Source organism: Neoarius graeffei, chromosome 12 (assembly GCF_027579695.1).
Source record: "Neoarius graeffei isolate fNeoGra1 chromosome 12, fNeoGra1.pri, whole genome shotgun sequence".
NCBI lineage: Eukaryota > Metazoa > Chordata > Actinopteri > Siluriformes > Ariidae > Neoarius > Neoarius graeffei.
Window position 1 is genome coordinate 61602351 of NC_083580.1, and position 507871 is coordinate 62110221.

The 507871-nt window shown below is 41.8% G+C and overlaps 1 protein-coding gene across 1 annotated transcript; it reads right to left on the reverse strand.

The window, feature by feature from the left end:
- Window positions 1–47003: 47003 nt before the first annotated feature.
- igsf9bb (immunoglobulin superfamily, member 9Bb) lies at window positions 47004–343712 on the reverse strand. The gene is made up of 20 exons (XM_060936153.1): window positions 343649–343712; window positions 267979–268170; window positions 245443–245589; window positions 198963–199114; window positions 168330–168447; window positions 150925–151066; window positions 131524–131669; window positions 117845–117987; window positions 117392–117532; window positions 115449–115565; window positions 114708–114858; window positions 110677–110788; window positions 99898–100073; window positions 98209–98435; window positions 91827–91911; window positions 84097–84258; window positions 76074–76119; window positions 56368–58005; window positions 53462–53589; window positions 47004–47218 (listed from the first exon to the last, which is right to left on the reverse strand). Exons 1-20 carry the CDS (start codon window positions 343710–343712, stop codon window positions 47004–47006), a joined length of 4302 nt encoding a protein of 1433 aa, XP_060792136.1.
- Window positions 343713–507871: the final 164159 nt, after the last annotated feature.

The window sequence follows — 507871 nt, forward strand, 5'->3', positions numbered from 1 at the left end:
CAAAACAATCGGCCACAAGGTCGGCCTTCAAGAAGCGAGAACACAGACAGGTAAGCTCCGACTCTCACTTGGATACAAAACAACAAAAACAACACGTCGTTTACCTGCATTTAGATTAATCCATGTAACCTGTATTGTGTGTTTAAGTTAGCGGTATAAGATTATTTAATTTGCTTCAGAATGTGATTGTCTCAGTTCCTCTGATTATTTAATGAGCCTTTTACGTTTTATCAGTGAAAATGCATGCATGTACATGTCTGTTGCATAAAGTTATAACACCCATCCTGTTTTAATGAGAGTCAACCCACAATCAGTGAAGTCAAATCAGTCTTAGTTGAGCAAGTCGGTGACGGTATTTCTTACTTTCACCATAAATTTTTATTTATATGATTTTGGTCTATAGCTGTAAAAGGCCTCGGCCTTAAAACCGGTTCCCGCTGTGACGTCACGCACTCAGGGCTGGCTGGCTCAGCGGGGCAACTCGAATGCCAACTTTGCGTTCGATTTTAACTCTCAGAAATGTATATATATTTTTTATTCCCATTTATGCAGCATACAAGAGTCAAGGATGGACATACTATCCACTCAGAAACGTATTTAAAAATAAAAGTTTCTGCGTAACTACTTTTAAAAAAATTAAAAAAAAAACCTAGGGCAGGGCAGGGCAGTAGGAACTTGGTGAAGCAGAAGGTTGGAGAGATTATTACTCAAGTCATTTTTAGATACACCTTTCTTATTAATGCTCTTTGTAAGGGAGCTTGTATGTGCACTCATTTTGTCAGCTACTGTCGAAACTGTTTATGAATGATCAGTAGAGAATGCCGTGTCCATGAAAACAGATGGGACAAGGTCAAAGTTTAAAAACCCCCAGAAGGTAATGCATAAATGTGACAGAAACACATTTCAACCTTTGCTGATGACAGCACAGCAGCCCCACCAGTTCTGCCTTTCCCTTATATTCAAAGTAGTCACCCGGAGAAGAGTGGAGTTCGTTGCTGTCTGAAATGCTTTCATCTCAGATCTAGCACATTACTGAAAAGCAAGATAATGCTGAATCAGGAAGGAGAGGACAAAGTTATCTGAAGATCGTAACGGAATATAACGGCAACCAACAGAAAGCAGTCAGACAGCTCATGTCACACAATGCTGGGAGGAAATTAGAATGCAGGAGAAGAATGGAGTGCGAAGTGCACACCCTGTGCCTGAAGGTAAGTGAGCAATCATTGCACAGCACTTTTGTTTGGTTAAGCTGGAATCCAATGCAACGTAACGCAATGCAATCCAACGGCCCAACCTGAACACCCAGCAATAAATCTGCCCCGCCCAAATCACCTCAGGGTTCAACTTCTTCTGCTTTAGCTTCAGCACCTCCAAAAAAAAAAAGCAATTCCATAGCCCAAATCCTGAATGCCTGCTCACTGCCAAGAAATTCTCCAATATACCAAAGCTGATTTATGATCCCAAATTGCTTAATACATCAAATTAGGTCGAGAACATTAAGGCACTGTTTTTTGAGTGAACTTGGCCCTGAAAAGAAGAACACAAACCTGAGCTTGTTTCTACAGGAATCCAGCAGTAAAGGAAAGGGTACATATGAACGCAAGTCACAGCCAAAATCCCAGGCAGGCTGATGAAAGATGGGACCTAACACAATGCCCGGGTAATCATTACTTACTTACGGACGGACGGGCGGGCGGGCGGACGGAAAAGTGAAGGTATAGAGGTAATATTTCAGAAAGAAAAGTGAAAATAAAATTAAAAAACAAATGAATTATTTTCATTCAGATGTCACTAATCCTCATTTAGACACATGGCGGTAATGACATATTTGTATATTTAGGCTAAATAATTTTTTTTTGCAAATGCAGACAAGCTGTCTCAATAATTTTTTTTGTACTGCTCTGTTAAATTCTTTCTAAAAATAAATGTATAATCAAGGGCCAGGATTAATGGTTTTAGAGAAAAAACAAACTTCATGTTTAAGGCTACGTTTACATTAGACCGTATCTGTCTCGTTTTCTTCGCGGATGCACTGTCCGTTTACATTAAACCGCCTGGAAACGGGAATCCGCCAGCGTCCACGTATTCAATCCAGATCGTGTCAGCTCCGGTGCTGTGTAAACATTCAGAATGCGCGGATACGCTGTGCTGAGCTCTAGCTGGTGTCTCATTGGACAACGTCACTGACATCCACCTTCCTGATTCGCTGTCGTTGGTCATGTGACGCGACTGCTGAAAAACGGCGCGGACTTCCGCCTTGTATCACCTTTCATTCAAGAGTATAAAAGTATGAAAATACTGCAAATACTGATGCAAATACTGCCCATTGTGTAGTTATGATTGTCTTTAGGCTTGCCATCCTTCCACTTACAAGTGGTAAGTGATATGCTCTGGGATCACACACACAGCGGCTCAGTCCCGAATCACAGCTTGTTCACTTCACTCGCGCGCTCTGTGAGCTGCGCAAGGCCGGAGTGCGCACCCTCCAGAGGGCACTCGCTGTTCAGGGCGGAGTGATTTGGAGCGCGGGATGCCTGCAGAGCCGAGCGTATCCGTGTATTGGTGTTGCTGTGTGCACGCAAATCGTGTATTGCTGTTGCTGTGTGCACGCTAATCGTTTTAAAAACGTTAATCTGATGATCCGCTGATACGGTCTAATGTAAACATGGGCTAAAACTGAAGGTCACATTTTATGAGAATGGCCCTTTCGCCCGATCGTCTGGAGATCGTTAGTTCGAATCCCGATGATGCCTTAGCCACCTGTGGCAAGGAGCTCAAGAGAACAAAATCAGCTTGCCCTCTCAGGGAGAGGTGGTATACTCTTTCTCCCATCAATTCCGGCGATGTTAGCCGATCATGGCGGTCTGTGAGCTCATGCATACGGAAGTAGGCGGATAGTGCTTTCCTCCAAGTAAGCAGCGGTCGGCTGGCATCTTGTGCTTCGGAGGAAGCACATGAAGAAGAAACCTCTGTCACATGCACACTTCAAGCACAGTGAAATTCATCCTCTGCATTTAACCCATCTGAAGCAGTGAACACATGCACACACTCAGAGCAGTGGGCAGCCACACCAGAGCGCCCGGGGAGCAGTCAGGGGTCAGGTACCTTGCTCAAGGGCACCTCAGCCCAAGGCTACTCCACGTTAACCTAACTGCATGTCTTTGGACTGTGGGGGAAACCGGAGCTGGGTTCGAACCCAGAACCTTCTTGCTGTGAGGCGACCGTGCTAACCACTACACCACCATGCTGTCACATGATGACCTTCACCCTCCCTGGTTGGCAGCTGTCAAGTGATAGGGGAGACCTATCTATGGTATGGGAACAGGCTGACTAAATTGGGGGGGGGAATCAAAAAACAAAAATACATTTTGAAGGCTGAAAGTATGAATGAGCCCAAGTATGAACATTAGCAGTAATGCTATCCTAAAAATATCCTGGGCTGTAAGCAAAAACACTTTCTTCCTCCACTGAGAACGTGATTAATTATATTAAAGCATCAAATAATCTTTTTATAATAAGCTACTCATATCATGCAAATGAGTATCGCCCTCGTCATTTACATCTAATGAACTAGGTTTACTGTTCAGTTACAGCAGTATTTCAGTCCAACACTATAGCAAGGTTATGATTTGTTGAAGAAAACCTTATTTAGTAGTGCAAATTCAAGTGTTTGGCCAACACAAGCCACTAGAACAGCTTCAACACACCTTGGAACTGATTCTCTGGAAGTGTACAGGAAAGCAAAACACTGTTCTTCCAAGACCTGTTCCTTCAGTTGGTGTTTTGATGATGGTGGTGGTGCAAAGCGACGTGTTAAAGCAGCTCCAAAAAAAATCTCCAGTAGGAGTGCAATTGGGTTGAGATCTGGTCACTCATACCCCTTTTCCACCAAATCAGTTCCAGGGCTGGTTCAGGGCCAGTGCTGGTTCACAACTCGTTCAACTTGGGAGCCAGCTGAGAACCAGTTTGCTTTTCCATAGCTCGCGGGGCTAAGCGGAGCCACGTCATTACGTCGCTGCATACGTCATTACGTCGCTGTATACATCAGTTACGTCGCTGTATACGTCAGTTACGTCGCTACGTTTGCATAAACCTTGGCGCAAACATCAAAGCAAAAACAACACGGAAGAAGCAGCAGCAGCAACAACAACAATAATAAATTACTTCGCGTTTGTACAGCTGCTGCTTCTCGTCGCTTAAAAATGGCGATCTTTCGCGGTCTTGTTATTGTTGTTGGTCTTAACAACTCCGCCCCCCCCCCCGCTGACGTAAGCGGTTCTTTCCTCTGGCCCAGCAGAGAGTTGGTGCTAACCTGGAACCGGTTTTTCTGGCCCCAGAGCCAGTTCTTTGTCAGTGGAAACAGAAAACCCGGTTCCAAACTAAGCACTGGCCCCGAACCAGCCCTGGAACTGCTTTGGTGGAAAAGGGGCATCAGAAGGTCACAACAAATGCAACATCATTTTCAACCCCATAAAAATAAAAACAAAGAAAAAAAACAAACCAAATCTCATATCGTGAGTTCACATGCCATGCGGATGAGGGGCAGAGTCATCCAGGAAGACATCGTTCCCATCACGACAGAAATGTTTAATCATAAGATTTTTTTCGTGATTTATAGCCACCTTAAGTTTATAAATGGACAATTGGAGCCAAACCATACCAGCAAAATAAATAAATGCCCCCTACAGTATAAAAGAGTCAGTAGTTTTTCCTTCCTTGACCATCTGTATACAGAGAATAGAATCGTACCGGTATGCTTGTGGAAAATCACGTTATTGTGCTCTCAATTGCATTACTAATACAGAGTGACCTGTAAGGAATTTCAGACTTGCAGATGTGGGCTTACTTTAAGAATGCAAGGCTCCTTTAATGAATACCATGTTTATTCATGAACTGAAAACTTTAAATGGAACTTGTAACAGTGGGAACTCTGGGGAAAGAATTGACGATTCTGCACTATGCGGTTTTTCAAAAATAATGTACATTTATTTATGCAAATGAGCCTTTGTCTAATTCAAAATGCACAGTTCAAAAGCCAGCATCTGTGATGATATGCAGGTGCAATAGTGCACATGACATGGGTAGCTTGCACGCCTGGGAAGGCATTATTAATGCTGAAAGATATATGAAGGTTTTGGAGCAACACGCTGCCATCCAGGCGATGTCTTTTTCAGGGAAGGCCTTGCTTATTTCGGCAACACAATGCCAAACTGTATTCAACTGCATGGATCCATAGTAAAAGAGTCAAGGTGCTAAACTGGCCTGCCTGCAGTCCAGACTGGTTTCCCATTTAAAACATTTGGTGCGTTATGAAGCACAAAATGTGACAAGAGAGACCCTAAACTGTTGAACAACTGAAACTGTATATCAGGCAAGAATGGGACAACATTTCACTTTCAATTGGTCTTTTCAGTTTCCACACATTTACAGAGTGTTGTTAAAAGTAGCGGTGATGCAACACAGTGGTAAACATGCCGCTGTCACAACTGTTTTGAAACCTAAAATTCAAAATGAGCATATATATTTTTTTAAAAAAACAATAACGTTTCTCAGTTTCAACACATGTTGTCTTTGTACTATTTTCAGTGAAATATAATGTTTCCGGGGCGGCACGGTGGTGTAGTGGTTAGCGCTGTCGCCTCACAGCAAGACGATCCGGGTTCGAGCCCCGTGGCCGACGAGGGCCTTTCTGTGTGGAGTTTGCATGTTCTCCCCGTGTCCGCGTGGGTTTCCTCCGGGTGCTCCGGTTTCCCCCACAGTCCAAAGACATGCAGGTTAGGTTAACTGGTGACTCTAAAGTCCAATTTATGCTGACAACGCAGTCCTCGCAGATGGCGACTGCGTAGCCCCCCCACCTTCGCAGACGCTCTGCGCGCACCTCCCAAAAATTGTGACCACCGCAGAAGCCTCGCAGACAGCGTCGCAGACAAGAGGGCTCTGATTGGTCCACTCTACATCCGCTCTACACGCACTTCCGCTTCCCTACTTTCCCGGTTTGGTTTGTTTTCACGACCGGCATTTTTTAAAAACACGAGCGAAGATGGAGCAGCACGAAGAGCGGTTGATCGAGGAAGTACGTACATCTATACGACTCCAGTTCTAGTCATTATAAGTAACCGGAGGATAAACACTCCACTAACCACACCCACCAACTACTCCTAGCGATTTCGCGACTTCGCGCCCCCTTGCGTTGTGGCGGTGAATAACATCGCGCACGCCTATTACTCCCCGCTCAACGATAAATTACAACTGTCTGCGAAAAGCTATCTGCGAAAGCCTTGTCGCAAGAGCATGCAGAGGCCCTAAATTGACCGTAGATGTGAATGTGAGTGTGAATGGTTGTCTGTGTCTATGTGTCAGCCCTGTGATGACCTGGCGACTTGTCCAGGGTGTACCCCGCCTTTCGCCCGTAGTCAGCTGGGATAGGCTCCAGCTTGCCTGCGACCCTGTAGAACAGGATAAAGCGGCTAGAGATAATGAGATGAGATAATATTTCCATGATTTGCAAATCACATTCTGTTTTTATTTTGATTTTACACAGCATCCTAACTTTTTTGGAATTGAGGTTGTATATTTCACTGTCTCAAGTGAAAGATTTTTCCAGAACAGTTTCTTGGAATGTCATTTCTCAATTGTTAAATCAAGAAAATACGATGCACTGTTTAAAAAAAGAAGTGCAATTTCCAGTATAAAATCTAATGTAAATCCAACAAAAATCAACATTTTGAAACATTATTCTGTAATTATCTTTGTAATTCTTCTAATTCAGGATTGGAGTCTCATCTCATCTCATCATCTCTAGCCGCTTTATCCTGTTCTACAGGGTCGCAGGCAAGCTGGAGCCTATCCCAGCTGACTACGGGCGAAAGGCGGGGTACACCCTGGACAAGTCGCCAGGTCATCACAGGGCTGACACATAGACACAGACAACCATTCACACTTACATTCACACCTACAGTCAATTTAGAGTCACCAGTTAACCTAACCTGCATGTCTTTGGACTGTGGAGGAAACCGGAGCACCCGGAGGAAACCCACGCGGACACAGGGAGAACATGCAAACTCCGCACAGCAAGGCCCTCGTCGGCCGCTCGGCTCGAACCCAGAACCTTCTTGCTGTTTCTACATTTTGTATCACTCCCATTACAGAAATGGAATCCAAAAATCGGAATTAAAAATTTGTTGCGACCAAAATTGTTGTTTCTACCTGGAGTGTCTTGCATTACATTTCAGCATCAGTGTGCACTACATGGCATCATTTAGTTATTTGCCTTCTGTTAAAGGACTAAAATAAACAGGCCGCACCGACACTAGACTGTGGAAACACACAGATGGCTTGAGTCATGCCACCAGGGTAAATTTGCATCTCCTCAGGCCTGACTCACAAGGTCACAAAGGCACCTCAGACAATGCACATATACCCTACTGACCCAAAGACTTTGTCTCTAACTGACTGAACTCACCCTTTCTCGATGACGTAACAGTGCACATGAACATGAAGCATTATCACAAAGGCAAAATAGCTTAGATTTTTGGATATTTCTCATGGTCATGCTCGGGCCTGAAGGCATTCCACATGCAAACAACAAAACATGCAAACAGGCCAGCCACTGAAATAGCTCAAAACACGCAGAAAGCTACAGTTGTACGAACGTTAGGCCGGAGCTTGTAAACAACCAGGCTTGCTTCTTTGAAAGCAACTGTACAATGAATGCTATAAGCTGGTTTCATGTTATTGGCCTCCGTTATACTCCCCTTGCCGATTTGCACACGGACAGTTGCGTGCACGATGGATGCGTAGCTGTTCCTTGAATACCACTTTCGAGCCTGCGTGGAGTCTGATTGGAGGACACATTCAATACATTCACAGTAGATTTCCCTCCACAAACTGCTGCACATTTGATTGTCTTGATCCAAAGAGTTCGAGGGACTCATTGAGAGGAACTACCCACTGTAGAGCTCCCCTGAGAACTACACACCTTCAAGGGCTTCTTTTTCTGTTTGCATTCACGCAGCCAGTCGGAACACTAAAGTGGCATAAGCTGGCTGGCTGGCTGTCGCCTGGTAGCGACGTTACTAGTTTGTTTCAGATGAATGTGTGTCTTGTTCACCAATGTTCTTTTGTTGCTGTGAAAACAGAACTAGGATTGTTGCGTTCTAAGATGGCTGCATAGTGGCTACAAAAAATTTAAGGGTATGCGGACGTCCACACGGAGCCTCTGAGCACAAAATTTGCATCACAAAGACACCACTTGCGTAGTCACAGATGTAGAAAGTATAACACTAGCCCAACTGTAGCAATGTAGTACAACCCCAATTCCAAAAAAGTTGGGACAAAGTACAAATTATAAATAAAAACGGAATGCAATCATTTACAAATCTCAAAAACTGATATTGTATTCACAATAGAACATAGACGACATACCAAATGTCGAAAGTGAGACGTTTTGAAATTTCATGCCAAATATTGGCTCATTTGAAATTTCATGACAGCAACACATCTCAAAAAAGTTGGGACGGGGCAATAAGAGGCTGGAAAAGTTAAAGGTACAAAAAAGGAACAGCTGGAGGACCAAATTGCAACTCATTAGGTCAATTGGCAATAGGTCATTAACATGACTGGGTATAAAAAGAGCATCTTGGAGTGGCAGCGGCTCTCAGAAAGTAAAGACGGGAAGAGGATCACCAATCCCCCTAATTCTGCGCCGACAAATAGTGGAGCAATATCAGAAAGGAGTTCGACAGTGTAAAATTGCAAAAGAGTTTGAACATATCATCATCTACAGTGCATAATATCATCAAAAGATTCAGAGAATTTGGAAGAATCTGTGCGTAAGGGTCAAGGCCGGAAAACCATACTGGGTGCCCGTGATCTTCGGGCCCTTAGACGGCACTGCATCACATACAGGCATGCTTCTGTATTGGAAATCACAAAATGGGCTCAGGAATATTTCCAGAGAACATGATCTGTGAACACAATTCACCGTGCCATCCGCCGTTGCCAGCTAAAACTCTATAGTTCAAAGAAGAAGCCGTATCTAAACATGATCCAGAAGCGCAGACGTCTTCTCTGGGCCAAGGCTCATTTAAAATGGACTGTGGCAAAGTGGAAAACTGTTCTGTGGTCAGACGAATCAAAATTTGAAGTTCTTTATGGAAATCAGGGACGCCGTGTCATTCGGACTAAAGAGGAGAAGGACGACCCAAGTTGTTATCAGCGCTCAGTTCAGAAGCCTGCATCTCTGATGGTATGGGGTTGCATTAGTGCATGTGGCATGGGCAGCTTACACATCTGGAAAGACACCATCAATGCTGAAAGGTATATCCAGGTTCTAGAGCAACATATGCTCCCGGGGCGTTGCACCAAATTCTGGGCCCTATGCACAAGCAGTGGCCATGGGTCCCTCTCCAAAAAAAAAAAAAAGCTCACCAGTTAACAATGCTGAAAGTATCCAACAACAAGGGCGTACTACCAGTCCAGTCAGTTTCTGTACGTAGCCACACATTAATCTAACAACTCTTAAATGAATAAAAAACCCTAATCACACAATACGTCACTGAATCTTTGTTTTATTTGCAGAATGATTAAAAGTTGTAACAGTAAATGCCACCAAAGGTCACCAAACATAACAGGCCTGCATGAAAATTGAGCACCTTTGCATTGGGCTGAAGAGAACAGAGTTTTATCAAGTAGCTTATTTATTACATAAAAGAAATGCCATTTCCAGATTTCTACATTAACAAAATACTTCCTTTAGAATGAAAGGTAAACAAAACTTGAGACTCTTGTCATTTTCTCATCTCATCTCATTATCTGTAGCCGCTTTATCCTGTTCTACAGGGTCGCAGGCAAGCTGGAGCCTATCCCAGCTGACTATGGGCGAAAGGTGGGGTACACCCTGGACAAGTCGCCAGGTCATCACAGGGCTGACACATAGACACAGACAACCATTCACACTCACATTCACACCTACGCTCAATTTAGAGTCACCAGTTAACCTAACCTGCATGTCTTTGGACTGTGGGGGAAACCGGAGCACCCGGAGGAAACCCACGCGGACACGGGGAGAACATGCAAACTCCACACAGAAGGGCCCTCGCCGGCCCCGGGGCTCGAACCCAGGACCTTCTTGCTGTGAGGCGACAGCGCTAACCACTACACCACCGTGCCGCCTCTCTTGTCATTTTTCATTTTAAAAAGGGCAAAAAGAAAACAGGCTTCCACAAAGTGCTAAACACTGGAATTTATACCCCAGCTATTAGCCTAATTATGTTATGGCCCAATATAATTTAATTTTCGATTAGTATACTATTGCAATGCAGAGAAAAAAGGCATCATGTTATTTCTAATTTTGTGTTGTGCAGTTTTTAAGCACTGACAATCGCGGTGGTATTGAAGCATTTATAACCACGGGTGTTTATTTAATGTAGGCTATTTGCTTTCACACTTGGGCTCACCTTTCTTGGGAAAGAAGTTTGTGAGCAGTTGCTTTCCCTCATTTCCTTTCTTGTCTCTTTCCTGCCTCTCTTTTCGTTTCTAAAAACCGGATTTTGTTTTCTTGTGCATCATCTTCCATAGCACAGATAGCCTACAACGCGCAGTGCTGCTTCAGCAGAATGAACGCTACGTTAAATGCGCTTAATTAAAAAGCCTGGTGAAAGCGGACTAAACCATTTCGTGCAAAGGGTGGGTGGGGCCTGTCCCCAGACACAATATGTAGGCTAGGACAAACAATTCAATCCATTAATCAAACGATTTATTCACTCAAAACATTACATTTACATTAGTTAGCAACATGCATTGTGATCTTTAAACGGTATTGATATTTTAAAGGAAAATAAAATTACAGACTCCTCAAGGGCCCTCCCCCCACTTGGGGCCCTCCCCCCACTTGGGGCCCTGGTAACTCCGTCCCCCTTTTCCCCCCACTACGACGCCCCTGTATGCTCCCATCCAGACGACGTCTCTTTCAGGGAAGACCTTGCATTTTCCAACATGACAATGCCAAACCACATACTGCATCAATTACAGCATCATGGCTGTGTAGAAGAAGGGTCCGGGTACTGAACTGGCCAGCCTGCAGTCCAGATCTTTCACCCATAGAAAACATTTGGCGCATCATAAAACGGAAGATACGACAAAAAAGACCTAAGACAGTTGAGCAACTAGAATCCTACATTAGACAAGAATGGGTTAACATTCCTATCCCTAAACTTGAGCAACTTGTCTCCTCAGTCCCCAGACGTTTACAGACTGTTGTAAAGAGAAAAGGGGATGTCTCACAGTGGTAAACATGGCCTTGTCCCAACTTTTTTGAGATGTGGTGTTGTCATGAAATTTAAAATCACCTAATTTTTCTCTTTAAAATGATACATTTTCTCAGTTTAAACATTTGATATGTCATCTATGTTCTATTCTGAATAAAATATGGAATTTTGAAACTTCCACATCATTGCATTCCGTTTTTATTTACAATTTGTCCCAACTTTTTTGGAATCGGGGTTGTACTTCAAGCGTCGGTGTAGTGTGGCTCTTTACCAAGCTGTTACACTCCATCCAGCCACGTTTCCTGTCCAGATCATTCTGATTTAATCCCCAGGTGGCAAAGGGCAGGGATAAGAGAAAGAGGAGTGGTTTTTACAGCTTAAGCTTCCTGTTGTATTTGAAGGCTTTATCATTGTTGATTGTAAAGATTAGAAGTTATTATTTAGCCAAGATTGGCAATATAAAATTAATCAGTGACACATCGTTAGAGTTTTAGCCTGCTTTCTACTCACTACACATGCACAGCTTGTACGGGAAGCGTGGTGTTAAAATTCAGTCATGATTACAGGATTAGAAGGTCCATGTTGGTACATGCCTACAATGTACCATCGTTATGTTTTGAAAGCAGAGCAAATTTCAGAGCGATCCAGGTTTGTTTGACCAAGACTATTTCTGAAGTGCAGGAATGTTTTCATTACACTTGTCGCCGGATAGCTCCCTTCTGTGAAATACTGATGTGAGCCCATAAACTGCTCCAGTATTAAATGGAGAGACGATGAGCTGGAAGTGCTGAGTGCTAACTTAGATAGAAAATACCTCTCGGATGCATGTGAAACAATCACCTGTGTGTTAATTATAGACGTGCACGATTTAAGCCAGTTTCGGACTACGTGATTACGGCGCTGTTTTAAGATTACTTCTGGTCACACTGTATGAAATGATCCAAATAAATTTTTTTTTTAATTTAACAGAAATAGCAATTAAGGAAAATTACTATATTCTGCATGTCAGGCTTGAAAGTTTGTGAACCCTTGAGAATGTTCTATATTTCTGCATAAATATGACCTAAAACCTCATCAGATTTTCACACAAGTCCTAAAAGTAGATAAATAGAACCCAATGAGACAAAAATATTATACTGGGTCATTTATTTATTGAGGAAAATGATCCAATATTACATATCTGTGAGTGGCAAAAGTATGTGAACCTCTAGGATTAGCAGTTAATTTGAAGGTGAAATTAGAGTCAGGTGTTTTCAACCAATGGGATGACAATCAGGTGTGAGTGGGCACCCTGTTTTATTTAAAGAACAGGGATCTATCAAAGTCTGAGCTTCACAACACATGTTTGTGGAAGTGTATCATTGGCACGAACAAAGGAGATTTCTGAGGAGCTCAGAAAAAGCGTTGTTGATGCTCATCAGGCTGGAAAAGGTTACAAAACCATCTCTAGAGAGTTTGGACTCCACCAATCCACAGTCAGACAGATTGTGTACAAATGGAGGAAATTCAAGACCATTGTTACCCTCCCCAGGAGTGGTCGACCAACAAAGATCACTCCAAGAGCGAGGCGTGTAATAGTCGGCGAGGTCACAAAGGACCCCAGGGTAACTTCTAAGCAACTGAAGGCCTCTCTCACATTGGCTCATGTTCATGAGTCCACAATCAGGAGAACACTGAACAACAATAGTGTGCATGGCAGGGTTGCAAGGAGAAAGCCACTGCTCTCCAAAAAGAACATTGCTGCTCGTCTACAGTTTGCTAAGGATCACATGGACAAGCCAGAAGGCTATTGGAAAAATGTTTTGTGGACAGATGAGACCAAAATAGAACTTTTTGGTTTTAATGAGAAGCGTTATGTTTGGAGAAAGGAAAACACTGCATTCCAGCATAAGAACCTTATCCCATCTGTGAAACACGGTGGTGGTAGTATCATGGTTTGGGCCCGTTTTGCTGCATCTAGGCCAGGACGGCTTGCCATCATTGATGGAACAATGAATTCTGAATTATAGCAGCGAGTTCTAAAGGAAAACGTCAGGACATCTGTCCATGAACTGAATCTCAAGAGAAGGTGGGTCATGCAGCAAGACAATGACCCTAAGCACGCAAGTCGTTCTACCAGAGAATGGTTAAAGAAGAATAAAGTTAATGTTTTGGAATGGCCAAGTCAAAGTCCTGACCTTAATCCAATCGAAATGTTATGGAAGGACCTGAAGCGAGCAGTTCATGTGAGGAAACCCACCAACATCCCAGAGTTGAAGCTGTTCTGTACGGAGGAATGGGCTAAAATTCCTCCAAGCCGGTGTGCAGGACTGATCAACAGTTACCGGAAACGTTTAGTTGCAGTTATTGCTGCACAAGGGGGTCACACCAGATACTGAAAGCAAAGGTTCACATACATATCTGTGAGTGGCAAAAGTAATATTGGATCATTTTCCTCAATAAATTAATGACCAAGTATAATATTTTTGTCTCATTTGTTTAACTGGGTTCTCTTTATCTACTTTTAGGACTTGTGTGAAAATCTGATGATGTTTTAGGTCATATTTATGCAGAAATATAGAAAATTCTAAAGGGTTCACAAACTTTCAAGCACCACTGTACATGCAGAAAATGGTGTATAGCATAAATGGGACAAACAGCAACCTTCTTCAAAGTGACGTAATTAATAAGGACATTTTTCGGCCTATTAGCATGTTTCGTTTGTGTTTTGCGACTGACGCTACCAATTCTGTTGCTGTCCCAATATCCTATTCCATCCACCTACTAGTGGCTCTTACGTGAGTGTCCTAGCATCGCTCTCACGCTGGAAATTTAATCAGAAATTTCTGAAACTGCCAGAAATTGTGTCATATGGCCCTTTTCCACTACCCTTTTTCAGCTCACTTCAGCTCGCTTCAGCTCACTTCAGCCCAACACGGCTCGCGTTTCGACTACCAAAAACCAGCACGACTCAGCTCGCTTCAGCCCTGCTTAGCCCCTAAAACTCGCACGGTTTTGGAGTGGGGCTGAAGCGACCCAAACCGTGCCGAATGAGGCTGGGGGCGTGAGCAGACACTCCCCTGTGCACTGATTGGTGAGGAGGAGTGTCCTCACACGCCCCCACACGCCCCGCGAGCGCGCTGGGATCTGTAAACACCGCAAACCCGGAAGAAGAATTACGAATTACGAGAATTTCTGAAGCCTTATGCGCCTCGCCTCATCTATACGCTCTTCCCAGTATCTGTCCGCGTTGTCGGTGACAACAAGCCACAGCACCAAGACCAGCAACACTAACGACTCCATGTCCTCCATGTTTATTGTTTACTATTCGGGTCGTGAGACTACCGCTTAAAAGCTCACTGATGTCACTGTTTGCGCTGCTTAACGACATCACCTGACGTCCACCCACTTTCGCTAACTCCACCCAATGTGTCCACCCACTTCCAGCCAGCACGGTTCAGCGCGGTTGTAGTTGAAATGCAACTCCAACAGCCCCGCTCAGCCCGACTCAGCCGCGTTTGTAGTGGAAAAGCGGCAATAGACTGTCTTGGGTCCCATTGGCATGTCACATTATGCGTCATCAACCTCAAGTCACAACTGTGTTTAAACCCTGGACAGGTTGGTTATGTAATCAGATCGGGCATTTTCTGAACTTATCCACTGACATATTTCAAGGCATGTCTTGTGATGCGACTAAACAAACTGTCTTAATCGCTCAGGTCGCACCTGAAGTGGGCTCAGCTATTTAAAAAACGTCTGTCCTGATATTCAGAACTTTGATAGCTTATATTACACTGAAAAGTTGAATCCATGCATCCCAGAAATTAGCTAAAGCTAACTTACAATATCACAACCCTTCTTATGTAAGTCAGTGACATCAGTATCAGTGGCTATTTTTTTTTTTTTTTAAAGATATTTTTTTGGGCTTTTTGCACCTTTATTGGATAGGACAGTGCAGAGACAGGAAATGAGCGGGAGAGAGAGAGAGACGGGAAGGGATCGGGAAATGACCCCGGGCCGGAATCGAACCCGGGTCGCCCGTATTCACGGCACGGCGCCCCAACCACCCGAGCCACGACGCCCCCAGTATCAGTGGCTATTTTAAAGAAAAGCCTACGTAGTCTGAATTATCACCACTGCACTTCTAAATTAACATCCACACGCATAGTTAACACACGATAGGAACTATAACTAATGGATTCTCTGAAGCCTAAAGATACGCGACTAGTACAAAAGCTCCTGCGATCAGACAATGCTATTCATGCAAAGCACTGATCCAATACTGAACACTGTTATTAAGACTAGCACTGACTTTAAAGGGGAATTGAAGGCAAATTTTTTATCATCATCAAAATTCTATTTCTCATTTTATAAAACGCAGGAATGCATTTCTGACAGCTATTTTGTCACTGCTATAGCAAGTTATGAGTGTTTGGCAAAGCAATGGCCATAAACGAGATATCGTTGGACGGAAGTAAAAACATACAGCGGAAATCAAAGTGGCTAACATCTGCCAACGTTGTCTAAAGATGCGCGTGCCCTTTTCGAATGCTGATGTAATCAAGCCGGAAGTTTTCCCTGTGTCCGAAATCTCTCCCTACTCACTATATAGGGCACTATATAGTGGGGACACCATTTTATAGTGCTGTCCGAAACCTTAGTGAGGATTATTTGGGAAATGCGCTCAGTATAATATGTATTTATTATTTTGAAAACCCACCGGCCACCCACGGACACGGGGAGAACATGCAAACTCCACACAGAAAGGCCCTCGCCAGCCACGGGGCTCGAACCCGGACCTTCTTGCTGTGAGGCGACAGCACTAACCACTACACCACCGTGCCGCCCAGAAAAGTTTTTTTTTTTTTTTTTTTTTTTTTTTTAAAGCAACATTCGGTTGCACCAGTTCTCCCGGTGTGAGCCGAGGGTTGTTGCTAAAACCTAGGATGGAACGGGACGGGACATATCACTCGGGCAGTGACCTCCCCGCAGTTGTTGCTAAAACTGGTGACGTCCTGTTCCGTCCCGGGTTTTAGTAATTGCCTGAGCCGAGCAGTAATGGCGGAGTACTCCGTATGGACAAAATAGAGAATGAGTGGAGCAGCCGTCTGATTTCTAAACTGGATATCGCTGCCATCTCGCCCTTACGTGGAAGAAGCGACTGAACGGAGAACTGAACGAACAACTGAAAGTCAGATTGTTTCAAAACAATCGGCTACAAGATCGGCCTTCAAGAAGCGAGAACACAGACGGGTAAGCTCCGACTCTCATTTGGATATAAAACAACAAAAACAACACGTTGTTTACCTGCATTTAGATTAATACATGTAACCTGTATTGTGTGTTTAAGTTAGCGGTATAAGATTATTTAATTTGCTTCAGAATGTGATTGTCTCAGTTCATCTGATTATTTAATGAGCCTTTTATGTTTTATTAGTGAAAACGCATGCATGTACATGTCTGTTGCATAAGTTATAACACCCATCCTGTTTTAATGAGAGTCAACCCACAATCAGTGAAGTCAAATCAGTCTTATGGCCCTTTTCCACTACCCTTTTTCAGCTCACTTCAGCTCGCTTCAGCTCACTTCAGCCCGACACGGCTCGCGTTTCGACTACCAAAAACCAGCACGACTCGGCTCGCTTCAGCCCTGCTTAGCCCCTAAAACTCGCACCGTTTTGGAGTGGGGCTGAAGCGAGCCAAACCGTGCCGAGTGAGGCTGGGGGCGTGAGCAGACACTCCCCTGTGCACTGATTGGTGAGGAGGAGTGTCCTCACATGCTCACACACGCCCCGCGAGCGCGCTGGGATCTGTAAACACCGCAAACCCGGAAGAAGAAGAATTACGAGAATTTCTGAAGCCTTATGCGCCTCGCCTCATCTATACGCTCTTGCCAGTATCTGTTTGCGTTGTCGGTGACAACAAGCCACAGCACCAAGACCAGCAACACTAACGACTCCATGTCCTCCATGTTTATTGTTTACTCTCCGGGTCGTGAGACTACTGCTTAAAAGCTCACTGGTGTCACTGTTTGCGCTGCTTAACGACATCACATGACGTCCACCCACTTTCGCTAACTCCACCCAATGTGTCCACCCACTTCCAGCCAGCACGGTTCAGCGCGGTTGTAGTCGAAATGCAACTCCAACAGCCGCACTCAGCTCGACTCAGCACGGCACGGCTCAGCCCGACTCAGCCGCGTTTGTAGTGGAAAAGCGGCATTAGTTGAGCAAGTCGGTGACGGTATTTCTTACTTTCAGCATAAATTTTTATTTATATGACTTTGGTCTATAGCTGTAAAAGGCCTCGGCCTTAAAACCGGTTACCGCTGTGACGTCACGCACTCAGGGCTGGCTGGCTCAGCGGGGCAACTCGAATGCCAACTTGCCGTTCGATTTTAAGTCTCAGAAATATATATTTTTTTAATTCCTATTCATGTAGCATACAAGAGTCAAGGATGGACATACTATCCACTCAGAAATATATTTAAAAATAAAAGGTTCTGCGTATCTCCTTTAAACTGTGGACTGGTTGGGGATCTGAACACGTGAGATTTTCTGAGCTGATTTCTGAGCATCAGCACTTGTAGTGTTGAGTTTCACGACACAGATCATGAATGCGATAAAGCACGTATCCTGCCTGGGCTCAGTCGCAGTTGGAGAAATGGGATCAGTGCATCCCTGAAGACAATTTTTTTTTCCCAGCAGCACCAGTTAACCCTACAGTGTTGCCAAGCTTCTTTGGTCGCCGAAGTTTGTACAAGTCAAATCAAGAAGACTCTAGTGCAATATCACATGTCCTGATGTGCAATATTACAATATCACCTTGTCACTTTAACTACAATGTCACTCTAATCATATTGTCATTTTAATTTTGTCCACACGTCATTTTATTTGCCATATTTTATCTGCTGCCTTTATTTATTTATTTTTCTTTGTTACTGGCAACAGGCTTGCCATTGTATATTGTACATAATACACTTTTTTTTCCCCACCCATTTTTGTGATTTTATTCTTTCTGTGATTTTATTTTCTTGCTCTTTTAATGTACCGCTCTTTGTCCTTCTAATTGCCCTTGGGGATAAATAAAGTTTTGCCTAAGTATGTTTTAATGAGGTGGCACGGTGGTGTAGTGGTTAGCACTGTCACCTTACAGCAAGAAGGTCTGGGTTCGAGCCCTGTGGCCGGCGAGGGCCTTTCTGTGCGGAGTTTGCATGTTCTCCCCGTGTCCGCGTGGGTTTCCTCCGGGTGCTCCGGTTTCCCCCACAGTCCAAAGACATGCAGGTTAGGTTAACTGGTGACTCTAAATTGACCGTAGGTGTGAATGTGAGTGTGAATGGTTGTCTGTGTCTATGTGTCAGCCCTGTGATGACCTGGCGACTTGTCCAGGGTGTACCCCGCCTTTCGCCTAGCCTGGGAAATCCCATGCTGCTTTGCACAATCGTTCCGATCTGAAAAGACAGCATGGAAACTATGGTCTAAAGGCTCGCCTGAGTTAGGGAGCCAATCAGAGAGTGGGGAGGGGTGGAAAGACGGTGACGCGTACTACTCGACAAACGGAAGCTTGTAGTTTATTTGGGACTGTTTACAGATCACATTTAACATGGCGGCGAGCAATACGAACCAAACTTTCGATCAAGCTTTGTCTTGCACAAACGGCAGTAATCATTCGGTGCCATTGTTTTCCTATTTTTGTTTTGCCTTCTCTTTCCTTCTCTTCTTCACTCTAACTACGTCACCGGGTACAACTGCCATGATTGGCCATGGGCTACGTATACGCCAAATGATAGACATTCGCAACGTCCAATAAACGGCCGTTGACAATCGTAAACCACACCTCCCCTACGAGAAATTCAAGAGGCGGATTCCAGACCATATTTCACTTGTGATATGGTCTGGTGTTAACCAGACTACCTTTCGCCTGTAGTCAGCTGGGATAGGCTCCAGCTTGCCTGCGGCCCGGTAGAACAGGATAAAGCGGCTAGAGATAATGAGATGAGATGAGATGTTTTAATGACAAAGAAACCTTTATTTGTCACATGCACACTTCAAGCACAGTGAAATTCATCCTCTGCATTTAACCCATCTGAAGCAGTGAACACATGCACACACTCAGAGCAGTGGGCAGCCACACCAGAGCGCCCGGGGAGCAGTCAGGGGTTCGATACCTTGCTCAAGGGCACCTCAGCCCAAGGCCGTCCGACGTCAACCTAACTGCATGTCTTTGGGGGAAACCCACGCAGACACGAGGAGAACATGCAAACTCCACACAGAAAGGCCTTCACCGGCTGCTGGGTTCGAACCCAGAACCTTCTTGCTGTGAGGCGACAGTGATGACCACTACACCACCCTGCCGCCTAATGGCTGTATGGATTCAGTGCATCCTCAAGATAGTTGACTCTTACAGAAAAACACAACTCTTGAGATGAATCATGAGATCACAGGGTATCCATTTGAAGCTCGGTTACAATCATACCTGTCAACCCTCCCGTTTTTCCTGGGAAATCCCTTATTTTGACTTATTTCCCGCTGTCTTCCCATTTTTTTATTTTCCCAAAAAATCCCGTATTTTCACAATATAAAAAAGTCGGTAGGTCCAGAATTCATGACGCGCCTCTGACAGGAGTTTACAGCAGGAAGTCGGGCCATGAATTCACTTCCCCGCCCTCTCAGGCATCAGTAATTACAGAACTCCGTCCGGAGGCGAGGCTGAACAAGTGATTAGGTCCAGTGTTGCCAGATTGGGAGGTTTCCCGCCCAAGTTGGGCGGTTTCAAGTGCATTTTGGCGGGTTTTGAACATATTTTGGGCTGGAAAACGTCAGCAGTATCTGGCAACACTGATTAGGTCTGAGGTGAAGACGGCGATGCTAATAGCTAAGAAAAACATTAGCCTCTCTTTCTTTGATGATTTCAACAAGTGCGTGGCCGGAATGTTCCCAGACTCTTCCCTCGCAAAGAAATTTTCCACGGGGAAAACGAAAGCCTCCCAAATAATCAAAGGTAAGCTACACATGTTTACATTAAGTATGTCCTGGCTAAAGGCCAATTTATGCTGACAACCCAGTCCTCGCAGACGGTGTCGCAGATAGTGTCTGCGTAGCCCCCCCACCTTCGCAGACGCTCTGCGCGCACCTCCCAAAAATTGTGACCACCGCAGAAGCCTCGCAGACAGCGCCGCAGACAAGAGGGCTCTGATTGGTCCACTCTACATCCGCTGTACACGCACTTCCGCTTCCCTACTTTCCCGGTTTGGTTTGTTTTCACGACCGGCATTTTTAAAAACACGAGCGAAGATGGAGCAGCACGAAGAGCGGTTGATTGAGGAAGTACGTACATCTATATGACTCCAGTTCTAGTCATTATAAGTAACCGGAGGATAAACACTCCACTAACCACACCCACCAACTACTCCTAGCGACTTTGCGCCCCCTTGCGTTGTGGTGGTGAATAACATCGCGCACGCCTATAACTCCCCGCTCAACAATAAATTACAACTGTCTGCGAAAAGCTATCTGCGAAAGCCTTGTCGCAAGAGCATGCAGAGGCCTTAAGACCTCATAAATAGCCTAGTGTAAACCAATTGGTGTATTAACTGTTTTATCCACTCATTGTCTATTTTATTTTCTATCTGAAACTTACCCATTTTAAATCACTCTTGGTTTAATATCTTATATTACTCTAGCTTTCTATCTATCTAGTGTTCTGAGGCCATGATTATGGTAAAACCATAATAAATTGCAATGGAATTGAATTTATTGACTGGTTATATAATGACCTTTCTTATTTTAACATAAGATACGTATTTTAGCCCTTAATTTGGGAAATAACTGGTACCACTGAAAGCAAATAAAAATAAATGTATAGTTTATTCACAAATGCACTCTATAAACCATAAGCATATAGAGTTTGGGTCTTGGCTCTCACCAACATGCACCAGAGTACAGGAAATCACAAATACTAGATAGAAAATTGCCCCCCATTCAACTACACACCCACTTTTGGTGAAGGGCATGACTTTCCGAAATTTTCCCTTATTTTGAGTTAAAAATCTGGGAAATATCCCTTTTTTTTTTTTTCAAACCTCAAAGTTGACAGGTATGGTTACAATCCAGCCAACGTTCTGATGGAAATGATCTGCACCAGGATAACAAATCATGGGTCCAAAAAAAAAAAAAAAAAGTGAACTCAGCAGAGGAACCTGGGAAGACATGAAGAGCAGAAGTGAATGAGGTCGCTGCTTACCTGAGTCTTTACAGATTGCAGATGGAGATGTCACAGTGGCTTAGCAGAAGCCCAGAGGAGAAATCCGGCTCCGCAGAGTCTCAGCTAAGATGTTAAACCCCCTGAAAGAAGCTCGGTCCGCCTCAGGGAAGGAGCTCATGTTGTGGGAAGCTCGCAAGCTCCGGTAGCTTTACACAACTAGCTTTGTGTTTAGCTACAAACAAGCGACCGAGCAGCTGTTTGTGCTGCCCTGCTGAGGTCTATCAACACACACACACACACTACCCGTGATTTAACTTCAAAACTAACCTCGTGTTCCGCTCGACTGTTCAGCACTCAGCACTTTCCGGTTCATCGACAAACCCGGAATAAACCGGTACACAGCGGACTCCTTGGAAACAGCGCGCGCACAGCCACTGTCGCAAACGGAGACTTTTCGGCTAGTGTTCAACTCGTGAACGCGCATAGACATGCAGCGCGCGCGCGCAGCCGCCGTGACGTCACGCTCAAACCAGATTACACAGGCCCAAAAGGGACATCTCATCTCATCTCATCTCATCTCATTATCTGTAGCCGCTTTATCCTGTTCTACAGGGTCGCAGGCAAGCTGGAGCCTATCCCAGCTGACTACGGGCGAAAGGCGGGGTACACCCTGGACAAGTCGCCAGGTCATCACAGGGCTGACACATAGACACAGACAACCATTCACACTCACATTCACACCTACGCTCAATTTAGAGTCACCAGTTAACCTAACCTGCATGTCTTTGGACTGTGGGGGAAACCGGAGCACCCGGAGGAAACCCACGCGGACACCATGCAAACTCCACACAGAAAGGCCCTCGCCGGCCACGGGGCTCGAACCCGGACCTTCTTGCTGTGAGGCGACAGTGATAACCACTCCACCATCCATCCATCCATCCATTATCTCTAGCCGCTTTATCCTGTTCTACAGGGTCGCAGGCAAGCTGGAGCCTATCCCAGCTGACTACGGGCGAAAGGCGGGGTACACCCTGGACAAGTCGCCAGGTCATCACAGGGCTGACACATAAACAAGCAACCATTCACACTCACATTCACACCTACGGTCAATTTAGAGTCACCAGTTAACCTAACCTGCATGTCTTTGGACTGTGGAGAAAACTGGAGCACCCGGAGGAAACCCACGCGGACACGAGGAGAACATGCAAACTCCGCACAGAAAGGCCCTCGCCGGCCAAAGGGCTCGAACCCGGACCTTCTTGCTGTGAGGCGACAGCGCTAACCACTGCACCACCGTGCCGCCCACCGATCCTCTATTTTGAGCTCATTTATTTTTTATGATTTTTCCCCCGAACAGATTTGTTTGTTTTTCAATTGAATTGTACAGGTTATATGTCACATTAAAGGTGGGAAAAGTTTTGAAATTACTTATCGTGGTCTCATTTTTTTACATCAGAAAACCCGATCATTTTAATGGGGTGTGTAAACTTTTTATATCCACTGTACTTCACCTGTCAGTGGTCCTAATGTTATGGCTGATTGGTGTAAGTCTGTTAATCCTATTGAAAAATCTAGCTTGGGGCACAGGCTGAGCTGGTCAAACTGTTACATCATATTTACTAGTCTGTAATTACTTTTCCAGCTTTCTTATTAGGCCTGTTTGTCTAAACTGGTCAGTATATGTTTGAGATTTTCCACTTGCCTTACTCATGTGTGTGTGTTGTGTTACAAATAACTTGTATATAATGTAGAATTAATAGCAGTAGTTCAGAAACTGTTTCTTTCCCACCAGCACTTAGCAGCGAGCTACAACGCCACTCCCTGATTCCTGGCTCTGAAATCACGGCAGATGAGGAATTTCTGTGTTAAATAAATAAATAATGTCCTGACCCAGTTACGACCCTCGATCAAATTTTGGGAGTATAAATCCAATTTGGATTACACATTGGTATACCAGGCCACATTGCCACTTCACAGTTTCCCCAGTTTCAACCTGAAGTCAGATTACTGTCTGTGCACTCCTATGGTCTCCCCATGCGAACCTTACTTTGGGTTCTATGGTTTCCTCCAGTCTCCCAAAAACATGCTGATAGATGGATTTGGTATAAAATGTCGCCCTTAAGTGTGAATGAGTGAGTGTGTGTGTGTGTGTGTTCACTCTTACTCGAGTACATTTACAATTAAAAAATGTGTTTATACTCCATTACATAAGACTGCACACATTTTGCTACTTTAGTTTATTATTTTATTCACACACGCACAGCTTCTAAGATGTCCACATCAGTGTGGAAGTGTCTCATCTCATCTCATTATCTCTAGCCGCTTTATCCTTCTACAGGGTCGCAGGCAAGCTGGAGCCTATCCCAGCTGACTACAGGCGAAAGGCGGGGTACACCCTGGACAAGTCTCCAGGTCATCCCAGGGCTGACACATAGACACAGACAACCATTCACACTCACATTCACACCTACGGTCAATTTAGAGTCACCAGCTAACCTAACCTGCATGTCTTTGGACTGTGGGGGAAACCGGAGCACCCGGAGGAAACCCACGCGGACACGGGGAGAACATGCAAACTCCGCACAGAAAGGCCCTCGCCGGCCACGGGGCTCGAACCCGGACCTTCTTGCTGTGAGGCGACAGCGCTAACCACTACACCACCGTGCCGCCCAGCGTGGAAGTGTGTGGGATCAAATTCCTGAACCCACTGAGAAGGGTCTGACTGCAGAGCCACAGAAATGTAGCTTTACAACAGCAGTCTGAGGCCAGTGGTGCAGTGGTTAGCACTGCCACCTCACAGCAAGAAGGCTCCGGGTTCGAACCTCACAGCCGACAGGGGCCTTTCTGTGTGGAGTTTACATGTTCTGCCCGTATCTGTGTGGGTTTCCTCTGGATGCTCCGGTTTCCTTCCACAGTTCAAAGATTAGGTAAAATACCCAGCCACTGGGGTTGCAGAAGCCAGTATATACTTAGTGCTAGTCCCAAGCTCTCAGGAAGGGCATCTGGTGTAAAACCTATGCCAAGAAGTTGTTTCAGGCCAGTGGCATTCAACACATGAGCAGTAGAGCATCATGTGAATCTGCTACTTTGCGCAATTGTGCCATGTAGACAGCGACCATTAATGCTGGTATGTGTCGCTATGCATATTACCATTCAGGAAGGGATATCATCACCCTATCCTTAACCTAACTCAAACCATAAGCTGAAAATGACTGAAATAAAATGTCGATTAGCCTAACAGTCATGAAGATAAACCAGAGAAATTGTCAGTGCATGTGTTGAATGCCACTGGCCTGAATTTGCTGTTGGAAAGCTGCTGGGGTGTAAAACTGTGGCTCTGCAGTCAGAAAAATTAGAAGAGATGTTATGATCATTAGGCTCGTTTGGAAGATTTATGAAACTAACCTGTGGCAAATTGCCTAAATTTATGTTATTTGGTAAATCAAATCAAAGTCCTTCCCACACCATGTGGTACATAGGGTGGCGCCAATCTCCGTTTCCGTAGCCCTCGGCATCTTGCCTATCACATAGCTAGGGTTAGAGTGGGGGGCTAGTCCTCTGGTAACCGTGAGAGTTTGGTAAATATATTAAAATTTGGTAAATATAATAATAATAATAATATTATTATTATTATTATTATTATTATTATTATTATATTTTTTAAATTATGAATATAATTTAGTACATCAATGAACAAACAAGCAGTTTAAATTTTTATTTTGGGCATAACTGATTCTGATACATTTGAATATAATACATTATAGATGTAATAAATCATCATATGAAGTTACTCACTACTTGATGCTTATTAACTTCCTTCTGCTTAACTCTGACAAGACTGAAGTGCTTGTACTCGGACCACATGCAGCTAGAAGTAAGTTTTCTGATTACACAGTAACTCTGGATGGCCTTTCTGTTTCTTCACGTGCAGCAGTAAAAGACCTCGGGGGTGATTATTGACCCCAGTCTTTCATTCGAAACTCACATTGATAACATTACCCGGATAGCTTTCTTTCATCTCAGAAATATTGCTAAGATAAGAAATTTAATGTTACTACATGACGCGGAAAAACTAGTCCATGCTTCCGTTACCTCCAGGTTGGATTATTGTAATGCCTTACTGTCTGGATGTTCCAATAAGTGCATAAACAAGCTCCAGTTAGTTCAAAATGCAGCAGCAAGAGTCCTTACTAGAACTAGAAAATATGATCACATCACCCCTGTCTTATCCACACTGCATTGGCTCCCAATCAAATTCCGTGTTGATTATAAAATACTACTATTGACCTTTAAAGCACTGAATGGTCTCGCACCACAGTACCTGAGAGAACTTCTGCTCCTCTATGACCTGCCACATCAAAAGGTGCAGGCTATCTGCTGGTACCTCGTATAGTGAAGGCTACATCAGGGGGCAGAGCCTTTTCTTACAAAGCCCCACAGTTATGGAACAGCCTTCCAAGTAATGTTCGGGAATCAGACACAGTCTCAGCGTTTAATTCGAGGCTGAAAACATATCTGTTTAGTCAAGCCTTTTGTTAATGGTGTTTATGAGGTAAAGGTGTAGGTCTGGAGGGTCCTCAGACAGAGTGTTTTGGTAAACTGGGATGTATGGATGCTGTCAGTGCCCCACTCGCTTATTCACTCGAGTTTGTTGACGTTGTAGTGGCTGCTGCTTTATGTCCCGGGGCTCCCTCATGCCTGTGTTACCTTCTCGCTCTCCCCTTTTAGTTATGCTGTCATAGTTAGTTGCTGGAGTCCCTGCTTGTACTCAGTGCAATATGTATACCAGTGGCGGCTGGTAGTCTTTCAAACAGGGGAGGCTGGTCAGTTACGATATTTCCAGATTTTAAAAGAAAAAACATCAATTTTGCCCATACTCTTGCCTCTGATCTGGCTGATTGTTGGCAGGGTCACAAACTGTGAAATAACAGGTTCTTTTGGCCCATTAGCCTACTGTCCAATATACATGATGGTGGTGTTGGGGGGGAGGGGTATATTTTAACATTTTATATTTTAAAATTGTGGCATGTTGTTTAAAAATTGACCTCAGCTGTGTTTTTGTTTAAAAATGTTTTCCAAATTGTAGCTGTGTTTAATTCATATCCAGAAAAACATATATTCCAATATAATATACTCAGCATAAACATTTTAAATAGATTCTATATTTTTGGTCCAACCGTGACATATTACTAAAGTAGCCTATTTACTGTTGTTGATGTGGGTCACTTGCTGTTAGCCAATTCACTTTCTCGTACCAGGAGAGCTGAAAGGAATGAGTATTATTCCCTACCTTTTTCACCAAGTCAATTTGAGGCGTTGGTCTACCCTGCTCTTTAATTTTAATTTTTTCCTCGAAAGGAAGACTGGCAAATGGCTTCGCCAAAATTAAATCAGCAATGCTTGGCATCCGTGCTCAGCTTTCTTGCTAGCTGACTAGCCCCCTCAAGTTCAAGTTCAGTCACTCAAATAAACGACATTTCTGGAACTAAGATAGCAAACTTGACAACACTATATTTACACTTTATTTACAATGAAAATATATACAAACTAAAAAAGCTGGTAGAAACCGTATGTAATGAATGAAATCGAAATGTAAGCCAATCTCTTACAATACACCACAGCACTTGCGAATCCACATGGGACTGAACTGATGTTGCCAGATACTGCTGACGTTATCCAGCCCAAAATATGTTCAAAACCCGCCAAAATGCACTTAAAATCAATCAAAGAAAATATCCGGCCGCTTTCACCAATCACCAGTCTCCTCGCGGAAACTGCCATGTCCCTCCCATGTGAGGCTCGGAGTCCGTGGGCGGGCATTTTCGCAGTATTTGTCCAATAACCATCTTGCATTTTGAGATTGAAAAGCGCATCACTCCCAAATGCCGTTGAAGTCCATTGAGGCTGGGAGTCCGTGAGACTCCGTGGGCAGGCATTTTCGCAGTATTTGTCCAATAATCGTCTTGCATTTTGAGATTGACAAGCACATAGCTCCCAATCCACTGAGGCTGGGCTGCATCGCGCTGTCACGAGGGGGAAAAACTCACGCACACATTAGGTGAACTGGGGAAAGTTATAACGGAATGATTTCACACTGTAGTTGGGTTGAGCACATATATTTCTATGATTCTGGATCTGAAATAGCAATGTTATAAGGTCGGCTATAACATAAGCCTAGCGCAATTCATCCTACACGATGTTCGTCATTTTTAGAGGAGGCTGAGCCTCCCTCGTTGTCTTAGACCAATCGCCCGTGATGTATACTGTTCCTACTTATTCAGGCGACATTGGGCATACCTAACAACCTGTGTCCCCACCCCCCCCAAAATCTGTCCCTCTGAGTGACATGTCGGTCCTGGGATCGAGATGCTGACCTCTTCTGCTCCTCGGACCTGCCTGATCCATCCTGGTGCTGTGTCTGGTTGGAGTCTCATCGCATCGCTCCTGTGGAGGGCGGCCCCATGTGGACAGTTGGGGGTCGCTCCTGGAGGACGCTCTGGACTCTTGCAGTGGTGCTTTTGTGGCTGGGGACTGCAGTTGACTTTCTGACTTTAGGACTGCAGTTGATTTGCTGACTTTGGGACTGTGGTTGATTTGCTGACTTTGGGACTGTGGTTGTCGTGAATGGTTTTGCGCTCGGGTTTCCATCGGTGGGGGGTTTATAGCATCAACGAAGCTGACTTTATGTTAGGACTGTTAATGTTATAGTCATGTTGTCTGTTGTTGCCCAAATGAGGATGGGTTCCCTTTTGAGTCTGGTTCCTCTCGAGGTTTCTTCCTCATGTCATCTGAGGGAGATTTTCCTTGCCACCGTCGCCACAGCCGTGCTCATTGGGGATAGGCTAGGGATAAAATTAGCTCATATTTTAAGTCGTTCAAATTCTGTAAAGCTGCTTTGCAACAATGTTTATTGTTAAAAGCGCTATACAAATCGACTTGACTTGACTACTTGTAGTCATTTTATGAGATTATTTTTATTTATTTTATTTTTTTACTCGCCCTGTGATGACCTGGCGACTTGTCCAGGGTGTACCCCACCTTTCGCCCGTAGTCAGCTGGGATAGGATCCAGTTTGCCTGCAACCCTGTAGAAGGATAAAGCGGCTAGAGATAATGAGATGAGATGAGATGAGATTTTTTTACTCATACTCAAGTCGCTATTTTGATGAGCGACTTTTACTTCCACTTGACTCATTTTTATCTATACAGATATAGAAACGGTTTCTGTCCGTCCGTCCATCCGGTCACGTTTTTGTTTCCGGGCCAAATCTTTAAAACTACTGAAGATATCTTCATGAAACTTTGTATACATATCAAGCAACATGTGAACTGGTGCCTTTTGCTATTTTTGATTTTTGAAAAAAGTATTTTTCAAATTTTTACAAAAAATTTTATTTTGACTGAGTTTCTAAGAGCAATGATCATTTCCGGAGCATATACAGTGGTGCTTGAAAGTTTGTGAACCCTTTAGAATTTTGTATATTTCTGCATAAATATGACCTAAAACATCATCAGATTTTCACAAAAGTCCTAAAAGTAGATAAAGAGAAACCAGTTAAACACATGAGACAAAAATATTATACTTGGTCATTTATTTATTGAGGACAATTATCCAATATTACATATCTGTGAGTGGCAAAAGTATGTGACCCTCTAGGATTAGCAGTTAATTTGAAGGTGAAATTAGAGTCAGGTGTTTTCAATAAATGGGATGACAATCAGGTGTGAGTGGGCACCCTGTTTTATTTAAAGAACAGGGATCTAGCAAAGTCTGATCTTCACAACACGTTTGTGGAAGTGTATCATGGCACGAACAAAGGAGATTTCTGAGGAGCTCAGAAAAAGCGTTGTTGATGCTCATCAGGCTGGAAAAGGTTACAAAACCATCTCTAAAGAGTTTGGACTCCACCAATCCACAGTCAGGCAGATTGTGTACAAATGGAGGAAATTCAAGACCATTGTTACCCTCCCCAGGAGTGGTCGACCAACAAAGATCACTCCAAGAGCAAGGCATGTAATAGTCAACGAGGTCACAAAGGACCCCAGGGTAACTTCTAAGCAACTGAAGGCCTCTCTCACATTGGCTAATGTTAATGTTCATGAGTCCACCATCAGGAGAACACTGAACAACAATGGTGTGCATGGCAGGGTTGCAAGGAGAAAGCCACTGCTCTCCAAAAAGAACATTGCTGCTCATCTGTAGTTTGCTAAAGATCATGTGGACAAGCCAGAAGGCTATTGGAAAAATGCTAGAACTTTTGGTTTAAATGAGAAGTGTTATGTTTGGAAAAAGGAAAACACTGCATTCCAGCATAAGAACCTTATCCCATTTGTGAAACATGGTGGTGGTAGTATCATGGTTTGGGCCTGTTTTGCTGCATCTGGGCCAGGACGGCTTGCCATCATTGATGGAACAATGAATTCTGAATTATACCAGTGAATTCTAAAGGAAAATGTCAGAACATCTGTCCATGAACTGAATCTCAAGAGAAGTTGGGTCATGCAGCAAGACAACAACCCTAAGCACACAAGTCATTCTACCAGAGAATGGTTAAAGAAGAATAAAGTTAATGTTTTGGAATGGCCAAGTCAAAGTCCTGACCTTAATCCAATCGAAATGTTGTGGAAGGACCTGAAGCGAGCAGTTCATGTGAGGAAACCCACCAACATCCCAGAGCTGAAGCTGTTCTGTATGGAGGAATGGGCTAAAATTCCTCCAAGCCAGTGTGCAGGACTGATCAACAGTTACTGGAAACGTTTAGTTGCAGTTATTGCTGTCACACCAGATGCTGAAAGCAAAGGTTCACATACTTTTGCCACTCACAGATATGTAATATTGGATAATTTTCCTCAATAAATAAATGACCAAGTATAATATTTTTGTCTCATTTGTTTAACTGGGTTCTCTTTATCTACTTTTAGGACTTGTGTGAAAATCTGATGATGTTTTAGGTCATATTTATGCAGAAATATAGAAAATTCTAAAGGGTTCACAAACTTTCAAGCACCACTGTATCCAAAACTATTCATGATACAGGTTTGAAACGTGGTATACATTTTAACAAGGTGATGTAGATGTGCCTTTTCATACTAAGACGTTTGAGAAATTAAAATTTTTCATGTTTCCATGGAAACAATTTGAGACTTAATCTCTCAGGTTAGTCTTAGGGGTAGGTTTTGTTTCTGGACCAGAACTTGAAAACTATGAGTGGTACGGTCTTGAAAGTTGGTATTTGTGTTGATTAAGTAATGTAAATGTGCCTTTTGATACTAAGAAATGTGAGAAATTGTAATTTTTAGCTTACCTGGACCAAAGGTCCGATGGGCTTATGCCATGGGTTGCTGAGGTCAGTGTAAAGAGGTAGGGTTGGTTTCCTGCAGCAGAACTTGAAAAACGTGACAAATAATATCTTGAAACTTGGTATATAGTTGGTATATAGGGCGGAAGATATAGATGACTCTGTCTTTTTGTTGTTATTATTATAAAGTAACAACACATTGACTTGAGTACAGTTTTTGCTTACTCTACCCACCTCTGGTCCCATTCAGGGTGTATTCCCATATCACACACAGTCAGGGCCGCTGACAGCTTTGGCTGGGCCCGGGACAAAATGCTCTGAATGGGCCCCTTACAACCCCCTGATGGACGGGGGATTTCGGGCAGGGCTGGGGGCGAACATAGTATACTGTGTGTGCGTACTGTCCAGTGTGAAAAGCAGAGAAGAACACACCGCTCGAGAAACGGCGGGATATGATTGCGGGCTAATGTGAATATTCTTAGCTTCAATCAGATATATGAAACACAATGTTATTAAGCTGTTGTGGTTATGAAATGATTCAATGCCCTGTGCGTTTGATATGGTGTTCAGTGTGACTTGCTCTCCCCTCGTTTGTAACATGAATTGCGTGCCGCGCGTGCCTTGGTTGGGGTTACTTTACGGGGCTGGAAAAAGTTGGCTGTGTCTTACCTGGCTCAGCTGCCCCACTGCCTTTGCTAGTACCTGCTGAATCATCCGAATCTTTTTAAAAATATTTATGCAGTGAGCCCCTGAGTCTCTTGGTTTCTTCCTCTCTTTTTCTCTTTTCTTTTCTGTGCTCCTGACTTGTGCATGTTGGCAAATGGCACGCACGCTGATTGTCGAAGCGCTATGATCGAACGATGTCGGTTTTTTCCCCTTAATCAAAGAGTCAGACCAAACCATTTTTGCATTAGGGGTGGTAGGGGGTTCTTGACGCCTTTTTCAAAGACAATAAAGGCAAAAGATCTAGAAATCATTTATTGAATTCAAATATAGCACATTTCTCCCCCAAATCAACACATTTTGAAATGAAATAAAATAATTTAATCACAACTTCATGAGAGCCCAGTTCTGGGCCCTCCCCATTCCTGGGCCCGGGACAACATACCCGTTTGTCCCCACCTGTCGGCGGGCCTGCACACAGTATTCCTGGGATTGGTTCTGGAACCATCACGACCCTGACCAGGATAAAGTTGTTACTGAAAGTGAGGTATAACCTTTCAAATATTAAATATTTTGTACTTTTTTTTTTGGAGCCATGAGAGCTTTAGATTAGGAAATGAGCAATGCCTCATGTGCAACACAGATATTACATTATAGGCATTTAGCAGATGCTCTTATCCAGAGCGACATACAACGTACCCAGAGCAGCCTGGGGAGCAGTTGGGGGTTAGGTGCCTTTCAGGCACTTCAGCCATTCCTGCTGGTCCAGGGAATTGAACCAGTGACCTTTTGGTCCCAAAGCTGTTTGTCTAACCATTAGGCCATGGCTTCCCATGACATTTATCAAGTGGCAGTCAATTATTCTTATAAAGTGTAATATAATCTACAGCAATAGTGCTAGTAGTTGAAAGTAACTGAAAGATATCTTCACAAGCCACGCATCCCCCTGGCTATAGACTGGCCTCTGAAATCCACTGCTGTAGTTTCCTATCCAGCTGTTAGGTGTTTCAGGACTAAGAGGCAGTTTGTACATGATTAATGACAATAAAGGGAACATACAAGTAATAAAGATAATCTTGCAAATTTAGTCCACCCTTCTGGGCATTTAGGAAAATATTATTTTGATTTGCCTGTGTGTATCATCTGTTCTTCTTCTTTTTTTAGGAAATTAAATTATTATTATTATTATTATTATTATTATTATTATTATTATTATTATTAAATTACTTCCTCAAAACTATAGGAACAAACTGATTTTTAGGTTACTGTGATTTGTGATTTGTGTGTTTAAAGCAAGAGAAGTGCAAACGTGTAAGCATTAGTTTTCATTCTTTTATTATATCAAAATACAAAACATTTCTGAAGCAAAGTAAAGGTTACATAACACTGTAGCATCTGAACATGGCAACCCAATGAGCTTTTCCCAGCACAGAGCATATGAAATAAAGGCCAACTCAGTATTTCAGATGTAAGAGCTCTTTTGTTTTCCAAATGGCATGCATGGTATTAAATTATAGGTCAAATACACCTGAACCGAGAGACATTCCCCGTACTGGATCCCAAATCACTTTCCCCAAGTCCTGAATCGCTGAATTCTGAATCACGTCCCTACAGTCGTGAATCGATGACTTCTGAATCACATTTCCACAATCCTGAATCACTGAATCCTGAATCAATTTAATCACATCCCTACAGACCTGACTGGCCTCAGGCTACTGCTACAATCACTGAGATGAATGATGAAAATACAAGCTCGTTTTAAGAAAATACCTTTGCCCTCTTTAACATGATGTCTGTACTAACCAACAGAAGCTCTATAGACACCATAAAGACACGATGGCTAATGGAACGATCCTTTGGCTCATCTAGTGACTGTGTTTGTACAGAATGAATATACGCACAAAAAATACAATATTATGCATAATATGCAACTCAAATATAATAAATAATAAAATACTGTGAAGTCTTTTACATTCTCACCATTTTTAACCATTATATTTACCATTTACTTCTGTATTATAATGTATTCAGACAAAAATATTTGATCATTAAGTTTACAGTTAACTAGTTCAATAATAAGTAAATAAAGTCATTACTTCAAAATAACTAAGCATTGACAAGACAGTGTGTACTATTGTGATGTTTTAGACAAGGTGTATCATAAGGATGTAGTACATGTGTACTTTTGGTTGAAATGTTGAAAATATACTTTGAATCATCTTTTGAAATGATATTTTTCATGCCAAAGTTTTCATGTGTGGCAATTCGACTTGAAGATCAACTTTAACAGTCATCATTGTCAGTCTACAGAAATGTGTTCCAGTAAAATTAGCTTAAAAATCTCAGACATGAACGTCAACATGTAGAGCAGAGAGAGTGGATATGAAGAGCTGAAAACTGCTCCTGACGATGGCAGGAGCGGAAACGAGAATTACACATCGACTGCTCATGTCACTGTCACTGAAAACGTGTGACAAGAGAAGAGAATGATTAAATAAATGTTGAGTAACATCTGAGCCGTTATTACAATTCCTTCCTTCCTTCCTTCCTTCCTTCCTTCCTTCCTTCCTTCCTTCCTGTTGTTCCAAATTCTCCTTCCTTCCTTCTTCCTTCTCGTGGTCACAATTCCTTCCTTCCTTCCTTCCTTCCTTCCTTCCTTCCTTCCTTCCTTCCTTCCTTCTAGTGGTCACAATTCCTTCCTTCCTTCCTTCCTTCCTTCCTTCCTTCCTTCCTTCCTTCCTTCTGTTATTACAATTCCTTCCTTCCTTCCTTCCTTCCTTCCTTCCTTCCTTCCTTCCTTCCTTCCTTCCGTTATTACAATTCCTTCCTTCCTTCCTTCCTTCCTTCCTTCCTTCCTTCCAGTTGTTCCAAATTCTCCTTCCTTCCTTCCTTCCTTCCTTCCTTCCTTCCTTCCAGTGGTCACAATTCCTTCCTTCCTTCCTTCCTTCCTTCCTTCCTTCCTGTTGTTATAATTCCTTCCTTCCTTCTAGTGGTCAGAATTCCTTCCTTCCTTTCCTCCTTCCTTCTAGTTGTTACAAATCCTTCCTTCCTGTTGTTACAATCCTTCCTTCCTTCCTTCTAGTTGTTACATTCCTTCCTTCCTTCCTTCCTTCCTTCCTTCCTTCCTTCCTTCCTCCTAGTTGTTACAATCCTTCCTTCCTTCCTTCCTTCCTTCCTTCCTTCCTTCCTTCCTTCCCTCCTTCTCGTTCTCACAATTCCTTCCTTCCTTCCTTCCTTCCTTCCTTCCTTCCTTCCTTCCTTCTAATGGTCACAATTCCTTCCTTCCTTCCTTCCTTCCTTCCTTCCTTCCTTCTAGTTGTTACAGTCCTTCCTTCTTTCTAGTTACAAATCCTTCCTTCCTTCTAGTTGTTACAATTCCTTCCTTCCTTCCTTCCTTCCTTCCTTCCTTCCTTCCTTCCTTCCTTCTAGTTGTTACAATTCCTTCCTTCCTTCCTTCCTTCCTTCCTTCCTTCCTTCCAATGGTCACAATTCCTTCCTTCCTTCCTTCCTTCCTTCCTTCCTTCCTTCCTTCCAGTTGTTCCAAATTCTCCTTCCTTCCTTCCTTCCTTCCTTCCTTCCTTCCTTCCTTCCTTCTAGTGGTCACAATTCCTTCCTTCCTTCCTTCCTTCCTTCCTTCCTTCCTTCCTTCCTTCCTTCTAGTTGTTACAATCCTTCCTTCCTTCCTTCCTTCCTTCCTTCCTTCCTTCCTTCTAGCTGATACAAATCCTTCCTTCCTTCCTTCCTTCCTTCCTTCCTTCCTTCCTCTCTTCTAGTTGTTTCAAATCCTTCCTTCCTTCCTTCCTTCCTTCCAGTTGTTCCAAATTCTCCTTCCTTCCTTCCTTCCTTCCTTCCTTCCTTCCTTCCTTCTAGTTGTTACAATCCTTCCTTCCTTCCTTCTAGCTGATACAAATCCTTCCTTCCTTCCTTCCTTCCTTCCTTCCAGTTGTTACAAATCCTTCCTTCCTTCCTTTCACAGCTGTGACACTCCTTCCTTCATTCCTTCCAGTGGTCACAATTCCTTCCTTCCTTCCTTCCTTCCTGTTGTTATAATTCCTTCCTTCCTTCTAGTGGTCAGAATTCCTTCCTTCCTTTCCTCCTTCCTTCTAGTTGTTACAAATCCTTCCTTCCTGTTGTTACAATCCTTCCTTCCTTCCTTCCTTCCTTCCTTCCTTCCTTCTAGTTGTTACATTCCTTCCTTCCTTCCTTCCTTCCTTCCTTCCTTCCTTCTAGTTGTTACAATCCTTCCTTCCTTCCTTCCTTCCTTCCTTCCTTCCTTCCTTCCTTCTCGTTCTCACAATTCCTTCCTTCCTTCCTTCCTTCCTTCCTTCCTTCCTTCCTTCCTTCCTTCTAATGGTCACAATTCCTTCCTTCCTTCCTTCCTTCCTTCCTTCCTTCCTTCCTTCTAGTTGTTACAGTCCTTCCTTCTTTCTAGTTGTTACAAATCCTTCCTTCCTTCCTTCTAGTTGTTACAATTCCTTCCTTCCTTCCTTCCTTCCTTCCTTCCTTCCTTCCTTCCTTCCTTCTAGTTGTTACAATTCCTTCCTTCCTTCCTTCCTTCCTTCCTTCCTTCCTTCCTTCCTTACTTCCTTCCTTCCAATGGTCACAATTCCTTCCTTCCTTCCTTCCTTCCTTCCTTCCTTCCTTCCTTCCTTCCTTCCTTCCAATGGTCACAATTCCTTCCTTCCTTCCTTCCTTCCTTCCTTCCTTCCTTCCTTCCTTCCTTCCTTCTAGTTGTTACAAATCCTTCCTTCCTTCCTTCCTTCCTTCCTTCCTTCCTTCCTTCCTTCCAGTTGTTCCAAATTCTCCTTCCTTCCTTCCTTCCTTCCTTCCTTCCTTCCTTCCTTCCTTCCTTCCTTCTAGTGGTCACAATTCCTTCCTTCCTTCCTTCCTTCCTTCCTTCCTTCCTTCTAGTTGTTACAATCCTTCCTTCCTTCCTTCCTTCCTTCCTTCCTTCCTTCCTTCCTTCCTTCCTTCCTTCCTTCCTTCCTTCTAGCTGATACAAATCCTTCCTTCCTTCCTTCCTTCCTTCCTTCCTTCCTTCCTTCCTTCCTTCCTTCCTCTCTTCTAGTTGTTTCAAATCCTTCCTTCCTTCCTTCCTTCCTTCCTTCCTTCCTTCCTTCCTTCCTTCCGGTTGTTCCAAATTCTCCTTCCTTCCTTCCTTCCTTCCTTCCTTCCTTCCTTCCTTCCTTCCTTCTAGTTGTTACAATCCTTCCTTCCTTCCTTCTAGCTGATACAAATCCTTCCTTCCTTCCTTCCTTCCTTCCTTCCTTCCTTCCTTCCTTCCTTCCAGTTGTTACAAATCCTTCCTTCCTTCCTTTCACAGCTGTGACACTCCTTCCTTCATTCATTTCCACTTGTTACAAATCCTCCCTTCCTTCCTTGTGTATAGTTTGCAATGTACATGCTATGTATTCTCATAACTTCTTTATTTATTTTCTTTAATTTAAATCAGGCCATTTGTTTCTGACAAGAATTTGTGTACAGCATTTTGTAAGCATCACATCGCATTTCTTTACTTGGTACATGTCTGCTAACACTGCATTAACACATTTAAGAGTGCATCAAATATGAACAAACACTGTCAGCTAGGTCTTCACATTAGTCTGAACATGTGTGAAATGTGACATTTGCGCCAAAGTCATCTCCTGTCTAGACCACAAAATGGATCATAAATAGCACCAAGTCATAATGTGGTCAATGGGATGGCGAGTGAATACGCACCACACTGATGTTTCTATAAAATGTTACTTTGACTGTAAGAGTATCTACAGGTATACTACAAAAGCAGTTTGTAATATCTGTCGTATCATTAATAACCACACATTCGCTACCGTCACGACAGGAAAAAAAACACATTTTTTTCATAAACAGGACATCAAGTTGGATCACACTTTCTTTTACCTTTTACAAAAGTTAGATCATTCAGTTTTCTTTTAATTTGTAGCTATAAATATCTGTCCTTTATACATACAGTACACTGCCAAAATATCTCTACTTGTACAGTCTGCGTACTAGAAGAATACAGATTACACATATCTTACACTGTGCTGCTATACATATTGGATGTGCGCCCTCCCGCCAGTCAAATACCATTAAAGTCAATGAGGCAGGACGTCTGTGCAGACACATCATCGACTTCAACAGCATTATAGAACAGTAATGCATTGCGGCTGTGTTTGTGTGTTTGTGATAAATACAAAAAATTAAAATAAGAAACAAAAATAAAGGAAAAAACAGTCTCAAATGAAGTGCGATCGAATATCACTGCAAACATTTGAACTGAAGCTGTTTTCACAGTTAAAAGCTTTAACGTAAAGGGAATTTATTGTATGAAAATAAGCATAATAGTTTGTCAAATAAGGCGTCGTGGAGAAATTTTAAATAATCACAATTCTGGATTTTTTCGGATGAAACAATGTTATTTTAGCTATTATATCAGTATTTGTGCACTATTCTAATCCTTTTACATCTCAACGTGTTCTATTCCTACACTGTCAGAAATAGGGGTACAGTAGGAGTCCATTTCTGTCCTCCAAGGTACAATCTACACTAATGTACCCCCTAGGGCTCATTATTGGACTTCAAGGTAACTATGTGTACCTTTTGAGGGCAAAAAAGGTACATATATGTTCCCAAGCAGTATATAAATGGTATAAATAAGTACCTTAGAGGGTCCTGCCCCACCCAGTGACAAGCCACTGTACCCCTAAAGGTCCAATAATGTACTTTATTTTCTGAGAACGTAGATGCAGATCTGTGTATAAAGACGAAATGAATCAACAAGAAGAACAATCAAACAAACCCGCCTACCCCACAAGTAGACGACATTATCCCCTTTGGTTTGTAAATACTAATCTTTTGAATATACTTGAATCATTTTTCATAACTCTTAAATCTAATCTTTTAAGATTATTATTCACATTGTTCAATATACAGACCATAAAATTATTCCTTTAACTTTCATCTAACAATATCCACAGTGTGCAGCAATTTCTCGTGTACAAAAATATATTGCAAGATATGTAGTCTTTATTTACAACTCGTGAAAAGTTCTATTGTTTTGTGTGTATCTGCGCTCAACTGACGTTCCTGATCGTTCCTATGGATTTCCTGCGAGCACACGGAGTGCCAAATGAAGCCATGAGCCGTATTGTGCTGATACCGGACCCCTCACCCTTTCTCCGCCTAAAATAAGCAGCATGATCATTGTTTAAATCCCTGATGTTCTGAGGAGGTCAATGTTTAAACATGCATTCACGCAAATTTGTCTTTACAAAAAACTTGCCAAGTACACTCTAAAAAATAAAGGTGCTTCAGTGGTTCTTTGAATCTCTGGATGGTTCCATGGAGAGTCAAAACTCTGTGATGAACCATTACATTATGCGAAAGGTTCTTCACATTGGAAATGGTTCTTCAGAGCCTGGCATTCTCTTACCATTTGCTGGTCAATGCACATAGGCTATGTTTACACAAATCTGTCTTCACTGCTCAAACAAATGGTTTAAATGGTTCTTTAAAGAACTGTTGCATGAACGGTTCTTTGACCCTTACGAAAATCTACCATGGTTTACTATGGTTTTACCATGGTTTTTATGTAGTAACCATGATTCTACCATGGTATCTCATGGTTATTCTAAGTACTATGAACCAACCATAGTATTACTATGGTTTATCCATGGTAGTAACCATGGTTCTACTCTGGTATTTCATGGTGATTCTAAGTACTATGAACCAACCATAGCATTACTCTGGTTTATCCATAGTACTGCAGTAGCTGTGGTAGCATCATAGTTGTATGTGTAATAGGTCATAGTAACTATGAAATTAGTTTAAAAAGGGATAGTATGGTTTTTAAAAGGATGCACTAACTGTAGTATTACCATGCTTTCATCCAACAGTCAATGCTGTAGAGAAGGATCTCGATTAACAGCCCAGATAAATTAACATTTACTTAGAACCTAAAAATTTAAGTGAACATTGAGGTAAAATGCACCATGGTTTTCATGGTTACCCAAAAAAACATGAAAACCATGAATAACTATAAACCATAGTAAAACCATGGTTAGTTTTCATAGTAAAACCATGATTAATTTTCGTAAGGGAAGCCCTGAAAAAGGTTCTTCTATGGCATCGCCCTGAAGAACCGGTACTGGCCCCATTATTTTTTAGAGTGTTGCGAGTATTGAACAATCCCATTCTTGATCAGATGTAAGATAAATCTTAATTTGAAGCAGGGGGTATTGAAACCTTTTGTGGTGTTAAAGTATGAAAGTATATTTCCTCTCAATTTAAATAAAGGTAGCAAATTGCACTTTTTTCCTCTTGCTGCTGGAGTGATATCGTCAATGGATCCTTTTTTTTACCTTTAGATTGTATCTTTTCCCTTCATTAGTATTTTGTGTTTCTTTTAGAGTAAAAGTACATTGGTGGGCCTTAAAGTCCAATTATGGACTGTCAGTCATTTTTAACGGTACGGTATATTCGCCTTCCCAGGAAAAAGACGCGTACTAAAGGTACAAAAGATATTTCCTTGATGGTACCGCTCCAGCAATAAGGAAGAGTACTTTTAAAGAACCTTAATTTTTTTTTATGAAGTGACAAAAATGATGAAGCCAAACAATAGAATTGTTCTGAATAAAAACATTTGGTTCAGCGTTTGCCTTTGATTGTACTGTCGATCCCATTATAACACCCAATTCTAGATCAAAATACTGTCCCTTATAAAAATGTGCCGATTTCCAATCACAATTTTTTGAGGCCAAAATTGAAACTGATATCTTTTAAAATATTTATTCAGCAACATTTTGCTATTCTGTTCTATTTATTGTCGGTCTATTGTTATGTAAATTATCTAATGGCAGACTGATAGCAAGTATTATTCTATCCACATTCACTGGATATGAGCAATCGCGTGCTCTGATTGGCTACTCTACTACTAGGCTATCAGCTCATATACGGTGAGTAGAGAAAAAAATGGCGGCAGAGTGTGTTGCTGAACCAACCGAGGACAAAATAAAAGCTTTACTCGAAAACAAAACCCCCCAAAATACAAAAAAAGCAAAAAAAAATGGAATGAAAAGATTTGATGGTAAGAACGTATCTTTTTTATTTTTCAAGAATTATTATTATCGCATTTTTCACAAATTGCTCCTGTCGTTTCGCTGGTTTGTTTACATTTGAAGCGGAAATGGTTTTGTCGGATGTTTTGTATAAAGTGTTTATTTATCAAATTTGCAAAAAATAAAAATAAAAATGCTCTGTTTCTCAAAATCCAGTGAATGTGGAGTGAATAAAACAGTTATTCCACTCAACCTCATTGTATATGGCTTATAGCCGACTCGGCGCTATATATGCACCTCTGTGTTATTGGCATGCTTTTCTCATCAACATCCTACCATTTCTTCATCGCTTATAAGTGATATGAAAACACACACACACACACACACACATATATATATATATATATATATATATATATATATATATATATATATATATATATATATATATTAATAAATAATCTACTTCAATCAGGAAAATCATCTCTCGTGTGCACTCGTTCTGAAATGGATCTGCTCTGGATAATAGCATTTAACACAACCGAAAGATCATGCTAAAACATGTCTCTAATCATTTATGTACTTTTTTTTAACCTGTTAACAGATAATAGAGAAAATGCCAAGACTTTGTTCAGTGAGCTGAGCGTCAATAAATAATAATAATAATAATAATAATAATAAATAAAAATCGCCACTAAACATTTAAGCCTGGTAAAGAAATGTACATTTACACTGCATATATTCCTGCAGATGGAATTCGGGAAGCGTTACAGACGGGATATTAGCTCAGTGATCCTTCCAATAAGGATTTTCAAATGTAGACCTAAATATGACAAATTAATAGTCGGCTATACATCCAGTAAAAGTGACAAAACATCACGAATTAGGAAATATTCTCCATGATGAAACAATCAGATCTTCCATGAAAAAGATTTTCGAGCTATAAACATGATATCACACATGGATGCAAAAGAAGAAGAAGAAGAAAAAATGAAAGGCGAGAATAAAGTGAAAATGATTTGTGTTCAATCAAAACAAAGACTCAAGCTTTACTAAGATGGTTGTTTTATTCAAAATTATGCAAACGCAAATGATGGCTTGAAATGGAAAATGTTTATCTTGAAATGAAACGTCATGATAAAGCAATAGAATGCTTGTTCTGTGGACACATGTATATATATATATATATATATATATATATATATATATATATATATATATAAATCCCATATAAAATAAATGCAATGCAATAAAAAAGTCAATGAGTTATAGAAGGTCAAGCTTGTCAATGTCATTGTCACTCAATGACAGCTACGATGCTACCGAATGAGCTCAAGTGTTCACTTGATCATGCTCTTAAAAGCCTATTTTTTCTTTTTTTTTATTACAAATCTTCTTTTGTACTGTTTATGAGCCATTGTTTTATTCAACATTTATTAGATCTCTCAAGAACCTACAAACTCCTGGAGCATGAACGTTGCCCTGCCACAGACTAATTATACAACAAGCGGAAATACAACTTGATGGTGCTACAGAAGATACTGTTCAGTTTGTGTTTGGGCAGTAGTTTCACAGATTAAGTAAAGAAAAATCAATATCCTGCCTTTCCACTTGAATTTGAATTTTTACAATGCTCCAGATGACTGTCAAAACAAACAAACAAACAAACAAAACCCCCTAACGATTTCTTCAAATCTAGGGTCAATGCAATTTTATCTTCTTGTGTCTATTTGACGCTTAAGGATGCTTTAAAGTGACGAACCCCTCATGGAAAAAGTAACATACAAACACATTGTTAGAAAATGAAGTCAAAATATGGGAATATGTTTCATGAATATATTTCGTCGCGTGCATATATTGTCCAATTTATTCAAAATTACTAAAATTTTATCATACATTGTGCAATATATGCTATTATATACAGTATTTTGACATATTACAGTACATTCCTAGCATTTCGGATATTCCTTTTTTTATATCACTCTTTTGAAAAAGAAAGAAACATAAAAGAACAATATTTCGTTAATTAAATAGTTCTATATCTTTTAAAAAGCACCATAGTTGACCAAAAAAATTGCCCAGTTAAATGTCTTGTAAATACTTAAGGAGAAATGAACTACCTATTGTGAAGATCTAGCTAAAGGTGTGTTGCCACGTGTTTCATGGGTGATCGTCATCTAACCAGACATCAACAACAGTTACAGAGATTAAAAACGCAAAGATATTCTTTGCAAAGACTGAAAAGAAAAAAAAAACATTCACAGAACATAAGAAGTGGTGTGATCTGAACCAATAGCGAAGCTTTGCGCCAAATGAAACGCGTCAAGCTCAGTGCAGTATATCTATAAGCTCCACATGGAACAATGAGTCCCCGAACCAAGGCGAAATAAAATCATCAAAAATGCTTACGCAGGTACACTTGTAATGCGCTGGTCTCACATAAGCATAGAATACATCAAAGGTATTCCTGTTGTTGTCGTTTTTCTCTCTTTTTTTAAGAAAGTGCAGTCATGACAAAATAAAACTAAATCCTCATAACCATACCAACAGAAAGTGCCCTGACTTGCTTGAGGTTCACCCCAGCCTGTTGTCAATGTAGCTAAAATCATAAATGCAAATTGGTGATCACATTCAGCACCCAGATGTAAGTCAAGTATGAACGAGGAATTATTTTTTTTAACTCTTAAAAATAAAAAGCATTTTGATGGACAGCACATATTGACCGCCAAACAATGAAATTTTGATCCAACGCTTGGATGAGGTTGAAATCCTAAAACGTCAAATACTGCGGTGTTAAAATGACAAGCAGCAGCCACATCTGCTGGAAGAGAAATTAAGCAATTTCAAGTGATTACAGTCCGAAGACTCCCAAAGTTTGATAGCACCCAAAATAGGCTGTTGAATATGCCTGTATTGTACTGATTAGCCTTTGGGAGGGGCTTGATCGTGAACCAACGCGATCAATAAGCAAACCTTAGGTTAAACATCAACCTAGCTTAAATCTGAAGTCCCCATTATGATAACTGATGCTATTTAGCCGACCTACCGTATGCCCTTGTGAGCTTTTTAGCGGGACAAAGTAATTTGAAACAGGTAGAGCACCATCGCTGACCACCACCAGCAACATCCCCCTTCAATGACTGGCCACCAAAGTGAACATACGGTACATGAGCCCAGATATGTTTGTCCTGACAGTGAGAATACATATTAACCAGTAGAAAAGAAGCACCCTTGGATGATAGATATACAATAAAAAACTTTGGCCGCATGGAAAAGCCTGGTCTTCTCATAGGCATTTCCCATAATGTCTTTCCAGCGGATAGAGAGAGGAGATGGGGTGCTGCTTCGACTTGCAGCCAGGTTAAACCTCAAAATAAAAGGCTACAAAAATGGCCCACAAAGGCAGTAGGTTTCCATTTGAAATAAACAATGAAAAAAAAAGACAAAGGAGAAAGAATAAGAGACGACTAAATGGAGCCGAGCCCTACTTAGGCCTAAATATGTCTTTTTGGATCGGGGGGGGGGACGACAGTTGAAAAAATACTACAGTATAATTATGGCACAAAAACCTATCCTTCTCACAGTACATTATACTTCAGAATTTTATTCATTAAGGAGACTGTAGTATTTTTACTATGTTACTATACATTTTTTAAACAGGAGCTCACAAAGTCAAGACTAAGTTAGCGTCAACGTATAGACGGTACATCACAGTGATTACCAAGATTTTGCTCCAATGCAAAAGACTTATTTACAGAAAACACCAACCCAGAATAATGTACACACATGGCCATAGCAGCTTTGGATTGTAGTGAAAAGTAACCTGTGCGCATCTCTGGATAACGTTTTGTTCCCTTTTCAGTATGAATTCGGAATATTTAACAGTATTGACGTCTTCACATTTCTTCAGTTCAAGAAAAATCACGAAAGACGGGTTGAAAAAACAAAATCGTCCCACAGAAACACTGGAAATACGGATCACTCCATATCCATGGAGGAGCAGATGAAAAAAAAAGACTACACTGCACACACACAATGCATATTATGTAAGGAATAAAACCTGATGGAGCATGCTGTTGAAAATAATCATGAAAATGATCAACAATGGCGTGGCCTGACGTAAAGCGGAGTTACTGTTCCCATCCAAAAGTTGATTATTTTCCAATAACAGCGCATCCCAAAGTGTTCTATTCCTCTTATACCACAGCAAACATGTGAGTTTTATCCGTTTATAGTTACATTTCATTTCATCCTAAACAAGTTAGCTCCTGTTATATAACACGTCGAAACAGCCATTCAATCACCAGCCTCTTTTCGTGGCTACCGCCTCATAGAGACTGTAGCCACTATGTCATCGTGTTGTAAGAATGAGTGTAACAATAGCACACTGCGCATACACGTGTCCCGATTAAAATGGCCGGTGAGTGTATAGAATTCGGTTCACCATTTAAAATAAATGGACTAGACTAAAGGAATCGCTTTCAGACATGTTTAGGCTTATTACCGAGGGAAAGTGTGTTCGTATTTTAAAATATACTCCAGGTCGTCCCCATTTCCTCGCCTTCTTCAGACAGTGGTCCCATGTGTGATGCAGATGTGATGCACTTCCGAGTTGTTACAGGAAGTTGTCGAAAAGAGTATTGAGACCACTGAGCTCTAGCACCGGGCCATTTCCGGGAAATAAGAGTTTCGGTCATGGCGACAGCATGTGTACACTACCGTTCAAAAGTTTGGGGTCACTTTGAAATGTCCTTATTTTTGAAAGAAAAGCACTGTTCTTTTCAATGAAGATCACTTTAAACTAATCAGAAACGCACTCTATACATTGCTAATGTGGTAAATGACTATTCTAGCTGCAAATGTCTGGTTTTTGGTGCAATATCTACATAGGTGTATACAGTAGAGGCCCATTTCCAGCAACTCTCACTCCAGTGTTCTAATGGTACAATGTGTTTGCTCATTGCCTCAGAAGGCTAATGGATGATTAGAAAACCCTTGTACAATCATGTTAGCACAGCTGAAAACAGTTGAGCTCTTTAGAGAAGCTATAAAACTGACCTTCCTTTGAGCAGATTGAGTTTCTGGAGCATCACATTTGTGGGGTCGATTAAATGCTCAAAATGGCCAGAAAAATGTCTTGACTATATTTTCTATTCATTTTACAACTTATGGTGGTAAATAGAAGTGTGACTTTTCATGGAAAACACAAAATTGTCTGGGTGACCCCAAACTTTTGAACGGTAGTGTATGTCAGCCTCGGTTCAGCAGTTTCGTTTTCGAAAACCTGTAAGAGGTAAGAGTAGAATAATACAGACACTTGGTATACTTTACTTCTGTGATTTTTAAATTGTTCATTTTTGGATTGTGCTTCATTTTTGTGGCTTCTGCCTCATAGAGTAAATATATATGCGATATTTACTGTACGGACATGGGATCAGAAAATAATTTTATTTATAAGCAGTAGCCACATGGACCCATAGGGTACCTATTTTTTTCTCTTGCATTTCATATGACAAAGAAATGCAGCTTGCCATGCTACCAAGAACCTGCAAAACGCAGAGCCTAAAACTTCCAGTTTTTCCAACGTTCCATCTTTTCTACTGGTGGTTATAAAACACTGACTCTGGAAACTCCTTCCAAAATGTTACTTAAACATCTCCTTCCAGAAAACTTCACTATATCAACAATTACATGCGTTTTTTAATCCATTTATGCTGAGTGTCCGCCACCAGAAATGATAACAGAGTGAGTGCATTAATTAAGCCAGAACTACTGTCAGAGCTGTTGTAATAGAAAATGAATCAACACCTGACCAATCAGAGTCGAGAACTCAGCAGTGTTGCTGTGGTATAAGTATATTCATACATAATACCATTATGAGCATAACAGTTATTCTGCCTTAAAAAAACTGAATATATATATATATATATATATATATATATATATATATATATATATATATATATATATATATATATATATATATTTATTTTTTTTCAGTTTGAGAATGTTTAACATAAATGACGCTTAAAAGAAACAATATTTAAATTAAAAAAAAAAAAAAAAAACACCAAATGTTCCACTGTTCGGAGGTTACAGAATATTTTTCTGTCCAGCAGTGTTGCACTGATGAGTCTCGGGTGACTCTGAGGTATATCTGGCCTACGCATGAGAACCCTGTGTTCTGCTGAGACAGAGTAAGACTACTGGCAGAATGAAACAGGTACAGGAATGTGAGGAGTAATGAGAGCTGTAAACCACATGCATGAGCCCAAACGCTGGCACGCCTCTTTTGGAAGAGAAATAAACATCCCACTGACATTAGTTCTCTGTTTGAGGTAATCTTGCACTGGAGCAAAACCTTGGAACACTACCAACCAGCATTATCTTGTGAAAAGAGAGTTTTCAAAAAAAAAGAAAAGAAAAAGCATGGATGGGAAGATGAGGTGTAGATATGGGGCACAGCTGGGGTGGTGAGAAACTCAGTGCAGAACCAGTGGGCTTTGGGAAGAGTGTGGCCTGCTCTCTGGGCCCTCACAGGAAAGTGGCATGGTCTGGGTCCACTGTGTCCATACTGGCCAGAATGGCTTTCTGGTCATCTTGCGGCAGACGGCGGTACAGCAGGGCGGAGAAGCGGGCGTACGGGTCCTGTCTGGTTAACTTCCTCTTCTTCTTGCGGAGGTAGAGAGCTTCTTCTGGTGGGAGGACCTGAGAGGTGTGGGGCTGCTGGGTCTGAGAGGTCGACACACCTGGACCCAGACAACAGGATATGAATCAGCACAGAGTGCTGCGAAAAATTACAGATGTGCACAGATAACGATTTTGGCTTAAGGATACATAGGCACGGTTTGGGCAAGAAAGTATGGAATCAATTTTGTGCCAAAATGTTCATACAATACTTTTGAAATATCAAACAAAAACGACAAATCAAAATACAAAAAAAGAAAAAAAGTCAATTTTTTTAGACTGGCAAACAAATTATTCGTGTAATCGTGCAAAATATCAGTCTATTACTCTTCAGAAACCTTTTATTTTTGTTCCGCGTCTTTCTCAGTTTTGTTTGACGTAATTTATTTTGGTTGCGATTCCAGCTTTCTCGTTTGCGCTCCGACTTTTTGCTTGCAGTTTTGGCACAAACTTCACGTCTGGGTGGGCTGTCCAGGAATGCAATCCCATTGGCTAACTTGTGTTTGACTGACAGCTACGCTCAGCCATTCCCCCGGAGGCTGTTGCGGCCATTTCCTACTCGGATTCTGGCGGACTGTTTGACGAGTGACCGATCCATTGACGGTAAACAAGGATCGAGTGGACTTCAGTGGCGACTATAATATTGAATTTACACTTTGTTGAATTAATTCAATATCATAGTCGCCACTGAAGTCCACTCGATCCTTGTGCACCATCAATGGATCAGTCAAAACCCGAGTAGTCCGCCAAAATCCGAGTAGGAAATGGCCGCAACAGCCTCTGGGGGAATCGCTGAGCGTAGCTGTCAGTCAAACACAAGTTAGCCAATGGGAATGCATTCCTGGACAGCCCACCCACATGTGAAGTTTGTGCCGAAACTGCAAGCAAAAAGTCAGGGAGCGCAAACGAGAAAGCTGGAATCGCAACCAAAATAAATTACGTCAAACAAAACTGAGAAAGACGCGGAACAAAAATAAAAGGTTTCTGAAGAGTAATAGACTGATATTTTGCACGATTACACGAATAATTTGTTTGCCAGTCTAAAAAAATGGACTTTTTTTCTTTTTTTGTATTTTGATTTGTCGTTTTTGTTTGATATTTCAAAAGTATTGTATGAACATTTTGGCACAAAATTGATTCCATAAGAAAGGACACAATCAAAGGGAATATATAAAGCACAGAATATACAAAGCATTTAATTTGGTGGCTTTTAAAATACATATAATATGATATTTTTTTTTTTATCATACCTGCCTTACATCCTATACAATGAAGCTGGTTACTTAAAATCAGATAGTGGCTGCATCTTCCAGCATCAGGAAACTAGTAACATGAGTGTCTAGTAATAGGCATATCAGACGCTCGCTGGCCGTGCTGTTAAAATTGTGCATGCAGACGCTCATCTAAGTTTCCGAACCTGTCATTGCTTAAATTGCAAAATTTTCCGTCTGCTAGTTTTGATGTTATGATTCACGAGAGACTTTGAGGTGAGTTTTCATAGCTTTACCTACTTTTTTTTTTCAAATCAAACTGATTCATGTAGATAAATTTTATATTTTCTATCATGAATACTATCATTAAAAAGCTTATACTTTCTGTTTTCCAAAGAAATGTATCTCATTAAGATCTGTTCAGCACTTTGGGAGTAACGGCAGGTTGAAGCTGGTACAACAGAGTTCACTCTCTGCTCACGTGACATCGGGAAACTGCCGGTGATTTTTGAGTCATGGGAAAGCGGTCAGACTCTCGCTCTCTCTTCTGATTGGTTTCTGACTGGATTACTCGTGAATATCAATCAGATAACTTTTATAGGGATGTTCTCTTGCTCTCACTGTTTCTGACAAAGTCTGCTAGGGTTTTTTTGGGGGGCTTTTTCCACCTTTATTGGATAGGACAGTGTAGAGACAGGAAATGAGCGGGAGAGAGACGGGGAGGGATCGGGAAATGACCTCGGGTCGGAATCGAACCCGGGTCCCCGGATTTATGGTATGGCACCTTATCCACGACGCTCCCAAAGTCTGCTAGTTTTGATGTTATGATTCATGGGAGACTTTGAAGTGAGTTTTCATAGCTTTACCTACTTATTTTCTCATTTCATCTCATTATCTGTAGCCGCTTTATCCTGTCCTACAGGGTCACAGACAAGCTGAAGCCTATCCCAGCTGACTACGGGCGAAAGGCGGGGTACACCCTGGACAAGTCGCCAGGTCATCACAGGGCTGACACATAGACACAGACAACCATTCACACTCACATTCACACCTACGGTCAATTTAGAGTCACCAGTTAACCTAACCTGCATGTCTTTGGACTGTGGGGGAAACCGGAGCACCCAGAGGAAACCCATGTGGATACGGGGAGAACATGCAAACTCCGCACAGAAAGGCCCTCGCCAGCCACGGGGCTCGAACCCGGACCTTCTTGCTGTGAGGCGACAGCGCTAACCACTACACCACCATGCCGCCCCATGTCAGTTTCAATTCAGTTAATTGGAATTGTTTACTGGATGTGGCTCACACAGTTTTTTCGAGGTTAGACTTGAAAGCTGTGAATATTATCATTGATATTCTTTCACATAAACCCTAGTAGGCCCTACTTTCAAGGAATACAAACGACTACAGAGCACAAAGAAGGTATTAGAAATAATATTTTATTACTTTTGTACTGAGTGTACCGATTTAATGTTTTTACCTAATTAGCATAATTAACACTAATTAAATACTAATTTGCATAATTTATTTTTACTTTTTTTTTCAAACTTTGTATTCAGTATACAACCATCTATGTGCCTGCCAATTTCCATGTAAATATCTTGAAAAATAGAAAAGTTATGAAGAAAAAACATTTGATCTCATTGGTTAATGAGGCCCATTTTGGACCACGTGATCCTCAGACAGAATATTACGGCCGTTTTCTAAAAATTAAGCGTTTTTTTTTTTTCAATTTTTGATTTGTAATATCTCAAGAACGGATAAACATATTTTAATTCTGTAAAAAGTATGTTGTTCGGCATTCAATTCTGAATTCAAGGAGACCAGTTTCAAGCAATTTTGATTGAATTTTCACCTGATATGCCTACTAGTAAGATGGATAAGAAAGCTTTAGTAAATGTGTAAAGGTCAAATACTAATGATTTAAATGATTATCAGTGTCAGTATTCTGGTCCTGTTATAAAGAGATGTAAAAAGTTAGCGTGGAGAGAGTAATAAAGATTGTATTGATTCGAGGATGGTTTAGGAAAGCTGCTGAGAAGGACGTTCATTAGCTCAACGCTAACTACTCACACATCAGCTCTGTGCTGTTGCAGCCTGAACACAGTCAACTGATGTATTTAAACTACTTGACTGAGGCCTGCAAAATAGAAAGTGCCTTGTCAAATATATCAGGCATTATACATTCACTACTTTAATAGGAACACCTGCACTCTATCCCATTCATGCAATTATCCAATGAGCCCATCATGTGGCAGCAGTGCAATACATGAAATCATGAAGATCCAGGTTAAGAGCATTAAACATCAGAATGAAGAAAAAATGTGATCTCGCTGACTTTGACTGTGGCGTGGTTGTTGGTATCAGACAGGCTGGGTTGAGTATTTCCGAACCTGCTGGGATTTTCACACACGACAGTCTCTAGAGTTTACACAGAATGGTGTGAAAAACAAAAAACATTGAGTGAGTGGCAATCCTGTAAGTGGAAATGCCTTGTCGATGAAAGAGGTCAGTGGAGACTAGCTAGACCGAGTCATGCTGACAGGAAGTCTGTGGTAACTCAATTAACCACTCTTTACAACCCTCTTGATCAGAAACGCATCTGAGGTGGTGTTTACATTAGACCGTATCCGTCTCGTTTTCGTCACGGATGCACTGTCCGTCTACATTAAAACGCTGGGAAACGACTCCACAGGCGGAACAACTTGAATCCACCAGGGCCCACGTATTCAACCCAGTTCGTATCTGATCCGGTGCTGTGTAAACACTGAGGAACGCGGAAACGCTGTGCTGAGCTCTAGCTGACGTCGTCATTGGACAACGTCACTGTGACATCCACCTTCCTGATTCGCTGGCGTTGGGATCACACACACAGCGGCTCAGTCCCGAATCACTGCTCGTGCGCTTCACTCGCGCGCTCTGTGAGCTGCGCAGGGCCGGAGTGCGCACCCTCCAGAGGGCACTTGCTGTTCAGGGCGGAGTGATTTGGAGCGCAGGAGGAAGCGCTGAGCCGCACTGAGGTTTATTTACACATTTCAACTTATTTACCTCCTTCAGGCGCTTAAACTCAGTGAGAACATGAACATCACAGCCAGGTGTGTTTATCTGCTGGAGAAGGTGTTCGCTTGCCATCCTTCCACTTGCAAGTGGTGAGTGACTTGCGTATGCCCGATATGCACTGGGATCATGTGACGTGCCGTCTAATTAGTCATGTGATTAGCGTATCCATGTATTGGCGTTGCTGTGTGCACGCGAATCGTTTTAAAAACGTTAATCTGATGATCCGCTGATACGGTCTAATGTAAACACCACCTGAGAATGCACAACATGCTCAACCTTAAAGTGGATGGGCTGCAACAGATAAAGACCACATCAGGTCTCCACATCCACAGACAAGAGTGGAGTCCGATGTGGTTTTCTGCTGTTTAGACCATCCACCTCAAGGTTTCACGTGTTGTGCATTCTGAGATGCATTTCTACTCACCACGGCTGTAAAAAGTGGTTATTTGAGTTACTATAGACTTCCTGTCAGCACCATCTGCATGGTTTTATGCATTGTGCTGCTGCCACATGTATGAGCAGGTGTCCAAGTGTCCATATTAAAGCAGCCAAATGGAATTCCAAGAACAGGACCTGTAAAGTCAACTACTACCCTGAGTAAATTGTGGCTGGAGTATATGATAACCATAATGGCTCTTATCCATCAACGGTACATATGGTCAAATCTGATCCAAAAATGAGCATACAGTACAGTTTCTTATTCATCAGTTTCATTTTTGGTGTATCTATATGATCACATTTCTCCTTCTTCTTCTTTCTCCATAGCCAGCAAGGGCTGTAAGGGCATCACTGATGACATTTTAACAGTCCATGACTGGTGTGTCTAGGGCATTTTAAACTTGATGGAGCCCATCCCTCTCTAAGCTTGATCAATGGACAATTTAGAGTAGCCAGTTAGCCTAACTGCATGTCTTTGGACTGTGGGGGAAACCTGAGCATCCGGAGGAAACCCATGCAGACACGGGGAGAACATGCAAACTCCACACAGAAAGGCCCCTCTTTGGCCATGAGGTTCAAACCTAGAACCTTCTTGCTGTGAGGCAACAATGCTAATGTTTTAACAACCTGAAAAATGCTTAATTTGCAGTTAATGAAAACCAGTATCATCAATGACTAGAAGGGCACTCGGTAGAGTATATACCTCGGCCAAGCCACATATTCAGATGTGCATCAAAATTGAATTAATCAATTGTTCCTTGGCCCATCGTCCACCTTTCCTCAAAATTTCATCAAAATCTGTTCACAACTTTTTGAGTTACGTTGGAAACAAACTAACAAACTAACTAACTAACTAACTAACTAACTAACTAACTAACTAACTAACTAACTAACAAACAAAGGCGAAAACATAACCTCATCCAACAAAGTTGACGGAAATACATAAATATAGCAAGTACGGTAAGTATAATAGCATGAGAAATAAAAATCATTCTACAAACTCACACTAAAGCGTAGGTTTATAATAGAGTTTAGTGTTTGCATGTCATTTGTAAATGTGAATCGGAAGCACATATATCCGTCTTTTATCAACTCACTGTCCAGACAGATACACCCCAAACTCAGCTTCACTGAAACGTATTTTTACACACTTGATTTACTTATTTCTTCAGATCTTGGATAGCTGATAGTTTGAAGTCTGAATGTGTTCCTTGAATTGGTTCACTCTCATAGCACCTGCATAAATCAGGATGTGTTTCATGTAAATTAGATGTGTATAAGTGTAAACTAAGTTATGTCGTATGTACATGACGTAAAGATGGGACTATTGGGCAGGAGCAGGTATACACACAGTCGAAGCTGTTTCAGTGACTGCATTCAAATCACGATGCTTGTTCTGTGTTCGTCCGAGAGTTTCGATAATTAGAAGTAGACTCATTCACAGGTCATTACAAGCACTCAAATTTGCGTTCATTTCGATGCAACTTTAATGAATAAGGGCCAAAGTGACGATTTGAGTTTTTCACCATTAAAAAAAAAAGGCAAATCACTACTGCATACTGTTAGTTAAAAAAAGCAAAACGAGTGAGGTCTCACCCATTTTCTTTCTGGCCTTGGAGTTGTTATTGTTAACTGCAACCTTCTTGGCTTTTTTGACACGTTGGTATCTCAGTGCTTCTGTCCTCTCAGACCCTGCAGGACCACTCGGTGTACCTCGACGTTTTCTGCACAGAGGACAAAGAAAGAGAAAGGGCTATCACACTGGAGAAAAGCTGTCCTGTGCCTCTCTATTGATAAGACACTGGTCACATATGGCTTGGCCCAATCCTTGTCAAGTTACTGCTCTCAGTGCCAAGCAATAGGCGCACCAGATTGCCTACGAACCAGTCCAAGACATCCACACTCTCGGAATCGGCCAGTTTGTTCAGCATGACAATTATGGAGCCGGAAGTTATTTGAGTGGAAAGAGAGGTATACTCAGGGCTATAGAGGTGTACAAGTGCTTTCTCATTAGTACAGTATTGTTCACAGCAACGAGGAATTTTGAAAACCAAGCTTGATGAGCATTACTTCTACAATATACTAAATAGGTATACCTTGGTATGGTAGGATAATATGTTTCAGTTTAAAGAGAACGTTAAAGAAATTACTGAATGACAAAATATAATGGTATTCAGAAATAATAATAAGATATTGTCTACTTTTGTGGAAAGGAAAGTATACATCCTTAAACATTTTAGGTTGTATTCACAGTCTTCCCATCCAAATACAGTATGGAGGCACTTAAAATGCAGCCCACATACTCAGCCACACGCACACACACGGCTCTGACGAGGCACGGTGAAACAAGAAAAAGAGCATTATAAAGGGCCCTTCCGTCTGCTGGGGCTGCCAAGAGAAATTAAAAGCCATTAGTAGAGGGGGAAAATCACAGCTGAGCGACAAAGCATCTTCAAAAATGTGTTCATAGACATGAATACTGTCTACAATGGGCTTCACCATGCTGACAGGGGGAGAGATGGCGGGAGGGGAAATGGCTACTTGGGAACAGTCACATAATGAAAAATAAAACAAAGCACTCAGACAACAAATGTAACAATAATTTAATCAGATATTTGTTCGTTTTTCAACTGAAGAGCAATATTTAGCGATGGCATGCATGGAATTTTGCACATGGAACAGAACTTTAAAGGGGAATACTCTGAAAAGCACTTCACTGGGCAAAAGCCACAAATAAAAAAGAGAATGTTGTTATGGTGCCCAGAGCCAGTAGTATTTTCCCCATTACAATACGAAGTGCATGAGCTTTTATGGAAGTATATTTCTCCGTTTGATTGGGAGAGTGTTCTGCAGTCCAAATGTATAAGTAAACACATGTGCATTTGGATTTATGATGATGAGAGTGCTTAAAAGGGCCGGTATTCAGTTTTTTTAACCCTAGCGTGTAACAATAACGAAAATGCAATACACTTTGCGACTGACGCAATGTTTAAACTACCTCCTGCTTTTTTTTTTTTTTAATGCTGATTTATTGTGTGACTATAATGTGATTAGCCATACAAATAGGTTACAGATTTTTTAATTGTTTTGACTTGTTCGTGTTTTCATTTCAGAACCTTCATGGCCCTGATTCGCTAGCACACAAAGCGAACACATTCCTAAATCTCCTTTGTGTTTTTCACATTTAGGAAAAAAACACAGGTAAAGCAAGTCAAGTTTGTGTTGACCACATGATCTATGACATATTTCTTAATAACTAGAAAACTTACATATGCATACCAAGACGAGAATGCATATAGGAGTCAAGACTGCAGAACTTAAATGTGTTGCTACTCATAACACAAGAAAACAAATAAAAAAAAGAAAAAAGAAAAAAGAAAAAAAATGCAGGTTGGTGTAGCAAACTAAAGAAATCAAGACTCTCAGACTCGTATTCCCCTTTAAAGAACGAGGTGAATAAAAGCCCCACCTGCTGCCCCCCCCTTTCAGACATGGATCCAACCCTTACCTATTGCGGTGTAGAGGACCTGGTCACAACAACGCTGCCCAGATAGCTGAGATCAATCAAAAACAAAGCAGGTAAGACTCCAGGAGTCATCAAGAATGACCAACTGCCCCTAATTGAGATGATGACGACATTGCAACAGATGAGAGCAGACAGTCCCTGCAACAGGATTCGCCCAACAAGCCTCCCCCTGGCAGTCAGAGCTGGGGTGACCTGAGTGATGGAGGAAAGGGAGGTGTGGTAGAAGCAATCATGCAGTCATATTACTAAGGATCGGGAGAGGAGGCTTGTGCCTGCTGTGCTGGACACGTCTAAATCAATCTCCACTTCATACATACTGTAAGTCATCCTAAAAAGCCTGGAGTTAGTCAAAACAGGGCTTTATTTTGACTGAGAAAGGTCAATTGGGATGCACGGGGGTTCCTCCTGTTGGGTGAAAGGCAGGGTAAAGCAGAATGACACAGAATGGAAAGGCTGGGGTCCAGTGGTGGTGTTCCTCTGATTCCAGGCTTTTAAGGGGCTTTGGTACTGCATTTTAAACTGACTTAATATAGCACTCATTGAGAGACTGAGCCCCAAAAGGTCTGTCACCATATCTGTGAAGCAAATAATGCATCCTGCCTTGAGCTTATATTTTTTGCCCTAATATCAAATCAGCTTCGTTTAATTTTCAGACAAGTGTCTTTAAGTGCTTCACAGACCTTATGAATGAACATTGATGTCTGACATGAAAAGCAGCATCAGTGAGACTGAGAACTATAGAGTCATAGCACATCATCTATGTAGAAAATGATTCTGAATGGTTTGCAAAATGTAAGGTATTGAGGGCAGTTTAGAAAAGAAAACATGACTTTTGATGCAGTTATTTTCTTTAGCAAACACAGGTAAAACTGCTCTACCTTCACTGGCAGTTAGAAAGGTTTTCTACTTGTGTAAGTAAATTGCCTATTATACTTTTTTAGTACAAGGAACTCCTTTGTAACCCCATTAAACTTACCCTGAAGCTGATAGCTGGGGCGGAGAGGGTTCTGATGGCAGAATCTCCTCCTCACTCCTCCTCTGGGTTGGCATCTGTCCAAAAATGCTGCTGCTTTCCATTGGGGGTGATGGAGATTGGGATGGATAGCTTGTTGCTGAGGTGCCAAAGGCCATGTGGGAGCGGTAAATAGGACTTGCCCTTCGGCTTCCCTGGCCTTGAGCAGGGGAAGAAGAAGGTGAGGATCTTTTTGAAAAGCTAACAGAAGAAGGTGGCTGCAGGGTTATTTCAGACATCTCAGGGGGAATGGCAGGCTGTACAATGCTAGGACGGGGCCTGGGGCGCACTACAATCTCTGGAGAACCCTCATGGGAGCTAATGGGGCTTTGAGTAAGAGGTGAGAGACGGGAAGGCTGGAGTACCACCATACTGGGTTCCATCCTACGGGGCTGTCTGGGACTGAGCCTGGGAGTTAACTCATACCAACGGGTATCCAGGCTTCCAAATGAGCTAGGACCAACAATGTGAGGCGCTGGGTCAGGGTAAGGCAATACCGGCACACCCATACCGTGGCTTGTGTGTCTTAGCTGCCCTAGACTCTGTGCCTCTTGCATAGGTAAATGCTTGGCTGGAAGGCCCTGAGGCTTCACTTTGCTGGGAGATTTGCCTAGCCGACTCTTTGGGGCCTCCAGCTGAAGAATACCAGGATAGGAGGGTATGTGAATGGAAGCAGGTGGGAGAGCACTAGGAGGAAGAATGAGGGGTGGTGGAAGAGAAGGTTCCCGGTGAAACTGCAAAGGGTGGTGGGGTGGGAATATGAAGTGAGGACCCTCAAATGTGGCAAAAGAGAAATCAGGTCGCTGCCAGATATCTGGCGAGCGGGATGATGTGTGTGTCAAGGGAAGGGAGCAGCCTGAGACTGCATAGTGTTGAATTTCTCCTTCACTGATTTCCTCTGGTATGGCTGGATGACCAAAAGGCCCCTCAAGGTGGTAAGGGGGTGAAGACATTACTGAGCTAAGTGGGCTGGTGTCTGGCATGTAGAAAGGTGGTGGCGGCTCAGGTTCTCCAGGACTGCCCAAATAGCTGCCCAAGTAGAACTGGCCATGGGAAAAGGCTCGAAAATGAGGAGCACCACGGATCTGCCCCATGGCCTGAAGTCGACTGCTCTCCATGATGGTCATACCTTCAATTGGCCTCTGGAAGCGGGGGCTATAGGCTGGGGGCTGTAAGTAAGACTCCTGGCTAGAAGAAAGGGGAGAGATCTGATGGGGTCTGAGAGTGGCCATCATAGGAGGCATGGGGCCTGGATCATCATTCTCTTCATCAGACTGTCGAAATTCTGGGTAAAGGTCTGACTCTTCCACAAAGGGGAAGCCCTCAATACGCCTAGGCTTGACAGGTGTGTCCATGTCAGTGGGGTCCATAACGAAGCGACCATCTGGCCCACGACTGATTAACTCAATAGGTGTAGTAGCCTCAGCTTCATGTTTAGAGACACTATATTTCTTGCTAATTATTGCTCTTTTGGTCTTCTTGTATAAGGAAAGCTCCTTTTCCTTGGCAGGACTTTTCTTAGCTCGTGATCCATCCTCAGATGACTCAGATGGAGGTCCCATGGATCGGACACTCTCTGGACTCATCTTTCCAGAAGACGGCCTGAAATAAGAAAGACCGGGAAGCCGTTAGCGGTAGTAGCTTAATTAGAATTTATTCTGACAAGACCTTAATAAGCTTAACGTTTCATGTATGAAAACAATTTATGCTTTTGTCATATAGATCTTCTGCTGAAATTTTTTGAATTGGCAAGCAAATCCCAGGAGTGTGAAAAATTGCTTATTGAATGGCAACCAAATATTATATTAAGTTATATTTTAACCTCAAGCAAAGTATTCCATACATCAACACAGACACAGCATGAATCATTTGTCTGACCTAACTGACAGTTAAATAACGTTTAATTTCTTTCAGTGAGAGAAAAAAAGGGTTTGTGACTACCATGCAAAGAAAGTTATAAAGTTTAAGGTGATTGAGTGAGACGAATTTGTGCTGACAATTGACCTGGCTTTGGATCAGTGATTTTAATTGTCTATAATTATGAGTAATCGGTTAACTTATCATACCCAATACACTTTCTGAACAAGTATATTCTTCTATAAACTTCAGTATAAATATATTAGATAGGCTTCAGTAACTGGTTTATCTTGGGGGATCTGGAGCCTATCCCAGCAACACTGGGGGCAAGGTGGATGGATAAGACACCAGTCCATCACACATATTCATGTACTCACTCGCACTTATGGGTGATTTAGAGTAGCCTATTTATCTACCCACATGCTTTTGCCAGATAGGAGGAAACCAGAGAACCCAGAGGAATTTCTGCACAGACAGTAACACAAGCTCCGTATTGAACCAGCATGCCAGCTACCAATATACTGTTATTAATTAATCCCAGGCCTATTATATATTGTATCATTTCTTACAATTATTGAATTCTGTTGAACAGCTTTAATCAGTGTCACGCTGATGCTTTAGAACAAACTATACTCAGGTGGTTCAAGCTTTATTTTGCACATTAATTCTTCTTAATTACCCAACCTGTAATCCTGAACTAATATTACCCACAGTGACTTTCTTCAAGGCACAGATACGATTAATTAATATGAGTGAAAGCTGTGAAATTCTCTTCGCGTTCTGGATGTTTGAAATATCTGCTAAGATATGTCTTAGTTCACTTCAGTCATTCTATTATCTTGTAATAGCTAAACTTCGCTGAGGCCATATACTCAGACTTCAATTAGTTATATACACTCGCCGGCCACTTTATTAGGAACACCCATTCACCTGCTGTTTGATGCAGTTCTCTAATCAGCCGATCCCTTGCCAGCAGCAATCATACAGATACAAATCAAGAGCTTCAGTTAATGTTCACTTCAAACATCAGAATGGGAAAAATTGTGATCTCAAAGTGTGACTTTCGTTCACTGTGGCATGGGTGTCGGTTTGAGCCAGATGGACTGGTTTGAGTATTTCAGAAACTGCTGACCTCCTGGGGTTTTCACACACAACAGTATCTAGAGTTCATACTGTACAGAATGGTGTAAAAAACAAAAAACACTGAGTGCGAGACAGTTCTGTGGGTGGAAACGTCTTGTTGATAAGAGAGGTCAGAGAAAAATGGCCAGATTGGTTCGAGCTGCCAGGAAGGATATAGCAACTCATAGTAACTCTTTACAACCGTGGTGAGCAGAAAAGCATCTCAGCATGCAACAGCAGAAGACCACACTGGGTTCCGCTCCTGCCAGCCAAGAACAGGAATTTTACAATCAACAACAAGTTCTTATTAAAGTGGCCGGTGAGCGTATTACTTTTACGTTGTGACTTTCCATTCCTTAGAGAAAAAAATAAACATATTAATTTTTAAAAAGTGGCTTTAACAAAATTGTGTCTAAACACTATAAAAAAGAACAATGCTATATTACTGACCAATCTGATCATTTTTAGAAAAACAAAAAAAGATTCTGGACAAAGAGATTAACTTTATTTCATGAAACACGATAAACCAACCATCCAGAAAAAGAAGGAAATCAGAGCTGCAATTATTTTATTTCTAGTAATATCAGCTGGAGCCATGTTTCTGCTGAATCATTACACTTTGTGCTTGTGCTGGCTGCAGTGACGATGCTGGGTTTCCATGGCAACTGCCTACCGATGACCAACATTGAAGACAATGATGTCATCCATGCTTCTTGAGACGACGCACAACAAGAGGAGAATTTTATACTCGTCAACAGTCAGAGCAAACCGCTAATCATCTGTAGCAGGTCCGAAAGCAGTTACAGTCTTTTTGTCAACTAAACTCTTTCTTAAGCTTGAACTTTCATGTTTCTTAAAAACACCTCTTGGGCCAAATATTGTTTTACACCCAATTATTTTTTCGCAAGCTGAATGATAATGCAGTTTATTTTTTATTCTTATGACTGTCACAACTGGATGCGCTTTGAACAGTTACACTAACCAAATCATCTTCATACATGAGAAAATGCAGCAACAAGCAGATTTACAAACACAAGATGCACATGCTCTTGCACAGCTGAAGGAGGATGTGAATGAGTAAAAGCTATTTCATCCGAGACTAAAAATCAACACGTGATTATTGTAAAGTCTATAAATCATAACACTTAAAACTCATTCATAAGTTAAAAAGAAAGGAACTAAACGTGTCGACAGAAATAAAGAAGCTCATTTGAAATTGACCTGTTTCAAACGGTCCAATCTCCAAGGCGAATATTGCCCTTTCAGCCCATGTGGGTGCGAAATGTATACCGTAATACATTTAAATTGCAAAAGCAATATTACTTAGCACTAAACACTGGCTCTAGAATAGACTCAAAGCTACTACTTCTCTACTACACAATAAGGAAGCAGTGTAATCTGGTCAGAATGTGTGTCTTCAATTACCATTTACACTCAGAAGTGACATCTGTAAAACATTAGATCACCAGAACAATAAATCAAAATACAATCTCAAAAAACGATAAAGGATTTGACACAGCAATGTGTGCCGCTCGTAGTCAAGCCCTGGTGTGAAGTGGCGTGTTGGTCACATAGAAGCAGCCGTTCAGAGGACGCTCAGCATCGAAATCTGAAAACCTGATATGAACACCATGAGGTTAACACACTAGACAGTTTCACTGTGTCCACCTACACTACCGTTCAAAAGTTTGGGGTCACCCAGACAATTTTGTGTTTTCCATGAAAAGTCACACTTTTATTTCCCACCATAAGTTGTAAAATGAATAGAAAATATAGTCGAGACATTTTTCTGGCCATTTTGAGCATTTAATCGACCCCACAAATGTGATGCTCCAGAAACTCAATCTGCTCAAAGGAAGGTCAGTTTTATAGCTTCTCTAAAGAGCTCAACTGTTTTCAGCTGTGCTAACATGATTGTACAAGGGTTTTCTAATCATCCATTAGCCTTCTGAGGCAATGAGCAAACACATTGTACCATTAGAACACTGGAGTGAGAGTTGCTGGAAATGGGCCTCTATACACCTATGGAGATATTGCACCAAAAACCAGACATTTGCAGCTAGAATAGTCATTTACCACATTAGCAATGTATAGAGTGCATTTCTGATTAGTTTAAAGTGATCTTCATTGAAAAGAACAGGGCTTTTCTTTCAAAAATAAGGACATTTCAAAGTGACCCCAAACTTTTGAACGGTAGTGTATATGAAATAAAATAAAATAAAATAAAATAGTTATAGCGTCGAATTTGTGATTCAGGAGCAGGCTATACAAAAAACCTTATGAAAAAATCGTATTGTGACCAAAACTTGGATTTTCTGCCCATAACACACTTTCATACCTCTATTTTAAGGAAAAAAATGTGTCGTTGAAATGTTTTACTTTCAACTCTAAAAATAGCCTAAAGGTGTTTTAATTGCTAGTTAAGTATGCTTTCTTCATGCAGTGAACATCAGGCTTTGATCAAGTCGTTGGTTTCATGCCATAATGACACAGAGACATAAGCTGAACCAGTTCAGGCAAATTATCCGCCTTTTCACTGACACTAATGATGCAGCGGATAAAGTTTCCCAGGAATCCATACATATAGAACAGGAAATGACAACATCACATTGATTCTTAACATCTGGAACAAGCAATTAAAATGTCCTAGCTAAGACAGTTTTGACAAAAACCTGTATTTTCTTTATTTAACTTCTTTTATATAGATAGCACCTTTCATGCACTGAAGTTGCAAAGTGCTGTACAGTGGAAAAAGATGGAAACAAAATACAACCTCATCTCCAGAAAAGTTCCCAAAATGCGATAAACAAAAATATGTCGTTTGTTAATTCGCGTGAATCTTTATTTAACTGACAAAAGTACAAAGAAAAGATTTTCAATAGTTTTCCTGACCAACTTAATTGTATTTTGTAAATATAAATGAAGTTAGAATTTGATGCTTGTAACACACTCAAAAAAGTTGGGACAGAGGCAAAATAAGACTGAAAAGTTTATAAGACATTCAAGTAACACCATTCTGGAAGATTCCATGATAAGCAGCTTAACTGCTATCATGATTGCGTATGAAAGGAGCATGCACCCAAGGCTCAGTCTTTGCCAGCAGGGATGGGTCGTGGTTCACTGCTTTGTGCCAACATTCATGAGAGAATTGCTAGTCAATTCAAAAAGAACATTTCTCAATGCAAGATTGCTGAGAATTTAGGTCATTCCAAATCGACAGTACATAATAATTTGAAAAGATTCAGGGAATTCAGAGACGTCTCAGTGTGTAAAGGGCAAGGTCGGAAACTGCTGCTGAACGTATGTGACCTTCGAGCCCTCAGGCAGTACTGCCTGAGAAACCGTCATACTAATGTGACAAATATAGCCATATGGGCTCGGGAGTACTTCGGAAAACTGTTGTCACTTAACACAGTCTGCCACTGCATCCAGAAATGTAACATGAAACCGTATTACGCAAAGAGGAAGCAATTCATCAATTCTATGCAGAAACGACGCCGATTTCTCTGGGTCCGAACTCATCTCAGATGGACCGAAAGGCAGTGGAAATGTGTGCTGTGGTCAGATGAGTTCACATTGCAGCTTGTTTTTGGGAAAACCGGATGTCAAGTTCTCAGTGCCAAAGGTGAACACGACCATCCAGTTTGTTATCGGAGAAAGGCGTGAAAGCCAGCATCTATGATGGTATGGGGGGGCGGTATCAGTGCCCACAGCATGGGTGAGTTGCATGTGTGAAGGTACCATTATATATTGGGGCATATAGTGGAATTTTAGAGAGATGTATTCATCAAGGCAACGTTTCTTCCCAGGAAGTCCATGCTTATTTGAGCAGGACAATGCCAGGCCTCATTCTGCACAGGTGACAACAGCTTTGCTTCGTAGACACAGAGTGCATGTGCTTGACTGGCCTGCTGCCAGTGCAGATCTGTCTCCTATTGAGAATGTATGTGGCATGATGAAGAGAAGAATCAGACAATGGAGACCACAGACTTTTGAGCAGCTGAAGTCTTGTATCAAGCAAGAATGGACAAAAATTCCACTTGCAAAACTGCAACAATTAGTATCCTCAGATCCCATACGATTAAAAAGCGTTATTAAAGGAAAGGTGATGTAACAACGGTAATAATGCCTCTGCCCCACCTTTTTTTGAGTGTGTTGCAGGCATCAAATTCTAACTTCGTTTATATTTACAAGATACAATTAAGTTGGTCAGTAAAACTATTGAAAATCTTTTCTTTGTACTTTTATCAGTTAAATAAAGGTTCATGCGAATTACCGAATCATATATTTTTGGTTTTATTGCATTTTGGAAAATATCCCAACTTTTCTGGAAATATAAAAATAAGGCAAATAATAAAAACTAGTGAAAACTTTTAGCATGTTTTTCTTTGTGAAACATCCCTGGTGAAAGTTTAGCAGTAACATGTTCCAGATCTTTGGTGCATAAAGACAAAAGGCTGCGTCATCACTCGCTTTAAGTTTCATATATAAAAAAGAACGTTGAGAAGGCTAGATATTAAGGCATAATTTGGAACACAGTTCACCAGGTGTTTATAGATGAATGAAGTTGCAAAGCCATACAGTATGATCTCAATCTTGGTCTATTATGATCTCATTTTCTAGTAGGTGGTAATATTCTAGCTGTCGCATTTTGCACAAATTATAGTTTGTTTGTTGGAGATGCAGAGAATCCTGTGAGGAGTGCAGTACAGCAGTCAGGAAAATAAAAACCCAAAAGGATGGACCAATTCCTTAGCGTTTAATAATAAACATAAGGTATCACCTGTGCTATATTCCTTCGAGGATAGAAAGTACTTTTAGCAACGTTGTAATGTACGGTATGCTTAAAAAGATAAATCATTATCTCAGCCCAAACTGTGCAACTTGATCAGGGACGTCCTGAAGCCTGCAGAATTAATACTACAAAGGCATGAAGATGTGTAGAAGCAGCAGGCTGGCCAATGAGAACCTGTGGAGTGAAAATAACCTCGAGGTCAGCAAGATGCGTGCTGAATGTGGCCTAGAGACGCTCAGCCAGGCAGAACAAGATGGTCCTCACTCAAAGGAGAATAAACGCTCAGCTCTTTATCTCAGCATTACACGCTAACTGAGGCATGGAGTTAATTCAGTCAAACTGAATTAACATTTAATATATGGATGATCTACTGTATATTTAAATAATAGTGAAAATATGGCTACGACATGTACAATCACAGAGATTTAAGCATTTGAGCTTTTTTTTTCATTGCATAAAGAAGCAGGCGCTTTCACAGGCTTTCCATAAAAATTAGTCACATGGCAATTCCATAACCAAGCATCGCCTCCTGCTGGATACACATGATTCAACAGTGGAGAAACCGAAGGTCGGCGCGGTGCTCAGAGCTAGGCGTATGGATGGATGTGAGACAGGCAGGAGTGAAAAAAAAGGGCTGAGGCATTTTCTTTGGGGTGTCCCCCACTACAACCGTGCCCATAGGCAGTGCACATGGGACATGCGGCCAAGCCAGTGCACGCTAGGTACAGGCACTCACTGACGGCTTGAAGGTGGGGGCCTGAGCCTGCTCCCATCCGTCCCCTCCCACAAGGGCTCTATGCCAGGCAGGGGGGTTAGAGGAGCCCTGCGACAGGAAACAAAAGGAACAGAAACAAAAGGAAGGGGCAAGGGAGCACGAAGGTTGTCAATGATGTTTAGCTTTCGCAGATCCAACACAGGAGGAGTAACAAAAAAAAAAAAAAATGCACCAAGATGGGAGAGAAAAAAAGATATGACTAAAAGACAAAAATAAATACGATTGAGGACACTTTGGCATACTCTTCTATGAACATCACACTTTTTTCCAACATTGCTTGCAATGTTGAATGAAGGAAGTCATTTATATTACATGTACTAGCTTAAAAGCTTTTTTTAATAGTATGTTAGTATAGTATTGTAAAATAATAAACAGAAAAAGGAAGCAGTGTTATACATGAAAGCAGCGTCTCTCAAATAAAAGCAGAGTAGAGGATGTATGTTTATCATGGTAAATGTTTCCATGGTAACTCTGCTGTTAGCTTCTGTCAGTTGAATCATTGGCACATCTTCTTCTATTTGCATAACAAACATTAATGCATACAAAAAAACAAAACAAAAAATCGCCCAAAAATGAAACTTACAAAATTCTCCCCGATAGCACAAGTGTAATCGATTAATCAAAACACATTTGATGTGTTTATTTAAATTTTGTGCTGGGGCTACAAAGTAACACTGCTGACAAATAAGATTTATATGTGTATTATAACGAGCAGTTTAGCACTGTGTAAACTGCAAATCAAAGTCATACACACACACAAGGCATGCTCTTTTGTCATTCTCGTTGATAAACCAAAAGCAAGTGTCCAGTGCAAATCTGAGATTCTTCCCAGATTGGAGGAAGAACCTGCATTTTTACCTTAACTTTATTAAAACCTTCAATTAAAAATCAATATACTGCTGAAATTTGTTTTTATACACAACCCCAAATCAGAAAAAAAGTTTGGACGATATACAAAATGCAAATAAAACTAGAAAGGCACTCAATAGAGCGCATACCTCCACCAAGCCACATATTATCAACATCAAAATAAAATCACTTGAACCTAGGACGATACTCAAGCTGGACAACACATTTCATCAAAATCTGTTCACTACTTTTTGAGTTACGTTGGGAACAGACAAAAACATCCTGGATCTGTAAACGTATCCAGATTTGCATCAAAATCTAATGAATTGTTCCTTGGCCCATGGTCTACCTTTAGTCAAAATTTCATCAAAATCCGTTCACTAGTTTGTGAGTTACGTTGGGAACAGACAAACAAATGGAGGTGAAAACATAACCTCCTCCAACAAAATTGGTGGAGGTAAAAAGAAAGCAGTAATTTCTAAATTTACTTTGACTTGTATTTTATTGCAGACAGTATGAACCCAAGATATTTCATGTTTTGCCTGGTCAACGCCATTTCATTTGTTAACATACATCTGTTCCTGCATTTCAGGCCTTCAACACATTCCAAAAAAGTTGTGATGGGGCAATTTAGGACTAGTGATGAGGTAAAACCATTAAATCACAATGTGATTTGAAACGGGTGATGTCAACAACTGATTGTCATCATGAATTGGTACAAAAGCAGTACCCAGGAATTTCCAGTTTGTCAACAAATGCATGTGAAAATTATTGAAATGTTTAAAAACAACGTTCCTCGAAGAAAGCTAAGAAGGAATTTGGATATTTCACCCTTTACGGTGCTTAATATCATGAAACGATTCAAGGAATATGGAGGAATTTTGGTGCGTAAATGGCAAGGGCGCAAGCCTAAGCTGAACACCCGTGATCTTTGATCTCTCAGACGGCACTGCATCAAAAACCGTCATTCATCTTTTGCTGATATAACCACATGGGCTCGAGATTACTTTGGCAAATGTTTGTCAAACACTACAATACAGAGTTACATCCACAAAATGCCAGTTAAAACTTTACTGTGCAAAGGAAGCCTGATGTTAAGCACTGTCGACTTCTCTGGGCTTGGAGGCATCTGGGATGGACCATCACACAGTGGAAATGTGTACTGTGGTCAGAAGAATCAGTATACCAGGTCTTTTTTGTAAGAAAAGGAGGCTGTGCGCTCCGGACCAAAAATGTAAAGGAGCATCCAGACTATTATCAGAAACAAATCCAAAAGCCAGGGTCTGTCATAGTATGGGGTTGTGTCAGCGCCCTTGGCAAAGGTAACTTACACGTCTGTGATGACAGCATTAATGCAAAAATTGAGATTTTGGAGCAACATATGGTATGCTGCCGTCAAGATGACGTCTTTTCCAGGGATGCCCATGCATATACATTGCAAAACCACATTCTACACACATTCCAAAGGCATGGCTGTAGAAGAAGAGGGTGCCTGTCCTCTCCGTCCCCAATAGAGAATGTGTGGCAAATTCTGAAACGAAAAATATGACAATGATGACCCTGTACTGTTGCACACCTTAAGACCTGTTTGGAGGAAGAATGGGACAAAATAACACCTGAAACGCTTCATCACTTGGTGTCTTCAGTCCCTAAACATCTTTTAAGTGTTGTGAGAAGGAATGGCAGCATTACCAAGTGACAAATGCTTTACCGTCCCAACGTTTTTGAAATGTGTTGCAAGGATCAAAATTGAAATAAGTATTTATTTTGAAAAAGCGATAAAATTCTTGAGGCAAAACATCAAATAATGTGCTGTTGTATTGTTTTGAGTGCAACATGTGCCAAAGATTATTTACGAATCATTGTTTTTAGTTTTAATTTCAATTTCGACATACCTACTTTTTCTGATTTGGGGTTTTATACATACACACACACACACACACACCAATTTTGAGTCAGACTCTTAGTGGGATTTGTTTGAGAAATTGCTCATGTAACTCTAATCAGACTCAAGGTCATTTCTGTATGAGCAGACACTGGCATTCTGACAACAAGCTCATGATGGATAATAACGATCCTCGACTCTTTTATTGCCAGTTACAGTCTTGAATATCAATGTTTAAAAGTTCTCCAGCAATTGTAATCATTTACTGGAACATAAGTACACCGAGTAAATGTTAAAGCGAAACATATTGGAGGAACATAAAGAGTGTGTTCTTAATTGACGGATCATTTCAATTTACCCATAAAACCTTGAAGCAAAATTAAAACGAATGCCTTAGAATAGCTGGCAAATTAGCGTCGCCGAGAAACTGAGATAAGCCTTACATTTCACTGAGTATACAGCATTAACTAAATGAAATGGAGTGCTCTTCTTTCAAAATTTGCCCTTACGATAACATTATGCTTTTACATCTCTGTATAGTGCAATTTCCTTTTTCTGTTTCTGTTTTGTCCATCACAGAAGACTTATGAAGCAACAGAGAGCCTGAATCTGTACTTGAAATAATTAAGAACCTTCCAGAGCTAAATATGGGATATATTACAGCTTACTGAATGAACAGAGGTACACTCACTGACCATTTGCCCTCCTATGCACCTGCTCATTCATGCAATTTTCCAATCGAGAGTTGACACAGAATGGTGCAAAATCATTCAATAAGCAGCAGCTCTGCAGGCAGAAATGCCTTGTTGCTTTGAGAATGGCCAGACTGGTTTGAGTTGATAGGTAACTCAAATAACCACACTTTACCGTACAAACATGGTGAAGAGAAAAGCATTTCAGAATGCATAGCGTGTCAAACTTTTAGACGGATGGGCAACAGCTGAACACATTGGGTTCTTGTCAGCCAAAACCAGGAATCTAAGGTGACGATCTCACTGAAAGTAGACAGTTGAAGATTGGTAAAACATTTCATCTCATCTCATCTCATTATCTCTAGCCGCTTTATCCTGTTCTACAGGGTCGCAGGCAAGCTGGAGCCTATCCCAGCTGACTATGGGCGAAAGGCGGGGTACACCCTGGACAAGTCGCCAGGTCATCACAGGGCTGACACATAGACACAGACAACCATTCACACTCACACCTACGGTCAATTTAGAGTCACCAGTTAACCTAACCTGCATGTCTTTGGACTGCGGGGGAAAGCGGAGCACCCGGAGGAAACCCACGCGGACACGGGGAGAACATGCAAACTCCACACAGAAAGGCCCTTGCCGGCCACGGGGCTCGAACCCAGACCCTCTTGCTGTGAGGCGACAGCGCTAACCACTACACCACCGTGCCGCCCTGGTAAAACATCATGTGGTCTTTTTCTAATCTTCAACTGTCCAGTTTCAATGATGAATACTTGCATGAATGAGTACAGGGGTATCTATTAAAGTGGCCAGTAAGTTTTTATCCAGCGCAGTGTTCCAGCTAGCGTTCCAAAAGGACAATTTCCAATTTTCCATGTGTCTCGGGCAATTCTGCATGCATCACTATGGACAAAGAACCTATCATGTAAAATTAGCCATACTGGGCAACTACGCAAGCTAGATTACTTTTGTAAAATAAAGTAAGCAAATCTGAAACTTATTAGTCAACCAGTTTCATACAATGCTTCATAACATTACGCCTGCACGTGTTCCTGTTGGCAACCCTTCGAATTGTCACTCACGTCCACGCACATTTGCCCTCTGAGCAAGTGGTGCACACCGCATGGACTAAGTACTATACACCTGTTCCTGATCACAGTGCAATCATGGCACGCACATATAAGGACTCCAAATGCTAATAACAAAGCTAATAAATTTAGCTTTGATCATGTGTATGTACTCTGTACAAAATCACTGATAACATGGTGCATTAATTAATATTACATTAATTAATAATACATTAATATAACATTAATTAATATTACAGCATAAGGACTCCAAATGCTAATAACAAAGCTAATAAATTTAGCTTTGATCATGTGTATGTACTCTGTACAAAATCACTGATAACATGGTGCATTAATTAATATTACATTAATTAATAATACATTAATATAACATTAATTAATATTACAGCATATTATAGACCAATATAATATTGTAGACCATAGAATATTATAGACCAATAACTTTAGGCCAGTTGACAAACAGCAACCTAATTGTAAAGATCGAACATTTAGATTTATTGATGTATTATAATATTAACGGCAGACTGAACAGTTAGGTCCATCCATCCATCCATCCATCCATCCATCCATCCATCCATCCATCCATCCATCCATCATCTGTAGCCGCTTATCCTGTACAGGGTCGCAGGCAAGCTGGAGCCTATCCCAGCTGACTATGGGCGAGAGGCGGGGTACACCCTGGACAAGTCGCCAGGTCATCACAGGGCTGACACAGAGACAACCATTCACACTCACATTCACACCTACGGTCAATTTAGGGCCACCAATTAGCCTAACCTGCATGTCTTTGGACTGTGGGGGAAACCGGAGCACCCGGAGGAAACCCACGCGGACACGGGGAGAACATGTAAACTCCACACAGAAAGGCCCTCATCAGCCACTGGGCTCGAACCCGGACCTTCTTGCTGTGAGGCGACAGCGCTAACCACTACACCACCATGCCACCCAGTTAGGCCTATTTAAAATGAAAAATTAAATAGTTGCAATCCTATTGCAATTAGCCTTGACTAGGTCTAACGTTAGTTAGATCTAATAGTAATACTAATTTTGTTAATTGATCATTAATATTAGTCCGGGATATTAATGCTAGATTAGATCTAGTCTAACACATTAATGTTAGTGACTAGATTTTCTATAGATCTATATCTAGAGTCTTGATCTTTCAGTCCTAACTTTTGAATTGGTTTAGTCCTCAACTTCCAGATCTACTTACGTCCCGGCAAACAGAGATGCTCGGTTCTGTGAGCTCATTGCTGCTTTTACCAATTATTTTTTCTTTTGCGTGTTTGTCGGCATCACTGCTTTTCAAACGTACCTTGCTGCACTGACTCGTTACTGTAATGAGACAAAATGGATGCCAGAGCATGACTATGACCCCGTGCTAATAGTGTGTTGTGATTGGTCAACATGTATTACTTTCATTGCAAGTCGGCAACGCTCGTTAGAGCACACTTTCTTTCTGTGGCGGAACATATGTGCCAGGCGCTTGGAAAGTTCTGGAAAATTATGAGTAGGGCGCATATAAATGTAGGCACGGTGCTGGTATTTAAGGGCATGGTGCATGTTCTCGAGGGCAGGGTGCAGTGCCCTGTTAAAATAAACTAGCTGGAACACTGGGTACAATGCTTCTCGAAGTATTTTGGGCCATTTCTCTAATTAGAAGGAATAGTCCAGTAATTGTAAACTGATTGACTATGTTGATATAAACCTCAATTTGAACCATTAAATAGTACAAGACAAAATTCTCACTTGCAGTGTATAAGATTGCATAGACCTCCCTAATGTCCAGGGCCTTTACAGCATAATTATGGCATAAACTGTATTGTTATTTATTAATAAGCCTGGTATAGGGGCAATAAATAATTTATAAATAGCACGACAGCTCCTCATGGACCAAATATCAAAGTACAACAATAGTGACAATCTGTTTGCTTGTTTTTTCTCATCAGACAGAATCGACAGAATCACTTTTCAACTATTTAACTAATTGACAAGAGTCACTATCCTATGAAAGCTATTGCAAGGCTGACACTTGCACGACTTTTGGCCACGATTTTGTCGTGGCAAGTCGTGCCATTTTGGGGCACGAACTGGGAGGCTCCCGCACTGTTCACGTCTAGTTCACGACGAGTTCATGAATGCGTGCCCGTCCACATTCACGAACTGGCACGACGAGTTCACGCATAGTTTGTGCATAGTTTATGCACTTCCCGCATTGGCACGACGAGTTTGCGCAATTCGGATGGTGTCGTGCCGACTTGGGCACGCCATATAAAAAGGGGGCCTCCCCAATCGCTGGTCATTTTTGAATTGGCTGTGGAAGAGACAACATGCTGAATACCAGAGACACAATCATTGCAGAGAAGAGAAGATGCTTTGTTTTTTTAGGCATGTTGTCTCTGTGATATAAGTTGTCTCCTCGCTGGTGATCTCTGGAATGGCGAGAAGTGTCCGGGAAGCCCTATATATACCCCCACACCGACGCGAGCGCCACTGTCGCGCAGTAGTCGTGAACTCGTCGTGAACTGCTTGTGCCATGCGCAAACTGTTCGTGAAGTGCGTAAACTAGTCGTGAACTGCTCGTGCCATCAATGCGTGACCGTGTCAGTGGGAAGGCACGGCCACGCTGCGACGCGCACCAATTCGTGAACATGTCGTGAACTACTCGTGAACTCGACGTGAGCTGTTCGTGAACTATTCGTGGCAGTTCGTGACAGTCGTGGCATGGCGCGCACTTCCACACACTGGCACGCATCCTCCCGCATCGTCCCGACGAGTTCACGATGAGATCACGAACAGTTTGCACATAGTTCACGACCCGGTCGCGAAATTTTGTCGTGACCAAAATTTTGAACATTTCAAAATTCTCGTCCCGACATGGCACGCAGTCACGACGGGTTTACGCACACTTCACGCCAGTTTACGACTAGTTTGCGCACTGGCACGACTCGAGTCGTGCCAATGCGTGCCACGGAATCGTGCAAGTGTCAGCCTTGCATATGAGAACAAAAGAGTCTCTCGATAAGGCATTTCCAAAAGCAATGTGTTCCGTAAACATTTTAACGCACTCGATCTCAATTGATAATTAGGTTAAAATGTTTGGAATAGGGCGGCACGGTGGTGTAGTGGTTAGTGCTGTCGCCTCACAGCAAGAAGGTCCGGGTTCGAGCCCCGTGGCCGGCGAGGGCCTTTCTGTGCGGAGTTTGCATGTTCTCCCCGTGTCCGCGTGGGTTTCCTCCGGGTGCTCCGGTTTCCCCCACAGTCCAAAGACATGCAGGTTAGGTTAACTGGTGACTCTAAATTGAGCGTAGGTGTGAATGTGAGTGTGAATGGTTGTCTGTGTCTATGTGTCAGCCCTGTGATGACCTGGCGACTTGTCCAGGGTGTACCCCGCCTTTCACCCGTAGTCAGCTGGGATAGGCTCCAGCTTGCCTGCGACCCTGTAGAACAGGATAAAGCGGCTAGAGATAATGAGATGAGATGAGATGTTTGGAATAATAAAACAGATTGTAATAACGTGAAACGGGAAACTGTCTATTTACGCCTGCTGATGTGGTAAAGGATGGATGCCTATGATGCGAGTTGGGGACTGTCAACCCTGAAGTTCTGGGCCCTGAGAAGACAGGGACCCCTCACTGCATGAATGAAATGCATGGATTAAAGCTTTCAACCAAACCTGTGATCAGTATTAAGCACTTTGGAAGATGACTGAAAAAGGTAACACTTTACATTAAGGGCCACTTAACGAACAAATTCCCCCTTTCAGTGTGCTGCAATTCCCAGCATGGTGTGCACTGTTTCAGTGTTTAAACTGCCATATGTTTTGGCCCTGTCTCCATCCGTGTCCTGTCATTGCTTTGTTGCCCCGTTGTGCTCACCTTTTCAGTGTTCGGTCCTTGATTAGTTTGTCTCACGCATCTCTGTTTTATTGTGTATTTATAGTTACATTAAGTTCAAGCTTTGTTTCCAAGTTTTTGTATTCCCTGCTTTTGACCCTTGCCTGTCTTCCTGTTATCTGATTATCCTTGTTTATTATTGTGTGCTGATTACAATTCCTGGATTGCCCTAAATACAATTTACTGCAATTATAATGTTAACAAAGAAAGCTAGTACGTATATTAATGGATGTTTGTTTAAATGTTGACAAATACACATACACTGACTGTTTATTCAATCAATAACTATATATACACACTATATATATGTCCATATAAATTCACAAAAAAAATGTAATTACTTAAAGGGCCAGCTCACCCTTCCCAGAAGCCTCTGCACCAAATAGCGAGTCACCTTTTCCGCATCTATGGGCATTCCACTTTTTGAAAAACAATCCACAACAATCCAGCAACATCCTGAGCCATAGATCATACACTGGAATGTGAAATTGAAGCTATTTCATCTGAGTAATTCTGTCTTAAATTCTTTGGATTGATTCATTCCATTTTTGTTTGGTTATTCTGTTCTAATGGACCAGAACCGGCCTCAGGCATCTCGCAGGCGGCCATGAAGAAAAGAAAAAATCAAGCATATTCTATTCAAAACTTCGACATATGACATGTAGATGAGGAAAAAGTTCATGATGGATTTCGAAGGGATCACTAACAGGGAATTTGCAGAGGCTTTGCTGCATAGAAAGCTAGCAGAGTAGCAGTTGTGTGATTTCAAAACAAACAAACAAACAAACAAACAAACAAACAAACAAACAAACGAACATTGCCAGGCAAAACAAACCTCGCCCGGTAGCACTTATGATGAAAATGAAGGAAGATATCACAAAAAAATAGGTACCCTATGGGTCCATATGGGGCGGCACGGTGGTGTAGTGGTTAGCGCTGTCGCCTCACAGCAAGAAGGTCCGGGTTCGAGCCCCGTGGCCAGCAAGGGCCTTTCTGTGCGTAGTTTGCATGTTCTCCGTGTGGGTTTCCTCCGGGTGCTCTGGTTTCCCCCACAGTCCAAAGACATGCAGGTTAGGTTAACTGGTGGCTCTAAATTGACCGTAGGTGTGAATGTGAGTGTGAATGGTTGTCTGTGTGTCAGCCCTGTGATGACCTGGCGACTTGTCCAGGGTGTACCCCGCCTTTTGCCCGTAGTCAGCTGGGATAGGCTCCAGCTTGCCTGCGACCCTGTAGAAGGATAAAGCGGCTAGAGATAATGAGATGAGATGAGATGGGTCCATGTGGCTAATGCTTATAAATAAAATAGTTTTCTGATCCCATGTCCATACAGTAAATATAGCATATGTATTTACTCTATGAGGCAGCAGCCACAAAAATGAAGCGTAATCCAAAAATGAACAATTTAAAAATCACAGGAGTAAAATATACCAAGTGTCTGTACTTTATATTATTCTACTCTTACCTCTTACAGTTTTCAAAACTGAAACCTCCGAACCGAGGCTGACATACACACGCTGTCGCCATGACCCAAACTCTTATTTCCCGGAAATGGCCTGGCGCTAGAGCTCAGTGGAACGCACTTTCCCTCTGTAATAAGCATAAACATGTCTGAAAGCGATTTCTTTAGTCTAGTCCATTTATTTTGAATGGTGAACCGAATTGTATACACTCACCGGCCATTTAAATCGGAACACGTGTACGACATGCATGCGCAGTGCGCGACTGTTACACGCTTACATTCTTACAGCACGATGACGGAGTGGCTAGCACCTCTATATGAGGCAGTAGCCACAACAAAAACAATTTTGACCATTTTGGTGACCTTGACCAGATGACCCTCAAAATGTTGGAGGTTCTATTTCAGATTAATGCCCATCTATCCTGAAAGTTTCATAAAGATTGGTCCAGCTGTTTTCCCGTAATATCGTTAAAGAAACAAACAATAAACAAACAAACAAAGAAACCCCACCAAAAACAATACCTCACCCCCTGGTGGACTCCGTCCTGGGCGAGGTAACAACAAACTGGATTCTGGGAAGGATGAGCCAGCCACTTTAATGCTGATTACTTACTGAATTCTGGTCTGCAGGTGTAAACACCACACTGTAAATTCTAATTAATTCACCTGAATTAAAAAAAAAACAACAACAAAAAAACATGCAAACCATCTGACTGCCTTAAAAACAAAGTAAAGTGAAATAGGAATTGTATATTGTACGAACAAATGCTTATTTATTTATTTGTTAGTACAGCATACAAGCCTTATTCTACTTTACTTACTTTATAAAGCGATCTGCTGCATGATTTTTTACGTAAGGCTAACTTTTAAAATTTACAGCGTGGAACTTATTTCAATCTCAGGTCTCTATTTTGCCATTTAACCACAAATGTGTTCATGTTCTATACAACTAAATGTTACTTTGCGAATGCTTGATGGTTTGAAGTTTATGGTTTGTTCAAGTTAACTAATGTGTTGTATAATGCCAGTTAAGGGAACCATAATGAAAAGCATTACCAAAAATGGCCTTGATGAAATGGACTTGAAATGCTCTGTGACCACTTTATGTGAGCTACTGGCTTCACTATAACCATTAATTAATTTGGGAGAACTGAAAGTGACGGGATGTGTGTCAGGTTCCTGCAGTGGGACACAACACTCATTAAATTAGCAGAGACTGAAGAAGGAGGTGGAAGATTAAACGGTTACTTACGGAGTCTCCACGCTTTTTCTGCAGTGTGTTATTGAAAGCGGAGGATCTATTTAAAAAAAGGCAAGACCAAAGACAAAAAAAAAACCAAGAGGAGATAAGTAAACAAGTTAGGAATGTCATCAATACAGCCTTAAAATGTGAGACTTCCACTGTGGATTTACAGAACAACTGTATCTGTACACAGAGAAAATAAAAATAACATTTTCAACCCAATAATCATGATTTTCTTTATATCACAGTATCTATGAGCTTATTCTATTACAGTAGCTTATAACTATTTATTATTTGGTTAGAAAAAAGAAAAAAAAACTACGAGAATCATTTATTTCTCCACCAGACTTCTTAAGGAGCCTTCACTTTAATGAAAAATGTAGTTTAACCTCTAAAAGTACAACCCCGATTCCAAAAAAGTTGGGACAAAGTACAAATTGTAAATAAAAACGGAATGCAATAATTTACAAATCTCAAAAACTGATATTGTATTCACAATAGAACATAGACAACATATCAAATGTCGAAAGTGAGACATTTTGAAATATCATGCCAAATATTGGCTCCTTTGAAATTTCATGACAGCAACACATCTCAAAAAAGTTGGGACAGGGGCAATAAGAGGCTGGAGGAACAGCTGGAGGACCAAATTGCAACTCATTAGGTCAATTGGCAATAGGTCATTAACATGACTGGGTATAAAAAGAGCATCTTGGAGTGGCAGCGGCTCTCAGAAGTAAAGATGGGAAGAGGATCACCAATCCCCCCAATTCTGCGTCGACAAATAGTGGAGCAATATCAGAAACGAGTTCGACAGTGTAAAATTGCAAAGAGTTTGAACATATCATCATCTACAGTGCATAATATCATCAAAAGATTCAGAGAATCTGGAAGAATCTCTGTGCGTAAGGGTCAAGGCCGGAAAACCATACTGGGTGCCCATGATCTTCGGGCCCTTAGACGGCACTGCATCACATACAGGCATGCTTCTGTATTGGAAATCACAAAATGGGCTCAGGAATATTTCCAGAGAACATTATCTGTGAACACAATTCACCGTGCCATCCGTCGTTGCCAGCTAAAACTCTATAGTTCAAAGAAGAAGCCGTATCTAAACATGATCCAGAAGCGCAGACGTCTTCTCTGGGCCAAGGCTCATTTAAAATGGACTGTGGCAAAGTGGAAAACTGTTCTGTGGTCAGACGAATCAAAATTTGAAGTTCTTTATGGAAATCAGGGACGCCGTGTCATTCGGACTAAAGAGGAGAAGGACGACCCAAGTTGTTATCAGCGCTCAGTTCAGAAGCCTGCATCTCTGATGGTATGGGGTTGTATTAGTGCGTGTGGCATGGGCAGCTTACACATCTGGAAAGACACCATCAATGCTGAAAGGTATATCCAGGTTCTAGAGCAACATATGCTCCCATCCAGACGACGTCTCTTTCAGGGAAGACCTTGCATTTTCCAACATGACAATGCCAAACCACATACTGCATCAATTACAGCATCATGGCTGCGTAGAAGAAGGGTCCGGGTACTGAACTGGCCAGCCTGCAGTCCAGATCTTTCACCCATAGAAAACATTTGGTGCATCATAAAACGGAAGATACGACAAAAAAGACCGAAGACAGTTGAGCAACTAGAATCCTACATTAGACAAGAATGGGTTAACATTCCTATCCCTAAACTTGAGCAACTTGTCTCCTCAGTCCCCAGACGTTTACAGACTGTTGTAAAGAGAAAAGGGGATGTCTCACAGTGGTAAACATGGCCTTGTCCCAACTTTTTTGAGATGTGTTGTTGTCATGAAATTTAAAATCACCTAATTTTTCTCTTTAAATGATACATTTTCTCAGTTTAAACATTTGATATGTCATCTTTGTTCTATTCTGAATAAAACTTCATTGCATTCTGTTTTTATTTACAATTTGTACTTTGTCCCAACTTTTTTGGAATCGGGGTTGTAGGTCACGTGACATGCTACACCTCAAAATAATGTTTTTCTCAGCAGCATATCATAGTGCGAGAGCCGATAACTTTGTGTTTGCAAAGGGAAACGATTTAGGGACATGGCGAGGGAAAATTAAAAGTATTTAAACATGTTTATGTATTACACATCAAAAAAAATCATCAGTTTCCCTGAGTTTTGTCCCCTAACAAAGTTTTATATCACAGAGCTGTTGAATTCTTAAATCTGATTGGTCAGAAATATTTATATTTTTAAATAACAGTCAGTGATGTGGTGAAACATACTGTTGAGCATATATCGAAGGAGTCTACAGTGTCAACACTTAAAGGAGATACGCAGAGCCATGGCCTCGCTTTTCGTTTATAAATGCCTTGAGACCTCAAAAATGACACAGGAATGGTTTTAAGCGTTAACAATAAATCTAATATAGTAATTTTTTATGATTAAAATGATTCATATAGGTAGCGGTCTGAGTCAATGACCTTGACATCTGTGACGTCACAGCAGGAAGTCTATCGGTCTCATCGCCATTTCTGTTATACTAAAACACAGAGCTGACTGCAACTCCGAGCCTCCATTTTGAGCTAATTTATCGCCATGCCACGTAGATGTGTTGCTGGTGGGTGGAGCAACACGACAGAAGGTGGATTTACATTGCATTCATGGCCCAAGAATGTTCAAACTGCAAAGATTTGGACGCGTTTTGCGAGAAATTCACAGATTGGGTGCCTACGAAGTGGTCTCTCCTCTGCTCTGCACATTTTACTGAAGACTCATACGAGACCTCTGATCTGTTGAGGAGCGTTGGCTATAAGCCTGTATTGAAAGAGGGTGCAGTATCAACAATTAAAGGAAAAGAAAACTACAAGAAAAGGAAAGTAAGTTCAGTTGCACCAGTTCTCCCGGATTGTGAGCTGAGCAGTAATGGCGGAGTACTCAATATGGAGAAAATGGAGAATGAGTGGACCAGTCATCTGATTTCTCCGCTGGATATGCTTGCCTCGGCAGTAATATCTCATCCTTACATGGAAGAAGTGAATGAACGGAGAACTAAATGAAGAACTGAAAGTCAGATTGTTTCAAAACAATCGGCCACAAGATCGTCCTTCAAGAAACGAGAACACAGACAGGTAAGATGCGACTCTCATTTGATTACATAACAAAAACACTCATTGTTTACCTGCATTTAGATTAATCCATGTAACCTGTATTGTGTGTTTAAGTTCCGGGTATAAGATTATTTAATTTGCTTCAGAATGTGATTGTCTCAGTTCATCTGATTATTTAATGAGCCTTTTATGTTTTATCAGTGAAAATGCATGCATGTACATGTACGTTGCATAAGTTATAACACCTATCCTGTTTTAATGAGAGTCACATGAGACTGTCAGTTCAATTCCACCTAATTCTCGAGACGGCTTTGCTCTCTGGCTTTATTTTGTAAGGTGGGGGCCTCCGTGACCGATGTGTTACTATTGGATTCACTTTCTGATGGTTTGAACTGATATGGTTCTACGTGTATAGCAGTAGCATGCTATACACACTCTAATTTCAGGACTATCACAGTCAGATGTATTACTGTCTGAGGAATCCGAAGAGTCTCCAATAAATCCGAACAAAGAAGCACTGCAACCACTCTCGCCTGCCGAGTCTGGCTTTGGTCTATGGAGCACTTCCATGTGACGTCACAGCCGATCCAGATTGTGACAGACGCCATCTTGTCGGTCAAACGCCATATTTCCGCCTTCTACTTCTGGTTCTACTTCTACCTTTTCTTCTGGAAAACCCTACTATATACAATTCTACTACAACGGCTGCGGCTACAAGCTCTCCCTACCTGTGCACGTTTTTTATGTTTACTGTGTGTATTTTTGCGTGTTGTTCGTCTGTACCGGACTTCAATATCCACTACAACCGTATGGACTTACTGGACATTGGTTTCCAGCAGAAAATGACGGTTTGTAGCGATTTCCATCGCATGCACAACATTCCAGACGAGATAGCGAGACCAGCGGGGTCTCCGTGGATTGTTATCGGAAGCAAAGCGAAGGAGGCGGCGCCGGGAGCGGAAGCAAAAGCGAGGCTGCAGAGCCGGCCTGTTGACTAAGCTCAGAAAACAGCCACTCAAATCTCCACTGCTAAGCCTCTATCTCTCCAACGCCAGATCCATGGTAAACAGCACGGACGATTTGGAATTACAGCTGGAATTACCTTATTCTATTCTATAATCGGCTGGTCAGTGCTATACTCAATACTTAAGTGACTTACCCATCCAATGAGGATTCTTGTTTACAAGATGCCACATCTGAGTCGCTGACAAATCCTGAATTTCTGTAAAGATAACTGTCCAGAGATTTATAAGCACGCAGTGCTTCACCACTGAACAGCGAGGGAAAGTTGATGAGGTAATTATACACGTCTGGGTATTCCGCTGGCAGTTCAACATCCGGTCGTGAAAACTCCATCCGGTAAGCCATAAGGGTCACTAATCTGTAGATCGTTTATTTTAGACATATATCTAGTTATCTGTTCATTAGAAAAATGAGCCGTGTAGTCCGTCGGTTGAAATTGATCCATTCTGTAAATGAGTGCAGCAGTATTCAGTGGTGTTTTTTACCGACAAGATGGCGGCTGTGTACTTTCCAGTCATGTGACTGCAAGATCTCTATAGCTGTTAAAGGCGTCGGCCTTAAAACCGGTTACTGCTGTGACGTCACACACTCAGGGCTGGCTGGCTCAGCGGGGCAACTCGAATGCCAACTTTGCGGTGGATTTTAACTCTCAAAAATATATTGTTTTATTCCCATTTATGCAGCATACAAGAGTCAAGGATGGACATACTATCCACTCGGAAATGTGTTTAAAAATAAAGGTTCTGCGTATCTCCTTTAATAAAGTGCATATCACGGGTAAATTCAGGAGCAAGATCAATGCAATTCTCCTATTTTATATTAAACTTTGGTCAAATATCTGTAACATTCTGCATTCTCTGCAATTGTTTTACCTTGCGCAATACCAGAAAAATTCAGTTGAAATCAAGCCATTTGAGGCGAATTGGTCCGCCTCTGAAAAAACTTGCCATTTGGATTTCCCGGGAAACATTGATTTTCGTGACGTCGCGTGCGGGACGCCTCGCTCTGAATCCTACGTCAGCGCTGGTTTGTTTATGAGAAAACGACCTGGTGGTTTTCTGCAAATTTCTTCAACGTTATCACGTAATTATTAAAATGGTTAACAGATGTATTGTAGGAGGGTGTAGCAACACCAATCATGATGGGATTAGTACTCATTGCTTTCCAAAAGACCGGACAATGAGAGAGAAATGGGAGCGCTTGGTCTACACAGGCTGTGCACTGAAACCGTGCAAAGCTCGCGCAGCCTGCTGGCGCTTCCGCAAGTAACGTCACGAATCTGGCTCCAGACTCCCTTGGGATTTTTCCAGACGTGTTTTGTTATTTTATTTTTTTCTGCTGTAGACAGATGGCCTTGTGCAAAATTACCCTTCTGGATGAGTGTGTAAAGGGACATACTTTCATATAACACCCCCACCCCACCCCCGAAATTGGTCCAGAATATGCACTTTAACAGTCAGAGATACAGCTGTAACTTCATCTTCAGGACATGTTTGTCTTTTTTTTTTAATTAATTTAATTATTATCATTTTTTTTACAAGTAACATGACCAACTGCATGTGTTACTATTTGTCATTATATTGCTTATTATTATAATTATTATTATTATCTTTAATTGAGAGAAATAACAGAGACCAAGGGAATGACTCTTCATAGCAACTCTAAGTGTTAATAGCATTAAAAGGAACTATAAACTAATAAAAAATTATTGCTGTTCATTAATAAAAAAATCAAATCATTGGCAAATCACTGTGGTATAAGAGGAATAAAACACTTCAGTATATGCTGTTACTGGAAAACAATCCACTTCAGGTTCAGCATGCCCCCACATCTTTTATTCATGATTTAAAATTCTTGCAGGATCTTCCAAAAGACATATGAGATACTTTTTGTTTGTGACATTCTCATATAAAACTCAAATTTAGTTGGTTTAGTTGTTCAAACTATTTCCTTACCATAGTACCAATATATAATCAAATCCAGTATTGTAAATAAACAAGTCTCTCTCTCTCTGTATGTGTGTGTGTATAGATATATAGATATATATATATATATACACATAGTATACACAGTGGTGCTTGAAAGTTTGTGAACCCTTCAGAATTTTCTATATTTCTGCATAAATATGACCTAAAACATCATCAGATTTTCACACAAGTCCTAAAAGTAGATAAAGAGAACCCAGTTAAACAAATGAGACAAAAATATTACACTTAGTCATTTATTTATTGAGGAAAATGATCCAATATTACAGATCTGTGTGTGGCAAAAGTATGTGAACCTTTACCTTCAGTATCTGGTGTGACCCCCTTGTGCAGCAATAACTGCAACTAAATGTTTCCGGTAACTGTTGATCAGTCCTGCACACCGGCTTGGAGGAATTTTAGCCCATTCCTCCATACAGAACAGCTTCAACTTTGGGATGTTGGTGGGTTTCCTCACATGAACTGCTCGCTTCAGGTCCTTCCACAACATTTCGATTGGATTAAGGTCAGGACTTTGACTTGGCCATTCCAAAACATTAACTTTATTCTTCTTTAACCATTCTTTGGTAGAACGACTTGTGTGCTTAGGGTCGTTGTCTTGCTGCATGACCCACCTTCTCTTGAGATTCAGTTCATGGACAGATGTCCTGACATTTTCCTTTAGAATTCGCTGCTATAATTCAGAATTCATTGTTCCATCAATGATGGCAAGCTGTCCTGGCCCAGATGCAGCAAAACAGGCCCAAACCATGATACTACCATCACCATGTTTCACAGATGGGATAAGGTTCTTATGCTGGAATGCAGTGTTTTCCTTTCTCCAAACATAACGCTTCTCATTTAAACCAAAAAGTTCTATTCTGGTCTCATCCGTCCACAAAACATTTTTCCAATAGCCTTCTGGCTTGTCCACGTGATCTTTAGCAAACTGCAGATGAGCAGCAATGTTCTTTTTGGAGAGCAGTGGCTTTCTCCTTGCAACCCTGCCATGCACACCATTGTTGTTCAGTGTTCTCCTGATGGTGCCCTCGTGAACATTAACATTAGCCAATGTGAGAGAGGCCTTCAGTTGCTTAGAAGTTACCCTGGGGTCCTTTGTGACCTCGACGACTATTACACACCTTGCTCTTGGAGTGATCTTTGTTGGTCGACCACTCCTGGGGAGGGTAACAATGGTCTTGAATTTTCTCCATTTGTACACAATCTGTCTGACTGTGGATTGGTGGAGTCCAAACTCTTTAGAGATGGTTTTGTAACCTTTTCCAGCCTGATGAGCATCAACAACGCTTTTTCTGAGCTCCTCAGAAATCTCCTTTGTTCATGCCATGATACACTTCCACAAACATGTGTTGTGAAGATCAGACTTTGATAGATCCCTGTTCTTTAAATAAAACAGGGTGCCCACTCACACCTGATTGTCATCCCATTGATTGAAAACACCTGACTCTCATTTCACCTTCAAATTAACTGCTAATCCTAGAGGTTCACATACTTTTGCCACTCACAGATATGTAATCCTGGATCATTTTCCTCAATAAATAAATGACCAAGTATAATATTTTTGTCTCATTTGTTTAACTGGGTTCTCTTTATCTACTTTTAGGACTTGTGTGAAAATCTGATGTTGGTTTAGGTCATATTTATGTAGAAATCTCGAAAATTCTCAAGTGTTCACAAACTTTCAAGCACCACTGTGTGTGTGTATATAGTGCATTACAAGACTATATTATAAGAACACTCGCAGTGTTTTAACTGACCTACTGCTGAACAATTTTGATCTAACAGCCTCCTGCACATCTTGTATCACAACACTTCCAGCACAGTTCTGTACAAAGTTTGTTGTGTGGGCGAGTGTGTATGTGATGAGCAGTGCAGTGAGTTACAGTGTAAATCAGAGGCCTGGATGTGGTGGGAAAATCCGTGTCACCCACGAGGGCGCTACTAACCTCGTCGCCTCTTGAGCTTGCGCCGCCTCTGCTTGTTGACGAAGCAGGCTGCCAGTGTGCTGAAGAGGATGGCTGCCGCCAGGAAGCAGATGGTGGCCACGATGCCTGCCACCACCGGCCGTGCCAACCCCTCGTCTGCCACGTCTGGCGGTGGGAAGAAGTCTGACACACACAAAGGCCAGCCTTAGGGCAAACACACTGGCAGAGTGCATAGCGACAGCAGCAAGTATTGAATATGTTATGCTGTCCATTTCAGCGTAGTTTCATAGGATTACTCAGATTCATGAATGTTTTACTGAAAGCTTTAAATGATAATTCAGACAACACACAATATTCTTCAGTCGTGCAGGTTACAGTAAATTCTTGGGCTCTCTGCAGCATAAATAGATCCTACAATGAACAGTTTAATAAAAGACAGATGATAATCATCCTCAAATTGAGAATAAATAGGCTATTAGCATAATGTGCTTATTTTGCCTTGAATGGACCATTACCATAATTATAGTACTTGAATCATGTAATTAGAAGCTGAATAATGAATAATTTGGGGGGTTTGTGACATTAGGCAGAATGTAAACGATACCCTAAACTCTCATAGATATTGTGGCATTACATGAAAGAATCTTGTTTAGTTCTGAGGCTTTATTGAATATACTGAATATACAGAATGTAATATGATCATTTTTCAAAGAAAAAGAATATATGGTATACACAATTATTATGTAGTAATTTCTATTGCCACTCAGGATTGTATTATCTGTTAAACTCATTGTCAGACCAACAGCTGCTTGATCCCAGGACTGAACTGTGTTTATAACAGAAATATTATGATTGTTGATAAGCCTCATCGACTGGAGGAAACATGGACACTGTGGCCAAAATGATGAGATGAGATGTTGTCACGTTTGCAAGCACCGTGTGCGCAGAGGAGACTTTCTCCTTCGTGAGTTTGTGCCATATAGACGAGAGGCAAAATACAGTCCACCCCAATCGCTTGGTAGACCCGCCCCCTTGCATAGCATTGCAGAATGTGTTCATGGTGGTAATCAATCTTACATCTATCCAGAGAACTTAAATAGTTTTTGCTGGAGATATTCCATTCATACGGATGCATCTAACGAGCCCGTCAATGACAATGTAGCTCACTCCGGCCCCGTCTAGTCCAGAAGGAACGATCTAAAGTGGGCCACCTTGTGCAATAAATGTTGCAAGCTATATACGCTATATACAAGCTATATATAGAAGCTATATACACCCTAGGAATACAGACCTATTTGCCAGAAAGAATTCAAAACGGCGAGGAATTGACCGAGAAGAAGCGATTTTTGTTGAACTGCTCATTGAGGCTTAATTAGTCCATAACTTCATTAATAATTGTAATGAAGCAAATCTGGGTAGAAGTTATATGCACCCTAAGTACCCCTACCTTTGTGCCAGAAAGAATCAAAATTCGTGAAGAATTAAGGGAGAAGAAGCGATTTGTGTGGAAACTGCTCATTAGGGCTTAATTACTCCATATCTTCATTATTAATTGCAATTATGCAAATTTGAGTAGAAGCCATATGCACACCAGGCAGATCTACCTTCCTGCCAAAAATAATAAAAATCAGTGAAGAATTGAGAGAGAAGAAGTGATTTTAGTGAAATGTAGATGATGCCGGACGGATGCCGGACAACATATGACGGCATAAGCTCATCGCCTGCCAGCCGGATGAGCTAATAAGGAGATATATATATCACATGGACATGAACTGGACTTTCATCAAAAGACGAACCGTCGTTTCAGGAAGAGCAAGACCTCAGTCGGCAGTGCATAGAGAGTTAAAACGCATTATTTGGGATACCTGCTCATAAAATCCATCCTAATGTTATTGGTAGTGTATGTGTTCACTGATGAACAAATGGCTTTTGCACAAATTGTGATAGCTGGCTGGCTGGATGTTGTTAATAACGGTGGTGTAGTGGTTAGCGCTGTCGCCTCACAGCAAGAAGGTCTGGGTTCGAGCCCCGTGGCCGGCGAGGGCCTTTCTGTGTGGAGTTTGCATGTTCTCCCCGTGTCCGCGTGGGTTTCCTCCGGGTGCTCCGGTTTCCCCCACAGTCCAAAGACATGCAGGTTAGGTTAACTGGTGACTCTAAATTGACCGTAGGTGTGAATGTGAGTGTGAATGGTTGTCTGTGTCTATGTGTCAGCCCTGTGATGACCTAGCGACTTGTCCAGGGTGTACCCCGCCTTTCGCCCATAGTCAGCTGGGATAGGCTCCAGCTTGCCTGCGACCCTGTAGAACAGGATAAAGCGGCTAGAGATAATGAGATGAGATGGCTATATGCGCTAGCATGATTAAGCCTGTGTAATTAAACTAGCCTTTTTCTAACACCTTTTTGATGCTGAACAAGCCTTTCTGGTGGTGTAGTGGTTAGCACTGTCGCCTCACAGGAAGAAGGTTCCGGGTTTGAACCTCATGACTGACGGGGGCCTTTCTGTGTGGAGTTTGCGTGTTCTCCCTGTGTCTGCGTGGGGGTGCTCCGGTTTCCCCCACAGTCCAAAGACGTACAGGTTAGGTAAAATACCCAGCCAATGGGGTTGCACAAGCTAGTGCATACTTAGTGCCAGTCCCAAGCCCGGATAGACTGGGGAGAGTTGTGTCAGGAAGGGCATCTGGTATAAAACCTATGCCAAATCAAATATCCGGATCATGAAGATCCGTCTATGGTGACCCGAAAGAAGAATTAAACTAGCCTTTTTCCTATTAAAGATCTCGATGTTTCAAAAGTTTTTAATAGAAATGGCTAACAGTTTGTATTAGCGCATGTGTCCAGAACAGTTCAACTAAGTAGGTGTATGACAGTATAATTCCATGCTGATGTTAGCTGGCTGTTTCGGGAAAGCTGTCAATGTCATGCCATTCCCAAGTGTATCCATCCATCCATCCATCCATCCATCCATCCATTATCTGTAACCGCTTATCCTGTTCTACAGGGTCGCAGGCAAGCTACAGTCAATTTAGAGCCGCCAATTAGCCTAACCTGCATGTCTTTGAACTGTGGGGGAAACCGGAGCGCCCGGAGGAAACCCACACAGACACGGGGACAACATGCAAACTCCACACAGAAAGGCCCCGTCAGCCACTGGGCTTGAACCCAGGACCTTCTTGCTGTGAGGCGACAGCGCTAACCACTACACCACCGTGCCGCCTCCCAAGTGTATCCATGACTTCTTAATTTATAACAGAATAACATTTTAAAAATTAAGTTCTGTGGGGAAAAAAATGCACAGATATCAGCATGGGGAAAACTAACTGCTGGAAAAAAAAGATGAGAAACTGACATGGAAAGTACGCTGTTATGTCATCGAAACTCATGAGAATGGGCGGGGCTAAAAATGATATTGCAAACAGCCAGCAGGGGCGCTAGACCTATGGAGGATTCACGTTTTCGAGATGATGCACTGTCTATTTTTTATACAGTCAATGATAATCCTAAATTGATCGTGTTACTTGTGGTTTGTCTCTTGTGGGTACGTAGTGACTGTTGTCGATTGTGAGCGTGCTCTGTCCAGCACTACATGCAGCGGCAGTAGCTACTATATATATATAGCTTCTGTAATGAAGAGGTAGTTAAACACAAATGAAATAATAAACTAATTAGGGTGAAAACTGGTTGTTTGATTTCCATGTGTTAGGCTTTGAACTAGCTTTTTTGACAGATTAGCAAATCAAGCTAACTGTATTGTTCACATCATGCAGGACCGGTCATGGTTCTGCCACATTGAGTCTCTGATGAAGAAGGCTCGTCAGCATCTTTACCACCTTAGATGGTGGTAAAGATGCTGGCAAGTCCCTTAGATGCTTAAGGGATTTGCCCTCTAAGGTGCCAAGGAACTTTTACACCTGCACCATCGAGAACATCGTGAAAGGAAGCATCACAGCCTGGTTTGGGAACAGTACCAAACAGGATAGGAGGTTGTCCTCCTGAGGGTGATGCGATCAGCTGAGTGCATCATCCGCACTGAGCTCCCTGACCTGCAGTCTATCTACAGCAAGTGGGACTGGACCAAGGACGAGAAGAACGAAAGACTGCAGTCATCCGAGCAACAGAATGTTCTCTCTGTTGTGGTCAGGGAAGCGCGTCGGCTTCGTAAAGGCCAACACAGAGAGACTGATGAGGAGCTTCTTCCCACAGGTCAGTCAGACCTTTAACCAGGAAAATTCCTCGGACTAGACCTTGGACTTGTTTGCACAACACTGATCCCCTACATTCCTGTAATATACCTGTGTTAGCCCATATTTACAAATATTTACATTGAAATGTTGGCAATTCCACAGCCAGATGTTGCACAGCTCATTCTTTTGCATATACAGTACTGTGCAAAAGTCTTCGACAACCTATTTTTTTTGTGCAAACTTTGTTATAGATTTCTATTTTATAACTTCTACATTATCGAATCAGTACAAAAACATTTTAGAGTCCAAACATCCAGGGTTTTTTTCCAGCACAAAATTAAATGCGGGCAGCACGGTGGTGTAGTGGTTAGCGCTGTCGCCTCACAGCAAGAAGGTCTGGGTTCGAGCCCCGTGGCCGGCGAGGGCCTTTCTGTGCGGAGTTTGCATGTTCTCCCCGTGTCCGCGTGGGTTTCCTCCGGGTGCTCCGGTTTCCCCCACAGTCCAAAGACATGCAGGTTAGGTTAACTGGTGACTCTAAATTGACCGTAGGTGTGAATGTGAGTGTGAATGGTTGTCTGTGTCTATGTGTCAGCCCTGTGATGACCTGGCGACTTGTCCAGGGTGTACTCCGCCTTTCACCCGTAGTCAGCTGGGATAGGCTCCAGCTTGCCTGCGACCCTGTAGAACAGGATAAAGCGGCTAGAGATAATGAGATGAGATGAGAATGAAAATTAAATGCTACAGGAAAAAAAGTTTGTATCTGAGCAGCATATTCCATAAGAGAGCACTTTTCAGATGAAAAAAGAAAACATAATGAAGGCTACTGGGTTTTGCTGCAAAATTAAGAAGTGTGACAGTCAAAGTGTCCAGAAGAACTGTGGCTGGTTCTGTAAGATGCTCAGTAAAACCTACAGCTCATTTCCTTATAAAACTGCACTCACTGTACCTGAGACTACTATTTTTTTTTAAGCAAAGGGTCGTCTCACACCCAATATTGAGTTTGCTTCATTTATTATGGCTTACCGCTGTTTATAGTATTTTTTTAATGTTGAAACATTTCCTTTCACTATTTTTAAGCCATTTTTGGTCGACAGCATTTCTTTACATGCGCCTAAGACTTTTGCACTCCACTGTACATCTGCACTTTATTCCAATATTGTAATACTGTTGCTGCCAGCGATCCTTTATATCCTTTGTACTCTATGCTGATTCTGATTGGTTGGATGATGATAGTCACATGTTTTTCTTCTACAACCCCGATTCCAAAAAAGTTGGGACAAAGTACAAATTGTAAATAAAAACGGAATGCAATGATGTGGAAGTTTCAAAATTCCATATTTTATTCAGAATAGAACATAGATGACATATCAAATGTTTAAACTGAGAAAATGTATCATTTAAAGAGAAAAATTAGGTGATTTTAAATTTCATGACAACAACACATCTCAAAAAAGTTGGGACAAGGCCATGTTTACCACTGTGAGACATCCCCTTTTCTCTTTACAACAGTCTGTAAACGTCTGGGGACTGAGGAGACAAGTTGCTCGAGTTTAGAGATAGGAATGTTAACCCATTCTTGTCTAATGTAGGATTCTAGTTGCTCAACTGTCTTGGGTCTTTTTTGTCGTATCTTCCGTTTTATGATGTGCCAAATGTTTTCTATGGGTGAAAGATCTGGACTGCAGGCTGGCCAGTTCAGTACCCGGACCCTTCTTCTACGCAGCCATGATGCTGTAATTGATGCAGTATGTGGTTTGGCATTGTCATATTGGAAAATGCAAGGTCTTCCCTGAAAGAGACGTCGTCTGGATGGGAGCATATGTTGCTCTAGAACCTGGATATACCTTTCAGCATTGATGGTGTCTTTCCAGATGTGTAAGCTGCCCATGCCACACGCACTAATGCAACTCCATACCATCAGAGATGCAGGCTTCTGAACTGAGCGCTGATAACAACTTGGGTCGTCCTTCTCCTCTTTAGTCCGAATGACACGGCGTCCCTGATTTCCATAAAGAACTTCAAATTTTGATTCGTCTGACCACAGAACAGTTTTCCACTTTGCCACAGTCCATTTTAAATGAGCCTTGGCCCAGAGAAGACGTCTGCGCTTGTGGATTATGTTTAGATACGGCTTCTTCTTTGAACTATAGAGTTTTAGCTGGCAACGGCGGATGGCACGGTGAATTGTGTTCACAGATAATGTTCTCTGGAAATATTCCTGAGCCCATTTTGTGATTTCCAATACAGAAGCATGCCTGTATGTGATGCAGTGCCGTCTAAGGGCCCGAAGATCACGGGCACCCAGTATGGTTTTCCAGCCTTCACCCTTACGCACAGAGATTCTTCCAAATTCTCTGAATCTTTTGATGATATTATGCACTGTAGATGATGATATGTTCAAACTCTGCAGTTTTACACTGTCAAACTCCTTTCTGATATTGCTCCACTATTTGTCGGTGCAGAATTAGGGGGATTGGTGATCCTCTTCCCATCTTGACTTCTGAGAGCCGCTGCCACTCCAAGATGCTCTTTTTATACCCAGTCATGTTAATGACCTATTGCCAATTGACCTAATGAGTTGCAATTTGGTCCTCCAGCTGTTCCTTTTTTGTACCTTTAACTTTTCCAGCCTCTTATTGCCCCTGTCCCAACTTTTTTGAGATGTGTTGCTGTCATGAAATTTCAAATGAGTCAGTATTTGGCATGAAATTTCAAAATGCCTCACTTTCGACATTTGATATGTTGTCTATGTTCTATTGTGAATACAATATCAGTTTTTGAGATTTGTAAATTATTGCATTCCGTTTTTATTTACAATTTGTACTTTGTCCCAACTTTTTTGGAATCGGGGTTGTATTCACCGAGGCCTGGGGTGCCACAAAAGCTGAAGTTTCTTCACCAAGTAGATATTTAATTGCATTTTCTTGACAAAGTGACATCCGGAAGTGAAATTTACAAAAATGTCACTTAAAATACGATTGGTTGAGGGACAGTTCCATTACTTATGAGCAACATTAGTCTTGTAACGCTAAAACTACAAGGCTGATGTTGTTAACATATGGCAGTTGAACCTTCTGCATCCTTTAATACCATGACATTGTGCTAAAGTGCATTATGATCATATCATTCTCCAAAAGTCCAGAAACATATTTTAGGGTAAACAAAACAGTTAAACTAGATAACATTTGACAACGAACAATTACACTTTCAGAAAATTCAAACATATTTCAAAAAACAGGGGTTTATGTGAAAAATACTGTGTATAGGTCTTCTTAAAAACTGTATAAAGCAAATAAATCTTATTTGTGAGGGTATGTGAGAAAAGGCTGGAATGCAAATCTGCAGATTTGCATGAAAAGAATGAAAATTTAGATCCAAATTGTTGTAGTTCAACACAATATACAGCAGGTGGCAGTAAAGCATCACCAAATTTGCAGATCAGGTGACTTAATTTGTGATTTTCTACTTTGCGATCTCTAATACAATTACAGATATAACATAACAGTGTATATAGTTTGTGTTTTAATTGACATATCAACTGTAGTAAAGCACAGAAAGGATTTCACTGACCTGTACTGGAGACCCCAACTACATTACTGGGTTCACTGATGAGGTCCTCCATGACTGCCATAACTCTGAATTCATACCATACCTCCTGTAAACACACATCATTTACATATTTTCTAAAGCAGGTGGCAAGCAGCTTCGTTTTAATATCATACAAGAGAACAAAAACAGATTTCTATGTCGCTGGGATCAGCATTTAATGGGGAGAAGTTTATAAATTCATTGGCTCTTAGTGATGAAACAGGCAACGTTACTGTAGTGGGTCATGGTGGATCCAGAATCTATCTCCAGGACACTCACTAGACAAACTAACAGCTTTAAGATATTTTTAAAGTATCTTAAAAGTTTACGAAATGCTAAATTTCAGTGTATTTACTTATAACTTTAAGAATTATTGTCATATAACTTTTTCCATGACTGCTTAAAGATAACAAAATGCTGTTAAAAAGAACGTTTAAGATGTCACGTAAAGTTACTAGATTTAACATTAAAATGTACTTAAAGGAACAGTCCACCGTACTTCCATAATGAAATATGCTCTTATCTGAATTGAGACGAGCTGCTCCGTACCTCTCCGAGCTTTGCGCGACCTCCCAGTCAGTCAGACGCAGTCAGACGCGCTGTCACTCCTGTTAGCAATGTAGCTAGGCTCAGTATGGCCAATGGTATTTTTGGGGCTGTAGTTAGATGCGACCAAACTCTTTCGCGTTTTTCCTGTTTACATAGGTTTATATGACCAGTGATATGAAACAAGTTCAGTTACACAAATTGAAACGTAGCGATTTTCTATGCTATGGAAAGTTCGGACTATAATGACAGGCGTACTAACACCTTCTGCGCGCTTCGGCAGCGCATTGATACGGAGCTCAGATATCAATGCGCTGCCGAAGCGCGCAGAAGGTGTTAGAACGCCTGTCATTATAGTGCAGACTTTCCATAGCATAGAAAATCGCTATGTTTCAATTTGTGTAACTGAACTTGTTTCATGTCACTGGTCATATAAACCTATGTAAACAGGAAAAACGCGGAAGAGTTTGGTCGCATCTAACTACAGCCCCAAAAAATACCATTGGCCATGCTGAGCCTAGCTACATTGCTAACAGGAGTGACAGCGCGTCTGACTGCGTCTGACTGACTGGGAGGTCGCGCAAAGCTCGGAGAGGTACGGAGCAGCTCGTCTCAATTCAGATAAGAGCATATTTCATTATGGAAGTACGGTGGACTGTTCCTTTAAAGTTACTATTACTTTTAAGAATGCCAATAAAGGGTCTTAAAGTTATTAGTCCATTTAATTAATTCAAACAAAGTTCAGTAAGGGCCCGGTTCCACAACACCGATACCTATAACCAGGGCCCGTAATTCTTTTTTTTTTTCACCAGCCAGCCGGACTAGTTACCGTCCAAAGTAACTTGCCAAATAGAAAATCAACTAGCCAAAATTTGTTCATGTATGAATTTTACTTCTGTCAAAAATAACGCAAAAGAGAGTAGTTACCATTGTTCATGACTAATGTGCATTTATTTCAAGACCCGAGTATTTTGATACTGTTGTGAAATACATAAATGAGAACAACACAGAGCACCATAATATAATAATCAACAAATAATAATATATTGGAAAACTTGGCAACTTGGTGTACGAGTATTGAAAGCAAATATACTTACTATCATGACTATAGCACCCAAAATATGTCCAACATGCTTTCTGTATTTAACCATTTATGAGACAGAAAGCATTAGGAGCTTCATATTGACTAGGAATCAACTTGAAAAAAATTAATTATTCCATAAAAATCGTATCGCAGCCAAGGCCTACCCTGCTCCCACGTTTGCTTATAAGCACTTTGCCGTTTCTCCTCTTCAGACCGAGGTCGCTTTGTCTCCGTCTCTGGCGGTTTCTGTACACCTTTCAGAAAATTCCACATCGCAACCTAGCTTTGGCAGATGTAGATGTAAACAACAACAAAAACACATGTTTAAATGCGCGATAATGTGGCCACATCTATTGAATTTGATAACGTGATGTGGCAGCGGGGGCGTGGCCAAGCGTCGGTCTGCGAATGGAGGGCGGAGTCAGGGAAGGTAAGTGGTGGAATCATTGCACCTGATGGGGATTAACCTGTGTTTGCGTAGCTTCCCCAGTGACCGCGCCCTTTAAAAGGAGAGGAGAGCAGAGAAAGGGAGCTCTCTCTCCCCAACCAGAACACGTGTGTGTGCGCGTGCAGCTGGGAAGTGATAAAAGGCTGAAAAGCTAGCAATAAATAGCACTGGGGAACACAATTTTTGTTGAGTTAAATCTGACAGCTGTTTTTAACTAATTTTTGGGTGCGGAATCCAAAACTGATCTCATTTTTTCTCTATCACGTCAAGTTTTTGAACTATAGGATCCCCGTTTTCTTAAAAAATATGAAAAATACTGTACTTAACAGATATGTGCTTGTTTTATAAAAATGTACAAATATTGACATACAATGAAATATGAAAGAAACAGGCATGACTGCAATGTTTATTTAACACTTATGTTTTTACAAAGGATATGGCTACTGTAATTATAATTGTGTGCAAGTAGTTAAGGTAAAAATGTACGTTTATAGCTCTTTCTAGAGTGTTCAACTTGAGGACTATCGCGTTTGATGCTCCAACAATAGTCAGCCATCATATGTACATCCCATCTACCCTGATAACGTTCTTCCATAACCTTCAAATAGTCTCACTACTAGCCTGGGCCCGCCCATCCTAAGTGTGACGCAACACGAGGGCCTGTTGCGAGCTTAGTCTGGCAAGGCAAGCTATCTCCAGCTCTTCCAAGCTCCCGAAAAATTGGGAGCCAATCAACTTTGAGCATCTCCAACGGCCCTGGGTAGAGGCGTGTTCAAGGCAGCGACGTAGTAGAACTGCGACCGGAAGCCATAGATTGTTTACAGAATCTATGCCGGAAGCGCTTCATTCACTAGAAACATTACGAACATGGAGCAGCAGCAAGCCTTTGACACAGCGGTAGATGCTGTATTGAAAGCATTCAACGGGAAGTTCTCATTGAAAACGGAGCAAAGAGCAGCCCTGGAGGTATTTATCTTCTTCCTGTTACTCAAGCAGTTTCCGTCGCGTCACATACGTCAGAGGAAAGAGTGATGTGATTGGTTTAAGCTTCGTCACAGCCTTTTCTGGCTTCGACCAGTAGCAAACTGAGGCATTTCAGGGAGGCGGGTCAACCACGCCTTTGGGAAACGGTTGGGCTTAATATCTTTGCCAGACCAAATGCTTGCAGAGCTTTGAAGTCGCGTTCGCCAGACTATCTCACTACAGCTAATCAGTGGAATTTTGCTTATCTGGAGGGTAAGCTGTGGAGAAAAAACTTGACGTGCTAGAAAAAAAACTGACTGCAATTTTGGAATCAGCATGCCAATTTTAGTTTTAATCAGCATAAAAATCTAACTCAACAGAAATTTTTTTTCAAATTGTTCCCCAGTGTAGTTCATTGAGAACTCAGTTCTGGCCTGCCGTGCTTCTGTGCTCCACCCACCTGGTCCAATACTACACGTGATTACCGCAATATTCAACGAGATGCGTTATATGCATGCGCAGTAGTGAAAAAACCGACAGCCTGACTCATACACGATATGATTCGGAATTCTTCGGTAGTTTCCGTCCTGCCGATAAACACATCGATTAACACAGACACGGCACACGCTTAATACGTGGCGGCTTTAGTTGACGGTGTGTCTGAATCTTCGCTTCATATATATTTTTTATTTTCGACTAGCCAGCCGGGCTGGCTAGTGACAAGAATTACCTGCCAAATGACAAATTAAGTCGCCTCGGGCGACCGGACCACCGTGAATTTCAAGTCCTGTATAACTATACCTATAACTACATCTATAACTATACTTATGCCTGAATTTAGTTCCAGTATGGAACAGTCACACCACAACTATAATCCCGACTATAATATCGGCTGGTGCCGCCACTTAGGGAAATAAATACACGTGGTTGTTGGTTTTTGTGGGAAAATGGAGCAGTTGTATGCTGTTTGTGTGCACACCCAGTGCACTCAGCAGCACACAATGGCTGACAGTGACAGTGAGGAAGAGCCGCTTTTGATGCTCATTTTACACAGAAGGCAAAGCCGAAAGAAGAAAAGGAGAATCTGGGTGCATGAAATCCTGCAGCACAGCGAGAAACTGGGAGAATCCCACCGTCTTGTTCGGGAATTGTCTTCCCATGAAGACAAGTTTTTCCAATACTTCTGAATGTCTGAGGTGCAGTGTATGCAAATTGTCCACTTAGTGGAAGGAGATTTGACAAAACAAACCACCACATACAGAAGACCAATCAGCGCCCAGGAAAGATTAGCTTTATTGCTCAGGTAAATATTTAATATTGTCATCAGACAAAAAATAAGATAATTCCAATGCACAAGTGTCCACTATACAGTATCAAAATAACAGGTGTGTGTTGGCAAATAACATTTTACCGGTAGCAGTAAGAATCTGATCGATATGGTCCATTCATCCATCCATCCATTATCTGTAACTGCTTATCCTGTACAGGGTCTCAGGCAAGCTGGAGCCTATCCCGGCTGGCTATAGGCGAGAGGCGGGGTACACCCTGGACAAGTCGCCAGATCATCACAGGGCTGACACATAGACACAGACAACCATTCACACTCACATTCACACCTACGGTCAATTTAGAGTCACTAGTTAACCTAACCTGCATGTCTTTGGACTGTGGGGGAAACCGGAGCACGCACACACAGATACGGAGAGAACATGCAAACTCCACACAAAAAGGCCCCCATTGGCCTCGAACCCAGACCCTTCTTCCTGTGAGGCAACAGTGCTAACCACTACACCACAATGCCACCCTGAATGATATGGCTTCTGTGGTAATGTTTAATGGTAATGTCCACGTCAGACAACATCACAATTACCTGATTGGCCAGATGTTTTATCAGATCAGGTCCAGTCCTGGAAAAATCTCTCCAGAAGCAATCTCACTGATGCCGATAAACCCAGGCCTGGGCTATCGGTATCGTTATTGGTCTGGTGTAACCACCAACCAAATAAACTGCAGGGGACCCATTTATTTATAGTTGGAGTGATAGTTATATTTATTGTTCTAGTTCTAGTTATCGGTATTGTGAGACTAGGCCTTAAAAGGTACTTAAATTTACTACTAAATTTAAGAGCTGGTCTTAAAGGTAATTTAAATACACTGCTAAATTTAAGGTTCCTTTCAGGTTTAGATTAAATGCAATTAAATTCACATTTTTAACTCGTGACTGGGCAGGGCATGAGGCAGAAATACACATTAGATGAGACACTGTTCCATCATAACATTCACGTGTGCTTATTCACACCTAGGGGCAATTTGGAGTAGCCAGTTCACCTGTCGACGTGTTTCACCTACTGAGGTGAGAGGAAACCAGAGACAGCCGGAGGAAACCATGGGGAAAATGTATGAACCTCTGCACAAACAGGAACCTGAGCTCAGGATCAAACCACTGAGCCACTGTTCATCAGTAGTAGTAGTAGTAGTAGTAATAATAATAATAATAATAAGACATATCCATAATAACCATTAAATAATTAAACATATGTAAACGATATAAAAATACCGGGGCAGCATGGTGGTGTAGTGGTTAGCGCTGTCGCCTCACAGCAAGAAGGTCCGGGTTCGAGCCCCATGGCCGGCGAGGGCCTTTCTGTGCGGAGTTTGCATGTTCTGTCCGTGTGTGTTTCCTCCGGGTGCTCCGGTTTCCCCCACAGTCCAAAGACATGCAGGTTAGGTTAACTGGTGACTCTAAATTGACCGTAGGTGTGAATGTGAGTGTGAATGGTTGTCTGTGTCTATGTGTCAGCCCTGTGATGACCTGGCGACTTGTCCAGGGTGTACCCCGCCTTTCGCCCGTAGTCAGCTGGGATAGGCTCCAGCTTGCCTGCGACCCTGTAGAACAGGATAAAGCGGCTAGAGATAATGAGATGAGTCATTAGTTTAAGTGGAAAAAACAAGCTGGATATTATTATAAGGTTTTTATTGTGTTTTAATATGGGGAAGAGAGGTGCAAGCAGGAAGATGGTAAGAAAGTGTTCTGAAGACCCTTATATGTTGATATTTTTGGTAATTCTAATTTCCCACCAAACCACTCCCTTAAAACTCCATCACAGATCCTTCGGAGTGACAGGAAGCCTTTACGGATCTCCGTAGTGATGAATATATACCAAGTAAGCACTATGTAAATATGCTGCGTGACACAGCAACTTAAAAAAAAACCCCAACAAAAAACGGATGATTCTGCACTTTCCCTGGACATGTCTGAGAAATGGTATGCAAATTCCCCTTTATAGGATCCTGCATTGTTGGATGTTCTGTCACGGGTGTACCTGAATCAGATCTCTGGCCAACAGCTCCGTCTCTCCTGCAGGGATTGCATCATCCAGGACGTCCCACCTCTCGCCGAGGCGGAACTCCATGATGTAATGATCGATCGGCGACGTGTGATTGGCTGGAGGGATCCACGTTAGCAGGACTCCTTGTTGTGTCCGGTTGGCTGTGAGGCACCGTGGTGGGGTAAGCAGCACCAGAGGTTCGGGGGTACTTATAGGAAATACTGTGTCAACAAAAACATGGCGTGTGTTCAAACCCTTAATCAACATGTGAGATATATTTCAAGCAGGTCTATAGTAAAGATGGTCTAACATAGTAGTGAATTTTGCAGGCTGATTTTCTTTAGCATGACACAAAATTCAATTCAGGCATACAGCTTATGCATGACGCTGATGTTTGTCTACTTTAAAGGATTTTTTTTCCCGTACGAGACAGCACATTTGTCGGCTAAATGCAGTCAAGTGTCTCAATGCTTTAATAGCACAAACTCTGTTACATAATTCAACTTTAAATTCCAGGAAGTCATTCTTCTTTCTGTGGCAGAATCATACATACATTTCCATTCAGACATACACTACCGTTCAAAAGTTTGGGGTCACTTTGAAATGTCCTTTTTTTTGAAAGAAAAGCACTGTTCTTTTCAGTGAAGATCACTTTAAACTAATCAGAAATCCACTCTATACATTGCTAATGTGGTAAATGACTATTCTAGCTGGTTTTTGGTGCAATATCTCCATAGGTGTATAGAGGCCCATTTCCAGCAACTCTCACTCCAGTGTTCTAATGGTACAATGTGTTTGCTCATTGCCTCAGAAGGCTAATGGATGATTAGAAAACCCTTGTACAATCATGTTAGCACAGCTGAAAACAGTTGAGCTCTTTAGAGAAGCTATAAAACTGACCTTCCTTTGAGCAGATTGAGTTTCTGGAGCATCACATTTGTGGGGTCGATTAAATGCTCAAAATGGCCAGAAAAATGTCTCGACTATATTTTCTATTCATTTTACAACTTATGGTGGGAAATAAAAGTGTGACTTTTCATGGAAAACACAAAATTGTCTGGGTGACCCCAAACTTTTTTGGGGGGCTTTTTTCACCTTTATTGGATAGGACAGTGTAGAAACAGGAAATGAGTGGGAGGGAAATGACCTTGGGTCGGAATTGAACCCAGGTCCCCAGATTTATGGTATGGTGTCTTATCCACCTGAGCCATGACACCCCCAACCCCAAACTTTTGAACGGTAGTGTATAGTGCACTAAGTAGGTTCTATCTTTGACCCTATGTCATGAGTGTACTGTATATTATATAGCGAATGTGAAGTAATTTGGGAGTCGACCTAACTTGAAGATAGCATTAGAAATGTAAAATGTCACTAAATATAAGTGACAAGAAAGTGCTACTGAGGATAAATGAATAAAACACGAGTGAAAAATTAAAGACGACAGCAAAATATTTCCTCGTCGCTTTTCTTTGCGGAAGAAAACGACAAACTGTATTATTTAATATAAACGCAACACTACTGCTCGTCTGCGGCAGTAACGTAATATATAACACGATAAAAAATTCATTTCATGCAAACACCAAACTGTTCATTTTAAATAACGAGGAATCAAATCATCTTTAATGCATTCAAGTAACTTGACTACCACTGCATCACTAGTTTATTTGCTATTAGACAGCCCACCTAGAGTGTTCACAGTGACGACCTCGCTGAAGGGGCCCGTGCCCAGCTTGTTTTGCGCCAGGACGCTGAACTGGTAGGCCGTCTCAGACTCCAGGCCCTGCACCAGCAGCCAGTGCTGTCCGCTTGGCACGGGCGTGGAGAGCCAGTCATGCGAGCCTAGCTGCTCTCTCTTAACCCTGCAGGGGGAGCCATATGTGCAGGGAAAAAAACGAGTTCAGCTTTGAATCCACACACACACACATCCTCAGATAACGATTGCCATGTCACTCAGCATATTGATGAAAGCGTTGCCTGCAGCTAGACAGGGCCTATTTAGCTTAGGGTAAGTGCAAAGGAATTTGCCAAACTTCTAACAGAGCAACAACGGCATGCATCTGCCAATGCTTTTCACAATACGTCTTCATATTGCACATGCCGTACATACAGCCTCACGCTTTCTATTAGGACTGTCCTTGGGATGAGCTAGAACAGGACGTGTTTTGTGTGTTAAAACCATAATCAGAACAAATGCATTCGTGTAAATAAGAATCAGTTGTGGAAGCATAAGCGTTGTTACTGATAGCAAGTAAACACAGTCATTAATCCAGGTGACGGACATGCCCGGAGAACTGTGAATGTGTGTATGATGGGGCCGAGGGCCCAGCAACGGACATGAATCAAAGTGTGCTTACTGCGCGCTTACTGTCAGCATTCTCGGCTCTGATATACTGTCTGCCGCATGCATGGATCGGAGTCTTATTTCACTCGCCGATCCACAATCATTCATCCAGGAGAGTGAGGAGGGGGAGAGTGAGTGAGCGGCATTACTGTTCTGCTGATGCTATCTCATATGTTTCTGTCACTACCTCATGAACGTGAAAGTCTACTGAATAAACACTTTGTTCGGTACACCTACCATTTTTTGCACAATGTGTCAGTGTACAATGCTGTAACCTGAGTATGCACTAATAAATCCCACTGCCCGCTGCACTACACACAATGGCTGAAGAGCTATCTGGCTGAAAGTAGAAAATTTTCACTCGGTGGGATCTGCCAGGCGTGAAGACATCATTTCTGGTATGTTGAAACCATGAGAAAACAGTCATATAACTCGCTCGCTAGCACAACACACACAGTATGCCACCTTGACATTAAGCATACTGTGAGAAAGAAAGAAGCGAGCTAAACTTGGATAGTATTTTGACTTGCACTACAAGAACCTTTGCGGCACATAGCTGAACGAGAAGGGCACTCAGTAGAGTGCATTCCTCTGCCAAGCCACATATTATCAACATCAAAGTCAAATCACTTGAACCTAGGCAGTGTTGTAGTCGAGTCACTTAACCTCGAGTCTGAGTCCAGTCTCGAGTCCCCAATGTTCAAGTCTGAGAACAAGACTCCAACCGCACCATTTGACGGTGGTTGTTGCTGCCTTTATGTGAAACCGTCTCTGCTACTGTGTTGGACTAACGTTTCTGCTCGACTGCCCCATTTTAGTTAACAGGCTACAGATAAAAAGCTTGTTCATCGCTCAGCAAGCCCCGCCCACTATCAACAGGGCAAATAACATGAGAGAGGGTTAACACTAGCTAGCTAGCTCAGCAAGCCCCGCTATCAACAGGGCAATGAACACAGCGTGTCACTTCCTTCTCTGGGTAGAGTCTTACCAAATGACAATTGAAGTTCGAGGTTGCCCCCGTCGTCTCCTCGATAGTTCTTCTACATATGGAACACGTACTGTAGCAGTGCATTTTTTTCCCACTGCACGAGAAGTCTGTATAAGCAAAGCGGACAATCCTAGGGGCTTCTCTCCAGGCATTTGAGCGCCATTAACGTTAGTTTGTTCCTGAACATGACGTATGAACAGGTGAATGTGCATTCTCTTGCACGAAATTAGTATAAAAATTAATGTAGATATCAATATCTTATGCCAAATTATTATGACGTTACAAAAAATAAAGAAAAAATCCGAGTCCTCGTCTCCAATTTATGAGTCCGAATGCAGTTAATGCACAAGTCCGAGTCCGACTCATCAGTGCTCAAGTCCAAGTCAAGTCACGAGTCCTTAAAATTAGGGTACGAGTCGGACTCAAGTACTACAAGCCTGAACCTAGGATAATACTAAAGCACACCAAATTTCATAACAATCCATTCACTACTCTTTGAGTTACATTGGGAAAAGTTTAAAAAATAATCCTGGATCCACATACATATCTGGATTTGCATCAAATTGGATCAACTGTTCCTTGGCCCATAGCCCACCTTTCCTCAAAATTTCATAAAAGTCCATTTGCTACTTTTTGAGTGACGTTGGGAACAGACAAACAAACAAGCAAACAAACGGAGGCGAAAACATAACTTCCACCAAATTTGGAGGAGGACAATATCCGCCAATGACTTTTTGTTAAGATTGTAGCTATGATGTGCTACATAAAATGTTTATGTCCTCTTACTGGGAATTCATATAGTCATTAATTTCCCTTTGTTCATTTCCATCTGTATTAACACACATACCTAGCGAGCATACTCTATTGTCATGTTATTACATTACTTTAGCTACCATTTTTTAGCCTATTCACTTACAAGTAGATTACTGGGCATCCAAAAACATGGGACTGGGCACGCACTTGCCCAGTGTGCGAGCTCATGAACTGAACTGAATCATGAATCAATAGCTAATGAATCAACTGGCCACTCTTGAATATAACCTGAATATGAAATCTTAAACCCTACAGTACATTACTCATAATGTGCTTTCGTTCTATACCATTCTTTTCCTTTATAATTATCCTTCACAAAAAGAGCATATTATCCAATATCCAGTCGTCCTTTTTCCCATTTTGGAGTGAGTCATATCCGTGTACTAGTTACTCACACCACCACAGTGGTCAGCTATCAATGCTTTTCCAACATACCAGAAGTGACAGTAGCATGCCAAGTGCCTACATCAATAGGCCTGGCATGGCCTGCTGTGGAGAGCCACTGAGGGCACCTTTAAAGGTTAGAGAGGAAGTCTATTCATACAGAACCTTTAAAGTATGAGTCACTTGAGCATCTCCCGTCCAATCAACACCTTTAGTCAGTTCTTGGCAATGGCCTACACTCAGTAGGGCACCTGCTACTTACAGATCAGGCCAGGATATGCTGGAGCCAGAATGAGGCGGAAAGGTGAACAGAACGCAGCTCGCAGTTAGAAGGATGAACACTCTGGTATTTTCTGTTCTTTTAACTTGTGGCATGGGGATGTAATGGCACGAAGCCACACAAACAGTTGCTCAAGGAAGCGAGAGTGCCTTTATAGTATGTGTGTGTGTGTATGTATTTATGGGTATGTGTTTTTATACTGTACAATCTCTCCTAGCTAGAGTGGCGGCTACAATTATCGACGGTCCATAATTATCGACACCTTTTCGGATTTACCAATAAAAAACACTTTTACAAAGGTGAATTTCATTTAACACAGTTATTATTGGTTAATTAATCAACTGGAAGACCCCCGTCACCCTTTGATCTTGTCATCTGATGACACAGCTCGTTACCGGAGATGGAATTTTTTTCAACATGATCAGGAATTTGAGGAAAAACCGGACGTTATCATCACAGGTAAGCATGGTGGAAAGATCATGGACATGTTTTTACTGATCAAATTCACCGATATTTCATGATCTCCTTGTCGAAACCTATTTTATTTCCTACTCTTTCATTTGACAGTCGCCATTTTGTATCAAAACGCACGTTTGAGAAGTCACGTGAGGTGTCGATAATAGTGATCACGTTCACCGGTGTCCACCATTATCGACGGCCCGTGGAATTAAGTGACATTTCTAATTGTTATGGCTCGATCTTTGTGTAACATTGTTGAAGTGGATGAAGTACTTTAAAAAAATAAAAGTGCTGTGATTTATAATAATTTTTTTCTGATTCATAACAGAATGGAATGTTTATAGAATCCGATTGCAATAAATAGAATTAGACCAGAATTAAATTCCTAGCATATAAAAAATTACATGCTTGAAATTTTCAGATTTTTCTCTTCCATTCAGAAAGTATTTTTTGCAGTTTGTTGTAAAAATCTCCCATATATTACAATATCAGTAGACATTTTATATTTTGGTTTGAGGAATGACATGCGACCTTTGAGCTGGATTTTCATGTGGTTATAGTGTCAATCGCCTGTTGACATTTATTGGTAAACTACTGTACAAAACTATTAATTAATACAAACAACAACGAATAATTAACGAAATGTGATCTACGAAAACACTTAGAAAGTGGAACAAAAAGATTTTCTGACGCAGGTTAAACCTTATAAGTTCATATGTTTACAAACATCAGAGAATTACTTCCTCATTTACGGAAGCACCGACATCGATATATTTATATAAAAGATATTTTGTACTAAATATAAGTCTATGTAAAACAAATTTTAAATAAAAACTATGTTTTGTTAACTTAATACCACATACCGATTTTTTTTTTTTTAATAAATAATCATCTGGGTATCGATAATTGTGGAACGGTGTCGATAACTGTGGACAAAGGTGTCAATACTTGTTGAACGGTGTCAGGTGATCTGATAGGCTAAGTAATCGGGAATCAACTCACTTTTTTCCAGTTGAAGTTTGAGTAATTATTCATGCAAAATTTAAGTATTGAAAGTCTTTTCTACTTTTGCAACGGCCAAAAGATCGTTAAGGTGTCGATAATTGTAGCCGCCGCTCTAGTTAGGAACGGATTATTAAATGACTAAATTAGAAACAAGATAAAATATTACTGACTTACAGTATCATGACATTAGTTCAGTTCCCATGGTCTGATCCTTACAACATTAATTTAAGCTTCATTCATGATATTCTTTTAGGTAGTGTATCTGCTTGGACCCACAAAAACAAATTTGCAAGTGCACTGTGAAGCAAGATTCCATTCTATAGGAAAGAAAGGACACGGAGCTATAGAATGCTGATATTCGTGCTGAATATCGCTGGTGACTGTAGCAGGGCAGAAGCAGAGCCGAGGGCAAGCGCAGGCAGCGGGCACAGGATAGAGAGCAAGGAAAAATGGAGGCAGGTCAGCCACGAAGCGTGCTGCTAGTTAATTAAGCCCAGGCAACAGCTTGGCTAGATGGATCTGGTCATTCTCGGGGCAAAGAATCATTCAAGCATCTAATAATCTCTTCTAACACATGGTCTATTGTGTGAACACAATGCATATAATACAGGTACCATGTTGCTTGCTTATTTTCCCATGTTTACTGTTGAAAGAGGCATTCATTGTTGCTATACTTACATACTGGAAGGTGCAGCTTCACTTACTGTAGCACAACTTGTAGGCTTCACTGGATTGTGAGAGACGTCTGCACATTAATATGTCAAACTCATGCATAGCTCTAAATTATCTGTGATAATACTAATACTGGATGGAGTATCCTTGTCTGGGTCATTCAGACATGAGCTATGCTATATGGCCACATTTTTTTTGGACACCTGACCATCACCCATCTTTTTGAACATCTCATTCCATATTTCGTCACTTTTCATGTTGTAATAACCTCCATTCTTCTGGGAAGCATTCCACTTGATTGTGGAACGTGGCTGTGGAGATTTGTGCTCATTCAGCCATAAGAGCATTAGTTCCAATTAATCATGAGAAGTCATGGCTCAGTGCAGGCTAATCAAGTTCTTCTGCGACAACCTTGGCAAACCATGTTTTCATGGAGCTTGCTTTGTGCACGGGGGCATTGTCATGCTGAAACATGTTTGGGCTGCTTAGTTCCCGTGAAGGGAAATTGTAAATCTGCAGCACAGGAAGACATTCCATACAATTGTGTGCTTCCAACTTTATAGCAACAGTTGAGGGAAGAACCACATATGGGCATGATGTTCAAGTGTCCACGAACAGGTTGGCCATATACTGTATGTGAATAAATGCTTCTGATTAGATACACATTATGTGAGTGCTACTTGACGAAGGACTTTTGTCTAAAATGTCATGTTTCTCGAGAAAACATTGTGCACATATACACACAGACGTGGACAAATTTGTTGGTACTCTTACAGCTCAGTGAAAGTGCTTTATTCCTCCTGAAAAGTAATGAAATTAAAAGCAATTTTCTCATGTATACTTGCATGCCTTTGGTTTGTCATTGAGTAAAGCAAAAAAGAAAAAGTATGAAAAGTAAAAATTTATTGTTTATTTTACAAAGATATTCTAAAATAGCCTGGACAGATTTGTTCGTACCCTAGAAAAGATTATAAATAATTGGATTATAGTGATATTTCAAGGGCAGCATGGTGGTGTAGTGGTTAGCACTGTCGCCTCACAGCAAGAAGGTCCTGGGTTCGAGCTCAGCGGCGACGAGGGCCTTTCTGTGTGGAGTTTGCATGCTGTCTGCGTGGGTTTCCTCCGGGTGCTCCGGTTTTCCCCACAGTCCAAAGACATGCAGGTTAGGTTAACTGGTGGCTCTAAATTGACCGTAGGTGTGAATGTGAGTGTGAATGGTTGTCTGTGTCTATGTGTCAGCCCTGTGATGACCTGGCAACTTGTCCAGGGTGTACCCCGCCTCTCGCCCATAGTCAGCTGGGATAGGCTCCAGCTTGCCTACGACCCTGTAGGACAGGATAAGCGGCTACAGATGATGGATGGATGGATGGATGGATGGATGGATGATAGTGATATTTCAAACTAATCGTTTAACCTTAATTAGTATCACAGTGTCTTCAAGCTTGTAATCAGTCATTCAGTCTATTTAAATGGTGAAGAGTCGTCACTCTGTTTGATATTGTTGTGTGCACCATATTGAACATGGACCAGAGAAAGCAAAGGAGGGAGTTGTTTGAGGAGATCAGAAAGAAAATTATAGACAAGCATGTTCAAGGCAAAGGCTGTAAGATCATCTCCAACCAGGTTGATGTTCCTGTGACTACAGTTGCAAATATTATTAAAAAGTTTTTGTTCCATGGGACTGTAGCCAACCTTCCTGGATGTGACTGCAAGAGGAAAATCGACCATAGATTGAACAGAAGGATGGTACCAATGGTACAACCCCAATTCCAAAAAAATTGGGACAAAGTACAAATTGTAAATAAAAACGGAATGCAATAATTTACAAATCTCAAACTGATATTTTATTCACAATAGAACATAGACAACATATCAAATGTCCAAAGTGAGACATTTTGAAATTTCATGCCAAATATTGGCTCATTTGAAATTTCATGACAGCAACACATCTCAAAAAAGTTGGGACAGGGGCAATAAGAGGCTGGAAAAGTTAAAGGTACAAAAAAGGAACCGCTGGAGGACCAAATTGCAACTCATTAGGTCAATTGGCAATAGGTCATTAACATGACCGGGTACAAAAAGAGCATCTTGGAGTGGCAGCGGCTCTCAGAAGTAAAGATGGGAAGAGGATCACCAATCCCCCTAATTCTGCGCCGACAAATAGTGGAGCAATATCAGAAAGGAGTTCGACAGTGTAAAATTGCAAAGAGTTTGAACATATCATCATCTACAGTGCATAATATCATCAAAAGATTCAGAGAATCTGGAAGAATCTCTGTGCGTAAGGGTCAAGGCCGGAAAACCATACTGGGTGCCCGTGATCTTCAGGCCCTTAGACGGCACTGCATCACATACAGGCATGCTTCTGTATTGGAAATCACAAAATGGGCTCAGGAATATTTCCAGAGAACATTATCTGTGAACACAATTCACCGTGCCATCCGCCGTTGCCAGCTAAAACTCTATAGTTCAAAGAAGAAGCCGTATCTAAACATGATCCAGAAGCGCAGACGTCTTCTCTGGGCCAAGGCTCATTTAAAATGGACTGTGGTAAAGTGGAAAACTGTTCTGTGGTCAGACGAATTAAAATGTGAAGTTCTTTATGGAAATCAGGGATGCTGTGTCATTCGGACTAAAGAGGAGAAGGACGACCCGAGTTGTTATCAGCGCTCAGTTCAGAAGCCTGCATCTCTGATGGTATGGGGTTGCATTAGTGCGTGTGGCATGGGCAGCTTACACATCTGGAAAGACACCATCAATGCTGAAAGGTATATCCATGTTCTAGAGCAACATATGCTCCCATCCAGACGACGTCTCTTTCAGGGAAGACCTTGCATTTTCCAACATGACAATGCCAAACCACATGCTGCATCAATTACAGCATCATGGCTGCGTAGAAGAAGGGTCCGGGTACTGAACTGGCCAGCCTGCAGTCCAGATCTTTCACCCATAGAAAACATTTGGTGCATCATAAAACGGAAGATACGTCAAAAAAGACCTAAGACAGTTGAGCAACTAGAATCCTACATTAGACAAGAATGGGTTAACATTCCTATCCCTAAACTTGGGCAACTTGTCTCCTCAGTCCCCAGACGTTTACAGACTGTTGTAAAGAGAAAAGGGGATGTCTCACAGTGGTAAACATGGCCTTGTCCCAACTTTTTTGAGATGTGTTGTTGTCATGAAATTTAAAATCACCTAATTTTTCTCTTTAAATGATACATTTTCTCAGTTTAAACATTTGATATGTCATCTATGTTCTATTCTGAATAAAATATGGAATTTTGGAACTTCCACATCATTGCATTCCGTTTTTATTTACAATTTGTACTTTGTCCCAACTTTTTTGGAATCGGGGTTGTAGACAAAGAGCCAAGGACAACTTCCAAAGAGATAAAAGTTGAACTCCAAGGTCAAGGTACATCAATGTCTGATTACCCCATCTGTCACTTTTTGAGCGACAGTGGGCTCAATGGAAGGATTCCATTGTTGACAGAAAAAAACTTAAAAAAAAAAGCCAAACTGGAATTTATTAAAATGCATACTGATGAGCCACAATGCTTCTGGGTGCATGTTCTTTGGACAGATGTGACAAAACTCAAGCTTCTTGGCAAGTCACATCAGCTCTATATCCACAGAAGAAAAAACATGAAGCTTTCGAAGAAAAGAACACCATACCTACTGTGAAACACGGAGGAGGCTTGATTATGATTTGGGGCTGCTTTGCTGCATCTCGCACGGTGTGCCTTTTATCTGTGCAGGGCACAATGAAATCTCAAGACTATCGAGGCATTCTGGAGCGAAATGTACTACCCAGTGTCAGAAAGCTCTGTCTCAGTCACAGGTCATCCAGCAGGATCGAGACCCAAAGCACACAGCTAAAAGCACCCAAGAATGGTGAAGAACAAAACATTGGACTATTCTGAAGTGGCCTTCTATGAGACCTGATCTAAATCCTATCGAACATCTCTGGAAAGAGCTGAAACATGTAGTGTGGAGAAGAAAGAATGCAGTTTGCTCAGGAAACTTGGGCCAAGCTACCTGTTGGCAGATGCAGAAGTCTCACTGAGAGCTACAGAGATCGCTTGTTAGCAGTAATTACTCCTAAAGGATGTGCAACAAGGGCGGCACGGTGGTGTAGAGGTTAGCACTGTCGCCTCACAGCAAGAAGGTTCTGGGCTCAAGCCCAGTGGCTGACGAAGCCTTTCTGTGTGGAGTTTGCATGTTCTCCCCGTGTCTGCTCCGGTTTCCCCCACAGTCCAAAGACATGCAGGTTAGGCTAATTGATGGCTCTAAATTGACCGTAGGTGTGAATGGTTGTTTGTCTCTATGTGTCAGCCTTGCGATGACCTGGTGACTTGTCCAGGGTGTACCCCACCTCTTGCCCGTAGTCAGCTGGGATAGGCTCCAGCTTGCCTGTGACCCTGTACAGGATAAGTGGCTACAGATAATGGATGGGTGTGCAACAAAATATTAAGTTAAGGGTACCATCATTTTGTCCATGCCATTTTCGTTTGTTTTGTTATGTAAAATATTCAGTTGAATCAAACATCAAAAGTCTGATTTGTGTTAAACATGGAATAAACAATCATGGATGCCATTAACTTTTGTCAGTTTCAAGTTATTTCAGAAACAGTTGTGGGTTCTTTTTTTTTTTGTGGAAGGGTACCAACAAATTTGTTCATGTTTGTATAGAAATTATTTGGCTTATAAGCCTCTTCATGTTGGATTTCAAATTTCTACTAGAGAACCTTAAAACCCTCAGCAGTGGTCGAGTTCACTTAAATGCCATTCCTTCTGGCTAGGCATATGGCACAGGACTACTCTGAAGCCTCTAAAATAACCGAAAGGTGGTATTACTTTTCACTGAAATGAAGTGTTTAAAGGCAAGACTAATGGCACACCATCCTATAACAGTCTTCTCTTCCTAATATGGTGATTTGTATGCAGAACGACACTACTGGGGGTCGTGTCAGGCCATTATCTTCGACACGGCGTTACGGTTATGTACCATCCGTGAATGGTAATCCTGCTGACAGAAATCATGGCTGGCAAAAGGACTGCCTGAAATGACCCAGTAGTTTATTTTTGTCCAAGTTCTGTAAAACTTTGACTCAAACTGACTCGAATGATTGCACTGATAATATAAAATTCTCATAATGAGCTCAGTCAACTAAAGTATCATACTTGTTTACATGGAGCCATTTATTTTATATTCTATATTTTATATTCCATCAACTGAAATTTGATCAAGTAGGTATACTTATTTATAAGTACTAGTCCAATTCTGCTAATGCACATTCTATAGATTACCTATGCTGACCCCCATTCAACACCAGCAGCAGCAGCGAAACTCAAGGCTTATATGTAGCAAACCTCTCAGAGCCAGAGAGCTGATCAAGGATCACTTTTGACCACTCCTGGAAAAAAGATCCTTGATAAGCACTCTTACCCAAGGGAGAACGTTAGGAAAGGAAGCAAAAAGCAAAGCATGCTGGGATCACTCACACATGGCCGTACCAGACTGAGAATGTCTGCTCAAAGCCACCATCGTAGCCTGGCTCCCATGAGACGTTGGCCGAGGTCGTCGAGACCGAAACGTGGATGTTTTTGGGGGCGTGAGGGCTTGTGCCTGCAGGGAGGGAACACTGTGTCAAAACTGACTCCTAAAAACAGACGCAACAACACTAACACTGATGATAGTTACACTACCGTTCAAAAGTTTGGGGTCACTTTGAAATGTCCTTATTTTTGAAAGAAAAGCACTGTTCTTTTCAATGAAGATCACTTTAAACTAATCAGAAATCCACTCTATACATTGCTAATGTGGTAAATGACTATTCTAGCTGCAAATGTCTGGTTTTTGGTGCAATATCTCCATAGGTGTATAGAGGCCCATTTCCAGCAACTCTCACTCCAGTGTTCTAATGGTACAATGTGTTTGCTCATTGCCTCAGAAGGCTAATGGAGGATTAGAAAACCCTTGTACAATCATGTTAGCACAGCTGAAAACAGTTGAGCTCTTTAGAGAAGCTATAAAACCGACCTTCCTTTGAGCAGATTGAGTTTCTGGAGCATCACATTTGTGGGGTCGATTAAATGCTCAAAATGGCCAGAAAAATGTCTTGACTATATTTTCTATTCATTTTACAACTTATGGTGGGAAATAAAAGTGTGACTTTTCATGGAAAACACAAAATTGTCTGGGTGACCCCAAACTTTTGAACGGTAGTGTACGTGTTATCAGATTTCATTCTTGACTTGGAGGACACCACTGAGACTCTTTAGTCAGACAGATCAACTTGGTTCCTCACAAGCTTACACTTACACATCCACGAACGTATAGAAAGACAACTGAAGACATACACAGAGTGATTCAATGATGCTGTTATCTTTTAGTTGAGATTAGCAGGCTTGTCCTACAAACAGCATCTTTTAGAATCACTTATAAATAATGTAATGCAAAACATGGGTCAAAAGTGACCCGGCTGAGTTTTTATCTTCTATATCATTGCAATAAATTAATTCCATCATTCAGTATTCAAGGTATTCCTCAATTAACTTGTTTTTGATCATCATACATCCTTATTTTATTTTTTCCTTTCTTCCTTTTTGAATAAAAACCCTTTTTGTATCACTACCCTTCTAATGCACAACATGGGTCAAAAACGACCTGCATTCATTTTCCAGGTTATTTCATGTATGGCTGAGTGTTTCTATGATATACTTTTGAAATAAATTAATTTTGTCATTTACTTTTCCAAATATGCAGTAAATATCTTGTTTTTGGGGCGGCACGGTGGTGTAGTGGTTAGCGCTGTCGCCTCACAGCAAGAAGGTCCTGGGTTCGAGCCCCGGGGCCGGCGAGGGCCTTTCTGTGTGGAGTTTGCATGTTCTCCCCGTGTCCGCGTGGGTTTCCTCCGGGTGCTCCGGTTTCCCCCACAGTCCAAAGACATGCAGGTTAGGTTAACTGGTGACTCTAAATTGACCGTAGGTGTGAATGTGAGTGTGAATGGTTGTCTGTGTCTATGTGTCAGCCCTGTGATGACCTGGCGACTTGTCCAGGGTGTACCCCGCCTTTCGCCCGTAGTCAGCTGGGATAGGCTCCAGCTTGCCTGCGACCCTGTAGAAGGATAAAGCGGCTAGAGATAATGAGATGAGATGAGATCTTGTTTTTGTTTAGCACAAATCATCATTTTTATTTTTCCTTTCTTAAGTTATGAACAAGCACAGCTTTTGTAATTCTACATCAAGTTTACACACATGGGTCAGAACCGACCTGCATGCATTTACTCCAGCACGGGAATTGTGAATTGTGCTTGTGTCAGACATTTCACAGCTCAGCACAGCGCCCTTTGCCCATCTAATACATGTAAGGAATGTTTTTCAATTGTTCTAACATTACCTTAGAAAAAAATTGATTATGAGTAGATTACTTGTCAGAAAGTCACAAGTAATTACTATTAGCTACCGAGCTGTTGACATTCTACTTTAGTTAGCTAATTTTATTGTAGTTGGCTTAGCTAACTACATAGTTAATAAATAAATAACTGGCCCCATTCACTGCTAAAGTAATTACTTGAAACAAATTATTATTATAGTATTAAGACATTTAATTTTAAATCACACTTGGATGACCCATGTGTAATAATATAAAAAGTATTTTTGTTCATAAAGTAGGAAATAAAAAATTAAATTAATGATTTGTGGTAATTAAAAACAAGATATTGAAAGAATACTTGGACTATTCAATCATAAAATAAATTGATTTCAAAAGATAGAGCAAAGAAAAACTCAGTCAGCATGAAATAACCTGGAAAATGAATGCGGGTCATTTCTGACCCATGTTGTGCATTAGAAGGGGTGTGCATACGTTTTGCATCAAAGGGTTAAAATGATGAACCAGGAACTTTTGAAATTACGAGGTTATGAAAGGTCATGATTATACATTAATACAAGATGTTCTAGATGAAAAAGCTTAAAAAACACGTTAAAGTTGTAACGTCAGTCCGTCGGACTATTTCCCTGGGCGCGGCCATATTGGATTAGCCAGATACATGGAAGTATTCGGAGACAAAAACGAGGGTGGTGCTGTGTGACGTAGGATTCCGCACGTCTTCCTCATTCCGTCCTGGATCTAAGACGTTTGGCTGAGTGGCTTCATCAAGTAAAATGAGAAAACTTTACTCCGGGAAAAAGCAGCAAATTGTGCAGTGAGCATTTTACAGAAGATTGTCTTGTGAAGGACTTGTCTGAAAAAAATCACTGGGAAGAAGCGAAACACGAGGTGGAAAATGACAACTGAAGCCAGACGCGATCCTGACTTTGTTTCACCACAAAACACCAACACTGGCGGCATGACAGCACCCCCTGTCACGCATCAAACGGATGGAAGATAAGCAGGTAAATATACACTTTTTAAATAAACAGGCAATAAACTAGCCACTACTTTATTTTGATTCCTTTTCTAATACTGCATTGCCATAATTTTTGTGAAGAAATGCAAACAAATTGAGCGAGAAGTTACACTAGACCATAATATTATGCTATAGTTTAGTAAAGCATGCACTTGTACACCTCTGCTGTGCTCGCGGAAAATGGCATCACGCACGATGGAGTTATGGCGGCCTCCCTGACAAAAAATAGTCCCGTCTATTTTCATCACTTTTGTGATTATATCATTAAGAACAAATTCAACATGCAGCTTTTTTTTTTTTTTATAAAGGACAGACATAAAGACGCGTCAGCCCTGTGATGACCTGGCGACTTGTCCAGGGTGTACCCCGCCTTTCGCCCGTCGTCAGCTGGGATAGGATCCAGCTTGCCTGCGACCCTGTAGAACAGGATAAAGCGGCTAGAGATAATGAGATGAGATGAGATGAGATGAGACAGACCGATTTTTAGCTCAATTTGTTTATTTGCGAGATATTTTCCCTTAAAAGTTCATTAAATAGAATGCTTTGTATAGGGACATGCACTTGGTGAAAAAAATGGATACAGTAAGTGGCAAGACAAGAGAAAAGCTGGCCCAGAGAGCTGGTGTTAAACTCCTGCAAATTACCAGGGTAAATGCTGAAAGGCACGCTATTCAGCATTACCATCACAGTGCCCTTTCTATTTGCATTTACGAGTAGTGGGGAGCACAGTGTACCACTGGCACCACCACTGGGCAGCTGAGTGAAAGAAAGGCTGCTTCCCATGAAACAAGCTCAGCTCTGTGTTGTGTTTCCTTTCAGCCAAAATAAAGAATCAAATTAGACTGTGTGCCTCCTTGTATACACTTTCAGCTAAAGTAAACACTTACTCATCTATAATATTCAAATGAAAACGCTGTGCACTGCTGACCCGGTAAATTAATCCTGCCAGGCGCTACATTTTACAAACCGAGCTTTTGGCTCATCCAGCCATGTGGATACAACAATAACGCCTTTAAAAAAAGTGAATCAAAATCAGTCTGTACCCGACATCAATGTGCTCGTCAATCAGGAAATGCAATGTTAGCCCACACCGGTACGTCATTTTCTTGAGTCACTCTCTGAGCTGGCTCTTACCGATTACGAGGAGGCGCGTGCTGGCAGTGATGCTCGTGGCAACATTGGAAGCGACACACTCCCACTCCCCATGGTCCTCTTTGCTGAGAGATTTGAACTGTAAGCTGCCTCTTGGTAGGACGTTGTGCTTGCCCCTGCTGGGCTTCCCTACCTTTGCCAGAGAGAGAGATCAAGAAAGAGAGACAGAGAGAGAAGAAGAATGCAAGAGAGAAAAGTGAAGAGGAAGAGCAAGAAGAGAAAAGGAGAGGGAGAGCAGTTTCAACACACTGAATGAGATACAATGTCATTTTGACAGACGAACGCTAAAAGGCCTAGATTCCTATACCTGGTAGTACATATCAAAACTAGAAGGGCACTCTGCCAAGCCACATATTATGAACAATAAAATCAAATCACTTGAACCTAGGATAATACTAAAGCTGCACACCAAATTTCATCCAAATCAGTTCATTATATTTCGAGTTATGTTGGGAATAGGCAAAACAAAAAAATCCTGGATCTGCATACCGTACATTTCCGGGCTGCATCAAAACATAATCAATTATTCCTTGGCCCATGGCTCACCTTTCCTCAAAATTTTACCAAAATCTGTTCACTATTGTTTGAATTACATTGGAAACAGGAAAAACAAACAAACGAACAGAGGCAAAAACATAACCTTCTCCAACAAAGCTTGCGGAGGTAAACATGATAATATGCTGAGACACCTTCCTGACAAAAGCGACTTTTGAATAATGTTACCTTCCTCCATGTTATGTTGGGGAATGGGTCTCCTTCTGCCTCACATGGGATGACTAGCTCTCTTCCTGCCTCCTGTCTGTACTCTCCTCCAGGAACCACCAGAAACTTAGGAGGATCCTATGCATGAACAGGGAGTACATCAGAGCAAAATCTGTTTTTGGAATGCATGCATATCGAAATATCGGGTATTATTCTGTCCACGTTCACTGGATATGAGCAATCACATGCTCTGACTGGCTACTCTATTGATGTTTGTCCTTCAGGGTCGAAGATGACCATGACTTCAATTTGGTGGGTGGCGGTTATGGGTCTGGAGGTGACTGATGAGGCCAATCCAGGCTTTGAAGGTACGTCCACATGCCAACGTATCATGTGCCAAGGTTGAGTACCTTCACTATCTTATTTGTTGTATTTGGATCGCTGAGTGGGATCTCTACCAGTGGTGGTGTGCTGGCCAGGGTGAGGTGAAGAGGCAGGCTATGTTTGGGGCACCTTTTCTAGCCCCTTCCTCCAAGGAGATGAGCAGAGCGAATCCTGAACAGGGCTGCTCAGATACCCAGGGGGCTGCCGAAGTCTGCTGCTGCTTCGTTCCAGCAGAGAGCCCTGGCCCACCTGTGTGCAGGTTCATGACTACAGCTTCCAGTGTTTATAAAGGATAACATTAGCTCATATCTTAAGTCATTCAAATTCTGTAAAGCTGCTTTGGGACAATGTCTATTGTTAAAAGCGCTATACAAACAAACTTGACTTGACTTGTTTCCACACCTGCTGCTTCACCACAGGACTTGAATTTGAAGTTATGACTTGTGGATGACTTGGATTAGAGTGAGGAAGAGTTGCGCAGCCATCAGCCTCACTCTTTCATCCCGACCTAACTGGGTCCAGAGGCAAGACAGAATCAAGACGACTGGAGCTAGGTCGGGATGCAGTAGATGACCAACAGTGTTCTACGTGTTGCACTGTGCCCTGATTGCACTCCACAAACGCTTTGCTGGGTCCACCTTCCTGCCCGTTGAACCACCAGGTGGTTCAATGGGCAATGGGCTACTCTACTACTAGGATATCAGCTCATATACCATGAGTACAGAAAAACAAAATGGTGGAGCGTGTTGCTGAATCAACTGAGGACAAAACAAAAATTCTACTCGAACAAAAAACCCCAAAAAATACAAAAATAAAAGCAACAAAATATGGAATGAAAGTATTTAATGGTAAGAACATATATTTTTTATTCTTCAAGAATTATGATTATAGCATTTTTCAGAAATTGCTACTGTCATTTCACCGGTTTGTTTAGATTCTAAGCAGAAATGATTTTGTCGGACGTTTTGTATGAAGTTTTTATTTATCGAATTTGCAAAAAATAAAAATGCTGTTTCTCAAAAATCCAGTGAATATGGATATAATAAAACAGTTATTCCACTCAATCTCATCATACATGGCTTATTGTTGACTCGGCGCTACATGCACATGCTCATGTACGACTTGATTTTGTGGAATAACTATTAAATGACCCAAGGGACACCAACCAAGTAATGGAACAGTGGATGGTGATTGGTTAATGACATGGGAGATACACATCAGGTATTGTTGTATCCATCGGGTAACAATATGGGGCCAGAGATTAGGTTTTTTTGTTTCTTTGGTTTGTTTTTTTTGGGGGGGGGGGGGGGTTGGATGGTGCAGAGTGGGTACAAGCACAGGATGCATATCAGGTGATGACACAGGGCAGATATCAGGGACACAGACTGAGTAATGACAAAGGTATTCAAATTAGACAATGACGCACTGAGAAACAACACAGTGATGCAGACTGGGTAATGACACAGGGGCACAGATGACATCCACGATGCAGATTAGATAACGACACAGAAAGCGTGAAATGATTCCACTATATGTGCCTGCATTGTGTGTGAACAGCTATAGGTACATAATATGAGTACCTTTAGCACCAGGGGGGCGGGAGGGGACTGTCCCATGGTACCCAGGGCGTTGTAAGGCACGCAGGCATAGGTGCCAAGAGAGTCCTCTGTCACCTCGGCCACTCGAATGCTCCCATCCTCCATTTGGCTCCAGCCAGGGTACTGAAACACGAGGAACAGTGCTATTACTTCAAGCACGTAAAGGAGGAACAAAACTCAAATGGGTTAATAAATAAATATTCTCATTTCAAGAATACAATAATAATATTCGCATTCTCTGAATCAGCACTGAATCATCAGCCTTTGAGAACATGATGCAGGAGATCAGTACTAAACTCTGAGTCAGTTCCACCTCACACAGTGTGTTTGAAAAGCTTCCAATTATTCCTAATGCTTGCTTCGACAATGTAGGGATTATGTCAAACAGAAAGCAGAAAAATAAAGCGTATGAGCAGGAGGTAAATTCTGACTAACCTTCTCTATCCGGAGAGGCAGACCGTCTTTTTTCCACTTCACTGAAGTGACAGGTGGGTTGGCATCCACCGGGCAGCGGATGTACCCCGGCAGTCCGATGGCCACATAAATGACGGGTGGCATGTTCACCACACGGGCAGGGTCTGCCAAATACACATGTAGGGAGGGCACGAAAGTGAGAAAGAGATGGATATTTGGTTTAGTAAATGGGAGAAAGTTGGATGTCAGCAGTCATTAGGCACTGAACCACCGGCATGTTTAGGCAACAGTAGCTTACAGATAGTCATCTGAATGATTAGGCTGGATGCAGTCTCTAATGTATCTGCTGTGGCAAGAAACATTAACTGTGTTGGACTAATCAATATTGCATTAATAACAGCAATATTACACTCGCAATCATGCAGGTACACTGACTATCGGCGCAATTGTGATTTGGCTCTAAGTAATCACTGACATGCTAGTATTCAGTATTGAGTGTGATATTGCTGTTATATAACAGTTCTAGAAACAAGAAATTAATATTGAGGAAGTGACATTTCAGACACAAGATGGCCAAATGTTCTCCAACCCCAATTCCAAAAAAAGTTGCGACACTGTGCAAACTGTAAATAAAAACAGAATGCAATGATTTGCAAATCATGGAAACCCTATATTTCATTTAAAATAGTACAAAGACAACATATCAAATGTTGAAACTGAGAAATGTTATTGTTTTTTGAAAAATATATGCTTATTTTGAATTTGATGTCAGCAACACATTTCAGAAAAGTTGGGATGCAGCATGCTTAGCACTGTGTAGCATCTTCTACTTCTAACAACACTCTGTAAATGTTTGGGAACTGAGGAGACCAATTGCTGTAGTTCTGAAAGAAAAATGTTGTCCCATTCTTGCCTGAGATACAATGTCAGTTGATCAACGGTTCGGGGTCTCCTTTGTCGTATTTTGCACAGTGACCGGTCTGGACTGCAGGCAGGCCAGTTTAGCACCCGGGCTCTTTTACGACAGAGCCATGCAGTTTTAATATGTGCAGAAAGCTATTTGGCATTGTCTTGTTGAAAGAAGGAAGGTCTTCCCTGAAGATTTTGCCTGGATGGCAGCATATTGCTCTGAAACGTGTATATATCATTCAGCATTAATGATGCCTTCCCAGATGTACGAGCTACCCATGTCATGTGCACTAATGCACCCTCATACCATCAGAGATGCTGGCTTTTGAACTGTGCACTGAGAACAAGCCGGATGGTCCCTCTCCTCTTTAGCCCGGAGGACGTGGTGTCCATGAGTTCTAAAAAGAATTTCTACTTTTGATTCGTTAGACCTCGGGGCACTTTTCCACTTTGCCTCAGTCCATCGTGAAAGAGCTCGGGCCCAGAGAAGGTGGCGGTGTTTCTGGATATTGTTTACACCTGGGTTTAACTTGCATGTGTGGATGCAGTAATTAACTGTTTTCACAGACGGTGGGTTTCTGAAGTGTTCCTGAGCCCATACAGTGATTTCCACTACAGACACGTGTCTGCTTTTAATGCAGTGTCGCCTGAGGGCCTGAAGATCACAGGCATCCAGTGTCAGTTTTCAGCCTTGTCTCTTGCATACAGAGATTTCTCCAGATTCTCTGAATCTTTTAATGATATTATGTACCATAGATGATGTGATCCCCAAATTCTTTGCAATTTTACATTGAGGAACGTTATTCTTAAATTGTTGCACTGTTTGTCCGTGCAGTCTTTCAAAGAGCGGTGAACCCCTCCCCATATTTACTTCTGAGAGACTCCGCCTCTCTGGGATGCTCTTTTTATACCCAGTGATGTTACTGACCTGTTGCCAATTAACCAAATTAGTTTTTTCTAGCATTATACAACGTTTTCAGTCTTTTGTTGCCCCGTCCCAACTTTTCTGAAACGTGCTGCTGACACCAAATTCAAAATGAGCATATATTTTTCAAAAACCAATAAAATTTCTCAGTTTCAACTTTTGATATGTTGCCTTTGTACTACTTTCAATGAAATATAGGGTTTCCATGATTTGTAAATCTTCACATTCTGTTTTTATTTATGTTTTACACAGTGTCCTGACTTTTTTGGAATTAGGGTTGTATTTATTTTTGTTCTGCTAGTGGGACTAGATCCCGGAGAAGCCCCACACACTTTATAGCTCGTTTATTTTATATCGCCCTTTATATTCTCGTTAAAGGTGCTTCTGGTAAAACAAAAAACAACAAATCTTTATCTGACTAGCTTTCATATTTTAAGTTAAAAGTTATATTCCTGAAAAGTATAATTCACCATGTCTGCTGATGATATCGTTAACAGTACTGTTTACATGAACACAGGTGAATGGAGTGATACGCACAGTGAAATGTCCCAGTGCGATTGAAACACCACTCAACCAATCAGTTTAGTGGGCCAGGACCAACTGCTGTACACATATGACAAACACCATCACGTTTTAAAACAAGCCATCCCTGATGTAACAGGAAGCAGATTAGGGTTGTTTTACAATCAGGGTACGCAAGCTAAAAATCACATTTAACACTTAATATCTTCAAGATCAAAAGGCTTGACTAAATAAACTTGGTTGTTTATTGTAGCCCTGTGATAGCTCTATTTACCATGCAAAAAAAAATGTGGTGATAACGTTATTTTTGGTGAATGTATGGCAGTATGTGTCATATTTAGCAAAATTACTCGTGTCATTTAGACAAAGTGCTTTTTTGACCACAGGTAGCTCCAAAAGGGATGCACTTACATCATTCTTTATACCATAAAACAAATATTTGGTTCCATATCATTGGAAACATAGTTAAGTTTTAATGTTGAATGCCAGTAAGTTTTCAGACTATTTTGATCAAATTAATATGTAATTGTGTCAAAAAAAAAGTCCTCTCCGAGACAGCTAATTTTTCAATATAAAATAACATATCTAAAATGATTATTTTCATCCTAAAATGTGGTCAAGATATTGGGACATAAATATTAGAGACAACTAACACAAAGCTTACAGCCTTATATTTAAAAGCACTATGGAAGTAGTGGATTCTGAATTGTCAAAAAAAAAAAAGTCCTCTCCGAGAATCACTTCATTTGTTTCTCCCAGCCCTGCTTAAAGCTACACTTAATCTTCTTTATCTTATAGCAGATTACACAAAACTACCATACACATGTCAAAAAATTACCTGAAATCTGTTCTTTAACTTGTCCTTCACTTAAAAACTGGTACAAGAACCAGTTTGAATCAATTTGAATTTTGGACCCCTGTGACACAAACTTTGTACCCTGATTGTAAAACAACCCATTACAGAATAGCAAATGCAGAGAAGTGCAATAAAAATCCCTTAACTGTGGATCGTTTGATTAAATAGAATTCATTTATATAGTGCCTTTTTCAATCACAAGAAAGCTTTGCAAAATCTGACAAGTAATCACCACACACAAATTCACCGTTCATTTCTGAGGAAATAAGATGAATGGCATAGTAAACCAAAATACACAAACAACTATGAAACTGAGCACTGAAATGCAGGATAAAAAGAGAAAGGTAACTGTATAAAGAAATGTTTTCGTATGTTGTACATGAATATCACTAGGTAAAAGTTCACCTAGCCATATTCATGTAGCAGGCGGCACGGTGGTGTAGTGGTTAGCACTGTCGCCTCACAGCAAGAAGGTCCGGGTTCGAGCCCCGTGGCCGGCGAGGGCCTTTCTGTGTAGAGTTTGCATGTTCTCCCCATGTCCACGTGGGTTTCCTCCGGGTGCTCCGGTTTCCCCCACAGTCCAAAGACATGCAGGTTAGGTTAACTGGTGACTCTAAATTGACCGTAGGTGTGAATGTGAGTGTGAATGGTTGTCTGTGTCTATGTGTCAGCCCTGTGATGACCTGGCGACTTGTCCAGGGTGTACCCCGCCTTTCGCCCGTAGTCAGCTGGGATAGGCTCCAGCTTGCCTGCGACCCTGTAGAACAGGATAAAGCGGCTAGAGATAATGAGATGAGATTCATGTAGCTAATCTTCGCATCTTCAAGTTCTCCACAATAAAGCAGCATGAATACTTTTGGATTGACCTTTTTTCATCAGGAATGGAGGCCTTAAAAAAGTTGAAGTGGAAGCTGCTCAGCCACAGACGTACTGGACATCAAGCTACTTTCATTTACAAGTGTCCAAACCAGCTGTTCGCTCATAAGTTTGAAATTAATTTCAGTAAGGCTTATCACAACACTAGATTTAACAGTAGTATTTGAAAAACAGCAGCCAGTAGAAACTAGGGCTTCTGGACATCTACAAATTTCGCTGTAGACGATTGGAACAAGTTCAATAAGTCCTTGAGGGAAGTGACTTCATTAAGAAAGTTTAAAAAGGCCTCTGCAAAGTAGTTTTCTAGTCAGAAAAGACATTTCATTTTTAAAATGCACAATTTCACAACTGGACGATTTTACCTGTATTGTTGTTGTTTTTTTTACAGTTTTTAATTTTATTTATATTTTTTCAGGACCTTTCTGCAAATCACTTCTGTGACATCCTCAATAAATAACGATCATTAATCAATTACTCATCAATTGTTTAGTTCAGGGGTTTTCAAAGTGTGGGAGAGTCAGCCCCCCCTCAGAGAGCAAATAAACAACAGCGCCCCCCCTTACAATTTTTGTTGTTGCTATACCTAATGTTCCATTCGTATTTTTAAAAAATGGTTGTTGTACACATTTTTATTTTTTTCTTTTACACATTTTAAACATCTGTGCTTTTTTAAAACATCTTTTTTACTCATTTAAAACATCTGTGCTTTTTTAAAACATCTTTTTTTTTAAACATTTTAAACATCTGTGCTTTTTTAAAACATTTTTTTTACACATTTTAAACATCTGTGCTTTTTTAAAACATCTTTTTTTTTTTTTTACATATTTTAAACATCTGTGCTTTTTTTTTTAAACATCTTGTTTTGCACATTTTAAACATCTCATAGCATCGTTAGCTAGCACCTCTCGGCAGACAACACACTGTGGCAGTGGAGCATCTTCAGATCCAGTCCATGAAAATCCAAACTTTAAATAATCGTGGTCATACTTCCTTCTTTTTTTTGCTTGGCCAAAAGGAGACTCTGTCTCCTCACTCACTGTAGCTTTAGGTACTAAAAATTGATCCATTTTGTCTCTGGCAAAGGCTAGCTGAAGTTCGCTAAATGTCCGCAATAGTAACTTATTCTCGTTTATTTTTCCTCACGTTGTGCCCCCCCGAAGAACTCTGGCACCCCCTAGGGGAGTCGCGCCCCACACTTTGAAAAGCCCTGGTTTAGTTAAATCCGCAACAGTCTTGAGGCAAGATGCTAGTTGGATTCAGATTTATGTAGTGTGAATTCTGATCTACTCATTCATCGAAGGACAAAAGGTCTTGTATCCACAACAAGGCAAATCTAATTTATTGCAGAATTTCACATGGAATCACCAAGTTCACTTTCTTTGTTGGCTTACTCACATTGATTGCTATAGTAACAATGCAAGTTAGCGAGCTGCCAAAATGGAGAATTTGCCATAGATTATGCTTTACAAAAGAAAAATAAAAAGCATTGTCTGGTTATAGTTCTGAACTTAGTGGGTGCAGACATCGGCAACAAAAATGACAGTTTCTCTCACAAGTAAGCAGACAGGCCATCACTTTGCGGCTTTAGATCCAAGTACTCTCCTCCCACCTCTAACCTGCTAGAAATCTGGCTTTCACCAATATTTATCTAGTTGCAACTTCCCAGTGTCAAGAATTGGCTCACACACAATGATAAATAAAAACACATGAAATCTGACTTATCTGGTAAGTCTGACGGGTATGTCCAGAGATCTGGACATTTTCATCACTCATTTTGATTGGAAAAAGACAAATTTCATGTTGTATTGCTGTTTAATTCAAACATGGCTTTTCTGTTTTTTTTCATTTCCAGTTGAGAGTACGCTGTGCGCATTTTGGCTGCCGCTTCTCATCGGAGCTTTTTATTTTTCTTCTTTCTCCCCTTTGTTTTTCTTTTTGTGATTGTACAATTTGATGTTTGTTCTTTGTTTGAATGTTTTGTCCGCTGGTTGTGGTATAGCTCCAGACCCAGTTTTGGGCATTGGTTCTCGTCAGACCTCGGTCCACCGTGGGTGATGCCTGTGCTCCTCACTATGGACTGCAGTGAGCTCGTTGCTCTTTTTAACATCAGGGTTATCCCGCGCTCTGTGCGGCGGTACTTCTGTGCTTGTTGCGGTGTTCTGAGCGATGTAGCCTGGTGGCATCGCGGTGGCTGTACAGGCGGTTTGGGACATATTGGCGTTCTTTGCGGTCATGCTTCTGTGCTCGCTTTCTGGATCTATGGCGTGGTGTTCTGAGTGCTGTTACCTGGTGGCGTCGCGGCGGCTGTGCAGGCGGTATGGGACATACCTTCGTGTGCCTTTTGGTAGGATTGTGGGCAGCTCCGCCACTGGAATAACATCCTGACCATCTTTTGGTGGCCTTTTTTTTTTTGAATTGTAAAGCAGCCTTAGGTGTGAGAAAGGTGCCATATAAGTTGAACTTATTATTACTATTATTATTATTATTATTATTATTATTATTATTATTATTGGAAATGAAAAAAATTCTCATTTAATATGATTGTTTTCGGTCACTGAAAAAAATCTGTGGCATGTTTATAATGGGAAAAAAGCAGAATTGGGCTATATTTATCTGTGATGTAGCTATGGTTATAACCACATGAAATTCAGGCTGTGTATCACTGCCTTTCAGCTCACACCTCCCAATCGCAGCTTAGTGCAGCTCTCCAGTGTGAATACTTTGAAGAAAGCCACTGATCCATCTTTATTTTTGGCAAAGTGCCTGGCTCTATTCTTAGCAGATGTGGAGAGGGGGGTGGAAGAGTGAAGAGAAGGAGAAGCCAGCATGAGCAATGCATACGAAGAAAAGAAGAGAGAAGAGGAATAAGAAGTTGAGAAGTGTTGAATACAAGTGTGGGCTAAATGTAGAATGTGTGGAGTGGAGTGCAGTGCTGCCAGTTGTCTATTGGGGTCGCCAGCACCCACGTTGCTATTGCTGCCAAGTGTCTGCAGGTGACGTCACTGCAGAGAAGAGGGTTTCCACATAGGATGATGTCACCCTATCCACATCTCCCCCTCCTGTCTCTTTCTCTCCTTCTCTCTCCACATGTGAAGGGTGTCCACGCTAAGTGCTGGTGGATGAGACCGGTTTGGGGCGGTCATTCTGGGCTGATGTAGAGAAGATTGGACACCCCAGAGGAGAGATGGATCAGGAGAAAATTCTGGGCTCATCATTAAAATGCAGCTCGCTGCAGCATAGGTCTCTGTTTTCTCACATGCCACCTGGGCTTTTCCACAAAAAAAGACCTCCAGATGCCTCCACCAGCTGTTTAGTCTTTCAACAAGATGACCAGGGGGAGATATTGTGCAACGATAAACAAATCTACGCTACTGGATTGCTGTTTAGCTTTTTAAGCATGCAAGATTCAGGGAAGATGAGTTCTGGGTAGAGTGTGCTCGCTCTCACTCTCATTCTCAGCCTCAGCTCTGCTAAACTATGATGTAATCCCTTTTCCCTCTCTCTCTCTCTCTCTCTCTCTTTCCAAACCAATACAAGCCAATCTCGCAGTGGAGAGTGAAGGAGTTCAAAATGTCTGTTGCCGTGGATACCACAGTCACCACCAATAGCATGTCTCCTCTGGACAGTTCCAGTGCTTGCTTGTCCAACTAGTCACCACAAAAGCTTTAGGCACAAAAGCTTCCTGTAGTGATTGACCACATCACGCAATTCCTCTGCACGTGTCCATCAGTGCTGAGCATATGAGACATGACTGACTGGTCTTCTGGCTTATGGACTCAAGGTCACTCTTTCGATTCCAGCCCGGACTCCAGGGGACGAAACAGACATTCCAATCTGCAGACTGCAAATAGAAAATGGTAGAGTGAAGCAAAGAGGCCAGGATGGGGACAGTGGCAGGGGTAACCTCTGAGCAGCTGCTACACACTCTACATAAAAGCTAATCAAGAGGCGGCCCAAGAAATATCCCAAACGACCAAACAAACTGCTGCCAATTAATAAAAAAACCCAAACAAACAGAACATTCAGCATATGAAGTTCATTGCTCTCACTGACATGCCAGAAGCGAGCAAAATGGTTTTATAGGCTTGGTTTATATATTTGTCAGCACTTTCTAACAATCAGTAGGTTTTATGCTACAAGACACACAACTTCCTCAGGACATGCTCCTTTTTCTTTGTAATATGATATCCTGCTGTTTTTTGTCTTAATGAAGAGAAAGAAAAAAGAGAGGCTGTTCATATCTTCTTCTTACATCTTTTCCCCACTTCTGGGTGGATAAATTAAGCCGATAGGGTTAAGGGCCATGCCAAGGGTCCAGCAGTGGCAGCTTGGCAGTGCTGTAGCTCAAACCCATGACCCTCTGATCCGCAGGGATGGATCCAGACTGATGCAACCAATAATGCATGTGCATCGATCAGAAATATATGTGCACCACTTGGTATCAGTCACGGAGAGTTTGTTTACTTTACCGCTAACCAGCTACCGTACATGGGCTATAGCCACACTCAACCAACAGACCAATAGTTCAAGATCCGACCAACTGTGGTAAGCACTGATGCTTACCTGACCTAATTACCTGTATTCTCATGATGCTTTGTATAGCGTGACCTGAGACAAAGAATCTAGGTCAAATCAATAAAATGCTCCAGAAAGAAGTTGAAATTTTCTGCGAATAACGCGCCAAGCCATGGTTGTAGCAGGCCGAGCCTAGGCTGTTTCGAAAGGTCTTGGGGAGAGGGAGGTGCCTGTAACGTTTGGCGGGGCTAGGATATTAGGTGGCCGAGTTATGAATTTTTAAATCCTGGCATGCGCACATGACTGGAACCAGGGCTCATGTTAAAGTTTTCGGCGAGCAGTGCTCATGCAGGGATTCGGGGGCAAATAGCAGGCCAAACTGCGGTCGTAGCGGGCCATGGATGCCCTCTTTGGAAAAGGCTTGGCGTGCTCTACGCCCATGTGAAAATCCACAGTGGCCTGGTAAAATTAGTGAAAATATTTCTGCAAATGTGCATTTGTCAGATTCTTGGGCTGGAGCCGTCCCTGGATCAGTAACCCCTTAATACTTAGCCTTAATGATAACAGGAACTACTGTAACTTATTTCCATAATATTAAATGTAACCATGAAATTAAATGGATAAAACACAACATGTCATTCTTTAATTAATTAAAAGATAATCACTGTTGGCAAATTGCTGGGGTATAAGAGGATGTGGCAGTGGGGGCATGGCCTAGCGTTGCTTTGTGAATGGAGGGCAGGGCCAGGGAAGGTTAGTGGCAAAGTCAGTGCACCTGTGGTTAATTAATGTTGTGTGTCTGTGTTGCAGTGACAGAGGATAGAAAAGGAGGGAGAGAGCAGAGAGAGGGAGCTCTCCCAACCGGAACACATGTGTGTGTGTTGTGTGTGTGTGAGTGAGTGAGTAAAGCTGAAAAGCTAAGAAAATAAGTAAAATAAAGTGTGTGTGTGAACGTCAACTCCCGCCTGCTGTGCTTCTGTACTCCACCCACATCAGGGACTTGTTACAGTGGTGCCGAAACCTGGGAGTACAGAAGGGAACCACCACATGAAGTCCTCCCCATTCAAAGAGCTCATCCATGCCCTTGCTACCGCCCAGCAGAACCAGCATCAAGCGCTGACAGCCCTCTGGAAGGAGCAAAAGCAATGCTTTAAAGCCTTGATGCTGGCCCAGCAGGAAGATTGCCAGGCGTTCCAGCATCTGCTCGCATTGGCAGGGGCTTCGACCGTCACCACAGTAGACCCTCCCATGTCACCCTCATGAACATGGGCCCGCAGGATGATCCGGAAGCTTTCCTCGCTCTCTTCAAGCAAGCGGCTGAAATGTGGGGGTGGCCGCTTGAGCAGCGCATGGCACGCCTCCTCCCGCTTCTGACTGGCGAGGCATAGCACGCAGCACTGCAGCTCCCTGCTGACAGCCGGCTCATGTACGCCAACCTGAAGAAAGCCATCCTGCAGCATGTCAGCCACTCCCCGGAACAACATGGGGGGATCCCGGTGTGGCATTGACTGGAGAAGCTGTCACAGAGCCGTCCACATCATCACCACGTCAGGACGATACAAGGAGTGAGGAGCAGCCCACCCCTCCTCCTGCTCTCGGGGATTCCCTCGAGGATTTCCCTTTACAGCAGTCATGAGATGAAACTCTGAGGCATGCGTTTGACCAAGTGAGAGTAATCGATGGTCAAACTCTCCAGCCAAATGTGGCACCCGTCTTCCTGTACTTCATGATTATTAAAGATAGACTGTATCGAGTGACGCAGGACACTCAAACCGGTGAACAAATAACCCAGTTGTTAATCCCTAAGAGCCATAGGGAACTCGTATTCCATGTGGCTCACTTTAATCCCATGGCCGGACACTTAGGGTAGGATAAAACACTAGCCCGAATAATGGCCCGGTTCTACTGGCCAGGGATTCGCCAGGACATTCATCGGTGGTGCGTGGCATGCTGTGCATGCCAATTAGTAAATCCCGCGGCCACTCCAAAAGCGCCTTTGTGCCCTCCCCCTCTAATCGAGACCCCCTTCAAAAGAACTGGTATGGATCTCGTTGGGCCATTAGCACGAGGATATCACTTTATTTTAGTTCTGATGGACTATGCAACACGATATCCGGAAGCGGTGCCTCTCCGCAATATCTCAGCACGCAGTATTGCGGAAGCACTCTTCCATATTATCTCCTGGGTCGGGACTCCAAAAGAAATCCTGACAGACCAAGGCACTTTGTTTATGTCACACACATTGCGCGAGCTGTATGGGTTGTTGGGAATTAAATCTATCCGCACCAGTGTTTATCACCCACAAACAGATGGTTTGGTAGAGAGCATTAATCAAACACTTAAAAATCTAATTCAGAAGTTTGTAAGTGAAGACGCACGTAATTGGGACAGATGGCTCGAGCTCCTGTTATTTGTAGTACGAGAGATCCTGCAAGCCTCCATGGGATTTTCCACATTTGAATTATTATATGGGCAAAAGCCATGTGGCATCTTGGACGTGCTGTGGGAAAATTGGGAGGAGGGACCTTCACCTAGTAAAAATGAAATTCAATACGTTCTCGATCTGCGCACAAAGCTCCACACCCTCGTGCACTTAACCCAGGAGAATTTGCGGCAGGCACAAGAACGTCAAGCCCGGCTGTACAACAGGGGCATGCTCACTGTTCACTCCGGGAGACAAAGTATTTGTATTATTGCCCACGTCGAGTTCCAAATTAGTTGCCAAGTGGCAAGGGCCCTTCAAGGTCACATGGCAAGTTGGGTATGTTGACTATGAGGTGAAGCAAACGGATAGGGGCAGGGCTCTACAAATATACCACCTCAACCTATTAAAGTGTTGGAATGAGGGGGTCCCTGTGGCATTGGCGTCGGCAGTTTCAGAGAAGGCGGCGCTGGGGCCGGAGGTAAAAACAACCAAAACCACAACCCAAACCACTTCAGTCCCTTGTGGAGACCACCTCTCACTGGCCAACTCACAGAGGTAGCCAAGTTGCAAGAGGAATTTTCTGACGTGTTCTCGCCCCTTCCCGGCTGCACCCACCTCATAGAACACCACACTGAAACGCCTCCAGAGGTGGTGGTGCGTAGCCGCGTTTACCGTTTACCCAACACAAAAAAAAGGTGGTTCAGGATGAACTCAAGGCCATGCTCAGTATGGGCATAATTGAGGAGTCACACAGTGACTGGAGCAGTCTGGTGGTCCTGGTACCCAAGGCCAACGGGTCGGTCTGGTTCTGTGTGGACTATAGAAAAGTCAATGCAGTGTCTAAATTTGATGCGTACCCAATGCCTCGCATTGATGAGTTGCTCGATCAGTTAGGTGCGGCTCGCTTTTATTCAATACTGGATTTGATGAAGGGATATTGGCAGCTCATGGACAAGATCCTCTGCCCCCACGCCACCTATGTGGCAGCCTACTTAGTGCAGTGACTGGCTGCGGCACATACCGTAGAACACCTTAGGGCCATCCTAGAGTCGCTGAGGCGGGCGGGTCTCACAGCCAACCCGAAAAAGTGTGCAATTGGGTAGGTGGAAGTACAGTATCTGGGTTTCCACGTGGGTCATGGGCAGGTGCATCCCCAAATTGACTAGACAGCAGCGATTGCGGCCTGCCTGAGGCCTAAGACCAAAAAAGGGATGAGACAGTTCCTGGGGCTGGCTGGCTACTATCGTAGGTTCATACCTAATTATTCGGTCATCACCAGCCCGCAGACTGATCTTACTAAAAAGGGAGCACCAGATCCGGTCCTTTCACCAGGGTAAAGGCTGCATTGTGTGGGGGGCCACTCTTACACTCCCTTGACTTCTCTCTCCCCTTTATTTTGCAGACAGATGCATTGGACAGAGGGCTGGGGGCTGTTTTGTCCTAGAAGGTGGAAGATGAGGAACGCCCTGTGCTGTACATCAGCTGCAAGCTCTTGATGTGCGAGAGTAAGTATAGCACCATCAAGAAAGAGTGCTTGGCCATCGAGTGGGCGGTCCTCACCCTCCGGTACTACCTGCTGGGGCGCTCTTTCACCCTCTGTTCTGACCACGCGCCCCTCCAGTGGCTCCACCACATGAAAGATGCCAATGCGTGGATCACCCGTTGGTATCTAGCTCTCCAGCCATTTAAATTCAAGGTGGTCCACAGGCTGGGGGCGCAGAATGGTAGTGGCGGACTTCCTGTCCCGTCGGGGGGGGGGGGAGTGTCCACTGCAGGCCAGATGGCTCCCCAGCCTGAGTCGGGCAGTGGGGGTATGTGGCAGCGGGGGCGTGGCCTAGCATTGCTTTGTGAATGGAGGGCGGGGCCGGGGAAGATGAGTGGCAAAGTCAGTGCACCTGTGGTTAATTAATGTTGTGTGTCTGTGTTGCAGTGACAGAGGATAGAAAAGGAGGGAGAGAGCAGAGAGAGGGAGCTCTTCCGACCGGAACACGTGTGTGTGTTGCATGTGTGAGTGAGTAAAGCTGAAAAGCTAAGAAAATAAGTAAAATAAAGCGTGTGTGTGAACATCAACTCCCACCTGCCGTGCTTCTGCACTTCACCCACATCAGGGACTTGTTACAGAGGACTAAAACACTTCAGGATGTACTGTTATAGGATAATAATAAACTTCTCGGTGGTAACATTACCTCTGCTTTCCATCAGGCTGCATAACACCCGGTCATTGATAATTTTCCTATAAAAGCAGATCCTGTTGGGTTTTATTCCATCTTATCGACTGCATATCAGTGCGCCTTTTAAAATGGCACAATAGTTTATTTTCTTAAAGTGCATAATGATTTTTGGTCAATCATTTTCCCATTGCATTTATTTTCAACTTTCCTTCTTCATGTAGACTTTCTTATGGAGTCAGTGCTCAGGGAGAACTTTGGTTCTTTGTGTATTGGGGAATAAAAATATGATAAATTGTTTGGCAGGTTGTAGAGATATCAGTCATGCGTACAGCTTCAATGTAGTCAAACTCCTATTACCATATCATACCACTTGTATGTTACCACTTGTAGCTTAGTTAACTCCAACTATATGACTACACAGAGGTTTGCCTGGGACTGAATATAAATATATATCACAACGGAGGAGGGATGAGTGTAAGCAGCATGGATGGTGCAACTCACATTGCACTGTCAGGTATGCTGATGCAGTGGGGGGCCGGCCAAGGCTATTACTGGGGCTGCAAGTGTACTTCCCAGCATCTTCAGGCTTCACCTGGGCAATGATGAGGGAGCCATCGATCAGAATACTCACTCTGCGCTTCAGATCACTGGAGAAAGAGAGGAAAAAAGACAGATTCAGTAAAGTTCCCGTTACTGTACGGGCAAACAAACAGAACACTCATGGAAATAAAAAAGTAAATTTTTTAACATTAGACTTAAAGGGAATCACTGAGTAAAAATTTTAAAATCACACAATTTTTCATCTATCTGATAGATATTCAATCAACCAAAACATGTTTGGTATCCAATGTTTACTTATTTTTAAAAGTTTATATAGCTAAAACTAGGGGCGGCACGGTGGTGTAGTGGTTAGCGCTGTCGCCTCACAGCAAGAAGGTCCGGGTTCGAGCCCCGTGGCCGACAAGGGCCTTTCTGTGCGGAGTTTGCATGTTCTCCCCGTGTCCGCGTGGGTTTCCTCCGGGTGCTCCGGTTTCCCCCACACTCCAAAGACATGCAGGTTAGGTTAACTGGTGACTCTAAATTGACCGTAGGTGTGAATGTGAGTGTGAATGGTTGTCTGTGTTTATGTGTCAGCCCTGTGATGACCTGGCGACTTGTCCAGGGTGTACCCCGCCTTTCGCCCGTAGTCAGCTGGGATAGGCTCCAGCTTGCCTGCGACCCTGTAGAACAGGATAAAGCGGCTAGAGATAATGAGATGAGATAGCTAAAACTCTCTTCCATCTTCTGCATCTTTATACGCTTGTGTCAAAGCACAGGATTAAAGTAATGGTTTTACAATGCTTTATATTTATACCAAAGTGCTGTTGAATTCTTGAATCTAACTGGTCAGAAGGTGTTGATTGATTTTCTTTAGCAGCAGCTCTGACAGTAGTTTCATTGCTGTCATTCAAATCACAGATTTACAGTATATTAATGTACTCATTCCAGTATGTTATTTCCATATTAACATCGAACACAGGGACTTTTACATTACAGGCATTTAGCAGACGCTCTTATCCAGAGCAACGTACAACAAGCGCACACACATTTTAAGTGCCTTGCTCAAGGGCACTTCAGCCATGGATTTTCCTGCTGGTCCTGGGTATCAAACCAGTAACCCTTTTGTCCCAAAGCTGTTTCTTTAACCTTTAGGCCATGTCTGCCCCAATGGCTGCCCCTTTTTTATGGCGGACAGTCCACATAAACAGATTTCAAAAATGTATCATTGTTAATGGGGTGAAGTTTTCTGTGAGACGTTTATATAGTAATTTTGGAACGAGGTCAGTGTTGTTTGTTCACACCAAACACGGCGAGAGCGTCAAAACAACAACGTTATTCATTTTCTACATGAGCCAGCGTCTCTCAACCGTGAGCAGAGGCATGATTGTTGGAGGAGCGTCTTGGGTGGTCGGAGCGGCAGAATAAAGTTGAAGTCCAGGCAACTTTATGATAATGAGCTATGACAAGGTTTGGCGGCAACCAATCAGAATTTAGAAGTGATCCGTTCTAAAGATTTCTCGAGAACGCAGTCGTGTAAATTTAGGTTCCATGCAAACTGTTGCTAAGCACAATGGAGGAGAAACAAACAATTGCAGTGATGGGATTTATGATAAATAAAAATAAATACAAATAAAAATAAAAAACCCGAATAAACTGCATGCTGAACTTTGACCAAACATACAGTCATAAAGTATCCATTATTTCCCTTCATCAATTGATTTCTTACCTTCACATTTAAAAGATTTCATGAGGTTAACTTATAACACTCTTGCTGCTTTTTTGTGTAAATAAACCATGACAATCAGAGATAAAGCTGTAACTTTAAGTGCTTTTTCAGTAAGCTGCAGGGTTTTTTATTTTGTTTTTTGTTTTGACTCCAACACAGGCAGGTGAGGGAACGACTTTATAGATGCTATAATGTAAGTGATAACCGGAACTGGCTTGTTTCACAGACATTGCGCAACAATAAATGTATAATGTATAATAATAAATGGATAAATAATAATAAATGTATAATAATAAATGGATAAAATGTCCAATATGGCAATTCTTCAATAAACCAAAAGTGCATTCATTGCAAATTGCTGTGGTACGAGATGATTAAAATACTTTTGGACATACTTTTAGAGAAAAATAATCAGCTTCATCACACCAAACAACTATTGATTATTTTCTTGGAACAGCATGCCCTGGTGTGTTTTATTCCTTACACAGCTTTTGGGTACATTTCCCAAATAACTTTTAATGACTAAATTGCACTTTTGGCAAATTTAGGAAATTTATTGATTACACTATTCTACGTTTCATTGCTAACAGACGTATGAATAAGATTTCTTGGACTGAAAAACTAACAAATGAGGATGTGCTGAAGAGGGTCGGTGCTAAGCGAATGCTTCTGAAAGTAATTAAAGAGAGAAAACTCAAGTACTTTGGTAATATAGTTAGACATAACAGACTCCATCGTACTCAACTGGAAGGCCAGATAAACAGCAGGCGAGGTTGAGGCCGGCCCAGAATATCATGGGTTACGAACATCAGGGAATGGACTGGCATGACTTACACAGAGGCAGTACGAAAAGCACAAAACCGGAAAGAATGGCGTTTTATCACATCCCACCCTCGACCAGAGGAAGGAACGTGAAGAAGAAGACTGATTACACTAAGTCAGTGGTTCTCAACCGGTGGGGCCCGCCCCCCTGGGGGGGGCACGGACACTCTCCCGGGGGGGCGCGAGTAGACTAGGATGAGGGGAAAAAATTAGGAAAAAAAATCATTTAAAAAAATCATGAAAATTCCCATGTCGAAAATGCAAGTGGTTGGACTACTATAACACAAACAAATCAACCACACAGTTTCATTTCAAATTTACCAATACAGGGGGTAGTATTTTGAGCCTGTGACGTGATGTCACGTAACTGCTAGGCTAGCCTACTATATAAGTGTCTGCACACGCGTTGAGCTTCATTCACTCTAGTCTAGTCTCTTGCCAAGTTTGCTTGTGCCAGCTCTCGCTAGTCTATCTGTTATCAGTGTTGATATCGATCTACTTTATACCTTTATTTCAAACCCAAACAGTCTTTTTAAAGACTAATACCACAAAAAGGCTTTTTAAAGACTATCCCAATCTCAGCCCGAGCTATTTTTTAACTGCTAAGCGTGCACTTAGCTAATAGGGTAAGCCTCTGCCTTTTTCACCGTGTTGCAACACATACGACACACGTGACTAAGACAATCACACACTCACTCACTCAGGACTACAATCTTAAGTCTTCACATAAAATTGGTATTGCCTGCAAAATTGTTAAACACTTGCATTAAAGAACGTGGGGCGGCATGGTGGTGTAGTGGTTAGCACTGTTGCCTCACAGCAAGAAGGTCCAGGTTCGAGCCCCGTGGCCGGCGAGGGCCTTTCTGTGTGGAGTTTGCATGTTCTCCCTGTGTCCGCGTGGGTTTCCTCCGGGTGCTCCGGTTTCCCCCACAGTCCAAAGACATGCAGGTTAGGTTAACTGGTGACTCTAAATTGAGCGTAGGTGTGAATGTGAGTGTGAATGGTTGTCTGTGTCTATCTGTCAGCCCTGTGATGACCTGGCGACTTGTCCAGGGTGTACCCCGCCTTTCACCCATAGTCAGCTGGGATGGGCTCCAGCTTGCCTGCGACCCTGTAGAACAGGATAAAGCGGATAGAGATAATGAAATGAGATGAGATTAAAGAACGTGCATAAGTCCCGTCTGATTAGTCCCCGATACTTGTCTCTTAACATAGCCACACATCCAAATTATAATTAACAAAAATGGAGAGATTTCTAGTGAGGACCAACAAGGCAACCGACGCACCTCCAGCTGCAAAAAAGGTTCGAAGGTACGATGAAGCATACCTGCAGTTTGGATTTACAGTCACGGCTGATCTGAGACCTCAGTGTGTTGTGTGTGCCGAGGTGCTAGCAAACGACAGCATGAAGCCCTGCAAACTTAAAAGGCACCTCGAAACAAAACATGCTGCTATTAAAGATAAACCGGCAGAATATTTTAAAAGAAAGCTTGATGGCCTCCATCAACAACAGGCAGCCATTTCAGTGCACAGCACTGTGTCTAAACAATGTTTGGAAGCATCATGTAGTGGCCAAAAAAATAGCTAAACTGGGTAAACCGCATACAATTGCCGAGACTCTCATTTTGCCGGCCGCACAAGACATGTGCAGAATAATGATAGGAGATAGTGCAGCAGCCAAACTCAGTGTAGTACCACTGTCCAATGACACAGTCGCTAGGAGGATTTCAGACATGTCTAATGACATCAGAGAGCAACTCATAGAGTTCATAAAACAGAGTCCTTACTACGCACTGCAGCTGGATGAATCCACTGACATTGCTGGGCAGGCACAGCTCCTCGCCTATGTCAGGTATCTGCATGACAAGGCGATTGAGGAGGATGTCCTGTTTTGCTGGCCTCTTCAGTCGCACACTACAGGAGAAGCCATCTTCAAAGTCCTTGATATCTTTATCCGTGAAAATGGTTTGGCTTGGGACCGATGCGTTGGCCTATGCACGGATGGTGCACGGGCAATGACGGGCCGCGAGCGTGGCCTAGTTGCTCGTGTTCAGCAAGTAGCTCCACTTGTGAAATGGACACATTGTATGGTCCATCGTGAAGCATTAGCTGCTAAAAAAATGCCAGTTCTCTTTGACTCCATGTTGAACCAATCCGTGAAAATGACAAATCTAATCAAATCACGGCCGCTAAACTCTCGCTTGTTTGGGGTCCTCTGCCAGGAGATGGGGTCAGGGCATGAACAGCTGCTTCTGCACACTGAAGTTCGCTGGCTCTCCAGGGGGCGGGTGTTGCAGCGGTTGTATGAGCTGCGAGAGGAGGTGAAGTGTTTTTTGACAGAAATCAAATCAGATCTGGCGAAACATCTGGATGACACTATGTGGCTTGCGTCTCTGTCCTATTTGGTCGATATATTTGACCGTTTGAATGGCCTCAACCTGTCTCTGCAAGGCCGCGAAATTCACATTGCTCCTCACAGACAGAGTGGACGCCTTCACACAAAAAATTGACCTCTGGCATGGCCGCATCAGTCGAGGGAACTGCGACATGTTCCCCAGCCTTGCAGACTTTATCACTGATGCAGGCACGTCACACGATTTCTCCTCTCTATTTCAATCAGCGTCTGAGCACCTGTCTGCAATGAGAAAAGAATTTGCGACGTACTTTAAAGAGGATTATCGCTCTTTTGCGTGGGTTCGAGATCCTTTTGTATGCACAGCAAACGAGCTGTCAACTGATATGCAGGAACAGCTTATTGAGCTGAAGAGTGACAGTAGGCTGAAGGAACTTTTTACCTCCTGCCCTCTTTCGTCATTCTGGGCAGCATTGATGCAGGAAAACCCTCAACTCTGTGACGTCGCCTTGAAGATTCTCCTCCCTTTCGCGTCCACATATTTGTGTGAGGCAGGATTCTCAAAAATGACTGCACTCAAAACGAAATACCGCAATCGTGCACAAATCGAGGATGATTTGAGGCTATGCTTATCAGACATTGCACCAAGAATTGAGGATCTTTGCAAGGCAAAGCAGGCTCAGGTCTCACATTAACATCGCCTACCTGCAAGTTTCTGTAAAACATGCAGATGATATGCCTATTATTAGGCCTAGTAATAATAACAATAATAAAGCATAAATTCATATCAGAGGTCTAGTGCCAATTCCGTTATAGCAATAGCCTAGTAATGATAATAGGCCTACTGATAATAATAATAATAATAATAATAATAATAATAATAATAATAATAATAACAGCAAAACGTAACCTCATAATTATATAGCTATAGCCTAGTAATGATAATAGGCCTACCACTACTCATAATAATAATAGTAATAATAATAATGCCTGCAAGCTCACATTAGAAATCTGATACTACTTCCAGTTATAACAATAGCCTAGTAATGATGATGGGCCTACCTACCGCTACTGATGATAATAATAATAATAATAATAATAATAATAATAATAATAATAATAATAGTGTGGGCCTAAAATAATAGTCTATCTATCTATCTATCTATCTATCTATCTATCTATCTATCTATGCAAGGTGGTGTAGTGGGAGTGGGACCGGTAAAGGGGGGGGTGGCGCCGGGAGGAGGGGGGGCCCCAACTGCAATGAACCAGGTTTGGGGGGGGGGGCCCAGCTTGAAAAAGGTTGAGAACCCCTGCACTAAGTCATTCAGGAAGTGATATTATTTTTTTTGTGGTGCGGTTTCCATCAAATCCTGCGCTCTGATCGGCTGGCAAGCGGGTCCGTATCCTCCGATACGGACCCTAGTTACGGACCCCGGTTATGGACCTCTGGCGACTCGCTCGTTCACAACAACAAACATAGTAGCATTTTTTGTCAACATTTATCTTTTTTTTATAAGACTTATTTATAAGATTATCAAAAATCTTATAAATTTTTGCCAGCATTTCCCAGCATAATAGCATTAATTTTACAGCATGGATAGCGATAACGTCAGTCTTCACAGCGAAAGCGAGTTTTACTACCCTGAGGAAGAAGAAATAAAAGAAAACATTTCAGAAGAAAGCTAAAAACCTGTAACTTGCTAACGCCAAGCAAAAACATGGCTGAATCCTGAATGACTCCTATTTGTATAAATAGGGGACTACATAGGTGGCAAAATGTAGTTTGTTTTCCTGCTATGGAAGTGCACTTGTATACCGAGGAGGAAGCAATTTGCATTACAGCTGTGAATGAGGATTCAAAATGGCGGCTCGGCTCGGCTCGGCTCGGCTCGGCTCAGTTTTCCCTTTCGGGCGCTCTCGTTTTCTGTTAGAATTTGGTAAAGAAAAAATAAATATATTATTTACCAGCTTAAGGTCGGTCCGTATGGTGAAATACCATGACCGAGGTCTTTCAAGACCTCGGTCACGGTATTTCACCATACGGACCTCCCAGGTGGTAAATAACATTATATATATATATATATATATATATATATATATATATATATATATATATCAGGGCTTTGAACCGGTTCAAGGAACGAAAACCGGGAACTTTTTCTATTTCACATGGAACAGAAACGAAACCAGAAACTTTATTATTTTTTACGTTCCGGAACAGAAACGCTTATTAAAAATAATGGTAACCGGTTAATACCGGTTTTTATTTCGTTCCTCAAAGTTTCTGTAGCCTACAAATAGTCATTCTTCTCCTGCGCAAGTTTCTATGACCCGCTGGGGTTCACTTCCTGTGTGACGTTCGCTGATTGAATGGAGAGAGCGGGAAGGTGGACTACTAGTGAGTAAATGCATTACTGAGTGTCTGAGCAAAGAAGAGCCTGAATGTTGCAACCTCCCTATTGGCTGTTTGTAAAAATGTATCAATTGTTGCCCTTCCCACGGGACTCATCGCGGGCTCGAGAGACGAGACCTGACGAGTTAGTTTGTTGGTAGCAGAACAAAATGTCTGGACACAAATCGGGTTTTCAGAAAAGGAAAGAAAATAAACGGAGGGTCGAAAATACAAAAAAGGAGGCAGAAAATGCAAAACGAGTTTTAAGGTAGGACAAATGGTTACTTTTCTGAGGCGGCCCGCCGTGGCTGCCTGCAGGCTTTCAGTTGTCATTGAATGGTTAGTTTTCTGAGGCAGCCCGCCGTGGCTGCCTGCAGGCTTATTTATTATAGCCCATTTAGTTAAAATAGTTGATATAAAATGTTTATAGTTATAGTTATGTGATGGTTGTCCTGATTTAGACTGTTTTTTTTGGGGGGGGGGTTGCGCGATGTTGCACCCGGGTCCAGATTAGGGCAGAACCGGCCCTGGCTACATTTCAGCTGTAGTTTGTTTTATGTATGTATGTACTTGCGTAGATGTGTACTTCCAATATGGCGCCTAACAAAATCTCGCGGCGCGGTGACGTCATGCGGTAGCCCTCTATAGGGCCTGACTAGCCTTTGGTAACACACTAAACGAATTATCTTTCATTTTTGGGACTTTTTCTGTTTGTGTAGATGGGAAGACATACTGAGAATCCAAATCGCCAACATTTGAAATAATAATAGTTTTGAATTATTTCTTGTCTTATTTAATGAAGGTTGTAATAGAATTAGCCTACATTTGGCTTAAGCTGGATGAGACAGAGACATAATTTTATAGCCATTTGTTAAACAGCTGAGAGGGAACGTAATTAACCGTTCCGGGAACGAAATTTTTTTGTTCTAACCGGTTCGGGAACGTCTATTTAATGGTGGAACCCAAAACCGGAAACGTTAAAATTCCGTTTCTGTTCGGAACGAACCAATAGGAAAAAAATTCCGGTTCAAAGCCCTGATATATATATATATATATATATATATATATATATATATATATATATATATATATACAGTGCTGCTTGAAAGTTTGTGAACCCTTGAGAATTTTCTATATTTCTGCATAAATATGGCCTAAAACTTCATCAGATTTTCACACAAGTCCTAAAAGTAGATAAAGAGAACCCAGTTAAACAAAATGAGACAAAAATATTATACTTGGTCATTTATTTATTGAGGAAAATGATCCAATATTACATATCTGTGAGTGGCAAAAGTATGTGAACCTTTGCTTTCAGTATCTGGTGTGACCCCCTTGTGCAGCAATAACTGCAACTAAACGTTTGTGGTAACTGTTGATCAGTCCTGCACACCGGCTTGGAGGAATTTTAGTGCATTCCTCTCTACAGAACAGCTTCAACTCTGGGATGTTGGTGGGTTTCTTCACATGAACTGCTCGGTTCAGGTCCTTCCACAACATTTCGATTGGATTAAGGTCAGGACTTTGACTTGGCCATTCCAAAACATTAACTTTATTCTTCTGTAACCATTCTTTGGTAGAATGACTTGTGTGCTTAGGGTCGTTGTCTTGCTGCATGACCCACCTTCTCTTGAGATTCAGTTCATGGACAGATGTCCTGACATTTTCCTTTAGAATTCGCTGGTATAATTCAGAATTCATTGTTCCATCAATGATGGCAAGCTGTCCTGGCCCAGATGCAACAAAACAGGCCAAAACCATGATACTACCACCACCATGTTTCACAAATGGGATAAGGTTCTTATGCTGGAATGCAGTGTTTTCCTTTCTCCAAACATAATGCTTCTCATTTAAACCAAAAAGTTCTATTTTGGTCTCATCCGTACACAAAACATTTTTCCAATAGCCTGGCTTGTCCACGTGATCTTTAGCAAACTGCAGACGAGCAGCAATGTTCTTTTTGGAGAGCAGTGGCTTTCTCCTTGCAACCCTGCCATGCACACCATTGTTGTTCAGTGTTCTCCTGATGGTGGACTCTTGAACATTTACATTAGCCAATGTGAGAGAGGCCTTCAGTTGCTTAGAAGTTACCCTGGGGTCCTTTGTGACCTCGCCAACTATTACACACCTTGCTCTTGGAGTGATCTTTGTTGATCAACCACTCCTGGGGAGGGTAACAATGGTCTTGAATTTCCTCCATTTGTACACAATCTGTCTGACTGTGGATTGGTGGAGTCCAAACTCTTTAGAGATGGTTTTGTAACCTTTTCCAACAACGCTTTTTCTGAGGTCCTCAGAAATCTCCTTTGTTCATGCCATGATACACTTCCACAAACATGTGTTGTGAAGATCAGACTTTGATAGATCCCTGTTCTTTAAATAAAATAAAACAGGGTGCCCACTCACACCTGATTGTCATCCCATTGATTGAAAACACCTGACTCTATTTTCACCTTCAAATTAACTGCTAATCCTAGAGGTTCACATACTTTTGCCACTCACAGATATGTAATATTGGATCATTTTTCTCAATAAATAAATGACCAAGTATAATATTTTTGTCTCATTTGTTTAACTGGCTTCTCTTTATCTACTTTTAGGACTTGTGTGAAAATCTGATGATGTTTTCGATCATATTTATGCAGAAATGTAGAAAATTCTAAAGGGTTCACAAACTTTCAAGCACCACTGTATATATATATATATATATATACATACTTAAGAACAGGATGTGGTTTAAGGAAGATATTTCCTGTATTTTGGGTGAGACAGACTTCCAGACTTCATCTACATTATTCACGCAGGTCTATATTATGTTTTATTCTATTCACATTCACTGGATATGAGCAATCGCATGCTCTGATTGGCTACTCTATTACTAGGCTATCAGCTCATATACCGTGAGTAGAGACAAACAAAATGGTGGAGTGCGTTGCTGAACCAACCCAGGACGAAATAAAAACTCTACTCGAAAATAAACCCCCCAAAAATACAAAAAAAGCAAGTATTTGATGGTAAGAACATATCTTTTTTATTTTTCAATAATTATTATTATAGCATTTTTCACAAATTGCTCCTGTCATTTCGGCGGTTTGTTTACAATCTAAGCAAAAATGATTTTGTCGGACGTTTTGTACAAAGTTTTTATAAATCGAATTTGCAAAAAACAAAAATAAAAATGCTGTTTTTCAAAATTCAGTGAATGTGGATAGAATAAAACAACTATTCCACTCAATCTTGTCGTACATGGATTATAGCCGACTCAGTGCTACGCACCTCATCGACGACCAGCTCACGTACAACTCGATTTTGTGGAATAATTGTTAAATATACTTCTTTATTTGGAGTGAGCTTAAAACCTAATTTTCTAAAGTGTTTCTTTAACCGATCCTAGGAACACTCCTGATTTAAAACCAGCAGCTGGGATATCCTGAGAGGAGTACTGGGAAATCTAAACCATAGCAGCTGAGTGAGCTTTATTCATGCCTCAGCTTTCTGTCACTCTCCTGCTCTGTGCTTCCAGCAGAGAGAGAGAAAAAAGGCATAAAACCCTTTTTCTCTGGATTGTAAAGGCCATGCATGAGAGAGTTTAGGATAGCTCAATGCTACACTACTTATAATCAGTGCTAGTGGAGCGCATGATGACACAAGCTCCATACTGTCAGGGGAGCAAGAACAAGAGAAGAGAGGATGTCTGAGTACAGCCTGAGCAATCTCACGCTCAGACGGAGATCAGACTAGTCAATAAAGATCAGCCAGGAACATAAATGAGCTCAGACTGATATCACACCTGGATCATTCTCCACCCTGGTTGGAAATCTGACAGATTTCAGACTGAGATCAAACCTGGACCAGTGCTTAGATGGCATTTAATTGTGTTTTAATTAAAAAAAAAAAACTGAATCAGAACAGAAGTTCTCATTTAAAGCACTGGAGTGATTCATACATACTTCTAGCACTGAGCAAATTTCCTATAAAAAGTTAAAACATAAGTTTAAACCAACTCAGATTAGCAGTATGTACTTTATCATTAGAACAACTATGAATAGACATCGATACACTAGGTTTCTTTTTTTTTTTTCAATTTTCTTCATATCTTTTTTGATGGACAGATGAACACAAGTTTGATTTCCAAACCTTCTCCAGATGTGATATTCAAAACACACTAGGCAAGCTAATGGGTAAGCTAATGACACATAATGAAATGGAAGAGCCAGAAAAGTGTCGGCATCTGCTGAACAATTCTTCAAGTTCATTTCCTTGAGGGTTATGAAGAAACCCAGCTCCACGTACTTACTCAGCATCTGGCAAACTCAGTACATAGACAGTGAGAAGTCAGTTTATAAAGAATGATCGTGTAGGAGTGTGTGGCAGCAACAAGGCCATTTTTTTGTGGAATGACAAGGTAGAAAACACAGCATAGTATACTTTATGCTTGATGTAAAACATACATTTTCTGTGTAACATAAAGTACTGCCTATTATCTGTTACTATAGAAATGACGATGTCATAGAACCTTAAATAATATAACCTTGTGATTTGCCTCAAAGCCAGAACTCCTGTCAGAGCTGCTCATCTCATCTCATCATCTCTAGCCGCTTTATCCTTCTACAGGGTCGCAGGCAAGCTGGAGCCTATCCCAGCTAACTACGGGCGAAAGGCGGGGTACACCCTGGACAAGTCGCCAGGTCATCACAGGGCTGACACATAGACACAGACAACCATTCACACTCACATTCACACCTACGGTCAATTTAGAGTCACCAGTTAACCTAACCTGCATGTCTTTGGACTGTGGGGGAAACCGGAGCACCCGGAGGAAACCCACGCGGACACGGGGAGAACATGCAAACTCCACACAGAAAGGCCCTCGCCGGCCCCGGGGCTCGAACCCAGGACCTTCTTGCTGTGAGGCGACAGCACTAACCACTACACCACCGTGCCGCCCGTCAGAGCTGCTGTTATTGAAAATTAATCAACACTTTCTGAACAGTCGGATCTGTGAATTCAACACTGTTGTGGGAGAAATGCAGATACTTACTATATATAAAGATTCTCTGGATGCTGGACATTATTCTATCAACATTCACTGGATATGAGCAATCGCACGCTCTGATTGACTACTTTACTACTAGGCTATCAGCTCATATACCGTGAGTAGAGAAAAACAAAACGGCGGAACGTGTTGCTGAACCAACCGAGGATGAAATAAAACTCTACTCGAAAATGAAACCCCAAAAAATACATAAAAAAGCAACAAAATATGGAATGAAAGTATTTGATGGTAAGAACTTTTTTCTTCCAAGAATTATTATTATTATTATTATTATTCTAGCATTTTTTCACAAATTGCTCCTGTCATTTCCCCAGCTTGTTTACATTCTTCATCTTGAAACATTAAAATGTATTGAATTTTTTTTAGACTGGTTCAAAAGCTCGAAGAAGTTTGAAAATTACACAACTGAAATGTCCAAGGAAGAATTAAATAAATATCTAAAGCTATTTTATACCTCGGAACGATAGCAAGATGGCACTTTCTACAAAAAAACAACAGTAAAGGCAATTCGTGCAGCCATCAATAGGTTTTGAAGAAGTCGGCCTTCGTGGAAATTATTTTGTCGGATGTTTTGTATAAAAAAGTTTTTATTTATCGAATTTGCAAAAAATAAAAAATGCTCCGTTTCTCAAAATCCAGTGAATGTGGATAGAATAAAACAGTTATTCCACTCAATCAAGTTGCACATAGCTTATAGCCGACTCAGTGCTCTGTGCCTTGCCGGCTATCAGCTCATGTATGACTCGATTTCGTGGACTAACTGTTAATTGTTCTGAATCTTTGGAAAACTGACTAATCAATTTTGCAGTGTACCAAATGTAGATATCTCATCTCATCTCATTATCTCTAGCCGCTTTATCCTGTTCTACAGGGTCGCAGGCAAGCTGGAGCCTATCCCAGCTGACTACGGGCGAAAGGCGGGGTACACCCTGGACAAGTCGCCAGGTCATCACAGGGCTGACACATAGACACAGACAACCATTCACACTCACATTCACACCTACGGTCAATTTAGAGTCACCAGTTAACCTAATCTGCATGTCTTTGGACTGGGGGGGGAAACCGGAGCACCCGGAAGAAACCCACGCGGACACGGGGAGAACATACAAACTCCACACAGAAAGGCCCTCGCCGGCCACGGGGCTCGAACCCGGACCTTCTTGCTGTGAGGCGACAGCGCTAACCACTACACCACCGTGCCGCCGCAAATGTAGATATATCGATTAAATACTGTCAAAATTTACACTGCCCTGAGAAATAGCATATGGTTTAAATGGATACTTTTTTTTTTTTACCTCTGCTAACTTTGTTGGAGGAGGTTACGTTTTCGCCTTTGTTTGTTTGTCTGTTCCCAACGTAACGCAAAAAGTAGTGAACAGATTTTGATGAGTTTTGAGGAAAGGTGAGCCATGGGCCAAGGAACAATTGATCTGATTTTGATGCAAATCTGGATATGTATGTGGATCCATAATTTTTTTTTGGCTGTTCCCAAAGTAACTCAAAAAGTAGTGAATGGATTTGAATGAAATTTGGTGTATACCTTTAGTATTATCCTCAGTTCAAGTGATTTGATTTTAATGTTGATAATATGTGGCTTGGCAGAGGAATGCACTCTATCGTCTGTCCTCCTAGTTTGCCTTGTGAATAAAAAAAAAAAAAAAACTGCTGCCAGACAGTCTTTACTAAACCAGGGAGCTCAAATAACAGCTGACATTTAAATGTTCAGTAGTGCACTGTCTAGACTATTATAAGCATTTTAGAGACAGAAATAAACGTGTGAGGAATGTTGGAAGGTTGTATGGTCTTGAAGCAAGTCCCAGATACACTCGTGTGTATAATGTAATGATGATTCAGAAACACACACAGGCAGTACAACTCCACCAGCCATGCTTCAGTGTGTCACGGTGCAAACTAATAGTGGTATCTTTTGACAAATTACATGCAAATAAGACTTTATGTTGGAAGTCGAACAGAATTCTTACTATAAAACGTCATGTATATGTGGGGTGGGATGGCCTGGGAAAACCCACTGGATGTCCCTGTGGCTGAATTCTGACAAAGAAATTCTGGCAAATTTAAGAAACCACAAATATCTCATCTCATCTCATCTCATCTCATTATCTCTAGCCGCTTTATCCTGTTCTACAGGGTCGCAGGCAAGCTGGAGCCTATCCCAGCTGACTACGGGCGAAAGGCGGGGTACACCCTGGACAAGTTGCCAGGTCATCACAGGGCTGACACATAGACACAGACAACCATTCACACTCACATTCACACCTACGGTCAATTTAGAGTCACCAGTTAACCTAACCTGCATGTCTTTGGACTGTGGGGGAAACCGGAGCACCCGGAGGAAACCCACACGGACACGGGGAGAACATGCAAACTCCGCACAGAAAGGCCCTCGCCGGCCACGGGGCTCGAACCCGGACCTTCTTGCTGTGAGGCGACAGCGCTAACCACTACACCACCGTGCCGCCCTGCCTAAAACCTCATAGTGTAAATGTCACACTTTGATCAAGTTATTGGATATCTACGTACGTGCTGTAATAAAAACAAAAAACAACAAACAAAACAACCCCCCCGTCTAATCAATTTAGTTTGCAATCAGGAACCGGCAGTCAAAATGTCCGTGATACTCCTGCACCACAGTCATAATAAAATCGTTCAGTCTAATTTTCTCCTTTTTCACTTTTGAGGGCATCAATGTTTAAAATACTATCACTTTACTTGTTTTTGGGATATGTGCAACAGTGAAACAGCTTTCAGTTCACGAAAGCCTGTAGTTTTCAGAATTATACATAATAGACCTGAAGTGTCTTGTGAAGGGTTTTCCCAGATCACCAATGGCAATAACAAAAAAAGCCCAAACAGTATTTCAGATTTTATTCCGTCCACATTCATTGGATATGAGCAATCGCGCTACTCTACTACTAGGCTATGAGCTCATATACTGTACCGTGAGCAGAGAAAAACAAAATGGCGGAGCGTATTGCTGAATCAACCGAGGACGAAATAAAAACTCTACTCGAAAACAAAACCCCCAAAAAAATACAGAAAAAAAGCAACAAAATATGGAAAGAAAGTATTTGATGGTAAGAACGCATCTTTTTAAAAAATGTTTCAATAATTATGATTATAGCATTTTTCCACAAACTGCTACTGTCATTTCGCCGGTTTGTTTAAGTTACATTCTAAGCGGGAATGATTTTGTTGGACGTTTTGTATAAAGTTTTGATTTATCGAACTTGCAAAAAATAAAAGTAAAAATGTTCTGTTTCTCAAAATCCAGTGAATGTGGATAGAACAAAACAGTTATTCCACTCAATCTTGTCGTATACGGCTTATAGCTCAGTCAGCACTATGTGCCTCATCGGCTATCAGCTCATGTACGACTCGATTTCGTGTAACAACTGTTAAAATACGTTTTACTATGAAGACTATGAATAAACACAGCTTGCGAAAGTTGAGTACTCAAATTTACATCATTTTCCAACCTCCACCATGAATGCAGTTGATCAGCCAAGACATGTTTGGTGTTTGCTTTAGTTTTGCATTGGTGCCATGGTGCTAATGTAGCTCATAGGTACTGGAAGTCCGTCTCACCTAAAATGAATTTTCATAAATATCTGCATGAATGTGCATCCGTTTCTTTAGTTATATGTCAGAGACTTGCGTTTCAGGGTTTAGGATGCAATATGACTAGAAAGGAACAAAACTTTACCATGTAACCAAACACCATAATACAAGAACATCCATCTCTGACAAGAGGAATTGTTTTCTCATCTCATTATCTCTAGACGCTTTATCCTGTTCTACAGGGTCGCAGGCAAGCTGGAGCCTATCCCAGCTGACTACGGGAGAAAGGTGGGGTACACCCTGGACAAGTCGCCAGGTCATCACATAGACAACCATTCACACTCACAATCACACCTACGGTCAATTTAGAGTCACCAGTTAACCTAACCTGCATGTCTTTGGACTGTGGGGGAAACCGGAGCACCCGGAGACGGGGAAAACATGCAAACTCCGCACAGAAAGGCCCTCGCCGGCCACGAGGCTCGAACCCGGACCTTCTTGCTGTGAGGCGACAGCGCTAACCACTACACCACCGTGCCGCTGAGGAATTGTTTTGTTTTGGGGTTTTTTTTCCCTAGTGTAACTTGGTATCATTCAAGACATGGTGTTGTTTGAATTTACTCATTTACATGTGGTTACATTTTACAAGACGCTGCCTCAGCCCTGCCTCGCAATGTTCCCGAAAGTCAAATTTATGCACGTGATGGTTCAGTTCCACTTTAAAAGTAATCTTGTAAATATGAACTTGCTGCTATTTTACAAAATATTTTAATCCTAGTAGGGATGGTAAGATTCACTGGTTTGCATCGGTGCACAGCTTTAAATGTTCATCATGCAATTGTCCCGTTTAAAAATGTGTGTACTGGATGCAATCTGGGATGAAATCAGGATGTTGATGTGATCATTTCTAACCTTTATACATCTCTAAAATCCAATTTATTAAGATATAATTATTAGTATAAGCCCTATGCTTTTATTATTTAAAAATGTGACCAATAATTTCTGACCAATACTTTTATATTTAGATTGATTTCTCCTCTCTGAACTGTTTCTCAAAGCGTGCGCTCTTATCTTCACTGCCGTCAGTGGCCAATTCTCATCAAGCCTCATGGTTAAGTCTCATGAAAATTGGAGGTATGCCCGGGTGGGTAGCGCCAATGGGATTTCAAAATAAAGGTCCCTGTGCCTCTCTCATCATAGTGCCAACGGGATTTTGAAAATAAAAGCTTCTTCTTGTACAGGACTCTCTTCAAGTCATATGAAGGATTATCATGGAGGAGGAAGAGCTACCATATTGAATTGCACAAAATTATATTGTTTTCTATTGTGTTGAATTACACTGTATTGAATCATCTCATCTCATTATCTCTAGCCGCTTTATCCTGTTCTACAGGGTCGCAGGCAAGCTGGAGCCTATCCCAGCTGACTATGGGCGAAAGGCGGGGTACACCCTGGACAAGTCGCCAGGTCATCACAGGGCTGACACATAGACACAGACAATCATTCACACTCTCATTCACACCTACGGTCAATTTAGAGTCACCAGTTAACCTAACCTGCATGTCTTTGGACTGTGGGGGAAACCGGAGCACCCGGAGGAAACCCACGCGGGCACGGGGAGAACATGCAAACTCCGCACAGAAAGGCCCTCGCCGGCCCGGCCCTTCTTGCTGTGAGGCGACAGCGCTAACCACTACACCACCGTGCCGCCCTTGTATTGAATCAAATCATGTTAAATCACACTACATCACAGCAGGGGTGAACAGCATTGTATCACACTAGTAGTTGCTTCATTATGTATCCTTAAAGCGAGACGGCCTTTCGATTTCATAAAATTGGTGAAATTTAGTTCCCTCTGAAATTTGGTCATTGTGATATATGTTTATTTCTGTAATATCGCTAAAAAAATTAGGCCATTTTGTGGCTGGGAAGTTATTTAATTTGAGGGGATTCCCAAGCAAATAACATGCATGAAATCGCTCGATTCGCGCAGTCAAGCAGACAGAAGACGTCCGTGTGCGCATGCGCAGGTTTACCTTCTTCTTCTTCTTCTTTTGGGTTTTACAGCAGATGGCATCCACAGTGTTGCATTACTGTCATCTACAGGTTTACCTTTGACCGTGCACTGACAGTTCCATCATTCTGTCGCTAAACAAACAGCTGATCACACCGAGGTGCTCGCTGACCGCCGATATTTATTAGTTTGGTCCTGCGTTTCCTTTCCTTCGCAACATAACGTCTTTTCTTCTCGCTTTCCATTACTGTAGTCGGTCTTTCACGTTTCATTCGCACACTCGCATCCTCCATTTTCCTCTCCTGTTTCAAATTTGTATCCCACAATGCCTTGTGCGAATGGGGAAAGCCCACCACGTGATGCATGACGTAGTATCTTGAATTGGGTCATGGTGAAGCAGGAAAAAATAGTGGAGAATTTAGGGCCACATGGCCCTACATTCATTAATTTTTCTATTCATAAAAACCTAATGAAACTGAAAGGCTGTGATTCGAATTCAGTAGCTTTCGGTCCACGAAACAAAAATAACTGTGTCAGGGAAAATTCTTTTTATGACCTACACTTGAAAAATATAAAAGGCAGTCTACCTTTAATGTATCGGATCATTGGTAATCCATTGAGATGTGTAAGGCATCGCCCTCAGCGATGGAAATGCACATATCTAATTAATCCTAATGATTACATAGGTGGGCGGCACGGTGGTGTAGTGGTTAGCGCTGTCGCCTCACAGCAAGAAGGTCCGGGTTCGAGCCCCGTGGCCGGCGAGGGCCTTTCTGTGTGGAGTTTGCATGTTCTTCCCGTGTCCCCCTGGGTTTCCTCCGGGTGCTCCGGTTTCCCCCACAGTCCAAAGACATGCAGGCTAGGTTAACTGGTGACTCTAAATTGACCGTAGGTGTGAATGTGAGTGTGAATGGTTGTCTGTGTCTATGTGTCAGCCCTGTGATGACCTGGCGACTTGTCCAGGGTGTACCCTGCCTCTCGCCCGTAGTCAGCTGGGATAGGCTCCAGCTTGCCTGCGACCCTGTAGAACAGGATAAAGCGGCTAGAGATAACGAGATGAGATTACATAGGCTAATTATGTTGTTTGAAAAAAAAAACATCTGGGCAACTCTTTATGAAAATATTTTGGATGAATTAGAATGAGAATTTTATTACTAGCTACGTTTTACGTGTAGATTCAGTGCAAAACTAAAGAAATAAACGTCAGACATCCAACAGGTCTTGGCTGATTGACTAAATTTGGAACAGGCTGTGTGAATGTAATATTTTCCTTGAACAGAATAACACACATTCATGCTGCCAGTAATCCTGAAGCCTGAATGAAGATGATCATAGTGTACGGAGAGCGAACTCTCCTCACAGCACAGCAAAACAGCAGTGAAATGTGATACAGTAATGAACCCGATCATAACTTTACTTCTTGAAGAAGACATTATCTTCCTCCCAGAACCAGGTGTACGTCATGTTGCCAGGATACGCCTCGGCCTGACAGGTGAAGAATGCATCCTGGGATATGTTCACGGTTATGTTCTCTGGAGGGGAGACGATAAATGGAGGTCCTGCAAGCCAAAAAAACAAACAAACAAAGAAACAAACAAAAAAAAAAACAGAATGAAAGTTTTACTTCAGATTTATTCCAGTTCTTCCAGGGACGGAATTGTGTAAAGCTATCATGCTGATAAGTTATGAGCTGCAACCGTTATTTGAATCTTTGCTGAGTGCAGCTGTGTGAACTGATTGAAATGTAAAAATCTGTCAAGGCTCATGTTACAATACTACACAGCTATGTTGTCCTTTTCAGTCAAGAACCAGGAGAATAAAGGTAAGTTTACAATGTGAATATATGAGATTGGTGATTTATAAGCCTTCTCTGCTGTGAGAGCAATATGACCCCATGAGCTATGAGCATAATACTTATGGGCGCCTGCGACAAGCAGATATAGTGTCCAAGCTATTCATTTTTTATTCATAGCTGCCCACTGAACGTTTGACATCAGAATATAAGAAAAAAAAAAAGAAGACATTCACAGAAATTCTCATTTGGTATATCGACTTTGATTAAGCATGTTTTATTCTGTATTTGTTTGATGTTTAAATGCGTTTTACAATGCTGCAACACACCTCAAGGCTGTAACTATAGCACCTCCTATTGCATTACACACATCAAGCAGAGTTTGATCTGTTACAAATTATTTTTACTGGCCTGATTAATCAGCATGCATGCATGATAGACAAGCTTTTCAGAATCATGAACACACAGGTATGTAAAACGTTGCATTATGAAGGCAAGTCAAGTTTATTTGTATAGCGCTTTTAACAACAGACACTGTCGCAAAGCAGCTTTACAGAAAGTTAAAGACTTTAAACATGAGCTAATTTTATCCTTAATTTATCCCTGATGAGCAAGCCTGTGGCGACGGTGGCAAGGAAAAACTCCCTGAGATGACATGAGGAAGAAACTTCAAGAGGAACCAGACTCAAAAAGGAACCCATCCTCATCTGGGGGATAACAGATAGCGTGATTATAAATAATTTGCTTCTATAACTCTGTCCTATATAGTCACAAAGTATAACTGTGTAACCAGGAAATTCATTATAGTTTTAACATGAAGTCTGTTTTGTTGAAGTTATAAACTGTTCATTGATGGAAACTTACTCTTTAGGTAACATAAGGCATACCTAACAACCTGTGTTCTCTCTCTCTCTCTCTCTGTCCCTGTCTCTTCCCTCTGTCTGTCCCTCTCTGTCGAGTTACATGTCGATCCTGAGACACGAGTGGTGCTGACCACTTCTGCTCCTCGGACTTGCCTGATCCAGTGTTGGGTTCGAGTCACCAAACCCCAAGTCCGAGTCCAGTCTTGAGTCCCCAGTGTTCAAGTCTGAGTCAAGTCCAAATCATTAAAAAAATTTCGAGTCGAGTCCGAGTCGAGTCCACTATTGAGCCGAGTTGAGTCCAAGACTCCAACCGCACCATTTGACGGTGGCTGTTTTAGCCCCATTAATGTTAGTTTGTTCCTGAACATGATGTATGAACAGGTCAGTGTGCATTCTCTTTGTCAGGGAGTGCGAAGTATTCTGTCAGAGATGGTTGGAAGATGGATGTAAGTGCAGAAGGTGTGTTTATTAATACAAGTGAAGAGGGTAAACAATCCAGAACGGCAGGCAAAATCGTGAAACAATGAAACAGGCAATAGGTCGAGCGAGGCACAAACAGGCTATCGTAGACTCGGCAGAATCAAAGACGAGAAACAGGAAATCAGGGATCAGGAACCCAAACAAGGAAATAAGGCTTGGTAATGTGTCAGCAATGCAACTCAATACTTCGCAAAGTAAGTACGTTTTCACAGTTTTTATATCGGTGCACTGTTTGTGCCTTAATCCTGTGCAGGTGCGAGTCGTTTACGGCATGCGCGAAAGTCCGTTTGGTGCGCGCACTGTACAGAGCGCGCTCGAGAGTCTATCTGATGCATGTGCCAAGGTGCGCAGGTGTGACACTCTTACATGAAATTAGTACAAAATTAATGTAGATATAAATATCTTATGCCAAATTATTATGGCATGTTACAAAAAAATAAAGAAAACATCCGAGTCCTTGTCTCCATTCTCTGAGTCCTAATGCAGTTAATGCATGAGCCCGAGTCCAAGTCCGAGCCATCAGTGCTCAAGTCCGAGTCGAGTCACGAGTCCTTAAAATTAGGGCACGAGTCGGACTTGAGTCTGAGTCCTGGACTTGAATACTACAAGCCTGGCCTGATCCATCCTGATGCCCTACGTCTGGCTGGAGTCTCATCACATCCCTCCTCTGGACACTTTCCACAATAAAGCTGTCCTTCTCTCCTCAAAGTTATATAAATATCAAGAGAAAAGAAAGACTCTTGCTGATTATAGTTTAAAATTTATCATTTGTCCAATGCTACTGAATTATTTGATGTTATAAATGCTATAAATGTAATCCAGAGCAGTCCTGGGTAGGCAGGATTACTGTACTTTAACTTGTGAAATTTAATCAGTACTATTAGAAAGGTACTATTCATCACAGTCTGCAGTGTTGGTGTTTTCCTTCTTCCATACCTGAGGAAATGTCCAAACTCCTTTATAGAAGACAATGTGCTGCCTGTCTATTTTCTCAGCTGTTAGTGCCTCCAGCCTGAACAGAAAAACTTCCAGCAAAGTGTGCACATCCAATTTTTCAGTAAATACTTCTATCAATTACTGTCTCCGGAGAAACAGATCTTAGATACTGAATAAATTGTCTATTATAATGGGCAATTATAATGAGAGCTACAGATAATTTATGGTCACATGCTTCTATTCAAAACGTCATTTTGTCAAATTAGTACGTGTCAGGCAAACATCTGGGTTTATAGGTCAACTCACTCATTTCATGTTCAACTACAGCCATCTGGATATGAGAGTTATATTATAGAACAGAAAATTGTCAATTTTAATACAGACATGAGCCTGAGAACATGAAATCATCTTGAAAGGGTGATTAGAAGTTGATATGTATAATAACAAGTCTCATGGACATTTGATTTCAATATCATTAATCAACATCTCCGGTGTGTGTCCCAATTTATACAACCCCAATTCCAAAAAAGTCAGGACGCTGTATAAACTGTAAATAAAAACAGAATGTGATCATTTACAATTCATGGAAACCCTATATTTCATTGAAAATAGTACTAAGACAACATATCAAATGTTGAAACTGAGAAATGTTATTGTTTTTTTTATTTTAAAACATATGCTCGTTTTGAATTTGATGTCAGCAACACGTTTCAAAAAAGTTGGGACGGGGCGACAAAAGACTGAAAAAGTTGTGTATTGCTAAGAAAAACTAATTTGGTTAATTGGCAACAAATCAGTAACGTGATTGGGTATAAAAAGAGCATCCCAGAGAGACGGAGTCTCTCAGAAGTAAATATGGGGAGGGGTTCATTGTTCTGTGAAACACTGTGTGGGCAAACAGTGCAACGATTTAAGAATAACATTCCTCAATGTAAAATTGCAAAGAATTTGGGGATCACATTATCTATGGTACATAATATCATTAAAAGAGTCAAAGAATCTGGAGAAATCTCTGTATGCAAGAGACAAGGCTGAAAACTGACATTGGATGCCTGTGATCTTCAGGCCCTCAGGTGACACTGCATCAAAAGCAGACACGTGTCTGTAGTGGAAATCACTGGATGGGCTCAGGAACACTTCAGAAACCCATCGTCTGTGAAAACAGTTCATTACTGCATCCACAAATGCAAGTTAAAACCAGATATTTAAAAATATCCAGAAACATCGCCACCTTCTCTGGGCCTGAGCTCTTTTATGATGGACTGATGCGAAGTGGAAAAGTGTCCCGAGGTCTGACAAATCAAAAGTAGAAATTGTTTTCAGAAATCATGGACACCACATCCTCTAGGCTAAAGAGGAGAGGGACCATCTGGATTGTTATTAGTGCACAGTTCAAAAGCCAGCATCTCTGATGGTGTGAGGGTGCATTAGTGCACATGACATGGGTAGCTTGTACTGTACATCTGGGAAGGCATCATTAATGTTGAATGATATATACGTTTCAGAGCAATATGCTGCCATCCAGGCAAAACCTTTTTCAGGGAAGGCCTTCCTTCTTTCAGCAAGACAATGCCAAACTGTTTTCTGCACATATTAAAACTGCATGGCTCCATAGTAAAAGAGTCCGGGTGCTAAACTGGCCTGCCTACAGTCCAGACTTGTCTCCCATTGAAAACATTTGGTGCATTATGAAGCACAAAATATGATAAAGGAGACCTGAACTGTTGAGCAACTGAAACTGCATATCAGGCAAAAACAGGACAACATTTCTCTTTCAAAACTACAGCAATTGGTCTCCTCAGTTCCCAAACGTTTACAGAGTGTTGTTAAAAGTAGAGGTGATGCAACACATGCCCCTTTCCCAACTTTTTTTGAAACTTGTTGCTGACATCAAATTCAAAATGAGCATGTATTTTAAAAAAAAATTCTCAGTTTCAGCATTTGATATCCTGTCTTTGTACTATTTTCAATGAAATATAGGGTTTCCATGATTTGCAAATTATCACATTCTGTTTTTATTTACAGTTTACACAGCGTCCCAACTTTTTGGGAATTGGGGTTGTATTAATTTATACTTCTTTATACGAACTTAACTTATACTGTATAAGGCCCCATGTCCTGACTTCTGTTGGCAATACAGAGAGAGAGCTTACACGGGTATGCAAACAAGCAGGAACTTCAGCCAAAAAGGCTGCAACCACCCACGTGAGCTTGCACAAACACAAACATATGAACTCATGCCATACACTCACTGAGTGCATTAAACCAACACAATATAATATAATAATGGAAACACAAGTGACCCCTTTCAATACAAAAGCATTAGAGTCACCTCCAGTTCAATCTGGCACTCAGCACGTGTCTCTCTTTTCATTCACCCTCATGTAAACACTACTGTGCTTCTTGAGATTGCATGTTGAATGGGTTATGTAAGCCACAGAGTGAATGAGTCTCCACTCTCAGACGTCTCTCCAGCTGAACTCTTTCTTGGCTTAATGTGTGCGATGTGCTTAGCCATGTCTATTCTGTCTGCTCTGTGTACACTGGAATCCCACAGAAAAATGGCCAATTAATTCCTGCACCTCTTCGTCATCATGTATCTTCGCTGGTTCTTTCTATATCTCACCACTGAGTTTTTATGGTAACCATGCGTGAGCTTGCTTAGTTCTCCAATCAAAACCTCTTTCTGTCTTTTACCATCTGTGTATTACTGTTCTTCATGAAGTCTTGTTAGTTTAGATTTTCTGAGCCTTGGTTTCCATGCTCTTGTTTTCATTCTCTTGGTTTTGCTCCATGTCAGTGTGTTTAACCTACTAATAAATATCACCCTAAATCAGAAAAAGCTGGGACGGTATGGAAAATGCAAATAAAAAAAAGCAATTATTTCTAAATTTACTTTGACCTGTATTTCATTGCAGACAGTATGAACCCAAAATATTTCATGTTTTATTTGGTCATCTTCATTTCATTTATTAATATGCATCTATTGTTGTGCTTCAGGCCTGTAACACATTCCAAAAAAGTTGAGACAGGGGCAAGTCAGGGCTAGTAATGAAGTTAAACAATTAAATAATGATGTGATTTGAAACGGGTGATGTCAACAGTTGATTGTAGTCATGATTTGGTACAAAATCAGTATCCAAGAAAGGCCTAATCTTTGAGGAGCAAAGATGGGCCGAGGATCTCCAGTTTGTCAACAAATGCATGACAAAATTATTGAAATGTTTAACAACAATGTTCCTCAAAGAAAGATATGAAGGAATTTGGATATTTCACCCTTTACTGTGCAAAATATCATTCAAAGATTCAAGGAATATGGAGGAATTTCAGTGCGTAAAGGGAAAGGGCGCAAGCCTAAGCTGAACACTCGTGATCTCTGATTGCTCAGACGGCACTGTATCAAGAACCGTCATTCATGTATAGCTGATATAACCACAAGGGCTCAGGATTACTTTGGCAAACCTTTGTCAAGCATGACAATACAGAGTTACATCCACAAATGGCAGTTAAAACATTACTGTTCAAAAAGGAAGCTTTATATCAACTGTGTCCAGAACCTCCATTGACTTTTCTGGGCTCTGGGATGGACCATCACATAGTGGAAATGTGCATTGAGATCAGAGGAATCACTCATCTCATTGTCTCGCCGCTTTATTCTGTTCTACAGGGTTGCAGGCAAGCTGGAGCCTATCCCAGCTGACTACGGGCGAAAGGTGGGGTACACCCTGGACAAGTTGCCAGGTCATCACAGGGCTGACACAGAGACACAGACAACCATTCACACTCACATTCACACCTACGCTCAATTTAGAGTCACCAGTTAACCTAACCTGCATGTCTTTGGACTGTGGGGGAAACCGGAGCACCCGGAGGAAACCCACGCGGACACGGGGAGAACATGCAAACTCCGCACAGAAAGGCCCTCGCCGGCCACGGGGCTCGAACCCAGACCTTCTTGCTGTGAGGCGACAGCGCTAACCACTACACCACCGTGCCGCCCACAGAGGAATCACTATTCCAGTTTTTTTTTTTTTTGTAAGAAATAGACGCCATGTGCTCTGGGCCAAAGATGAAAAGGACTATCCAGAATTTTACCAGGAACAAGTCCAAAAGCTAGGGTCTGTCATGCGATGGGGTTGTGTCGCTGCTCTTGGCAAAGGTAACTTACACTTCTGTGAAGACAGCATTAATGCAGAAAAATACATTGAGATTTTGGAGCAAAATATGTTGCCTTCAAGACGACATTTTTTTCCCAGGGATATTTCAACAAGACAATGCAAAATCACATACTGCACACATTACAAAGGCATGGTGTTAGGACTAGGACTGTTTTGGCCTCTAGAGGCCGCTGTTATTTCCTTTTCATGTCGTGTTTATTTTGGCCTCTAGAGGCCGCCACTGTTCCTGTGTTTTGTGTTTGTGTTAATTGCCTAATTATCTTCACCTGTGTCCTTAATTAGTTTGTCTATTTATACCCCTGAGTTCAGTCCTCTTGTCACGGAGTCTTTGTGCTGTTATGTTTATCTCCAGTTTCCTTTGTACTGTGTTTTTTGATCTTCTTAGCGTTTGAATTTTTGCACTTTGCTTTTCTTTTGGATTATACTCTTTGGTTTTTTTTTTGTCTTTTGTTTTGCCCTGTATATAGTGTATATAGTTTAAATAAACCTTTTGATTCTTTTTCTACTTCCGCCTCACGCCTCTGCATTTGAGTCATCCCCCTGGTGGCCTAGTGGGGGTTTGCTGGATTATCACACCAACGAACCAGGTTCGAATCCCAGCAAAACCCTAACAGAAAGACTCCGTCATGACCGACTCAGCAGAGGCTGCTTCAACTGTCTACCCGGCCAACCTTCAGGGAATTATGGCAGCTTTGACACGCTTCGGAGCGACCATGGACGCTCATGGACGTACGCTCACCAGCCAACGTGAGGCCCTCGCTCGCCACGAGGAACTGCTTCAGCAAATTGGGAAAACCCTGGCACAGCTGACATCTCTGCCTGCATCTCCTGCTCCTGATCCAGTTCCTGCTCCTGATCCAGCTCCCACTCCTGCTCCAGTGCCTCCTGCAATGCTGCCTTCTTCACCTCACGAACCCAGCCTTCCTGCACCACAGAGGTATGACGGCAAGCACAGTGAGTGCCGAGAGTTCCTTACCCAGTGTCAACTCACCTTTGAGCTTCAGCCTACCACCTACACTACGGATCGCCGCAAGATTGCCTTTGTGATCACCTTATTAGCTGGTAAGGCGCGAGCCTGGGCTACTGCTATCTGGCAAAGACAGGGACCTGAGTGCTTTGATTTCCAGCTGTTTTCTGAAGAGATGCTTCGGGTCTTCGATCAGGCAGACATCAGTACCGACGCAGCCCAAAAGCTCATGTCCATCCGGCAAGGAGGAAGCGTCGCAGATTACGCCATCTCGTTCCGAACACTCGCAGCAGTAAGTGGATGGAACGAGACTGCCCTGGTGTCAGCCTTCCACCATGGTCTGTCTGACCCCATCAAGGACGGTCTGGCCTCTATTGGATGCCCAAGTGACCTCGAAACCCTCATCTCACATGCTATTCGTCTGGACAACAGGATGAGAGAACGCCACCAAGCCTTGAGCCCCCCCAGCCTCCCTACCTCTACCTGGAGACCATCTACCTCCTTCAGTGACTGTCCAGAACCCATGCAAGTGGGTCGTACTCGCCTGTCCGCATCTGAGAGGGAGCGCAGAAGGAGGGACAAGTGCTGCATCTACTGTGGCAAGCCTGGTCACTTCCGAGCATCATGTCCCGAACTCTTGGGAAAAGGACCGCCCCGTCCAGCCGAGGGAGGGTTGTGACGGGGCCTACCCTCTCTCCCGGACTCCCTGGCCAAGGAATCTACATCCCGGTCTCCATCTCCTGGGGTGAGTCTGTCCACTCTTGTCAAGCTTTGATAGACTCAGGGGCGGCTGGGAACTTTATGGATATTCACTTCGCCCAAAGCATCAATATTCCGACTGCACCTCTTGAAGTCCCACTGTCTGTGTCTGCCCTCGATGGCCAAGCGTTAGGTGATGGAAGAGTCACCCAAGTTACTTCTCCTGTCTTCCTCCAGTCTCAAGGTCACAAGGAAGAAATATCCCTGCACCTGATTCCTTCACCTGAGTTCCCAGTTATTCTAGGCCTTCCTTGGCTTACTCGCCACAACCCTCGCATAGACTGGGTAACAAGCCAGGTTGTGGAATGGGGCCCTGCATGCCATGCCTCTTGTCTGCTCTCTAGCTCTCCTGTGTCTCCTGCCGAGCCCCCTGATCTCACCGAGTTATCTCAAGTTCCCACAGAGTACTGGGATCTCAAGGAGGTATTCAGCAAGAGCAGGGCCGCCGTTCTTCCTCCGCACCGGGCCTACGACTGTGCCATCGACTTGCTCCCTGGGACTACCCCTCCTCGTGGCAGACTGTTTTCACTCTCTCAGCCAGAACGCAAGGCCATGGAGGAATACCTCAAAGATGCCCTGGTCTCTGGGTTTATTCGACCCTCCACTTCACCTGCTGGAGCCGGCTTCTTCTTTGTCGGCAAGAAGGATGGGGGGCTCCGACCATGTATTGATTACAGGGGCCTGAATAAGATCACTGTGCGCAACCGATATCCCCTTCCGCTGATGTCCACAGCTTTCGACCTGCTCCAAGGCGCCACCGTCTTCACCAAGTTGGACCTACGGAACGCATACCACCTCATCCGTATCCGACAGGGAGACGAGTGGAAGACTGCCTTTAACACCCCGTCTGGGCACTACGAATACCAGGTGATGCCCTTCGGACTCACCAACGCACCAGCTGTTTTTCAGGCCCTAATCAACGACGTCTTAAGGGACATGATTAACCTATATGTTTTTGTCTACCTCGACGACATCCTTATCTTTTCCAAGACCGTGCAGGAGCACCGCCACCATGTCCGCCAGGTTCTCCAGAGGCTGCTACAGAACAATCTGTTCGCCAAGGCCCAGAAATGCGAATTTCATGTTCCCGAGGTCTCCTTTCTGGGATTTATTGTACGGACAGGCCAACTCCAAATGGACCCTGCCAAGACCCTGGCCGTCCGGGATTGGCCTACTCCCAAGTCCGTTAAGGAGGTTCAGCGGTTCTTAGGATTCGCTAACTTCTACCGCAAGTTCATCAGGAACTTCAGTTCTGTGGCAGCACCCATGTCTGACCTCACCAAAGGGACAGGTGGATCTTATGGCTGGTCTCCTCAGGCAGAAAAGGCGTTCAAAGACCTCAAGGACCGCTTCTGCACGGCACCCATTCTGGTTCTCCCGGACACCTCCCAACCATTCATCGTGGAGGTGGACGCCTCGGACAGTGGTGTCGGCGCGGTGCTCTCTCAACGTTCGGAAGGAAAGCTGCACCCCTGCGCTTACTTCTCCCACCGCCTGAGTCCTGCTGAGTCCCGGTACGATGTGGGGGATCGAGAACTGCTAGCGGTCAAACTGGCCCTTGAGGAGTGGAGGCACTGGCTGGAGGGAGCACAACATCCATTCCTGGTTTGGACTGACCACAAGAACCTGGAGTACCTCCAGCAAGCCAAGAGACTGAACCCTCGACAGGCTAGGTGGGCCCTGTTTTTCAGTCGGTTTGACTTCACCCTCTCATACCGCCCCGGCTCCAAGAACACCAAACCTGACGCACTGTCCAGACTGTTCTCTGCCACTAACAGGGAGAATGAAGTCGGGCCTATTATCCCTGTGTCCCGGATTGTGTCCCCTGTCCGCTGGGGTATTGAGGAGGCTGTCCGACGAGCCCAACGCCAGGACCCCGGTCCTGGGACGGGGCCACCAGGCCTCTTGTACGTCCCACATCAAGCCCGGGCCAAGGTTCTCCAGTGGGGTCACTCTTCCCCTCTCACCGCCCACCCGGGAGCTCGGAGGACCCTGGACTTCCTGAAAAGACGCTTCTGGTGGCCTAACATGGAGAAGGAAGTAAGGTCATTTGTCCTGTCCTGTGAGGTTTGCACCAGAACCAAGAACCCACGACAGCGTCCCCAGGGTCTCCTGCATCCTCTGACCATTCCCCGGCGTCCCTGGTCCCACGTGGCAGTCGACTTTATCACGGGTCTCCCTGAGTCACAAGGTAACACGGTCATTTTGGTCTTAGTTGACAGATTCTCCAAGGCCTGCCGCTTCATACCACTGTGCAAACTCCCCTCTGCTCTTGAAACTGCGAAACTTTTGTTTAATCATGTCTTCCGAGTCTTTGGTCTTCCACAGGACATCGTCTCAGACCGAGGGCCCCAGTTCTCCTCCCGAGTGTGGCACGGGTTCTGCAAGGTCATCGGAGCCACTGCCAGCCTCTCCTCTGGGTTTCACCCACAGTCCAATGGTCAGACGGAGAGGCTCAACCAGGACCTGGAAACCACCCTGCGAGGCCTGGCTATGGATAACCCGACATCGTGGAGCACCTGGCTGCCATGGGCGGAGTACGCCCACAACACCCTGCAGTCATCGGCCACCAAGCTGTCGCCATTCCAGTGCCAATTCGGGTTCCAGCCACCTCTGTTCCCGGACCAGGAGGAGGACGCGGGGGTGCCCTCGGTCAACCAATATGTGAGACGGTGTCGCAAGACCTGGAGCAAGGTCAGGAAGACCCTCATACAGACCTCCAGAACCAACCAGACTCAGGCCAACCGCCATAGAAGACCTGCACACGCTTTCCGCCCTGGGCAGCGTGTTTGGCTGTCCACTAAGGACCTTCCACTGTGGGTGGAGAACCACAAGCTTGCTCCTCGCTACATTGGCCCCTTCAAGGTGGTGCGCAGGGTGAACCCTGTCTCCTACCGGCTCCAGTTGCCCCGGACTCTGAGGATCAACCCCACTTTCCATGTTTCCCTGTTACGGCCCGTACTGACGTCTACGTATGCCCCTGCCCCTAGGAACCCCCCACCCCCCCGCATCTTCCAGGGGCAGACTGTGTTCACTGTGAATCGCCTGCTTGACTCCCGCCGGGTCCGCGGCGGGTTGCAATATCTGGTGGACTGGGAGGGCTATGGTCCTGAGGAGCGCTGCTGGGTTCCTGCTCGGGATGTCCTTGATAAAGAACTATGTCGGGACTTCCATTCGGCCCATCCGGATCGCCCTGGGAACGTCAGGAGACGCTCCTAGAGGGGGGGGTCCTGTTAGGACTAGGACTGTTTTGGCCTCTAGAGGCCGCTGTTATTTCCTTTTCATGTCGTGTTTATTTTGGCCTCTAGAGGCCGCCACTGTTCCTGTGTTTTGTGTTTGTGTTAATTGCCTAATTATCTTCACCTGTGTCCTTAATTAGTTTGTCTATTTATACCCCTGAGTTCAGTCCTCTTGTCACGGAGTCTTTGTGCTGTTATGTTTATCTCCAGTTTCCTTTGTACTGTGTTTTTTGATCTTCTTAGCGTTTGAATTTTTGCACTTTGCTTTTCTTTTGGATTATACTCTTTGGTTTTTTTTTGTCTTTTGTTTTGCCCTGTATATAGTGTATATAGTTTAAATAAACCTTTTGATTCTTTTTCTACTTCCGCCTCACGCCTCTGCATTTGAGTCATCCCCCTGGTGGCCTAGTGGGGGTTTGCTGGATTATCACACCAACGAACCAGGTTCGAATCCCAGCAAAACCCTAACACATGGCTGTAGAAGAAGAGGGCGTCTGTCCCCAACAGAGAATGTGTGGTGAATTTTGAAATGAAAAATATTGCAACAGTGACGCCATACTGTTGCACACCTTAAGACCTGTTTGGAGGAAGAATGGGACAAAATAACACCTGAAACGTTTCATCACTTGGTGTCTTCAGTCCCTAAACATCTTTTAAGTGTCGTGAGAAGGAAGGTCAACATAATAAAGTGGTAAATGCTTTATTGTTACAACTATTTTTGAAATGTGCTGCAAGAATAAAAATTGCAATATGTATGTATTTTGAAAAAAAAAGTCATGAGGCAAAACATCACGAGGCAAAATGCGCTGTCGTATCGTTTTGAGTGAAATACAAGTCAAAGATTATTTACAAATCATTGTTTTCAGTTTTAATTTCAATTACAACATACCGTCCCAAATTTTTCTGATTTGGGGTTGTATATTCACGAAGTAGACATGCCTCTGATTACTTTGCTGCTTGTGGTCTGAGCCCCATTTGGATCTCTGACTATAATTCATTTATAGCCCATAATAAAGAACATGCTGAGTTTACGCTCTTGCAGAAGCGTGTAACAGAAGTCACAGAAGATGTGGTCATTTTACACTTCGCTCACCGTGAAGGTAGGCACACCGTACGAATAATAAACGTTTTTACCTCAAGGCTGAAGCAGTACTACAAGGCATGACATCAAGGTGTGGTTGAAAACATGGCTCGTTCACAGAGCTAACCCATTCCACATGTTCCTAAATCCAGTATGTCTAAATCTCTAACAAAAGAAACGTTTCTGGCTTTGGTCATCCTTTGGAGAAAACCAGAGAAAATACACAAGCAGCGTAAATTGGTTCAAAGTTGAATGTGAGTGAACTTGGAGGACAGTGCCAAGGCATCAAATCCTGGTGGAAACAATGGCTGAGCTGTAGGTTTTGCCACAACAGCAGTTAATGATAGTTAATTTATTAACAGTTCTATGAAACTATGTAAAATCTCAGTGGATGCAGAAAGGTTTTTTGTTTGTTTTTTTAATTTTATTTTAAAGCTAGACAGCATTTCGATTTCATAAAATTGGTGAAATTTAGTTCCCTCTGAAATTTGATCATTGTGATATGTTTATTTCTGTAATATCTCAAAAAACAGGCCATTCCATGGCTGGGAAGTTATTTAATTTGAGGGGATTCCCGAGCAAATAATGTGCATGAAATCACTCGCTTTGCGCAGTCAAGCAGACAGAAGAAGTCCGTGTGCGCATGCGCAGGTTTACCTTCTTCTTCTTCTTTTGGGTTTTACAGCAGCTGGCATCCACAGTGTTGCATTACTGCCATCTACAAGTTTACCTTTGTCCGTGCACTGACAGTTCCATCATTCTGTCGCTAAACGAACAGCCGATCACACCGAGGTGCTCGCTGACCGCCAATATTTATTAGTTTGGTCCAGCATTTCCTTTCCTTCGTATATAACGTAACGTCTTTTCTTTTCGCTTTCCGTTACTGTAGTCGGTCTTTCACGTTTCATTCGCACACTCACGTCCTCCATTTTCCTCTCTTATTTCAAATTTGTATCCCACAATGCCTTGCGCGAACAGGGAAAGCCTACCATGTGATGCATGATGTAGTATTTTGAATTGGGTCATGATGAAGCAGGAAAAAAATAGCGTAGAATTTAGGGCCATATGGCCCTAAATTAATTAACTGTTCTATTTAAAAAAAAAAAAAAAACTAATAAAATTGGAAGGCTGTGATTCGAATTCAGTAGCTTTCGGTCCACTAAACAGAAATAACTGGGTGTCGGGGAGAATTCTTTTTATGACCTACACTTGAAAAATCTGAAAGGCAGTCTACCTTTAAAAATCCAGATCATCATTAACATTGTTAGCATGATCAAATCAGGATTGACTGGTCAAACCCTACTGCACAGTATTTCTATGTGGTTCTTTGTTGGGATGTACAGTTAGGTCCATATATATTTGGACACTGACACAAATTTTGTTTTTTTACCTGTTTACTGAAACATAATAGTTATATAATGGACATGGACATAGACATAAAGTCCAGACTTTTAGCTTTCATTTGAGGGTATCCACATTAAAATTGGATGAAGGGTTTAGGAGTTTCAGCTCCTTAACATGTGCCACCCTGTTTTTAAAGGGACCAAAAGTAATTGGACAATTGACTCAAAAGCTATTTCATGGGCAGGTGTGGGCAATTCCTTCGTTACATCATTCTCAATTAAGCAGATAAAAGACCTGGAGTTGATTTGAGGTGTGGTGCTTGCATTTGGAAGATTTTGCTGTGAAGAAAACATGCGGTCAAAGGAGCTCTCCATGCAGGTGAAACAAGCCATCCTTAAGCTGCGAAAACAGAAAAAACCCATCTGAGAAATTGCTACAATATTAGGAGTGGCAAAATCTACAGTTTGGTACATCCTGAGAAAGAAAGAAAGAAAGAAAGACAGGAAGAAAGAAAGAAAGAAAGAAAGAAAGAAAGAAAGAACTGGTGAACTCATCAATGCAAAAAGACCTGGACGCCCAGAGAAGACAACAGTGGTGGATGATCGTAGAATAATTTCCATGGTGAAGAGAAACCCCTTCACAACAGCCAACCAAGTGAACAACACTCTCCAGGAGGTAGGCATATCAATATCCAAATCTACCATAAAGAGAAGACTGTATGAAAGTAAATACAGAGGGTTCACTGCACGGTGCAAGCCACTCATAAGCCTCAAGAATAAAAAGGCTAGATTGGACTTTGCTAAAAAACATCTAAAAAAGCCAGTACAGTTCTGGAAGAACATTCTTTGGACAGATGAAACCAAGATCAACCTCTACCAGAATGATGGAAAGAAAAAAGTATGGCGAAGGCGTGGTACAGCTCATGATCCAAAGCATACCACATCATCTGTAAAACACGGCGGAGGCAGTGTGATGGCTTGGGCATGCATGGCTGACAGTGGCACTGGGTCACTAGTGTTTATTGATGATGTGACACAGGACAGAAGCAGCCGGATGAATTCTGAGGTATTCAGAGACATACTGTGTGCTCAAATCCAGCCAAACCGATTGGTCGGCGTTTCATAATACAGATGGACAGTGACCCAAAACATAAAGCCAAAGCAACCCAGGAGTTTATTAAAGCAAAGAAGTGGAATATTCTTGAATGGCCAAGTCAGTCACCTGATCTCAACCCAATTGAGCATGCATTTCACTTGTTAAAGACTAAACTTCAGACAGAAAGGCCCACAAACAAACAGCAACTGAAAACCGCTGCAGTAAAGGCCTGGCAGAGCATTAAAAAGGAGGAAACACAGCGTCTGGTGATGTCCATGAGTTCAAGACTTCAGGCAGTCGTTGCCAACAAAGGGTTTTCAACCAAGTATTAGAAATGAAAATTTTATTTACAGTTATTTAATTTGTCCAATTACTTTTGAGCCCCTGAAATGAAGGGATTGTGTTTAAAAAATGCTTTAGTTCCTCACATTTTTATGCAATCATTTTGTTCAACCCACTGAATTAAAGCTGAAAGTCTGAACTTCAACTGCATCTGAATTGTTTTGTTCAAAATTCATTGTGGTTATGTACAGAAACAAAATTAGAAAAATGTTGTCTCTGTCCAAATATTTATGGACCTAACTGTATTTGCAAGCACTGCAGTCTTGATAACGAAGTTAAAAATGGGGCTAAATCCAAATCATACACCTTGTTTGAGTGGATTGTGTACAAGAATGAACTGGCAGAGGCCTGGTTGCTGGAAGTGATTGCGGGTTTAAGGGCGGCAATTTTGTAAATTGAATCAAAAGGTTCAAACAAGTCAAAGCAAGGAGCTATAGAGTCACAGAAGTGTAAAGCATTCTGGATATCTGGACCCACAATCAAAAAGAGAAAAAAGTTAGTGCTAAATCTGTATTCTTTATGTTTGATGAATTTTTGTGATTTCTATGCACACTTGGCAAATGTTGGCTTGAGTCAAAGAGTTTTACAAGTATGTTTTCAGCTCTACAAAACTCTCAGCCAATGCTTTTAAGTGAAACCAAAACAAGACCCAGAAAATGAACCCAAAGTGTCAAATTTGCTATGATTTAGACTCACACAATAAGAGATCCGAAAGTGCTCTAAAATTGCTCAGCTAAAGAACTGACGACATGTGGTCCATTAGAGCTTTGACACTTTTGCCTCTTTTCCACCAAAGCAGTTCCAGGGCTGGTTCAGGGCCAGTGCTTAGTTTGGAACCAGGTTTTCTGTTTCCACTGACAAAGAACTGGCTCTGGAGCCAGAAAAACCAGTTCCAGGCTAGCACCAACTCTTTGCTGGGCCAGAGGAAAGAACCGCTTACGTCACCGGGGGGGCGCGGAGTTGTTAAGACCAACAACAATAGCAAGACCGCGAAAGGTCGCCATTTTTAAATAAGGGACGAGATATCATGGATGCAGTAAAGCAGCAGTCATCCATTATTGTTGTTGTTGTTGCTGCTTCTTCTTCTTCTTCTTCGTGTTGTTGTTGCTTCGATGTTCGCGTCAAGGTTTATGCAAACGCAGCGACGTAACTGACATATACAGTGACGTAATGACGTGGCTCCCCTTAGCACCCCGAGCTATGGAAAAGCAAACTGGTTCTCAGCTGGCTCACAAGTTGAACGAGTTGTGAACCAGCACCGGCACTGACCCCGAACCAGCCCTGGAACTGATTTGGTGGAAAAGGGGTATTTGAGCTTCAGGGAAAATCTCAGAGGTTACGATTCCGAGCTAGTGATCAAGCGACTAATAAAATAAAAAACAAACAAACAAAAAAGCCTTCCTTTGTACTCTTGAGCTTGAACTGCATGCATCATGCCTTGATTGCAAGACTCTGAATAAAAGTTTCCCCTAAATTAGTGTCCATAAATTCATTCAAGCCAAAGGTGTAGCAGATTCTATGGTAGATCTAAAGTACAAGAAGAGGTCACTCACAGTCAGCCAATTACTCCTTCCAGACAGCATAGAGACCCAATTAGCTATAGTTTTACAGCTCCACTGCAATAACATCACTGAACAGATGTTTACACCAGTAGCGCCTTTTTAATGACAGATGGTATTAAAATATCCAATCAAGTTCCTGCATACCCACATGCTTACAGAACAACTTGAGGTCAAGCGGTGCTACCTTGGACGAGTAGGCGTGTGGTGTGGATGGCCTCTCCCTGCACGCTGTAGGCCCTGCACGTGTATGCTCCTCTGTCCTGCCGGCTGATGGACAACACCGTCAGACTGCCGTCGCTCACCTGTTGAAACAAAAAAAGACGTATCATCATGATTTATACAGCAAACTTGCTAGCGTACAAACTTCAATCAACACGCTACTCTGAATATGTCTTACCTTCTGTGATTGCTACACCCATACTTCTAAGTAAACTCATTAGTTAATGCCACCATTTCCCATTCAGTGTAAAAATGTAGAGTGTTGGGTACTTTAAAGGGAAAATGAAGTCATTTTTAAACTTGCTTTATTTCTTAATTAACGTGTTATTCAATTACGTTTTCGGTTTCATTAACTTTATATCGTGACGCGTATTGGCATATTGAATGTAGTTTGTTTGGTCCAAGGCAGACGTCGCTTATCCGCGTGATCTTCACGAGACTTGTGCGAGACTTCAAATGTGAAGTGTCAGCGCCGCCATTTTGAAAACTGTTTACACAGCGGCCAGATAGCCATATCATTCCAATTTAGATTAATTTCGAGATTTGCCAGCTTCATCAGTGATGGAGTGTCAGTCCTGCACGCTGTGGCGCGTGCACCTGAAGGCGCGGCGAGTGGACTCCAGCACGCGCGCCGTGAACAAGGCGCACCTGAGCTCAATTAAGGAACTGTGAGTTTGCCTATTTAAGGACTGTGCTGATGTGTTTGCATCGTGAAGCATTACGATACGCATGTACGCATTACTGAGCCTATCTGCCCGTTGTCTTGATTTCCTGTTTCACGATCCTTGTGCCTGTTTCTCGTTCTTGTCCTCGCTTAGCCTTTGATGCACTGTTTGCTCCTCGACCGACCCTTTTGCCTGTATTCTCGTTTTTGATCTAGCCTGCAGTTTTGGATTGTTTGCCTGTGTATATATTGTCTCGCTGTATATATATTCTGCACTTTATTAAACTGTATACTTCTGCACATACATCCGCCTCCCTCACGTACGTGACATGGAGATTATTCCATACGACTTCAAACCAACGTGGAGTAGAGAAGAGTTGGAAAGATGACAGGATAAGGACTAGTCCGTCGCGCTGGTATTAACGTCATTACTGTCGCACAATTAAAACGTGCCAGATCAGGCGGCTGGTGGGTTTTCAAAATAATAAATACATGCATGTATTTTTGTGATAAATACATATCATACTGAGCACATTTCCCAAATAATCCTCACTAAGGTTTTGGACAGCACTACAAAATGGTGTCCCCACTATATAGTGCCCTATATATTGAGTAAGGAGCGATTTTGGACAAAGGAAAAACTTCCGGTTTGATTACATCAGCATTCGAAGGAGGGCGAGCGCGTCTTTTGACAGCGTTGGCAGATGTTGGTCACTTTGATTTCCGCTGTACGTTTTACTTCCGTCCTATGAAGTCTCGTACAGGTCTCAGCAAATCTCGTTTATGGCCATTGCTTTGACATATGGACTGATATATTACAGAGCATATTTCAAACACTCATAACTTGCTATAGCTGTGACAAAATAGCTGTCACAAATGCATTCCTATATTTTATAAAATGAGATAAATAGAATTTTGATAATAAAAAAAATTGCCTTCAGTTACCCTTTAAGTAATTAACATTCAACACTTTAGTTAAGAACAACCATCCAAATAGTTGCCTTCAGCATTTCTTCTTCAGAATTAATTTGTGCTAGCAGCGCTGGGGCAAATTGTTACTCTCACTCAGGATCTTTCTACTTTCTTCTTATTATTATTATTATTGTTCTCCAACATTTTTAGGGTGCTATTTCTCCCTCAGTTTTCAACCAATCATCACCAAGTTTCACATGAAGAATAACTCCGGGCTAAATTACACTGCTATGACTTTTGGTGCTGATCTGGATCACTGATCCAGAACGAGCCATGAAAAACTGTATTTTTTTCAATCACTTATAACTCTGTCAATTTTCATGATTTTTCAATCAGTTTTTTTTTTTTAATTTTGCTCAGGACGACAGGGCGCAACTTTTCCTCACTAAGTGTCATTATCTATCTCCTACCATTCCGGATCTATAGGGTAGAGTAACCAGACACCCTGGTTTGTAACAGCTAGCAGAAATTACTGTGACTTTAGTCACAATCTCCTTACAATTACAATTATACCATAATCTTAGCATATACTAAAATGTCTGATGCAACACGCAAGAAAATGAGTAGGAATGCATCAATACCGATACTGGCATTAGGTATCGATCCGATACTGTGCTTCAATATCAATGCTCCAATATCAACATTCAATACCACATGATAATATACGTTGTATGACATAAGCCGAGGGTACATTGTAATGCTACTGAACAGATGACACAAAATGACAGAGATATTTCATGGACATATTTCATGATTATTGATGGCAATCAAAGCAAAGCCAATCACAGTGACACTATCTAATCATGTATGCGGAAGATGGCAAACGGCACTTTCCTTAAAGGGGACGTATTATGAAAAAGTCACTTTTTCAGTACTTGTGGCATACATTTGGGTATCTGGAGTGCCCACCAACCTACAAACTCTGAAATAAGACAGCCCAGTCAGTTTCTTTTGGGCTGCCTATTTTACAACGCATGTGCTTCAACAAGTAGTTCAGATTTGGCTCCCGTTTCTTTGTCACATTAGAATTACACCGCCCCCTCATCTGAATATCTCCACTCACGGCTTGAGAACTGCCTTTGTGAATGAATATTCATGAGGAAAGTGCTACCTGATTGGCTGGTGGAAGTAGGGGTGGAGTGAGCAGTGGCTCATTACCATTTAACGGAACAGGTACTCAAATCAGCTGTTTTGAACAGGGCTGTTTAGACAGGGTTTGAAGAGAGCTGTGGTGTTTTATCCTTGTAGCATTTTGACTAAAGCACGTCACAGATATTTCATTAAGATCTCAGTGAGCTGTGTCAGTGTTGCCAGATTGGGCGGGTGCCCGCCCAATTGGGCGTCTTTTGACTGCCTCGGACGGGCAGAAAAAGCCTTGGGCGGGCAAATAAAATTTGGGCTGCTTTCAACAAGTTTGGGCGGGGGGTTTTGTTCTCATGCCAGCCATACATTTTATTCAATAAATAAACAAATCAAATAAATTGTGTTCCTATCCATATACACACAATCACACACAGCAGGCGACCGATATGGCCACCATATGGAGGCAGCCTACGTGAGATAAAATGATACATTTTAGAACGTTTCTATAGTTATAGCTAAGCGCAGCTACGCAACCATTTTTAAACTAGCCAGCATGTCGTCCAAGTGGGGAAAATATAAAAAACATTATCGAAAGGAGTGGGAATCTGACGAGGCTTTGAAAGCATGGATTGCACCTGTCCTGAAAGATCTGTCCAAGGCATGGTGGAAGTACTGCAAAAGCGAGATCCGAGCTCAACTAGGCGACCTTAAAGACCACGCAGATACCTCTCACCTCAAGACGCTGACCTGGGCACCACATTTCAGGAAGAGCTCAGCGCGAGCGCACTGCCCCCTGAAATGAAAGAAACCATCTCCGCGCGGTGCTTTGTGTTCATCAAAGAACTTTTGGTGCAATACCAAATGCGCTTAACTGACTCACTGGATATGCTGCGGCAAATGGAGCTGCTCTCCCCTAAGTCAGTTATGTCCACCATGGACAGACCAAGGGTGAGGGAGTTACCAATGGAATTTTTCACGTGCGCCATTGACACCTTGGAGTGCCAGTGGAGAAATGTCACATCAGCTGGTTTTTCAGGCGACCAGGCCATTGACACGTTTTGGATGGAGATCGAAGCGTTCAAAGACGCAGGGGGGAATGCATGTTTTCAAGATCTTGCATTGGGTGCCATCCGACTGCTGTCTTTGCCCATATCCAATGCACACGTCGAGAGAGCGTTTTCCCAAGTTGCGCTCTTGAAAGACAATACAAGAAATCGTATGGGACTCTCTCTCCTGTCCAGTCTCATGGAGGTCCGCTCCGGCCTGTCCAGGAATGGATGGACGTCCGCTACCTTCAGACCTCCCCAGCAGCTGTTGGAGAGGTTTAATTCTTCGATGTACGAGTAACAGCTGATGATGATGGTAATGTGCTGTTCTGAATATGTAGCCTGTGTTTATGCGTAAAGAAGATGGTAGGCCTAATGCGCTGTTTTTGTTCTGAATTATAGCCTGTGTTTATGCGTAAAGAAAACTTATGGCCAGTTACAATATCTGATTCATTCATTAATGCCATAATGCCTTTTAATTAATTAATGTAAAAAGCCATATACTATAGGCTACGTTACATGTGCTTATATGGCTAGGTTTTTTTTCTATCCTGATTGTTGTGAGATTGTGGTTTCAACACTCAAACCTGGGAATGAGTGGGCCTATGTCGTGAGTGTATGTTTTTCACATGTTCTGTGTCACTGTCACTGTCATTTATCTGTGATAAAATACCATTTTACATTTGGGCTAATACATTTAATACTGTAAATGCTTTTAAACGCACGTTTATTCAAATATTAAATGTTTTCGTGTGAAAAAACGTTGTTGGGCGGTTTTTTGCTTAAGTGGGTGGGTTTTAGAACGTGATTGGGCGGAAATCGCTCAACCAAATCTGGCAACACTGGTACTATTCTGCAATGTGACAAATGCACTTCCTTTCTTACTATGATCTACACATTGCTCACAAGTGCAATTCACGGAATTTAATCCTTATTTTTAATGACCACGTTCACGCATACAACTTCTCTGCGAAGCTCAGGCCAGCCACCCTAATGCTCTCTATTTAAAACCCTGTTTAAACACCATAACACTGTAAACATAAAACTCAGCTGGAGGTGCTCACTAGCAGCACACAACAAAAAGCAATATAAACAGCTTGAAATAAAATTGATTGATTAAAGGTAGACTGCCTTTCAGATTTTTCAAGTGTAGGTCATAAAAAGAATTTCCCCAATTATTTTTGTTTGGTGGACTAAAAGCTACTGAATTTGAATCACAGACTTCCAATTTTATTCGTTTTTTTTCATTGAACAATTAATGAATTCTCCGCTATTTTTTTCTGCTTCACCCTGACCCAATTCAAGATACTACATCATGCATCACGTGGTGGGATTTACTAAGAAAGTTCACAATTTCAGTTTTAGTATCAGTATCAGTACTAGTACTGATGAGTACCAAAAAACATGGACTCTGAAAAAACAAAACAAAACAAATGGTATCATGAGAAAGGTGAAAACAGAAGCAGATACAACAGATAAACACAATGCCACATGTCAGCAAAGCATTTAATAAACTGCACTACCCAAAACACCAAGCATTGTTGTTATTTCATGACTCAGAAAGAGAGCAAAGGAATGGAGACGACGTAGGAGAGATCAAATAAACCAGGCCACTCCACCAGGGACTTAAAGATCAATGTGCTCCTGTTTTCTTTCTTACACCCACAGATACACCAAACCCATTTTATTATAGCACCGTCAAGCTGCTACCAGTACCTAAGTACAATATCTTTATGACTATCATACATACTCGAGTGTCTTCCACTGGAGCAGCTGAATTGGTCCCAGTAGTGTTCCCTGGAGAACACTCGCACATGTCCCAATATCAAGTAATAAAAAGAACACTTATTAGCATGACCTTACCTCTCTGGAATGAAATTAGTCATACAACTATTAACTTTACAGAAGAATTAATAAAGCATGCCTTTTGAGATTCTCAGTGACTAAGAGGTCCGGCAGATACCGCCATCGTTATTTAATACTGAAAGTTTCTAGCGTGCTGGAAATGAGATTTAAATGATGACTTTATACTGTAGAAGCTTCTTGATGGTCCAGATGCCTCTTATGCCCCGAAAGCAGAAGGAAACTCTCTGAGAAGTTTAGTTCACGTCTAAAGCCTTTGTATTTCAGTTCTACGGTATACAGTATGAATTAAACAATGGTACACAGTGGTCCTCCATAGCAAATAGCACAGATAATATCTGATTTTACAGAGTGATTCATGAAAGTAACATAAGCAGTGATTTGAGTATAAACAATGAATCAGCTTCAGCGAGATGAATGCAAGCTCTCATACATTACTCCATTATTTACATGTCATATGCATACAACATGCCCCAAATTACACTCGTTAACATCTAATTTACATGAAACACATTCTAATTTAGGATAAGTGTTGTGACAGTGAGTGAATAAAAGGAAAGCATTCACCAGACTACAAGTATACATTTTACTGAAGCGGAGTTTGAGGTGCTTGTGTCTGATGTTGCTACAAATAAAAATATTCTTTTCCAAATTTAAAAAAAAAAATTGAAATAAAATCAAGTCAGCTGTTAACACAAGTTCAACAGATAAAAAGATAGTCCGATGTTTGTCTTTTTATCATATATACAGTGGTGTGAAAAAGTGTTTGCCCCCTTCCTGATTTCTTATTTTTTTGCATGTTTGTCAGACTTACAGTTAGGTCCATAAATATTTGGACAGAGACAACATTTTTCTAATTTTGGTTCTGTACATAACCACAATGAATTTTGAACAAAACAATTCAGATGCAGTTGAAGTTCAGACTTTCAGCTTTAATTCAGTGGGTTGAACAAAATGATTGCATACAAATGTGAGGAACTAAAGCATTTTTAAACACAATCCCTTCATTTCAAAAGTAATTGGACAAATTAAATAATTGTAAATAAAATGTTCATTTCTAATACTTGGTTGAAAACCCTTTGTTGGCAATGACTGCCTGAAGTCTTGAACTCATGGACGTCACCAGACGCTGTGTTTCCTCCTTTTTAATGCTCTGCCAGGCCTTTACTGCAGCGGTTTTCAGTTGCTGCCTGTTTGTGGGCCTTTCTGTCTGAAGTTTAGTCTTTAACAAGTGAAATGCAGGCTCAATTGGGTTGAGATCAGGTGACTGACTTGGCCATTCAAGAATATTCCACTTCTTTGCTTTAATAAACTCCTGGGTTGCTTTGGCTTTATGTTCTGGGTCATTGTCCATCTGTATTATGAAACGCTGACCAATCAGTTTGGCTGCATTTGGCTGGATTTGAGCACACAGTACGTCTCTGAATACCTCAGAATTCATCCAGCTGCTTCCGTCCTGTGTCACATCATCAATAAACACTAGTGACCCAGTGCCACTGGCAGCCATGCATGCCCAAGCCATCACACTGCCTCTGCCATGTTTTACAGATGATGTGGTATGCTTTGGATCATGAGCTGTACCACGCCTTCACCATACTTTTTTCTTTCCATCATTCTGGTAGAGGTTGATCTTGGTTTCATCTGTCCAAAGAATGTTCTTCCAGAACTGTGCTGGCTTTTTTAGATGTTTTTTAGCAAAGTCCAATCTAGCCTTTTTATTCTTGAAGCTTATGAGTGGCTTGCGCCGTGCAGTGAACCCTCTGTATTTACTTTCATGCAGTCTTCTCTTTATGGTAGATTTGGATATTGATATGCCTACCTCCTGGAGAGTGTTGTTCACTTGGTTGGCTGTTGTGAAGGGGTTTCTCTTCACCATGGAAATTATTGTGCGATCATCCACCACTGTTGACTTCTGTTGGTGTCCAGGTCTTTTTGCATTGATGAGTTCACCAGTGCTTTTTTTCTTTCTCAGGATGTACCAAACTGTAGATTTTGCCACTCCTAATATTGTAGCAATTTCTCGGATGTTTTTTTTTCTGTTTTCGCAGCTTAAGGATGGCTTGTTTCACCTGCATGGAGAGCTCCTTTGACCGCATGTTTTCTTCACAGCAAAATCCTCCAAATGCAAGCACCACACCTCAAATCAACTCCAGGCCTTTTATCTGCTTAATTGAGAATGACATAACGAAGGAATTGCCCACACCTGCCCATGAAATAGCCTTTGGGTCAACTGTCCAATTACTTTTGGTCCCTTTAAAAACAGGGTGGCACATGTTAAGGAGCTGAAACTCCTAAACCCTTCATCCAATTTTAATGTGGATACTGATACTAGATTACAATCTAGTATCAAAGGGGGGTTTAAGATCAAAGGGGGGTTTAGACTTTATGATACTAGATTACAATCTAGTATCATAAAGTCTAACAATCCTAAATCATGTGTAGCTATAAAACTAACTTAAATCATGGCTTTAAATCTAACAATCACCCTCAAATGAAAGCTGAAAGTCGGGACTTTATGTCCATATCCATTATATAACTATAACCTGAATATGTTTCAGTAAACAGGTAAAAAAAAAAAAAAATGTGTCAGTGTCCAAATATCTATGGACCTAACTGTAAATGTTTCAGATCATCAGACAAATTTAAATATTAGACAAAGATAGCACAAGTAAACACAAAATGCAGTTTTTAAATGAAGGCTTTTATTATTAAGGGAAAAAAATCAAAACCTACATGACCCTGTGTGAAAAAGTGATTGCCCCCTAAACCTAATAACTGGTTGGGCCACCCTTAGCAGCAATAGCTGCAGTCAAGTGTTTGCGATAACTGGCAATGAGTCTTTTACAGCTCTGTGGAGGAATTTTGGCCCACTCATCTTTGCAGAATTGTTGTACGTAATTCAGCCACATTGGAGGGTTTTCGAGCATGAGCCGCCTTTTTAAGGTCATGCCACAGCATCTCAATCGGATTCAGGTCAGGACTTTGACTAGGCCACTCCAAAGTCTTCATTTTGTTTTTCTTAAGCCATTCAGAGGTGGACTTGCTGGTGTGTTTTGGATCATTGTCCTGCTGCAGAACCCAAGTGTGCTTCAGCCTGAGGTCACGAACAGATGGCTGGACATTCTCCTTCAGGATTTTTTGGTGGACAGCAGAATTCATGGCTCCATTTACCACAGCAAGTCTTCCAGGTCCTGAAGCAGCAAAACAGCCCCAGACCATCACACTACCACCACCATATTTTGCTTTTGGTATGATATTCCTTTTCTGAAATGCTGTGTTACTTTTACGCCAGATGTAATGGGACATACACCTTCCAAAAAGTTCAACTTTTGTCTCGTCAGTCCACAGAGTATTTTCCCAAAAGTCTTACGGATCATCAAGATGTTTTCTGGCAAAACTGAGACGAGCCTTTATGTTCTTTTTGCTCACCAGTGGTTTTCGTCTTGGAACTCTGCCATGCAGGCCATTTTTGCCCAGTCTCTTTCTTATGGTAGAGTCATGAACACTGACCTTAACTGAGGCAAGTGAGGCCTGCAGTTCTTTGGATGTTATTGTGGGGTCTTTTGTGACCTCTTGGATGAGTTGTCGCTGCGCTCTTGGGGTAATTTTGGTCGGCCAGGAAGGTTCAGCACTATTCCATGTTGTCGCTACTTGTGGATAATGGCTCTCACTGTGGTTCGCTGGAGTCCCAAAGCTTTAGAAATGGCTTTATAACCTTTTCCAGACTTATAGATCTCAATTGCTTTGTTTCTCATTTGTTCCTGAATTTCTTTGGATCGCAGCATGATGTCTAGATTTTGAAGATCTTTTGGTCTACTTCACTTTGTCAGGCAGGTCCTATTTAAGTGATTTCTTGATTGAGAACAGGTGTGGCAGTAATCAGGCCTGGGTGTGGCTAGAGAAATTGAACTCAGCTTTCCAAAGATGCAATAAACCACAGTTAATTTATGTTTTAAGGGGGGGGGGCACAATCACTTTTTCACACAGGGTCATTTAGGTTTGGATTTTTTTCCCCTTAATAATAAAAACCTTCATTTAAAAACTGCATTTTTTGTTTACTTGTGTTATCTTTGTCTAATATTTACATTTGTTTGATGATCTGAAACATTTAAGTCTGACAAACATGCAAAAAAATAAGAAATCAGAAAGGGGGCAAACACTTTCTCACAGTACTGTATATAGTAGTTAAATACTGACTACTTTCACATTACCCATAATGCCTTGTGGGGTAACCAGGCGCTATATTTGTTTACTAAGTCAAATATCCTCAGTCATTTCATTGAATTCACATGGGGAAAAATTACTTTTCCTGATTTAAAGTTTTATAGAATCCCTAAAAAGGCGAAGCGTCGAAAAGTGTGATTAGACAGAATTCGCCGTCAAAATTTTACACCGACGGGCAACACGCGACTGTGCTCTACACACTTCAGTGGTGGAGTAAAGTCTGATGATCCGAGTCACGAAGCCGACAACCCGTCTGTCTTTGTGTTTAGTCATAAAAAATGCGAAAACCGAAAAACAAGGACAAGTCAAAGAACTGGAAAGGACGACTTTACTAAAGGATCATCTCCCAAAACAAAGCACAAACGATGCAGTGTATGTAAGCTTACATGTCCTTCCCCTTTTAGTGTTTATGTAGGTAGATCGAATGTCGTATTTGACCCTGTAGTCCTAACAGCTTCCTCTGACAGCCCAAAGATCGTCGTAATCTGGTAGCGTATGAGCTCGAGGAAACTCAGAGTGAAGGAAACCAAAATCAACTTCAACTTAAAAAAGAAATTTGACAGTTCTGCTGTGTTGACAGTGTGTTTACTTGACTGAGTGAATTCCTTGCTGGTGTTCCCATGCACAAAGCGTTTTGTATTTTCTTACGGCTTTCTCGTCGTAACCAGCACCCAGCAAAAATGATTTCACCGTGGATTCTTCTATGATCAGTGTCAATCTTTCTCAGCTCTTCTGCCAATCTTTTTACTTGTGCAGGTCAGTAATTGTTGGAACACCCGTGTCGACAGACAAAGAAGGCTGCTGACTGTTATCCGAAGTAGAGATGTTCAAAGCGTTCTGTATGATATTTACAAGCGTTTTTTTACCCATTGATTTCTTGAAGTCCACAGAAAAGGCTTTGCAGATTTCTTGAAGCTTTGGTTTAGTTAGTTTTGACACTTCTTTGAAGGTTTAGGGAAATATAAATTTGAAAGATTACTGTCAGTGTGTGACACCATGCTGTTTTAGTTTGTTTATATTTTGGTTACTTCTCAAAGCGCAAAGCATTATGGGTAATGTGGAAGTAGTCAATAGACAATTATGGAAGTGTGGTTATTTTTTGAGGGGACAATCAACAGAAAATTTAATTGTTTTCTAACCTCACCTGTGGGTAGTTCAATCCTAAACTCAGTTTTGCATGATCTCCCTGTACCTATATGGGTGCCCTCCAGGTTCTCGTACCAATAGGTAGTCTGGCTGGTCTAAATTGCCCCTATATGTGAATGAGGGATAAGGGGGCATATATGTGTGTGGTTGCTTGAGATGAACTGGCATCCAGACCAGGGTCTATTCCTGCTGTTCTTGGCTAATGTTCCCGAGATTGTCACAGTCTGGTCCAGTCCATCCATGCCTTAGATTGAGGGACTTCCATGCCGGCTCCAGGACAGGAATTCAGTCCTGCCTTGCTGACGGCCATTTCCTGAAGCGGCACTCCCACATCTGCTACCACTCCTCTCCCATCAGCCAGGGCTTTTTAAGAACTGTTTGGAGCTACTCTATTTGCCAGACTGTCTCTTGTAGACTTTCCTTGTCTTGGTACAGCTTATTGGTATTGTGTCTTCTTGATTCCCCCTGCCTGAATTTTTCCTTGTTTTTTGTCAAGGTTTTTCTATCCAGTTTTTTGTCCCTGTTTTTGCCTGCTTGTTCTTTTGAATTGTGTCTTTTGCTACCTCTGCTTGGATTTCCCTTGTCCCTGTATTCATCAGTTTTTGTGAAGATTTTTCTGTCTCTTTTTTTGTCCCTGACTGTGTCTACCTGCTTCTGTGTTTTTTGACCTCCTGGCCTGTTTTTTGACTACCGATTTTTGCCTGAGCCCTACTGTACCTTTTGCCTTTCTGCCATCTATACTTCATTAAAGAAGTTTTCTCTTTACATTGCCTGTTTTCTGAGCCTGCTCTTGGGTCCTCCCTTCACCTCAGCTTGCCATTCTTGACAGCACAGTCTGGCCAACATGGACCCAGCAGATTTCGCCCAGCTAACAGCAGTGGTGCAGAAACAGGGAGCTCTCCTTGGGACCCACCAACAGGACATCCAACAGATAGCCTCTAAGTCCACTGCAACACTGACCATAATGCAGGCCATTGTTTAAATCTTGATTTGGATTTAACAACAAGGTGGTAAAGGATGTAAAACAATTACAACTGGAAGGGCACTCAGTAGAGTGCATTTCTCCATCAAGCCACATATTCAAATCTCCACATGTTTACTATGCTTACATACATATCTGGATTTGCATCAAAATAAGAAACCTTTATTCATCACATGCACACTTCAAGCACAGTGAAATTCATCCTCTGCATTTAACCCATCTGAAGCAGTGAACACACACACACACACTCAGAGCAGTGGGCAGCCACACCAGAGCGCCCAGGGAGCACTCAGGTACCTTGCTCAAGGGCACCCGACGTCAACCTAACTGCATGTAACTCCAGGGAAAACCGGAGCACCCGCACGCAGACACGGGGAGAACATGCAAACTCTACACCGAAAGGCCCTCGCCAGCCGCTGGGTTCGAACCCGGAACCTTCTTGCTGTGAGGCGACCGTGCTAACCACTACACCACCGTGCCACCCACAAAATCATCAATTGTTCCTTGGCCCATGGTTCACCTTTCCTCAAAATATCATCAAACTCCCTTCACTACTTTTTGAGTTATGTTGGGGACAGCCAAACAAACAGAGGCGAAAATATAACCTCCTCCAACAAAGTTGGCAGAGCTAACAATTAAGACATATGTTAAAGGTGACATATTATACCCCTTTTTAAAAATTAGACACAGTTCCCTGAGGTCTTCATGAAATATCTGTGACATGCTTTGGTTAAAATACCTCAAAAAGAAAGCACCACAGCTCTTTTCTCACTCTGTCGAAACAGCCCTGTTCAAAACAGCTGATTTAAGAGCCTGGTCCCTTAAATGATAATGAGGTTCTGCTCACCCCACCCCCTCTTCCTCCAGCCAATCAGGTAGCACTTTTCTCATTAACATTCATTCGCAAAGGCAGTTCTCAAGCAATGAGTAGAAATACTCAGATGAGAGGGAAGCATAATCCTAATGAGTGCCCCTTGTAACATAGAACGTCCCCTTGAAATATTTCTGTTTATAGATCTGCATCAGTAATGAGACAGACTAGCTGCAGGCGTTTTGTTAGGAAGTGCAGCAAAACATTAATAAACATGAATATTCATCATAAAAAAAGCCTGATATATGGAATGCATGTAGCTCAATGAATGCTTTTATTGCTTGGCTACCATGTGAACAGTGCAGAGGTCAGTAAAACAAAAAATCATTCTCAGTAGCATGAAAGCTACATTAGTGTAGGGTGTGTTTTGAATAGCAGGTGCACTGTTGATTGATTTCATTCTTTTTTTTTATACAAACATGAGTAGCTATGCAATGTATTGAGCATTCATTCATCGTTAGTAACTGCCTGGTCAGGGTTGCTACTCATCTCATTATCTCTAGCCGCTTTATCCTGTTCTACAGGGTCGCAGGCAAGCTGGAGCCTATCCCAGCTGACTACGGGCGAAAGGCGGGGTACACCCTGGACAAGTCGCCAGGTCATCACAGGGCTGACACATAGACACAGACAACCATTCGCACTCACATTCACACCTACGGTCAATTTAGAGTCACCAGTTAACCTAACCTGCATGTCTTTGGACTGTGGGGGAAACCGGAGCACCCGGAGGAAACCCACGCAGACATGGGGAGAACATGCAAACTCCGCACAGAAAGGCCCTCGCCGGCCACGGGGCTCGAATCCAGGACCTTCTTGCTGTGAGGCGACAGTGCCAACCACTACACCACCGTGCCGCCGAAATAGAACCAATTAAATTAATTAGAAAATATTGAGAACATGTACAAAGACAATACCTGCCAAGTGAAATTAAAAACAGCGACGCATACATCTCTTGAGTAGCTGAGGTTGAGGAGCTGTCAGAGCCAGAATTCAGAGACCATGCTGACAGCACTAGCATTTCTACCTCAGAGATTTCCCCTCAAATGTTTTCCAGTGTTTCTTGAGCACAGTGGTAAGGTTCATATTTAATTAACCAAAACCTCTGCCTTAAGCCATGTTTAAAAAAAAAATATATATATATATATATATATATATATATATATATATATATATATATATATATATATATATATATATATCATAAGTGCAAACACACAAACATAGCACAGGCTCATGCCTATCTTTCAACAATTAATTTCAATTCAGTTTTATTTGTATAGCGCTTTTACCAACGGACAATATCACAAAGTAGTTTTACAGCAATATATAAATTGAACAATGAAACAATGATGTTGACATAAAACAATGAAAAGCATATGCTCTTTTTGAGTTTAGTGCCAGCAACACATTTCAAAAAAGTCGGGACAAGGGCAACAAAAGACTGGAAAAGTTGTGCAACCTAATTAGGTTAATTGACAGCAGGTCAGTAACATGATGGGGTATAAAAGAGCATCCCAGAAAGGCTAAGACTCCAGAAACACCACCGCCTTCTCTGGGCCCAAGCTCATTAACAATGGACTGAAGTGAAGTGGAAAATTGTCCTGTGGTCTGACGAATCAAAATATGAAATCCTTTTTTGGAAATCATGGACACCGTGTCCTTCAGGCTAGGTACCATCCGGAGAGGGACCATCAGGCTTGTTATCACTGCACAGTTCAAAACCCAACATTTGTGATGGTATGTGGGTGCATTAGTGCACATGGCATGGGTAACTTGCAAATCTGGGAAGGCACCAACATGCTGCCACCTAGACGTCTTTTCAGTTATGGCCTTGCATTCTGCATGTATTACAACTGCATGGCTCCATCGTAAAAGAGTCCAGGTGCTAAACTGGCCTGCCTGCAGTCCAGACTTGTCTCCCATTGAAAACTATTGGCACATTACAAAACCCAAAATACAACAAAGGAGACCCTGTACTGTCAAGCAACTGAAATTGTATATCAGGCAAGAACGGGACAACATTTCACTTCCAAAACTACAGCAATTGGTCTCCTCAATTCCCAAACATTTACAGTGTTGTTAAAAGTAGAGGTGATGCAACACATGCCCTTATCCCAACTTTTTTGAAACTTATCACTGGCATCAAATTCAAAATACCCATATAGTTTTCAAAAAACAACATTTCTCAGTTTCAACATTTGATATGTTTTCTTTGTATTATTTCCTATGAAATGTCGAGTTTCCATGATTTGCAAATCATCGCATTCTGTTTTTATTTATGTTTTCCACAGCTTCCCAACTTTTTTGGAATTGGGGTTGTATATCTGAATAACTGTTTTTGACATATGCTCACATTTTTGTTTATAATACAGGTAAAGAAACTGATGCTGATACCAAAACCAATCTCCCTCTCATTCCTCAACAATGTATTCAGTTTATCTATGAATTTTTTTTTTCCTGATTTCAACTTTTAAGCACAAAGCAAAGCTGGTCTCATATCAACATAAAAGTACAGCATTTTACCAACAGTGAGCCTCTCTCTCAGGGCTCATTAGGGTTTCCTCCATTTTGCCAGACAATCATGTAACAATACCAGGTTAAAAAGACCCTGAGGGCCACTATGGGTTTGCCCTGTGCAAGAAAGAAGAGGCGGCAGATTAGTTTAAGTTTCTGCTTGTGATATGAGAAATCCTGGCAGCTTGTAGGATATCGATGTGGCTGAAGCCAAAAAAGAAGCCAAGGAAGCAAGACCGCATTAAAGTCCATCCATCCATCCATCCATTATCTGTAGCCACTTATCCTGTCCTACAGGGTCGCAGGCAAGCTGGAGCCTATCCCAGCTAACCATGGGCGAGAGGCAGGGTACACCCTGGATAAATCGCCAGGTCATCGCAGGGCTGACACATAGACAACCATTCACACATTCACACCTACGGTCAATTTAGAGCTACCAATTAGCCTAACCTGCATTTCTTTGGGGGAAACCGGAGCACCCGGAGGAAACCCACACAGACACAAGGAGAGCATGCAAACTCCACACAGAAAGGCCCTCGTCGGCCACTGGGCTTGAACCCAGGATCTTCTTGCTGTGAGGTGACAGTGCTAACCACTACACCACCATGCCGCCCTCCACATTAAAGTATTTCATCAAAACGATGTGAAATTTCTGTTTATTTACATTTTAATCTTGCCTTGGCTATCTTCCTGTAAAGTTCTTGTTCATGTGGTTTTAAACAACAGAAACCAGTTTAAACAAACGTGCTGGTAGAAGCAGTCAGTCCACATAATGATGTCTGAAACCTTGGTAGCTAAGTGTGATTTCCTCATAGCGGCTTTCATCAAGTAATCTAATAGTCACATGATAGAAAAATGGACATCCATTCAGTTTGTAAACTAGATATTGACTGTAAAAAATGTCCATAATGCTTCTGTGCCACATTAGGAATGAAATCTTTAAATGCAATAGTCTCCCTTTTCACTTTTGGGGGTGAAAAAGATTTAAAATGCTACATAAAATATAATATATTTCAGTTTATCTCCACCAGGTTATGCTTTTGGTGTGGTCTGTTTGTCTGTCTGTCTGTCAACCTAACAACCCAATTTCCATGAAACTTGGTGGAAGGGTGTGGCATGGGCCAAGGAAGAAGCCATTACATTTCAGAGCGGATCTGAGTCACGGGATGAATCCGCGAATTTAATTTAACTTTTGCTAATGTTGTAAGATACAGCATTTGCCCTTGGTGGAAGTGTCGACCCAAAAATGCCATAGATCTTACAATCCAGTAGATGGGAGTAAAGTTCAATCATGACAAAACATAGCCAGTGTAGAAATATGGTTTGACCCCAAATCACAATCTACATGGGTACCAGAAATCCTCTGGGATACACATGTCAGCACGTAATACAAATACTTTTGGAAATAATATGTATATCCAGTTGCAGATTTGCACATCATGGAAGAATCGATTATTGTCCTTGGCGGATGTCTGCGCTCTCGGAGTGCCCTACTTTTAGTCTTTCTACGTGAAGCATTTTGACATTTCCTAAAATAAAAATCATTATATTAAAAAGCTTAATAACGTTACTATGAACTGTGATTGTACTGTTTCCGAATGATAAACGGTTCATAGAACTAAGAAGAATTTCATATATCAACCGTTTCAATGCCTTTTTTTTTTCCTCTGGAAACTTTGCATCTTGGCGTGTCAATGATCAGAGCATGCAGATGAATAGATTCTTTAATCATTTTAGTGTATGAGCTGACTGCTGAAACATCACAGGAGCATTACCCAAGGAGCACATCACCACAGGATATTGCTGGAAATGCTCATGGGTTGCAAACATTGAAACTTTTGATGCTCTGGCAGTTAGTGTGACCTGCCAGTAACCCTTTCGGGAACTCAAGCTTGGTAACGTAATTAGGAGTACCCAAGTTGTCAATGCAGTCCTCCATTACTGGAACTCCAGTACTGTGACAACATTTACCTTCTGGTAATCCACACAAATTCAACGTTGATGATGACTGGACTGCCCAGTAAAATGGCATTTAAGAGAACATTCATAGTTTCGTTTATTACTGTATGTTTATCACATGTAGTCTTTTTTATAGATTTAGAGGCAATTGGAGGTTCTTTTTTATTATGCTTTACCATAAATACCTTATTAGAACACTGACATTATGCACCTAAATTTAAAGGCATACAAATAAAGATTATTATCATTACTATTAATTGTGATTGAATGAATGGGTTCTGAATAATAAATGGTTCATAGATCTGAGAGTGCAAAATTTGTTTCAAAATGTTCTGAGTTATTGGGTACTTCAACTCATGACAACACTCAGAAGCAGCTGGGAACCGGGTGATTGTATCTACGTCAGTGCGCGCGCGCACACACACACACTGGCAAGAACACGGATAAATGCAGCCCATTTATTCAAAACAGCAGCTATCTGCGACACAGTAATTACTCTAATTAACCAGATGGAGACATGTGGCTAGACTACTGCAGACCCAACAACACACAACTACACACACACACACACACACACACACACACACACACACACACACACACACACACACAGTCTGGGAATGGGCTGTCCCTGACAAAAATCACACATCATAAAACAATTCTTTGGGCATGAATGAAGACTGGTGGTCTCAGAACACTTAATGTGATGTTCGCACTGGCAGCCAATGTAGTACTATTGCGACCAAAGGCAACTGATGAAAAAGTTCTGGCAGTGCCAGAAATTTTTGTTTGAAATCTCAGAATGTGACTACTGTTATGACAATCATCTAAAATCCACCAACAGGAGGATAGAAAAGAGCAAACTTTTAATTAATTAATACAAAACACTCAAATTTATTCATATAATGTGACCTGCATGTACAAAAATGGACAGAATAAAAATCCTTACCACCTCAAGCTCACTTTAAATAATGGGCATTCCATGTTGCCGTCTTTCACCCTGCCACAAATGGCCCACAAATCTTCACTTTTTAAAACTTGTTTTCTCTATATTGCGACCATTATACCAAGAGCTCCTGTTTATTCAACCCCATTTTCTGCACAAGATCAGATCATGCTGTTTGATGGTGTAAGCAGAACGTAGTAATTTTCTTTGGAGGATCCATCCATCCATCATCTATACTGCTTATCTGTCAGGTTCACGGTGGAAGATGGAGCCAATCCCAGCTGACTTCAGCCATGAAGGGGGGGGGTACACCCTGAGCAGGTTGCCAATCTATCACAGGGCTGACACAGAGATGAACGTCCATTCACACTCATTCACACCTATGGGCAATTTAGAGTAGCCAGTTGACCTAATCCACTGGTCCTTGGACTACTGGAGAAAACCGGAGCACCCAGAGGAAACCCACATGGACATGTACAATCAGCCATGAGTTTCGAACCCAGAACCTTCTTGCTGTGAGGTGACAGCGCTCACCACTGCCTCTCTTTGGAGGATCTTCATTACCTCCGCCAACTTTGTTGGAGGAGGTTATGTTTCCACCTCAGTTTGTTTGCTTGTTTCTTTGTCTGTTCCCAACATAACTCAAAAAGTAGTGATGAAATTTTGAGGAAAGGTGAGCCATGGGCCAAGGAACAATCGATTTAGATTTTGATGCAAATCCGGATATGTATGTGGATCCAGGATCTTTTGGTCTGTTCCCAATGTAACTCAAAAAGTAGTGACGGATTTTGATGAAATTTGGTGTACAGCTTTAGTATTATCCTAGGCTCATGTGATTTGATTGCGATGTTGATAATATGTGGCTTGGTGGAGGTATACACTCCACAGAGTATCCTTCTAGTTATATGTATATTGCATTATGTTATGTTACACAATACAGTATGTTACTGATTTCATGTTAATGATTTCTGTGAATGGTTACATGGGGATCATCTCGTACAGTCTGACAAGTAAGAACCTTACTTATAATCATCTTAAAGACTGAGTGAAGTGAGTGAATACACACATTCCCATCCCAGTACTATTCATATACATTATACTGTAGAATGTCCTGAGTATGACTTTAAACTGCAACCGGTGTTGAGTCTCAGGTTCGGGAGGACTTGAGTACTGGGGAAAGTGGAGTTACCCCTTAATCACCATTGCTCCCAGGTCTGCTCTGACCCGGAGTGGTAACACCTGCCTGGGTTCCAGCTATGGGTTAAATAGTACATCACAATAAGGTGCTGGCAGCAGGGTGCTTTTCGGTGCAACGTGGCAGATGAACCCAACAGGGTCAATGGCACACCACCAGATGGCATGCAGAAGAGCCACTCAAATGACCAATGGATGGCATCACTCAGCAAATCAGTTGTCACTGCAGGGCAATTTCCATACCCATCAGGTCTGTGGCACTTTTGTGCATCACTTGGCATCAGGTCTGGAGGTCCAGAGAGACAACATGATGGGGACATGACATCGTTTGTCTTACCTTACTGTGCAAGACACTTTGTTAGGAGAGGAGAATAGTATGTGAGAGCTCACAAGGCCAAACATTCCATGGTGGCTCGGCCAGGCCGTTCGTGCCGCTGCTGCGGGCGACTTTGTCACTCTGGTGTGGGCCTCGCGGCCCATCTGCGTTTCTGTGCATCCTAATGAAACAGTCATCATCACTAACGATGGACAGCCGCCGCCTATGACTGTAGAATGACAAACATCTTGACCAATTAGAGCCATTAACCCAGAATAATTCTCCTGATAAGTTAAACTTTTTAAAAAAGGCCCAAAAGCATTCACTCATGCCAATATGGACAAGGAGGTAAAATGTAACAATTAACTTAACAGGACCTCAGGCTACTGATAAGAATGGCTGTCTGAGCATATCTTTATACATATGTGTGACTGATATGCTGCTTTTGATATAGCCAAGCAGAGATAAAGCAATATGGCAACAACCAATGTGGGGTGGCATAGTGGTGTAGTGGTTAGCACTGTTGCCTCACAGCAAGAAGGTTCTAGGTTCAAGCCCAGTGGCTGATGGGGGGGGGGGCTTTCTGTGTGGAGTTTGCATGTTCTCCCTGTGTCTGTGTGGCTTTCCTTGAGGTGCTCTGGTTTCCCCCACAGTCCAAAGACATGCAGTTAGGTTAACTGACTACTCTAAACTGTCTGTAGGTGTGAATGGTTGAGAGGAGAAAACCTCTATAATAATCCAGTCGAAGGCAACAGGAAACCGCTACTGTAATTCTTCCTGAGGAACTTTGATGGCTGAAGCTGTCAAAGCAGACCTGCCATCAGGCAGAACACTGAAGAAGAAGAACAGCCAAAGTTGGTGGTATGTTTCTTGTTTTCCCCAAATTTTGTTTCCTCTTATTTGTTCCCATTCATTCTGTTCCTACAAGATTGAAGTACAACACAGCACCGGTGTCTTTGCTGTTCTATTTTGGCAGATAAAATACATGGAAGAACTCAAGAGGAGCAAAATACATTTTAGACTCCAGTCACTGCACAGGTGCACTGTATACACAAACATTTCCCTGAGGAACTGTATTTATAGTGGAAAAACATCTGGTTTGTGATCAAATGGTTGGTTTGATGCATGTTTCATCACGAGCTTGTGTGGATATCATGCTAGCCTAGTGAACTAAAGTTAGGAATATGTACAAGTGACCATTGACTTGAGTGATGAAAGCGGAAAAAAAAAGATTGCTACCAGTGTGACCACAGCACACTGACTAGATGACTTGATGATTTGGATTTTTATACACATTTAATTATTACTAGCAAAGATGGGTAAAAAGGGTAATGGAAACAAAGTCTTTGTGGTCAATTCGCTTCATAACATACTGACATTGAGAGAACTGGACCCTTTGATGAATGTAATTATTATACATACAGGATACTTTTTCAATGGAATAAGAACGTGTTCTATTCCCTTCTAGCGGGTTTCATTCATTTGGTTCGATAGCATGCAATATTGTTAGCATATCACTTATCCTACGTGTATTATGTCACTCTACCCAGCAGGGAACGAGTGTTGAATATGGTTTACAATATTGCATGGATGTCAAAACAACATGACGTCACACTTCTTGGACGTAAAACTTCCGCGCTACCAAGCGACTGTGACAATTTGTAAACAAACATGGCCGCCAGGTTTGCTTCATTAAATATAGAAGATTTTGAGAGAATTTTGAAAGACAAAGACGCATCGAACACCCGAAAGGAATGTCTATGTATAATAATAATATTGGCTGGCTTTTCTTCGTGCTATATCAGATATATTCCATTCAGCTAACATGATATTGAACTCGTCTTTGACTCGATCACTGTTACGCTAGCTGAATGGAACATATCTGATATACCACTCAACACCAGCCAATCTCATCTCATCTCATCTCATCTCATCTCATCTCATCTCATCTCATTATCTCTAGCCGCTTTATCCTTCTACAGGGTCGCAGGCAAGCTGGAGCCTATCCCAGCTGACTACGGGCGAAAGGCGGGGTACACCCTGGACAAGTCGCCAGGTCATCACAGGGCACACCAGCCAATATTATTGAAATAAATTAATATTAAATTAGATATTCGCTCAGTTAGTGTTTTGCAATCACTCCAAAATCTGTCATCGTGTAGATGCTCAGTTGTATAGAGATGACTCAAATGATCCCAAGCCAACTTACAGTCACACTTGTTCCTTCAGATAATGTAGGTTTTAAACATTGCTCAACAATGCTTTCTTGACAAAGTTGATAATTACACTTTAATTTAAACTCCAGTAAACTTGTTTACAGCCTTTGTAACTGATAAATATTCAAATATTACATAACCGAGAGTGTGTGGCTTTGCAGTACATCTTTTGTCTAGTGCCTGCTGATGAAAATAGAAATACAGTAATGAAAAAAACCCCAACCTCTCTGCTTCTCCATCTTCTCTATTAATACGATCGGACTTTCTTTCTCATTAGCTAAACGCTTGCTGTCACTCAAACTAACAAGCTATGCATGGCAACGTGCCTCTCATCAAAACCTCATCCTTCTTCAGTTGTTTTGTGTTCAGTCTTAAAGCGAAAAGCCTGTTGCTGCCATTTTCTGGCCGTTATTCAGCTATGTGTATGGAAATGCCATTGATCTACGTGCAGCTGCAAATCAAGCACCATGTAAAAAGAGTGACTGAACCGTGCATTACTCTGACATTCTCTTTGCTGAGTCTACAGTCTCCATAAACAGATGCCTTATATTTAGCAACCCATTGGTGCCACCACTGCATTCCTTTTAAGGTCATATGAGTGTGCAATCCACCATTCCGACCGTGTCTGCAGAAACAAAGCCACGTTTAGTTTCTCAAAAGAAAATACTCAAGCAAAAATAAATTGGCCATGCAACGGTATTGTTCAGTCACAGTTCCTGAATACACAGGTATACTGCCAGTTGTAGGAGTAGAGTACCGTAGGTACGGATTTCTAACCCAATTCCAAATTTGGACAATATTATCTAATCTTGTTTTCAATGTGTAGGCCAGCGGTATTCAAATAAATTGCAACGGTCCGGTTACCTAAAATTCCTTGCTTATAAAGATCCAGATAAGCAACAAACATGACTGAACTATTAGTAATAAAAACTATAATGATAGTGATAATAAGTATTAGTGATAGTGATAGTTTAAAGCTACAAATAAGACAATAGTTATGTTTTGTTCAGTAGTGGTGCTTCATGAGGCATGTAACAGAAGAGACATGCCTGTTTTGAATGTAAAATACGGAGAATAAACGCCTACAACACATTCTACATCCGTCTTTATGCACTGTTTTCAGCACTGCATTTTTATTTAAAAAAAAAATTGTCAGATCACTAATCGGACCAAAGAGGGTAAATAAAATGAAAAATCTATAAAAATCTGTAAAAAAAAAAAAAGTCAATTTCTGAGCTAATGTCTCTAGCCCTGTAGCTAGTCTCTGGTCTGATGAGTTGCCTTCAGCTAACTAATTTACATAAATCCGTGTGATTGGATAAACCGCAACAGAAACCCTGATGGTTCAAGTTTAGTAATCTCTGGTTACTGAACTGCAGACAGATTTTTCCATGTTTGTCAGATCTGCTACAGTATTTTCCCAAGAACTTGATTTGGTTTGGTGAAATACAGTATTTGGCCAAACATATGTGGACACATATGGCCCTTTTCCAGCTCACTTCAGCTCGCTTCAGCTCACTTCAGCCCGACATGGCTCGCGTTTCGACTACCTTAGAACAGCACGACTCAGCTCGCTTCAGCCCTGCTTAGCACCCAAAACTCGCACGGTTTTGGAGTGGGGCTGAAGCGAGCCAAACCGAGCTGAGTGAGGCTGGGGACGTGAGCAGACACTCCCCTGTGCACTGATTGGTGAGGAGGAGTGTCCTCACATGCCCACACACGCCCCGCGAGCACGCTGAGATCTGTAAACACCGTAAACCCGGAAGAAGGAGAATTACGAATTATGAGAATTTCTGAAGCCTTATGCGCCTCGCCTCATCTATACGCTCTTGCCAGTATCTGTTGGCGTTGTCGGTAACAACAAGCCACAGCACCAAGACCAGCAACACTAACGACTCCATGTCCTCCATGTTTATTGTTTACTATCTGGGTCCTGAGACTACTGCTTAAAACGTCACTGATGTCACTGTTTGCGCCGCTTAACGACATCACGTGACGTCCACCCACTTTCGCTAACTCCACCCAATGTGTCCACTCACTTCCAGCCAGCACGGTTCAGCGCGGTTGTAGTCGAAATGCAACTCCAATAGCCCCGCTCAGCTCGACTCAGCCCAACTCAGCCCGACTCAGCCGCGTTTGTAGTGGAAAAGCGGCATTAGCAACCATTTCCATATGTCCTTGTTGAACATCCAGTTCCAAATTTGGTCCCCACTTTGCTGTTCTGACAGCCTTCACTCTTTTCATAAGGCTTTCCAGTAAAAATTGGAGCATGGCTATGGAGATTTCTTCCCATTCAGCAACAAAAATATTACTGAGGCCTCTTGAGTTCTTACACACCAACACTGACAAACCATGTTTCTTTCTCTCTCTCTCTCTCTCTCTCTCTCTCTCTCTCTTTTTGTTCACAGGGGAATGGTCATGCTATACCAGGTTTGGGCTATGCCCCTTCCATCCATCATCTACACTGCATATCTGTAAGGGTCATGGGGGAAGCTGAAGCCAATCCTAGCCGACTTTGGGTGAGAGGCAGGGTACACCCTGGACAGATCGCCAATTGATAGGCCACTTTCAGTGAATGGAAACCTTAAAGTTACAGCATTCAAAGACATCCTAGATAATGTTGTGTTTTAAAATTTGTGGCAAGAGTTTCAGGTGCCCCTTTTCCACCAAAGCAGTTCCAGGGCTGGTTTGGGGCCAGTGCTTAGTTTGGAACCGGGCTTTCTGTTTCCACTGACAAAGAACTGGCTCTGGGGCCAGAAAAACCGGTTCCGGGCTAGCACCAACTCTTTGCTGGGCCAGAGGAAAGAACCGCTTACGTCAGCAGGCGGGGCGGAGTTGTTAAGACCAACAACAGTCGCAAGACTGCGAAAGGTCGCCATTTTTAAGCGACGAGAAGCAGCAGCGGTACAAACGTGAAGTCATCCATTATTGTTGTTGTTGTTGCTGCTGCTTCTTCTCCGTGTTGTTATTGCTTCGATATTCGCGCCAAGGTTTATGCAAACGCAGCGACGTAACTGATGTATACAGCGACATAACTGACATATACAGCGACGTAATGACGTGGCTCCCCTTAGCACCACGAGCTATGGAAAAGAAAACTGGTTCTCAGCTGGCTCTCAAGTTGAACGAGTTGTGAACCAGCACCAGCACTGGCCCCGAACCAGCCCTGGAACTGATTTGGTGGAAAAGGGGTACGGAAGCCTGATGGTCATACTAGTGGTCATATAATGTACTTTGTGGGTGTACTTTTAGGTCCCGGTCCCACAACACCTATAACTATATCTATAACTCCAACTCTGACTATACCTCTGCCTGAATTTAGTTCCAGTCTGGAGCAGTCACACCACAACTATAATCCCGACTATAATATCGCTTGGTCCTGCCACTCAGGGAAATAAATGCATGCAACATGAACAGTCATGGAAGCTTTTTCCAAGTAGTAGCACATTATTCCGGGTCACACTGTACAGCTTGGACTTCAAAACAACCCATGCACACACTCCGGTTGTTGATATAATACGGATAGGTCATGGATTACGGAAATATAATAAAAAAGGGAACAAAATACAGAGTGCTTACGGATTTTAATACGGATGCTAATAATTTACGGATTGGTCATGAACGTTTCAGTATATTACAGACTGATTACCGATTTCATACGGATGATGCATCACAGATAAAAAATTAAGAAGTTGGAAACAGTTAAATGTTTGGACTGCTGAAGTTCATAATTAAAATATCTTACCTGCATTTATATGATTACTTTATTAATTTACTATTGATATTTCATGGAAAATCACATATCTGTGAATAAAAGATCGGTGCTTTGTATTATATTCGTAAATCCGTATTCTGTGACTTCATGATGCAACAAGGATGTACAAAGATCCTCGGGAAAAATAGCACATGCTCAGACAACGCCACATGTAAACGATTACCTGATTGGTCAGATGTTTTATCTAGTCAGGTCCAGGCCTGGAAAAATCACTCCAGAAGCAATCTCACCGATACGGATAAACCCAGGCCTGGGCTATAGATATCGTTATCGGTCTGGTCTCACCACCAACCACATAAACTACAGGGGACCCATTTATTTATAGTTATCATTATAGTTATCGGTATTGTGAGACCAGGCCTTTATAGTGTACTTTTACTTTGTACTCTCCAAATACAGACTGTAGTCCCTCCAGTTGATGGCCTGTTATAGACAATCAATGTTTTTGATAATAATAATCTCATCTCATTATCTCTAGCCGCTTTATCCTGTTCTACAGGGTCGCAGGCAAGCTGGAGCCTATCCCAGCTGACTACGGGCGAAAGGCGGGGTACACCCTGGACAAGTCGCCAGGTCATCACAGGGCTGACACATAGACACAGACAACCATTCACACTCACATTCACACCTACGGTCAATTTAGAGTCACCAGTTAACCTAACCTGCATGTCTTTGGACTGTGGGGGAAACCGGAGCACCCGGAGGAAACCCACGCGGACACGGGGAGAACATGTAAACTCCGCACAGAAAGGCCCTCGCCGGCCACGGGGCTCAAACCCGGATCTTTTTGCTGTGAGGCGACAGCGCTAACCACTACACCACCGTGCCGCCACAATAATCTCATCTCATCTCATCTCATTATCTCTAGCTGCTTTATCCTTCTACAGGGTCGCAGGCAAGCTGGAGCCTATCCCAGCTGACTACGGGCGAAAGGCGGGGTACACCCTGGACAAGTCGCCAGGTCATCACAGGGCTGACAAATAGGCACAGACAACCATTCACACTCACATTCACACCTACGGTCAATTTAGAGTCACCAGTTAACCTAACCTGCATGTCTTTGGACTGTGGGGGAAACCGGAGCACCCGGAGGAAACCCACGCGGACACGGGGAGAACATGCAAACTCCATACAGAAAGGCCCTCGCCGGCCACGGGGCTCGAACCCGGACCTTCTTGCTGTGAGGCGACAGCGCTAACCACTACACCACCGTGCCGCCCCAATAATAATAATAACAATAATAATTGAAACAAAACTGCCTCTTCTCTTTCAAAACCCATGGAAACATACCTCACAGAATACCATAAAATCCAAACCTCATAACTAATAATGCTGCTTACACTTCTTCACTCTATTTAGTTTACACTGTTTTCCTTACTTACACGCCATAACCTGTGCTGCTTTCAACTGCTGTTAAAATTATAGTTAAAATGTTCCTGACCTAAAAGTTGCACATGAAGGTAATTAAAACAGTGCTTCAGAAACAAATCTGGTACCAGAGTTTCCGGAATGTGCAGTAAGATATTTACTGGGGCAATTTATAATCAGAAGCATCAGAAGACAGGAAAAACTCTGAAAATGAGGCTAGGTTGCTAAAAAAAAAAGAAGAAGTTTGTGCTGAAACAAGAAACAGCAGGCTATACAGTACACAGATAAAAGCATGTGACCAAACCTAAAGGACTGAGACAAAACTACCATCAGTTTTACACTAAGCTAACGGTCCAAATGTTGGCCGGAACAGTTCAACTATTTTGAAAGTTCCCAACCCAAATCAACTCCTGCATAATGCATAATATAAGACCGGTAAAGAGAGAAAGGGATTGGAAATGATGACAACGGATGGTGGGAGCAAGAACACAAATGAGGCAGAGAGGGAGGCAGAATGAGTGTGTGAGAAAGGGAGAGAATAAGGCAGAGGCTGGCATTGAAAGTGGTGGAAAACTGCTTTAAATCTGTCACTTCCAATTTCAGCACTCATCACAGGCTGGAAGAGTGGCAGCTGGAGCTGAGACTCTACAGGGACGTCCGTCAACCAGAGGACGACTTCAGAGTGACTGTTCATACAGACCCTAGAGTACGACTGACTCTGCTGATACGACTCCAATTCTAAGAGCTCGTCTGATCAATATGGCGGCTCTCTCTGAAAAAAAGAGGGCTGACACGGGACACGGAGAAAGAGTTAGCAATTAGAAATTGCTCATATGATGTGCAGTGACACATCTGCTGCCTTGTCTTTGAACACACACACACACTTCACTCTGAGTCTAGTATTACACTCAGTGGGTGTTTTCCATCACGCAGGGTCATGGAGCATGAAGCTATGAAGCTGTAGACTATGATTGAGAGCTTAGCACATGTCCACGTGTCTAAGTGAGACAGAAAAGGGTTTCCTGTCACTTTCAGTTTTGCAATAAGCCACACACAGTCCTCCCTGGTCAAACATTCACGGTTCAATTAAGTCAACGTGACAGTCTAGCACGGCCCATCCTTCAGCGTTTGAATGCCTTCGCTAATCCAAAATAAATTAAAGCTAAATTTTAGAAAGGTGAATTAGCCAAAATATATATATCAGGTTTTATTCTATACACATTCACTGGATATGAGCAATCGTGTGCTCTGATTGGCTACTCTACTACTAGGATATCAGCTCATATACTGTCTCATCTCATCTCATCTCATTATCTCTAACCGCTTTATCCTGTTCTACAGGGTTGCAGGCAAGCTGGAGCCTATCCCAGCTGACTACGGGCGAAAGGCGGGGTACACCCTGGACAAGTCGCCAGGTCATCACAGGGCTGACACATAGACACAGACAACCATTCACACTCACATTCACACCTACGGTCAATTTAGAGTCACCAGTTAACCTAACCTGCATGTCTTTGGACTGTGGGGGAAACCGGAGCACCTGGAGGAAACCCACGCGGACACGGGGAGAACATGCAAACTCCACACAGAAAGGCCCTCGCCGGCCACGGGGCTCGAACCCGGACCTTCTTGCTGTGGGGCGACAGCGCTAACCACTACACCACCGTGCCGCCCCTCATATACTGTGAGTAGAGAAAAATAAAACGGCGGAGCGTGTTGCTGAACCAACCGAGGATGAAATAAAAAAAAGTTAGTTCATGTACGACTCAATTTCATGGAATAACGGTTAAGTATATTGAACCCTTTGTGTTTTCAGTTTTGGTGAGTAGCTCGCTCCAAGTAGCAATGCTGCCAGCTTAACTACATTTTAGTAGCGTAGCTCCAGGATTCACAGTTTCTCCGAAGCGTGGCTTCCTGTCTATGTAAAGGTTCTTCATATGGTTTTCCTGTCCACGTGGGTTCCTTTGGGTTCTCCGCAGTATGCTGAATGGCTTCTCTAAATCTCACCTATGTATGAATGACTGTGATGCGTTGTGATGGACTGGTGTTCCATCCAGTCTGTATTCTCGCCTTGCACCCAGTGTTTCGTTTATACGCTCCAGATCCACCATGACCAGATTAAAGTGCTTATTAAAGATGAATGAATGGATGAAATGAGCGGGACGCTAAAATGAAAATGTCGCAGTTTGACAAAGTAGATTCATTGTAGTTGCCAACTTTTTCTTAATACTCTGTAGTGTAGCTAGTTACTTGATCAAAATTGTACTTTAGCTGTAGCTTGGATAAATTATGAGTAGCTTGTAAAATTGCAAAGTAGCTTCCCAGACATTGCATAGTATTCTATCCATATTCACTGGATATGAGCAATCACACGCTCTGATTGGCTACTCTACTACTAGGATATCAGCTCATATACTGTGAGTAGAGAAAAACAAAATGGCGGAGCGTGTTGCTGAACCAACCGAGGACGAAATAAAAACTCTACTCAAAAACAAAATACAAAAAAAAGACAAAAAAGCAACAAAATATGGAATAAAAGTATTTGATGGTAAGAACATATGTTTTTTTTTTTCATTTTCAAGAATTATTATTATAGCAGGGGCGGCACGGTGGTGTAGTGGTTAGCGCTGTCGCCTCACAGCAAGAAGGTCCGGGTTCGAGCCCTGTGGCCGGCGAGGGCCTTTCTGTGTGGAGTTTGCATGTTCTTCCCGTGTCCACGTGGGTTTCCTCCGGGTGCTCCGGTTTTCTCCACAGTCCAAAGACATGCAGGTTAGGTTAACTGGTGACTCTAAATTGACCGTAGGTGTGAATGTGGGTGTGAATGGTTGTCTGTGTCTATGTGTCAGCCCTGCGATGACCTGGCGACTTGTCCAGGGTGTACCCCGCCTTTCGCCCGTAGTCGGCTGGGATAGGCTCCAGCTTGCCTGCGACCCTGTAGAACAGGATAAAGCGGCTAGAGATGATGAGATTATTATAGCATTTTTCACAAATTGCTCTTGTCATTTCGCCGGTTTGTTTACATTCTAAGCTGAAATGATTTTGTCTGACGTTTTCTATAAAGATTTTATTAATCAAATTTGAAAAAAAATGCTCTGTTTCTTAAAATCCAGTGAATATGGAGAGAATAAAACAGTTATTCCACTCAATCTCATCGTACACGGCTTATAGCCAACTCGGTGCTATGCGCCTCATCAGCTGTCATCTCATGTACTACTCGATTTTGTGGAATAACTGCATAATGTTGTGCACTATTAAACAGATGACGAAAGGTCGCCTATTACCTATCACAATGGTATCCCATTAGATTATTGCTTTCACAATGGATTTGCACAATACAGATGTAGTGACATGACAAATCACATGGGTGCTCAAAGAACAGGCGAATAATGAGAATTAAATTCTGCACATTTTGTGTCGTATAGCTGATGTTAGCAGCTGAGATGGGAAAGTGGTTCCCACCTTGTACTTGGCGCTGTCCTGTAATTGCTCACCCTCCCGTATCCAGCTGACCAAGGGTTTGGGGTTGCCGAATGCCGTGCAGCTGAGAGTGATGCTGCCCCCTTCTTTAGCCTCCACGTACTGCGGCGGTGTGTCTGTGAACGTTGGAGGAGCTGCAAAACAAATGCGAGGTGTTTATACATTTATATTCTGGTCAGGATCTGCTACAGTTCAATCAGTTGAACAATCACATGGCAGGTACATGATAATAATCCATGCATACGTACTTGTTAATGCAACACTTTACCTGCTTTTGCGGATCATGTTTTCCTGAATATAAATTAGTCTGGAGCGTATACTATAGGTGTTACAGTTTTAAATTTACACAGTGTGATAATCTACAATACTGTGCAAAAGTTTAGGCACCTTTTTATTTTAAATACAAACTTTGTTATAGATTTTTATTTTATGACTTCGACATTATAGAACCAGTACAAAAACAATTTAGATTTCTAAATATTAGTTGTCCAGCACAAAACTGAATGTTACAGAAAAATGTTTGTATGTCAGTAAAGAAAGCAGCATATTATATAACAGACCACTTTTCAGACAAAAAAAACATCATGAAGGCTACTAGGTTTTGCTGCAAAATTAAGAAGGAAGTTTTAATGCATGACTTATAGTTTCATGCATTACTGCTTACTGGGGTGGTACAGTGGTGTCGTGGTTAGCACTGTTGCCTCACAGCAAGAAGGTTCTGGGTTCAAGCCCAGTGGCCAATGAGGGCCTTTCTGTGTGGAGTTTGCATGTTCTCCCCGTGTCTGCGTGGGTTTCTTCCAGGTGATCTGGTTTCCTCCACAGTCCAAAGACATGCAGGTTAGGCTAATTGGTGGCTCTAAATTGCTCATAGGTGTAAGTGTGTGTGAGTGCAAAGAAAAGAACTGGCCACTCCACGGCTGCAATTGGCCAAGTCAATCCTGGATTGGGTTTGGCGATGAGAATGACAGCTGACTGATCTTTATGGTATTTTTAAAAAATGTTAGTTAAAGTTAAAGTCCTTCCCACACCTTACAGTACCTGGTATTCCTAGGCAGTCTCCCACTCAAGTACTAACCAGGCCCAATCTGTATGTGGCGCATCGGGCGGCGCTGATCTCCGTTTCCGTAGCCCTCGGCCTCTCGCCTATTACATAGCTAGGGTTACAGTGGGGGGCTAGTCCTCTGGTAACCACGAGAGTTTAACTCCCATGCACATCTGTATTGCAGCGTGCCTTGCCAGATGGTACCATTTTTTGATGGTCTTTGGTATGACCCGACCGTGAATAGAACTCACGATCTCCCGATCGAGAGGCGGACACGCTACCACTAGGCCACTAGTCGGTTTTAAAAAATGTACAAACATTTAATTTAATTTAATTTAATTTAATTATTTTTGAAGGTATCTTTGCTCTACAGCATTTCACTGAATGTGCCAAAGGGCCCGGTTCTACAACACCGCTAATTATAACTATATCTATATCTATAACTCCAACTATGACTAAACCTCTGCCTGAATGTAGTTCCAGTCTGGAGCAGTCACACCACAGCTATGATCCCGACTATAATATCGCTTGGTCCTGATACTCAGGGAAATAAATGCATGCAACTTCGGAATAGTCATGGAAGAGTTTTCCAAGTAGTAGCACATTATTCCGGGTCATACTGTACAGCTTGGACTTCGAAACAACCCATGCACACACTCTGGTGTTTGATATAATACGGCTAGATCACAGACTACCAATCTGTAATATAATAAAAAAGGATACCAAATACGGAGTGGTTATGGATTTTAATACGGATGTATCATGGATGCTAATAATTTACGGATTGGTCACGGATGTTTCAGTATATTACAGATTAGTTACCGATTTCATACAGATAATGCATCGTGGATAAAAAATTAATATTTCATTCAATGTTTACAAAATGTTATAGTTTTCATGAAGAAATGAAGCAGTTTAACATTCACTCAGTTACATGTTACTTTATTGACCAAAACTACAACTAAGATAAAAAATGATCATCAACAGGATTTTTTCACCCTAGGATGAAAACTAAGTCTCATCTCATCTCATTATCTCTAGCCGCTTTATCCTGTTCTACAGGATCGCAGGCAAGCTGGAGCCTATCCCAGCTGACTACGGGCAAAAGGCGGGGTACACCCTGGACAAGTCGCCAGGTCATCACAGGGCTGACACACAGACACAGACAACCATTCACACTCACATTCACACCTATGGTCAATTTAGAGTCACCAGTTAACCTAACCTGCATGTCTTTGGACTGTGGGGGAAACCGGAGCACCCGGAGGAAACCCACGTGGACACGGGGAGAACATGCAAACTCCGCACAGAAAGGCCCTCGCCGGCCACGGGGCTCGAACCCGGACCTTCTTGCTGTGAGGCGACAGCGCTAACCACTACACCACCGTGCCGCCCCTGAAAACTAAGTATGGTAATGAATAATAATTCCCCCCAAAATACATACCATGTAAAATATAATGACATTTCTCTCAACAAATAAAAAATGCGATGAAAATATCAGAACTGGCTGATTAGACGAAAGTGAATCTCTGTGCGCTCACTTTGAAAAGATGATTATACGAGATAATTGATTAAGACATGTTGGTGCTATGAAACGAGAAGCAAGGTGAGAAAAGACCTCTGTGGTCACAAGCACGGCGTGAGATAGACTACAGCACTGTCTGATCTGATCTGAATGTGTACACTAATGCTGTATCTTCGGGGAAACATCTTGTCATACTTGCTAACTTTAGTAACCATTTGGAGTGCAGGTTTTTGCAATAAAATGTTTTACCTCCTGTTTTTTTTTAGTGTCTATCTTGTTTGGCTATATAAAACTAGCAACTAGAACTAAGATACTGGATTGTCAACATCATGTGATAGAGACTTCATGAATGAACATGCTCATTAGAATAATATTAATAATTAATTATTAATTAATAATAGAACATTAAACTTGCATACTTTGGCAAGGAGCTGCATTGTAATGACACAACACGAGAGTCTGAGCCACTGCGGGAAAAACGTCAGTTTTATTTGACAAAAATTGCTGCAGTTTTTTTGTCAACTAAATCTAAAATCAAACTAACAATAACCACAAGACTCAAATATGAACACAACTATTGGGCTGTATTCAGAATCTGCAACTTACATCCAAAGGTTAGGTCACTATTTTTAGTTAAGTAATATTCAAATCGCGGCAAATGAATACAACCCTGATTCCAAAAAAAATAGCTGTGACGCTGTGTAAAATTTAAATAAAAACAGAATGCAATGATTTGCAAATCTTTTATGACCTATATTCGATTGACGGTAATACAAAGACAAGAGATTTGTAACTGATAAACTTTGTCTTTTTTTTTTTGTAAATATGGACTTCTTTTGAATTTGATGTCTGCAACATGTTCCAAAAATGTAAGGGGCAACAAAAGACTCGGAAACTGTATATATAAAGAATATTGCCATTTTAAATTTTATATATATGTATTTTCTGAATTTTTTGTTAACCAACATTAAATAGCCCTGGATGGTAATTTTGGACTAGATTTAGAACACCTTTTTTTACTCATAGTATTCCTACACATGGACACTTCACTTACTTTTAAATACACAGGTGTGTGATACTTACAGAAATAAAATTAGAAGGTCACTCGGTAGACTGCAGACCTCCGCCAAGCCACATATTATCAACACCAAAATCAACTTACTTGAATCGAGGATAATACTAAAGCTGTACACCAAATTTCATCCAAATCCATTCACTACTTTTTACATTACATTGGGAAAAGATACCAGAACATCTGGCCTGCCATCAAAACAATCATGCCTACCAAAACACCAAACAGAACTGAAACGTGACAATGTAAGAGAGGACCAACCTCCACGACAAATGGTTCACAACAGGGAAATCAACAAAGGACTAAATTTTGTTCCCTGAGGGAAGATCGACCCAAAACATTGATCAGAACTGAATTTGCATGATAAACGAGAGAGGAGATACAATTCTAATCAGAAGAAAATGTATTAAGTTGACCTAATGACTAATTTGTTAGCAAAAAATTGACAATACAATGACCAAGTTTTGTGCAGGTCTAGTTCATTCAAATGAAGCAATCAGAACTGAAATCCACTGATAAGCAAAGTTGTAAAGAAAGTTGTAAACAAATTGTTTACAACAAGAAAATCAATAAACAAACGACCAAGTGTTGTTCCCTGAGGGAAGAGCTACCCAACACATCGACCAGAACTGAAATCGGGTGAGACCTGCGAGAGGAGATACAATTCTAATGAGAAGTCCCAAAATTTGTGAAGTTGACCTAATTAGCAGTTCATTATCAAAACTTTGACAAAACAACGACCGAGTGTTGTGCAGAAGGTCTAGTTCTTTCAAACGAAGCAATCAGAACTGAAATCCATTGAGAACTGAGGGAGGAGATACGATTTAACTGAAAATTAACAAAGTTGTAAACAAGTTGTTTACAACAGGAAAATCAACAAACAAACAACCAAGTTTAGTTCCTCAAGGAAAGATTCATCAAAAACATCAATCAGAACTGGGATTGGATGAGAAACGAGAGAGGAGATACAATTCTAGTGAGAGGCCCGGGAAATTCGTTAATTTGGCCTATAACTGCTAACTCGTTAGCAAAAATCTTGATAAAACAACGACTAAGTTTTGTGTGGAGTGATGAGTTCTTTCAAGCAAAACAATCGGAACGGAAATCCGTGGATAACTGACGGTGGAGATTGATTTAACTGAATTGTGGATGACGGACGATGGACGCCACGCCATGGCAACAGCTCATCAGCCTTATGGCCAGATGAGCTAAAAAAAAAAAAAAGAAAAAAAAATCCTGGCTCTGCATACATATTCATATTTGCATCAAAATCTAATCAATTGTAAAGGTGGCACATGGCTCACCTTTCGTCAAAATTTCATCAAAATCCGTTCACTACTTTTTGAGTTATGTTGGGAACAGACAAACAAATGGAAGTGAAAACCTTGTCCAACAAAGTTGGTGGAGGTAATAAAAAAAAATCTGAAGAATCTGGATATGTTTTTAAATCTTAAGCTTTATATTTTCCAATTACAATTGAAACAAGCCTCTGTTTTAGCCAAACTCTTCCTCTTGTATGTAACTCTTGCATAACTTCTGATGTCTGGAGTTATTCAAGATTTTTTATTTGTCATATACACAATAACAGACACAGCGGTTTATTTTTGAGTAATGAAATTCTTATTTTGCAACTGCCCGACCAAGCTATGCTTACCAAAATAAAAAGAAATATATAAAATATGAAATATAAAATATAAAGTGCATATGGAATGCAAAATATAAAGGTAGAGTGAAAAATGAAGATAACATTAAAAAAAAAAGGAGAGGCAAACAAACAATGTGCAATATGTATGACGACGTCTGAAATATCAAAGTGCACAAATTCTATATTAACTTGTTAACTTGACTCAACCTGGAATACATCCCATAATCTACGTCTTTATCAAAAGACCAAAACTAAAACTAAATTCAAATTAGCTGTTTAAAAGCCACACTGATTATAGTGAGTACGATGGACTTATAAAAGCGCTGACACCTCACAATACTAACAACACTCAGGAAGGTGTACATACATCATGATGTTAATAAATCGTACTCCCGATAAGATATCACCCGGCCCTGTCCTCGTGTAATACAGTCTTTTAATGGGCTTATTATACACCCTCTGAATGATATACAAACTTGTTTTGATAATCACGAAAAGAAATAACCATATTTTACCAGCCACTCAGACAGACAGAGAAGACATGCGGTCAGAAATCTTTAAAGATGTTTTCTTCCCCTTAATTCAATCCGTGATGCAGAGAGAGCGAGAGAAAGAGAGAGAGAGAGAGAGAGAGAGAGAGACTTTCTCGAATTCACATGTCAGAAGAGACGATGAGGCCAAGAGGCAGAGACATCTGTCCACTCAGAGAGCTCCATCTGCTTGCTGTTCAGCTTCAGACACTCCCACACTCTCACAGCGCTGACCTGTGATGCTGACTAAACACCAACACTCCAGAAACAGAGCCTCTCTCACTTTCTTTCTCTCACACTCTCTCTCACAAGCATCTGTTAGACAGTCTCAAAAGGCTGAAGGCCACTAGAGCATGTGTAAAATAAATTTTTTTTTTTTTAAATCCTCTGGATGCGAGTGTGTTGTAGTTGCACAGCCGCAGTTTCTTATTGATCTTATGGCCTGCTTCTGGCTCCAAAGCTTTCCAGTGAACCCATCTGACAGCGACGCATGCGCAATACTGAATAAACGGGCCTTACCGTATTTTTCGCTGAATCAGACATCAGAGTCACTTGCCACTACACCTGCAGTGAGCAGAAATCAAAGCGCTGGTACAGCAGCTTCTCTGTTCATGCACAGCAGACTGTCAGGCTTTATAGTCCTGCTTTCTCTGATCAAACGCACACACAAGGCCAGGCTCCAGCAGGTTGTGTTTGGTGCCAGTCAGGCTATACCTGCAGTGTCAGTAAAGAGGGTTATCTGCTGAGGCTAAATAGAGCTTTTAGAACAAGTGGCCTCTTACTGCGCTTCTCTGTGTCTCTAATTATATCCTTCTCACGTTAGATTACTGGGAATGCATCAAACAGAGCTGCTGATTTCGGATCATCTGTGCATCACCGGAAACTGTAAACACACCTCTGCAAACGTGCTGAGAACATGTTGCAGCTTTGCAACACTTGAAGTCGCTGTCAATAAATACCTCCTGATATTGGTTCACTAGGTCACGGAAATAAGAATACTAAGACCATTCTTACTGTGTTGGGAAGTATTAAGAAAAGTACGTAGATAATATAATCTGCCAATTTAAGTACTTCAGGAAGAGATAGGTGTTTAGATGTCATTTGGAGACAGTCAGTGACTCAGTTGTTCGGACATCTCGGGGAAGTTCATACCACCACCTAGGTGCCAGAAAAGAGAAGTGTCTTGATACATGCCCTCCTTGTAACCTGAGAGATGACGGTTCCTGTCGAGCAGTGTTAGAGGATCGGAGGGAGTGTGATGCAGTGCAGGTTGTGATAAGTGCTTTGAGGTAGGAGGTTGCGGGTCCATTTTTAGCTCATCCAGCCGTAGGCTAGGCCAGATGAGCTTATGTGATCATGCATCATCTATCTGTCTGTCGTCCGTCCACAATTTACAAAAATCGCTACTCCTCCTACAGGATTGATCAGATTTTGATCAAACTCACATACAATGTTCCCCAGGTGGGTGTGCATAAAAGTTGTCAAGGTGGTGGCGCCACCTGTCATATTTACGATTTTATGGCCGTCTGAAATTTTTGGGTGACTCATCACATTAAACGCTACTCTTTGTAAACTGCTGGGACGTTTTCACCGAAACTTACCCAAAAGACTCCATCCATCCATCCATCCATCCATCCATCCATCCATCCATCCATCCATCCATCCATCCATCCATCCAGTATCAATAACCGTTTATCCTGTGCAGGGTCGTGGGCAAGCTGGAGCCTGTCCCAGCTGACTATGGGCGAGATGCAGGGTACACCCTGGGTAAGTCACCAGATCATTGCAGGGCTACCCAGAAGACTCTAAAGACATATTCTAACAAGAGTTGTTCACCAGGTGGTGCCACCTACCATGGATGTGGCTACACAGGGGTCATATGCAATTGAACAAAAATCGCTACTCCTCCCACAGGATTGATCGGATTTCAAACTCAAACACAACAACAGTGGCTGGTACTGTATGAGCTACAGCCTCATTGAGACTATTTTTGGCTTTGTAAGCAATCGATTTTTAAAGCTACAGGAAGCCAGTGTAGAGAGCATAGCGATGGAGTGGTATGGGCGAATTTAGGAAGGGTGAAAACAAGTCGTGCAGCTGCATTCTGGATCAGTTGCAGAGGTCGAATGGCGCTCAGAGGCAGCCCTGCCAGGAGTAAGTTGCAGTAGTCCAGTCTTGAAATGACAGTGGACTGAACAGGCACTTCTCAGAAAGTCAAATCAGTTTATTTGTATAGCATTTTTAACAAAAGACATTGTCGCAAAGCAGCTTTACAGAAAATTAAAGACTTTTAAACATATGACCTAATTTTATCCCTAATAAATTTATTTATCCCTGATGAACAAGCCTGTGGCGATGGTGGCAAGGAAAAACTCCCTGAGACGACATGAGGAAGAAACCTTGAGAGGAACCAGACTCAAAAGGGAACCCATCCTCGTCTGTGTGATAACAGATAGCATGATTATAAATAATTCACTACTATAACTGTGTTCTATATAGTCACAAAGTACAACCCCAATTCCAAAAAAGTTGGGATGTTGTGTAAACTCAAAGTAAAAACAGAATGTGATGATTCGCAGATCATGGAAATCCTACATTTCATTGAAAATAGTACACAGACAACATCAAATGTTGAAAATGAGAAATTTTATTGTTTTTTGAAAAATATATGCTCATTTTGAAGTCATCAACATGTTTCAAAAAAGTTGGGACAGGGGCATGTTTACCACTGTGTTGCATCACCTCTACTTTTACCAACACTCTGTAAACGTTTGGGAACCGAGGAGACTAATTGCTGTAGTTTTGAAAGAGAAATGTTGTCCCATTCTTGCCTGATATACAGTTTCAGTTGCTCAACAGTTCAGGGTCTCCTGTCATATTTCGCGCTTCATAATGTGCCAAATGTTTTAAATGGGAGACAGGTCTGGACTGTAGGCAGGCCAGTTTAGCACCCGAACTCTTTTACTACAGAGACATGCAGTTTTAATATGTGCAGAAAACTGTTTAGCATTGTGTTGCTGAAAGAAGGAAGGCCTTCCCTGAAAAAGATTTTGTCTGGATGGTAGCATATTGTTCTGAAATGTGTATATATCATTCAGCATTAATGATGCCTTCCCAGATGTACAAGCCGGATGGTCCCTCTCCTCTTTAGCCTGGAGGATGTGGTGTCCATGATTTCTAAAAAGAATTTCTACTTTTGATTCGTCAGACCTCAGGACAATTTTCCACTTCACCTCAGTCCATCGTAAAAGAGCTCAGGCCCAGAGAAGGTGGTGGTGTTTCTGGATATTGTTTACACCTGGGTTTAACTTGCATTTGTGGATGCAGTAATGAACTGTTTTCACAGACGATGGGTTTCTGAAGTGTTCCTGAGCCCATACAGTGATTTCCACTACAGACACGTGTCTGATTTTAATGCAGTGTCACCTGAGGGCCTGAAGATGACAGGCATCCAATGTCAGTTTTCAGCCTTGTCTCTTGCATACAGAGATTTCCCCATTTCTCTGAATCTTTTAATGATATTATGTACCATAGATGATGTGATCCCCAAACTCTTTGTGATTTTACATTGAGGAACGTTATTCTTAAATAGTTGCACTGTTTGCCCACGCAGTCTTTCACAGAGAGCTGAACCCCTCCCCATCTTTACTTCTGAGAGACTCTGCCTCTCTGGGATGCTCTTTTTATACCTAATCACGTTACTGATCTGTTGCCAATTAACCAAATTAGTTTTTTTTTAGCATTACACAACTTTTACACTCTTTTGTTGCCCCTGTCCCAACTTCTCTGAAATGTGTTGCTGACATCAAATTCAAAATAAGGTTTCAAAAAACAATAAAAATTTTCAGTTTCAACATTTGATATATTGTCTTTGTACTATTTTCAATGAAATAGAGTTTCCATGATTTGCAAATCTTTACATTCTTTTTTAATCATGCTTTACACAGTGTCCCAACTTTTTTGGAATTGGGGTTGCACAACTGTCATCTCATCTCGTTATCTGTAGCCACTTTATCCTGTTCTACAGGGTCGCAGGCAGGCTGGAGCCTATCCCAGCTGACTACGGGCGAAAGGCGGGGTACACCCTGGACAAGTTGCCAGGTCATCACAGGGCTGACACATAGACACAGACAACCATTCACACTCACATTCACACCTACGGTCAATTTAGAGTCACCAGTTAACCTAACCTGCATGTCTTTGGACTGTGGGGGAAACCGGAGCACCCAGAGGAAACCCACGCGGACATGGGGAGAACATGCAAACTCCACACAGAAAGGCCCTCGCCGGCCACGAGGCTCGAACCCAGACCTTCTTGCTGTGAGGCGACAGCGCTAACCACTACACCACCGTGACCAGGATATAACCCGTCTTTACATTGTGTTCCTAAAATCAGGTCTGGAGACTAAAAGGATCAGGGCAAAACTTCTTTTCAATCTAACCATGTGACTTTTAGCAAACTGAAGTTAAATTAGCAACACTGACTGAGAGATATGCCACTGTATGATGATAAATATTAAATCTTTTATCTAATTCATGGAAGAATAATATTATACCCCTGCAGTGTGTGTGTGTGTGTGTGTGTGTGTGTGTGTGTCTCAGCAGCAGTTAGGCTATAATAAGCAGCGTGTTTTACAGTTACACTGAAGCAGATTCTAACGATTCTGAAAAGCTGGCTGATGGATCTGATCATACACAGGGCTTTTTCCTTTTCCTCATCACCTCACAACTTTTCCCAAACACTAGAGCCCAACTGTACTTTCATGGAATTATCTCATCAGGTTCTTCCACTTATACGGAACACTATACCAAAGCCCTCCATTTTGGAAATCTGCTGTGAAGAGCAGCTGCTTCACAATGAATGAACACAGAGAGCATGTGGTGGTATGCTAGTTCTATAGCCAGTGTATGAAAACCACAACAGTCACAATGATAGCAAATTTATTGACTTTTCTTAGCTAGCTAAAAACCATCAAACACATAAATTAACTTTTAGCTACCATACCCTTCCAAAAAATAGTCTGTTTAGATAGCTAGCTCTCATAGCTAACCTATAGAGATAATGTTACGGTAGCTTCCACTCCAAGCTACCAATGCTAAACCTGCCAGTTAGCAGCAAACAGCAAGCATTTTTAGAACACTGAGTAAAACTTAATCTTATTATATTACTGTTTTATGTTTGAGATAAAAATATGTGCCTTCATTATTTGTTTGCCAATTTTATCAGAATACACATCGGTAACCTTACAGCAACTTCCGATATTAATCAGATTGTTCGCAAAACACATTATGGCTTGATAAAGCACTCATTTACTTACTGTAGGTTTCTCAACGGCTAATATTTCTCAATGAAATAATAATTATCGAGCATAATACACTGTGCAGCGCAACTATGTGTTAAATGTACACAGAGCTGATTCTAGGGTTTAATCTAACCTCCATATAAATGCTTTTGCAGCAGAAAATTAAAAATGCAAAAAGATGGTTGGCAAATGAAATGAAAACCAACATAATTAAGAATTATTCGCCGAAGGCAAAGTGAATATCGGTGAATAATAACTGAGACGAAGTCAAGGATATTATTAACTACTTATTAACTGAGCGTGAGGTCTATACGGGAAAATATCAAATCAAAGTCTACAAAAAGACCGAGGTCTGATATTTTCCTGTAAAGACTGAGCAAGCGAGGTTAATAAGGAGTTTATTATATGGCTTTTTTATTTCTAAGATTAAAGTTGTCGTCTTCATCATGGCTTTCTTGTTCGCTTCACTGTGCAGCTTCTTCGGGGTAATACAATTCGCTTTCTGAATGCTCTTCGTTGCTCATTTCTTCAGGGTGTCTACAGGTTTGTCCAAGTTAAATTTAAGACTTTTTAAGACTTTTTCATACCATGTTCCAAAAAAAATTAAGACCAAATCTAAAGTCACGCAAAAACGTACTCTTTTGAAAAAAAAAAACCTATATAATTTAATGTAACTTATTGTACTTGTAAACATTCATCAGAAAACACTACTCTAGTAGAAGTACTTCATTTCTTTTCCTTGACAGGCATTCACACACTCAGAACACAATATAAGGATCGGATAAACTTGTAACTGTGTGACAATCATAATGCAGTCATAACGTTTGAATCCAGTGTAACAATGTGAAAATGTGAATGAAGTCACACACACAGAATCCAATGCAACAGTTTTTTTTAATTATTATTTTCTCTGCTTGGGGAGTCACATTGTAAGCAGAATTGTTCAATTCCATCTTTGGTCAAACAACAATGCAGAAAACAACAGTTAAACAATGTGAATGCACATACACCTGAAACGTCGGCTCGCTCACTTGAAAGGTATGCTCACTTGTACTTCTTAAAACACTTGGAACGATACCCACACACAAACAATACTACTCTCACATGCACACAATAGAATCTCTCTCTCTCTCTCACACACACACACACACACACACACACAATATTCTTTTACAACCCCGATTCCAAAAAAGTTGGGACAAAGTACAAATTGTAAATAAAAACGGAATGCAATGATGTGGAAGTTTCAAAATTCCATATTTTATTCAGAATAGAACATAGATGACATATCAAATGTTTAAACTGAGAAAATGTATCATTTAAAGAGAAAAATTAGGTGATTTTAAATTTCACGACAACAACACATCTCAAAAAAGTTGGGACAAGGCCATGTTTACCACTGTGAGACATCCCCTTTTCTCTTTACAACAGTCTGTAAACGTCTGGGGACTGAGGAGACAAGTTGCTCAAGTTTAGGGATAGGAATGTTAACCCATTCTTGTCTAATGTAGGATTCTAGTTGCTCAACTGTCTTGGGTCTTTTTTGTCGTATCTTCCGTTTTATGATGCGCCAAATGTTTTCTATGGGTGAAAGATCTGGACTGCAGGCTGGCCAGTTCAGTACCCGGACCCTTCTTCTACGCAGCCATGATGCTGTAATTGATGCAGTATGTGGTTTGGCATTGTCATGTTGTGAAATGCAAGGTCTTCCCTGAAAGAGACATCGTCTGGATGGGAGCATATGTTGCTCTAGAACCTGGATATACCTTTCAGCATTGATGGTGTCTTTCCAGATGTGTAAGCTGCCCATGCCACACGCACTAATGCATCCCCATACCATCAGAGATGCAGGCTTCTGAACTGAGCGCTGATAACAACTTGGGTCGTCCTTCTCCTCTTTAGTCCGAATGACACGATGTCCCTGATTTCCATAAAGAACTTCAAATTTTGATTCGTCTGACCACAGAACAGTTTTCCACTTTGCCACAGTCCATTTTAAATGAGCCTTGGTCCAGAGAAGACGTCTGCGCTTCTGGATCATGTTTAGATACGGCTTCTTCTTTGAACTATAGAGTTTTAGCTGGCAACGGCGGATGGCACGGTGAATTGTGTTCACAGATAATGTTCTCTGGAAATATTCCTGAGCCCATTTTGTGATTTCCAATACAGAAGCATGCCTGTATGTGATGCAGTGCCGTCTAAGGGCCCGAAGATCACGGGCACCCAGTATGGTTTTCCAGCCTTCACCCTTACGCACAGAGATTCTTCCAGATTCTCTGAATCTTTTGATGATATTATGCACTGTAGATAATGACATGTTCAAACTCTTTGCAATTTTACACTGTCAAACTCCTTTCTGATATTGCTCCACTATTTGTCGGTGCAGAATTAGGGGGATTGGTGATCATCTTCCCATTTTTACTTCTGAGAGCCGCTGCCACTCCAAGATGCTCTTTTTATACCCAGTCATGTTAATGACCTATTGCCAATTGACCTAATGAGTTGCAATTTGGTCCTCCAGCTGTTCCTTTTTTGTACCTTTAACTTTTCCAGCCTCTTATTGCCCCTGTCCCAACTTTTTTGAGATGTGTTGCTGTCATGAAATTTCAAATGAGCCAATATTTGGCATGAAATTTCAAAATGTCTCACTTTCAACATTTGATATGTTGTCTACGTTCTATTGTGAATACAATATCAGTTTTTGAGATTTGTAAATTATTGCATTCCGTTTTTATTTACAATTTGTGGAATCGGGGTTGTACATCTTGCAGATCTATCCTCTTCTCCACGACCGTTAGTGGTGGCAGCGCTGAAGTCGGATATTTGAGGCTGATGCTCGCGGCCTTTAGCAAAAGCAACGTGCTTGGCGCTCTTCATATGAGAGTCCACCGCTCTTATCCCCATTGTGCCCAACTTAAAAGTCTTACAGCATGCTACACAGTATGCCTCGTTGGCATCTTTGGGTACAGCTTTCAGCCACCACGAGTATTTTGCATCTTGCAGCCAGTTATCATTAAATTTACATTTACCCATTGTGGCTCGGACTACCCTCCATCAACAGATCAGGCACTGAGTGGTTGTCAAACACGCGTTTGTCTAGCAACCGGTGGATTCAGAGCCTGCGCGGTATAATTGTGAGCATCAACACGATTAAACTTTTTCCCCATCCAAAGTGTACCACATTTTAACGATATGACTGAGTAAAATCTCCATAAATTTAAGATTGAAAATTTAAGACCACGGGGTTTGAAATTTAAGACAATTTAAGACTTTTTAATGGCCTTATTTTAGGAAAATTAAATTTAAGACTTTTTAAGACTTTTTAAGGACCCGCGGCCACCCTGTTCTTGAATAACTCAGTGACTCTTGTTTATCTTTTGTGTTTTGGCTGTTTTTGATTCTGTTTTGATCTCCATTTTTTTTGTCATTTAGTTTTTGTTTGTTTTTGCAAAACTGAAAGCCAGTGCCTTGGAAAGAAAGTCCATAATCACCCACAGGCATTACGAGAAAATACTGCCTGCCAAGGAACCAATCAGAGCGCATGATTTTATTGAAGAAGAAGACTTTATTTTTGTCACATGTACAGTCAAGCACAGCAAAATTTAACCCATCTGAAGCAGTGAATACATGCATACACACCCAGAGCAGGGGGCAGCTATACTACAGCACCCAGGGAGCAAGTGGGGGTTAGGTACTTTGCTCAAGGGTACTTCAGCCATTCCTGCTAGTCCAGGGAATCAAACCGACAACCTTTTAATCCCAAAGCTGCTTCTCTAAACTTTAGGCCACAGCTTCCCCAATTCTCATCTCATCTCATTATCTCTAGCCTCTTTATCCTGTTCTACAGGGTCGCAGGCAAGCTGGAGCCTATCCCAGCTGACTACGGGCGAAAGGCGGGGTACACCCTGGACAAGTCGCCAGGTCATCACAGGGCTGACACATAGACACAGACAACCATTCACACTCACATTCACACCTACGGTCAATTTAGAGTCACCAGTTAACCTAACCTGCATGTCTTTGGACTGTGGGGTAAACCGGAGCACCCGGAGGAAACCCACACGGACACGGGGAGAACATGCAAACTCCGCACATAAAGACCCTCGTCGGCCACGGGGCTCGAACCCGGACCTTCTTGCTGTGAGGCAACAGCACTAACCACTACACCATGCCGCCCTGTGATTATTTAAAAAATACAAATAAATTGTTTTTAAAAATTCATTTACTTTAGGTTTCAAAAAGTGGTATGCAAATGTAATAACGGCGTGCGCAGGGTTGTGTCACTTATCTGTGCTGACTCACATAAAATATTTTGTTTTGAAATTGCTCAGATAAATCACAATTCCACCTTACCTTTGAATAGTTTTAGACCAAACTTCGTAGCATCTTCAGTGCTTTTAGGAACAGCATTTTCTTTCATCATTTGTAATTCTTCCTCACTTACAGTGACAAAGTGACTGGCAGCCATTTTGCTGAGTCACTCGAGGTGATTGTTGAGAAATAGTCTGAATTTTTCAACCAGTGTGTGCATTTTTCGATAATCACCTGCGTATTTATACTAAAGTGTGTTAATAAGGCATCTTGCCACCCCAAACTACCAAAACAGCTTCCTTGAGCCTTGTCATCAATTTTCCAAATCTCTGGAATTATAAATCCCATTCTTCCAAAAGATATTCCCTCAGTTGGTGTTTTGATGCTGGTGAAGAATGCGATCACACACTCACACACAATCCGAAATCTCCCATAGGTGTTCAAGTGGGTTGAGATCTGGCGAGTATGAAGGTCACTGCATATAATTTACATCAACTGCATCCTTGTTAAACCATTCAGTGAGCTCGCATGCCCTGTTGATGGGGGTTGAGTCATCCTTTAAGAGAATACGCCTAGCAGGATAGAAATGGTTCATCATAGGATAAAGGTGATCAGTCAGAACGGTATAGATTTGCAGTGACTCTCCACTTCAGGAGCCAAAACATGCAAGCCAAATAAATAAATAAATAAATAAATAAATAAATAAATAAATGCCTTAGCAGAATAATAGATAGATCAGTTTTTCTTTCATTTGTCTCCTATCTGTAGCTGGTCAGAATATTGTATATAGTGACTATCCAGAAGTTCTTGTGCATGGACTTCTGATCACTGGTTTTGCAGTGGGCTTTTTACTGGGCTGAAAAGAATGATTGAGCATCCTGTCCTTAAAAGTTGTTTGACCTTTCTTTGAAGGCGTTAATAAGAATAAATTCATGAATGAATTCATTCATTTTCTATTGATTGCAGGTCACGGGCGAACTGGAGCCAATCCCAACTGATATTGGGCGAGAGGCAGGGTACACCCTGGACAGGGCTTGAGAATAAATTCCTCCCCAAAAAAAGCAATCTCACATATAGACGACAGGAAATGATTGTTTTCAACGTCAGACAAATGTCCCCTTTCTGCAAAGTGGACAAACAAGTGACAAAGTGACAAGAGACATCCGAATTGTGTTTTTCGTCTAAGCAAATTAGGTATGACATGATAAAGTGCAGTGAAATGTGGCCTGATGCTTTTTCAGTTCCCTTCTCACAAATTTTAGTCGCTATGTCCAATTAGTTCCCATTTAAAAGACAAAATTGTAACTATGGATTCATGGATATTATCCAGTCATATGACATTTCATTAAAGGTGTATAGAAATAAAAAAAAAATCAAGATTGGAAGGAAGTAGAAAGGATTGTTGGTGGCTTTGGTGAGTGTACGTAGCTAGTGCTTTGCTAATTTGCTTTGCTAATTTGTCAGTGAAGCTAGGAGAAAGCCTAGCTCATGCATCTCGCAAATCAAGCAACCAGTTTCACACTTTAGTGATTAGTGCATTATTTAATCTGTGTTTAACTAGTTAAACTACAGGTGGCATGGTGGTGTAGTGGTTAGCACTGTCGCCTCACAGCAAGAAAGTTCTGGGTTCAAGCCCAGTGGCCAACAGGGGCCTTTCTGTGTGGAGTTTGTATGTTCTCCCCATGTTTACATGGGTTTCCTCAGTGTGCTCCGGTTTCCCCCACAGTCCAAAGACATGCAGTTTAGGCTAATTGGTGGCTCTAAATTAACCGTGAGTGTGAATGGTTGTTTGTCTCTGTTGCCCCTTTTCCACCAAAGCAGTTCCAGAGCTGGTTCGGGGCCAGTGCTTAGTTTGGAAACGGGTTTTCTGTTTCCACTGACAAAGAACTGGCTCTGGGGCCAGAAAAAACGGTTCCAGGCTAGCACCAACTCTCTGCTGGGCCAGAGGAAAGAACCGCTTACGTCAGCGGGGGGACGGAGTTGTTAAGACCAACAACAATAACAAGACCGCGAAAGATCGCCATTTTTAAGCGCCGAGAAGCAGCAGCTGTACAAATGCGAAGTCATCCATTATTATTATTATTGTTGTTGTTGCTGCTGCTTCTTCCGCGTTGTTTTTGCTTCGAAATTCACGCCAAGGTTTAAGCAAACGTAGCGACGTAACTGACGTATACAGCGACGTAATGACGTATACAGCGATGTAATGACGTGGCTTCTCTTAGCACCACGAGCATGGAAAAGCAAACTGGTTCTCAGCTGGCTCGCAAGTTGAACGAGTTGTGAACCAGCACCAGCACTGGCCCCGAACCAGCCCTGGAACTGATTTGGTGGAAAAGGGGTATATGTGTCAGCCCTGTGATGATTTGGCGACTTGTCCAGGGTGTACCCCGCCTCTCGCCCAGTCAGCTGGGATAGGCTCCAGCTTTCCCACGACCCTGCACAGGATAAGTGGTTATGGATAATGGATGGATGGTTAAACTACAGATTTGTATTGGAAATGTGCACACAAGAGGCAACACAAGCAATATGTAACTTGCTTGTGTGAAACACAATTAAACAGGGAAATGAATACTTAAGCCTGATTGAAAAATAGTGTGGCGAGCATGTGTGGGAGAAGAGTCTGGAGACAGAAATCTTAGTTTCTCAGTCGTTAGCCTGTGCTACTTGCTTTCGATAGCACTGGCTTGACTACTTTATTAGCATTTACTAACACTACTGACGAAAGCTACACCGGCTGGAAGGTGACTTCACTGCTGTGCTGACAGCGCTGACTTGTGGTTAAGCTCGTGTTGACCTTCGAGAAGGCTGAGGGTGATAAATTTTTGGTCCCTACCATTATAAATCAAAATCTGATTGGTTAATTCATCTGTCACTTCCTGCATAAACATGCACTGCCATGGCCTTCTGTCCCAGCAATGAAGTCCTAACCAATGAGTGAGCCAGCTCTAAACTCTTCTCAGCCTAGAGACAAAAAAAAAAAAATCTCACTGGATAACTCGATTTTAATGTTTTCAGGACAGTAACCCTTTCATTTCTGAAGCAAATTTGATAGAAAATCAGGCCAAATTAGAAGAGAATAATTATCATGAAATTATGAAAGAATGAAATAAATTAAATATAACATTTGAAATTCCAATATGTTTGGGCCTTCTCTAAAGGCCTCGAAGGTCCTGACGGTTCCCCTCTGTTGTACACAGCTGAGCAAATTGCATGAACTTATAGAGGCACAGTAATGCCACTCACACAGCAGCAAATGAGTGTAAAAAAAAGTGTTCAGAATGAGGCGCTGTGCACGTCCTTCAAGAGGAAATGCTGTAATCAGTAATGCTGAGAGAAAGAAGCAGGAAAGAAGAGCAGCCGAGGTCTTTTTAATTCATAGCCAGCTCTCAGTGTTCCTGCTGCTGCTGCTGCTGCAATTGGTGATGCATTTACCTCAGCCGGAGACATCTCGCTCTATCTCTGTCTCTGTCTCTTCCTCCAATCCTCTCTTTCACTGGCTAGTCATTATACTCTATACAGATGAAGTGCATAAAAGGACTCGAAAAATGACTTGCTGTTCGAAAAGCCATAACAAACTGCGTTGAAAATCACAAGAGAAAGATTTCACTGCCATCAGATCGTGCATTTTGTGAGACAATGGCACAACTGAGAACAGCCAGATGCTCTAAATAAACATAAACGCAGGGAAGAATGGAGGTGCAGAGATGCCAAAAGAGAGAGGAGATCTGGAACTGATACCCAGAACTAATTACAGACAAATGCAAATGTCATATCCAGCATTTACAAGCAAGTCATAATGAAGAAAATCCTCTTTGCCCAGGACTGATGTTCATCCTCACAGACTGTTGGCTCATATCTGCTTTCAATGCAGCATGTTGTAAAGCAAAGCAATGAATCATGGGAAGGGAGGGTTTGCAGACTGTGGGTGGTGAGGCTGCACTGGCCACAGATAGGTGCTTATGGGTGCATGGGGTCTGTGGAAGCTGCATTCATTTGATTTCCGTTTTCATTTCAGTACAGTTTGTAGCTATAAGACAATACAGTCTGTTACACTCCTTGGCTTGTTTTTCCACTTGTTTTTCAAATTCATTTTGGGGATAAAGTTCCTGAATGGCCTGAACGTGTCAGCAATTATTGGACAGCAAGTAGCAAGAAGGGTAGATTTAAAATTGTGTTAGTGCATGACGTACTTCTAATATAATCAACTCACCACATTGGTGGCTGAAAAAAAATTCAGTTCTATTTATATAGCACTTTATGTAATGGATATTGTCACAAAGCAGTTTTATAGATATATGAGGATAATTTAGATTTATCCCCAATGAGCAAGCCAGAGGCTAGATTTTCCAGATGCTGTAATTTAAGAAAACTTGAATCCAGGAATTCTCAACCTTTTCTGCTTTACGGCCCACCTATTCATACTTGTAACGAGTCGGGGCCCATTAAAAAAGATCCTCAATTAGTTTGGCTCATGTATTCTATTAGAATCTAATTGTATTGTAAAGTGTATTAATGGGATGCAACATCACTCTCTGTTACAGATGGGAGCCCAGGAATTACATAAATGCAATAAAAACAAACTGTTTTTAATTGTAGATATTGGATTTAAAACTGTCTGGATGTGCCAGAAGCCAAACCATGCATACAGGGCATTCTCACTCAAAAGGGATTAATGATCCAAAAGTGGAGTCTGGTCCATTAACACAAGAACTTATTGCCATGTTTGCGTTCAGCAAACAAGCAAGTTATTAAAACCAAGAAGTACACTCAAAAGAAGTGGATATAGAAACCACTCAATGGGATTAGATCCTTACATGTTAACAAAGAAGGATTTTTCCTTTGAGTTGGAAAATTATCCATTCGTTGAATTCCCTGACATCTCAAACTTCCTGGTGCTGCAGACATCGTTCTACATGAACACATAGATAAAAACCTGGAAGACCATGGAGGAGTACAACTTTTTATATGTGGCTGGGTTAAAGATCTGGGGATCAGGACACTACAAGATAGACGGTGGTAGACGAAGCTAAGTGCAGGAAGAGTGTTTATTAGCAGGTGTGATATTTACAAAAACGAAAGCAAAACAGAAAGCAGAATCATAAAGCAGAGTATTTAAATAGCGTTATAAACATGGCTAGAAACAAATGTGACAGTGATGATGATAATACTTCGCAAAGCCTCCGTGAAAACATGATATCTTGAGATAACAAAGCTAGTTTTCTTGTGAAAATGAGTTAATTATTTATAGTGATTATTTATTCATTATTCACATTTTATGTATCTATTTATGTATTTTTATTTATTCATTTATCTATCTACTTGGAGCTCTTTCTAACAGGAAAGTCATCTGCTGCAGGGCACTATATACAACTTTTAAGGCTTGCTAAAAAAGGACAGACCAAATAAACCTTTACTTTAGATATCAGATTGTCAGATTACTTTTATTGTCAAGCCACTTTTCCTTTAATAGGAAGGGGTCATCTTTGGCAAAACACGTCTTTGCAGCAGTTGCTGAAGCATTTAAAAGCTACTAAATGTTTTTGCAGTAATTTGAGTGAATAATTCGATAAATGAACACAGTCATTTGCTTCTTGGTTATCCTTTTCCTGAAATAAGGGCTGGGCCTTTCTCTTTAGTGTCTACCAGATATGAACATGTCGTACAGATTGTTTTTACATCTGCCTGAAAAGATGACAATCCATAAAAATGGTGCACATACTAAAGTCATTAAAGACAGACTGCCTTTCAGATTTTTCAAGTGTAGGTCATAAAAAGAATTTTCCCTGACACCCAATTATTTTTGTTTAGTGGACCGAAAGCTACTGAATTCAAATCACAGCCTTGCAATTTTATTAGGTTTTTTTTTTTAAATAGAAAAAATAATTAATTTAGGGCCATGTGGCCCTAAATTTTCCATTATTTTTTCTTGATTCACCATGACACAATACAAGATATTGCGTCATGCATCACATAGTGGGTTTTCCCCATTCGCGCACGGCATTGTGGGATACAAATTTGAAACAGGAGAGGAAACTGGAGGATGCAAATGAAACATGAAAGACTGACTACAGTAACAGAAGGCGAGAAGAAAAGATGTTATGTTGCAAAGAAAAGGAAATGCCGGACCAAACTAATAAATATTGGCGGTCAGCGAGTACCTCGGTGTGATCAGCTGTTCGTTTAGCGACAGAATGATGGAACTGTCAGTGCACAGTCAAAGGTAAACCTGTAGATGGCAGTAATGCAACACTGGATGCCAGTTGCCGTAAAACCCAAAAGAAGAAGAAGAAGGTAAACCTGCGCGTGCGCACACGGACTTCCTCTGTCTGCTTGACTGCGCAAAGCGAGCGATTTCATGCATATTATTTGCTTGGGAATCCCCTCAAATTAAATAACTTCCCAGCCACAGGATGGCCTTTTTTTTGGAAATACTGCAGAAATAAACATATATCACACTGAGCAAATTTCAGAGGGAACTAAATTTCACCGATTTTATGAAACTGAAAGGCTGTCTAGGTTTAAAATGCCACAGCATTGTGTAGGGCAGACTTGGGCATTTTACGGCCCATGGGCCGCATCTGGCCCTTTGGTTCATTCTGACCGGCCCATGTAAGATTAATTAGAAATTACAAAATAAACGTATTTTCTAATTTTACCCCATGCATGGACAGAATGTGCATTGCTTTTATTTTGAAGTTGTGTTCAACAAAAACGCAATGTGCGCGACATGAACATGACATGAAATCCCACGAAACCTAATCCCGTGATAACTACTTCCGTAATTTGTCCAGACCAACCACAAACTTGTACGTCATCCTTCAAACGGTCCAGCCAATCACACAGTGTGACGTCACCAGCAGGCGCCGGAGCCCGAGCCGACCTGTAGCTCTGATACCTACACCGAATTGACGTTGATGGGAGCAGGTCACAAGAAGACTTTAGCCCCCAAAATGTCCACAAAAAGAAGAAAGGTAGATGCCGAATGCAGGGCTTTCAACAAAACATGGACTGCTAAGTATTGGCTCTACCTACATATGTGAACAAACATTTTCAGTGATGAAGTTTAACAAATCCAGGTATAGATCCTCTCTCACTGATGATCATCTGTCAGCTGTGCTTCGCATCTCCACCTCAGACATTCAACCTGACTTTGATGCACGCGTTAAAGACCAACAGAGACTAGATTTCTCTCACTGAACAAATAAAAAACCGAAAAACATCAAATGAAGTGATTAGACTACAAATGTGGGCATCATTATTATAATATGATGTATCTTGCTTGATATTTGGAGTAGAAAGACAATATTGTGTTTTGGGGTGAATGTGACTGAAAAAAAAATGGTACAAACGTTCACATTTTGGTAACCATTGTTTTGGGAAATTTGATTGAATAAATGACATTTTTTGTAAGGCAACCTCGTTTTTTCCATACTCTTACCAGTCTTAGCAGCTTGTAAAAACAATGTTATTTACTGCTTTATATAAAGAAATACAATTAATATTATGCAGAATTTAGTTCAGCCTTTTGGTCCGGCCCTCCACAAAATTTTCTGTTTCTCATGTGGCCCCATGGAAAAAATAATTGCCCACCCCTGGTGTAGGGTGATGTACATCTATAAACGATGCACATTGTGTAGTCAAAGGCACATTTTAAACACAGTTTATTCATCATTCTCTATTGGCCTGCTGTTGTCTGTTGTGGACTGTGGCCTTTGCTGTTGCCCATAATACCATCTGCAGAGTGACTGCAGCATATGTTCAAGCCCACTCAGCTGAATGCTCAGTACTTACACCAGGCTGTGAAGCCATCAGCACCATGGAGAGCACCCCGAGTCAACCTCAACAAGACTGAAGCCAGCTGCTGCCTCAACATGACCAGCTCATCTCACATCTGTACAACACACAACATGGTCTCACACCTGCAGATGTGTATTGCAAAGTTGTATGGAAGCATACAATGATTGCGGTTAGGTTTAGCAGTACGAAATGAAACCAAATCCAACCATCGCCCTCATGAGTCCATGTTGATTGGAATGGCTACAGGACAAGCTGAAGCACTGCTAATTCTGCCTGATTAATGACAGACTCAAACGTAACAGAAATGAATAGTGTCTTGTTGACTATAAACGTTACAGATCATATCCAAACCCAAGAAAATTGATAAAGATCCACTCCATTAAAGATAAATGGAGCTGGCACTCGAGTGGTGCAGTAAAAAAAAAAAAAACGTTCACCCTAGGGCGGCACGGTGGTGTAGTGGTTAGCGCTGTCGCCTCACAGCAAGAAGGTCTGGGTTCGAGCCCCGGGGCCGGTGAGGGCCTTTCTGTGTGGAGTTTGCATGTTCTCCCCGTGTCCGCGTGGGTTTCCTCCGGGTGCTCCGGTTTCCCCCACAGTCCAAAGACATGCAGGTTAGGTTGACTGGTGACTCTAAATTGACCGTAGGTGTGAATGTGAGTGTGAATGGTTGTCTGTGTCTATGTGTCAGCCCTGTGATGACCTGGCAACTTGTCCAGGGTGTACCCCGCCTTTCGCCCGTAGTCAGCTGGGATAGGCTCCAGCTTGCCTGCGACCCTGTAGAACAGGATAAAGCGGCTAGAGATAATGAGATGAGATGAGATGTTCACCCTATTATCAGGAAAATCATGAGTTCAAATTCCAATGATCCTATAGCCACCAGTGGGGAGGAGCCAATGGAGAAAAACTGGCCATGCTCTCTGAATGGGAGGGATCTAGCTCTCTCACTCACCTGCAGAGAAGTAAATGAAGTACATTTACTTGAGTACTTTACTTAAGTACACTTTTTGAGTATCTGTACTTTACTTGAGTATTATTTTTTGGAAACTTATGACTTCAACTTCACTACATTTGAAAGACAAATATCGTACTTTTCACTCCACGACATTTCTGTCAAGGTCCTCGTTACTTGTTACTATGAAGCAGCTTTGAAAGTGGATGTTTTTTTCTTTTCTTTTCTAAAACGTGATTGTTTTTTTTTGCAGGTGACACTGAGACAGCCAATCAGTAATCACTAGGGTTGTCATGCTCCGCCCCGGACTTCCACTCTGGAGATTACTTATCTCCCACGCCAGCGCTAATCCGGATCCGGGACGGGAATTCCATCTTGCCTGCATTCACGTCCTGTTTTTTTCTGCTGTGTATATAAACGCCGTTCTCAGACAGGGACCTTGCCAGAACGTCTCGCTTGTTACTTTAGCCGTTTCTGTGCCTCTTATGCTTCTCATGGTTTTTCTCTCTAGCATTTGTTCTTGTTTATGGTTTTTTGCACTAAGCGTTTTTTCTTGTTCATATTTTTTTTGCACTAGCGTTTTTTCTTGTTCATGGTTTTTTGCACTAGTGTTTTTTGTCCTTGCCTGCCTTGTTGTTTTGTCAAAGTGTTTTGTCTCTTTGTACCTGGACTATTTTGCTATTTGTTTTTTCATCCTGTTTATTTACCTTTTTCCCACGCCCTTTTCCCTGGATTAAATCACCTTATTTATTGGATTACTGTCTGTGTTCTGCTTCTGGATCCTTATCTTACCACACCTCCACCACCCCAACAAGGGTCACGTCATGTCCATAGACTGGATAAAATCAAGATCAGTGATTTCTCAGCAGCGTTATTTGAACACGATCAGTTGATGGCAGAATGGAAGGAGGCGGTTCTTCTGGAGAATGCACGCACTCATGGCTATAGCTAGAACCCATGTTTCAGTTTTCTGAAAGGATTAACGATTCGTTTAGTTTTAAATGTTTGCTTCATTTGCCGAAAATGAACCACATCATGGCCTACAGAAACTTGCCGTCCGACCTGCGGAAGCATATTGAGGTATATAAACGTTTTATTCCAAGAGAAAGCTTGCAACGAAGTTGTCCGTGCTTTTAGAGCTAGCGATAACACCGCAATAGCTATGCAGTCTGATTAGTCAACTGACTTTCTATGGATTTTCCCACCAAGTTGCCATCGCCTTGTCCACGGCTAACGTTAACACACAGCTAGTTAACTTGGACACTGTTAGTTAGCATGTAAAAACAGAGTTACGCTAACATGAATAATGTTAACTTATCTGAAGTCCTTTCAGAAATATGTTTTAGCATAATCTTGCCAAATAAACAGAATGTAGAAATCTTTCTTTTCTAGTAGCGTTAGCTACCCAACATGATTTCAAGTTTGAAAAAAAGAGTTTGCTAGCATGTCAGGTGGAGTTTCACTGACTAGCTAGCTTAACGTTAAACCACCATGATGGCACAGCATGCATTCATTTTGTGAATTCACATTTCTGTCTTTGGTAACGGCATTAGGTTTTGTAAGCGTTGTGGCAATAATACAATGATGTGTTGACAGAAAATGTACTTTGAATACTTAAGTATTTTTAAAAGCGAGTACTTCAGTACTTAAACTTAAGTAAAAATTTGACTGGACAACTTTCACTTGTATTGGAGTCACATTTGACCGGTGGGATCTGTACTTTGACTTATGTAATAAAGTTGGGTACTTTGTCCACCTCTGCTCACTTGCCAATCACAGAGACACTAGCCAATCATGTGCATCTGTGAGCTTGAGTATGTGGCAAAGGGAAGACAGCCCTTCTGTTAGTGTGTTGAGCTGTCCTGTGATGCAGCATAAGCAGCAGTTCAAAAAGATGGGGCAGTTGCCTTCATGTGTCTAAGAGAAAGCATATGCTAGCCTTCAGTCTCCCCAGTTGGTAGCTGTAGTATGACAGGTGCAAGCTGGCTGGTGGGTGGGAATTGACAAGTGACCAATTTGGGGAGCAAAAAGGATGGGGTCAAGATAAATAGGGCAGTGTGTAACCCTCAATATGGTGGCTATTTTACATAAGCAGCTCAGCTGGCTCTGGCTGACAGTACCCGGTAAAAGCCCCTGTCCAGGGTACAGACAGTAGAGCGCCTTTGACAGCAGGGCGGCGCTGTCTTACTTACGCAGAAGACACTCTTGCAGTACAATGGTTGAGTAAGGTATCTTAGTGCTTGGATGAACTGAGTTTTACAAAGTCAACGAGCAACAGAACCGTCCAGTTAGAGGACACTGCGGGGCAGCTTTGGAGCTTCTCGATCGTCGCAATCTTTTGTGCCATCGGAATACAAGTTCTTAAGTCTAGAGAGGTATTTACTGGGGGCATGACCATAGAGGGTGAAAAATCCAAATCCTTTCCTATCTCTCTTTGAGGAACATTGTTTTTAAACATTTTAATATTTTCTCACGTATTTGTTGACAAACTGGAGGTCCTAGGCCCATCATTGCTCCTCAAAGACCAGGCCTTTCCTGGATACTGCTTTTGTACCAAGTCATGATTACAATCACCTGCTGACATCACCTGTTTCAAATCACATCATTATTTAATTGCTGTACCGCATTACTAGCCATAAATTGCCCCTTTCCCAACTTATTTGGAATGTGTCGCAGGCCTGAAACGCAAGAATGGATGTATATTAAAAATGAAATGACGTTGACCAGTAAAACACGAAATAGCTCGGGTTCATACTGTCTGCAATGAAATGCAAGTCAAAGTAAATTTTGAAATCACTGCTTTCTTTTTTAATTTGCATTTTCCATATTGGGGTGGCATGGTGGGGTAGCGGTTAGCACTGTCGCCTCACAGCAAGAAGGCTCTGGGTTCGAGCCCAGTGGCCAACGGGGGCCTTTCTGTGCGGAGTTTGCATGTTCTCCCCGTGTCTGCGTGGGTTTCCTCTGGGTGCTCCGGTTTCCCCCACAGTCCAAAGACATGCAGGTTAGGCTAATTGGTGGTTCTAAATTGACTGTAGGTGTGAATGTGAGTGTGAATGGTTGTTTGTGTCTATGTGTCAGCCCTGCAATGATCTGGCGACTTGTCCAGGGTGTACCCCGCCTTTCGCCCGTAGTCAGCTGGGATAGGCTCCAGCTTGCCCGTGACCCTGCACAGGATAAGTGGTTATGGATAATGGATGGATGGCTGGATTTTCCATACCATCCCAACTTTTTCTGATTTGGTGTTGTATAACGTTTATGTGTTATGAGTAAAACTGGAGATCTCTCCATTCAAACAGATAATAATAGCCTGGTCTTGTATGACTGGAAATAACACCAAAATGGCTTCCAAGTGGACAGGATTTACTACATCTCCTTTGTTAAGATTCTATGCTAGGTGTTATAAACTGTAAAAGTCATTTTCCAAGTTCATAAAAGTCATCATTCTCCAAAAATCCTCTCACTGCTACATGAACTCAGTACCATCCCACACAAGTTTGTCTTAATGAAGGATACCAAAAGGGCACTCCACTAGTTATCTGTACAGTATGAAGGATACAAGTTTTTGCCATGTAAACACATTCATAACACTAATCTGATCCTGTGTAAGGGTCAGACGAAACTGACCTTCATGTTCAATCCCACAGGATCAGCACTGACTTGCTGCCATGGTAGAATGGATTTAATCACTTTGCTCTCTGCTCTGACCCTCCCACTAGGAAGTTAATTTTAATACTGCTTATCCAAGTTTCTATGGCAACAGAAGCTCTCACTTAACATAGGGGGATTTTGACATCCCTATTATTCATAGTCAAAGTAATCTAGTTACCAAAAGGTGATAATTAGTGTGTTTGTCGTATTCGTGAAACCTGAACTGTGATACATTACTGTGCTGAGTGTCAGAGGTCTTTGTATGAACAATCCACAGAAACTGTGAGCTGAGCCAGTACCTAAACTGGCAGCTGGAGGTTGTACCATTGTTACACAGTGCAAAGAAATGAACACAAATGGAAAAAAAAAAAAAGAATGTGGTTAAATTCAAGCTGGACTTTCAAGGCCATCAGGCTGGTGAATAGTACCTCAGTAATCCTTGCTACACTTCTCAGTTTTTTTTAAAATATTAAAACAAACCATATGCATCGGGGGTTTTGATGTACTAAAGGTTTGCATGAGTAAACTTAACGAGGACGGCGTAGTTCACTCCGGCCCGGTCTAGTCCAGAAGGAACGATCTAAAGTGCAATAAATGTTGCAAGCTATATACAATATAGAAGCTATATACACCCTAGGAATACCGACCTATTTGCCAGAAAGAATCCAAGATGGCGAGGAATTGACCGAGAAGAAGTAATTTTTGTTGTATTGCTCATTAAGGCTTAATTAGGCCATAACTTCATTAATAATTGTAATGAAGCAAATCTGGTAGAAGTTATATGCACCCTAGGCAGGGCCGGCTCTAGGTCTTTGGCTGCCCTAGGCGAGATTGAGTTTTGCCCCCCCCCAAGAAAAAAACCCCTCTTATAACATCTAAATAACACTTTAATCTAATCACTCTATTCTATTACTATTAAACAATGTACGGTGCATGGACAATAAACAAGAAGTCATTTTTATCTTTTTCATTATTGTTATTATTGTTATCATTATTAACATAAAGTGTCACAAAGTAAAATGACCACACAAATTCAATACATATCTCCATATAATGGGCAAAAACTCTTCCGCACCCTGTTCAAAGTGTAGTGCATGGACAATAAACAAGAAATTATTTTTAGTTTCTTTTTTGCTATTAAAAGTTAAGTCATTTCTGAAGAATTAACAAATTAAATGAATAAAAAATTCTACATTTCTAAATTGTGCAAACTTAAGCACCCTGTTAGGACATCAATGGGCTGTATTTTCAAACAAAAGTGCTATTATGGGTACTTTGTTATTGAAGTCTATTGCTGTTTGCATCTAGTTAGCTAGGCAGACATTGATTCAGGCGTCTAAAATATTAATTTGCCACTATAATGGTTGATATGAGAGATTAGATCAGACTTACGACTTCGCTCTATTTGTTTCTTCCTGTAGCCTTCGTTTGCGCCCTTGCGCACCCGAGAGTTTGGATTTCTTCATTTAAGCACTTGTAGTCTGGGCTACTTTTTGCAGTGGATAGCCATTCTCATTCCCCGATGAACACCGCTCCCCCCGCCCCCCTTATAACCTATCATTGTGCATTTTTAGTAGGCATAAGGAAATCACCGACCACTACTGCGTAGGCTACACTTGTTTTTCAACCTTTCTGAGCCAGGGCGCACTTTTTTCAATGAAAAAATCTCAAGGCACATCACCAATAGAAAATGTTGACTGAAACTAAAATGCTGTTGCCAATATTTACAATATACAGTCATTCTATAATTTTCCACGGTACACTTGGTGATCTCTCACGGCACACTAGTGTTCCGCGGTACTAGAGTTCGGCAGCATAGTGGTTGAAAACACTGTACATCACTGATGCACTTGGTAACATCTCCATTCAATAACTCCATCCCTCCTTTTTGGTGGGGTTTTGGTCGCCCTTGGCGCCCCTGGGCACATTTTGCACTTAGGCTATTACATGGCCAAAACAGAGAATAGCCGCGGATGCACACTTGCATGCCCGAAGACACACTATAGACAGGGCGAACCACTGTTGAGCGCTTATTGTTTCATGATTAACAACCACCACCACACCCCACCCCGCTTTTTTTGACAAATCGCACCCTGACTACATGCTTTGCTGTACAATTAAATTAGGCTAAGACATTATAATGCTGACTCGTTTTCAGAATAGTGGAAGTTATAATTTTTCTCCCCCCGTTTCTGCACCCCTGGATGGACGCAGTGCCCTTAGTATTTGCCTATATTGCCTATGCCACGGGCCGGCTCTGACCCTAGGTTCCCCTACGTTCATGCCAGAAAGAATCAAAATCAGTGAAGAACTGAGGGAAAAGAAGTGATTTGTGTGGAAACTGCTCGTTAGGGCTTAATGTAATTACTCCATATCTTCATTATTAATTGCAATTATGCAAATTTGAGTAGAAGCTATATGCACCCCAGGCAGACCTACCTTCCTGCCAAGAAGAATAAAAATCAGTGAAGAATTGAGAGAGAAAAAGCGATTTTTGTGACATGTGGACGATGCTAGACAGACAATAGACAGACGATGGACAACACATGATGGCATAAGCTCATCGCCTATCGGCCAGATGAGCTAATAAATGCTAATTCACAAAGAGGGCGTAAAGAGGGATGCATTTTTTCATATGAAGAAATTAGCGATTGACTTTTCAATAGCACTGCCCTGAGTACTGGAAGATCACAAAAACCATCAGCCACAAGCTGGAAGTCTTTCAGAACACGTGCCTCAGGAGACTCCTTAAGATCTTTTGGCCCAAGATTATCTCCAACACCAAGTTACACAGAAGACCATCGACCAAACCCATTACCGAAGAAGTACAGAAGCGCAATGCTATTTAAAAAAAAGTTTCTTGATAGGGCAGCACGGTGGTGGTGTGGTTAGCGCTGTCGCCTCACAGCAAGAAGGTCCGGGTTCGAGCCCTGTGGCCGGCGAGGGCCTTTCTGTGTGGAGTTTGCATGTTCTCCCCGTGTCCGTATGGGTTTCCTCCGGGTGCTCCGGTTTCCCCCACAGTCCAAAGACATGCAGGTTAGGTTAACTGGTGACTCTAAATTGACCGTAGGTGTGAATGTGAGTGTGAATGGTTGTCTGTGTCTATGTGTCAGCCCTGTGATGACCTGGCGACTTGTCCAGGGTGTACCCCGCCTTTCGCCCGTAGTCAGCTGGGATAGGCTCCAGCTTGCCTGCGACCCTGTAGAACAGGATAAAGCGGCTAGAGATAATGAGATGAGATGATAAGTTTCTTGATAGTTTGTATTAGTACATCAACGATAATAAGAAAAACTCTCAAACTCATGACTTGCATTAAAATGAGAAAGTTGGCTTCATATTCAATATTTGTTATATGTCCACACCTACAGTATATAAAAATGTTTCCTTAACATTTAACTTATTTTTAAAGTACATTATCATATCTACACGCTTATTCAGCACTATTGTCTTATTTGATTTAATTCAAAATGTCTCACTACCTTTATTCAGAGTTACACTTCTCATGCAAGTGTTACTTTACTTTTCCCCACTCCCACTTGCTCCTGAACAAATTCCTCCTGCAGTTATTACTGTAAAATAAACTTTAAATTATATCCATGCACTGCAACACAGTTAATGGTTTTTTTTTTTTTTGACCAGCACTGTGAGAAAGAGCACACTCGCCGCTCTGGGTGTCACGTTACTATCCAATCCCGTTCATGGCATACCTGTCAACCCTCCCGTTTTTCCCAGGACATCCCTTATTTTGACTTATTTCCCACTGTCTTCCCGTTTTTTTATTTTCCCAAAAATATCCCGTATTTTCACATTATATAAAAGTCCCGTATTTTCACAATATAAAAAAGTCGGTAGGTCCAGAATTCATGACGCGCCTCTGACAGGAGTTTACAGCAGGAAGTCGGGCCATGAATTCATGTCCCCGCCCTCTCAGGCATCAGTAATTACAGAACTACGTCCGGAGGCGAGGCTGAACAAGTGATTAGGTCCAGTGTTGCCAGATTGGGAGGTTTCCTGCCCAAGTTGGGCGGTTTCAAGTGCATTTTGGCGGGTTTTGAACATATTTTGGGCTGGAAAACATCAGCAGTATCTGGCAACACTGATTAGGTCTGAGGTGAAGACGGCGATGCTAATAGCTAAGAAAAACATTAGCCTTTCTTTCTTTGATGATTTCAACAAGTGCGTGGCCGGAATGTTCCCAGACTCTTCCATCGCAAAGAAATTTTCCATAGGGAAAACGAAAGCCTCCCAAATAATCAAAGGTAAGCTACACATGTTTACATTAAGTATGTCCTGGCTAAGACCTCGTAAATAGCCTAGTGTAAACTAATTGGTGTATTAACTGTTTTATCCACTCATTGTCTATTTTATTTTCTATCTGAAACTTACCCATTTTAAATCACTCTTGGTTTAATATCTTATATTACTCTCTCTTTATTACATCTAGTTTCTCTTTATTACATCTATCTATCTATCTATCTATCTATCTATCTATCTATCTATCTATCTATCTATCTATCTATCTATCTATCTATCTATCTATCTATCTATCTATCTATCTATCTATCTATCTATCTATCTATCTATCTATCTATCTATCTATCTATCTATCTATCTATCTATCTATCTATCTAGTGTTCCGAGGCCATGATTATGGTAAAACCATAATAAATTGCAATGGAATTGAATTTATTGACTGGTTATATAATGACCTTTCTTATTTTAACATAAGATACGTATTTTAGCCCTTAATTTGGGAAATAACTGGTACCACTGAAAGCAAATAAAAATAAATGTATAGTTTATTCACAAATGCACTCTATAAACCATAAGCATATTGAGTTTGGGTCTTGGCTCTCACCAACATGCACCAGAGTACAGGAAATCACAAATACTAGATAGAAAATTGCCCCCCATTCAACTACACACCCACTTTTGGTGAAGGGTATGACTTTCCGAAATTTTCCCTTATTTTGAGTTAAAAATCTGGGAAATGTCCCTTTTTTTCAAACCTCAAAGTTGACAGGTATGGTTCATGGCACTGTCACAGCTAGAAGCTGAGCTATATTCATTTTCAGACGCTACTAAACCTGGAGCTGAACGTAGTGGTTGAACCAATATCAGCCTGGAAAAAAGTGCTATAAGCGGGCTCTGTTGTCAGAGACACAAGCTTCTCTGCTGCGCATCTCAGTTCCAGAATCAGCGATGATGGTTGAGCTGTATTTTACCAGTTGGTACCTCCTCACATTGTGCAATATGATACAGTAGTGGATTATTTTGCACTTTTATCACACCGAAGCTGGAAGTGTAATTTATACGGCTGCTGACTGAATATCATTTATCAGTTTGTGCTTTCACTCTAGTAAATATGACTAATTGACTACCTTTTTGTAGATTTACTAGTAAAAATTAAATAACTGTGCAGTTCTAAATACAAATGCAACCCTAATATAAACAATATTATTGGAAACAGATACAGTATATATACATATCTTCACAATTATAAAAACCTTATTATAACCTTATTAGCCTAATTATATTACATGGACATGAGTGTTTTACTGGGAAATATGCCGCTCGTCTTTTTCACACGAACTACTTCCAGACAGCAACCGTGACATATTTGTCAATTTGTCACTCGTGATGAAACTGATGAATTGTTTTGATCAATTGTCAAAACAATGTGTCTATATAATAAAAAGAAAATCACACATTGACTTGAAGATATGAAATTTATCTTCTTGTGTTGAAAAACTCATAGTTTTATATGAAATACATCACAGATCTGAGTGACATATTTAAATAATATTGGCTGGCGTTGAGTGGTATATCAGATATATTCCATTCAGCTAGCATGATACTGAACGAGTCAAAGACGAGTTCAATATCATGCTAGCTGAATGGAATATATCTGATATACCATGAAAAAAAGCCAGCCAATATTATTATTATACATACACATTCTTTTCATATCAACATTCTCAAAGGCCAACGCTAGCTTACCCATGACTCGGTGCTGTTAGCGCAGCAGTCCAGTTACCTTCCAGCCGGTGTAGCATTGAGCAGTAGCATTAGCGGAGGCCAATGCTCGCTTACCCGCGACTTGGTGCTGTTAGCGCGGCAGTCCAGTTACCTTCCAGACGGTTTAGTGTTAGCGAAGGCCAATGCTAGCACAATCAAGCTGATTATTATTATTATTATTATTATTATTATTATTATTATTATTATCCCTGTGTAATTTACCTAGTTACTTTTAAAATCAGCATCAACAGCTACACACAACAGAGCGAACTGGCAGCCAAAATTCTCTCAGAATCTTCCGTTTTTAACAAAGCAAACCTGGCGGTCATGTTTGTTTACAAATTGTCACAGTCGCTCACTACCGTGGAAGTTTTACATCTCCGACGTGTGACATCATGTTGTCTTGACAACCATGCAATATCATAAACCATATTCAACGCTCATTCTCCATTGGGTAGAGTGACGTAATACACATAGGATAAGCGATATGCTAACGATATTGCATGCTATCAAACTAAATGAATGAAACCCACTAGAAGGGAATAGAACACATGCTTTTATTCCATTGAAAAAGTGTCCTGTATGTATAATAATTCCCGATATTTCACTCCGATGACGTCACTGGCAGTGTTTTCCCACTGACTAGATGCGCGTCGTCAAAATGGCAAACCAGTTCAAAACTAAAATTCTTTCGATTAACTTGTATATTTTTTGTGGATGTGTCCATATAATATAAAGAACGTTACACGGTGGCACTGTGTAATATCCTTTATATAGAACACCCTTTACTCACGAAAGGTTCTAAAACTAGTTCAGTGTCACTGTTTATGCCTCACATAATCTTGAACATCTTAATCATCATGGTTCAAAAGCGTAATTCGGTGACGACAAACAGAAGCTAATGTTTACACACTATTCGATGCCATATGAACATGCCCCATATGTATGCATCTGCACACATATACATTCACCTACACACATCTCTAGTGTGCCTGCTCCCTGCAGCATTACATCATTTCCACCCCTCCTTCTCTCCTCTCTCACACTTGAGCCGCTGGAGAGCATGTGCGAGGGTGAGAATATCACAGGAACAATATAACAGCGGCGCTAGCATCTCTGAGACGGGGAGCAGCCGCTACTGGGGATCAAAAGCTCTCAGTGACAGCTTGGTGGAGAAGCATTCACTGTGCCGAGCGTCAACCGCTCCTCAATTAGCACAGCACAGCCTGTAGCTCACCTCTCTCCCCATCACCACGAGGATCCCTCTTGGGGCTTGGGGAATTCATCACCGGCCCGCATGTATATATTCATAAGGTTATGTAAATTCTTGTTTTTCAAAGCAGAGCAGGCTGCAGGAATAGAAAGAAGATTTTTCATATCAACGTCAGCTTATTAATGACATTAGTTCTGCATGCCAACATGAATTCCACAGCAAAGATTGAAGCTTAGAGTTAGAGATTTCAAAAAGAAGGGAATCTCACAAATAATGGCACGTTTAAAAGGGTTTTTAGTCTTCTTGGGAGTACATACGAGACCAGGAGTTTTCAGCTGGTGGGTCACTTGTGGGTATTTTCCACATCTCCGTCAAAAGTGAAACTTTATTTTTTTCTAAGTTAACAGAACATCTGACATTGCATTTTTCAGAGGCATCTGGTGTTTCATGTTAACAGCTTGCCAGTGTTGCCAGTTCTGCACTTTTCCTGTAGGCTACTTTTGGTCTGATTTTTTTTTTTAATCAAATACATAACTGCTCTAAATATTTTGTGTATACTATACTAAAGAATGACACATCGTCCTTTTTTTTATCCATTTACGGTTATATTTAATGTTGTGGAAATTCTAGTTACTGAATGTTATCACTCACATTATAGCAGCCATACATTGTCGTTCCCTCACCAGCCTTAGCTCTCTTTCTCTCTCTAGAGGACAAAATGCAAAACACGCAACTTGTTGTTATGTTAGGGGCTGAGGAGAGGGTCAGGTTGGGGAGCGTGGATGTGTGAGATGGGAGTTGCTCATTGACATCCCCAAGCCAGAGAATAATCGAGAGTGACAGAGAGTCAAAAGGCACCTACACCACAGAAGGCCCTTTTGAGGTGGAGGACTTTTTCTCTCCAGAATCCCCAGCAGACATTAATGGAGGACCAAGGTGATCCTGAGCCCTCACATTCAAACCGTTGACTTCAACCCCAGTAATGCCCGAAGCTGGAGCCCTCAGAGCCGAGGCAATGCAAGTTCAAAACAGGATGGGTGCAGTCTCTGAGTGGAAAAGTAACATTAGCAAAGTTGTAAAGCTATCAGGGGCTTTGTGTGCACTGTGTTCTCCACCCTCCTTCAGACGTTGAAAGTCAGTGGTGCTACATAAATGGCACTACATAAAACATTCAGCAAATCTCAAGAGCAAGACACTGAATCCATCCCTGCCAATAACGGCTTTTCTGTCCCAACAGCGTTAACTCCTATTAATGATGAGACTTGTTCCGCTTGTATTTTAAAATAAGCACGGTTTCATACGGTAGACCCTCACTCAGCGGATAGGCAGGGAGATGGGGGTCGCCCACATCTGGTTAGAGGGCGTGAACATTTTTAAACTTTGTGAGCTAAAGGTGACCATCAACTCTACGTCAGCATGGGCTTTGCACAGTCCAGCAGATGGTGTTTTGAGCCATTGTCAACCCATAAAATATCAGTTTTTACAAAAATGGCAATTTTGTCAACATTAGCACCAGTACTGATGTGTTTCATCAAAGTACAGTCACGTCATTTAGTTTAGAGGTAAAAAAAAAAAAAAAACACATTTAAGTCTGCAGTACCTCTAATACAGGCTTGTAGTACTCGAGTCCGACTCGTGCCCTAATTTTAAGGACTCATGACTTGACTTGGACTTGAGCACTGATGACTCGGACTCCTGCGTTAACTGCATTCGGACTCGTAAATTGGAGACGAGGACTCGGATTTTTTCTCTATTTTTTGCAACATGCCATAATAATTTGGCATAAGATATTTATATCTACATTAATTTTTATACTAATTTTGTGCAAGAGAATGCACATTCACCTGTTCATACATCAGGAACAAACTGACGTTAATAGCGCTAAAATGCCTGGAGAGAAGCCCCTAGGACTGGACTGTCCGCTTTGCTTATACAGACTTCTTGTGCAGTGGGAAAAAATGCACTGCTGTGTGTTCCATATGTAGAAGAACTATCGAGGAGACGACAGGGACAACCTCGAACTTCAATCGTCATTTGGTAAGACTCCACCCAGACAAGTCAGTGACATGTTATGTTCATTGCCCTGTTGATAGCGGGGCTTGCTGAGTGATGAACTAGCTAGTGTTAACCCTCTCTCATGTTATTTGCCCTGTTGATAGTGGGCGGGGCTTGCTGAGCGATGAACAAGATTTTTATCTGTAGCCTGTTAACTAAAATGGGGCAGTCGAGCAGGAACGTTAGTCCAACACAGTAGCAGAGACGCTTTCACATAAAGGTAGCAACACCCACTGTCAAATGTTGCGGTTGGAGTCTTGTTCTCGGACTCAACTTGAATCAATAGTGGACTCGATTCGAAATTTTCTTTAATGACTTGGACTTGACTCGGACTTGACCACTGGAGACTCGAGACTGGACTCAGACTCGAGGTGTCGTGACTCGACTACAACACTGCTCTAATATGATCTTCTGATTTGCTTTGTAGAAAGAATCGCTGTCAGAGCTGCTGTTATAGAAAATTGATCAACACTTTTTGACCAATCAGAATTAATCCTTCAACAGCACTGTGATATAAAGAAGAATATAGAGAGATAAATCGGGATTCTTTTCATTCTAGGTGCATCACTGGCTGTCTTTTGATTCAATTATATCACAAGCTGTCTTACATCACAACACCTTCAGTCTTGTTTGACCTCCAATTATTCTGACACAATATCAATGATCGTGTTGATTGGCGCAAACCAGGGATCAAATCTGGTGGAAGATATCCAGCTTCAGTATTAAAGAGCCAGGAATTTGGTTATAGCTCCATGTAACCTGCTTTGGCAAAAGTGTGACCTGAGCTGCTGACTGTAGCTCTTACAGATGAGCACTGATACTAAAGTGTTAGTCACACTGCAAGGAAGCACACACACACACACACTGCAGATTAACTGGCCCCTCAATACTCCACCTTGTCTGTGCCGAGTTGCCACATTCAAGCCCAGACGACTCCAATCCATAAACACGCAGAAGTCTCACACACGCATACACACGCATACACACACACACACACACACACACACAAACTGGTGCAGGACTCTTGTCATCTTATTCCTTCGCATTCTGTTGCAGAGCTCAGCTGCTAAGGCAAAATCAATGGTTTTCAATTTGGTCCCAGACGAACAGCCAGTGCTGCTGTGGCTCCTCACCTCTGTAACAGCACACTGAGGAGATTTAGCCGTCCACATTTAGAAATGTGATCCAACATCCTCAATACACCGCTGCAATAGGCAAAATCTCTCTACTTCCTCATGCAACTGCAGAATTAGATTTCCCAGCAGATGTTTGCAAGGGGTTTCAGAGTGCTGAACGTCCATCACAGAAAGAAAAAAAAAGTATGGCAGTATGGTGATGAGAGGAAAGTAGTTCTCTAGGCAACAGCATGCAGGGCCGAGCAAATGTACTGTTAGCATTCCGTTTACATCTTTATAATGTTTGTGGTGCACTTGCAAATCACAATTCATGTGCTTAAAACTTACTGTACATGCTACATTTATGAATTTGCAGTAAGTATAGCATGACCTGTAGCTCAAGAATTTTGAATGAAGTATCTCACTATTTTTAGAAAGTGGACAGCTGCAGAAAACTGAAAAACTGACTGGCAGCTACAAACAGCATATAAAATGGTAGTGTGTAACTCATGCTCTGGTTTCCTCCTACAGTCCAAAGACATGCGGATTCGGTCAGCTGGCTACTCAAAATTGCCCATAGGTATGAATGTGAGTGTGAATGATTGTTTGTCTTGGTGTTAGTGTCATGATAGATTGGTGACCTGCCTAGGGTGGACCCCGCCTCTCGGCTGAAGACAACTGAAATTGGCTCTGGCTCATCCATGACCCGGACATATAAGTGGGTCATGGGTGAGCACATACTGTAAGTCTCATACACAATGGATGAATGGATGAATGGAAATGATGGATGGATGGATGGATGGAGTGATGGCTGGATGGTAATAATGGGTGGATGGGTGGATAAATGATGGACGGTAATGGATGGATGGATGGATGGATGGATGGATGGATGGATGTAATAATGGATGGGTGGATAGATAGATAGATAGATAGATAGATAGATAGATAGATAGATAGATAGATAGATAGATAGATAGATAGATAGATGGATGGATGGTAAAAATGGTGGATGGATGGATGGATGGTAAAAATGGTGGATGGATGATGGATGGCTGGATGGTAAAAATGGTGGATGGATGATGATGGATGGATGGTAATAATAGTAGATGGATGGAAGGATGGCTGGATGGTAATAATGGATGGATAGATGATGGATGGATGGATGGATGGATGGATGGATGGATGGATGGTAATAAAGGATGGATGGATGGATGAATGGAGGGCAATAATGGATGATGGATGGATGGATGGTAATAATGGATGGATGGATGGATGGATAGTAATAATGGTGGATAGATGATGGATGGATGGATGGATGGATGGATGGATGGATGGACAGACAATATGGTGATGCCTTGATACAATGCGTTTTCATCTCATTATCTCTAGCCGCTTTATCCTTCTACAGGGTTGCAGGCAAGCTGGAACCTATCCCAGCTGACTACGGGCGAAAGGCGGGGTACACCCTGGACAAGTTGCCAGGTCACCACAGGGCCGACACATAGACACAGACAACCATCCACACTCACATTCACACCTACGCTCAATTTAGAGTCACCAGTTAACCTAACCTGCATGTCTTTGGACTGTGGGGGAAACCGGAGCACCCGGAGGAAACCCACGCGGACACGGGGAGAACATGCAAACTCCACACAGAAAGGCCCTCGCCAGCCCCGGGGCTCGAACCCAGGACCTTCTTGCTGTGAGGCGACAGCGCTAACCACTACACCACCGTGCCGCCCCAATGCGTTTTCAATCCAGCAAAAAAAAGCATTGCTTAAATATGTCCTAGTTTTCCATTTTCAATTGGTAAAAACATTCAATATTCTGAAAGTATAAGAATTACATCTTATTAGTATATGCAGGTGATTACAGAAAATCGTGTGTGCTGATTGGTCAAGAAATTCAGACTATTTCTCAATAATCACCTCAAGTGACTCGGCAAAATGGCGGCCAATCACTTAGTCACTGTAAGTGAGGAAGAATTGCAAATGATGAAAGAAAATGCTGTTCCTAAAAGCACTAAAGATGCTACGAAGTTTGGTCTAAAACTATTTAAAGGTACGGTGGACTTGTGATTTAGTTTATCGATTTCAAAACAAAGTATTTTATGTGACTCAGCACGGATAAGTGGCACAAGTCTGTGCTGCAACGTTATTACATTTGCATGCTGCTTTTGAAGTTTGAAATAAATTATTTTTTGATAAGATTTTTAATTTTGTTTAAAAGATAATCACCTGTGTATTTATACGAAAACAATTATCCGCTTCAAGCTAAGTGAATATCAGTGAATAATAACCTTGACTTCACTTATTATTCACCGATATTCACTTCACCTTCAGCGAATAACTGTTAAATAATGATAGTGCTTGCATAATCTATTCAGACACAGCAGCGTATAACAAAACAAAAGCTGCACGTTTATAAAATCACGAAACTAATTACAGCTAACTAAACATTAACGCTCTGTCCAGGCCTACACTGGTGTGCAGGGTTGCCAGGTCTCAGCAAAATTTCCATCCCACTTTATCTCAAACCTGCAGAAAAAAAAATTGCAAATTGTCCAACACAATTCAGGCCCTGGAAAAGGGATTATTTCTATTTTTTCCTCAGTATTTGCATTTTAACTGACTTAATATTTTCACCTGCATTCTTGTGCCAAAACTATCCCACATGGTTAAAAAACACAAAAAAAAAATCCACTTGGCAACCCTGTTAATGACTCTCAAGGAAGTGTATCTGAAGTCACACAACTCTCTTTGGCTTGTGCTTTTGTATCCAGCAGGAAAAGCAGCAAAGAGAGAGAAAGTGTGAGTCTTTACAGTACCAGTCAAAAGTTTGGACACCCCTACTCATTCATAGGTTTTTCTGTATTTGGACTATTTTCTACATTGTAGAACAATACTGAGGATATCAAAACTATGAAATAACAAGAAACATATATGGAATTATGTGGGAAACAAAAAAGTGTTAAAAAAATGTTTTATATTTTAGATTCTTCAAAGTAGCCACCGTTTACCTTGATGACGCTTTGTACACTATTGGCATTATCTTAACCAGCTTCATGAAGTAGTCACCTGGAATGCTTTTCAATTAACAGGTGTGTCTTGTCAAAAGTTAATTAGTGCAATTTCCTGCCTTCTTAATGTGTTTGAGATCAAACAATAAACAGTAAATAATAAAAATACAGTAAATAGCCCTATTCCACAACTGTAGTAATCCATATTAGGTCAAGAACTGCTCAACTAAGTAAAGAGAAACGGCATCCATCATTACTTTAAGACATGAAGTGTCTTTTAAAGGTAGACTGCCTTTCAGATTTTTCAAGTGTAGGTCATAAAAAGAATTTTCCCTGACACCCAATTATTTTTGTTTAGTGGACCGAAAGCTACTGGATTCGAATCGCAGGTTTCCAATTTTATTAGTTTTTTTTAATAGAGCAATTAATGAATTGAGGGCCACATGGCCCTAAATTCTCCGCTATTTTTTCCTGCTTCACCATGACCCAATTCAAGATACTATGTCATGTATCACATGGTGGGCTTTCCCCGTTTGTGCAAGGCATTGTGGGATACAAATTTGAAACAGGAGAGAAAAATGGAGGAAACGTGAAAGACCGACTACTGTAATGAAAAGCGAGAAGAAAAGACGTTATGTTGTGAAGGAAAGGAAACGCAGGACCAAACTAATAAATATCGGCGGTCAGCGAGCACCTCGGTGTGATCAGCTGTTCGTTTAGTGACAGAATGATGGAACTGTCAGTGCATGGTCAAAGGTAAACCTGTAGATTGCAGTAATGCAACATTGTGGATGCCAGCTGCCATAAAACCCAAAAGAAAAAGAAGAAGAAGATAAACCTGCGCATGAACACACGGACTTCCTCTGTCTGCTTGACTGCGCGAAGCGAGCGATTTCATGCACGTTATTTGCTCAGGAATCCCCTCAAATTAAATAACTTCCCAGCCACAGAATGGCCTGGGTTTTTTTTTTTGAGATTTTTTTGAGATATTACAGAAATAAACATATAACACAATGACCAAATTTCAGAGGAAACTAAATTTCACTGATTTTATGAAATTGAAAAGCCATATAGCTTTAATTAATAAAAATAAATAAAAACCAGCGTATTAGAAGGTGTGTCCAAACTTTTGACTGGTGCTGTATGTTTTCTTCTCTAATATCTATGCAGTTATGTTAGTGCTGGTTAGTATGGTTAGGAAAAAAAAAACACTGCAGATGTCTACACTGATACGCAGGGGCTTATCTATAGAAGTTCCTCAATCTAATAAAGCTTTGGCTTGGCTCTTAAAATTGGAACAGGAATTTCCTAACAGGAAGTGCTTAATGGACATTGATAAGGGTGTGTCGTAAATGTTTAAATGTTACTGTTATGGGGGAATTTTTATCTTCTATCTAGACAACAGGAACAGTGCAGTCCAGTGGCGGCTGGTAGTCTTTCAAACAGGGGAGGCTGGTCGGTTACGATATTTCCAGATTTTAAAAGAAAAAAGAAAAAACACATCAATTTTGCCCATACTCTTGCCTCTGATCTGGCTGATTGTTGGCAGGGTCACAAACTGTGAAATAACAGGTTCTTTTGGCCCATTAGCCTACTGTCCAATATACATGATGGTGGTGTTGGGGGGGGGGTATATTTTAACATTTTATATTTTAAAATTGTGGCATGTTGTTTAAAAATTGATCATTATTGAAAGCAGCTCTTTGTCAGGAACCTCAGCAGTAACAGCAGAGTGTTCTGGAATAGGCACAAGCACTGACCTTGGGGAGCCAAACATAGAGCTGGGTGCCACACATTTCATTCAATGACACTTTCCCTATATTTTACTTATTTTGACTGAGAAATGTTTTATTGACAATTTTGATAACCCTTCACTTTTAATCCAGGTCTGTAGTGTGAAATGTTCTCGGCTGTGTTTTTGCTTAAAAATGTTTTCCAAATTGTAGCTGTGTTTAATTCATATCCAGAGAAATATATATTCCAATATAATATACTCAGCATAAACATTTTAAATAGATTCTATATTTTTGGTCCATCCATGACATATTACTAAAGTAGCCTATTTACTGTTGTTGATGTGGGTCACTTGCTGTTAGCCAATTCACTTTCACGTACCAGGAGAGCTGAAAGGAACGAGTATTATTCCCTACCTTTTTCACCAAGTCAATTTGAGGCGTTGGTCTACCCTGCTCTTTAATTTTAATTTTTTCCTCGAAAGGAAGACTGGCAAATGGCTTCGCCAAAATTAAATCAGCAATGCTTGGCATCCGTGCGCAGCTTTCTTGCTAGCTGACTAGCCCCTTCAAGTTCAAGTTCAGTCACTCAAATAAACGAAATTTCTGGAACTAAGATAGCAAACTTGACAACACTATATTTACACTTTATTTACAATGAAAATATATACAAACTAAAAAAGCTGGTAGAAACCGTATGTAATGAATGAAACCGAAATGTAAGCTGATCTCTTACAATACACCACAGCACTTGCGAATCCGCATGGGACTGAACTGAAATTCACCACTGCCTGTCTATATTTGAAACGAGCTGTCAATCAAAGAAAATATCCGGCCGCTTTCACCAATCACCAGTCTCCTCGCGGAAACTGCCATGTCCCTCCCACTGTGAGGCTCGAAGTCCGTAGGTGGGCATTTTCGCAGTATTTGTCCAATAACCGTCTTGCATTTTGAGATTGAAAAGCGCATAGCTCCCAAATGCCATTGAAGTCCACTGAGGCTGGGAGTCCGTGGGCGGGCGTTTTCGCAGTATTTGTCCAATAATCGTCTTGCATTTTGATATTGAAAGCGCATAGCTCCCAAATGCCATTGAAGTCCACTGAGGCTGGGCTGCATCGCGCTGTCACGAGGGGGAAAAACTCACGCACACATTAGGCGAACTGGGGAAAGTTATAATGGAATGATTTCGCACTGTAGTTGGGTTGAGCACATGTATTTCTATGATTCTGGATCTGAAATAGCAATTAGGGCTGCACAATTAATCGAGTTTAATCGAAAATCGCAATTTTGGCTGCCATGATTAAATTAAATGAAAATCGCGATTTATTTCCATTTAAAATGCGAGCTCTGTTGTATATCTGATCAAGCACTTTTTGACCAATACTCCGCCAAACCATTAGGGGGCGAACCGACGCATGTAAGGTTTCATTACTCCGCCTAAATAAGCAAGCAAGCCAAGTCACGTGCGCAGAGCTTGAGTGCAGCGGTATCTTCTTCAAGGGGTGATAGCGTGAGAGTAGGTAACAGATTGAGGTGAGAGAGAAAAGCTAACTATGTCGGAACAACAGACTATTTAGCACTGGAGGCAATGTTGTGACCTGCCTTCGCTCATGTTTAAAGCCAGAGCATGTTGATAGGCTGGTCTTTCTAGCTAAAAACTTGTAGGCCTCAGTATACCGGTAATGCTGTGTAATTGTTGCAATTGAGTTTTCAGTTCCTTCATCCTTTGGTAATTTCTTGGATAAATTTTCATTTATTTGTCATTTGGAAATCAGAATTTCTCTTTTAAATTTCATTCTGCACTGAAAGCTGTTCATATTGTTTGTTTGAATATAGTGAAATAAAATTTAAGTGATTTCCCTAACATCAAGAATAATCGTGATTAATAATCGCGATTATAATTTTGATCAAGATAATCGTGATTATCATTTTTTCCATAATCGTGCAGCCCTAATAGCAATGTTATAAGGTCGGCTATAACATAAGCCTAGCGCAATTCATCCTACACGATGTTCGTCATTTTTAGAGGAGGCTGAGACTCCCTTGTTGTCTTAGAGCAATCGCCCGTGGTGCAGTCGTAATACCCTGGACTGAAGCTGCCCACAGACACCAGTACTGGTCCAGCACCATCCTGTTATCAGAGGTGGACAGTAATGAAGTACATTTACTTGAGTACTGTACTTAGTATACTTTTTGAGTATCTGTACTTTACTTGAGTATTTTTTTTTTTGGAAACTTCTGACTTTAACTTCACTACATTTGAAAGAAAAATATCGTACTTTTCACTCCACTACATTTCTATCAAGGTCCTCGTTACTCGTTACTATGAAGCAGCTTTGAAAGTGGATGTTTTTTCTTTTCTAAAACGTGATTGGTGTTTTCGCAGGTGACACTGAGACAGCCGATCAGTAATCACTAGGGTCACGTCACGTCCATAGACTGGATAAAATCAAGATCAGTGATTTCTCAGCAGCGTTATTTAACACGATCAGTTGATGGCAGAATGGAAGGAGGCGGTTCTTCTGGAGAATGCACGCACTCATGGCCATAACTAGAACCCATGTTTCAGTTTTCTGAAAGGATTAAAGATTCATTTCGTTTTAAATGTTTGCTTTGTTTGCCAAAAACGAACCACAACACGGCCTACAAAAACTCACCGTCCGACCTGCGGAAGCATATTGAGGTATATAAACATTTTATTCCAAGAGAAAGCTTGCAACGAAGTTGTCTGTGCTTTTAGAGCTAGCGATAATGTTGGAATAGCTATGCAGTCTGATTACTCAACTGACTTTCTGTGGAGTTTCCCGCCAAGTTGCCATAGCCAAGTTAACATGGCTAACGCTAACACATAGCTAGTTAACTTGGACACTGTTAGTTAGCATGTAAAAATGGAGTTACACTAACATGAATAACGTTAACTTATCTGAAGTCCTTTCAGAAATATGTTTTAGCATAATCTTGCCAAATAAACAGAATGTAGAAATCTTTCTTTTCTAGTAGCGTTAGCTACCCAACATGATTTCGAGTTTGAAAAGAGTTTGCTAGCATGTCAGGTGGAGTTTCACTGACTAGCTAGCTTAATGTTAAACCACCATGATGCACAGCATTGCGTTCATTTTGTGAATTCACATTTCTGTCTTTGGTAACGGCATTAGGTTTTGTAAGCATTGTGGCAATAATACAACGATGTGTTGACAGAAAATGTACTTTGAATACTTAAGTATTTTTAAAAGCAAGTACTTCAGTACTTTAACTTAAGTAAAAATTTGACTGGACAACTTTCACTTGTATTGGAGTAACATCTGACCAGTGGGATCTGTACTTTGACTTAAGTAATGAAGTTGGGTACTTTGTCCACCTCTGCCTGTTATACCTGAACCCAAGTGTAATTATTATAAGAGATATAACAATCCTGACTGTAGATCGACATTATCATGCGGTTACCTCGAGACAGAGATTCAGGGCTAAGTGGAAGGCCAAGACTCACCATTCACTGTAAGGTGCACCCAGCTGCCATTGTGGAAGGTGTCATACTGCTGCTCCAACATCAACACCTTGCACTCGTACCAGCCCTGATCATCCGAACGTACCCTCTCGATCCGCAGAGACGACTTCCCATGCAGGCTAGCTCTTCCTGAGACAGAGACGCAGAGACATCACGTTAGCTCTGATACCCTACGTTTTGTGTGTGTGTGTGTGTGTGTGTGTGTGTGTGTGTGTGTGTGTGTGTGTGTGTGTACTTTGGTATACAGCACTTCTCAGACTTCAAATTCAAATATTTACTTGCAGTGATTTCCCTTATGAGTGTGCATAATTTGGGACATTAAATTCAATTGCAAAACCTGTATTTGCATTTGCATTTTAGTGCAGTGAAACGTTCAGAGAATGCTTGAGAATGGACTAGGAATCGCAGCTCAGACACATAAGAACTGACTTAGATGTCCATCTCTGTGCATTAGCATTAATCAGTTCAAGCTGAACTTTGGGTGGGTTTTATCAGAGATGATCAGTTTGTATCCATTTAGGCTAAGCAAACATATGCTTCAGGTACCACGAAACTGTTAGCTTTGCACAGAAGGAAGGAAGGAAATCTACAAGTACGTTACGCTCAAGTTTAGCTGAGAAAATAAGCAGCCAATTTTTGGTGCCCTGCAGATCCATGAAGCAGAGCTGGAAAAGGGCCACGGCTGCTCAAGAACAATGGGATGTCTTGCTGGGATGCTTTTACAGCAGCAATAAAGAGGTGACAAAACCACAAGACCAACAATGACATGTGCTGTAGGGTAAAGATAGTTCTTAGGTAGAGACTTGCTGGAGGTATAACAGAGGTCAATACACTAAGCTTGCAGTCTTCCTTCCTTTACTTTCAAACCACTTTGTAACACCAGTGTTCTGCTAAGATTTCATCTCATCTCATCTTGTCTCATTATCTCTAGCCGCTTTATCCTGTTCTCCAGGGTCGCAGGCAAGCTGGAGCCTATCCCAGCTGACTATGGGCGAAAGGCGGGGTACACCCTGGACAAGTCGCCAGGTCATCACAGGGCTGACACATAGACAACCATTCACACTCACATTCACACCTACGGTCAATTTAGAGTCACCAGTTAACCTAACCTGCATGTCTTTGGACTGTGGGGGAAACCGGAGCACCCGGAGGAAACCCACGCGGACAACATGCAAACTCCGTACAGAAAGGCCCTCGCCGGCCACAGGGCTCGAACCTGGATCTTCTTGCTGTGAGGCGACAGCGCTAACCACTACACCACCGTGCTGCCCCTGCTAAGATTTCCCTCTACAAATAGGAATCACTGTTGAATTGTCATACATTTGGGACCCATGGCACAATGTACATTTCTAGAAGAAGAAGAAGAAGAAGCCTTTATTTGTCACATGCACACTCAAGCGCAGCAAAATTTGTCCTCTGCATTTAACCCATCTGAAGCAGTGAACAAACACAAGTGAGCAATGAGTACACACCCAGGGATCAGTTAGGGGTTAGGTGCCTTGATCAAGGGCACTTCAGCCATGATACAGAGGGAGAGGAAAGTGCTGCTCCTTCACTCAACTCCCCTCACATCTTTCCTGCCAGTCCTGGGAACTGAACCGGCAACCCTTTGAGCCCATGGCTGCCCCTTAAGCAGTATACGTCTAAGCAGTATATGTTCAGACATATTGAACAAAAACACAATTCCTGGACACCCCCAAATATTACAGTTTTATACCACTACATTTATTTTTGAATCACATCATTTTAACGATGGATGTGACCATTTAAGGAAAGTGTTACTACGCCTGAAGTATCCACAAACTTAAATTGACAACACCATCAAGGAATTTGTCGATTCTAAACTTTGTAAACACTCGCTGGCTGTGCTGTGAAAATTGTGCATGCAGACGCTCATCTAAGTTTCCAAATCTGTCATTTCTTAACTCTTGAATATTTTCTATCATAAATACTATCATTAAAAAGCTTATAATATCTGCTTTCCAAAGAAATGTATCTCGTTAAGATCTGTTCAGTACTTTGGGAGTAACGGCAGGTTGAAGTTGGTACAACAGAGTTCACTCTCTGCTCGCGTGACATCGGGAAACTGCCGGTGCTTTTTGAGTCACGGGAAAGTGCTCAGGCTCTCTCTCTCTCTCTCTCTCTCTCTCTCTCTTCTGATCGGTTTCCGACTGGATTACTTGTGAATATCAATCAGATAACTTTTATAGGGATGTTCTCTCGCTCTCACTGTTTCTGATGACGTATTCAGCAAAATTTTCCGTCTGCTAATTTTGATGTTATGATTCACGGGAGACTTTGAGTTGAGTTTTCATCGCTTTACCTACTTATTTTTTCAAATCAAACTGATTCCTGGAAATAAATAACTATTTTAGAATATAACTGTAGTTGTTCTCAAGAAAAATATAGAGATCTTAGTGGTCGAAATGATATTTAAAAAAAAAAACGGAAGTCAGAAACGCGAGTGTCAGTTTCAATTCAGTTAACTGGAATTGTTTATTGGATGTGGCTCACGCAGTTTTTTCGAGGTTAGACTTGAAAGCTGTGAATATTAATCGAAATAATCATTTATATTCTTTCATATAAACACTAGTAGGCTCTACTTAGAAATAAAAAGGCCTACAGAGCACAAAGAGGGTATCAGAAATATCCTTTCATTACTTTTTTTTATTTTGATAGAGAATGGTAGATGTGAATGGCATTCAGCGCTTATTTATGCATATTTTATAATTAATATTCATTTCTCCTTCTTTGTGAGGCATAAATGAGAGCTAAGACCAGCTTTATATTGCACAAATAAAGCCATCTGGTGAAACTTTGAAGAAGAGAGTGTACTGATTTAATGTTTACCTAATTAGCATAATTAATACTAATTAAATACTAATTTGCATAATTTGTTTTTACTAAATTTTCAACTTTGTATTCAGTATACAACCATCTATGTGTCTGCCAATTTCCCTGTAAATATCTTGAAAAATAAAAAAGTTATTAAGAAAAAAACATTTGATCTCATTGGTTAATGAGGCCCATTTTGGACCATGTGAGCCACATACAGAATATTATGGCCGTTTTCTGAAAATTAAGCCGCTTTTTCAATCTTGGATCTGTAATATCTCAAGAACGGATAAACATTTTAATTCTGTAAAAAGGATGTTGTTTAGCATTCAATTCTGAATTCAGTGAGACCAGTTTCAAACAATTTGGACTGAATTTGAATTTTCACCTGATATGCTGGCTGGTACACCAGAAGTTAAAGAACCAGACAACAACATCAGGATCACCATAACATTCAAGGACCAATGTTCAGCTAACGTCATCAGAAGGAAATTACAGTACAAGACCCCAGTAATAAGATAAATATTAGAATCCAACCCATGTTTGTGAGCCGTAAACTCAATGACACGCTAAAGCTGCAACATGATATGGCACCTAAAGACATTAACAAGAACTTTGTTGTCTTAAGAAAGTGTCAGAGTAAATTCAACTGCTTGTTGTACAAAATGCTCTACATTAGAGAAAGACGACCAAGTCTCAATGTCCAATCGCACTCCCTACGGGCCAAACTTTTTGTTTAGCACTATGCTAATTTATCCCTATATGCCTTGACATTGACTTAGCTTACGAAGACTCGCTTGATAACGGTGTCCAAGCGACACTGAAATGTCATGCTTTTTTTTCCCTTTAATTTTTATTACACTTTGTTCTTTTAAATTTTTACTTAGAAACATCATTTTAAAGCATTCTATTTTAAATTCATAGATAACTAGTCACTCAGCAAGTTTCCATTAACATGCTTATGTGCAATTTGAAATTGCGAACTCAAAAACGAGTAATGGAAGGACAAGAATTTCGAAAAAACTCAAAATATCAAATATTCCACAAAATTAAAATCGAAACACATTTTTGCTTTGTTTTGTTGCATTGGATTAAACCCTCCCATGGCTATTGTGGTCGATGTAATGGAAATCCTGTGCCTAATATCAGGTCTTGGAGATCCAACTTTCTGTCACGAGAAGAGAAAACCCAACTTTAATAGGATAATATCACTCAGTGGAAACACACATCATTCACAATCATGTTTTGTCACCTCTATTATTTTTTTAATTTGAATTGCTTCTATTTTGCGGCACGCTGCAATGGAAACCCGGTTTCTGTCACATATTTTTGTTCTTATACAGAACACTAATTCATTACGGTGCTCCTCTCTCAGAAATCTCCATCACTGAGGTGACTGCTTCCCTCTTAGTGAGCAGCTTTATGTACAATCATTTCTTGTGTGAAAGCAGATGTATATCATGGCATCTGTTGCGCACAGATGTTCAGATACCAAAGAGACATCGTTACCGAATTGTACAAAGTTCGTCTTTCCTAATTTTAGAGATAATTGCATCCTTTGTATTATGGCTGTGCAGCTAAAACTGTCATGTCAAATGGCATTCTTCAGAATGATTTAGTTATAACATGCCCGACTGTAGCAGATGAAAGAACGGGCCTGTTTAGAACCCAATGACCAGACTGTTTAACACAAGACCTTTATTTTTTAACTTTCCAGTGAACTCTACACTCGCTCAAATAATGCAGCAGTGTGAGTGACAGTTTCAAGGAAATATCGCAGAGCCAAATACAGGAAATAAGAGACTGCCTATATCTACAGGATAAAGACCACTTTACCACTTTATACTGGATGTCTCACAGAGCACACACACACACACGTTTGTCTCACTATCCTTGTGAGAACCTTCCATTAACATGATTATTACTGCAGTTAATTAATGCTGTGCCTGCACCTCAACCTAACCTCAGTAATGAAAAGGAAGCATTTATTTATTAATTAGTTTATTTATTGTTTAAAAAACACAACAGCAGCAATTTCCTTGTGGGGACCGTCCAAATGTCCCCACAAGGTCAAAATTGTCAGATTTTACTATCCTGGTGAGGACATTTGGTCCTCAGTAGTAAACACACACACACACACACACACACACGTGCGTGCCTCTTGTTCAAAAGTGCACCGTGTGTCCAGTTGTATGGAGTAGAAATGAAAGATTTCTGAATGATACAGTGACTCGGTGGGTGGCACGGTGGTGTAATGGTTAGCACTGTCGCCTCACAGCAAGAAGGTTCTGGGTTCGAATCCAGTGGCTGACGAGAGCCTTTCTGTGTGGAGTTTGCATGTTCTCCCCGTGTCTGCATGGGTTTCCTCCCACAGTTCAAAGATATACAGGTTAGGTTAATTGGTGGCTCTAAATTGACCATGAGTGTGAATGGTTGTGTGTGTCAGCCCTGTGATAAGCTGGTGACTTGTCCAGGGTGTACCTTGCCCATTGTCAGCTGGGATAGGCTCCAGCCTGCCCCCTGTGACCCCGTACGGGATAAGCAGTTACAGATAAAACAAACAAACAGTGACTTGGTTCCTATAGAATGAAAGTTAAAACCTAACACTACACAAAAAATTGAAACAGTTACTAAGAAAGAAAACAGAACGCAGGTGTGAATGCATTTTTGGTGTTGCCTTTCTGTGGAACATCAACATGCACAAAAAACTAGAACCACAATGTGTCACCGTGTAATGTTCACAAAAAATATACACAAGTTGATTGAAAAGAATTTTAATTTTGAACCGGTCCACCATTTTGACAACGAACGTCTAGTCAGAGGGAAAACACTGCCAGCGACGTCATCGGAGTGAAATATCGGGAATTATTATACATACAGGACACTTTTTCCATAGAATAAAAATATGTGTTCCATTCCCTTCTAGCAAGTTTCATTCATTTGGTTTGATAGCATGCAATATTGTTAGCGTATCGCTTATCCTACATGTATTACGCCACTCTACCCAATGGAGAATGAGTGTTGTATATAATTCCCGATGTTTCACTCTGATGTCGTCACTCCCAGTGTTTTCCCGCTGACTAGACGCACGTTGTCAAAATGGTGAACTGGTTCAAAATTAAAATTCTTTTGATTAACTTGCATTTTTTTATGGATGTGTCCATATAATATAAAGAACATTACACGGTGGCGTGAAGATATGAAGATATCTTGTCGTGCTGAAAAATATATCACTCCTTCACTTCACTCACCCGTGAAATATACATTCACCACTTGAAGATAAACTTCATACCTTCACGCCACCATGTAATATCCTCTATGGACTATACTTTTTAAGGTCACTTGAGTGTTTACACACATACACTATTAAAGGTTCCCTTTCTCTCAGAGCTCCAGGATGAAATTAACCACAACGACATTTTTGATAGTTGTTTTTACTCATGTTTACCAAGTGTACCAAAAATCCTGAAACTGATTTCTTTCAAAGGAATTAATCATGTCATGAATCGACTTCTACCCTCGTCTTACATTACAAGCCTAAGTACTTTTATGTTACATGATGTACAGTATGGATTCCCATACTCCTGCTTAAAGACCAGACAAAACATTTTCCAACAGTAAAATCAATAAAACTGAATAACAAAATATACAACATGCAAGTTAAATGAAAAAATAAATAAATAAATAAATAAAAATTACAATTAAACTATAACACTAGTCTAGTATCATACGCTGCATTTGAGGCTCAGTGCTTAGTCAAGCTACTGGGGTTTTGAACGTCTTAATCCGTGCAGCAACGTTTTATAAATTTTGCTTGGTGCTGAGAAACATGGTAAAACTTCTGTCGGAAAATTCCGCAGAGATTCCCGGACTCAGCGTGAAGGAGAGGAAAAGGTCCCTGCCATCTCATTACCATTCAGCGTGAGCTTGAGCCATTAAAATTGCATATCCTTCCCCTAGTGACGTCTGATAAACAATCAGAGTTTCTTTGCTTTCATAAATCTGACATGTTCTCAAACGATGTCCTTGCTGTCTACGATTTCTATCAGTGGTATAATTCCTAATCGCAATATGTGAGTAAAAGATTATGTTTAATCAAAAAGGTTTTGCTCTGATGAAGGGACTTGTACCTGAGCTACCTGCCTGCAGCTCTGTGATGAGACGTTCCCCATTCATCAGCACGAATAAAACGACTCTTTGAATCACACTTATCAACAAATTCATAATCTACTGAAACATGCTCTCTCTAGCATTGTATTTTAGACTTTTAGTGTTTATAGGAACAGTGATGTGAGATGAGAGTTTCATGTTCTCTGTGCGACGTGCTTTAGTTTGTTCAACATAGTGGAACTGATGGGACAGTTTTTTTTTTTTATAAATGGAAACAGAAAATCCAATATTTCCTGTGACTTCTGTAAATGATTATATACCGTATCTCCCTGTCAGAAAACATTTACTACAGCACTGATTAGTCAGAAGGCGTTAAGTCATTTTCTGTAACAGCAACTTTGACAATTGTACGACAAATCACAGGTTTTTATTCTGTCCACATTCACTGGATATGAGCAATCGCGCACTCTGATTGATTGATTGATTGGCTACTCCACTACTAGGATATCCGCTCATATACCATGAGTATAGAAAAAAACAAAATGGCAGCTTTGTTATCAAGAGTTTAAAAGAAATGGAAATGGCTAAAAGTTGCCCCCCACCTCCAATATCTCCTGTTCCACATTCCAGCCCAGTCGGTGACGGTAACGCGCCTTTAAGTTGGTTTCCCAACCGCCAAAAAACCCGAAAGAAGAAGAAGAACAAAACAGCGTGTTGCTGAACCAACCAAGGATGAACTAAAAACTCGAGAACAACCCCCCCCCCCCCCCCCCAAAAAAAAGCCACAAAATATGGAATAAAAGTATTTGATGGTATCTTTTTTTTTTCCAAGAATTATTATGACAACAGGCGGCATGGTGGTGTAGTGGTTAGCGCTGTCGCCTCACAGCAAGAAGGTCCGGGTTTGAGCCCCGTGGCCGGCGAGGGCCTTTCTGTGTGGAGTTTGCATGTTCTTCCCGTGTCCGCGTGGGTTTCCTCCGGGTGCTCCGGTTTCCCCCACAGTCCAAAGACATGCAGGTTAGGTTAACTGGTGACTCTAAATTGACCGTGAGTGTGAATGGTTGTCTGTGTCTATGTGTCAGCCCTGTGATGACCTGGCGACTTGTCCAGGGTGTACCCCGCCTTTCGCCCGTAGTCAGCTGGGATAGGCTCCAGCTTGCCTGTGACCCTGTAGAACAGGATAAAGCGGCTAGAGATGATGAGATTATGACAACATTTTTCACAAACTGCTGCTGTCATTTCGCCAGTTTGTTTACACTCTAAGCGAAAATTATTTAGTCAGACGTTTTGTATAAAGTTTTTATTTATCGAATTTGCAAAAAATAAAAATAAAAATGCTCAGTTTCTCAAAATCCAATGAATGTGGATAGAATAAAACAGTTATTCCACTCAGTCTCGTCGTACACAGCTTATAGCCGACTCAGTGCTACGCGCGTCGTCAGCCATCAGCTCATGTACGACTCGATTTTGTGGAATAACTTAAATATTCATGCGCTTGTCTGAATACATTAATGTTTCTACAGAAACAGCTCATTCACAGGGAATTGTATGGTAGACACTCCACATAATCGAAGTCTAATAATAAATGGATAAAAAAAACCACATTGGTATTTAACAAAGAAAAACATAATTATTGGTATGGTGACGTATTCTGTGAGGAGACATTTATTTTTTTAACGGAGTCTCCATTGCTAGTGCTTTGTAACACTCAGAACAATGATATGAGCTAAAAATCATATTGCGATATTATCGATACGATATTTATCATGATATGTTATGCTATAAAAATTAGGTTCAGAGATGGGAACATGACAGCACATGCAGACTGTTTGTAAGAATGCAGATGCTGAGGCGCCAGGGGGCGCTCATGTGCTCTTTTGCACACTTGTGGCCAGTTAGGGTTCATCAGACACGTCATAAACATGTGCCGCTCTCAATACAGGGCACTCGGTCATGAGCTCCAGTGTTGTTCTTGCATATTGTGTTTTTGCTCCCTAACTCTACGTGTATCTGCTCTGCTTTCATTCCCGGTGTTTTGGCCTTGTTTTCCGTATGGTTTTTCTGCTGCTAACTGCAGTTTTGGGTTCATAATGGCCTGTTCTTTCCACCCATGACCAGGTGACCTCCATCTCCCTCTACAGCCGACAGTAAGATTGTAATATAACAGGCCTAATATTTATTAAGCAAGTTCTACACATCATGCTATGCTATCCAGACACTTCATTGATATATTCATGGGGGTAAAAACACTGCAGCTACCTGTTCATTTCTGGAGGAAAATTGATATTCCTGCTACATCGTGATACCAGTGGCGAACGATTACTATTAGAGCTGGGACTTGAGCTCAGCCAAAACTTAGTCAGACACACCAAAAAAGCAACATGGGCAAGGATTTTGCAAGGGATTAGCGGCAGGCTGCCAGGTGCCTCTGGTGTGTGTAGTTGTCGATGTTGATTTTAAAAGTAACGAAGTAAATTACACAGGGAAATGAATTCTTAAGTCTGAGTGAAAAATAGTGTGGCGAGTGCGCGTGGGAGAAGAGTCTGGAAACAGAAATCTTAGTTTCTCGGTCATTAGCCTGTGCTACTTGCTCTCGGTAGTACTGGCTTGACCGCTTTATTAGCATTCGCTAAGGCTACTATCACACTGTCGCGTATCTTGCCACATAAGCGGCGTGGGGGTCAAACGCCAAGAAATGAGGCATATTTTGTCCAAAATTAAAGTCCTGTGGTGTACACGGCATATGTGTGACGTTTCTGTCGCATTCCTGTGGCATATCTGGGGTTTGTATGGGGTTCAAGGGACATAAAGTTATGGTGTACTGGGACGTATGTATGGCGTATGATGTAACTGTTTCGTTGCTTTCGTTGGTGTGGCATTTCGTTCTTACATGTGACGTTGCTGTGGTGTTCACAGGTGGGTATAAAAGGGGGCCCTACGCTGCGTTCGTTGTCATTCGTAACAGTCAAGAAAGCATCATGCCAGCAAAGAAGTCAGGACTCAAGAAGGGCAAGGGAAGAGGGAACACATCAGCCACATCCACCCAGCCAACCCTGGAGCCACCTTCATCAGACACATGTCAACTAAAGCGTTCGCACAGCGTAATAGGTGTTCGAGCAACATTACCGCTGCATCACTGCTGCGTAGCTTTTGTTTTTACGGTGTACAAGTGATGTATGTGTGACGTATCACTTAAAATTACGCTGCACCCTGGCATACAAGGAGATCGTGTTACACATCCAAGAGTATTAGCTACGTAAGCTGGCAATGCTGTGATGTTCCTTTCTTACTGCCACGTATCCTGATACGCCATACATATGCAAGGCTGAAATGCCAATGTGTGAACCAAGCATTACACTACTGATGAACTGATGAACGCTACACCGGCTGGAACGTTACTTCACTGCTGCGCTGATGGTGCTGACTCACGGTTAAGCTAGCATTGGCCTTCAAGAAGGCCTAGGGTGATAAATTTTTGGTCCCTCCCACTATAAATCAAAATCTGATTGGTTAATTCATCTGTCACTTCCTACAGAAACACACACTGCCATGGCCTTCTGTCCCGGCAATGAAGTCCTCACCAATGAGTGAGCCAGCTCTAAACTCTTCTCAACCTAGAGACAACAAGCAAAAAAATCTCATTGGATAACTAGATTTTAATGTTTTCAGAGCAGTAACCCTTTCATTTCTGAAGCAAATTTGATAGAAAATGAGGCCAAGTTAGAATTAGAAGACAATAATTATTATGAAATTATGAAAGAATGAAAGAAATTAAATATAACATTTGAAATGCTGATATGTTTGGGCCTCTCTGAAGGCCTCGAGGGCCCTGACGGTTCCTCTTTGCATGATACTCATGCTATTCAGGTAACTAACATGATATGAACGGTCATATCACAATAACAGTGTTGATATATCACTCTAACGCAGAGGTAAAGCTGTAACTTGAAGTTGTATGATGTGTAAAAGCACTTGGAAGATTCTCTGCTACATGGTAATCTGCAATTGTTTTTGCCTTATTAACTTCAAGAGAAAGAAAAAAAAAGGGGGGCTGGTGAGGAAATGACTGTTTATACCCATTATAGAAGTAAATAATATCATGAAATAGTTTTAGGGATGTTCCGCAACATTAAACGCAACTATAAATGGATAAAAATGATGATGTGTCTCATGTAAATAAAGTATTGTTAGTGTTGATAAATCTCTGTGGTATAAGAGATATTAAACGCTGCTTTGGCAGAGAAACAGCAACAGCACAACATATCACACCACGCTAACGTGGATTATTTTCCTATAATGGCACCCCCCCCAGTGTTTCATTCCTTTTTTAACGTGTGATCAATTTGTAAAATGATCATACATGGCGTAACAGTGATTCAATTTAACAAGACTTTTTTTTTTTTTTTAACCACACAATTTCAGAAGCAGGGGTGGCACGGTGGTGTAGTGGTTAGCGCTGTTGCCTCACAGCAAGAAGGTCCTGGGTTCGAGCCCCGGGGCCGGCGAGGGCCTTTCTGTGTGGAGTTTGCATGTTCTCCCCGTGTCCGCGTGGGTTTCCTCCGGGTGCTCCGGTTTCCCCCACAGTCCAAAGACATGCAGGTTAGGTTAACTGGTGACTCTAAATTGACCGTAGGTGTGAATGTGAGTGTGAATGGTTGTCTATGTATCAGACCTGTGATGACCTGGCGACTTGTCCAGGGTGTACCCCGCCTTTCGCCCGTAGTCAGCTGGGATAGGCTCCAGCTTGCCTGTGACCCTGTAGAAGGATAAAGCGGCTAGAGATAATGAGATGAGATGAGAATTTCAGAAGCTAGTTTACCTGATTTGTTTAATTTTCTATCTGTAGTCTAATTTTCACGTGCTATGAAGAGATCCTTATGTGTTTCAAAGCAAGCTTTATGGATCAGAGATCTAACAGTCCAATTATTGTTCTGACGTGTTAATAAAAGCCGTGTTTCATCTGATGAAGTGGACTGATCTAATTCATTTCATGTCGAATGAAGAACTAAAACACATGCATTGTGCATCAAAGCCCGAAACCAGGCAGATTATGGAATGACATCATGTGAGATATCCAGAGGTTTGTTTCTGTCAAACGCCATAAATCTTAAAAGCACAGTGAAATTTATGACATAGTGGCAAAGTGAGTGTTAGGAGAAGATTTCACAGTGTGGTGTTAGATGTTTAACATCTTCAAAGCAAATAAAATTGGTAATTAATCCCACAGGAATATAATACATCACCAGATAGATAGACAGATAGGGGTCAATGACATGACGCCTATATTTTCTGTCCAACTGCAATTTCTTCAGTTAAAAAGTGTTTAAATTTCATAATAATTTACCACATATATGTAGTACATGTGACCTCCATGGAACTAAATCTTTTTTTCAGAAATAATTAGTTAGCATGCAATTTTTTTGTCCTCAAAGTGTTAAAAAGTCATGTGGTGTGACCGTCCGACCTTAACTGCTGATTTTTAAACTTTTTAAAAATTACTCTAAATCTAATCAAATTTATTGTCTTTCTTTTTTGGCATATTTTCTGAAGTGTTTTGTAGTCCCACATGAAATTTCAGCTTTCTTGAATATATATTTCCCCCATAATATACAAACAAATAATGTCCGAGCCTGTCTATTTTTCCAAATATCATGTGGTGCGACCATCAAGAAATGACCATTTTGGGACTTTTATTTTAAATCCAAGTGAAAGACATGAAGTTGCATCATTCATCAATAGGCAAAGGACACATGGAATCAACAGGCAGGTCTGTAACCCTCTTTCATACATTTCTAAAAGTAATGATTTTAAGTGCTGTGATGCTGTTGCCATATTTGGATGTCATGCGGTATGACCCCAAAAAGAAAACTATAATAAAGTTTTATTTACAAATGTATATTCTGATAATATAGTTCAAGGTGACCTTCTGTCAGAAACCAGCTAGTTTCGTTACAGTGGCTAATGCTAGGTCTGTAAACTTTCACTGAATCTAGAAAACATCATTTGGTGCGACCAATATCATGTGGTGCGACCATTGCAGGATACTTTCAATTACTTGTATACATTGAAGAGTTACATTTATTGTGCTTCAAAAGTTATTTTCATGATTAATACAAACAAAGGCTTGATTGTAAAATATGTTTTTCCCATTTTTGAGTATTTTTTGTGTATTTCAGGAACGAGTTATAATTCATATTTCATAGTATAATTAGAAAAAACATAAAAAGTGAGATCTTGTCACTGCGATAACATCATATATTTCCTATTTTATATATATTTATATATTTTAACTGTTTTTAATGCTTTGTTTTGTTTTTTCAATCAGATGCCACTGTCCAGCAAAATAAAGACTGCCCGCCATAGGGAGCAGGTCAACTCTGACCCAGCAGTATTAGACCGCACCCCGCCATCTATGGAGAGCATTCCACCAGCTCTCCTTAATGTAGCTGTAGCTCCCGACCCATCCGGAAATGTGAATCTAGTGGACCCAATATTGAATGACGATTTTAGTCCACCAGTGGTGTCCACACCAGTGAGAGATGAGAGAAGGGATAAGTCAGGCCAGAAACTTTGCAAAAAATTGCGGCGGGAGAAGATAATGCTTAAAAAGCAAGTCTTGCATCTCAGGAAAAAGCTGATGGAAATGCAAAAAATGAAAACTAAAAGTAGAAAGCGTGAGATGAGAATGATGGAAATGCAAAGGAAAGTGAGAAGTGGAAAGGTCAAACAAAAGGGTCAGAAGAGACTGTCAGCTGAGAGAAAGCAAACTGTTATACAGTTTTTGTTGAGAGATGAAAACAGTTGCCTTCTACCTGGGAAAAAAGACATAATCATGAAAAATAAACAAAGAGTACAAAGAAGAGTCCTGACAAAGCCTCTCAAAGAGCTCCACACACAGTATCAAACAGAGGTAGAACAGCACCTGTCCATGTCTTACAGACAGTTTACCCGACACAGGCCCTTTTACATTACAGAGCCAAAGTTACGGGACCGAGATACATGTGCATGTTCAGAACATGAGAACATTCGACTGTTGGCGAACAAACTAGCGAAGACAGGGCTGCTGAAGACAACCAGTGCCTCGGAGTTAGTGGGAATGATTGTGTGTGACCCCAAAAACAAAGCATGTATGGATCGTGTGTGTCCCGAATGCTGCTTTGATGAAATCGTCTTCCCGGAGACAGACAACTGTGAGACTACATCCTGGGAACAATGGGAGCGGGTGACATCAACTAATGGAGACAAAAACTTTGCACATGTTGTAGACTTGTTGTGCACTGCTGTGAATGAGAAAAAGTGAAAACTGAAATGACAATGTTGTGAAAAGAAGTAGACATGAAATGGAAAAAAAGATTAAATTTTCATTTTCACTGAGTGTTAAAAGGCAATAAAATTTGATTTAATCATGCATGATACCTGCACTTTATCTGTTACTAATTTATTGCTATTTGTTTTGCCAATATGAGGATTTCCTGTCATTTGGTGCGACCATGCATCATATGGCATGACCAAAAATATCAGTAATTTTCTCAAAAGAATATGGCATTTCACTTCTATGGCTGAAATTTTAATAACTGACAAAGTTTACTTGGGTGGATGTTGTTCTTCAGGTATTTTTTCTTCATTTTGTACATTTTATAAGGAAAAGTCTTGTTTTAATTAGACGCAAGCAGGTGACTGCCATATTGGATATCAAAAGAAAATAACAATATGCATTAAAAGTCAAAATAAATGTCAATGGGTTGTTTCTATACACATCATACTATTCAGAACTTAAATTAATATCCAAACCATGTTTTGGAAAATAAAACAATTTTAAGGTTATTCTCGGTCGCACCACATGACATTTTTTAAGGTTGTAGCCAATTCGTGTACATAAAAAAACACTAAAAATGCCCAATATGAATATCAAAAATAGATTTATGCATACCTGACATTGTAAATATTTGAACATTCTCAATAGAAATTAATATTTTTTATATTTTAAAATTTGCAAGTTGAAAATCCTTATCCGTCATTGACCCATAGATAGATAGACTTTATTTCAGCAGGGTGGCCCATTCAGCACAGCCGGTATCCATAGGGGCCCTGCAAAACTATAATAATTTACAATTTCTAAAATACAATATAAAACTAAACTAGAGCGACGGCTACAATTATCGACACCTTATGCCTCGGTCACAACCAGCTGTACGTGCTCCTACGGCCGATCTACATGCAAAAAACACAAGAAACGCACGGAGGGTGCGCGTGAAACGCACAGAGGGCGCGCGTGTGACATGCTGATTTTCGAGCCGTAGACTGGCCGCAGAGGTTCTTTGTCAGGTCAAACAAACTCTACGGGCGCTTACGTTTTTTTCAGGTTGCAAGACAAACTTACAGCCAACGTGCGTCTTTCTCCATGAACAAAAAAAACGCAGCGATTTGTGAAATGCCAAAAATCAAACGGCCAAAAAATCGTACGTCTGGTTGTGGCCTAGGCTTTAATGATCTTTTGGTCATTGCAAAAGTAGAAAAGACTTTCAATATGTAAATTGTGCCTGAATAATTTCTCACACTTTCACTGGAAAAAAAAAAAGAGTTGATTCCTGATTACTTAGCGTATCAGATCATGTGAGACCGTTCCACAATATTGACCTCTTTGTCCAGTTATCGACACCGTTCCACAATTATTGACACCCACATGATTATTTATAAAATAATAATCGGTTTGTGGTTTTAAGTTAACAAAACATAGTTTTTACTTAAAATTTGTTTTACATAAACTTATATTTAGTACAAAATATCTTTTATATAAATATATCGATGTCGGTGCTTACATAAATGAGGAAGTAATTCTGATGTTTGTCAACAAATGAACTGATAATGTTTAACCTGTGTCAGAAAATCTTTTCGTTCCACTTTCTAAGTGTTTTCGTAGATCACATTTAGTTAATCAGTCGTTGTTTGTATTAATTTCTAGTTTTGTCGTTTACCAATAAATGTCAACAGGCTGTTGACATTGTAACCACATGAAAATCCAGGTCAAAGGTCGCATGTCATTCCTTGAACCAAAATATAAAATGTTTACTGATATTGTAATATGTGGTAGATATTTACAACAAACTGCAAAAAAAAAAAATCTTAATGGAATAGAAAAATCTGAATATTTCAAGCATGTAATTTTTTATATGCTAGGAATTTAATTCTGGTCTAATTCTATTTATTGCAGTAGGATTCCAAATACTCTATAAACATTCTGTTCTGTTATGAATCAGAATAAAAATATATAAAATCACAGCACTTGTTTTTTTAAAGTACTTCATCTACTTCAACAATGTTACACAAATATCGATCCATAATAGTTATAAATGTCACTTAATTCCACAGGGTGTCGATAATGGTGGACACCGGTGAAAGTGATCACTATTATCGACACCTCACGTGATTTCTTAAACGCACGTTTAGATACAAAATGGCGACTGTCAGATGAAAGAGTAGAAAATAAAGTAGGTTTCGACAAGGAGATCATGAAATATCGGTGAATTTGATCAGTAAAAATCTGTCCATGATCTTTCCACCATGCTTACCTGTGATGATAGCGTCCGGGTTTTCCTCAAATTGCTGATCGTGCTGAAAAATTTCTATCTCTGGTAACGAGCTGTGTCATTAGATGACAAGATCAAAGATTGACGGGGGTCTTCCGGTTGATTAATTAACCAATAATAACTGTGTTAACTGAAACTCACCTTTGTAAAATTGTTTTTTATTGGTAAATCTGAAAAGGTGTCGATAATTATGGACTGTCGATAATTGTAGCCGACGCTCTAATTTGCGATTTCAAAACTGCATTACAATAATCTACAATAATCTCATGAATATGATTAAGCTAGGTAAAAATGTAATTAAAACTACCATTGTGGTCTGAAGAGGAAAAATATAATGAAAATTATAAGAAAAAGAGATATATGAAACTCACAAAAATATCATAACTATATTTTTATAGTTTATATATATATATATATATATATATATATATATATATATATATATATATATATATAATATCTATATTTTAGGTTTTTTAAATGCTCCCACACTGTACTCCTGATAGGAGCATAGTGGGGGGGGGGGGGGGGGGGGTGTTCTTTTTTTCCTCATCTTTCCTCATGTTACTACTGTGTTTCTTTTTCTTTTATCCCTGTCTTCCTGTCCTGTTCCCCCTCTGTAAGGACAGGTTGATGGTCAATTTCACTGGTAACAGTGACAATAAAGGGTTCATTCATTCATTCATTCATTCATTCATTCATTCATCATATAATATAAATAAGACAATGAAAAATATGACCTAGTTGATTAGAGACATAGTTGATTTAATATTTGCTGGTAGTGAATTAAAAAGTATTGAACCTGAATATCTAAAAGTTCGTTTATGGAGCGTAAGCTTAGGTTTTGGTAAACGCAGGTCAGATTTACGTCGAGTGTTATAATTATGAATATTTGCGTTCCTAGTGAAATAATCACTCAAATATTTAGGAACTAAATTATGAAAGCATTCAAAAACAAGCAAACATTTATGAATTGTTTGTCTCTAAATCAATCCAGTTAAAACTTCTACAGCATCTTGAGAGGAGTCTCGTCTGGTGATAACATGAGCAGCTCAATTTTCTAGCCTCTGTAAGTTTGTGTAACTTCCAAAGGGTAAACTACCCCATGTACTGCCAGCGTAGTTAAGAACTGGTTCAATTATACTATAATAAACACAGTGTTCAGTGTGTAAATTCAGTGTGCTTAGCGAAAAGCTTTTTGAGAATTATATGGATATGTGATATAATGTGGTTTCAAAAAGAATCTTAAAAAAAAAGTCAAATATTTTATGCTCCTATTAACGTTTTATGTTGGTTTCATACTGTGGCAGCGGGGGCGTGGTCAAGCGTCGGTCTGTGACCGGAGGGTGGAGTCAGGGAAGGTAAGTGGCAGAATCACTGCACCTGATGTTAGTTAATCTGTGTTTGTGTGTCTTCCCCAGTGGCCGCGCCCTATATGAGGAGAGAGAGAGCAGAGGAGGGGGCCTCTCTCTCCGAACCAGACGACGTGTGTGTGTGTCTGGAAGAGAGAAAATATTGCATCTGAAAAGAGCAATAAAAGAGTTTGTGGAACTTAATTCTGGCCTGCCGTCTTTCTGTGCTCCACCCACGCGAACAGTGACAGTGGTGCCGAAACCCGGGCTTGAGCACAGGAAAAAGAACGGCCCCATGGAGTCCTCCCCCTTCGCAGACCTGGTCCACGCCCTCGCCACGGCCCAGCCGAGCCAGCAACAGGCGCTAGTCACCCTCTGAAAGGAGCAGGAGCACCGGTTCGAGGCCCTGGTGCTGGCGCAGCAAGAAGACAGACAGGCGTTCCGGCACCTCCTCGCGTCGGCGAGGTCCACCACCTCCACGGGCCCTTCTCCCCTCACCCTCACTAAGATGGGCCCGCATGACGACCCCGAGGCCTTCATCACGCTCTTCGAGCAGGCAGATCCCCTTGACTCCATTATCCCGAGAAAAAACGGCCTTTTCCACACCGTTCGGCTTACACCGGTTTGTCACACTTCCTTTTGGGCTGTTTGGGGCGCCCGCTACGTTCCAGCGGCTTATAGATAGGGTCCTCCACCCCCATGCCACCTACGCAGCCGCATACCTCGACGACATTATTATTTATAGTAATGACTGGGCGCGGCATTTACAACACCTGAGGGCCGTCCTTAGGTCGCTGAGGCAAGCGGGTCTCACAGCCAACCCGAAGAAGTGTGCGATTGGGCGGGTGGAAGTACGGTATCTGGGCTTCCACTTGAGCAATGGGCAGGTGCGTCCCCAAATCAATAAGACAGCAGCGATTGCGGCCTGCCCGAGGCCCAAGACCAAAAAGGGGGTGAGACAGTTCCTGGGGCTGGCTGGCTACTATCGTAGGTTTATACCTAATTATTCGGATGTCACCAGCCCGCTGACTGATCTCACTAAGAAGGGAGCACCAGATCCGGTCCAGTGGACGGAGCAATGCCAGCGGGCTTTCTCTGAGGTGAAGGCTGCACTGTGCGGGGGGCCACTGTTACACTCCCCTAACTTTTCTCTCCCCTTTACGTTGCAGACGGACGCGTCGGACAGAGGGCTGGGGGCCGTTCTGTCCCAGGAGGTGGAGGGGGAGGACCGCCCCGTCCTGTACATAAGCAGGAAGCTGTCAGTGCGTGAGGGGCGCTACAGCACCATCGAAAAGGAGTGCCTGGCGATCAAGTGGGCGGTCCTCGCCCTCCGCTACTACCTCCTGAGGCGCTCTTTCACCCTCTGTTCGGACCACGCGCCCCTCCAGTGGCTCCACCGCATGAAGGATGCCAGCGCGCGGATCACCTGTTGGTATCTGGCACTCCAGCCCTTTAATTTCAAGGTGGTCCACAGGCCGGGGGCGCAGATGGTCGTGGCGGACTTCCTCTCCCGTCAAGGGGGGGGGGGGGGGGGGAGTCGGCTGCAGGCCAGACGGCTGCCTGGCCTGAGTCGGGCAGTGGGGGTATGTGGTAGAGCCCTGCACTCCCGCGGGAGTCCCGCAGGACTCGCGGGACCCGCCGCAAAGCAGTGCGGCGCGGGACAAATTTTGAAAGCTCATTGCGGGCGCGGGCGGGACCGGAAGTGCACATATTCGTGCGCGGGCGGGAGCGGGAGTGCACATATGCGGCGCGGGCGGTGATAAGCTGCAATCCCGCTAACTAAAAACGTGTTTGAAATAAAATTTATAAATTATTAATTTATGTCTATCATATATAATTTGTGCTGGATATTTTATTTGGCATTAATAAAAACATTTTAAGATGCCTAAATTTGCAGAGAGAGTCAGATTGCCAGATTGAGTGAGGAATGGTATCTTAAATTTGCCATTGATCACCCTAACGGGAAATCCTTTGATCATTCTAATGACTCGCAGTTCACACCCAGCTAACAAGAGAACCATGAGTGAAGTGATTTACTGCTTGAGTTAGTCTACAACTCTAATCAGAGAGACAGGTTACACAGTGACGGTAGGCTTGACTCAATGCTATCCCAGAAATCCTTCCTGTAATATGCAAATTTGGCTGTCCAATCAGAGGCGGCCAAATTTGCATATTACAGGAAGGATTTCTGGGATAGCATTGAGTCAAGCCTACCGTCACTGTGTAACCTGTCTCTCTGATTAGAGTTGTAGACTAACTCAAGCAGTAAATCAATTCACTTCTCTTACTAGCTCTGCTTTGCAATAAAAAAAAACACCATTGGTACAAAGCAAGCCCATTCACTTTTTTATGCTGATCAGAGAATTACAATGGTTTCTCATGTGATAAAAATGTGCGATTCGCGATTAAATATTTTAATCACTTGACAGCACTAATTATTATTATTATTAGAGACACTACATGCTGAATTCAGAAACAAGGTAAATAATAACAAACGTGAACGTGAGCTGTAGATATTTATGCTCAAATCCACTCAAAGTAGGGGGCGGGGCACCATCACGCTGTGTCAAGACAAGAACTTTCCTGAGAAATAACGCGAACGTCTGCATCATGCGGGATTTGCGGGCGGGACAAAATATGGCAGGCGCGGGCGGGAGCGGGACTGAAAATCATAATTTTTTTGTGGGCGCGGGCGGGAGCGGGACTGAAAATCATAATTCTTTGCAGGCGCGGACGGGACTGCACAATGCGGGCGCGGGCGGGAGCGGGACTTAAAAATCCGACCCGCGCAGACCTCTAGTATGTGGCAGCGGGGGCGTGGTCAAGCGTCGGTCTGTGACCGGAGGGTGGAATCAGGGAAGGTAAGTGGCAGAATCACTGCACCTGACGTTAGTTAATCTGTGTTTGTGTGTCTTCCCCAGTGACCGCGCCCTATATGAGGAGAGAGAGAGCAGAGGAGGGGGTCTCTCTCTCCGAACCAGACGAGTGTGTGTGCATCTGGAAGAGAGAAAATATTGCATCTGAAAAGAGCAATAAAAGAGTTTGTGGAACTTAATTCTGGCCTGCCGTCTTTCTGTGCTCCACCCACACGAACAGTTACACATACATATTTGTATAACAGATTCTTAATATGGTGTAAGGTCACCATTAAAATGGTCTCTTAATTTAATTTTTTTTTCCATATGCAAGTCTTAGGCACCCGATTAGTTTTTAGTACAAACTTTGTTATAGATTTTTATTTTGCTCCTTCTACATTATCAAATACGAAAACAGTGTAGATTTCCAAACAGCTTTCTAGCACCAAATGAAATGTTTGTATGCCAGTAAAGAAAGCAGAATATTACACAGGCTTATAGTCTGACTCGTACCCTAATTTTAAGGACTCGTGACTTGACTTGGACTTGAGCACTGATGACTTGGACTCGGACTCGTGCGTTAACTGCATTCGGACTCGTAAACTGGAGACGAGGACTCTGATTTTTTTCTTTATTTTTCTAACATGCCATAATAATTTGGCATAACATATTTATATTCATATCTACATTAATTTTTATATTTATTTTGTGCAAGAGAATGCACATTCTCTTGGGCGGCACGGTGGTGTAGTGGTTAGCATGGTTGCCTCGCAGCAAGAAGGTTCCGGGTTCGAACCCAGCGGCCGCTGAGGGCCTTCCTGTGAGGAGTATGCGTGTCCGCGTGGGTTTCCTCCGGGTGCTCTGGTTTCCCCCACAGTCCAAAGACACGCAGTTAGGTTGACGTGGGGCGGCCCTTGAGCAAGGTACTTAACTCCTGACTGCTCCCCAGGCGCTCTGGGCTGCCCACTGCTCTGGGGGTGCATGTGTTCACTGCTTCAGATGGGTTAAATGCAGAGGATGAATTTCACTGTGCTTGAAGTGTGCATGTGACAAAGGTTTCTTCTTCATTCACCTGTTCATACATCATGTTCAGGAACAAACTAACGTTAATGGCGCTAAAATGCCTGGAGAGAAGCCCCTAGGATTGTCCGCTTTGCTTATACAGACTTCTCATGCAGTGGGAAAAAAAATGCGCTGCTACAGTACGTGTTCCATATGTAGAAGAACTATAGAGGAAACGACGGGGACAACCTCGAACTTCAATCGTCATTTGGTAAGAGTCCACCCAGAGAAGGAAGTGACACGCTATGTTCATTGCCCTGTTGGTAGCGGGGCTTGCTGACCGATGAACTCGCTAGTGTTAACCCTCTCTCATGTTATTTGCCCTGTTGATAGCGGGCGGGGCTTGTGTTGGACTCGACTCAGATCAGTAGTGGACCTGACTCGGACTCGATTCAACATTTTCTTTAATGACTTGGACTTGAACACTGGGGACTCGAGACTAGACTCGGACTTGAGGTTTAGTGACTCGACTACAACACTGATATTCCATAAGAGAGCACTTTTCAGATTAAAAAAGAAAACATAATGAAGGCTACTGGATTTTCTGCAAAATTAAGAAGCAAGTGTGACAGTCAAAGTGTCCAGAAGAAGTGTGGTTGGTTCTGTTAATAATAATAATAATAATAATAATAATAATAGTCGTCATAATTAACCTGTGTAGTGTGAGAATGTGTGTGTGCATCAGAAAATTAAAAGCTTGTATGATTTGGAGCTCACCGGCGTACTCCGGGTCCACATGGGGAGGGTAGAATCGGAAGTTGATGAAGAAGGGGATGGGCACTCCGTACTTGAACCACTCCACCACGTAGGGCTGCCCGTTCAGTGGGTGGGACACGTCACATCCCAGAACCACGGTGTCCCCAGCACGGGCAGTCACAAACTGGGGCTCCTCTCTGACTCCGTGGGCACCTGCAGCACAAAGTACACAAAAAGTACTTATTATTTTGCAAATGGTACACTATACACCATATTCAGCAAATATTCAACAATCTGGGCGGCACGGTGGTGTAGTGGTTAGTACTGTTTCCTCACAGCAAGAAGGTTCTGGGTTTGAGCCTAGTGGCCGATGGGGGCCTTTCTGTGTGGAGTTTGCATGTTCTCCCTGCGTCTGTGTGGGTTTCCTCCGGGTGCTCCGGTTTCCCCCACAGTCCAAAGACATGCGGTTAGGCTAACTGGCTACTCTAAATTGCTTGTATGTGTGGATGTGCAGTAAGGAACTGGCCACCCTACTGCTGCAATTCTGGCCAAGTCAACCAAACATGGTTTGCCTCAAGCCCGAATCAGGTTCGATAGTGACTACGATGACGACTCAACAATTGAGTACCTTGACGACAAACACTAGTGTTTTGCAGCAAACAGAAACAAGTTACCAGGTGGTAAATCACATCAGTGGGACTCAGACGCAAGGGAAGCTGTCTTTTCTTCTAACTAAAGCTAAAGTCAAGTTAAAGTCCTCCAGCACAATTTCATCAAGTTCATGGCTTGCTTGTTAGAGGAACTGTTTGACTACTAAGACTATATGTCATCTTCCACAGCACTGATATTTATATCAATAATGCCTGAGTCCACTGTTTAACTGGGTACAGAGGAGAGCTATTATAAATGCACACAGTTATTCAGCCGTGTTTCAGCCATTCTTTAAACCAAAGAAAGAAACATACACTATCAGTAACGTTCAGAATCTATTAACACTGACACATCTGTCTAATCATTGATTAATCTAATAACAAGGACACTATGTGTACTGATCATATAATGGCATAATAATGTTTATTCTATCCACATTCACTATATATGAGCAATCACACGCTCTGATTGGCTACTCTACGACTAGGATATCAGCTCATATACCATGAGTAGAGGAAAACAAAATGGCGGAGCGTGTTGTTGAACCAACCGAGGACGAAATAAAAACTACTTGAAAACAACCCCCCCCCCCATACAAAAAAGCAACAAAATATGGAATAAAAGCATTTGATGGTAAGAACGTATCTTTATTTTATTTTTCAAGAATTATTATCGCATTTTTCACAAATTGCTACTGTCATTTCACCGGTTTGTTTACATTCTAAGCGAAAATGATTTTGTCGGAGGTTTTGTATAAAGTTTTTATTTATCAAATTTGCAAAAAATAAAAATAAAAATGCTCTCTTGCTCAAAATCCAGTGAATGTGGATAGAATAAAACAGTTATTCTACTCAATCTCGTCGTACATGGCTTATAGCCGACTCAGTGCGATGCGCCTCGTTGGCTATCAGCTCATGTACGACTCGATTTCGTGGAATAACTGTTAAGTCTTTTGTGCTTTGGACTTAAACATTAGGCTTAACATGATGATAACAATGAATACCTAATGTCTGTAGTACCTTCATATCGGTAATTGTATTTTAGTGATCTGTCTGTGCAAATCATTTCAAAGTGTGACAACTGTTACTGATAAAATGTGACAGGGAAGCTTTATTACCTTATACAATATAAAAACCAATCATGCACCATGATGCAAATACTAAACATGCAGCACCGGCTTTGTCTTTTTTTTTAAAGATTTTTTCGGGGGCTTTTTCCACCTTTATTAGATAGGACAGGAAATGAGCAAGAGAGAGACGGGGAGGGATCGGGAAATGACCTTGGGTCGGAATCAAACCCGGGTCTCCGGATTTATGGTATGGCACCTTATCCAACTGAGCCACAACGTCCCGATTTTGTGTCTTTATCTGTTCTGCAGCTATCGCAAAAAAAAAAAAGTTTTTGTTATCATTTTATAGCAGCTGTAAAAAGTTTATGCTTCAGCAGGCCTCTCTCTCTCTCTCTTGAATGACATCCAGAAAATGCAGCTTATCTGTCCTAAAGACAGTCAGAAAACTTACTGTTACAAAACACTGACCAATGAAAGTCACAAAAGTCAATAAAAATCTCCTTGCAGAACCCTTCATATCATAAAAATAATTATTATACATACAGGACACGTTTTCCATGGAATAAAAACGTGTTCTATTCCCTTCTAGCGGGTTCCATTCATTTGGTTTGATAGGATGCAATACTGTATTGTTAGCATATCGCTTTTCCTACGTGTATTACACCACTCTACCCAATGGAGAATGAGCGTTGAATATGGTTTACGACATTGCATGGTTGTCAAGACAACATGACATCACACGTCGGAGGTGATGTGAATATCAACTGAGAAAGTTTTCTGCTGCGCATGCGCACAAGCATTTATTTGTTCACTGGTGGCACCCGCGGTAAACTGTTGCAGTGAATTGAAAATGCCATAAGATATGTATTACATGTAAAACTTCCATGCTAGAGCAAGACTGTGACAATTCGTAAACAAATCTATAATTGTTCCATCGAATGTGTATGTATAATCTCATTATCTGTAGCCGCTTTATCCTGTTCTACAGGGTCGCAGGCAAGCTGGAGCCTATCCCAGCTGACTACGGGCGAAAGGCGGGGTACACCCTGGACAAGTTGCCAGGTCATCACAGGGCTGACACATAGACACAGACAACCATTCACACTCACATTCACACCTACGGTCAATTTAGAGTCGCCAGTTAACCTAACCTGCATGTCTTTGGACTGTGGGGGAAACCGGAGCACCCGGAGGAAACCCACGCGGATACGGGGAGAACATGCAAACTCCGCACAGAAAGGCCCTCGCCGGCCACGGGGCTCGAACCTGGACCTTCTTGCTGTGAGGCGACAGTGCTAACCACTACACCACCATTCCGCCTGTTGTCATAATAATTCTTGGAAAAAAAAATACCATCAAACATCAAATACTTTTATTCCATATTTTGTGGCTTTTTTTTTTGGGGGGGGGGGGTTGTTCTCGAGTTTTTAGTTCGTCCTTGGTTGGTTCAGCAACACACTGTTTTGTTCTTCTTCTTCTTTCGGGTTTTTTGGCGGTTGGGAAACCAACTTAAAGGCGCGTTACCGTCACCGACTGGGCTGGAATGTGGAACAGGAGATATTGGAGGTGGGGGGCAACTTTTAGCCATTTCCATTTCTTTTAAACACTTGATAACAAAGCTGCCATTTTGTTTTTTCCTATACTCATGGTATATGAGCGGATATCCTAGTAGTGGAGTAGCCAATCAATCAGAGTGCACGACTGCTCATATCCAGTGAATGTGGACAGAATAAAAACCTGTGATTTGTCGTACAATTGTCAAAGTTGCTGTTACAGAAAGTCGCCAGGTCATCACAGGGCTGACACATAGACACAGACAACCATTCGCACTCACATTCACACCTACGGTCAATTTAGAGTCACCAGTTAACCTAACCTGCATGTCTTTGGACTGTGGGGGAAACCGGAGCACCCGGAGGAAACCCACGCGGACACGGGGAGAACATGCAAACTCCGCACAGAAAGGCCCTCGCCAGCCACGGGGCTCGAACCCGGACCTTCTTGCTGTGAGGCAACAGCGCTAACCACTACACCACCGTGTCACCCTGTATGTATAATAATAATAATATTCTCTGGCTTTTTTTATGGTATATGAAAAAAGTATATGTACATGGTATACTCGGATTCAACTCGTTTAATATCATTCTAGCTGAATGGAATATATCTGATATACCATGCAAAAAAAGCCACCCAATATTATTTAATTATACATTTTTTCTTTGTTCAATAACAGCATATTCTTAAATACATTCATTATTCAAATCTCTGCCATGCAGAATAGCTATTACTATAGAAACCTTTACATTCTGGATTACAGCCAACACATTGATATAAATCTGCGATTTGAATCAGCGGCTGTTCTAGAAAATTAATCAACACCTTCTGACCAATCAGATTCGAGAATTCCATAGCGCAATGGCATAATACTCATCTCATCTCATTATCTCTAGCCGCTTTATCCTTCTACAGGGTCGCAGGCAAGCTGGAGCCTATCCCAGCTGACTACGGGCAAAAGGCAGGGTACACCCTGGACAAGTCGCCAGGTCATCACAGGGCTGACACATAGACACAGACAACCATTCACACTCACATTCACACCTACGGTCAATTTAGAGTCACCAGTTAACCTAACCTGCATGTCTTTGGACTGTGGGGGAAACCGGAGCACCCGGAGGAAACCCACGCAGACACGGGGAGAACATGCAAACTCCACACAGAAAGGCCCTCGCCGGCCCCGGGGCTCGAACCCAGGACCTTCTTACTGTGAGGCGACAGCGCTAACCACTACACCACCGTGCCGCCCTGGCATAATACTGATTTTAAAAATTGCCATGAATAAATTTAGTGCAGGGCGGCACGGTGGTGTAGTGGTTAGCGCTGTCGCCTCACAGCAAGAAGGTCCTGGGTTCGAGCCCCGGGGCCGGTGAGGGCCTTTCTGTGTGGAGTTTGCATGTTCTCCCTGTGTCCGCGTGGGTTTCCTCCGGGTGCTCCGGTTTCCCCCACAGTCCAAAGACATGCAGGTTAGGTTAACTGGTGACTCCAAATTGACCGTAGGTGTGAATGTGAGTGTGAATGGTTGTCTGTGTCTATGTGTCAGCCCTGTGATGACCTGGCGACTTGTCCAGGGTGTACCCCGCCTTTCGCCTGTAGTCAGCTGGGATAGGCTCCAGCTTGCCTGCGACCCTGTAGAAGGATAAAGCGGCTAGAGATAATGAGATGAGATTAAATTTAGTGCAGGCGGCACGGTGGTGTAGTGGTTAGCACTGTTGCCTCACAGCAAGAAGGTCCTGGGTTCAAGACTAGCAGCCGGTGAGGGCCTTTCTGTGTGGAGTTTGCATGTTCTCCCCGTGTCTGCGTGGGTTTGCTCCGGGCGCTCCGGTTTCCCCCACAGTCCAAAGACATGCAGGTTAGGCTAACTGGTGGCTCTAAATTGACCGTAGGTGTGAATGTGAGTGTGAATGGTTGTTTGTCTCTATGTGTCAGCCCTGCGATGACCTGGCAACTTGTCCAGGGTGTACCCCGCCTTTCGCCCGTAGTCAGCTGGGATAGGCTCCAGCTTTCCCGTGACTCTGCACAGGATAAGCAGCTACAGATAATGGATGGATGGTTTCATGCAAGTCTGTCTTTTACACCCAACACTACTGCAGTTTCATTAGTGTGGACTTCAAATACTGCAGAGATATGAATCAATGATACAGACACAGATAAATTGAGTCTCCTCTAACTGGAGCGTAGGATACTAAAAGCATACTCCTCACTCCTTGCAGAAATGTGGCTCACCTTGGCTAGAGGTCACTGTTAAATCAAATACTGACTGATATAATTACCACTGCATATGCAATAACTATAAAGCACAGGATAACTGTAGTATAACCACATAACCACAGAGTACAGGCTTGTAATGGGTTAAAAACATTGCACGTATGATGTGTCGAGTAAAAATAAATAAACAAACAACAGTGAGCCAATGTTGCCTTATTTAGAAATTTCATTTCCATATTGAGCCACGGCACATTTCAAAGCTGCGGGTCAAATGATGAGGCTCACTGTTATGATTAGATATTCTCAGCTGCTGATGCTGTCTCTCCTTCACTCTCCTTCTTTCTGCCCATCTCTCTCTCTCTCTCTCCATCCAGTCCCAGAAATGATGTGGTAATGAAAAGAGTCACGTTGCTAGTGCATCCCTGTGCATATACCCCAGACTCCCCCTGCATCCAGTGCCTACTGCAGCACCACCTGCTGATTGGCTGCCGATGACATCACCAGTGAGCAAAACAAGCCATGGAAGGTATGACTTCACTGTACACACAGATGAGAGCAACAACCGGTTAACAGGTTCCTCATCACGCTCCTCCAGGACTGCTCTCGTTTACGATGAAAGGCACGTGGGAGCCAAACCATTCGATCATAAAGAGCGAGAGGAAGGAAGATGAGAGAATATAAGAAAGAGTCAGACGATTATATATGCACACAGAGACATCCTATAGAGGGGGCTCCAACTCTCAGCTAAAGATTACAAACATTCGTTTTAAAATTTTGCTCAAATGAGCTTTCCGACATGGAATTTTGGGTTGCAAATGAAATCTCATCTCATCTCATTATCTCTAGCCGCTTTATCCTGTTCTACAGGGTCGCAGGCAAGCTGGAGCCTATCCCAGCTGACTACGGGCAAAAGGCAGGGTACACCCTGGACAAGTCGCCAGGTCATCACAGGGTTGACACATAGACACAGACAACCATTCACACTCACATTCACACCTACGGTCAATTTAGAGTCACCAGTTAACCTAACCTGCATGTCTTTGGACTGTGGGGGAAACTGGAGCACCCGGAGGAAACCCAAGCGGACACAGGGAGAACATGCAAACTCCACACAGAAAGGCCCTCACCGGCCACGGGGCTCGAACCCGGACCTTCTTGCTGTGAGGCGACAGCGCTAACCACTACACCACCGTGCCGCTGCAAATGAAATCTTAGCGTAGTAATTCTACTTTTAAAAATCGTGTATACATCAGTGATTATGTTCAGGTTATTTTGAACCTGAGACTAACCTATAAAATAACTTTTTGGTAAATCTGAAGCTAAAATTCTCATCTCTCTCATCATCTCTAGCCGCTTTATCCTTCTACGGGTCGCAGGCAAGCTGGAGCCTATCCCAGCTGACTACAGGCGAAAGGCAGGGTACACCCTGGACAAGTCACCAGGTCATCACAGGGCTGACACATAGACACAGACAACCATTCACACTCACATTCACACCTACGGTCAATTTAGAGTCACCAGTTAACCTAACCTGCATGTCTTTGGACTGTGGGGGAAACCGGAGCACCCGGAGGAAACCCACGCAGACACAGGGAGAACATGCAAACTCCACACAGAAAGGCCCTTGCCGGCCCCGGGGCTTGAACCCAGAACCTTCTTGCTGTGAGGCGACAGCGCTAACCACTACACCACCGTGCCGCCCAAAGCTAAAATTAAAAAAAAAAAAAAATCTCTTATTTCCACTCCTGTACACACACTCCCTAAAAGATAAAGGCTTGTAATAACTGCAATAGAAACCATCTACTCTCTCAGAAAATAAAGTACATTATTTTACAGTACATACAGGACACTTTTTCAATGGAATAAAAACATGTGTTCTATTCCCTTCTTGCAGGTTTCATTCATTTGGTTCGATAGCATGCAATATTGTTAGCATATCGCTTATCCTACGTGTATTACGTCACTCTAACCAATGGAGAATGAGCGTTGAATATGGTTTACGATATTGCATGGTTGTCAAGACAACATGACGTCACACACCGGAGACGTAAAACTTCCGTGCTATCAAGCGACTGTGACAATTTGTAAACAAACATGGCCGCCAGGTTTGCTTCGTTAAATATGGAAGATTTTGAGAGAATTTTGAAAGAGAAAGACGCGTTGAACACCCGAAAGGAATGTCTATGTATAATAATAATAATAATAATAATAATGGTTGGTGTTGAGACTCGTTCAATATGCTTGCTGAATGGAATATATCTGATATACCACTCAACACCAACCAATATTATTTAATTATTGTACCTTTAGGGGTACAGTGGCTTATCACTGCTGTGTTTCCGCTATGTACAATTGGCTGCGGCGGGCCGCCGCACCTTGATTTTTGCCGCCGCACCTTCAGGAATACCCCTAGGAGCTATATGTATTCGACTACATTATCCGTTGCTTGCCCAGTCTTTGCGTTTGGGGCGAAGCGCAGTTCCACTGGCCGAGCTACCAGTTACTTGATTGGTTTCCATGGGTCGCCGTGGGCTCTGATTGGACAACGTTCCGCCTGGAGCAGCGTAGCCAAGCCAACCTGAGGTAAACTAACTGCTACGTTTTCTTCGCCGATTGTCGGGAGAATTAACGATGAATAATCGAATAATAATTAACATCTTTATATTAATCATAATTATTGCTATAATTTATCCCATTAGATTCCATGGCGGCTGGCGGCGGCCGTATTGTATCCCATAGCGGCCGGCGTTGGTGTTTTAATAGGCTATATAGGTGAACGGACGACGCCATCATCCCATTTACAGATAAGCCTAAATACTCTTAAGATCAATATTTCAGACCCTCTTCGATTTATTTTCATAATAAAAACACGTCTTTGTAATCAATTATTTTTCGATATTTTAGTTTTACTCTAGATCTTGCGGTTTGCAAGCCGTCCTTGGATACAAACCACAGGTTCTATCTGATAGCCTATACACTAAATATCGAAACTTCAGACCCTCTTCAGTGTGTTTTTAGAACCAAAGTCATAACGTTTGTATTTAACTATCTTAGTTTTACTATGAGATGTTCCAGCTCCTTCTTGTCCGTAGTCTAACACCGAGTCGATAGTTGGAATTGAGATGAACCGCCACCGTCATTTTACAAGGCTCCGGTGCGCGCTGTTCAAATGGTAGGCTACATCATTTTTGTTGTGGATGAATTGTATTTATACGCTATAGTGATGACAGTAAACTTGGACATTTAAAAATGGTCCCACGCCACACTTCGCCGTGCTGCTTCATGTTGATTTTTAAGCGATTGACCTACGCTATGGAAGCTCGTAGGTAACTGAAGCCAGGGTACGGCCAAATGTTTGTCCGTGACAGACAGCGAAATTCATTGCTTGAAGACTTGCACTACGCACAACGCAACAACCTATAGGCTATTCATTTTTGTCGATGAACATGAACGTCATTCTTCTTAACGAAATTCTTAATGGTCAATTATCGATTAATCTAGGCTATTGGTTATGTGATGTCCATCCCTAATTCGAGCATACACTGTTGCAGACAGTACAACACCGACGCGAGTTTTTAAACACAGCCCTTTTTCTGAACGTCAGTGGGTGTGTGTGATCATCTGCGAAATGCCATATCAGATCAGAAATGATCAAAACCACGTTAATTTCAAAATGTCCATGTAAATGTTTTGAAAATATGAACATTTTAGGCAGGTAGCAGTAATCAAGCAGGAGAGCAAAGCAGACTGCCAGAACAGGAAAGAGAATGTGAAAAGAGGGAAGAGAGAGAGGAGAGCAGCCAAAAGAAGGGCAAACACAGGGCCACGGGCTGGGACCCTACATGGGTTGACAAGCCCAGATACAAACCTTGGCTTTACCACACTGACCATGGCAAGTATTCTGTGGCTACTTTAATATCAACCAGTTCTGCCACTCATAGTCTTTGTTGTGTTAATTACCTAGTCTTTCAAGACAAGGTTTATTCATTTATTCCCTTACAAAGGGTCACCATTTTAGAGTGTGTTTTGTCAAAAAATTTCTTAGAATGCCCCCGTATCCTCGTACTGGGGTGGGACGTCTGAGCGCAGGTCTTGCCACCGCACCTTCAAACATTTTCTAGGGGAAACACTGCACTGGGTGGGGCAGTACCCTCTAAGGTACTTATTTGTACCTTTTATATACTGCTTGGCACCATATATTTACTGTTTTGGCCCTAAAAAGGTACACATACACTACGTTCACACTGCAAGGCTTAATGCTCAATTCCGATTTTTTTGTGAAATCCGATTTTTTTGTGAGGTCGTTCACATTAACAAATATATGCGACTTGTATGTGATCCTCAGTATGAACAAAAAGTGACCTAAAAGTGTTCCGCATGCGCATTGCAGGATACGACGACGTCACACGCAGTGAGCATGGCCAGTGTTTACGGAAGTAACCTAAAGTTTCCTGTGTATGACAGTAGCCAGCATGGAGTACCTGGCGATGATGCAGTTGTTGTTGCGACAGAACCAGAACATGCACAATAGCCTGATGTTAAGGAGGAGGTTGAGAAGGAAGAGGGCAAGGGTTTTGGCTCAGGCGTTCTGTGGGGTAGTGACTGCAACCTCCGTTCAAAGGAACGTGTGGGTGCGGAGTCGCATTGATGTCATGCGCCATGTTGTTGTAACTTTTTTTGAGAGACCCGCCGCCTACTTCAGCGCAGAATAGTGACGTTTGTGGCTTGTTGATGACGTGCAAGTCGGATGAATGCGACCTGGCGGTTCAGACTGAAGTCGCATATGAAAAGAGCGGATAGGAATCGGAATTAGGACCACATATCCAAACGGCCTGGGTCGGATTTGAAAAAATCGGATCTGTGTCGTTCATATTGTCAATAAAAGATCGGATACAGGTCACATATGGGCGAAAAAATCGGATTTGAGTCACTTCAGCCTGCAGTGTGAACGTAGTGATAGTTACCTTGAGGTCTAATTATGAGCCATAGGGGGTACAATAGTGTAGATTGTACCATGGGGGACAGAAATGGACTCCTACTGTACCCCTATTTCTAACAGTGCATTGTATATTCTCAGTCTGAAGTTTCCAGTTACCTATACCTGAATATGAACAGAACATAAGGGGTAATAGTTCATTACTGCATTTGAGTAAATAAGTTTAAAAACAAAAGAGCGCTGCAGGGGAAGGCGGTATTGTCTTGACTGCACCAGAATACCACTCTGAAGATTTGTTAAAGTATTAGCAGTGTTTGTCTTCTTATTTTACAAGGCAGCATTAAGTCTTAGGTTGTCCAGATTCAGTGACCCTGTACCCACTGTAGGCTCAGATTCCTATTCTTGCTGATAGAAGCTGAACCCAGAAGTAGTCTTCTGCTATTGTAGCCCATCTGCCTCAAGGTTTGACTTGTTGTTTTGTCCTGAGATGCTTTTCTGCTCACCATGGTTGTAATGAGTGCTTATTTGAGTTACCGTAGCCTTTTGGTCAGGTCAAACGTCTATATGGACATTTGTTTTAGGAAGAGGCTAGGTCAGCTAGGTTCACTAGAAAGAATAATAAGTTCAATTAATAGATTAGTTCAAATAGATTCAAATCAATATTTTGTCAAATTAATCATTTTATTGGTAAGTAACCATGTAAGAAGCAGGATAATGTATGACTGGCCGAGAATATTAGTTTTGAAAAATTCTTAAATTATTGCAATAATAAAAGCCTGGTCCCACAATACTGATAACTATAACTATAAATAAATGGGGTGCGGCACGGTGGTGTAGTGGTTAGCGCTGTCGCCTCACAGCAAGAAGGCCCTGGGTTCGAGCCCCGGGGCCGGCGAGGGCCTTTCTGTGTGGAGTTTGCATGTTCTCCCCGTGTCCGCGTGGGTTTCCTCCGGGTGCTCCGGTTTCCCCCACAGTCCAAAGACATGCAGGTTAGGTTAACTGGTGACTCTAAATTGACCGTAGGTGTGAATGTGAGTGTGAATGGTTGTCTGTGTCTATGTGTCAGCCCTGTGATGACCTGGCGACTTGTCCAGGGTGTACCCCGCCTTTCGCCCGTAGTCAGCTGGGATAGGCTCCAGCTTGCCTGCGACCCTGTAGAAGGATAAAGCGGCTAGAGATAATGAGATGAGATAAATAAATGGGTCCCCTGCAGGTTATGTGGTTGGTGGTGACACCAGACTAATGACGATCTATAGCCGAGGCCTGGGTTTATCCGTATCGGTGAGATTGCTTCTGGAGCAATTTTTTCCAGGTATGGACCTGATCCGATAAAACATCTCACCAATCAGGTAATTGTTTACATGTGACGTTGTCTGAGCACGTGTTATTTTTCCCCGGGCATCTTTGTACATCCTTGTTGCATCATGAAATCATGCAATACGGATTAAAAAATATAAAACAAAGCATGGATCTTTTATTCACGGATATGTGATTTTCCGTGAAATATCAATAATAAATTAATAAAGTAAACATATAAGTGCAGGTAAGATATTTTAATTATGAACTTCGGCAGTCCAAACATTTAACTGTTTTCGACTCCTTCTTAATTTTTTATCTGTGATGCATCATCCGTATGAAATCGGTAACCAGTCTGTAATATACTGAAACGTCCGTGACCAATCCGTAAATTATTAGCATCCGTATTAAAATCCGTAACCACTCTGTATTTTGTTTCCTTTTTTATTATATTTCCGTAGTCTGGGATCTATCCGTATTATATCAACCACCGGAGTGTGTACGTGGGCTGTTTTGAAGTCCAAGCTGTACAGTATGATCCGGAATAATGTGCTACTACTTGGAAAAAACTTCCATGACTGTTCCTAAATTGCATGCATTTATTTCCCTGAGTGGCAGGACCGAGCGATATTATAGTCGGGATTATAGTTGTGGTGTGACTGCTCCAGACCGGAACTAAATTCAGGCAGAGGTTTAGTCATAGTTGTAGTTATAGATATAGTTATTAGTTATCAGTGTTGTGGGACCGGGCCCTTACTGCCTTGCCGCATTTTTTTCATGCTACTCTTGCTGGTGGTATACTGGTTTTTCGCCATTGTTTAATCACATTTCTAATTTATAAGAATCTAGTTTTCCTCGTTCTTCTATTTGTATTTCAATCACTGTTGGTCAGATATATTATGGCTTTAATCGCTGCCTGTATTTCTGGATTTACACTTATTGGATTTTCCTTTGATGTCCTTGTTTGCATGTGGCCTGACCCTTGCTCTGGATTTTCACGCTAATCCATGGAAAATCCCAAATAAAGTCTCTGAGCATTGCTTGTTTTCAGTCCTGCACTATTTATACTAATGGATGATTTACTAGAACCACGTAAATAAAATCCAGGTAGTCTAAATTAAACACTAAATTATAGAAGGATTTAAGGAAACCAAGAAAACCCCAAAACGCGTTACTCTCTGCTTCCTTTTACAATGCAGGGCTTTTTTTTCCCCCTGTTACTAATAAACATAATCTCAACTCTAATGACTTTCCCTGTATACACACATACAGTTCCAAATGGTTTGTCTGGAAATGGAAAATGCGGTCTCTCCTTGCTTCTATAAATAACCCTAAATTAGTTCCCAATAATAACCAGAGTGAGATGTTAAGGGTTGATGGACCTATAATTGCAAAGGAGGATTTGCACCAGTGTGTATCTCAGCTGCATCAGGTTGGCGGTCTCCCTAACCCGCTGCCACCTCTAATGTGCATTTACAAAGGAAATATGAGTCCTGACAGTCTGTTCATTTGTGTTATTGAAGCATTTTCATTCAAATAATTACCCACTGCTTTAGCTGCGCTACTATCACTTGCAATGCATTTGTATTAGATTTAGTCTTAAAGCGCTCCTCATAACTTGTGCATTAAAATAGTTTTTATATGTGTTTGGGGTTGCTGAATATTACGATTGTCAAGGCCCTCATAAATGACGTTCATTCAGAGAATTTATATAGATACTTTATGCATTGGATTTCTTCATTTCGATTTTCTGGGACAAGCAAGCTGGGATTACAATGGTGGTCTTTACATGCATTGCAAAAGAAATGTAAAATCAGTAACAGGCAGACACACACTGTAGTGTGTATTCAGGCTTGTAGGACTTGAGTCCGACTCGAGCTCTAATTTTAAGTACTCGTGACTTGACTTGGAATTGAACACTGATGACTCAGACTTTGACTCGGACTCGTAAATTGGAGAGGAGGACTCTGATTTTTTCTTTATTTTTTGTAACATGTCATAATAATTTGGCACAAGATATTTATATCTACGTTAACTTTTATACTAATTTCGTGCAAGAGAATGCACATTCACCTGCTCATACATCATGTTCAGGAACAAACTAACGTTAATGGCGCTAAAATGCCTGGAGAGAAGCCCCTAGGATTGTCCACTTTGCTTATACAGACTTCTCGTGCAGTGGGAAAAAATGCACTGCTATGTGTTCCATATGTAGAAGAACTATCGAGGAGACGACGGGGACAACCTCGAACTTCAATCGTCATTTGGTAAGACTCCACCCAGAAAAGGAAGTGACACGCTATGTTCATTGCCCTGTTGATAGCGGGGCTTGCTGAGTGATGAACTAGCTAGTGTTAACCTTCTCTCATGTTATTTGACCTGGTGATAGTGGGCGTGGCTTGCTGAACGATGAACAAGCTTTTGATCTGTAGCCTGTTAACTAAAACGGGGCAGTCGAGCAGTAACGTTAGTCCAACACAGTAACAGAGACGGTTTCACATAAAGGCAGCAACAGCCACCGTCAAATGGTGAGGTTGGAGTTTTGTTCTCGGACTCGACTCAAAATTTTCTTTAATGACTTGAACTTGACTCGGACTTGAACACTGGGGACTCGAGACTGGACTCGGACTCGAGGTTTAGGGGACTCGAGTACAACACTGGTGTGTAAATAAATTAAAACGACTCTGACAATATGTTTTTATACAGTAAAAAGTGTAATATTCTCTTTTAATTATCTTTGCTTTTATGGCATACAATGTCATGCTACGACTATTATTGAAAGAAATGTAACTATCATATCCAGTACAGTGTTTTGAAGGTATCTTTGAAATTAGATGCTTACTATTGGTCCAGGAATGTTTTTAAAAATTAGATACTGAACTGTTAGAAATGCCCTTCTTCTGTAATGTCAAATGACAGAGCCGTCTTTCTCTGTTATAAAAGAAAGTAGTTCTTCAGAGCCTCTTGCCCTCATGCACATGCTGGTATTAGAGGCAGATGGCTGAGGATGGACCAGCACCCTCTCGGACCACTGAGACACAGCAGCAATGATATGTATAGCAGTTACATACAGTACTGCTCCCTCAGGGGCTTGGCTGAGAGCACATCCGGAGAGCATGCTGGATTTTAGTGTTTACTCAACACGATAATGCCCAAAAATAATTACACATCCTTCTGGCTTCAGCCTTGTGGTACAGGCACATATACTGTGTACATGCATGCGATATACTCGATTAGATTCAGATCAGGTGACTGGGAAGGCCAGTGAAGTACAATGAACTCGCTGTCATGTTCATGGAACCAGGATGAGATTACTTGTGCCATAAATGGACATGTTCAACAACAACACTCAGATAAACTGGAGCATTCAAACTTGATTGGTATTAAAGGACGAAGTGTGTGTGCTAAGGAAAACTTCATTCTCATCTCATCATCTCTAGCCGCTTTATCCTTCTACAGGGTTGCAGGCAAGCTGGAGCCTATCCCAGCTGACTACGGGCAAAAGGCGGGGTACACCCTGGACAAGTCACCAGGTCATCACAGGGCTGACACATAGACAACCATTCACACTCACGGTCAATTTAGAGTCACCAGTTAACCTAACCTGCATGTCTTTGGACTGCGGGGGAAACCGGAGCACCCGGAGGAAACCCACGCGGACACGGGGAAAACATGCAAACTCCACACAGAAAGGCCCTCGCCAGCCACAGGGCTCGAACCTAGAACCTTCTTATTGTGAGGCGACAGCACTAACCACTACATCACCGTGCCGCCCCCAAGGAAAACTTCCTAACACCATTACGTCACCAACAGCAGCCTGAACTATTGACACGAGGGATGTTGGGTCCCATAGATTCATGTTGTTGACACTGTATTTTGAGCCTATCATTTCTGTGTCGCAACACAAATCAAGAGTCATCAGACCAGATGACGTTTTTAGCTCATCCGGCCACAGGCCAGACTGGATGAGCTTATGCGATCGCATGTCGTCTGTCCACAATTTACAGAAATTGCTACTCCTCCTACAGAAGTGATCGGATTTCAATCAAAGTCATATACAACATTCTCCAGGTGGGTGTGCATAAAAGTTGTCAAGATGGTGGTGCCACCTGTCATATTTACGATTTTATGGGTGTCTGAAATTTTTGGGTGACTCGTCACATTAAACGGTACTCTTCCTAAATTTCAAGGACATTTTCACTGAAACTCACCCAGAGGACTCTAAAGACATATTCCAACAAGAATTGTTCACCAGGTGGCGCCACCTGCCATGGACGAGGCTACAGAGGGGTCACATGCAATTTCATGAAAATCTCTACTAATCACTACAGGAGTGATCATGACAGGAGTGATCAGATTTTGATCAAACTCATATGGAATGTTCCCCAGATTGGTGTGTATAAAAGTTGTCAAGATGGTGGCACCACCTGTCATATTTAACATTTTATGGGTGTTTGAAAATTTTGGGTGACTCGTCACACCAAAAACACTACTGTCCGTAAACTGCTAGGATGTTTTCAATGAAGCTCACCCAGGAGAATCTAAAAACACATTGTTCACCAGGTGGCGCCACCTGCCATGGATGCAGCTACACAGGGGTCATATGCAATTTCACAAACATTGCTACTCCTCCCACAGGATTGATCGGATTTCAAACTCACACACAACAACAATAGCCGGGATGAGCTACAGCCTCACTGAGGCTATTTTATTCAAATCTGCAGCTGCTCAGTTTTGGTGAGCCTGTTCCCAATGAAGCCTCAGATTTCTGTACTTGGCGTGATCTTGGCATGAACTTGATGTGGCCTTCTGCTGTTGTAGACAGGTGAAGTCAAGGTTCAATGTGTTGGGCATGATGTGGTACTTTTCTACTCACCATGGTAGGGTTGTAACGAGTATTTTTTTGAGTTGTTGTACAATTCCTGTCAGCTCGAACCAGTTTAGCTGTTCTTCTTATGATGTCTGTCATCAACTCATCTCTTGCGAGTTGTCTTTTTTTAATGCTTTTTTGTTTTGTTTTTCCACATCATTCTGTGGAAGCTCGAGAGACAGTTGTGTGTGAAAATCCCTAGAAATCAGCAGTACCTGAAATAACTCAAACCAGTCTGTCTTGCACCAAAAACTATACCACAGTCAGTATCGCTGAGGCCACTTTGATGCTTGAGGTAAACATATTTTTTTAGACAATAGTGCATAGACAGTGAATACAAGATGTGCAATGAACAAAGGGAAGAGGTAGATTTTAAAAGTGCAAATTACAGTGGTGCTTGAAAGTTTGTGAGCCCTTTAGAATTTTCTATATTTCTGCAGAAATACAACCTAAAACATCATCGGATTTTTACACAAGTCCTAAAAGTAGATAAAGAGAACCCAATTAAACAAACGAGACAGAAATATTATACTTGGTCATTTATTTATTGAGGAAAATGACCCAATATTACATATCTGTGAGTGGCAAAAGTAGAGCTGAAGAACAACTTCAACTCTGGGATGTTGGTGGGTTTCCTCACATGACCTGCTCGCTTCAGGTCCTTCCACAACATTTCGATTGGATTAAGGTCAGGACTTTGACTTGGCCATTCCAAAACATTAACTTTATTCTTCTTTAGCCATTCTTTGGTAGAACGACTTGTGTGCTTAGGGTCATTGTCTTGCTGCATGACCCACCTTCTCTTGAGATTCAGTTCATGGACAGATGTCCTGACATTTTCCTTTAGAATTCACTGGTATAATTCAGAATTCATTGTTCCATCAATGATGGCAAGCCGTCCTGGCCCAGATGCAGCAGAACAGGCCCAAACCATGATACTACCACCACCATGTTTCACAGATGGGATAAGGTTCTTATGCTGGAATGCAGTGTTTTCTCCAAACATAACGCTTCTCATTTAAACCAAAAAGTTCTATTTTGGTCTCATCCGTCCACAAAACATTTTTCCAATAGCCTTCTGGCTTGTCCACGTGATCTTTAGCAAACTGCAGACAAGCAGCAATGTTCTTTTTGGAGAGCAGTGGCTTTCTCCTTGCAACCCTGCCATGCACACCATTGTTGTTCAGTGTTCTCCTGATGGTGGACTCATGAACATTAACATTAGCCAATGTGAGAGAGGCCTTCAGTTGCTTAGAAGTTACCATGGGGACCTTTGTGACCTCGACAACTATTACACGCCTTGCTCTTGGAGTGATCTTTGTTGGTTGACCACTCCTGGGGAGGGTAACAATGGTCTTGAATTTCCTCCATTTGTACACAATCTGTCTGACTGTGGATTGGTGGAGTCCGAACTCTTTAGAGATGGTTTTGTAACCTTTTCCAGCCTGATGAGCATCAACAACGCTTTTTCTGAGATCCTCAGAAATCTCCTTTGTTCGTGCCATGATACACTTCCACAATCATGTGTTGTGAAGATCAGACTTTGATAGATCCCTGTTCTTTAAATAAAACAGGGTGCCCACTCACACCTGATTGTCATCCCATTGATTGAAAACACCTGACTCTAATTTCACCTTCAAATTAATTGCTAATCCTAGGGGTTCACGTACTTTTGCCACTCACAGATATGTAATATTGGATCATTTTCCTCAATAAATAAATGAGCAAGTATAATATTTTTGTCTCATTTGTTCAAGTGGGTTCTCTTTATCTACTTTTAGGACTTGTGTGAAAATCTGATGTTTTAGGTTATATTTATGCAGAAATATAGAAAATTCTGAAGAGTTCACAAACTTTCAAGCACCACTGTAAATCCTTAGGTGATTTATACAGTATCAGTGATTTATATCATATACGCCATACCAGTCAAAAGTTTATACACCCCTACTCTTTCATAGGTTTTTCTGTATTAAAAACCCAGTGCCAAAAAAACTCAAATCACATCACTCATTGACTACCGGCCTGTCACACTCAGTCCCATTATGATGAAGTGCTCTGAGAGGCTGGTAAAGGAGTACATCACTTCCAGACTCCCTCCCACATTCGACCCCTTCCAGTTTGCCTACCGGCTGAACTGCTCCACTGAAGACGCCATCTCCTCCGCTCTTCACCTGAGCCTTGCACACCTGGAGGAGAAGAACACTCATGTGCGGATGCTGTTCCTGGACTTCGGTTCAGCGTTTAATATCATCATTCCACAGCATCTGGTGAACAAACTGGGTCCCCTGGGCTTCAGCACCCCCATGTGCAACTGGCTGCTAGACTTCCTCACTGAAAGACCACAGTCAGTGCGGGTCAGACAGAACACCTCTAGTGTCATCACCCTCAGCACAGGCTCCCCTTAGGGCTGTGTCCTGAGCCCTCTGCTGTTCACTCTGATGACACACGACTGCGTCCCCAGGGCTGCCAGCAACCACATTGTGAAGTTTGCAGACGACACAACAGTGGTGGGCCTCATCAGGGACGATAACGACTTGGCCTATAGAGAGGAGGTGAAGCAGCTGGTGGGCTGGTGCAGGGAAAACAACCTGATCCTGAATGTGGACAAAACTAAAGAGATCATTGTTGACTTCAGGAAAAACCAGCCCAGCCACGCTCCACTTCTCATCAACAACATGGCCGTGAAGGTGGTAAATAGCACCAAGTTCCTGGGGGTGCGCATCACAGACAACTTCACCTGGTCTGTGAACACTGCGTCACTGGTCAAGAAGGTACAGCAATGTCTGCACTTCCTGTGTAGGATGAGGAGAGCCCACCTGCCCCCGCCCATCCTCATTACATTCTACAGACGCACCATAGAGAGCGTTCTAACCAGCTGCATCTCTGTGTGGTGTGGAGGCTGCAGTGCCTCCGACTGGAAGACTGTGAGGAGAGTGGTGAGGACAGCAAAGAAAATCACTGGGACTTCTCTTCCCTCCATTCAGGACATTGCACCAAGGCACTGCATGTCTTGAGCCAGTAACATCATCAGTGACCCCTCACACCCTCACTATGGACTGTTCTCCCCTCTGGCCTCTGGAAAGAGGTTCCGCAGCATTCGGTGCAGGACCACCAGGTTCTGTAACAGCTTTTCCCCCAGGTCACCAGATTGCTGAACTCCAAATCCAAACTCTAAACTTCTATTTATAACTTGAACATTTCCTAATTCCACAGGTCACTTTATACTACTGTACTTTATAATATTTTTGCTGCTGTATAATTTAATTTCATACACTTCATATTTAATTCTGTGCTGAGCCAAACTGCAACGAAATTTAGTTTGGTGTACACTTGTTGCATACTGAATGACAATAAAGGTTGTCTATGTTTATGTCTATGTATTACCATTTTCTATACTGCAGAATAATACTGAAAGCACCAAAACTCTAAAACAACATATGGAACACACACGGAACTATGTGACATACAGTGTTTAAAAATAATAATAATTATAATAATTTTTAGATTCTTCAAAGTAGCCACCATTTATCCCCCCCACCCCACCCCACCCACCCACAGGCTACAGGAATGACAGACCGTATAAGAAATAAGGGGATATAAAAAAATAGAACAACAGAGATAATAGAAACTAGAACTGTGACTAAGGCCAAGTTTACATTAGACCGTATCTGTCTCGTTTTCTTCGCGGATGCACTGTCCGTTTACCGAGAAACAGGAATCCGCCAGGGTCCACGTATTCAATCCAGATCGTGTCTGGTCCGGTGCTGTGTAAACATTGAGAATACGCGGATACGCTGTGCTGAGCTCTAGCTGGCGTCGTCATTGGACAATGTCACTGTGACATCCACCTTCCTGATTCGCTGGCGTTGGTCATGTGACGCGACTGCTGAAAAACGGCACGGACTTCCGCCTTGTATCACCTTTCATTAAAGAGTATAAAAGTATGAAAATACTGCAAATACTGATGCAAATACTGCCCATTGTGTAGTTATGATTGTCTTTAGGCTTGCCATCCTTCCACTTGCAAGTGGTAAGTGACGCGCATACCCGATATGCACTGAGAGCACACACACAGCGGCTCAGTCCCGAATTACTGCTCGTGCACTTCATTCGTGCGCTCTGTGAGCTGCGCAGGGCCGGAGTGCGCACCCTCCAGAGGGCACTCGCTGTTCAGGGCGGAGTGATTTGGAGCGCAGGATGCCTGCGGAGCCGAGCGTATCCGTGTATTGGCGTTGCTGTGTGCAGGCGAATCGTGTATTGGTGTTGCTGTGTGCATGTTAATCGTTTTAAAAATGTTAATCTGATGATCCGCTGATACGGTCTAATGTAAACCCCACCTAAACTCACTATAGAATACCCCCCGCTTACGAGCCTGTCATCACATATCGTCATATGTAAGGGAAAAAACTGAATGAATTATCTCCCCTTTGAAACATCGGACTGGGACTGTTTTCCTTCACGCACATCTTCAGGTAGTTAACTGCAACTGTGTAAAGTTTCATCAAAATCCATCAAACCGTTTAGGAGGAGTTGCGCTTACAAGACACATGGACAGACGGACAGACAGACGGACGGTTTGCGGGGGTTATAATAAAAGATTCATGACAAAAGACGACAAAAAGCATGAAAGATAAACCAAAAACAGAGGTAAACCTTCAACTGATACGCTTTACTTGTATCTGCATGACTGGCTGATTGGATAACTGCATGAATGAGCAAGTAAGCAGATGATTCTAATAACGTAGACGGTGAATTTACAGAGATATTTCTTGCCAAAAAGCTTCAGATAGCAACAGGCCTACCCTGATAATCCTCTCTATTCAACACAGCACCTAATCCACTTCTTGTGATTTAGCTTTGTGGAATGTTTGGAGTAAATGAGAACAAATTTGATCAAGCAACGGCTCTAAAATTGTACTGTAACATGACGCCATCCTGCATTAGAAAAAGCAATTTTTTCCCTAATTCCAGATTAGCTCAACTTTGTATAAAATTATCTAGCTGAACACTGACATTGCACAAAAATGAGCAAAATCCCCCAAACATACATCTCAACACATTCAAATAACACTCTGAAGCTCCACTTTTCCCTCCTGTGACACTGCAAAATGACACAAATCCAATATTTAACAACTATATCGAGTCTACTGATACTATAATGATCAATGAGATCAGTTCACTCCAAAGATTTTCAATGGAAGGCCATGCCAAAAGCTTTTTGTGTGAATTTGGACATATTTTTTCGATCAGTATTCTGTTGGAGGATCCAACTACAACCCTTCTTGGCAGAGTCAGCCAGAGCTTTCATTTAAAATCTCATGGTACTTCATGGGAAAAAAACAAACAAAACAGCCCGACATCATCACAGATCATCACCCATATTTCACAGTAGGGATATGGTTCTTTTCTGTATGAGGAGAGTCCATTATTTTACGCCAAGCACGCCTTGAGTGTTTGCTACCAAAAGAAGAAGAACAACAGCAACTTTATTCATCACACGCTTGTGAAATTCCTTTCTGCATTTAACCCATCTGAAGCAATGAACACGCACACGCACACACATGTGAGCACTGAGCACACACGCATACCCAGAGCAGTGGGCAGCCATGCTAACAGCGCCCGGGGAGCAGTAGGGAGTTAGGTGCCTCGCTCAAGGCTGTCCCATATTAACCTAACCACATGTCTTTGAACTGTGGGGGAAACCGGAGCACCCGGGGGAAACCCACGCAGACAACATGCAAACTCCACACAGAAAGGCCCCCGCCGGCCACTGGGCTCGAACCAAGAACCTTCTTGCTGTGAGGTGACCGTGCTAACCACTACACCACCGTGCCGCCCTATAAAGCTTTATTTATTTATTTTTGTCTCATCTTACCTCAGAACTCAGTTACAGTCAAAGCTGATGGCTTACGATTATCTACAGGGACATTCAGAATGCAACCCAATAATAATAATACATTACTCTGAATGAACAGATAACGTGGTCTAAACCAAGGGTTCTCAACCTTATCTGCTTTACAGCCCACTTATTCATACTTGTAATGAGTCAGGGCCCATTGAAAAAGATCCCCAATTATTTTGGCTCATCTATTCTATTAGAAGCTAATAATCTATTGTAAAGTGTATTAATGGGATGCCACATCACTCCCTGTTACAGATGGGAGCCCAGGAATTAAATAAATGCAATAAAAACAAACTGTGTTGAATTGTAGGTATTGTATTTAAAACTGTCTGGATGTGCCAGAAGCCAAACCATGCATGCAGGCCGTTCTCAGTCAAAAGGGATTAATGATCCAAAAGTGGAGTCTGGTCCATTAACACAAGAACTTATTGCCATGTTTGTGTACAGCAAGCAAGCAAGTTATTAAAACCAAGAAGTACACTCAAAAGAAGTGGATATAGAAACCACTCAATGGGATTAGATCTGTACGTGTTAACAAAGAAGGATTTTTCCTATGAGTTGGAAAATTATCCATCCGTTGATTTCCCCGACATTTCAAACTACCTGGTGCCGCAGACATCATTCTACACGGACAAACAGATGAAAACCTGGAAGAGCATGGAGGCATAAAACTTTTTTTTGTAACTGGGGATCAGGACACTACAAGATAGATGGCAGTAGATGGATCTAAGTGCAGGAAGAGTGTTTATTAGCAGGCGTGATATTTACAAAAGCAAAACAGAAAGCAGAATCATAAAGCAGAGTATTTAAACAGCATTATAAACATGGCTAGAAACAAACATCTCATCTCATTATCTACAGGGTCGCAGGCGAGCTGGAGCCTATCCCAGCTGACTACGGGTGAAAGGCGGGGTACACCCTGGACAAGTCGCCAGGTCATCGCAGGCTGACACATAGACACAGGCTGACACATAGACACAGACAACCATTCACACTCACATTCACACCTACGGTCAATTTAGAGTCACCAATTAGCCTAACCTGCATGTCTTTGGACTGTGGGGGAAACCGGAGCACCCGGAGGAAACCCATGTGGACACGGGGAGAACATGCAAACTCCGCACAGAAAGGCCCTCGCCGGCCACGGGGCTCAAACCCGGACCTTCTTGCTGTGAGGCGACAGCGCTAACCACTACACCACCGTGCCGCCTAGAAACAAACATGACAGTAATAATGGTAATACTTCGCAAAGCCTCTGTGAAAACAGCTTCCGTATCTGTGCGTGCTGATTGTGCTCAAATCAGTATCAGGTGTTTCCCATAACGACTGGGTCCCAAGTGCGTGCACAACGCACTCTGGGAGTGTGTGCGGCTACCCGAGCTGTGCTAGGCTCAAGCACGCAAAAGTGTGACAGTCAAGTGTTCACCTTCTGTGTGACCACAACTTTTAGCTCACGTGTACATCACCACGCATCACCACCAAAATGCCTCATTTTCATTGATAACCCATTGCAAAGCATCGCGAGCTGTAGTGTGGCCATAGCTCAATGAGGCGGATGTGATGTCGGATGCAACCCAGCAATTGTACCCTACTAGGAGTAAAAAATTAACTTCAACTTGAAAAAAAAATTTGCGGCCCACTAGATGGCGCTTCGGCCCAGTGGTTGAGAAACACTGGTCTAAACAAATGCAAATATTGATCCAAACAGCAGGCAACTTTTTTGCTTGGTTTTGGCTGTTTGTTTTCTTTTATTTTGTAGAACGCTTGCCAAAAATCTGATTGAGACAAAAGGTTTAGGGTCCCACATGTGAGAGCAGGTTTCAAAAGCAGTATCACACACATCTCTAGTTGAGGTCATGGAACTGTCAGCTACTCAGACTGTTGGAATGTTAACCCCCAATAGAGAAGGTACTGCTGCGTTATACCCCTAATTTACATCTGAATCACAGAATTATTACCTTTAATTATCAGAATTATTGTTAACTTTAATTGTTACCTTTAATTATTATGCATTTGGTATTGATATTGACTCCACAGCCATGCAAGTTTTGGAGGTATGTTTTGCTGGAGAACGCTAACAGTCAGCTTGAGTATCCTTACCTCCTGTTCACTCTAGGTGGAATGAAAAAAAAAAAATATATATATATATATATATATATATATATATATATGGGGCGGCACGGTGGTGTAGTGGTTAGCGGAGTTTGCATGTTCTCCCCGTGTCTGCGTGGGTTTCCTCCGGGTGCTCCGGTTTCCCCCACAGTCCGAAGACATGCAGGTTAGGTTAACTGGTGGCTCTAAATTGACCGTAGGTGTGAATGTGAGTGTGAATGGTTGTTTGTCTCTATGTGTCAGCCCTGCGATGACCTGGCAACTTGTTCAGGGTGTACCCCGCCTCGCACCCATAGTCAGTTGGGATAGGATCCAGCTTGCCTGCGGCCCTGTAGAACAAGATAAGCGGCTACAGATGATGGATGGATGGATGGATGGATGGATATTCTACCCACATTCACTGGATATGAGCAATCACGTGCTTTGATTGGTTATTCTACTATTAGGATATCAGCTCATATACTGTGAGTAGAAAAAAACAAAATGGCAGAGGATGAAATATAAACTCTATTTGAAAACTAAACCTTCAAAAATACAAAAAAAAAGCAATAAAATATGGAATAAAAGTATTTAAATGGTAAGAACATATATTTTTTATTTTTCAAGAATTATTATTTTTATAGCATTTTTCACAAATTGCTATGGTCAATTCGTTGGTTTGTTTACATTCTAAGCGGAAATGATTTTGTCGGATGTTTTGTATAAAAGCTTTTATTTATCAAATTTGCAAAAAATAAAAATGCTCTGTTCCTCAAAATCCAGTGAATGTGGATAGAAAACAGTTATTCCACTCAATCTCATCGTACATGGATTATAGCCAATTTGGCGCTATCTTCTTTGAAATCAAGCATATAATTGACAAACTGAATTGTGATATGGGTGAAAAAAATGCTCCTGGGTTCTTGGTGTGTAATCCGTTTGACACATATTCATATCTTATAACCGTTGCAATACTCTTTCCAATATCCGGCAGCTGGTGTGTGTGTGTGTGTGTGTGTTATCAAGGCTACTGAGGTTAATCTACTCGCCAGATGAGAGACATATGATTAAGACACAGCCTTCCAAACTCCTAAGAGGGCACTGTCATTCCCCCCACCCAAAGCCACACCATCACCACCGCCACTTTTGCTGTGATTCTTTGTGGTAATCATGTTAGTCTAATTCAATACCCAGTCAGGCAGAGAAAGCAACAAAATATTGGATTTCACTAATGAGGTTTAAAAGCCGCTGTGACTGTCGTTTTTTAATTGCTAATGGGTAATCAAAGGCTTGATAAAGATGCTCCATTGTCAGGAAGTCTTCCACTACAGATAGCCTATAATATATAAGCTTACCTTAATGATAAAAGACTCGGGGCAGTTGACGTCTAAGATTGTCCAGGAATGAAAAGAAAAATTAAATGTCACAACTAATATCAACAAAATGAAGTTTTGAGAAGACGTATTAAAAAGTATTTGTGTACACTGGCCACATTTGTGTATGTGTTACAATGGTGTTTGCAGGTAGTTCTAACAACCATCTGAGAATCCTTTACCCATTTTAGCGTCCATCTAGATGGTTGTAGGTCTGTTAGTGAGTGGAGAACAATGCTTTTTCACTTGGGAAGCTCATTCCAACATCAGTGCTCCACCTCAGACTGTCTGTGACGGGTTGATGCATGATTACATCAGAGTTCTTTCATTGATGCGTTCCATTAATGCACTGTTCTCATTCAGATCAATGCCAAGAGCATTTTTGATGCTTATTACAACATCCAACAGGAAACACTCCCTTATTTCTGAATAAATTAAACTGATCCATCAAATTTCCAATAAAGAAAATTATTATTTCCAAACTATTTATGTGCAAAAGACATACTCTCATGGACAATTTTGACTTTTTCTTTAAAAAAAAAAAAGTATGTGCACTGAATTTCAGTGAACAGGCTTATTGACGAAGCTGGCCTATTATTTGCTGGATTGAATGATCGTCAATAAAATACAACAACTGTAAGGCTTTCAGTTGGTGTGCCAATAGATTTCTGTTGGAACAGTCATTGGGTGGGAAAATAGAGCTCCACCACACCACTCAGATCAATACAACTTACATACATCCTTGGCAATGTCTAGTAACGGTAAAGGGGGAAAAAAATCAATAGGTTTTTACAGCACTAACATTTTAACACACTCTAAAACTGAGAACACTTGGGTTTGCACACATTTTTTATCAGTACTGTTCCAGTGCACTTTGGGATTCAGTGTGGTCAATCACTTAGTTCCATCCGTGTGTCCAATGCACCAAGTTGCTGGTCAGTTAAACATCAGACGCTCTAGATGTAGAAACCTGGGTTATCACTAGTAAAGTGTCGACAGCTGTTTTGAACTGGCATGTGGAGAAAACAGAAAAGAAATGACAAATCAGCCAGTGCCTGCTGAGAAAAGGTAAAGGTTTGGTTCAGACACCGAGGTCATATGAGTCGCAATGAGGCATTGGTGTCTGCAAACCAATGGCTGGTCAGGTTTACATGTGTTCAAACTGGCAGTAAAATGATTCTGGAAAATTAGCATTTATTCATTTTCCGGCTGGCAGCATGGTGGTGTAGTGGTTAGCACCGTCACCTCACAGCAAGAAGGTTCTGGGTTTGAGCCCAGTGGCAACTGGGAGCTTTTCTGTGTGGAGTTTGCATGTTCTCCCTGTGTCTGCGTGGGTTTCCTCCGGGTGCTCCGGTTTCCCACACAGTCCAAAGACATGCAGGTTAGGCTAATTGGCTACTCTAAATTGCCCATAGATGTGAATGATTGTTTCCCAAGCCCAGAAATGGGAGGGTTACGGCAGGAAGGGCATCCAGCATAAAACAATGCTCCAATTAGTATGACATGTGGATCACATGGACCTTGACCTGGCAACAGTGCTGGATAAGGAGGAAGAAGAAGAAATCATTTTTGGGCTATGAAAGCAAAGCAAGCACACCAAGTGATGGGACATGAGTGTTTGTTTGCCACACTGGTTTTAATAAAACTAATAAACCTGCTAAAACAATCAACTTCAAGCTGGTAGCCATAATTCCAGTTCACTTCAGTCACAATCCCACCATCCTGTCTTTGATTATCTTTTTATAACAGGACACCACATCCTATTTTATTAGATGCATAATTCCTAACAGAATGGAGACCACAGCTCTAACGCTTTAGAGTATACTCTAATAAATGAGATTGTGAACACGGTCAGGATCTATGGCACACACCAGCCTCAAATCCTATATCGTTAGTGAAACGCTGGCCATATCCAATCCTCTTAGTCTGCAACATTTCCTGAGTAGAGCATCTCTTTCACTTGTAATCCCTGGCTCTCCTGCAGCAATAACTTCCAAACTTTCAGCAATACAAGAGACAGACAGAATCTGATTAGAGCACAGCACAGACAATCAAGACCCAACACACAGGCTGACTCACCACTGAAAGAGGCACACACAGCTAATCTGAGAGGGAAAAAAAAGGCTGTTCATCCTCCATGGAAAGAACATCCCACTCATTAAACAATACAGATCGTCTACGCTGAATTCTGGGGCTGTGACGTTACGGTGATTTGCCTGTCTTGTCATATATACACAAAGAATTTGCACAATTTCAAATGGGATTCTGTGGTCGAATGGGATTCCCACCCTCCACTGCCAACTGCACCGTATACAAGACTTCAACTGTTCAGTTTGGGTGATCCTGTGCCCACTGTAGACTCAGATTTCTGTTCTTATCTGACAGGAGAGGAAGCCCATGTGGTCTTTTGCTGCTGCAGCCCATTCACCTCAAAAGTTGATGTATTTTGCCTCCGGAGATGCTTTTCTGTTTACAGTGGTTGTAAAGAGTGGTTATTTGTGTTACTATAGCTTTCATGACAGCGTGAACTGGTTCGGTCATTCTCCTCTGATCTCTCTCATCAGCAACTTGTTTCATCCTGAAGAACTGGGTGGTTTTTATTGTACTATTCTGCACATTGTTGCATATGAAAGTGCCATGAGATCAGCAGTTTCTGAAAGTCTCAAACCAAACTTTGACCTGGCAACAACAACCAAGTCAAAGTTGCTAAGATTACTGTACATTTGTTAGCTCATCCGGCCGACAGGCGATGAGCTTATGCCATCATGTGCTGTCCGTCGTCGTCCACATTTCACGAAAATCGCTTCTTCTCTTTCAATTCTTCACCGATTTTTATTCTTTTTGACAGGAAGGTAGGCCTGCCTGGGGTGCATATAGCTTCTACCACATTTGCATAATTGCAATTAATAATGAAGATATGGAGTAATTAAGCCCTACCGAGCAGTTTCTACACAAATCGCTTCTTCTCCCTCAATTCTCCACCGATTTTGATTCTTTCTGGCACGAAGGTAGGGGTACCTAGGGTGCATATAACTTCTACCCAGATTTGATTTCTCATGGGGCCAGAATGAGCTACGCCATCACTGATGGTCTCGTTTACCATTCTGATGTTTGATGGGAACATTAACTGAAGCTGTTGGCTTGTATTTGCACGATTTTATTCACTGTACTGCTGCCACATAATTGGCAGACATGGATCTGTCTTCAGACATCCATCCATTATCTGTAGCCGCTTATCCTGTCCTACTGTACAGGGTCGCAGGCAAGCTGGAGCCTATCCCAGCTGACTATGGGCGAGAGGCAGGGTACACCCTGGACAAGTCGCCAGGTCATCGCAGGGCTGACACATAGAGACAAACAACCATTCAGACTCGTGGTCAATTTAGAGCCACCATTTAGCCTAACCTGCATGTCTTTGGAACCAACTAGTGGCCTAGTGGTAGCGTGTCCGCCTCGAGATCGTGAGTTCTATTCACGGTCGGGTCATACCAAAGACCATCATAAAAATGGTACCTACTACCATCTGGCAAGGCATGCTGCAATACAGATGTGAGTGGGGAGTTAAACTCTTGTGGTTACCAGAGGACTAGCCCCCCACTGTAACCCTAGCTATGTAATAGGCGAGAGGCCGAGGGCTACAGAAACGGAGATTGGCACTGCCCGATGCGCCACCATCAGAGTTGGGCCTGGTTAGTACTTGAGTAGGAGACTGCCCAGGAATACCAGGTGCGGGAAGGACTTTAAGCTTTTTTTAAGCATGTCTTTGGACTGTGGGGGAAACCGGAGCGCCCGGAGGAAACCCACACAGACATGGGGAGAACATGCAAACTCCACACAGAAAGGCTCCCGTTGGCCACTGGGCTCGAACCTAGAACCTTCTTGCTGTGAGGCGACAGTGCTAACCACTACACCACCATGCTGTCTGTCTTCAGACAGCAAGCTTGAAACTACCATTCAATAGTGACCGTTTATCCAACTAACATTCTGAAACCCCTACAATTCAATAGTTAATGTATCATAAATTAAATTAGCTTCTACAGAAAAAACACACACCTGATGGTCATACTAAACTAATCCAAAGTTTTTAATGACTAAATTAAAAATAGTACCGAATGCATTTCTCCGTCTTGCAGCCTATACAGGTGTAAGAAGCAAAGCAGTGCTGCATATGATAATCTCAGCATCAACTAACCTTATCCAAGCTGCAGCTCGATTTTCTGCTAATGCATCTCTCTATTTATATCTGACAGTTATTCCCTGCCCACTGCCTCTCTACCTTTCCACTCTATGCTAGACTTATTCATGCTTTGTCATTTATCCCTGGCATGGGGAAGAGCACAGAGGACATGCTTCTGTTTAAACTGTCTCTCGTTCAGGCTTTAGATGGAGAAATGAATATCAGCATTGAGGCTTTCGAATAATGTTGCCATTGTTTTGCTCTCAGGTCAATCCTGGTCCTCGAAGCTTTATAAGACTGGAGAAGTGCAAACATCCAACAGCAGCAGAAGGAAAAACAGAATCATGTCCTCTTAGCAGATGTGATGTGTTGTTCCATCTAGCATAAATTAGCTTAAGGCTCTTTTATTTGCACTGCAGAAGAATGTCACTCTGCCCTGCACTCCTGAGCAATCAAAATGGCTTTCATTACTTTAACGATATTAGAATTTTCATTACTTTTTGGTATTCTACACTAAAAAAGTATGTTACTTTAAGTTCCCTAATATAGGGTTGGGTGGCACGGTAGTGTAGCGGTTAGCACTGTTGCCTCACAGCAAGAAGGTTCTAGGTTCAAGCCCAGTGGCTGACAGGGGGGCCTTTCTGTGTGGAGTTTGCATGTTCTCCCCGTGTCTGCATGGGTTTCCTCTGGGTGCTCTGGTTTCCCCCAAAGACATGTAGGTTAGGCTAATCGGTGGCTCTAAATTGAACGTGATTGTGAATTGTTGTTTGTCTCTATGTGTCAGCCCTGCAATGACCTGGCGACTTGTCCAGGGTCTACCCTGCCTCTCGCCCATAATCAGCTGGGATAGGCTCCAGCATGGGTGTCCTAAGCTTTTTGTCCAAATGACACTTTTGTCTCTGAACAAATTATGTCAGTGAAGGTACACTTTATTTTTACGCCCTTTTAAAATGTGTCATAATTAAAAAAAAAAAGCCTGGAATGTCATGTTATTTCTAAGTGGTTAACCATTTCAACAGGTACTTAACAGTCTGTCTGTTTATTTATCTATCTATTTGGGGGGAGGAGGTATGACCTATCATATCGCGATTCTCACAGGCGAGATTCTACATGATATGCATCATGATGGCATGGCATGGTGGTGCCCTGCATAGCACTGTCTCCTCACAGCAAGAAGGTCCTAGAAGGTTTGAACCTCGCCCCTGACTGGGGCCTTTCTGTGTCGAATTTGCATGTTCTCCTCACGCCTGCATGGGTTTCCTCCAGGTGCTCCAGTTTCCTCCCATAATCCAAAGAGATACGGATTAGGTCAACTGAATGTGAGAGTGAATCGCCATTCGTCTGGTGTAAATGGTTGACCTGTGATAGACTGGTGACCTGCCTAGGGTGAACCACAACCCTCGCCCAAAGTCAGCTGGGTTTGGTTCCAGGTTCCACGTGACCCTGACGGATAAGCAGTGTAGATAATGTATGATTGATGGATGGATCATGTTATATAGGGTACAGTAGAGTAGTATTGCATTTTAAAAAATGGTTATGAGTAATAATTAATTTGGTTATATTTAATAAACAATTGTATCACGAGTATACTTTTAAATTCCCTTTTAAAATAATGTTTTATTTGTAAAAATAAAATTAATGAATATATTTAACACAAAAACTAGGGTTTTTTTTAAAATTATGCAGATTTTAAAGATTTTATTCCAAATTTTAACGTCACATCAGCTGATTACATCATATTGTCATTAAACATTTTGATAAATATTTAACAGATATTTGACGAAATCGAGTCATACATGAGCTGATAGCCGATGAGGTGCATAGCGCCGAGTTGTCTATAAACCATGTACGACGAGATTGAGTGGAATAACTGTTTTATTCTATCCACATTCACTGGATTTTGAGAAACAGAGCATTTTTATTTTTATTTTTTTGCAAATTCGATAAATAAAAACTTTATACAAAACGTTCGACAAAATCATTTCCGCTTAGAATGTAAACAAACCGGTGAAATGACAGTAGCAATTTGTGAAAAAATGCCATAATAATTATTCAAAATTTTAAAAAAAGACATGCTCTTACCATCAAATACTTCTATTCCAGTTGTTTTTTTTTTTTTTTTGGGGGGGGGTCTTCTTCTTCAGGGTTTTACAGCGGTTGGCAAACCAACTTAAAGATGCATTACTGCCACCGACTGGGCTGGAGTATGGAACAGGAGATATTGGGGGGAAAAAAACAAAAACAAAACTATATTCTTTTAGCTATTTCTGTTTCTTTTAAATACTTGATAATTTTGTGGGTTTTGTTTTCAAGTAGCGTTTTTATTTCGTCCTCCGTCGGTTCAGCAACACGCACTGCCATTTTGTTTTTCTCTACTCATGGTATATAAGCTGATAGCCTTGTAGTAGAGTAGCCAATCAGAGAGTGCGAGTGCTCATATCCGGCGAATGTGGATAGAATAAATTACAATATCCACACTATCTCAGAGAAGCATATGGTGACTTATTGATAGTTTGATAAATTATATCATCATATCAGCCAGCCTTAATGTCCATCTATCTATCCATCTCTGTCTGCCTGCCTGTCTGTCTATGTCTGCATGTCTACTTCTCTCATATATCCATTCACCTATTATTCATCTGTGTACTAAAACACAAGCATAGAAAGCATCCTTCAAATGTTTTAATGCAGTGGTGAAAATCACAAGTCAACATTAGTGATGCTGTTATATTTATTATTGAGCTCTTATAGTTATCATCCAGACTGACTAGTCACTTGATTTGAATGGGTTTAGTACAAACCTCAATAACCCCAAAATAAGTAGGCCTATAAATAATATCAAGTCAAGTCAACTTTATTGTCAAATATGCTATAGATGCTCGACATACAGCATGTATGTATAATATTGACTTGAATCTAATGACAGTTTTAATGACCCTTTAGATATGAAATTAAATTAATTTAATAACAATGTGTTCTGTGAGCAGGGCAGCACGGTGGTGTAGTGGTTAGCACTGTCGCCTCACAGCAAGAAGATTCTGGATTCGAGCCCAGCGGCCGGCGAGGGCCTTTCTGTGTGGAGTTTGCATGTTCTCCCCGTGTCCGCGTGGGTTTCCTCCGGGTGCTCCGGTTTCCCCCACAGTCCAAAGACATGCAGGTTAGGTTAACTGGTGGCTCTAAATTGACCGTAGGTGTGAATGTGAGTGTGAATGGTTGTTTGTCTCTATGTGTCAGCCCTGTGATGACCTGGCGACTTGTCCAGGGTGTACCCCGCCTTTCGCCCGTAGTCAGCTGGGATAGGCTCCAGCTTGCCTGTGACCCTGTACAGGATAAGCAGCTACATATAATGGATGGATGGATGCTCTGTGAGCAAAAAGTTCAGAAATGAATTTGAGTCGAAGTTCGACAGCTGGATTATGTTCATGAAAGAAATCTTTACTGACAGAATCCAAGGAATTTTCAGTTAAAGGAGCTCTTGGCTGCAAACACTAATGAGACGCGTGCTCTAAACACTGTCACTGACTGGTATATTTCAAGACAGCACTTCTCTTCAGAAGAGCCACACTGGTGCTTATGATTTTGTGTGCTGATGGACATAAATGCAGCAAATGTGTCACCTTAACTAAAAGTGTCTGCCTCCACATCCTCCCACATGGCCCTTAATGCAAGCAAAACTAAATCACAGCCTTAATTACAGCTCCAAAGTCAAGTGATGACAAGCAAGAGAATGTTTTATGTTTCTCCAGTATGTAATGTTCTTTCCTACAGGAGGCCTTGCTCACTGCACTGACCTGCCCTGGGTCCAAACGAGAGGCTGTGAACAGCAGGGCAGGCATGACTGAGCTGGAGAGAGGAGTGATGCAGCTATTACAGAACAGCTAATCTGAGTTCAGAGGGGGCACGGAGGGAACTGCAGTAGGAGGACGCAACTCAGGGACGTCTGATCCATCAATGCTAACCTTCAAGAAGTGACAATGTGTGTCCCGACCGGCACATGCAAACTACAGCGGGGTCCATTGCAGTGCACGTCACACCCTGAGACATGGACACATCATGATCTAATTTTCAACAGATATAGTCCAGACAGAGAGGCAAGGAAAGATGGATGCACAGGTAGAAATGCGACTTGAATTGATTGCTGGGCCTTGAAGTAGAGAGAACGCGATGGAGGGATGGAATGAATGAAAGTTTCCTGGACGAGGGGATGGAGTATTGTACAGGAGTATTTCATGGCCAAGGCATGAATATTTAATGGGTGTGTAGGAGCCAGGTTGGAGGAGGCTGAGTGCACTGCATCAATGAACAGCTGAAAGATGAGCCACAGGAGGAAGTGGGCCAGCCAAGGGGGCGGGGAGACAGGAAGAGGAGGTCAGTACGCTGCCTACCACCATGCTGAGCTCATGAAGTCAAACATACTCTCTCTCTCTCTCACACACACACACACACATCCCTTATCAGAATCTTCTGTGCTGTGTAACTATGTGTGAATGAACACTGGCTTTGGTCACACTGTAGGCCAAATTGGATTTATTTACTTATTCCATTTTTAAGACTATCACAAAATCTGATTTGCATCCAGATTAATGTTGTTGTTGTTGTTCACCGGTTGTTATATTAACAACACAGCCATGATTCTGCCGCAGATCCATCCGTTTCATGTGATTTCACAAGGTAAAATCACCGCCATTTTTGAGTACAAATACAGGACTAAGTGTCATTTTGTCTGTGTTTCATTAAGAAGATTCATTTTCATTTATGCTATACAGTCCCAGTCAAAAGTTTGGACACAGCTTCTACCGTAATTCAGTGGCTTTTCTTTAGTCTTTTTGGGTAGCTAGCCAGCTAACATATCGATCTAACGAGCTAACTTTAGCTTACACACTCCATCTCTCTCAAAATATACTAAACTCAATAGCTAGCACCAACGAGCAGGTGAAACAAAGTGCTTTCAAACATGTTTGTTACATCCAGCTGTCGTGTAAAGGCAGTAGAAGACGGATGTAACTGCAGAAAGAGTGTTTATTTACAAACAGGAAGGCAAACAGTACAAAAACGTGAGACAAAGGCAGGGTCGTGAAACGGGCAATGGTCAAGTGAGACATAAACCAAATGGCAGAGGCAAAGACAAAAGGCAGAGTCCAAATATAAAAAACAAAGTCAAAACCACTAAGGTAATACACAGACCCAAGGCTTAGTAACGTGAGACACAAGATACAGAGTGTATATTTCACAAAGTCTGTGTGCTTAGAGAGTCCTTATAAGTGCATGCTGTGATTGTGCTCTAATCTGGAACAGGTGCATGGTAATTAGTCCTAATTGCGCTGTGTGTGCGTAGCAATCTGCGGTGTGTGCTGCGCACTCAAGCTGTGTCCTAAATCACTCACTCACTCACTACTCCCGATTCACTATCTAGGGAAGTCTACTGTATATAGAGGACTATATAGTGAGATCATTCGTAAAATGAAAAAACTACTCTCTCGCGCTGTTATTTACATCATCACTGTCGCACAATTAAAACATGCCAGATCAGTCGGCTGGTCGGTTTTTAAAATAATAAATACATGCATGTATTTTTGTGATAAATCCATATTATACTGAGCGTATTTCCCACATTAATAAATACAAAGTACTTTGTGTCTGCTGCATCTTTCAGTTCTTTTAAATCAAGGCTGAATACTTTCTTCTTTGCCGCTGCCTTTAATTTAATCAAATTTGAGGCTTTTGATTAATTCCTCACTCTGCACTCTAACATTTATTCTTGTATTCTATCTGTCTTATTTTATTTTAGCTTATTTTCTATTCTCTTACTATTTTAATTGGACTTGAATGTTCGTTTATAATGTGTTTCTTCCTCTGTCCATTCACCCAAACACACTACAATATTATTGCTGTTTTCACGCTACAACTTATAAATTTGTCTTATGCCCGTTGTCATAAGGAAAAACAAACTACTGCTTTAGTCAATTGGAAATACTTAACACTCCTTATAAAACAGTTTTTATAGCTTTTCTTTCAGTGTGACCGCAATGCATGATGCTATACCATTGGTGACTATCGGTTGTGCACTACTTTTCACGGTGCATTGTGGGATACTATGAGTCCACTATATAGGGTGTAATAATTCTCACTATACATTCAGACAGCACTACAAAATGGCGAACTCACTATATCGTCCACTATATAGTGAGTAATAAGTGATTTCGGACATAGGGTCAAAATGCAAATGTGCATGGACATGACACCAGCAAAACGTTTCCTAGGAAACTTTATCATGATAATAAGTAAAATGTAAAAATGTACAGCATTTTAATGACATACTTTTTCATTATTATTATTATTATCTCATCTCATCTCATTATCTCTAGCCGCTTTATCCTGTTCTACAGGGTCGCAGGCGAGCTGGAGCCTATCCCAGCTGACTACGGGCGAAAGGCAGGGTACACCCTGGACAAGTCGCCAGGTCATCACAGGGCTGACACATAGACACAGACAACCATTCACACTCACATTCACACCTACGGTCAATTTAGAGACACCAGTTAACCTAACCTGCATGTCTTTGGACTGTGGGGGAAACCGGAGCACCCGGAGGAAACCCACGCGGACACAGGGAGAACCTGCAAACTCCACACAGAAAGGCCCTCGCCGGCCACGGGGCTCGAACCCGGACCTTCTTGCTGTGAGGCGACAGCGCTAACCACTACACCACCGTGCCACCCTATTATTATTATTATTATTATTATTATTATTATGTGTGCCTAACATTTTTCCAACATCCATAAAAAGCTAATCTTGTTCATGCGCTTGAGAAATGCATTAGGAAGCTAAATAATAAATAACAATGCAATTTATGACATCAGTACCAGCACAGAGGCCCCAGGGCAGTTTGTGCCTACTGTCGTTACAGTTTGTGTATAGAAAGCACACCCTTTACCTACAGAGTTCTACCAATACTACCATACCTCAGTGAGTCTCTGATCCCTTTAGGAGGCATTTAATTAAAATGCAACCCCTCCAGGAAATGTTTCTCACTTTCTCAAACATTACAACCTCCTGCTGAAACATTATTCTGAATCACTCTCTGAAACAAGCATTTGTGCAAACTCTCATCGTCACACACTTCATGGCCCAGATGAAACATTTCAGATGTGAAATAGATGCTTTTGGTCATTCCTAATGTCTGAAATACATTTCATGCAACAGAGACTTAAAGACAGGATTTAAAGGTAGGGTAGGGGATGTTGGAGAAACTAGCAAGAGTATGCTAGATTATTAAAGCATCCAATCAAAAAAATCCCACCCCCTCTCCTTTAGGCCTTTCTACAAAGCCACTCCTCCAAAGCACATGAACGCGCACTGCCTGATTACTGCTCGAGTTCATGAGAGAGAGCATTGGGGAAAGGCACATAGCATGTCGTTGTCATATCCAATTACCTCATGTGTCATCCACATGTCTGTCTAGCCTTGGTGAAGGCTCCTGACAGGCACAATGAGTACACAGGCAGAGTGTGTGCAGATAGGAAGGTAGGCAGGTAGGTAGGCAGACAGGCCATCCAATCATTTCATTCAAACCAAATGAAAGGCTTAGACGGGCTTTTACAGCCCTGCGAGTGCCACAGGCGATGGGTTATTTTTCCTTTTTACTGTCAGACCATCTGATTTATTCATTGTTGTTGGGGGTGTAAAGAGAATTTTTACAAATATAACAAAAATGCTTCTAAAATAAATTACCTACCCTAGCTTTAAGACCCTTAAAATTAAATCAAGGAGTGAAAAACCAATTCTATTATTATAAAAAAAACCATTCCCATAGAGCAGACCACTATTACATTATATAGTACCAATCTGAACCTAAAGTAAAACTGGATGGGAAGCTCTGTTGGAGAGTCTCATTTCTCCCTAATACCCTACAGGCTAAAGGTTTGGAAAAACAATAACAATCATTAAAATAAACATAAAAATTTTATTTTGCAAGATATAACAGACATGGATATGTTTGTCTGATGGCGCGTTATATAAATAGGCATATCAGGTGAAAATTCAAATTCAATCCGAATTGCTTGAAACTGGTCTCACTGAATTCAGAACTGAATGAAGAACAACACACGTTTTACAGAATTAAAATGTGTTTATCCGTTCTTGAGATATTACAAATCAAAGATTGAAAAAACAGCTTAATTTTTAGAAAACTGGCATAATATTTTGTCTGAGGATTACATGGTCCAAAATGGGCTTCATTAACCAATGAGATCAAATGTTTTTATTTAATAACTTGTTTTTATTTTTCAAGATATTTACAGGGAAATTGGCAGGCACATAGATGGTTGTATCCTGAATACAAAGTTTTAAAAATGAGTAAAAATCAATTACGCAAATTAGTATTTAATTAGCATTTATTATGCTAATTAGGTAAACCGTTTAATTGGTACACTCAATAAAAAAGGAATAAAAGATTATTTCTAATACCTTCTTTGTGCTCTGTAGGCCTTTGTATTTCTAAATAGGGCCTACTAGTGTTTATATGAAAGAATATAAATTATTATTTCGATTAATATTCACAGCTTTCAAGTCTAACCTTGAAAAAACTGTGTGAGCCACATCCAGTAAACAATTCCAATTAACTGAATTGAAACTGACACTTGCGTTTCTGACTTCCGTTTTTTTAAAATATCATTCCGACCACTAAGATCTCAATATTTTTCATCAAAACAACTACCGTTATATTCTAAAATAGTTATTTATTTCCATGAATCAGTTTGATTTGAAAAAATAAGTAGGTAAAGCTATGAAAACTCACTTCAAAGTCTCCCATGAATCATAACATCAAAACTAGCAGATGGAACATTTTGCTGAATACTTCATCAGAAACAATAAGAGCGAGAGAACATCCCTATAAAAGTTGTCTGATTGATATTCACGAGTAATCCAGTCGGAAACCGATCAGAAGACAGAGAGAGCCTGAGCACTTTCCCGTGACTCAAAAATCACCAGCAGTTTCCCGATGTCACGCGAGCAGAGAGTGAACTCTGTTGTACCAACTTCAACCTACCGTTACTCCCAAAGTACTGAACAGATCTTAACCAGATACATTTCTTTGGAAAGCAGAAATTATAAGCTTTTTAATGATAGTATTCACAATAGAAAATATTCAAGAGTTAAGAAATGACAGATTTGGTAACGTAGATGAGCATCTCCATGCACAATTTTCACAACACGGCCAGCGAGCATCTAATATGCCTACTATTAAGTTTATAACTTTTTAAAAACCTGTCAATGTCATCCTCTGTTATTAACAAATAGCCTGAAGCATTTTTCCATGTTATACATGAGTGCGAAAGTACACCTTCATGGGTAAACTAGATGTAAATAAATTTCTTGTGTTGGACATTACTTCGCTTTTACTGTATATATTTCCCCACTGGAAATCTCCCCAAAACCCCAAATCCACCATGCCCTCACCTGTTCTGGTCCTCCTTCCATTCACGTTTGCTTCAGACCTGCGGGAAACACTTTATTCTTGAAAATCTAAAGCTTGCGGCTTGCTTCCAAACTTGGCTGGTCATGTACTTAGACAAATAAATCTTCCAAGCATTAAAATTCAGATCAAACTCATTTCTGCTTTGTTGTGTTTATTCTTCTCCAAAACAACACAACTGCCTTATCAGCATTTCCAAATGGAAAAAAGAATAGGTTTGAATGATTTGCTGACAAGTTCTACTTAGAATGGCTGAACTACCAGCAAAAAAAAAGAGCCCTCCTGCTTTAAGCAGAAGCCAAATCATTTCTACTCAGCAAGCGCAACATGAAAAGTTGCCATTTCCTTCACACTCATCAACACTCAAATACCCAAACTTCTACAAAGGCGTAGCATGGCTTACCTTGCCACTCTGAAGTCATAAAGAAACAATCCAGTTACGGTACATACATAATGGATGTTATGGTATTACTATAAGTCCTGATATTAGATGGGAGACTAAAATCTAATAGCTAGTAATTACTCTACAATAAAACTACACTGTATTAGGGCTGAGTAATGCATTATATCACAAAGTCTCTTCGCTAGCATAGTCCAAACGAGTACTATGCTAGTATTGGGAGGGTTGATGGGTCAGGGTTCCCCTTCGGGTCAGGGTCCCAAGGTCCTCTCAGCGCCCCGCCCACCCCACGCATGCACTCTGATACCTGCCTATTCTTGGTATTGCACAGCGCGCCTTATCCTCTTTTAAATGCTCTACACATTAGGAAGCACACACCATTTGCCCACCTTCAACAAGAACAACATGATAGACTAGGGCAGGGGAGGAGTGCATGTGGGAAACCTCTGCAGGTGCTTCGCTGCACTCCTCGCTTCTTTTAATGCAAATACATTTTAGAGGAGGCTTATAGCTTTGATTATATAGGGTGCGGGGGGCGTGTAGGTGGAGATCTGGGCAGGTTTTCACCCTGCACGCCCTCTTCTTTTAATGCAGTACACTTTAGAGAAGGCACACATTCTTGTCATATACAGTCATATATAGGATAGGTAGGGCGTGTTGTGCGGAGGTTATGGGGGGCTGGTGTCGGTGTGTGGGGGCCCGGAGCCCTGCCTCATGCAGTACCTCCCCCTCCCCTCTGTCGTCCCATCATGACTTAGCTTGGGCGGGGGCGGCTGGCACCATAGCCATGAACAGGTGCTCAGGTAGTCATCGTAATTAACTATTAAAGAACTATTATTTTTAGAATCACTATCTATAAAAAATTTACTAACACAAAGGATTAGCAAATAAAATAATACCCCCCCCCCCCCCCCCCCCCCCCCCCCATGATCCAGCTTCTTTCTCCCTGGCCCGACACTAGACCAGCACTGCTTATATACACTCACACACACACATGTGCTCACTATCACAAACTCCGCTCCCTCCCCAACATACACACACTGTCCCTCCACCCATAACTCAAGGCCCAAAACCCCTCCAAATCCCCCCCCATCTACCCTCCTCCATCTCACATGCACATTCATTACCCCTAACCAACCCCACCCAGCCTCCCCTATACAGCAATATAGCTCTTGTTTATCTCTGTCGAATTTGTCTCCATGTGTCCTGTTACATCTCTCTGTCAAGATATTAGCAGTACTGTCCAGCCTTTGAAACTGTTGTTAATGTTACGTCAGTGTTTCTGTTGTATGTATTAATTTGTTTCATTCTGTCCTTGATACTTTGTATTTGTTTGTATTTGTTAGCAAAAAAAAAAAAGAAATAAACACTAAAGAACAAAAAAAAAGAAGCATAGATACAGGCCCGGCGCCAGGAACAGTTTACTAAGGGGGCAATTAGAAATCGCAAGGGGGCAAATATTTTTCATATAGTCTGTAGTAGTGATGGCGGTCTGACAACGTGTTTCAAACAATTAACTGCGCCAACCACAAAACCACGGCCCCGAAGGTTGCTTTAGTACGGGAAAATCATGTGACATATTACCAGGGCAGTTGCGCTTTATCAACACCCGTGCCCACCTGTTAACCCTCCCCTCCAATTTTCTCACAGGCACGCGGTACAACCGGAAAGATGCCAAACATAAAACAACACATACAAACCTACAGGAAAGTCCTTTACATTTAAAATACATACAAATAGCTCCGCGGCATGAAAACAAAACGTCAATGCAAATCTAAGGTACTTGGCTCGGCGGCCAAAATCATAATTTAAAAAAATTAACAGACGCGGCTGCACCAGTAATAGCCTTCCTGACTCGCACCGAGTCAACGCTAACCACTTAATCTGCGATCCCAGTTTAGGCGTGTAGGGGACAAAATAAACACTCTGAAGTGATGAATTTTCACCCCCGCTGCATGGGAGGTGACGTCAACGACACATATTCTTACGCTATTTGCGCACAAAGCGGACCATATATGAACACATGCACCAACATAAACGGAGATAAACTTAGCCTACAAAGAAAGAAAATGGATTCACAATATTGTGATTGAATTCGTTTTATTCGGTGGGGGAAAGACTACTCCCGTAAACTGACTGCATATTACAGGATATTGCAGAGACAGTGCACTTGTAAGTGTGCATGTAAAACCGCCGCCCGCACGACCCCGCCCCTTGTCCTTATCACAGGTCTGTGTGTGCGCAGCTGTGTCAGCATTTCACACATACACCCACAATAACTAGTAGTCCCCAGCAGTTAGGATTGATACATATGTCTAAAACAGGGTTAATATTAAATTCAGGCTTTTTGAAATAATCCTACCTTAATACAGTTGAATTCTACGATTGCAACGTAAGAATCATAACAACCAATCAGATTTGTTCTACCGTGCCAGTTTTAGTAGTGATTTATGTGAAATGTATTTTTGTGCAATGCTCAACAACTTAATATTTCGTATTTGAAAATGCAAATTATTAATACGTCTATAATACATTACATTTTCATAAGAAAACAATTAAGTGATCTGAGTCTCCGTTGAGGGGGCGGGGCTGTAGCCACGAGGGGGCGACGCCCCCTTTCGCCCCCCCATGGCGCCGGGCCTGCATAGATATAAAAAAAAAAGCACAGTACGAACGATGTGGGACAAGCTATTACGTATACACGCACAAAAACACTTAGAAAGCACATTCAAAAAATGCATTTTTTTTTTAAATTCTTAGCTTCTCCTGCAAACACATTTTGAGGAATGTAAATTATCCACCTCATTTGTGTTCATTACACCACGACTGTACAAGAAGACAACAAGCCTTTATTTATCACACATACACTCAAGCACAGACTTAAGCGCAGTGAAATGTTTCCTCTCCGTTTAATCCATCTGAAGCAGTGAACACACACATACCCAGAGCACTGCTATAGTGCAACTGACCAGGAAGCACTTGGGCGTTAGGTGCCTTGCTCAAGGGCACTTCAGCCCAACCTCCAGGCCATGGCTGCCCCATGTTAACCTAACTGCATGTCTTTGGGGGAAACCGGAGTACCCGGAGGAAACCCACACAGACTCCACACAGAAAGGCCCCCACTGGCCACTGGGCTCAAACCCAAAACCTTCTTGTTGTAAGGCGACAGTACTAACTACTACACTACTGTGCCACCATGTGCACCTTCTCAATCACTGCTGATGATGTGTCAAACAAGTAGGCTGAAAAATATCCCAAATCGAGGTCAAATCTAAGCTTTTTCACTTTGCGTAATCACTTGGCATGTCCTGATAGGCTGCACAAACCTACAGTCTGGGCTAGAAAAAAATCAGCCCAAGCCTTGTTCCTTCATACTAGTCTGCTTATTTTTCGTATTATCATTACTGGTGCTGTTACCCTTCATTCCACAAAAATCCCCCCAAATCCATCTGAAGACATTTTTAACATAAAAAAAAATCTGATGTGGATGCCAACTATTTAACAGTTATTCCACCAAATCGGATCGGCTATAAGCCATGTATGATGAGATTGAGTGGAATAACTGTTTTATTTGCTCCACATTCACTGGATTTTGAGAAACAGAGCATTTTTATTTTTTTTTACAAATTCAATAAATAAAAACTTTACACAAAATGTCCAACAAAATCATTTCCGCTTAGAATGTAAACAAACCGGCAAAATAACAGTAGCAATTTGTGAAAAATGCTATAATAATAATTCTTTAAAAATAAAAAAAGATACGTTCTTACCATCAAATACTTTTATTCCATATTTTGTTGCTTTTTTTGTATTTTTTGCTGGCTTTGTTTTCGAGTAGAGTTTTTATTTCGTCTTCGGTTGGTTCAGCAAAATGCTTTGCCATTTTGTTTTTCTCTACTCGCGGTATATGAGCTGATAGCCTAGTAGTAGAGTAGCCAATCAGAGTGCACGATTGCTCATATCCAGTGAATGTGGATAGAATAATAGAATAATGGACAAATCTCCACATCCATGCTCCAAAATCTAGTGGAAAGACTTCCCAGAAGAGTGGAGATAATGATAACAGTAAACACGGGACTAAACGTGGAATGGGATGTTCACAAACCACATACAAGTGTTAAGGTCAGGTGTCCACAAACATTTAGCCATATAATGTAGGAAGCCCAGAAATCATAACGTGTCATATAATATCTATATGTAGTAAGGTCAGTAAAATCGTGATTAAACGTGTACCAGATTCTTTAAAGGATTTTATTTAATTTTCCCTATGCAGGAGTGGACAAATGATCAATTTGTTAACGAGTCCACTGGCCAAGTGAAAGCTCTAGTGTCCTGTGCAGTCCCATGTTTTGGAACATAATTGTCTAGGCTAAGAAATGGTAGCTAATATATAGAGGATATTGCACAGGGGCGCGAAGATATGATGTTTATCTTCGAGTGGTGAATGTGTATTTCATGATTGAGCAAAGTGAACGATTTAAATATTTTTCAACACGAGAAGACAAATTTCATATCTTCACACCACCATGTAATGTTCTTTATATTATATGAACACATCTACAAAAACATATGCAAGCTAATCAAAAGAATTTTAATTTTGAACCAGTTCACCATTTTGACAACGCCCGTCAAGTCAGCAGGAAAACACTGGGAGTGATGTCATCGAAGGGAAATATTGGGAATTATTATACACACAGGACACTTTTTCCATGGAATAAAAACATGCATTCTATTCTCGTCTAGCAGGTTTCATTCATTTGGTTTGATAGCATGCAATATTGTTAGCTTATCGCTTATCCTCCGTGTATTATACCACTCTACCCAATGAAAAATGAGCATGCAATATGGTTACAATAATGCATTGTCAAGACTACACAACGTCACACGTCGGAGATGTAAAACTTCTGTGCTAGCGAGCGAGTGTGACAACTTGTAAACAAGCATGACTGCCGGGTGGCACGGTGGTGTAGTGGTTAGCACGGTCGCCTCACAGCAAGAAGGTTCCGGGTTCGAACCCAGCAGCCGGTGAGGGCCTTTCTGTGTGCAGTTTGCATGTTCTCCCCGTGTCTGTGTGGGTTTCCTCCGGGTGCTCCGGTTTCCCCCACAATCCAAAGACATGCAGTTAGGTTGACGTGGGGCGGCCTTGGGCTGAAATGCCCTTGAGCAAGGTACCTGACCCCTGACTGCTCCCTGGGCGCTCTGGTGTGGCTGCCCACTGCTCTGTGTGTGTGTGTTCAGTGCTTCAGATGGGTTAAATGCAGAGGATGAATTTCACTGTGCTTGAAATGTGCATGTGACAAATAAAGGTTTCTTCTTCTTCTGCTTTGTTAAAAACAAGATTTTGAGAGAATTTTGGCTGTCAGGTCACTCCATTGTGTGTAGCTGTCAATGTTGATTTTCAAAGTAACTAAGTAAATCACACAGGTAAAATAATAATAATAATAATGCCCTGTGATGACCTGGCGACTTGTCCAAGGTGTACCCCGCCTTTCGCCCGTAGTCAGCTGGGATAGGCTCCAGCTTGCCTGCGACCCTGTAGAACAGGATAAAGCGGCTACAGATAAGGCCAAAAAAAAAAAAATGTGTGTTTCCGGTTACCCGACCGACCCTAATCCGTACCGCCCGACCCTAAACTTTTTTTTCATTTTTTTCCCAGTCGCGACTTTTACATATAACCCAACCGCGTGAACTGGAAGTTTTTGTCACTCACTGGGAAAATGGCGGCTGCCATGTTCTCACATGTGGTCGTGGCGATTGAAATTGATCCTTGTAAACACATTGGCGGCATTAAGGCATTGACATCATTTTCAAAACTGTTGACTGTGCGAGACATTTTTTACCACTACCATAGTGAACACGGTAAAGGGGAAATCTTTCAAAGCAAGGCCTCCACAGATCCAGACATAAACTCGTCAACGAAATATTTGATGTGGATCCTGGTCTTATAATTGGTGACCTTGTGGCCAATTTTGGCGTAAAAAAGTTAAAGTATACTTGTATCCCAGTGGACAACCCTTTGGAAACGGCTGCCAACGAAGCTACAGCGAAGACTATCGACGCTTTTCAGATTCTCATGGCGAGAGGACGTGAGTTTCCACCAAAGAAGACCAGTAGGTGCGTATAGATAAATCTGAAAATCGCTGAACATGTGTCCAAGTCAAAACGATTTTCTAGCATGATCTAGCAAGGGATTAGCCATGAAGCTATCCCCTAGATCCCCCAACCCACAAATATTTAATAAATTAAAGAAGAACCCTGAAATTATAAACATAAATTTGTATTTGTAAAATCACATTTTAAAAAGTGCATGAAAATTAAAAGCATTATATTACCTTAAATATATAAATATATATCAAATATATCTGTACAATTATAAAAAGGGGATTGGTGAATTCGTAGACAAAGTGAATTCGTAGATAGAAATTCGTAGACAAAATGTAGGTGAATTCGTAGACACCTTTTATTAAATGGTGCAATATCAGAAAGGAGGTGCATTGAATCAATAAATTATGAACATGACAATAATTATAAATATATGGCCAAAAGATCAAATTTCCAAATATTGTCCTAGTTTCATAGCAAAACTGTATGTAAAAGTATTTATCATGTTGCTATCAAAAGTGGATTCCTATATATACTATTCTGTGAATCAATTTTGTGTAATTTGTTAAGAATGTTAAATAAATTAAATCTAAATATATTTAGGCATAGTTTCTTTTCTACTTCCAAATGTGTTGACTATTTTCAAATTTAAACCTCATTTTATTAATTTAAACCATAGACCCTGAACTGAAACAAACATGGTGTATTGAGCTGTTATATTTACAGAAAAATTCATGTTAAAAGGTGTCTCATGCTGCATCAGGTTCATCAGAAGGTGGTAACTCAGGTGACCTGCAAAGAAATTCATTATATTTTGTGAAATTATTCCTGTCTAAATATAGGTTATGGCAGCCATCTTGAAAAAAAAATTAAAAAAAAAAATGCCTGCCTACCTACCCTAGTTTTGAAATCTACGTAACTGGAAACACACATTTTTTTGTTTTTTTTGGCCTAATGAGATGAGAATGAGATGGGAATAATAATAATATTCCGCTTGACTGCACTAGAATTGGCCTTCGCTAACACTACACTAGCTGGAAGGTAACTGGACTGCCGCGCTAACAGCACCAAGTCACGGCTAAGCTAGCATTGGCCATCGAGAATACTGATATGAAGAGAATGTGTATGTATAATAATAATATTGGCTGGGGTTTTTTTCATGGTCTATCAGATATATTATATTCAACTCGTTCAATAGCATGCTAGCTGAATGGAATATATCTGATATGCCACTCAATGCCAGACAATATTATTTAAATATGTCTCTCAGATCCGCGATGTATTTCATATGAAAAATACGAGTTTTTCAACGTGAGAAGATAAACTTCATATCTTCAAGCCAACATGTAATTTTCTTTTTATTATACAGACGCATTCACAAATAAAATTACCCAAATTTATCAAAACAATTCACTGATATCTTCACAAGTGAGGATACTGAAAAATACATCACAATTCTGGATCTCTGTGTCCCGGATGTAGCTTGTATGAAAAATACGAGTGGCGTCTTTCCCAGTAAAACACTCATGTCTATGTAATATAATGTAATACGGCATGACATGTTAGTTAGCTCGCTAAATGCATTAATACGCCACATTTCTGGGTAGTATGTCATGTTTGTGCCTTTGCCAAAAAAAGTCAGAAAGTTGTTGGCCAACGTTTCAGCAGTGGTGTTTTCGCATCACACATAAAAGATATTAGAGTGTCTCTATTTTTTCTCAATAAACAAGATGACTGCAGGTTTTGCAGGCAGGAGAGTTATACGACAGCTTTGCAGTACGCTGGTCAGTGTTTCCACATAGCTGGGTTTCTAAGCTAATGAATCAATCCAAATAGTAAAAGTTCTACTGATGTGCCAGATCACACCTTGAAAGTAAATCTCTTCTGTGAAATTGAGTAAAAAGTAGAGGTTTTTCTTCAAGCTAAATCAGAAAAAAACATGGTTTACTGCTAGCCTATTGAGGCTACTTGTTTGCAAGGCCACTGCGTATAAAAAAACTAATGGCCCAGGCAGATAATGTGCTTGTCCCAGGCATTGGGCTATTGAATTATCCATCAAGGACAAAGATTTCTCCAGCAAAGCTCCTTATTAAGGCAATGGTTTTGATCCAAAGTACAAAACATAATGATTTAACATTGAGAGTATGAAAGATTGAGCAGGCTATTTATTAGAAATCATCATCCCCCCCAAAAAAAATCAATTTATAAAACTGGTTCTTTCTTTAACACTGCACTTTATTTTCCCATTAAAATTGGCTATGCTTATACATTCTTGGCAACGTTACCAAAAAAGACAGCTGCACATATTCTTAGTAAAATAACTGACATCTGTTACTTTAAGTACATAAACAGGAATGATTATTTCTGCCAAACCACACACACTGCATTCCCAAATGATCAGTGAAAGTGTCTCTCTCAAGTGGCTATTTAACAGTTATTCCACAAAATCTTGTCGTACATGAGCTGATAGCTGACAAGGCACGTAGCACTGAGTTGGCTATAAGCCATGTACGACGAGATTAAGTGGAATAACTTTTATTCTATCCACATTCACTGGATTTTGAGAAACAGAGCATTTTTATTTTCATTTTTTGAAAATTCGATAAATAAAAACTTTATACAAAACGTCCAACGAAATCATTTCCACTCTGAATGTACAACCCCGATTCCAAAAAAGTTGGGACAAAGTACAAATTGTAAATAAAAACAGAATGCAATAATTTACAAATCTCAAAAACTGATATTGTATTCACAATAGAACATAGACAGCATATCAAATGTCGAAAGTGAGACATTTTGAAATTTCATGCCAAATATTGGCTCATTTGAAATTTCATGACAGCAACACATCTCAAAAAAGTTGGGACAGGGGCAATAAGAGGCTGGAAAAGTTAAAGGTACAAAAAAGGAACAGCTGGAGGACCAAACTGCAACTCATTAGGTCAACTGGCAATAGGTCATTAACATGTGTCAGGTTCTGTGGACCTTTTCAGCCTGCGGTTCATCTACTTGGCCACTAGATGCCACTATTCTGCATTATATTTTCTTTTGTTTTTCTTGGGTTACACTTGTCTTCATGCTATTGGCTAAGCGAATCATTGATGGCAAGTAGTTGATTGGCTGGCCTATTTATATGAGTTTGTTTTCTTTCCACTTTGCTGAGTTCTCCTGTGAGCCACCGTGTGAGTGCTGGTCCTGGGTTTTTCACTATAGCTGTTTGCTCCACTGTTCTGAACTGCCTTTTGACCACTCCCTCTGTTTTCTAAGAAGAGGTTTGTTTTGCTTTTGACTGTCTCGAGTGGATATTATTTTTGAACTTTGAACTTTTGTGCCAAGTACTGTTTTGCCATTTTTGGGTTTTCTCCTTTTTGTGCATTTTAATGACTGACCTTTTTGGACCTGGAATATACATGCTAAAGATTTATTTTGATTTTTGATCTGGTGCTCTCAGTAAAGACTACCTTTTTGAAAATGCTAAGTCTCTGCATCTCTATCCTGAATCTCTGTCTCATTCCGAGGGTGGCCTGAGGTTTAAGATGTTCAATCCCCATCTCAACCTAAACCCTGACAGAAGAACTCAGCCAGCAATGGACGGAGCAGATGATATACCACTTCCCGAGTCCGATTCTGTGCCAGTGCCTGACCCCTTACCTGCAACTGCCCCCGCATACGACCCGGCACGCACCCTCCAGCACCTGGTAGCAGCCATCACCAGCCGAGAGGAAACCATGCGCCATCATGAAGAGGTTTTAGCCCAGTGGGGGGCGGAAATGGGAAGACAAGCTGGCATGCTGACCAAGATCCACCAGGTCCTCCAACTTCGTCAACCTACACAACCTGCCCCTTCAGCCTCTTCAGCTCCTCCAGCCCCTACAGCCACATCTTCCAACAAGCCAACTGCGTCTCTTCCTGTGGACAGCCGTGAGCCCCGCCTGCCTGCCCCAGAGAGGTACAGTGGAGACCCTAAAGGTTGCAGGGGCTTTCTAACCCAGTGCCGTCTGTCCTTCAACCTCCAGCCTGCTGCCTACCCTATCGAGCATTCCCGAGTGGCCTACGTCATCACACTCTTGACTGGAAGAGCCCTGGCCTGAGCCACAGCCCTCTATGAAAGCAACAGCCCTGTTTGCGCTTCCTTCCTGTCCTTCTCCAAGGAGATGTTGAAGGTCTTCTCACCAGAAGTCAGCGGTCGCACCGCAGCCAACAAACTTCTCCAACTTCGCCAGAGCCGTCAGTCAGCAGCGGACTAGGCTGTTCAGTTCTGCACCCTAGCAGTGGAAAGCGGCTGGGGGGAGCAGGCCTTGCTCGCTACCCTCTACAGTGGATTGGCTGACCACATCAAGGACGGGCTATCTTCGTGGGAGGAGGCTGAAGACCTCGAGTCGTTGATCTCTCGAGTCATCCGGCTGGACAATCGGCTGCAGGAACGAAACAAAGCCCTGAAAAGCTCCGTTTACCGAGCAGTTCTAGTCCGTAGCAGCCCAGCAGTCGACTCCTCTGACGGAAGACTGGAGCCCAGGCAGCTGGGGGGAACTTGACTGTCTCAGGCAGAACATGATAGGCGAAGGAGGGAGCGTTGCTGCATTTACTGCGGAAAGCCTGGACATTTTCGCAGCACCTGCCCAGAACTCCTGGGAAAAGGCCAAACCCCGTCCAGCCCCAGGAGATCTGTGACGGGGGTGACATCGTCTCCTGGTCTCTCGTCCACCGGCTTCTTTGTTCCTGTAACTCTCTCCTGGGATCACCAGCGGCACTCTCTCTGGGCCTTCATTGACTCTGGTGCTGCCGGCAATTTCATGGACTTCTCTCTAGCACAACGTCTGGGGATTCCCACATCTGGCCTTGACCCCCGTCTGTCAGTGACTGCCTTAGATGGACGACCTTTGGGTGGGGGTCTGGTAGATCGAATGACCTCTACCGTTCATGTACGGATCAACAGTCACCAGGAGGAAATGTCATTCCACGTAATCCAGTCCCCAGAATTTCCCATAATCCTTGGATTCCCCTGGCTGACTCGCCACAACCCTCATCTAGACTGGGGCTCACGCACGATCCTCCAGTGGGGCCCCACCTGCCATGCCAGCTGTCTTGTCTCAAGTACCTGTCCCGAGTTTCTCAAGCCTCCTGAGTTGTCCCAAGCCCCTCCCGAGTTGTCCCGAGTGCCTCCCGAGTATCATGACTTGAGAGAAGTGTTCTGCAAAGGAAAAGCAGCGGCCCTACCACCTCACAGACCCTATGATTGTGCCGTTGACCTACTGCCCGGCACCTGTCCACCTAGGGGTCGTATCTTCTCACTCTCTGCACCAGAACGCCTAGCCATGGAACAGTATATCAAGGAGTCACTGTCCTCAGGCTTCATTCGACCCTCCTCTTCTCCAGCCGGAGCTGGCTTCTTCTTTGTGGGCAAGAAGGATGGAGGCCTGAGGCCTTGCATCGATTACAGAGGACTCAACAAGATTACTATCCGTAACCGTTACCCCCTGCCACTAATGTCATCAGTTTTTGAACTCCTGCAAAACGCCACCATCTTCACCAAATTGGACCTTCGCAACGCCTACCATCTGGTCCGAATTCGTGAAGGAGATGAGTGGAAGACTGCATTTAACACCCCAACTGGCCACTATGAATACCAGGTCATGCCCTTTGGGCTCACAAACGCCCCTGCTGTGTTCCAGGCCCTTATTAACGATGTCCTTCGTGACATGCTGAACAGATTTGTTTTTGTTTATTTAGATGATATTTTGATTTTTTCTAAGACCCCCTCCGAGCACATTCAGCAGGTCTGATAGGTTCTCAGTCGCCTCCTCAAGAACAACCTTTTTGTTAAAACTGAGAAATGTGAATTTCATGTTCCCAAGGTGTCCTTTCTCGGCTATGTCATCTCTGAGGGGAGGATTCTCATGGACCCTAAGAAGGTGAAAGCAGTACAGGATTGGCCGGTTCCCAACACAATCAAGGAGACTCAGAGATTCTTGGGCTTTGCAAATTTCTACCGGAGGTTCATCCGTAACTTCAGCTCCATTGCTGCCCCCATCTCTGCACTCACTCGAAAATGCCACTCCCCCTTCTCATGGACTCCGGAGGCTGGCCAGGCATTCAGGGCCCTCAAACAGCGCTTCACCTCCGCTCCCATCCTCCATCATCCTGACCCCACTCGACCATTCATTGTGGAGGTGGATGCCTCGAATGTAGGGGTTGGAGCAGTCTTATCCCAGAGATCCTCTGACGGCAAGGTCCACCCTTGTGCCTTTTTCTCTCGCAAATTGTCTCAGTCAGAGGAGAACTATGACATTGGCAACCGGGAACTCCTGGCAGTTAAGCTGGCATTGGAAGAGTGGAGACAGTGGCTAGAGGGGGCTCATCATCCCTTTCTAGTGTGGACTGACCATAAGAATCTGCAATATATCCAGCAGGCTAAGCGGCTGAACCCTCGCCAGGCAAGATGGGCTCTCTTCTTCAACAGATTCGACTTCACACTCTCCTACAGACCAGGCTCTAAGAACCTCAAACCTGATGCACTTTCACGCCAGTTCCAGCCAGGCAATCTAGAGAGCCCCCCTGAGACAATCATCCCAAGTTCACGGCTCATTGCACCAGTCCGCTGGGGCATCACATCTATAGTTCAGCAAGCACTGCGCAATGACCCTGGCCCTGATAATGTTCCTGCAGGTCTCTTGTTTGTTCCCAGGTCTGTACATGGTCAGGTTCTCCAGTGGGGTCACTCCTCCCAACTGGCAGCCCATCCTGGGTCATCTCGAACACTGGAGTTCCTTCAGCGATGCTTCTGGTGGCCAGATATGAAGGAGGATGTGCAGATCTTCGTGGCCAGCTGTCCCAACTGCGTCCAGGGAAAGGATCCACGCCAGAGGGCCCAGGGCCTGCTCCACCCCTTGCCCATTCCTCGCAGACCATGGTCGCACATCTCTCTTGACTTTATCACTGGTCTGCCTACCTCTGAAGGTAACACCACCATTCTCGTTATTATTGATAGATTCTCTAAAGCCTGTCGCTTCTTGCCTTTGCCCAAATTGCCCTCTGCCTCTGAAACTGCCAGACTAATATGCGACCATGTGTTCCGAGTCTTTGGTCTTCCCCAAGATGTCATTTCAGACCGTGGACCCCAGTTTACTTCCTGCTTCTGGCGAGCCTTCTGCAAGCTAATCGGGGCGACTGCGAGCCTCTCATCTGGCTTCCATCCCCAGTCTAATGGGCAGACAGAGAGACTGAATCAAGACCTTGAAGCCGCCTTGAGATGCAGGGTCTCGACCAATCCCACCTCCTGGTGCTCCCAACTCCCATGGGCTGAATATGCTCACAACACGCTGAAGTGCTCAGCTATAGGTATGTCGCCCTTTGAGTGTCAGTTTGGCTACCAACCGCCTTTGTTCCCTGAACAGGAGGTGGATGCAGGGGTCCAGTCTGCCCAGCAGTTTGTGCAGCGGTGTTGGCGTACGTGGGGTAGAGCCAGATGTGCCTTGCTGAGAGCCTCCCGACAGTACCAGCAGCAGTCCAATCGCCATCGGAGGGGGGTCACCTTCCGACCTGGCCAGAGGGTCTGGCTCTCGGCTCGGGATCTTCCTCTGAGGGTGGAGAACCGGAAGCTGGCGCCGCGGTTTGTTGGTCCCTTCAAGGTGCTCCACCGGGTCAACCCTGTGGCCTACACTCTACAGCTGCCCCGCTCCATGAGGGTCCACCCGACCTTCTATGTCTCCCGTCTCCACCCAGTGGTCACCTCACCGCTGTCTCCGGCTCCTCGGCCACCGCCTCCTCCTCGGCTCATCGATGGCCAGGCCACGTACACGGTCAACCGGCTCCTGGATTCCCGCCGTGTCCGTGGGTCTCTTCAGTATCTGGTGGACTGGGAGGGGTATGGGCCGGAGGAGCGCTCCTGGGTGCCGTCCAAAGACATACTTGACCGCTCCTTGATTGGAGACTTCCATCGCTCGCATCCTGATTGGCCTGGGATCATCAGGAGACGATCTTAGGGGGGAGGTTCTGTCAGGTTCTGTGGACCTTTTCAGCCTGCGGTTCATCTACTTGGCCACTAGATGCCACTATTCTGCATTATATTTTCTTTTGTTTTTCTTGGGTTACACTTGTCTTCATGCTATTGGCTAAGCGAATCATTGATGGCAAGTAGTTGATTGGCTGGCCTATTTATATGAGTTTGTTTTCTTTCCACTTTGCTGAGTTCTCCTGTGAGCCACCGTGTGAGTGCTGGTCCTGGGTTTTTCACTATAGCTGTTTGCTCCACTGTTCTGAACTGCCTTTTGGCCACTCCCTCTGTTTTCTAAGAAGAGGGTTGTTTTGCTTTTGACTGTCTCGAGTGGATATTATTTTTGAACTTTGAACTTTTGTGCCAAGTACTGTTTTGCCATTTTGGGGTTTTCTCCTTTTTGTGCATTTTAATGACTGACCTTTTTGGACCTGGAATATAGTACATGCTAAAGATTTATTTTGATTTTTGATCTGGTGCTCTCAGTAAAGACTTCCTTTTTGAAAATGCTAAGTCTCTGCATCTCTGTCCTGAATCTCTGTCTCATTCCGAGGGTGGCCTGAGGTTTAAGATGTTCAATCCCCATCTCAAACAAAACCCTGACAAACATGACTGGGTATAAAAAGAGCATCTTGGAGTGGCAGCGGCTCTCAGAAGTAAAGATGGGAAGAGGATCACCAATCCCCCTAATTCTGCACCGACAAATAGTGGAGCAATAACAGAAAGGAGTTCGACAGTGTAAAACTGCAAAGAGTTTGAACATATCATCATCTACAGTGCATAATATCATCAAAAGATTCAGAGAATCTGGAAGATCACATACAGGCATGCTTCTGTATTGGAAATCACAAAATGGGTTCAGGAATATTTCCAGAAAACATTATCTGTGAACACAATTCACCGTGCCATCTGCCGTTGCCAGCTAAAACTCTATAATTCAAAGAAGAAGCCGTATCTAAACATGATCCAGAAGCGCAGACGTCTTCTCTGGGCCAAGGCTCATTTACAATGGACTGTGGCAAAGTGGAAAACTGTTCCGTGGTCAGACGAATCAAAATTTGAAGTTCTTTATGGAAATCAGGGACACCGTGTCATTCGGACTAAAGAGGAGAAGGACGACCCAAGTTGTTATCAGCGCTCAGTTCAGAAGCCTGCATCTCTGATGGTATGGGGTTGCATTAGTGCGTGTGGCATGGGCAGCTTACACATCTGGAAAGACACCATCAATGCTGAAAGGTATATCCAGGTTCTACAGCAACATATGCTCCCATCCAGACGACGTCTCTTTCAGGGAAGACCTTGCATTTTCCAACATGACAATGCCAAACCACATACTGCATCAATTACAGCATCATGGCTGCGTAGAAGAAGGGTCCAGGTACTGAACTGGCCAGCCCGCAGTCCAGATCTTTCACCCACAGAAAACATTTGGCGCATCATAAAATGGAAGATACAACAAAAAAGACCTAAGACAGTTGAGCAACTAGAATCCTACATTAGACAAGAATGGGTTAACATTCCTATCCCTAAACTTGAGCAACTTGTCTCCTCAGTCCCCAGACGTTTACAGACTGTTGTAAAGAGAAAAGGGGATGTCTCACAGTGGTAAACATGGCCTTGTCCCAACTTTTTTGAGATGTGTTGTTGTCATGAAATTTAAAATCACCTAATTTTTCTCTTTAAATGATACATTTTCTCAGTTTAAACATTTGATATGTCATCTATGTTCTATTCTGAATAAAATATGGAATTTTGAAACTTCCACATCATTGCATTCCATTTTTATTTACAATTTGTACTTTGTTCCAACTTTTTTGGAATCAGGATTGTAAACAAACCGGTGAAATGACAGTAGCAATTTGTGTAAAATGCGATAATTAGAATTCTTGAAAAATAAAAAAGATACGCCCTTACCATCAAAAACTTTTATTCCATCCCTGTATCCGAAATCGCTCCCTACTCACTATAGAGGGCACTATATAGTGGGGACGCCATTTTGTAGTGCTGTCCGAAACCCTAGTGAGGATTATTTACACCCTATATAGTGCACTCAAAGTATCCCACAATGCATTATGAAAAGTAGTATACAACGATGGTCACTAACCAAAGCAATATATCCCATCATGCATTGCATTGCGCTGAAAGAAATCAAATTAAAAGTCTCAAATTTGATTTAATAAAAGGCAGCAGCAAAGAAGAAAGTATTCAGCCTTGATTTAATAAAAAAAACTGAAAGATGCAGGTACTTTGTATTGATTAATGTGGGAAATGCACTCAGTATATGTATTTAATTATGCAATAGTAATGATGTAATTATCAGCGCGACAGACTAGTGTCCGAAAGTGTTTTTTCATTTTACCAATGAGCTCCTCTACATAGTAATTCCCTATATAGGGAGTAGGGAGTAGTGAATGAGTGAGTGATTTGGGACACAGGGCATATTTTGTTGCTTTTTTTAAATTTTTTTGGAGTTTTTTTCTTCTTCTTTAGGGTTTTTTTTGGCAGTTGGCAAACCAACTTAAAGGTGCATTACTGCCACCGACTGGGCTGTAGTGTGGAACAGGAGATATTGGGGGGGTAAAAAAAAAAATATTTTCCTTTAGTTATTTCTGTTTCTTTTAAATACTTGAGAACAATTTTTGAGGTTTTGCATGGTATCTGCACATTTTTCAAGTACAAATTTAAAGACTTTTAAGACCTTTTCAAGACCTCTAAATGGAAAAATTAAGACTGTACCATGATGATGATGATGATGATGATGCCCTTTATTGTCACTAGTCACATGTACCAGCGAAATTAGCCGTCAACCTGTCCATACATATATAACATACAGTTGACATGGGTAGACAGGACAGGAAGACAGGGATAAAGATAAAAAGGAAACACAACATGAGGAGAGATAAGGAAAAAAAAGAACACCCCCCCCCCACTATGCTCCTGTCAGGAGTACAGTGTGGGAACATTTAAAAACCTTTTGCACATAAGCACACAGCAACACAAGTACACTTTAAACACGGGACTTGAGGGGGGGAATCAGGGGTAAGGGGTAAGGGGGGGAGGGGTAGGGGGTAGGGGAGGAGGTAATCCAGCGCAAGCAAGCAGCCGTCCGCTCCTGCAGCCATGACGGCGCTGGTCACGCACCCGCTTGTCACACTGGGGGTAAAAATGGCGACCGCGGAGAGTTAGAGAAGGAATGCGAGGGCGAGAGTGTCTCCCAGGAGTGACCATCAGGGGGAAATGTTGTCTCAGCAACGGCCTAAACCAAGGTCGGTGCTGTCTCAGGGCGCTGAATGTCGATAAGATATGAATTGTTTGGTCTTTCGAGACGCAGTCTTTGCACGTCCACACCGTTTGTCCATATCTGTCCATTCCGTCCATTCTATTCAAATTGATCTCCGAAAAACGTATTCCTTGCAAAGCTGAAAGCTGCACCAAGATAACAACCATTTTGTGGTTAAAGTTCTGAATGTCCACAGTCTGAGTGCCAACAGCTTTGCCCACCACTCCAATCATATTGGGCAGCTTTGTGGGGCTTTGAACAGCTGTCACCGTTGTCTGATTTCCTCGATATACCAGGGCAATGCCTAATCCAATCAGCAAAAGTCCTGTAATCATGGTTCCGAATAGGTAGATATCTTCAGTGTCCTCCACAGAAAGAATCGCCAGGCACACGACCCGCCACCGCTCCCACGCGTCCATCGTGTAACCAGCCGCAAACGTTCCGGCAGGACAGACGGGTTCCCCCGAACCCAAATTTCTCGTCAAGAAAACTGTGTCAATTTCGTTAGGAGACCAGTTTATCAATTCCATGCTTTTTTTAGTTTAGAAAGTAATGCAGGAAGAGTCTCATCAAAAAGTACAGCAGACGAGATAAGACACAGAAGCACAAGCAGGGAAAAAAGGAGGGAGAGGGAGAGCAGAAAAATGCGACCGCCTTCCGTGGAAGCACGGAGAGAAAAAAAACCATGGCAAAGAAAATGATAAATACGGCAACTTAAAACTGTTTTCTGCAATAGTTTTTTTTACTAACTTTAAGAAGAATGCACACAATTGGTGAACAACAGGGTGCATCAATGGCAACTGTTAGACATGCAAACAGCTGAAGCAAAGTCGTGTGTTTTGGGCCTTCAGAACTACTGTAGCAGCAAGGAGAAGACTGGTGTTTACTGGAGAAAACACCATGAATCATTTCAAAAACGAAAACAATAAACGGCAAGTAGAACCAGCTGAACAACCTTAGCCGCCATTATTTCAATCCCCAAAGATTATCTTTGATGATGTGTGATTTTGCGTCTGACAGCAAAATCAGTCTGAGTGTCGTACAGTATACAGCTGGCTGAGGAAGTTCTCGAGTATCTTCTGCATGATAGCAGGTAACAGCATAAACCTGTTTATGCAGTCATACAATCATCAGAGCGTTACATTAAACACAGAAAAACAACTGTCACCTTTCATAGTCATTATCAATATTAATCAATGTGTTGTAATAACTGTAAACTAATTATCAGTGCAATTGTTATATCAATGTTCATTATTCAAAAATAATCATTAATTATTATCTATAAGCCATGAATAATTGTTTGTATTACTACTACTACTAATAATAATAATAATAACTACTTTTTAATAATAATTTTTAAAAAATTAACTCAGTTTTATAACATTTTAATAATCACTACTTATTAGCTATATTAATTAATAATAGAGTAGCAATTATTATAATTCAGTATTATTAATTACTACTTAATTAATAAGCAGTGATTATCAAAATGTAATTTAATAATAAGCAGTAATTATTATTATCAACTACTAAATTATACTAATAAATAATAGTGATTATTAAAATGCTATAAAATTGAGTTATAAGATTAGTTAAAATTATTATTAAAAAAATAGTAATTATTATTAGTAGTAGTAGTGATACAAACAATTATTCATGGATTATAGATAATAATTTGTTTTTAATAGTGAACATTGATATAACAATTTAACTGATAATAATAATAACATTAACAAGTATTACTAGTAGTATTATTGTTTATTTTTATTATTATTATTATTAGTAGTAGCAGTAGTACAGTTATTTTATATCAATGTTCACTATTTTAAAAAATTATCTATAATCCATGAGTATTTGTTTGTATTCTACCAATTACTACATTTTAATAATTATTTGTAATAATTTTTTAATAACTTAATTTTATAACATTTAATAATCCCTAGTACTTATTAATCACTAATTCATAAGTAGTGATGATTAATAATCAATAATAATTACTATTACTACTAATTATTATTATTAGTTGTTAATATTATTCTTATTATTATATTAAAAACACTGTTGTAGATGATAAGTAATAAAACTAAAAAACTTTTTGTACAAATTATTTATATTGTACTATATTTAGAATTAGTGTATTTTCTGGAGTTCTTTTTAATTGAGTTTTGAAATAAAGGTTGTTTATATATTTATATTAAACTTAGTACAATAAACAATGTTAATTATGTAAGAAAATGATGCTAATCATTATTATTATTAGTAGTAGTAGTATTTCCTATAAGTCCCATTTTCCACCTGACTCTTGTGCGCATGCGCGAACCCCCCTGCGTTTCACTCTGGAGCACTTGACCTCTAACACACACACACATGCGCGCGCCTCGTGTCCATGAAAAACCAGTTTCCCAGTCCGCCGTGTCCCCAGCGCTGCGGTACCGTCTTTAAACACATTTGTGCGATCCAGCGCTTTTTATCGCAAACGATTCTTCTCCTTATTTTGGGGGTATTTGTCATCCCCCAACCACTTGTCGTTAAACAGACATCTTCCCATAATTATCAACACTTTGTAGCGCCCACATAAGCTACCCGCGTATCTCTCACTCTTCACAACCACCACACCACACTTCCTCCAGTAGCCTCCTAACGTTAGCTCTTGAGCTACGGAATGCACAGAACGCACAGAACCAATGCTGCCCCCAAAAGCTACGCTGGTCACTTTTAAAATTATGGTTAAAAAATACCCCAAACCGGATGGAGACGTTTCACTCGTTCGGTCCAATATTAAATTTAATACCTCCCTTTCGAAAATTCCACTCATTCCAAACAATTTAAGACGTTTTTAGGCCTTGAAAACCGAAAGTTGCATTTAAGACTTTTTAAGGACCCGCGGGAACCCTGTTTTGCTTTCGAGTAGAGTTTTTATTTCGTCCTCGGTTGGTTCAGCAACATGCTCTGCCATTTTGTTTTTCTCTACTCACAGTATATGAGCTACGTAGTAGCGTAGCCAATCAGAGCACGCAATTGCTCATATCCAGTGAATGTGGATAGAATAAAAATTGCTACGAAATAAAGTTTCAAGACAGAGTTCCCTAATCACTGCCAACATTTATGAAGTGTATCACAAGGTAAGAAAACAGGCACACAAGCCAATAACAGAGGTTTATATCATTGCAGGATTATAATAAACGTGCCAGTGCAGAAGAAATCCTCTGACTAAGTTCTAGCATGCCAAAAAGATGTGTGTTCCAGATTAAATTTAAGTTAAACTAAGAGAATAAAAGAAACAATTCTCTAAAGATTGTTGGAGGCTGTTTGAGCTGGTTCAGTTCTAAATAGTTTCCCTCAGGATTCCTCCATTGCTCCAGCTAGGCAGGTCGACCTCCTCCTCTATGAGTCATCCTGACCTCCTCCACACACACACACACACACACACTCATACAGCCCACTCCAGCATGTGCAACACCTTCTTCAACACTCCTCCATTACTCACGTCTAACATCACAGCTCTCGCACCTGACAAGCCTACCCAAACCTCACACCCACAAACATCAAGATTCGATTGAAACACAAACTCTATATATTGCAGCAATTATGTGAATTTATCCTGTAGAGTTATTTTATACCTCAAAATTACTGTTTAGAGCTTCAGAATAATGTTGGGATTTCTGTGTCTCTGGACACAGTTATCTTTATGCCAGGCTTTCTGTGTTACAAGGGTCAGTAGGTCAGACTGTGGAATGTATCTTTGTTAGCTAGTTGAGAAAAAGTTAGTACTCTCTCATTCCAATATTTTATGGACATAACACACACAACTGCATTAGTTCCAGTTCCGGGGGGGATGAGGCTGGTCACCTGCAGGACTCCTCCCCGTGGCTCCTATTACAGAGCATTTGGACCTGAACAAACAGTTAAAGGAGTCATAGTTAAGTCTTCACATTTATTTTAGAACAATAATTAGAACAATTTTTACAATCGAACTGCACTCCTGTTTTGTTTTGTTTTGTTTTTGCAGACCTTAAAATGTGTGTGTGTGTGTGTGTGTGTGTGGGGGGGGGGGGACTTTCAGGGGGGCACAGGGTCCTGTTGGGGGGATGAAAGAAAATGCTGTTCCAAAAAGCACTTAAGGGGTCATTCATAATTTTCATCATTATCAGGAGCGTACAAACCGTACGCGGGGGGGAGGGGGTTAATGACCAGGCGTACACTTTTTAAAAATGAAAAAATGATGATCCGTCAGTGTGCGAATCAGTGGCCGCCATGTTAAAAATTTTGCGCCACATCGGTGTTGCCAGCTAGCTCTACACGCTGTCTTTCTTCAGTACAGCAATGGCTGACCCAGATTTTGACCGCATTTACAAATTTGTGAATAGCAGAAATACCGCTATTCACAAGACTCCTTCAAACGAGTACGAGCAGTTTTTAAACATTTATTGTTTCCTGCATTCATCTGAGAAGCGGCAGGAGGCAGTTAGGGCAGGACAGGCTGCTTGGAAAGAATCAAAAACAAACGTTTCAAAGCCAAAAGGCAACAGCTCCCCTTAAAAAGACAGTTCCTAATTTTCAATAATCAGACCCTCCAGGATGTTGCGATTTGCAACTTCAATGCAAATTCAACCAATCCCCGCGAATTCAGGGCGGTGTTGCAATTATATCCAATCGCCGCAACTTTCCCGCAAATTTGACCAATCGTTGGCGTCGTCTTGAGGTGACGTCGACAAACTACCTTCCCCCTTACTTCCAATGTTGCCAGATTGGGCAGTTTCCCGCCCAGTTGGGGGTTTCAAGTGCATTTTGGCGGGTTTTGAACATATTTTGGGCTGGAAAACGTCAGCAGTATCTGGCAACACTGCTTACTTCCATGTATACGTTCAAGAGAAGCAGCATGTGTGAGTCAGTGTTTATGTAGGCTTAAACTCTGTTACTGAAAGTGTGTTATGTTTACAGTGAAGGACTGTGTGCACTTTACATTATTTTTTTTTACTTAATACAAGAAATTAATGGATGCCAACATTTTTGCCAAAATGGTATTTTATTTTCCATTGTTTAGGCAGCTTCAGCATCATACTGTGAGATTCTGTTCCAATTGTTTTTTTCCTTCTATGAAGCCTGAGCCATTTATTTTATTAGTTTATAATTATTGTTTAATTTAGTCTTCAGGAGAGACTGCCTGCACACAGTACTGGTATTAATAGTTTTTTTTCTTACATGAAAGCTGAGGCATTTATATTATATTTTAAGGTAACTTCATGTTGTGCTATGAGGTTCTATGCACTTTAACTTTTGAACCAACAGGAGCATTTGGATAAGTAAAGCCTATTTTTCTGCATTTTTGTAGTCCTGGTAATCTTTTATATTGGTAAAGTTGTTTATAGGACCATTTCTCAGTGTCTTTGTTTTTTTAATCAATAGTTTTTTCAGTAATAACTTAATATTTAACATATCACTCAATTTTAATCACAAAAACAGAAAATCGTAACAATTTCTCGCAACTTTCACTTCCTCCCACAATGTAATCGCAACAAAAACCTAAAAAACACCAACTTTCATCGCAATTTTTTGGAAAACCCCCCGCAACATCAGACATTTTAGCCTGCAATAATCACAAAAAAGGCCCGCGGAATCCTGGGGGGACTGAAAAATGAATCGCCTGCTTTCTATGAAAACTTCTGGACCTGTCTTGTGTCTTCTTTTCTTCTCTTGTGAATCTTTGTATTGTCCTGTCATCCGATTTTAATAAAAAGTAATACAAGACATGGTTTTATTTTGAATTCCTATTCCACGTAGATCCATCATCATTTTTTTGTCCGCTAATGTACAGTTTTTTTTTGGGGGGGAGGGGGTTGCTCAAAAGTCTACTCTTTGTAGACTCATGATAATGATGAAAATTATGGATGACCCCTAAGATTCTATGAAGTTTGGTCTAAAACTATTCAAAGGTAAGATGCCCCCCCCCAATATAATGGGAGAGGAAACAGTGAGTTCACTACAAATATTTTTCTAAGATCATGGAGAAATTATGTTGTGTTACTTTGCCTGAATTTATGATATTCTACTTTGGAGATTTTCTGACACTAGGCTCCATTAAGCTGAGCCTAGGAACAATTTATGAGTCTAAATATTTTGAGGATCTTCTGTGTAACCGTCTTGTGTTTCTTAATTGTTATCATTGTAAAGGCACTTAGCGTGTTAAACACAGACTCGCCATTGTGCAATTAAAACCATAAAACGTCATATGGGAGGAAATATGAGCGGGCCTGTTTTATTTTAAGTTCAGCCAGAGGTATGCTTTAGCCAATGAGAAGCCTGCATTGGGCAGCCAATCAGAAGTTTGTGTTCAAACAAGGAAAAGTCATTAAAATGATTTTAATAGGAGCCACCATTTTGTTTTGGGGCGGTTCTAGGGTGAGCCCCTTGTAGCGGGACAGTTAAAAAATTAACGGTAGAAGTTCAGACCTCAGTGAGTATCCTGATTATCGCTCAGTGCTCGAATTCTTTTACACAATAAAAGCACTTCAGGTTGACTTCTTTCTTGTAAGTGTATTTCTGGCTACTTCTGAGGTTCAGACTTCCACGACAATCCTGATAGACTCAATACATGATACAACACTTTTGCATTCTTATAGAAGTGGTTATTATTTGAACTTGTTCATTTGAAATATTACAAACATCCTTTTACATACCTACCAGGGTCCACATATCTATTAAACCTACTAAGTGTCTTTTAGCAGGCAAATCACTCGGTTACAGAAGCTTCTGCAGTCTATAGCCACACTATATTTTACATAATCATCTTTCTACAATGTAGTGAAAGATATTTACTATTGATCAGTGGCAAACCGTTACTATTAGAGCTGGGACTTGAGCTCAGCCAAAACTTAGCCGGACACACCAAAAAAACAACAGAGCCAAGGATTTTGCAAGGGATTAGCGGCAGGCTGCCAGGTCGCTCCGTTGTGCGTAGTTGTCAATGTTTATTTTAAAAATAACTAAATAAATTACATAAAGAAATGAATACTTAATGCTGAGTGAAAAATAGCGTGGCGAGCGTGCAGCGTGGATGAAAAGTCTGGAGACAGAAATCTTAGTTTCTCGCTCATTAGCCTGTGCTACTTGCTCTCGGTAGCACTAGCTTGACCGCCATACCTGTCAACCCTCCCGTTTTTCCCGGGAAATCCCTTATTTTGACTTATTTCCCGCTGTCTTCCCGTTTTTTTTATTTTCCCGAAAATATCCCGTATTTTGACATTATATAAAAGTCCCGTATTTTCACAATATAAAAAAGTCGGTAGGTTCAGAATTCATGACATGCCTCTGACAGGAGTTTACAGCAGGAAGTCGGGCCATGAATTCACGTCCCCGCCCTCTCAGGCATCAGTAATTACAGAACTACGTCCGGAGGCGAGGCTGAACAAGTGATTAGGTCCAGTGTTGCCAGATTGGGCAGTTTCCCACCCAAGTTGGGCGGTTTCAAGTGCATTTTGGCGGGTTTTGAACACATTTTGGACTGGAAAACGTCAGCAGTATCTGGCAACACTGATTAGGTCTGAGGTGAAGATGGCGATGCTAATAGCTAAGAAAAACATTAGCCTCTCTTTCTTTGATGATTTCAACAAGTGCGTGGCTGGAATGTTCCCAGACTCTTCCCTCGCAAAGAAATTTTCCATGGGGAAAACGAAAGCCTCCCAAATAATCAAAGGTAAGCTACACATGTTTACATTAAGTATGTCCTGGCTAAGACCTCATAAATAGCCTAGTGTAAACTAATTGGTGTATTAACTGTTTTATCCACTCATTGTCTATTTTATTTTCTATCTGAAACTTACCCATTTTAAATCACTCTTGGTTTAATATTTTATATTACTCTTTATCTATCTATCTATCTATCTATCTATCTATCTATCTATCTATCTATCTATCTATCTATCTATCTATCTATCTATCTATCTATCTATCTATCTACACAGCAAAATTCCCAGTGTTGAATTAACATCCAGAGTGTTGATTTAACACCCTACTGTGTTTATATGTGTCCAATTGGACACAAATGAACTCTGAAAGTGTTAATTCAACACTGGGGAATTTGCTGTGTAGTGTTCTGAGGCCATGATTATGGTAAAACCATAATAAATTGCAATGGAATTGAATTTATTGACTGGTTATATAATGACCTTTCTTATTTTAACATAAGATACGTATTTTAGCCCTTAATTTGGGAAATAACTGGTACCACTGAAAGCAAATAAAAATAAATGTATAGTTTATTCACAAATGCACTCTATAAACCATAAACATATTGAGTTTGGGTCTTGGCTATCACCAACATGCACCAGAGTACAGGAAATCACAAATACTAGATAGAAAATTGCCCCCCATTCAACTACACACCCATTTTTGGTGAAGGGTATGACTTTCCGAAATTTTCCCTTATTTTGAGTTAAAAATCTGGGAAATATCCCTTTTTTTCAAACCTCAAAGTTGACAGGTATGTTGACCGCTTTATTAGCATTTGCTAACACTGTTGATGAACGACTCACGGTTCAGCTCGCGTTGGCCTTCGAGAAGGCCGAAGGTGATAAATTTTTGGTCCCTCCCACTATAACTCAAAATCTGGTTGGTTAATTAATCCGTCACTTCCTACATAAACATACACTGCCATGGCCTTCTGTCCCAGCAATAAAGTCCTCACCAATGAGTGAGCCAGCTCTAAACTCTTCTCAGCCTAGAGACAACAAACAAAAAAATCTCATTGGAGAACTCGATTTTAATGTTTTCAGGACGGTAACCCTTTCATTTCTGAAGCAAATTTGATAGAAAATGAGGCCAAGATAGAATTAGGACAGAATAATTAAAATTAAATTATGAAATAATGAAAGAAATTAAATATAACATTTGAAATGCTGATGTTTGTTCCTTCTCTGAAGGTCTAGAAGGCCCTGACGGTCCCCCTCTACCATTGATCAACTTGACTTAGTTATAGATATACCGGTATGTAGATCTGTTTCTATACAGAATAAACTTTCCAATTTAATAGTCGTAGCATTAGTTTTTTAGACGTCTTGGTTACCGTTGATGGTGAGACTGTACACACTGATCTATACCGTAAGCCCACTGACAGAAACACTCTGCTCCATGGTGACAGTTATCACCCCATACATCTCATTAGGAGCCTTCCAATAAGTCAGTTCCATAGGGCTAGACGGATATGCAGTTCTAATGACAGATACGATGAACAGGTTTTTGATTTAACGAACAGGTTTTTGGAACGTAGATACAGAGAGGAGTGGATAACGGCGGTGAGGGAGCGTCTCAATATGACTACCCAGATTGAGGCACTACGGCCCAAAACCAAACCCCCTCCAAGTTCTCCTCCTCTCTGTTTTACCACGTATTCACCTATAGGTTTTGAGTTACAAAATATTTTGAAAAAACACTGGCATGTTATTAGCTCTGACCCTGCACTTCAGTTAATTTATAAGGAGTCTCCAAAGTTAGTTTACAAACGAGCTCCGATTCTACGTGATCAGTTGGTTAAATCATATACTACCGCACCAGAAAGACTGCGCACCTTCTTGGATATTCCAGAAGGGAACTACAAATGCGCTAATTGTGTCCAATGTGGCTATACAGCCAAGTGCACAACATATAAACACCCACACAATGGTGAAACACTAAAAATACGTGGAGTCATAACATGTAACACCTCTTTTGTCGTATATCTCATAAGATGCCCTTGTGGCCTTGCTTATGTAGGGTGTACTTCTAGATCGCTGCGTGTCAGAATGTGTGAGCACAGAAGTAATATCAGGTGCGGTGATGAGCGCAACCCTGTGGCGGTGCACTTTAAAAAGGCCGGCCACAATTTGTGCTTTTTTCAATACATAGGTATTGAGAAAGTAAACAAGCCCCCTAGAGGAGGTAACCATAAACGTCTTTTACTGCAACGTGAGACTTACTACATATATACGCTTAACACTATGTCTCCAGCAGGCTTAAATGAGGAGTTTGACATTAAACCGTTTTTGTAGGTTAACTTCTTTAGATGTGGTTTAATATTGATGTCTTTTCACTTGTATATCTTAGTTTGTTGGACTCTCCATCTTGTGTTTCCTTATGACTACCAACTGTACTGAACAAGTATATGATTGTGTTATTGTATTCTTAATAATTTTTTTAATGATATAGACAATCTGGAAGGGTAGTGGGTTTTTATGGTATTTAATTGTTTTCCAATGTTCAGGCCATGTGGCTGATGAAGATCTGTTGAAGACTGACTGATGAAGAGATAGTTTTATGACCTCTGAAGTAACTGATTGTAAATATTGCATAGATTTATTCTAGTTGATTGTAAATGATGTTTTGGGAAAGGTGTCCTTTGGTGCCCACTCTGTATATATCCCTTTTTTTTTTTTTTTTGTATGACACACCACACCCCCTTCCCTTTCCTAGGTATTTATACCACACCCTCTACACCTGTTCTTTGTTGCACTTGATGAAGGACTGAGTGTCCGAAACGTCGTGCTATTAAAAATAAAAACGGGAGCATATAACAGTGTTGCGAACCTTTATTTTCTTTTAGTTATCTATACAGAATAAACATTCGCCTTGACACTTTTACTATTGACATGACATTAAAATATCAAACAACTTGTCTGCTCAAATATGAACACAAAATATTTAATAGCCTGCATTTTTGGGATACAGCTAACCCATTTCAAATTCCTCAACTCATCCAGACATAAGTATGTTTGTTCTGGTGGGTGTGATTTGTTTGGGTTTTTTTTGGAGAGTGTTGGTTTTTTCCAAGATGTGAGCCAAGCACCAGTAAACATAGCCAAGTCTGATGTGACCACTAATTAATAATCAGCATCTCCTCCATTTTATTTATTTTTATTTTTTTTACTTTACAGAAAGACCTCAGTCTGACATTCTTGTTTTCAACTGGCTCACAAGACCCAGGCTCACAAATTCACAGGTCAAATTTGAAGTAAGCATGCCACGTCCTTTCCGCTTTGGTGAACTGGCTTTTCTGCCACATGAATTTCGTTTGTGTTTAGTCTAACCGCTTTAGCTGAGAAAACAGAATTGCAGAGTTTTCAGTTATCTCCTGTATCACTATATGGGTCAAAAATCTGAAATGCTACGCCTACTCTTAAATGCTTGAATATAATTTGGTAGCAATTAAATCAGGTAAGCATGTTGTTCTCCAATTTAAACCATATAATCCGACTAAAGAGTGGTGTAGCTCGTAATAAGCTGCATTTCTCAGTTTGGTCCAACAAAAACGAAACCAAAGAGTCCTGTGTAGTAATCCGTTGAAAAGATTGGGTACAATGCAAACATCGTCACCAATCACACACAGCCATTTAAAAACTCAGCACCAAATATCACCTTTTAAAAAAATCTGAATAGCAGTTATACCTGAAATTTCCATCCCTAGTAGTTTGACTCTTTTGGACTCTTGATAATGACCTCATTTCTACTAATATACAAGTCAAGAAAACTGTCAAGGACAAGCTCAAATAGGCGAATGCTTTATTTTTGTCCAAGGTATGACAAGGTCTCATTGAGTATTTCTAAGCAGAAGTGTTCAATATGGCTATATTCATTGAACAGTTTGTTAAACATGCCAAGTACCATCATGTGGACTTTCTGTGTAGGAGGATTATCACGCCAAGGAAGCCAGAGACCACCATGTGCCACTATTGGCACACCAATTCAGTGACTTCATGCTCTGAATGAGTCAAGTCATCAACGTGGCACAGAGAAAGTGCTCACTAACCAGTAAGCATCCTTATCTGTCCATTCACAAATAACAAAAAACAAACAAACAAACAAACTTTTGTTAGAAAACTGGCCCAGCAAAATATAACAAATGGTTATGAGTGGAAAGAGAAAATGGCAGAAATGTCCATTCCTGAATGAAAATCAGTACAGAATTCTCTCTACAAACCTCTGCTGCTCTTTGTAGTTTAAAGGTTTTCTGGTTGCTGAGCTAACCTGGAATGAAATCCTGGCTTTATGTGGATCTTCATAGTGGTTGATCTCTTGATATCTGAGGAAACCCTGGCCAATCCAGTCCCTGCTTTCGGAATACATAATTCAAGCCATGAAGGAGGAACTGTTCTTCATGGCCCTATGGATGGATGGCACGAGACCACTTTTACACACCATGAAACAAAAAACAGAAATAAACGAAAAAATGTATTTCTACATTATATACTGATTCAGTCATGACAGTTGATGTGTAACGGTCATTGCGTTGCGACAAGGTTATCTTCTAAGTATAACATGCAAGTGCAGTTGTCATATCATATAACGACATCAATGCATTGATAAGGCATGAATAATACAGATATATGGCTTGTTCTTGCATATGACAGGAGTGCTTTCACATGTTGAGGAGACAAAAATAGTAACACACTGACCTTAACTACTACAACAGTGCAAAGTCATGAATAATTAACCCAGTCCCATAGTGTGCTTTGGAATGGGTTTATACACAGAACATCTAGTGGTGTTTAAGCACACTGGTTCCTCCTGTCGCTATCAGCCAGAAGAAGAAAGTTGATGATGTGCAGCATGGACAGAGGAGCTGCTGAAGCAGGAGGAGATCCTGAGTCAGTGTTGTCCCACATACCAGTTAGCTGACATGTGGGCTGATGGTTTTTATAGAAGTGACAATAGCTTTGAGCCAAAAAAGTCTCATTTAAACTCGGTATCAATCGGTGCATGGCTTCCAGTGCACAGTATGGTTCCTATGATGCATGGCCTGGTACCAAAATGTGAGTGCTGTCATTAGATCAAGTCTTACACACGGTTTCAGAACCCTGATTAGATTTATTCGAAACCCCTTGAGAATTGTCACTTGATTCTGTATGTTGATGTATTTCCTTTTCAAACAGGAAGTGAAAGTACCAACGTATTGATGTGCTTGAGTGAGTGATACAACCGCCAATAATTTTCAAGCTATGCCACAGCCCTGCTAAATCTAAACAAAACTGCCACTAGCTAGGCTAACTAGCGAAATATGGAGAACAGTGAAAAGTATCTTGAGAGGCTTTTGGGGTTTTTAACTGTGGAAGATTTCTCACCACCGCTTTCACCCATGCATGCTGACTTTGTCTAGGTGACAAAACACTGTGTTTTTGGAGTTATGCCATGCATGTGTGGGCCAAGGCTGAGGTCATCAATAGGAGGTATCTGACTTGTTTGAGTGGTAAGCTTACAGCTGAAGGGTTGAGGGTTAGTTAAATATCATGCTATGTGATAAAATGGTTGTACTTACTCTTACTAACACATCATGAGCTGGCCTAGTGGTCAGCGTGTCCGCCTCTCGACTGGAAGCTCATGAGTTCAACTCGCGGCCGAGTCATACCAAAGACCACCATAAAAATGGCACCTACTGCTATCTGGTGAAGCATGCTGCAATACAAATGCAAGTAGGGAGTCAAACTCTCGTGCTTACCAGAGGACCAGCCCCCCACTGTAACCCTAGCTATGTAATAGGTGAGAGACCGAGGGCTACAGAAATGGAGACTGGCGTTGTCCAATGCGCCTTAAGGGCCTGTTTAGTACTAGGACGGGAGACTGCCTGGGAAGACCAGGTCCTGGCACAGGAGGGACTTTGACATTTTTGACTCTTACTAACAGAGAAGTCCTGTCTGTGTTAAAAAAAAAAACAGACTTGTGTATCTCCAAATAATATTCTTTCCCCTTTCTTTCTTGCTATACTGTCATGTGTCTATGACACTAAAGGACAAGTACAAAAAGCTATTAAACTTCAGGAACACTTTATTCTTCTTCATCCCATAGCCAGTAGGGGGACTACTGATGACATTTTAACAGTCCATCACTGGTGTATCCAGGGCATTTAAACTTGGTGGAGCCCATCCCTCTCCAAGCTTGATCAATGGACAATTTAGAGTAGCCAGGTAGTCTGGCTGCATGTCTCTGGACTGTGGGGAAAATCAGAGCACCCAGAGGAAACCCACTCAGACATGGGGAGAACATGCAAACTCCACACAGAAAGGCCCCTGTCAGCCACTGGGCTTGAACCCAGAACCTTCTTGTTGTGAGGAACAAGAAGTAGAACTAACTACTGCACTACCATGCCACCCCTAAGGCTACTATCACACTGTCTCGCATCTTGCCACATAAGCGGCGTGTGGGTCAAACGCCAAGAAATGAGGCGTATTTTGTCCAAAATTGAAGTCCTGTGAAGTACATGGCATATGTGTGGCATTACTATGGCGTATCTGGGGTTTGTATGGGGTTCAAGGGACGTAAAGTTATGGTGTACTGAGGCGTATGCGTGGCATATAATGCGTTGCCGCAGCATAACCGTTTCATTGGCGTGGTGTTTCGTTCTTACGTGTGATGTTGCTGCTGCATATCCGCGGCATTCACAGGTGGGTATAAAAGGGGGCCCCATGCTACATTCGTTGTCATTTGTCACAGTCAAGAAAGCATCATGCCAGCGAAGAAGTCAGGACCCAAGAAGGGCAAGGGAAGAGGGAAGACATCAGCTGCCCTGGAGCCACCTTCATCAGACACATGTCAACTAAAGCATTCGCACAGTGTAATAGGTGTTCGAGCAACGCTCCCGCTAGGTCACTGCTGCGTAGCTTTCATTTTTACAGCGTGCATGTGACGTATGTGTGACATATCAAAGCTGCTACGTATGTGCTATGGATTTTTAAGTGCGGACTTAAAAATACGCCGCACCCTGGCATACAAGGAGATCCTAGAGTATTAGCTACGTAAGCTGGCGATGCTGTGACGTTCCTTTCTTACTGCCACATATCCTGATACAGCGTACATACGCAAGGCTGAAACGCCAATGTATGGCACAAGCATAAGGGATACTTTAAGGTGGTACAACTGGTGCCACTGACCCTAGAAAACAGAACAAACTAGTCTCACACACTTTTAGAACTACTAGAGGCAACTTTTAAAAAAAAAAACCCACCTTTTAAGTAATTTTAGAAACATTGGAACACATCCAAGTGAAAACTGAACAAATGTGCTTCTAACTCTATGTAAGATGTCAACATTGCCTAATTCAAAGAATTGGGGCCCAGAACCAGACCAGCACCCCCACTCAATTTTATAGCCATAATGAAAAATTCATAACTTCAAAAGAAGTCTGGAGTACAAATTAAGGGTTTAGATGTCCGTATGTGAAATTAATCAAAGCTTCACATAGTCCCTATGGGAGGCCTTGCTGGAACACATGCTTCTCTCTCAGGCTGTGACAGCAGACTAGAGACAGACGGCTCAGAAGAAAGTGTATCAGAGACAGGAAATGGCCTTTGAAGTGCTGAGAGTGAGGAAATGGAATCCAGGCACAGCTCACAGACTGCGAAGATACTCACTTGACAAAACTGTAAGGAGAAAGGCAATAGAAAGCTGCTCAATGCCATGGGATCCCAAGTACTGGGACCCTACTTCCCTGCATTTTAACACATTTTCTATGCTTCCAGCACATCTGATTGAGCACATAAAGAACTTTCTAACTAGCTGATGAGTTGGATTAAAGGAAAGTGAGTACCCAGGACTGGAGCTGAGATTCTAAGCTAATTTTTTTTACCATAAAAATTGAAGGCATGCCCAAGATCCAATATAGTAACAGTATAAAAGACAGCAAGGCCTCCCATAGGGACTGTGATCGTAAGCATTTACCATAAAAAGATTTGCCATATAAATTAAATGACACTGTCAGAATCAGGTCATAAGGGAGCCAAATATGATTCTCAAACTGTAGTCCTTCAGTCCAACCTAAATCAAATTTAGCAATCTAGTTTTGCAAGATGATGCAGGCATATTTTCAGCATTTTATTAAGTTTTCTTTGCTCCCAACATTATACAGCTCAGGTAGTATTGTCTGCTTAGCCAGTGTGTTGGAACAGATCTGTTGGCGTTGACCACTTACAGGAAAGTGAGTACCTAGGACTGGAGCTGAGATTCTAATTTTTTACCATAAAAATTGAAGGCATGCCCAAGATCCAATGTAGTAACAGTATAAAAGACTGGTAATAAAAGTCATAAAATGAGATTGTTTTAATCCAAGTGTATCACGAGATCTAAACCAAAGTTCTCAAACAGTGTTTGTTGCCCTTTATCACTATAATGTTCAGTGTAGTGATCCAATACGGAGTACAGGAAGGGGGCTGATATCGGTCTAAAACGATGGACTGGAATGGGGTTTCAAATTGTTCAATCTGATTCCCTGACGTAGTATTTTATGCTGCACCATGAAAGCATGTGGCCTTGACATTTAGAACACATTGGAGCATTGAAAATTGTCTTACATCTACGCCAAAAGATGTCAGCTCAATCACCGTGAGGATGTCACTACTGGATCAGTGTTGGGTATTGGTCAATACCCATGGCTCAGATATTGATATATTAAAAAGCGAATGTGGGATTGGTGCATCCCTGGCTCCAATGGTGTACAATTTTCCTTTTTTCCAACCTGGATTCAATCCAGCAATTAATTACCCACTTGAGGGAGGTGTATTAAAGCACAAACCTTCAACCTTAGCAATCTCAAAGCCCTGAGAGATCTAAAACTGAAAACTTTGGGCATGGCAGACTTGTTATCTTTAAGCTATGGGACTAGTATATCTTCATGTAATATCCTTTTAAATGACTAACTTCAGATTTATTCCACATAGCTTCTCCACTGACAGTCACTAGAGCCAACACCGTTTGGAAACTGGCTGCCTCAGCTTTCTCCACTGTGGTAATATTCTGCAGCTTTTCAATGCAATCAGCAAGTCAGCCACGTTCCAATGTTTGATTGGTACACTCGCTGTAAGTGATTTGGCTAGTGTAGAGCTAACATTATAAATCATAATTACAAGACATTAAAAACCAAAGGAGATGCAAGACTTTGGAAATTGATCCATATACAAGGAAAGAAAGGCATTTGGACAAAATCAGCTGCATTGTGCAACATTCACATCATTAAAACCGGTCCCAATGCTTGGTGCTTGCCTTCCAGGATAACATGCCTGGATCCTGAGGATTATAGCATCACTCGGGCATACAGATTAGTCATAATCAGTTTAAGGGAAGCAGACGTTATTGGGCATATGTTCCCATCATGGTTAAAGATTCACTGTTCCCTCAGGGAAGCTGTGAGATGCTTCAACAAGTGCGGTGCAGTCTGCTGCCATTCAGCCTCCGGGCCCCAGCTAGCAGACCTCATCCTAACCAAGTCATCAGCTCTACGAGAGAGAGATTGCTGCTCTGCTGCTTTTGTGTCGACAGAGCAGAAAAGCAGCAAAAAACGAGAGACCCGAGCTCTGGCATATGCCCAGGGCTATAGCCGGCGAGCTGCGTTTGCCAGAAGACAGCTTGAGACAGCAGTGCAAGAGCAGAAGGTGGCAGCTTCATCTGGTCACACAGGAGGGGAATGTGAAGCATATGCAACACCATGCGTGGCCAGCATAGCACAGCGAGAGACTTCCCTTAGTTAGAGATGAGCTGACGCATCATGCCAGCTGAGGCAAATAACTTCTGTACTTCTTTATGGTAACAAATGCATAATAAACAAGTAAGCTGAGCTCCTTCCAGTGTGTTTAATGTTTAATGTAAGAACATCTCACAGATGAATTTGACCCTTTCCAAGCTGCAATAGTTTAGCCCTCTGGTGGACAAATGTGCAACTGCAGGGCTACAGGAGTCCACCGACACATCATTTAAAAAAAGAAAGAAAAGAAAGAAAAAGCAAATGCATCACTTTTTTTCTTCTGAAATCCTGTCTACAAACCAGCATGCAGTCTGATAGTCGCACTTTGTTAAATGCAAAATTATCTTTTTTTTTTAACTGATCAAGCACATGATGGCACAGTCAAATGGGGTTTAATTAAAACCATCCAGCAAAAGCAGGCAAGGAAAATCTTACACACTGCATCTTTAATAGTTATGTGTGTTTCATGATTGTTTCAGCATGACCAGCATCTGAGGCTGAAATGACATGATGGTGTTAGGACAGGTGCATGCCGGACAGGTGCAGAAATAGTTTCGAGTGCAAAACTGTCATGAATGTGACATGTTCTTGTAAGATGCTCAATGCGTTCCTGATATCACCTATTCAAGGTGTTTGCTTGTATAAGTAAAGAAATAGCACAACTTCAGCAGAGTCATTCGTGCAGTTTAGTGAGAGCTGGAGTAATGTTTCGAAACAAAGGAAACAAACAAACAAACAAACAAACAAACAAACAAACAAGTCCAAATCAAAGTCAAAAGGTTACAGGAAGAAAATCGCAACTTGAGTGTGGAAGGGCATCGAACGTTGCACTTCAACTCACCTTGAGCGGCCGTTCCTCGGGCGCTGAACACACTTGCTATCAAAGTGGCCACATACCAAATCATAGTACTATTGCCAGCCAGTAAGAGAGCTCATCATATCTCAAAGTGCCCCTTTCTATAATAAATCATTCACAGACGAGCCCCCGGGATGCGATGCGCACTGACAGCTGCTGAAATCCTTTCACTCATGCCCTGCACGCTTTCCTCCGGCGCTTCCCTTCATCATTCTCGCCCTTCTTCTTCCCCTTCTCTCCTTTTCGCATCTCTCTCTCTCTCTCTCTCTCTCTGAGCCTCTGCACCTGCACCAGCGCGACGCGGCCCGACGCGCCTTTAGATCGCGACGCCGGCGTAAAACCAAACCCCCAGAATTTAGCTCTCTGACACCGCCCCCGCTCGAATATCATTGGTAAACGTAGGAGGGCCGATGGGCGTGGATTGGCTACTGCTGCGTCGCTCCTGAGGTTGGAATAAAAAAAAGTCGCTCAGCCTTCGCTTCAAGGTGAGTTGCGGCGCGGAAACGGTGCGGCGCCGCAGTATCATGCGCAATAGCGGAGACGCGCGACTCGCAGGTCCTGTGGAGGTTCCTCATCTGTCCATCTCTTCATGTCTCCTGTGAGAGAACTCTGACGGAAAGCTAGAGGAGAGCCGGCCACTGATGGAGGAGCAGGAGGAACATCTCCTCCAGCTTCGTTCAAACCTGTGCGCATTAGGCGCAGTGAGCGCCATCAGCGCTTTACGCACAGCCTCTGCGGCACTGCTCGCGCAACTGGAGCGTCATGTCAAGTTCTGACGCCTTACAGAAAAGTCACACGTGTTCTCTTTCCACGCATCATTCTTCACACGGGCTGCTTCTGAAGCGCCAAAGGTTATATTTGTTTTTGATTATGCTGTAGGAGCAAGTTTTTATCCTGTGCGCAAATATACACTATATTGCCAAAAGTATTTGCTCACCCATCCAAATTATCGGAATCAGGTGTTCCAATCACTTCCATGGCCACAGGTGTAGGCATGCAGACTGTTTTTACAGTTTGGATTTTACAGCTGGCCCCTTCCTCTTCCAACATGACTGTGCACCAGTGCACAAAGCAAGGTCCATGGATGACAGAGTCTAGTGTGGATGAACTTGACTGGCCTGCACAGAGTCCTGACCTCAACCCAATAGAACACCTTTGGGATGAATTAGAGCGGAGACTGAGAGCCAGGCCTTCTCGTCCAACATCAGTGTGTGACCTCACAAATGCGCTTCTGGAAGAATGGTCAAAAATTCCCATAAACACACTCCTAAACCTTGTGGACAGCCTTCCCAGAAGAGTTGAAGCTGTTCTAGCTGCAAAGGGTGGACCGACGTCATATTGAACCCTATGGATTAGGAATGGGATGTCACTTAAGCTCATATGTGAGTCAAGGCAGGTGAGCGAATACATTTGGCAATATAGTGTATATACCGGTATATCACCTGGGATTTTCGAGGCTCCAAATTTTCCACGTACTCACATGCTTTTCCACATCCATCCATCCATTATCCATAGCCGCTTATCTTGTGCAGGGTCACGGGCAAGCTGGATCCTATCCCAGCTGATTTTGGGTGAGAGGCGGGGTACATACACCCTGGACAAGTCACCAGATCATCACAGGGCTGACACAGAGAGACAAACAACCACTCACACTCACATTCACACCTATGGTCAATTTAGAGCCACCAATCAGCCTAACCTACCCTTAACGAAGAGACAGGAAGCAAAGTTGGAGGTGGCGGAGTTGAGGATGTTGAGGTTTGCGATGGGAGTGACCAGGTTGGACAGGATAAGGAACGAGCACATCAGAGGGACAGCACATGCGGAGAGCTTGGGAATTAGGCTAAGAGAGATGAGACTGAGATGGTATGGGCACATCCTGAGAAAAGATGCAGAGCATGTTGGAAGGAGAATGTTGAGGATGGAGCTGCCAGGCAAACGAAAACGAGGAAGGCCAAAGAAGAGATACATGGATGTGGTGAGAGATGACATGAAAGTGGCAGGTGTGGTAGAGAAGGATGCGGAAGACAGGGAGCAATGGAGACAAAAGATCCGCTGTGGCGACCCCTAATCAGGAGCAGCCAAAAGAAGAAGAAGAAGAATTAGCCTAACCTGCATGTCTTTGGGGGAAACTGGAGCACCCGGAGGAAACCCACACAGATACAGGGAGCACATGCAAACTCCACACAGAAAGGCCCCTGGGCTCGAACCCAGAACCTTCTTGCTGTGAGGCGACAGTGCTGACCACTACACCACTGTGCCACCCACATGGGGTCACATCTTACTCACAAAATCATGCTTGAACAGAATATGATCATGTGAAATGGGTGTGATTTTTCCATGAAAGAAGTAGCAATGCATGTAGGTTTGTAATGTATTCAAAAGCAATGTCTTATTATTATTTTTCAGTATTATTTAGAGGACTTATAGCGACACAATGGTGTAGTGGTTAGCACTGTCGCCTCACAGCAAGAAGGTTCCGGGTTCGAGCCTCACGGCCGGCGAGGGCCTTTCTGTGTAGAGTTTGCATGTTTCCTCTGGGTGCTCTGGTTTCCCCCAAAGACATACAGGTTAGGTAAAATACCCCGGATAGATTAGGGAGGGTTGCATCAGGAAGGGCATCCAGTGTAAAATCTATACCAAATCAAAAATGCAGAACAGATCTGCTGTGGAGACCCTGAACGAATAAGGGCAGCTGAAAGAAAAAGATTTTGAGGAATTATAGCCTGAGGTGTGAGGTTTGTCTTGGAATGACATAAGCAAATAATCAAAGCTTTTAAGGTCAAACACTGAGATCTGTTCACTTCCTCTCTTTGAAATAATGATGATAGGTGTTAAAGCAATATTTTATCTGAAAAAGAAACAAACATTCATTTGTTCATTCAGTCATTTTCTGTACCACTGCATCCATTGTGGATTGCAGGTGAGCTGGAACCAATCCCAGCTGACTTCAGATGAGGGCAGGTCAGCAATCTATAGAGAGACAGACAGCCATTCACACTCACATTCACACCTCTGGGCAATTTAGAGTAGCCAGTTGACCAAATCTGCATGTCTTTGGACTGTGGAGGGAACCGGAGCACCCGGAGGAAACCCACACAGGCATGAGGAGAAAATGCAGACTCCACACAGAAAGGCCCTGGTCAACCAGCAGGTTCAAACCCAGAACCTGCTTGCTGTGAGGCAACAGTGCTAACAGCTGCAACACATGCTGCCCAAGCAAGCAAACAAAAGAAAATAACTAATTTTCCCAAGACATGTTTATTATCCAAAGTTCATGTATTAAACTTTGCAACAGAGCTAAAACTGAAGACTAATGTGGCTAGAAAGTAATGCAAATAGAAATCCATCTCACTCAAAATAAATTTCATAAATATTTGGACCTCACCAGGTTGTAACGGGGTTTGATAAATTGCTTTCTTGCCACATTCTAAAAACATCATGAAAATGGGAACAGCCATGGCCTAAAGGTCAGAGAGGCAGCCTTGGGCCCAAAGGGTTGCTGGTTCAGTTTCCTGGACTGGGAGGAAAATACATGGCTGAAGTGCCCTTGAGCAAGGCACCTAACCCAACCAACTGCTCCCCAGGACCTGAGTATGTGTGCGCTTGTTGTACGCCACTCTGGATAAGAGCGTCTGCTAAATACTTGCAATGTAATGTTATGGAAAGTGTACTGTTAATGTTCTGACAAGTAAAGATACCTCAGCAATGTTATAAGAACACCTAATACGGTATCTATACTGTATATAGATATGGTCAAATATTTGCAGACAGTCCAGAAAAAAAAACAGTGAGAAATATTCAGCTAATGTAAGTTTATTATTGGGGATATGACTGCTCATCATTCAGTTAATAACCTAAGACCCTATTTACAAGTTATTACTGAAGAACTGGGTGCATGTTTGAGGTTTTTTTTTTTTTTTTTTGGGGGGGGGGGGGGGGGGGGGTGTCAGAAAATGTTTTGGATAAGATGTATTTTTTTATCCACTCATTTAGGATCATTCCTCAATGTCCTACAGTACATTTGATCAATTGTAAAAATTTGTAGCACTGGAACAACCACGTTGTAGAGGATTTGACATATATCTCTATTGTACGGTATATATATTTTATATTATAGAATTTACAGTGCAATCCATTTGCAGCAATGCTTTTAATGGGGGCGCTGGTCTCTTGCCAGTGCTTACTTACTCTAAACATGCCATCCTTTTAGAAGATTATGGCAAGAGGATTTGACATATATCTCCAATGCTCCATACTTTTCTGTATTTTTCACTTACCAGTCACAGATTTCTCTGGCTTTCGGGTCCAGTTTACCATTTGATATCATCTGAATGATATCTTTCTGCATGAAAATGTTATCATTCATTTGGGATATAGTTTGGTGGACATATAGTCATCTGTTGGCTGACAGTGAATAATGTTAACAATACACTGAGGAGCAGCTATTTAAAGTATATGTTAGACATTTTAGTACAAGCCATCACAGGCATAAATTATTGAATCTACAGTATATGAAGGCCCAGTGATTTTGTGTGTCGATCCCACGTTAGTGTGTGTTCATATAAAACTCTAACATCTACACTTTCTTATAATCGGAGAATTATGCGGTGATCTTTGGCCTGTAGTCCAAATATTTCTCCAACCACCCACTAGTTCTTTGTATCAGTATGTTTATTTGGCTTTTTATCATTATATCAAGCTTACAAGTGTATAAAAAAAATCAGCAGAAAAAGAAAAGGAAAAGGTGCAAGATAAATCTCCACCAACTCAACAAAATACAAGGATGGGTCCTTTTACTGGATAATAAACTCATTATCATGAGCATAAAACAACATGGGTTTGTTAAACTTGATAATAAAGTACATAAAGTATGAAAATAAAGAACATTATTTAGAATATTAAATGACTCGTACTTTCTGTCCTGGATATTAAGCATGTAAGAAACCTTCATCGGTATTTTGTTTCCTTCAGATTAAACAGTATTTTCTCAGGAATAAAGGCTTAAAGAGCTAGCATAGTTGTTGTTTGCTCATTCCAGCAAACTGTGAGGTTTTACTTACTAAAGCGATCTTTAAAAATCTAACCTTTTCTGAAAGAGAAGCCCTATGTTTTCGGGTTCAGCATTGAATCCAGAACAATTTCTGAAAAAAGGAATAAAACACTCAGGGGGTGCTGTTATAGGAAAGTAATCAATAACAAGACAGTGTGATGCAGCCTGAGGTGAAATGGAGTTACTTTCACCATCCTGAAGTTGATTATTTTCCTACAACAGGACTTCTTAAAATGTTTTATTCCACTTCTCCCACAGGTATTTGCCGATGATGACATTTTCTTACTAATTAAAGAACGACATGACATACAGTTTATTTTATTCATTTGTAGTTATCTGTAATTATGTGAAACATCCACAAAACAATTAGTTCCTGAGGTCACTTACATTATAGTTGATACAGAGTCGTTCCCTGGCCAGCTTTTCTTTTTTTCTCTTTATTGAAGTTAATAAAATAAGTACTCACATTGGAGACTCCTTCCATCCATTATCCATAACCGCTTATCCTGTGCAAGGTTGCGGGCAAGCTGGAGCCTATCCCAGCTGACTATGGGCGAGAGGCGGGGTACACCCTGGACAAGTCACCAGATCATCGCAGGGCTGACACATAGAGACAAACAACCATTCACATTCACACCTACAGTCAATTTAGAGCCACCAATTAGCCTAACCTGCATGTCTTTGGACTGTGGGAGAAACCGGAGCACCCAGAGGAAACCCATGCAGACACAGGGAGAACATGCAAACTCCACACAGAAAGACCCCTGTCAGCCACTGGGCTCGAACCCAGGACCTTCTTGCTGTGAGGTGACAGTCCTAACCACTACACTACTGTGCCGCCCAATTCCTTTCATAAAATGTTAAATAAATGTCTCTTTAGAGAAAAAAATCATCATGTCAAATATAGTGATTTTATTTGTTTCAAAATAACAGGATTTTTAAAAATCTAATTTGTCTCAGATTATGAACACTCTCAAAAAATAAAGTATGTTATTGTACCTTTAGGGGTACAACAGCTTGTCACTGGGGCAGGACCCTCTATGGTACTTATTTTCACCTTTTAAATACTGCTGGGGACCATATATGGACCTTTTTGGCCCTAAAAAGGTACATATAGTTACTTTGAGGTTCAATCATGAGCCCTAGGGGGTACATTAGTGTAGATTCTACCTTGGAGGACAGAAATGGACTCCTACTTTTTGACAGTGTATGGTGTCCACCATATAAATCCTCGTGCAAGTTGTTACTATAGAAATAATAATATATTAGAACAAGTGCATTGTGAACCTGTGACTTGCCTTGCAGCCGAACTCGAACTATTGTCCAAGCTGCTGTTATAGACAATTAATCAACACCTTCTAACCAATCAGATTCATGAAATAAACAGTGCTGTGGTATAACTTGGTTTAAAACGAAAGGCTGAATAAAAATCTGAACATTTTCTCTGTAAAAGGTGTCTCTTAAAAGTGCACTTAGTATTTTACACTAGTTGGTTAATATGAAATTATACAAGTATGTGTACTTGTCGTGTATGTGATCTTGATGTTATATGAGTTGTAATTCACATGCATCAGCACAACTCATGATCACTGTGGGATGACTGGTTCCCCACAGTATAATGATGTAGTCATAAGCATGTTATAAAAAAATCTTGTTGAAGAACTTCTTCGAACGTTGTCCTTATCGACCCACACTCAATGACACACACTTTACTCAGAGGCCTTGAAATAAAAACACCTCCACCAGAGACACTCAGTGAAATCATATGAGAATTTAAAACTTGTTCACTACATTATTTGGGTTGTAGTTACCTACACATGTACAACATTAGTAATATGTTCTTACGTCTTTAACGCCTTTCTTTTAAACAAGCCTACATATTAACTGAGTAATAATAAATTGTGACTCATGGACTTTGCAGTAAGATGTGTAATATTTCACAAACTTTTCTCCATCTCCATCTCCATTTCCATTTCCATCAGTGTATTCTGTTCAGCCCAAACAAATCAGTTTGTCAGCTACTTGAAACGCAAAGTTTTGCAATGGGCTCTAGATTTATAATGTCTCCGTGAAGCTGAACGCCTTTTTTTTTCATCTGAGAAAAAAAAAGGCAAATTGACTTCTCCTGGGAATGTGGTAGCTCTGTGATTGTGCTATTTGCATACACTGCTATGCTCTTATGCTTGGTTTATGCATCATCACACTTTTCTGAGAATTCCTTGAAACAAATTTTTTGAAAGCCCTGAACATTCATGGTCATTTGAGCAGTATGAGGTTCTTAGCTGGCAATGAAACAAGGGGAGGGCAGTAAACAGCAGGAAGATAACTACTCAGGCAACCGATGAGACGTGTAATTAAAAAAAAAATTAAAAAGGGGTCAGTTGGGGAAAAGTTTAATTCTTGTTGATGATTTAATTGGAATTCTAATTCACCTCACAGACAATAGACCCCTTGCTCTGATGTCACATTTACGTTAGCAACCATTGCTACCCTTGTCCTGGGAGACAAGTGAACTTTGTTTACATACTGAAGACAAGCAATATTGAAGATGTGAGACGTCTGTAGTTCAAAGAAAACGCTAAAAATGATTTACTACCAGATTACTTGGATAATATAAGTCAGAAAGAAGCAAAGGATAGATATATGTGGAAATTAGAGTTTATTAGTGGTTATGAGCTGTACAAAATTCATCGAGACGATTGGAGTGACAACGTAGATTTGTGGCCTAGCATTACCTACATAGATGTTCGAATGTACCTTCTCACTCTGTTTTAATAATAAGAAAGTGTACTGTTTGCTGGAAGAGAAGAGCAGGGAGGATTAAAACTCAAACAACCGTGGTTTGTTTATATTTGATACTAATTCTTGTAGCGTCCTAGCAACCACCACAAAGACGTGTACAAAAATACCAAAAAATCCTACTTTCCAGGCATAAAAGATACAGGGTTTATCTTGTAGTGTCTTGATCGTCAGATCTTTAACCCAGCCACATATAAAAAGTTGTACGCCTGTATGCTCTTCTAGGTTTTCATCTGTTTGTCTGTGTAGAATGATGTCTGAAGCACCAGGTAGTTTGAGCTGTCTGGGAACTCAATCCTTCTTTGTTAATGTGTAAGGATCTATTCCGTCACAAAGAGCAACTTTCTGAAGGTATCTTGACCGTGCATCGGCCTCTAAACTGTGAAAATAGTCGGAGATGGTTTCACTAGCTTTTTGCATAACAGCAGGCAAATCGGTTTGCCTGACCACCACTTCATTCACCGGAAGTAAACTCGCAAGCAAAAGTCACACGACTGAATCCAATCTAAATTCTATTCCAGGTTAATCGCTCACAAAGAATGACTAAAAAACCTTTAATTCTGTGGATTGTAAGTGAAAAAAAAAGGCAAGATCATGGCCACATACTGCGACTGTATGGCAGGCCTTGGAGAGAGCTGTTCTCACATAGCATCGTTGTTGTAGGCTCAAAGCTGGAGTGAAACAAAGGGATACACTGACAGAGATAAAAAGGCATACTGGGTTCTTCCTATTGCTGTGAAAAAAAAATCTCCTACTCTCGGATCAAAGATATTTTCTTTCTAAAGAAATGCCTAAGTCAGGTTCCTAAGCCACAATCAGAAGTTGAAGACAAAGTTCCAGGGAGACGGTAATATCTCATCTCATTATCTCTAGCCACTTTATCCTGTTCTACAGGGTCGCAGGCAAGCTGGAGCCTATCCCAGCTGACTACGGGTAAAAGGCGGGGTACACCCTGGACAAGTCACCAGCTCATCACAGGGCTGACACATAGACACAGACAACCATTCACACCTACAGTCAATTAAGAGTCACCAGTTAACCTAACCTGCATGTCTTTGGACTGTGGAGGAAACCGGGGCACACCCACGCGGACACCATGCAAACTCCGCACAGAAAGGCCCTCGTCGGCCATGGGGCTCAAACCCGGACCTTCTTGCTATGAGGCGACAGCGCTAACCACTACACCACCGTGCCGCCGGGAAAGACAGCATCTGGTTTTATTTTCCCCAGGAGAAATTATCACATGATGTGTGATGTCATGCGCAAGGGGTCTAAAGAAGGCTCTAAAATTACAAATTGTTCCTTTGAAGCAGGGCATTCAACTAAAGCCCCAACCTAAGGTCTGCTACAGAAACTGCACTGGTTCATGTTGAAGTTCTGCTACAGTATTTTTCAATTGTTCAAACCAATGAAATAATTTGCTGGGTTCACTAGTTAACAACACAAACACCTTGCATAACCCCAGCACCATTGGCACGACAGGATTTTTCATGGTGTCATCCATGTTGGTTTTGTGTAGCATCAAATATTACCTGCACAAAAGATTCCTTCAGCTGATGTACACTCTTAGAAAAAAGGTTTAAGAACCCCTTTTTTGCTGTGGCATCATAGTTGGCATCATGTAGCATATAGATGACTTGTATCAAAATATAAAGGTTGTGTGTTTTGTTCTAGTGGGAGTTTTTCATTTGGTTTTAGTTTCCAAGTGGACCAAAGACCATATTTAAAAGGGGAACTGAAGGCAAAATTTTTATTATCAAAATTCTATTTATCTCATTTTATAAAACGCAGAAATGCATTTTTGACAGCTATTTTGTCATTGCTATAGCAAGTTATGAGTGTTTGAAATATGCTCTGTAATATATCGGTCCATATGTCAAAGCAATGGCCGTAAATGAGATTTGCTGAGACCTGTGCGAGACTTCGTAGAACGAAAGTAAAATGTACAGTGGAAATCAAAGTGACCAACATTTGCCAACGTTGTCAAAAGACGCGCGTGTCCTCCTTCGAACGCTAATGTAATCAAGCCGGAAGTTTTCCCTGTGTCCGAAATCACTCACTACTCACTATATAGAGCACTATATAGTGGGGACATCATTTTGTAGTGTTGTCCGAAACCTTAGTGAGGATTATGTGGGAAATGCCCTCAGTATAATATGTATTTATCACAAAAATACATGCATGTATTTATTATTTTGAAAACCCACCAGCCGCCTGATCTGGTATATTTTAATTGTGCGACAGTAATGGCATAAATACCAGCACGACGGACTAGTCCTTATCCTGTCATCTTTCCGACTCTTCTCTACTCCACATTGGTTTGAAGTTGTATGAAATCATCTCCATCACTAATGAAGCTGGCAAATCTCTAAATTAATTTAAATTGGAATGATATGGTGATCTGGCTGCTGTGTAAACAGTTTTCAAAATGGCGGCGCTGACACTTCACGTTTGAAGTCTCGCACAAGTCTTGTGAAGATTGCGTTGATAAGCGACGCCTGCCATGGACCATACAAACTACATTCTGTCAGAAATGGCGAGCTGAGGTGAAGTGAGGACCCAAGAGCAGACTCAAAACAGGCAGTGTACAGAAAAGAACTTCTTTAATGAAGTTGAGGGCAGAGGTACAATAGGGCTCAGGCAAAAAACAGTGGTCAAAGAACGGGCCAAGAGGTCAAAATGCAGAAGAGCAGGCAGGCACAGTCAGGGACAAAAACAGGACAGAAAAATCTTTACAAAAACTGAAGAAAAAACAGGGACAAGGGAAACCAGGCAGAGGAAGCAAAAACACAATGCAGAAGAACAGGCAGGGAAACAGGGGCAAAAACTGGACAGAAAACTAGACAAAAAAAAAAAACATGGAACAATACAGGCGGAGGCAATCAAGAAGTCACAATACCAAAGGGCTGTAGCGAGGCGAGGAAAGTCTGCAAGAGACAGTCTGGCAACTGGAGTAGCTCCAAACAGCTCTTAAGAAGGCCCTGGCTGATGGGAGAGGAGTGGTAGCAGGTGTGGGAGTGCCGCTTCAGGGAAAATGGCCTACAGCAGGGCAGGACTGAATTCCTGTCCCGGATCCGGCATGTCCCACAAACTCAGGCATGGATGGACTGCACCGGACTGTGACAGTACCCCCCCCCCTTCAATGGGTGCCTCCAGGCACCTTAAGAAGTGCCTCAGGGTGTTGTTGGTGGAAGTCCGTGATGAGGGTGGGATCCATGATGAACCTGGCTGGAACCCAGCTCCTCTCCTCAGGACCATACCCCTCCCAATCAACCAGGTACTGGAGTCCTCTGCCTCGGTGTCGTACCTTCAGCAGCCTCCTGACCGTGAAGACCTCACCACCATTTATGAACCTGGGAGGAGGAGGGGGTTTGGAGGGTGGGGATAGGGAACTGGAGACAAGGGGCTTGACTTGGGAGACATGGAAGGTTGGGTGAATACGGCACATGGTTATGGGCAGAGACAGTCTTACAGAGCAAGGATTAATTACCTTGGAGATGGGGAAGGGCCCTATGAACTTGGGAGCCAATTTGCGGGAGACCGTCTTGAGGGGCAGGTGGCGAGTGGAGAGCATTACCCGCTGCCCCACCCAATAGATGGGAGCTGCCGAGCAGTGTTTGTTGGCTTGCTCTTTAAACATCTTGATAGAACGTAGGAGCTTTTTCCTGGTCAATGCCCATGTTCTCCTGCAGTGGCGCACAAACACCTGGGCAGAGGGCACAGTGACTTCTTCTTGGATGGGGAAGAGTGGTGGCTGGTAACCCAGAGAGCACTGGAAGGGGGAAAGACCTGTAGCAGAGGTGGGTAAGGAGTTGTGAGCGTACTCTATCCAAGGAAGGGTCTTGCTCCAGAAAGCGGCATCCTTGGACACCATGCACCTGAGGGCCACTTCCAGCTCCTGGTTAGCCCATTTCGTCTGTCCATTGGTCTGAGGGTAGAAACCTGAGGACAGACTGCGAGAAGCACCAGTAGGTTTACAGAAAGCTTTCCAGAATTGGGCAGAGACCTGGGGTCCACAGTCTGACACGATGTCTGAGGGGAGTCCGTATAGACGAAAAACATGGAGTATCAGCAATTCGGCAGTCTCTTTGGCGGTGGGAAGCTTGGGCAGAGGGATAAAATGAACAGCTTTAGAAAAACAGTCAACAACAGTGAGGATACAAGTATGCCACCTGAATTAGGGAGTCCTGTGATGAAATACAGGGCCATGTGTGACCAGGGCCAGTGGGGAACAGGAAGGGGTCTCAGCAGGCCAGCAGGGGGTCTGTTACCAGTCTTGTTCCTGGCACAGATGTCACAAGCTGCCACAAACCTCTGGACGTCCTCCTTGATGGATGGCCACCAAAAATGTTGTCGGATGAGTGCCAGAGTCCGGGCTGCTCCTGGGTGGCATGCCATTCTGGAACCATAACCCCACTGCAACACCTGTGCCCACACAGAAACAGGAACAAAAAGATGGTTAGGAGGTGCATTACTGGGCCCTGGATCCTGCTCATGGGCCTTCTGGACCAGGGTTTCCACTTCTAACAGAGCGGCCCCCACCAGGCACCGTGGAGGAAGGATGGTCTCAGGGGAGGTCGAGTCCTCCTGGTGGGGAGAGAACATTCTGGACAAGGCATCGAGCTTACCATTCTTAGAGCCTGGGCGGAAGGAGAGTGTGAACTTGAAGTGAGAAAAGAAGAGAGACCATTGGGCCTGGCGAGAATTGAGGCTCTTGGCAGTCCTGAGGTATTCGAGGTTCTTGTGATCTGTCCATATGATGAAGGGAAGGTCTGATCCCTCCAACCAATGTCTCCATTCTTCCAAGGCCAGTTTCACGGCCAACAGTTCCCTATTGCCAACATCGTAGGTTCTCTCAGAGGGGGACAGCTGACGAGCGAAGAAGGAGCAAGGATGAAGCTTGTTGTCACTAGCTGATCTTTGGGACAATATGGCTCTGACCCCTGACTCCGAAGCATCGACCTCAACCACGAACTGCCGGGATGGATCTGGGATGGTGAGTATGGGTGCTGATATGAATCTTTGTTTGAGCTCGGCAAACGCCTTCTTGGCCCCTTCCCCCCAGCTGAAAGGGACCTTGGTGGAAGTTAGAGCCATGAGGGGCCCAGCTACCATACTAAAGTTCCTGATGAATTGCCTGTAGAAATTCGCAAACCCAAGAAACTGCTGGAGTTCTCGCCGAGAAGATGGGGTGGGCCAGTCAGCAACTGCCTTGAGTTTCAGGGGGTCCATCTGAATCTGTGTAGGGGAGATAATGAAACCCAGAAAGGAGACAGAGCTTCTATGGTACTCACATTTTTCGGCCTTAACAAAGAGTTTATTTTCCAGGAGTCATTGAAGGACCTGCTTGACATGGATGCAGTGTTAATCAAGGGAGCAGGAAAAAAAAATCAATATATCGTCCAGATAAACAAAAACAAAAAGATTAAGGTAGTCTCTCAGGACACCATTAATGAGGGCCTGGAAAACCGCGGGAGCGTTAGTCAGGCCGAACGGGACCATGAGATATTCGTAGTGGCCCGTGGGGGTGTTGAACGCCATCTTCCATTCGTCCCCTTCCCTGATCCTCATGAGGTGATAAGCATTGCGCAGGTCTAGCTTGGTGAAAATCTGGGCTCTCTGGAGTAACTCAAACGCCGTAGTCATGAGAGGCAGGGGGTAAAGGTTCTTGACGGTGATGTCATTTAGCCCTCAGGATCCATTGATATGCAAGGGCATAAGGATTTGTCCATGTTCTCCACAAAAAATAATCCTGCCCCTGCAGGAGAAGAGGAGGAACGAATGATTCCAGCTGCTAAGGACTCGGTGATGTATTTATCCATGGCTTGCCTTTCAGACAGAGAGAGAGAGTAAATTCGCCCCTTAGGTGGTGCAGTGCCAGGGAGAAGGTCAATTTCACAGTCATAGGGCCTATGGGGAGGAAGGGAAACAGCTTGAGAGTTGCTGAACACAGGTTTTAAGTCATTATACTCAGGAGGCACGTTAGAGAGGTCAGGATATTCACCAATGGTGGGCTGGAGCAGCTAGGCGTGAGGGAGGGCAGATCTCAGGCATGATGATAAACAGAATTGACTCCATCCTAAAATGGCATTGTTAGTCCAGTTGACATGGGGGTTATGTAGAGTTAGCCAGGGCAGACCAAGAAATATGGGTACATGGGGATTGCTCATGATGTAAAACTGGATGGATTCAGAGTGGTTGCCCGAAATTCTTAGGGTGACTGGGGCTGTTTTATGGGTGATAGTGGTCAGACCAGCACTGTTAAGGGTCAGGACAGTGAGGGATGGGTTCAGGGCCAGTAGTGGAATCCCCAGGCACTTGGCGGTGGTAGAGCAGATCAGGTTTCTGTCAACCCCTGAATCAATGAGTGCCTGGAGGTCGTGGGGCTGATTGCCATGGATGACCACTGGGAGTAGCGGTTGGTCGGTAGGGGGCTGATTCTGGAAATTGCCCACCAGGGCCCCTAAACTCACTGGTGGGCTCTTCCTTTTAAAGATTGGCAGAAATGCCCCAGCTGTCCGCAGAAACATGCCCTCATATCCCGATGGCGCTGTCATTCTTCAGGTGAGATACGGACTCGGTCTACCTGCATTGGCTCAGTGGAAGGGATGGGAGGCTGAGGGAGAGCAAGACTAGTCTGAGTTCTTTCTCTCACCCGCTGTCTGATCCGGGAGTCAATACGGCTGATGAGTTCCATGAGACCGGGGAGATCAGGTGGCAGTTCTCGTGAGACCAGTTCATCCTTGATGGAGTCTGACAGCCCATTCAAAAATGCGTCAAACAAGGCACTCATTCCAGCCACAAGATGTCACCAAAGTGCGAAACTCAATCGCATAATCAAACATGGACCGGGCACCCTGCCTCAGTCCTATGATTTCTCTTGCTGCCTCTCTGCCAAACAGAGCGTGATCAAAGGTTCGCCTCATCTCATCTGTAAAATTCTTGAAGCTGGCGCAGCATGGTGCAATGGCGTCCCACATAGCTGTTCCCCATTCCCTAGCTTTGCCAGTGAGGAGAGTGATGGTGTAGGCCACTTTGGAATGCTCCATAGGGAAGGCCAGTGGTTGAAGCTCAAGGGTTAGCGAGTATTGAGATAAAAATGATCAGTAGGTACCTGGTTCTCCATCGTATGGCTGTGGGGTGGGAAGTCTCAGCTCTCTGAAGAGGGCTGGAGCAGGAGCTGGAGGAGCGGTAGGCAGAGGGGGTTGTGTAGGAGCAGACGTTACATGAAGCTGTTGTAGCTGGGTGGCAAGAAAATCGAGAGTGTTAGAGATGGTGACAAGGTTTTGGTTCACCTGTTGGATGTCCTGTTGGTGGGTCCCAAGGAGAGCTCCTTGTTTTTGCACTGCTGCTCTTAGCTGGGCAAAATCTGATGGGTCCATGTTGGCCAGACTCTGCTGTCAGAAATGGTGAGCTGAGGTGAAGGGAGGACCCAAGAGCATACTCAAAACGGGTAGTGTACAGAAAAGAACTTCTTTAATGAAGTTGAGGGCAGAGGTACAATAGGGCTCAGGCAAAAACCAGTGGTCAAAGAACGGGCCAAGAGGTCAAAACGCAGAAGAGCAAGCAGGCACGGTCAGGGACAAAAACAGGACAGAAAAATCTTTACAAAAACTGAAGAAAACAGGGACAAGGGAAACCCAGGCAGAGGAAGCAAAAACACAATCCAGAAGAACAGGCAGGGAAACAGGGGCAAAAACTGGACAGAAAACTAGACAAAAAAATAAAAAACATGGAACAATACAGGCAGGGGGAATTGAGAAGTCACAATACCAAAGGGCTGTAGCGAGGTGAGGAAAGTCTGCAAGAGACAGTCTGGCAACTGGAGTAGCTCCAAACAGCTCTTAAGAAGGTCCTGGCTGATGGGATGGGAGTGGTAGCAGGTGTGGGAGTGCCACTTCAGGGAAAATGGCCTACAGCAGGGCAGGACTGAATTCCTGTCCCGGATCCAACCTGGAGCCGGCATGGAAGTCCCACAAACTCAGGCATGGATGGACTGGACCGGACTGTGATACATTCAACATGGCTAAAAACCGAAAAGGCCGATAAGTGTAATATAATATGCCAATATGAGTCACGATATAAGGTTAATAAAACCGAAAACGTAATTGAATAACACGTTAATTAAGAAATAAAGCAAGTTTAAAAATTACTTCAGTTCTCCTTTAATGTCCTGAACTGAAAAGCAATTATGTTAACTGTTAATCATTAATTTTCAGTAAATGTTTCATCCTCGTCTGGATGTTAGATCTTGAGGCTATCCTGGGAACCCTCTGTGTGAGATAGGAATACACCCTGAATACAAAGGCGATCCATTACAGGGCACAATGCATACAATTATTCACATTCTCATTCACACCTAGGGTCAATTTAATCTTGCCATTCCATCTCCCAGCATCTTTTTTGAGAAGTGGAAACCCACATGGACACTGAAAGAACACGTAAGATTCCACACAGACAGTAATCTGAGCTGAGAATTAAATCAGGGACCCTGGAGCTGTGAGGCTGCCCATTGTGCCACCTATAATACTCCTGCCTTACAGATTTGAATTCAAGAGAAGACAAGATTCAGTATTAGCTATGGACTGCTAAGAAACTTTAAATACAACTGTTGTTTTTCCACTCCATTAAAAGATTTGCATATTTCAAAAGAGCAGCGAATGGCTCTGGAGGCAGTTTGTCACATTATCCTTGCTTCAGCTTCACTGTGGACCATCTGTGTTCCACAAAATGGTAAATATTGTTGACTTGACAAATAGAAGAATGCCAAGCAAACCCATTCAGAAGAAGCACAGACTTATGGGCCAGTCAGTGGAGCTCAGTTAGATAATTCCCACATACAGTATATCACCATAATGTAGTCATCAGTGTACTGGGAATTCTCTACAACATAAACGTTCAGATTCTTATAAGTACTATTGACCCTTGGTCTCTAATTATTTTTGAAGCCTAGCAATATTCAGTCAGATAAATTGCAATTGATTGACCTCTGCATATCTAGTCAAGGGTATTGATTCTTCAGTCAGAAAGACAAATGGAGCTTCTCCTACATGTTCTGTTGGCTGGTCTGTTAAATACCGTACAGTTTTTTTTCATGCGATGACAATTTAAACAAGACTTGTTTGTTATAATACATTTATTTATTGCATTACCTGTAAAGAATATCATCATTAATTTGAAAGGACTGTTTGGACCATATAGAATGACAGTGTAAATGTTTTTATATGTACATAATCAACCCTTTTTTGCCAAATTGCAAAGATTTAAACAAACAACTGTCATGTTAAAATATGTGTTCATGTTTAGTGCTTGGTTGGTCAATGACTGGCTGAAATCATAGACACTGCAAACCTTCTGCATGCCATAAAGTTTCATAATATTATTAATATTGTTCAGTTATTCATAAAGCATATTCAGTAACCATTATGAATTATTCAATAACTTAACCAGATTCAGCTCCAGATGTCAGCTCATGAACCTAATGAAATTCAGGTTTATAGTAAGGAAAGGAAGGTGCTATTGTATAAGAATATGGCAACTCTAAATGATAATTAACTGGTCGGATCATTTTAAAATACAAAAAGAATCTGAGACCTAGCTTTTTCTCAGATACAGATCGCTGGTAAACAGCTAGACCATCTGACCTGGACATATAGTAGCTGTGGGTGATGTCTGAGCCATTGGTCATCTTGAAACTTCTGTTTGTTGTAGCTGGATATGTACCATTTCCCAAGTTTATTTGCATCTACTCATTCTTTTATCAATGTTAAGGACTTTGGTCGACTCTCAGAACAATGGGAATAGTGAAGGCTGATAGCCAAGGAAATATTCTGATCCATGAAAGAGATCAGCTCCAATCTTGCTGGTTGTTCATGCTGTAGGATCTAAGAAATTGTCCTATTCATGGCTTTCCTGTGCGAGACAATGGGGGTTGCCATGACACCCCTCTCTCCCAGATACTGTTTTTTGACTTCCGGTTTATCCAAGCAGCTGAGGCTGAGGGAACGTAGCCAAGCGGAGCTAGCTATGACAACTACGTTTTAGTCAGAGAACAATGTCTTTTTAGTGACTGGCATATCTTGACATGCTGAGCAACCAGTGGTGAAGTACTAGTGTAAACAAATAGCCTACAAATACCATCCAATATCTGGAATGATCAGGGTAGTTAAGAAGTTGAAGAAGCTTGGACAAATACATAGACAAGGAATTATTTAAGTATGGTGTGTTTATTGTTTCCCAAGTTTGACGGCATTTGCATCTGCATTAAAATGGTTAGCCTGTGCTTCTCTGACCGAGCTTTTGTTTCTCGAGCCAATATAAGAGACATCACGGTACAGTAGGCTGGTAGAGTTCTATTAGACTAGATCTAGGTGCTTATGGTTAATATGGTTATAGTTATGGTTATGGTATTTGGCAGACACTTTTGTCCAAAGCAACTTACAATATACAGTATAAACACTACATTATTAGTAAACCGATACAATAATCCAAATCGCTCTACTCTAACACAGCCTACCTTCCAGATGATAGCTGCTGCATGACTGCAGGATTTCCCTAACCCTGCAATGCAAGAACAGCCAACTGTTTCTATCATGGCATTGGCTTTCATCTTCACCCAAGCCAGGTGTTTGGATTTGTTTGTGCTCTGGCTAAGTTCAACCTCAACCTTTAAGCAAATAAACTTGCCCACTCTTTTACACATAATTTTGCCAATGTTATTACTGTGTAGATTATTGTACACCTCTGTACTTTTGTAGTTCCATAGCTCCTCGCCATCAACGCCCTCACTAAGAATAAAATAATTGACAATGTCAATGTAGCTGATGTCGGACCACAACTTCATGTCGTCTATCCATTCCAGGAGAGTAGACGGATGGGGCACTTTGATCATATTATCGCCAGAGCACATCAGAAAATCGGACCTGTATAACCATTTTTTAGTCATCTTTGATCTTATCTATATAGCAGTTAGCGTTAGCTACAAACGTCAACACAGTGGAAGAAAGATACCGGCTTCCGCTATGACACAACAATGAATCATGGGAAAGGTCAAAGTTCGGGAAAGTTGTGGATATCCTGGTTCAGGAGAAATCCTATTGAATGGCTTGTGTTGAAGACCGAACTGCAGAATAAACCCAAGATTATCGAGTTGCTTTCTTTGTCCAGTCCAGAAGTACTATTATGTGTTGCACCAAGGTCCTGGGGAAATGATATTTCATTTCAATGTACACAAGCTATATAGATGAATGGCAATAAAAAACAGTGGCACGGTGGTGGAGTGGTTAGCACTGTCGCCTCACAGCAAGAAGGTTCTGGGTTCAAGCCCAGTGGCTGACAGGGGTCTTTCTGTGTGGAGTTTGCATGTTCTCCCTGTGTCTGCATGGGTTTCTTCCAGGTGCTCCGGTTTCCCCCACAATCCAAATACATGCAGATTAGGCTAATTGGTGGCTCTAAATTGACCATAGGTGTGAATGTGAGTGTGAATGATTGTTTGTCTCTATGTGTCAGCCCTGCGATGACCTGGCGACTTGTCCAGGGTGTACCCCACCTCTCGCCCGTAGTCAGCTTGCCCGCGACCCTGCACAGGATAAGCAGTCACGGATAATGGATGGATGGATGGATGGATGGATGGATGGATGGATGGATGGACAACAAAATCCCACCTGACTTTACCTGACTTGAGATGGATGGGTGGCACAATGATGCAAGGGGTACCATCGATGCCTTACAATTCCAGGGTCTGGAGTTTGATTCTCAGCTCAGAAACATGTGAAACTCTGCCTGTGCAGAGTTTCACATGTTCTCCTCATGTTCTTATGGGTTTCCTTCTGGTTCTCTGGTTTCCTCCCACTGTTCAAAAATGTGCATGGAGGCAGATTGACTGATAAATCGCCTCTACATGTGAAATTGTGTGCAGATGGAACGGCATCCCATCTGTTGTGAATTCTCAATAATGAATATGAATGAACTTTAGAAGGATGATGAAATTATCAAATTCTGCTATCAAAGTTCTGCCTTTCCATTTACAAACTTCACATAGCGCAAAAGGAAACAACACGGAATAGCAGAATTTCAGCACCATCCTTTTTACAACCAGGAATAAAGGCTGCACCATAAAGGCCCATCTGACAAAGAAGGCCATTAGATTTTACACCCTTTAATTTACACATTGAAGCATCTGCAAACCTGAAATGCAGCCACATATGACAGACAGGAGCATTAAACATTTATGCTACAAGATTAACCTAAAGCAAATCATTATGTTTCTTACCCTCTTTATTGCTATATTCACAAGGCAGTAATGAACTGTCAGACTTCTGAATGTGCCATAACTAGCTATAGTAGTGACAGCATGATTGCTGGCTGTGTTGGCTCGTTATTCAGGGTTTATTGACAAAATACTATATCCAGCTGCAAAGGAAGAAGAGCCTGATTCTTCTCTTTTTTTTTGGATGCAGTCAACATAGATGTAAATGTGCTTCCAGCAATATAACAAGAGTTTTAAGAGAGCTCTTGAGTCATCATGCCATTTTGTGTGGGACATTCTACAGCTTGCACTTCTTTATTTAAAGCTTTATTTTCATCCTCTCATGCCCACTTCTAGATCAGCAATCTGCATTTGATCATGTATAGATTACTACTGTAACACTGAATAAGTTGTAATTCTATACTTCCATTCGCGTTTTTATCCACTAAGGCAGCACAGTCTGACATGATATCAAGCTGAGTAATGCTATAAATATACCTACAACAGCAACAGAACGCTAATGTAATCCACTGAATGCTCTACAGAGAGAGAGAGAGAGAGAGAGAGAGAGAGAGAGAGAGATCAAGGAGGTTAAGCGGCACTGATGTTTTCAATGTCACTCTCAGTACAATACAGGCCATCTTAAAATAAAACCTTTTTCAAATAAGTCAACCAAGCCAAAGTAATCTCTGTACAGCCTGACTGGGGCAGAACAAATAATTGCATTGCCAGTGGCTTGTAAAGCCCCATCCGGTTATCCAAGGGGAGCTTGGCATCCAAGTTTTGCTGCAGAATTTTGGATTTGAAGAGATGGAGGGGTAAAACTAGGTCATGTGTAGAACGGGTCAAAACAATTCTTGCTCACTGGCTGCTGTATGTGGATATTGTCCGAGTGTCACCCCTACCAGTGGATTGCCAGTTCTCAGAAAGAGCGACACTCCATGTAACAACACAATATTGAAATTATGTAGTAATCATGCACACGTTTTTCCAAGAGAAATTTGGATCAAATTGGACATGCAACCCATTATACAAATATTAACCCCACCCCAACCTTAACCACACTGCACCTTGATGGTCTTCATAGTCAAGCTTGTTTGAGTCCCTGGACCAGCAGGAATGGCTGAAGTGCCCTTGAGCAAGGCACCTAACCCCCAACTGCTCCCCAGTATGTTGCTCTGGGTATGTTGTACATCGCTCTGGATAAGAGCATCTGCTAAGTGCCATTAATGTAATGTAATGTAATGTAATGTCTCAACCTGAAATGATCTGACTACTGCGCATGGAGCATCTGATACCTTGGCACAAGCTTCAGAATCTTGAAAGTCACGCTCTGATTGGCTGTCCACACTTCCATGTGTATGCACTTTTTTTTTAAAACATTGTTTTCAATCAAAAACAATGCATTAGATTCTGGGAAGGGTGAGTTAACCCCTTTAATAACACACAATAAAACCATATACAGTATTGAATCTTAAAATTAATTGGAAGCCAAAGAAGGGAGGTTAGAACTGGGGTCACATGACCCCCTTGTCTGTACCTGAAATCAGCTGAGCTGCAGCATTTTGATGCAATTAAAATGTCAGTGCAACCAATGGCCATCATCCATCCAAAATATTCTCCAAGCAAGTACTTATTTAAATATACTGAGGAATTACAAAGCTCCTCTTTGTATTTAGGTGTTACTTGGCGGTCTGTAACTTTTCCTAGACCAAACGATTTTAAAAGGCCATTTCCGATATAAAATTACAGGAGCTTCCATGATCTCCTAAATATTTACTGACAATTATAATCAATGAGGCCATACACAGTTTGATCTTGAACCCTGCTGAAAAACTGCATTTCTTTCTGTGCATCACAAAAACCTCAGACTATCTGAGTCATGGTCAATAACAGTGTTGTTGTCGAGTCACTAAACCTCGAGTCTGAGTCCAGTCTTGAGTCCCCAGTGTTCAAGTCTGAGTCAAGTCCAAGTCATTAAAGAAAATTTCAAGTCGAGTCCGAGTCAAGTCCACTATTGATTTGAGTCGAGTCCAAGAACAAGACTCCAGCTGCACCATTTGACGGTGGCTGTTGCTGCCTTTAAAGTATGTGAAACCGTCTCTGCTACTGTGTTGAACTAACATTACTGCTTGACTACCCCATTTTAGTTAATAGGCTGCAGATAAACAGCTTGTTCATCATTCAGCAAGCCCCGCCCACTATCACCAGGGCAAATAACATGAGAGAGGGTTAACACTAGCTAGTTCATCACTCAGCAAGCCCCGCTATCAACAGGGCAATGAACATAACGTGTCACTTCCTTCTCTAGGTGGAGTCTTACCAAATGACGATTGAACTTCAAGGTTGCCCCCGTCGTCTCCTCGATAGTTCTTCTCCATATGGAACACGTACTGTAGCAGTGCATTTTTTTCCCACTGCACAAGAAGTCTGTATAAGCAAAGTGGACAATCCTAGGGGCTTCTCTCTAGGCATTTTAGCGCCATTAACGTTAGTTTGTTCCTGAACATGACGTATGAACAGGTGAATGTGCATTCTCATCTCATCTCATTATCTCTAGCCGCTTTATCCTGTTCTACAGGGTCGCAGGCAAGCTGGAGCCTATCCCAGCTGACTACGGGCGAAAGGCGGGGTACACCCTGGACAAGTCGCCAGGTCATCACAGGGCTGACACATAGACACAGACAGCCATTCACACTTGTGAATGTGCATTCTCTTGCACAAAATTAGTATAAAAATTAATGTAGATATCAATATTTTATACCAAATTATTATGGCATGTTACAAAAAATAAAGAAAAAAATCAGTGTCCTCGTCTCCAATTTACGAGTCCAAATGCAGTTAATGCACGAGTCCAAGTCAAAGTCCAGGTTATCAGTGCTCAAGTCCAAGTCAAGACATGAGTCCTTAAAATTAGGGTACGAGTCAGACTGTACTACAAGCTTGGTCTATAATCAGTTGAACCTAAATCACTGTTATGTTGAAATGTCACCTATAATTCAAATGAGTACTTCCAGTGCTTCATATTAACTGTGATGGATTCATACACACCGCATCTTTCAATCCACAGGAAACCATCTCCAACACTTGAATTTCCACAGCTCTCTTTAGACTTGAATATACTACTTACATTCCTGACTACTGATTACTGACTTTTTCATAATAATCTCAATAATGATATACACCATTGGGTAGCCATGTATACCATGCAGTCAATCAGAGCTTGTTTTACTCTGGAGGGTTTTTTTAATTTCCATATTACAAATGTAGGTTGAGGTGAAGTACAGAGCTAAGGGTATATGAGTGGGTGGTGTTTGCAAGAAGATGCTGTGGTTCATTGCCAGGCTTAGGAGAAGGTTTTGTCTCAGGAGAAAGGAGAAAGTGTTAGGCAACATACTCGAACAGTAAATCGTTTTTCATTTCTGACACTCAGACCAGTATGTAGCTCTCTCTGTGTGTGTTGCTTCTAACAACATGTTGTTGAGTCACATTCCACTCACTTCTTGAGTACGTGACTTAATCAGTGGCAGAACTAGAGTTTTATACATGTGGTGGCACAGGGGTGGCCAAGACTAATTCAGGAGCTCCAAGCAGATCATGGCTAGCCCCAGTGTGCAGTAAGTAGGCTAGTTATTCTTACAATTTTATCTATGATAGCAAAAATAGCTATCTGCAAATCATGGTAACTCATCTTTAACAGATTGACAATAACTGTTTGTTTTTACTTCATATAGCCTCTGGAAATCTAAGTTAGGCTACTTAAGGATAATTTATCCCATTTAGCTAAATACATCAGGACATTATGGTGGTGGTAGCATGTACTACAACATCAGCTCTCTCTTATCTAAATGACTGTCTGTCATGGACACAAATTGCCAATCTGCATCCACGCACCATACACACCAACTACAACCCTGATTCCAAAAAAGTTGGGACAAAGTACAAATTGTAAATAAAAATGGAATGCAATGATGTGGAAGTTTCAAAATTCCATATTTTATTCAGAATAGAACATAGATGACATATCAAATGTTTAAACTGAGAAAATTTATCATTTAAAGAGAAAAGTTAGGTGATTTTAAATTTCATGACAACAACACATCTTAAAAAATTTGGGACAAGGCCATGTTTACCACTGTGAGACATCCCCTTTTCTCTTTACAACAGTCTGTAAACGTCTGGGGACTGAGGAGACAAGTTGCTCAAGTTTAGGCATAGGAATGTTAACCCATTCTTGTCTAATGTAGGATTCTAGCTGCTCAACTGTTTTAGGTCTTTTTTGTCATATCTTCCGTTTTATGATGCGCCAAATGTTTTCTATGGGTGAAAGATCTGGACTGCAGGCTGGCCAGTTCAGTACCCGGACCCTTCTTCTACGCAGCCATGATGCTGTAATTGATGCAGTATGTGGTTTGGCATTGTCATGTTGGAAAATGCAAGGTCTTCCCTGAAAGAGATGTCGCCTGGATGGGAGCATATGTTGCTCTAGAACCTGGATATACCTTTCAGCATTGATGGTGTCTTTCCAGATGTGTAAGCTGCCCATGCCACACGCACTAATGCAACCCCATACCATCAGAGATGCAGGCTTCTGAACCGCTGATAACAACTTGGGTCGTCCTTCTCCTCTTTAGTCCGAATGACACGGCATCCCTGATTTCCATAAAGAACTTCAAATTTTGTTTCGTCTGACCACAGAACAGTTTTCCACTTTGCCACAGTCCATTTTAAATGAGCCTTGGCCCAGAGAAGATGTCTGCGCTTCTGGATCATGTTTAGATACGGCTTCTTCTTTGAACTGTAGAGTTTTAGCTGGCAATGGCGGATGGCACGGTGAATTGTGTTCACAGATAATGTTCTCTGGAAATATTCCTGAGCCCATTTTGTGATTTCCAATACAGAAGCATGCCTGTATGTGATGCAGTGCCATCTAAGGGCCCGAAGATCATGGGCACCCAGTATGGTTTTCTGGCCTTGACCCTTACGCACAGAGATTCTTCTAGATTCTCTGAATCTTTTGATGATATTATGCACTGTAGATGATGATATGTTCACACTCTTTGCAGTTTTACACTGTCGAACTCCTTTCTGATATTGCTCCACTATTTGTCGGCGCAGAATTAGGGGGATTGGTGATCTTCTTCCCATCTTTACTTCTGAGAGCCGCTGCCACTCCAAGATGCTCTTTTTATACCCAGTCATGTTAATGACCTATTGCCAATTGACCTAATGAGTTGCAATTTGGTCCTCCAGCTGTTCCTTTTTTGTACCTTTAACTTTTCCAGCCTCTTATTGCCCCTGTCCCAACTTTTTTGAGATGTGTTGCTGTCATGAAATTTCAAATGAGCCAATATTTGGCATGAAATTTCAAAATGTCTCACTTTTGACATTTGATATGTTGTCTATGTTCTATTGTGAATACAATATCAGTTTTTGAGATTTGTAAATTATTGCATTCCGTTTTTATTTACATTTTGTACTTTGTCCCAACTTTTTTGGAATCGGGGTTGTAAACTTTTGTGAAAGTTCTTCAGGAAACCTGAAACCAATACTAAATCTTGAAACTTACTTCAAACAGTGCTTTCGTTCCAAGCTATCCATACACTGTCCATACACATCTCCTCACCTCAATGGCTCTATCTTCATTCTTGATTTGAAAAAGGCACCTACAGATGTCAAAATAAAAGCATCTTTCAACAGAGATGTCAATAAGCATCGACTGCCAGAAATAGCGAATGAAATTTTGGGGTGGCACCCGGGGTGGCCAGTTAGATATCAGGGGGGTCCAATGCCACCCTGGACACCCCTCTGGTGCCGCCAGGGGACATAATGTACCCACAGGTGAGGGTTAATCTCCATGTGGTTGATAATGACATTTACAGAGTTGCTTAGTAAATTAATTTATATCACAATGCTGTTGAATTATCGATTCTAACTGGTAACAAAGTAATGATTAAAGGTAGACTGCCTTTCAGATTTCATAAAAAGAGTTTTCCCTGACACCCAATTATTTTTGTTTAGTGGACCGAAAGCTAATGAATTTGAATCACAGACTTGCAATTTTATTAGGCTTTTAAAAAATAGAACAATTAATGAATTTAGGGCCACATGGCCTGAAATGCTCTGCTAGTTTTCCTGCTTCACCATGACCCAATTCAAGATACTACATCATGCATCACGTGGAGGGCTTTCCACGTTCACGCAGGGCATTGTGGGATACAAATTTGAAACAGGAGAGAAAAATGGAGGACATGAGTGTGCGACTGAAATGTGAAAGACCGACTAAAGTAATGGAAAGTGAGAAGAAAAGACGTTATGTTGTGAAGGAAAGGAAACGCAGGACAAAACTAATAAATATCGGTGGTCAGCGAGCACCTCGGTGTGATCAGCTGTTCGTTTAGTGACAGAATGATGGAACTGTCAGTGCACAGTCAAAGGTAAACCTGTAGATGGCAGTAATGCAACACTGGATGCCAGCTGCCGTAAAACCCAAAAGAAGAAGGTCAACCTGCGCATGAGCACACGGACTTCCTCTGTCTGCTTGACTGCATGAAGCGAGTGATTTCATGCACATTATTTGCTCGGGAATCCCCTCAAATTAAATAACTTCCCAGCCACAGAATGGCCTGTTTTTTTTTTTTTAGATATTACAGAAATAAACATATATCACAATGACCAAATTTCAGAGGGAACTAAATTTCAACGATTTCATGAAATCGAAAGGTCGTCTAGTCTTTCTATGACAGCAGCTCTGACAGTTGTGCTGGCTGCAAGTCAGATCACAAGTTTATATTGCACTCATTTAAATACATTGTTATTTCTATATGAAACTCATATTCAAAGACATGTTCAAAGACATGCAGTTAGGTTAACATAGGACGGCCTTGAGTGGCGGGGTGTACGTATGCAACGGCTTTGCTCTCCTGTGATGAACTAAATTTCGCTGTACATTTGTGCAGTGACAATAAAGGTATTCTATTCTATTTTATTCTATATTCACAGGGATTTCTATGGTGGATTTTCCAAGAAACGGATTTAACCCTTTGATGCAAAACATAGGTCAAAAGTGACCCGGCTGAGTTTTTATCTTCTATATCATTGCAATAAATTAATTCCATCATTCAGTATTCAAGGTATTCCTCAATTAACTTGTTTTTGATCATCATACATCCTTATTTTATTTTTTCCTTTCTTACTTTTTGAATAAAAACCCTTTTTGTATCACTACCCTTCTAATGCACAACATGGGTCAAAAACAACCTGCATTCATTTTCCAGGTTATTTCATGTATGGCTGAGTGTTTCTATGATATACTTTTGAAATAAATTCATTTTGTCATTTACTTTTCCAAATATGCAGTAAATATCTTGTTTTTGTTGAGCACAAATCATCATTTTTATTTTTCCTTTCTTAAGTTATGAACAAGCACAGCTTTTGTAATTCTACATCAAGTTTACACACATGGGTCAGAAACGACCCGCATGCATTTACTCCAGCGTTTGGTGGGAACTGTGAATTGTGCTTGTGTCAGACATTTCACAGCTCAGCACAGCGCCCTTTGCCCATCTAATACATGTAAGGAATGTTTTTCAATTGTTTTAACATTACCTTAGAAAAAAATTGATTATGTTTAGGTTACCTTGAGAGTGAGTAGATTACTTGTCAGAAAGTCACAAGTAATTACTATTAGCTACCGAGCTGTTGACATTCTACTTTAGTTAGCTAATTTTATTGTAGTTGGCTTAGCTAACTACATAGTTAATAAATAAATAACTGGCCCCATTCACTTCTAAAGTAATTACTTGAAACAAATTATTTAATTTAAAATCACACTTGGATGACCCAAGTGTAGTAATATAAAACATATTTTTGTTCATAAAGTAGGAAAGAAAAAATTAAATTAATGATTTGTGGTAATTAAAAACAAGATATTTAAAGAATACTTGGAATATTCAATCATAAAATAAATTGATTTCAAAAGATAGAGCAAAGAAAAACTCAGTCAGCATAAAATAACCTGGAAAATGAATGCGGGTCATTTTTGACCCATGTTGTGCATTAGAAGGGGTGTGCATATGTTTTGCATCAAAGGGTTAAAAAGTGTATAATCGTTGATATGGTGAAGTTTTCTGTGGAAGATACTTATTTAACATTTTTGGAAGGAGTCTCCAGTGTCAGAGTGTTACAACAATCAGAGATAACAACTGTTCATAGCAGCTATAACATAAGCAACACCTGGAACTAACGTGTTTCTCAGACGTTCTACAACATTAAATATAGGTATAAATGGGAAAAAAGCGTGACACGTGATTCTTTAATAAATAAACACTTGCAATCATGGGCAAATTGCTGTGGCATAAGAGGAATAAAACACAGGATGTGCTGTTAAAGAAAAATAATCAATGTTGCTTCTTATATTCCTATAACAGCATGCTCTGTCATGATGTATTCCTTATGTTTGTGTTATGGTACCGGTATATTGTGTTACTGTATCTTCTATGGGTACCTAAAATTATGGCATGTGGCCAGGAGTGGATGAAGAATGTGGATGAATTATGTTATATTGAACAATGCATCATTCAGTGTCCTCTGTGCGCTTATGCATGTTAGTAAGGTCTGGTGTGTGAACATGGGTGATTTAGGGGACGCATGTGACTATTCTTCTCAGGCAATAAGCTGCCGTGTCCTGTTTGCTGATGTGGAGATGATGGATGATGGAGGATGGAGGGATGTTGACAAGTCCGTCAGTGTCACTTATTGTATGTAAGCACTCCAAAGGAGAATGTTGTTATTTCCAACGCATCTAAGTATCTGGATAGAAATCATAGGTACCTGGTAATAGTTTCACATAGAGGATCAAAGTGACATCAAAGCACATTGACATGTGAGCACTTAGAGAAATAGTGTAGGTTCTTAAGGCTCTGGGGTGGGTTTCCCGATAATGTTGCACTTTAGGGTTAAAGAGCGAGTTTAAAGAAGTGCTTAAGCAACGAACGTTGTCTCGGTACGTGGTTTTCCTGAACTCACTCATAAGAAGGAGTCTTAAGAGCAACTTTGTTAAGGCCCTGTCCACACGGCAATGGATTCAGGTGAATCTGATAAAACTGTTTATCGTTTTGGCCTGGCGTCCACACGGCACCGGCGTTTTGGGTGCCCCAAAATGAAATCTTTTGAGAACGGGTTCCAGAGTGAAAAAATCTGGCAACTGCACCGTTGCGAAGTCGTCTGGATGAGTAGAACGGATTTGTTTACGATGATGTCACAACCACATGACTGTGAGTGCTTGGGTAGAAGTGTAACGAACTCGATGCGAGTTGTCAACAAATCCTATAACTTGGTTCATGAAACGCGCTTACAAAATATTTTCACTGTGAATATTTATCGTGTAATGGTGCAAAGTGAGAGAGAGAGAGAGAGAGAGAGAGAGAGAGAGAGTGAGAGAATAGCCCTTAGGGCAGAGTCTTTAGTCCAAACACTGCGGAAGCAGTATAACCAAAACCGCACACCGCCTGTGTGCTTTCCAAAAACAAAAACAATCCCGCCAGCAAAAATAGGGAAAAAAAAGGAGTGATCTCACCTCTTCAGATGTTGGTTTAAGTCCGACAATACAGTCCTCAAAAAGGGCGTAGAAGAACAAAGTAATCCATCAACGTGTAGCATTCAATTTATTCCGGACCATTAAAGAATTCTGGAGGATATCAGAATGTTGGCGTACCGGCTTCCATCTACCCCCATTCATTCCTCTTTCTGCGTCTCCATTCAAAAAACGAGCACGTGATTTAAAGGGACTATATCCATAGGATAGGGAGTGAGAAGGTGTGTGCGTGTGACAGTGACAGGGTGAGTGACAGGGAAGAACCTAGGCTCATGCTCGCCCTGAATTTCTCTTAAAGTGAAGGCAGAAGAACGTTCAGCGCCTGGCCAGGCTTTCTATGTATTAATTTACATAGATGTTTTAATATGAAATATAAATAAGTGTCTTAGACAATAGATACTATTTTACGCTACTGATTAATAATCAAAACTTTATGTGGCTGATGCTACAGAAGAAGGGGTTTATGCGCATGCGTCTACTTCTTCTATTGTTCTGGTGTCTCCGATGGGACCGTCTTACAGCGCACGTAGAGGTGTGGCATGTGTATTGCATCGTTTTCAGCAAGTGTTGCGTTGCCATATGTACCTGATATTTTACTGATCCGTTGCCCATGTGGACGAGATATTTAAAAAAAAAAATCTCGTTGCCATTGTTATGTGGATGTAGCCTAAGAGTGTCTTTGCAATGCGTGTCCTCGACATAGGCATTAGTAGCTGTTAAAGGTATTCGTACTGTCGTTGCTAAAGGAATTAGTAGTTGCTAAAACCAGTCGATGAGGTCACATGGCGTTTGTTTTTAACCAAAAACCAATGAAATGTAAAAAGTGTTAAAATATGTTAATATATTGTATTGTCATTAAGCATTACATATAGACCCCTTCGCAGTAAACGTCATTCATACGTAAGAGGAAATTGCGCGCGCAGCCTGGACCCAAAAAAGACTCAGAAATGCCTAGTTGTTGTGTTGCCGGGTGTCAGAATCGTAGCAGTGATGGGGTTAAAATGTACAGAATTCCAGCAGGATCTCACCCATTCCAAAAAAATCGCCGACGTCTATGGCTACAAGCCATCAAACGTGTAGACTGGGATGAAAGCACTATCAAAAATGCAGCGCCCACTTCATCAAAGGTAAGATCAGGCTATTTATTAAATCTTTCTTTTTTATTCTTTCTAGTCTTCGTTTATTGATGTAGCAAAATACTTTGGTAACGTTTGTCTGATTAGCTGGGTCATAGTTACACAATGTAATGAATATTGTTAGCATGTTAACTTAGCTTTGCATGCAATTTTGTTTGTAGGAGAGGTCTCGCTTGACTCAAGCAGTCCAGATTTTGTGCCATCATTATTTGTGTATGCCGAAAATCACAATTTTAAAGCAAGGATGGAAAGGTAAAATTGTGTGCCCTCACTCTAAATGCCAACTTACGTTGACTGCTCTAACCTAGCTCCTGCCCCGTTCAGTTTCATTTCTGCTCTCTGCCTCTCGCTTTTTACGCAGCTCTGATTTCTCTTAGCTGCACTCTTTACACTATCATTCCTTTCATGCCATTACCTCCTGCAAATTGCTGTTTAGTTGGTATTTGCTGTTGTAGCTAAAGCCACATTGCCATCACATCACTGGCATAATTTGATTAAAGCAAAATGAATATGAATGTCCCATTGTTAATCAAGTTGTACATGCCCGCACATAACATAATCATATGCGTCTAAAGACTTGTAGGCACGAAGTTTTTCGTGGGTGTACACTGAAGTCTTGTCAATAAGGTACGAGTATATATCTGGCCATTGTATACCAGGGAACCTAACATCGTCCGTCCACTCTTTAATTAAATGCGGATCCGGTAGGCGATGTCCACTTGTTAGAGTTAACTTATTTATGTAGCATTCTCGATCTTGTAACGACAACTGTTTGGCATAATCTGACAGCTCATAATGCCGGTCTATGGGCAGCGCCATTGTTTCTGGGTCCAGGCTGCGTGCGCATCCTGGCAATGGTCGGTTTGCTTACAAACATGCAAAGGGGTCTATATAATGTGGTAATTGATAATTGAAACTATTTTACATGTTTGGACAATAACATTTTTTATTTCAAGCATGCTTTTCAAATTAAATGAACAAACATTCACATGAAAGAACGAGTAAATAATAAGCTAAATAATTCAGTATACATTTCCCCTGTGCTCACTCATTTAACTGTTACCCAAACAAGCAGTCAGAATTATTTTAATTGTTATCCAGGTGTAGAAATGTGTCTCATTTATGACACTAAATGAGATAATCTCTTGCCTAATGGTAAATTAGATTAAAAGGTGGCGATATCAATGTGACCTTATGATATCCATATATAATTCCAAAACATGTTGAAATATATTCACAATGTTTTGCGTATATTTATTTAATAATTAACTCAATGTACATGCAATGCACAAGCAAACTAATTTAACATCGGCAGCAGATTCAACACCAGTCTCCACCCACTGATTGTGGGAGTCCCTCAGAAACGCACACGCATTCTGTGTATTTGGCTGTGAGGAGACACTCTTTGTTGTGAAAGAGTGGTCCGGGGGTGGCACGGTGGTGTAGTGGTTAGCACTGTCGCCTCACAGCAAGAAGGTCCGGGTTCGAGCCCCGTGGCCGGCGAGGGCCTTTCTGTGCGGAGTTTGCATGTTCTCCCCGTGTCCGCGTGGGTTTCCTCCGGGTGCTCCGGTTTCCCCCACAGTCCAAAGACATGCAGGTTAGGTTAACTGGTGACTCTAAATTGACCGTAGGTGTGAATGGTTGTCTGTGTCTATGTGTCAGCCCTGTGATGACCTGGTGACTTGTCCAGGGTGTACCCCGCCTTTCGCCCGTAGTCAGCTGGGATAGGCTCCAGCTTGCCTGCGACCCTGTAGAACAGGATAATGCGGCTAGAGATAATGAGATGAGATGAGATGAGATGAGATGAGATGAGATGAGAGTGGTCCGGGTCTGTCGTAAGTTAAGAGCAAACTAAATTAGTACTTTGGCTATGATGCTGTTCAGGAAAACCATGTTAGCTTAAAAATGGTTCTTAAGAGGCAGTTAAAGATGCTCTTAGCCTTAAGAGTCTTTCAGGAACCCCACCCCTGTTCTGTAATACATTTCAAATTATTCATTAAATATCATTAGAATTAAGCACACAGGGTGGAGTTTGCTTAAAACAGAGGTGTGTCTCAGTTACACCCAATTCTGACTTTGAACTTAAGTCAATTTTTCTTGCACAATATCAGCTTGAGCAAAGAGCAGTTTTAAGTCCAATGCCATTGTCTGACAGTTTGATGTAACCACAAATTGTCATATTGAAATGCTTTAGGCTATAAATATGATTATCAACTAATTAGTTAATAGTGTTGCACTGTCAAAGTCCACAAAAAGTGAAAAACATTGGATCAGACAGCATCTTGGGCGGCATGGTGGTGTGGGCGGCATGGTGGTGTAGTGGTTAGCACTGTCACCTCACAGCTTCTGGGTTCGAGCCCAGCGGCCAACGGGGGCCTTTCTGTGTGGAGTTTGCATGTTCTCCTGGTGTCTGCATTGAACTGTGTCTGGTTTCCCCCACAGTTCAAAGACATGTGGTTAGGTTACCGTGGGGCAACCTTAGGTTGAGATGCCCTTGAGCAAGGCACCTACCCCCCAACTGTTACCCAGGCGCTATTAGCATGGTTGCCCACTGCTGTGGGTATGTGTGTGTGCTCATTGCTTACATGTGTGTGTTCACTGCTTCAGATGGGTTAAATGCAGAGAGGAATTTCACATGTACAGTACGTGTGATGAATAAACTTCTTCTTCTTCATCGTTTTTATCTGATACATTGCTTGTGTGAAATTTTAGTCAATTTCTACATCTATGCTCATAAAAAGATTCAGGTTCCTCTTGAAATTCTATAATGGTTTCTTCTGTTCTCATCATTTGCCCAAGGATTTATAGCAAATAAATCTACTCTCAACAATGACCATCAGAGAACATTCTGTTTGAATTGGATCAGTTTAGAGTCTCATTCAGCCTGTAGGGAGTGTGAGATAAAATAAGTCTAGGGTTTCTGTCGTGAAAGTTCACTGCAGCTCTGTGCCTCCCACAAGTGAAACGATCAGTCTGAATCAGCAGTCCTGCATTCACTGAAGTAAACGACTGAAGTCAGTTCACACAGAGAAAGGTGTGTAGTACATGCATGGGGAGCTAAAAGGCTTGATACTGAGAGGTTGTAATCATATAATGATGGGAATGTTATAAGCTGAGGCCATAATCTATTACTTGGCACATATTGGGCATCATAAAAGCTGACAAGAAATTGTTTCCTCCTCTCAGCATGCAATCTGCTTGATTTAAAGACTCGCTGCCAAATTAGTCAATATGCTGACGGGGCTCATATGAAGAAACTGGTCTATGTTAGGTCTTGCGTGTATCAGGTTCACTGTGCCAAAACCCCAAGAATCCGGAGAAACCTTTTTAAATCTTGCAAGAATCTGGATCATATCTGGTGCATGTCTGGAGTTTTGAAAATGCTGTGATTGGAGAGTACCCAACATGGATTTCGTCATATGCATTACATTATTACATATAGCAGACGCTCTTATCCAGAGCAACATACAATGAGTGCAAAAGTCAGGTACACGGAGTGCTGAACTTCTAGACAAGAAAGCTCTAGTGCCAACTGAACAAGTGAGAACAATACCTAGTGTAATATTCTGTTGAAGTATCAATACTCAGCAAGCAGCCAGGGAAACAAACCAATGACACAAAGTACAACTAAATAGAGAAAAATAAAACTCCAATGGCTAAACACAGCCTGGGTTGGTCTAGACTGAAACGCGCTTACACAGTGGACAGGGAAGCAGGGGAGAGGTGCAGCCTGAAGAGGTGAGTCTTCAGTCTGCGCTTGAAGGTGGTCAGGGAGTCGGCAGTTCTAACCTCAATGGGAAGATCATTCCACCAACGGGGAACCAGGACAGACAGCAGTCTTGAGCGGGCTAGGCAGGAGTGGAGAGGAGGAGGGGCCAGGTGACCAGCAGCAGCGGAGCGTAGGGATCTGGCTGGCATGTAGGGGCGGATCAGTCTCTGGAGGTATGCTGGCTGGCCCTAACCCTTTGACAGCCTGGTAAGCTGTCAACTATATGGGTCATAGTTTGAAATATCCAGTTAAAACCATCACCAGATTCTGGGTTACTTTGTGCACTGGTTGTTCTTAACATCATTTTCTTTGATGACTAAAAATCTAAGTCACAAAATCTCAGTCTAAAAATCAGTCTTCTATGACAGCCAGAAATTCTATGGCACTGCGGCTACCTTTGGAAAAGACGTTTCTTTTCTCTGGTATAAAAAATAAAGTTCTACCAGTGAACAGTTACACAGTAAACAATCCATTCTGTGCGAATCCCAAAAGAAAGAAAATACAATTAACATGTAAATGAGATGGAGCATCAAATAAACCTTTAAAAAGTAAACATTTAGATTTAGCCTTACAGATTTTGCTCTGTGGAAATCTAGTGTCTGCTTTGAGCTTTTGAAACGTGCACTGCTTGTCTTCAAAGGAACCTAAATTCAATTCTGGATCATATATACATCCTTTACACATTAATAGGCATGTACACACCTTTGCTGCGCCCTTCATTTCGCAGGATTTTGCAGAGCTGAGAAGCTGTTTTACTGCGAAATAGCAAATAACACCTCTGGCTAGCAACACACAACAGTGCCAAATGTTTTCAGGAGAAAGTAGCTAATGCATACTAAAAATGTCCCTAGAAGTCATCAGACAATGTCATAGACTAATGTGCGTATTCATTAAATTGTCTTAATCATTTGCAAAACGTTTTGCATGAAGAAGGAAGAACAAAGTGAGCAAATGGGACAAACAGTGGTGATCAGTGATTAGTCACTAGGAAGAAGGAGATCAGTGAGTGGACACTGGAAAAAAGCTAGCACAAGGCCAGATTATGTTTTTCTAATCTTCAACTGCCCAGTTAAGGTGAGCCCACGGTCATTGGAGTCTCTGTGATAGCTTCCTGTTCTTGGCTGACAGGAGTGGAACCCAGTGTGGTGGTCTTCTGTTGTAGCCCATCTGCCTCAAGGTTTGAAATGTTGTTATGTGATGCTTTTCTGCTCACCATGGTTGTAAAGAGTGGTTAGTTGAGTTTAGCTCAAACCAGTCTGGCCGTTCTCCTCTGACCTCTCTTAGGCCATTATTAAAAAATGTTCTGTTTCCAGTCCACCGGCCGGGTGAGTGCCGTTTGTGCGGTTGAAATTTTTTTTTTTAACGCCGGTTTTTCGACATTTTTTTTCGGGTTCGTAAATCTAAAATCGAACTTGACATTTACGCATTCCCAGGGCTTTCCACTCAGGCTCATATTAACCAGCCATGACAAATAAGTAGCCGGGGGGGTAAACACAAAATAAACTCCTGTGCACACAGTTCCCAGGGTTAAATGTATTTTCCACAGACCATTTATTTATTCACTTTACTCAAATACAAAGTAAAATGGCAGTAAATCATCTTTCTTTTCTTGCGTATTGCATCATGAGGCGTTCCTGGCTTGTAAATCTCTTATTTTCGGTGCATGACACATTCACGCAGCTGAGCATGCTATGAATTAACAACGACAACGGTCTGCAGTGGCGGCTACACAATTAAACACTCAGCGAACATTTCTCCATTTGTGTATGAAAATACACTCCAACGACTCAGTTTGGTTTCATTTACAACCAACGGTGTCTTTTGATGCCAGCACATAATTGAACGAGAGAAGACTGGTTTACCGGAGACAAAATAAGCGTTATCTCTGCTTCTGTTCCCTCCGACACACTACTGCCTCCGCTGAGTGCACACGCACTCTGAACTGAATCAGCTCTGCGCATGCGCCGTGCGGCACAAAAAAATGGCAGCCACCATGAAGGAAGCAGATCCGGAGTTTTAAATTTTGCTTAAGTGTGAAATCGCAAAATGGTATTCTAGCGAACAACAAAATAGTAAAGATTCAGAAAAACAAATCATTCAGTGATCATTTTAATAGTGTAATTTCATCCGAACTAGGCCTAACGGTCGATTTAGAACTACAAAAAGTCCGTGTGTTGGACATTTTAAGTACCTTTGTAAAAGTTTTGCAAATGTTGCAGTCAGCATTTAAAATGCTAACTTCGTTTTTGTACAAGTTTCAGTTGATTAAACTGTCATTTTATTAAATGTGTCTGCTTTTGTAATAAAAAAGTACTGAAAGAAAAAGCAAACACAGCATTGCAATTTCTTATCCATCCATATATATAAAAATAATAATAATAAAAAAAAAATCCCTCCCTCCCGACTGAAAATTTTTTTGCTCACCCGGTGGACAGGAAACGGATTTTTTTTTTAAGGATGGTTTTATCAACAATCAATTTCTCTGGACATTTTCACTCAGAGAACTGCTGCTCATGAGTTTATTTATTTCCATAAACATTATTCTGTGTAAACTCTAGAGACTGTTGTTTGTGAAAATCTCAGATTAGTAGTTTCTGAAATGCTCAAACCAGGTACCAATCTGGTACCAATAACCACGACCACAATCAAACTCATCGAGATCGCATTTGAAGAGTTTGGTTCCAAAAAGCTATATATCCAATTCCATTGTTTTGAGAAAAATCACCTTTTCTGATTACGGGAAGTGATAAAAGGAAAATCACTGTATCCTGTTTTAAAATTTATTGACTAACTCCTTAATGAGAATCAACTTCAAAAATGAAATCCAGAACTAATTAACGGCTTTTAACTGAACCAAATAATTATTTTTTGTCAAGTCACTACATAGCCACGCCACGGCATTTTCCCCCAAAATGCTACATATCCCTTTCTATTTACCGTGTTCTTTCATGACAGATTATTTTATTTTATAGATTTTTTTAGATTATTTTATCGAAATAATTCATAATTCAGCATGAAATTGTCCAATAAATGTGAGAAGTGACGAAACGATTTCCTACTTCATGGGTGCAGCCATCTTAGAAGACTTCACGCCAATGGCGGCCTCTAATTGGTCAAATGGATATGTCTGGCTTTGAGAAAAATCGGTGATGGCGCTTGTTGCATTTTGGAATGAAAGGCCGTAATGAAATGTGCAAATCAATGGCAGATATCATGTTTTGGTGAAAACTGAACATGGTACGAGTAAGATATGATAATTGCTGATGGTTTGGTGGTGGGAGTTTCAATTTTTCAAATTTGGTGTTTATCGCATTTTGGAACCAAACTCTTCATTTATTTCCCATTTTGATGTGTAAGGTGAACTTTAACTGGAGCTCTTGACATGTAGCTGCATGATTTGGACCTGTTCTAAATAATAGATAATTCAATTAATTAATAAATAATAATAAACGGGCGGCATGGTGGTGTAGTGGTTAGCACGGTTGCCTCACAGCAAGAAGGTTCTGGGTTCGAACCCAGTGGCCAGTGAGAGCCTTTCTGTGTGGAGTTTGCATGTTCTCCCCGTGTCTGCGCGGGTTTCCTCCGGGTGCTCCAGTTTCCCCCACAGTCCAAAGACAGGTTAATATGGGACGGCCTTGGGCTGAGGTGCCCTTGAGCGAGGCACCTAACTCCCAACTGCTCCCTGGGCATTGTTAGCATGGCTGCCCACTGCTCTGGGTATGCGTGTGTGCTCATTGCTCACGTATGTGTGTGTTCACTGCTTCAGATGGGTTAAATGCAGAGAGGAAATTTCACAAGTGTGTGATGAATAAAGTTGTGCTTTCTTTCTTCTTTTTTTCTAAATAGGGTGATGCGGTGGTGCAATGCTTGTTGCCTCACAGCAAGAAATTTCTGGATTCAAATCTGGCAGCCAGCTGGGACTGTTCTATGTGGAGTTTGCATGTTCTCCTTGTGCCTGTGTAGGTTTCCTCAGGGAGCTTCAGTTTCCTCCTACAGTCCAAAGACATGCAGATTAGGTCAACTGGCTACTCTAAATTGCCCATAGGTGTGAATGTGAGTGTAATGGTTGTTTGTCTCTATTGTCGCTTTTCCACTACCAACGCGGCTGAGTTGGGCTGAGCCGTGCCGTGCTGAGTCGGGCTGAGTCGAGCTGAGTGGGGCTGTTGGAGTTGCATTTCGACTACAACCGCGCTGAACCGTGCTGGCTGGAAGTGGGTGGACACATTGGGTGGAGTTAGCGAAAGTGGGTGGACATCACATGATGTCGTTAGGCAGCGCAAACAGTGACATCAGTGACCTTTTAAGCGGTAGTCTCATGACCCGGATAGTAAACAATAAACATGGAGGACATGGAGTCATTAGTGTTGCTGGTCTTGGTGCTGTGGCTTGTTGTCACCGACAGCGCCAACAGATACTGGCAAGAGTGTATAGATGAGGCGAGGCGCATAAGGCTTCAGAAATTCTCGTAATTCGTAATTCTTCTTCTTCCGGGTTTACAGTGTTTACAGATCCCAGCGTGCTCGCGGGGCGTGTGAGGACACTCCTCCTCACCAATCAGTGCACAGGGGAGTGTCTCCTCACGCCCCTAGCCCCACTCGGCTCGGTTTGGCTCGCTTCAGCCCCACTCCAAAACCGTGCGAGTTTTGGGGGCTGAGCAGGGCTGAAGCGAGCTGAGTCGTGCTGTTCTGAGGTAGTCGAAACGCGAGCCGTGTCGGGCTGAAGTGAGCTGAAGCAAGCTGAAAAAGGGTAGTGGAAAAGGGCCATTAGTTAGCAATAGATTGACGACCTGCCCAGGGTGTACCCCGCCTCTCGTCCGAAGTCAGCTGGGATTGGCTTCAGCTTCCCACACAACCCTGATGGATAAGTGGCATAGAAAATGGATGGATGGATAATAAATAACAATACAGATTCTGTTCTTATGACAGTCTGTGGTAACACTTGAATGTCTGCATTAGGTGATAAGGCACCTTTTCCACCTCTGTCACAGAAGCAACCATTTTCACCATGATTTGCTGATAAGTCATTACTGTACATGGCAGTTTCCACTGATACATGACAGGGAATTACCTACAACTGCTCATCCTCTTCTACTGTGTCCCCTTCCAATTCGGTTTATTGCCATAGTTACTATCTGCTCATGGATAAGGATCATGCCTCAATATAACTGTAAATTTGTCTCTGCTCATCTCTAATAATGCTGACAAAAATGTCATCCTTTATGGATCCATCTCCTGTACTACGCCCACAGGCCAGGTTTATAGGTTTATAACTCTTATTGACAGACTATAGTATGTGATTCATTCTGCACGGGGCAAAGACAGGAGGAGCAACATTCTCAGGCATCCTGTCCTCAAATGTCCTGATCCTAGTGGAAATTTAAAATATCTAAATATATTGGGTACATTATGTTTAAATAATATTGGCAGGTGTTGAGTGGTATAGCAGACATATTCCATTCAGCTAGCATGATTTTGAACGAATGGAAGACGAGTTCAATATCATGCTAGCTGAATGGAATATATTTGATATACTATGAAAAAAGCCATTATTATTATTATTATTATTATTGTATGGTACATACACATTCCTTTTGGGTATTCACCGCGTCTTTCTCTTTCAAAATTCTCTCAAAATCTTCCGTATTTAACAAAGCATACCTGGTGGCCATATTTGTTTACAAATTGTCACAGTTGCTTGCTAGCGTGAAAGTTTTACATCTCCGACTTATGATATCATGTTGTCTTGAAAGCCATGCAATATCCATCCATCCATTATCCATAACCACTTATCCTGTGCAGGGTCGCAGGCAAGCTGGAGCCTATCCCAGCTGACTATGGGTGAGAGGCGGGGTACACCCTGGATAAGTCACCAGATCATCGCAGGGCTGACACATAGAGACAAACAACCATTCACACCTACGGTCAATTTAGAGCCACCAATTAGCCTAACCTGCATGTCTTTGGACTGTGGGAGAAACCGGAGCACCCAGAGGAAACCCACACAGACATGGGGAGAACATGCAGACTCCATACAGAAAGGCCCGTCAGCCACTGGGCTCGAACCCAGAACCTTCTTGCTGTGAGGCGACAGTGCTAACCACTACACCACCGTGCCACCCATTATGCAATATCGTAAATCATATTCAATGCTCATTCTCCATTGGCTAGAGTGATGTAATACACATAGGATAAGCAATATGCTAACAATATCAAACCATGTGAATTTGCATGCTATCAAACCAAATGAATGTAACCCGCTAGAAGGGAATAGAATACATGTTTTTATTCCTTCAAAAATTGCCCTGTATGTATAATAATGTAAGATAACACCACAGAGCATGGGCTAATATTCTTCCATAGAGAGAAATCAAACTCCAAGGACAGTTCATGTTAGGAAGCTCAACAGATAGCAATTAGTGCAAATAAATATTATGGTTAGGATTATCTTTATTAACTAAATTTGCAAACTATTTGCATAATGCGGGCGGCACGGTAGTGTAGTGGTTAGCGCTGTCACCTCACAGCAAGAAGGTCCAGGTTCGAGCCCCGTGGCCGGCAAGGGCCTTTCTGTGTGGAGTTTGCATGTTCTCCCCGTGTCCGCGTGGGTTTCCTCCGGGTGCTCCGGTTTCCCCCACAGTCCAAAGACATGCAGGTTAGGTTAACTGGTGACTCTAAAGCTAGCTGCACACTACGCCGATTTTCAGCGTACCGAGCCAACTGAAGTCGCGAGTCAGGCATAAAGACTAGTTTTCGATGGTACCGACTCATCTCACAGCTGATTCGAAAAACTAATCGGGAGCCAGACTGATCGGCGAGAGTCGCTAGCAATAGCCAATCATATCTTTCGCATATAACATGTGACATCATTAAACACAATTTCTAGCGCGAGAAATACGTGTTGGTAGCACCTAATGCAGGTATATACTGTAATTCCATAGACTGAAGCTTTATCCATAGACACAGTGGGCTGGAAAGCCACTCTGCTCAAGTTGTGTGGCTGAATTCCAAATCGCTTTAACTCCCCTATATAAGTGCACTATTTAAGGTTGGAAATAATAGCTCATGCAGCCTAGATAGTGCGCTACATATTCCATGTTGTGTCATTTGTAATTCAGCCTGTAGCATCTTCAAGTGTTGGATTTAACAGTAACTATATCCAATAGCCAATCACAAAGCTATTAAGTTGTCACGTGATATTTAGCGGAATGTTTGTTATGATGCTTAGTTTGCATAATCTCGTTTGGTGTCGCTTCAATCGCGACTGCACTCGTCAACAGTCGTGAGTTAGTTGGGGATATGTGCATGCCCTGTCGGGAGTCGGCTCTGAAATGGGTCGGTTCGATACCGCGTGGATCGGCGTAGTGTGCGGCTAGCTTAAGGCTACACCCACACGACAACGGCAATGAGATTTTATTTAAAAAAATATCGTGTCCACATGGGCAATGGATCAGTAAAATATCAGGTACATATGGCAACGCAACGCTTGCTGAAAACGATGCAGTACACATGCCACACCTCTACGTGCGCTGTAAGACGGTCCCATCGGAGACACCAGAACAATAGAAGAAGTAGACGCATGCACATAAACCCCTTCTTCTACCCGGTGTGAAGCACTGTCAGGAACAAACACACAACAAGAAGAAGAAGATGGCTGCGACTACGCGAGGAAATCGTGCCTTCTGTGTGTACAAATTAGTTTTATTAGTGTGCATAGTTTTATATAACTTAATTTTCTTATTGTGTGTGAATATTTTGAAAAGCAGTCTTATCCAATAAAAAAAAGAAATTCAAGAAATGGTTCAGTTACTTGTTTATTTAAAAGAAAAGCTGTATACAAAAGTGAATGCAATGCAGTGGTTCATACAAAACAGCGAGAGTGCTGCTTGTTCTAGTCATGTGGTTGTGACGTCATCGTAAACAAATCCATTCTACTCATCCAGACTACTCCACAACGGCGCTGTTGCCAGATTTTTCCACTCTGGAACCTGTTCTCAAAAGATTTCGTTTTGGGGCACCCAAAACGCCGGTGCCGTGTGGACGCCAGGCCAAAACGATAAACAATTTTATCAGATTCACCTGAATCCGTTGCCATGTGGACAGGGCCTAAATTGACCGTAGGTGTGAATGTGAGTGTGAATGGTTGTCTGTGTCTATGTATTAGCCCTGTGATGACCTGGCGACTTGTCCAGGGTGTACCCCGCTTTTCGCCCATAGTCAGCTGGGATAGGCTCCAGCTTGCCTGCGACCCTGTAGAACAGGATAAAGCGGCTAGAGATAATGAGATGAGATGAGATTTGCATAATGCATAAAGATCATGAAAAAATCTTCCCACATGCTAGCTCTTTATCATTGTACAATCCTTTTTTTTTTTAAACCAGTCATTCCATTCTTCACATGCTCAAATTTTGACAGTTTGTTCTATCTGTGGGAATAGTTCTGGAACTACAGGCTACCTCTACATTTATAAGCTAATCTATGTATGGAAAAACATTACTGACACATTTTAAAGAATTACAAGTTTACATTGAGAAATGAATTTTGGGAACTTCCAAGTGGTGTAACAGAAAATCGTTCACCCTGTTGTCCTAATGTCACTGAAGATGTCACAACCATCCATGGCCAGGGGTCCAAGAGAACAAAACTGGCTGTGCTGTCTGGGTGGGAGAGGTGTTCTACTCTCTCTTCCTTATCAATCACAGTGACAGTGCCATTCATGGGCATCTGTGAGCTGATGATGTGGAAGGGGGTGCATAGTGCTTTGCTCTTAGTGTGTTACGCTGTCCTGTGATGCAGCATGAGCAGCAGTTTGAAAAGACGTGGTTGGCTGGCTTCATGTCACGTGCCTGCTTCCATGGTTGGTAACTGTTGTTTGCTCGAGAAGACCTAACTGGTGGGTGGGAATTGGCCAAGACTACATTTGAAAGAAAACTGGGGAAAAAAATTAGTTCTGACTTTGAGCATGAGCCTTTGTGTTCACTTGAACACAAGCTTAACCCTTGTGTGGTGTTCGTATTTTTGTTACTCAACCAGTGTTCGTGGGCCTGGTGGACCCACTGCATTTTGGTGCTTTAAATTCAACACAATCAAACAATTTACATTAAATACTTAACAGATGTTTACTTCACCCCAATTACAAGCAACATAAACAGCATATATGGTTAATATTTGCCCTTTACCTTTGTTAGATTACATTTATTTTAAAAAAAGTGCTACTCATTTTTTGTTTGTTTTTTAATAAAATGTAATTTTACAAAAAGAAAATCAATTACAGTCAAGATATGAGTGGAAAAAAAGATGTTTATCTTCAAATTTACAAATGAAGCAAGGTTTTTCATAACAAATTATTATTTCTTTGAATTTCATTAGAAATTTAGCCCATTCAGTTCAGTTTGCACAACACAAGCTGAACACATACAGTAACCATGTCAGTCTATACAACACATCATCCCCATGCTCGTCTTCGTTTTGGGACTGGCTGATGCTCCATCTCATCCTCTTCTTCAAAGTCACTGTCAGACTCTGAATTTTCAGAAATGTGATCCTCACGTTCTGAAACGTCTTCCTGTACATCGTCATCAAAAGCTTCTCTCTCTTCCAAAATCATTTGCAAGTCCATCTGAGCAGAGAATCTTTTGGCCATCTTGATCAGTTGTGATAAGGAGCCACATTGGAAAAGCTATATTTATTGTGTCCCGCCCCCAACTTATTGGAACTGGTTCCCGCAAGACAGAGGGTAAAATGTGTAGGAATGTGAGAGCAGACAGGTGTCGGTGCTTGAACGGCAGGGGCAGAAACACAAAACGCGCACACACACACATACAAAACTCACTCACACACACTAACAGCAGGCCCAGACAGGAGGAGGACAGAGTGAAGGTACACACTTTTATTAGCCCCGGGTCCAGTGGACCCGAACATCCTGTATGTAATATAAATGTGTGTGTGTGTGGTCATCGAAAATGTATATGTTCTTCACAGAAAATGAGCCAAGGCCAATGAGTCTGAGTTTGAAAAAATAATTAATCATATCATTGTTCCTTTGATAAAAAATGAAAACGGGTCCCACAGACCCGAACACCATACTCTTCACTCGACTAATCTCTGTTCATGTGAACATCTGTGCTGAAATAATTGCTGATTAATTCAATTAGTTCTTTTCTTGCCTTTTTATTAAGTCATTTAAATATTTTGAAAACAGTGTCCACTATGGGCAGCACGGTGGTGTAGTGGTTAGCACTGTCGCCTCACAACAAGAAGGTTCTAGGTTCGAGCCTGACGAGGGCCTTTCTGTTTGGAGTTTGCATGTTCTCCCCATGTCTGTGTGGCTTTCCTCTGGGTGCTCCGGTTTCCCCCACAGTCCAAAGACATGCCGTAAGTCTAAGGCTACATCCACATGGCAACGAGATTTTTTTTTTTAGCGGGTAAAAAAAATATCACGTCCACATGGGCAACGGATCAGTAAAATATCAGGTACATATGGCAATGCAACACTTGCTGAAAACGATGCAATACACGCCACACCTCTAGGTGCGCTGTAAGACGGTTCCATCAGAGACACCAGAACAATAGAAGAAGTAGGACACATGCACATAAACCCCTTCTTCTACCCGGCATGAAGCACTCACAGGAACAAACACACAACAACAAGAAGAAGATGGCTGCGACTACGCGAGGAAATCGTGCCTTCTGTGTGTACAAATTAGTTTTATTAGTGTGCATAGTTTTATATAACTTAATTTTTTTATTGTGTGTGAACATTTTGAAAAGCATTTTTATATAATTTATATAACTTTTTATATTGTGTGTGAACATTTTGAAAAGCAGTCTTATCCAATAAAAAAAAGAAATTCAAGAAATGGTTCAGCTACTTGTTTATTTAAAAGAATTATTTAAAATTATTTAAAAGCCATTGTTGCTGTTGTTGTTACGAATGATGCACGCGAGAGTGCTGCTTGTTCTAGTCATATGGTTGTGACGTCATCGTAAACAAATCCGTTCTACTCATCCAGACGACTTTGCAACGGCGCCGTTCCCAGATTTTTCCACTCTGGAACCTGTTCTCAAAAAATATCGTTTTGGGGCACCCAAAACGCCGGTGCCGTGTGGACGCCAGGCCGAAACGATAAAAAATTTTATCAGATTCACCTGAATCCGTTGCCGTGTGGACAGGGCCATTGGTGTGAATGGTTGGGTGGAAACTATTCTATGTCCTCGACATCCACCCTGGGTAGCTCTTCTGAACTAGCTAACAAATCTGCAGTAAAACACTAGTTTTACTATCACTAGTAAAACTATGGCTGACATACAAGAAGCAGGTTGTCCACTATCAACTCTATAGAATAGCACTTTTGTTGTTTTGATATTTGGTGTGGCGGCACGGTGGTGTAGTGGTTAGCGCTGTCGCCTCACAGCAAGAAGGTCCTGGGTTCGAGCCCCGGGGCCGGCGAGGGCCTTTCTGTGTGGAGTTTGCATGTTCTCCCCGTGTCCGCGTGGGTTTCCTCCGGGTGCTCCGGTTTCCCCCACAGTCCAAAGACATGCAGGTTAGGCTAATTGGTGACTTTAAATTGACCGTAGGTGTGAATGGTTGTCTGTGTCTATGTGTCAGCCCTGTGATGAACTGGCGACTTGTCCAGGGTGTACCCCGCCTTTCGCCCGTAGTCAGCTGGGATAGGCTCCAGCTTGCCTGCGACCCTGTAGAAGGATAAAGCGGCTAGAGATAATGAGATGAGATGAGATATTTGGTGTCTGATTACAAACTGAATTAATTGGGCTGATGTCTATTTCATGCAGCTATGCAACAGCTTTGTCATTGCATGATATTAATCTCATCTCATTATCTCTAGCCGCTTTATCGTTCTACAGGGTCGCAGGCAAGCTGGAGCCTATCCCAGCTGACTACGGGCGAAAGGCGGGGTACACCCTGGACAAGTCGCCAGGTCATCACAGGGCTGACACATAGACACAGACAACCATTCACACTCACATTCACACCTACGGTCAATTTAGAGTCACCAGTTAACCTAACCTGCATGTGTTTGGACTGTGGGGGAAACCGGAGCACCCGGAGGAAACCCACGCGGACACGGGGAGAACATGCAAACTCCTCACAGAAAGGCCCTCGCCGGCCACGGGGCTCAAACCCAGGACCATCTTGCTGTGAGGCGACAGCACTAACCACTACACCACCGTGCCGCCCCATGATATTAATAATCCGAGAAAATCACTTAGTTAGCAAAGGTTTAGACATCTTTAGGAAAACTGCCTGTTTTTACCACCACATTTGTTTTCCTGGTTCTTTAACAAACATGATCTTTGCATGGGGGCGGCACGGTGGCGTAGTGGTTAGCGCTGTTGCCTCACAGCAAGAAGGTCCTGGGTTCGAGCCCTGGGGCCGGCGAGGGCCTTTCTGTGCGGAGTTTGCATGTTCTCCCCGTGTCCGCGTGGGTTTCCTCCGGGTGCTCCGGTTTCCCCCACAGTCCAAAGACATGCAGGTTAGGTTAACTGGTGACTCTAAATTGACCGTAGGTGTGAATGTGAGTGTGAATGGTTGTCTGTGTCTATGTGTCAGCCCTGTGATGACCTGGCGACTTGTCCAGGGTGTACCCCGCCTTTCGCCCGTAGTCAGCTGGGATAGGCTCCAGCTTGCCTGCGACCCTGTAGAACGATAAAGCGGCTAGAGATAATGAGAGATGAGATGAGATGAGATCTTTGCATGAGGGCAGCATGGTGGTGTAGTGGTTAGCACTGTCACCTCACAGCAAGAAGGTTCTGGGTTTGAGCCCAGTGGCTGATGGGGGTCTTTCTGTATGGAGTTTGCATGTTCTCCTCGTGTCTTTGTGGGTTTCCTCCGGGTGCTCCGGTTTCCTCCAGAGTCCAAAGACATGCAAGTTGGGCTAATTAGTGACTCTAAATTGACCATAGGTATAAGTGTGAATGGCTGTTTGTCTCTGTGTGTCAGCCCTGCGATGATCTGGTGATTTGTCCAGGGTCTCACCCCACCTCTCACCCATAGTCAGCTGGGATAGGCTCCAGCTTGCCTGCAACCTTGTACAGGATAAGCGGCTACAGATAATGGATGGATGGATCTTTGCATGGGGATTCCAAAGCAAGGTTAAAAATGAACCTAAATAAAAACATTTCCACATTTTTTTGTCCATTTTTCTTAAAGTTGAATGATCGAGAAACAGTTTTGGTCACACTCAGCTTTTTTGGTCGTTTTTGGTTCTTTTTTAGATTTCAGCTACAGTGACATCTGATGGGTTTTCCCAAACCACCACACATAAATTCCTGTATATTTCTATATTCTTAAAGTAAACCTATGAACTTCGGTCATAGGTTTTAATTGTAGAAACATTAGTATTAATATTTCCATAATGTTCCAAATTCAAATGGAGAAGATTTCAAATGAGAAGATTTCACATGAAGGACCCATTCCTGTCGTCTTCACTTTCAACTTCGGAAGTCACAATTTTCCGATAACACCGAAGTCACAAGCTGCTAATATTTCCCAAATCCATTAAAGTTAGATTAGCAGAGTCAACTCGAAGTGTATTTAAAGTTTTCATTTACCCTATATCCCAAAACTGTCCATAAAACAAATGTAACTGTTGTATGAAAGATAATTTTTTTAGCTGCAGTTATTAGTTCAGTTGAGAAGCACGGTGGCGTAGTGGTTAGCACTGTCACCTCACAGCGAGAAGGTTCTGGGTTCGAGCCCAGTGGCCGATGGGGGCCTTCCTGTGTGGAGTTTGCATATTCTCCCTCTGTCTGTGTGGGTTTCCTCCGGGTGCTCCGGTTTCCCCCACAGTCCAAAGACATGCAGGTTAGGCTAACTGGTGGCTCTAAATTGAATGTAGGTGTGAATGTGAATGGTTGTTTGTCTCTTTGTGTCAACCCTGTGATGATCTGGTGACTTGTCCAGGGTGTACCCTGCCTCTCGCCTGGTATCCAGTTATTCAGCATAAGTTCTAAAGTCTTTTAGCACAACTCTGGATTATGGTCACAATAATCGAAAAAAAAAATACGGAAAAAGACAAGTCTCAAAGCTGTGGCTAGTTAGCAAATTGTAAATAAAAAATATGATATAATTTAACTTAGCACTTTAAGAAAGACAAAACAAACCTGGAAGTTGGCTGTCGCGGTGTACTGGGTCAGAGTACGGGCTGTGTTAAATAATTTGGAGAGAGGATTGGTGACTAACATACGGGCTACATCAAACATGGAGGTTTCAAGATGGCGGAGTGGGGAAATACAATCTCGTTTTCGATTGGAATCTCAGCAGTGTGAGATGAACTGACTTCACCAAAAGGTGGATTTTTTTCCTCACCCTTTTTACCAATCTTTACAACAATGTGTGTGTATATATAAGATGTATAAGATCAGAATCTCTGCAACTTTCATTAAAAAAAACCCATCAAACATCTTTAAACATGATCAGTAAGTATTCATAATAAAGATTAAGTGTTCTTGGATCTTGTGCTAAGAGACTTTAGAACTTGTACTAAAAGACTTTGGATTTGTGCTAAATAACTGTAAACCCTCTTGCCCATAGTCAGCTGGGATAGGCTTGCCTACGACCCTGCACAAGATAAGAGGTTACGGATAATGGATGGATGGATATTAGTTAATTTGCAGCTCAGTGTTGTGATCATCTTTTCTGTTATCTGTACACTGTTCCTGTTATTTAAAAAAAATACTTAAAACCATGGTCTGAGGCTATATTTGAATTTGTTCTTTTCCTTTCTTTTTTGTCCCTTTAGTTTGGATCACTTTACAAATTTCTTGAATATTCCTTTTTAATTAGTTCATTAAAACTGATGCTATTCTGTGGCCATTCCCTAAGCTCTGTAGTTGTTTGTTCTTCTTTGTTGGGGAGTGTATTAAGCTGTCAACTCTTGTCACCAATAGCTAAAAGACACATCAGCCTAAAATTAATTAATGAGCTAATGTGTATGTGTTTGTGTGTATGGAGATGATGCACAGTACTTCCCACACAGTGGTGACTCATGGAAAACTAATGTAGTGAATCAACACTTGAAAGTATACACATGGAAACAGATCTGCTTCACAGCTTTGTTTAATGTACTGAGAAGAAACCAAAAAAACCCAACACTTTATTAAATTAAACTTTAACTGATCACAAAACTACATAGAAAGCAGAACCATAAATGGTACGAGAATGTACTGGGTGAAGTAGATTTAAAATGATTCAGGATTCAGAATTCAAGTCAGTGCCACAATGAGCGTTCATTTCAGCTTGTGAATTCTGTGATATTCACCCGGGGATGGGTTTTGATAAACCCTGTTGTAGCACTCTCGCAGTTTAGGGGAAATGAGGAAATAGGAGACAGGGTTGTGACAACTCAAGGTACGTTTTACTTTTCTCTCTCTCTCTCTGGTTACCAGCTTCTCTCTGCAAACACACATAAATAAACTCCTGGCAATCCGACACAGGTGAACTCATCACACATTACCTGCTGGTTCTAACGCCCTCCTCTCCATCCACAGCCGATGTTTGACGATGCCCCCACTGCCATACCTGTCCAAATTCATTATTCAACAAGAGTAGTGCATTGGGATTTGGTAACTTTCTGAAATGTGGATTAAAAAAAGTTTAGCCCATCCTCACATTCTCCTTAAGGGTTCTTTAGTTGGGTGGCATGGTGGTGTAGTGGTTAGCACTTTCACCTCACAGCAAGAAGGTTCTAGGTTCGAGCCCAGTGGCTGATGAGGGCCTTTCTGTGTGGAGTTTGCATGTTCTCCCTGTGTCTGTGTGGGTTTCCTCCAGGTGCTCCGGTTTCCCCCACAGTCCAACAACATGCAGGTTAGGTTAATTGGTGGCTCTAAATCGACCATGAGTGTGAATGGGTGTTTGTCTCTATGTGTCAGCCCTGTGATGACCTGGTGACTTGTCCAGGGTGTACCCTGCCTCTCGCCCATAGTCAGCTGGGATAAGCTCCAGCTTGCCTGCAACCCTGTACAGGATACGTGGCTACAGATAATGGATGGAAAAGCCCCTTCCACATGCAAAACCTGTTAAAGTATTAGGTAAAAACAACATGAGATAGACAACAAATATTCATTCCCTCTAAGTCAGGGGTCTCAAACCTGATCCATAAAGGGCCATGTGGCTGCAGGTTTTCATTCCAGCCATGCAGCAGCACCCTGATTTGGCTTATTCAATCAACTGACACACCCACCCTTTAATCAAGGGTGGGTGTGGCTGCAAGTATTTGACTGTGTGAAGACAGTTCAGTTGATTGAATGAGCCAAGTCAGGTGTGCTGCTGCATGGCTGGAATGAAAACCTGCAGCCACAAGGCCCTTTATGGATCAGGTTTGAGACCCCTGCTCTAAGTCTTCCATAACAGTAAGTAAAAGGTGTTGTGTATTCCCACCTGACTGTCTTTAACGGGATGCTCATCTTGTTTCGTCTCGTCTTCGTCCGCTTATCCGAGGCCGGGTCGCGGAGGCAGCAGTCTGAGCATGGAAGCCCAAACTTCCCTTTCCCCAGACACCTCGGCCAGCTCCTTGGGAAGAACACCGAGGTGTTCCCAGGCCAACTGAGAGACATAGTCCCTCCAGCGTGTCCTGGGTCTTCCCTGGGGCCTCCTCCTGGGGGGACATGTCTGGAACACCTCTCCAGGGAGGCGTCCAGGAGGCATCCGAAAGAGATCAGCTGATTCCTCTCGATGTGGAGGAGCAGCGGCTCTACTCCGAGCTCCTCCCAAGTGACTGTGCTTCTCACCCTATCTCTAAGGGAGCGCCCAGCCACCCTGCGAAGGAAACTCATTTCGGCTGCTTGTATCCGCGATCTTGTTCTTTTGGTCATTACCCAAAGCTCATGACCATAGGTGAGAGTTGGAATGTAGATTGACCGGTAAATCAAGAGCTTCGCCTTTTGGCTCAGCTCCTTCTTCACCACAATGGACAGGTAAAGCGACTGCATTACTGCGAAGGCTGCACCGATCCGCCTGTCGATCTCATGCTCTATCCTTCCCTCACTTATGAACAAGATCCCGAGATACTTAAACTCCTCCACTTGAGGCAGGACTTCTCCACCAACTTGGAGAGGGCAAGCCACCCTTTAACGGGCGAGAACCATGGCCTTGGACTTGGAGGTGCTGATTCTCATCCCAGCCGCTTCACACTCGACTGCAAACCGCCCCAATGCATGCTGAAGGTCCTGGTTTGAAGAAGCCAACAGGACATCATCCGCAAAAAGCAGAGATGAAATCCTGTGGTTCCCAAACAGGATTCCTTCCGGCCCCTGGCTGCGCCTAGAAATTCTGTCCATAAAAATTATGAACAGAACCGGTGACAAAGGGCAGCCCTGCCGGAGTCCAACATGCACTGGGAACAGGTCTGACTTACTGCTGGCAACGCGAACCAGACTCCTGCTCCATTCGTATAGGGACCGGACAGCCCTTAGCAAAGCGCCCCGAACTCCATACTCCCGAAGCACCCCCCACAGAATACCACGAGGGACACGGTCGAATGCCTTCTCCAGATCCACAAAGCACATGTGGACTGGTTGGGCAAACTCCCATGAACTCTCGAGCACCCTATGAAGGGTCTAGAGCTGGTCCAGTGTTCCACAACCAGGATGAAAACCGCATTGTTCCTCCTGGATCTGAGGTTTGACTATTGGCTGAATTCTCCTCTCCAGTACCCTGGAGTAAACCTTCCCAGGGAGGCTGAGAAGTTATAATTTGAGCACACTCTCCGGTCCCCTTTATTAAAAAGAGGGACCACAAGCCCAGTCTGCCACTCCAGAGGCACTGTCACCGCCACGTGATGTTGCAGAGGCATGTCAGCCAAGACAGCCCCACAACATCCAGAGACTTGAGATACTCAGGGCGGATCTCATCCACCCCCGGTGCCTTGCCACCGAGGAGCTTGCAAACCACCTCAGTGACTTCGGCTTGGGTAATGGACGAGTCCACCTCTGAGTCATCAGCCTCCGCTTCCTCAATGGAAGATGTGACAGTGGGATTGAGGAGATCCTCAAAGTATTCCTTCCACCGCCTGACAATGTCCCCAGTCGAGGTCAACAGCTCCCCACCCGCACTGTAAATAGTGTTGGCAGAGTACTGCTTCCCCCTCCTGAGGCGCCGGATGGTTTGCCAGAATTTCTTCGAGGCCAACCGATAGTCCTCCTCCATGGCCTTACTGAACTCCTCCCAGTTCTGAGTTTTTGCTTCCGCAACTGCCCGAGCTGCAGCACGCCTGGCCTGCTGATACCCATCAGCTGCCTCAGGAGTCCCGGAGGCCAACATGGCCCGATAGGACTCCTTCTTCAGCTTGACGGCATCCCTTACTTCTGGTGTTCTCCACTGGGTTCGGGGATTGCCACCACGACAGGCAATCCACGAACCCAGGCGGTGGAAGGAATACTGACCTTGTGGCCACAGCTCCGAACAGCTGCATCTACAATGGAGGTAGAGAACATGGTCCACTCAGACTCAATGTCCCCCGCCTCCCTCAGAAGCTGGGAGAAGCTCTCCCGGAGGTGGGAGTTAAAGACCTCCCTGACAGAGTGCTCGGCCAGACGTTCCTAGCAGACCCTCACCATACGTTTGGGCCTGCCAGGTCTGTCCGGCTTCCTCCTCCACCAGCGGATCCAACTCACCACCAGGTAGTGATCAGTTGACAGCTCAGCCCCTCTCTTCACCTGAGTGTCCAAGACATAGGGCCGGAGATCAGATGAAATGACAACAAAGTTGATCATCGACCTCTGACCTAAGGTGTCCTGGTGCCACATGCACTTATGGACACCCCTATGCTTGAACATGGTGTTCGTTATGGACAAACCGTGACTAGCACAGAAGTCCAATAACAAAACACCACTCGGGTTCAGATCGGGGAGGCTGTTCCTCCCAATAATGCCCCTCCAGGTGTCACTGTCGTCGCCCACGTGAGCGTTGAAGTCTCCCAGTAGAACAATGGAGTCCCCAGTCTGAGCACCTCTCAGTACCTCTCCCAGGGACTCCAAGAAGGCCGGATACTCTATACTGCTATTTGGCCCGAAGGCACAAACAACAGCAAGAGCCCTCTCCCCAATCCGAAGGCGCAGAGAGGCAACCCTCTCGTTCACTGGGGTAAACTCCAACACATGGCGGCTAAGCTGGGGAGCTATAAGCAAGCCCACACCAGCCCGCTGCCGCTCACCATGGGCGACTCCAGAGAAGTGGAGTCCAGCCCCTCTCGAGGAGCTGGGTTCTGGAGCCCAAGCTGTGCATGGAGGTGAGCCCGACTATCTCTAGCCTGTACCTCTCAACCTCCTGCACAAGCTCAGGCTTTCCCCCCCCCCAGCGAAGTGACATTCCATGTCCCAACAGCTAGACGCTGTGTTTGGGGATCAGGTCGTTGAGGCCCCTGCCTTCGATTGCCGCCCAATCCACACTGCACCAGTCCCCTACAGCTACCTCTGTGGGTGGTGAACCCAGAGGAGGTCAGGCCCACGTCACCGCTTCGGGCTGAGCCCGGCCGGGCCCTGTGGGCAAAGGCCTGGCCACCAAGTGCTCACATATGAGCCCCAACCCCGAGCCTGGGTGGGGGCCCGGCTGCGCCATACTGGGCAACGTCACAGTCCTTGATCTATTATCCATAGGGGTTTTGGTGAACTGCTCTTGGTCTAGCCTGTCACCTAGGACCTGTCTGCCTTGTGACAGGCCAGACAGGCCCCAGAGACCCTAACAGGGGCATAATGCCCCCGACAACATAGCTCCTAGGATCATTCAAGCACACAAACCCCTCCACCACAATAAGGTGGCAGTTCTAGGAGGGGTTTAACGGGATGCTATGGATCACAAACCTGTGTAAAACATGCAAGACTGGATCTGACATATAATTGATTCCAATTTTCATCCATATCTGGTGTGAATGTGAGTGTGAATGGTTGTTTGTCTCTATGTGTCAGCCCTGCGATGATCTGGCGACTTGTCCAGGGTGTACCCCGCCTCTCGCCCATAGTCAGCTGGGATAGGCTCCAGCTTGCCTGCTACCCTGTACAGGATAAGTGGTTATAGATAATGGATGGATGGATGGATGGATGGATGGATGGATGTTTTATGGAGGACTTGCATGAAAAAAAATCACTGGGAAGAAGTGAGACACAAGGCAGAAACGACAAGTGAAGCCAGACGCGATCCTGACTTTGTTTCACCACAAAACACCGACAGCACGACAGCATACTGTGTCACGCATCAAATGGATGAAAGATAAGCAGGTCATTTTTTAAAATAAACAGGCAATAAACTAGCCACTACTTTATTTTGATTCCTTTTCTAATACTGCATTGCCATAATTTTTGTGGAGAAATGCAAACAAATTCGCCAAGAAGTCACGCTAGATCATAATATTATGCTATAGTCTAGTATAGCATGCACTTGTACACCTCTGCTGTGCTCATGGAAAATGGCATCACGCACGATGGATTTATGGCGGCCTCCCTGATAAAAAATAGTCCCATCTATTTTCATCACTTTTGTGGTTATATCGTTGAGAACAAATTCAACATGTAGCTTTTTTATAAAGGACAGACATAAAGACAGACTTTTAGCTCAATTTGTTTATGTGTGAGATATTTTCTTTAAGACAGTATTTTTTTAAAGCTTTCAACAAACAACCTTAAAAGGATATGATACATTTCCATAGCATCCGACTGGTTCTGTACATTCATTCATCCATCCATCCATTATCTGTAGCTGCTTATCCTGTCCTACAGGGTCGCAGGCAAGCTGGAGCCTATCCCAGCTGACTATGGGCAAGAGGTGGGGTTCACCCTGGACAAGTTGCCAGGTCATTGCAGGGCTAACACAGAGACACAGACAATCATTCACACTCACACGGTCAATTTAGAGCCACCAATTAGCCTAACCGGACTGTGGGGGAAACTGGAGCACCTGGAGGAAACCCATGCAGGCAGCATGCAAACTCCACACAGAAAGGTCCTCGCCGGCTGCTGGTCTCAAATCCAGGACCTTCTTGCTGTGAAGCAACAGTGCTAACCCCACGCCGCCCTGCTTTCGTACATGTTTTCTTGAATTCTGTTGATCCACTGCACTGTGAAAATGAAAATGTTGAGAAATCTCAAATTATCAAGGCAACATGTTTCAAGAGATTTGTGAGTTTTCTCAACTTTTGACTACCATGACTTTACTCATTAGTCAACATTGATTTTACTCATTTTTAGAATTCTGTCAATTTGAATCTTCTTGTTCACCTAATTATGATATCCTTGTGAGGCTAACAATGAAATTTAATAGTGCTTCTTCTCCGTGCTCTCGCGGAAGGCGGTCGCATTTCTCTGCCTCTCCCTTCCCTTATCTTTCCTGCTTCTGCTATCTCGTCTGTCTAGTGTCTATACTTTTGAGAGACTCTCTCCGCACTGCTCTCCAAACTAAAAACCATGGAATTGATAAACTGGTCTCTTCACGCATTTGACACAATCTTCTCGACGAGAAGCCTGGGTTCGGGGGAACTGGCCTGTCCTGACGGAACGTTCGCAGCTGGCTACACGATGGATGCGTGGGAGCGGTGGCGGGTCGTGTGCCTGGCGGTTCTTTCTGTGGAGGACATTGAAGACATCTACCTATTCGGAACCATGATAACAGGACTTTTGCTGATTGGATTAGGCATTGCCCTGGTTTATTGAGGAAATCAGAAAACGGTGACAGCTGTCCAAGCCCCATAAAGCTGCCCGACATGATTGAAGCGGTGGGCAGAGCTGTCGGCACTCAGACTGTGGCTATTCAGAACTTGAACCGCAACATGGATAACATCATGGAGAAGCTTTCGGCTTTGCAGAGGAAAATGGATTCGATTCGATTCGGAGACCAGAATGGACAATCAGAGTAGTCGTGTAAAGGAATGTGTCTACTCGCCCCAAGACCAAACAATCCCAATCTTATCTGCTTTCGGCTCCTTCAGACAGCACTGGCCTTGGCCAAGGCCGTTGCTGGGGAAACAATTCCCCCCCGGAGGTCACTGCTGTTAGACTCTCTCGTATTCCCCCTCTTCCCGCAGTCGCCGCTACCCCCAGTGTGACAAGCGGGTGCGTGACCAGCGCCATCATGGCTGCAGGAACGGATGGCTACTTGCTTGCACTAGGTTACCTCTACCTCCTCCTCCCCCCCCTTAAGTCCCGAGTTTTCATGTTGTAAGTGTACTTGTGTTTTTTTTGTGCTTATGTGCTGAGGTGTTTTTTTAATGTTCCCACACTGTACTCCTCACAGGAGCATAGTGTGGGGGTTGCTTTTTTTCCTCCTCCCCTCTCCTCATGTTACTCTGTATTTTTTTTCTTTTCATCCCTGCCTTCCTGTCCTGTCTACTCCCCCTCTGTCAGTTGTATGTGTGTATGTAAGGACAGGTTGATGGTCAGTTTTGCTGGTACTTGTGACTAGTGATAATAAAGGGTTCATTCGTTCATTCGAAAATGCATGTTGCTGGAATTGCATTTAAGGAATGTTCAACAAATAAATTAATATATCAATAACATGAAGAGCACACAGCTGAAAGTTAGCTGAAACCATGTTGATGAACGTGAGGGATAACAGGTAAAGACTGAGGTAAGTCTCGCCTCAAGTACAACATACAAAAATGTGTTGACTGAATATAGTGATAAAGGGCCTCAAGCATTTCATAAATTTTGCAAACGCTGTCCTCGACAAAAAGCTACAACTTGCTTGTTATGAATTTCAGGCCGCGAGGTCTTCTGTCCGTAAAATGCGGAACAACCTCCTGCTCACACATCTCAAATGAGGAGATGCGCAGGGGACGAACAAAACTGACTGCAACTCAAAAATCCTTGTTTTAGTATTTTGAAAATACTTGTTCAGACAACAATATGGAGAAGTTTGCTGAAGAGACAAGTCTTTGTTAGTTGCAAATAACCAAGCTTTATTTCAGCGTCAGATCAATCTGAAAACTTTTATGTGATCAACAATTACTAGTTATCGCTTTTACAGTATGAGACAGAGACAGTTACTCAGTGTGGTTGAGGATCTATAAAGGAGCTAGGTGGATGGGCAAATCTGTCTGTTTTTGTTCCCAGTGTAACATTTCAAGATAGGGAAAAAGTGGAAATAGCACATACTCTTTTAGTGTGTTTGGATACAACTCCTGGTAACATTTCAAAACAGTAGCAGCCAAAATCCATTTGGAAAGTTTGAGAAGTATTTGTATCGTAGTTTGTAAAACGAGACCATCAATGATGGCATAGCTCACTCCGGCCCCGTCTAGTCCAGAAGGAACGATCTAAAATGGGCCACCTTGCACAATAAATGTTGCAAGCTACACACACATATATATATATATATATATATATATATATATATATATATATATATATATATATAAAAAGCTATATACATCCTAAGAATACTGACCTATTTGCCAGAAAGAATCCAAAACGGCGAGGAATTGACTGAGAAGAAGCGATTTTTGTTGAACTGCTCATTAAAGCTTAATTAGTCCATAACTTCATTAATAATTGTAACGAAGTTGGGGGCGTTGTGGCTCAGGTGGATAAGGCGCCATGCCATAAATCCGGGGACCCGGGTTCGAGTCTGACTCGAGGTCATTTCCCGATCCCTCCCCATCTCTCTCTCCCACTCATTTCCTGTCTCTACACTGTCCTATCCAATAAAGGTGAAAAAAGCCCAAAAAAATCTTTAAAAAAAAAAAATTGTAATGAAGCAAATCTGGGTAGAAGTTATATGCACCCTAGGTACCCCTACCTTCATGCCAGAAAGAATCAAAATCGGTGAAGAATTGACCGAGAAGAAGCGATTTGTGTGGAAACTGCTTGTTAGGGCTTAATTACTCCATATCTTCATTATTAATTGCAATTATGCAAATTTGTGTAGAAGCCATATGCACCCCAGGCAGACCTACCTTCCTGCCAAGAAGAATAAAAATCAGGGAAGAACTGAGAGAGAAGAAGCAATTTTCATGAAATGTGGATGACGCCGGACGGACACTGGACAATACATGATGGCATAAGCTCATCGCCTGTCGGCTGGATGAGCTAATAAACCAAAAAAGAAATCAAGAAACCAAGAACTAAGATTCAAGTCCCCTAGTTTGAGAACCTCTGCTTTATGGGTTCCCCAAGAGTAACATCCTGAAATACAGCATATTCTAGGTGAACGGTGGTGGGTTTTTTTTCTAAGAGTATAACTTTAGTGTCTTTTTAAACAAATGATTATGTTCATTACATACACTTAAAAAGCAAACAAACAAACAAAAAATCCTCAAGTTTCCTCAAATTGGGCCACTCAAAGGGTTCCTTTATATGGACAAAGTGAAAACGTCTTTAGGCTCCTAGATTTCCCCCCAGGAATTAAGAGTTCTAACATTGGAGGATGAATGGAAGCAAAGGAAAACCTTTTATAGGTGCTAAATAAAACACTTTTCCCAATTAATAGCCTGTTTCTTTATTCCAACAAGATACAATAGATACAGTAGACCTAATAAACTAGCAACTAAATAGTCATAATATGTAGTAAATCCAGTAAATATTCCTAAATCAATCCAGATTAAAGGAACAGTCCACCGTACTTCCATAATGAAATATGCTCTTATCTGAATTGAGACGAGCTGCTCCGTACCTATCCGAGCTTTGCGCGACCTCCCAGTCAGTCAGACGCAGTCAGACGCGCTGTCACTCCTGTTAGCAATGTAGCTAGGCTCAGTATGGCCAATGGTATTTTTTGGGGCTGTAGTTAGATGCGACCAAACTCTTCCGCGTTTTTCCTGTTTACATAGGTTTATATGACCAGTGATATGAAACAAGTTCAGTTACACAAATTGAAACGTAGCGATTTTCTATGCTATGGAAAGTCCGCACTATAATGACAGGCGTACTAACACCTTCTGCGCGCTTCGGCAGCGCATTGATATCTGAGCTCCGCATCAAGTTAAGAGATGGAAAAATACATAACAAATAAGAAACAACACAGACAATAGAATCCTTGAAGCATACAAATACAAAAATTCAAATAAACTCCTTATTAAAACCCTATTGGTTTCCTATTTGTGTCCTATTTATATCTATGTTAATGTTATTTAGTTTAAACTGGTTTTGGTTCTAGTGTCCTTATTTTGTACAGGAAATAAAATGTCTTTCTTTTAGTTTCTAAAGTTTTCACAGCTAATATTCTAACTCTAAAATAGGTTAATCTAATAAGTACTCTAATTAGTTTTCTTAAGCTTCAGCTTAGGCCCTGTCCACACGGCAACGGATTCAGGTGACTCCGATACAATTGCTTATCGTTTAGGCCTGGCGTCCACACGGCACCGGCGTTTTGGGTGCCCAAAACGCAATCTTTTTGAGAATGGGTTCCAGAGTGGAAAGATCTGGCAATGTTGCCGTTGTGAAGTCGTCTGGATGAGTAGAACGGATTTGTTTACAATGACGTCACAACCACATGACTGTGAGTGCTTCACGCCGGGTAGAAGTGTAACGAATATCACCAGGATATCACCAGGAAAAAGCCTTACAGAGCACTAGTGAGAGTGAAACACGAGCTTGGATATTATTATTATTATTATTATTATTATTATGTTCAGTGTTAGTTCACAGTAGTAATGTAAGAAGCAGAATAGTGACAGTAATAGTGAAGCAAAAACATGCAATTGTACAAACACTGCAGCTCTACAGCAAAATATTAATTTATGAAATGGTCTGATTCTTAACACCAGTAGTGCCAATGATCTTCTCATTGCGATGCGAGTTGTCAACAAATCCTATAACTTGGTTCATGAAACACGCTTACAAAATATTTTCACTGTGAATATTTATTGTGTAATGGTGCAAAGGGCAGAGTCAATCCCGCCAGCAAAAATAGGGGAAAAAAGGAGCGATCTCACCTCTTCAGATGTTGGTTTTAGTCCTACAGTACATTCCTCAAAAAGGGCGTAGAGGAGCAAATTAATCCATCAACGTGTAGTATTCAATTTATTCCGGACCATTAAAGACGCCGCCTTCCGTGTAGAATCATACGTCATCCTCGCCGCCATATTGGAAAGGTCAAAGAGGAGAATAAAGATTAGCTGCGTTTAACTGTACCAACAGGTTTGCCATCCAAATGAGATCACATGGGATTACCTTTCACAGGTGAGACTGGAAAAATACTTTTCATTGTATTTGGTCATTATAATGTAATTTTACGAACAGATTTTCCTGACTTTGTGGCTAATATGAAGTCTCGCGCATAATAGTTTATGCGCATGCGTCCTTACTTCTTCTATTGTTCTGGTGTCTCCGAAGGGACCGTCTTACAGTGCCCCTAGAGGTGTGGCATGTGTATTGCATCGTTTTCAGTAAGTGTTGCGTTGCCATATGGACCTGATATTTTACTGATCGTTGCCCATTTGGACGCGATATATTTTTAAATAACATCTCGTTGCCGTTGTCGTGTGGATGTAGCCTTAGTTCAGTCTTTGTTTAACATGAACTCAATATACATTCAAAATACACATTCAAAATACACACAGTCCTAACCCCTGCGTGGTTACAAATCAAAACTCACATTAACAATCTCGTACAACCTAAGCAAATTTACACCTCCGTAGTAAAAAAAAAAGAAATTAAAGCCTAAAATCAGTTTGTCTGCTATGGGTAAATTCTTAGTCTTTCAACTGGTAGTCTCTGTTTACTTTCCCAAGATTTGTACTTATCCAAGTAGTGGGGGGTGATTCAGTGGACTCCACCGCATGGAGACTTGTCTTTGTTCTTTGGGGGGTGGCTCGCCATCTTGTTCCGTCGTCGTTGTCCACGTTCAACAATAAACCAGTCAGTAGGGAGACTTTGAAACATACAGTTCTCAAAATATTTTACACTTTCTTACTCCTTGTTCGGAAATCTTCGTTCTTCAAACAATTCAAGTAATCTAACTAGGTTCGATACGACACACTGGAGAGGCTGGCTGTACGGCCTAGGAACAGCACTCACACAACGGCAAACGTCTTCTCTTCCAAAATAAATTCAGCTTATGGTTGAACAAAAACGTTTCCAAATGTCTACAACTCAAATTGTATCACAGATATCTTTCTAAACTTTCGTTTACCAATCTTTCTTTCACAGAATTCACCAGCAGTTTACTCGTGGATTTCTTTGTTTTTGTCTCTCTAAAGCTCTCTCCTTAAGTTTCGTTTTTACACTTCCTCTCTACATGTACCCTGTAGAGGGCACTCCAACATAATTTTTGTCCATTTCTAGCTTAGATAAGGTAAGTATTTTAATCGAGTTCTGTAGATGTTCCAATCTTAGCCTAGGAAAGGTAAGTATTTTAGGTCTATTTATGTAAATGTTTTATGCATATACTGTTCTGTAAATATTTGTCTGTATCCATTTTAAATCTGCTTAATTTATTATTAAAACAACAATGAACTGGAAATGTATTGGTTATTCTACACATTCTGCAACCCTTGGTTACACCCTCCCCCTCTGAATATATGCAAGTCCCTTTGCATGCAGGAAGGCTGTACAGTTATAGGGATGGGGCATTCAGGAGTGGTGAAATCAGGTAGAGAATCTGCAATAGCTGTACTCAACCCCTGATTTCACAATCGTAACAAGTGGGTTTCCAAACTCTGAGTAAGTCAGCATTCTAGGGGGTTCTCTGTATCTATAAGATCTCCTAAGAGAAGGCTGTTCTTGTTCACTATTCTGATCTGTGTCTGTATCTGTATTTATCAGTGGTTGTTGTGTCTGTGGCTCTTGGGCCATACTGGGTTCATCCAAGACTGAACCAGGCCCTGAGGACCTGCTATCAGTCAGGGCATCTGGACATTGCTCATCTGTAGGTATTTCTTCTACAGGTTTCTGTTCAGGACTCATCGGTGGGGACTCTTCAAGAGGACAAGGTAAGTTTTCTGACGTAGCAGTCTCTGCAGGTGAGTGTTCTTCATTTCTCTCTGTTGTCAGAGGGCTTTCTTTAGTTTGACTTACTGCATCTGGTCGAACAGTACTTTTTTCAGGTGTCATTGGCCTGTGGTTAATCTGCCTTTTACGTGACTCAATCCATGTCATAGGCTCAATGTTCACGTTAGGCCCAAAGAGATAGGGCAAATCTTCTTCAGGGTCAGATGCCATTTCTTCCTCTACTAAGTTTGCAGCTCTGTGATTTCGGTGAGTTCTACGAGCTCGGGCAGGAACTGGCCCAACTTCTACCTCTTCTTCCGGAGGAAGGAAACTGCAGGGCAGCAAGAGATCCCTGTGCAGTGTACGCACTGGTCCAGATTGATTTTCAGGGTGCACTTTGTAGACTGGAAGATCACCGGCCTGGCTTAGCACTACATAGATGGTTTGCTCCCATTTGTCAGCTAGTTTGTGTTTCCCACGTAAACGCAAGTTCCTCACTAACACCCGATCTCCTTCCTTCAGTTGCGAAGCAGTCACATGTTTGTCATATCTGGTTTTGTTCCGTCCAGCCATCTTCTTGGAATGTTCAGCTGCAATCTTGAAGCTCTCCTCAAGATGAGATTTCAAATTCTGTACATACTGTGAGTGTGATGTGTGCTCTTTTTCTCTCATAGGTAGTCCAAAGGCTAGGTCTACTGGCAATCTTGGTTCACGGCCAAACATGAGTTCATATGGACTAAACCCAGTCGTGTCATTTTTTGTACAACTGTAAGCGTGTACAAGGGGTTTCACAAATTCTTTCCATCGACTCTTACTTTTGTTTTCTAGGGTCCCCAGCATACTGAGAAGTGTTCTATTGAACCTTTCTACTGGGTTTCCTCTGGGATGGTAAGGGGTAGTTCTAATTTTTTTTATTCCAGCAATTTCACATAACTCTTTTATCAATCGAGACTCAAAGTCAGGACCTTGGTCACTATGCAGCCGTTCTGGATAACCATAATGGGAGATAAAGTGTTCCCAAAGGGCTTTTGCTACAGTTCTGGCTGTCTGGTTAGATGTAGGGATCGCTAAGGCATATTTGGTGAAATGGTCTGTCACCACTAATATGTCTTTGGTGCTGCTCTGATCTGGCTCTACAGAAAGGAAGTCCATGCAGACCAGCTGTAAGGGCATAGAAGTGGTGATATTCACTAGAGGAGCTGCTTTCTCAGGTAAGGCTTTTCTTCTTACACACCGTCCGCATGTCTTAACCTTGTGTTCTATGTCTGCAGCCATCTTGGGCCAATAGAATCTCCTTCTAACTAAATCAAGGGTTCGATCTATGCCCAAATGTCCAAAGTCATCATGCAAACTCTTCATTACATCACTCTGAAGATCTTCAGGTAAGACAAGTTGGTAAGTAGTCTGATCGCCTGTTAATCTTTTCCTGTAAAGAACTCCATCTTTTAAGACTAAGCGATCAAGCTCTCTAAGCAGAAGAGGTAATTTTGGGATGGCCTCTCTAACTAAACTACAGGGCTTCTCTCCAGTCTCCATCTGTCTGATTACCTCTCGAATACAGGGGTCTGCCATCTGTAACTCCTCAAGATCAACGTCAGACAGGTGGGAAATTAATGGGAATCCCCCACACAGGTCTTCATTCTCATAACTGTCTGGTATGGCACTTGTATCCATTGTCAGAGAGCCAACGAATGCAGTGGCTGCAGATGCTGTCGTCTGGGCGAGGCGACTCTCACAAATGGCTCGGACAACATCAGAGGTAACTTCATCATCGCACAGGTGACTTTCACTGAACTTTAGTATGTGCTCACGCTCTTTTTGCGATGTGAGGTCATCAGCAAGTTCTCCATGGGGTCGCCTTGACAACCCATCCGCGTCATTGTTCTGTCTTCCTGCTCTATATACTAACTTGAAATTATAAGTAGATAGAGCAGCCAGCCACCTGTAGCTTGTTGCATCTAACCTAGCAGTGGACAGCACATATGTTAGAGGATTGCTGTCTGTAACTACAGTAAAGGAACTTCCATACAGATAATCATGAAATTTCTCTGTAACTGCCCATTTAAGGGCTAAAAATTTGTTTATGGGCTGGGTATCTAGATTCGCTACGGGAGAGTCCCCTACTGGCATAGGCTATGACTCTTAAGTGCCCTTCCTGCTCTTGGTAAAGGGCAGCCCCCAGGCCCGTAGTGCTCGCATCTGTATGAACTCTATAAGGCAGCAGGAGGTCAGCAAATGCTAAAACTGGAGCAGATGTTAACTCACTGATCATTAGCTCAAAAGCTTGCTGGCAACTGACTGTCCACCTGCTACTGAATGGCTCTTTCGGATTATGATATTGTTCATGCTTCTTGATTTTCATATTTTTTCTTAAAGGTGGATATCCTGATGTTAATTCATTCAATGGCTTAACTTTATGGGAGAAATCCTTTATGAATCGTCTGTAATAGCCAATGTATCCAAGAAATGACTTCAGTTCTTTTAAGTTGGTTGGTACTGGCCATGTTCTCACAGCAGCTATTTTGTCTGGGTCAGTTTTGACTCCCTCATGAGACACTATATGACCTAAATACTTGAAGTCTGAGCGAAGACACACTTTTCTGGTGCTAGTTTTAGACCATAATCTCTTAGTCTACCCAGGACTTTCATTAATCTCTCCTCATGCTCTTCTAGGTCTTTTGAGAAAACAATTATGTCATCAAGAAACACGAGAACTTCTTTAAGATTCAGGCCTGTCATGCATTTCTCCATAATGCGCTGAAAAGTGCCCGGTGCGTTGGTCACTCCTTGTGGCATCCTGTTGAATTCATAAAATCCAAATGGGCATACAAAGGCAGTCTTTGATTTATCACTCTCTTCGACCTCTATCTGACAATAATCAGACTTTAGATCAAGCACTGAAAACCATTTAGATCCAGTCAAAGCCATGAAAGTGTCCTCCAGATTAGGAAGAGCATATGCATCTTTTACTGTTCTTAAATTTAATTTCCGATAGTCTATGCACAATCTGATATCTCCATTTTTTTTCCGTACCACAACAATTGGTGATGAGAAAGGAGACTCGGATTCTCTTATAATGCCTGCGTCCAATAACTCTTGGAGATGCTTTCATACACCTTCTCTATCCTCAGGATGTACAGGTCGACAGCGATGTTTAAAGGGCGTCTCTTCCGTCAAATTGATTCGGTGCTTCCCTTTGTCTGTGCAACCAAAATCTAGCCGGTGCTGGGAAAACACATCCTGCATGTTCTGCAGCTTCTGCGTCAGGCGTTCCTTCCATTCAGAAGTAATGGGGGAATCTCCGAAATTGAATTCTAGGCTTGGGGCCTTGTCAGTATCAATAGAGACTCTAGGAGCTTCTTTAGGAAGCACAGACTGTACAGCATTCAGCTCTGCCACAACACATCTAGGGGGAATCATGATGTCATGATCTGTGGTATTAGTGATCACTACAGGTAAGTGAGAATGCTGTTGGCTCTCTATAGTGACCAAACAGGCTTTCACAATCAACCCTCCCGGCATAGAAGAGGACGGGTGCTCAAGAATAGCCCATTTGTCTTTGTGTAGATCTCTGACGGTGGCAGATGTGTGTAGGACTAGACTCTGTCCAGCTGGAATTACTTTGGGGTCTTTTCCAGGCAGTCTAGCAAGGCCAATGTTTCCCTCTGTAAACTCTGTCTTATCTGCAGAATTTTCAGCACGTCTCTGTAACCGTCTGGGAGGAGTATGCGGGGCATTTCTTATTTTTGAGTAATCTTTGTAGAGCGCATCTAGTGTGTTCATACCAACTAATATATTGGGCTGTGAACTAGATGGAAGGCCTGGAACAATCAAGGCTAATGTTGGCACTTCTATGTCAACACCTACAAAGTCTTTGGGGAACGCTATAGTGACTTCAGTATATCCAAGATATGGGACAGCTTGACCATTAGCTCCCTCAACATTCAACAGGTTGTTCAAAGAGTTGATGGGGGTGCTTTAACAAATGTCTGTTGTAGTAAAACTCAGGAATGGTGGTGACCTGAGATCCTGTATCTAATAGACAGGTGCAGTTTCTTCCAGCTATTCTTATCTGTGCAGTACACTTTGTGCCAACTAAACCTTTAGGTACCTGTGCTATGTGTGATCTGACTCCAATTTGTTGTTGTTGCATTAAACTTTGACATTTGGGACGTCTTTTCCCAAACTGAGTTCCTGCTCGTCCCTCAACAGGAACTCCATCTAGTTTAAAGAGCTGTTGGAATTCTCAGACTCCCATTCACTTTGTCTTTCTTGTAACTGTCGCTTCTTATCAGCCACTAATGTGGGATTGGGGTCATTACTGCATGATTTTGCGATATGCCCATCTTCACCACATTTAAAGCAATACCAGGGTCTAGGCTTGATGGTGTGCTGTTCGTTTGTAGCTTTGGGTATAGTTACTGCTTTAGAATTTGTGCCATTGTCTTCATCATTTCTTGCTTTCGGTGGTTTGACACCAGTGGACTTTTGAATTTTAGATGTCTGCTTTTTCGCAGTCAGTGTGGCGAGTTGACTTTGTAGTTCTGCGACTTGCTTTGTCAACTGGGCAGTGACTGAGCTTAGCTGCGTAACATCATCTTGTTCACAAGAGTAGGATATCTGAGATTTTACTGCAGCAGTCTGTTTGATAGCACCTAAATGCCGTTTCATCCGTGACGCTTTAGAGTCGTTTTTGTTCTCTTTAATGCGCAAAAGTGTCAACAGCTCAGTAAATGATGGCGGCTCTTGCTTTTTCCTTTCTAGCTGTAGTTCTGCAATCAGTGCTTCATCCCAGCATCCTCTGCAGAATTGCCTTAAGAGATGCCCATTCACATCAGTAGGTGGCACACCACCACGTTTCACTGTTAGGGTCAGTGCAACTTGAAGTCTCTGTAGGTACGGTAAGCTGATGGCTTTTCACCCGTGTTCTGGAAAATGCCCATGAACGTGGTGAATAACTCATCGCCATCCTCCATAGTGGAGAAAGCAGAATCTAGTAATTTCACATAATCTGCTGGAGGGGATCCAGGACTAACTGATTTAATGATATCAGAAGCTGGTGGATACAGGCTGTCACATATCTTCTGTACTCTTTGCAGGTCAGACACAGCTGGGTCTTGTAAAAGTAGCTCCACACCTGCACGCCAGGTATCATAATCAACTTCGTTAGATGGACGAGGGGTCCTCCCAGAGTAGGTCCGGAGTCTGGCAGGTAGGTGGCTTCGAGCCATTAAATCATTACTGCGTACAATGTGTTCTACTACAACCCTCTGAATGTCTGGGGGGTTTAGGTCACTGTTAGAGAGGGATGGAGTCACTGAGGCTTGCACTAGAGCCCTGCACTCCTGCGGGAGTCCCGCAGGACTCGCGGGACCTGCCGCAAAGCAGTGCGGCGCGGGACAAATTTTGAAAGCTCATTGCGGGCGCGGGCGGGACCGGAAGTGCACATATGCGGTGCGGCCAGGAGCGGTGATAAGCTGCAGTCCCGCTAACTAAAATTTATAAATTATTCATTTGTGTCTATCATATATAATTTGTGCTGGATATTTTATTTGGCATTAATAAAAACATTTTAAGATGCCTAAATTTACAGAGAGAGTCAGATTGCCAGATTGAGTGAGGAATGGCATCTTAAATTTGCCACTGATCACCCTAACGGGAAATCCTTTGATCACTCTAATGACTCGCAGTTCACACCCAGCTAGCAAGAGAACCATGAGTGAAGTGATTTACTGCTTGAGTTACGTATTGAGTTATGTAGTGTCTCTAATAATAATAATTAGTGCTGTCAAGCGATTAAAATATTTAATCGTGAATCGCACATTTTTATCACATGAGAAACCATTGTAATTCTCTGATCAGCATAAAAAAGTGAATGGGCTTGCTTTGTACCAATGGTGTTTTTTTTTTTATTGCAAAGCAGAGCTAGTAAGAGAAGTGAATTGCTTGAGTTAGTCTACAACTTTAATCAGAGAGACAGATTACACAGTGACGGTAGGCTTGACTCAATGCTATCCCAGAAATCCTTCCTGTAATATGAAAATTTGGCTGTCCAATCAGAGGCGGCCAAATTTGCATATTACAGGAAGGATTTCTGGGATAGCATTGAGTCAAGCCTACCATCACTGTGTAATCTGTCTCTCTGATTAAAGTTGTAGACTAACTCAAGGAGTAAATCAATTCACTTCTCTTACTAGCTCTGCTTTGCAATAAAAAAAACAACAACACCACACCATTGGTACAAAGCAAGCCCATTCACTTTTTTATGCTGATCAGAGAATTACAATGGTTTCTCATGTGATAAAAATGTGCGATTCGTGATTAAGTATTTTAATCGCTTGACAGCACTAATTATTATTAGAGACACTACATGCTGAATTCAGAAATAAGGTAAATAATAACAAACGTGAGCTGTAGATATTTATGCTCAAATCCACTCAAAGTAGGGGGCGGGGCACCATCACGCTGTATCAAGACAAGAACTTTCTTGAGAAATAACGCGAACGTCTGCATCATGCAGGATTTGCGGGCGGGAGCGGGACAAAATATGGCAGGCGCGGGTGGGAGCGGGACTGAAAATCATTATTTTTTTGTGGGCGCCGGCAGGAGCGGGACTGAAAATCATAATTCTTTGCGGGCGCGGGCGGGAGCGGGACTGAAAAATCCGACCTGCGCAGACCTCTAGCTTGCACTATTGGCATTGTAGGTACTAGACTATTGTGCAAAACACGTGGCGTCTGTGATTCTACAGGGGTGATGATGTCAACCCTGGGCGAAGCAGGAATTGTGATGTCATCAACTGCAACTTCATCTTCTTCACCAATGGCTGGGTCAAGGGTTCTTTCAGTGGTAATGTTTTCAGTAATCTGTGATAACATCTCTTTCAGGATGTCCTCATAGCCCTTTCCACTACTTTTTGATAAAGATCTGAGTTCGTCTAGGTAAGCTTGAGTTATGTCTTTTCCAGTTTCCTGTGTGTATACATCAGATAAAGCTACAACTGTATATGTCACCTCAGGGTCACTACTGGATTGCTGAGTATAAGGTAAGAGGGACTGAAGACCATGTACAGCTCTCCCAGAGTTATATTCAACTATTATGGATCTCCCTGACTTTGAATTTGGATCAGTAATTGGAAGTACTCTGTCAACTGAACCATATTTCTTTAGAAAGTCAAGTATTTCTTCATCTTTATCTGTATCTGTTACCCCCCTAATTAGAGCAGCATTAGGGATTTTAACTCCTTTTTCCATGACAACTTCCATTTTCAGTTCTGGTTTTGGCAGAATTATTTATCTTTAGTCAAGCAAATCTATTTTGTTTATTTTTTTTCTTTAAATCAAGATTTAAACTGCACTCCTCCTGGCTGGCTCGCCAAATGCTGTAACCTGTGTTTCAATTTGGGCCGATCAGAAGAGTTCTAGGTGGTTTTTCAGGAGGCAGTCAAACGCAGGTAAGTTTCAAAATTTTACTTAACAAATGATATTTAGACATATACGAAGTTAAGAGATGGAAAAATACATAACAAATAAGAAACACCACAGACAATAGAATCCTTGAAGCATACAAATACAAAAATTCAAATAAACTCCTTATTAAAACCCTATTGGTTTCCTATTTATATCTATGTTAATGTTATTTAGTTTAAACTGGTTTTGGTTCTAGTGTCCTTATTTTGTACAGGAAATAAAATGTCTTTCTTTTAGTTTCTAAAGTTTTCACAGCTAATATTCTAACTCTAAAATAGGTTAATCTAATAAGTACTCTAATTATTTTTCTTAAGCTTCAACTTAGTTCAGTCTTTGTTTAACATGAACTCAATATACATTCAAAATACACATTCAAAATACACACAGTCCTAACCCCTGCGTGGTTACAAATCAAAATTCACGTTAACAATCTCGTACAACCTAAGCAAATTTACACCTCCATAGTAAAAAAAAAAGAAATTAAAGCCTAAAATCAGTTTGTCTGCTATGGGTAAATTCTTAGTCTTTCAACTGGTAGTCTCTGTTTACTTTCCCAAGATTTGTAGTGGGGGGTGATTCAGTGGAATCCGCCGCATGGAGACTTGTCTTTGTTCTTTGGGGGGTGGCTCGCCATCTTGTTCCGTCGTCGTTGTCCACATTCAACAATAAACCAGTCAGTAGGGAGACTTTGAAACATACAGTTCTCAAAATATTTTACACTTTCTTACTCCTTGTTCGGAAATCTTCGTTCTTCAAACAATTCAAGTAATCTAACTAGGTTCGATACGACACACTGGAGAGGCTGGCTGTACGGCCTAGGAACAGCACTCACACAACGGCAAACGTCTTCTCTTCCAAAATAAATTCAGCTTACAGCAGTGGTTGCGTTAGACTTTTTCATTGTCCGTCATTTTGACGGACAGGGTCTTAAAAATTCCGTCATTGTCCATTATAATCTGTCATTTTATTTTAACTTTTAAATGACAATGTATATAGGCTATAAATGCTATATATTTAATAACTTGTGTTTTCATGGACTCATTTTTATTTAAAAATTAATTCACAGAACAAGCTTGTATTATTTAATCATTTATGTATTTATGATGCAAAAAGATGAACAGAGATTCTGATGTTCGGTCACTTGTGAACCCATTTTCCCTCCGCTAAAAACACTGCGGCTGTTGTGCCTTAACGGGCATATGAACAATGTTATTTTACAACGTAGCAAGACAATTGCAGTTCAAATATGAACAGTCCACTACAACGATTTAAGTGACAATCTAATTTGACCTGTTTGCGTGAGCTCAAACCTTCCTTCTGGCCCGCATGGATTTAAATTGGGAGCTCGCTTGTGCATAATCAAAGTCGTCAATGGAGACTGCTGCCGAAGCAATTGTCATTAAATTTTGCGTCTTTGCCTCGGACAGACGACTTCTCATTGACGTTTTAATTTTATTCTGAAGGCTGAACCCGCGCTCTGCTGCGACACTGGAGACTGGAATAAGCAGCGCCACTTCAGCCAAAGTTCTGAAGTCGGGAAACATTTCTCCCAGGGAAGTGATCAGAAGCACCAGTGGTGCAGCTGCACCCCGCGGACCCTGGAACCTGACACGGAAGGTCTTAAATAAAATGAAGTTATGTTTAAATGTTAGTTTGTCTACCCGTGCTCTCATTAAAATGATAGTTTAGCAGATATTCGAGCAGTGATGTTCCTAAGCTTCCTAAGCTTGCTGGGGAAGAATACAATAAATCGACATTTGTTTCATTTTAAAAACAAGAAAACAACTAGCCTAAATGAGCGCTATTGCATTAAGGTGGGGTTTACATTAGACCGTATCAGCGGATCATCAGATTAACGTTTTTAAAACGATTAGTGTGCACACAGCAACGCCAATACACGATTCGCGTGCACATAGCAACGCCAATACACGGATACGCTCGGCTCCGCAGGCATCCTGTGCTCCAAATCACTCCGCCCTGAACAGCGAGTGCCCTCTGGAGGGTGCGCACTCCGGCCCTGTGCAGCTCACAGAGCGCGCGAGTGGAGCGCATGAGCAGTGATTTGGGACTGAGCCACTGTGTGTGTGATCTCAGTGCATGTCGGGCATGCGCGTCACTTACCACTTGCAAGTGGAAGGATGGCAAGCCTAAAGACAATCATAACTACACAATGGGCAGTATTTGCATCAGTATTTGCAGTATTTTCATACTTTTATACTCTTTAATGAAAGGTGATACAAGGCGGAAGTCCGCGCCGTTTTTCAGCAGTCGCGTCACATGACCAACGCCAGCGAATCAGGAAGGTGGATGTCACAGTGACGTTGTCCAATGACGACGCCAGCTAGAGCTCAGCACAGCGTATCCGCGTATTCTCAATGTTTACACAGCACCGGATCAGACACGATCTGGATTGAATACGTGGACCCTGGCGGATTCCCGTTTCCCGGCGTTTCCAGGCGTTTTAATGTAAACGGACAGTGCATCCGCGAAGAAAACGAGACAGATACGGTCTAATGTAAACTTGGCCTAAGACGTGCAGGCAGGGAAACGACACAAACAACCCAATGCATCTCCTTTTTTAATAGCAAAAATGACGTGTCTTCTGCAGAGAAGGGAAACATTAATACATCTCACTGAGCTAGTGTTAGAAAAGTCAGAGCGCGGTCAGGAGCGCGATGGGGGGAACAGCCTTGCGCAGTGGCTACAATGTATACATGAGTAGCCTATGCACTGAACATCAAGACTGCCGCAACGTCGGCTCAGATTGAAAGTGACGGCAGTGAAGACTATGTATACTGTATGTAAGAAAACTCTGCCACAACTTGCCAATCATTTCAATTGTGTGTTTCATTATGTTTTATTATTGTTATTATTAGGCGATTATTGTTATTGGTAATGGTAACGGTAAACATCCGTCAAAATGACCGACGGCCTTCAGATTTTTCCGTCATAGCTAAAAAAAAATCCATCAATGATGGACAATTGTCGGTTAACGCGACCTAAGGCTTACGGTTGAACAAAAACGTTTCCAAATGTCTACAACTCAAATTGTATCACAGATGGCTTTCTAAACTTTCGTTTACCAATCTTTCACAGAATTCACCAGCGGTTTACTCCTGGATTTTTGTTTTTGTCTCTCTAAAGCTCTCTCCTTAAGTTTTGTTTTTACACTTCCTCTCTACATGTACCCTGTAGAGGGCGCTCCAACATAATTTTTGTCCATTTCTAGCTTAGAAAAGGTAAGTATTTTAATCAAGTTCTGTAGATGTTCCAATCTTAGCCTAGGAAAGATAAGTATTTTAGGTCTATTTATGTAAATGTTTTATGCATATACTGTTCTGTAAATATTTGTATCCATTTTAAATCTGCTTAATTTATTATTAAAACAACAATGAACTGGAAATGTATTGGTTATTCTACACATTCTGCAACCCTTAGTTACACTATGTAAATCTATCAGTCCATATGTCAAAGCAATGACCATAAACGAGATTCGTTGAGACGTGTACGAGACATCATAGGACGTAAGTAAAACGTACAGCAGAAATCAAAGCGACCAACATCTGCCAACATTGTCAAAAGACGCGCGAGCCCTCCTTCGAATGCTGATGTAATTGAGCCGGAAGTTTTGTTTATTTTGATAGCAATCAGGTAAGTTTGAAGAAAGTAGGCAGTAATTGTCATTTAAACTCATTTTTGTACAATATTTCATTTGGAAAACAGTTCATTTGGTTAATGTGACACAAGATGTCAAGGACACCTGGGTGACACTTCACGGTTCGAAGTCTCGCGTAAGTCTCGTGAAGATTGCGCGGATAAGCGACGCCTGCCGTGGACCAAACGAACTAAATTCAACATGGCTAAAAACCGAATAGGCCGATACGTATAACATTTAATTGCAGTTAGTTGCCAATACGAGTCACAATATAAGGTTACTAAAACCGAAAACGTAATTGAATAACATGTTAATTAAGAAATAAAGCAAGTTTAAAAATGACTTCAGTTCTCCTTAAGGTATGTACTGTAGTTCTGGGTGAGCACTATTTGACCTGCTAACAGTGTGAGCTGTGAAGTATGATACCACACTTCTGACTAAGCTTCTGCAGTAAGTGTTATGAAGTGCATGAAAGGTTAACAGTGTGAGCAGGAGCATGGGTGTTGGACACAATGTATGTGTAGTGGGCAGAGTGTGGTACTTAGCAGAGCACCTCGCACTTTCAAAATTTCAAATTCAGAAGAGCAGTCTCTCAAGGATATCTACCAACATTTCTTTATGAATAAGTTACTTCTGGGATATAAGGCTAATTAAAGCTGTTTGCTATGAGAAATCAATACATGCATACATACATACATTGATGTAGCAGGCTATATATCAAACACCACTTAAAAGACCCATATTTGTATAATCTGGTTTAGTGTTTGTCCTGTTAGTGTTGCTTTAATTCAGCACAAATTGCAATTTCCAATCCATCAGCCTCTATGATGCATCTCTATGATGAAGCCATTAAATAGCAATATTTACTCCTAAAACTTTGTACGTATCTTAATAACTGTTGTATGTCCCTGAGGGTGGGTGGAACACTGAAGCGCAGACAGGCGGTAAATTATGCTGAACAGTCTTTTTATTTTTAACACTTTTTTTTTTTTTTTCAGGGCGGCACGGTGGTGTAGTGGTTAGGGCTGTCGCCTCACAGCAAGAAGGTCCTGGGTTCGAGCCCTGGGGCCGGCGAGGGCCTTTCTGTGTGGAGTTTGCATGTTCTCCCCGTGTCCGCGTGGGTTTCCTCCGGGTGCTCCGGTTTCCCCCACAGTCCAAAGACATGCAGGTTAGGTTAACTGGTGACTCTAAATTGACCGTAGGTGTGAATGTGAGTGTGAATGGTTGTCTGTGTCTATGTGTCAGCCCTGTGATGACCTGGCGATTTGTCCAGGGTGTACCCCGCCTTTCGCCCGTAGTCAGCTGGGATAGGCTCCAGCTTGCCTGCGACCCTGTAGAAGGATTAAGCGGCTAGAGATAATGAGAATGAGATGAGACTTTTTTTTCAGCTTTAAGTTAACTTGCACGCACACACACGCACACACACCATCATTTAACAACAGGTGAGATCACTTTGCCACTCACCTTCCTTGGCCCCGCCCTCCATTCACAAACCGACACTTGACCACACCCCCGCAGCCACAATAACTAATACTAATTGGACTTTTAAAGGAAATGAATTGTAAAATATGAATTTACTTGTAATTAAGCACTTTGACATGTAAATCAAAGTAGCACTAAGTTGAAGTAGTAATTCTGAAAGGATATTGATTATTTTCACATTTAAAAGTGGCTAAGTTAGGACATCGGTCAAAATGCAGGTACGCCGCTATATTCATCTGCACCATTATAAGGATACTGTGAAAAGTCAAAAGGAGGCTTTTGCCGGATCTAGGCGAGACCCCGTTTAGCCTTTTAAACCCATGGCTTTGCTACTGTGAACTGGGATAATTGCTTCCTCATTACTGCTTGATTCCATGTTATTGAGAATATTTTACTTTCGGCTTCTTGCATGCGGTAAAAGTTAGCGGTAGAGTGTTTTTATAGTCTATATGGACTATGGCGTATCACTCACTCACTCATTCACTTTCACGATAAACGTATACATGCGCACTCCCATGGGAAGCAACTCTGACGTCGTGATGGCTGCGCCAGTTGAACGAAAGAATTCCTTATAAATTACACATTTTCTCTATGTTTATTCCACTTTAGACACATAAAAACATGACAGAAACACTGTCCTAGAATTGATATGGTGACTAGAATTCGGTTAGTTTTCAGTGATCATTTCCTTTAATGTTATATTAGGACCAAGTTAAGGATCGTGTAAAACTGTAGTTGACTTGCTGACTTTAGGACTGCAGTTGATTTGCTGACTTTGGGACTGCGGTTGTCGTGAACGGTTTTGCGCTCTGGTTTCCGTCGGTGGGGGGTTTATAGCATCAACGAAGCTGACTTTATGTTAGGACTGTTAATGTTATAGTCATGTTTTCTGTTGTTGCCCAAATGAGGATGGGTTCCCTTTTGAGTCTGGTTCCTCTCGAGGTTTCTTCCTCGTGTCGTCTGAGGGAGTTTTTCCTTGCCACCGTCGCCACAGGCGTGCTCATTGGGGATAGATTAGGGATAAAATTAGCTCATATTTTAAGTCGTTCAAATTCTGTAAAGCTGCTTTGCGACAATGTTTATTGTTAAACGCGCTATACAAATAAACTTGACTTGACTTGACTTATTTCCAATAGGACAGTCGAAAAAATAGAAAAATAAAAACACAGCTTTGGCTGACTGGTCATAAGAAAAGTAATCTTACTGTTATGATTTTATTTTGCCCATTATTATTATTATTATTATTATTATTATTATTATTTTTACTTGGATTAAAAAGTTAACTTACCTGCTTTTGAGTTAACTGAAACTCAAATCATATGTTACTACAAAAACAAACACAATGTTATCTGTGAAACTTTGGCAACTCTAAGCTGATTTGTCAAAAGATCAGAAGTATAGTTAACAAAAGGTCAAATTTGTGGGAGTGACAGAATCAAGTGACCTTGAACAGGCCCACCCTTACACCCCTACAGCCCACTCATGAAGGGTGAATGTACTGAGCTGACAGTGGAGTCACAGCCAGGAGCCCAAGCACTCAGCTCAAAAACAGACATCAACAGCAGAGACCTGAATGGCAGAGCGGAACACTGGTCCTGACAGAGTCTCCCTCTGGATACAGCATCTCTCCTGGCCTTAGGCAAGACCCGTGCTGACTGCTGTCACTTAAACATGGATTACACACGTACAAGTGCACGGGATCTGCATGGTCATATTCATAGTGAAGCACATTGTTGCATTTCAGTAACTGAAAAGACTTAAAATGCTGTTTGAGCAAAAGAGGTAGAAAATTCCAGATGTCAGTGTGATGTAGAAATCCAAATGCACCATTTACATCGTGATTATATCCATATCTACCACATAAAAGGTCTTATTTGCTCTATTTTAACCCAATGAACTGAAGAAGAAGAAGAAGAAGAAGAAGAGGGCTTTTTATAGCAGCCTTTGTCACATGTACACTCACCAGCCACTTAAATAGGAACTTGTTCTTGAGTTTAAGATTCCTGTTCTTGGCAGCAGGAGTGGAACCCAGTGTGGTCTTCTGCTGTTGCATGCTGAGATGCTTTTCTGCTCACCACGGTTGTAAAGAGTTGCTATGTCCTTCCTGGCAGCTCGAACCAATCTGGCCATTTTCCTCTGACCTCTCTTATCAACAAGGCGTTTGTTTCCACCCACAGAACTGTCACTCACTCGATGGTTTTTTGTTTTTCACACCATTCTGTATAAACTCTAGAGACTGTTGTGTGTGAAAACCCCAGAAGATCGGCAGTTTCTCATCTCATCTCATCTCATCTCATCTCATCTCATCTCATTATCTCTAGCTGCTTTATCCTGTTCTACAGGGTCGCAGGCAAGCTGGAGCCTATCCCAGCTGACTACGGGCGAAAGGCGGGGTACACCCTGGACAAGTCGCCAGGTCATCACAGGGCTGACACATAGACACAGACAACCATTCACACTCACATTCACACCTACGGTCAATTTAGAGTCACCAGTTAACCTAACCTGCATGTCTTTGGACTGTGGGGGAAACCGGAGCACCCGGAGGAAACCCCCGCCGACACAGGGAGAACATGCAAACTCCGCACAGAAAGGCCCTCGCCGGCCTCAGGGCTCGAACCCGGACCTTCTTGCTGTGAGGCGACAGCGCTAACCACTACACCACCGTGCCACCCCTCAGCAGTTTCTGAAATACTCAAACCAGTCCATCTGGCTCAAACCAACACCCATGCCACAGTGAACGAAAGTCACACTTTGAGATCACAATTTTTCCCATTCTGATGTTTGAAGTGAACATTAACTGAAGCTCTTGATTTGTATCTGCATGATTTGATGCATTGTGCTGCTGTCAAGAGATTGGCTGATTAGAAAACTGCATAAAACAGCAGGTGGATGGGTGTTCCTAATAAAGTGGCCAGCGAGTGTACATTCCAGCACAGTGAAATTCTTTCTCTGCATTTAACCCATTTGATGCAGTGAACACACACACACACACACAGAGCAATTCAATGATTGAATTGAGATATGTATGGTACTGGACAGTGTCAAAGAACTCCAGAAAATTTCACTTACTACTTTTTTGTTTGAATGTACTGCCTCCATAGTAAAGACATCTTTCATTGGGTATTGCTGTTTTTTTTTTCTGCACCATTTTCTCTTCCGATTTAGTCACCTGCCAATTCGCACCCACCAACCAGCTTCTCCCCAGTCATACAACAGCTACCAAGTGGGGAGGGTGAAGGCCAACATGTGCTTCCTCTGAGACACATGAACCCAGCCAACCAAATATTTTGAATTCCTACAGATGGCTGTTGCATGGTCAAATTCAGGGTCTTTTGACAATAGGGTGAATGCTTTTCTATTACATCACCTGGGGGCACCTTATTTTAAAAAATGCACTTCATAATGTTTAAAAGCTTTTCTAGGCTCTTAATAATAATAATAATAATAATAATAATAATGCAGCGGTATCTTGGAATGAGAACAATAATGAACTTGAGTGACTGACCTGAGGTTCAGGAACTGTCAGAGAGAGTATTCACTATCTCTGGGTTTTGTCCAGTGCTTTCTCGTGTTTCCAGGGATGTAGAGGTAGTGTTTATTTAAAACAACAACAACAAATGTTGCCAGGCAAAACAAACCTCGCCCAGTAGCATTTATGATGAATATGAAGGAAGATATCGCGAAAAATGATTTTAACCTTTTTGGTGACCTTGACCTTGTGTGTGAACATACTTGGCCAATAAACATGGTTTTGATTCTGATTCTCTGCTGCTCTCAGCCAATCAGAACACACCGTGCTGCTCTCAGCCAATCAGAACACACTGTACTGCTTATTGCTCTCAGCCAATCAGAACACACCGTACTGCTCTCAGCCAATCAGAACACACCGTACTGCTCCCAGCCAATCAGAATACACCGTATTGCTTATTGCTCTCAGTCAGTCAGAGCACACCATACTGCTCTCAGCCAATCAGAACACACCATACTGCTTATTGCTCTCAGTCAGTCAGAGCACACCATACTGCTCTCAGCCAATCAGAACACACCATACTGCTTATTGCTCTCAGCCAATCAGAACACACCGTACTGCTCTCAGCCAATCAGAACACACCATACTGCTCTCAGCCAATCAGAACACACTGTATTGCTTATTGCTCTCAACCAATCAGAACACACCGTACTGCTTATTGCTCTCAGTCAATCAGAACACACTGTACTGCTCTCAGCCACTCAGAACACACCATACTACTTATTGCTCTGTCAATCAGAACACACCGTACTGCTCTCAACCAATCAGAATACACTGTACTGCTTATTGCTCTCAGCCAATCAGAACACACCGTACTGCTCTCAGCCAATCAGAACACATGTACTACTCTCAGCCAATCAGAACACACTGTACTGCTTATTGCTCTCAGTCAATCAGAACACACCATACTGCTGTCAGCCAATCAGAACACATCGTACTGCTTATTCCTCTCAATCAGAACACACTGTACTGCTCTCAGCCACTCAGAACACACCATACTGCTTATTGCTCTGTCAATCAGAACACATCGTACTGCTCTCAGCCAATCAGAACACACCATACTGCTTATTGCTCTCAGTCATTCAGAACACACCGTACTGCTCTCAGCCAATCAGAATACACTGTACTGCTTATTGCTCTCAGTCATTCAGAACACACCGTACTGCTCTCAGCCAATCAGAACACACCATACTGCTTATTGCTCTCAGTCATTCAGAACACACCGTACTTCTCTCAGCCAATCAGAATACACTGTACTGCTTATTGCTCTCAGTCAATCAGAACACACCGTACTGCTCTCAGCCAATCAGAACACACCGTGCTGCTCTCAGCCAATCAGAACAAACTGTACTGCTCTCAGCCAATCAGAACACACTGTACTGCTTATTGCTCTCAGCCAATCAGAACACTCCATACTGCTCTCACACCATACTGCACGATTTTACATTCTTACAGCATGATGACACTGTATATGAGGCAGTCGCCATAAAAACCTTGACCTTGACCGGATGACCCTCAAAATGTTGGAGGTTCTATTTGAGACCAATGCCCATCTATCCTGAAAGTTTCATGAAGATTGGTCCAGCCATTTCCCTGTAATATCGTTTACAAAAAAAAAAAAGAAACCCCACCAAAAACAATACCTCGCCCCCTGGTAGACTCTGTCCCGGGGTGAGGTAACAATAAAAACAACACTCTTCTGGTTGAGGCCACACCCAACTTTTTCAAGTTAAAAGTCTAAATGAAAACACAACAACAGGATATATACCACTAAATGTGCAAGGTGCATCGTGGAATTCATCTCATTCTCATTATCTCTAGCCGCTTTATCCTTCTACAGGGTCACAGGCAAGCTGGAGCCTATCCCAGCTGACTACGGGCGAAAGGTGGGGTACACCCTGGACAAGTCACCAGGTCATCACAGGGCTGACACAGACACAGACAACCATTCACACTCACATTCACACCTACGGTCAATTTAGAGTCACCAGTTATCCTAACCTGCATGTCTTTGGACTGTGGGGGAAACCGGAGCACCCGGAGGAAACCCACGCGGACACGGGGAGAACATGCAAACGGGGCTCGAACCCGGACCTTCTTGCTGTGAGGCGACAGCGCTAACCACTACACCACCGTGCCGCCCCCTGTCGTGGAATTGCATATCCAAATTATTAAAAGTTGTACAGTACTATTCTGAACTGTTAATGAGAGCTCCTGCCTGTGGGAAGAAGCTCTGAAGCCTGATCATTCAAATAGGTGGTAGCCAGGATGGAAATGGTCTGAAATACAAAGTGATTCTATTTAATTATTTTCTTAAGTTGTTTACAGACCAAAGGTTTTGAGAAAGCCAAACAACACATTGTGGACACTTACAGTTTTGCTCTCTTGGCTGAGAACTACAACTGACATGATAACGTTCGGACTGCAGTTGTCATGAACAATCTTGCACTCAAGTCTCCATCAATGAACAGTCGATAACTTCAAAAAAACAGACTTCATGATTATCCTGGTTACACAGTTACTGTATACTCTGTGACTATATAGGAGGACACAGTTATAGAAGCAAATTATTTATAATCACGCTATCTGTTATCACCCAGATGAGGATGGGTTCCCTTTTGAGTCTGGTTCCTCTTAAGGTTTCTTCCTCATGTCGTCTCAGGGAGTTTTTCCTTGCCACCATTGCCACAGGCTTCCTCATCGGGGATAAATTAGGGATAAAATTAGCTCACATTTAAAATGTTTAATTTTCTGTCAAGCTGCTTTGCGACAACGTCTGTTGTTCAAAGCGCTATACAAATAAAACTTGACATTAAACTGCTAATGCAATGATTTGAGCATGATGTTTTACTCAAAGCTAGGATCTTTCATTTCTTTTAACTTCACTGAAAGACTAAAAAAACCTGCCTCTCATTCTGAAGGTCTGCATCATTCTGCATGTTACACGTTAGTCATAGTGATCATGCTGTCATATCAGTCGTGTGCTTGTCTGAGGTCGATAAGAGAATGATATATTATTTACTCGCTCTCTGTATCTCATTGAAACAAACTGTCCTTTAAAATCCAGATGACACTGCTGGTGTGATCAGCGTCACTGCAAACCACTGAGAAGTGATCATTAACGAAAGGAGCTGAAAATAAACTCCTCCATGCTTATTTTTTTTATTACTCATCCGCTACAGAATGCAATTTACATCAAACGCCCACTTCCACAGCAGCCAAGTCATGTTACAAGTCATATACACCATCACCATGCTACTGGAAAGCTAATGAATACAGTTTATTTGCATTTCATATGAAATAAATGCACATTTTTGTGAGGAGGGGGATGGTATTTCGACATGGTGGCATGGTGTTGTAGCAGTCAGATAACCGAGAATGTGAATGTTATGTGCTTAACAACTGCAGCCCTACACACTGATGGGAGTCTATGGTCTGGTGAATAGGGTAAATGTGTGGTGCATACTGATCTGTACTCAACTCAAGAATACTGTGGAAACAACACAGCTATGGAAGCATTCGAGAACAGCAAAATTACAAGTAATACCTGGCAATACTTTGATGCGATCTCCATTTAATAAAAGTTACATTTCTATAACATAATGAGCCGATAATCGGTGATGGCTGGTCGTGATATTAGATGAGATAACTAAAATCTATTAACAGCTCAGCGATGAAGCTATTATGGTTGAGGAATACATAATATCACACCATCGCATTGATGGCACAATACAAATGATGTAGGGCAAACTATTATACACACACGCACTCTCTCAAAGGCATGTGTATTCATGATTTATATCATTTTTTAAGGTTTTAGGGGTTCATGCCATGTTTCTTCCCAATACCAAGCATGGTCAATAGAAATGTTGTAACCCACTCTAACACAAAACTTGTGATTCTGTTGTCTTTTTGAGTAATTTGTACTTTAATTGGACAATGTGGGCTTAGTCAATTTACTTTTAGTTTCTCCTCATATTGGCATATTGGGAGAAAAAGGATGGTAGAGTAAACAAGTGTTGTCAGGCAAACAAACCTCACCCGGTAGCACTTATGATGAATATGAAGGAAGTTCTCATCTCATTATCTCTAGCCGCTTTATCCTTCTACAGGGTCGCAGGCAAGCTGGAGCCTATCCCAGCTGACTACGGGCGAAAGGCGGGGTACACCCTGGACAAGTCGCCAGGTCATCACAGGGCTGACACATGGACACACAGACAACCATTCACACTCACATTCACACCTACGGTCAATTTAGAGTCACCAGTTAACCTAACCTGCATGTCTTTGGACTGTGGGGGAAACCGGAGCACCCGGAGGAAACCCACGCGGACACGGGGAGAACATGCAAACTCCGCACAGAAAGGCCCTCGCCGGCCACAGGGCTCGAACCCGGACCTTCTTGCTGTGAGGCGACAGCACTAACCACTACACCACCGTGCCGCCCTGAAGGAAGTTATTGCAAAAAAAAAAAAAAAGGTACCCTATGGGTACATGTGGCTACTGCTTATAAATAAAATTGTTTTCTGATCCCATGTCCATACAGTACGGTAAATATAGCATATATATTTACTCTATGAGGCAGTAGCCACAAAAATGAAGCGTAATCCAAAAATGAACAATTTAAAAATCACAGAAGTAAAATATTGAGGTTTTTCACCCACATGACCAAGTCATGTGATGCATCGTTAGGCTGCCATTTTGGACGTCACGGCTCAAATCAGTTTGAATGCGAGGAAGGCGACAAATGAAAAACATAAAAGAAAAAGGAGCGAGATGCAGAAAACACCTTCACTATCCAGCGACGTAGGGCATTTACAGGGCGAGCAGAGGGAGAGGTATTTGCAAAACTTGAGGTTAGCAGGCTTAGAGAACGACGTTTACCTGCTTCCACCAGGATTGCTCACTGACGTACGGAAGTACACGAAGCCCTCGTCTTTACCTGACTTCGGCCCACATGATCTGTATACCTATGTCGTTAAAAACCCATCGCCATACACAGGTATTGATCTGAAAGTGTATAAGAGTTTGGATGCCTACAAATATTTTGTGTCAGGCTGGGTAACATGCCTACATCAGTGGGTCGTCCCTGGAGCCGGTGGTCGCCATCTTATTACAGCTAAGGTTTGTTCACATTTTCATTTACTTTCGGTCCTCAGGATAAACAAAATGTTATTAAATGTCATTGAAATAACTTCTTAGTCTGTTGAGACATGGCCCGTTATAAATTTGCTGTTACCAGGCAATGACCAAGAACAGTATTATTAGGGTCGGTGTCTGTGTTGTAGCAGTGTACTAGCAGCTAGCTGTTAGCACTAGCTAATGTCAACAACATAGTAGCTAGTATGTTACTGTAGCAATGTTTACGTTCAGTCATTTGGATGACTGTTAAAACCTTTCAGTCTCAAGTTTTTTCTTTACTGTATTTACTAGTTTACTGTAATTATGATCCGGCAGCTATTTACACCGGATCCAGTGTAAATACCTGCCAGAGCGCGCTCCGGCTTGCTCCCCCTCAAATTAAGCAGCGCACTCTGGGAGCAAGCCGGAGCGCGCTGCTTAATTTGAGGGGGAGCAAGCCGGAGCACGCTCCGGAACCTCGGCCAGAGCACTCCGGGAGCAAGCCGGAGCGCGCTGCTTAATTTGAGGGGGAGCAAGCCGGAGCATGCTCCGGAACCTCGGCCGGAGCACTCTGGGAGCAAGCCGGAGCGCGCTGCTTAATTTGAGGGGGAGCAAGCTGGAGCACGCTCCGGCAGCTATTTACACTGGATCCGGTGTAAATAGCTGCCGAATCATAATTACAGTAAACTAGTAAATACAGTAAAGAGAAAACTTGAGACTGAAAGGTTTTAACAGTCATCCAAATGACTGAACGTAAACATTGCTACAGTAACATACTAGCTACTATGTTGTTGACATTAGCTAGCTTGACCTTCAAAATGGCGTACACCAGGGCGTCACGTGACCCTGTGACGTCAGGTGAAATACCTCAATATCAAGTGTTTGTACTTTATATTATTCTATTCTTACCTCTTACAGTTTTCGAAATTGAAACCTCCGAACCGAGGCTGACATACACACGCTGTCGCCCTGACCCAAACTCTTATTTCCCGGAAATGGCCTGGCGCTAGAGCTCAGTGGAACTCACTTTCCCTCTGTAATAAGCATAAACATGTCTGAAAGTGATTTCTTTAGTCTAGTCCATTTATTTTGAATGGTGAACTGAATTGTATACACTCACTGGCCATTTTAATCGGAACACGTGTATGCGCATGCTCAATGCATGATTTTTACACTCTTAAATTCTTACAGCACAATGACATAGTGGCTAGCGCCTCTATATGAGCCAGTAGCCACAACAAAAACGATTTTGACCTTTTTGGTGACCTTGACCAGATGACCCTCAAAATGTTGGAGGTTCTATTTGAGACCAATCTATCCTGAAATTTTCATGAAGATTGGTCCAGCCGTTTTTCCATAATATCGTTAACAAAAAAACAAAGAAACCCGACCGAAAATAATACCTCACCCCCTGGTGAACTCCGTCCCGGGTGAGGTAATAAAACACCTTGTTCATGTTCATTACACCCATGACTATATTTCACATGTACCTTTTCAATCACTGCTGATCATGTGTTACAGGTGTCTCAGTGACACGGGATGGAGAGATCAAATCTAGTGGGTGTTTCAACCCATATAATCACCTGACACCTGATAGGCTACATGAATCTCCAGTCTGAGTTAGAAAGAAATCAGCCCTAGCTCCAATTCTTCATATCATTCTGTGTATGACTATTGGTGGTGCTTATGTACTTGGAAACAAAAAAGTCCAAAATGATTTCGCTGAAGACATTTGTTAATCAAAAATGTATTAATTTATTAATAATTGTCAGGTTGATGCCTTTTTGGCTTTAAGGGGCTTAGCACGTTTCTACTAGCTGATACCTCTGCTACTAATAATAAAGTATCAATGTGTACTTTACATTTTTAAACGTGAAGTAAATTATGGTCAAATCACTGATACCTGGATATTTACGGTTATGTATTATTTGCTCATTTTCTCCCCTTGTATATGGATGCTCCAAATAGAGGGAAAAGATCTCAAAATGTGACCTTCCAAAACCTTGCACTAAACCCCAAACTCATGACGACTATTGCCGAATATATTTTAGAATTTACAAAGTAACAACGTACAAAACATACAAAACCTTTAATGGACCAGTATTGAAACAGTGTGATTTTCGTAAGCACTTCTTTACCTCGGAAAATAAGTAAAGCAGTTAACAGCCACAATCATTCAAAAATAAAAAGTATATCGTTTTTTACTTTATATCCATTTACCACACTCAGATTTTTTACTTATTAAATTTTTACTTTGAAATTGTTGCTTATTACTGACTTATACTGATAAACCATGTCACTATTTAATGCACTACATGTTAGTCATATTAACATCATGTTTATTGTCATATAAGCTATAGGCTAAGTATATTAAAAATTTCTGGTTTATTTTTGTTCCAAAAAGTAAAAAAAAAAAAAATTATCAGCTCCTGGTTGCTCCAAAATGATCAAGCTGAAGACATGTTCATTTAAAAAAATGTAATAATTGTAATAATTAATAATTGTCATATTGATGCCTTTTTGACTTTGAAATATGCTAAGGGACTTAACACTTTTATACAAGCTGATACCTCTGCTGATAATAAAAGTATCAACCTGTACTTTACATTTTTAGACATGAAGTAAATTATGGTCAAATCACTGATATATTGTTATAGCAACTCTTTACAACCGTGGTGAGCAAAAAAGCATCTCAGCATGCAACAGCAGAAGACCACACTGGGTTCCACTCCTGCCAGCCAAAAACTAAAAAAAGTTTTTAGCTCCTGGTTGTTGTCGAGATTAGCATTAGCAAAAACTGAACCTGAAAGTTAGCGATAGCCTGTTAGTCAGCCAAGCTAGCAATGGTAGCTAGTTTAACAAACTATAGTTTCAGTGAAAGGATGGCTAGATGGCAAGCTTGCCTGCTCATAGTTAGCTAAAACTGTTAGCCTAGGTAGCTCAAAAATCTTTTAATTTTTTTTAGCAATCATTATAATGTTTAGTAGTAGATTTTGAATAACAGCTAGATAAATTTGCTAGATAAATGGCAGCACAGTGGTGTAGTGGTTAGCATTATTGTCTCACAGCAAGAAGGTTCTGGGTTTGAGCCCAGCCGCTGGTGGGGGCCTTTCTGTGTGGAGTTGTTCTCACTGTGTCTGTGTGGGTTTCCTCTGGGTGCTTTGGTTTCCCCCACAGTTCAAAGATATGCAGTTAGGTTAACATACGTAGGGTGGCCTTGGGCTGAAGTGCCCTTGAGCAAGGTACCTAACCCCTGACTGCTCCCTGGGTGCTGTAGTATGGCTGCCCACTGCTCTGGGTGTGTGCGTGTTCACTGCTTCAGATGGGTTAAATGCAGAGAATGAATCTCACTGTGCTTGAAGTGTGCATGTGACAAATGAAGGTTTCTTCTTCTTCTTCTTCTTGTTAACTCCCATATCCTGTGGTGTAAAACTTTATTTCAAGTCTTGTCTTTTGCTAATGAAGAATTAGCAGACACTCACAACACAGCACATACTGATAAAGAAGTGTCTCAGGAAAGATGCTGGAAATGTCTGATACTGTGGTAAAAATGATGTCAACCTAGGGTGACCAGATGTCCCCATTTTCCAGGGACAGTCCCCGTTTTTGGTGGCCTGTCCCCAGCTGAAGCTGTCCCTGGAAATGTTCCTGTTTTAAACCATGATCAACAACCCCCCCCCCCCCCCCCCCCCCCCAAAAAAAAAAAAACAGACCGAAAAAAAACCCAACAGACCAAAACCTCCACCAGATTTCAGCAGACGTCTCACGTATTGTTTTGTGGATCACTTTAAGATGGGCTCAGGCTGATAGCAGAGATGTTCTAGAAGACCTCTGGCAATAGCCTTTCCATTATTTTGATTGGTGGAGCTGAGGAACAATTTTAGCAGAGCACTAGAATCTTTGCCTAAACTAAAGTCATTCATTCAGCTTTGAAAGGTCGCTGAATGACAGGCTGGACAGGTGGACTGTAGTCTTTTCTTGTAGGCCTAAATGAAATTGTTTTTCAACTATGTTATTTAGCCTTTAAATGTGTAAGCTACATTTTGCGATGTGGTATATGACATAACATTGCTTGTCACACTGTAGTGAGATGTAGCAGTTGACCTAACAAACCGTAGCCTACCGTGGCCAATCCTAGCAGGAGAAAGCTCAGTGCAGCGCCAATCAGTCAGCTGAAATTGTTGTTAGATGTAGCGCTGCTGTAACAGAAATCCAGCTGAGATAAAATTGTAACAGTTCAATGGCATAAGCTAACTTATGCCGCTTTTCCACTACAAACGCGGCTGAGTCGGGCTGAGCCGTGCCGGGCTGAGTCGAGCTGAGTGCGGCTGTTGGAGTTGCATTTCGACTACAACCGTGCTGAACCGTGCTGGCTGGAAGTGGGTGGACACATTGGGTGGAGTTAGCGAAAGTGGGTGGACGTCACGTGATGTCGTTAAGCAGCGCAAACAGTGACATCAGTGAGCTTTTAAGCAGTAGTCTCACGACCCGAATAGTAAACAATAAACATGGAGGACATGGAGTTGTTAGTGTTGCTGGTCTTGGTTCTGTGGCTTGTAGTCACCGACAACACCAACAGATACTGGCAAGAGCGTATAGATGAGGCGAGGCGCATAAGGCTTCAGAAATTCTCGTAATTCTTCTTCTTCCGGGTTTACGGTGTTTACAGATCCCAGCACGCTCGCGGGGCGTGTGTGGGCATGTGAGGACACTCCTCCTCACCAATCAGTGCACAGGGGAGTGTCTGCTCATGCCCCCAGACTCACTCAGCTCGGTTTGGCTCGCTTCAGCCCCACTCCAAAACCGTGCGAGTTTTAGGGGCTAAGCAGGGCTGAAGCGAGCTGAGTCGTGCTGTTCTTTGGTAGTCGAAACGCGAGCCGTGTCAGGCTGAAGTGAGCTGAAGCAAGCTGAAGTGAGCTGAAAAAGGGTAGTGGAAAAGGGCCATTACACACAAATTGGTGTGTTATTATCCCACAGAGTAGCTGGCTATGTAAAGCTGTAGGGTTATGATAATGTTACCAAAGTGTCAGTAATTTGTATAATTTGTTGTGGTGTGTTGCAGACTATACATTTTGATTAAGGATACTCATTTAGGCTCGGTCGTCAATTCAGCTATGGCTACAATTTAGGCTATGGGAGATTGGGAATCATTTGTCTCATCTTGTCTCATCTTCTTCCGCTTATCCGGGGCCGGGTCGCAGAGGCAGCAGTCTGAGCATGGAAGCCCAAACTCCCTTTTCCCCAGACACCTCGGCCAGCTCCTCGGGAAGAACACCGAGGCGTTCCCAGGCCAGCCGAGAGACATAGTTCCTCCAGCGTGTCCTGGGCCTTCCCCGGGGCCTCCCCCCGGGGAATCATTTGTATCTTCAATAATAATAATAAAGTTACCATCCCTTGAAATTGCTTGGATTGAAGTAAACTGTTTATTTAAAGGTGGCATGATGGTGTAGTGGTTAGCGCTGTCGTCTCACAGCAAGAAGGTTCTGGGTTTGAGCCCAGTGGCTGGCGAGGGCCTTTCTGTGTGGAGTTTGCGTGTTCTCCCCGTGTCTGCGTAAGTTTCCTCTGGGTGCTCCGGTTTCCCCCACAGTCCAAAGACATGCAGGTTAGGCTAATTGGTGGCTCTAAATTGACCGTAGGTGTGAATGTGAGTGTGAATGGTTGTTTGTCTCTATTGCCGCTTTTCCACTACCAACGCGGCTGAGTTGGGCTGAGCTGTGCCGTGCTGAGTTGGGCTGAGTCGAGCTGAGTGGGGCTGTTGGAGTTGCATTTCGACTACAACCGCGCTGAACCGTGCTGGCTGGAAGTGGGTGGACACATTGGGTGGAGTTAGCGAAAGTGGGTGGACGTCACGTGATGTCGTTAGGCGGCGCAAACAGTGACATCAATGATCTTTTAAGCGGTAGTCTCACGACCCGGATAGTAAACAATAAACATGGAGTCGTTAGTGTTGCTGGTCTTGGTGCTGTGGCTTGTTGTCACCAACAACGCCAACAGATACTGGCAAGAGCGTATAGATGAGGCGAGGCGCATAAGGCTTCAGAAATTCTCGTAATTCGTAATTCTTCTTCTTCCGGGTTTACGGTGTTTACAGATCCCAGCGTGCTCGCAGGGCGTGTGTGGGCATGTGAGGACACTCCTCCTCACCAATCAGTGCACAGGGGAGTGTCTCCTCACGCCCCAGCCCCACTCGGTTCGGTTTGGCTCGCTTCAGCCCCACTCCAAAACCGTGCGAGTTTTGGGTGCTAAGCAGGGCTGAAGCGAGCTGAGTCGTGCTGCTCTGAGATAGTCGAAACGCGAGCCGTGTCGGGCTGAAGTGAGCTGAAGCGAGCTGAAGTGAGCTGAAAAAGGGTAGTGGAAAAGGGCCATAAGTGTCAGCCTTTCGATAACCTGGCGACTTGTCCAGGGTGTACCCCGCCTCTCGCCCGTAGTCAGATGGGATAGGCTCCAGCTTGCTCACAACCCTATAGAACAGGATAAGCGGCTACAGATAATGGATGGATGGTTCTAAATTGACCGTAGGTGTGAATGTGAGTGTCAATGGTTGTTTGTCTCCATGTGTCAGCCCTGCGATGATCTGACGACTTGTCCAGGGTGTACCCTGCCTCTCACCCACAGTCAGCTAGGATAGGTTCCAGCTTGCCTGCAACCCTGCACAGGATAAGCGGTAATGGATGGATGGATGGATGTTTATTTAAATTGTGTTGTGTGTTTTGTATATTTTTAGATACATTGTCCATTACTAGTGGCATATATGGTAATTAATTTAATACATTTACTTTCATGGGTCTAAAACATCTGTTTCAGCTAGCCTACAATTTAAGAGTCTATAAATCTAATCTATGGACCCATACCAGAGATTTTCACATTGTCTTTAATCGATGTTAACCTAAAGCAGTTGCAGAATCGGCCTACACTGAGGAAAATCCCACTTTTTATGCATGTTCAATATACATGGAAACCAGAAATGCCCCCCCCCCCTTTTTTATTATAAAGATGAAAACATAAGATGTTTTAATGATATATTCACCGCTAAACTGAAAATGTCCCCAGTTTTCTTCTCAGAAATCTGGTCACCTTAATGTCAAGGTTCTAAAAAAATCTAAAAGATAGAAAAAAAAGTCCACTTATCTTAATTCTTGAATTAATCACCTGATAGCAGACACATTTCTAAATTTAGTTATCTCCGAGGCAGGGGAGTGTGAAGACACTTTTCACAGCATGCTCATTGTCAACTGCTACTTAAGTCATCCAAAATAATTGGATGCTGAGCGGCCTGTAATTCAGTTACGGCTCCATTAAAATCCCCCTTCAAACTTGATTAATAGGAAGGAAACATATGAATGTCAGAATGAGATGAAGTTCACGCATCATGAACCAGTCACTTTTTACAGGCATAGATAAGCTCAGGTAGTGCCATCTTTCTTCACTCTGCGAACAGTAAACAGAAGCTGTAGGCGCAGTGGTTACAAGGACTAACTATTTTTAAATAAGGCTATGTGAAAGTTGCAGTTAATTAGAAACTACATCTCTTAAATATGCCACAATCAAGGCAGCTAATTTGATCTAATTAATAAGGTTTGTGATTGTTCTGTAATAGATTGCCTAGCAACGTAGTTCATAAACAAGAGTTATGCGTGTTTTTAAAAGAATTGTCAGCGAGTAAGCCTGGATTTTTTTTCCCTTTTAGATGCAAGTGAAAATAAAGAGGAAATGTGGATTAAAAAAAACAAAAACCAGAAGTACTCAAATAAATCATGGCCCCTTAAAAAGCTTTAAGAACAGCACTAATGAAGCTTTCGATCATTGCATGGTGTCCGTTGCATCAACGTAGCTCATTGATGACAGATCACAATGTTTCCTACAGCATCAGCTATCTAGCAGCTCTGAGATTAGGGTTTTGCCATGAATGCTGGAATGTAATCCTCGCAGGGACTTCCATCACAGATCCATTCTCATTTTCTCAATGGAAACTGAATGATAAATCAGAGCAGTGCATGCCTCATTCCCACTGCTAATGTTTTATAGAGGTGCTCAAGCTTAATTACTAGAATGGGCAGAACTGAGCGGTCATCTTACTCCCAAAGCGCTCCTCAGCAGAGAGGTTATTGGTGGCTTCACTTAAAGGCTTCAGTGCTCTATTGCCGCTTTTCCACTACAAACGCGGCTGAGCCGTGCCGTGCTGAGTCGAGCTGAGTCGAGCTGAGCGGGGCTGTTGGAGTTGCATTTCGACTACAACCGCGCTGAACCGTGCTGGCTGGAAGTGGGTGGACACATTGGGTGGAGTTAGCGAAAGTGGGTGGACGTCACGTGATGTCGTTAAGCAGCGCAAACAGTGACATCAGTGATCTTTTAAGCGGTAGTCTCACGACCCGGATAGTAAACAATAAACATGGAGGACATGGAGTCGTTAGTGGTGCTGGTCTTGGTGCTGTGGCTTGTAGTCACCGACAACGCCAACAGATACTGGCAAGAGCGTATAGATGAGGCGAGGCGCATAAGGCTTCAGAAATTCTCGTAATTCGTAATTCTTCTTCTTCCGGGTTTGCGGTGTTTACAGATCCCAGCGTGCTCGCGGGGCGTGTGTGGGCATGTGAGGACACTCCTCCTCATCAATCAGTGCACAGGGGAGTGTCTGCTCACGCCCCCAGCCTCACTCGGCTCGGTTTGGCTCGCTTCAGCCCCACTCCAAAACGGTGCAAGTTTTAGGGGCTAAGCAGGGCTGAAGCGAGCTGAGTCGTGCTGTTTTTTGGTAGTCAAAACGCGAGCCGTGTCGGGCTGAAGTGAGCTGAAGCGAGCTGAAGTGAGCTGAAAAAGGGTAGTGGAAAAGGGCCATTTATGTCCAGTTTATTCAGATCCATGTGATACGGTAATACCACTTTCTTTACATCCTGTAGAGCAAATATGCTAAAAATGACCCTTAAGGAAATGATCCTTTTTTTTTTTCTTATGTAGAAAGATACCCAGGTACACAAACCATATTTATACAATGGTTACTATGGTACTATATACATACAGTGCTCAGCGTAAATTTGAAAAGTAACATTTTAAACAATATCTCAGGGCCCGTTTACACAAGGACGCTGTCGGGTAAAAACGACTAAATATTTTATCGGAAGTGCCTTTCGTCTACACGGGGACGGCGTTTCCGAGGCTGAAAAACGGAAAAAATTGAAAACGCCTTCCAGAGTGGATAAGTTAAAAACAGCCCCCGTTGCATATCCGTCTAAACTACCCAATACGCGAAACTCTGCTCGGATCTGCTCACGTCGGGTACGTGTTTACGTCATACATGTGTCATATACTGTACATGCCAGCCCGGGAAATAAGAAAGTAAGTAAAAAAGTAAGAGCATGTCTGATTACATCGATCCAACGGACCTTCAAGCTGCTCTGGCAGCTTGAATAAACGTCCAGGAGTCCTTCGAACATCTATACCGAATCTGCACATATACCGTTAATGAACAGAGGCGGGTATAGTATGCGCTTACTTTTTTACTTACTTTCTTACTTACCATAGCCAGAGTAGTCAAAGTTTTCACGGCGCAGATGTGCAGATCAGACAAGACGGAAGACGTTGCGCTTGCGTGCAGACATAGCGGAGGTCTTTCACAGCACCACCTAGCCGCCTGGCATGCACATCCAATTGAATTCCACACATTTATGCGTCACCGTATAGACGCAGATTTCCTCCTTGAAAATGGTCGTGTAGACACGGAAAAAAGTGAGAACGAAAACGGACTTTTGCGTTTTTGTTTCAGACCGTCCCCGTGTAAAGTGGGCCTCAATGAACACAAACAATTTCCAAAATGTTGAAAAGACAAAGTTTAATATAACATCTGTTTAACTTATAACGTGAAAGTAAGGTTAATAATATAAACTTAGATTACACATTTTTCAGTTTTACTCAGATTAGGGTGGTGCAAAAATGAGTACACCCCACAACAAAAACTACTACATCTCGTACTTTGTATGGCCTCCATGACTTTTAATGACAGCACCAAGTCTTCTAGGCATGGAAAGAACAAGTTAGCGACATTTTGCAACATCAATCTTTTTCCATTCTTCAACAATGACCTCTTTTAGTGACTGGATGCTGGATGGAGTGATGCTCAACTTGTCTCTTCAGAATTCCCCATACTGTAGGTGTTCGATTGGGTTCAGATCAGGAGACATACGGTACTTGGCCACTGAATCACTTTCACCCTGTTCTTCTTCAGAAATCCAACAGTGGCCTTAGATGTGCGTTTAGGATCATTGTCATGTTGGAAAAGTGCACGACGACCAGGGGCACAGAGTGATGGTAGCATCTTCTCTTTCAGTATAGAGCAATACATCTGTGAATTAATGATGCCATCAATGAAATGCAGCTCCCCGACACCAGCAGCACTCATGCAGCCCCACATAAGGACACTGCCACCACCATGTTTCACTGTAGGCACCATGCATTTTTCTTTGTATTCCTCACCTTTGCGACGTTATACAGTTTTGAAGCCATCAGTTCCAAAAACATTTATCTTGGTCTCATCACTCCAGAGTATAGAGTCCCAGTAGTCTTCATCTTTGTCAGCATGGGCCCTGGCAAACTCTAGGCGGGCTTTTTTGTGCCTGGGCTTTAGGAGAGGCTTCTTTCGTGGACGGCATCCATGCATGCCATTCCTCTGCAGTGTACGCCGTATTGTGCCATGGGAAATAGTCACCCCAGTTTGGCTTTCTACTTCTTTACATAACTGCAGTGAACTTGCATGCTGATTTTCTTCAACCCTTCTCATCAGAAGACGCTCCTGTCGAAGTGTTAATTTCTGTGGACGACCTGGACGTCTCTGTGAGATGGTTGCAGTTCCATCTTTCTTAAATTTTTGTACCACTTTTGCTACAGTATTCTGACTGATAAATAAAGCTTTGCTGATCTTGTAGCCTTCACCTTTGTGGTGGAAAGAAATTATTTTCTTTGGGGAATTCTGGAGACAAGTTGAGCATCACTCTCCATCCAGCATCCAGTCACTAAAAGAGGTCATTGTTGAAGAATGGAAAAAGATTGATGTTGCAAAATGTCGCCAACTTGTTCATTCCAAGCCTAGAAGACTTGGTGCTGTCATTAAAAATCATGGTGGCCATAGAAAGTACTAGATGTAGTAGTTTTTGTTGTGGGGTGTACTCATTTTTGCACCACCCTAATTTGAGTAAAACTGAAATGTGTAATCTAAGTTTACGTTATTAACCTTACTTTCATGTTATAAGTTAAACAGATGTTATATTAAACTTTGTCTTTTCAACATTTTGGAAATTGTTTGTGTTCATTGAGATATTGTTTAAAATGTTACTTTTCAAAGGGGGTGTACTCATTTACACTGAGCACTGTATATGCAGAAGTTAAAAGATTGATAGAAGAGCTTCAAAAGATTGACACTGATCATAGAAGAATCCACGGTGAAATAAATCATTTTTGCTGGGTGCTGGTTACGACGAGAAAGCTGTAAGAAAATACAAAACGCTTTGTGCATGAGAACACAAGCAAGGAATTCACTCAGTCAAGTAAGTACTGTCAACACAGCAGAACTGTCAAATTTCTTTTTTAAGTTGAAGTTGATTTTGATTTCCTTCACTCTGAGTTTCCTCGAGCTCATATGCTACCAGATTACGACGATCTTTGGGCTGTTAGAGGAAGCTGTTAGGACAACAGGGTCAAATACGACATTTGATCTACCTACAGAAATGCTAAAAGGGGAAGGACATGTAAGCTTACATACACTGCATCGTTTGTACTTTTTTGGGAGATGATCCTTCAGTAAAGTCGTCCTTTCCAGTTCTTTGAATTGTCCTTGTTTTTTTGGTTTTCACACTTTTTATGACTAAACACAAAGACAGAGGGGGTGTAGGCTTCGTGACTTGGATCATCAGACTTTACTCCACCACTGAAGTGTGCAGAACACAGTCATGCGTTGTCTGGTGGTGTAAAATTTTGACTGCAAATTCTGTCTAATCACGCTTTTCAATGCTTGGCCTCTTTAGGGATTCAATAAAACTTTAAAATCAGGAAAAGTCATTTTTCCCCATGTGAATTCAAAGAAATGACTGAGGATATATGACTTAGTAAGCAAATATAACGTCTGGTCCCCCCCAAGGCGCAAAGCATTACGGGTATATGAAAGTAGTCAATGGCCAATTTTCTGGCTCGTGACTAAGGCCAAGTTTACATTAGACCGTATCTGTCTCGTTTTCTTCGCGGATGCACTGTCCGTTTACATTAAACCGCCTGGAAACGCCGGGAAACGGGAATCCGCCAGGGTCCACGTATGCAATCCAGATCGTGTCTGGTCCGGTGCTATGTAAACATTGAGAATACGCAGATACGCTGTGCTGAGCTCTAGCTGGCGTCGTCATTGGACAACGTCACTGTGACATCCACCTTCCTGATTCGCTGGCGTTGGTCATGTGACGTGACTGCTGAAAAACAGCGCGGACTTCCGCCTTGTATCACCTTTCATTAAAGAGTATAAAAGTATGAAAATACTGCAAATACTGATGCAAATACTGCCCATTGTGTAGTTATGATTGTCTTTAGGCTTGCCATCCTTCCACTTGCAAGTGGTAAGTGATATGCGCTGGGATCACACACACAGCGGCTCAGTCCCGAATCACAGCTTGTGCACTTCACTCGCGTGCTCTGTGAGCTGCCGCAGCCCTCCAGAGGGCACCCTCCAGAGGGCACTCGCTGTTCAGGGCGGAGTGATTTGGAGCGCAGGATGCCTGCAGAGCTGAGCGTATCCGTGTATTGGTGTTGCTGTGTGCACGCAAATCATGTACTGGTGTTGCTGTGTGCACACTAATCGTTTTAAAAACGTTAATCTGATGATCCGCTGATACGGTCTAATGTAAACATGGGCTAAGAAACACACACAGGCAGTCAATGTTAAGGAAATTGAAAAGCCTGCGATTGTCACTCAGCCTGACATGATTTGACCGCATCATGACCGAAGACGTGTGAAAAGTCATGGGAGCGGCCCCTATCACTGAGAAGATGTATGAAGCATGTGTTAGATTGTATGGCCACGTTGCCCGCAGCAGCAAGCAGTCAGTGGTGAAGACAACACTATGTCCAAGTCCACCAGGAAAACAGCCTTGTGGAAGACCAAAGAAACGATGGCTTGATGGAACCAGAGACGACATGCAAGAAGCCAAACAGGAACAAGTGGCAAGTGACATGCTAAAAAGTGGACTCTGTGCCAACATGGGACAAATGCTAGGAAGCAGAAGCCAATTATGAACTTGAGTGAAGTAGCTGTGGTTGAGGAACTGCAGAAGTTCAGGAAATGAATAAATATAATTTGTGAATGAAAAATGGCTTCTTTTTTCCCCCAGTAGACTTGTTTTTTTCCCCCTTTTTTCAGTATTTCTTGGGGCATAGTGGTAGGGTTCATTTAACAAAAACACAGAAAAAATAATATTTATTTGTCAGGACGCAGGCACTTACTGATGTAATTGCAGAGGAGAGCAGGGAACAAACAGTAACAAAGCCAAATCGTGAAACAAGAATCGTGGTCATGGACAGGTGAGGGTCGGTCAATTTGCGAACAGGACAATGTAGACTAGGCAGGAAGAATAGACGGGAAGAGTAGCGAGAGTCAGAATAATGATAAGCAGTCAGGAAGATAAAGCTTGGTATGAACTGGAGAACTCAGGACAATACTTCACAATGAGTGCTTGAGTGCGAGGTGTTTAACCTCCTAGGGCTTAGCGGTCACATGCGTGGACAGCACTTTTTAGAAATTCGGAACAAGAATCCACATATGTGGACATACTTTTTCTCTAAAAGTGCATCTTATCAAAAGATGATGCTTAGTTTTTATTCTAATCAGGTTCTAATAAGCCCAAATAGCAAAGAGAAATAAAAAATGCATGTAAAAAAAACAACTTGGGCCTTAGGAGGTTTTAAGTAGCATTGTGCTGATTACAGCTGTGTTCAATACTCTGGTGACTGGGGGCGCTGTGGTTCATGGGCGTTGTAGTCTTGAGCGGCCATGTTTGTAGTTTGTTCAGCGCTGCCGTTCTCAACACTCATACTGACGTTATTACATTTTTACTTAGAAATTATTGTCTATTACTTATTTATACTCATACACCATTTCACCATTGAATGCACTACATGTTAGCCATATTAACATCCCACACTCATATATATAATAGACTCTGCATTTAGGTACATAATTTTCTGTTATACCACCCCAATTCCAAAAAAGTTGGGACAAAGTACAAATTGTAAATAAAAACGGAATGCAATGATGTGGAAGTTTCAAAATTCCATATTTTATTCAGAATAGAACATAGATGACATATCAAATGTTTAAACTGAGAAAATGTGTCATTTAAAGAGAAAAGTTAGGTGATTTTAAATTTCATGACAACAGCACATCTCAAAAAAGTTGGGACAAGGCCATGTTTACCACTGTGAGACATCCCCTTTTCTTTTTACAACAGTCTGTAAACATCTGGGGACTGAGGAGACAAGTTGCTCAAGTTTAGGGATAGGAATGTTAACCCATTCTTGTCTAATGTAGGATTCTAGTTGCTCAACTGTCTTAGGTCTTTTTTGTCGTATCTTCCGTTTTATGATGCGCCAAATGTTTTCTATGGGTGAAAGATCTGGACTGCAGGCTGGCCAGTTCAGTACCCGGACCCTTCTTCTACGCAGCCATGATGCTGTAATTGATGCAGTATGTGGTTTGGCATTGTCATGTTGGAAAATGCAAGGTCTTCCCTGAAAGAGACATCACCTGGATGGGAGCATATGTTGCTCTAGAACCTGGATATACCTTTCAGCATTGATGGTGTCTTTCCATATGTGTAAGCTGCCCATGCCACACGCACTAATGCAACCCCATACCATCAGAGATGCAGGCTTCTGAACTGACCGCTGATAACAACTTGGGTCGTCCTTCTCCTCTTTAGTCTGAATGACACAGCGTCCCTGATTTCCATAAAGAACTTCAAATGTTGATTCGTCTGACCACAGAACAGTTTTCCACTTTGCCACAGTCCATTTTAAATGAGCCTTGGCCCAGAGAAGACGTCTGCGCTTCTGGATCATGTTTAGATACGGCTTCTTCTTTGAACTATAGAGTTTTAGCTGGCAACGGCGGATGGCACGGTGAATTGTGTTCACAGATAATGTTCTCTGAAAATATTCCTGAGCCCATTTTGTGATTTCTAATACAGAAGCATGCCTGTATGTGATGCAGTGCTGTCTAAGGGCCCGAAGATCATGGGCACCCGGTATGGTTTTCTGGCCTTGACCCTTTCGCACAGAGATTCTTCCAGATTCTCTGAATCTTTTGATGATATTATGCACTGTAGATGATGATATGTTCAAACTCTTTGCAGTTTTACACTGTCGAACTCCTTTCTGATATTGCTCCACTATTTGTTGGCTCAGAATTAGGGGGATTGGTGATCCTCTTCCCATCTTTACTTCTGAGAGCCGCTGCCACTCCAAGATGCTCTTTTTATACCCAGTCATGTTAATGACCTATTGCCAATTGACCTAATGAGTTGCAATTTGGTCCTCCAGCTGTTCCTTTTTTGTACCTTTAACTTTTCCAGCCTCTTATTGCCCCTGTCCCAACTTTTTTGAGATGTGTTGCTGTCATGAAATTTCAAAGGAGCCAATATTTGGCATGAAATTTCAAAATGTCTCACTTTCAACATTTGATATGTTGTCTATGTTCTATTGTGAATACAATATCAGTTTTTGAGATTTGTAAATTATTGCATTCCGTTTTTATTTACAATTTGTACTTTGTCCCAACTTTTTTGGAATCGGGGTTGTATAAGTTGTTAGTATATTACAATTTTCTGGTATATTTTGTTCCAAAATGAGAAAAAAAATCTGCTGTCAAGATTAGCATTAGCATTGAAACTGAAAGTTAACTGTAGCCTCTTAGTCAGCCAAGCTAGCATAGTAGCATACTCGCATTGGTAGCTAGTTTAACAGACTACCGTTTCAGTGATGTAATGGCTATGATATCTGCCTCTTTGTACTTCGCTCCCTGGTCTAGACGCTGCTCATCTCATCTCATCACCTCTAGCCGCTTTATCCTGTTCTACAGGGTCGCAGGCAAGCTGGAGCCTATCCCAGCTGACTACGGGCGAAAGGCGGGGTACACCCTGGACAAGTCGCCAGGTCATCACAGGGCTGACACATAGACACAGACAACCATTCACACTCACATTCACACCTACGGTCAATTTAGAGTCACCAGTTAACCTAACCTGCATGTCTTTGGACTGTGGGGGAAACCGGAGCACCCGGAAGAAACCCATGCGGACACGGGGAGAACACGCAAACTCTGCACACAAAGGCTCTCACTGGCCACAGGGCTCAAACCCAGACCTTCTTGCTGTGAGGTGACAGCGCTAACCACTACACCACCGTGCCGACGAGACGCTGCTCACATTCAATTTAAATAGATATGTGAATATTTGAACAGAGATATAGATTCAGATACAGATAGTGGCATACATATACACATGCTGTCGTAACATCAAATTATTATTCTCAAACCTGCCTTTTTAAACTTAAATCTCTGTTTCTTTTCATTTAATATTTCAAGCTATAAAATCACTTTTTTATCTAAGCATATTAAAGAATGATAAAGAATCAATCACCAGAGATTATATAACATGTCTCCATTGTACCATATATTACATACTGTATATTAATGTGTTTGGTACTGTGAGCTGTGTACCAAACACATTAATCAGGGCAGTTCATGTAAATCAGGAGAAGCAAGAGACTGAGAAAAGTAGACACATGGGTCGATTCCCACTGAGATTCACAAGGGAAGAGGCAGTTTATGATATAGAGACACTAGCAGGCTGAAGGTGGGTCAAGGCTCACTATTGTAGCATCACTCTGCTTAATTAGGCAGAAAACAAACAGTACTTAAAGGATTATCCTGACACAGCAAGCTTCTGTTAAGATGTCTGACTCCACTATGGTCCATATGTCCAGCCGTAGATGATGGCTTTGTTCCAAGTGAAAACAATCAATGCAGGAGAGGCTGTCATACATCTAATGAAAATTAAAAAAATCTACAGTAGCTGTAACAAGGGCAGAAGTAATGCTTTCAAAACATTCACAGGCATAATGCTGACAATATGGCATATGCAAACATATCAATTATGTAGTGCGTGCCACTATAGATGACTTGCAACCACGTGATCAAAATGTGCTATGTCATGAGCGTCCGCCATGATGATGGATATACAGGCAACTAGGATGCTGCTGAAAGCGTGTCTGGAAGCAATGCTGAATTTTCTCAGTACTACCACAACTTGAATGATCGAGCGAAGATTCGATACAAAGAGAAGATAGATATGTGTGGTTCTGATCCATATTATTTAAAAAGTCAGACTTTTCTGAAGATAAGATACTTCTACCGACCATCGAGTACAAATACAGGAAATTTCGTCCAATGACCATTTCGTCGTCATCCTTTATCTGCTTCAAGTTGAGAGTACGCCGTGCGCATTCTGGCTGCCACTTCTCACCGGAGCTTTATTTTATTTTCTCTCTCTTTTTTCATTTTATTCATTCATTTATTTATTTATTTTGTGTGTGTGTGTTTGTGTTTGTGTAGTTTGATGTTTGTTTTTGTTTGAGTGTTTTTGTCTGCCGGTTATGATGTAGCTCCGGACCCAGTTTTGGGCGTCAGTTCCCTCCAGGCCTTGGTTCGCCGTGGGTGATGCCTGTGCTCCTAGCTATGGACTGCAGTGAGCTCATTGCTCATTTTAACATCGTGGTTGTCCAGCACTCTGTGCTTTAGTGCTTGGTGTGGTGTTCCAAGAGATGTTGCTTGGTGGCATCGCGGTGGCTGTGCAGGCGGTTTGGGACGTAGCGGCGCTCTGCGTGGCGGTGCTTCTGTGGTCGCTTTGTGGATCCATGGTGTGGTGTTCCAAGTGATGTTGCCGGCGGTGGCACAGCAGCTGTGCTGGTGGTCTGGGACTTGTTTGCGTGCGCCTTTTGGTGGGACTGTGACTGCTACACCATTGGAATGACATCTTGGCCTCTATTTGGTGGACTTTTATTTATTTATTTATTTATTTGTTACCTATAATTGTAAAGCGACCTTGGGCTTTGAGAAAGGCACTATATACATTGAAATTATTATTATTATTATTATTATTATTATTATCTCATCTCATTATCTCTAGCCGCTTTATCCTTCTACAGGGTCGCAGGCAAGCTGAAGCCTATCCCAGCTGACTATGGGCGAAAGGCGGGGGGGTACACCCTGGACAAGTCGCCAGGTCATCACAGGGCTGACACATAGACACAGACAACCATTCACACTCACACCTACGGTCAATTTAGAGTCACCAGTTAAACTAACCTGCATGTCTTTGTACTGTGGGGGAAACCGGAGCACCCGGAGGAAACCCACACGGACACGGGGAGAACATGCAAACTCCGCACAGAAAGGCCCTCACCGGCCATGGGGCTCGAACCCGGACCTTCTTGCTGTGAGGCGACAGCGCTAACCACTACACCACCGTGCCGCCTATTATTATTATTATTATTATTATTATTAAGACATTTTGTCAAAAGCCTTTTTCATATGCACTGTCACTTATTTTACATGTCAGGTATTTGTTTGTTCAAAAAAGGAGGAATTCTCAATGGAATTTGACGGAAGTAGCTTCGACACTAAAGAGCGTACTAAGGGGGGTCTACATCAGCCCGTGCCACTTGCTGACCCTGGGATGAGTTAACTCCCTTGTCATTGCAGGCTGCTCGCTTGCATGTCTATATTTCCGGCTAGATCCTATTAAATCTTCAGGCACGGAGTAGCGCTCTCGCGGGGGCTTCGTTCACGAATCCTGGGCTGAGGTGTCGTCCTACCAACCTGAGAATATGCTCTTCCAAAGGGGGAGGCTTAGAGGGAGGTGTCTGTAAAATTTGGCTTCGCTACAAGCTCCATTGGCCAAGTTATTAATTTTTAAAGCTGGTTGGATCATGTTAAATCTTTAGGCACTGAGCAAAGCTCTCATGGGGCTTTCATTCACAAACACCAGAATACCTGAAATATAAAATAATTGATACTGCATGTGAAAAAGGCTTTGGACGAAATGTCTTAACTATTGGACAAAATAGTAATTGTCCTGATGCCCTCGTCTCCTCTCTGTACTAAGCCTCAGAGTTTCCTGGCCCTCTTTCTGAATCACGGACAGAATTCTAAAAAATCAGAACGTGCTACGGTCACGAGTACTGTTGTGACCACAACCATATACAGCACAAAGATATGGCAAAGCTAAAAGAACGCTTAAAGCAGTGGAAAAACAAAGAGAGTTGCACACGTGTGACTATGTTTTGTATGGAATGTTGCTTGACCCTGCATTTGTATATCCACCAACATGGCCGACATCCGGGTTTCTATTTTGCTTTGACGTCACTTGCAAGTCAAGGCTAGGGAAAAAAAAGCGCTGAAGTCCCCTTGAGGAGCACCTATAGTATTTTCTCACATGTAGACATATACCCTATAGGGCACTAGATCTCATTTTCTCCACTGTAAAGGCACCCTAGAGAGCACTGCAACATGTATTCTCCAGTAGAAAGGCACCCTAGATGGCACCTCATTATTGTTTCGCACATGTAGTGGCATCCTTGAGGGCACATCATCATGTATTCTCTCAGATAGTAGCACCCATGGTGGTGTAGTGGTTATCACTGTCTCCTCACAGCAAGAAGGTTCCGGGTTTGAACCTCGTGGCCGACAGGGGCCTTTCTGTGTGGAGTTTGCATGTTGTCAGTGTGGGTTTCCTCCGGGTGCTCTGGTTTCCCCCACAGTTCAAAGATATGCAGATTCGGTACAATGGGGCTACTGTAATTGGCACAAACTGTAGTGGTTTCCCAGCCATAATGTATGTACGTATATAGAGCTTGCTATGGCAAAGCTAATAAATCAAATCAAACCCTGGTGGGAATTTCATCATGAATACCTGAAGGGCATTTGAAGGGCAGCTATTAAAGTGCATATTCTGGACCAATTTCGTTTTTTTTTTTATATGAAAGTATGTCCCTTTACACACTCATCCAGAAGAGTAATTTTGCACAAGGCCATCTGTCTACAGCAGAAAAAAATAAAATAACAAAACGTGTCTGGAAAAATCCCAAGGGAGTCTGGAGCCAGATTCGTGACGTTACCTGCGGAAGTGCCAGCAGGCTGCGCGAGCTTTGCACGGTTTCAGTGCACAGCCTGTGTAGACCAAGCGCTCCCATTTCTCTCTCATTATCCGGTCTTTTGCGAAACGATGAGTACTAATCCCATCATGATTGGTGTTGCTAAACCCTCCTACGATACATCTGTTAACCATTTTAATAATTACGTGATAATGTTGAAGAAATTTTCAGAAAACCACCAGGTCGTTTTCTCATAAACCAGCGCTGATGTAGGATTCAGAGGGAGGCATCCTGCACATGACGTCATGAAAATCAGTGTTTGCCGGGAAATCCAAATGCCAAGTTTTTTCAGAGGCAGACCAATTCGCCTCAAATGGCTTGATTTCAACCGATTTTTTTCTGGTATTGCGGAAGGTAAAAAATTGCACAAAATGCAAAATGTGACAGATATTTGACCAAAGTTTAATATAAAATAGAAGAATTACATTGATCTTGCTCCTGAATTTACCCGTGATATGCACTTTAAGGTACTTAATCACATTTGGCCATCAGGGAAGAAAAATCCATTGATGGGATAACCTGGTTGTGGCAGTTCGTGTAAATGGGTGGAGCACAGAAGGACGGCAGGACAGAACTGAAAATACAAAAAACTCTTTATTCAGCTTTTCAGCTGTAAATACACACACGCACACACATCAGCTATCCGCTGTAGAGAGACTCCCTCTGCTCTCACTCTCTCTCCTTAAGAAGGGCGTGGTCACTGGGAAGACACACAAACACATCAATTAACAACAGGTGTAATGATTCTGCCACTTAACTTCCCCGACTCCGCCCTCCTGTCACAGACCGATGCTAGACCACGCCCCCGCTGCCACACTGGTCATTCAGTACATTCAGGTCATCAGCTGACTTCATTTTATTACCATATAACATTGCTGACCCTGATGCAAACCCAGATCATAACACTGCCTCCAGAGGCTTGTACAGTGGCCACTATGCATGATGGGTGCATCACTTCATGCGCTTCCATTCTTACCCTGACTCAACCATCTCTCTGGAACAGGGTAAATCTGGACTCATCAGACCACATGACCTTTTTCCATTGCTCCAGAATCCAATCCTTATGCTCCCTAAAACTGATGCCTTTTTTTCAAATTAGACTCACTAACAAGTTGTTTTCTATGACCACACAGCTGTTTAGTCCCAATCCAATGAGTTCTCATCACACTATGCATGTGGACATGCTCTTACTTACACTATTACACATAACCATGAGTTCTACTGTCAATTCAACAATTCGGCTTCACCAAATGTTTAAGTGATCTCTGATCATGGTCAGTCAAGATTTTTTTCCAACCACATTTCTTCATGGAGGTTGATAGTATCCCTGAGAGTATAGTAAGGTTAAGATAGTATCCTTACAGGTTTTAATAATGCATTGGACAGCAATTAACCCAATTCCAGCCATTTCAGCAATCTCCTTAGCTGTTTTCTTTGCTTGATGGAGGCCAATAATTTGACCCTTCTGAAACACAGCAACATATTTTCCATGACCATGGGATCCTTCTTCCGACATGTTTGTTTAAGAAATGAGAAGCTACTCACTGCATCAGTTAAGGTTAAAAGAATTGCTGCCAACTGAAACATTAATCAATACAATAATTATCCAATCAGAGGCTCTTATTTGCTTATTTAAATCAAAATGGCAACTTTTTTGCCCAGGCAGTGAATATATACACAATTACTGATTGTAGTAGTTTGTCAAGTCAAGTCAAGTTTATTTCTATAGCACTTTTAACAATAGACATTGTCGCAAAGCAGCTTTACAGAATTTGAATGACTTTAAGATGAGCTAATTTTATCCCTAATCTATCCCCAATGAGCAAGCCTGTGGTGACGGTGGCAAGGAAAAACTCCCTCAGACAACACGAGGAAGAAACCTCGAGAGGAACCAGACTCAAAAGGGAACCCATCCTCATTTGGGTGATAACAGACATTTTATAATAACGTTTTTAAGAGTTTTAACATGAAGTTTGTCCTCTACTCTGCGTTTCATTGGAAAGGGACCACCATAGAATCACCACTGACAAGATATTATTTGGACAGTGGTTCATTCTCAGCACAGAAATAACATACTGTAGTATTGAATCTATCAGGCACATCAGTGTTGATTGGATTTTTAAGCACCTGAATGTCACTGATTTTTCTGTGAGATGCTTGATTAAATTCCAACTGCCAATAACTCAGAGATCAATCTCAGCTAAACATGGCATTAAAAAGACCCTACTTCCTGAATGAGAAGAAGATCTGGAGAAGTGAGAAGCTCCTATTTGATATTTTCAACAAAAATGTATCCTTGATATCTCAAACAAATTAGCCGATGAAAAAGCAAATGATCAAACAGATTGCAAAATTGAAATGCAGTAAGGTAATTACTGCAAAATAGAAATCAAGGCTTTTTTTTAATTATTAGTCTGAACTGTTATAATAATGGCTGCATGTTTGTGACATTTTCAGAACCTTGAGGCGGAAACAAGATGTTTAAACTGCCTGGAAAAAACCTCGTCCAATACTGATTCATCTGTGTTTGCGAAGATGACTGGAAGAGAAAATATTGCCACAAGCTACAAGTTGCAGAGTCCAAACACCCTTCACACACAGCCATTTTCCCAGGAGCCAGTTTGTGCCAAGTTGCACAAAGCAATAAAAAGACCTTGGATGAGCATACAATTCAAACTTCATGGGACAAGCTCGGGTCTAATCCTGTCAACTGTCGACTAAAAACTGTTTGTTCGATGGTGGACAAGACAACAGGCAAGAAGCAGTGCTGATTATTCAAGGGATTGTACCGTCAAGTCCTACAAGCTCTACTGTTTTAGCTAATATGATGATATATAGAGAACAAAAAGACAAAGATCTCCAAAAAAGCTTAAATCCAACACAACTGAAATATACTGAGAACATATTAAGGCTGACTGTCCAAGTCATGATTACATTCATTTGTCTTAATTTATCAATCTGGAATCCACCCACAAATAATTTGGCTGCCAGTTTATATAATTAAAGTTGACAACACAGTAGTATAAAGTATATCCGAATCCTAAAAATGAAGAAGCAGGACAAAGGGAAAAAGTCTTTTTTTTTTTTTGCAGATGAACTGAAAGTGCTCCAGTGAGTATGCAGCACTATTGGGTACAAACAACACCAAACAGCATAAAGCTGAGAGAGATGGAATAGCTGTGATGAGTTGTGGCAGAAATGAGAGGTCATGAAAATATTTATTTATTTATTTAGCAGCACTGGATGTGGCCACAATTTATTAAATCAAAGGCATAAAACTGTAATCTTTGCACCCAAACTGTACTGAAGAAAAAGAATCTTAGAAGTGATAGTATCTTGACTATAGTCAGATTTATATAGTATTTCCTTTTAAACATTCAAAAATTAACTAAAATTATCAACAGAGTGTGAAGAAATAACAACTCTGATGTTATGTCAGGGCGGCACGGTGGTGTAGTGGTTAGTGCTGTCGCCTCACAGCAAGAAGGTCCTGGGTTCGAGCCCAGTGGCCGGCGAGGGCCTTTCTGTGCGGAGTTTGCATGTTCTCCCCGTGTCCGCGTGGATTTCCTCCGGGTACTCCGGTTTCCCCCACAGTCCAAAGACATGCAGGTTAGGTTAACTGGTGGCTCTAAATTGACCGTAGGTGTGAATGTGAGTGTGAATGGTTGTCTGTGTCTATGTGTCAGCCCTGTGATGACCTGGCGACTTGTCCAGGGTGTACCCCGCCTTTCGCCCGTAGTCAGCTGGGATAGGCTCCAGCTTGCCTGCGACCCTGTGGAAGGATGGGGCGGCTAGAGATAATGAGATGAGATGTTATGTCAAAGACGTCTCTGTATTGCATTGCAGAGATATCGACTGAAGTTAGCATGCTATCCAGATAGTCCTGAGACAGGACGTACTGTCCATCTCTTAATACAACTTTGTACTTCAAGAGGCAATAGTGAGTCAGTGTAGCATCCAGACTGCCCTCAATCCAAAATGAAAAAAAAAAATTAATAAAAGAAAAGCAAATGGATCACTGCAACTCACAGAAACTACTAATCCAGGCACGAAACTCTGGATTTACGGTTACCATTTTGTGTGTTAGTATGTTGTATTTTTTTAGTCAGGGAAAGAAAAACTGAATAGCAATGCCAAACACTAAACAACAGTGAAAGACTAGATTACAGAGTTTCCACTCACATACCTGGACATTGTTGACTTGTTTTTGGACTGAGTGCATACACTTTGTGTGGGTTTTAAAAGTTACTGATACCTACGTAGAAGCTTGTGGGCCTTTTGTGTGTGTGTGTGTGTGTGTGTGTGTGGCTGTGTGGAAGATCTGCTAATTCATAAGCAGGCAACTGCGAGAGCACATTCTCCTTAAAGTAAGATGGCACTTCTCTTTTTGGCTCGATCATTAAACCAAATCTATCATTGAAAAACATTCATCTAGTTGGTTATTTTATTGTGTCATAGGCAATGTGTTTTTAATCGGTTGCATCTCATCTCATCTCATTATCTGTAGCCGCTTTATCCTGTTCTACAGGGTCGCAGGCAAGCTGGAGCCTATCCCAGCTGACTACGGGCGAAAGGTGGGGTACACCCTGGACAAGTCGCCAGGTCATCACAGGGCTGACACATAGACACAGACAACCATTCACACTCACATTCGCACCTACGGTCAATTTAGAGTCACCAGTTAACCTAACCTGCATGTCTTTGGACTGTGGGGGAAACCGGAGCACCCGGAGGAAACCCACGCGGACATGGGGAGAACATGCAAACTCCACACAGAAAGGCCCTTGCCAGCCACGGGGCTCGAACCCAGACCTTCTTGCTGTGAGGCGACAGCGCTAACCACTACACCACCGTGCCGCCCTAATCGGTTGCATTATTAATAAAAAAGGTTACATGTCTGCCATTTCACAAGCCGTAGTGGTCTCATGCACTACTGAAGCATGAGTTCCAGGGGCTGCCTTCTTGCTAAAAACTGAGCTACTGCACTATTGATGCACGAGTTGCTGTGTATGTTTTCTTGTTAAAAACTGAGCTATGCAAACTATATTGTAAATGATAGGCTGATAACATACATGAAGATTATAAGATAGCAGCGTTATCTTGACCGGCTCTAAGTTTCAGCAGTTTGGTCGGATGTAGTGTACCCTGCTTTTTTTTTCAATAACTAATGACTCTATAGTTAGATTGTATGAACCCATTAGTGGATCGACTAAAAATAGCTTTACGCTATATTCAGTGAGTGATAAATCTATGAGTGGTGGTGATGCCTTTTGGGGGGAAGGAGGAGGCAGGATCATGTATATCTTTATTTCTTACGATAGCAGTGGACACCCCAACTTTCTGGTGCTATACTGCCCCTTATGTGTTTGGAATGTGGAGTATAAATTTACTAGGTGGCCAGATTCTTACACATTGCACCTTTAAAGCATGAACTTAGTTTTAAAAATGTCAAAAAATAAGTTTAATAATCTTATATTTTGTTTAACCTTATAATAGGAAATACTTGATAAATGTGACCACATTCAAGAAATTTTCACTTACTAAAATGTCTTTGTGTTACAGTGCACATTTTAAACATTAACTATTTTCATGTTTTGGTTCATTTGTGCTCTCCTCTAAAACATGCATAGCTTCTAAAGGACAGGATTTTTATGGAATTTTCTGGATAATATTGTATCTGTAGGGGAGAGCAGGGAGACTTGGGACAGGGAGACTTGGGACGGTTTGTAGTCACGTAAATGAATGTCAACCAACCAGGTTTTAGATTACATCAGAAGTTAGACATTGCCCCATATGCCGCTTTTCCACTACCAACGCAGCTGAGTCGGGCTGAGCCGTGCCATGCTGAGTCGGGCTGAGCGGGGCTGTTGGAGTTGCATTTCGACTACAACCGCGCTGAACCGTGCTGGCTGGAAGTGGGTGGACACATTGGGTGGAGTTAGCGAAAGTGGGTGGACATCACGTGATGTCGTTAAGCAGCGCAAACAGTGACATCAGTGAGCTTTTAAGCGGTAGTCTCACGACCCGAATAGTAAACAATAAACATGGAGGACATGGAGTCGTTAGTGTTGCTGGTCTTGGTGCTGTGGCTTGTTGTCACCGACAACGCGGACAGATACTGGCAAGAGCGTATAGATGAGGCGAGGTGCATAAGGCTTCAGAAATTCTCGTAATTCGTAATTATTCTTCTTCTGGGTTTGCGGTGTTTACAGATCCCAGCGCGCTCGCGGGGCGTGTGTGAGCATGTGAGGACACTCCTCCTCACCAATCAGTACACAGGGGAGTGTCTGCTCACGCCCCCAGCCTCACTCGGGACGGTTTGGCTCGCTTCAGCCCCACTCCAAAACGGTGCGAGTTTTAGGGGCTAAGCAGGGCTGAAGCGAGCTGAGTCGTGCTGGTTTTTGGTAGTCGAAACGCGAGCCGTGTCGGGCTGAAGTGAGCTGAAGTGAGCTGAAAAAGGGTAGTGGAAAAGGGCCATTAGAGTAACCTACTTCCTTTGGAGCCATGAAGCTGGACACTGCAGTAAGTAGGGATGTTAACCGATGACCGTTTAACCGGTGGTTGACCGAATCAACGTCAACCGGTTAATTTTTTTTTGGTTGTCGGTTAAAAAAAAAAAAATCAATCGTTTTGAAGCTACCAATTTTGGAGCGGAGGACTTGGAATTCTGTGTTGTAAACGCTTGGGGCGTGCCATACGGTGTAAGGATGACAGCTGACGAATCAGAAACACCCATTCAGTCATGTCCCGCCCTCCTGCCCCAGTTAAAGACAGCTGACAAATCAGAAACACCCATTCAGTCATGTCCCGCCCTCCTGCCCCAGTTAAAGACAGCTGACAAATCAGAAACACCCATTCAATCATGTCCCGCCCTCCCGCCCCAGTTAAAGACAGCTAACAAATCAGAAACACCCATTCAGTCATGTCCCGCCCCAGTTGAACACAGCTGCCACTTGGCAAAAGAAAAAAGTGTAGACACAGGCTTTTTAGCTTACAAATTACTATTCTGTTTTTTTTTTTTTTTAAATTATTATTAGAAGGCACATGGAGTTTAGTCCTGCCTTGGCTAGTGCATTCTAAAAGTATGTTTCGGTCTGTAGCCAACAATGCATGTTATTGCAGATCATATCTCTCCACACAAACTAAAGGCGCAGATGCCGACTTTTTCACGGCTGAATTGCGCAGATCCGATTGCTTTCCTTTGAGCATGCAGAATTTACTCTGATGAAATTATTCAGACACTCCAACACCCCCCCCCCAAAAAAAAAATCGGATCTTTGCACAATTCAGCCGTGAAAAAGGCGACATCCGCTAAAAGGCGCGCCATTTGCATCCCTGTTTAAACTCATAGGTTAACCGACTTTAACCGGCTAATGAGGCTCGGTGGTCGGTCAAGATTTTTTTTAGTTTTCGCCATCCCTAGCAGTAAGGTCTGTGCAGTTCAATATTTTTGTCAACGAGAACTTGTATTTTCTACTTCACCTCCACCTCTATTCTATAATGTAATGTATGCTGGTGAATTCGGGATTAGTTAGGAATTAAAGTATGTAGCCTAGAGTTACTATATATAGTACAATTTATTCAACTTAAATTCTGGGGACTGAACATGAGAATTTTTTTTTTCAAAATGGCTAGATGGGGAGAGTTGGGACAGCTCGTGTTACAGGGTTTTTTTTTCTTGTGGTTTACAAATATAAAATTGTTTAAAATTTGTGTTAAAAATGTGAGCATGTCCCTACATGAGGATTAAGCTTATTTCATTCCTTCTTGAGAATTGAACTGTTTTGTCGAGTCAGGTTTTGGATAAACTGACATTTTTCTATCACTGTACCAGCATTGGGTGTTCATGCATTACAAGTTTTGATAATAAATAAAAATTAAACAGGTATTTTATGTTTGTTCCATGTCTCCCCACTATGTCCCAAGTCTCCCCTCAATGTCCCATGTCTCCCTGTAATAATAATAATAATAATAATAATGTCAGAAAAAAAGTGAGGGTGGCACGGTGGTGTAGTGGTTAGCGCTGTCGCCTCACAGCAAGAAGGTCTGGGTTCGAGCCCCGTGGCCAGCGAGGGCCTTTCTGTGTGGAGTTTGCATGTTCTCCCCGTGTCCGCGTGGGTTTCCTCCGGGTGCTCCGGTTTCCCCCACAGTCCAAAGACATGCAGGTTAGGTTAACTGGTGACTCTAAATTGACCGTAGGTGTGAATGTGAGTGTGAATGGTTGTCTGTGTCTATGTGTCAGCCCTGTGATGACCTGGCGACTTGTCCAGGGTGTACCCCGCCTTTTGCCCGTAGTCAGCTGGGATAGGCTCCAGCTTGCCTGCGACCCTGTAGAACAGGATAAAGCGGCTAGAGATAATGAGATGAGATGAGATGAGATGAGAAAAAAGTGAAGCTTGAAGGCCAGTATATAGTATGTGAGAAGCTGAGAAACTAATGTTGTGATAAGAGGGTATAATAAATCCTCTCTCATACAATATGAATGTGATGCTACCTGCAAAGAATTTCACATAATCTCCAGAAGGTGAAAATTTGTCCCAAGTCTCCCCGCTCTCCCCTATCCAGTGCATTCTGTAGATGTAAATCTTCAAAGATGGCTTCACAGCAGTTAGTCTAAATAAGTGAAAAATATCAGTGATGACCAGAGAATAATCCAGGGCTTTATGAGAAAAAAAAATATTGAATTAACTTATTGTCTTCCAGTCTGCTTGAGTAAATCTACTCTATGCTTTAGTTGAGCATAAAGCTAAACTATTGCTTTATCAATATGAATGTGGTGTGCCTTATTCTTATGAAAATAAGAAGCTAAAATTATCATAAAATTATGCCACATTTACTTATGTAACTGAACCATGGGATGATAAATGTTTTCGAAGCAGCCCTCTGACCAACTTCACAAACAGCCATTTCTACATTTCAGTAATGCAAAATGATTGCCTTCATATGCCTAATTGCCCCTATTTGTTCAGGCTGGTTTGAGCTCTGCATGTTTCTTAATTGCTCTTTCTGTGTCTGATAATTACTAATGATTGCTCAAATGATGGTTGCCTTATAAAGCTAACAGACCTCTTAAGAAGAGCTGGATGAAAAGGATTCACTTCTATTGGCAACCTGATTGTTATTTGTGACATCGTTGATCAGCATGTCCAGTATTAATTCAGAAAAATGGGTGAGTACAAGCACCACTTCAGATGGAACACAATGGAGAGAGCAAGGGGAAGTGGCACTGCAGATGAATGCAGAAGAAAATGCAAGGCTGCTTCTTCAGATGAAACAATGGGAGGATGCACAGTCTGAAAGCGCTGTTGTTAGGGCTGGTCCTTGGCATATGGCGGGGGGATATGCCCTGTCCCTTTGGGACCCTTAAAGCTTCTGTGTGGAACCCTAACACAAAGTGTTTCCCTATCAGAAAGGTTGTAAGTAGAACCCCATTAGGAAGCTAGACTTATAATCAACACTGAGCCACCTGAACCCTTCAAAAGTATCACTGTTACCTTCTTGAAAATTGGTCCAGATATGTCCTGAAGAACTCCATCCATCCATTATCTGTAGCCACTTATCCTGTTCTACAGGGTCACAGACAAGCTGGAGCCTATCCCAGCTGACGATGGGCGAGAGGCAGGGTACACCCTGGTCAAGTCACCAGGTTATCGCAGGGCTGACACAGAGACAAACAACCACTCACGGTCAATTTAGAGCCACCAATTAGCCTAACCTGCATGTCTTTGGACTGTGGGGGAAACCGGAGCACCCAGAGGAAACCCACGCAGACAACATGCCCACACAGAAAGGTCCCCATCGGCCGCTGGGCTCGAACCCAGAACCTTCTTGCTGTGAGGCGACAATGCTAACCACTACACCACTGTGCCACCTCCTGAAGAACTCATTCACTAGAAAGTCTGGTACTTTTGTCAAGAAATAAATATTGTCAAGTGCCACTTACTTTGACAAAAAGAAGCAATTTGACTGGCATGGCATGTGATCAACCATTGACTTTTTCCCATATCCCATCTGCAGTCAGAAGATTGTCTTGTTTCTCATCAGTGTTTCAAACTAAGCATTACATTACATTAATAGCATTTATCCAGACATCCCTCTGTTTATCCAGAGGGGTGGCACAGTGGTGCAGTGGTTAGCACTGTCACCTCACAGCAAGAAGGTTCCAGGTTTGAACCTCACGGCCAACAGGGGCCTTTCTGTGTGGAGTTTGTATGCTCTCCCCGTGTCTATGTGGGTTTCCTCCAGGTGTTCCAGTTTCCCCCACAGTTTAAAGACATGCAGATTAGCTAAAATACCCAGCCACTGGGGTTGTACAAGACAGTGCATACTTAGGCCCTGTCCACACGGCAACGGATTCAGGTGACTCTGATAAAATTTTTTATCGTTTCGGCCTGGCGTCCACATGGCACCGGATATTTTTTGAGAACGGGTTCCAGAGTGGAAAAATCTGGCAACGGCGCCATTGCGAAGTCGTCTGGATGAGTAGAACGGATTTGTTTACGATGACGTCACAACCACATGACTAGAACAAGCAGCACTCTCGCACGCATCATTCGTAACAACAACAGCAACAATTCTTAAGACTTAAAGATTCCCAATAAGAATCTTTATTATTGGATAAGAATCTTTTGAAATTGTTTACACATTAACCTGACTGACCTGCCAGACAGACAATTTACACCTGCTTTGATGAACAGAAAGTACAGCCTTCCACACAAAGCAACAGTTACCTGACTATAATGGAGGCAGAGGGGAAAAGGGTCAGAAGACCCTTCAACAGACTGTTTTGTATGAACCACTGCATTGCATTCACTTTTGTATACAACTTTTCTTTTAAATAAACAACTGAACCATTTCTTGAATTTCTTTTTTTATTGGATAAGACTGCTTTTCAAAATGTTCACACACAATATAAAAAGTTATATAAATTATATAAAAATGCTTTTCGAAATGTTCACACACAATAAGAAAATTAAGTTACTATGCTAAACTAAGTAAACTATGCACACTAATAAAACTAATTTGTACACACAGAAGGCACGATTTCCTCGCGTAGTCGCAGCCATCTTCTTCTTCTTGTTGTGTGTTTGTTCCTGTGAGTGCTTCACGCCGGGTAGAAGAAGGGGTTTATGTGCATGCGTCCTACTTCTTCTATTGTTCTGGTGTCTCCGATGGGACCATCTTACAGCGCACGTAGAGGTGTGGCATGTGTATTGCATCGTTTTCAGCAAGCGTTGCGTTGCCATGTACCTGATATTTTACTGACCGTTGCCCATGTGGACGCGATATTTTTTTTACCAGCTAAAAAAAAAAATTTTGTTGCCGTTGTCGTGTGGATGTAGCCTTAGTGCTGGTCCCAAGCTGGGATACATTGGGGAGGGTTGTCTCAGGAAGGGCATCTGGTGTAAAACCTTTGCCAAATCACATATGCAGAACAGATACATTGTGGCGACCCCAAACGTACAGGAGCAGCTGAAAGAAGAAGAAGATTGGCATTTATCCAGACTGATGTACAACATACCCAGAGCAGTTGGGGGTTACGTGCCTTGCTCTAGGGCACTTCAGCCATTCCTGCTGGTCCAGGGAATTAATCTGGTGACCTTTTGGTCCCAAAGCTGCTTCTTTAAGCATTAGGCTATGGCTTCCCCATTTAAACACTTTAATAACACTTTATTAAGACATGATTTTATTCACCAAAAAAACTCGCTGTGCTGTAGTATTCAAAGTTTCCTGCTGGAAACCAGAATATGGAACTGGCAATCAGATTGCATTGCAACCTTCAAGATCCTGAAGCTTGTCACCAGAAATGTGTACAAAAGATATCTGATGTTCTGTTGTCCATAGATGGAGTGTCTGAAGTTGAAGTTGTAATGGAAGTCTGAGTCCCAGAAATGATACAGAAATATAAATACATTTTGTATTATCCTTCAAAGTTTGCAAGGTCAACAAATATGTTTGTAGCAGGTTTCTTGAAATAAAATCTACTGTAAGTAACGCTCCCTGGTTTCTTAATTATGACAGACCCTGTCCATGCAATTTCCATGCTTACATAAGTTGGTCAGCGTTTTCTAGCTGGTTTCTAGCCATCTTTATAATCCCAATTGGCATTATCATAGCCAAACTGCCCACTTGGTCATTACACCATGGTCTGCTTCATCTCCCATGATCCTCACGCAACTTCAAACCACAGGTCTGAATATTAACAAGGCTGCTTGATACCTCCCTAAGGGCTACGCCGGCTCCAGTAAGCAAGGTGCAAATATTACTCTGTCAGTTGTACAAAATGAGCTATTGTGGTTATGCATCAAAAAAAGGATTACGCATTCAGAGTGGAGAGTCAGTCCATGCCAGGAAATAGAATAAGTGCTACGACTCTGATTAGTACTAAAAATGTAATCATAAACTTGCCCACATGGATTATAGATGCTAGATGCAGGAAGAACAATCACGTAAAAAAAGAAACTGCTAAATTTTGCGGATGATGAATAGGAAACTAATAGATGAATTACAGATGCAAAACACATTTATACTAATGCCTTTGGAGTGCTACTGCCAAACAGTCTTGGAAGTAAACTTCTTACTACTGTATATACAGTTGTGGTCAGAAGTTTACATACAGTGACATGAATGTCATCTTGGATATGAATGTCATGGCAATATTTGGGCTTTCAGTAATTTCTTTGAACTGTTCTTTTTCTGTGGCAGAATATACAGCATACATCTTTAATTAAAAAAACACTAGAATTTGGTGCACAAGTTTTAATTTTCTTTGGGTTTTCTGAAATCAACCCAGGGTCAAAATTATACATACAGTGTCAAAGCTATGCACACAGCACACCTAATATTTGGGTAAAATGTCTCTTTGCAAGATTCACCTCGACCAAACATTTTTTTTTTTTTTTAACCATGAACAAGCTGGGCGGCACGGTGGTGTAGTGGTTAGCGTTGTCGCCTCACAGCAAGAAGGTCCGGGTTTGAGCCCCGTGGCTGGCAAGGGCCTTTCTGTGTGGAGTTTGCATGTACTCCCCGTGTCCGCGTGGGTTTCCTCCGGGTGCTCCGGTTTCCCCCACAGTCCAAAGACATGCAGGTTAGGTTAACTGGTGACTCTAAATTGACCGTAGGTGTGAGTGTGAATGGTTGTCTGTGTCTATGTGTCAACCCTGTGATGACCTGGCGACTTGTCCAGGGTGTACCCCACCTTTCGCCCGTAGTCAGCTGGGATAGGCTCCAGCTTGCCTGCGACCCTGTAGAACAGGATAAAGCGACTAGAGATGATGAGATGAGACCATGAACAAGCTTCTGGCAGAATTCTGGTTGGATATTTCACGATTCTTCATGGTAGAATTGGTAGAGTTCAATTAATTTTTTTTTTCTTGGTACAGACTCGACTTACAAGCACGGTCCATATATTTTCAATAGGGTTGAAGTCAGGACTTGTTTGAAGCTTAATGTTAGCCTGCTTTATCTTCCACAACCAGCTCTGATGCGTGTTTGGGTTCATTGTCCTGTTTTAACTCCCAAGTCCCAAGTCATGTTCAAGTTTCTGATGGTTTATGCTGAAGAATTCTGAGGTAGTCCTCCTTAAATCCAACTGTGTCCCTCTGTACATGGTGGTCATTGTGGCCAAACAACTCAACCTTTGTCTCATCTGACCATACAGTTTTCCTCCAGAAGGCTTTTTCTTTGTCCTTGTGGTCAGCTTCAAAGTTTAGTTAAGCTTGAAGGTGTCAATTTTGGAGCAGGGGGTTATTTCTTGGATAGCAGCCTCTGTAGACAGTGATCCATCAGCTTCCAGGTCATGGCAGGGCTGTGCCATGGTGGTTCCCAGGTTGTTCCTGACCATCCAAACCAATTTCCTTTCAGCTGAGGGTCACAGTTTGGGTTTTCTTGAAGCAAAGTGGCTTGGCAAAGTGACTACACCTCACAATAACTTGGATACAATTGTTTGAACTGATCTTGGAATTTGCAGTTGTTTAGAAATGGCTCCAAGAGACATTCCAGAGTTGTGTATATCTGTGATCCTCTTTCTCAGATCTGCACTGAGCTCCTCGAACTTTCGCATTTTACTGTGTGTTGGTCAATCCACTGAGTACTGTAAACAAACCCTTTTTATGAAGGCACAGAGAAGCTACCAGCTGGAGTTAATCATGATCACTAACAGGAAGTTAAGAGACCTCGGCCTTGGCAAGATAAGAGACATTTTGGAAGTTTCAGCACCTCTGAATTAATAATCCAAGTGAGCGTATATAAATTTTTGATCCTGTATGTATAATTTTGACCCTGTGTTAATTTCAGAAAACCCAATGAAAATTAAAACTTGTGCACAAATTCTAGTGTGTGTTTTTTTTATTAAAGATATATGCTGTACAATCATTCTGCCACAGAAAAAGAAGAGTTCAAAGAAATTACTGAAAGCCCAAATATTGCCGTGACATTCATATCCAAGATGATATTCATGTCACTGTATGTAAACTTCTGACCACAACTGTACATATAAATCAATACGAACTGAAAAGGTCATAAAGGAATAGACCAGACATTAATGAAAATATCATTTACCCTAAAATGATCAGCTAAGCCAAAGTTTTGTGAATGTACAGGAAGTTTACAGTGTGATATAAACACCGCTGGTGTGGACACTCCCAGGGGGTCTTTGTGACTCACTGAATGACCATTGTGGCTATGTTCATATCGCTTCTCACAGTGGTGAGCCATCACTGAGAGTCCATCAACACACTGAACCCTGCTATGTAGCCCACTGAAATTTAGAGTGCATGCTGTTCAAAAACAATGATATGGATGAGTACATTATTAAATACTTTGCCTGTTTATTGATTCATTACAGAGGAGCACAGACAAACAGATCAGACAGACAGGTGAGACAGATGGACATGAACTGTACCGATATTGAAAGAAATTGCAAACATGATTAAATAGTCAGCACAGCATCTTGAATATCTGTATTGTATAGTACAGTACCAGTCAAAAGTTTGGACACGCTTTCTAATTCAGTGGGTTTTTTTTTTATTAAATGCCTTAAAGTAATGATGAACTGACATGTCTCTTTTCTTAGTTGAGCAGTTCTTGACATAATATGGATTACTACAGTTGTCCAATAGGGCTATTTACTGTATTTTTATTATCTCCTTCTCTGTTTGATACCGTATGATTTTTATTTTATTTTATATTTTTGCTCTTTTTTTAGCACTAAATGAAGCCTGATGAAGGTTTATATTGGTAATGCGTTCCAAAACTTGGGTACATAAAAACAAATGAAAAATGTGCATTCCCTAAGAGTATAATATTCTTATCATGTATCCACTGGTTTCACTCACTGAAAGCCACAGCCGAGAATCGTCTTTAGCAGGTTATAAATATCTTCTCCAAAATACTTGGAAAATATTTTGGATCCTTCACCTCCATAATTCAAGTCATGTCTTGAATGCTGCTTTAAAACAGCTTCCATCAGGCCACTGCTTTCATTGCTACAGATGTCGGATTTTCAGAGGAGGGACACACCCCTCTTGTATAGTACTGAGCCACTGCTTTGCACATTTTTAACATGGTTAGGTTCCAACTACAACCCCAATTCCAAAAAAGTTGGGACGCTGTGTAAACTGTAATTAAAAACAAAATGCAAAAATTTACAAATCATTGAAACCCTATATTTCATTGAAAATAGTACAAAGACAACATATTATGTTGAAACTGAGAAATTTTATTGTTTTTTGAAAACTATATGCTCATTTTGAATTTGATGCCAGCAACATGTTTCAGGAAAGTTGGGACGGGGCAACAAAAGACTGAAAAAGTTGTGTAATGCTAAAAAAAAACCTAATTTGGTTAATTGGCAACAGGTCAGTAACGTGATTGGGTATAAAAAGAGCATCCCAGAGAGGCGGAGTCTCTCAGAAGTAAAGATGGGGAGGGGTTCACCGTTCTGTGAAACACTGTGTGGGCAAACAGTGCAACGATTTAAGAATAACATTCCTAAATGTAAAATTGCAAAGCATTTGGGGATCACATTATCTATGGTACATAATATCATTAAAAGAGTCAAAGAATCTGGAGAAATCTCTGTATGCAAGAGACAAGGCTGAAAACTGACATTGGATGCCTGTGATCTTCAGGCCCTCAGGCGACACTGCATTAAAAGCAGATACGTGTCTGTAGTGGAAATCACTGTATGGGCTCAGGAACACTTCAGAAAACCATCGTCTATGAAAACAGTTCATTACTGCATCCACAAATGCACGATGGACTGAGGCGAAGTGGAAAATTGTCCCAAAGTGTGACGAATCAAAAGTAGAAATTCTTTTTAGAAATCATGGACACCACGTCCTCTGGGCTAAAGAGGAGAGGGACCATCCGGCTTGTTGTCAGCGCACAGTTCAGAAGCCAACATCTGTGATGCATTAGTGCACATGACATGGGTATCTTGTACATCTGGGAAGGCAGCATTAATGCTGAATGATGTATACATGTTTTAGAGCAATATGCTGCCATCTAGACAAAACCTTTTTCAGGGAAGGCCTTCCTTCTTTCAGCAAGACAATGCCAAACCGCTTTCTGCACATATTAAAACTGTATGGCTCTGTAGTAAAAGAGTCTGGGTGCTAAGCCCACTTAAAACATTTGGCGCATTACGAAGCACAAAATATGACAAAGGAGACCCGAACTGTTGAGCAACTGAAATTGCGTATCAGGCAAGAACGGGACAACACTTCTCTTTCAAAACTACAACAACTGGTCTCCTCAGTTCCCAAACGTTTACAGAGTGTTGGTAAAAGTAGAGGTGATGCAACACAGTGGTAAACATGCCCCTATCCCAACTTTTTTGAAATGTGTTGCTGACATCAAATTCAAAATGAGCATGTATTTTTCAAAAAACTATAAAATTTCACAGTTTCAATATTTGATATGTTGTCTTCGTGCTATCTTCAATGAAATGTAGGGTTTCCATGATTTGCAAATTATCGCATTCTGTATTTATTTACAGTTTACACAGCGTCCCAACTTTTTTGGAATTGGGGTTGTATGTTCTACTATAAATTTCTTGGCAGGGTTAATTAAAGGATATGGGACATGGATTTTTACCTGGGCATAATTATGTATAAAGGACATAAGAAATGCCATCTAAATCACTGCAGGGCGTCAAAAATGTGAAAATCATCACATTATTCGAGTTTTTTTAAACATCAGCGTAAAACAAGGATTTGTTAATGAGCTAGGTGGTCACGTGACCCGTGACGTCACAAAAACTTTCCAAGGAGCCAGCGCTTGGGAATCTAATGTAAACAGGTTACCGAAATGGACACCATCGACAGTGACATTCCCGATGTTTCAGAGATGTGAAGTTAGACCCTTGTTGCCCAAATGAGGATGGGTTCCCTTTTGAGTCTGGTTCCTCTCGAGGTTTCTTCCTCATGTCATCTGAGGGAGTTTTTCCTTGCCACCGTCGCCACAGGCTTGCTCATTGGGGATAGATTAGGGATAAAATTAGCTCATGTTTTAAGTCGTTCAAATTCTGTAAAGCTGCTTTGCGACAATGTTTATTGTTAAAAGCACTGTACAAATAAACTTGATTTGATTTGATTTGAGACCCTATCAATTCGAACCGATAGCTGGAAATTCACATGAACATAGATCTTGTCTTTACTCTGACGGGTCAGATGATTCTGAGAGTGAGAGTTCATTCAGCCCTCATGAAACTGAAAGCGGTCGGCTGGATAACACTTCCTGGTAAGTTAAAAACAATTCTGCTCAAAGGCTAATGATCTGTTGAAAGAAGTATTATTTTTGTATCATACATTGAAAGTTCATCATACATCTAGCTAAAGTCCGTTGCAAGCTAGTTTTTTTTTTTTGCTGATATTTTTCGAGATTGATTGAGATACAATGCTTCCAGAGTCCGAGATGAAAACATTCAAAATGGCGAAAGGAGTCAGAATTATGATAATCAATAATTGATACACCCAAAATTATAATACTAATCCTTACCTCGGCTTTCAGTTGCTTAGCGCAGAGGTCTTCAACAGGGGGGTTGCGAAATCGCACCGGATCACTCATATCAACAAAAATATTCCTGCCCTGTCCCCTGGCCTCCGTGCAGGGATGCAAACAGCGCGCCTTTCGGCGGATGCCGCCTTTTTCACGGCTGAATCACGCAGATCCGATTTTTTAAAAAAAATAGTGATGTTGGTTCATGGAGCATGAGGCATGAAGTGTAAGGATGAGAGAGAGGCGGTTTGGGTCGGGAAGCTGCACGCATTTGTGCAGCCTGGCGCAGGTGTGCGCGGCTTCCCGATTTGAACTGTTTTTTTTTTCTCATCCTTATGCTTCCTGTTTCATGAATTAATATCGCTCAGTACCTGAGTATTAATGTTGAAAGAATCCTCAGTGAAATGGTCCGAATACAGTTTGTGGGAAACAGTAGGTGCAAAGTTTTTTTCAACAGGTGTTCTGTAAAGTTGTCCTACCAAACCTACTGCGCATGCGCGAAGCCTACTGCGCATGCGCAGGTGAGCCCACACTTTCCTCAGCTTCGGGTCCTTGGGGAATGCAAAAAATCTTACTCCAGGGCATTTCCCATTGGAATTATTGCAACCATAAGCAGCACAATACACCATGATGTCCAATGTATGATGTCCAATGTACTTTAAAAACTATAAAAACAATTTTCTTGTCATCCACTTCTCCATTCATCTACCCGCTTGTGCTGTGCCCGAAAGTTTTTGTGACGTATGATCACGTGACAGCGGCTCTTCCGGTTGCAAAAAATGCATATCGGAAGTTGAGCAGAAATGCCATATAATCATCACGAATATAACGATTTTGCTGAATTTAATAGATGATTTTGTATTTGTTGATGCAATTAATTCATATTTTTAATGGAAAGAAACTGATATAGCGTGCTTTTATGTTTCATGTCCCATATCCTTTAAAGCTGAATTGAATTGAGTTGCATATTGATATATATTATTTTACCAAAAAAAATGCAACTTTTCGAACACAAATACTGCACACCTATAAAAACACACAACCTCCAACTCTTTATGCTGTGAAGTAGTCATCATCATCAAGCACATACTTTGAAAGTAATGAAATAAGGTTTAGGCATAGAGCATGGGGGGAAACCCCAAAATGAAGGCTCTACTGTCTGGATCATGGTCTCCAGGGGGATAAAAGAGATTGGAGTGGGAAGAAGCAGACATCTCCAATGACCTTTAAAGTTTGTGTGATTAATATAAAGCAGAACACTTTGCTCCTTACTGAACATGACATGTTTGTCTCAGCTGCCTCCTACATCCCAGGCCACACCACACCCACATGCCAATTCCTCATCACATGCATCGGCTTGGCATCTCATCACTGTTTAAATCAGCCTTTGAGTGAACATGCAGCCTGGGAACAATCTGTACTACACTCCACTCCACTAGTGAGTCACAACTTGTCATTCTGTCGTGAGGAGAGTATGTGGAGTACTGTACTTTTCTTTATGGCCCTCTCACAGGCTGGCATGAGTCAACACATGGCCCTCCTCATGTCGAGAGGAGGCGCTGAAATCAAAAGCCTGCTGGACCTACAGACATGAATCATAGCCCTGAATCAATCCGGCCGTCACTGTGCACGCACATCTGAATTACGGCAGCCTGCTCCCGCCCTGCAGTTGCCATGGTTTCCAGCTCGTTCGTCACGGCCAGTGAGTGCTAGACTCCCAGTAGGCCTGAATAGCGGGATAAAGAATGAGAGAGGTGAATCACAACTTTAGACTCCAATCATTGCTAGACAATAATTATGTTACTAATAAATGAAGCAGGATAGTTTTCCATGATAGGAAGGAGAAATCTTTTGAAGGAAATTTTCAGAAAAAAAACTGGATATCCTTCTCCCTTTATCCTGAACTGACACCTCCAATTATACAAGAGACCTGATAAAGACATTTTCCTATGTTTTTCAATTAAACCAGTGGGCATCCCAAATACAATGCTCCTTTGGACATTTTAGCCTGGTTTTTGTTGTATATATTGTAAATGCTACTTGTATGTTTTGGTTTTATTTTTTATTTATTTGTTTATTTTTTCAGTTTAGTACAACCCCGATTCCAAAAAAGTTGGGACAAAGTACAAATTGTAAATAAAAACGGATGCAGTGATGTGGAAGTTTCAAAATTCCATATTTTATTCAGAATACACCATAGATGACATATCAAATGTTTAAACTGAGAAAATGTATCATTTAAAGAGAAAAATTAGGTGATTTTAAACTTCATGACAACAACACATCTCAAAAAAGTTGGGACAAGGCCATGTTTACCACTGTGAGACATCCCCTTTTCTCTTTACAACAGTCTGTAAACGTCTGGGGACTGAGGAGACAAGTTGCTCAAGTTTAGGGAGAGGAATGTTAACCCATTCTTGTCTAATGTAGGATTCTAGTTGCTCAACTGTCTTGGGTCTTTTTTGTCATATCTTCCGTTTTATGATGCACCAAATGTTTTCTATGGGTGAAAGATCTGGACTGCAGGCTGGCCAGTTCAGTACCCGGACCCTTCTTCTACGCAGCCATGATGCTGTAATTGATGCAGCATGTGGTTTGGCATTGTCATGTTGGAAAATGCAAGGTCTTCCCTGAAAGAGACATCGTCTGGATGGGAGCATATGTTGCTCTAGAACCTGGATATACCTTTCAGCATTGATGGTGTCTTTCCAGATGTGTTAGCTGCCCATGCCACACGCACTAATGCAACCCCATACCATCAGAGATGCAGGCTTCTGAACTGAGCACTGATAACAACTTGGGTCGTCCTTCTCCTCTTTAGTCCGAATGACACGGCGTCCCTGATTTCCATAAAGAACTTCAAATTTTGAACTGTCTGACCACAGAACAGTTTTCCACTTTGCCACAGTCCATTTTAAATGAGCCTTGGCCCAGAGAAGACGTCTGCACTTCTGGATCATGTTTAGATACGGCTTCTTCTTTGAACTATAGAGTTTTAGCTGGCAACGGCGGATGGCACGGTGAATTGTGTTCACAGATAATGTTCTCTGGAAATATTCCTGAGCCCATTTTGTGATTTCCAATACAGAAGCATGCCTGTATGTGATGCAGTACCGTCTAAGGGCCCGAAGATCACGGGCACCCAGTATGGTTTTCTGGCCTTGACCCTTACGCACAGAGATTCTTCCAGATTCTCTGACTCTTTTGATGATATTATGCACTGTAGATGATGATATGTTCAAACTCTTTGCAATTTTACACTGTCGAACTCCTTTCTGATATTGCTCCACTATTTGTCGGCGCAGAATTAGGGGGATTGGTGATCCTCTTCCCATCTTTACTTCTGAGATCCGCTGCTACCCCAAGATGCTCTTTTTATACCCGGTCACGTTAATGACCTATTGCCAATTGACCTAATGAGTTGCAATTTGGTCCTCCAGCTGTTCCTTTTTTGTACTTTTAACTTTTCCAGCCTCTTATTGCCCCTGTCCCAACTTTTTTGAGATGTGTTGCTGTCATGAAATTTCAAATGAGCCAATATTTGGCATGAAATTTCAAAATGTCTCACTTTCGACATTTGATATGTTGTCTATGTTCTATTGTGAATACAATATCAGTTTTTGAGATTTGTAAATTATTGCATTCCGTTTTTATTTACAATTTGTACTTTGTCCCAACTTTTTTAGAATCAGGGTTGTATTTGTTTGACTTGTTCTTGAAACTGGTACAGGCAGTCCTGATTGCTACTTGTTTTGGTTGCATCTTTGAGATTTATCTTCACCTGCACGTTCTGCTCTCTGCTTAATGAAGGTTATGTTGACCAGTAATGTTTTTCTGCTTTTCATAAGACTATGATCCTGATGAGTGATGTAATGGTACATACAAGTAACGTCTCTTTTTTTCATACAGTAGTGTGGTCTAAATCAGCAATGCAATGTTTCATTACCCATTTACAGTATGTTATACTTAGATAACTTAGCTTTGTCAATTAAATCATCATCATCCAATCACATAGCTACAACGCACTCTTGAATATGAATATATACTCATGTTTGTCGTACAATAAACTGAGAAACATCTCTGAGCAGCCGTGTCTTTATCAGTTACTGTTTGCTCCCGAACCGATCCGTGAGGCAGAATTTCTTAGGCGGCAGAGGTCTACATTCCTCGATCACGCTTTGTCAATTCAACCTCCTTCGCTACAGACGGATCAAAACCTGACTTCAAATATGAAAGCCCATCAGATGATGATGAAAAAGAAGTGGCGATGATTTCACTGGAAGCAAATTTTTCAGATAGTATAAATCATTGTGAGCTAGCTAGCTACCTAGCCGACATGCTGTAACGCGAGTATGGCTTCTTTGTGATCTATGTCTGCTCACGGAGCAAAAATAATTAGAACCTCAGGCCATATTGTGTCCGAAATGTCAGTTTCTTGATATTAATTTCTGGTTTATAAAACTGCTGCATAAAAGCGATCTCACGCTCACAATCATGCAGTTATACTGAATATCAGCACAGCTGTAATTACCTGCTGCATTCATTCTGTAAGCTTGTCTATACGCCGAATCACAGTTGTGCTGATATTCAGTATAACAGTGCGATATTTCTTAATTTTAGCACAAATCCTCTTTACATACCTTTCTGTCTTTGGAAATATACATTCGTTTGTCTGTGTGATGCTTCCTTTCCTTTTACCATGCATTTATACTACAGGTTCATCTGTTAGTGCACAAGTCTAGACTAGGTCTTAACACATGTCAGGAAAGGGGCGGCACGGTGGTGTAGTGGTTAGCGCTGTCGCCTCACAGCAAGAAGGTCCGGGTTCGAGCCCCATGGCCGGCGAGGGCCTTTCTGTGCGGAGTTTGCATGTTCTCCCCGTGTCCGCGTGGGTTTCCTCCGGGTGCTCCGGTTTCCCCCACAGTCCAAAGGCATGCAGGTTAGGTTAACTGGTGACTCTAAATTGACCGTAAGTGTGAATGTGAGTGTGAATGGTTGTCTGTGTCTATGTGTCAGCCCTGTGATGACCTGGCGACTTGTCCAGGGTGTACCCCGCCTTTCACCCGTAGTCAGCTGGGATAGGCTCCAGCTTGCCTGCGACCCTGTAGAACAGGATAAAGCGGCTACAGATAATGAGATGAGATGAGAGACATGTCAGGAAAGCCAGTTCACTCAAGGGGAAAGGACACGGGATGTGAATAACATGCATTTGTACCAAGTAGCAGTTACTATCACCTCGTGCTGACTTGATTTCGGTGTAATGAGTAACATACTCGCACAATAATACACTTAATTTGTGAACATGACATTAAACATGCATAATATAGACACTGAAACGTGTCATGGTGAGAGCTGAAGTTGGACCAGCTGGAGTTATAACACAAACCTACAGTGTTACAGGACAAACACTTTGATACTCATCCTCTGGTCGCATAATCATGACATCATTGTAGGTTATGGTTCAAAATAAAGCTCGCAGTGTACCGAAAGTGTAATTTCAATTGATTTCTATGGAGTATGCTTCGCTTGTGAATGCAGAGAGAGAGAGAGAGAGAGAAACAAAGAATGCATTAAAAAATGCAGCATGATGCAGGCTTGCATTTTTGTGCTTCAGCTCGTGTAGGTTGAAATGCAAGTGAAAATGTGTAAAAAAAATTTTTTTTAAAGACTCAAACATATTCAGAATTTATGACAAATGCTTAGCCAAGTGTTGTTTAGTGTTTGGCTCATCTAGTTTTACACTGGAGCTACAAGGCTACTGTTGCTAACAAGCAATTGAAGTCTCTCTCCAAATTAATGCTTCAATGATTATACGCTGCCCTGTGATGACCTGGCGACTTGTCCAGGGTGTACCCCGCCTTTCGCCTGTAGTCAGCTGGGATAGGCTCCAGCTTGCCTGCGACCCTGTAGAACAGGATAAAGAGGCTACAGATAATGAGAGAGAGAGAGAGAGAGAGATAATGAGATGAGATGAGATGATTATACGCTGCCCTGTGATGACCTGGCGACTTGTCCAGGGTGTACCCCGCCTTTCGCCCGTAGTCAGCTGGGATAGGCTCCAGCTTGCCTGCAAGTGGCTAGAGATAATGAGAGAGACTTCTCTTAATGTTTAAGAATATATTAGCCTTGCAACTGGCTAATGAGCAAATGCAGACTACATTTGGTGTAAAAAAAAAAAGTAAATTGTTATCTAATCATTCCTAACAGTATATATATATATATATATATATATATATATATATATATATATATATATATATATATATGCCATTATTCTATCCACATTCACTGGATATGAGCAATCACACACTCTGATTAGCTACTCTATTACTAGGCTATCAACTCATATACCGTGAATAGAGAAAAACAAAATGGCAGCGCATGTTGCTGAACCAACCGAGGACGAAACATCTCATCTCATTATCTCTAGCCGCTTTATCCTTCTACAGGGTCGCAGGCAAGCTGGAGCCTATCCCAGCTGACTACGGGCGAAAGGCGGGGTACACCCTGGACAAGTCGCCAGGTCATCACAGGGCTGACACATAGACACAGACAACCATTCACACTCACATTCACACCTACGCTCAATTTAGAGTCACCAGTTAACCTAACCTGCATGTCTTTGGACTGTGGGGGAAACCGGAGCACCCGGAGGAAACCCACGCGGACACGGGGAGAACATGCAAACTCCACACAGAAAGGCCCTCGCCGGCCACGGGGCTCGAACCCAGGACCTTCTTGCTGTGAGGCGACAGCGCTAACCACTACACCACCGTGCCGCCGGACGAAACATAATATGGAATTAAATTATTTGATGGTAAGGACGTATCTTTTTCTTTTTTTTCAAGAATTATTATGATAGCATTTTTCACAAAATGCCACTGTAATTTCGCCGGTTTGTTTACATTCTAAGTGGAAATTATTTTGTCAGACATTTTGTATAAAGTTTTGTTTATCAAATTTGCAAAAAAAATTTAAATAAAAACGCTCTGTTTCTCAAAATGGCGGCACAGTGGTGTAGTGGTTAGAACTGTTGCCTCATAGCAAAAAGGTTCTGGGTTTGAGCCCAGCAGCCGACGAGGGCCTTTCTGTGCGGAGTTTGCATGTTCTCCCCGTGTCTGCGTGGGTTTCCTCCGGGTGCTCCGGTTTCCCCCACAGTCCAAAGACATGCAGGTTAGGTTAACTGGTGACTCTAAATTGACCGTAGGTGTGAATGTGAGTGTGAATGGTTGTTTGTCTCTGTGTCAGCCCTGTGATGACCTGGTGACTTGTCCAGGGTGTACCCCGCCTTTCGCCTGTAGTCAGCTGGGATAGGCTCCAGCTTGCCTGCGACCCTGTAGGACAGGATAAGCGGCTACAGATAATGGATGATTCTCAAAATCCAGTGAATGTGGATAGAATAAAACAGTTATTCCACTCAATCTCGTCGTATATGGCTTATAGCCAACTCAGCACTTTATGCCTCATTGGCTATCAGCTCATGTAAAACTCGTTTTTGTGGAATACCTGTTAAATAAACCACATCCATGTTAGTAAAGCCTAGGTCACAACCGGACATACGATTTTTTGGCCGTGCGATTTTTGGCATTTCCCAAATCGCTGCGTTTTTTTTGTTCGTGGAGAAAGACGCACATTGGCCGTAAGTTTGTCTTGCAACCTGAAAAAAACGTAAGCGCCTGTAGAGTTTGTTTGACATGACAAAGAACCTCTGCGGCCGGTCTGCGGCCAGTCTACGGCTAGAAAATCAGCACATCACACGCGCGCCCTCCGTGCATTTCTTGCGTTTTTTGCATGTAGACCGGCCATAGGAACACGGATGGCCGGTTGTGACCGAGGCTTAAAATATTGTTCTAAGTAGCCTAACAAACACCAAATAGTTTGAGCTTAAATTCCCTCCAACATCCACCTACACTCACCGGACACTTTAATAGGAACTTGTTCTTGACTCGAAGATTCCTGTTCTTGGCTACAGGAGTGGAACCCAGTGTGGTCTTCTGCTGTTGCATGCTGAGATGCTTTTCTGCTCACCACGGTTGTAAAGAGTTGCTATATCCTTCCTGACAGCTCGAACCACTCTGGCCATTTTCCTCTGACCTCTCTCATCAATAAGGTGTTTGTTTCCACCCACAGAACTGTCACTCATTCGATGTTTTTTTGTTGTTGTTTTTCGCACCATTCTGTATAAACTCTAGAAACTATTGTGTGTGAAATTCCCAGGAGATCAGCAGTTTCTGAAATACTCAAACCGGTCCATCTGGCTCAAAGCAACACCCGTGCCACAGTGAAAGAAAGTCACACTTTGATCTCACAATTTTGCTCATTCTGATGTTTGAAGTGAACATTACCTGAAGCACTTGATTTGTATCTGCATGATTTTATTCATTGTGCTGCTGTCAAGGGATTGGCTGATTAGAGAACTGCATCAAACAGCAGGTGGGTGGGTGTTCCTAATAAAGTGGCCGGTGAGTGTATTTCATGTCTAATGTCTGTTATATTGATAGAAATATAGTTTCTGATAATAATGAGAATTGTGAGACAGATAAAAATGTTGCTACTGTCAGGAAAAAGTGACTGAAATGTTCCAGCTGTGGAACTCTTTTTTGCTAAAATTTAATTAACACTAATTAATGCGGTACATCACTGTGCAACAAAATAAACACCAGACACCTTCCGTTAATGGTTTTTCAACAATGCACAGCTTTTATTTATCTGCAGTTTCCCTCTCAGCTGCACCAAAAGCCAGTGTGTTATGCCAAAGAACAAAAAGTCATTGGCTTTATTCTTAACCATTCAGTAGTAACCGTGGGCTTAATGCAGCATGTAAGATACATCCTTAGGGATGTTGGTCCTCATAATAGCAACTCATGTGGGAATGAATCACCTGGCAACGTGTGTTAGTTCTGCTAACCTGGTGGCGCAAGACCCTTCTGTTCTAGCAGATCGCTGCATCATTCAAAACACAATCATTATCTCTAGATGTGCTTTTGTCATTGCTGAGACATTAGACAAGCTGTGATCATACTGAAACTGTATAATAAATATTTAACAATCAGAAACCACATTTATTCTGATTGGTTTGGATTCGGAAGTGAATAATCTTGATTCTTGATTGACAGGTTTGGAAACGAACGTGGCTTTCTGCTGGTGTAGCACGTCTTCCTCAAGGACTGTTTTGTTTTGAGGTGCTTTTCTGCTTACCAGGGTTGCAAAGAGTTGTTAGTCGAGGTACTGTAGCCTTCCTGTCAGCTCGTACCATTCTCTTCTGACTTCTCTCATCAACATGATGGTTCTGCCGGCAGGACTGCCACTTTCAGGATGTTTTACTGTTTTTCACACCATTCTGTGTAAACTCTAAAGACTGAAAATGTGTGAAAATCCCTATCCCTGCAGTTTCTGAAATAATTAAACCAGCCTGCCTGGCATCAACAGTGTTCACACAGTCAAAGTCACTGATACCCATTTTCCACCAAGGCAGTTCGATGGCCAGATCAGAGCCGATATATATTCTCAAACCAGTTCTTTGCATTTCAACAGCCAAAGAACTGGCTCTTGGCCAGGAAAACTGGTCTAAGAGCCGTACCAACACTTTTGCTGGTCTAGAATCAAGAATCATTTACTTCAAGGGCTGGAGGTGAGATTGTTCTTACCAACAAGACCAAATAAAATTTTGTAACGGTCATTTAAAAAAAAAAACAGATAGTGTAGGATTTAGTCTGCCTAATCCAGTAGTTTGCCATTGTTGTTGTTGTGCTTGGCACTAGCATTGCTGGGAAAGTGGAGACCTATACAGACGTATAGAGGATTTTTATTGACGTCACAGATCTTTGTTTTTCACACAGCGTCTGCCATATTGCCAGGCAAAGAAACAGCCGCGACAGTTAATAATGAAAATCGAGATGACTGCAGTCAGTACAGGCTCTCTGAAATTATTAAAAATATATTTTATACCAGCAGATCACGCTACACTGAAAAGCTGAAACATCCTGGTATCACAGATCCACATAATTTACCCACAAACATATTTATTTATTATTTATTCTGCACACTGCTCTCTCTCTCTCTCTCTCTCTCTCTCTCTGTATGCTTGTTCACCGCTTCAGCTGGATTAAATGAAAAGGAGGAATTCCGCTGTGCTTGAGTTTACATGTGACAAAAATAAAGGCTTCTTCTTCTTAATTTACCTCCAAATGTATTTATTCCACTTGAAAAGTGTTCAGCAAACCAGCTACCAGATTTGAGACACTACGACATCCTGAACTATTTAGTATTTGGGACTTCTAAATACACTGGAGATGCTAAAGGCAGACAAAATTACAGATGTCTACCAACTTTCCAAGGCAGGTCTCGTGCCGGAATGTTATGGGAAATTCCCGATAAAGAAAAAGACCTTATTATGACAAAGGTAAGCTCAAACATGGACTTCTAACAGTAATAAACAAGCCAGGGCCTAGATCTAGCATATTTTATGGTGTTTAGCCTCATCTACATTGTCAGTACATAACAAACATGCTGCTAGTCTCGCCAAGCATTAGGTATAATAAAATATTATCACATCCAAAGCCAACATCCAGATATATATATTTTAATGTTGCACAGAGCTTTCACACTAAGCTGATATAAAATGTTCTCTACACACACGGGAATATTTTTTCATCATCCAGTCTTCCTGTTTAACTGCAGCTCTCCATTTTTCTCGTCATTCTGGGTTCGCCGAGAAGTGGTGAACAGTTAAATCAGGCTTATCTCAACGTCTGTTATTACATCCAAAAGCACTACAGGTATCTGGCATTGTTGTTTTAGATGTAACTTCTACAAGTTTATCTGTAGGTGTTTACTTAATTTGGCTTACAATCACTCGCGTACACTTGTGCCGGTTGTTGGAAAACCCAAAGCTTGCCAGGCAACATGGCTGCGTAAACAAACCCGCCCTTGCGATGACGTCACATGAAAGTCCTCTATACAGTGATGTAATGATGTGGCTCTATGGTGGCTCTCTAGCCCTTAGAAAAGCAAACAGGTTCTTAGAAGATTTGCAAGTAGAACCAACTCCAGACTGGCACTAGCACCAGCCCATAGCACCTAGTTGGTGTTGGTAGAAAGGAAATCACATTTTCCCCTCATTTTGATGTTTGATATGGAGCTCTTGACTTGTATCTGCATAACTTTATGCATTATGTAGATAATTGCATGAAAGAGCAGGTATACATGTGCTGTCGTGAGTGTATATGTATAATGCCTGGTGTATATGTATAAAGACAACACATTAATGGTTAATTTGTATAGTATATAGTGTTATATGGTTACATTTGTACAAGGTGAGTTGAACGGGTTCTTTTTTAAAAATGTGCATAAATCAAACAGCCATAGATAGTAACCAAAGCTATTCACTTTAAGAGTGAATAAAGAAGCTTTAAACAAAGGAGTTCAGGTTTTCTTGCATTTAAATAAAGCTCATTACACCTCTCGTAACACCAGGAAAAAAAGTGACACATTGACGCCATGGCAATCTGTGTGCTGTTGTCGCACATCATTTTCTATTCCCAGCAAACGCCCATCGAAATGCGACTTAGCACCAAATTCATTAGCATTGATTATTTTTACACACTCCTGTAGACGCACAGCACAGTGACGCGTTCTCAGGGGTTGTTCTGTGCCATTTCATCCTAAAGCTGATGACTTCTGCGGCCTTCATGCCTTTTATGTCTGTAGCTTTTACCCCCAGTCATCTGTCCTCTAGGGTCTCAGACGCATGTCTTTTCTCACCTCACTCTAATGATTTTAACACAGAACCTAAAGAGGTTAAATGCGGTGTCTCTAGTAGGCCTTTGGAGAAATGATCGCTAATGATTTTGAAGATAAAATAGTGTGTTGTGCCCGAGTCTTTTAAGGTCAGTGCTTTCTATGGATCTTCTGAGCTTCTTATTATGATCAGGAAAAAAGTGACACTCGGTAGACATTATTAATTGACTTAGAGTTTTCCACTATTGAATATTCACCACTTCTTCTTCTGATAAGGATACTTCTGAAGTATCATAAGTCCTTCGGTTTTGCACACACCTGTCCTTGATCAGTAATACATTCTCAGAAAACAAAGTACGTTATTGTACCTTGAGGGATACAGTGGCTTGTCATTGAGGCAGTACCCTCTAAGATATTTATTTGTACCCTTTATATCGTGCTAAGATATTTATTTGTACCCTTTATATCGTGCTTTGGAACATATATGTACCTTTTTGGCCCTAAAAAGGTACACATAGTTACCTTGAGGTCCAATAATGAGCCCTAGGGGGTACATCAGTGTAGATTGTACCAAGGGGTACAGAAATGGACTCCTACTCTACCCCTATTTCTGACAGTGTACTGTATTTTCATAAAATAGCAAATAAAAGAGCAAATTCCTCCACACCTCTAGTCTGAGTATGATACTTGTGTAGACTGATACCAAAATATGTCCTAATAACAAAAGGCTATAGGGTGGCTCTTACTGCTGTTTTTTTCCCTTTAAGTTCTGTATAGGTCACAGCGTGACATACTCAGTCTCATAAACCTTATAAGTAAGAACGTTTAAGGTAAGGTGAGTTTGAGGTGAGTGTGTGATTCATAGTGAATGATAAAGGGTAAACCACTAACCTGGAGGGTATGAGCTTTCACTACCTGTTAGCAACAATACTCACATAGCTCCAGTATAAAACTAAAGAAACAAACATGTCTTTGCTGATCAGCTAGATATACACTATATTGCCAAAAGTATTTGCTCACCCATCCAAATTATCGGAATCAGGTGTTCCAATCACTTCCATGGCCGCAGGTGTATAAAATCATGCGTGCAAACTGTTTTTACAGTTTGGAGCTGGCCCCTTCCTCTTCCAACATGACTGTGTACCAGTGCACAAAGCAAGGTCCATAAAGACATGGATGACAGAGTCTGGTGTGGATGAACTTGACTGGCCTGCACAGAGTCCTGACCTCAACCCGATAGAACACCTTTGGGATGAATTAGAGCGGAGACTGAGAGCCAGGCCTTCTCGTCCAACATCAGTGTGTGACCTCACAAATGCGCTTCTGGAAGAATGGTCGAAAATTCCCATAAACACACTCCTAAACCTTGTGGACAGCCTTCCCAGAAGAGTTGAAGCTGTTCTAGCTCCAAAGGGTGGACCGACGTCATATTGAACCCTATGGATTAGGAATGGGATGTCACTTAAGCTCATATGTGAGTCAAGGCAGGTGAGCAAATGCTTTTGGCAATATAGTGTGTATATATATATATATACACACTGGCGGCTCGTTAATAGGGGCGATTTGGGCGACGCACTCCCAAACAGGGAGGGAGATTTTTTTTTATCACTCCTACTACCACGGCAACAGTAATGTCATTGTCCAATCAGGCTAAGGTCGCACCTGGTGTAGCCACGCCCTTTTGGGGCGATTTCTGTCAGGTTCAGATTTGCCCCAAAATCTCCCATTGACGCTAATGGTACGTACGTTTTTTTCGAAAATCATGCTCCCAATGCATTTTCTATTAGGTTTTATGTGCTCGCACAAGCAGCGTGCTTACGTCATACGCCTGTTGCGCCGCGCAAGTGTTGCCAGATTGGACGTTTTTAAGTGCATTTTAGCGGGTTTTGAACATAATTTTGGGCTGGAAAACGCAACTTGCGTGGGAAATGTGTGAACATTCTATGAAGAAGATGGCGAGTGTTGAGTGTAACAATACGATAGCGTCTCTGAAAGAAGTTCCCTTTAGTCATCGTACCAATGAGGAGAAAACGGCAATCAAACAGCTAGGACCTCCTAGACCGAATTTAAACATCAAGCAAATGTCTACGAAGGGGGAGAAGACCTACTCAAGAGGTTTTAACAAGAACTGTTACCACCGGAAAACTTGGCTAGCTGGCTGTGATGTAGTCAATGCTCTTTTTTGCTACCCTTGCGTTCTCTTCCACCCTGGAAGTAGCACAGCAGACGGTACAGTGATATCTGATATTTGAATTTACTAGGCAAAAGTTTTTTGGGTTTTTTTTTTGTGTGTGTGTGTGTGTGTGTGTGTGTGTGTGTGTGTGTGTGTGTGTTACCAATGGAAGTTGTATGGCAGTTTAACATTGCCATGTTTTTGTTTTACCAATGGCAGTTTAACATTGCCATGCTTGGAATATTTCAGTAGCCTCAAGTTCTCTCTGACTTGGTGTATATTTTCAGTTTTTATATATTATACAGTATGTGTTCATTGGAGCCAGCAGCACCTTACCTTTTTTCCAACTTGTTAAGCCAAGTTGCACTGACTACAAAACCTTGTGTAACCTTGTGTGTGTATATAGCTAAATAACTAAAGCCTTTTGTGTTCATTGACATGCTTGTAATACTTTAAATTTCCTTTTAAGGCATGGCTTTCTGGAGGAATTCTTGGGAAAAAAAATGCAGAATTTATTTAGAATTATTATTTGTTGTTAAAATGGTGCAATTCCATATAAAAAAAACACATAATTAAGCTGCACATGTTTGTTTGATGGTTATGCTTTTCTTCATCTTTTTCAAAACTTAAACACTTGTTTTGGATTTATATCCTGCCACTTTAATTGCATTCTTTAGAATGATGAAATTAGAATATGTTTATAATTAAGAATTTGTGTCTACTTATTATAAAATACTGGAAAAATGAGAAAATAAATGAGTAATGTAATATTAATTGATTGTGATGCCAAATGTTTTGCTTTGAAGGCTTCACAATGAATCTTCCTTGGTTTTAGCCTGGCAAGCCAGACTAAATGTGAATATTTGCCACTCGTAGGCAAAAATATTTTTGGCCGCTAGGCGGGTGGGTCTAGTTTACTAGGCTACCTTAGTTTGCCACCTTTAACTTGTTCAGTGGTTAGTGCTGTCGCCTCACAGTGAGAAGGTCTGGGTTCGAGCCCTGCGGCTGGCGAGGGCCTTTCTGTGCTGAGTTTGCATGTTCTCCCCGTGTCCGCGTGGGTTTCCTCCGGGTGCTCCAGTTTCCCCCACAGTCCAAAGACATGCAGGTTAGGTTAACTGGTGACTCTAAATTGACCGGAGGTGTGAATGTGAGTGTGAATGGTTGTCTGTGTCTATGTGTCAGCCCTGTGATGACCTGGCGACTTGTCCAGGGTGTACCCCGCCTTTCGCCCGTAGTCAGCTGGGATAGGCTCCAGCTTGCCTGCGACCCTGTAGAACAGGATAAAGTGGCTAGAGATAATGAGATGAGATGAGATGAACTTGTTCAGTGTTAGGGCGGCACGGTGGTGTAGTGGTTAGCGCTGTCGCCTCACAGCAAGAAGGTCCTGGGTTCGAGCCCCGGGGCCGGCGAGGGCCTTTCTGTGTGGAGTTTGCATGTTCTCCCCGTGTCCGCGTGGGTTCCCTCCGGGTGCTCCGGTTTCCCCCACAGTCCAAAGACATGCAGGTTAGGTTAACTGGTGACTCTAAATTGACCGTAGGTGTGAATGTGAGTGTGAATGGTTGTCTGTGTCTATGTGTCAGCCCTGTGATGACCTGGCGACTTGTCCAGGGTGTACCCCGCCTTTCGCCCGTAGTCAGCTGGGATGGGCTCCAGCTTGCCTGCGACCCTGTGGAAGGATAAAGCGGCTAGAGATAATGAATGAATGAATGAATGAATGAATGAATGTTCAGTGTTTCCACCTAGTGGAGAGAAGAGATATTGTCTATATTGATATCTGAATTTACCAGGCAAAAACAAGTTCGGCCAATTGATTTGCTACCTAGGTCAATTTACTTCAGTCCTGTGGACATTTATGGTCCGTGTAGACATAACGGGGGGAAATTGCCCCCCCTGAAAAAAAATTCAGGAGCCGCCACTGTGTGTATATATATATATATATATATATATATATTGCCAAATGGTCCAAACCTCAGTGGGGTTGTGGAATCTTTAAATCTATCACTGAAGTATTTCAGTCGAGTTGTTGGCCAATGTTTTTTTTTTTTAATCAATTCTGAGGGAACAATAATGCTGATGAAGCCAAACTAGAAAAATCTGTTTTCGAGTGCCAGCTGCTTTTCGAATGACATTTGATCTTGTGATTGTAAACACACAGTTCAGTACATATCAGCCTGTAATAGGATGATCTGGGGATCAAATGTTACTCTCACACACACACACACACACACACACACACACACACACACACACACACACAGATATTAGTGTGTACTGTGTACTGATTTTTTTAAATGTACATTTATTTTTGCTCTGTTTTTATTGCTTTTTTGCTTCTTCTTTTTTTAAATAATTGTTACTTCAATTCTTTTGCAATACTGTAACTGCTGTAACAGTCATGCCATTGTAGTTCATTGAACAGAATTGAGGAGAACTGAATTTAATCAAATCGAATAAAATCAATAAATGACATTGAAGCTGACTCCATGGCCTGATCTGAAAAACAACAACAACAACAACAACAACAACAACAACTGATGTTATTTGCAAACTGTTACTCTAATAGTCTGTAGATTTCATTCTCATCTCATTATCTCTAGCCGCTTTATCCTGTTCTACAGGGTCGCAGGCAAGCTGGAGCCTATCCCAGCTGACTACGGGTGAAAGGCGGGGTACACCCTAGACAAGTCGCCAGGTCATCACAGGGCTGACACATAGACACAGACAACCATTCACACTCACATTCACACCTCCGGTCAATTTAGAGTCACCAGTTAACCTAACCTGCATGTGTTTGGACTGTGGGGGAAACCGGAGCACCCGGAGGAAACCCACGCGGACACGGGGAGAACATGCAAACTCCACACAGAAAGGCCCTTGCCGGCTACGGGGCTCAAACCCGGACCTTCTTGCTGTGAGGCGACAGCGCTAACCACTACACCACCGTGCTGCCTAGTCTGTAGATTATAATGAAAATTCTCAGTTCTTGTCCTGGTCCAGCTGAGGAAGTAATTATGAAGCTCTCCATGAGGTGGATCAGGTGTTTTGTGAGATAAGAAATCTTGTACCATTTTGGAGTAGTGGGTATACCGGAGTTGAGAACATTACATTACATTACGGTACATTACACCGAAGGTATTTAGCAGATGCTTCTAGCCAGAGCGACGTCCAACATACCCAGAGCAGCCTGGGGGTTAGGTGCCTTGCTCAAGGGCACTTCAGCCATTCCTACTGGTCCAGGGAACTGAACCAGCAACCTGTCTTGTAACATTGAACCCCTGTCTTCTAACAGCCCAATTTGAGAACCTTAGTAGCCATAACTACCACTAGATGGCACTGATTAACCAGGTTTGAGAGACCACCATATGTGGGACAAAAAAATCTCACTCATGAAAGTAAAATATTGCTTCTTTTCTGCAAGGGTTCCCAAACTTGCAGCCAGGGACTCCTTTAACTGTAAAATAAATGTCATGGATACCCTCATGAAAATAATAGAACTATATATGTTGGATTGGCGAAAATAAATTGCCCCCGGTGTGAATGAGTGTGAATGTGTGTTTGCATGATGCCCTACAATGGACTGGCATCCCATCCAAGGTGCATTGCCTCCTGCCACCTGGTGTTCCTATGATAGACTCAGAATACACTGTGACCCTGACTATAATAAAGTGGTTACTGAAGGTGAGCAAGTTTGTGAATAATAGGTTGTAAGTTCTACCACTGTAACTTAATTAGTTAGTTAAAGGTAGACTGCCTTTCAGATTTTTCAAGTGTACATCATAAAAAGAATGTTTCCTGACACCTAATTATTTTTGTTTAGTGGACCAAAAGCTACTGAATTCAAATCACAGACTTCCGATTTTATTTTATTTTTTAAATAGAACAATTAATGAATTTAGGGCCATGTGCCCCTAAATTCTCCGCTATTTTTTCCTGCTTCACCATGACCCAATTCAAGATACTACGTCATGCATCACGTGGTGGGCTTTCCCCGTTCGCACAAGGCATTGTGGGATACAAATTTAAAACAGGAGAGGAAAATGGAGGACGTGAGTGTGCAAATGAAATGTGAAAGACCAACTACAGTAACGGAAAGTAAGAAGAAAAGACATTATGTTGCAAAGGAAAGGAAACGCAGGACCAAACTAATAAATATCGGCGGTCAGCGAGCACCTCGGTGTGATCAGCTGTTCGTTTAGCAACAGAATGATGTAACTGTCAGTGCACGGACAAAGGTAAACCTGTAGATGGCAGTAATGTAAAGCTGTGGATGCCAACTGCCATAAAACCCAAAAGAATAAGAAGGTAAACCTGCGCATGCGCACACGGACTTCTTCTGTCTGCTTGACTGCGCGAAGTGAGCAATTTCATTCACGTTATTTGCTCAGGAATCCCCTCAAATTAAATAACTTCCCAGCCACAGAATGGCCTGATATTTTGTGAAATATTACAGAAATAAACATATATCACAATGACCAAATTTCAGAGGGAACTAAATTTCACCGATTTTATGAAATCAAAAGGCAGTCTAGCTTTAATACAAATAAAACACCCCCCTGTCCCCTAATCTGATTATCCATTCTGGAGTTATGTATCTCTTCAGACACCAGTGTCTACACAAAATTATAAAGTATTGAAACATATATATACAGTAAATACTACTTCTGTAAAAATTCTGGACTGTGTGCTATTTATAGCTGGAAGCAACAGCCACAGCTAGTTATATTACAAGGCTTTTAAAGCATGGAGCATTACATGAAAACTATACACATTATCACATGGAATAGTGCAAGCTCGTAGATGATTGAAAGTGTGTTTTGCCCAAATTCCACTGCTGTCAGAGTGATTTTTTTTCAGAGCGTGCCTGCTGGCAATAGAAAAGAAGCTCTGTGGTTGAATACTGATTTAAAAGGAAAACTCCACCCGAAAACACATTAATTTGGTTTAGATTGGAGCATGAACAATATATCAATGTACCAATTATTCTTTACAGATTTATGATGTACTTTTATGACAGAAGGAAAAGGCCATGTTCATAAACAGGGACTTGCTACTTCACCAGATATTTCTCAAGTAATGGGAAAAAAATTCATTTGTCGAACCCAAAGACCCAGTATTGTGGACTCAAGTCACATGATATGGGCTCGACTTGGACTTGAGTCACAAATTTTCTGTCTTTTGACTCAACTTGAAATAATTAAAGAAGACTTGAGACTCACCTTTGACTTTGACAACAATGACTTGTGAGTTCACTTGGAATTGAGTCCTTTGACTTGAAAAGAAAGACTTGATCTATTTTCAAAACCAAAGTGTGCTGTGAAACAACTTCTTTTTCACAACAAACAATTAAGTTTTGGCAAATTAGCATCAATCTTCATTTCCAAGATAAACATTTAACCAGTCACACAGCCAATTAACTTAGACTATCCATCCATCCATCCATCATCTAGACTGTTTATCCTACTGAGAGTCACAGGTGAGCTGAAACCAGTCCCAGCCAACTTCAGGCAAGAGAGGAAGAGTACACCCTGGATACTGTATGTTGACAATTTTTTGCAGAGATAAAACAGAAAGACAAACAACCATTCACACTAGTAGGCATTTTAGAGTACCCAGTTGACCTAATCCGCATTATCTTTGGACTGTGGGAGGAAACTGGAACACCCAGAGGAAACGCCACACAGAAAGGGCTATAAGGCAACAGTGTGAACCACTGCACCACTGTGTCAAATTTCAGCTTTGACTAGACAATGCCAAAGTTGAAAGACCCCTCATTCACCAATGACAGAGGCATTTTGTGGTAGCCTTGCTCAAAGATGGGAGCTTTCACCGACAAAGATTGTGTTGTTTGCAACAACAAAATGATTGCCATATACAGAACCTGTGGTTTAAGAATATCGGATGCAAAAGCAACAACTTCAAATTTTGATCAGCATCTGAAGTTGGGCAAAGCAAATCCCAAGGCAAAGCCAAACTGAACTGAGATGGATGGGTATATAATATGATAAGTTAGTGGTTAGAAGAAACACTTCAAGGACAATCTCAAAGTGTCCCTCAAAACCCTAGAAATCGAGTTCAACTCCTGGGAGTCGCTTGCTCAGGATCGTCCAGCATGGCATGCAAAGCTCACCAGTGGCACACGTACAGCAGAGATGAAATGCATCGCCGAGGCCCAGAAGAAACGAGCTGCACAGAAGGCTCGAACTATCACCACCCCCACTACAGCACCTACCCACACGTGCCCAACATGTGGGCATACCTTCAAAGCCCGGCCTCATCAGTCACCTCTGGACCCACAACCACCACCCACCAAATTGAAGTCATGGTCATCTTCGACCCTGAAGGATGAACATCATACTTCATGTGAAATTGAACTGAAATATTTTCATAAGTTGTTTTGTAGTCAAAGTTATGTCTTTCAAATCCATCCATTATCTGAAACCATTTATCCTGTGGGGGCGGCACGGTGGTGTAGTGGTTAGCGCTGTCACCTCACAGCAAGAAGGTCTGGGTTCGAGCCCCGTGGCCAGTGAGGGCCTTTCTGTGCGGAGTTTGCATGTTCTTCCCGTGTCCGCGTGGGTTTCCTCCAGGTGCTCCGGTTTCCCCCACAGTCCAAAGACATGCAGGTTAGGTTAACTGGTGACTCTAAATTGACCGTAGGTGTGAATGTGAGTGTGAATGGTTGTCTGTGTCAGCCCTGTGATGACCTGGTGACTTGTCCAGGGTGTACCCCGCCTTTCGCCCGTAGTCAGCTGGGATAGGCTCCAGCTTGCCTGCAACCCTGTAGAACAGGATAAAGTGGCTAGAGATAATGAGATGAGATGAGACTTATCCTGTGCAGCAGTGGCGGTTCTAGACCAAAATTACTAGGGGGGCCGAGGTGGGGCCAGTGTTTTTTCAGGGGGGCACATATAAGGAAAAAACACGGCAATATTTAAGCGTTCAAAATGTTTAGTTTAGTTTATTTAAAACCAAAACAAAATACATTGAGCATAAATACAATGAGATAAACATTCTGTCTCAATAGCCTAAACATAAAATAAATTGTGCTCAGTAAATCTTAAAACCATGTTTCTCTTTTTTGTAAAATAAGATTTCTATTTTTGCATACAATGAACCTTTTATCTGTCCAATGACACTTTTTAAATTCACAGCATGAATGAATTTTCTTTTTCACAACATGAGACTTGAATGTACAATCACTATCTTTATCTAAATCACACTGTCATCATCTCACTCTCTTTATGTACAGCAGGGGGGAAAAATAGAAAGAAAAAATAAATTCACATACAGTGGTCTCAGAATCACCCTATAGCATTCACAGCAGGCTGAAACACTACAACAACAAGATTCTGCGATTGTGACTCCTTGAGAAACGGTCTACAAATGCATCAAGGTTCAAAGCCTTGGACCTTCTTGATTCAATGCTGAGCACACCAAGATTGCTTAGACGCTCCTCACTAATGGTGGATCGGAGGTACCGTAGGTCTTCACCAGTTTCAAAGTGGAGAAACTCCGCTCACAAGAGGCAGATCTCACTGGGAGTGCCACAGCTATTTTGCATAGTCTAAAGAGCTCAAAAAATACTTCTTTATATGGCTCAGTGAAACGTGTCAACGCTACTGTATCTGATGGCTTTTCAATCAAAAAACTTCGGACGTGACAGCTGTTATCACTCACGTCCGAAGTTTACAATTCGCGCTGTTGCTGGTCTTTCTGCTGCAGGTAACAGTGTGCATGTAGCGCTTTAAGGAGTCCGTGTAGAACACTCCGTCATGTCAGTTCCGATCTTCGAGCCAGTGCACGTCGAAATTAATAAATCTTATTATCTGTTCAGCACAGGGGCCACAACAGGGGCCAGGAGCAATTTTACAGGGGCACTGGCCCCCTCTGGCCCCCGTTTAAAACCGCCTATGCTGTGCAGGGTCGCGGGCAAGCTGGAGCCTATCCCAGCTGACTATGGCCAAAAGGCAAGGTACACCCCGGACAAGTCATTGCAGGGCTGATACATACAAATAAACAACCATTCACACCTACAGTCAATTTAGAGCCACCAATTAGTCTAACCTGCATGTCTTTGGGGGAAACCAGAGCACCCGGAGGAAACCCACGTAGACACGGGGAGAACATGCAAACTCTACACAGAAAGTCCCCCGTCGGCCACTGGGCTTGAATCCAGAACCTTCTTGCTGTGAGGCGACAGTGCTAACCACTACGCCACCATGCCACCCTCAAATAAACATATTTCCATTAATTCTAAAGTTTATCTCGAAAGTGATGAACACCAATTTTAAAAAGTCTGCATGATTTGTATAAATTTACTATAACAATTATTATTCTGACCTTAAATTTGGTAAACAGCACTTGGAACTTTACTTGGACTTATCAGTCTTGACCTGGGACATGACCTGGGATTTACAAAACAAAGATTTGGTACCACCTTTCCAAAGAACTGAATAGCAGCAATGATCTAAACAAGATGATAAAACAAGCCCCAGAAGAATGCTGCATTTTTAGCATTGGTGGAAAGAGTACAAATTATACAGACTTCAGTAAAAGTATTGCTACTGTAGTAAAAGTAAAAGTAGTGATCAAGATAATAGCCTACCTGTGTATGTTTCTGCAGGTCCGGTGTTGAGCTGTGAAATGCCCATATCGTTACAGGTTTTGGCTCGTATAATTTTCAAATCATTATCATACTGTTTTCTTTCAAGCATTACGATTCTGATAAACCGGGCAGAGGAAGTTCATCTGTGTCTACAGTCTCAGACATTTCTACTGACTATGCATTTGGGATCTGAAGTGTAGACTTTTGGCAGGAAATTGCTTTATTTTTTCACTGGGTCTCAAAATTGAGTTATTTTCAAAATTTTCACACACTGTCTTTTAATTGGCTTCCACTCTTCCTTTGGTGTTAAAGGAATTTTTTACTCTGTAAAACTGAACCAAAGTAAATATAATTAAGTTGAATATTTAATTATTTTTAAACTCATCTAAAAGTGCTATGATTTAATTATCCATCCATCCATCCATCCATCCATTATCTGTAGCCGCTTATCCTGTCCTACAGGGTCGCAGGCAAGCTGGAGCCTATCCCAGCTGACTATGGGCGAGAGGCGGGGTACACCCTGGACAAGTTGCCAGGTCATCGCAGGGCTGATACATAGAGGCTACGTTTACACTAGACCGTATCTGTCTCGTTTTCTTCGCGGATGCACTGTCCGTTTACATTAACCCCCCTGGAAAAGCGGGGAAACGGGAATCCGCCAGCGTCCACGTATTCAATCTAGATCGTATCAGCTCCGGTGCTGTGTAAACATTCAGAATACGCGAATACGCTGTACTGAGCTCTAGCTGGCGTCTCATTGGACAACGTCACTGTGACATCCACCTTCCTGATTCGCTGGCGTTGGTCATGTGACGCGACTGCTGAAAAACGGCGCGGACTTCCGCCTTGTATCACCTTTCATTAAAGAGTATAAAAGTATGAAAATACTGCAAATACTGATGCAAATACTGCCCACTGTGTAGTTATGATTGTCTTTAGGCTTGCCATCCTTCCACTTGCAAGTAATAAGTGATATGCGCTGGGATCACACACACAGCGGCTCAGTCCCGAATCGTGGCTTGTTCACTTCACTCACGCACTCTGTGAGCTGCGCAGGGCCGGAGTGCGCACCCTCCAGAGGGCACTCGCTGTTCAGGGTGGAGTGATTTGGAGCACAGGATGCCTGCGGAGCCGAGCGTATCCGCGTATTGGTGTTGCTGTGTGCACGGCTAACGGTTTTAGTGTAAACGCGAATCATTTTAAGAACGTTAATCTGATGATCCGCTGATTCGACGTAATGTAAACGTAGCCAGAGACAAACAACCATTCACACTCACATTCGCACCTACGGTCAATTTAGAGCCACCAATTAGCCTAACTGCATGTCTTTGGACTGTGGGGGAAACCGGAGCACCCAGAGGAAACCCACGCAGACACAGGGAGAACATGCAAACTCCACACAGAAAGGCCCTCGCCGGCCACTGGGCTCAAACCCAGAACCTTCTTGCTGTGAGGTGAAAGTGCTAACCACTACACCACCGTGCCGCCCTGATTTAATTATGAAAAATGACATTCCAAGCAACAATGTCTCCAAGTACTATAATGAGAGTGCATTAGCTTGTGCTATACACACTACAGATACTGAGACACAACAGTCTCAAGAACTGAATCCTGAAAAGAGGCTCTTAGCTGGTTGTAAAGCTCACAACCCTGAACAGGCATTAACACAGAGCATACTCAGACCAGCACTGTGTTACAACCCAATATAAACATGAACTGACTAAACAAACTAAATATTTTGAATGTCACGATGGTGAAGATTTCCCAAATTAGAATACTATCAGGCCCAAAAACGGAATAGGCAGAATATCTCAACACCATCAAAGATATAAAGAAGAGAGATCCTGAAAAAATACAGATTCAGTGACCAGATGTTGCTATAAAAACAGACCTATAAAAAAATCCTGGCTAACCAGAGAGAACCAACCATGTGTGATCACAGCAAGTGCAGTGAGATTAAGACAGAGCTATGTTCTCGACTTCACCTTAAACCACTTTAAGGAAAACATCTTTAATACACTTTTTCACCAAGGCACAACATAAGTATACATCCATCCATCCATTATCTGTAGCCGCTTATCCTGTGCAGGGTCGCAGGCAAGCTGGAGCCTATCCCAGCTGACTATGGGTGAGAGGCGGGGTACACCCTGGACAAGTCGCCAGATCATCGCAGGGCTGATACATAGATACAAACAACCATTCACACTCACATTCACACCTATGGTCAATTTAGAGCAACCAATTAGCCTAACCTGCATGTCTTTGGACTGTGCGGGAAACTGGAGGAACCCGGAGGAAGCTGGAGCCTATCCCAGCTGACTACGGGCGAAAGGCGGGATACACCCTGGACAAGTCACCAGGTCATCACAGGGCTGACATATAGACACAGACAACCATTCACACTCACATTCACACCTACAGTCAATTTAGAGTCACCAGTTAACCTAACCTGCATGTCTTTGGACTGTGGGAGAAACCGGAGCACCCGGAGGAAACCCACACGGACACGGGGAGAACATGCAAACTCCACACAGAAAGGCCCTCATCGGCCACGGGGCTCGAACCCAGACCTTCTTGCTGTGAGGCGACAGCGCTAACCACTACACCACCGTGCCGCCATATACTGTGTGTGTGTGTGTATATATATATATATATATATATAGTATATACAGCGTGTTTCAAAAAATTTGATATCATTTCACAATCTAATTACTTTGCCAATTCTCGTTCAGTTGACCTCAAATTTTAACAGCATGTGTGGAAACAGGTCAAAATTTTATGTTTAATGTTTTTTGTTTTTATCTTTTGAGGCATAGAAATGCCATTCACTGGAAAAGAAAAGGCATTTTGTGTGTTAGAATACGCTCAAACACAGTCAAACAAGACTGTGCAACGTGCATTTATGAGAGTTCTCTAAAAATGCACCAACTGCGATGCAGATTTGGACATGGCACAAAAAGTTCAAAGAGGAAAGCTGTGTGTGCAGGGCAAAAGGATCTGAACGACCACCAGCATCGGAAGAGATGGTCGAGCGGGTTCGCGAATATTGAAAATTTATGAAATCGTTCATGGAATCCACATACCTTTTGAATTTCTCATTCAAATTTTGAGGAATAAATCTTTTATTGCTCAACATTAAACCTGTTCAGTTTCATTCCTAGGCAATCTCCTGTCCCAGTACTAACCAGGCCCTTAGGTGCATTGGGCAGCGCTGATCTCCGCTTCTATAGCCCTCGGCCTCTCGCCTATACAGCTAGGGTTACAGTGGGGGGCTAGTCCTCTGGTAACCGCTAGAGTTTGACTTCGCACTTGCATCTGTATTGCAGCGTACCTACTGCCAGGTACCATAAAAATGATACCTGGCAGTAGGTACCATTTTTATGATGGTCTTTGGTATGACCTGACCGCATGCAGGACTCGCGATCTCCCAGTCAAGAGGCGGACACGCTAACCACTAGGCCATTTTTGTAGGTATAAATTAGTAGCCTACAAAGGTCTTGGTCCAAAAAAACGTTCACTGTGACTGTAGTCTTAGTATTTGTTGTTTTATCATAAAATATAACAGCCAATTACATTCCAATATGAAACACACATTTACCAGAGGAAGGGGTCGGGTGCATGCAGGACTGGAGGTGTATGAATTTGTAACTGGAAGGTGTTTTTCTGTACCTTTTCTATTGAGTAAAGATTTTTTTTGGAATTGCCATCTCAGAAAATATATTACATGTGTCTAAAACAAGGTTGTAGTTACTGGCTTTGGATCACAGTACATCATGTATATTGACAACATAGATGCTGAACATACGGTATAATGGAATTGTTCATGTCAAATTTATTCGAGTCCTAGAAAGTTTTATGTCATATAATGTCCTTGATTCATGTTATAAATATGTGTCACCATACTGATGCTCTGGCACAGTCGTGTTAGGAGACAGTCATAGCACTATCACAAAATTTGAATTTGAATTTCCTCAAGATAAGTGTGAGTATTAGATCTAATCCCTTCTTTGTGCTATGTGCATTATCAGATTATGAAATGAGGAGCTGAAATCTTAATCACACTATCCACACTGGTTCTAAAGACAGTGTAAGATTCAGTTCTGTCTAGCACTGTTCTCTCACATAGCACCATCTGTCATAAACTTATACGTGAACTTAATCTAAACCTGTTCTTTGCAGGGAAAAGGAGGAAGGAGGATGATTTTAAAAGAGCATGTCATACAGCATGCATCAAAAGATGACATTCATAATCAAAGAGACGTTCTTGCTCCATACATGTTAACGGTACAGTTCTAAGAGCGGTCTGAAGGAATTCTGAGACGATTTAAGTATTCATGAATATAGGTTTCATTAAGCCTTATTAATTAAGCCTTAAATGTGCATTATTGTTGAGCTTTTGTAAAATATTTGAATCATTATGCTTTGAGAGGGATTACACTGGAGTGCTCATGACAGGAAGATTTCTCTTGAACTGACAATTCCCTTCCACTTTCTGAATGATGACATTTTCTAGTAATAGATGAAGATTATAAATAATCTAAAAGTGTAAGTCATAAAAGATTTACTTTTCTGCTGGTAGCATGTTTTGATTTTGAAGCACATTTCTATGTCCACATGCAATAGTCACATTAAATATACAGTAACTTCTTGCTTCTCTGTCTTCACATCTTCCTGTATAATGTTTGTTTTTGTCTCTTATACCCAGAGATAAAAAGACAAAGAATATTAAAGTGACAGTGGAATATGATTCTGGTCATGCATATAGTAATTACATATTCATGGGATATGGGCCAAGACTGCTAATATCCAGAATGTGTTTCTAAAATACTGAATTACTTTATTCATTGTTGATAATAAGTATCGTTATTTACTGGAAACACAGCATATGTGTGAACATTAAGTTTAAACCATAGAATAGAATAGAATAGAATAGAATAGAATAGAATAGAATAGAATAGAATAGAATAGAGTGGAACTGAATAGAAAAAAGAATAAAGGAGAATGAAGCAGAAGAGAATAGAATATATAGGATATAGAATAGAATAGAATAGAATAGGACAAATTTCACTAGAATAGAATGTATTAGAAGGGAATAGAATAGCATAGAATAGAATGCATTACAATAGAACAGAACTGCATAAAAAGAATAAAGCAGAATAGAATAGAATATGTAGGAATAGAATAGAGCAGAATAGAATAGCATAGCATAGCAAAATCTTTAAATTAAAAAATGAATAGGTCACATCGAATAGAATGGAAGAGAAGGTCACTTGAATAGAATAGACTGTATTAGAATAGAATGGAATAGCATAGCATAGAATAGAATGCATTAAAATAGAATAGAATATGTAGGAATAGAATAGAGCAGAATGGAAGAGAATAGCAGAGAACAGAACAAATTTCAATACAACAGAATAGAACAGACAGAAGAAAATGGAACACAATAGACCAAAAGAGAATGAAAATCTTTAAATTAAAAAAATGAATGGGTCACATAGAATAGAATAGATTTCACTCAAATAGAATAGACTCTATTAGAATAGAATGTATTAGAATGGAATAGCATAGCATACAGTAGAATAGAATGCATTACACAATAGAATAGAACTGAATAAAAAGAATAAAGCAGAATATAATATGTAGGAATAGAATAGCAGAGAACAGAACAAATTCCAATACAACAGAATAGAATAGACAGAAGAAAATAGAATTCAATAGAACAAAAAGAAGGAAAATCTTTTAAAAATACAACAGAATAGAATAGACAGAAGAAAATGGAACACAATAGACCAAAAGAGAATGAAAATCTTTAAATTAAAACATGAACGGGTCACATAGAATAGAATAGAATAGAATAGAATAGAATAGAATAGAATAGAATAGAATAGAATAAAGCAGAATATAATATGTAGGAATAGAATAGCAGAGAACAGAACAAATTCCAATACAACAGAATAGAATAGACAGAAGAAAATAGAATTCAATAGAACAAAAAGAAGGAAAATCTTTAAAAAATAAATAGAATAGAATAGAAGAAAATAGAATAGAAGAAAATAGAATCAAATAGAACAAAATATTATAACAGGAATTAATAGACAAAATAGAATAGAATAAAATAGAATAGAATGTGATGTTTCAAAGCAGCATAACATAAATTAGAGAAATAATGTTGTGAATAGTTCTCACTCTCAGACAACAGTGCCTACAAACTGATCTCAAAATTAATTTTGTGGCACAAATGAGTTTCTGTGACTCAAAGCATGAATTCAAGGTTTTTTGTTTTTTTTAATGAAATTTCTGACACAAAATTAATTTTATGAATTATTAAAATTCTAATTAATTCCACAATCAGGTTGTGTCAATGCCAGAATTAGCATCAAACTCCAGTTCTTAGAATGCTTCATGACCTACAAATGTATCATGTATATTCATACATGGAGTAATACTTTGCGTCAGTGGAGTGTGTGTGTGTGTGAGAGAGAGAGAGAGAGAGAGAGAGAGAGAGAGAGAGAGAGAGAGCGATTGAGTCCAGGTGAGAGCAGTGAATGTAACAGTGTCAGTGAGTATGTACTGTAGGCTGGGTACTTCGTGGTGTGGCAGCCATATTTGTAAGCCATGAAGCATTCTGGGAACTGGAGTCTGATTCTGGCTTTGACGTCACAATGATTAGAAAGTAAATACAGTGGTGCTTGGAAGTTTGTGAACCCTTTAGAATTTTCTATATTTCTGCATAAATATGACCTAAAACATCATCAGATTTTCACACAAGTCCTAAAAGTAGATAAAGAGAACCCAGTTAAACAAATGAGACAAAAATATTATACTCGGTCATTTATTTATTGAGGAAAAGGATCCAAAATTACATATCTGTGAGTGGCAAAAGTATGTGAACCTCTAGGATTAGCAGTTAATTTGAAGGTGAAATTAGAGTCAGGTGTTTTCAATCAATGGGATTGTCATCAATGGGATGACAATCAGGTGTGAGTGGGCACCCTGTTTTATTTAAAGAACAGGGATCTATCAAAGTCTGATCTTCACAACACATGTTTGTGGAAATGTATCATGGAACGAACAAAGGAGATTTCTGAGGACCTCAGAACAAGCATTGCTGATGCTCATCAGGCTGGAAAAGGTTACAAAACCATCTCTAAAGAGTTTGGACTCCACCAATCCACAGTCAGACAGATTGTGTACAAATGGAGGAAATTTAAGACCATTGTTACCCTCCCCAGGAGTGGCCGATCAACAAAGATCACTCCAAGAGCAAGGCATGTAATAGTCGGCAAGGTCACAAAGGACCCCTGGGTAACTTCTAAGCAACTGAAGGCCTCTCTCACATTGGCTAATGTTAATGTTCATGAGTCCACCATCAGGGGAACACTGAACAACAATGGTGTGCATGGCAGGGTTGCAAGGAGAAAGCCACTGCTCTCCAAAAAGAACATTGCTGCTCATCTGCAGTTTGCTAAAGATCATGTAGACAAGCCAGAAGGCTATTGGAAAAATGTTTTGTGGACAGATGAGACCAAAATAGAGCTTTTTGGTTTAAATGAGAAGTGTTATGTTTGGAGAAAGGAAAACACTGCATTCCAGCATAAGAACCTTATCCCATCTGTGAAACATGGTGGTGGTAGTGTCATGGTTTGGGCCTGTTTTGCTGCATCTGGGCCAGGACGGCTTGCCATCACTGATGGAACAATGAATTCTGAATTATACCAGCGAATTCTAAAGGAAAATGTCAGGACATCTGTCCATGAACTGAATCTCAAGAGAAGGTGGGTCATGCAGCAAGACAACAACCCTAAGCACACAAGTCATTTGACCAAACAATGGTTAAAGAAGAATAAAGTTAATGTTTTGGACTGACCAAGTCAAAGTCCTGACCTTAATCCAATCGAAATGTTGTGGAAGGACCTGAAGTGAGCAGTTCATGTGAGGAAACCCACCAACATCCCAGAGTTGAAGCTGTTCTGTATGGAGGAATGGGCTAAAATTCATCCAAGCCGGTGTGCAGGACTGATCAACAGTTACTGGAAACGTTTAGTTGCAGTTATTGCTGCACAAGGGGGTCACACCAGATACTGAAAGCAACGGTTCACATACTTTTGCCACTCACAGATATGTAATATTGGATCATTTTCCTCAATAAATAAATGACCAAGTATAATATTTTTGTCTCATTTGTTTAACTGGGTTCTCTTTATCTACTTTTAGGATTTGTGTGAAAATCTGATGATGTTTTAGGTCATATTTATGCAGAAATATAGAAAATTCTAAAGGGTTCACAAATTTTCAAGCACCACTGTATGTATTTTGAAATGCAAGTAAAAATTAAAAGTGTTGGGTGAAATCAAAACTCAAATAATGTGCAGATACTTAAAACCCAGATGTAATTGCCTTTATGTCCCACCTCTGCTTGGTAGTATTTGGCCTTACTATCAAAGTTCTATCAAGTTCTATCAAATTACTATCAAAATCCATCTAGACAGAGGGGTTTTTTTAGTGGGTTTTGATTCATGTTTTTTCTACATTTTATAAACATGTTTTTAAAGTTACTTGGTTGGGCTAACTTTGAAAGACAGGTATGGAATCCTTCACCATCTGTTGAGCAGGTCTGAACTACAGTTCTGAGAATTTAATTGTGTTGACGAATCATGGTGCAGACCCAAGCTGGGGGTGCTGGCAGAGTCTTAAAGGCCTCGCTACCTGGACGATGTGCCTGGAATGCTATTAGGAGCTCAAGAACAATGGATAGAGGCGTTCAAGGCAATACATTATTTGGGCACGGACATGAGCCTTCTTTCTGTTTCTACTCATGTGTATCGCTCATGCAGTATCCACTGAGTGAATACGAAATCTTTTCAGCATTAACACTAAGCCCATGCACATATTACATCTACAGAATAGTTTAAGACATGTTATTGAATCAGGGTTTTATTGTGTAGCCAGCAATCAAGGACGTTGGCACAGAGACACGGAAAAAGCTTACTTGAGCCAGCAGGCTTTACTGCTCAGTATGGTTGCCATGCAACTCAGGTGTATGAATTCGCCCTGCACTGTGAATTCCCATTGAAAAAGAGAAAGAGCTATAAATATAATTTAGGATAATTAGCATTGCTGTAATTAGCAAGGGTTACAGCCTTGTATCCAGTTGAGCTGTAATGGAGCTTAATAACTGCACAAGGCTCAGGTGGTTCACTATGGTGCATCTGCAGCCATCCAGGAAACATCTCTGTCGTTTTTTTTCCTTTCTTTTTCTTCACAATTCTGCAGATGTTAACTTGCACACGAGGACTGGAAACAGGATGGGTGGCACAAGATGCCATGTCAGACACTATCTCAGTGTCTTTGCCAGAATGCCCTGCCCTGCTCAGCTGACCCAGTGTATGCTTGGTATGCCAGGGGTCTGTGGCAGCTGTGAATGTGTGAGCGGTGTCTATGCCAGGGTCTTGGCAAGCCAAGGGGAACATGTGGGTGAGGCTGAGCTACGCAGGCCTGCTAGTGCTGAAGTCACTGAGACCACATGGCTATGGGCACATCTTTATATCTCACGCCAGAAATTCCCAGGCATCTGTTGGATCTGTCTATTTATCTGCTAATCCGTTTGACAGTAATATATCAAAGCAAGTAAACACAGGACCTAGGAAAAGCCACGATACCAACGTGTTCTAGGACACAAGCCATTTTGGGCTCCCATTTATACAGAAGCAAGCTATATTATAATTAACTTCTATAAGGAGTCTCCAGTATCAGCACCTCGAAACACTCAGTAAGTTCAGCCTTCAAGACAGATGATTTTTCATTTTCTGGTTTCTTGGAAATACGACCCAAGACATTTTTGGAGTTGGTGTTGCAAAGGAATGACTGTTTATCGTTGCTGCTATAATAAAGGTGATTTCATGGACATTCCAGAACATTGCATGTAACCATAAACTGACATTTTTATTAAAAAAAAGTATGACTTGTCATTCTTGAATTAATTTTTAAAATGGCATATAGCTATACTATAAGAGGAACAAAACTCTACATCATGTGCTGTTAGAGAAAAATAATCAATTGTATACATGGCATTATTCTATCCACATTTACTGGATATCAGCAATCACGCGCTCTGATTGGCTCCTGTACTACCAGGCTATCAGCTCATATACCGTGAGGAAAGAAAAACAAAATGGCAGAGTATTTTGCTGAACCAACCGAGGATGAAATAAAAACTCTACTTGAAAACAACCCCCCCCCCCCCAAAAAAAAGCAACAAAATATGGAATAAAAGTATTTGATGGTAAGACCGTATATATATATATATATATATATATATATATATATATATATATATATATATATATATATGAGTGATTCCACGCTTATGGGTACTGAAATGGGGACATGAACTTATTTTTAAAAATTCACCTAAAACCATTTCTTTTTTTACCATCAGGTCACAAAACATGTAATCTTTAATGAATGATATGTTAAAAGATAACTTTAATTTTCTGAGATGTAATAAAAACATATTTATATGCCAAAGTCAAGCCTATGAGTTCCAAAATGATGTCTGTTACATTACTTCTGTTACGATTGTCCATCTCGCGTCTGTTACAAATTAATTACAATCTAGCTATATACCATGTTAATCTTATTGAAAGAATGTGTATGTTTATTCTACTACACATGTTTATTAATTATATTTGCTAAAACATCACCTTCCTATGTTTCAAAAAGTAATTCTACATTGTTAAAATTGAGAATATATATGTCCACAACACTTCTGTTACGTTCTGACTTTGGCATATAAATATGTTTTTATTACATCTCAGAAAATTAAAGTTATCTTTTAACATATCATTCATTAAAGATTACATGTTTTGTGACCTGGTGGTAAAAAAAGAAATGGTTTTAGGTGAATTTTTAAAAAAATAAGTTCATGTCCCCATTTCAGTACCCATAAGCGTGGAATCACTCATATATATATATATATATATATATATATATATATATATATATATATATATATATATATATATATATATATATATATATATATAATTTTATATTTTTCAATTAGGGGCGGCACGGTGGTGTAGTGGTTAGCGCTGTCGCCTCACAGCAAGAAGGTCCGGGTTCGAGCCCCATGGCCGGCGAGGGCCTTTCTGTGTGGAGTTTGCATGTTCTCCCCGTGTCCGCGTGGGTTTCCTCCGGGTGCTCCGGTTTCCCCCACAGTCCAAAGACATGCAGGTTAGGTTAACTGGTGACTCTAAATTGACCGTAGGTGTGAATGTGAGTGTGAATGGTTGTCTGTGTCTATGTGTCAGCCCTGTGATGACCTGGCCACTTGTCCAGGGTGTACCCCGCCTTTCGCCCGTAGTCAGCTGGGATAGGCTCCAGCTTGCCTGCGACCCTGTAGAAGGATAAAGCGGCTAGAGATAATGAGATGAGATGAGATATTTCAATTATTATTATTATAACATTTTTCACAAATTGCTACTGTCATTTCGCCGGTTTGTTTACATTCTAAGTGGAAATGATTTTGTCTGACATTTTGTATAAACTTTTTATTTATCGAATTTGTAAAAAAAAATACAAATAAAAATGTATTTTTATTACATGATACCACAGTTTGCTCAGGTTCTGTTCTACCACTCTGAGCCTGTCAGATTTCATTGCCTGATTGGAACTGAGATGTAGCTGGTCTGCATTTCTTTGTTTCTCAAAATCCAGTGAATGTGGATAGAATAAAATAGTTATTCCACTCAATCTTGTCGTACACAGCTTATAGTCAACTCAGCTCGTGTACGTACGACTCGATTTTGTGGAATAACTGTTAAATATTTTTAAGGCAAATAAAACCACATAAGAAGAAACCTTTATTCATCACATGCACACTTCAAGCACAGCGAAATTCATCCTCTGCATTTAACCCATCTGAAGCAGTGAACACGCACACACTCAGAGCAGTGGGCAGCCACACTAGAGCGCCCAGGGAGCAGTCAGGGGCCAGGTACCTTGCTCAAGGGCACTTCAGCCCAAGGCCGCCCCACGTTAACCTAACTGCATGTCTTTGGACTGTGGGGGAAACTGGAGCACCCAGAGAAAACTCACGCAGACATGGGAATAACATGCAAACTCCACACAGAAAGGTCCTCACCGGCCGCTGGGTTCGACCCCGAACCTTCTTGCTGTGAGGCGACCGTGCTAACCACTACACCACCGTGCCGCCATGTAGAGAGCATTCTCTCTGTTTTATTTATTTATTTTTTATGACAAAGCCCCAGAATAATTTTACTTTATATTCAGGGCTTTAAAAGAAATGTATCACAGCTTTAAGGGTTTAATGCACTCTAAAAAGGCCAACTTATTTAACCGTATTTCTCCCGAATAGCTTTTCTGGATCTGTTACAACTTAGAGCTCTGCTCCTGATTGATTCAGCCATGCTTAATCCCTATTAAGAAAACAAACTAAAACTGCTTTCTATATATGATCTGGCCACTCTAAATCATTTTGGGAATTGATTTCGCAGTACCAATCAAGCAGGGAATTTATACAGTTATACAATGGGGATTATACTCCTTCAGTCCTGGATGGTGGAGGAGAGGAGCCACAAGCAGGATGTTTACAATGATACCACGGTTTGCTCAGGTTCTGTTCTACGACTCTGAGCCTGTCAGATTTCATTGCCTGATTGGAACTGAGACGTAGCTGGTCTGTTTTTCTGCTGACACGACACAAAGAGCCCAGGACTCATCTGAAGGTGGTGCGTTGACTGAAGGTGATGGACAATCTCCTTTGAAATAAAAGCAAGTTAAGATCATGTAAAAAGTCAAAAATTAACCAACTTTCATTCAAATATTATGCAGTCGTAATATAAGTTCTAAATATAATCATTATTGATTTCTGCAGCCTTTCTCAAGGTGACTAAATGACATGAAGTAAAATTATAAGAGGAGAACGTTACTGCTTTGCAACGTGAAGTGAAATTACTAACTGCCACATCATATCAGAACAAAATTACAAATTTATGTGCAATGTCAAGAAAAATTATTATCTTCAACATTAATGAAGTAAAATTACAAACTGATATGCATGAAGCGCAACAAAGACTATCTTCATTTTTAAATGAAGGAATGGCTGTTTATAGCTGCCATAACATAAATGATAACAGGAACTGAGCAAAATGAAAATAAGACAAATTTCTATGCAACATGAAACAGACTTACAAATAGCTGTGCAATATGAAGTGAAGCTATTTAGCAGTTATTCCACGAAATCGAGTCGTACATGAGCTGATAGCCGATGAGGTGCGTAGCACCAAGTTGGCTATAAGCCATGTACGATGAGATTGAGTGGAATAACTGTTTTATTCTCTCCACATTCACTGGATTTTGAGAAACAGAGCATTTTTTTTTTTGCAAATTCGATAAATAAAAACTTTATACAAAATGTCCGACAAAATAATTTCCACTTAGCATGTAAACAAACCGGTGAAATGACAGTAGCAATTTGTGAAAAATGCTATAATAATAATTCTTGAAAAATAAAAAAGATACGTTCTTACCATCAAATACTTTTATTTCATATTTCTTGCGGTCTCTCTTTTTTGTATTTTTTGGGGTCTTCTTCTTAAGAGATTTTTTTTTTTGGCGGTTGGCAAACCAACTTAAAGGTGCATTACTGCCACCGGCTGGGCTGGAGTGTGGAACAGGAGCTACTGAGGGGGGAAAAAAAACAATGATATTCTTTTAGCTATTTCTGTTTCTTTTAAATACTTGATAACAATTTTGAGGGTTTTGTTTTTGAGTAGAGTTTTTATTTCATCCTTGATTGGTTCAGCAACATGCTCCGCCATTTTGTTTTTCTCTACTCATGGTATATGAGCTGATAGCCTGGTAGTACAGGAGCCAATCAGAGCGTGTGATTGCTGATATCCAGTAAATGTGGATAGAATAATGCCATGTATACAATTGATTATTTTTCTCTAACAGCACATGATGTAGAGTTTTGTTCCTCTTATAGTATAGCTATATGCCATTTTAAAAATTAATTCAAGAATGACAAGTCATACTTTTTTTAATAAAAATGTCAGTTTATGGTTACATGCAATGTTCTGGAATGTCCATGAAATCACCTTTATTATAGCAGCAACGACAAACAGGTCAGAGATACAGATGACTCACCTTCAACACTAAGAAAGCCATGTCAGGTTTTGTGTCTACATCCATTAGGCTTATCAATGGTTGAACACTTTTTTTTTTTTTTAGAAATACCAGTATTTTAATGTTACTTTAATTACTGATTGCTTTTTTATAATTATGTGTTATTTATTGTGCTTTGTAAGCTTTATTTTCCACTGTTAATTGTTCCATGGGGTATGTTGTACATGATGTGTGTGTGTGTGTGTGTGTGTGTGTGTGTGTGTGTGTGTGTGTGTGTGTGTGTGTGTGTGTGTGTGTGTGAATTGGATACGCACTGATGCTTTTCACATGTTATGTTCCTAACAGAAAAATAAAGTTCTTTGAATTGAATTTGAATTTGAACATGAGTAAAGTATCATTAGGTCATTCCATAGGAGCTGACCTCAGACCTCACACTGAATGACATGGATTTTATTGAAAAAATAATTCATGTGAAAATTTATATTAAGTTCATGGGACCTTTCAAAATCCTAAAGCTCAAATCCAAATACGTTTTAATTTTGAATTTTCAAAATCTCATCATTTTTGTGATTCTTTGGATGTTTATTCTAAGCCTCACTAACTGACCATTTTTCACTGGATTGGGTTGAAATTTGTACTGAACATCCAAGAAACCCTGAAGATCATTTGCAACATATATCTATGTAAATAGATGTTGCTGAATGTTTTACAGTAATAAAATGAATAAAAGAAAATAATTTTTTAGCCAGATGAAGAATCTTTCTTTTTCAAAAATGAACATCTCCACTAATTTTCACTTTCACGCAACCGAATTCTGATTCTGTGCTGTATTAATATAGTTCTATCATATCCAGAAGTTATTTAATCTTGTATTTAAAAAAAAATTGACTACCACAGATCTTGCAATATAGCTTCAGAGCTGAAAAATCCACTTTAAGATATTTTAACTCTATATTTTCCCAATAAGGATTATTTTAATTTATTTGAGCCTTTCTAGGGACAGTGCTAATATTCATTGCAGATATTTTTAAAAAATAGATTTTTTTAATATTTAAAAAATGTATGCAGAGATATAAAATTTAAAGATGTTGAAATTTAAAAACGTCTTCATTACTAAGTAATTCTCAAAGACAAAGTGGACAAAGCCAGAGAAACATGAAATATTTAAAAAAAAATTTAAAAATAAAATTTTTACTGAAGCTGAGAAACACAAAATGTCATTATCAGTCTATGCATTATAAAATTTTAAGTTAGCAATATATTCACAGTGTATGGCAAAATTACTGTCAGTTATAGCATGAACAAAAATCAGTCGCACATTAGTGGTGTTCAAGAAAATGTTTGGGTTTTTTTGTGATGGTATAGTTTTGTTTTGTCATTCATTTGTTGTTTTCCATTTCTTGTAGTTTTGAGTATGCTGCAGTCCATTTTGTTTCAAATGGGATTAGCCCAGACTTGACAGATTACTTTGTAATGCTATTAGTTGATGTAATATGTCAGAAATTAGTTCCAAAAAAGTTTGAAATTGCAAAATTATATATATATATATATATATATATATATATATATATATATATATATATATATATATATATGTGTGTGTGTGTGTGTGTGTGTGTGTGTGTGTGTGTGTGTGTGTGTGCGTGTGTGTATTGAGCTAAAGAATGAAAATTAATATTTTGTCCAGACACATGGACAAAGTGTACGATTTATAAGCTGTAATTTACAAATTTCCTGAACCCAATGGAAAAAAAAAACCAGGCTCAACAGATATCACACAAAGACAGTAATTCAACATAATATAAATACCAGTAACCTCCACAATTATTGGCCCCTTGTCAAGATTAGTAAAAAAAAAAAGGGTTAGAAAAAAATCCACCTTTGGTAAAGTCGCTTCATCTCACACTGGGGGAAAGAAGGAGAAAAATTCAACCTTTAATTGTTATTTATTCAGAGAAAAACAAATCCCTCATCAAGAAATAATTATTTTCAACAAAAACACGTTCCACTATTATTGGCACTCCTGGAAATTATAGTGAACACAATGCAACTGAAACATGTTTTGTTTCTCATTTAAATTGTACATGTTTGAGTTGACTGGAGTGTGTAGGAACTTTTAAGATGTAATCCATGAGTTCCTGATTAACTGCGGTACAAATACGAGGTGACACAAAGAACAATTTCCCTTAGTCATCCATCACCATGGGGAAGATAAGAGACGCACAAACCAAATGAGGGAGAAGTGTGTTGATATTCATAAGTCAGGGAATGGTTTAAAAAAAAAGCTACTCGCCTGAAAATGTCCATTTCTCCTGTCAGGGCAATAATTAAAAAAAAAAAAAAGGCAGCAATTGGATCTGTTACAAGCTTGAGTGCGAGAGGACCCAAGTTTATTTTTCCCCCATGTGCAATACAGAGTGCCTAAATTCATCGTTGGATTATCTCTGTGGAAGGCTTGAGCCTGAAAGAAGAAGAAGAAACCTTTATTTGTCACATGCACACTTCAAGCACAGTGAGATTCATCCTCTGCATTTAACCCATCTGAAGCAGTGAACACACACACACACACACACAGAGCAGTGGGCAGCCATACTACAGCGCCCGGGGAGCAGTCAGGGGTTCAGTACCTTGCTCAAGGGCACTTCAGCCCAAGGCCACCCCATGTTAACCTGACTGCGTGTCTTTGGACTGTGGGGGAAACCAGAGCACCCGGAGGAAACCCACACAGACACGGGGAGAACATGCAAACTCCACACAGAAAGACCCCCACCAGCAGCTGGGCTCGAACCCAGAACCTTCTTGCTATGAGATGACAGTGCTAACCACTACACCACTGTGCCCTGAAAGGGATAACATGGGATGTTGTTTGTTTGTTTTCAGCACTTTTAGACTGCTACTGTCAGAGTTTGCAATTGAAATGGAAAGCTTAAAAATTTAATTGAATTACAGATAATATAAAATGTTTTTTCCATCACTTCCTTTGTTCCTATATTGTAAAAATATATGGTTTTTTTTACAGTTACAGTTTTCCCTGTTTTCTGAATTATAATTGGATTTGTATATTGCAGTAATTAATTCAAATGTTAAACCAATTCCAGATCAAACTAGGTCACACGGTAGAGTGCATTCCTCCGCCAAGCCACATGTTATCAACATCAAAATCAAATCACTTGAATCTAGGATAACACTAAAGCTGTACACCAAATTTCATCCAAATCCGTACATTAATTTTTGAGTTACATTGGGAAAAGATTAAAAAAAAAAACAATTCTGGCTCCACATACATATCCAGATTTGCATCAAAATCTAATCAATTTTTCCTTGGCCCAAGGCCCACCTTTCCTCAAAATTTCATCAAAGTCCATTCACTAATTTTTGAATTACATTGGGAACAAACAAATAAATGGAGGTAAAAACATAACCTCATCCAATACAGTTAGTGGAGATAATAATAGTTCACTACTTCATACATTTATGTAAAACAGTGGATGTGCATTCCAGTAATGCCAACAGTTGCTAGTGACCAGAGGTGATTCTGACGTGATTGTCAAAGGAATCTTGCTATAAGTTTAGGGGTTTATTCTGAGACATGGTTGCAGTATTTTGTAGTGCATTCGAGGCATAAAATTAACTGTTGTGCCAAACTGTGTGATTCTGCAAAAAATGTATTGTTAGCAAATTAAAAAAATATATAATTAAATATATATTAATAATAATAATAATAATAATAATAATAATAATAATAATAATAATGAGTCAGAACCATGGTGGCATGATTTGTGAGTTTTGTATGGAAATATTTCTGGGGTCTTGATTATTTATTTATTTATATATTTTAACTGTAAGTATTGAACCCCCAATGTGCAGTATAACAGTTTTAATAAACCAAGAGATCTTTCATTCAAGAGTATTGAATAGAACACTCCGATTACAAAAGATCTGTAGCAAATATCACCAATACAAATAAGAGGGGCTCTTCAGCCATTATTCAATTGGATAGTCATTATTAAGCCATTAGTTAGGGCAACAAACTCGAGAGACTGTTGTGTGTGAAAACGCCAGGAGATCAGCAGTTTCTGAAATACTCAAACCAGTCCATCTGGCTCAAACCAACACCCATGCCACAGTGAACGAAAATCACACTTTGAGATCACAATGTTTCCCATTCTGATGTTTGAAGTGAACATTAACTGAAGCTCTTGATTCGTATCTGCATGATTTGATGTGTTGTGCTGCTGTCGAGGGATTGGCTGATTAGAGAACTGCGTAAAATAACAGGCGTTATGGGTGTTCCTATAAAGTGGCCAGTGAGTGTAGTTCTTTGGTATCCTGAGAGTGTTTTGTCATTCTGACTCACTGATTCATCAAGAATCATAAACATATTCCTACTCATGGATCCTGCTTTCTCTTATTTAATACTAAAATGATTTGCCCGTAGTCAGCTGGGATAGGCTCCAGCTTGCCTGCGACCCTGTAGAACAGGATAAAGTGGCTAGAGATAATGAGATGAGATGATAATACAGCACAATGCTGCACTTTATTAAATTGAATTGTGTTTTCTGTTCTTGATAACGTTCAACTGTATGCATGGATTTGTTCCTAATTCAGTGTTAATTCAAGTTAAAACACTATTCAAATTGAATTACTTAGGGATTAATCAAGGTATGAAAATGCTTAATAAACATACGAGGATAAGTCAAAAAGTTCTAAGACAAATGAAAAAAATCTTTATTTATGAAAATAACAAAGCTATTTTGTGACATATCCTCCATTTAAGTCTAAACACTTCTGCAAGCGGTGTTTCCATTGGAGAATTCCTTCTTTGTATTCCTTTTTTTCATTCTTTTGAATTCCTTTTGAAATTGGGAACTTTTTGACTTATCCTCGTAAACACTGGAATATTCTTCCAGAAAATACTGAGCAGTTGTAAAATCCTATAACAGTGGCATTAAAATCCTTCACCAGATTTACCAATATTTCTGTTCAAATTAGTTTCATTTGTTTCATTGTGAAACTGACTTACAGAGAATTATAGAAAGATTTTTTTTTTTAAAAAGCAGAGATCTTCTGAAACCAAAGCCATTTAAACGTTATGGCTTTTAAAATGGAAAACCCACACTGAATTACACTATAATAATGAAAAGATTCAGAAATAATAAAACTTGTATCCTTTTATAAACCTTCCTAGACCTATAGTGATAATAATTTGCTTTTGCAATCAAAGGAAATGATATATTTACATGTGTCAGTGATTGAGATGGCTGTCACTTCCTTGAGACTTGGTCCCTCCAGTAAATAACTCAATATCTAAAAGTCAGGAAGTGCATAGTTTTCTGTCAGACTGGATAAAAAAAAAAAAAACAAGAGTTCTACAGTATATGAACTTGAGAGACAAAAAAAAAAAAACCTTGCTTTGAAATCAGGCACTAAATGAATTTCAGGGCTGATTACATTTGAGCAAGCCTCTCACAGAAAGAATCAATTGCATTTGCATTCATAAGACATCTGTTCTGGCAATGCAATGATCCTATTCATTAAGCAGTCAGTCGATGATTATACAGATGGACATACAAGCAAC

Excerpts from the sequence above, each read along its gene's own strand:
- igsf9bb (XM_060936153.1), bottom strand. The coding sequence starts at position 343,712 with ATGATTTGGTATGTGGCCACTTTGATAGCAAGTGTGTTCAGCGCCCGA. Across the intron at positions 117,988-131,523 it reads AGCATACCTGACAGTGCAAT|ACCCTGCCCGTGTGGTGAAC; the intron begins GTGAGTTGCACC and ends TGTATTTGGCAG. Across the intron at positions 117,533-117,844 it reads TGCCTCTCCGGATAGAGAAG|TACCCTGGCTGGAGCCAAAT; the intron begins GTTAGTCAGAAT and ends CTCGTGTTTCAG.